At 36.4% G+C, this 576,716-nt stretch overlaps 3 protein-coding genes and 1 pseudogene across 13 annotated transcripts; 2 read left to right on the forward strand and 2 right to left on the reverse strand.

The window, feature by feature from the left end:
• The first annotated feature begins 565 nt into the window (after positions 1-565).
• On the forward strand, positions 566-31,157 carry Bclaf1 (BCL2 associated transcription factor 1). Of its 10 annotated transcripts, XM_076858218.2 has the most exons (14): positions 566-680; positions 5,826-5,921; positions 6,331-6,506; positions 9,859-9,972; positions 10,981-11,889; positions 13,055-13,720; positions 13,857-14,026; positions 16,232-16,337; positions 17,169-17,253; positions 19,633-19,808; positions 20,891-21,071; positions 22,032-22,178; positions 28,225-28,437; positions 28,586-31,157. In XM_076858218.2, the coding sequence occupies exons 4-14, from the start codon at positions 9,869-9,871 to the stop codon at positions 28,589-28,591; spliced, it is 2,763 nt and encodes a 920-aa protein (XP_076714333.1). In that variant the 5' UTR covers positions 566-680; positions 5,826-5,921; positions 6,331-6,506; positions 9,859-9,868; the 3' UTR covers positions 28,592-31,157. The 10 variants fall into 10 exon arrangements, 9 of the variants coding, with proteins under 9 accessions (XP_076714333.1, XP_076714332.1, XP_076714337.1 ...); XM_076858217.2 differs by lacking the exon at positions 6,331-6,506; XM_076858222.2 differs by lacking the exon at positions 6,331-6,506 and having other exon boundaries at positions 13,574-13,720.
• Positions 31,158-41,272: 10,115 nt separating this feature from the next.
• Positions 41,273-50,732, forward strand: Mtfr2 (mitochondrial fission regulator 2). The gene is made up of 7 exons (XM_076859702.1): positions 41,273-41,350; positions 43,763-43,867; positions 44,358-44,470; positions 45,705-45,940; positions 46,998-47,352; positions 48,237-48,438; positions 50,616-50,732. Exons 1-7 carry the CDS (start codon positions 41,288-41,290, stop codon positions 50,649-50,651), a joined length of 1,110 nt encoding a protein of 369 aa, XP_076715817.1. The 5' UTR covers positions 41,273-41,287; the 3' UTR covers positions 50,652-50,732.
• A 27,978-nt stretch (positions 50,733-78,710) lies between these two features.
• Pde7b (phosphodiesterase 7B) lies at positions 78,711-388,859 on the reverse strand. 2 transcript variants are annotated; one of them, XM_076858226.2, is made up of 13 exons: positions 388,554-388,859; positions 293,713-293,773; positions 156,801-156,884; positions 122,493-122,644; positions 120,247-120,310; positions 118,065-118,160; positions 115,970-116,070; positions 114,599-114,730; positions 97,839-97,930; positions 92,303-92,447; positions 90,213-90,309; positions 86,325-86,405; positions 78,711-82,355 (listed from the first exon to the last, which is right to left on the reverse strand). In XM_076858226.2, the coding sequence occupies exons 1-13, from the start codon at positions 388,572-388,574 to the stop codon at positions 82,138-82,140; spliced, it is 1,344 nt and encodes a 447-aa protein (XP_076714341.1). In that variant the 5' UTR covers positions 388,575-388,859; the 3' UTR covers positions 78,711-82,137. The 2 variants fall into 2 exon arrangements, with proteins under 2 accessions (XP_076714341.1, XP_076714342.1); XM_076858227.2 differs by lacking the exons at positions 293,713-293,773; positions 388,554-388,859 and adding an exon at positions 217,574-218,133.
• Positions 235,397-236,331, reverse strand: LOC143401669 (heterogeneous nuclear ribonucleoproteins C1/C2-like; annotated as a pseudogene).
• Positions 388,860-576,716: the final 187,857 nt, after the last annotated feature.

Genomic DNA, 576,716 nt, shown 5'->3' on the forward strand with positions numbered 1-576,716 from the left:
TAACAAAGTGCTTCTGGCACATTTAACAGCAAAGCGAGAGACGCTCAAGTTAGGCGTCCAAGAAAAAACGCCACGTTTCCTGGCAGAGGAAGACGAAGGTCTAGGACCACAAGCTGCCTCTTGCCTTCCGGTCTTCAGACAGACTTTTCGTTTGGGGGCTGGTCTAGGCCGGCCCCACAGAGAGCACGGACCAGAAGAACTAACTGTCACAATGAGCAGGGGTAATAGTGAAGTCTAGCTGGTCCCCTAGAGTCAAGGCCGGTCGACCACCAGTCCCTTCGTGGAGTCCGCCGACTTTGTCCGCCGACTTTTAGGCCTAGGAAAAAACCCGCTCCCCACTCGAGCCCTCCCTTTAGTCTACCGCCACCCAGGCGGAGGAGGCCCCCGCGGGCCAGAGGGCGGAGTCACCACATCTTCGCGCGAGACCATACAAGCGACTTCCCAGAAAGCCTCAGGCAACATCTTAATAGCGGCCAGAGAGTCGGTCTAGGGCGGAGGGTGGGCGGGGTCTGCCTAGATATTTAGCGGCACCCGAGGCCACGCCCCAAATCGGAAGTGACGGAGACGAGCTAGCGCGTCGAAGCTACCTCTATGGTTTTCCTCTCGTTCTCGAGTCGGGAAATGGCCGCTGTGTAGTTACAACGGAGATAAATCCCGGGAACCGTGCTTCAGCGTATTAGGTAAGCCTTGAGATGCATCCAGATTACTCAAAGGCCCGTGAGTACCGAAGGCGGGTTAATACTGTTGACTCTTTTGTGGGTGGTGACGGGTCGGCGACGGCGAAAGAACGCCGGAGCCGTTGCGCCGTTATTTGTGCGTTTCCCTCCGAGCTTTTCTCAGGTTTTTGGGGAACCACGAGCTTTCGAAAAGGTGTGGGGGTGGGGTAGGCTGAGTGAACGGGGCGCGCGAGAGCGCGCGGCTGCGAACCTGGATAGGGATCCAGAGACCGCGCGGCCTTTCGTGCGCGTGCGCACACTTCTTTCAACCCTTCCCCCACTTGTTCTGGTCGGACCCCAGCGCGCGCCCGACCAGATACTCTGCGCACGCGCGCTTCCTTTCTCGCGTCCCCGCCTACGGCGCGTGCTCCCGCGTGAGGTGCTGCTGGTGTTCGCCTCATTGGCTGGGAGCGCTACCTTTCTTTCCGGCCTTTCGGCTTTTACAAAATAAACGTGACCTGCAGCAAAGTGCCCTGAGTAAGTCGACCCTTTTCGGCGTCGTCTTTAAACTCTTTTCCCCGCTCTAGGATATCCGTCGATTTAGGCCTCCTTTTTGTTATTTTACTTGGATTTAGGCTTCTGTTCTGCTTTTTCTAACCGACTTCGGTCTCTGTCTCTGGTCCTGGGTATTGCTGGGAAGTTTATTCTGTGTTAATCTTCTCGGTCCCTCTGGCAACTCATCCTTGTTTTGAAACGAACGCGCAGGCTTGACTCAGTAACTCTTTCCTAGCATGGGGATCGAGTCTTAGCCGATGGGGCTGGGCGACTTACCTTAGCCGAGGGTCATTTCTGCAGAAGTGCAAGCGAAACCGAGCTGGTGATATCAAGGGGTGGGAGTGATGAGTTCAGTTTATGGATTTAGCCCTCATTTTGAACCCATAAGTTGACTCGATTTACTTTTTCACGGTCAAGCAGCAGTACCGGCAACAACTTTTCTGTCCTTTTGTGTGGTGTGTGTGTGTGGGGGCGGTAAAATTGAAGAAGTTAATACGAAGATTGAAAATGTTATGTGGCTAAAACTGGGGAAAAATGGTTGGCCACGTCAGACTTGTATCTTATTGCCACGGAGTCTTGAAAATTTTTTAAAATTAAAAACAAAAGCAAAACAAAATATTTTATTCCAGTTTGACTCTAAATGGTACGGACAGGTTACTGTTTAGGCAATAAACAACACTTATGTAGGAGAAACTGATGAAAGTTTATTTACGTTTTTGTCTGACCCTATCAAATACTGGTTAATTTGATTTTTTTCCTCATGTGTTTGAAGTAGCTAATGCTAATTTGTAGCATCTTTTAAGGATTTTACCCTTTCACCATTATATTGTGAACACTGGAGTCCCTCTGAAATCAGATAATAAATGGTGTATGAAGAGACTTTAGTTCGAGCTGATTCTTGACTTCCAAGAACAGTAGTATTTTAGGACTTGATGACAGACTTGTAAGAAATACTTGTCACTGGTAAGCTCAGATGTACTGAATTAATTAGCTTGCATTATGGGGATTGAACCCAGGGATGCTTTACCACTGAGCTACATCCTCAGTCCTCTCTGTTTTTTATTTTGAGACTAGGTCTTGCTAAGTTGCCCAGACTGGCCTCAAACTTGTTATCCTCCTGCCTTAGCCACCCAGATTGTTGGGATTACAGGCAAGTGCCATGCTTGGCTACTTGAATGTATTGAAGAACTTATGTACAGGCTGCTCTAGATTAACTGTAATGTGAATACTTGTAGAAATGGAGAAAGTTTTGTTTTGTTGTTTTTTTTTTTTTTCAGTTCTGCATGGATCTTTGGATTGGGAGTTCCCAGAAAATACTTTAAAATTATTAGTTGAACATTAGCTGAATTCTGCTGTGCTAGTTTTCAGTGATATTTAGCAAATAAGTAGATACCGGGTAGTGTCAGTATTGATGTTGTAATTGTAGTGAGTTTCTTCATTAGTCACATCCAGCTTCTTAAGTAGTGATCAGTATTATTTCATAGTCCTAAGCATTTAATAATTTGACTGTCTCCAAAAAACAGTCCACTGACATGAAGGTAATAGCAACACTAGCTTGAATTTATGTAGTGTTTTGAAATTTTCAAACACTTCAGTTTTTCTTAATCCAGTATTTCTCCATTTTCTAGATTGAAGCCAGAAAGTTAGAAAACTAACAGCAACATGGGCTAGGAAGTGGCATAAGCCGGTTTACAGTGCAGGCATTCTGATCCATGGTTCCCATGCTCTTTCTTTTAGCAAGGTGCAACAAGTTGGACTAAGAACTTATATTTTTTATATATACATACATACATACATGTTTTGTTACTGGGGATTGATCTTGGTTGCTTTACCACTGAGCTACATCACCAGCATTTTTAGTTTTTATTTTTGAGACAGTCTTGTTAAGTTGCTAGAACCACACTTAGTTCTGAGGCCATCCTTGAAGAGAAAAAAATAAGATGAAGTTAGACAACATGGTACCTGTAATCCCCAGTGACTCAGGAGGCTGAGGCAGGAGGATCACAAGTTTAAGGCCAACCTCAGCAACTTAGCTTACATAGCAGCCATCTTAAAATGTAATTCTGATGATGGGACTCATGATCAACCCCTCTAGGAATTTCCCCACTGGAGTTACAGTAAAATCCGGGCCAGTAGATGTTATATGATCTGATCCAGTGCTACTTCTGCCTTATCTTGTACCCTTGGCTCCTTGATCAGAGTAACTCAAATGTTTTTACTGGTCTGATGTCTAGAATGTCTTCTGCCTAGAATACTCTTTGCTCCATTGATCTTTGAGTATTACATAAATGTGACCTCCTTAAAGATGGCTCCAGGATTCAACTAAATTGTTTTCCTCCTAGCATGTTGCCTTGCGGACCCCTCCCCCTCAATTTGCTTGTCATTATTTGTTGTTTTCTTATTTGTCTTCCCCTCACTGGGCGCTCGAAGAAAGTAGAATATGTAAGTTCTCTTAAAATTCTGTATATAATAGACACTTAGTATGGTGTATTCTGAAAGCTTAGAATTCTTTTCATTGGAAAAATGGCATTAATACTTAGTTCACAAAATTATTAGGATTAAATGAGATGATTTTATTTATTACTTGACACAGTTTTGGGCATGTGGCCGATATTTAGTTTACTATGATTTGTTGCTGATATCTCTTCATCTGTATTTGGTTTTTGTAGTGAGGGGACCTCTTACATAATCATGTCTCATAATACTGTACACAGACTGTCTAAAAAAATTTTAGTTGAGTACTGGGGCAGTAGTTCAGTGGCAGAGTGCTTTCCTATCCCCCAAACCACAAAACAACAACAACAACAAACCAACCGTAGTTGAGTGGATAGGTCTTTGATGCTGACTGTTGTGTATCACATTTTATATATAGTTTGAGTTCTTGGTGTAGATACTTGAATATATTTATGCATTGTTAACAAGAGCTGGTCCAACAGCTTGTAGTCCCTCCTCTCTCTGTTTTCTATTTTTAGAGTATTTTTTCTTGGGACATCAAAAACATTACAACTCGGAGTGAAAAGATAATTGGCAGTTAATTATTCTGGATATATATTAAAGTTGGCCTTTTGAAATTGTTTAGGGGGGATTGTTAGCTAGCTGGATCCTTGTACCGCTTCCAGCAGTGAAATCAGTGATACTGACTTCAAGGTCAGAAGAAAAGTTTTTTGAATGGTATCTTAATTTAGAAGGTTAGCTCTTTACTAACACTAAACTTATATGAACTTTAGAAACCCTTTTAACTCTCTACTCAAGCCTATTTGACTCTTCGGTTTTGCTGCTTTTTAATTTTAGTATGGTAGTACCTTAGTTACTGTGTTTCTACTCTATCCTAGCCTGAACCACAGATCCCATATCTCCCCAATTGTAGGGCCATGGCTGTTTAAGGTATACTATTCTTGAATTACTAGTTTAATCTCATTTTTCTTTGTATTTCAAATATTGTTGTATTTAAAATTTTGTATTGTTACTTAATAAGATTCATGGATTTTCATTTAAATGTATATTTTTTCTCCCTTAAGCTTGTTTATTAATTCCAGTACTCCGCCCCCCCCCTTTTTTCTTTTATTCAGTACTGATGCTCTACTGCTAAGCTATATCCCCAGTCCTGTTTTTTTTTTTTTTTTTGGCACTGAGGATTGAACAAACCTGGAGTGCTTTCTGTAACTCTAGACCTTTTAATTTTTTTATTTTGAAACAGGGTTTTGCTAAGTTGCCCAAGCTAGCCTTACACTTGAGATTATGGACATTTGCCACCATGCCTTGCACTTGTTCTATTCTGAATTTTTTGCTCCCATAGTATTTTTTTAAAATAATTCTTTTTAGTTGTAGTTGAACACAATACCTTTCTTTTATCTATTTATTTTTATGTGGTGCTGAGGATTGAATCCAGGGCCTTGCATGCACAATGCGAGCATTTTACTGCTGAGCCACAATACCAGCCCCACCCCATAGTATTTTTGAACCATCCTTTGTACGTAATTGATGATCACTGAATGTTATTCACAAAGACAACCTTTCCCATTTTGATAGCTGCTTAACATTTTGAGCCAAATTTAAATTGATTTACATGGTAAAGGTTAGTTTAGGATGAGTATTGATTTCCAATAAATACTTGTTTCATTGCTGATTGTTACTTGTACACATGTGAAAGTACTTTTAGATACACAGTTTAGAGATCACTGTGATGGAAAACAGTTTTAGATGAAAATGAAAGAATACATAGCAGAGCTTTAAACTCATTATAGATGTTGTAAGCATTGTGAATATTAAATATAGATTACGTGATGTTTTCATATTCTAAGATAACATTAATTACTTTGGAATTTTATGATAGGGAGATAGCATATCTTCTTTTTCTAAGTCAAATTACTAAAATTAGAATGCAAGTATTAAAAAGTTAAGTTGCTGTCAGTTCAGTTGTAAACTGCTGCATTGTGATTTTCAAAAAGAAATTGAGTTATATGTTTTTATGGTTTAAAATTTAATGTTTCCTAAATCAGTCTCCCCTTTTTTGAAATCACAAGTGCCTTTATTAGCATATTGCAGTTTGCCTACGTATTATGAATAGTGAATATTTAATTTACCATAACTCATGCATTTTTTTTTATTTGCTAGGAGTTTGAATTTAGAGTTTAATTTCTCAGAAAACGTCTCTTCAGGAAGAACTTTACAGAATCTCAAAACTTCTTATCTTCCTGCATAAAACCCCAGGTAAGTAGTATTTTTCTGTTTCCAGTTTACACTTTTTCATTAAATGTGACAGCTGAGCTGATGATTCAGATGGAATGATTAAAAGCCATGTAGCCTGAAGCTTTTTTTTTGGTGGCTTGTATGAATGAAGTCAGATTTTAAGTTAGCCTTAGAAAAAAGATTCTTCTTTTTAGATCCTGGTGATTGAACCCAGGGGCACTCTACCACTGAGGTATATCCCCATCCCTTTTTTTTTTTTATTTTTTTAATTTTTTTTATTTTGAGATAGGGTTTTGCTAAGTTGCTTAGGGCCTCTCTAAGTTGCTGAGGCTGGCCTCAAACTTTCAATCTTTCTGCCATCTTGAGTCGCTGGGATTACAGGAATATGCCATTGCGCCCGGCTGATTCTTTTCATCTCTCCTGCTTCTAGGTTGTATATTTGCTTCTTCCACTTCTATAAAAACCTCTACTAAACGATTCAGAACATAAAAAGCAAATTAAAATCAAAGCAAGACAAAAAGACCCTGCTGTTTTAACCCATCTTCCCTAATGCAAACAAGAGGAGTTCCATAACTTAACTTTCCCCCCCTCTACTTTGGTGTTAAGGTAATTAAAATTAATTCCTTATTATGTGCCAAAATTGTATTACATGAGCTACATTTATCAACTCATTTAGGTCTTTATGAAATAGGTGCTGTAATTTTCTTCATTCGTATTAACTGCGGTTCAGATTAAAGATTTTGCCTAAGGTCACACAAAAAAGGAGGTGTCTTAGCCTGGCTTTGAATCTAGGTAATCTGAGAGGTTTTTGATCTTAACCTTCTTTAGCGAGAAATATTTCTGTAAAAACATGAAAAATATATTAATCCAAATTTCTGGGGATGGGAGTATAAATTAGTGTCAGGTACTTGCCTAGTTTGTGCAAGGCCCAGATTTGATCCCTAGTACACCAACACACAACAAAAACTTCAAAAGAACTCAATTTCTTTTGGACTGATAAATTTATAGTTGTGCTTTTTAAATCACTTATTTGGAATTTCAAGTGTGTCTATTTAAAAACAAATCAAAACCCAGATGTTTAAAAATAAAATTGCTGCTTAAACAAACAAACACCCCCCCCCCCACCCCCCACCCCCCCAGGTTCTGGGGAATACATTCATTTAACAGTTAAAGAAGTACCTGATTGAGTGTTCTGAAGTCTTTCCCTGACCCCTGTTTGTGGGCTGGGGTTTGAACACAGGGCCTCATGCATACTAGGCAAACAAAAACACTGAGCTACACCCCTAGCCTGGCCTAAAGCCTCAAAGAATTATTTTCCTAACCAATATTGTGTTAGTCTTTTTAATTTTGTTTATATAAAACATTTTTTTAATTGCATACCAACCCAGATGTTCTGGATTGGAAAAGTCTATACAATTTCTGATTTGCTTGCTAGAAAGTACCATTAGTAAAACAAAATACGTCAAGAACCAAGATCAGAGATTGTAGATATGTATAGCACAGAACCTATGGGTAATTGAAAGCATTTTTTTTACTTATTAATACAGTGAAAGTGGTTTTGCCTAGCTATTGGAATCTTCAAAATCATTTGACACTCTGGTTTTTTAAATAGTTTTTCCAATTATCTCAGAGTGGAAGAAAAATCAGTTTCTTGAAATAAATCTTATTACACTGAATGTTAATTACATATGTAATTTAAAAAGTTTGAGAAAGGCAGTATTTTGAAAGCCAATAAAGTGTCACAATTCCTGATAATCTAGATTTTTATTTTAGAGATTGTAAATGTGAATGTCACCAATTTCATTATGTTAAAATAAAATAGCTTGCCAAACCAAATTTGTCTTTTTTTCTGCTGGGTAACAGATCTCCCTGTGTGAATGTTAAATTTCCTTTATTAATGATGTAGAATTCTTTTCTACCTTTTTTGAACACTGAAACCTGCATTTTTACTTCTATCTTATGTATGCCTTGTTTATTTGGGATTGAGAAAACGTTGAGAGTAAAAGAAAAAGTTGATAGTTTGTCTGTTAGACGATAGTTATGATGTATTTGAAATACTTATCTGAAACTTTGAAGTTTTTCATTTATGTTCTTTAAAGAGGAAGCTTGTAGACAGAATCTTTACTTTCTCTGCAATTAACTAATTTTAGTATCTCAATACTACTTTATAGTACTCAAAAAGACTAGGTAAAATGGTGTATTCAAAAATACTTGGTTCTAGGAGATATGATTTAAATATGTGAGAATTACTGTTAGAAGTTTAATAAGTTGATTTTTTTTTTTGGAAATGATGACTTATTTTGATAATAAGTTTAGTAGAGATTTGGAAATAGTTCCACAGTTGTCCCTTGAACAGAGGTTTGAACTTCATGGGTCCACCTTACGTGAATGGTGTTGGGAAATTCATGACAATTTGAAAAAAATTTGCAGGTGATCCATGTAGCCTAGAACTAGAGGAAAAAAAATTCTAAAAAAAAAAAAAAAGGTATGCCATGAATGGATAAAATATATTTAGATAACAGTTTTTATTGTTTAAGATGCATATCTATTGTATTCAAAATTTAAAGTTTATAAATTCTTACTCATAAGCAGTGCATGACTCCATTTTCAATTGAGAAATGTAAAGATGCAGTATTTATGTCATAACTGCATGAAATCAACTGCTATAATAATTTCATAACTATCTTCTGTTGCTGTTTTTGTGAACTTAAGTGTTGTGGGTGGACATCCACTTAAAAATGCTGGTCCTGATGCTAGTAATCATCTTTGAACAGTTTATTTCTCCAGAAAATTTTGTATTGCCTGTTTTTCAGCATACATAATCAAGTAGCATACAAAACACGTGTCATTTGAGTTTTGTAATTGGTAAGGCTTCTGGTTAACAGCAAACTATTAAGTTTTTAGGGAATCAAAGGTTATACGTAGATTGACTATGTGGGGGTCACTGTCTCTAACTCCTAGTTGTTTTAAGGGTCACCTGTATTTGGCAAAAATAAGCCTGTAAAGTTAAGACTATATAGTCTCAGAACTCATTGAAAAGTTGAAAATGACATTTGTGATGTACATGCATTGATTTGCTTTTTGTGTATTTGTATGTTTAAAAGTTATTTTTATGAAGAGCAGATTATATGAATCCATTCTGTTACTTCTACCCTGTGAAGTCTAATTATAGCATTTGATACCGTATAATGTTTAGAAAAGTAACGATACAAGTGCACAAGTTTTGTTTTTCTTGTAGTTGTTATCTCTCTTGGCAGTAATCTAATTTCTGGATCTCGTCCTTTTTCATTTACCAGAAAAAAAAGCTAGAGTACCCTAGGCTTTGTCATGTAAGTCCATTTTTATCCTGCCATCATGACTACTGAGAACAAACAGAGTCATGGATGACTTCAGCTTTTCAGAGACTTAGTGACCTTTATTTCTACTAGGAGTCTATCCAGTAATACCACTCAAGGCAGTATAGTATGCATGAAGTGGTCAGTTCAGGCCCATTTCAAGGATATAAAATAGTATGACGACAGTCTACTAGGTTTATTTTTTTTCCCAGTGTTGAGCCTCTTGATTATAGACAAGATTATACAGAAAGTATGATATTTTCTTTGTTTCAGGTTTCTTATCTAATAGTTGGATATTTATCTTTTTTTTCAGGAGAGGTAGGTATTTGTGTTGGTATGGAATAACATGTTGCTGCAGTCTGATATTGCTCTTTTTAGCTACTGCAGTGTTGTCTTTTTGAATTGAGACACATAGTTGAGGCAGAACATAGAAAATTGTATCTTTCAGTACACTGTATTTGTTATGCAGGCAAAAACAAGGTTTTAGTTAGGAATAATGACCTGTCCTCTGAAAAGAATGATAATGATCTATAAAATTCAATTTGTATCTGAAAATAAGAAAATCTATATGAAACTTTAATCAGATTATAATTTTAACCTTTTTTACTCTTTCATTTGACTAGGAGAAAAGAAATGGGTCGTTCCAATTCTAGATCACATTCTTCAAGATCAAAGTCTAGATCACAGTCTAGTTCTCGATCAAGATCAAGATCACACTCTAGAAAGAAGAGATACAGGTGAATTAATGGTTTAGTTCCTTGAATAATGGTAATCATTAATGGCTAATGTTTTATCAAATGCCGATTGTATGCAGGTACAGTGCTAAAATGATTAGTATATATATTTCATTCTCAAAGAATCCTGTGGAATGGATCTATTGTTAATGCCATTTTAGAGTTAGACAATTGAAAATTGCAAGCTAGTAAATGTTAGAGCTTAGATTTGAATCCAGTAGTTGGACTCCAGATCTAATTCCTATTGTACTATGCTAATACATACTGGATTTCATTGTATTTTTCTGTCAGGCTGAGAGATGAGTTAGATAATGTAAGAATTACTTGGCGCAGTACATAACCTGCATAGTTTTTATTTCTGACTCTGATCTTTGAATTTTTTTTTTGGTTGTGGTGGGGAATTGAACCTGAGGTACACTGTCACTGAGCTATGTCTTCCAACCCTTTTTATTTGTTTGAGACAGTTTCTTTCTGAGTTGCTGTGGCTGACCTTGAACTTGGCAATTCTGCTGCCTCATTATCCCAAGTAGCTGGGATTGTAGGTGTGCACTTCTACTCCTGGGTGTTTTGTTTTTTTTTTTTAATTCTAACAAAGGAATACTTTTTTGATTAAAATGATTAAATCTGGTTGTCTTTCAAATAGCATTACACAGCACAGAAAGTTGAAATCACCCATTGAAAGTAACTTTGCTGAATACCAATGGTATTTCACTGTATATAATACTGTGTAACCTTTCTCGCCATTCACAAAATATGATGCCATGCCATTACATTTTTTTAACACTGTCTCTAAGTGCCAGCCTAGACTTATTTCAAGGTCTTTAATTTATTCTCTCATTATTTACTTAGAAGTGAGTTTTTAACTTTAGAAAAACAATAAAGTTGTACAATGAGTTTTAAAAAAACTATACATTTTAGTTTGATTATTTATGTTATATTCAACCAGAAATATCTAGAATGGTAGGCTAGGTTACATTATTTTTCTTACATTGATATTTATTTTATTTTTAGTTCTAGGTCTCGTTCCAGGACATATTCAAGATCTCGTAGTAGAGATCGTATTTATTCTAGAGATTATCGTCGAGATTACAGAAATAATAGAGGAATGAGACGACCTTATGGGTACAGAGGAAGGGGTAGAGGGTATTATCAAGGAGGAGGAGGTAGATACCATCGAGGTGGTTATAGACCTGTCTGGAATAGAAGGCACTCTAGGAGTCCTAGACGAGGTCGTTCACGTTCCAGGAGTCCAAAAAGAAGATCCGTCTCTTCTCAGAGGTCCCGAAGCAGATCTCGCCGGTCATATAGATCCTCTAGGTCTCCAAGATCATCATCATCTCGTTCTTCATCCCCATATAGCAAATCTCCTGTCTCTAAAAGACGAGGGTCTCAGGAAAAACAAACCAAAAAAGCTGAAGGGGAACCCCAAGAAGAGAGTCCTTTGAAAAGCAAATCACAGGAGGAAACGAAAGATACGTTTGAACATGATCCTTCTGAATCTATTGATGAGTTTAATAAATCAGCTACATCTGGTGATATTTGGCCTGGCCTTTCAGCTTACGATAATAGTCCCAGATCACCCCATAGTCCTTCACCTATTGCTACACCACCTAGTCAGAGTTCATCTTGCTCAGATGCCCCCATGCTTAGTACAGTTCATTCTGCAAAAAATACTCCCTCTCAGCATTCACATTCCATTCAGCATAGCCCTGAAAGGTCTGGCTCTGGTTCTGTTGGAAATGGATCTAGTCGATACAGTCCTTCTCAGAACAGTCCGATTCATCATATCCCTTCACGAAGAAGTCCTGCAAAGACAATCACACCACAGAATGCTCCAAGAGATGAGGCTAGGGGACGTTCCTCATTTTATCCTGATGGAGGAGATCAGGAAACTGCAAAGACTGGGAAATTCTTAAAAAGGTAAGAACTAAAGGAGGGTGGTATTTAGATTATAATATTAGTAGTTCTTTGAATTTTATTTGGAATTATATGAATTCAAAAGTTGCATTGTGATGTATTAGCTGTTTTTACTCACAACTTCCTACCTTATAATTCCAGATTTACTCCTTGTATGCTAAACTTTGGAAGGAAGCTAAGTGTTCTACTAAAAATTAATTTATCTCTTAATTTTATCCATTTTTAGACAGTCCAAAATTAACAATATTAGTGAGGAGAAATTTTTGGTAGAGCATTGAAAGTTTGTTTTTGTTCTTTTCACCACGAAAATGTAATCTTCATAAATGATGCACTTAAGTTTTACATTCTTAGGTGGTATTACAAACAGTTCAGTTATCAGTATTTAATAAATTCTGCCTGACTTTGGAAAAGATGATGGAATTTGAATTTTTGGTACCTTTAATGACATTTTAAAAAATTTGTCTAAATTCTGAATTTAAGCATTGTGGAAAATTGCTGTTAATTAAATTTGGTTCCTAATGTAATGTTGATTGACTTAAGTGAGGAAATAGAACCAAGTACACTATTTATGGTATACTAGCATATAGTTAATGTTTTTATTGACTGATACTTTTAGTTCTACTTAATATTTCCATTTTCTAGAGCTAGGTTTATATGAACTTGAACTCTTGTGATTCAGCTAGAGTATTAAATATCTTAATTTGCATTAAAGTCCGTTTGTTTATGTGATAGATAAGATTTTAATGGAATAGCAATGTTGAGTATAAGAAATTCTAGTAGGTTTGTGTATTATCCTTTATTGCTTCTTGGTCTCAAAAGTTAAATTTAGGCTACGTATTGCAGCTTAAATGTTGTATATTGTAAGATCTCTGTAGAAGTTTGGATTTGTTTATGCAAAATTGTGGACTGTGACAGAATGGAATAGGTTTTTGAGATCACTTTATACATTTTAAACTTTAGGATATTTAATGTAAATTTAAAAACAGTACATATGTTTTATATGAAGGTATTTTTGATTTTATAAAAAGTGGGATTTGAAAAAACACCTTTTCAGTAGCGTTATTTTCTCATTGCTGGTCCTGTGATATTGGGCAACACATTTAAGTATGCAAGTGATCTACAATGAATGCACTCCAGAGTTACTATCCTCTTCTTTGCTTATTCACAGGTTCACAGATGAAGAGTCTAGAGTATTCCTGCTTGATAGGGGTAATACCAGGGATAAAGAGGCTCCAAAGGAGAAAGGATCAGAGAAAGGGAGGGCAGAGGGAGAATGGGAAGATCAGGAAGCTCTAGATTACTTCAGTGATAAAGAGTCTGGAAAACAAAAGTTTAATGATTCAGAAGGGGATGACACAGAGGAGACAGAGGATTATAGACAGTTCAGGAAGTCAGTCCTCGCAGATCAGGGTAAAAATTTTGCTACTGCATCTCACCGGAATACTGAGGAGGAAGGACCCAAGTACAAGTCCAAAGTTTCACTGAAAGGCAATAGAGAAAGTGATGGATTTAGAGAAGAAAAAAATTATAAACTTAAAGAGACTGGATACGTAGTGGAAAGGCCTAGCACTACAAAAGATAAGCACAAGGAAGACGACAAAAATTCTGAAAGAATAACAGTAAAGAAAGAAACTCAGTCACCTGAGCAGGTAAAATCTGAAAAGCTCAAAGACCTCTTTGATTACAGTCCCCCTCTACACAAGAATCTGGATGCACGAGAAAAGTCTACCTTCAGAGAGGAGAGCCCGCTTAGGATCAAAATGATAGCCAGTGATTCTCATCGTCCCGAAGTCAAACTCAAAATGGCACCTGTTCCTCTTGATGATTCTAACAGGTAATTCCACACTGATGTCAGTAAGTAAGCTGTGTGGGTTTTTAGTTGGTAATCTTATTTTCTGAGCGTGGTGTTTTCACATTCAAACCAATGGTATATTTTGTTTGTGTGTGTGTGTGTTATCCATATGTTTCAGACCTGCATCCTTGACTAAAGACAGGCTACTTGCTAGTACACTTGTCCATTCTGTCAAGAAGGAGCAAGAGTTCCGATCCATCTTTGACCACATTAAGTTGCCTCAGGCCAGCAAAAGCACTTCAGAGTCATTTATACAACACATTGTGTCCTTGGTTCATCATGTTAAAGGTATGCTTAGTGTGTTTAGTGTTGTGACTTAAACTTCTCTTGCATGCAGGAAAAAATGATTATTTACACTTTATTATACCTAGGGCAAGCAGGTTTACATTAAATCCTAAAAATTTGGAAAAATAATATTGAGGATGAGATACCAGTCTTGAGGGGCATCAAGAGTCATGAAGATATTTAATAAAAAGTGAACAAAATGGTAGAATTAAAATATTCTAATAAGTTATATTAAAATATTTAGATTTATTTAAATCTGAAAGTCTTTATAAAGGTATAGTGTATGTGAAGTGCAGAAGGCTTAATTACTTTTATTGCATGACTTAATAAACTAATGGCATAGGTTTATAACAAAGTGAGGCAGTATGGTTACAATTATTTCTTAAGAATTTCTGTTCTATTTTTAAAGAAATCTGAAACCAGAGGAAAATAGTATTAACTTCCTGTCTTTTTGTACTGCTTGATTTGTTATAATACTTTTTTTCTGGTTTATCCTCATTATAAAAATTACCAAGACGTTAGATGAATAGTGATTACATAAGTAGCGACTAATTAGGATCATAGAACATTTCTTTAGATCCCTAAAGGTGAGGGTTGTCATTTCAACTAAAGTAATGATTATTTGTTTTCACTGGTGTGTAATTCTAGCTTCAGAGTTACTAATAATTTTCAAAGATTTTAGGATATGACTTTTTGGGCAACTAGGTTAAGTTGTGTTTTTGTTTTTCTGTTTAATAGGTTCATTCTTAGGAACCTTCATGGCAGTTGGTCTTAAAAGTCTTTTTTCTTTCTTTCTTTTTTTTTTTAAAGTTTGTCCTGAGAACAACTCAATAGCTGAAACTCGTCACTAGTAATTCCTTATGGGCTTGATATTTCAAAACAGTAAATAATTAAGTGAGTCTTTTTGAATGTAATTACTTAAACATGGTAACAAAAGAGTTTTGCTATTTTGCTATAAGTAAGATTGTGAACCAGTTTATTACCATGTTACTGTGGTAAAGTATGAAACATTAGTATTTTTCTTTTTTCACCTTTTTTGACCTTTCTCACATTTTACAATTTATTGCTGAATTTTGAGATCAGATTTTGATAAAATTTTTCCTTTTTCTTTTTTTTTTTCCTTTTTTAAAAAGAATTGATGATAGTTATGTTTCATATTTGGTATTGTGCAACCGATCTGAACAGCTCTTACTTTATATAGAGCTGAAAATGCCCAGTGATGTTTTCTTTTTCATTGTAACTAGGTCCTGGAGTATGTTTTGAAATGGCAAAATCCATGTTTCAAAGTAAAATAGCTGTTGAAAGATACAGGCAAAGTTGAATCTTCTGTCTTCCTGGCAAAATGGCATAAAAACTGAGTTGCTAGCTCAAATTCCTGGGTTTCATGGAATTATGATTGAGGCACTACCCTTGTAGTGGCCGTTTCACGTTTTAATGATTGGTTATGAGACATGTGCTGGATATTGGGCGGTAAGTTGACACAGATGTATGTTGACCTGTTAAGCAGATAACTTGCTTCATAATGTAACATTTCATAGCTCATGACTTTATACGTCTATTCTACATTTACAGCATATTCCTTGAACTGATTTATAAACTAATCAGTATCGATATTACTAATTTTAAAATTGTAAAACAAGACAACAATATCAGATATATTGTCAGGTTTGCCACGATGCCAGATTTTTGGAATAATTACTGAATGTAAATTAAAATATTTTTCTTATTAATGGCAATCTTCACTTTTTTCTTAAAGCCATTTCTGGTATGTCAACATAAGTTCTTGGTGAAATAATCTTATCAGTTTACTCAAACCATCTCTGTAGTTCTGTATTTTTTTTTTTTTTTGTGCAAATAATTGCTCGAAGTAGCTTCATTGATTCATGAATTGACAAGGTATAAAAAAAATTATGGGCATCCACATGTTGTTCCTTTTCTATTTGAGGAAATAGTGCATTAGTATGAAATTAGAGTTGATTTAATGTATTGTTCTTGGATTATATGTAATATTGACAAGGACCTGTGAGGAAATTTGCAATCAAGAAGTTAAAAAGGAAAGGGTAGGAACTTTTTGTAACACTTGATTCTCTTCTGCTAGGTTTCTTGAATATTTTTATTTTCTTTTCACCTGCTACATGCCCTTCTGTCACAAGTGAAAATCCCCTCTTAAAGATTCCTAATTGGGCAGTATTTCTCCTAAATCAACAGAGCAATACTTCAAATCTGCTGCAGTGACCCTAAACGAGCGGTTCACTTCGTATCAGAAAGCCACTGAAGAACATAGTACCCGGCAAAAGAGTCCTGAGATACACAGGTATGTGTAGTACTGAATTTGTGTGTTAAAGTATTGTTTTGAATAGAAGGAAATTGTTTAAAAAAGATTATACACACAGAAAGTATATGATATCATGATCCAAGTAAATTTTGTTTTTTTTTTTTCCCTTCTCATTTTCTACTAACAAGGTTGTGAAATAAAAATGTTTGGTGAAACAGTACTTTTTCACAAAAAGAATATGTATGTTGACAATTATGTTGCAGTCCTAGCTGTATGACTTCATTGCGTTGTGAGGAACAAGTTATTTAATCTTGGCATAGATTTTTTTTTTCACATGCAGAAATAAGGATAATACTTTGCAGGGTGATGGTGACAGTTAGTGATACTGGTTATACAGTGTCTAATTCAGTGCTTAGTACTTAATTGCTGTGGTATGGATGGTGCCTTCTCAGGAAGCACTGGGAATTTTCAGCTGATACTGTCATTGAAAGGAGAGATATAGAATAAAACCCCAAAAGATTATTGTATTGAATATGAGAAAATATTTATATTGAATAGTTAAAACTAGGAAGAGTGTTAAGGAGCTAGTGATTATATTCATGTGTTCACTGAGGAAAATGAGGTGTTAAGATTGCACAGTAATTTTAATACTTATTACAAACATTATTTTTTGTTAATTAAAATGTTTACTTAAAATGTCAGGTTTCACTTATATATAAAAAGGTAGCCAAAACATTCTGATTTATCCCTAATGAATATTGTTTTTATAGGAATTAATAGTCTTATTGTGAGTCGATTGGAAGAAAAGTAACTTCTTGTATCTCTGCAAAAATGTATTTTTTGTACTAAATACACTTTATTTACATTAAGGAGAATCGACATCTCTCCAAGTGCCCTGAGGAAGCATACCCGTTTAGCAGGGGAAGAGAGAGTTTTTAAAGAAGAAAATCAGAAGGTACATTTTTGAATGCATTTCTTTTTCTTTTTAAGTTCAGTGTTATGATACTGTACTAAATATAGTTTTCTTAAGGCAAAATGTTTATTAGATAATTTCTATTTTTAATTTTAAATATATATTTATGGTAGTATACATATTGCTTTTTTTTTTAGAAGACATTAAGCTGACGATAAAGTACCTTAAATTAAAAACGAAAGGACTTTTTGAAAATGCTAGTGAAAAGGAAATATTTAGTTCTAAGAAAATGTAAAGAGCCAGTGAGTAGATAAAGGAAGATGGTGATATCAAAGATATAAATTATATTATGGATTCTATAGAGTTTTGAGATGGATATTAGAATTTGTGTGCTTAAAGTAAAGGTTGTTCACAAATAGGAAGAAGTAATCCCTATGCTATTGGGGCATTTTTATGTGTGCTATGAAGAGGCATTCTATAAACTGATTTCTAAGTGTGTCTTGAAAAAAAACCATCTCTATTATAATATTTGTGTTTTGGGAGATGGCTTTTAAACTTATAAAGAGCCAATGAAAGATGAGGCATGGGAATGAGGGTCTTCGAGGGAATGGAATATGGTGGTTGAGGGCACTCTGATAAACCTCTGGTATTTCAAAATCGACATTTTTTTAGGTAGAATAGCCTATAGAACAAATGTTCGTTCTGTGTGCAAAACAGGTGGAAGGGAGCAACCGTCTCTTATTTTGAATAGATTAGGAAGCTTTTGCAAGTATTGCTTGGTTCTAATTCTGGCCATCAGTAAGTAGTCTCTGTTATGATTGAAAAATAATTAACTTCTTGGATCTTGATTTTTCTAACTAAAAAAATGAGAATACATTTGATTTTCAGAGTTGTGGAATAACTGGGCTACTTTGAAACCCTGGCACTTTTGTTACTAGAAGCTGATAGCATACAAATTATTTAAAGAGGGCATGCTCTTAATCTATTGGGTTGTGGAATCTAGAGTTTACAAAGAAAGTGATTGCTTTGCATGGGGCATGTTTATCTTGGAAAAACCTATTTTGAGAAAGATTTTTTTTTTCCTTGTGCTTTTATCTTCATTACTTTGGGTTCAATGTTAGTTAATTTTGTTTTCCCCCAAATTTAGTCTTCTGTTGTGCTCTTGACAGTGAGTATTTTTTTTTCTTATTATTCAGACTAGATTTTGATCTGGAAGAGAGAATAGTGATAACTGATGGATGGACAAGAGGATATGACATTGGTTTTTATTTATCCTTCATCTTTCTAATAAACATGTTAATATGCAATTAATGTATATATATATATATATATATATATATATATATACACATATATAGTTTTCAATTCACGAAGTAGTTTCACTTATTACTTGTGGACTTGGTATTACCTAGGTGAATAGGAAGGTTTTTACTCTTGATTAGATTTTTGTTATCCTAGGAGCAAATAGGTGAGTAGCTATCATTTGGAGATGTGTGTGTGTGTGTGTGTGTGTGTGTGTGTGTGTATGTATGCTTTGAGTTTTATGAATGCTTATGAATATTATAGCTAGACTTCCCAGAATAAATACTTCTTATTGTTGAATACTATCAAGGATGTCCACATTGCTTAGCATCTTACTGATGTATAATTTCTCTTCATTCCTAGATGCCTCTTTCCATCTTCCTAAATTATATAGTATTTGAAAAAGCAATGGAACAAGAAGGAGGTGAATTGTGACCCAGTTAAACTAATGTCCGTTGCAATACCTGAATTGAGAAAGGGCAGTATATGGTCCAAGATACTGAGTACAGGATTTCGAATAAGACCTTTCTGGCTTTGTTTCAACCCTTGTTCAACCTCAGTTGGTTTCATTAATCATATTCCACTTGCATGTTATGGAAATTATAGTATTCTTATTTTTGAAGCGCTTTTTCAGTTTGTCGACTGACTTGGGAAGAGCTTGATAATGAGGCTTAGTTAATGAGAATCATTACTTTAGGATCCCTCAGCTTTATAGACAGAAGGCTACATCACAATTTTGAGATTATGACATTGTTCAACTGTTACAAAAAAGGTATTTGGCAGGATGAGGGATAATTAATGAGGATGTTCTGAGTGGAATAATGTTTATCTTTTCACTGTACAGAATATTTTAGGAATTACTTTTAATCAACGTATAAAATACTCAAGATAATTAGTTTTTAGCAATATCTCCAGTCCTACTGCACTTGTACACATATTTAGTTAAAAAATTGGGGGGAAAATTAAATAAAATCTAAGGATGATTGTAGTATATCATATGATCCATTTTTTTCTGATACCAAAATGCCAATTTCTTTTAGAAACTGGCATAAGTCTGTGTGTATGTATGTATATTTTCTGTTTCTTCCCTAAACTCTGTACTTTACTTATCTTTTATAGGGAGATAAAAAATTAAGGTGTGATTCTGCTGATCTTCGGCATGACATTGATCGCCGTAGAAAAGAAAGAAGTAAAGAACGGGGGGATTCCAAGGGCTCCAGGGAATCCAGTGGATCAAGAAAGCAAGAAAAAACTCCAAAAGATTACAAGGAATACAAATCTTACAAAGATGACAGGTAATTGTTAAAATTGTCTGAATTAGGTTTTAGCTTCTAATTAGCCTTTAATAATTGTCAGCTTAATTGCTTTCAATTTTGACTATGTAATCGAATGTTTAAATTTAAACAATTAAAATTATTTGTTTTACAGCAAAAATGTATTTGTCTTTTACACGGCTTATGGTGGATGAGGACAAAAACTTTGGAATAGCAAGCTAACACTGAAAAAAAAAATGACAAATTAATGTGTCCTATTATCCAGGCTACATCAGGAGGTTGGACTTCAATGCAGTGCATTTCTAGAAACAGTTTGTGTAAGAACTTTGGTTCGTTATGCTTGATTCCGCACTTTTTCAACTCATAACACCCAGAGTACAAAAATTTTAAACTGATATCTAGTGGTTTAACATGGGAGAGATGGGTGGGGAGGAAGGACTAGGAGTAGCAATGTGTATTAGTCTTTTCAAAATAATGTTACCATGGATACTGTTAGCAGTGGTAAGAGTTATCAAAGGTATGACCTTTTCAGGTGTTGGATTAGAATCATGTAAATTTGATCATCATAGAGTCAAATAAATACTAGGAATACAAAATACTGTAGATAATTGTTTTTCTTGCTGTTCTTTAGGTAAACGGTGTGTTTTATTTGTGTATTTACAATTATGATTGGTATTTGCAATGTCATGTGCTTTTTATTTCTATATTGGTGTTATGGCCCAAATCATACAAACTGTTCTCACCCGGGGTGTACAAACTACAGTCATTTTAATCTTGGCCTTAAAAACCTTCTTTTTCCTACTCCTCTTTTCCTTTCATTAAAATAACAAAAGATTCTATAAGTTAACTTAAAAATATGTGGAGAACTCTACCTCATTCTTGAAGTTTAACAGTCTACTAGTTTAGACCATAGCATGTTTTTAGTAGTGGTGTAAAACATTGAAAGAGAATGGAAACAGACTGTCAAAGTAACACCCAATTATTTTACTTATGTAATAATTTTAATAGGGGATAGTTTTTTGAATATCCCTCTTGTTACTAAGATTCAACAGGGTTCTCTATCTTTTTAAAAATGGCACTTTTTTGTTTTCTTTATTTTGCAGTAAACATAAAAGTAGAGAGCAAGATCATTCTCGATCTTCGTCCTCTTCAGCATCACCTTCTTCTCCCAGTTCTCGAGAAGAAAAGGAGAGTAAGAAGGAAAGAGAAGAAGAATTTAAAACCCATCATGAAATGAAAGAATACTCAGGCTTTGCAGGAGTTAGCCGACCACGAGGAACCTTTGTAAGTAATAAAATCACCTTAGATTATTTGATAGGGTTTTACTTTATTGTACACAGGGGAAGTCAAAGATATAGATTATCTGTTATGTGAATTATTATTCCTGAAGTCAGAATTAGTCTTGAAAAATGAAATGGCATTTAAAGTAATGTCTTCAGTAAAAAATGCCATTTTTGAAATCTTAAAGCATCTCTGAACTAGATTTTTTTTCAGATCAATGAGCGCATGTAGTCCTTAGAAACCTGAGTATCAAGGAAAGTTATTGGTGGAGATCTATTTTTTAAAACACTTTATTAGTTTTTGAAAAACTATCATAAAACCTAAAATACTTTGTATGTTCATCTCTGTATTACAGCTATTTTCATTTTTTCCTGTTTAAGTTCTTGCTTATGTGTATCAGTCATTGAAGTAATATATAACTTTCTGTTCTACCTTGTATACATATTATCCTTATGTTTCCATAAAGTTGTTAAACTGTTTAATAATTCCATAGTAGTACATCTTCTTGCCACTTTAAGTTATAGATTCATATTTCTATCTTCAGCTCGTTTCTTATTGTAGGATTTATTAGGTCATATGGGAAGAGACGAACTTTTCTTACACGATAATAGATGTTGAATACTTTGGACTCCTGAGATAATTTAGAGGAACTAGGCAACTCTTAGGTAGTAAAGTGGGAGCGGGCTTGTTTGTTTTAAAATTCAGGCCTTTAAAAGTGCGTCTTCTAACATTAAGGTTCCCCCCCCCCTTATCAGTATGCAGTTGTTTGGTTTTTTTTTTTCCCCCTCACCTATGTTATAAAATGGCCATTCTTTTCATCCTCAGTGGCTATGAAATTAAGATTCAGGTAGAAATGGCAATGTGTTTTTTTTTTTTTTTTTTGTTATTGCAGTAAAATTAGAGTTTGCATGTGACTAAATACTTTTGATTGCATTACTAAACAATTTTGTTAATGTTAATCAGTTTCGAATTAGAGGCAGAGGAAGAGCCAGAGGAGTTTTTGCTGGGACAAATACTGGTCCAAACAACTCAAATACTACTTTTCAAAAGAGACCGAAGGAAGAGGAATGGGATCCAGAATATACCCCAAAGAGCAAGAAGTACTTCTTGGTGGGTGTTAGAAATCTGTGTTTATTTGGTTTGCAATTATTTTCAAGACATACTAGGCGAATACATTTGAGTCCAGATATCCACTAATATGAGAAAGATTCACCGTAACATGGGAAACCTTTCCAAAAAATCATTACTCAGATGATTTGAAGCTTTTTAAAAATGTGGGTCCCTTTACTCATGTTTATTCTTATTTGATATCACATATAGGCTGATCAAGGACAACTAAAAATAAACCTGATTTGATAGCCGTTCATAGAAGAACATTATGTTATAGTTGAGCTTAATATATGTTTCATATCTGTCTATAAGACAGTAGTTGCAGAAACTTCTCGTTCAGATGCCCTATTAATCATCAGAGCTATTTGTTTAAAGATGGAAAATATTTTCATACTACTTGTAACTAAGGATCTTAGGGATCCTGTCATTTTATTGAAATTAAAGGGAGATAAAAATTAAATTTTAGAAAATGGGCTAGATGCACTGATTTGATGCTTCTTTGTGATATAGATGAAGTAGTTTTCCAAGAATAAAGCTAGAGGCGATGAATTCTGAAAGATCACCAGATGCGGATGATAATTTTCTGCAGTTTGTCATGAGGGAAAGAGTCTGTCCTGCATTATAAGAGTTAGACTTAAAAATGTCAAAAAGTATTATCCGAAAGTATTCCTTTTTTTTTTTTTTTTTTTTTATAAATAATAGTTCTTTAGGGAAATCATGCTTCAGAGGCTAGTTTACGAATTAGAATTAGTTGCTTAGTGGAAACAAGGATGAAAATAGTAATGGATTTATTAGAAGATTTTAGTCTTTTCATTTGGCTTTTTATAAATATAGTTGACTAAACCTGAATGTCCATGATAGGTATGATTAGATAGAGGGTAAAGCTACATTCTGAAGTGAATCTGTATTTTTTTTAGGAAAATGGTAAATGTAATTCATTCAAGTTTATTTCTACTTTTTTTTTTTTTAACGTCCAGAAGTTTGAAAAATTTATATAATTTGAGTTGTGTTTGCTCAGTTTATACCTTTTTCATGGGAAACTTGTACTAAGTTGCTTTTGAGTTGACAGTCTGGAAAGTAAAAGGCATTTGATTCAGTAATAGATGCGTCTACTTTTTGATTTGAGTTTATTAACAGACTACTGTTTTATGCTAGGTACTAGAAAAGGAAAAACACATATAAGATGATACTTAAGAGACCAGTAATAGAGAAATTTTCTAATTATATATGGTGACTTTTCCCAAAGGAGGGAATTGTGGATTTTTGCCAGAAGTGAACAACATTCTAGGGAAACTTGGTTTGACTCTTGAGCTTAAAAGGTGAGCAACTATACTACAGGTTTCAGAAGGGGTTAAACAGTATGCATAGATAATTTTAGTGCATTGGATGGTGGTATAAGTTTGTGAGAATAGAGGAAAAGCAAGTCTGATTGGGAATGCCATGGTACTTTAATTTGGGTTTTAAATGGGGTTCAGAAAAATCATATTATTTTAAAAAGAAGATTTAGGGGCTACATTTGAGAAAAGGTGAGAAGGCACTTCTGGGAACTTTGAGACCATCTAGTTGAATGAGTGTTATAATAAAGAGTAGGGAATGAAGAGGGAAGATAATGTCTTTGGGAAGATCAAGTTCTATTCTGGTCAGGTTCTGAAAGGCGAGAACTCAAGTGGAGATGTCCAATGGGTAGTTGTTAATATAGTTTTAGACGAAAAAAATCAGCTTTTTGGGCCATTATTATAGCCACAGTAAGATTATCCAGTCAGAGGAGAAGAGATTGAGAGACTCACACTTTAAGGGTTGGGAATGAGTAATACCAGTAAAATATGAGAGGTAAACCAAGTGTGAAAGGTGAAAAACAGTTAAAAGGGAGTGAGAGGTGACCAAGTACATAGTGATTGTTTGCCTCTTCACTAATTTAAAGATATATAATATAGGTCAGATCTTCTGCCATTCTTTCAGATTTTAGTATCATAGGTTTTACTTTAATTTTAGGTTGACTTTTAATAATGTATTTTATCAACAAAATAAATTGTGTTATTTTAAGAATTTGGCTACTTCAAATTAGTAATTTATTCGCTTTTTTTTTTTTGCTCTACTGAGTAATGAACCAAGGTGCACTTTGCCACTGAGTTACATCCCCAGACTTTTTAAATTTTTATTTTGAGATGTGGTCTTTCTTGCTAAGTTGCTGAAGCTTTTCTCAAAGTGGAATTTTCCTGCCTTAGTCTTCAAGTAGTTAGGATTATAGATGTGTGCCACTGTACCTGGCAGTAGCTGTAATATTTTATGTTTCTGTTCTGGGCTAATGTTTGAAAATTTGTATATAAAACTGTATGTATACATGTGTCACACTGATCTTCACTAGAACATTGAGTAAAATTAGAACCTGAATACACAAGTTATTTTCCTTATAAATCAGTTCTCCGACTTGATTATTTTGGTTCATATTTGTTGTGAGCCATTGAAATAACAACTCTAACTGGGTATGGTGGTGCAGGCCCTCCAGTGACTTGAGAGGCTGAGGTAGGAGGATCACAATCTCACTGTAGAGTGCCTCTGTTTTCAGTTTCCAGTACCAAAATAACAACAAAGAGGAAACAGCAACTTCAGTCTTACATGTCTCCCCTTCCCCCCATTGAACCCAGGGGTGCTTGACCACTGAGCCATACTCCAGTTCTTTTTCATATTTTATTTCTAGATGGGGTCTTGCCAACTCTTCTTAAGTTGCTGAGGCTGGCTTTGAACCCGTGATCCTCCTGTTTCAGTCTCCCAACTTAAAGTTTTTATTATTCAAATTTTAGTGAATATTTGAACTATATCTATTTTTCGTCTTTTTGTAAAGAGACTGATCTTTTATACAGCTAGTGTTGAGAATATAAATATAATCAAAGATAGAAGTCAGAAGACATGAAATTTCAAAATACTAGATATTTCCCTTAGGATCTTTCAGAATGATCAGTAGTTTCGAAATTTTGCCTTTGTTGATAAAAATACTTAGTAATAATAAGTAGCACTTAACAGAGAATTACTGTAGTATGGTAGGTGACTTTCTTAAATACTTTACACGTATTAACTTATTGAGTGTATATAAAGTCCTTTTGAGCTGGGGTTATTCTGTTTTTACAGATAAAGAAACTATGAAAATAGAGTAGCTTGACCATTGTGTAGCTAGGAATGTGGTCAGTATTTGGACCCATGTATTGGGCTCCAGAACCAGATTTGAAGTACCACTGATGCTCCAATTCTGAGTTATAGTAGCATTTTTTGAATTCTTTTCTGAAATTTCCTATCAACTATTTTTGTGAAACTGTGGTAATGTTTTCAGTAATAAGAACTCCCAGAAAGAAATTAGTCTAAAGTAGAACCTGAGTGATGAGTGAGTTTGAAGAGTTGGAGTAGATGGGAAAGTAGAGAAATAGGGAGGTTCTTGGTGTTGTTAAATTGATGTATCTTCAGAGGAAGAGAAAGTCCCTGGTGAAGAAGAAAGTGGGAGAAGATCAAGATTGGAATTTAGGTAACCCTTTGAAACTTGATTTTGTGTGTGTGTGTGTGTGTGTAGATATAGATAGATAGTAGTGCTGGCGATCAAATAAGGATCTTGCACGTACTAGGCAGCTGCTCTGACCCTGAGCTTTATGTATATGTTTAGCCCTGATACATGATGGTCCTATGGAGAAAGAATAAGAGGATCCAAAAGATCCTGGTTCTAATAGATACTCATATTTTAGCTAGCTTCTGGCCCTTTGTGAAATAATGTATTTATTCTGAAATTATTTTAATTTTTGGTATCAAGGATTGAGTCCAGGGGTGCTTAACACAGTGCCACATCCCCAGCCTTTTTAAAAAATATTTTTACTTGGAGATAGCATATTGCCAAGTTGGCTAGGGCCTCGCTAAGTTGCTGAGGCTGGGTTTCAACTTGTGATCTTCTTGCCTCAGCTTCCTGAGATGCTGGGATTAGAGGCATGTGCCACTGTTCCAGGCTTCAAATTACTTAATTCTTAGAATTTGAAGATTAAGAATATGATTAGCATAAATAAATTTGGTAACTGCTAGGATACCTTCTGAAAGACAGTTTATCAAATTTCAGATGATTGTACTTCTAAAAGTAATGGCGAGTTTAAAGTGGCTTTTAACTTTACCACCACCTTTTCTATTTCTACTAGCTCTTAGCTGCCTTGTACAATTAATCATTTACGAGGCTCTATGGGTGATGATCTTAAGGGATTTTAATTTTTCAGTGTCTCAATTTTTAAAAATCTAACACAGGGACAGTTAACAGTATTTTATGAGGGTTTGTTGAACAAATCCATGTTATGTACTCAGAATGAAACTTTACCCATAGTAAGCACTATAGAAGCATTATTATTATTATTATTATTATTATTATTTGTGGTATTGGGGATTGAACCCAGGGCCTTATGCATGCAAGGCAAGCACTCTACCAACTGAGCAATATCTCCAGCCTAGAAGCATTATTATTAACACCATTATTTACAGAGTTAAGGTTTCTGTTAATATTTTTTTTGAACCTGTGCCTTTACTCTGAAACTTTCTGCCTCTTCCCACAGATCCATGGAATATTGGGTCAGTACCATAAACAAAAAAACACACTTTTATAGTTGGATGTGTTAATGCTGTAAACACATATGAAATTATATAATCGAGTAGGTATCATTTTGAGTAGCCAACTATTTTAAAATATTTTATGTTAGGCTTGCAATTAAACTCTTCCTGATGTATTTAGATTTTATTTGTCTTTTGCATTTTTGGGGATCAACTGTAGTGTGTTGCACATGATAGAAAAATCTCTGTACTAGTGGCTACATCCCCAGCCATGATGTGTTTTGAGTTCATTTTTTGATAGTTATAGAAATCATTCTGTATGGGGTTGTGCACACCTCTACCATATAATCTCCCCACTGCCCCTTGCTTTTTTTTTTTTTTTTTTTTTTTTTGGTGGTGCTGGGGATTGATTGCAGGGCCTTGTGCATGTGAGGCAAGCACTCTACCAAGTGAGTTATATCCCTGCCCCTTTCATTTGTTTTAATAGAGATTGGTAAATGTTCTTTCATTATAGTATGTTAATTACTTATATAATCCCAGTTTATCATGCAAGAAGATAATCTGTATTAAATACACATGCACAAAGGCTATACAATATTTCGTTTGCATTATGCTTGTTTCCTTGTAAAGGGGCATCATTTTGCTCTATTTCCCATTTTGTGGGTGACAAATCTGAGAGTTTGTAAATTCAGGTGGGCTATAGTTCATTAAAGGTACATTCAGGAGACGGTCTTTTGTATTTGCAATGTAATATTCTGCTCATCTACCAAGTTGGGTAGTTTTCAATTTTGAAGATTTTTTTTTTTCCTTAATAGAACAATTTGTAAGTTGGGGGAGCATCAGTATTTGAATAAAAAGTAAATGAAAAGTTAAGGTTGGAGTGTAATAACTGCAGTACTTCAAGAAAATAGCTGAGGCAGCATTACTCCAGGGACTATACTATCATGATTTGTCATTAAAATTTCCTAGCTAGAAGATTGATATGTACTATACATTGATCTAGATTTGAATCTTAATATAGTATTTTAAAATCATATTATCTATAAGGTATAGTTCATACCACATATTTTTATTTAATGAATATGATAATATTGTAAGGACATTTTTATTACTATGCCACATCTTTCTGACTACAGTAAGATGTGGTGAAAAAGTCCGATATTTTTATCTCATTGCATGAAGCATAACAGCCATGGACTTAAGTTGATATAATACAGACACCACAAGAATTAGAATTCTGAAAATTAGTGGTAGTTTATCAGTTGAGAGTCTCCTAGTAGTTGTTTGGGCAACCCTTAAGGGGTGCTTGTGTTTCTAAGTATTAAGATGTGATTACTCTGACAATGTTTTACCATGTTTTAGGGGATAACCAGTCTCACCCAGTTTTCAGAAGATTAATTACATTATTTATGATTGAACAAGAAGTCATCTTTTTATAAGAAAGATTTGATGATTTTTTTGTTTTTTAACCTTTCTGTAGCATGATGACAGAGATGATGGTGTGGATTATTGGGCCAAAAGAGGAAGAGGTCGTGGTACTTTTCAGCGTGGCAGAGGGCGCTTTAATTTCAAAAAATCAGGTAGCAGTCCAAAATGGACTCATGACAAATACCAAGGGGATGGAATTGTTGAAGATGAAGAAGAGTCCATGGAAAATAATGAAGAAAAGAAGGAGAGACGTAAAGAAGAAAAGGTAGATAATTTCACATTATGATTCTTGAAAGATTTTCGCTGGTATGAATTTGGTGGGTAAATCAGTTAATTTTTATGAACATGGGATTATAGTATATTTTCACTGTCCTTATCCTTATTAATCATCAATTTCTCTATTCTTTTCTTAGGAATAGTGTATCTGAAGTAAATTGGCAACAGAGAGCAGAACTTGCACCCACCATTTTTTTTTTTACCTGATTTTTGTTTCAGATAAGAATGTAAGCATTTTACTTAAATTTTACTGTTTGCAAGTAGTCTATAGAAATTTTGTTTTAAGTCTTCAAATATCTTGAAAAATAGTAGACTGTATGTTGAAAATTGTACTGAAATAAAGTAGAAAATTGTTAACGTTCCATATTTGTAACTATCAACTTTTAAAAAAAATCTTTTACTGTTTTTGTTACATGCATTGTAATTCTGCTTTGTCTATAAGATATGGTCAAGTACAACTCTGTGAAAGTTCTGATTCTCTTCCCTCCCTGTTAATGTTTTATTCTGAAGTAAACCTTAGCTCTACATTACAAATCCCTGAACAGAAATTGTTTATAGTGACCACACTAATTATTTTAACTGTATACATCTGTTTAACATCTTCCTTAATTCGAACACTACATTGTAGGGTGGCTAATTTTTGATGTATACCATAAAGTTGTTCTTTTGGTAAACTATGCTAGTTTCACACTTCAGCAAATGTTTAAAGAAGGCAAGAAAGGTTTGCCAGTGACTAAAAAGTACAAACTATTAAAAGTTAGATTGAAAGGTTTGAGAAAATGTTATTTTTACTGAAAGCAAGCAGTGGCCTATAAAAACACATTTTTACAAGTCTTTCCTATTTTAGTTTAAAATTCATCGTTTCCTTTTTATTCTTATTTGATAGTTTGAGTCATGGTCTTAGATACCAGCTATTTGAGAGAAAACTGATTTGTAATAATATTGCAAGTTGAACTCCGAGTACCACAGAACATCTTAGTATTAAGGAAAAAGAAACAAAAACAACAACAAAACCTGTAATCCTGGTGTTGGTGTGGAGGAGGATTCCTGCAGAATAAATTTGATGCGTTAGTATATATTTCACAGTTTACATATTTATTTGTGCTTTTGAACAGCTGAAAATTAGTTTGTAGTGTAACCATAAGAAAATAAGACACACAGCATATTGTTCCTTGGTACTTTAAGTAACCTGTTTTTCTAATGTCACCAATAAAAGGTTTTGGCAATGTTGTAGCATTGATCTACCTTGGTTTTTATTTTTTTCCTCCTTTTCAGTTGCAGTTGGTAAAATGGCTTTTTCTTTTACTTTCCATGGGTTCTATTCTTCAGGTAGAGATGATCTTTTAAAAGTAAATTACTTTCTGTGTTTATGTTAATAGCTTTTTTTAAAGGAATGAAAATTTGAAATGGGTACACTTGCCGATGATTTTGTTTTTTCAACATACATAAAGCTAGCACATTTCATTTTAATTCAGCAACTGAATTAGTTGTATATGTTTACATTTGAAGAAGATAATGCTTCTGTTATAAAATTTTAAAGATCTTAAGTATATGGCTCTCTCATCCTCAATTTTGATGATTTGCAGTGTGTCTAGCACCTTGATTACTGCCAGGGACGTTTGCTAAGAGCTATTGGAAACTAAACTAAAACCAAAGTCAGTATATATTTGTTCCCTAAACTCCTTAGTATTGCATGATTTCTCACTTTAATTTTGTCTTTCTGAAATTGTCTAGTTATACAGGAGATGCCTGCATAAGTAACTGTGTTGCTTTAATCAGGATACAATTAATAAACCTCTATTCAGCGTAATGCTTATTAAAGCAACATGGATTTGATCCTCCAATAGAGAATTTTCATGATTGTTCTGTTTTGTATAAGTATATAAAACTTTTATCTTAACTGTTATTTTACTAGACACCAAATCCCTCTTTATAATTGTGCAGTTTTGCTTTTCTGCTTAAGACAGAGAAAATGGGATTTGCTGAGAAGTTATTTAATAGGGAGATAAATTGGAAATAAAACTGCTTAAGGTCCTATGGGCAGGTTACATTCTAAGTGCAAATGCGTTGCTTTAATCTTTGGTTACTTTTATTAACTTAAAAAAAATTGAAGGAAGAGTATCCTACCAGAATATATAGTAGGATAGGGTGATTCTGAGAACTCTGACATAGAACACCATTATGGATGTTTATTTTTTACAGAGCCAAGCATATAAAAAGTGGTCTGTTTATTTTTTTAAACCACAATTTAACTTTACACTTTATGACATGTTATTAAAGCTGAATGATTCCTCTTGGTAAGGATATTTGTTTATGAGTGCCAGGAAATAACTCTTTGATACTTGCATTAACAAACTTCCTTTTGCCTAGAGAAGGGAAATAAAAACGAACCAAAGGATATTTCCAGAAAAAATAAGAAAGCTGTTTAAGAAGGCCATGACTCAGTTCCTAGGTGTGCATACTTTTCAGCATCCTAGGAATTTTAATATAAAAAGTAAAATATGTTTTTCAAATTGCAGTCTTCTTGCTGTTGTTCCCCTTTGTCACAGTTAAAATCAGCGTTGGGAGTGAAATTATAATTTGAGAGAAAATATTACCCAATAAGAATGAATGTAGATGGTTAAACGATTCTTACTCAGTGTGATGTATCATGATGCATCAGGGACCCTTGTAAATTGTCATATGCCAATAAAATGTCATAAGTGGTAATAGCTGTTGTTTGTTTACCTGATTTTGAGACTATTTTTGTCTATTCTACATGACTGATTTCTATGGCCTGTTTCTAGATTTTAAAATATCATTTCATCTGTAAGTGAAACTAATGTGGTGTGGCTTGATAAATACTTTTTAATTTCTCAACTCTTTCTTTACTGTTTCTTCTGATTTCCCCCCCTGGGAAAATGGGAAATTTTATAAGCTGATAAATCTGAGATATTGTTAATAATGTACAAGAAATTGCTGGTCTTGATACATGCCTATAAATCTCAGCAACATAGGAGACTGAGACAAAGAATCACAAGTTCAAGGCAGACTCAGCAACTTAGCAAGACTATCAAAGGCTGGGGATGTAGCTTAGTGGTAGAGTCCCTGAGTTCAGTCCCTAGGTTTTGTCCCCAATGAAAAATGAGAGATTTGTGGCTTAAGTTTTGTTCTTGTGTTAATATAGAACTTTATCAGGCATAATATGGTAGAAATTACTCCTTTCTGAAAATACAGTAGCTAGTCTTTAAAAAAGATCTGGTTTAATTCGTAACATTGTGCCCTTTAAACTTTTTATACAAAGTATTTTCATAGGACTTGGTGCTAAGACAAATTGATGAATTTTTTTCTAATACAGATGGCAAATTAGCCCTTTAAAACTTGGTTACAGAAATTAGCTAAGTGTGTAAAAGGATGTATAAGATTCTTGGTAGTTTAGCAATACTGGGTAATTTTAAAGTATACTTCTTTAGTAGGGACAGTACTTTAATATATATATTTTTTCTACTTTATTTAAACTGGACACCCTCTTGGGATCTTATGATAGATTTCCAGATATGATCTTTTTGCATTCAGGAAGAAAAGTATATAGGCTTGTCTCTTCTAAATAAAGTTTCTAAATAAGGCAATGATGTTATTGTCATGAGATCATGACTGGACTATCTCATGAGTTAGCAGATCCTGATATGTGTCTTAAAAAATGAGTAATATCTGTTACATACTTTTAAGGTTCTTAAATAGTCATTATCATTGTTATATCTGAATATCAAGGGTCTAATTGTTCTTTTTATTGAGGTAAATATTAAAAAATCAGGATTTTTAATGAAGTTTACATGAATACACTTGCTATTACTCAGATTCTTCAAATTTGGGCATCTGTGGAAATTAATTATTTTATTTCATTGCCTGACTTGAGAGCCTTGGAAGTATTGTGAACTATCAGAAGGTCAGTTAAAGCTGATAAGGCCAAAGTTGTACTTTTAATTGATGCCAGTTCTCTTTGTAGTATATTACGAAGTTATACCTTAGCCTTTAAAAATGAACCCCACTGATAAAAGAGAACAGATGTCAGGAGTGTATTTGACCATGACTACTACAAAAGAAGTTTGAATCATGTATTTATGATTTGTGCATACAAAATCTATTTTCCTGTGGATATTTTGAGGTGTTTTACAATAGTGAATGGTTTGTAGCACTACAGAAGGAAACAGTGATTCTTAAAAGAAGAGTTGAATGAGCAGGCATTTAGCAATATTTTCCTAGAATCATCTAATTTTAAAAAATAATATGAGATTTCCCATATTCCCTACTAATAAACCCTTTCCTTAATAAAAATAAATGACTGTAATTACACCCTTGAAATAATCTATGGTCTCAGCATGAAGTGTATATTTGGCAATGATAACTTCCTGATACTATCAATAATTCCAAATTTTCATGGAATGCAAAGGTTCACAGTAAATAGTACCTCCAGAAAAAGGGGTTTTCTTGCTACTGTATCTTGTCCCTGATCGTGCAAGGTAGTACTTTTATCATCTTAGTTCTGTTAGTGAAAGCTCTAAGGCTGTGTTTCAAATTGTTTTCCTTAAAAGTTAATTATCATCAATGTATAAGAAATTGTTACAATCTACAGAAATGAACTGGTTAATGTTAATATATATATAGTTATGAAAATGCCTTAGCTCAACCTGAAACTGAGGCATTAGATTTCTGAGTAGTCTAGAGAAATTAAATACAGTGAGGGAAGAGCCATGGAGGTGTTTGATAAGGTTTGGAGTGAGAAATGATGGGTTTTATTTAAAAGGGAAAAATAACGGTTCTACTAATGACTACTGGACCATTATTCACATTATTACTAGAGTATTTCTAGTTTTTAAGATATTTTTCTTGGTAATCCTTACAATCTTTAAAAAAAATTTATAAAAGTGAGTATTTGTCCTTTACATACAAATAGAAAGGTTCTGTTAAATGAATTTACAACTAAAACTGTAGATTCTCAGCTTTAGATATCCCTTTTGGGGTGTTGGGGGGGGCATATGGCTTTTTGTGTGGTTAGGATTTTGTTGCCTTCCCCAGTTAGGAGCGGTATTATATTTTTATTTTATCCATTATCCCTGACTTAGTTAACAATGTAGAAAATAGGTTTATTGGCAAAGTAGTCCAACTCTATAGGAAGAAAATTTAGAGCTTCAGTTGACCAACAGGAGCCAAGCAAAGGTAAATGAATACATAATTCTCAGTGTCAAAAATGAGAAGAAACCACTTTTAGGGCATGTAAGTATTCATGATACCAAAACACAGGAGAACTTACTTTTTCATAGTCATCCTCAGTGATGTGTGCCAGGAATATTTTCTAGAATAAGAACAGTCTTTCAAATGACTTTTTTTCTTCCAGCCAGGGGCCTTATTGTCAAAGTATAAACTAGGACTTAAAGTCAAAACAAAAGTTGTAATCCAAATACAGTAGTGCTCCAGAATATCGAACAGAGTAACTGGACTGGAATCTATGTTTTTTGAAGCAAATGGTATATAATAATTGTTTGCTTTTAAAGATCAAGATAAATGTCTCACTAATTCAGAGTGTATAAATGCATGTCTTTAAAGATTAGCACCTCACATGTTTATACAGTTTCCTCTGTCTTTTAGGATCTGATTGGAAAGTACAAATTAACAAATGGTTAGCTTTCTTTAGATATGTGGTATATTAATGTGTTTTTAATAGCAGCCTTGACAAAAATAAATCCTGCATTGATAATAAATTGAAAACTAGATCTGAATTTTGAGAATAGGTCAGAAGTAGATCAGCTATGAAGAGAATTAATAAACACCTCTTAAATATACTGGCCAGTAATACATTTAATGTGTAACAACCACAGCTATACTTGAATGCACTTATATCAGAGGGCATTTGATAATAACAATTATTAAGGAAAAGGAGGTGGAATGGTAATTAATTTTGTTGGACTGAAAAATCAAACTTAAGTCCTGTCTGGTTAAATAACGCCCAGAAGCATTACTGTACATAACAGGACTTAGTAATTGTTAGTCCTGAGCAATAAAAGGTCAGAAAAGTGATTAGATGTAATAAAGATTTTTGCCGTACAGCTTAGGTACAGACAACTTGCCTAGTATGTACAAAACCCTGAGTGTAATTTCCCAGCACCTAAAAAGAAAAAGTATTGGCTAAGGAATTTAAAGGATAAATAGTGGGAAAATTCATTCAGACACCTCAATCCCCCAGCAAAGCCAACTTAATGCTAAATTTTTATTTAAAATTTCATCAAGGAATATGACTGCCTTAAAAAATAGACAAGAATTGTTTCCTGAGTCAGTTGTTTGAGCTTTTGGCATAAGGTGTTATAAAAGTATACTAGAAGGATAAAGTATAGGAGAAAATAGAAATAATAAACTTTAAGTGCTAGTTATCATTCAACTAATAAACTCATCATCAACTATCACTATTCAATGTCAAGCTTAATCATATCAAGTTCTTATGCCATTTCACCATTAGGGCATTCCAGAATATAACTGAAAGCAATACAAATTTTAGACGAGGCACTAAATGTCATTAAAATGGTTGTGGAGAGCTTTCATGGTGCAGTCATGTTTGTGAAAGTGTTAAAAGTTTTCTAGCACTTCAACTCTAATTTTACAGCTAAATATAACTTCATGGCTAATTTAAAAACTGAAAAGGGGGTACCAAAATGTAGCTAAAGTATTTGCAATTGGTATCTGGAAGGAACAAGAATTATGAAGGTGTTCTTTGAAAGTTTAGCAAATATTTTTCTTTAGATGCAGATTCTAAAAGGTACCTTAGACTTCCCTTAAATTCTATTTCTTCAGTTTTTCCCCTGGACACCTCCACTTTCCACTTCACTGGAAACTCCATTCATCTTTTATATCCACCCTACTGCAAACTGATGTTATTTTCTTACCACGTAGGCATTGGGCATTACCATAGAATTTATCTTCTGTCTCCTCTCCACCCTAATAATAGTCATCATTTGCTCCAACTGCCACAGTATTCTAAATATTCTAAATTCACATGTATTTTGAAATACATGTGAATCTCGTTGATGCACATATTTTCTTCATATTGCCACCTCTGGAAGGTTTTTTAGTTGTATGATCTATATCACTTTTTTAAAATATGTATTTTTTTTTTAGTTGGACACAATACCTTTATTTTAGAATTTATTTTTATGTAGTGGTGAGGATTGAACCCAGTGGCTCGCATGTACTAAGTGAGCGCTCTACTGCTAGGCCACCACCCCAGCCCCATGATCAATGTAATTTTAAGGTAGAAACCCTTTCTTTCTGGTGCCTAATCCTTACATCATGATGAACCAAAGGAATTCCCTCAGACCTTTTCTTTCTCCTTTCCTTTCCTGTACCCCCCTCACCTTTTTTTCTGCCTTCTTATTCTACTACTTACCTATCTTAAAATATTACCCTATTGCAAATTCTTTTTGCCTTGGGGTCATTGAATGCATCACATTCTTTTAGGCTAGCAAATGATTCAGCTTACATGGCACCTTTTGCCAGAATAAAAATGTGCAGAACAGAATAGTTAGCTTAGTACAGAAGAGTTAGCTTAGAACAGAAAAGATTGTTCATTGCCCAAGTAAAACTGTATTATGAAATATGTTTTAAGCGAAAACAAAGATGAGAGATCCAAGGGGTTAAGGTCTGAAATACTCGTGGATCTTTTTAAGAGCAAAGAGTACAGTAGAAAAATGCTTAGGGTAAGTCCTTTATAGCAGTCAAGTACTAATAATGGGTTTCCCTAAAGAAGAGGAGTCAACTTCTGATCATACAGGACCAGGAAAGGCATTTGATATCTCTTTGTCCAGTCTTGTTTGCACATATAAAACTGGAGTCAATAGATAAAAATCATGTATGAAGACTTTCATAAGTTCAATTATAAGCTAATATTTGACAAGTAGGTGCCTAAAAAGTAGAACAGGCAACTGTGAATAGCAAGTTTTCAGCAGAATTATGCAGAGTGGATTGATAACTGCTTGTCAGGAATGCTGGGGTTGGAGAGCTTTTTTTCCTAGTCTGGATTACTTATTCAAGATTAAGCACTTGGAGATGGTTGCTTTGTTTAATAAAAATACCAAAAATTCTAGTAATAAAAATTTAAGTTAATTCCTATCATACAACATAGAAAAGTGTAGCAATAACAGTGTTTTTAAGATTCTGAAGGCTTTATGTCAACCCTTACAGCATACCAGGTGACAATTGGACGTAAGCTGTTAAATAATAAAAGTTATTTGGAATTTTAAAGAGACTTTAAATTTGTGTTTCTTGGACCATGACAATATTGAAAAGTAATTGGGTGGATTATCACTTAAGAGTGATAAGGATTAAATGTATACATTAGAAACAGTGATATGTACATATAACATTAGGAATGGTCTGGGGGACCCAAAAGCAAAATGAAATTGGAAGGAGAATCCTGTTTTCTGTTTTAGGTTTTGGTTAGCTTTCACTAAATAGAGTCAAGGCAGCACTACTTGTGAACATACAAATGTATCAGAAAGCAGAGTACAGAATTGATAAGTCATGAATCTTCTAAAAATAATGGAACTGGAAAAATCTTGAGAGGATTAGCTACAGTACAGAAGTCTTGTTCAAAAATAGAATGAGTAGTTAAAGACTATGAAGGCCTTTGAATCAAAACACTAAGTATAACCTAGACTTATATATAAATCTATAAAGGATTCAAAGAAAAGTCTTTAGAATTTAAATATATAACTTAGATTTTGTAAGTTTAATACATCAATACAAGAAGAATTTCTAGATATGTAGTAGTTTAATAGGTAATATGTCTGATTTCCATTACTTCGTTTAGTATCAAGGAGAATCTTGGTTTTGACTACTCAAAATTTAAAAAGTTTGAATAAATGAAGAGAGCCTATCTTGAGGTGTGTAATCTTTTAAATAGCACTAGTAGACTGCATCACTACTATCTTTGGGCCTCAGTGTTGGCAAGGCAGAAGGGAAAAGGCATATGTATTTTTCTTTTTGAAATGTGAAACTTAACACAAAAGCTCTCTGGTCATGTGTGCCCCAATTTGGTTCATCCTTTTATGAGACTTGTGGTTACAGTTACAGTTGGAGAGACTACTGCAGACTTTGGTAGAATATTATATTCCTGCCCTATTAAGGTAATTACAGCATAGTAATTCTGGTTTACCTTACTACCCCAAATTTAGGCTTGGATTACATGGGCTTTCCACATAGCAATTGGCAAGATTTGAGTATATATCCATCCATTCCTTCTCTCTTCCTTGTCTTTGACTGGGTTCTTACCAAGTTGCCCAGTCTAGTCTCAAACTTGGAATCCTCTTGCCTGAGTAGCTGAGATTACAGATGTTTTTATACAGCATTTTGCTGAGTACACATTTCTAAGTTTTTGTCCAAATTAGTCCTTAACCTTTCCATTAATTCATTGAAAAACTATGGATGAATAAAACATTTCTAGTCTTGGGGATTCAGTATAACATAATGATTTGTTTACAAGAAGATGTAATCAGTGTTTCTGGAAAAACTGTTGGTAGCATGAAAACAAAACCAGTATTTGCAGTAAAGTTAGGTGACGGGGTATTTCCATGAACCTCCACACCACAGCAGTTGGAGACAGATCACAAACCTGTCTGGTGTTGGTATCTGTCGAAGTATGAGGAAGAATTAGGGTAGTATTTGACAGACATGAGAACACCAGAATCCCAAGTTAGCCAACAGCCATTTACTGAGAAGCAGCTGAAACTTGGGATTTAATCCTTTTAGTGAATGCAAGGCACCCATCCATAGTAAGGACTTGGAAAGGCCAGAGTAGTTCACCCAGGAAACTCTCAAAACTGACCGGCCAGGTTTTTTAGGGACTGGACTCCATGCTGCAGAGAAAATACTTAAAATGGTATCAATTTATCAGGATAAAGAAAATAGAAGATCAAGCTGGGTAGGTGAACAAAGCCAGAAAAATGTTAACAAACTATTTGAATATGACTCAAAAAAAAAAAAAAAAAGAAGAAAAATAGAAAAGATAGCTCTCTGGAGTTTTTCTGTACCAGGCCTCATTCTAAAAGTTCAGGAAAACAATGTAAAGATCATAAATAAGGGGCTGGAGATGTAGCTCTATTGCATCACAAGGCCCTGGGTTCAATTTCCAGCAACACACAAATACAAAATGATGATCAATAAAAAAAAGTCAAGATATAATATGAATGTATTAGTAAACCTAAAATGGAGTGAGTATCTCTGAAGAATTGGGAACATTTATGTATGCATTTGACTTGGATGTTACTAAATCAGTCCTGGAATGTTGAACTGTTAGTGAAGCTAGCAGAATAAATGATTCCGTTTTCCTGTTCTCAGGAATATTTTCATTCTTGCCCTATTTCATGCCCTCTTGGATAAGGGACTGGAAAAGGAGGAGGTTTTAATAGTCATGATTTACTTATGAGGGCACAAAGAGGACAAGGAAGGAACTTGAGAGAATTGGGGTCTGCTCATTTCATCTAGGGTTTCTGATCCATTTTCCTTTCACATTGTTTTGTCACCCTCCTTACCCACCCCCTTCTTACGATTGAACCCAGGGGTACTCCAACATATCTGCTACCCCTTTTTTAAAATTTATTTTTTGTGACAGGGTCTTGCTAAGTTGCTGAGGCTGGCCTCAATTTGTCACCCTCCTGCCTCAGCCTTCGGAGTCGCTGGGATTATAGGCCTGCGCCACTGCACCCCCTCTTGTCCCGACTTTCATCCTTTTCCAGACTATTGGGCATGTCCCCACCTTAGTTCTGCCATTTGCTAGCCTGAAGTCATTATCATTGTCTTCTCATTCCATATCTATTTTAATCAACACATGGATTGAATGCCCACTATGTACTAGACACCTTATTTTATATATGGTGCCCCGAGAAAGTCTCTGATTTGTACACTAGTATGTAAACTCCAGGAGGGTAAAGACCTGCCCGGCTCAGTATCGAATCTTCCGAGATTAGAATAGTGCCTGGCACTTACTATACATCCACTATTGAGTGAATAAATGACGTCCATCAGGAAAGTTACCCTATTTTTTTGTTCTGTAGATCAGCAAGCAGCAGGTGTAGTTATCTAAAATTGTCACTTCCCTCCAACACAACTCATGCTGAAACACGAGGACAGTCATTGTGCCTCATGAAGATCCACCGGCTAGACCAGGAGAGTGACCGCCCAAGTGAGACGAGACAGGTCCCTGCCCTCTTTCAAGGTCACTTTGATAGTCTGGAATAAGGAGTCTTTCGTGAACCAAGGAATCTTAAATACCACAAAGCTGCCAACACTGAGAACAGTGCTTAGATCACACTGTCTCAACAGATGTTGGCTGGCTGAACGACCAATAAATAAGCCGCGACCCTCTGTGGCAGGCGGACTCGGGTGTAGAGGGTGACACATTCCCAGCGAAGAACAGGGTGAGGCACAAAGTCCGGATGGCGGGTCCTTCTCAGTGGCTGGTCGTAGCTGGGTAGCACTGGCTGTAACCACACAATACTTGAGATCGCCAGCAAAACAGAAAAGTACGTACATTCTGCGCGTGCGTCACTCTCTGGGCGCGACCTGCCCGCCCGCTGGCTTTCTATTGGTGGCCTGAATGAATTGTCGCAAGCTTGACGTCATGTACCTGCCAATCAGAAGCAAGCGATCTTCATCCTTGTCCAATGGGATCGGGGATAGGTCAGGGCCCGCTGTATTTGATTTTCGTTCACGGACGCGGAAGTGGCGAGCCAGACCTAAGTAGGCGCCACTGGCTTCCTGGGCGCTAGAGGTCTGGGTGCGCCTCCTGCGGAGTTGTCCCGGCTGATTGCGGAGGTCCGGGACCGACCCCGGTCGGCTCAGGCCCTTTGCTCGTAGCCTCTTTCTGCCTGGCAACTGGTGGTGCGCGGGCCACGCGGGATCCGGGTCTGGGCGCTTCTAGACCAGGGCCGGCGCGTTCTGGAATTCCTTGCTTGAAGATTCGGAAACCATCTTCCTTAACGCCCTCCGCTTGGTATTTTTCTCGTCGGAAGCTCAGTTTCTGAGGAAGGTGAGCAAGGGTACCTTGCTGGGTTGGAAGAGTCCCCGAGGCAGCGACACTAACGGGCCCTGGTCACACACAGCCTGTTACTTAGGAGGGGAGGGATTAAGCGGCGTCACCTACCGCGCGTTCATTCTCCTAATATTTAAAATGAGGGCAGAGGGGTGGGATACTCAGCTAAATTTGTGAGAAGAGATACCAGTCTTCTATTATTATTATTATTTTTTAAGAGCAATGAGACAGGTCCCTGCCCTCTTTCAAGGTCACCTAAACTCATCCCTCTTCTGAGCCACTGCAGAGAGCATTAAGGATGGACTGAGCTTCCCTATCGCAAACTGACTTAAAACCTTTCCCTGCTACGTCTCTTTTATGTAATCAGGCATCTTATAAAATTTGAGTGTAACTTAGAAGATTAAATAAAAGTTTTGTTTATACTTCCCCCACCTCCAACAATATTTCTTTCTCTCCTTGATGCTGGCCAGAACTTGGGAGGCTGAAGCAGGAAGATCACAAGTTTGAGACTAGCTTGGGCAACTTAGCAGACCCTGTCTCAAAACAGCAAAAATTAAAAAACCAAAAAGGCTGGGAATGTAGCTCAGTGGTAGAGTCCCTGGGTTCGGTCCCCAGCATTGCAAGAATGGTGCTGGCCAGGAGAAATTAGTTGGTGGTGTAATGAAAGGTCCCTTCTAAGCTATTTAATGTAGTTTATGTGGCAATTATTTGTTAAGAGTAATACTTTCTACAATTTTTCCCAAAGGTACCAGGAAACTGATAATGTTTCCTTGAATTTTCTTCAATGTCTCTCATACTGAATATCTTAAGAGAGATGCTGGCATATTTTGGTGTTCCCATAGACCAGGTAATGTCTTAATACATTTGAATGATTCTGCTGTCTTTGTTATTCTGTCTTATTTTTTAAAATAATTTGTATGTAAACATTTAAGGCAAAATTGTTATTCTCTTTAGGTGGAACACAGGTGAGTTAGTACAGTATAGTTTTGATAGTTTGAATTAGAAAAGGGTGGATAAGATTATTGAGAACCTTTTTACTTCCTGGGTCAAATGTCAAAAGAAGATGAAGGCACAATAAAGACATGACCTTTACAGAATTATATTTATTGCATAGATAAAGTAATTCATGAGCAGTTTGATGTTTGGGTGTACAATGGCAAAATTGAAGCTCAGCAATTCAGAATAAATCTGAGGGTGAGAGGATGACTTAGGCTTGGGAATTATAAGCAAGTCCAATTTTGTCTACTTGTTGAACATCAACATTGAAAAGTGTTCTTGGTTCTGCAGATCATTTAGAGGCAATACACGGTTCTTGTATTCATTATGTTTAAAATATGGGCAATAAGAAACAAATATAACTATAATAAGAGATTGACTATAAGAAAGACCACATAGCATAGTGGCTTACAAAATGGGCACATCATTGCTATTTGGTGGAGTGAATTAGAAGAGTAGTAAGGATAATGCTAAGATTTTAAACAAAAATAAATTGAAGAATGATGGCGCCATTATTGTAAGTAGACAACTTAGTAGGAGAATATGAGAAAGTGGTTTGAGATAAGGTGAGCTAGAGGTGTTGTTGGAATATATAAACAGAAATATCCCATAGACAATTATTTAGTTGGTTCTAGAAGCTAGGAAAAAAGAGAGATTTGGATTTGGGAGTTAGCTGCATTGTTTTGATATCTGAAGCCATGGATTTTGATGATATAATGGCAGATGTCATTAGATATTTTTGAAACATTGAAATCTCAGTGATAGACTGAAGACAGGGAGGACTGGATAGCAGTTGAAGATTTACTTATTATTACTGGGTTATTGGTGCCTTTAAGAATTTTTGTAGGAGGAGATAGGATTTAATTGGGTGGAATAGTTTGAAGAATATGAAGTGTCTTCAGCAGTCTTCTTTTGAATAGTTTGCTTGTGAGAAGAAATTGAGAGATTTCATCAATTTGAAGGGGCAGCAGGATTAGAATTTTCTTTTCAAAGTTAGAGGCAACTTTTAGCATATTTGCACTAAGTACAAATGAGAGAGGGTGATTGAACAATGTCTTGGAGAAGGTAATTGGACAGGGAATCTGAATACATAAGCCTCAGGAAGAAGAGAAACAGTCTGAACTTAAGGAATAGAATAAAAGTGAGAGATAGTGGAGAGAGATTTTGAATGGAGAGTATTAATGTAAAATAACAATCCTGCTTTAAAGGAAATAAGAAAAAAGTTTATTTTGAGCCAAATGTGAGTATCTATAGCCTGGGAACATGAATTCAGATTACCTGAAATGATGTTACACCATGGAAGAGGTTGCATGAGCTTTTATAGTTACAGAACAAAGAAAGCTGTAAATTAACACTTAGGTGGGCTACGCCAAGGTGGGCAGATCTCTTCCATGTGATTTAGATATTATCACATTCTCAGCTTTAGGGTTGATGGAGGCTAGAGCTGTGTCAAGCTTAGTGATACATTCTCAGAGTTTTATCTAGAAGTTAGGGTATTAGATCAGATACAGAGGTTGACAGGAAATGGCTATTAAAAGGGACTAAAGATAGCCCAAGATATCATGCCTCATTCCCTGTATCCACAATAAAGGTTAGTCTGCAGAATCTTTAATATGGATGCAGCTTTATAACTTCACAAGGGAAATCAAGTTGAGATATCATGTTGAAATCTGGCTTACTCAGAGCAGAGGCAAGGTCATATGCAAGGAATAGAAGTGGTCATACAGGGGATTTCAGAGATTAGAGATAACTTTGGGTGACATAGTACAACATGTCATGAAGTTTATATGTGCTTACTTTCATCTTTTTTTTTTTTTTTTTAAATCGGTACTGGTGGTTGAAGCTAGGGTCTCATGCATGCTAGGCAAATGCTCTATGACTGAGGTTCGTCCCTAGCCTTTTAAAAAAATGTTCAATTTTATAACATGGTTTTGCTAATTGTTGAGGCTGGTCTTGAACTTGTGATCCTCCTGCTCAGCCTCCCAAGTAGCTGGAGTTGCAGGTGTGTGTCACCACACCCAGCTCATTCTCCTCACCTTGCCCTCCTGACAAATATTAGTAAAGTTTAATTCTTTGAAGAAGACACTTACCCTCATGCTGGGGATCAAACTCAAGGCCTGTGCTTGTTTGGCAAGCTCTCTACCACTAAAATAACACACCCAGCCTCATGAAAAAGATACTTTGAGAATATATATATATATATATATTAGATATGTACATTTTAATTAGTGTACATTTTAGGTAATACTTCATGTTTAAATAGGTTTTGCTGACTTGGGAAAATAAAGATTATGGATCAACTCGGAGTATTGTTCGTATTATTGGGAAAATGCTTCCTTTAGAACCTTGTAGAAGACCTGCTTTTGAGGTAAGTCAGTTACCATGAGTTAAGTCCAGTGTATAAAATAATTGTAGGTACTTCTAAGTATTTAGGGTAGAACAACAAAAGGAAATGTTTTCTGTAAGCCAGGAACCTTTAATTTACCTCTGGATATAAGTCATTTTGCATTTGCTTTTGTGGTTACTGTTTCTTTTAAGTAATTAGATTAAAAAAAAAAAAAAAAAAGAAGAAGAAGAAAGAAAACTGGCAGTTGCAAGAAAGACTCCAGAACTTATTTTATTTTACATTGTATGATAGATAAGAGTGACTAGGGGAGAGAATACAGTTGCATGCTTAGGCTACAGAATAGCATTGACCCCAGTATTTTTTCTTGCTAACAGGTGCATGTGCTTCTACTGAAGAACTTTGTTCCTTTTCTCTCTTTGGGGTTGTTAATTTATTTAATGCCATGGGATATGGGACATGTGCCTTCTCTGACTCCCTGCAAAGCTCTGACTTTTTTATTTTTTTGCTTTAGTTGATCCCGCACTTGAACTCTGTAGAATCTGATAATTGTGGATCTATGGTTCCATCTTTTGCTGATGTTTTGTGTGTGGCAAATGATGAAGAAGCCAGTTATCTCAGATTTCGGTAATTTATATGCTTATTTTGGAAATATGACATAATCTATAACCTGAATTCTTGCATGTGTTAAAAGTTTGCTCAAGTTGATTGAACTTTTTTGTTCTGACTCTGTCCTGTGCTGTGTTTTACTAATCCCTCCTTATGTGGGTGGTTTCTCTCTCTCTCTCTCTCTCTCTCTCTCTTTTAATAGTTTTTCTTTTTTTATAGTTTTATTTTTCTCTTAGGGAGAACTAACTTATGTATTAGTATATTCAGATACAGGCAGTAAGTATAATGAGTGTCAGTTACTAAAAGATTCTGGCTAAATTTATTATGTGTCAAACTGGCTTGTTAATTTTCAAAAAGTTTGAAGACCAGGGCTTGAATCCAGGGGTGCTTTACCACTAAACCACATCCCCAGCATAATCTTGAATTTGCTGTGCTTCAAATACTATGCTAAGTCTACAAGAATGAAGTGATGTGTAGGTGTTTTAAGTAATCTAGAGAAGATTTAAAGTATACAGGAGGATATACATAGGTTAAGTGCAAATATTGTACTTCTTTATATAAGGTACTTGAGCATTCTTGGATTTTAATATCTACATGTGTCCTGGAACCAGTTACCCACACACACACTGAGAGAGGACTGTATTTTAAAATTGAATGTTAGTCTCTTAGGGAGAACTAACTTATGTATTAGAATATTCAGATACAGACTATAAGTACAATGAATGTCAGTTATTAAAAGATTCTGGCTGAATTTATTATGTGTCAAACTGGCTTGTCAATTTTCAAAAAGTTTGAAGACCATAAACTAGCTCCCTTACCTCTAACATAATCCTGAATAAAAGGCCCTTCAGCTCCTCTGCAGAATTTCTAGGAAAATTAACTTACACTGTGTTTAAAGTTAATAGGTAATAGGTTAAGCAATTACAAGATAATTATTTTTATTGTACAATCTAAAAGAAAGGTTAACTTTCATTCCCAGTTACATATTGGCCATCTATTAGAGGCTGTATTCTGTTTTTCATATTGAGAAAAGAGACGATCACAGGGGAAAGAGTTGCTCTGATTTTGTGGTGTTGTCTTTTCTTTTCAGTGCTGGGGATCAAACCCAGGGCCTTTGTGTATCCTAGACAAGGGCTCTAACATGGAGCTATACCCGCAGCCCTGCTTTATTGTCTTGCTTTTCATGAGAGATATTATTTTCTTTAGATTGAAAATCTCCCTTCCATTCTTTGCTTTTTCCTTCTACCCACAGAAATAGTACATGGAAAAATGAAGAAAAGGAAAAAAATGAGTTTTCCCATCCTTTACAACCAGTTTTGGATCCACTGTTATCAGCTCAAAGACAGAACAAACCAGTGAAAAATGATCTGCCTGTAAATGAAGCTGCAATTAAAAAAATAGCTGCCCTTGAAGATGAGCTTACTTTTCTTCGCTCTCAGATTGCAGCAATTGTGGAAATGCAGGAACTAAGAAATAGAAAAAAATCTGGTGAGTAATATGTTGGACTTTTGTTTCAGCTAGATGATAATTATTGGTATTGAGTTAATACAATTCTTAATAAGAACTGTGAACAGTATTAAATGTATGATAACAAAATTTGAGTGTATAGATTTATTATATCTGATGTTTATTCAGAATAAATCACAAGATACAAATGGAGAGAGTGACTTTGGTGTAAAGATCTAGCTATTGCTCCTGAAGATTGCATTTTTTTTTATTAAAAATTTCTTCCCTTTTAAGAAGCTTTCCTAGCTTTCAGAACATTGGAGATTAAAAGAAAGAATCCATTGGTTTGAAAGAGGCAAACGGGCTTGTGGCCTCATTATAGTTTTTACTTAATGTTACTACACTTCCACCAAGTTCAGGTGAACAATATTTTTCAGATGATCCTTTTCTAAATTTTTAGAGATATAACTTGCTTTAAACCCAAAATTTAAAGCAACATAGGTACTAAGAACTTTCCACAACAGATTTGGTCATAAAGGGCTATATGTAAATAAAGCTGCTAAAAAATTTTATAATGTATATGCATATATATAGTATATAAGCATGATTTATACAGTATCAAGATGTGTATAGCATGTGTTTATAATAATTTATACATAAATAAAGTACATAGTATATAATAGTTATATAAACTCATAAAATAAATAAATATACAACTTTTTTGTCAAGTAATTTGTGTTTGCTCACTGTTCTTCAGAAGCAAATCTGTTGTGAAAAAGTTAAATAATCTGTACCTAAAAAATAATGTTTACTTCTCAAATGTCAGAGTGAAGTTCAAATTGTATATGAATTATGGAAAAACTCTTTCTCTTGAAAATACATTCTTTAGGGCCTGCCTACATGGAGAATTTCTAGTTGAATTACAAATGAATTCACAATTTGGCTTGACTTTACAGAAGCTACTAAACAGACGGGATTAATTCTTCTGGGCTATCATATCACTGTTTTAGCATCATTACAGAATTGTTTTGTTTTGGTTCTCATTACTCTTATATGTTAGAATTTTGAATGTTTTTTCAACAGACTACTTTGCTTTTAGGCTCCTTTGACTTGAATGATGAGCCCCCTGGTGTGGGAAGAATGCCATCACGGGCCACCGCTGAACTGAGTGTAGAACCAGATCAGTTTCCAAGTGCAATGCTTTCTCCTCCTTCACCACCACCGCTTCCTCCTCATTTTTCTTCTCCTCAGCCTTCAAGTTTTCCTCCCATACAACTAGGATCTGCTAATATTTGTGACTCAGATAATCCAATAGCTGAAATGAAAAAGCAGCACCCTGGTGCTGTTAAGACCAATTATAGTCATCATTCAAAAAGCCAGAGAAATAAAGAAGTTCCAAACATGTTGGATATTCTAAAGGATATGAATAAGGTCAAGCTCCGTGCTATTGAACGGTATGTTGTCATAATTTGGAAAAAGAACTAGACTTTTGTCAATGACGTTTTTAAAAAAATTGGTTATGAAAGTTGACAGATGTCTTTCTTCTTATTCCTCATCACCCTGAATGCTCCTCCCAGAGATACTCATTTTTAATTCTTTTTAAAAACATGTTTATTTAGTTATAGATGAATACACAGTATCTTTACTTATTTTTATGTGATGCTGAGGATTGAACCCAGTGCCTCACACATGCGAGGCAAGCACTTTACTACTGAGCTACGTCCTCAGCCCCTTTAATTCTTTTTTGACCATTTCTTCTTTCTTTCTTTCTTCCTTTCTCCTTCCCTTCCCCTGTTCTCCCCTCTCCTGTCCTCTCCTCCCCTCCCTTCCCTTCCTTTCCCACCCTTCCTGTCCCTACCCTTCTCTTTCCTTGTCCACTTAGTCTTCCGCTTATCCACTGTTGTGTTTTCCAGTTAACCAAGTCATTTATTTATGGTTTCAGTTACCCATGGTAATTGTGGTCTGAAAATATTAAATGGAAAATGACAGAACTAATAAAGTTTAAGTTGTGTGCTAATCTAAGTAGCATGGAGAAACAGTAGGCATTCAGTGAAGATCATATATGAATGATCAGACAGATGAACAATCAGCCTAATGGTTTTCTTCTTATGAACTCTGGTCCTTTTAAAAGGTCTTAAATATTTATTTAAATTTTCCTACTTATCGGAAAATTAGAAAATTAAAAATAAAGGTTTTCAGCACAGTGATATTTCAGGAATCCCAGTTTATAGCAAGTTGTGGTAGAACCCTAGCCCACATGGTTTCTTGTTTTTCTTGTTCACTATGCCCTCCAAGTTCTAAATATTAAAATTTTAATTTACTCAATTTTTAAAAACAGGTCACCTGGTGGTAGGCCCATTCATAAGAGGAAAAGACGAAGTTCACATTGGGATCCTGTGTCCTTAATATCACATGCACTTAAGCAGAAATTTGCATCCCAAGAAGATGACTCCTTTGACAAAGAAAATAGATCTTGGGATTCTTCTCCATTTAATAGATCTTGGGAGTCTTCTCCATTTTCTAGTCCAGAAGCTTCAAGGGTGAGCTATAACAGTATAAAATTTTAACGTCTAAGTTTTTCTCAAGTATGCTGTTCGTGATGTAGCTTCATATTTAAGTTCTCTTGAAGTAATTATGCAGGATGGACTATAAATTGTTGGCATTGCTTATTGTTCTTTAGCTTACAAAATAAAACACTTGGTTTGGAGAAGATATGTGCCTAAGTTTATAATTGTTTATCCTACATAGACGCTAACTTAATGACAGTCTGCAGCATGAAGTGGGGGTCTGAAGCTGAGAGGACCAGAGAAGAACCATGCAGTATATTCAACCTTACCATATCAAATGGCACCACTCCAATATTTTATGCAGTCATATATAAAGACTGGATTATTTAGTTGCATGGAATGTTATCTCTACTTTTAACAAAGCAAATGGGATTACAGTTATCTTTAATGACAACGCTTACTGGATGCTGAAAAAGACATGTTTTTTGGGTGGTGTTCACATCACAGAATTTAGTTGAGGTAGTACATAGAAGAAGCCTTAGAAATGAGAGGAGTGTGGAAGAGGCACAGTGTTTGAAGTCAGGTAGGTATCATTGCTGAGTGACCTGCAGCAGCAGAGACTGGGAAACTGCAGTGCACACGGGCACTCAGCATAATGGCCCTCCTCACAGTCCACGGTGCAGGCTTTCAGGTCCACTGTGTGTGTCCAGTCATCATATGCTGAGCACATTGACTCAGAAAATGATGTTCTTTTTCAGTAAGACTGAAAGGCTTACTGAAGTCTTAAATAGTCTTACAAGCTGCAGACTGTAAGACTATTTAAGAAGAAAAGTATATAGTTTACTAAAATGCAAATGTGTCAAATACTAAACATTTATATAGCAATTTATAATTTGCAAGATAAAGGCCATTTATAGGTTTTGCATTCATGGATTCAACCAGCCATGAAGAAAAATTTTGAAAACAATAACAAAAACCCTATATCTTACTGAGCCTCTAGAAGTTTTTCTTGTCATTATTCTTTAACAATATAGGACAACTACTATTTACAGAGTGTTTATACTGTATTGGCATTACAAGTAATCTAGGGATGATTTAATTTATACAGACGAATGTGTTTAGGTTTATATAGCAAGATATGTCATTTTATATGAGGGACCTGTACATCTGTGGATTTTGGTACTCCTGGGGGTCCCGGAACAAATCCTCTATGGATACTGAGGGAGAGCTATTTTTTTTTTTTTTTTAAACTCTTGTTTGATCCTTATAGGAATACTCTAAAAGAAAAAAATAATGTAAATATTGCTTGTTTTACATATGAGGAAAATGAACTTTCACTCCCCATAATCTTTCATCTAAGGAGAACAGATTAGAGCTTAGTATATTAAAATTCTAGATGTTTGAAAAGTCTCAGTTATCTAAGAAATTAATTTAAATGGGACACACTGGAATGTGTTCCCAGTGGCAGTGTTCAGTAAAGTATTACTGGGTTGTCATATACTGTTTGCTGTTTGTTCAGTGTCCCTTAGTATTTTCTTTCCAATCAACTCTGAGCCTTTTAGTGGAAGAATCAAAAACATCCTTTTGTATATTTTATAACACCTAGTTTCAGGCTCGAGAGAGGGACTTAAATTTTAGTTGACTGGGAGCTCATTCTGCTATGGTTTGAATATGTCAGTGTCCCCCAAAAGTTCATGTATTAAAGCATAGTCTATAGGGTGGTCCTCTTGGGAGGTGCTGTGAGCCTACTGGGAAGTCCTCGGGTCACTGGGGGCATGCCTTTAAAAGGGAAGTGTGGGACTCTGGCCCCTTTATGTCTTTTTCTTCTTCCCAGCTCATGAGGTGAACAGTTTGGCTCCACTATACATTCCTGTATGATGTGCTACCCTTGCAGAGGCCCAAAGCAATGGGGCTTTTTGATCTTGGACTGGGACTTCCAGAACCATGAGCCAAGAGAAACCATTTATCTTTATAAGTTAATTGCCTTAGATATTTCATTATAGTATCACAAAGCTAACACATTCTCCATGGTGGAGAGTGTCTTTGCACACTTCTGTGTCTTAAGCGCTGAGAATAGTGCCTGATGTGGCCTACCCTCAAATCGCTATTTACCATCGAGTGAATTAAACATTGGGGTCACCTGGTGTTTTTCTTGCCATTCTTTTTCTATATTTGAATAATTTCTGTGTTGAACATTTGTTTTATTTCAGTTTGAACATCACATTTCACAGACAGAAGGACAGTGATCTGAGGGAAGAGCTGATAATGCACAAAAGCTGTTGGACAAAGTATTGGGCACAAAAATTCTGTCTTCACTTGGAAAAAAGATGCAGAAATATGGCGGCATGTCTTTCGCTACCTTTCACAGGATCAACTCCTCTGCCCAGGATTGTTGAATGAAGCCTATATCCTGGGACATTTTAGGGCCCTGGTCTGAGGAAGAATACCTGTCTCTGGTTTTGGAGATTCTGCAGTTAACTGACTACTGAAGAGAGTTAGGTGTATGGATTTTTTCCCATGTATGTCAACATCGAAAGCTGACTATACGTTCCAACAATTGTCCTCAGCAATTCTGACTTCCCAGTTTAAAAGCCTTTGAATCTTTTAAAAATTGGTAGTGATCTGGCTTACATGGCCTCCAGCAACTTGGAGATTTTCAAAGAAGATAAAATTATAATTTATTAAGAAACTCTTAGTTTTAATCATAGGGTTAAGCTTTTTGAAACTTCTTCCTGAGATAATAAATTAGTCTTGGACACAGATTTTGTTTAAGTGATACAAGTATTTAAAGAATCTTCTTGACATGTTTTGCCTGCACTTGTGATGTAAACATGTATGCCTGACATCTGTTTCTTTCATTCCCTATTACATTTATACATTGTTCTTTTGCAAATAGATTGTACAATAAATGTGTCTTTTGAACATGATTGTGTTTTGTAGCAATTCAGATGAATGCTTTCTCACTACTCACAATGTGTCAGAGAGAGGGAGTTCTGTAGGTAGTTTCTTGGGAAATAAAAAGGAAACACGTTTGACATAAGATCTTGTCCATCTTCACCCACATGCTGATGTGATATGGAAACTTATCAGTCTGTGCAACAGCCAGGGAGTTAGAAACCATCTCAGTGGACTCAGCCATTTTGCCAGGCTCTCCACTTTCTGAAAAGTTTAGGCTGCTGTTCTCTTGCTGTGGCAGAGGGTTGGTTGCCCGGTCCCATTTCCATTTCCAACTCCATTTTCCCGGTACCTGCCATTTGGTTGTGGTCATGCGGTTATCATCTTATGTCTGTGGGGAAGAGGCTTTGGGTCACTGAGGTGCAAACCCTGACATTCTGAGTTGTTTAACCACACTAGCAAGACTAACCAGACTTGTTAGAAAGATTATCTTAGAAAAACCTGCCTCCTGGGTCTTCTGCTACTTGTGGCCAAAGCACTTGTAACGGTACAGCAATATAGTAGGGTATGAGGTCTGCTAGCTGATGTGGTTTTCTGATCTTATGCTGCTGTCAGTAGTTTGGTATTGTTTCTGCCCTGTTTCCTCACCCTGCCTTGTGTCATTGTCCTTATAACAGAAATCTTTCCCCTGAAATAACTGCTTTCTGTTCCCCAAGGTAGGCTTGCATTTTGTTTTTTAGTTTCTTTGTTCAAAAGTATAATCATGTCCCCTCCCCCAACAATCAGCAGAAACCTTGAATGATGCTGTCCTTGGCCATGGGAAGTGTTTCCTGATAAACCTCAAGTTGTTTTATTGATGATTTTGAGTTTTCTGTTCTACTTCAGAATGAATTTCCTGCCTTCCCCAAACACATTTTAATACCAATGATGTATTGGAATCAAGTTGACCTTGGATACCCCTCTGTTCAGAAGTTTTGACTAATGGTGCCAGGGACCCTAAAATCCTCCCCTTTCCCCGCACCCCCGGCAAGCCTCTCTAGTGGTCTGAGCTTGGGTACCTGGTGACTTGTGTTCAGTATAGAGGTCAGAGAGTTGGGAATTTAGTTCAGGCTTTCATCATGAATCTGTAAATAAGTTACCTAATATCCAAATTGTATTCATAAATTCATATGTGATTACTTTATGTTTTTTTCCACTCAGGATTGAACCAGGGGCTACTGCATACTAGGCAAATGCTCTACCACTGAGCTACATTGCCAGTACTTACATTTAAAAAAAAAAAAAATTGATGTGATCTCCCTAAGTTGCTGAGGCTGGCCTCAAACTTGCCCTGGCCTCAGGCTACTATATATAACAATATAATACACTGGGTAGCTAATTGACAAAAATTTATTTCACCGTTCTAGAGCCTGGGAAGTCTAAGATCAAAGTGCCAGAAGGCTCAATGTCTGCTGAGAGCCTGCTTTCTGGTTCATACACAGTGTCCTGCTGGGTACTCAGATGGTAGAAGGTTACTAGGCTCTCAGGGATCTACAAGAGTGCTAACTAATCCTAATTGGGAAGGCTTCAGCCTCATAATCTAATTCACCCCAAAGGCCCTACCTCCTAATATCACCTGGGGTGTGTGGGGGTGGACACCATTCCAACATATGAAACTTCAGGGGACATAAGCATTCAGTCCGTTGCAAATTATGTTTGGTGAGGAACAGCCATATATGTGGAATGTAATTTATATAGTAGAAATGGGGGAAGAGTTTTAAAAAGTCTTCTGGATATTAAGCATGTACTTTCTTCAGATCAGAGAAGTTAAATACATAGTTGGATTTATTTTAAATTTAAATTCTCTCCCTTCCCTCCACAAAATCCCAGAGCGGTCAAGAACAGTGAAATGCAAGATTTGTATATCAGAAAAGGGGTGTTGCAGCTTGGGTTTTCTGGGGAGCAGACTGAGATTACTATGCAGCGAGTTTCTGGGTGTGTTCTCTCCATAGCACCCGTGCAGGAGAAGGAGAAGGGTTGGGTGAAAGCAGTTGTCACTGCCACAAGGTCCTCAGCAGATCCCACAGGGGGCTCTCTTGTCCCTTGGTTGGAGTCATCTTCTATGGCTCTGAGCATTCTGGGTCTTTACACTTTGATCAGAGAGGGTTGATTGGCAGGTCTGAAGATGGATCATGGTGGTGTATCATAGTCACAGGGAACACAAGTTCCAAACATGTTGCAGGGCCCACTGAATTAGACATGACATCGTGCTGGAAATGGTACAGTTAGCTTGAGTAATATTAATTGCCTAGAATTACCAACCTCATTGCCCTGCATCCTTCTACAAGGCTAGTTCTTAAACTCATCCTCTTGAAAATGGTTGCATTCTTAAAATTGGGGGTCAGAAAGCATTTCTGTCTTTAAAGATATGTCCCTTTTGGATCTTCAGATTTCTGTGCCTGTGGATTGGCTTTGGTATCACAGCAATTTCTGTAGTGGCACGTGGAAATCAGGGGATGGGTAACCTATGGCTGGCTGGTCATAGTTTTTTCCTTTTCTCTTTATGGAAATAACTTGCATTTATGAGGATTCAGGGGATTAAGCTGTTATAACAGCGTGGAAATGTACCAGGAGATCTGAATCATCCATTCTTTGGGTCTCAAGCTGCTCAACTGTCCAATGAGACCAAATGGTTGCAGTGACAGTTTTCGTACTCTGTACCAACAAGTCTTACCAAAAAGATGTGGTCTTGGGCTAGTTACCAGGGGGAAGGATTCTGTGGGTCCCTGAGAGCTTCTGTTATGGGGGCCCAAGAGTGGTCTATAGCTTATCTATAAGGCTACAGTGTTTTAGGCCAGAGCAATAGCTCTCATTTTGAATGACACTTAGGTACAAGATGCTGCTGTTAGCGATTTCCATATGTTGGCTCATTCAATCTGAATATCAACACGAGGAGGTGTAGACTATTGGTAGCCTCACTTTACAGGTGAGGAACTAAGTATGGAGAGAGAGCCTCCATCTCAGTAGCTCCTCCAGATTCTCACAGTTGGTCAAATAGAAGACTTGAGATTTGAATACAGGCAGATGGGTTTTCTAAACTCTATTTAATTCCTCGGTAACACTGCCAATCTCATTTTTTAACCTATTTATTTAGACTTTGCATTTTTTCCAGAAGGTATTTAAGGCAGTTAACAAGGATATATAAAGCATGGTACAATGAATTGAAAGGGATATAAAAAAGTAAGGCTACAGTTTTTCATATTCACCACAAGGGGGAAGTGTAATACTAAGTGCACCCAGGCTGATGACAACCTGTTAACCACATTTGGATGACAAATTTTTAGAAATTATAGACAAAGCGAGGTTTGGTCAAATATTAATTGGAAAATCAGATTATTAAAAAGTTCCTTAATTAAAAAAAAGTTCCTTAATGAATTATAAATAATCATACCCTTGATAGATCAGAGACTATGTCATCAAGCTAATTCAACTTTTTCCCCAACAAATAAATATTCTATAAAATCCAATGATGAAAGCAAGGGATGCCATTGCTGATTGTTAAATGTCAAGAATACACTGGGATTCTCCCACGTTCTTCTGCTGGAGTACAATTATTTATCTCACAACTAGGAAAAAGCACAAAGCTTATTTTTAATAATGCCATTACAGTTCTTGTATTTTATCCCAATACAACCGGTAAATTAAAGTGTTGGAATTTTTACTAGGTCACATGCAAATAAATGCTTCGAAAGATTCTTCAATTGTTTAAAAGATCCTATCTTCATTTTTCCTCCCTTGCATCTTAGCCCAGCGTCTTCCACAGCTGAACTAAGCCTGGTGGAAAGTAAATCTTGATGAGGGTATTTGCAATTTCAAACCCAGCCCCTGCGGCACAGGAACCAATGTGCCCGGGATTATCATCTCAGTAGGAGAATGCTCTGTCCCTTTTGGATTTAGCCTTTAGTATCTGCCTGTTTTTCCCCAGAATCCCTTCAATTCACCTCTCTGTTCAGGCTTGTGGCCTTGTCCTTGACAGCTGGTGGACAGGGTGCCAGTGCTCTGCCTGCTTATGCCAACCCTCTTCTCATGTAACCAGCCCATGTTTTCTGCCTGTTGTAGTCAGGCTGTCTGTGGTCAAATGAAGATCGTTAGTCTTAACAGCTGAATTCGTTGAACACTTAATCTGCACTAGCCATGGCACTAGGCACTTCACACACATCAATTTGTTAAATCCTTACAATAACCTTAATGAGATAGGTGCCACCATGCTCCATTTTTCCTGAGGACACTGAGGAACAGAGAGGTAATTACTTTACCCAAGATCATACCAAATTAGTAAACTCCTAAACTGAACTCAAACTTGGGCAGTCTGGCCTCAGATCCTGAGCTCCCAATGATAATCCACTCCTTCCCAATGGCTGCTGCCATCTCATCTGACTGTAAAATTGCTTTCCCATGCTCTAGAGCAGTATGCAACTTCTGGTCCCCATGGCTGGCTTAACTCTGTGCCTTTGCTGTTTCCACCAGTGGAAATTCCTACCCATTGCTCAAGACAATGTTTAAAGGCATTTTTCTCAGAAGACTTTTTTTTTTTTTTTTTTTTTTTTAAACCTCCTGTCTACCCTGCAGCAGATAGGAGCATTTTCTACTTTGTTTCACACAGAACCAAGTATCCTCTCTGCTACTGGACCTATTGCAGTTATAATTGATTTCTGATCTGTTGTTCCCCAGCTCCCCTGGGAGCTTTTGACCAACTTAGAGGTAGGGACTGGATCTTACTCATCTCATTTCTTCATAAATCCAAACAACAATCATAGCTAACAATTAGTGAGTGCTTTAATTATCTTATTTAAGAGAGATAATTGAAGGAGGAGGTAGTATTACGGGAAGAAAATGGAGTTTTAGCTTGCTAAGGTCAGTGGAAGAGTTGGGACTGGGCATAGGATCCTGTGACTTTTGAGAGTCCATGACTGTGACTATTAGACCATGCATCCTCCGTTGTTATGTGGAATAGAAAATAGACATGATATAAACCTAGTTAAAACTACATTTAGTGATTACATTTAGTAACAGACTTTATCCAAGAGTATAAAATCATTCACACAGCCAGAAGGTTTTGGAGCTGGGATTTAAGCCAGAACAGCCTGAAGCTGGGGCCATTGCTCTCAGTATTTATGGCCCTGTTTGAAGTGAAAGAGCCTCAGCCTCCCTAGCTAGATGGGTCAGCCTGGCACCACTGATATCTGGGCCATTCAATGGATGGGACAGTCCTTGGCCCGTGACCAGGACCCCTGGGGGCCTGGTTAATGCTCCTGTCCACACTGAGAGCTCCCTGAGCAGGTCCCTGTTGGGCCTAACTTTTCCCCCTTCTGTTTGTTCTGTGTCCCCGCAGGGATGGTGAAGAAAAGCCCATCCAAGGATCATGTCAGAGTCTTTGTAAAGCAACTTTAGTATGAGCAATTGTTTCTCTTTTGAGAATGAATTTGATTTTTGGAAATAGCCAAGTAAGTACAAATCTGAGGGGTGAGTAGATGAACAAGCCAGATGAAATCATCATTGGTTACAAATGAGGTGTGACTTTCAAGTAATTCCAGTGATTGTCTTGCAAGGGTTGTAATCTGGCTGTGTAGGCATTTCCTAAAGACTGGCTCCACAAATATTTTGAGCAAAGACTACACTGACATAAGTTACCCAGGGACATTCCTATTGTTTTATTTTTTGCGATGCTGGAGATGGAACCCAGGGCCTTGTGCCTGTTGGCAAGTACTCTACAACCTCCCTGGCCCACATATTCATTTTAGTTATAGAATTTCAGTTAAGAGTAAACTGATCATAGATTAAAATTATCAATATATTTTATTATTTATATTGCCTAGATAGATGTTTAGATATAAAATTTAAAGTTAGTTTTGATAAGTGACAGGGTAAAATTTTGGGTGAAGATAAAAATATTCTTGACTAGTTAAGTAAAAGTCAGGCTAGTTATGACCACAGCCACTGAAGTATCATATCAGGAATGTATCTATTTTCTTATATTCTTCAAGATGTCCACAGAACTTTCATATCCATCCATTGTTTTCTATTCAAACTAAATATTATGACCAAATTTAGTTACTAAAAAAGCAGATGCAAGGTACAGTATCACAGAGGTTAATTTCTGTTTCTTTGATGGCATGTGCCAGTTGCCAGGAACCTGTGACCTCGTGAACCATGGACACTGGTGATGATTGATATGAAGTGGATGCAACATTCTACCAAGTGTTTGAACTTCACCTTCCAGGCTGTGTCTAGCATAAGATCCATAGTTTTTAGAGCAAGCTCTACTTTATACAAACTTTCACTTTTGCCTCTTTCAACATCATTTCAGATCTAGAGTTTTAGGCAAGCATATTAAAATGTTCTCATGGTTTTTTTGTTTTGTTTTGTTTGTTTTTAAATTGTAGTTGTTCATCTCCTTTTCCCCTGTCCAGAAGTGACAGGGAGAGACTGGGGTGAGCAGCAGTGTGGATAGGACTGGGGGACCTAGAAGGTCAACTGCAATGACCCTTATTCACTGTGCTGGCTCAGCCAAGCCTGTCACTGTCTCCAGCCTCAATTTCCTTCTCTGTAAAGTGATGACTTTGGATAAACCCTCTGACTGAACACTCTTAGAGAATATAAAACATGTATTCTTAAAAAGCTAGGTCACTTACTACCACTGCACAAATGACTCAGTACATTGACCCTAGTTTGTTAAGCAGACAGATCCAAGATGACACTAATATTTTTCTACTTTGAGGCCTAAAATGTTTGATTTTATTCCTAGAATATCAATGATATTCCAAGGACAAGAAACCCTGAGGCGTTTCTATTGCATAGTATGTCTATAAGATCATAGTTACATGATTTGTTCTTTTTGAAAATGAGGGGGGAATGTGAGTTTCTGTAGCTTTACTTTTATGAATTGGTTGATGCACATCACTGCCAAACACATCATCACAAGTGTGCTTGCAGATGTCAGCTGTGTGTACTTGGAGAACTGTGTCAGCATTATTCACAGGTGTGTGCCTGGCTTCTAGAATAGAGCCTGATTCCAAATACCTGCCATGCTCCAGGTACCATGCTAAGTTCCAAAGTTATAATAAAACACCTTTAAAGCTCGCCTGACTGCAGCGCTCACCTAGTTGGCTTATGATTGTCAAACGTTTAGCTAAGACTTTTCCTACTAAAAATATTCTAAATTGGGTTGGTACAGAATCTAATTTCAGTTCCTTATGGTGGGCCCTTCCTTCCAAGGCATCTACCTAGTGTCCCCCCACCCCCACCCCTCTCTCTTTCTCTCTTTTTCTCTATTTCCTTTTTCTCCCCCAGTACTGGAGATTAAACTGAGTGGTACTCTATCAATGAGTTACACCTCCTGGCCCTTTTCATTTTTTATTTTGAGACAGGGTCTTCCTAAGTTCCCCAGGCTGACCTTGAAATTTTGATCCTACTGCCTCAGCCTCCTGAATAGCTGGAATTACAGGTATGCATCACTGTGCCCAGCTAGCTAGTCTATATTTTAAAGATTAAAAGTTATTTTTCCTTTGACTGCATAGTATTCTTCAAAAATGTCCTGCTTTTTGTAGAGATTTGTGACTTGTTTAAAAAAAAATAGTAGTAAGACACATGTCGTTTTCTTCTTTTTAACCATGAGGAACACACGAATGCTGAATTTAAATGAAAATGTCAAGAAAGTTTTTGAAAAATTTAAAGAGAAATTTTATGATAGCTCCAACTGTAAGGGAAGAAACTTGATACACACTTGGAACAAAATGAATATTCTTAAATAAACACCTATTCTCAAACAAAGAAACAGTAAAATGTGTGCAAATTTGAGTTGCAGTAATAGAAGGAATACTTACTCACAAGAGGAGTTTCATTGTAACTTGTACAACTTAAAGGATGCTTGGACTAGCATACCTATTTGGGAGGACTCATGAAAGTGCATCCAGAGAAGTGTAACCAGGTTGGCAAGGGATTCCAGATGTTGTACTTTAAGAGGAACTAATTCAATTCAATGTTTTAGATTTGGAGGAAGAGAAGGATGGAGAATATGGTAGTTCTCTTCATACCAAGAAGAACGGATCTTAGGCCTTGCTCCAGATGGAAGCATTAGGATTATGGGTCGAAGTTAAGGAAGGCAGACAGAGGCTCAGAATCAGGAAGGGCTCATCCTGGTTGGTGCCTCTTGAGGCTATGCGATCTTTCAGTGGTCCTTTGCTGCCCAAAGGCTAAATATGTTCTGGGACAAAGAGATGAACAAAGCAATTGGGGTTGGGATGGTGGTCCATGACTTGAATGCGACCCCATGGCTCTGCGACCTGATTTTGACATTAAGTTGGGTCTCAAAATGGGACCCAATTACCCCACTGGGTCTCAAAATGAGACCCAATCTAATAATTGGCTCAAATTAATCAGTGCAAGTTAATTAATGGTAATAACAATAATGATAACACTCTGTAGTTTATTATTTAACATAATTAATGTGCTTATATTTAAGGTAACAAAAAAGAAAGACAAACTTAGCATATTTTAACTTAGAAAAATCAAAGAACAAGAGGAAATACAGTAGTTCTCCTATATCTGCAGATTTACTTTCTGTGGTTCCAGTTACACAAGATAGAACTTGGTCTGAAAATATTAAATGGAAAATTCCAGAAAAAAGCAATTTATAAGTTTTAAGTAACTTTCATTATGATATATTGCTATACTTGTTCTATTTTATTATCAGTTATTATTGTTAATCTCTTACCATGCCTAATTTATAAACTAACCTCTAGTTTAGTACTTGGAAAAATAGAACATAGAGGGTTAGGTACTACCTGCGGTTTTAGGTATCCAATGGGGTCTTGGAACATATCCCTTGAGGATAAGAGGAGACTAATGTATTGTTTATGCCGTATGGGATTTTTGGGGTGCTATCACTGAGTTTTGAATTTATGTACCTGCAGCATTGCTGCATTTTGAGAAGTGACTTCAAGAAAATGAGATTGCCCTCCTTTTCAGACAACTTCCCTTTCAAAGTTCCTTTTATTTTTATTTATTTATTTATTTTTACTTTTGAAGGGGCCTAAAAGTAAAAGAGGAGTCAGATTATCCCATTTTCCATTAAGTTAGGTTCTCTATATAAGTACATAAAAATGTGAAGGCAATATATAGCTTGAAATTACTTAACATTTGAATTGCTAATGCTATTAAATCATGTGATATCAAAAATTGGGCATTTTAGCCATCTATATCACTTGAGATTTTTATGTATTTTCTGAGACAGCACAGCTTTCTTCACTTCAGATAAAATAATATCAATAGAATGTTTTAAAATTCCAGGGCCTTCACCCATCCATTGTCGCGTGTAATTCTCACAATTATTTCAGAGGGTATTGTTACCCTTCCCATTTTATTGATGGAGATCCTGAGACTCAGGGAGACCTTAAGACCTGGGGAAAGTCCTGCTCTGTTCAAGTGGCAGCCTGGGCTCAATTGTGGACAGTGAACCCCAGGTTTTAGGCTGAGCAAGTCTGCAGGAAGGGCAGGATGGAGCTCAGTGGCAGAGCACTTGCCTAGCATGTGAGAAGCCCTGGGTTTCAATCCTCAGCATCACAAGAGCTTTTAAAACAATGCCTTGTTCAGTGCTTAATAAAGACTATCTCCTGTCTTCCTCCTCTCCTTCATCCTCATCATTATCATGTTCTGGATTTCAGGGTAGGCTCTCTGAGAACTTCACGAGGCCTGGAAAACTTTCAGATTGCATGCCTTTGCATTTAGGTAGTGGCTGGGGTTGGTGGGTTTCAGATGGTCTCACATTTGAATTTAGTCTGTACCTGCACCATTGTTGCATTTTGAAAAGTGACTTCAAGAAAAAAAAAAAGTGAGTCCTTGCTCTGCTTCCCTGTTTGACTTGCTCCTAATTCACTGCCACAATTTGAAACCTTTGTGGATTCTGCCTTTTCCTTTCTTTGGGGCAGAGTTCTTCATTGCCTTTTACCATGACCCCATCAGTGTGGATAATTCCAGAGGCCAGCATGTGTGTGTGTGTGTGTGTGTGTGTGTGTGTGTGTGTGTGTGTGTGATTGCAGTTGTCTGCCTGGTGTTCTGGAAAGCACACAGTCAAGAGCCAGTGTGCTGCCCCTGGCAAGCAAGTGGAGGGAAGGAGGAGCAGGTGTCCCCACTAACTGACTAATTGGCCTGGCTCTAGACCTCCTTTTCCATGTTCTGAAAGGGTTTTGGCAGCAGTAGTAGCTCCCAAAGTTATTGGAGTGTTGGACGTGTACAAAACTGTTAGCTGGTCCTTTGGCACTTGGAAAAAAATTTCTTTTCCTAAAGGCGATGACAATTTTCAACGTTATAAAGGGAACAAAAGCATTATTTGCAAATTAACACATCAGTATTGAGTCATATAAATATAATTTAAACTCAGGAACAAGCCATGGGAGTCCGGTTCATGCTCTGTGCACAGGAAGACCGTGGGCATGTCCGCTGATCTCATGAAGGTGCAGCCGGCAACTCTCTTGCTCTCAGGGCTCTGGACTTCTGTTTGTATCTTTTATGTTATTTTTGCAAAATGAGTGTGGATGTTTGAAGCATATTTTCTAGAAGCTGTAGTTCTTAGGGATAGCCTGTGAGAGTTCTGATAAGTCAGAGCAGGTTCACAGAGTGGCCCTTGGCCAAAGGCCACCATTTTAACTGCTCTAAGTCACTCTCCTGTCTGAGCTTGTGTCAGGTACAGAAGATAGACTGTGCCCTTTCTTTAGGGCTTTCTCTTCTTCTTCTTTCCCTTCCCTTTTTCTTTTAAGAATGGGAGGGTAGGAGCCCAGTCTTCTTTGTTCTGTATATGTCTGGAAATGTTGGAGACCGGCGCCATATCATTACATTTTCCACCCAATTGATTACACAAATAGTTTTGGGTGACACAATGTTAATATGATTTCTAGCAATCAGGGGTCTCATTTCTGTATACTTTCCAACATTTCCCAATGTCCCAAGTAGGGCCATTTCTGTGGTTTGCTTCTGGTTTGACGAGTCTTTGAATGAATGTATTTATTTATTTTCATCATGATACCTATCTAAGTGCAACTTTAGAAGCATATTCTTGTTTTAAGAGCAAACCAGATGTCAGAAGCTTCAATTTTGTTAGTTTGCTCTCTGGTTATCTGATAGACATTGGAATGACTGTTAATCTTGGGCAGGAAAAAATTTTACATGAGAAAATTTAAAAGAATAACCATTTTCCTGGAAGTTCTAAAAATATCATAGAACAAGGATTCCCCACTGAGTGAGGCTGTTGGTCAAGCAGCCCTGTGTGTACTTTGCTATCAACAATAAAGGATCATTTCATAATAATAAAAGTAATTGTGATATGATAATTTATGTTCATTATCTCCCTACTGCTTGTAAGTATTGTGCTAGGAAGAAGTATTAAGTAGAAGCATAATAATAATATTATTGACCAAAAAAGAAAAAAAAAAGGCAATTTTAAAAGATTCAACTGAACAACAAACATGGGTACTAGTGACCTACTCTATTTTCATACCACAACTCGGAGGCTGGGGACACACCATGCAGGCTGGCAGGTGGCCAAGTTCCCTCTGAAATCTGAAACTTCCTTCTGCTGCCCAAGCTTCGGCGGTCTCTAGGGATACTGGGATGGAGGGGCTTCCCAGAATGCAGGATTTTTTCATTTTAAAATGGAACAGACTTTGGCAAACTGAGATGAGTAGTCACTCCAGGGGACACCTAGTGACTGAGGTTGGTGTCCTCTTCCAGGCTCCAGTGGATCAGGATGCTGCGACTGACATGTCACACAGGGTCCCTGAACTCTAGTGCTGAAAGCCCGGCCCCGCCCCCAGCCCCTCATCAGCTCCTGTTTTTTTAAGGCAAAAGCTTCAAGCAGAGAGGCCTTCTGCTATAGGAGAAAGAGAAGTTGCTTAGAAATCTTGGCCCTGCTCCATGTTTTACTCTCTGTAGGGCCTGGGGCAAGGAATTTACTATTATCTCAGTTTTCCAGTTTCCTTGGTCATAGAGAGGGGGGAATTACTTGATATGACCATTTTTAGAGGCCAATGAAATGATGCACTATATAGTTTGGAAATGGTTTGCTTCCAGAATGTTTCATTGGCTGGTCCCTTGTATCACCGTGCTGAGGTGGAACCTTGAGAGGTGGGGCCCACTTTGGCACTGCCTTCAAAATGGAATCACGTAGTTCTTGTGGGACTTGGTTGTTGCTGAGTGAGTGGGTTGTTCCAAAGGGAGTGAGCCTGCCCCATGAATTGCTCTAGCTTCCTACCTCACCATGTGATCTCTAGGCAGACTGCTGTTCTCTTTCTACTTCTCTGTCATGTTGTGCTATAGCCAGGGTGGCTCTCATCAGAGGCCAATCAGATGGCCTTAGCTAATCTTGGATTTTCAGTCTTCAAAATGGTGAGCTACATAAACCACTTTTCTTCATAAAGAAACCAGTTTCACATATTTTGCTATAGCAACAGAAAACAGACTAATACACAAAGTATATGAAAAATGATGAGAGAAATAGGAATGTACTCATTCATTAGTTTGGAATAAATGTTCTGCATAATTAGACTTAGGGCACCCATCTAAGCTTTCTAATCTTGTTTCTGTCACTGAGGATTTGCTGTTTGCCTGTCAGTCCTTTCATATTTGCCAGGTGCCCTATCCTGCCCAGTGACTAACTGCTACTCTCTGGCATGCAATGAAGCAGTCATTGTTTTATTTGAAAAGCTCAGCTCTACATTTGTCCTGGCATAAGTATCAAAGTCCCTCTTTTTTATTACCTGGCAACTTTAGAAACTTTTTATTTCTGAAATCTCATTATCACTACCTTGAACTAATTTTCTTTTTTTTGTTTTTTTCTTTACTTTTTTGTAAAGGTGGGGATGGATCCTATGGCCTTATGCCTGCCAGGCAAGCAATCTATCATTAAGTTGCATCCTCCCCCAGCCCTACTTTTTTTGATTATGTGATAATGCATTATTTCTTTTATGTAAATATTTCCCATATATACGTCCTCCCTTACAGAGAATTAGGGTTTCTTCTGCTTGGTTTATTTCCTCTGTGCTATTCAATCCTCTGCCCAGATTCCTACATCTGTGGTCACCCTCTTTATTTTTTTTATTTTTTATTTTTTTGCTCTCTGAATTCATCCTTTTTTTTGTGGAAGGGTAGGCAGAAATTTTTTTTTGTTTATTTATTTTTTTATTATTTATTTATTTATTTTTTTATTGCTCAAGACAAAAATACAATGATCTTGACATATCATATATTTGATTCAAATGGGGTATGAATTCTTATTTTTCCATGTGTACAGATTGCAGGATCACATTGGTTATACAGCCACGTTTATACATATAGCCATATTAGTGTCTGTTGTATTCTGCTGCCCTTCCTATCCCCCACTCCCCTCCCCCTCCCATCACCTCTCTCTACCCAATCTACTGTGACATATTTCTCTCTTTTTTTTTTCCCCCTCACACCATCTTATATGTAATTTTGTATAACAATGAGGGTCTCCTTCCATCTTCCGTGCAATTCCCCCTCTCCCTCCCATTCCCTCCCACCTCTCATCCCTGTTTAGTGGTAATCTTCTTCTCATGCTCTTCCTCCCTACTCTGTTCTTAGTCACCCCCCTTATATCAGAGAAGACATTCAGCATTTGTTTTTTAGGGATTGGCTAACTTCACTTAGCATAATCTGCTCTGATGCCATCCATTTCCCTGCAAATGCCATGATTTTGTTATTTTTTAGTGCTGAGTAATATTCCATGGTGTATAAATACCACATTTTTTAAATCCATTCATCTATTGAAGGGCATCTAGGTTGGTTCCATAGTCTAGCTATTGTGAATTGTGCTGCTATGAACATTGATGTAGTTGTGGTCACCCTCTTTCCATCAGTTGCTGAGACTTCCCTTTCAATGACAGGGATCCAATTTCCCCTTTAAGTTCTTGCATTACTATGGTAAAAATATTTTTTTTGATTGCTCTGCTTTTCTTTAACTTTCAGGAGGTTTGGGGGCCATAACTTGCTCAACATGATTTTTTTTGTGTCCTGACCACTCCACTGGTCTCCTTCACCCTTAGTCAGGCATCATTTGAGACTATTGTAACTCTTTTGGCTGGACTTACAGTTCTGTTCATTCTTACACTTAGCTTCATGTGGGTGACGGCCTCACCACCAGGTGAGCATGATGGGAATTTGGGTCTTGCCTCACTTCTCAAAATCAATTCCAAGGCCCTCATCCTCTGTGAGGTCTTTTCTCACCCCAGAGAAAGGCAAAAAGTCTCTCTTAGTGAAGTCCTCATTGAATGTCATCTTGCATGTCTTGTCTCCAGAACAGATAGTAAGCTTCCAGAAAGCAGTGGTTACGCCTTATTCCCCTTAGTCTATGAAACATTTACTGGTGTGCGCTCACTTCCTCTTCTGACACAGGGTCAGTGACAGTCAAATCGTGCACTTTATTCCTTCAACAAACAGTTGAACGGAATTTTGTAAAAAAGTCCTTCTAACATATTTATGATGTCACGTATATATTTTGGTACCAGCAATTAAATCCAGGGGTGCTTCACCGTTGAGAAGTCCTTTATTTATTTAAAAAAAAAACAACTGAGACTGATTCTTGTTAAGTTGCTGAGGGTCTCTCTCACAAAGTTGCTGAAGCTAGCCTCAAACTTGAGATCCTCCTGCTTAAGCTTTCTAAGTCACTGGGATTACAGGAGAGCACCGCTCTGCTGGGCCCTGATGTCATAGATATTTTAAAACTATGTTTCCTCACATTCATCTTTTATTGCTTGCCTTCATAGCTCTGGAAACTTCTCTAGTTTCTAAAATGTGTGAAAAATTAATTTTAAGGGATAAAACTCGTAAAACAATTTATAGCCAGACCGTTTGATTTCCAGGTATTAAATCACTCACCCATGGGTTATTCTTTCATTCTTTCACTCAACAATACAACAGAAAATAACACTATTATCAAGTTGCTCAGAGTCTAGTCAGAGAAGCACATAACCAATGATGAGGATACTGGGTAAAAAGTGAGTTCTATGACACGGAGTCCTCGGGTTGTCCAAGAAGTGCCGCCAAATAAAACTGAGGTATTGCCTGAATTAGAAAGGTCCAGAAAGGGTGAGTTGAGGATTCATTCCCAGCAGAGATAACTTCAGGTGGGAAGGCTCATAGATGGAAGATAGCACTGGGGCTTTGGAGACCTTCAGGTGTTTGAAATGATTAGACCCAAGACTGGAGAGTGGGATAAACATCAAGAGAGAGGATGAGAAAACGGGTGGAGAAAGGGCTACAGAGATTGGCCGGGTTCAGATTATGAGGAACCTTAGTGTTATTATAAGGAGTAAAATTTTGCTTTGAAAATCCACAATTGGAAAGCTATTAAATTACAAAAAGGTGCATTCGGCAAACATTTCAGAGACTGGATGGGCAGAGTGGATTGTAACATTTCAGGTCGGGAATAATGGAGCATGAACAAAAGCTGTGTATGAGAAGTGGAGCCAAGGAGGATGATTATCTTGGAAGGTAGGGTAACAGGGCTGAAGGAGGAGAGAAGTTAAGGATGACTTCCTTAACTTGGGTAACTAGAGGGATGGATCTTTGGTCATTTAACAAGATAGGAAATAAAAAGTAAATGTTGTGGGAGAAGATATTTCTGTTTTGTTGCTGTTAAATTATATTGGCAGTTTGGGTTTGGAGAAGATATAATTTGATAAATTATCAGACAGACATGTCAATGGTTTTTGAAGTCTTCAAGTTGGATGAAACCAAAGGAACTGTTTAAGGTTAAAAATAAAAGGGTTAAGTATAGAGTTTTAGGGACACTGACAGGTTGGGAGCCCAGTCTGCCTTTAAAGGAGACTTAAGAGTAGGTGACTAGCCTTCCTGGTGCACTCTGGAGTGAGGCATCCCTCAGGACATGACGCTTCAGTGCAATAGCTGGGACACTTCCTGACAAACCAAGGTGATCCGACACTCTGTAAAAGAATAGCTAGAGGAGGCAGGAAGAAAAACTAGGAGAACATGATGTGAATAAGAGTATTCAAAGGAAGACATAGTGGCCAAGGAGGACAAATGGCAGGGACCATGTCAGAGAAGCACAAGAAATGTCATCTGAATTTGGAAGGTGAGAAGTTTCAGGACATTTGAAAATGGGGATTAGATTACAGTGAGCTCAAGGGTTCATGAGAAGTGCAGCGAGAGATGTGGGCTCTTTGGGGGAGGTCTTTATATAAAATAAGATTTTGATAATTTTGTAGTCTTTATTAAATCTGTGACCCATCTACCATAAAATGTATAAAAGAAGAAAACATAATCTGCTCCCTGGGTTGGAGAAAGGTATTTTTTCTGCTGTTGCTATGGCCAAATTATTTCTCGTTCGGTTTTGATGAGATATTTTAATTCCCAAAGTGAACATATTTTAGTTATTTGACCCAGGACTGTAGACTTCCTGGCTCTCGGAGCTCATTGAATCTGGTTCAGAAAGTGGCTTATTATAAAGCCTTTCTCATTATCATTTTTATAATGTTATGGTTTGGTTCTAAAAATATCCGTCAGTGTTCTTGTGTTAGACAATGTAGCAATATTCAGAGGTGAAAAGATGTCACAGGAGCTGTATTCTCATCAGTGGATTAATATAATTGATTAATAATTTGAATGGAAGGGTGGTAACTGTAGGCAATGGATTGTGGCTGGAGGAAGTACATTCCTGGCAGTAGGGCTTTGGACAATATCTTGTCCTTTGCTCTTGCTCTCTCTCTGCTATCTGGCTACCATGAGTTGAGCAGCTATCTTCTGCCATGATGTTTTGTCTCACCTCTGGCCTAGAACAATGGAATCCACTGATCATAGACTGAACATCTGAAACCATAAGACTGAAACAAACTTTTACTCCTCCCAGGCGTTTTTGTCAGGTATTTTGGTCATAGAAATGAAAAACCAACTAACATATAAATCTTGCCAACCACTGACAGTTATTCTTCCTCGACATATTATTTACATGATTGGAAGATGAATAATTGGAGTATTAAGATGTCAGAATTCTTGAGATTAAGAAAAGGCATTTATATCTATAGTAAAAAATAATGTACACTTAAAAATTTAAGAGGGTAGATTTCATGCTAAGTGTTTTTGGCATGTGTATGCAGACACAGAGAGGCATTTAAACATCTTAGGAAATAGAGAAAAAATTAGGGATGGCCTGAGGTGAGATCTAGAAAAGAGATAATTTAACTTGGAGCTTTTCAATGAGTGAGTCACTGAAAGGAGAAAAAGAGTCTTCATTAAGACGCAGAGGGCTCCGTTCTTTTTTTGCTGTGGCTCTCTATGAATTGTTTGAGACACTTCCAAGAATCTATTGTGCTTTTGCTCTTACCTTGCCAAGACTTTGGAAGTCTGCCTTATTTATTGCTATCTTTAAGGCTGCTGAGTTAGTTGCATGCTTTAGCATTGGGGACCTATTATGATGGAGGAAAATTTATCAGGATCTATTGTCTGGTAGACATTATGCTATATCCTGGGCTTGGGGAAATGAATAAGGTTGAGTCAGAAAAGTCTGGGACAGGAAACATCAAATCCAAAGTCATGACAGCAATTTTGGAGAATCCACCACTAAGAACAAAAATATTTCAAAGCACATATGGGCACATACCAAAATATGCACTGAAATTATGGCCTCTGTGACCCTCCTTTCTTAAGCTCTGAGCAGGTTGTGAGAAAGTCAGGAGGGCTTTCTTTTCATGTTTTCTGTTCATTTGACCATTTAAAAATTTAAAAACATATGAACTGTGTTTTAGTTGGCCTTTTTTTTTTTTTTTCCTGCTGTGATTAAAAGACCCGACCAGAATAATTGTAGAGGAGGAAGAATTTATTTGGGGACTCACAGTTTCAGAGGTCTCAGTCCATAAATAGCTGCCTCCATTCTTTGGGGCTTGAGGTGAGGCTGAACATCACGGTGGAAGAGTGTGGCCGAGGGAAGCAAAGAAACTCCACTTGCCAGATACAAAATATATACCCCAAAGCCATGCCCCCAATACCCACTTCCTCCAGCCAGACCCTTCAGCCACCACTCGGTTAATCCCATCAGGGGACTAATTAAATGATTGGATTAAGACTCTCATAACTCGATCATTTCTCCTCTAAACCTTCTTGCATTATCTCACACATGAGTTTTTTAGGGACACTTCATATCCAAATCATAACAAGCTGTTAGTATGTGACCTGTATTATTCTAAGTCACATGATCTTCACAGCAGCCCTGTGGGAGATACTCTGATTACCCTGCTGATGCAACAGAGGCACAAAGACATTAAGAAACCAGCCCAGGGACAAATAGCCAGTAAGTGGCTGAGCTAAAAGTCAAGTTTGGGCAATTTACCTGTAACCATTCCTCTGTGCTGCCGCTCCATCAATTACAAAGACAGATCAATGGTTAATTGTAATTGTTAATTTGTATCAGAATTGGGAGAACAAGCAACCTTTGAAAATGTTTAATTCTTCTGATGAAAAGTTTTTGAGAAGTTTCAATAGTCATTAAAACCAAGCCAGCCTCTATTTTCCTTTCAAACCTGTGTTGGACTAACCCAATGTGCTAGTATCACCTCAATACATTGATGTGTTTCAGCACCATGAAATGATTGGGTCTCAATTTGGAAATTAAACTCTTGCTGAAATTGGTGTATAATGTTGGCCATAGAATCACTGCATTGCTCTTTTATTTCTAGAGAAGGATTACATACCTTGTGATTTTGGGGAAGAAGGAGGTTTTTGCATATAATGTAAGCAGATGATATGGTTGCCTTTCAAAATCTGCACTAAACTCTCTGAAGTTTTAAACAAAAATTCCAGGAAGCCTGGTAGCCTTCTGGATAGCAAGGTTAATTTCAGGGGTATAGAAATATTTTATTTCTAGTGATGTTCTCAAATTTAAATAATGGTCTCTTCCCTAAATTGTTAATCAGAATTTATGGCACCATGATGATGCGCTCAAAGTGATCTTTTTTTTTTTCATATTCTTCTTTGCTTTTGGGGAGCTAACTCTGGTCAGATGTAAGAAAGCTTCAGTAAAGTTGCTCTCTTTTTAAGCAATTTTCTTGGTTGGTTCTTCTTCCTGAACTGAATGAGGCTGGGAACTGGACACTGGACCCAGAACTTGAATTAAAAATTGGATGTTGCTTGATCTATATCTTACAAAGGACTGCCTACATTTCCAATGTGTGATTGGAAGTATTCTTCAAAAAGGTCTTGCCCTTAGTAACCACTTTTGGTATTTGCTGCTATGTGATTTTCTCCATTATTGAAGAATGGTCCATTTGATGGATTGGGGTAGATTTCTTTCCATTTTTCAAACTTATCATGCCTCTCCATTTCATTTAGAAAATGAACAGATTTAATGACCCACCCATAATAGCAAGCTGTCTCTGGCCTGTCAATTGACCTCTGGTAGGAAGGGGACTTTAACAGTGTTAGTCTCAGATCCTTATTACTGTTTGCAGACAGCACACAGAATTTCTAAGAGTAATCCTGCTGAGCTTGGAGTCCCACAGGGAGTAGAAGGGTGGGTTGTATGCCATTACTATTCCTTGAAAAGCCTGCTCTCACCACCACCTCCAGCCCAACCTCTCTAACCATTCTCCTGCCTCAGCTTTCTGAGTAGGTGGTACAAATACTCTTACATCCATTATCTCTGCACCAGATATTACTTTGTCCTCCATGATTTACTTGAAAAATGTCCCCTGAAGATATTACTTTGTGGAAACCTCCCAAGTGCCTTTCATGTGAGTGTTGGACAATGGGAACTGTGTCTCCCTTACTTCTTACTGCTACAAGTCCTCTACTAGACCATTATCTTCTAACCTTTTTTGAGTGATTGAACCCCCTTTTCTTGGGGTTCTTGCCATGAAATATTATCATCTTCTTGTCTCTGATATTATTTAACATTCTATTCCCTCTACTTCAGTTACTGGAGGTACTCTGGTCTTCTTCGCACCCCAAATCCTGTCAACATCTTGCATGAATGACATCAGCAACAAAGTGGATAACTCATCTGCCAACATGTTCTTCCCTTTCATCCTCCTGAGCTACCCAAATCTGGTCCCATGGATGATGTCTTTGTAAGAAGAGAAAAGAGACAGAGAAGAAGACCCTGTGAAGATGCAGGTCACTATTGAAGTCAGTTTGCCATCACCCAAGGACCACCAAGAATTGCTGGCATCCATAAGCAGCTAGAAGAGGGAAGGAAGGACTTTGCTCTGATGGCTTCAGAGGGAGCAGAGACCTGCTGACACCTTGACTTTGGACTTCTAGTGCACCACAACTATGAGAATAGATCCTTGTGTCTTAGGCCTCCAGTTTGTCGCAAACCTAGGAAACTAATCCTCAAGGAGAGTAGTACTTTTTTTCTTGGTTATTCTTCCTTAAATGCAGTAGACATTTCAGATACTCAGTCATGTTTTTTTTTTTCCTTGCTTCCACAATCCTAAGGCTCTTTTCCATGTTTTCTCCATAGGGAAGGCCCTAGCACACAGCCCTTGCTCTGTGGCCTGTCTTGAAGCTTCTCCTCATCTCATCCTATGCACAGGCTGGCACTGGTGGCCCTGGAATTCACAGTCCGTGTGGTGACTCACTGGACAATTGCTATGGGGATATGGCCTGTGCCTGGCTGCTTGCCACTAACGTAGGCTGGTGGTGGGATTGGCCATTCTCTAAATTATGCTTAAGGACTCAAAATCTGTGGGAAGCCTCCATACAGGTTTCCATAATGACTGCACTAATTTAGATTCCTACCAATGGTGTTCAAGCATTCCATTTTCTCCACACTTTGCCAACGCTTATTATCTTTTATCTTTCTGGTGTTATCCATACTAACTAGAGTCAGGTAATATTTATTGGGATACTATTCACACTTGCTAAGATGTGGAATCAATGCAAGTGTAAACCAGTTGATGAACAGATAAAGAAACTGTGCTGCTTATTCACAGTGAGCTACAATTCAGGCCTAAAAAGAATGATATTCTGTCATTTACAACAACACGGGTAGAAATGGAGGATGTTAGGTTAAGAGAAACAAGACAAGCACAGAAATAACAGGTACTACATAATTTCACTCATGTGTGGAATCTGAAAATATTCATCTCATATAAACAGAATTTTATATTTATATATTTATATATATAAATATATAATATATATAAATATATATTTATATATTTATCTCTGGCCTGGTTACCACAGGCCAGAGATCATAGGGAGAGGAAGGGATGGGGAAAGATTGATGGATGGGTACTAAGTCATAGATGAGAGCAAGATGTTCTGGTGTGCTGTTGCACAGTAGGGTGACGATGGAAAACAATTACATACTATATATCTCGAAAGCCTGGAAGAAAGGATTTTTAATGATTTCACTGTAAGTAAATGATAAATGTTTGAGAAGACAGATATATTTAGCATGACTTAAATGTTATACAATATATACACACATCAAAACATTGCACACTTCTTACGTTTTTGTGTATCAGTTAAAAATAAGTTAATAAAAAATTTTGAAATTATGCAAATTTGGAAGGAAATATATAACTGAATTTATCATAATAAAAGTATTTTTCTCCTAAAAGAAGGAACTTGAACTTTGCTATTAAAAAAAAGTTGACCAATGACTTTCTTCTCAGCAGCACATGGATCCTTCTCTAATATAGACCATGTTTTGTAAGCTATCACATATGTTGGCATGCAATTATAATATTTCCTTAATATATTTTTAGCATCTGTAGGGTTATTTTGACAGCTCCCTTTCCATTGATAATAAGTTTTGTGTTCTTGCTTTTTTCTTGATTAGACTTGTTTGATTTTTATCAACTTTTAGTTGTATTATTTCTTCTCTATTTCATATATTTCTGCTCCTACTCTTATTTTCTCCTTCCTACTACCTAATTTGAAAATAATTTGTTAATCTAGCTTCTTTCTGATACAAGTGCTTTGTTATATTTATCTGAGTACTGTTTCTCCCAGAGATCCTGATATTATGAGCTCTTATTATCATTTAATTCAAAGCACTTTTTATTACTTTTCTTTTGCTTTCTTCTCTGACCTGTGAGATATTTATGAGTGTGCCATTTAACTTAGAAGTAGTTGGGATGTGGGGGTGGGGTTCTATATATCTTAAGGTGATTGATTTTCTAATGTAATAAATCATGCAGGAAACACAGTCGGCATGAGTTCAAATTTTAAGAAAAGTAATGGAAATGCTTTTATATTGATTGTATTGGTTACATACGTGTCAAAACATCAAAACTTATCAAATTGCATATTTTAAATATGTGCATTTTATTGTACTTCAATTTTACCTCAAAGTTATGGGATAAAGTTTATTAGAGTAAAAAAAGCCCTCAACCTTCTCATTAAAATTCAAGATAAAGTTTCAGATGCAAAAAGTTATTTATAGAACAATTAATGCATTTTAAGTAACTAAAGTCAATTGAGATATCTAAAGAATATTTTAAAGCATTATATAACCCAGAATTGAAAGATCTATTAAAACTCTTTGTTATACCCATCTCAGCAAGGTTAATACTTAAAATTTGTAATGATAGAATATAATTCTTACCTATAGTATGATATAATATCATAGGTGTTATGTTTTCATTTATAAATTATTTTTCATCAAATGGAACCAGTTGGGTGTTTCTGAGAAAATGAAAGTCCACAGAAAGGTAAGGTCTGACTTTCCTGTTAAGAAAAGCTTGATGGGGCTGGAGTTGTGGCTCAGCGGTAGAGTGCTCATCTAGCATGTGCAAGACCCTGGGTTCAATCCTCAGCACCACATAAAAATAAAAAAAAAAAAGATGAAAGAAAATGAAAAGAAAGCTTTGAGGGACTGGCTCAGTGGTAGAGCTCAAGACTTGTGTGTGTGAGGCACTAGGTTTGATCCTCAGTACTACATAAAAATAAATAAAGGTATTATGTCCATCTATAACTGAAGAAGAAGAAGAAGAAGAGGAGGAGGAGGAGGAGGAGGAGGAGGAGGAGGAGGAGGAGGAGGAGGAGGAGGAGGAGGAGGAGGAGGAGGAGGAGGAGGAAGTTTGAACTGAAATACAACCATAGAAAGTAGGAAGAAATAAACAACTCCCCAAACAAATATTATATTTCGGTCCATTAAGCTTACTTTGCTGATAACCTTCACCTTTTACACATCATTGCTTATTGGGAAGAGTGGGAGTAGGTTATGTGTAATCGAAAGTGCTTTTACAAGGATATAATAAAAGACTCATCTGCTATTCCCATGGTCTTTTTTTAAACACAACTGTTGGGATTTGTCATTTCTTGGGTTGTGCATCACAAGGACCATCTTGTACAAGTCTCCCAAAGGAGGTGATTCAGTGGTGCTTCTGTAGGTTTCTTTTCCAGATGAATGGGAGAACCTAGAGATCTTTGAATGTTGTGGTTGTCAGGGAAGTTGTTCTTGCCCTTACCACTTAGAAGAGTATACTCATAAACTGGAAGGAGAAAACTATTGTCTTCCTAAACCGTATTCCTGGAAACACTCGGAGTCTACCAGATGGCAATTACAGAACTAAATTCCATTTCTGGAGCATTTATTGTTACAATTTGTTTGGATTTGAGTGTTAACATACTATTCTCATATTCTTTTTGATTTATCAAATATTAGTTCCTTAATTTAAGAAAAAATTTTTTGGCATCTTCTCTGCTACACATGTAATGTGTAGTGTTAGGGAAAAAAAGATAATTATTCTTGCATCAAAGATCTTGCAAATCATGTTTGTCTGGGAGAAGATGTTGGCTTTTCCCCAACATTTACTAAAATGAGTGTTTTCTATGTGCCAGTCATGGTTTAGAGTGCTACATGTGTAGGAACTCTTTTAATCATTAAAAGTCCTACGAAATAGACCTTACATACACACACACACACACACACACAAACACATGCACAAAAATGATTTTATATATATATATATATATATATATATATATATATATATATATTAATAATCATTTTACAGATGAAGAAGCTGATGTACAGGAAGTTTGGAAACTTGTTTAATCTTAGTAATGGGTAAAGTTAAGCCACAAACTCAGACAAATAACCATTATAACCAAAATAACTCATCATCACTAAGAATTAAGGCAGCAAGATGATGAATGGGACAATCAACTTGGGTTGGGACAGTTAAGGAAGTCTTCATGATATGAAACCAAAGCCAGGTCCAAGAAAATGATGTCATCAGTACTATCGTATCAGGGAGAGCACAGAACAGCTCAGAGAAGCATGCAGGAGAGACACCTATGTGTTTTATCCATTGTGTCCTAAGTTTATGGCTAAGTCATTCTGACTGCTCCCACTGGGAACAGCTAACACACATCTTTTGTCACATACATTTTTTTTTTTTTTTTACAATTTGGGAACTGTTAGTTCAGGCAAACTGAGCCTAATTTTGAGCCATCAAAATTTGCAGAGACTACCCTGGAGCCCTTTGTTTCTGTCTATGGGCACAGAGGCTCTGGTGAAGAAGTTACGAGGGGAAGAGTTACTGAAAACTTTGATGTATAGGATTTGTAGGATTTGAGTGGAATTCATGAAAGCTTGGTAGTTTATCAAATTTTGCTTATTTTAGTAAACCTTCTCTCCTGCCAGAATCGGATTTTTATGACCAGAGTGGGAGTATTTACTTTACAATCAGAAGAGAGAGTCCTTATTTGCCCTGTTCTTTTATGAACATTCTTAGTACCCTAGGAGTATTATCTTCTTTCTTTAATCATTTTTGACAGTATTTTGTCTATAACATTGGATTATTTTCTGACCACCTTGGCACCTATAAATATAATCATGCCCAATGTTTGCCAATAGGTTCTGTGTTTTTATTTGCACAAAATTGATACAATCATACAGGAAGATACATCCCAACTCCCACTGTATAGGATATTTTTTTTCTTTAAATTACATTTGTTAAGTACTTTAGGTTTCTGTCACTGTGGTAAAATACCTGAGGTAATTGATTTGTAGAGGAAAGGTTTATTTGGCTTACAGTTTTGAAGGTTTCAGTCCATGCTGGTTTCAACCATTCAGTTGGTTGGCTTCATTGCTTTTGGGCCTGTGGAGAGGCAGTGAATCATGGCAAGAGTGCATGGTGAAGGAAGCAGCTCACCTCATGGCACCCAGGAGGTGAAAAAGGAAATAAGAAGGGGCTCGGAGCCAACATTCTGTTCAAGGACACAAACTCAAATGATCTAACTTCCTTCCACTAGACCCCACCTCTTAAAGATTCTGTCACTTACCAATGGTGACAAGCTGAGGACCACATTTTTTAACACATGGATCTTTGGGGGGCATTCCAGATCCAAACTGTAATAATCCCATTTTCTTCTAGAAACTGTGCTGTTTTATGCTGTTTAATTTTGATCTCACAGTACCCCAGGATGAAGGTGTTACTATCATTTTATACATGAGGAGATGGGGTCAATTATATGCTTAGGGTTTAACGGCAAGTGATAATGAGGAATTTGAAATTCTCATCTGACTGCAAAGCCCACACTTTTAAAAACTCTACCCCATTGCTTCCCTAAAAGGGAAAATAAAGTACTGGAGATTAAATCAGCACTTGCAATACTAGAATTTGAAGCAGTACAGGCAATTAAATTAATAATATATTGTTGCTTAGATAACTAAGACAAGGCAAGCATGCATTTTCAAACCATATCAACTGAAATATAAAATCTTTCTAGCTTAATCAAAAACAAAAAGCCTGTCATGGACTGTTTTATAGCTAAAAGCTTCTTATTGGTTCATTACTCAAATACTTGACAGTCTGTTGCATTCCCAAGGAGGTAGGAGATGGTCATCTCCCATCTCCAACAGGATGTGGCTCTGCTTTGTGTCTAGCTGGAGGACAGACAATAAGCTGTAACTGAGAATATGTTTGGAAATGAGTGAGTGAAGTGAATGGAGTGCATCCTGGGAGACACCAGCCCTGTAAAGTCCAGCAAAACTTCAGGATCTGATTGATGTAGAGGACCAGCAAGAATGAGGGCTTTGGTGGCAGAGAAACAAGTGAGGTGACTGATTCTATTTTTTTTTATTATAATTTTACACTTTTATCCAGAGGACTAAATAGAAAAGCAGGCTGTAGCTGGGGCAGAACCTGCCTTGAGCAACCGATTGAAGAAATCATCTTTTGACCCAACCTTGCAAATAAAGACAGAAATTAACCAATCTGTCAACAACTCTAAAAATGAATGTGACTTCTTAATGTGATTTACTACACTCCTTTTTTACTACACTCCTCATTAATTGTCCCCATTCTCACCCATGTGTGAGTGATTATTTATCAATTTTTTTTTGAAATTTAAAAGAAATTTTATCTATTGAAAGTCTGTCATGCACCAGAGAGTGTTTGATGTTTTTTTGTATGTAATCTCTTTTAAATGACACAACAGTTCCATAAAAGGTATTATTAGCTGGAAATAATTTTTTAGTGGCTTTGGTAAGTTCCCTCAAGTCAAAGAATAAGTTAGTGACAGAACGAGATTTGGGACCCATTTTTGTCTTGGAAGCTTATCTGCTTTCTGTTATGTTGAATGCGAGGAAGAAGCCCTGGCTACATTTGAACCTGTGCAGTTTCACAAATTCTTTAAAAAGCACTTCCTGGTAATGCCAATTTTTGACAAAAGTCCAGATGTTCTTTTTATAACCCAATATCCAGCACAACAACTAGACATAGTGGATCCTCAATATTTGTTCAATTGAAATCTACCTTCGAGTTGATTCTGCCAACTTGACATAGCAGCTGTTTCCCATTAGTATTTGAAGGTCATATCTGACCTTTTCTTGCAATACCACTGGGATCTCTCTTTTGATTTCAAAGTTATGATATAGAACATCCATGAATGAAAAGGTGGCTTTGCATTCAGACATGGGAAGGCATTCAGGAATCAGTGGGATTCTGAATACAAATCTCAATAAAATGAATATGAGAGGAATATATAGGATGTTTGTCTTTCCGTCTTCTATTTCAAGATAGATTTAGGATACTCAGCGGTCCTGCCTGAATTGTTTTAGTGTTTTTGGTGGCCTCTAATCCTGAAATGTGAGACTATATTTTTCAAAAATAATTTTTTGAGTCTTATATGTTTTCCTATCTATTTCCAATCATGTATGAATTTGAGAAATGTGAATCAGAAAAATATCGGGACTCCAGAGAAATGTAAGAGTTGAAGGGCGGCCCATTTCCTAACTTGGATCTAACTGCCAAGTGATGTCTTCATTGACATCAGTCCCCCAGAGGAATGAGTCACACAGACTATGTCTACATCTGTGTTCTTTCCTTGAATATTTCCAACTGATGGTCTGATAACATGTTATCTAGTGAGAATTAGGATATTTAATATTGTTATACTTTATGAAATCATCTTTATTTTTAATTGTTCATCTAGACATGCCAATGGGTATTGAGGCCGCATTTTGAGCAAAACTCACAATTTTTTCAAACCTTACATGTGTACACAAAAATGACACAATTTTAAGGATTTGCTTAAAAGAACAAAGCATGAGAAATACAGTGAGATACAAGCTCATCACCAAATCCAAATCAGTAAGCACATCTGATTCAATATGAGAAAAGATTACAAAACAAGTCTGCAATTTGTAGAAGCAGTATATGAAGACCAGGGATACAGGATGCACGCCAAAGCTCTTTGTGGGAAACCATAAGCAGGGAGACTCAGAGCTGGTTTCTACTTAGCCTAGCAGGGAGGTATGGATAGGCCAGAGTTTGGTGAGTCAGGGCTCACTATTCATTGTTGCTCTTTGAGGAAAAGCAGACTCTGACTCTCAGGCCTGGCAGTGACATATACTCTTTCTTACTTTGATCTTGACTTTGCTTTTAACTGACTAAAAATAGCCCTTTGAATCTTTTCTTCTCAGGCAATGACAGAATTAAACTTGGTAAGTCAATAATTGATGATCCATGGGCTAGGAGAATGAGACTGTAAAGATAAAAATCCATGGATGACCCAATAGCATGTCTCAACCAGTCATGGGACTCCTATTGAGGTATCACAAGAAAGCCAGGAGCAGGAAATAAAAGAGTTTTTATATACTTTTCTTTTTCTCCTTCCTTCCTTCCTTCTTTCCTTTCTCCTTCCCTCTCTTTCTTTCTTTCCTTTTTTCCTTTCTTTCTTTCCCAACAAATGCAGAACTCAAGAAATCTCCACACAGTCGAATGAAAGAGACAGATGCATATAATTTATATATCCTGTCTCACCTTTAGATTTTTATGGTACTGTTAGATACCTCATAGGCTTCACCATTGGATGTTGGCAGTTTTATCTGTGAGCTTTTCTTTAGGACCAATTGTAACAGAAACAATTTTGCTCTAAATACTGAGAACTACCAAGAAAACTCATTATCTTATGTATTTAAATAATGAAATACTTAAATTTAAATAAAGTCTGCTCCCTAACTCAAGATAGAGGTTCCATTAGCTAAAACAATGCCTTCTTTCCTATCTCTACTTTCTTGTGTCCAGTAACTGCTTTCCTTGATTTGATCTGAAACACATTAAAATTAAATCGACTATGTGAAAATGCTCTCTGCATTACTGAAGCAAAGTAAGAGTGGCCTGGAAGCAGGAATCCATCCAGAATATTCTCCTTTGGAGCCTCACCAAGCTGAGAGCTTCAAAATATTAAAGAGAGGAACACATGTCAGTTTGTAGTTACTACAGAAAACAAAAGTTTCCATAACTTCCCTTCTTATCCATATCAGTAATTGCAACTTATCATTCACCCATTTCATAAGATTTTCATACTTTCTTCAGCACCATCTGACAATTTCTCTTCCTTTAATGAAAATGTAACCAACTTTTCAAATTCCCCCCCAAACTTTAACTCCGAAAGCCTCTTTCTTTCTACAGGGACTTATTACAGGCCGGTCAAGTTTCTAACATTTCATTTATACATTAAAAGAAAGAAGAAAAAAACCAAACCAGTTGCACTTGGGAAATGAGAGTTGCTGTCCTTCTTTGAATTTGAGAAATAGCTTGATCATGGCAGAAATGATCATTCTCCCACTACCACACAGTTCAAGGGTAAAAATGAAAGGGACGTTGAGAGTTTTCAACTAACCTCAGTTATGATAGGACTTCTAAAGAAAAAAGTTCAATGCACAGAGTTTATAAGAGTAGAAAAGAATTCTGTAACTATTGGCTTTTTGTAGTCAAGTCTATACAGAGGAAAACGGTGACAAAATTCCAAGGTGCCTCTCCTTGCTACACTCCATAATTAACTACAATGACATGCCAGGAAAGTAAAGTTTGTCATGAAACTGAAATGATTTCTTTGCTCAAATAATATTAATTTCAGCTAAACAGTTGGTTAGTTGTTCACACGACATTAATGAAAAAGAAAAAATCCAGTTACTATTAACACCAAAGAAATACTTGCTAACCATAGACCAAAGGTACTTTGGTTCTGTAGCCATAACAGACAAATGTGTGGTATGGGAGCCAGGAATTCCCTGATGGTTAGATGACAGGGTCACAGAAGGTTTTTGAGACCTGCTATGTCTCCTGTGAGGCTGACGCACCACCACATTCCATAACAAGAGTCACATAAACACAAGCTTATCAGCTGGTTGGTTAAAACAGTGTGGAAACTTGTTGCGTTGAAAAGTAGCTTCAGGCTTGCTGAAGGGTCTCATTAGTCTGAGGAAACAATGCTTGGTGCCATAGATTAAAACTATGGTCTCAAGCGGAATGCATGTGAAGTTTCCAAAAATGTTTCCTCCAAGACTTTATTCAGTTTTGGTTTGTGACCTTAGCTGGAAAGCATAAAGATGGACATGGGCAGGCAGTTTAAGTTGGGCAGTTTTCAGAAGATGAAAGATGTTTAAAGTTAAGGCCTTTATCTGCAAACAATAGTATATTAATAAACTCTATATCATATTTACAAATGCATTCTCATGTATTAAAACTAACAATATTCTGTTCACAGTGCCATTGTTTATACAGGTAGCAATCCCATAATACTCATGTATTTTGGCATGGGAATCAGTAGCGCTTGGTATTTACAGAAAATGTACATGTATGAATATAAACAGGTCACTGAATCCATAAAAGACAGATTGGCTAACGGTGCGAAGGAATGAACTGTACAGCACCTTCCCCCGGATCAGATAGGAAACGCGGTTTCTTAAATTCAGAAGATGCCAAATTTCTGACCCAAAGTGGCATAAAGTCAGTAACAAAACAATGAACCCCCGTTCAAGTTTGGGTACACTGAGTAATCTTAGTCCAAAGTTTTAGATCCCTTGTCTAGTGCATAAAATATAAAAGTTAAAAAGATTTATTATTATTCTTATAATAATAATTATTATTAAAATAGAAGGTACTTTCTTTCACGCTCTTATTTGTGCTCTTGCACTTAAGACCAATATCCTTGGAGTTCCAAATATGCTGGTGTTTTTGTCCTGCAGATGGCAAACCCTAAGATACTCAGGTCTCAGGAGCTGCTGGTCACAGTGCGACCCAGGGCCAGTGGGGAACGTGGCAGAGGCACGGCTTCCTCCCAGTCTTCTCCTTGGGGGGCGACTGCCCCTGGAATCCGCTCCCACTTTCTTGAATGGAGTTGCTTCTTTCGGCAGCTAATGCTAGGTGAAAAATGGCTTCTGTACACTTGGGAAAAGGAGCGAGGCAGGCAGTGGGAGGAAAGAGGCAATCAAGGGAGCCCCGAGGCCACCCAGGTTAGGGACGCAGGATCGCGCTCCCGGGCGCGCTGCAGGTCGTCCTCCGCGGCGCAGGACCAGGGCAGGCGGCACTAGGGCGCATCGCCCTCCGCCACAGTCTGCTCCTCCTTCTCAGTCCCCTGGACCGCGTGGTCTGTGCTGCCCCTGCGTCTGTGCTGCCTGGACAACAAGCTCTTCCACTGGGCCTTGTTGTGTGCGAGGTGGCTTAGCATGTTCTCCGACAGGGAGCTGTTGCCGGTGAAGCGCGCCCACTCCCGGAACAGTGGCTCCACGATGTAGGTCATGAAACCTGCAACAGGCAAGGCCAACCCGTCACATCCTTCATAAGCACGACCCGGGAACCCGCGGGTGCCGGCCGGCCCGGGACTAGCACCAGCACCAGGCAACGAGATATGGTCACCACCCTTAGCATAGGAGCAGGAGATGCATTTCCTTGGGCTGTGGCTTATCTCTTTGTGCCTCAGTTTCCTGGTGTGAAAAGGAGCTGAGTACCAACCAAAGACATAGGGTCGTTACCACAATTCAGTGACTTAACACGTGGAGAGGGCTTAAATGCTCACAGCACAAAGTAGACACTAAACTCAATAAACATGGGCTGTTCTTAGTTACGGAGGGAGAAAGACAAGTGCTGGGAGGGAGGAAAGGCCTGAGGCCATTAGGAAGAGCAACTGCACTGATGGGACTATTCATGTTTACCCTATACCAGAAGATTTTTTCAAGATTATCATGTTATAGTTTGGTCTTGTTTTCATTGATGTTAAATAACTAAGTACGGGTAATGAAGTTTTCATTTTCTTTTCTTTCTTTGTTTTTTCTTTTCTTTTTCTTTCTTTCTTTCTTTTTTTTTTTTTTCTTCTTTTTTTGTACCAGGGATTGAACCCAGAGGGGCTTTACCACTGAGCCACATCCCCAGCACTTTAAATATTTAGAGATTTAGAGACAAGGTCTCTCTGAGTTGCTTAGGGCCTCGCTAAATTGGCCTCGCTAATTGCTTAGCCTCTTGAGCTGCTGGGATTACAGGCGTGCGTCACTGTGCCCAGCTTCATTCACTTTCAATCCAGATTTTTGTCTGCAAAAAGATCATGGCTTCAACTACCAGAGAAGATTGTTTGATATTAGACTTCTTTATTGCATATCCGTTCTCTTAATGATTGAAGCTTTTGTGTTTTCCCTATTACACATAATTTGTTAAGCAAAGATAACTTTCAGCCCAGGTAGGAATTTTTGGAATCATCACAAACTTGGACTTATTTAGGTTTTGATGTATTTTCTTGAAATGTAAATGTGGGGAGAAAAGGCAAATGTTTTTCAGCATAATAAAAAGTTTCCCACAACTAACTCTGTATGTTTAAAGGCATGTGAAGTACAAGGCTTGATTGGATCATCTTTTTGTTGACCAAACAGCAGAGATTTGACCTTTGAGGATGATAGAAAGATGGGAAAAGGAAGAAGCAATGTAAAATATTTTTGTGTATTTCTGCATGATCTCATCTTATGTGAAATGTGATTTAAATATTGTGAAAGCATTTTAGATGACCTGAACCCCAGGAAGAAAGTGAAGCCAGTGGCTTTATGTCTCTGTTTTGCTAAGATTATCTAGGGAGATGGCAAATAAGGATTTCCAATTTTATTTGCTATTTTCTTTTTCTCCTTCACAAGCTCCCTAATTTCTAATGTCTTTCACTGCAAAAATAATTAAATATTCAATATCTAAAGAGCTAGTTTGCAAAATGATGCTATTCTAAAGTTTGAAGTGTGAGTATCAAATTTACTTAAGTATAACGAGTTACAAATCCAACATGAAAAAAATGAACTCATTTTTTTCCCCTGAAGTTTTCCTGGAATTATATGTTTGCATTTATACTTCTCCAATAATACATATTCTTACACTAGATAGGAAAGCAATTTTAAAGTCTGAATAGACATCTGGAGGCAGTTTTTCAAATAAGGGAAGACTTCTGCACTATGGACTTGAAAGCCGACCCATGAGTGTGTGGTAGCAGCCTCTCTTCTCCAGGGATGAGAGGACTTTGTGGCAGCATTATCCTCCAGAGGGAAGCAGCGGGAGAAGGGAGGAGTGGAGTGGACATGGATTGAAGGAAAACTTCTTCTCCTTCATCTTTCTGTAAATTTTACTAATTTGATTTAATACTTTCTTTCTAAAATGCAGAATTTGGTGGAGAGAGGGGAGAAAGGAATACATGGGGAGGGTTACTAAGCCCCAGTGGGGTCCATTTGGGTCAATATAGATTACTTACCTAGAAATTCTTTTCTAAGCATAACTGAGACCTGCAGTCAGGAAATTCTCATTTTGGATTGGGATAGGGAAAAAAAAAAGAGTGTGTGAGGGGGTACATTTTTAGACAGAGGAAAGAGTTGCATTATTTAGGACTAACTGGAAGATTGTTGTCTTGGTGGGGGCTGGAGCCTACAACACCGACCAATCTTTTATCTATTTGTTTATCTCTGTTTTTCCAGGTTAGCTTGATCTACCCTTTTTACACTTTCCAACTCAGAACCAATGAGAGCATGGTGATGTGGAGCAGAGAGGGAGAAAGATTTATGATCTGAGAACCACATCATAATTACAACCTTTGTCTTTACCATAGGTGTTCTGGTATACCATCCACGGGATTTCCCTATTCACTCAACCCTACCTGTTTTTAAAAGAGGTATCTATGGTAACCACCTTTTCCTGAGCTAAAAATCAGGACATATGATCTGGCAAAGTAAGTGTGTTCTCATGACAACCGCAGGACAGAGTCTCTGAAATCAGGCTGTCTTGCAAATCTAGGCTGTGTGCTTAACAGTGTAAATGTTTTTGTTTGGAGTGTGTGTGTGTGTGTGTGTGAAAACAGTTGCTTGGTAAATTTCTTTAAAGCTGGAGTTTAACATAGTGAGTATCAGGCTTAGGAACGGAATCTGCAGAATTGCCATGGCTTAAGTGTCTGCTAGGACAGAACTGGGTTCAGGAACTCTCAGACTACATTTCTGTTGCTGATGCTCCACTGGCCCCAATGATTTTGAACTGCCATTTGTCCTGGGCTCTATTTTTTTTTTTTTTATCATTTCTCTCCCATTTTCAGGGAGAGGAATCTGCTTAATTGTGAAAACAATAAAACAATTAAGGGCAATCTGGATAAAGAGGGATCATCCTTAATCTCATAATCCCAACATGCCTATTTGATTAATTGTATATTCCATTCAAATCTTAATAGCTGTGTTTACTTAGTTCCTATCTCCTGAGGATGACTTCATGACTCTTCTGTGGACTGTGGATTAGATCTGACTCACAGTGATGGTCATTTTAATTTGCTCATATTTTCTCCATTTTCAGCAGATCTTTTCAGATGCCCTCTTCTTTCCCAGTGCCACGGTGTTAAGCCTTGAGCTTTACAGAAGTCTACAGCCCTGTGAATGCATTAAGCTAACTGAGGTCTGTGGAAACAGATAAAAAAAAACATAAACTGCTACAAATCAGGGCCAGAGATTACAAGGAAAAGAGTTGAAATTTCATGTTTGGATTCAATGGAAGGGAACTGCAAAGAGAAGAAAGGTTTACTTTAAATGTAGATGGAATTAGTGGGGTATTTTAAGGTGTGACAGAAATTCTTACTGGAGCAGAAATTTTCTTAAGTGCCTAAAATTTCTGCCATCTAATTTGATTCATGATCTTATGTATAATACAATTACATAAAGTAATAATTATTTTGGATGCACTAATTGCACTTTAATAGTTTATCATAATGGACACTAAAAAGAGAGTATGGTTTTAAGAGAATGAGACTGAAAATAAGTTTTGAAGTACAGAGTACAGAAAACAGGGATACCAGGTCATAGAGGATCAGGGCTCTAGGGGCCTGGGCCTTTGGAGTGAGGGTTAGGGATGAGGAATAGGGACCCACAGTGGATGGGCCCATAATTCCATTATGCTGATTCACCACCCTTCAAACCCTAAAGAGAGTATAGATTCTAGTTACTTCTATTTGATTTGATTTTGATTTTATTCTAAACCAGAAAGTTAAGTAAATACTGTAACTTTAGTACTAAGTGAGTTAAGGGTCTATAACAAAGTTAACATCCTATTTTTATAATTGAAAATTATTTAGTAGATCTTTCATGAATAAAGTGTCTATTGGATGCAGACATTCAGACCTTCAGTGCTGGTCTTTAGAACCCTACATGTAGATCTTTTCTTTGTGACTCCTGGCAGAGGCACCAAACTGCTCATTTCAAAGTGACAAGAAATTCAACTCACCAATCTGTATACTAGGGATTGAGTCTTTCTGTTGATTACAAAGAGGACTGATTTCCAGTTCAAATTTCTGTTCAAGGTCACCTAAGAATAAAGAGGAAGAAACACATTGGTAATCTAGAATTTATAAAACATGTGTCCATAGTTTTAATGACCTTGTTGGAAGAAGTTATCCTGGGGATTACTGTCGCCTCCCTTGTTATGGTCAGGTACTTGTTAAACACAGACTTGCTCTGCCTTGCTCTGGTGACTTGCCTAAAAAGGTAAATTTTAAGGGAGTCAATGACCGTTTATAATGAGATCATTATAAATAGGCGCATTCTGGGACTAGAATACTTTTGAACAGATCTAAATAAACAAAAGAACAGCTAGTTTTCTAACATGAAATAAAGGTTCTAGCCTTAAGTTCAGGTTAAGAAAATAGGGCCTCCCCTTCCCCTACTTCCTCACAGTAGTCTGGTTTTACCTGAGACAACTGGGAACAATAAATAGGTAGGAAATGGGTAGAAGGACCAGAAAGCTCTCACTTGAGAAGTAGCTCAGTCTGAAGCTACAAATTAATCAAAAATAAAGTCAGAACACCATTTAGTGTTGACATGGATTCCAGCTCCTTTCCTCACCTCCACATTTTAGTTAATAGTGAGTTTTCAGTCAAGCACAGCACTTCCTCACCCTCATCTCAAGGCATCCAACCTATGTTTTTCCCCGTCTTAGAACATCTCATTTTCCCCTTTCATTCACTCTTTTCTAACCCTAGTCTGGTCTTTCAATAACTCATTCTTAATTTTTGCTTCTTAGCTAGTTGGCTCCCATGTGTTTCTTCCATGTCAACTACACATGTTTTCCTGGGTGCCCTTTCTAAGATGGTATCATTCTCTTGTTCTCTACTTTAGCCAAGCAGATAGGGCCCTCCATGGTTCTCTCATTCTTACCTTCTGTGAGAAGGAGCTGGTCCACAAAGCAGGAGCAGCACCTCCCCCCACCCAGTGCCTTTGTCCATTTCCATTTCCCTCTAGTCTAGTGCCATCCAGTAGGATTTTTTTCAGTGATGAAAGTGTTCTCTGCACTGCCCACTCTGGTAGCTCTTTGAAACATGATCAATATAACTGAGAAACTAAAATTTAAACTTTGTTACATTTTAATTAAATTTAGTTAGCTGCATGTGCCTCATGGCTACCATACTGGTAAGTGTAGAGCTGAACCCACCCTTCAGTTCCCAGCCCAAATCCCACCAAGCACCAAGTCCTCCCTTATGATCTCTATCATTAGGGGGCTTCCAATGAGATCATTTGTTATCTCATTTATTCAACAGGCATTACAAAGCACTTGTATGCTTCAGGCATTTTACTAATCAGTGTACAAAAAGGAAAGTCCAATAGTCGTTTCCCTTTAGGATCTTTGCTGATTAGTATTTTGAGAGTAGAAAACAAACTGGTTGCCACTTCTTCATATTAATCATAATAACTTCCCAAGTGGGGCTTTGTTCATAGAAAAACCACATTTTTGCTGAGGATTTGACAAGGCTGGAGCATATATTTAAAAAATGCTTTGGGAAACTGGGTTTATGAGGAGATACCAATCCATAGTCAAAACATGACTTTCTTAAGGTATTGAGGGTGGGGAAGGAGGTGCATCATGTTTGGAATATCAATCTCTGTTCTGAGAATCTAACACTTTTCTGAATTTGTAGAATCTCCTTTGCCTTTCCCTTTGTGTCTTCAACTTTGATTTTAAGAGTTTGCTTTTGCTTGACATTATGAGTCACTTTGTCCAGGAATGTTGGTAGTCTGTGGAAGCCTACCTGTTGGTAGCAGGCTGGGATGAATTGGGACTTAAGTCCAAATCTTAAACTGCAAACTAGAATAGGATCAATCAAATTGATACAAGTCATCCTTATAGAATTAAAAAAAATAGTTCAGTATGGAGGACAGGCTGTTGGGATGAGCAGATAATCTGGTCTTATTCTCAAAGCAGGAAAAATTTCTGCCAGAAGCTATTAAGATAAAAGGACCCACTCTTTCTCTGTTCCTTCCTCTGCCAGGAGACATGCCAGAGAAGTGTATGAAAACTCACCTTTAATAATCAGTAACAAATGTTCTATTTTTATAATGCTGTACATGCAAATATTATTGGGACAAGTTTTATAATTCTGTACATGCATATATTATTTTTTTATAATGCTGTACATGCATATATTATTGGGACAAGTTTTTGCAAGAAGATTAGGTTACCACTGATGCCGTTACTCCACTTAGTTAACAACTTTGATTCACTAACTCTATGGGATTTAATATCTGCATGAGTGTTGTGGTCCTTGCCTCAAATTTCTCAAAATCTAAATAAGTGGCTGGGCCTGGTAGCACATGCCTGTAATCCCATCAACTGAGGAGACTGAGGCAGGAGGATCGAAAGTTTGAGGCCAGCCTTGGCCACTTAGTAAGACCCTGTTTCAAAACAAAAAAAATAAAATAAAATAAAATAAAGGACTGGGGATGTAACTCAGTGGGCTCAATCCCCAGTACTGAGTTTAATCCCCCGTATGGCAAATATAAAGCAAAACACAACAAATTTAAATAAGGAGCTAGATAAGCAAAAACAAGATTTAAACCCCAATTGATGCCAGAAGTAGCATGGGATCGAGTCAAAACCAAGTGGGTCAGAGTAGAATCTTTTCTCTACACCATTGTTTGATCTCCAAGATGAAGATCCTAGCACTTCTCCCACTGCTATTTCAATTAGTTTATATATTACAGAGCAAAGAGAGTACTTATCCTACCTAATACAAAACCTCTTTGCTCCAATTTCATCATATTTCCTTTTGCTTCGCCCTCAGAGGAGATTTTATATCATGGGCAACTAGAACTGAGCTTTTGATTTCTCAGCTCTCATTCTCAATTCAGGTATAATTAAACAGTTGTAGGGACTTCATGAGCACTTCTGTTCTGAGAGGAAAAGGTAGTGAGCAGAGCCTTCTGGCCCCACATGAACTCAATTCTTCTTTGTCTTCTGTCTTTGGGGCCACCACAATGTCATTGACACATCTTTCAATGGAGGCTTCTCCAAAAGGCTCACTGTTGCTATTTGACCTCCCCACAGAGCTGGTCTGAGGGACACTTCAAGCTTTGTTTGTTCTCAGCCTCTCCAACCTGATCCTGTCACTGGCATGAGGGCACCAGAGATGCCTGAACAAATATCCTGGATGTTGAAACCAGGCCTGAAGAAACAAGGCTGTGTTTAAAGGCCAGTCTTCCACCCAAGGGCAAGGTCCTGCTTGCTAAGTCGTTGCCTTATTTCTGAAGGAGGGTGATCTTTTCAAAATTATAGCTTAACTCAGGGCCACTTGTCTTTTCACAGCAAAATTCTCCTGCCTCAATGTCGAAACTGTGTTTGAAAGGATGAACTCAACTTTCCGTCAGCTATGTTCTATTTAATTATTAACCTTGTTTGAGAAAGAGAGAGAGAGAAAGTCATACCAAAGGATTGGAGTCCTATTTGAAGGGAGATGGTGACCCCAAATGGCACTTAGCCTTTAGGGGGTGCTCAGCTTATTAAAATGAAGGTCAGGGTAAAGATCAAACTGTTCCTCACATTATCATATCCACAGAGGAAAGCTGTGTACACGTAGGTGTCGATTGGTTTATATATGTATATCTTACTTTCACTCCTTTTTGGTGCCTCATTAATACCCGTTGCCATAGCAAATCAACGTTATTTGTTAATTTTTTTTTTCCACAGAAGATTTGGATGGTTTGCAGGAGAGCTAAAGAGAAAGGTTAGGATAATAAGAATTTGAAGAACAAATGTCACGATAGATTAGCCATTTCCTGTTTTATCAGGAGAGATGCCTAAAAGGAGAAGGGGCAATGCAGTCACTGTGGGATCTCTACTAACCTTGCCTGTAGAATTCTTCACAGACCCTTTCACTCCACTGCTTGCTCATCTCCCAGATTCTACAAGGATTGCAAATGTCAGCACACTTCAAGGCGATCTGAGAAGGGACAGGGCAGAGAGAGAGATTGTCAGAGGATGACCCTTTAATTGCCTGTGGACCTGAAGCCAAAGGGCCGTCACACCAGCCAGCCTAGTGGTACCAGCCCCAAATTCACAGAGGGCCTCCCTGACATGCCGTTTCAGGAAATAGCATTTATTCATAACTATCCAAAACCCTTCGTTTAGAACTCCTGCTTTATAGCAGTGAGAGGAAGAGAAGAGCCACCGTCCAGGGACATGGAGCTTCCTGGAAGAGACCTGGGGTGGGCAAGCCAAGGATAGACATGGCCTGGTTCCTTCCTTCTATAGCCCCACTCTTCCAGGCAGGGAGGCTGCAGGGACCCTGACCAGGCTCAAGTGAGATCATGTGTCACCCGCTTTCATGCTGACCCATTTCATATATCACTTAGGTTACGTGTGTTTGCATTTATGAGCCTGTTTCTGTGTGTGTATATAAGCTCAGACTACTACCAGGGCACTAAATCATATGAAACCTAGGAGTGATGCATTTGCACAGCTACCTCGGGGCCTCCTTGGCCTGGATCAGGGATGTGATGTGCTTTGGTCAATGTGATGAAAACCCTAGGAGGGTTACCTTGAATTCCTACCATGTAGATTCTAACACCAATGCTAAGAGACTGATGCCAAGAGACCTGTCTGCCAGCAGTGTCTATAGTTTTGACCCAAATTCCTGGGATCACAAACAGCTAGCTATGTTTGGGTCTAGGAGAACTTTAGATCTTATTAAGATGAAAGTTTGGTTACTTATTTCCTGGTTCATGAGGGCACCAGTACATGCTGGAATAGGTCAGGGACAGAAGTTCCCTGCAGGTTCTGCCCTTCTGGAATTCATCTGAGTCAGCAAGTCTTCCTTCTGAAATATGCAAATGTTCAGGCCAATCTTTCAACCACTCACAACTTGGCTGAGTCACTCCAAGCAAATACCTGGTTCGTCTTTGAACACTCAGGTATCAGAAAATGAGTTTGGAAAGAAAGAAAGGAGGGAGGTCATTCTAAAGCTGGGTGTAGGGCATGTCCTAGAAGGACTGGACCAGTTTGGATAGCTGTGGAGCAGGGTGTGAGGCCTGAAAAAAAACCCCAAAAAGAACAGTCAAGTCTCCAACTCCTTAGCTAAATCTGGTCTACCTAGATGAGTCCAGGGTCTGTATAGTCAGACTTTTGTGTTAAAAGGGAAAAAGGAAGCCAAGAGAAAATGAAAGATCAAAAAGGCTCTCATTTGGACACGAGGTCAAACTTCTACTTCTGAGGTCCACTCTTCTCCTTGCTCTCACATTGCAAGTGACTTCTTGCCATGGAGTAAAGCAGAAAGAACTGGGCCTGATCCAATTCAATTCAATTCAGTTCAACTTAAAATAAATTATTTATTGGAGTCTAAAAATGGTAAGTCTCAGATTACAATAGGAGTGAAGGATGTAAAGCAAACCCTATTGAATTAGGTTTTAGGTAAACGAAAGCTACTTGTTTTTTAATTTTTGATAGAATTATAATGAACAATAAACTTTTATGTTATAGAAACAGTCTTTTAAACTGCACAGATATCACACTGGTCAAATTTATACCAAACCACAAAATGAGGGAACCACTTGGGCTGGGGGGTGTAGCTCAATGGTAGGGTACTTGCCTAGCACAAGCAAAGCCCTTCTGGGTTTGACTCCCCAAAACCTCAATAAAAGAAAAAAAAAGTGTTTGACACTGCATGCATGCAGCCTTCCAGTGAGGTTAGTTTGTGGTGAAATAGTTACTGAACAAGGAAAAGTGAGATATTATCGACTTACTGATGCAAAACCAAGATTTTGCTTGCTTGAAAACCACTTTACAATTTCATGCGTCTCCAAACTTTTAATAAAGTAGGTCAATACTCTAACTTGTACCATGTGAGACAACCCCTTCTCAAATGTGTTAAAATTATCGATCATGCCCCTGAGGGTTTTTGTTGAGCAAGGCTAATGGCTTTTGTTGCCATTGTTTACCTGAAGCATAAAGTGTCTGTCGTGAGCATCCTCCAGCCTTAAGTCTTTATTGTGGAGGTGAGTTTTCAATCGGGTCAGAAATTCATTCTGCCTGTTGATGTCTGTTGCCAAGATCAGGGAGCCCAGCTGCTGTTCAATATCCTGTCTGCATCCACAAGAATGAAAGAGAAAAACACACACAGAGAGCAAATCCCTTTGAGGAGAATGATTGATTTCCTCATCACCAGGTGGCTTGTAATCTCATTTCTGCCTTTGATTCTGTTTATTACACAGGGTCCCAGTTCCTCACAGCCTAAGAGCTGGTCTCCCATCCTTGGACAGGAGGTATGCCAGACCTGCACAGAGTGATTGAAACTTAGGTGAACAAAATTGTGGAAGTTTATATAACCCCAAGGGTTCCTGCGGGGGGTGAGCATTGAAAGCCAGATAGAAATCCATGTTTTGAGGTGGATACAAAAAGACTTGCAGAATCACAGGAGTTTGGGTTGTGCTTCTAGAGACTTCTAACTAGTTCAAATATTAAGATTTTCATGGAGGAAGAAAACGGCAAATAAAAGTAATAATGAAGAAGGTAACTGTGGCACTGTGGAATGGGAAGTCTAGTGACAGCACAAAACAGACCAAAATGATACAATAGAACTTTAGAAAAAAGTGATTAAGACATTGTTACAAACTAGTGGGCAAGGGATATGTTTGCCAACAAATGGTATAGGGAAAATGGGATATTTTGTAAAAATAGGCAAGTTAGGGCTTTATTTCACACGTAGAATGTAATTGGTAGAAAGAGGGATCCATAACTATTTTTAAAATTCACCCTTAAAAGTGAAATATGTTTTAAATGGAGTGCATAGAGCATACATATAGAGTTCAATGAATAAATACAAAGTGAACATCTTGTAATAATCACCACCTGGGCTAAGAACATGACTGCCAGTATCCCCTTTGTTATCTCTCCCATTGTATTCCCTCTCCATGCCTAGAGTTACCACCTCTAGATCTTGGCTTTAATGACTTTGTACTAATTATAATAATTTATCACCTGTGCATGCATGTCTAAATGATATGATTTTAACCACTTTTGAATGTACAGCTATATGATATGTATCAATTCATGTCTTTCTTCTTTACCTTAAAATGATGCTTTTGAAATTCATCCATGTTCTTTATATTGTATTCCATTGTAAGAATAAACTAAATGTGTTTATCTATTCTACTTTTAATGGTCATTTGAGTTGTTTCTAGTGCTTGACAGCTATGAAAAATACCACATCAAACATACTTATATCTCCAGTTATACATGTGCAGAAGTTTCTCTAGCACTTGTATAACTGGAGATATCTGGAATTCAATTACTGGATTACAGGGTACATTTAGCTCTGATTTACTAGATATTGCATTATTATTATTATTATTATTATTATTATTATTATTATTACTGGGTATCAAACCCAGGGCTTCAAGTATCAAGGCAAGCACGAGCCACATCCCCATTCCTAGATATTGCCAATTATTTTCAAAAGGATATTATAAATTTGCATTTCTAGTAGTAAAAGATGAGATTCTCCTCATTCTACACTATTATCCTTTATGTTTTTTGCCATCTGATGAGTATGTCAAATAACTCTTTAGTTTAAATATAATTTTTCTTAATTGCTACTGAGACTGGACATATTTTCATGTTGTTTACTGGACATTTGTATTTCCTCTTTTGTGAAGTTTCTACTCTGATCTTTATCTGTTATTCAATTAGCTTGTCTTGATTTTTCTTATCGATTCTAAGAATTTCTTATATATTTTAAATATTGGGCCTTTGAAAATTATGTGCTGCAAATATCTTCTCTCACTTTGTGGCCTGTCTTTCTACTTTAAGATGTGCTATATTGAAAAAAAGTTTTAAATTTTAAAGTAGCGTAGTCTATACTTCTTTTTATTTATGATTAAGTTCTTTCTCCTATTTAAGAAATCATTTTCAATTATTTTTTAAAAAATATTTATTTATATTTAGTTGTAGTTGGGCACAATACATCTATTTTATTTACTTATTTTTACGTGGTGCTGAGAATCAAACTCATGGCCTTGCGCATGCTAGGCAAGCGTCTACCGCTGAGCCACAACCCCAGCCCCAATCATTCTAAATTCTGATGAAAAATTTCCCTTCAGTATAATTTATAAGCTTTATAGTCCCACTGTTCATGTTTTCAAAGACCCTTCATTCATGTTTTCTAATAAGCTATACATACAGCTTTAACCTATTTTCAAACAATATGAATAATCATATAAAACAGGCAGTGCATAAAAGAAATACAAAATGCCCCCAAATAGGAAGTGATAGTTTATATTCTTAGCATCACAAAAAGCAAATCAAAATAGCTATGTGATACTATTCCTTCCATTTTTATTGGCAAGAGTTGAAAGTAACTGCTAAATAATTTGCTAAATTAACAAATGATTGCAATACCTAGTGCAGTTGATGGTGTGGGTAAAATGGTCTCTCTCAGGCTCTGTTGTGAGAGTGTAAATTAGTGCAATAATTCTGGAGGGTAATTTAGGAATCAGTGTTAAAAGCATTTGATGGTAGAAATAATTTAACCAGCAGTTCATCTACAAATTTATATTAATGTGTTGGTGAGACTGTGATCAGTAAAGACAGGTGTTATAAGGGTACTTATTGTTTTTAATAATGAAACATTTTAGGGAGGAAAAGATCACAAAAATTATCAAATAGGAGATTAGCTACATAAGCACTGGTACACTCATCCTATGCAATTAGTAAGTATATGATGTACAGCTTTATTTATTAATATGGACAAATGTCATGTATTATTTTTATATTAACAAGCAGGATACAAATAGTATTAGGTGTGATCTCTGTGTTCATAGCAAAGAAACTAGAATGATGTATAGTGGGAGTTATTTTCATTTTCTTCATTATATTTTAAATTATATAAATTCTTTAAGATATGAGTATTTATTAATTGAGACATGAGTATTACAGTTGGAAAATATAACTATTTTAGTTACGTGAAATGTTTTATGAATCAAATTTAAAGACAATCTAAAACCTTCAAGCAATATTTACAACATATAACAAATGACTACTGTAGTTAATATACGAAGAGTTCTTACAAATGAATAATACTTATGGGAAATACAAAAATTTGTTCTCTAAATAAATAGCAATGGCTAGTAAATATTTGAAAAATGTCAATGTCATTTTAGCTAAAAGATTTATGCTGGAGATTGCAGTTGTAGCTCAGTGGTGGAGCACTTGCCTAGCGTGTGTGAGGCACTAGGTCTGATACTCAGTACCACATAAAAATAAATAAATAAAATAAAGGTATTGTGTGCAATTACAACAATTTTTTTAAATTTATGCAAATCAAATGAATCTCCTTCTCTCTGTCTCTCTACATCTCTTTATTCCCCCTCCATATATCATATATACTCATAAGGGTATATCAGATTTTCAAATACATAAAAATATAATAAAGATAAATATGAAGTTTTATGATGGCACATTGATAGATTTTCTTATAACTCACTAATGGAAATACTGGTAGATATAGCTTTTTGAAAAAACAATTTGGTGATACGCAACAGGAATCTTAAAAATTTAGACCTTTCTGGCCAATAATTTCTATGTACAAATATTTCTGAGAAAATAATTTGTTTAAGAATGCATGATGATATTCATACAAAAAAGTTAAAAACCATATAAATTTCAAACACTAATCTGTAGTTACAGCCTTTTGGGCACTATTTTGGCCAGTAGCCAATAAAATGATTTTACTTTAACAGACTTAATTATGTCTTTATCATAAGTGAAAAATATCAGGACATAAACTTTAAACTAAGTCCCCCATTTTCTTAAAATATGGCTGTACTGAAAAAAGAGTAAAGGGATATATACTAGCCAGGATAACATTAATGATTTCCAGATGTCAGGATTATAAGTCATTTCAATTTTCTTTTTAACAGGTTAAACCTTATGAAACCACCAATATTCTGCTTTTGACTTTCAGCCACTTCATATGGTTCAAACCAATACTTTTCTCAACTTTCCTTAATTTCTACAGTTACTGTCTTGCTTTTAAAAATCAGAAAATGATTTGCAGGAGGATAGGAATAATAATAATGATTATGGTGATGACTTTTGTTTTTTCTTTTCACATAAATCACTGCATAGCAATTATTCTTCTAACAAAAGCATTTATGACAAGTGTCTCACAAAGACATACGAATATGGTATTTTTATTTGGATTTCATAGAGGTGAGTAGGAGTATCTCAGCAAATGAATACTAATTGAGCATCAAGCAGGATTAAGGCGGGCATTATTGGGGACAAGGCTGGTCACCCTGCATCCTTCTCTCTCTTACTTTTCCCTTTCTTTCTTTTCTATCTTCACTTTTCTCCCTTTTTTTCTTTACTTGTCCCTCCCACTCACCCCCATCTTTCCTTCTTTTCTTTTTCTTGTTTGATTTCTTGCTCAAATTTTTAGTTTTTTTGGAATTTGGTTCTTTGTATTTACGATTTATTATTCTAGTAAAAGGTACATGTTTTTATACCATGTACGAGGACTGGTTTTATTTGGTTCCAGGGGGTAAAAAGTCATCAAGGCCGAAGTTCCTACTGTAAGCTCCACATTCCTCTGGGTTGGAGGAAACAGCATGAGATAGTATCAGAGGGCCAGGAATAAACCTCCAACACATAGCAGGCTGCTAGTCCTATGGGGAAATGCCACTTGGTCCTTGACCCCAAGTTATGTGCTTGTCATTAAGAAGGGTACAGTGATCTATTTTTGCCACTCACCTAATTTCCTCAGGTTCTGCATATTTTCATTAAACAGATCAGAATTAGTGATGGCCTTGGAACACAGGATAGCCGCTAGTTTGGGTCCCTGAGGAAAATGAAGCAGTGGCCTTGGACTTGGTACGATCCGGCCTACATACTGGGTCTAATGAACAGTAGACCAGGAAACTAGAATTTCCTCTTCTGTTTAAAATGCAAGATTCATTAGACAAATTAATCGTGACAAAATTGCTGGGCCCAATTCAATTACTTAACAAAAGACATTTTAGAAAAGAATTTCTAATTACTATTTCTGCTAAGACTGGCAATTACAAAACACACTTTAGTCAACCAGTCCTAAATCTAGCCAGAGAATTTCTATGTTCCTTCTTGACAAATATTTATTCTTTGATTCTAAGTGGGAGGACAATTTTACTAACATAAAGGACAGGAATTTGGCAAAGCAGAGCACTGATGCTGAAAAGTGTGAAAGCCGGAGAGTTGTTTATCATCTTTTTTCCTGACTTTGGGTCAGAGACCGTCCAAAGCCCTTTCAAAGCACCCAGAGAGATTCTGGTTTCTGGGTTGCAGTAACTGACACCAAATCTGCTCGGATAGACAAGCGAGGGCAGGCAGGAAGCACAGCGGCTGGCTCCCAGCCACTCACGCAGGGGGTCCCAAGCACGCCCTAGAGAACACCTTATCTTTACTTGTGCACATCAGTCTGTTTCATCTCAGAGCACTTACGTCATTTCCTTTGGCAAGTGAGCAAGAAGCCTTGATTCTCGAAGCATGCCAATTGTAGATCGCCAGTGGTGATTCTCCAGCACAGACATATTCTAGAAAGAAAGAAAACAAAAGCTATAAATGAGGGAGAAACCAGATACTGATCTTTCACCTAAACACAGCTGCCTGGAGGCTAGCGTCTTCCCTCCGGCCAGGTGGTGTCTGATACCACACAGAGGCAGACCAGAAAAGAGACGCAAAGGATATCCACCACAAGGCCTGTCCCAGGCTACAATGACGGTGGGAAAGTGGCAGGGTCTGGGGACCCTCCACTGCAGGACTGAATGAGGCTCAACTCCTGGCCTCATTCACTTTTATCTCTGCCCGGCTTTCAAGAGCTCTGCCAAGCAACACCAACTCCAAAAGACAGAAAGTGAAGCAGTTCATAACAGGGAACAATGAAAACCAGAGGCTCTACAGTCAGAACATAATCCAAGTTTATTCTACCAACCGATCAGAGGCAGGTCTCCCAGCTGCTGTTTTAATCCCCTGCCCTGACCATTGACTCTCACATTGATAACAACCTGCTGAGTCTGAACCATCAGGGCAACTGGTGACACATTAAGAGTCCCAGTCAATAGTGTTTTGACTTAGCAGTGGGGGGTTAGTTCTTATGTATACTAAAGTTTGAGAACCACTGTCACGAAGACAGCTCTGACAATAACCTTCATGACCAGAACACTGACATTAGCCCAAATGTAGATTCCATGGTTGGAGTCCACAATTGCTCTCTTGTTCAAATGTCTTGATCTTTCTTACTTTGTGGGAGTCTCTACTGTGTTCAATATTTCCTTTGACCTTATTTTTTAAAATAAATATGCTTGTCACCTGAACATTTGATTAACCATTTAAATAAAGATGGAATCTTATCATTATGCTTTGTTCTAATTATCAACACTATGGACTTCTGCTGACTTCATGCACACAGGATAGAACCCTTCTCAATTCCAGGCAATCGTTTGCTTTATTTCCTTAATTGTTTATTAATTTTCTGTCTTGTTTCAAGAGGGGTATACCCACTCTCTACATAGTCTGTTCTCTCCCTCTCGCTCTCTCTCTCTCTCTCTCTTTTTTTTTTAAGTGTGGGGATCAAATCCAGGGCCTACCATTGAGCTACATCCCCATCTGTGTTAAACTGCTATTCATTTCTTTCATTGCAAAAGAGTCATTATTCTTTGCTCACCACTTGACCATGTTTGAACCAGTGATGAGATTTTATTACTTTCGTCCATTGGTCTATTATCTCCTTTTGGGCATGAGCCATACACAACAAAAAAGAAAGTTTGTTAGAAATAACATGCTAGACTAATTTGTTTTGATTATAAAGATTTATGGGCACAGAGAGTGATAGGTTAGTGTGATGTAACAGATGTTCAATCCTGCAGTGACATTTAATTCAGTAGCTCATGAGTTCACTTGCAAGACTAATTCAAGTAGATGTGTGGACACAAGTGACCTCATGTGAGTTTTTCAAGGGGTCAGAAAACTGTAACAGGACCTAATGATAAATGATACTGTGTCTGTTGGGTGGAACAAAACTGTCTGGAGGATGCTCTAAGCAATTTTATTATGCCAGCCTGACTTAACATCTTCATTAATATTCTTCCTGGAGGCAAAGTACAAAGATCCTTGGGAAATTTGCTGGTGAGACCATATTTAGAGAAGAGCACCAAGAAAATGGATGGAAATTGAATAGGCTTGGAACCTGACAGAATAAAAGACAGCCGAGTTTGTGATTGTAGATACACTATTTTGTGGAAGAGTTTTCATACAAAAAAGAGTTTTTGGGCAGTGACTTCCAGAGAGTAAGAAAACAAAAACCCTCTGCTGTTGTTAACATAGATTATAAAAATTTTTATTTCCCAAAGGGGCCACACTGCGCAGGAGGGGCTAGAGTGGCTTTAACCCAGGTCAGACGGACTTGAGACTTCAGCTCTGCGCAGGACCTTGTAGTCCCCAAGAATCTCCTCTGTGCTCCAACATCTAGGATTCCAGAAGCCAGAAATGTATAAGTTGATGAATGCCTGCAATGAGATGTGATTTCCTATACACTTTTCGGAATATCTAAAATTGAAAGTCATCAAGATATGTACTATATATTTAAGAGAAACTTAAATACCAAATTTAATGCCAATTTCTCTCTCCTTGGAAGAAACACAAAAGTAATCTATTTTTAAATCAATTTTTAAAGAATTTTAAATCAATTCTGTCCCCTGTAGAATTTACATTTTCTTTTCTTTTGGTGCTAGAGATTGAACTTAGGGCCTTGCACTTACTAGGCACATGCACTATTACTGAGTTACAACCCAACCCTAGAAATTATATTTTCATTCCATTTCCCCATAGAGAATTATTCTAATTTAATGAATTAATTCTAAATTCAATTATTCTATTTTAATGAAATATTTTTGATGTGTGAAAATCTTTTATTTTTTCCCTATCATATTTCTCTGCAATGAAAATAAATAAGTATTTAAATTGATATTTTTTGGGGGGGTACCAGTGATTGAACTCAGGGGCACTCAACCACTGAGTCATATCTCTAGCCCTATTTTGTATTTTATTTAGAGACAGGGTCTCCACTGAGTTGCTTGTGGCCTTGTTAAATTGCTGAGGCTGGCTTTGAACTTGCAATCCTCCTGTCTGACTGAAATTTCAATGCAAGGGATTTTCCTAACATCAGACTCTAAGCATTAAATATTTTTTTGAGCTTGAATTCATCATGCAATTATTATCTGTAACTAATTGACCAAAGCACATACATAAGGAAATTTGGAAAAAATAACTGTGCTTAAGAATAAAAATGTATTGGTAATGTAAAAATTTATGAGATGGATAGGAATGTTAGGTTATCTCAATTATAGAAGAATTTCAATATTTCTTGTGATTTCTTTGGAGTTTTTGTAGCAGGGACAACCTGCAGTATGATTTGTAAGGGGTAAGAGGGATGTCTTTCTTCTGTAAAGTAGGAATAGGGTGATGGTGATAGGTGAGAAAAGGCAGAATTGAGGTTGCTGTTCTGTAAGCACATTCCAGGCAGGTCAGTTGAAGGGCTTGAAAATGGATTCTGTTGATACTATTCATGCCTGTGTACCTGTTGGAAAGTCTTCATGTGTCCCCATGGACACATATGCCCTGTTTGAAAATGGCTGCCATCCATGACTGCTATTGAGAGCAGGGCATACCTATTCATCTTTGTGCCATAGTCTGTGGCACAGTGCCACCTGAATAAGTAAATATTTGTTGAATGGATACTGAGTAATTAGTTTCCCAAACCCCAAAGTTTCATAGCTGCAAAAGTTCAAAGAAACATTAAAAGAAAAAGAGTCCTATTTGAATTTTTGGTCAATATCTGGTAAAAGTCAGATTTGGGAATTTTCTGTTGTGAAATCCTCATACTTAGGGCAATGTCAAAGAGATTTTTAAATATGAAAGCAATTGGCTCTTATCCCCTACTCATTCAGACAACCCAGACCGGATAAATGACTCCAGAAATAACCTGTATTTGGTAGCATTTGTCAATTCTGAGATGCAAAAAACATCATTATAATGAATTTTAAAGTCACTTCCACGAATTCTGCATGGTGTGCTCTTAGTAAGGACATAAGAATCCGTAAAAGTTGTTCTTAAATATTCACTGCAGGCAATGGTGTTTAGACTGAAAAGTTTTGTGATAAGGGAAGCAATAGAGGATTGTGAAATCATATAGGAGACAAATATAAGGTGCGATTTTAGAGAAAAAGAGGCTTCAAGAGGAAGATACTGGCAAGTTGCGACCAAAAAGATGAATGCGTTAGGAGTCAGAGAGTACTAGGCAATGTACTATATTATACATTATACCGAGCAAAATACACACTACAGTAGTATACTATACGATAATACATTTGATTAAACTAGGTAAGAAGGAAGAGTAAGGGGGACACTCGATATCATTCTTCTCTGTTTTATTGTTGTTTATTTTCTGTTTCCCTAGGAGGAAGCTTGGATTTTTTTTTGTTTGTTTTTATTTATCTTCTGTGTTCCCAGCACCTGACATGTGTTAAGCACTCCATAAATGTTTGTTGAATGAATACAGTACTAAGTGATAAGTTTGGGAAACTAAAATAGTTCCGACTGGATGCTGCACAGGAGCCTGTAGGGAGATAGTGGGAGGAGAGGCTGGATGACAGCAGGGGTCAGGGGAGGATGGGGCTGGAACACCGTGTTAGGCCATTTGGAGGTAGTCCCCTGGAGCAGTGGGGTTTTGAGCAGGAGTCCCTGTGGTCAGATATGAGTTTTAGGAAACAACTCTGGCTGCACAGTGGGGAAGGGGGTGAACCCGGCAAGGCTGAGTGTATGTGGATGTAAGAAGGAAGGAAGGTGGGGGTGCCCTGAACCAAGGAGAGGTGGGGGCTGGGGAGCAGGCCTGAGTCAATGGCCAGGGATAATGATGCCAAGTCCTCCAGAGCATGGAGGCATCTCCACTCTGACAGACTCGTCTGACTTTTATAGAGGCTCAGATCACTCTCAGCAAAAGGTAAACTGAGAAAAAGAAGAAAATCAACAGAAATGATCACGGGGATCTAAAGAAATGATTCCATCTTACTAGCCTTTGACATCTCAGCTGCTTTTGAAATACACCTTAGGTACCACTTCTGCCTACCTTGAAGAAGTCTCAGCTCAGTGATTTCACATTATGATGACAAGTTCTGGGTCTCAACTTGGCATACTTAGTTTTCAGAAAGACCTTCATCTTATATTTGGAAGAGAAAACAACCACCTTAGTGGCCACAAGACCTATTAGAATTTTCATTTGGGATAAACAAAACCCTTATACTTTTGGTGGTAAAAACATTTATTTCTCTTTTTGTTGGAATCATCAAGTATTATCCACTCTAAGAACAAAACAAACCCTTTGTTAGCTAACAGCAATACACCACACAACACAGATTTTCAAATTAATTCGAGAGTCTATTTGTCAAAGAGATTCTGGCAGAGTTGCTGTCATACAAGGTAGCTTTAAACTGCAATCCTTCCCCCCATTTATTGGACACTTTCTTTGATTAAAATACTTGAAGTGATGTTGATAAACTGAGTCTGGTATATATCAGGCATCAGAAGTACAAGAGGATACAAGAAGGGAAAACAAAACCAAACAGGAACATAGTCTGGGTCTTCATTTTTAATTGCTTGTGAAAAAAGATGCAAGACTCCAGGAGATATGTACTCTGCTGAGCTGTCTCCTAACAAGTGGTCTCCTTGGTAACCCTCCAAGAACCCCAGCTCAGAAAACCTTTGAGGAAGAGAGGCATCTTGAGACCTTGGACCTTGAAGAAATTATACCACTGCCTTGTTTAATGCCTGTTTGAAGATATCTTTCTTTCATTTCACCTGTCTCTTCCCAAGACATTGATCTCAGAGCAAGGAGTGTGGATTTCACTTGTAGTTCACTTTGGCAGGCCTGAGTTCAAATTAAGACCCTCAGAAACGTGGGGAAACAGAAAATCAGATTTGAGTCTCCTTTCTAGAATTTTAGCAGTGCTTGCACAGAATACCTTTTCTCTTGTAGAAATTGTGAGGTTATGCATAATCTTTTACACATGATCATTAGAGGCGAGGTCATAGGACCATGTGGAAGGAATAAGTCTCCTGGCTCTAACTGACTCATGTTTGTGGTTCAGAATCATTAAGAATAAAAAGTGGAGACCACAGTGGGAGCTCAGGCCTGGCCCAGATCCGCCCACACCAAGACACGAGGGACCCAGGCTCAGGGAAGGTCCAAGTTCCCTGCGCCCCACCCGGAGCCCAAGCCTAACCCACTTCCATCTTGGGACACTGCAGACACCATCATAGCCTTCCCTAAAAAGTAATCCTTACCCTTTCGATAACAGACAGGGTCTAAGAGCAGCTGCATCTCAGAGCAGGCATCTCAAAGACAGTGTAAGGCCCCCCCCTTCAGCCCCATCTTTGTGAGACATTGCATCCATCTTGGGGAACCTCCACTATTACCTCAAGTTACCCCAGCTGTTGCCACCACCACCTTTAGTTGCAGTAGCATCCTTTGAGGGACACCAGCAGGGTCTGGCCGCCCAACAACAAGGTGAGGTACAGACAATCTGCATGGGTACTACAAAACTATAGGGAAGAAACTGTAACATCTCGGATCCACACTGCGAGAAGGAAAGACACGTAGAGAACATGAAAAAACAAGGGAGGAAAGTGCCCCAAACAAACCAGGTCACTATAATAACAGAAACCCATGGACAGCGAAGTTGATAAAATGTCAGAGAGGGAGTTCACAAGGTTCATAATTAAAATGATCTGTGAATTAAAGAATGACCTAAATGAGCAAATACAGGCAAAAATTGATCACTTTGATAAAGAGATAAGAGAGCAAATACAGGTAGCAAAAGATGACTTCAAGAAAGAGATAGAGACACTGAAAAAAACCAGTCAGGAATCCTTGAAATCAATGAAACAATAAATCAAATGAAAAACTCAATAGAAAGTGTAACCAACAGGCTAGATGACTTGGAAGAAAGAATGTCAGATAATGAAGACAAAGTATACAATCTGAAAAATAAAGTTGACCACACAGTGCAGATAGTAAGAAACCATGAACAGAACATCCAAGAATTATGGGACAGCATCAAAAGACCAAATCTAAGAGTTATTGGATAGAGGAAGGCACAGAGTTTCAAAACGAAGGAATGCACAATCTCTTCAATGAGATAATATCAGAAAAATTCCGAAGCATGAAGAATGAATTGGAAAACCAAATACAAGAGGTTTACAGGATCCCAAATGTACAAAATTACAACAGATCTATACCAAGGCACATTATAATGAAAATGCCTAGCATACAGAATAAGGATAGAATCTTAAAAGCCACACGAGAGGGGCTGGAGATATGGCTCAAGGGGTAGCCTGCGTGTGGGCCCGGGTTCAATCCTCAGAACCACATACAAACAAAGATGTTGTGTCCGCTGAAAACTAAAAAGTAAATATTAAAAAATTCTTTCTCTCTCTCTCTCTCTCTCTCTCTCTCTCTCTCTCTCCAGCTTAAAAAAAAGTCACAAGAGAGAGGAATCAGGTCACATATGAGGGGAGATCAATTTGTATCTCAGCAAATTTTTCAACTCAGACTCTCAAGGCCAGGAGATCATGGAACAACATATACCAAGCTCTGAAAGAAAATGGATGCCAACCAAGAATCTTATATCCAGCAAAATTAAGCTTTAGATTTGACAATGAAATAAAAACCTTACATGATAAACAAAAGTTAAAAGAATTTACAACTAGAAAGCCTGCACTACAGAACATCCTTGGCAAAATATTCCACGAAGAGGAAATGAAATGAAAAACAAAAATGAAAATCAGCAAAGGGAGGTATTACACTAAAGAAAAAAACTAATCAGAGGAGAAAACAAGTCAACTTAAATAGCAAAAATAAACAAAAATGGCTGGGAATACAAATCACGTCTCAATAATAATCTTGAATGTTAATGGCCTAGATTCACCAATCAAAAGACAAGGACTAGCAGATTGGATCACAAACAAACAAACAAAAAATCCTCAGCAATATGCTGGCTCCAAGAGACTCATCTCATAGGAAAAGACATCCACAGACTGAAGGTGAAAGGTTGGGAAAAATCATACCACTCACATGGACTGCAGAAGCAAGCAAGGGTTTCCATCCTCATATCAAATAAAGTAGACTTCAAGCTAAAGTTAACCAAAAGGGATAAAGAAGGACACTACATACTGCTCAAGGGAGCCATATACCAACAAGACATAACAATTATGAATATATATACCCCAAACAATGAAGCATCTATGTTCATCAAACAAACTCTTCTCAAGTTCAAGAGTCAAATAGACCATGACACAATAATTTTGGGTGACTTTAACACACCTCTTCCACTCCTGGATAAAAGGTCTTCCAAAAAAAAAAAAAAAAAGCTGAATAAAGAAACTATATTCAAGAATACAATCTTAGACTTAACTGACATATATAGAATATTTCATCCTTCAATGAGTGAATATAGTATATTTTCTTCTCAGCAGCACATGGATCCTTCTCTAAAATAAATTATATTTTATATTTCTAGATTATATTTGTCACAAAGCAACTCTTAGCAAATATAAAAAAGTAGAGATACTACCCTGCATTATATCAAATGATAATGGAATGGAATTAGAAATCAATGATAAAACAAGAGATTAAAAACTACTCCAACACCTGGAGACTAAATAATAATGCCATTGAATGAACAATGGGTTGCAAAAGACATCAAGGAGGAGATTAAAAAAAACTTTTTATAGGTGAATGAGAACACAAATCAACATATCAAAATCTCTGGGACACTATGAAGGCAGTTATAAGAGGAAAGTTCATTGCATGAAGTTCATTCTTTAAAAGAAGAAAAAGTTGACAAATAAGCGACTTAACAATACAACTCAAAGCCCTAGAAAAAGAAGAACAAATCTACACCAAAAGCAATAGAAGACTGGAAATAATTAAAATCAGAGCTGAAATCAATGAAATTGAAACAAAAGAAACTATTGAAAAAATTGACAAAACAAAAAGTTGGTTCTTTGAAAACATAAATAAAATTGACAGACCCTTAGTCATGCTAATGAAGAGGAGAGAAAACTCAAATTACTAACATACATGATGAAAAAGGATATTTCACAACAAACACTACAGAAATACAGAAGGTAATTAGAAATTATTTTGAAAACTTGTACTCCAATAAAATAGAGAATATCAAAGGCATTGACAAATTTTTAGAGTCATATGATTTGCCTAAATTGAATCAGGATGATATACACAATTTAAACAGATCAATTTCAAGCAAGGAAATAGAAGATGCCATCAGAAGCCTACCAACCAAGAAAAGCCCAGAACTCAGCTGTGTAGCTGAGTTCTACAAGACCTTTAAAGAAGAGCTAATACCAATACTCTCCAATTTTTTTCAGGAAACAGAAAAAGAGGGAGCACTTCCAAACTCATTCTATGAGGCCAATATCACCCTGATTCCAAAACCATGCACACATATCAAAGAAAGAAAACTTCAGACCAATATCTCTAATGAACAGATGCAAAAATTCCTAATAAAATTTGGCAAATCAAATACAAAAACATATCAAAAAGATAGTGCACCATGATCAAGTGGGATTCATCCCAGGGATGCAAGTCTGGCTCAACATATAGAAATCAATAAATGTAATTCATCACATCATTAGACTTAAAGATAAGAACCATATGATCATCTCAATAGATGCAGAAAAAGCATTCGACAAAATACAGCACCCCTTCATGTTCAAAACACTAGAAAAACTAGGGATAACAGGAACATATCTCAACATTGTAAAAGCTATCTGTGCTAAGCCCCAGGCTAACATCACTCTAAATGGAGAAAAATTGAAAGCATTCCCTCTAAAAACTGGAACAAGACAGGGATGCCCTCTTTAAACACTTCTATTTAACATAGTTCTTGAAACACTGGACAGAGCAATTAGATGAAAGAAATTGAAGGAATGATGGATAGGTAAAGAGAACTCAAATTAACACTATTTGCCAACGATATGTTTCTATACCTACAAGACCAAAAAATTTCCACCAGAAAACTTCTAGAACTAGTAAATGAATTCAGGAAAGTTGCAGGATACAAAGTCAACACCCATAAATCAAAGGCATTTCTGGATATCAGTGACAAATCCTCCGAAAGGGAAAAGGGGAAACTACCCCATTTACAATAGCCTCAAAAAACAAAAACAAAAACAAAAACAAAAACAAAAAACAAACAAACAAAAAAAACCAAAAAAAAAAAAAAAAACCCAAAAAACAAAAAACAAAAAAAAAAAACTTGGGAATCAACCTAACATAAGAGATGAAATACCTCTACAACAAAAACTACAGAACACTAAAGAAAGAAATTAAAGAAGACCTTAGAAGTTAAGAAGACCTTAGAAGATGAAAAGATCTGCCTTGTTCTTGGATAGGCAGAATTAATTTTGTCAAAATGACCAAAAGCACTATGCAGATTTAATGCAATTCCAATCAAAATCCTAATGACATTCCTTATAGAAATAGAAAAAGCAGTCATGAAATTCATCTGGAAAAATAAGAGACCCAGAATAGCTAAAGCAATCCTTAGCAAGAAGAGTGAAGCAGGTGCCATCACTATACCAGACCTTAAACTATAATACAGAACAATAGTAACAAAAACAGCAAAGGTATTTACACCAAAATAGACCTGTAGACCAATGGTACAGAACAGAGGACACAGAGACTAACCCACATGATTACAGTTATCTTATATTTGACAAAGGAGCCCAAAACCTCTATTGGAGAAAAGATAGCCTCTTCAACAAATGGTGTTGGAAAAATTGGAAATGCATATGCAACAAAATGAAATTAAACCCCTGTCTCTCACCATGTACAAAACTCAACTCACAGTGGATCAAGGACCTAGGAATTAAACCAGAGACACTGAGTCTATTAGAAGAAAAAGTAGGCCCAAATCTCCATCATGTCAGATTAGGCCCCAACTTCCTTAATCAGACTCCTATAGAGCAAGAATCAATAAATAGGATGGATTCAAACTGAAAAGTTTCTTCTCAGCAGAAGAAACTATCAGTGATGTGAATAGAGAGCCTACTAATTGGGAACCAATTCTTACCATACACACGTCAAATAGAGCACTAATCTCTAAAATCTTCAGAATTCAAAAATCTTAACACCAAGAAAACAAACAACCCAATCAATTAATGTGCCAAGGAACTGAAGAGACACTTCTCAGAAGAAAATATACAATCAATCAACAAATTTATGAAAAAATGTTCACGATCTCTAGCAGTTAGAGAAACACAAATCAAAAACTACCCTAAGATTTCATCTCACTCCAGTCAGAATGGCAGCTATTAAGAATACAAACAATAATAAGTGTTGGCAAGGATGTGGGGAATATATTCATTACTGGTGGGACTGCAAATTGGTGCAGTCAATATGGAAAGCAGTATGGAGAATCCTTGGAAAACTTGGAATGGAACCACCATTTGACCCAGCTATCCTGCTCCTCGGTGTATACCCAAAGGACTTAAAAACAGTATACTACAGGGACACAGCCACATCAATGTTTACAGCAGCACAATTCACAATCGCTAAACTGTGGAATCAAACTAGATGCCCTTCAGTAGATGAATGGATAAAGAAAATGTGGCATATATACATAATGGAATATTATTCAGCATTAAAAGAGAATAAAATCATGGCATTAGAAGGTAAATGGATGGAGGTGGAGAATATAATGCTATGTGTAATTAGCCAATCCCAAAAAACCAAATGCCGAATTATTTCTCTGATTTAAGGATGCTGATCCATAATATGCTGCAGGGGTAGGGTGGGAGGATTTAATGAACACTAGATAGGGCAAAGGGGAAAAAGGGAGGGAGGGACAGGGAGAGGGAATACGGGTAGGAAAGATGGTGGAATGCGATGGTCATCATTACCCTAAGTAAATGTATGAAGACATGAAGGATGTGACTCTACTTTGTGTACAATCATAGATATGAAAAATTGTGCTCTATATGTGATATGAATTGTAATGCATTCTTTTATCATATATAACAAATTAAAACTGAAAAAATTAAAAAAAGAGTAAAAAGTGGTTAAAAATGCTGACCCACTCTAAGTGCCTGCAGCAAATGATTAAGAAAATGATCTAAGTTTCTGCAAGACAGAATGCAATACATATAATATTTCATGAAACAATTAACTATTCATTATAGTGTGCCCTGTCACTAGTTAATATGTAATTAGACTCTTATCAAAAAGAATTAAATTTTAAATTGAGCTGAAAGTACAATATCATCACTTTACAATAGCATCAGATATGATATTGTAATAACCAATATCATATCTGATTTAATACCTACTTTGTGAATTGCTGATCCCACCTTAACTTTGTATGTGGTTGGAGGGTGGAGGGATAGAAAGCAAATTTTTTTTTTTTTCTCCTGGGGGAACGTAAATCTCAGTTCTATCTTTCATATTTTTCTTTTCCTCTCTGTCTTCCCTGACTCCTGGACTGCTTCCAGTCTGGTGAGCGAGGCGCCAGGTGGAAGGGCCTGCAATGCCTTCACATTGAACTTAGTTGGCATTTCAGCCAGGGAATGCAGCCCAGATGGCAGACAATGGGAGGGAGCCCTCTGACCTGGCCTTCACTCCTGCTCCCTCTCTTTATCTCAGGCAGAAGCATAAGCTGGATGTTACACAATGATCTTATTTATTAAGCTAAAAGAACACAGTCAACAAGAAGAGGGAGAGGAAGCCTTCTTCCATTTTATCTCATTTATAGTGAGTCTGGATGGTAGCAAAGTCACGCACAAGGTGTTCCCAAAGCCAATAATTCCTGGCACATCCTCTCTATAGTATTGGTGTTGACAAAATTTGTGTGTGAGTGTATAATTTTTTTTTGTGTGTGTGTATGTACATATACATGTATAAGTTTATTTTACTCATTACCATGGTTCCAGACATTTTGTGAATCTATAACTTATTTTAAAATTTGATGAGAGGTATAGATCTTCTCCCTAGAAAGATGTGCATATGTATATCCTATGAAAATTTGGAAGTTTTTTCCTGAAAACCCATTCATGTCTCAAATGATAGGCCTTTGATAGGCTTAAAGGCTACATTTTCAAAGATATTAAAAAATTACATGTTGTAAAATATTTTTCTCACTTCATATATTATGTAATATGATTTTTTTCCTTTTAAATTGAGAACCTGAACAATTATGTTACTTCCTCATCTACAACTTAATGCAGAGTGCAGATTTCCTGACCTGCAGGGTGAGGTGGAGCATGCCGATTTGGGAGGCTGAGGCAGGAGGATCATGAGTTTAAAGCCAGTCTCAGTAAAAGCTAGACAATAAGCAACTCACTAAGATCCTGTCTCTAAATAAAATTCAAGAAAGGGATGGGGATGTGGCTCAGTGGTTGAGTGTCCCTGAGTTCAATTCCTGGTGCCCCCCCCGCCCCCCCCCCAAATTCCTGACCTAATTCATGTCCTTGTAAGGGAATCAGCAATTTCTACTAAAGAGAGAATATATACTTAATTGTGAGATGCCCAAGATACTGATTTGAGAGCAGGGGAGTTTGACAGTAGAACCACATTCAGTTGGAGGCCACAGAGACATTCCATTTTCAGTTACTCTGGAATTGCAAGTTTTAATCCCTGAAAGTAACCAGCTGATGCTGCCTCTATGTCTTTTTTCATTTCAGCTGTTCAAAATATTACCCATACTTGAAGGCCTTCCTTCATCATCCCTTCTCAAAAAAAGAAAACACTTGCAGAATCAATTTCCCTCTCCATTCTGTCTTTCCATCACATCTATTTGTAACTAAATAATTTACTTAGCAAAATAGTTAACCCTCTCGTCTTCTTCCTCCCTTGAAGGAGGATCAGGAGGAGGGCTCTTTGTGTCTTATACACAGTAGGCCAACAGTATGAGTTGCGGAGGTGGAAACAAAAGTTTGCGTTCTAATCCCAGTTCTGCCACTAATTAGCTTAAATTTCAAGTATCACTTTTCTTTTTTTTTAAGAGATAGATATGATACTAGCATGCATTTCACTGAGCTATTGTAAAAATTATGTATTATAATACATAAAAAAGTACTTAGTATAGTGTTTGGATTATAGTAAGCGTTGCACAAATATTGGTTATATAATTTGTTGGCAGAATTTTTTTATTATTTGTTTTTTGTGTCATCATTTTAAGTTATTTTTTGATTGACACATAATAGACATTTATGGAGTACAATGTGATGTTTTGATACACGTATCTATCCATAGTATAATGATGAAATCAAGGTGATTAGCATATTTATTACCTTAAATCTTTATCATTTTTTATGGTGAGTACATTCAAAATCCTCTTTTCTAGCTATTTTGAGATACACAATCTGTTATTATTATGGTATTTCCCCTACTATACAAAAGAACATTAGAACTTTTTCCTTCTATTACTTTATCTGTTGATCAAATTTCCCCATCCATTCTGCCCTTACTGTCCCCAAACTCTGTTAATCACTATTCTATTCTCAACTTCTATGGGATCAACTTTTTAGACCCCTTATATAAGTAAGACTATGCAGTATTTGTCTTTCTGGACTGTTTGTTGTTGGTATTGTTGTTGCTGAAAAAGGGTCTTGCTGTGTTGCACAGGCTGGTCTTGAACTTGTGATCCTCCTGCCTTTGCCTTCTTAGTAGCTAGGATTATAGGCATGTGCCACTGTGTCCAGCTTGAACAGATTTTTAAAAAATTAAATTAAATAAATTTTTATTGATACTTAAAAACATAAAAATTGAACATATCGATGGGTACCATTTGATGTCTCATGAACAAAAAATTTTAGAAGGAATTATCTTTATCTTTTTGGAATGGTAAATAATAAAAAATAAAGGTGTCATAATTTTTTTGGATGAAATTGAAATCTCAGTATTTTCAGATTTTTTAAAAATAATTTTTGTATTTAATCTATTAGTCTCAATCTAGTTTCAGCTTTTATTCCAACCAGCTCTGGGATTCTAGAAGTGTCTTTATGGCTTGCCTCTAACACTGTCACTAACACTGAAAGACAGGGGTCTTAAGTCTCCAAGAGATTCTAAGATGAATTAAGCAGGTGACTGATAGAGAAAGTATCTTGAATATAGTTTTTGAGACCTCTACTCCAATTTCTCCCTCACCATTATCTTTCCTAACAGGGACCAGGCCAGAAAGCTCACATGGATAAATTCACTTCTGCAAACAACAGTAGCTCACTTATGGTAGTGAGTTACTCACCTAAAGAACAGCACAGGTATTTACTCTTCAACGAGTTAAAAAAATTGTTTTTATTTATATATGTACCTTTACCTAACTCCTCAAACTCCTTTCAAACTAATGTTATGTTTCCTTGGATTTTGCTCATTTTGAGCATGTGAGTTGGAATAAATGTTAAAGGGCAAAGATTTTATTTCATTTGGCTTTGTATTCCTAGTGTATGTATACAACAGATAGTTGCTGATTAAAACTAGATAATACTACATGTTGCATTGAAAAAATTACAGAGTTTGGTTGTACTAGATGGCTTATTTTTAATAAAGAGATTGAAATAAAAATTATCTGAACTTCAAAAGTTTGAGTTAGAAATATATTTTCTGAGAAAATCTTTAGTATCAGAGTCAGATAGATTAGAGTATCATCTCTTTCTATCTTTTTTGGTATTCAGTTTTGTTAATTATCAGTGAGGACCTAATTTTGCACTATTAATAAAATTCTCCATTTATTTTCTTGTTTTTATGTCTTTAACATCTGTCATATTTCTTTCTGACATCCTGTCTAAATGAGAATTCATTATGTGTTTTTAAAAATACTGCATGTGAAAGCACAGCTTTGTAACTCCTATTTTTTTGTGTCAATAGCAGTGAATATTCTCTTAAATTTCACTGATATGATATACTTGATAATGAGAAATTAGAATTATGAAAGTACATACATGATATGGGAAGCAATCAAGCATCAGAATTTGTTGATTGATTTCCCTTGCCTAGTAACAGGCATTTGAAAAAGTCAATGTTGACAGCAATAGAAAATCTGCATGTGGGTTCTCAGGATAGTCATTCATTTTTTTCTCCATAGTCAAATGTCTGTTTTCTTAAGCAATAAATTTAGCTTCTGAGATGGTTTGGAAAAATTAGTTTTAGTTTTGTATTTCTCTTTGTTTAACTTTCAGCTCATCATGGAAGGCTTTCTTAGTCCTACCATTCTGCTCCTGGACCTGGCCATGTCAATCCCAGTGCCAGATGCTGGCCGATAGATCCAGGGGGCCCAGCATTGAAGGACATGCCAGGTGGACCTAAGCCTTGGAATGCCAGTTCCTACTTTTGCCCAAAGCCAATCAACTGGATGAAGAGACTTTTCTCTATGTTACAATAGTGTTTTACTGGAAATAAATGCATCCCTAAGCTGAAGAGTTTTGTTTAATATAGCTGTTCTATGGAGATCTGTCAGCACTCAATTTTTTTTTCAGCACTCAGTTTTTTTCCCCCAAAGATCTACTAACATTGAGATAAATGACTCAGTAATATGGAATGATTTTGCTAATGACAATTGAAGATATCAGAAGAACCACACTGAAAACTTTGAGAGTAATTCAATTCTGATATAGGATTTAATATCTGATACAATATCATAGGTAAATATTCTTAAGCCAACCAGTTCATGCTGTGGAACTGTTTTATAACACAAAGTCTACCTTTTGCCTTTGATAATAGATCTTTGACTGGAGGTCAATAAAGTTCAGAAATGGTTCCAGAGATTCAAGTTCAAATTCGGATTATAACTAGGAAATAACTATGGAAGCTCTGTAAGAACTGGCTTCAGCTGTTCATTCTGAACAAGGCAGCCTCCATAGGTGCAGATATACTTGGACCATGATAAATTAGGTTCAGGGATCCTGTTCAGCTTAAGACAATCAGTTTGGAGCAAACTGAATTCCTTGACTATCTTTGTAAATCAATTTAATCTCCCTTGGGGTATATATTGGACCTATTTCAAACTCATGTTCTTTGGATGTGGTCTCCATCCCTGAGACTGGCCTTGAATGAAGGCTGTCTCCAAGGGTAAGATTCAGCCTCATTCCCTGGCTATTGATCATACTGTGTCTGCCTCCACATTGGGCTCACTTACCTGATACAGGTTGGCAAGATGGTGGTTAGTTTTGATCAAAAATGGCTGGTTCACCCCTGGGTGGTCAACATCATGTGCTGCTGCAGCAAGTAGTCCAAGCATGATGTCCAGAGGTGTGAGGAAGCTGGCCAACTGTTAAAAAGTCAAATTGGGAGACTGACTATTATGCTTGTACAAATAGGGTGGCATTGTTTTTGGATAAATCAAACAGAATGAATCAGTCTTGTCAGCCAGATCTTTATCCTGTGAGGTATTCAATGAGATGACATGCACCTGAAATTGCAGGGAAAAAAAAGGGCTACGTGGACAATAATTGAGTAAGCTCAAATTGTGCAGAGCATTCAGGTATTCTCTTTTTGCTTCTACCACTGTGTTTTGTTTTACTTCTGTAATGTCTTGGCTTGTTGGCAGCATTGCTACCTGGTGGGCAGGGAGGAGGCAAGGAAGAGACTAAAATGAGCCTTACTCCTAGAGAAAGCAGTAAGTGAAGGAAATAGTTGAAGACAAGATGATGGTCACCCTTAAAGAATCATTTGTATATTTCAAGTAATATATTTTTACCACTTGTTTGAAAGAAATTGGCTGAATTGTCAAATTTGCATGCTTCTTCATTGTGCAACACAGAGGGGAGGGATATGTGAGAGTCTTTAGTTTTTTTTGTTTAGCTAGAAAAATAAGGAGAATGGGAATCCAGTACTAACTTAAAAAAATGCAACTGTATGATTTATTACAACTTTTAAATTTCTTACAGATTAAAAAGTGAAATAATTAATGTCTTTGGGATATTTTACAGGTGTGAGGCATTTACCCAGCTTTATCCCAAGAATGCTTATTTGGTATCTGCATATTTAGTGGTTGACGTTAAAGCACATGTATATTTAGTGGCTTGTTGAAAGTGATTGAAGTAAACCGTTAGACTGAAATATCATTTTCCAAAAACATCAAGAAAGTTCATCTTATACATTTTATCAAAAAACTAAATTTTACATAGTGAAGAGTTATCTAGATTTTGGGTAATGAACATTGTTATAATGCTTTCAATTTTTAACTTTTCATTAGCTTATTGCATCACAGCATGCTTGCTGAGAGGTCTTTTGGGTTCACAGGTTTTCTTGGGCCCTGAATTCAGGATATCTATTTGGCTCATTAAAAAATGAAAGGAAACCTCAGAAAATTTAATTCCTTTTCATGAATATTAAAAGATTTCAAAGTTGATACCTCGACTTTATTGTATTCATATTGTGAATGACTAATTTTCTAGTATCCATTTTCATTCATATTGTGAATGTTCAGAAATGCTGGGTAATTTAGAGTTTGGGTAGTTTACTTGGCATTCCAGATGTCTGAAGGGGCAGCTGGGACTTGCTTTACCTTTGGCTCTTTCAGGTAGCAGTGCATGGCCTGGGTGACATCAGCTGCATGAACAGCATTGTGATACGGGTTTTGGCCGTGGTAATCCTCTTGAACCATGACTAGGAGGTAAACAGATAACTCAGTCAGCTAAAATCAAAACAAGAATGGCTTCCTCCATCAGAATTATTAACGGTGCTTTTTGCTTAAAAATATCAGTGCCTCCAAAATGTGTAGTGTGGGGATCCTTTGAAAATGAACGTGGTTTGCAAGCCTGGCAGTTCTACTGAGTTGTTTATAGTGTAGAGGAGGGGGGAAATAGGATTTGCGAGGCCCTTGGGATTTCTCACCTCCTTCATAAATCACCCCTTTCTGGCATTCATGAAGGCTCTCATTCATAGGAAAAATAAATATGTAGGAAAAGGACAACTTTCTTTCACACCATAGTTTATTTAAGTTTGCTGCCCTTTATGAATAATATGCCATAAATGGAGCTTCCTTTCAGAGCCCTGGTAGCATTGGACTTCCTAATATCTAACAATTGTGTTACTGCTTGAATAACAAATACAGACCAAGCAAATCCTTCATGTAGAAATTCAAAGTACTGCATTGATTCAATACCTCCTTGGAGATATTTCTCCCTTATTCAAGGAAGCTATCCTCTTCCTTGCCCTCCAATCTAATGCCAGGCTTAGAATGCTCTGGAACCAAATCAAATGAGAGACAAGGCAATTTTAATTTGTTGTTACAGAAGCCATTAGTCTGCTGCATCTGATAACCAAAGTGATTCTTAAGATGAAATGCAGTCAGAATGTATATACTTTCCAGATTTGCAAAGCATTCTCTCTGGCTGTGCATTCTGGTATTAATTTGGTTGTCAAAACTGCTTTTATTTATTTATTTATTTATTTATTTATTTATTGCACGTTTTCTGGGCACATAAATGTGTCCAAAGAATCTGTATCTCCCTTTTTAGATAAAATTATTTGCCCACTACTTTGCTCAATCGATTTAAAATACAACCAGTCAGAGGTTATTTATATTTCTGGAAAGGAGCTATTTTGTGGCTTATTTTAAATATTTCTGTTATACCTCATATACCTTTTATTCATCAGGGTTGTTTACAATCATATTTAAACCATGATGCCATCACTTATTATCTATAGAGGGCACATTACTTGACCACAGTTTCCTCCTCTATAGAATGGGGATAATAATAGCTCTGAGCTCAAGGTGTTGCTGTAGGAGTCAATGTGTTAATACAGCAGGTCCTTGGAAGAGGTCTCAGAAGATGGAAGCACCTCGGAAGGCTGGCCGTTGAGGCTGCCATTATTTTACTCTAGATGGCATTTAGTTAGCTTCCAAACTCAACGTGCAGCCATGTGACAAGTCAAAGCCAGAAACACATGAAGTGTCAGAGGAAAACCATTTGTGATTAGAAATCTGCCCTGGATAATTCAGTGACAGATAAATAAGAATATGTACAAAGTGAGGCTGCTTTTTGGTAAAGGTGGTGGCAGGGTTGAGTGGACATATGAAGGGCTTTCAAGTTAGAAAGTCAACTGATCTTCCACTTTCTAGCCATTGGCCTTGGGAAAGAGATAAATCTCACTGTACATCTTCTTAACCATGAACCAAATAGGGACAGTAATAAAAAATAATTTCTAACTTTTGGATTTGTTCAAATAGCTAGAGGTAATTACCTAACAATTAATTACCTAACAAATAATTACCCATAATGAGTGCTACATAAATAGTCATAATTTTTTTAAAGCCTTTTGAAAATTGTCAGCAACTCATCTTCTGATTAGAATTTTTTGTGGTATACACAACAGGGGTTTTGATAACACATGAGCAGATTAAAATCATCTTTGACAGCTATATGGTTTTCATGGTTTTCTTTGCAGATTCTTAATCTCTAGTAAATGTAACTAATGAGGTAAACAATTTCTCAATGACTTGAGATGGGTAAACTATATTTAAAATAAAGATTATTTAAGATAAATTTGAGGCCTTTATTCACTGTGTTGTGGTTCTTGCCACTTTATATTACAGTATTATGCACTGTCATTATTCATGGGAATGGGAGGTAGGAATGTGGAAAGAATAGACTTACCTAAAAACCTGTGTAAAGTCACCATGTCCAACTTGAAATGGTGAATGAGTCCATGGGTGTTGAAGAGGTGGCACAGCAGCGTTACCAGGCTGTTTCCTAGAGAACAGTCACCTGCTTTAACTTATTTTTATCACTACTACATGCTAAAATTGATACTAAGATCCAAGGTAGATCTTTGTTAGAATAATTTTCTTTGTTAGAATCATTTCCCCGCTTTGGATTTGAAATTATTCAAGTATATTAGATATTATCACTGTGATCTGGTCCTAGGTTTTCTCTTATTATACAAATAAAATTAGCTCAGACCTTCTCCCTTATACCAAAGACAATGAAAATATTAAAAGAAGGACTATGCCTAATGAAGTGTTGGGTACATACACATGTGTGTGTATCTTTTTTAAAATACAGTTGGTGGCCACTTGAAGTGTGCCTGAAGTCACTTCTAATCGATGCTTACATTCACAGGGGAATGTAATATCAAAATGCTTAATAGTCACAGCTTATTCTTCTTCCTACAGAACATCACCCCAGAGGGATTGGGCTATATTTTAGAACTCAAGCCAACAGAGATGCAAAATTGAACCTATAATAACATAAACATTCAAGAAATAATGCTTAATAATAATGATTTTGAACTTTAAAAGCATTAGTTTATTTAAGAATTTGAAATGGACCAATAAGATGCCTTCATGTCTTAAATGGAAAATTAGGTGTTGCCTAAGCATCTCTTCCAGGGTACCCCATTCAATGGGGTCTCTGCAAATTTTATTGTCTTTCAGTTATTTCAAAACTCTCAAGTTAGAGATAATTGATAGCATTGCAACTGTTTCTTGTTCATAAATTTACAAATGAAATTAGTCCTGTCAAAACTGATTTTCTCCTCCCAAACTCCCCCACACCAGTTATTTGTAAATTATTTTCAGCATTTCTCATTACATTTATGTCTGTAGTTCTCTGAAATCTCTCTCTCTCTCTCTCTCTCTCTCTCTCCCTCTCCCTCCCTCCCTCCCTCTCCCTCTCCCTCTCCCTCTCTCTCTCTAAGGATAGGGTCTCTCTATGTTGCTCACAGTGATGGGGGGAGGATTCTCTATGTTGTGTCCAGGCTGGTCTCAAACATCTAGGCTCAAAGGATCCTGCCTCAGCCTCCCAAGTATCTGGTATTACAGGTGTGCATCATCGTTCCCAGCTGAAGTCTCCTTTTGAATTAGTTGTAACATCTTACTGGATTTCTTAATTAGTTGAGTTAAATAAAACCTTTGATATGCATTCATTTCCTATTTCTATGGCAGTCTTGATTATATTCTTTTAAACAAATTCCATTTTAAAAGTTCCTTTTATTCACAGTTAATTTAATTTTCTAGTATCCATTTTCAGTTGATTTGAGCAAAGTGACATGCTAGATGGTGGGAAGCATCCCTATATGGTCTATTCCCTTTCCACAGTGTAAGTGTGTTTTCTAAATAATAAAATAGTGAGAAAACCATCTGCAATGACTTCAAGCCCAAGTTTGGTAGATGATAGGACATAGCAACATCAGCATTAACTGTGATGATTTTCACTGCCTCCCTAAGCTTATCAACATTTTTTTTTTAATGGGCAGTTGAAAACACAATAGGATTTTAAGGAAGACCTTTAAAGGCACAAGTATTTAAGAAATGAAACCATTGGGAATGTTTACTTTCTCTTTAGATGCAGCCTTAACATCTACATTTTCTATTTAGCCACTGTTTTCTTGGGAGGACACCAACATGTTTGGACAACACCTGCAATGCAACAGACTCTGCTTACCTAGAAACACTGCAAGGGCCTCTCCCTGGGAGGGTCAGCACTGATGAGAGGTGCCTTTGTGCTTCCAGTTTTCATCAACTAACAATGAACTTCCTACTTCTGGATGTGGCCAAAGTGTTCCGCAAGGAAAGAATCTAATCTGTGGTTTCCTAATTCCTTTGGGATCATCAAGGTCTGAAGGAAACTGTCCTAAGATTCTAGGCTAAATTCAGTCCTTATTCTTCAACTGAATTAATTTTCCCATGCCCTGATCTTTCTGGAGTGGCTGTAGATTTATGAAAGTGAGGAAAGAAGGGAAAAAGAATAACAGCGTTTAAAAATAAAATTTGTTTCTCATGAAACGAATCCCACTTTATGGTGTGTATTTTAGTGAGAATTCTTTTGGGTAGCTTACCATTTGTCAAGCGATCAAACAAGAAAATGTCAAAGTCCCACATTCCCACTTTGGAGAGCATATGCTGAAAAGGCAAACAGAAAATAGCACCAAATGAATCACATCGAGACTCAAACATTTACTTCGAGACACAGTGAATTAAACAACTAAAAAGTTAGAAATAGCACATTACTCTCTATGTGCAACTGGCTTGGAGTAAATCAAATCTCACTTTACCCACTAATGACAACTCAAGGGACAGGCTGTGGAGTTAAAAACTACCTGGTTCAATGATAGCCATGTCTCTTTCTGGCTGTGGGATGTGGGTCACATTTCCTTAACTTCTCTGTGTCTCCCTTTCTGCATTTAAAAAATGTGGCAGATAATTCTCTTTCAGAGGGTCGTCATGAGGCTCAAGTACAGTCACACTGTGCTTGGAACACTGCTCATTCATAATGAATACCTGTGTTGGCGTGTAAAACTGAATTTCAGCGAAGTATCTACATCACAAACACTATGCATTGAAGGGAAGAGGTTTACAACACAGTTTTTAAAAATGAAAGTATTTGCTGAGCACATTATTTCGCTCAATGTGGACTGAATGTGAAATTAACCATTGTACAGGAAAGTTTGGGTAATTGAACGTATTGCATAATCTAAAGGCCTATTTCAATGCAGACTTATCATTCTATTTTTCTTTTTAAAAATAACACATGCTTGAAATTTGATGGTGACACAAAAACTGGAGTGCTGATTTTGTCTTTAGTATAGTTCTGAAACTATACTCACCTCTCTTCACAGAGCCCTGACTCATGTAAGGACCAACTCCCCCTCATTTACCTGCCCCTGAATGGCTTCCCCAGTGTCCCACAGCAAAATCCAAATACCTCGCAAAGCCACTAAGACCTTCATGATGTATCAGAAAATTGAAGGGATTTTTGAGGTCTAAATTGAGTGAACTTTTTATCCAAATCACATGACCTCTGATACCCAAATTTCTGGTTTACTGTTCTCTCTACATCTCAAAGTCACCCTTTTTTGAAATGTGGCTGTTCTGAGAACGGAATTCCCCAAGAGTACTCTGTCACTGATGCTCCAGTGCTGGGGTGCTTTGTCTTGCTTTCTCTTCAACTAACCAACTATTCAACCATTAATCAACCAAATAATTAACAACGAACTGACCCACAGACAAACACACACATACATACAGATGTTCACCCAATCTCAGTCCATTTTTTTTTTCTTTGTAGACCTAATATTGAGAATGATTTTTCTGGAATTACTTGCTGCTAATTTTTTAATAATATATATTAATCATTATTAATTCTTTCTTTCTTTTTTTTTTTTTTTGGTACTGGGGATTGAACCCAGGGGTGCTTCACCACTGAGTGACATTGTCAGCCCTTTTTAATATTTTATTTGCAAACAGGATCTCTTTGAGTTACTTAGGTCCTAAGTTGCTTAGGGTCTCTCTGAGTTGCTGAAGTTGGCTTTGAACTCATGATCCTCCTGCCCCAGTCTCCAGAGCTGCTGGGATTACAGGCATGTGCCACCGTGCTGGGCTAATAATATAGATTTCGTAATAGTATGTAGATAGTATAATAGAGCAAGTAAGCTATTTAAATTCCTTTGGCAATTTAGGCTTATTTTTGTTTCTAGATTGTCATTAGTTTTTACCTCAGTCAGATCAATGTAGAGAAAAAAATAGTTAAAGTTATTAAAAATTATTTGAATGAACTAAAAACAATAAAAGGGATAATGCGCCAAGTTAATACCCTAATGTGGAATTGAGAGTGGTTAATTATTGAGTTATTTTCAGTGTCCCTATTACAAGAGATAATTAAATGGATTAGAAAATTTAGTAATTCCCTCATTAGTAATCTAGCAGTCCAAAATTCTACTTAGTGTTGTGTGAATATTTTTTGTACATTTATAAGAATGAAAATAGCTAATGTGTCAAGCATGAGAATACTAAGTGTATAAACATGTTTTACCTCAGGGCTAGGAGTGAAGCTCAGTGGTGAGGTTTGTACTTAGCTCACATGAACACCCCTAGAAAACATGCTGGCATTACTCCTAAGAGCTGAGTATAAAATTACTTTCATTTTATAATTGATGGGAAAGTCCAGATGTGTTGAGTAACTAACCTAGAGTCACAGAGCTCCTCTGAAGCAGAGTAGAAATTTCTCACCCCCAGGTATTATTAGCTGAGACAGAGGCTCTTGGCTCTGACCCTCTGCAGGTAGTCAGAGGGGTAACCAGCTTACCCGTGCTTGTCCAAGGTAGTCTTCATCCAGCAGGTGGAGGGGGGCTTGTGGTATGATTCCACGAAGCAGCCTCGATGCATGGAAGTATCTTTGGAAACTTAACAGTCGTTTCACCTTTTTCTTGGTGCCAATTTCCCCTGAGTGTGTTGTATCTATGGAATCAAATGCAGAAGTTCATATATTTAAAAAAGAGCCTATTTTCTCCATTATGTAAAAATATAATATACAAAAAAGGAAAGAAACTTAAAAGATCCTCTCAATACTTTGAGGGCTAAATTGAATTAAATGTGGTCTATTTAAATCTACATTTGAAATTCTAGATCATAAGTAATATTTTATATGTATGGTGTTTATTAAAATGTCAAGATATTTCTGAATGTACTTTTGGAAAACATGAAATACATGAATTAAAGACATTTTTTTGTTGTTGTTGATGTTGGTATGTTTAGTAAGTGAAATTCACATACTTCTGCATACATTTGAAATGGGAAGTTTTGCTTTTTTTTTTTCCTGCTACATTGGAACTGAGGCTCAAAAATATAGATCAAGTTCTCACCCTATTCTCTCTCCAGTCTGATGAACCCCTTCACTTAAATTAGGATAGCCATGAGAAAAATGTTTCTTAATGTCCCTGGAATATCTTTAGCAAAGAAATCAATAATCTCAGAGCTAAAGTGATCTAAATGCCCCTTCAAGAAGCAAAGAGGATGCTTGCTTTTCTAATGGAGTGTATCCTCTTCTATTGGTCCCTATAAATGTCTGGCAGTAGAGATATTTTAATATTCTTGTCATGTGTACCTCTCCAAACTTGACTGTCAACATCATGACGATCGTCCAGAAAAGTGCCAGGCATGTAATTTGAATATCTGGCAAGATAGTTCTTACCTCAACGGAAATTCTGAGTCACTCTAAGGCCACCTAAGTGACATCTACTGCCAATTTTGGATGTAGAGTCAATTTAACACTCTTGTAGGAAAATGTACAGCTCATATATAAGCTGATTTTGGTTTGTGTCATACCTTCTCCCATCTCTTCTTTTGCTCTATGGAACTCAAAATTATAACAAATGCCAGAAACAGAGGAAACGATGGCACTCCCTAATGGCAGTGAATGACCAACATTGATTCATTATGTAGGTTGTATCATGCATGCAAATACATGATTCAGAGATGGCAAGACCTACTCTTCTCAGGAACTGCTACCTGAATGAAATTAATTTTTATTTTAAAATGAATCTAGAGACCAAGAAAAGAGGCAGATATGTACACAAAGAGAACAACCAATAAAAAAAATAAAAATAAATAAATAAAAAAATAAAACTAAAAAAAAAAAAGAAGTAAATAGAGTACCACTGAAGTTGTGTTTAGGCACACATCAGTATTAAAAATGGTAGACATGGACTCCATTCTGCGGGTGGCTTCTCACTCATTTCCATAAGTTTATTAAATCAAAGTACAGAATAAAGTGGTTTGTTCTTTTATTTAAAAAATTGAGTGCCTGTGTTCAGTGTGGATGTAGAGGAGAGAAAAGGGGAGAGTGAGAGATGAAGTCTTAGATCAAAGGAGAGCATGAAGATGATATATTTTATTAGCCTTTCTGTGGAGCCATGGCAAAGTTTTATGCAGAAAAGTGGTAAGAACAGTCTTATGTTTAAACAGGCCATCCTGGCTTCTGTGTTGAGGACTGATTTAAGAAAAAGTTTAGATGCAGAAAGATCTATTACTTGACATAATACAGGAGAAATGGCTGCTTGGACAATGGTGGTAACATTGGAGGGAAATGGAGTTCCTTGGGAGCCCAGTGAGGAAATACAACAAGGATCCAGGAGTGATCCTAAGTATCTAATGATGCTAATTCATCAGGTATGATGAGGACTAAGAGCTGACCATGAATTATATACTTAAAAAGAGCATGTTTCATTGCATGCTTACAAGCAACAACTCTCTGGTAACGATAAACACATCTACACCCAGATTTTGTTTTTTAAATACGATTTCTCACTAAGAGCGATCAGACTGCATTGGTAAAGTGGCCATTTTTAGGACCGGAACAGCAAATGGACAAGGTGAACTGTAACATCTTGTTATACCAGAAAAAAAGGGATACCTTAAAAAATGCTGCAATTATTTAAAAATAACAGAGGAAACAAATTTTAAGAGGCCCCTCTGAGCAAATATGGGAATATTAGAGTCACAAAATAAATAAGGAAGAACATGTTATAAATCATTGACTGAAATAAGAACTAACAAGTCCATAGAGATAGTAAGCAAGAAAGTGAATAAATAAGAAGGGAAAGCTCTTTTTTGCAAAGAGTGCCAACTGAAAAGTGTAGAAGAAATAATAGAGCTGGAAAATTGCCATTTTGCAGACATTATAGTAATAACTGAATCAGGCCAGAATCCTTAATGGATACTAAAGTTATTAAGGGAAATTTAAAAAGCAGTAGGATAATTACATAATATCAAAGCATCTCCATGCAATGACTTATTAATTAGAGAGGAAAAAATAGTCACTTTATAGTGGACAAATGTAGAAGGGGCACCAATCTTTACTAAGTATTCAACAGTCACCAATAATGGGAGAAAGTGACATTATGCACTTCCTGATGTGAAACACTAAAGAAACATCATGGATAGAGTGTTCCTGCCCCAGATGTACATCTAACCCCAATAAAGAGGAAACACAGAAAAACCAGGTTGAAGAAACTCTACAAAACAATTGGTTTGTACTCTTAGAAAAATGTCAATGTCATGAAACATAATGATAGTGTCAGGTATTATTTCAGAATAATGGATAACAGATTATTTCAGAATAATGGATAATAGTGTACTAAATGTAATGTGTGATCCTGAATTGGAGACTGGATCAGAGAAAAATGTTCATGAAAGACATTTTAGGATAATTTGTGAAGTTTAAATATAGACTTATGCAAGAGATAATACCATATTTATATATTTCTTAAATGTGATAACTGAATGACACAGATGAATGTCCTTATTCTTTGAGAAATACAGGTTAAAATATTTAGAGGTAAGGGGGCATGATGTATAAAACAAATTCTCAAGTGATTAAGGAAAAAATTTATAGCAGTAGGAAAATATTGTAAAATATAATAATTGGTGCATATGGAAAAATAGTATGTGACTTGTTCCATTCTTGACAATTTTCTACAAATTAAAAATTATGTTTAAAACAACATCAAGGGGCTGGAGATGTGGCTCAAGCAGTAGCGCGCTCGCCTGGCATGCGTTCGGCCCGGGTTCGATCCTCAGCACCACATACAAACAAAGATGTTGTGTCTGCCGATAACTAAAAAAATACATATTAAAATTCTCTCTCTCTCTCTCTCTCTCTCTCTCTCTCACTCTCTCTTTAAAAAAAAATAAAACAACATCAAGTACAGTCAACTCCTGCAAGGAGTTTTACTGAGCTGGAGAATAAGAAATGGGATGATAGTTTCATATAAAAGGAAATCCATTCTTTCAATAAATAAATGAAAACAATTATTCCTATGTTATATATATATATGCTTGGAAATGAACCCACAGGCACTCAACCAGTGAGCCAGTGAACCACATCCCCAGCCCTTTTAATGTTATTTAGAGACAGGGTCTCACTGAGTTGCCTAGAGCCTCACTAAATTGCTGAGGCTGGCTTTGAACTCTTGATCCTCCTGCCTCATCCTCCTGAGCACTGGGATTACAGGCGTGTGCCACCACACCCAGCTCCAATATATTTTTTCTTGACAATTATTCAGAAGTGACGTGAGATAGCCATTGGTAAAGATAATAATATGTACTTTTCCTATTTGGGGGTCATACATAAAACTAAATGAAAAAAAATCCTCAAGGTAACTCCTTAAAGGAGGAAAAACATGAAATAATGCCAAAAAAACTATGTTCATTTAAATCAGTATTAATTTTTACTAATCACTCAACTGTAATTTGAAAAGCATTTTTGTGCTGTGTGAGATAATAAAAACGAAGAATAAGAAACTGAAAATGTAGCTGATAGGAAAAAAAATCCATAATGAAAGTATCTGAAAGCAGATCACCATTCTGTATAACTGTACTAGGTACTACTCTTTTAAGTATTGAAATGTGTCATCAATCATTGTATAAGTTCTGACATCTTTGTTTCTGAAAGGACTTTCTGTGCATAGCTAGCATACGTACTTTAGTAATTAGGAGTATGATCATGTGCATTGCTGGATTAAAAATTTAAATTATTAGTTAAGCTAAGTCTTACAGATAGCCCAGCTAAATTCAGCTCAGGAAAATCTATGGCATCTTAGTAATGTATCTAGTAGTGAAAGTGAGATTCATATGATAAAAAATCATTATTAGCCAGGCACAGTGGCAAATGCCTGTAATCCCAGAAGCTTGGGAGGCTGAGGCAGGAGGATCGTGGGTTCAAAGCCAGCTCAGCAAGAGCGAGGAACTAAGAAACTCAGTGGGACCCTGTCTCTAAATAAAATATAAAATAGGGCTGGGGATGTGGCTCAGTGGTTGAGTGCCCTTGAGTTCAATCCCCAGTACCAAAAAAAAAAAAAAAAAAAAAAAAAAATCATTACTTAGAGGCATTCATCTTTGTTTGGATTTATTGTTTCATGGTCTCCAAATTCTCATTTGGAATAGTTACACAAAGGTGCTCTAGAATGTTCCATTGCCTCATCTATGTAAGCATTGACCCTAACTGTGAAATTCATTTTCTGTCCACTTGTTCCTTTATGAATATTACAAGTATGTACATATTAACACATTTTTGCACTACTCTGGTACTAATTTTAGGGTTATGAAGTTTGTATTGGCTCTGCCAGTATGGTAATTTTTAAAATTTACAAGTTGGAGTTGGCTTAAGCGCAAAATAGGTTCATAAAAATTATTTTCATTTTTTTTGAGTACCTTCTCTATGGCATATTCTCTTTATAGGGGATGATAAATGTTAGTACTAGGAGAAACTTTGAACCTGGTATAAATACCTGAGATTTTGTTTTTAAAAGCTATAAGTATGCCTATATGATGAGGTCCTTTCTGTCAACTGTATACCTGGTTCCTTGAATAAGATCAATATCAACTATTCCTAAAGTAGAGTAGCTAGTAATTAGTGCAAAAGACTCTCAGGTGATACCAAAGACAAAGAAAGCTTTATGTGTAAGTGAAGAGAACTAGCCTCAAGTAAATATGGAACTCCAATTACATCATCTTAATATCAGCACTTTTGAACATTAATCCAGCCAAAACTACTAAAGAGTGTACTAACAAATGCCCTATTCTGCTAATTTTTGTATTAATAATTATTGAAATTCTTACTGGGCTAGTGGATATTCATAGCCTTTTAAAATTCTTTTCTTACATAATTTTTAATATGTCATCTTGTACCATTGAGTTATTGGTGTTAATGACTATTACACTCAAGGTCAGAAACTATTTTAACAAACTCTAACTCCTGGTATCTAATGCATAATCATATAGACAATGGAAATGGTAACAAGTTTGTTAGTGTTTCCCTCTTCTAATATATGTATGGAGCTTTTGAGATCCTCTCTTCCAGATGAAGTAGGTAACAGGCTGTTGTAAACTATAGCAACACACTGTATGCATGTTTTGGAATATCATACTGTGTCCTATTAATAGGCACAATTATTACATGTTGATTAAAAAGTAAGATTAAATAAAAAATTATTGATTTAATTGAAACAAATTCAATTAGTTTATTGAAACATCACCATCAGGTGCCCCTTTTCAATAATAAGCCAATTTATAAAAGGCAAGATGATAAAACTTTAAAAATTTTTTTAAAAAAATTTGTTCTCTTTAGTTGTATATAAGATGATAAAACTTACATGTTACTTTTTGAAATAATTTTCTTGGTGAGACCCAAAATACAGTTGCAGGGCTCAGCTTATCTTGCCACTGCCATTTAATTTAATTGATCTCCATTCTAACACTCAATTGTACCCCATATGGCGCAAAGCTCGCTCTTATTCACAGGTCTGTAAGGTCTTAGAGACCAGATTCCTGTTAGTTTTCATTGGATTTCCACAATACCCTGTAAATATGTGTTGAAGAAATTAAGTTACTTTCCTGAGATGTGTGCTCTAGTCTAACTTCAAGAAGCTGAACCCTTGAAAAATAGAGAGAAATTTGCAGTTTTCAATATGCAGCTTTAAAAAGATGAGACAAAGTTAATTACTTGACGTGTCCTGACAGGAGTAGCAGGTTTGCAACATAGCTTCTTCTCACTTATTACACATTCTACTAGTTTGGGGTTCAGGATTCCTGCAAAGTTGGAAGTTTAGTGGAATTATACAGGATGGCAATTTTCTTGAAAGCCGACCCAAGAATTTAAAGGTTGAAGCAGCCTAATTTAAGATGCATTTGCCAGTTAGACATAATTTTTAAGTAGACTACTTTAAGAAATAATAAAAAAACCCCAAAAAACCAATGAAGAGGTTGTGTGTAGAAAATATGTAGAAAAATAATATTAATGGGTTTCCAGAACATACAGTGTAGACTTCTTCTAGTCTTTTTGATGAGGTGTTAAAGATGTCAGTCTCTGAATGAGACTAGTGCTCATTTCAAATTATTAAACACTTTGATTCATTTTCATGTGCTTTGAGCAAATTTCATAATTTGGTTTTGGCTGTAATGACTTCGGTATTCAAATCCACCCTTTCACAGTTTAGCATCTTCAGACACTAAAGTTTCCATTTATTCACAAAGAGAATCAACAGCCAAAAAAACTTTTAAAATAAAATACTACATCTCTTCCAGTCTCCAATCATCCATGCTCATAAATGGCCGTATTTGTTTATTTTTCCCTGTACATATTCTCAGAGTCAGAAAATGGTAGGTAGAAACTGATCACAACCCTATATTATTTGGTCCATAAGGTCATTAATTGTAGAGCTTTTCTCACATGGAGTGGGGGCAGATATATCCTTAAAACAAAGTTATTACCAATGACTTTTGAGATCCCAACTGATTAACTGAGATAAAATATAAATTCCTAAACATCAAGAGCATTTCCTAGGCTCAGATTTTAATAGAAAAGGAAGAAAATCAGTTGTAAACATTAAAAAACAAGCATACACAGAACACAACATCATGAACAACAATAACAAAAACACTGAAAATGAAGGGTGGGAAAGAAACTCAAACCAAAATAGAGCACATGGATATTTTAAAAGTCTAACTAGAAGTTGGGACACGGATTTCAGTCTAAAGGAGCTGAGAAGTTATTTTAAGTTCTCCAAACTCAGGTCTTGAACAGAACTTATTAAAGCCCCATGACATTAGCTCTTCTGTGCATGAGGAATGCTCACGACGTCTTGATGGCTGTCACCAGAAGAAGAGCTTTGTTTCCACACAGCCAGGCTGTGGGAGGAGGAGGGGGAGGAAGAGGAAAGTGTTCTTTAAGGCAGGGTAAAATTGTTTCTCAAGATCTAACTTTTTAACATTTAATTTTTTTTTTTTCAATTGCTGTTTTTCTTTTATGTTCTTGACAGTGATGAGTCAGGGGACATCAGGGACTTTTCCTTCCCCAGCTGGTGACATCCACACCTGCTCCCTAGTGGAAGCAAAGTGTTAGAGAGTATTATGTGCGTGTCCTCTTCAACCACACCACACACTGGTTTTTGGCAAAATTTACTGCTTTTGTCTGATTATTTTGCCTACCATAAAAATCCATTCCATCCAATTTCTAACTTCTGAGGTCAGGAATGGTTGTTTCCTTTTTTGTCAGAAGGGAAAAAGTCTTTCACAGGAATATCCTAAGGCTTCTTTGGGCAATAGAAAGGTTTTTAAAAAATCTCAGCTTGAATGAAATTTAAATGAATTAGTAGGAAACAGATCAAATTTCCTCAGTCCTAGAGAAGAAATATGTGCCAGGCACAATGTGGTTTTATTGAACCCTCCGCTTTGGAGTTTGAAATGTTTAGCAAATCCAGATTTGAGGGCGATGGCTTGTGGTAAGCAAATTGAGATGACCAAACTTTCAGTTGATCCTACGTCTCCAGAGGTTAAAAACTGCTGCAGTAACTCCCAGTGCTCAGCATATACTTAAAATAAATGTGGTCTTTTATCTGGAGATATGTGTTTGGATGTTAAGTTTCACTACAGAAATTCCAGATGTATGCTGTAATGTACATCTGCTTCTCTGCTTTCACCATGTCTGCTACTGCACACCCCCGTCTCAGAATATTGGACTAAGTCTTTGCCTCTGGTCACCCCCTCCAATCGATCTCTCCTACCACTGACAGATTTATTCCTCAAGTACACTCCTACCATGTCAGCCCTCTGCTCCAAATCCTACAATGGCTCCCCAATGTCTACTTGATTAAGTTCATATTATTTACTCTGGCATTTGTGGTCTTCCACAATGTGATGCCAACTTATTTTTCCATTTTTATCTTCTTCCACAGGTTCCCTGCAGACAGATAGGTCTCTGATCTGCTGTTGTCCTCTTGGCTTTCTGTTTCAATATGCACCTGAATGCTATCTCCACCTTGAACTTTTGCCTCTCGACTTCCTGGTCAGATGCATTCAGATGCTTCTGTGAGCCCCAAATCTTTGCCATTGACATTATAGTAGTTTAGCCTGCCTTGAAAGCAAATGTTGCACACATTGTAAGACCTGCTGGGCCACATGGTGCCTGGCTTCAAAAGTCTTTACTGGACGAAGGAATGAAGGCAAGAGGTGATTATTGATTGAGCTGTCGCTGCTTTCCTAACTACTGGAGCACATTACCTGATTACATGTGATTATTAAGTTAAATAAATTATCCAGAGCAGATAAGATTCTCTCATCTAACACAACAGATAACAGAGGTGATGCCTTGGGTAGAGCTTGAACCTCTATTTTCTTTTCTGACTTTGTTGGATTTTATGCAATGATTATAAGTGCATTTTTAGAATGGTGGTAGATTAGTACTGTATTCACTTTTCCAATGGTAGAGGTCTGAATAGGAACTTTTATCCTAATAACGTGCAGAAAAGGATACCTTATGCTTTATTCTTTGGAAAGGAAATGTCCTGTAAGCTAAATTCCTCTTTATTTGTAGGTTGCAAAATAAAGATTTTGCTTGAATTGTATTGCACTTGAGTGAAACTTCTGGCTTTATAAATGGTTAGAACATGTGGGTAGAGTGTAATATTTTACATGTAAATATCCACCCTTAGTCCAGCAGAGAACTCCATGGTTTTGTATGGATCATAGTAGCACATTAAGAATAGCCACATCAATAGCTCAAGGTCCCACACTGAACTAGATCAAAACAAAGAAAGACTTGTCTTTGATGATGATGGCAGTGTTCACTTGCAGTACCTGACCTGACACCAAAGACATAATAGATGTACTTAATCTGGAATAAACACAATTGGCCTCCCACTCAACGTATTCAATCATAGCAGAAATAGGACTTGGGGCTTGGGTGATGGAACTAAGAAATATTGAATACATATCAGGTGATTTCTATTTGTCATTTCACTTAATTTTCCTAAAAGTGGATATTGTAAAGTTGGTATTCATAGGTACATTTTACAGATGAAAAAAAAATGGTCTCAGAAAGGTGTATTGATTTATCCAAAGTCACACAGCCAGTAAGTAGCAGAGCAGGGACTGGAACCTGGGTCCATCTCTTCTTGAAGATGATGTGCTATTCATTATACCCTACTTTTTTTTTTTACAGGAAATTTTAGAGTAGGAGACATGTGTGATGCTAGCACAGAACCTTATTTTCACTGGGGTGTAGTGGTATATCAGTACTTGAGGGATTTCAATTTTATATCCTTTAAAAAAAAGAATAGTAAAGTGGGCAGAATCATAGAAGTGGAAAGTGGAAAGCGGAAATGGGAAATTGCTGTTTAGTGGGTGTAGAGTTTCAGTTTATGCAAGGTGAAAAAGTTTTAGAGATCTGCTGCACAATTTGTACTTAGAAGTAAATAAGTAATAAGACGTAACCGTACACTTAACAATTCATGGGGGTAGATTTCATGTTACTTACCACAATAAAAATATACTAAAACATACTAAAACAAAAACCGTAAAAAGAAATTTTAAATATTACTTATAAATACAAATGTTTAAAGTCAGTAAAGACTAAAAGTTTGAAGGGTAAAATGGTATCACTGAATAGGAATGTCAGAGTGAGAATACTGAAATGCTGATCCTGAAAGACAACCATAAAATCACTAGAAAACAGCTCAAGAAATAACTTCATGGCAAAATTTGGAAGTGATTCTATGTATGTAACTTTTCCTGTTTCACGAAATGTACAAATGTAATATTAGGAAATGAATAATAAATCACTTGTGGGTTTTAAAATTGAAAACACATGTCATCCTGACACTGACTTAATATGACTTGATTATTATGTTGTTACCCAGAGAAATTCACAGACATTGGTTAGTGCCTGCAGCTTTGGACAAGACAAACATTTTTTGTTGTGTACATAGAGCAGAGCAGCCGCTTGTGGGGAAGGGAAGGAGTGGGAGGTACTTGGGCAAACAGGCTACTCAAAATAAAATTTTGACAGGATGTGTACAGGACTCCTGTTTAACCATTTTGGAGCCTGAAAGTCACTCGAATTGTACCCAAAGGGACGTCTGCCGATTGAGACATCGTCTTACTCGTTTCATGTAGTTCATGGTCATTCTCTTCTTCTTTCCTTCCCTCTAGAAAACACAGATGTCTTTTACGTATTATCTAAATATAACTCATTACCTTTATAATTTTCAGTAGTCTTCTAATCAGGAATGGTTATCTAATATATGTAAGCTTTTCTTTGGCAGTTGTCAATGAATGAAATGGAGGAGTTAATTGGCTATCTGATTTCCTGTGTGGAAAGGCTCCCCCAACAAATATCAGCTGAGCGTGGACTCTGCCAAGTACTGACGCGCTTGCATGTATAGAATGTTCAAAGCACTATTTCTGCATTTACTTCAAGGAACATAGCATCTTGGCTTTGGGCTCATTGTGCTGCTCTTAGGATGCAAACTTGCTTCAGGATAGCCATAGCCTCTGGGATTCTCCCATTTCCTGCCTGGAACACGGTGGGATAAGCTCTTGAACCTTTTCACCACTTTGATTTCTACTTTAGCTGGGAAGGATAAGGGAGGTTTTAATGTAAAATGCCTAGAAATTATAATATATGGTGAAATATATGAGCAAGAGAAAGTTATTTTTCTAGCAAGTGTGCCACTGTCAAGAATGTGGTCATTCGTATTGCCCTTCACCTTTGGTAGAGTCAGGAGCCTGTCTTTCCACATGGGATAAAGGCAAGATGGTACCTGGTATGTCTTTGGGGTGTGTGGCAGGGTGGAGAGGGTGAGATGGCAGAGCAGGAGAAAAGGTATGAGTAAGGGAGACCAAAAGAGAAGGGACAAACTGGGCACAGTATCACTGGGAGGCTAAGGCAGGAAGATCACAAGTTCAAGGACAGTTTCAGCAACTTAATAAGGCCCTAAGCAACTTATGGAGACTCTGTCTCAAAAGAAATTTTAAAAAGGAGGTGGGGCAGGTGGGTTTGTGGCTTAGTGGTAAAACAAAACAAAACAAAACACACACACACACACAAAAAAAAAAAAAAAAAAAAGGAGAAGGGATGGTCAAACACCCACAGGAGGTGGCTTCAGTAAAAGGCAACCTAAGAAAGGCAAGGATTTCTTTTTTTTTTCTCCACCATCCTGTGCTTCCCATATGGGTTTGAGAGTTGTCATTCATGAACCTGTTCTTCCTGGTAACTAGTCCTGCTTTTCCTTCTGGATGAAGTTAAGCTTGATGGCAGGGAGAGTGGTTAGTCAGAAGAATATTCCTAATCTAAGAGCTCAAGAGACTATACAGTTCTAAAAACAAGCTTATATAAGCCTACGTTGGAAAACAAAATGTGAATATAATCACAACCTGCTAAAGCCACAGAGAAACCTACTCAAGGAGAAGTTGTGGACATGTACATGGCAAGGAGCAAAGGTGGCATCGAAACCACCATGAAGCACGTGAAGAGTTGGTGCTGTGTCTCTTGCCTTCCCTCCTCCTAACTCAGCACTGCTCAGAGTGAGGAGTTGTCATGGCTGTGTCTGAAGAAGGAGACGAGAAGAGAAGTGATAGTTCCAGAAGAACTCAGCTAAGGACTTGTAGAATGACTAAAGAGCATAACTGTCCTTGATGGCTTCAGTAACTCCTGTTTCTCTTCTCCAAACATTAAGTCTACTTTGGCTCAGACCCTGAGCTGGGTGTCATTGATGAGGGACATGGAGTCTCAACCCGCAGAGAGCCCCCCACCCCCATCAAGAAGCAGAGCTCATTACTGCTCCTCCATGGCAGTCACAGTTGAAGAAGTGACCGTGGGGGAAATCCCTGCACTCTCTTGGGGCCTCCAGAGCCTTTCAAGCAGGCAGGTAGTGTAGCTGGACAACAGCAGGGTTTGGACGTCCAGGGGCAGCTATGGCACCATCACGGTCCTACCGTTCTCCCTGGTGTCTGTTGCATGGCCACAGAGGTAAGCCTTAGCCTAGTCCTAATGCTCTACCTGGAGTCTCTGTGGGAGGGATGTCTAGGGGCCAGAGTCTACACTCAGTGACTGATGATGAGATGTGCCTTAGATCTGCTGTGATAACAGAATACAGCAGACTGGGTGATTTAGAAAGAAAGGGAATTTATTTTTTACAGTTCAGGGAGCAGGGCATCCAAGGTTAAGGGGCCTGCCTCTGGTGAGGGCTTTTTACAGTATCACCCCATGCATCCTTACCTTCTGTGAGAGTGGCGGAGCAACTGCAGAGAAGAGTGAAGAAGGGGACCCCATTCATCCTTTATCAGGAACCTACTCTCGTGATAATGAACCCACTGCCATGATGGCATTGATCCACCCCAGAGGGCAGAGGTCTCATGACCTGACCACCTCTTAAAGGCCCCACCTCTCAACACTGTTACACTGGGGATTAAGTTTCCAGCACATAAACTCTGGGGGACACATCCAAACTGCAGAAAGAGGCAATTAAAAAGTGTAATATCAAGGAAAGGGTTCTTGGCCTAGAATGAGGTTCAAGTGTGGGTTCTGCCACTCACCAGTTTTTTGGGCAAAAGAATTGAAATGAGCCCACATGGGGCATATGAGTTAGGCCAGCTTGTGTGTAAGGAGAGCTCCAGTCAGAACCAAAACATCATCTGGGAGATATTTCAAAGGAATATTTGAGCTTGAATTAATTTGCAATTAGGTAGGCAAAACCAGATGAATAGTTCCCGAGGGAAGGGGGGGGTAGAAGGAATAGTTCCAAGTGTGGAGTACTACTCAGAAGGGAAGTCATGGGGAGGCTGGGCTTTGGGACAGGGTAGGATGTGGGGCAAGGGACAGAAAGAGGGGAAAGAGGTTGAATGGCCTTCTTGGTTCTTTCCAGCGGCTGGCGCTCTGTGCTGAGCACCCCAGAGCAATGCCACCCAATTCATATTCAGCAAAGCAGTTGCATGCTTATTAGAATTGTCATATCTAGTTGTCTTTCTTACTCACTAAACTGTTAGCTCCTTGAGGGCAGGGCCTATGCTTTATGTATCTTTTAATTCCCAGCACTGAGCACAATGGAATGAGTAAAGAAAGTGAAAATCAAAGAAAAACTTTTATCTCTTTGGTAATTCCTTGGGGACCCCATTTCTTAAAACAAAATAACCTACTAATACCTGCTCTGGTTCTAGGATTAAAGTGGAGAAATAGAGTACCAAAGGTTAAGCAACTCAGAAAGAACCTTATAACCAGCAGAACGGGCACTAAAATAGTTCCCACACCTATCGCAATCTGATAGGTAACAGAATTTTAAAAAATCAGGTTCTAATTGGAACTGAGGAATGTGTTGTAAGTTTTCCATCTTTGCAAACAAAGTTGCGTTAATTAATTTAAATGATCATCTTTCTGATAAGAATTAGGGGGATGGATGTCAAATCATTACTCTGGTGACTTGCACTGGGCATACTTGGTTTACACATATGTGCTAAGCTGGCTTTCCAAGTGAGTAGAAATCAGTCCCTTAGGTGCCAGTCTGTAGAAGCAGCCCAGCTTTTCAGTGTCCTAGAGAGCACCCTCTCAGTAATGACAAGCAGCAGTCTGCCCTCTTGATGACCTGGTGGGGTTGACAGATTTCACACTGTTGGAGAATGGAGAGTGAGGAGTGTGCTATTTGGAAACCATCCAGAGCTATTCTTCAAAGTGTCAGAAACATCACAACAGGGTGCAAAGTTCAGAAGTTCAGTTAAGTTTAAGGTCCGTCACCTTGGAAAGTTTTCATTATTTTTTTTCTCTTTATTATATGTCCCAATGAATGCTGCAGTTGCAAATTTGTCAGCACGACTTGGTCAAAGCCCACTCAACATTTTATGCCAAAGATCTGCTTTGAAAGATTATGCATCTGTCAAAATGTGCCCTGAGAGGCTTAGATCATTTTAAAAGTTTCTCATTTTCAGTAACCATATTTCTAGTTATATTTAATTTCTAATTCTCTCAGGAGCCCCAACTCTGAAATAGTTTTCTTAAGGGCAATGAAACTTTCTGAAATTTAATTTAAATTCATTCTTTGTTAACTTCAAGTCAAAAGAGAAACTTAATGGTTAACAAGCCATAAATAATAAGAATTTATAATAATAAAGTAGAATGTTACGATAATAGATTTAGAAGTTGTATTTTATGTTTAAGACACTTTAAAACTGAAAGCTATCACTGATAAAATAAAAATACCAAAGTGGCTTAATAACTACACATTAGTTAGCAATGCATAGCTTAAGACTCAAGTGCTGCTAGGATTTATGAGTTCAATGTCAGAGGCATTACTCCCTAGGGGACATTTGGGAAACACGGGGGGGGGGGGCAATTTTGGTAGTTGAAATGATGGAAAGGGCTACAGTGGAATTTACTGGGAGGAAGCCAGGGATGTTCTACACAACCAAGAATTGTCCTGTACCTCCTTCAATTACTCTTTTATTGTTCAGGTATTCATGTAGGTGAAGAGCCTATTTATAATAATTAGAATCTGGAACCTAACCCTACTTCTCTCTTTTAAATATAAGCACAAAAAATTCTTTTTTTGGGGGGTACAAGGGATTGAACTCGACCACTGAGCAACATCCCCAGCCTTATTTTTTATTTAACTTAAAGACAGGATCTCATTGAGTTGCTTAGCTCCTCACTGTTGCTGAGGCTGGCTTTGAACTCACTATCCTCCTATCTCAGCCTCCTCAGCCACTGTGATTACAGATGTGCAGCACCATGCCAGCCACAAAGAATTTTATAGTTTTAATATTTGCTTTTCAAAAATGCAATTACTATGCAGATTAAGGTAAGAATGTCGTTTTGTCAAGAAGTATTGGGGTAGGATAGGAGGAGGAAGTGGTGGACAGGACTTTTCCAGATGTTGTTCTCCACCTTAGGAAATGTTTGACTATGTTTTCAACATAATGCACCTGTGTTAATCTGCATTTGTCACACTCACAGGGATTCTGCATGTAGGTGCAGTAGATGCTTCTATTATTATGTCTTCTAGGGCAGTAATGGCTTGGTCCTCAGTGTATTGATATTAAGAAGTAGTGGGACCTTTAAGGGTGAATCCCAATGGGAGATCATTAGGTCATTGGAAGGGATTAAAGTAGTTATTGTGGGATCCTAGTGAGTCCTTCTTCTCTGGTTATTATAAAGAGCAAGACTGATTTCTTGCCTGCCTCTCTGGTGCCTGGGCCACCATAGGATCTCTCCCTCCTGCACACACTTCTGCTATCATGTCATTCACTATGTAACACAGCTGAAGGGTCCTCACAGAGCTGAATAGAAGTTGGTGTCAATGTCTTGAACCTCTGAAGCTGAAGATAAATAAACCTCTTTTCTTATAAAGTATCAGATCTTAGCATTTTGTTATAACAACAAAAACCAGACAAATACACTATCCTTTACTGATTTTGTCTTTGAAAGATTTCTTTCTAAAAAAATTTGTTTTATTTGTTCTTTTTTATAGCTATACATGACAGTAGAATCTATTTATATATGTTTATAGAAGCATGGAATATATCTTATTCTAATTAGGATCCCAGTCTTGTGGATGTACACAATCGTGAGATTTACTGTTGTGTATTTTTTTTTATGTACATAGTGAAAGACTTCTTGTTATAGGGCAAAATTTCCAGCCATAGTTGTCAGATGTTATGTATAATTTACCTTTAGTAAAAATGGAATATGCCATCCATAGCAACAAGTCTTTTTGAATAACATCTTAAATAATTTGGTTTTCTCATTCAATAAGTATTTGTTAAGTCCTTACTATATGCAAAGAATTGCTCTAGGCACTAGGATATAGAAATAAAAAAGTGTCTTTACTTCTGGAAATTATACTTCATCAATATAATATCAAAATAAAAGAAAATTGATCTTCATTAGTCTAAAGAAATAAATAAATGAGAATGTGGTATTAAATCCTGTATCAGTTAGATGGCTCTGGCTTAATGACAGAGGATATGTGTATCTGATCCTGTCATTTGGCATTAATTTTATATGGCAAAGTGATTGTAATTTTTTTGTTGCCTAGCTTTTCTTTTAAAATTTATTTATTTGTTCTAATCAGTTATATCTGACAGCAGAATGCTCTTTGATTCATTGTACACAAATGGAGCAAAATTTTAAGCTTCTGGTTATACATAAAGTAGGGTTACACCATTCATGCAATCATATATGTACCTAGAATAAGATGTCCGTCTTGTTCCACCATCTTTCCTATCCCCATGGCTGCCTATTTTTTTAATATAACAATATATTTTTATGATACTATATTTTTGCTGATTTTTCATATATTTCTCAGTCTCATTTAAAATTATATTCCACAATTTAAAGAGTAGAATTTAAGAATTTAAAAAAATTCTCCAGCCCAAGTTTTTACTTTTTGTAGGTAATTTAAATTGTCCTTAAATTGCCATTGAGTCATCCTTTCATATTATTTATGCCATTAATATAATGGATAAATGGTTACCAAAGACTCTTAATTATTATTTCAAGAAGTATAGGTATTCATTTTCTTAATCTTCTCTATTTAAGACTCTTAGAAATAATCTTAAAAGGTGATTTAAGGTGCTAGATCTGTTCAATAGAGAGTTCAAAAATACTCTCAGAGAATCAGTCTTGTCATAAGACTATGGTGACACATCTTATTATTAATTTCCATAGAGTGGGTGTTTCTTACATATTCAGCTATTAACATCAGATGAAATTCATCCATTGTGTTCTTCTGTTAATCATTTTCAAAGAGTTGAAATAAAATCCCACCGCTTTAGATTATTTTCAAAATCTCAGGTGGCAATGCTGGCCTTTATTGGTTCAGCAAATGGAAATTTTAACAATATAAAAGTTCAGCTATTCACAAAGATTGTTTTGAAGTTCCAGTTAATAATTGCTGTTTAAAATAATTGACTCTGAGACATTCTAAGATTATGAGAAGTAATGAATCACGAAAGAAAAACTAAATTATGCCCCAAATAGCTTTTTATTTTGTTAGGAGTTTTGAGTTGTGTTATAATTCTTTCAAAACGAGTTATCCATGTTTGGAAATTCTCAATTAAGAGAACGTTCATTCAGTCAGTTGACTAAAGCTTGTTTGTCTTTCCATATATGAAGCCACCCTTATCTTTCAAGACGTTTCCCACTGAGGTATCATAATCTATTTGCCTGTGAAAATAATTTTTCACATGAATATTAAGATATTTGGGCAGTGGTATGAAGAAGAACATTGACAGTCTAGAGACCTGATATTTCCTCCGTAAAAAAAGGGTGGCCATAATCAAGAGGGATAAAGGTGATAGAGAAAACACTCCTAGAAAAGAGATGTTTTAAAGAAAGAAACTTTCTTTCCTTTCCACTGCTGGAGCTGAGCAATTGAGAACAGTGCCTGACACATAGTAGGTGCTAGGGAAAAATCTACTGAATGAACAAGTGAGTGAAGAAGAGTATTTAGGTGGTCCAGAAGCTGGCCTGAGGAGCATGCATCATCAGCAGGGAGCCAGGAAGAAGCCTGTCACAGAGGGGTACAGAGGATGGTCTTTAGAGTCTACAGTCAGGCTTGGCAAACTGGCCAAGCCCAATCTGGCTGTGTGGATCTTTGTACTCAGCGTCCCCATTGCCTTTGGTGTCAACTGAGGATAATGATAATTAATAGAACTTACCACATTGTCAAGAGGGATAAATAAGGCTTTATATACTAAGTGCTTAGCACATAGAACACTCTCAGTAAGTATTAGCTAATTTTAGCATTGCGATATATAGTTATACAGTTGAACAATTGCACTTCTATATTGATATTAGATTGAGATCCTGAACTTTCTACGCAACAAAATTGATTTGAGTACTGAGAGGAGCATAAGCAGTTTTAATAAAGGATACTCTTAAAAAATGTCTAGATCTCAGGATAGCAGGCTAGAGCGCTTTGTTAAAGAGAGAATGCATTTTTGTGGTACACTCAGGAATAACTGGCCATTTCTTTGTGACTTCGTTTTAATTTTAAACAGAAGCAATCACTATGAAAAATATGAGGGAGAAAGAGTGTTTTTCTTTACTCACAAGCTTTCAGTTCTTCTTCTTCTTTGTTTTTTTACAGAGTAAATTACAAATTGGCATTGAGGAAGGGCTCTGGTCTTGCCTAACAGATCCTCATTTAGTAAAGGTCTCAGCCTAATCTCACTTCAATTTGATCACCTTCCCTCCAACCTTCAGCTCCCTCCCCTCAATACCACACACTCACTTCAGAATCCAAAGGCACTTGCCCTTTGAACGAACCCAGCCCTTCCCCGCTCCTGCTCTGTATTTTAAACACACTTAAAAAAAAAAAAAAAACCCATTTAGAAAAACCCAATCATTGTCCAGGTGCCAATGGCACCCTCTCCACCAGGTCCTTCACTAGAATGTTCAGTGCTTTCTGCATTGGGCCCTTCAGCATCTGCCAAAATATCTGGTGTTTCACTTAGTTGTGTTCCAGCCATTTCCCACAATGTCTAATTCATCTTTTATCTCCCATAGCTTAATAACCTGCATGCACTAGCTGCTCAAGAAATGTGAATTGTTTATAGTCTGGTTTACCTTTTCTTCTTAAAAAGGCAGGGGGATCTATTTTAGATCTTCCAAGGGGAAGATTTGTTTTTGGATAGAGTTTTAGTTTTCTAGTCTTTTCCAAGAATTATGTCCAAAATAAAAGATAAAGCAGATATGATAGGGCACAAAAGGAAAGAATGAGATGAGGAGAGGGGAGGAGATGGGGGCAATTTCAGGCCTCACATAGCAAGGATTGTCAAACAGTGGTGTGCAGGGCGGTGGGGGGGGGGGGGGGAAGAGGGAGGCTGCCAGGGCTTGCAATGTGAAGGTCAGTGTGTTCTATTTTTTTTTTTTTTTTTTTTGGTGCTTTTATGAGAAAAGACACTAGAATTGTTGGGTCCAGAGCCACCGGGGGCAGAAGAGCAAAGAGGGAGCATCTCCCCACCTCGGTCCAGTAACGGAATTAGCTGCATCTGCAGCTGTCTTCCTGCAGCATGCTCTTAGTTGTGGATGGGAGTGGGGTGGGTGTGCAAAGGCAGACATTGGGAGTGAAACTCTTTTCCTTGCTGCACGTTCTTGATAGATTATGTTTCCCATGGAGCCCAAATTAGCAGAAAGAGGAGAGGGTTTTGTTTTCCAGTTCTGTGTTGCTGGGGGGAGATGTGGGAGTGTAGGGGCGGTGGGAAGAGGGGCAGGCTTATCTCCACTGGCTCCCGTGTATGACCACCAAGCTCTGGTGGCCTCTCAGGCTGTCCATTCTCCAGCACCCTCCACCTGGCTCACTGCTTGAGAAAGCGACGAGAAATCACTGCACAGGAAGTTCCTTACCTTTCTGCTAAGAAACCTGACACTTCCTAGGCTGCGTCCCTCCTCTCCTTCTTCCCACCTGTGCTTCCTGAGGCTGGTCCTCCCCTCCTGTCTCTCAGGATGCTTCATTCTCAGCGATGACTTTTCTCTTCTATAGTCCCTTCTCAACCAGCTCCTTCTCACGGCAATTTTCAAAGGCTTAAATGTCTTACAAACAACCCCCCAAAACAAGTTAACCTCCACTTCCATAATTCCACTTTTCCAGCTATTGTTCTGTCTTCCTCCTGCTTTATTTATTTATTTTTGGGTACCAGGGATTGAACTCAGGGGCACTCAACTTCTGAGCCACATCCCCAGCCCTATTTTATATTTTATTTAGAGACAGGGTCTCAGGGAGTTCTTAGTGACTTGCTTTTGCTGAGGCTGGCTTTGAACTCATGATCCTCCTGCCTCAGCCTCCTGAGCCCCTGGGATTACAAGCATCCACCATTGCTCCCGATCTTACTGCTTTATTTCTAACCACATGTTGGAAGGTGTGTCTGGCATAGTAGGGGAAGCCCAGGAAATATTTGTTGAAAGAATGGGAAATAAAAAGGGCTAATAAACTACTCACTGTCTTCAGTAGAAATCAAGGGCTTTATATTGTTAAGTACTGTATAACCATCAAAGCATTTCTACATATAATAGTGGATAAATGGGAATACTAATAACAGTGATGATACAAACCTGCGTCTTTTGAGAAGTTCTATGGTGGCTGGTGCTGTCCTACCTCTCCCCTCATTTACTCACTACCTTGCCAACAGTCCTGTGGGTTGCACTCCTGAAAAGCCCCCTCTTCTAACCCAGGACCTGGAGCACGCAGGAAGCTGCTACCAGAATCTAAGCCCAACAGCTGTCCCTGGACCAGTCCCACTCAACTCCAAGGGAATCCTTGTATTACGGTTTCTCTCATTGCAAGCAGTAGAATCAATGTTATATCTATCTTCAAGGTAAGACTTAAATAAGAAAGGCCATGTGGTTCATAGGAAGACAGAATGCCAAATAGCATAATGCTGATTTTTAACTCTTTCGTTACCCTGTAAGGAGCCTTTGCGTATGTTGTATTGTTTTTGATTGCAAATGAAAAACTGGGCCGAATGCTCTCTTGAGTACTTTTGCTCAAGAGCTACATCACCACATTTCAAAGAGCTGCTTCAACTTGATTTCATGTTATTTGGAATAAATTTCATCTTTATATGACAAGCCATCATTGTAAAGTAGCGCACAGAGCTTTGGATGGCTATCCAATGTCACCATTTCAACTGGTTTTCCAAGATGGCCTATTAAATAATGTTTGCTGGCTCATGGATGCAATTTCATTTTTAGGACAAAATCTTGTTTTGGGAGGACAATGAGCTTTTTTTAAAAAACAAAAATCTCATTATTTTCTGACTTTGGAGAAATATATGCTTTATGGCAAAAAAAAAAATAGGAAGTAATAATCATCTAAAAAATGAGCCATGTTAAATTTTTGGCATATATTCATAAACAACTGAGATTTTCTTTTTAGATATAGAATTTCATATTCTATTCTTTTATTTAACATATTATAAACATTTTTAGAAACTGTGTCTTTCGATGATGTGCTATTTGCACGACAGGAAATAACCAATTCCCCCTTGAGAAAAATTAAAGCAACTGGTGGCAGACACAAATCTGATTTTAATTTGTCACAATAGTAGTTCCATTTCCTTCTTCTTTGGGGACAGCTTACAAGTATCCTCAGTTGTCACCACCACACCCTTCTTTTTCTTATCAAAGAACACAGGTCGGGTGATGAAATTTGTCATTTGTCACTTTCTGCCAGAGCAGCAGGAATATTGAAAAATACAATGGAACTGCTATAAAACCTACTATTTTAGGTGTTTAAACACATATTTCCACATTAAGTCATAGAAATATTTGTTATTATAGAAATATTTTGGCATTAATGCCAAAAAGTAATAATTACTAATTAATTATTAATTAAAAGTAAAAAATAATTACAACAAAATATTTGAAAGGAGTAATTATTATATAGAGAGTTCAGGTAAAAGAAGTCCATTGCATACATGCATAGCCTTTGAACATTAAATTCTTATGTAAAAAATTATATTTCACCATGGTTAGGAGTTTGTGCTCTTGGAACCAGCTTACAACCTGGGTGACCTTAGATGAATTACTTCTCTTCTGAGGGTCTCCGTTTCCTCATCCTCAGTGGTAGTGCTTGCCTCATAAAGGTTTTGTGGGAATTAAATAGGTCCATCTTTGCAAAGCACATAAGGCAGTGTGTAGTACTTAAAGACTTCAGACATATTAGCTGCCATTATTATTGTTAGATATTATTGACATAAATAAATGATTCTCAAAAACTCATGGAAGGCACCGAGCCAGGTTTGTTCATCAGGACTTTTCTTTCTTTCTTTCTTTTTTTTTTTTTTTGGTACTGGGGATTGAACTCAGGAGCACTGAACTACTAAGCCACCTCCCCGGCCCTTTTTTGCATTTTATTTAGAGACAGGGTCTCACTGAGTTGCTTAGGGCCTCACTAAATTGCTGAGACTGGCTTTGAACTCATTATCCTCCTGCTTCAGCCTCCCGAGCTGCTTGGATTACAGGATGTGCCACCATGCCTGGCTGGCTCAGGATGTTTTGAAAAGATACTATTTTCTCCAGATTCAGGTTCCATGAGTTTGCAGTGACAGCATGATGATGCTTTCTTGGAGATGGACTGAAAGCATGAAGAGAATGAGCAATTGGGTCCTTGGGAGGGTTGAAGAAGGCTTCACCAAGCACATGATACCAGGGCTGGGGCTCAGAGGGTGAATAGTTTCTTCCAAGGAGAAGTGGCTGGGGAGGGGTGTGCACAACAGACACAGAAAAAAACATCCAAAGTTCAACTACATTTATTATAGACCTATTATGAGCAAGACAGGCTGCTGGAGACATTTATCTCATGGATTTCTCAGCACAACCCAGGAAGGGTGGCATTATAATCTCTTTCCATACATGTGGACACATTAAGTAGTTTGGGCATCTTTCCCAAGCTCACAAAAGCAGTAGATTTGGGCCAGATCTGATTCCAAAGCTGTGTTGTCAATGGTTTATTGCATGCACAGGGGAGTGGGAGTTTGGTGTGCTCACCGCTTCAAGTGGGGGTAACCATAGTAGGGAGGAAGGGAGGCGGCGGCCTGTGGCTGAGTTTTTAAGGGTCTCTATTATTTCTAGTGTTTATAGTAATTCTCTTGTGCTTCTAGGCTTTCCAGAGACTGAAAGCCTGGGAGAGCCTTACCTAAGAGGGCTGCACACCTGGCTTCATGCATCCTGGGCCTGGGATTAAACACCTCCTTTCTCAATGTTATGGTGGCTGTTGCTAGGTGCCATGGCAAGAGCCACCTTCCCCTTAGGACTTTCCTCTGTAATTGCTGCCCTCCCTCTGAAAGTTACTTACAAGTAATAAACCACCCAGGTGCCCCAAGGCAATTTGGTTTGCTAGTTGGGAAGAAAACAAGAGCTCCTTGATTGTGTGTGTTAACCCTGAGATCTCAGTCTGGAAACGGGGAAGATGTTAAGGAGAGGGATACTCTCTATTTTTTCATATATATAGGAAAATGGGGACCATGATGAATCCCTTTTATCTCCTGAAACTTTGAGGGTGGGGTGGCAATGAAAGGAAATAGCCCCCTTAATGAAGTCACAAGAGATAAGCTTTGCCTATTCTGGAGAAGAGGTCGAATTTAATTTTATTGAACAAACAAAACATTCTCAGTCAGTGACTCATAGGGTAGATTCACTCAAAAGAAACCTAATTTATTCTGTTTCCTTCTATATTTTACCGAGGAGGCCCTGCCATACCAGAAATATACCAAGGGGGTTTGGGTTTTGCTCAAGGAAGTGCTGCAGTAGGAAATTGCCAGCTCTCTTTTTGGTGCAGGTGAATTAGGTCTGACCCAAGCAGATGTCTTTGTGCCAAACAGAATCCAAGATGGTGGCAGTGTGTGTGTGGGGGGGCATGACAAGATAATTTTTCATAGAGGAAAATCAATTGCTAGTGAAACTGATTTCCTTATGGGCTCTATCATCAATGCTTTTGCAGTGCTTTGCTAAATCAAGTTTATCATAAATTAAAAATGTAAGGGGCCTCAGACAAAGTAGTTGTTGACTTTGTAAAATGGTCATATGGCTCTTGGAAGATTTTGATCCTCAAATGGAAGTTCCACAATAGGCCTCTCATCTGCACCCTGATCCTTTATTTCCAGCTCCCATTCTACATTTCTACTTGACTTTCTTACAGATTCGACCTGTTTCAGCTGAGCTCCTCATCTTTTCCACAACTTGCCCTTTCCATTATCACTGAAGTTTTCAGATGGCCAGACCACCTCTTGGAGGTCCACAATATTCAGTATTATCAAGTTTTACCTCCTCTTCCATATAACACCTCTGACTTATACTTTTATATCTACTGCTATCAAAGTCTGTCTTCTGATTACATTTCTTTTCATTCATTGTCTGTCTTTCCTACAGATGGATGTCAATTAATTTTCTGAAAAACCATTCAGTCCTATTCATCTTTTTTTTTTCCTCAAAATTCTCTAGTGATCCTCTGCTTAGTGAGTCAAGTTCAAATTCTTTATATTGACATCCCAACATTTTAATTTTTCCTCTAGTCAACATACTTTATTTAATATTTTTTAGACATTCTTCTTGCCTAATGATTTTAGTTTCCATCTGTCAGATCATTCTCATTAGAAGGCAATTCCTTAACCAGTCAACACTCTTTCTTTCTTATGTTTTGGGGTTTAGCACAAAACCATCAAGCCACCTTCTCTTGCTCAGGGCACTTCAGAAATCTCTGCCTTCTCTAATCTCTGCTTTACTGTTTATGTCAATTATTTTAGAATTAAATTATTAAATTATTGTATGATCCTTGACTTAGCATGTGTTTGTCTGTTCTTATAATGAGATTGTGAGCTGTTTGAGGGCAGAGGAATATCTCAGATTCCTTTCTAGCCCTCAGAATCCTCAGCCCAGGGGTAGCATATATTATATTCCACCCCCATCCAACAATTCTTTTCAACCTGAAAGGAATTGTGCAAATATTTTTTGTTTGCTGCATCTGGTAGACCCCAGAGTCTGCTGTCTGAGATGGAAGTTCTCCATTATGTGAAAGCTAGCTTGGTCTTCTGGTTACTGATGTGGCTCAGAGTACCTTGGCTTCCTCCTTGGTATAGAGTGTGTGTTTTATATGTTGCATGAATGAATAATAATGGAATGGAGATAGATACTGAGCTCCTTGATCCATTTTTCTATTTTTCATCACTCAGATTATAAGTAAATCCATTAAATGATATCAGCCAGCTGAACAGAAGTTAATGGCTGTTGTGGGGTCTAACTTTAAATTATGAAAACTATTTTTCTTTTTGAATATGTTTTTGCTGACTACCAGGTACTTTAAATGATCCTCCTCAACGTCTTTGCTGAAATCCTATATGAATACCTCATCTTTCAATAATGTTTTTATCTGGTTGAGTACATTTTTGACAATACTTACCTGGTTTCATAAGTTGTGAAGTGTATTTTAGAATGGCACTGGAAGTAACTTTCAGTATGCATTTTCTCTAGCTTCCCTTTAGTCCTTGCTTATGGTTTAATCCTCAGGAAGCTCAGGAATTCCCCAGTGTCCCAAGACAGAACTAACTTCTCTGACTTGTATACAATGCATATATTTTTCATATTACATATACTCATATTATACCTGCCTGTATTAATAGAACTATCACACTATAAAGAATTTATTTGCTTATGTCTATATAAATTCCTCAAGGGTAATGCCTATGTCTCATTCACCTTTGTATCTCCTACCATGGCACCCTGCCAACCATGGGAAGTGCCCCATGGATGTTTCTAATGGAATAGAGATAGGAAATGAATGAGACACTCAGGACACTGTCAATTCTGTCTTCCGTGATGAAGTGGCATTTCGGTGGCTAACCATCCTACTGGTTTGGCACTTCCGTAGCTGAAGTGTTAGGGAGCTGGCAGCCAAATGCCCTGATGGAGCATGATCCAGCTGAGCCAGAAAACACCACAACCACAACCAGTTCTTTGCCTTTCTTCTAGAGGAAGGTAAATATTGAACTTTGAAATTGTGGGGTGTTACGCGGGCACTCGTAAGTGTGAGATGTCTGAAGTAGATCCAGCTGGCCCCTCCCTTGTCTGCTTGGGGTTGGGGCTGGAAAAAGGTGCAATTGCATTCTCTCAGCCAGACTGCCTTCATATAGCTCTGTGACATCTTGTTCACTTTCTCTACATTTTGTGTAGTTCATAGAGGTTACTTTAAAGGGTATCCTTAAAAAGGTCACTGAGAGGCTGTCACCATCTACTAGGAATTCTCCCTTAGATAATGGACTCTGCAAACAAACTGTCCATCATTTTTAAGATGGAGCTATCACTTACTGCCAGGTGGTTTCTAACATGCTGGGTCCACAGTCCTTCATTACATGTCTTTTAGAAGTCAAAGAAAAAATAACTGTAAGATGAAATGGCAGTCTTTTAAAAGAGCATTTGAGTCTCTGGGTTGTTTCTTCATAAAAAGGTTAGTGTGTGTGTGTGTATGTGTGTGTGTGTGTGTGTGTGTGTGTGTGTGTGTGTATGTTTGCATATATTGATTCCATTTTGAAAATAATAAGCAAAGGAAAATATCTTTGTTGCTCTGATAAAATGACCTCATGCTTGTACAGCCCAAATGGTCCTATGCCTGTATAGGTGAGTCTAGAGAAACAGAGTTTTAAAGATCAAGATGAGCAAATTAACAGGCAGGAAAAGCCAAATAGCCAATTAATCTACTACTGCAAAGCCCCAGGGCTGGTTTGGAGTACCAGGCTCCTTATGTGGCTGAAATTTGTGCCCTAAAACCTACAGCAGCAGCCCTGGTTCTTAAAGACTCCCCAGTTCCTGGGAATGTTTTCTTTGTATGTCACTTCCTCTGCTGAGCCTGTGTGGAAATCACATTGTGTTGTTCTGAAATGGTTGCCACGGGAACATCTCAACCTAGTCATTATCTACTCAGGCTACTGATTATATTAAATCAGGAGACAGAGCTGCAGGAGCCCTTGATTTTTGAAGATTGTGACTCCTCTGCCACTCTCACCTCTGTATCTACGTCTCTGAACACACTTCTCTACAGTTTCTCTCCTGCTTCCTCCTCAGCAGCCAAGGCTGTTGTAAATGAAATGCATCCAGGGGAAACTGGCATTGGGATAATTGAACTGTTATGTTTCCATCTCTCCTGCCTTTCTTCTGTTCCGTGTTTCAATACTTCTTCTGAAATAAAAATAACTTCCACCTTTTTTCCCTGTTCTGTCCCTCCATGGTTAGGTATGAAGATAACTTTCTTCTTTAAAGGGCTATGTTTCCTGTGTCCCCTAGAATGGTGCTAGAGCCCTGCTTCTATGGTGCTGGTCCCCTGCTTCTTTCTCTCTAGAAGCTTCTAGAAAGTCATATAGACACCTTTCTTCTAAATTAGGTAAAATAGAAATAGGAAGTGAAACTTGACTTTTTGGGGATTGAACCCAGGGATGCTTGGCCACTAAGTCACACCCCCAGCCCTTTTTGCATTTTTATGTTGAAACAAGTTCTTGCTACATTGTTTAGGGCCTCACTGAGTTGTTGAAGCTGGCTTTGAATTCAAGATCATCCTGCATCAGCCTCCTAAGCCACTAGGATTATAGTTGTGTGCCACCGTGCCAAGCTATGAAACTGACTTTTAACAAGTAACTTTGTTCTACGTATTTCTATTGATCTGGATGGATCTCTTATGAAGGGGATTTTCTTTTTTTGGTAGTGGGGGTTGAAGTCAGGGGTACTCTACCACTGAGCCACATTGCTAGACCTTTTTATTTTTTATTTTGAGACAGGGTCTCACTAAATTGAGGAGGGTCTTGCTAAATTGCAGAACTCGTGATTCTTCTCCTTCAGCCTCTAGAGCCACTGGGATTGGAGGCATGCACCACCATGCCTAGTTTCTGAAGGGGATTTCCTGACTTAATATCTGGGATGCATATCCTGTATTTTTTTATTAATATGTAAAAATTATATATATTTATGGTACACAAGATGATGCTTTGAATTAAACATGCACTATGGAATAGCTAAATCAAGCTAATTAATATATGCATGACTTTACATATTTATTTGTGGTAAGAACACTTAAAATCTTTTAGCAATTTTCAAGTTTACAATTCATTTGTTATGAACTATAGTCATGATGCTTTCTGCATGTGATCTTTGAGAAGCATTGTATTGGAATATTCTTTTCTGGAAAAATCTTTATAAGCAGTTGGCCTATAATTTATTGTCCAAAACAGAATATATTGGGAATCAAAGATGGCCCTGTTAGTACGTGTGCCCAGATAACAGGACTACACCAGGTAAACCAAGTAAATAACCAGTTTATATGTAGACCATAGGCACTTATGCATGGTAATACTTTACCCCCACCCCTCAAAAATATATATAGAAAAAGGTATATCTTGCAGAATGTTGGTGCAATTTGAAATTACCATTGTAAATTGAAATTTTAAATCTAGATCAATAAGAGAGGTTCATGTTCTGTTTTTATTTCTATCTCACATAAACTTAGTCAATGTTATGCCCATTCTTGAAAGTAAAGCAATGATATTAACAAAGGAAAATAGACTTAACTGAATATGTCCATGGAAATGTCACAAAACCCTCTTATTATGTTTTAAAAACAACAAAAAAAAAAAAAAAAAAAAAACAACAACCTAAAGTGGGAGCTGTGGCACACTCTCTAATCCCTGTGGCTTGGGAGGCTGAGGCAGGAAGATCACAAGTTCAAAGCCAGCCTCAGCAACTTAGAGAAGCCCTAAAGCAACTTAGAGAGACAGTGTCTCTCCGTCTAAAAAAAAAGCTAGGAATATGCTTCAGTGGTTAAGCTCCCCTGGGTTCAATCCCTGATCAAAAAAAAAAAGTCTAAGTTAGGGGTTAACAAATTTTTCTATGAAGGGCCCCAGAGGAAGTATTTTCGGCTTTGTGGACCATATGGTCTCTGTTGCAACTCTCTGCCATTTTGGTGTGAAAACAATCCTAGATGACAGAAAAAATATAAACAAATGAGCTTGGCTGTCTTTCAATAAAATTTATTTATCAAAACAGACAGTGATGGGGGATGTGGGCAGATCTGGTAAATAGGTTAGTCATTTGTCCACCTCTGTTTTAATTTTGTTTTAATATCCTAGTGACTTTGTTCTGACAGAAGATAAGTTATTTGGATATTAATTCTAATGTCCCCTGTCTGCTGTGACAGGTTAGAACTGTGGTTAATGGGGCCAATGTAGAAATGCAGTGGGCCTTATGATTAATATGAATTTTTGCTTGTGCTGGTTGCAGTGATTAAAGACAGATACTAAAGCAAGTGGTGGAGGGACAACAGCCAGGGGCATTTTGGATAGGAAATGGTAGCTGTGTGGGTTTGACTAAGCATTTTAGAAGGACAGCTGTAGGAATGCAGAACCAGGAAACAGACTGTAGTGATCTTGTTTTTCCTAGAAATGATTTTTTTTTTTTTTTAAGTTCTCGATTAGATTCTACTTTGGGAGAGAGAACAAAACTGCAAACCATAGAGGAAAATGAAGTTTTGGTTCTGTGTTCATCCTTGGGAAAAACACTGACTCAATATTAAGGTAAATGATATAAAGAATCACTTTAAACTAGTTTAGTATTTATCATATAGAATTAGATGAGTTGATAAAAATAAGTTTTAGGAGAAAAAATGTTCTAAAATACTTGTCTTTAGGCAGAAAGCATACATTAACAGCTCAGGCAAACCTCAACAAGGACATAAGTGAGATTAAGGAAAATGAAGTATGATAGACTGTATGAAGTACTAGGAGATATGACAAGTATATTCTATGTGACTGCATCTTATACAGATTCACATACCTATTGCTGTATGGTGACAAGCTGATATAATTGCTGCTAGGAAACTGGAGGGTGATCATAGTGACATTATGGCTTCTAGCTTCAACTCACTGCTAGGGCACATGCAGGAATTATACACAGGAAGGGTAGAACCATATATGAGGGAAATCTCAGAGGTCTTTAGTTCTATCTGTGCAGTTCAATTAAATGTAGTACATGATTTTCATTCATAGAATCTTTTTGAGGAGACCCTTTCATCTAATTGATAAATTAATTATGTAGTTATTGAGTGGCCAGTAACTATAAAGAGATTATATTTAGGAAAAAAAATCACAGGATCATCTCAATAGATGTAGAAGCCTTTGACAAAATCCAGCACTCATTCAAGTTAAAAACACTGGAAAAACTAGGGATAAAATGAACATACCTCTTTGGGAGAGAGAACAAAACTGTCATAAAGGCTTAGATGACATATGACATACCCAAGGCCAACATCATACTTTAACAGAGAAAAACTGAAAGCAGGAATGGGACAAGGATGTCCACTTTAACCACTCCTATTCAATGCAGTTCTTGAAACTATAACTAAAGTGATCAGTCAAGAGAAGGAAATTAAAGGCATACAAATAGGTAAAGAAAAGAGCAAATTATCTGTTTGTTGATGACGTGACTGTATACTTAGAAGAACCAAAACACTCCATTCAACAAAGCAGCAGGATACAAGACCAATATACAAACATCAATAGCTTTCCAATATTCTGATAATGAATCTTTGGAGAAAGAAATCAGGAAAATAACTCCATTCACAATAGCCTCAAGAAAATTACTCGGGAATAAATTTAACAAAGGAGGCAAAAGACCTCTCCAATGAAAACTAGAGAACATTGAATAAACAAATTGAAGAAGACCTTAGAATATGGAAAGGCCTTCCATGCTCTTGGATAGGCAATTAATATTATAAAAATGGACATACTGCTAAGAGCTATATACAGACTTAATGTGATCACCATCAAAATACCAATGACATTCTTCATGAAACCAGAAAAAACAATCCTTAAATTCATATGGAAGAATACAAAACTCAGAATAGCCAAAGACATCCTGAGCAAGGAGAGTGATACTAATGGCATCAAAATATCTGATCTCAAAAATTATATTGCAGAGTGTTAGTTACAAAATAACATGGAATTGGCATAAAACAGACATGAATAGAAGACATGGAGACAAATCCACAGAGATACAGTCATCTGATCCTTGACAAAGGTGTCAAAAACATACATTGGAGAAAAGATAGCATTTTAAACAAATGGTGCTGGGAAAATAGAATATGTAAAAACAAGAGTATGAAGGAAACAAGAGTATGAAGAGAGAGAGCTTACAGAATGAGAGAAAAATCTTTGACAGTTACTTTCCAACAGGAGATTAATAATAAGAATATATAATTAGTTATATATATATATATATATGTAATCAAACATATATATTTGTAATCAGTAAGAATATATGTGTGTGTGTGTGTGTGTATCTTAAAAAACACCAAAAACAAGCAAACAAAACAACAACAACAACAAAAAACCAAACCCAATGAACTAAACAGACTTTTATCAAAAGAAGAAATGTCAATGGAAAATACATGCATGAAAAAGTATTCAATACCCTTGGTAATCAGGGAATGATAAATCAAAACCACACTGAGATTTTTATCTTACTCCAATTAGAATAGCAATCATCAAAATTATAAATAACAAATGCTGGCAAGAATGTAGGGGAAAAGGTACACTTATACATTGTTGGTAGGACTGCAAATAAGTATAACCACTTTGGAAAGCAGTATGAGGAATCTTCAAGAAATGGAACCACTATATGACCCAGCTATCCCACTCCTTGGTATTTATCCTAAAGAAGTAAAATCAGCATACCATAGTGATACAGGCACATTGATGTTTATAGCAGCACAATTTATAATAGCCAAGTGGTGGAACTTGGTCTAGGTGTCCCTCAATTGATGATTAGGTAAACAAAATGTGATACACACACACACACGTTTTACTTAGTCATAAAGAAGAATGAAATTATGTTATTTGCTGGTAAATGGATGAAACATTATGTTGAGTGAAAAAAATCCAGGCACAGAAAGTCAAAGGTCAAATGTTTTCTTTTGTGTGGAAGCTACAGAGTAATAGGAATTAAAAAGGGGGGGGGAATCTCATGAAAATAGAAGGGAGAACAGTGGAGTAGAGGAAGGGTAACAAGAGAGGAAGGAAGGATGGAAAAGGGAAGGAACAGCAGAAGGAAATTAAACAAACTATCATGTGCACTCATGTATGAATACATAACAATGAATTCCACATTTATGTACACCTCTAATGCACCAATTAAAAAATAAACCAATAAAGAAGATATCGCTCTTAGGATCTTGTATATTTAGGGATGTGTTTTATGTATCTAGGAAAAACTTTGAGACCACTTATAAAGCAAAATACTATGGAGATAAATTAGCATCAACTTAGTGTATGTTAAAAATAAAGAGACATGAATGAAAGAGTTATCCAGAATGGAGTGCTGAGAAGATTGGAAAAGGGACTTTCCAGGTAGATGGCCTCTCAATGTATGGAGGGTCATGGCAACAGGGTGAAATGCAGGTGGAGGCTCAGATAGCATCCAGGGCCAGGAAAGGATCAGGATGAACCCAGGCACCAGGAAGTTCCTGGAAGATCTCAGGCAGAGGGGTGACAGTGCTTGTGGATGCTCTTTTATAGGTGAGTGGTATAACGATGAAATATTACCTGCAATGAGTTTCTCTTTAATTTTTGATGGTTGCAGTTTTTTTTCAGATTAAAAAAAGTAAAAGAAGCCAATTATTTTTAAAACCTCCAAGTGTTTTTTTTTTTTTAATATCTAGAAGCACATGATGTAGACAATTGAATATTTCGTAGTCCCACCTGTGAAGATCATCACAATTCACAGGATGTTGCTTAGCATTAAATTTAAAGAGAATCATTTGGAACTTCTAAATTATAAAGATAAATATTTCCCTTTTTCCTAATTTTCTTGTGTTTTAGATTCGAAACTATGAAGTAAGATTTATTTACTATCAAAAAGGGGCTTTGTGGTTATTTTTTTCCCTTTGACTTTCAGAATGTGATTCCATTAAAGAGTTCTGGTCTGTATGAAATAGTGCTTTGCTCATGTGTGTCCTGCTCGGTGGAATCACATGCCTGGAACCTAGAAATCCATACAGTCTAGAGACTGTCAAAGGTATAACTTCTATTGATAGTTGAAACAGCCCGTTTGAAGGCATCAGTCAATAAGGAGAGGTCATAGATAACACTGGAGCTCCCACAGTTTGTGTTCAATATCACCTTGATGTAGCTACTCAATTCTGAATTCTAAAAAGTATTTCACTGGGTTGTGGGTAAGAAAGTTATTCCAAATCTCTATATCCCTGAAAGAGGTAAAACAAACAACTCACTTCAACAAACAAACAAACAAACAAAACAAAAAATAGATACTACACATTGATATGTGAGATTAACAATCCAGGAGAAATACTAACATGTCCATCTCTTATTGGTTTCATGGATCTAAGGATCAGAAATAGTCAGGTATAATTTCTTCTAATAATTTTCAGGGGTCAAGGTAAATCAAGTTACCTCTTGAACTGAGCTTGTTTATGTCAAAGGAAAGTAAATTCAATCCAGGACTTTGAAATTATAGATGGAGAGTGATATAAGAACCACACAGTGAAAATCTTGGAGGAACTTGTGAGATTCATCCATTATCTCCCCTACCACCCACCACAAGTTCAAGGTAAAAAAAATATTATGATAGAAGATTTGAAATCTGGAGGGATGACTGGTCACTGGTTTGGGCTTCTGAAGGAACTTAAGATGCCTCATGAGAACTAGGAATTCAAGGTTGAGCAGAACTTGAAACTAAGAGTGGTAATGGAAGGGAGAAGTAGAAGAGCACTTGGGAGGTGATCATAAAGGAGGAAGTGGCAAGAGCAAACTACATCCTCATAGTCTTCACCAGATGACCAGGAAGGCAAGGACAGTCTTCAAGGATTTAGATTAGACAAAGAAGAGAGAGTTAGATGGTGGGTGGGTTTTTAAGTGCAACTGTAGAGTAGGCTTCCCTGGGAAGTTTCAAAAGTAAAATAGAATCTCATCTAGTTTAGTCCTGGCTGAGAGTAGAGAGAACAAGCTAGAAAGTGAAAATAATATCTTCCTTGTATAGGGTTTCACAGCTTTTAAGATTGACATTTTTAAAGCTAACATGAGCTCACTGTACCCTCACTAGAATGCTGAGAGGTAGCTAGGGCCAGAATGACTTCATTGGTGAGGAAATGGAAAGACAAAGGTTTCAGGTCCAGTCGGGAGGACAGAGGTAGAGGAAGGAAGGCAGACCTCAGCAGGTTTTGAAGTTTAGAGGGAAATGAATTTTTTTTTTTTTCTTTTTGAAGCAACGTTTGTTCCTTTCCAGGTACTCTTGATTACTCACTGTTAAGTAGGCGGAAGTCAATGAATGGGTAGGAGCCACGGCGTTCAGCAGGAACCCCCGTCTGACCCCTTAGTCGTACATCTCCTAGAAAACAGAAAATCCAAACAAAGGTTTGAAGATGTTGCCAAGTGTGTTCACTTCTCTGCAAATCCTCTTAACCGGTTATGTCAACGGAACCAACACCAGATGTCAGGAGAAGAATGATTCCCTTCCAGCATATTTAAGGGAGTGATAGGTGGGAAGGGGTGTATAATTAATGCTGAGTATAATGAACTTGGCCAACCCTCATGAATGAACCACTGCTCTCTAATGTTTGCCTGGTCTGTGAAAATTAGAGCAACTTTTATGGTTTCCTAAGTGTTTTTGTACTTTTCAGGGCCATAAAGATGAGGCAATCTGAACCTGGAAGGACAAATGGTGTGTTGGTATCATAGCTTTCCTTCTTAGCAGTGTCATTTCTCTTGGTCCCAGCACAATTGCTTTCTGACTGGTGATTATCCTCCTTTTCCCTAGGTTGTATCATAGATTTGCATTAGAAGCTAATTAGCTCCAGGTGCTTTAGACTGTTAACCACCCTTGTATCTAGGATAATCTGTAGAGTTTCTAGTATGCATTTATTTGTAGGCTTCTTTTAATGGGTGTATTATTTTCCCTTTCTGATGTGTGTGTGTGTTCTGCCTTCCCAAAAGGTGATAAAATAGCACAGAGGATGCATGAGTTTCAGAATAAGGAGGACCTTGGAGACGCCTGGCTCAGACAGTTGCTACCTGTGCAATCTTGAGGAATTTATTTCTCTTAGCCACAGTTGCCTCATTTATAAAGTGAAAATGACTTGCTTCAATGTGCCATCATCAGTGTCTAAAATAACATTTGCTGCCTAGCAATAAATGCTGTTTCCTTCCTTCTAAACTCCTGCAAAGCAGGCATCCCTGCATATGATGTGATCTGCATTTCTCCATAGCACTTTGGGTGCTATCTGGAATGTGGTGGACCAAACAAATGTCCTTTGTTGACAAGAGTGAAAAAAAAACAGGTTTGCCAGTTATTACATTTCTTGCAGAATCTGTGGAGAGGGAGAAATACATGAAAACAATATATTTCTGGAAGAACTGAATCATGAAGGGTTTCAATTCTAGGAGTATCAATTTTGGGAGCAACGGGGCACCATCTATAAGCCACTTCTCCTCCAGACCTGAAGCATCATTCAGGCCTCAGCCTGGGAGCAGAGAGGAGGAACAATCTTCTATCCTCCCATCCTAATTCCAAGTCTGTCAACCAGACTTGGGTGAGATCCCCAGCCACTGCAACCCTGCCATTGATGCTGCTTTAAATGTCCCTCACAGACAGGTCTCAAGTGTACTCAGGATTACTGAGTACTTAATAGCAAATACTCAGTGCAAGCCATGAGCTCTTGAGATATTCTCTGCTTTGAATTTTATATTTTTCCTTATTTATTATGCTTTGTAAAATCTGATATTGTACTGCCATATAGGTACTAAAGGATGCTACAATATATGGAACAAAAAGAGAGAAATCAATTTATAAAAGATAAAAGAGAGGAAATGGGAGGAGAAAGGAAGGGATAGAAAAGTACATTTAAAAATATGAATATAATTGGAAACTAAAGAAGGAAATGCTGTTGGTTTTTGATAAGTCTTTAGATGGTCAACAGTTGAAGGAAGCCACTCAGAGGAGTTGAAGGTTTCCCAGTGTCCTGGTAGGTGTCTCTAATACCCTATGTTTATAATGCTCTAGCATTTCAAAAATATTCAAAAATTATCACAGTGAATTTTTTGTTTTGCTTCTCTCACTGGATTCTCATCCTGTGAAGGGAGCTACTACTCTTCTCCTTATTTTATAAGTGAAAAAATAGTGGCTGAGGGAAGAACGACTGCATAGACCTGGATTCACTCTACATTCACTGAGGGTTCAGCTCCCTCAAAGGCACTCAGTACAAGTCTGCTAACTTTCCTTGAACTTCTGAGTTGATGCTGTTTATGCTTATAATGAGCAGAGCTGGAGTTAAGTCTAGGTTCTTAGACTTCACAGGCAGTGATCTCTCCTCAATACCATTGGTTTCTAACCTTACGAGGTGTGTAAAGCTGATTTTTAAAATGAAACAAAAACAGCAAAACATAACCTTGTGCTGCCCTTGCTATTGTAGAAGTTGTCCTTTTAGTATCCAATGAGAAAATATAGCTTATTAAAATGACATAACAATCCAGTGCTGACTATAAATGAATTTCTATTTTATGGTGATGGTAAGATAGGCATACATTAAAAAAATAGAGAGGAGACTGTAGGCATTTGGTCTCCAAAGCCGGCTGGGCTTGGGGATTTTTTGACCTGTTGCTACCTTCCCTTGGGACTCTTCCAGGAGTTTCAAGTTTGCCATTTGGAATTTACTTCTCTATTAGTATTTTCATCTCAGTATCACCAAAGAGTTGCCCTGGACTTTGTAGTTATAAGGGTACCATTTTTCCCAGAGACTATCTGTGTAATGTTGACATAGGTTAATAAGCCTTTCACAGGATTTATTCCTGTTGTCCACCTGGGGCTGTGAGGCAGACAGGCCTATTCTCATGTAGGCCTGTAAATGTAAATTCCTTCGAATTTAAGGAAACTAGACAGAGACAGAAGACTACAGGGCAGAATGGGTGATGGGAGGGTGATACACTAGGAATGAAGGGACTCTTATATTAACAGGGTCTGCCTTTTGCCACATTGGGTAACCTTGGACAAATAAATCAATAGCCATTTTAAGGTCCAATTTTCCAGTATTTAAATTATAATTATAGCAATTTTGCCTACCTTACATGTTGTTGTGAGGAAATTATAAGGAGTGTGAGACAAAAGAATTAATGTTATATTGGATCCTTCCACCGTGCTGAGCATTTAAATTTTACATGCATTGTCTCATTGTCAACCCAACAACCCAAAATATGTGTTATTATGATTTTATAGTTGAGGAAACTAAAGTCACTGGAAATTTGATAATTTGTTCAAATCTGTAGAGTGAGAGCTTGTGCTTGAACTCAAAGCTAACCCCCAACCGTATTGTTAACCTTTTCCCCAAATTATCAGCAATAATTCTGTAGGAGAATTGCATACATAGTTAAGCATTAACCTTTTCTCGGCCAGTGAATGCTCTGGTAGCTATTTTCAAGAAAACCAAACACATAGTCCTCAGGGTTCCCCAAAACTGAACAGCAGGGGCATCTGTTACTTGGATGAATTCAAGATTTCAATTAAGAAATGGAAAGAAATTATTAAAAATATTATTCAGCAGAACTGTAATTACCTGGCAATCACTTTACTCAAATTCTCATTTAAGCATTATTTGTATGATGCACTCCATTTTTTGGAAAAAGAGATAAATAACTACAAAGTAAGTTGATGGCAAAAAAATACCTAAAGCAACAAATAAGCAAAACAAACAAATCAACAGTAACAACAACAAATAACAAAATCATACCTGGAAGATTCAGTTTCACTGCTTATCCTGTCTGTAACTACATTTATGGTCTTAGAAGTGGATTCCTCATAAGCCTCATGATGTCCCTTAATGGTAGTAAATATTTGTTTTCAAAAAAAATTAAATCATGCTAAATATACTAGTAAAGTAGGAAGCAGGACAATTGCAAGTGGGCTACAATGCCTTTTAGAGATTTTTTTACCCTGAAAAATGTTAAATACAAACATCCCACATCTGGGCTATTCCATTTAATCAAAGTTCTTATGCAGTAAGACGAATGTATTAAGCATATATTTCTAATATAGAAGGTTCTCTTTCCCTCTTCCTGCTTCCATGAGCCCCTTCTGATGCTAAATTGCTTCAATATGCTGGTGGAAAGAGAGAAATAACTCAGTAATAACAGTCTCTGGAGGAGCAGAGGCCACTGGGCTGTTGTCCGATGGACAGAACAAGTGTGTCCTGCTGAGCTGCTTTTCCTGGCCCCCGGTCTCCGGCAATCATCTATTTACCTACGTCCTTATATCCAAGCTAAACAATTATTTTGACTATTCATTAAGCCCTTGTTTAACTTCAGCAGCTTTTTTTTTTTTTTTTTTTTTTCCTGGCAAAGGAAAGGTGCCGTGGAAGCCGGGGAGGAAGCGTTGACAGCTCAGAGTCATGTCCTCAGTCTGTTCTTATTGTGTTCCAAAAGGAAACAAACAGCAAGGGAATTCTTATTTTGAAAGGGCTGCTGCTCTTTTGCTTCTTTACTCTGAAAACATAACATGTCGTCCTTGATACTGAAGGCTGCAAACATAGGCAGAGAGCTGAGCTGAGTTCCTCTGGGAGCCAAGACTGGGACACAGCCCCTCACCCTCCCAGGGGACGTGGCTCCGGATGGACCTCTTGCCCACTTGGCCTCTTGTGCGGTGTCTGTTTAATAAAAGCTTGTGCTACGGAGCAGACGTTTATGTGGCCTCTTATGTAACTGGCAAAGAGGGTGGAGACTCTGACGGTGATGACAACTTACAGTGGCTGAAACATAGGCCATATGACAAGAACCAGACTCCAGCCCCAGTCGTGGGGGTGTCAAGGTCACTTCAGGGTGGGGAGAAGGCCTAAGAGAGGGACAGAGAAGTAGCTACTGTGCTCCTATTGCATCTGAGAAGAATGAGGAAGATGATGAAGTTCTTAATAGAAACAGGTTGCAGGAATTCACAGCAGGGGCATCATTAATGAATAAGGAAGCTTCTCTGATGTGAATCATATACTAAATACAGCGGGGAAGCAGAAGTTCTGGTGAAAAGTATTCCTTTGAGCTTCTGAGCACATTACTAGCTCATGTCACCCCTACCTCTTGCAAAATGAAGATAGAGAGAACCTGATCCCCAAATCTTAGACCTGAACTTTAACCACACTGCACTGCCTTGGCTATGGATTTTGTTTCAGATGACTACTCTGAGAATTAGTTAAGAGCACAATTTTTCTTAGGATGTTTATCTAGCCTAACAAAGGTGCGGGGGGGGGGGAGTTGTGCAATATCATCACTCCATAGATTTATGAGATAGTACAAGCAGCCATTTGAGAACTCAGGCTGAGATTATTATTGTCCTAAGTACCGTGGCCTTACATGAGAGACACAAAGGGGCTGATTAGGCCCAAATTTCCCTTGGGGAGAGTGAATTTTCCACTTCAGAGGTTGAGGCTGGGCCTGGCTGGTCACTGAAGACTATGTATTCATTGTCTGACTAGGAGGCTTCCTATCCATCGATTGGTCTGTTTCACTAGCTATATGTTCCTGGGCTTTCATTGAGAGAGCTTTATATACAGGAAAGAGAAACTGGGAATTGTCCAGAAACCACACTTTTGGCAAAAGGAAAATAATAATAATAATAATAATAATAATAATAATAATAATAAAGTTTTCTTTGCATGTGAAAAAAGTTCTTTCTTCTCTTTCTAAAAATCTTGATCCTTTTATCAGCATCAGAGAAAAGGAAATTTTACCAAATAATTCTGTATTACCTTGCAACTTCAGCTCAGTGTCATTAAACACTTTGGGATAAATGTGCATTTGTGGATTTGAATGCTGTGAAAGTGAATGTGTAAAGAGCATTTCTTTGTTTTCTAAAGCAGGTAAGATAAGTTTAAACTCAGACCAGGAACAATAGGAGCTATACTCATTTTTCAGCTTGATAGTGTTTCAGAGGGAAAATGAGAAAAAAAATAAGTTCCAATCACTGGGGACACAAGAGTCTAATAAAAAGATATTGAACAAGAAGCAGCAGGAATGCCTAAGGAGAATTCCAAGAAGCTGAAAAGAACTTAAAAGAACACAAAGAACTTGTTTAATCACAAAGACAGAAGAATAACTGGAGAGTTACCTTGGACCATGAGGTCCAAGTCTGCCCTACAGAAGAAAATCTCTGAGGCAATACTTTTTTACCTCCAAAATCTCCTCAAAATCAAGTTTATTGATGTTATTTTTCTTTTAAAAAAGAAAGTATTTTATATATAATGTGCTTATCACAGTGCATGGCATACAGCAGGCACTGAAACAAAGTAGCTATTTTTTTTTTATTTTGCAGGTTTCTTCTAATATTCTGGGGGGCCCTCACCTGTTCCCCATGAGATTATTTAGGAGCCTTTCCAGGCATCAGGAACTGTTTGAAGGACTTTACATGTCTGAGTTCCTGAGTCCTTAGAACTAGCCTGGTGAGAGCTTGTAAGTGGGATTAGATCAGGCAGCCCAGGGAACCCTTGCCCTTGACTGCATGCTCAGTGTCTGCATGCTTCCCGATCACCCATGGTGTTATTCATGGTTTCCTTTGATCTTTCCAGGCTGTGTTTCTTCTCTCTGATAGGTGCCAGGGTTAAAAAAAAATAAAAAAAAAAAAAAAGGGCTTGAAAACTGTGTTCTGAGGAAAGTACAATGCATATCCTGGTGCTTCCTTCAGGACGGCATTGGAAGCCTAGGAGAACATGAATGCAGTGGAGCATGACTTGGCAACTATGAGCCCTCAGTGGTGCAGGGCAGATCACAGGGAGGTGCAGATTCCACTGGAGATGGGAGTATCTTGCAGGTCAGTAGAACTTTGAGCATATGAATTCTCAAAGGGTCAGCTCTAGGGGAGGCTCAGAAGGGGACCCTAGCCCAACACAGTTCATTTCAACAAACGACCATGCAAAATGTTATACAAGATGTTGGAAAGCAGGTGGGGAAGAGAGACATACAAAGGTACATAAGAAATCCTCTTGGCACTCAGGTAATAGCAGTCCAGAAGAGAGTCATGTAAATGAACAGATACTGTATAAACCAGAAAGAGTTTGACTTTCAATGATAATGAAATATTTGAGTTTGGATTTCTTTCTCAGAAGCTTTGTCAGGCTTTATGACTTTATATGGGTAAATATCTTGGAAATATTTGAATTTCAAATGACTTCCTAGTAGTCCTATAAAGTGTTTCAGTCAGATTGAAAGAGAATCATTTATTATTAAATATTTAAATTAAATATATTTTTTTACAGTTAAAAGAACTTCATATTTTAGAACAATGGTTGAAGATATGATTTAGACTCTTATATTAGATCTCCAGTAAGAAGATTTCTGTGAATACAGGTAAACAATTTAAATTAATGATGATATTTTCCAGAAATAACTTGTAGTTTTTATGAAGTGGTATCTTTTGCATCTGATAAGTGTGTTAGCTTTCTGGGAAAAAAATATCTACATATAGGAGGAAAGATGGGTAGAAGAAAGGACAAAAAGAGGCCAAGGAAGAGGAGGAAGAGAGAGGAGATGGCAAAGAAAATGGGCAGGGGAAGAATTGAGTGGGAGGGGAGAGGCATGGTTTAAAGGTAATTCCCAGTTAATTCCTGTCTTGTATAACTGGATAGCTAGTTGTGCCAATCACAGAAAAGTTCAATTTTCAAAGAGAAGCTATTTTGTGTCCTTCGTTTGGTAAATGATACTTGATGTAAATGATATTGACGGTACATGATAACTTGGGGCAGGCAAACACTATGGCGAGGAACCTTGGAAACAACCTTGGCCTCTTGGACCTTTCAGTCCTACACAGAACAATCCTATGCATCAAGGTAAAACTGCAATTCTAATTGGTTGAACAAAAGAGAAGTATTCTGTGTTATGGAAGTTATAAAGACTTTACCTCGCCAAGGAGGTTGTTGTGAATTTTCCTTAAGAGGCAATATTTGATTTGAGATCTGGTAAATAAATATGAGTTAATTTGAGGTGTACATATATTTCAATTTGCCCTGGAAAGTCCTGATATATGCCTGTTGTCTTGTCTGGTATAACTAGTACTAGCGCACACTTTCACAGTCAAAAGTATTCTGGTTTGGACCATACATTACGGAGTTACTCCCCCAGTGCATCAATTCAGGCAGAAGTGCATGTCCGGAGATCCTCTGGCAGGAGGATGACATGTCTGAGAGGTCATAACAAAGTCAAGTGCATCACAGCAAAGAGAACAAAGTGGATGGGGTGGGGCATCATGGTACAAAATAAAGTTGAAGAGGTGTCAGGATTTTGTAGGATGAACTGGGAAGTATGACTGTATTCCAAGAGAATGAGGAAGCCAGGGAATGATTTTAATGGGAAAATGTGCTCAGATGTGCATATTAAAGAAACAACTTCGAGTGAATTATGAAGAATGGATTATAGAGGGCAAGAATGACTGGTTAGGAGATCACTGTAATAGTCCAGTGAGAAAAGGTGACAGTTTAGAGAAGGGTGTGGTGCCAGTAGAGAGAAGTGGATAGATTTTAGAGATATTGAGTTGTTAAAATTGACATTCTGTGCTGAGGAATTACATTTGAAGTCTGAGGAGGAGGGAGGTATGAAGGATAATTCTTAAATTTCTGGTTACCATGAGTAGATGACTGTGTAATCATAGAAAAAGAGAATTTTAGAGGCACCTCGTTCAGGGGGAGAGGTTCATGAACTCCAATTTGGCCAGGTGGAGTGTGTTATGGGGATTTCAAAGCAAAATATCAAGAAAGCAGTTGAATATATGGGTCTGGGGCTCAGAGAGAATGTTTTATAGGGAGACTTAAGTTTGTAAATTAAAGAAAGCTATGGGAATATGTGAAGTTGCCCAGGAATACAATGAGAAGTGAATAGGGCCCATCCAGCCTTAAACAACACTAACTCTTAATGTCTTGCTAGAGGAAAAGAAGGGGCAATCTTGGAGGTAGGAGGAAAACAATAGCTTATAGTGTCATGACAGAGAATTCTTCAAGAGGGAAGAAATGGATTCCTGATAGATTTTGCTGAAAGAGCAGATGAAATAATAATTTCAGAAAATTTCATTAGATTGAAATTTTAACAAGAAGGGGAAGATTTAACAAGAAGGGGAAGAGAGAGGGAAAGAGAGAGATACAGGGTCTTTGGATATTATGTGAAATTGAGGCATTGAGAAGATTTTATTAGGGAACTGATCTTTAGATCTTGAATAATGAGTGGATCTTAGATAATAAATAGAATTTTGAAAAGCAGCACTTATATAGTATCTGCTTGAAATTGGTCCAACTATGATGATTGAAATGAAAGGTTTTTAGGAAGAAATATCATGCTAATCTTAAGAATAGTAGTAAGCCCTATTAATAATGAAATATAATTTGAAAATTGTCCTGAGAATAGAACAGTCTGGGGCATGAAAATGCCTATAAATTTTTGCAAAATATAGTGATAATCTGTTTAGCCACTTGCCATATTTAAATATACTTCAAGAAAAAAACGGTCTCATGGAAGTCACTGCCAAGAAAAATATTCATTGGAAAGGAAAAAAATGGGTCCATCAATAAGAATAAATATAATTAGAAAGATAAAATATCCACCAAGTCCCAATATTCCTAAATAATTTCTTGTTTTTTTGAACTTTGAATAATTAGAGAGAAGTGTTTTTATGTATTGTTTGTTTTCATGTGCTTCTGAACTTCCTGATTCTGGACGGGAACAAGAACAAACTTGCCAAAATACAGCAAGAAAAGATGTTGCTGATCACGGATAGGAAATACTCCAAGTCCCATGAGATAGTCTGTTCTTAGGAGGCTTCCACACCAAGTCTGCTGACCAGCAGGCCACCACACAACTCGAGCCTGCTCAGCACTGGGAAGAACTTGGGAGTTCTTCAGCCACTGTGCCAACATGGCGCCCAGGCTTCTTTTAAGCTCCAAGAGTTGTTCATTTTTTTTCTTTGTTTTTCAGAAGGGAAACAGATGGCAAAAACTGGACTCAGTAAGGAAATGATTGAATCCATTACATTATACCCATGTTATAGAATGTCATGCTCTTAAAAACAGTAACATATCTCTATAGTAATAGCTAACACTTATTGAGTTTCTAGCAATGTTTGAAGTGCTTTTCATGAATTAAATAACTTAATCTCCATAATTCCCTTAGATAAATGTTATTTTCAGCACCATGCCCTGTGAGATGGAGAAGTTATGTGACTTTGCCAAGATGAAGCCAGATTTGAAACCAAGGTACCTGGCTCGGCAACCTGTGCCCTTGACTGTTTTCTATCCCTGTTCAAAGATGCCTTGACAGGAAGTGAGAGCCATGGACTATTATTCAGGGAGAATGGGTATTACATAGTGTTTGAAACTATATCATAAAGGAAGTAAATCCCTAGTGTGAAAATCTATTTAGTATCTCTGTGGCTTTTTGTAAGTCTTTCTCATCCTGGGCTCCATGAAATCTTCTGTTTTATTAAGAAGGGATAGTGATATCTGCCCTGTATACCTCACAGATGGTAGGAATCAAGTGAAATCACATGAACAAAAGTGCTCTGCCAATTGTTTTGTAATAAAGTTTTATTATTAAGATTATTCTTGTTGATATAGAAGGGACACCAGTAGAGTAGAGGGAGGGAACCAAAGGAAGGGAGGAGGGGAGGGAAATGGGAGGTGAATAAAATTGACAAATTTTGGTATGTATCTGTATGAATATGTCACAATAAATCTCACTTTTATGTATAATCAATGCACCAATTGAAAAGAATAATCTTGTTAATATTGCCATATAAATATTGAACATACATGATATAAAAATTCTATATTTCCATATTGAACTTTATAAATTATATAAATAATATTATTTTTGATATCATTATAAAAATCTAGATTAGCATTAAAGTAAGTTTAAGGGAGAAACATTATTCTTTGCTATGCAATTAAACATTATGTAAATTAGAGGATGTTATAATCAAATGTGTTTGGGATACATGGAGTGTTAACAAAATTAATTTTCCTTTTGAAATTGTAGGAATTCCCAGACCCTTCAGTATGCTAATGTCCTTTGTGAGCATCCAAGTAGGTGAGATTATACAGCATTTCCCAAATATGTAAATATGTTTTTGTTGATGAAACATGTTTTCCAAGTATCTTCTGTGATGACTATATTTGGGGTAATAATTGGGTATGTATTGCACTCCAGGGAGCATGTGTGTGAGTGTGTGTGTGTGTGTGTGTGTGTGTGTGTGTGTGTGTGCTTGTGATGGTTAGATCAAAATCTTAGCAATGAAAGGAGCTTAGAGACTCCCCTAGACCCACTTTTGGGTACCATCACTTCTTGCATCCTTGTGATTAAATCTATACCTCTGGTTTTAAATTTTGGGGACTGCAGACAAATTGAATTTTTGTTCACTTATTCCTCAAATAGGTTTTTAATTGTTCAATACTTGCTGGCTCCCATTCTGGACTCTGGGAATATAGTAGCAAACAAAGCAGACAAAATGTGCTTACCCTTCTGGGGGCTGAGATTCTAGGAGTCTAAAGGGAAGACACAGTAAACAAAATCAGAGAGTGAGTTTCCTTCTACAGGGAAGTAATGTCAGCTCTATGGAGTGAAATAGAGCAATGGAGGGGATGCAAGGTGGACTCCATTGTGCCTGGGTGGGTGGGGTGTGGTTTACATAGGGCAGGGCTCAGGAAGGCATGAGGAAAGACTTGAATGAAGTGTGGGAGCACCTGAGACTATTTGGGAGGAGCATTTCAGGCTCAGGGAACAAGTGCAAGACTCAAGGAAAACGTCTAGTATGTTCTAGAGGCAGCAAACAGAGAGAGGATCATGCGGAGCAGGGAGGGAAGGGGTTGGAGAGGTTTGAATGGGAGGAGCTGAAGGGAGAGAGAGAGCAAGTGAGGGGACTGAGGAGATGTTGGGTCTCAATATTTTCCTCCAAAATTCATGTTGAAATCTAATTCCCCAATTCCCATTCTGCCTGGATGAAAGGGATTAGTGCCCTTATCACAGAGGTTGAAGGGAGCTACCTTGCCCCTTGTTCCCTGAGAGGACATGTAGAAGGCACTTAGGGTTAGAGAACAGGCCCTTGCCAGACAGAGAATCTGCCGGTGCCTTGACCTTGGACTACTCAGAACTGAGCAGCATGTCTGTTGTTTCTATTTCTAGCCCATCTAAGGTATTTTGTTGTGGTAGCCTGAAGGAACCAAGACAGGAGGGGAGTGGCAAGTAGTTTAGGGACTCTGTAAAACAGGAAGACATAATGAGAGTGACAGAATCCTTTTTTTAAGGATCAAGCGGACTGCTCTGTTGAGCAGATGGTCAGGGTGATCTATAGATTTAATAGATCTGCAAATGAATGTGTGATCTTGTTCTGTAACTCAGGTCCTGTCTTGCATTCCCATACTAGTTATGGCAAGTCTAGTCAGTCAGAAAGGCCTGTTACTGTGCCCACTTCTCTCTCTGCTCTCACTCCCCGTGGGTTTCGCACTCAGTGGTGTAGATGCTCTCCTGGGTCCAGAGTGTGCAAGGACCCCTCAGGAAGGGTCAGAAGCCACCATGAACATTCTCCTGGGTGCACAGAGAAGGCAGAGGTGAATCATGGCACACAGCTATGGGTCTACTTCATTCATATACGTTGTTCCTGACTTGATAAGTATATGCCCTCCAAATATGAATTGTATAAATAATGCCTGAATTGACTGAATGATAATACATGATCATAAATTTGTCTTTTGGAGTTTTCTGTCTTTATCAAGACTTATAGCCTTTCAGAAACTATTTTGATGGACCCATCATTATATAAATCTCTCACTTTCTGAAATTAAAGTGGAACAAAGTTAATAATTCCCTTCTTTATGAACTACACTATACCACTTCCTCCTTTGTGATAAATGAACACAGAGAGGTAGTTCTTCAAGTCAAAGTTCAATTACATGATTTTAATCTGTTTGAATTTGAGAACTAGAAATGAAATGCTATTGAAATAATTATTTTGGAGATGATAAACAATATTGTTTATTCTCAATCAATGTTCATTGAATACTTATTCTAAGTCTATTGTATTCGTGTATTACTATGTTAGGAATCATTATCACTGTGAACAATATAACATAATGACAATTATTTTATGCTACCTGGTTATATCAGTGGGACAATTTCTTTTAGTACTAACTACTTAGTTTTTCATATCTCATATGCTGATGCTTATGGTTTTGCTCTGGTATGTATAATTATAGTTGATGGATTTATGTTCAGTATATAATATTTTCTGCACTAAGCCTATACTTGATGTACTGTATTACTTATCTTTTCAGACACTCATGATTTTACGTTTTCTATCTTTCTAGGGTTTTCTTTTGTACTGTGTAACACACATACAAACCAACATTTGATTTCCCACTTAATGTATCTGGATTTAATGTATCTTTTGGACTGGGATCTTGGCTGTACCAGGCTTACCTGGCCACCATGGGGGGCCAAAGGAATTTAATATTTCAGCACACTGAAAACCCATTCACAGCACATTGGGTGCTGTGATCTATACAATTAGAACAATATTACCTAGCAACAACCTTCAAACATAGTTTATCATTTTTTTTTTCAGTGATGGGGATTGAAATCAGGGCCTTGCACATGGTAGCTAGGCATGTGCTTTACCACTGAGCTACTTCCCCAGCCCTTATTGTAAGTTTTATTTATTATAATACATGCTTCCTAAAGTCAACACATTTCATAGAATCATGTAATTAATATTCAGGTAATCTTAGTACTTATCAACAGTGGTTGGGTAAGGTGGAGTGTGGGTCACAGAAACTTATAGTAAGAATGAGTAGAGGAAGGAAACCATAAAAAGATGAAATATTTTTCTCAAAGATCTGGACCAAGACAAGGATGCCCACTTTTACCACTTTTATTCAACAGAGTACGAGTCACAGAAATTAGGCAAGAGGAAGAAATAAAGGGCATTCCAAATTAAAAACAAATTGCCACTGTTTGCAGATAACATGATCTTATATATGAAAAACCCAGAGACACACCAAAAAAACTATTAAAACTAAAAAAGTTACAGAATACAAGTGCATCATAAAAACACAGCAGCATTGCTAAATGCCAATAGTGAATCATCTGAAAAAGAAATTAAGAAAGCAATCCCATTTACAATAGTTAAATAAATAAATAAGATGTCCAGGAATAAATTTAACCAAAGAAGTGAAATATCTCTGCAATGAAAATACTGTATAAGAGAGAATACTGATGAAAGTAATTGAAAAGGACACACACAAAAATGGAAAAATATCCCATGTTCACAGATTGAGAAGAACTGCTATTGATAAAATTTTGGACTGGGATCTCTCTTGGATTTCTCTTTGACTACAGATTCAATGTAATATGAAAATTTCATCAACAGTGGTTCTTCCCAATCTATGAACATGGGATATCTTTCCATTTTTGTGTGTGTCCTTTTCAATTTCTTTTATCAATATTTTCTTTTATGTAAATTAGTACATTATGGTAAATATGACAACACAGTTGGAGATTTCTCAAAAATTTAAAAAACAGAACTACCATAGCATCCAGCAATCTCATTACAGAGCATATATTCAAAGGAAATGAAATTAGAATGTATAAGAGACCTCTGCACTTTTGTGTTTATTGCACTACTATTCACAATAGGCAAGAAATGAAAACAACATAAATGCCCATCAACTGATGAATAGATAAGTAAAATGTGGGCACATCTATACAATGGAATACAAGTTAGCCACAAAAAAGATTATGTCCTGCCGTTTGAAACAACATAGAACTGGAAGTCATTATGTTCAGTGAAATAAGCCAGACACAGAAAGACAAATAACTACATGAACTCACTCATATGTGGAATCTAAAAATGTTTATCTCATAGAAGTTGAGAGAAGAACCGTGGCTGCTGAAGTCTCCTGAGAGGAGGGGAAAGGGATGGAGAAAGGTTGATCAAAGAGGACTAAGGTACAGTTAGACAGGAGATAAAATTCTGCCGTGGTATTGCATAGGAGAGTAACTATCAATGATGATCAGATACTGTTTGTTTTAAAAAAAAAGCTAGAAGAAAAGGTTTTGAATGTTTCATTACCAATAAGTGATAAATACTTGAGGATATAGGTATTTTTACTCTGATTGAACATTATATGATATATGCATGTTTGGAGATATCACTTAGTACCCCATCAACCATGTATAATTTTTACATGTCAGTTAAAAAGAAGAGGAACCATCCTTTAAAGCAAATGTTTTAAATTCTATGCATTGACATGCAGCAACTTAAACTTTTGCATACGTTTAACATAGTTGTATCATTCAGCAGTTGTAAATTTGTAACTAAAATATATTCCTTTTTTTCCCATTTTATTTTCAATAAGAATTTCCACCTTTTGGTCAAGGAAGTGGGAGGAAAAAGAAGTTAGCCTACCATTCTTCTCACTTTCACAACCATCTAATATCAATTGTTTTCAGATACTTTCATTTAATTGGTCTGGAGTGAATCTGGGCATACATTTACCATTTTCCCAGTTAATCAAATGGGGAGACATTGTTAAGGACCGCTGATGGGAATCCCACTTTGAAAGTGAGCATACCTGTTAAAGGCCACACCTCAGAGAACAGTCATCCAAAAAACTAGGAGTTGTGAGGTAAACAGGGAAGAAAGCAGTATTCACCATCTGCACCATCTTGGCGCATTTGTGAATTGTGTCTCATAGGGATTTGTGCACTCTGGTTGGAGGAATTGATTCTCAATGCTCTGGTGAATTAGGAGAAGCTGCGAGAAACAACTGACTTATAGAATATTTTCAAAAGAAAAAGATGATGAAAATTTAAAGTATGAACTCCTTATAGGTGGGTAAAAAGAAGGGCCACAACAGTAAACAGAGAGACAGGTGATGGGGTGGTTTGTTGAAAGAGAATTTGTGGAAGAATAGGGGATAGAGACAGGAAGGTCAGGTCATCTCTGGTGAAAGATAAACTTCAAGAAGAAGCCCAGTTGTTGAGCACAGACCAGGGCACTCCAGTGTGGGTTTGTTGAGACTTATAAGGCAACTGGCACACTTGGTTTTGGATTAGCCAAGTCAGAGTTGGGGAAGGCCTTTGAACAACAACGATCTATTCTCACGCTCAAAACATAACTATAATAAAAATAATAAAATGTACTACTGTTGAAAAATACTCACTGGAAGGATTATTGTAGGGTAAGATACAGGTACATTTCATATTGTTTTGTATGGAGAAGTCACAATCCACATTCTATAATGATACGCAGGCTAACTTCACATAGCATCCATGACGCCATCTCAGAGCATTATAATCCTTTCAAACCAAAAGTATAAAATCTCCAAATTCCTAAATGAAGAACCTTTGGTTTATTTTAACACTAACTGACCACCAAATTTATTGACTTCTTTCTGAGAACTTTGAGTATAGCCTTTCTTATAAATCTTAATGTTCCCCACAAGTTATGAGCCACTTTACCTAATGGAACAACACTGTCCCTGATAGTATCTCTGATGATATAATATAAACAGTTGCTTCTGGCCTATTCAAGGTTAATATTAATATAGGACATTTTGAGTTAGTTAAAAAAATCTAGTTAAGAAAATCTCATTCAGCTGGTTGTGATGGCACATGCCTATAATCCCAGTGACTCAGGAGGCTGAGGGAGGAGGATCATAAGTTCAAGTCCAGTCTCAACAACTTAGTGAGGTCCTAAGAAACTTATACCCTGGCCTTTCCTCCCTGCATTGTGCACCCCCCCCCCCCCAAAAAAAAGGACTGGGGATGTGGCTCAGTGGTTAAATACCACTGGGTTTAATCCTTTGTTACCGTCACCCTCCCCAGCCACCCCCCCAAAATCTCTTCTGGTGTCTTACAGTATCTCAGGGGCGTATGAGATCACTTTGTATATCACTAAGATAGACAGTTTGGAAAGACAGATGGCTCTGGGAGGGGGTGTTATATGCCTGTGGTTGGGCAGAATATTTGTAACTCCTACTAAATAGCTAAAAGTGCCTTTTTCTGAGCACCAAAGATAGAAAATACAGGAGAGGGGAAAAGACACACAAAATTTAGAATGTAAGTCCTTGAGGGAGTAAGAGTTCTGCATAAATGTAATAAACATATGCCATAAATTTGAAATGTTCAATAAAAATTTTGTTATTTCATTTTATCCAAGTGTATTTTTTTGTGTGTGTGCACTTGGGAACTTGCCCTATATAAAGATGCATAAAATGTTCACTTTGGCAAACTCATTTCCATTCATTTCTTGTTTTTCGACATTCGGAAAATCTACAACAGTGTCAATACAACATTCTGATTATGTTTTTCAACTTTCCCATTCATTTACTTGGCTTTATACAAAAATAATATTCAAAAGATGGCCCCAAAGAAAATATGTTGGGTACCAGGGTCATCAAGTGAACAATTGCATCTTTCTCTGGGAAGGGAGCTGGACCAAATTGCAGGAGGTAGAAGCACTTGTTTGCAGTCTTCTCTTTTCTCCATTTTTAATAGCATGGAACCATTTATTTATTGACTGCTTGAAATAAATTCAAATAGAAGAACTTTGTAAATGCTCTAGTCTCTGGTAAGACCCACCTGGTGCCAATCTTTTTCGTTATTTATGAGAGGGCTCTGGAGAGCTTTAAAGTCTACTGTCTTTATTCAAAACTGTGTTGTTGCGAGCTGGAACCCTTTTGTCTGTGTTGGGACTGTCACCTCTCCCATTTAAGTGGGCTTCGAATGTGGTAGAAAGTGAGGCACCTGTCCCTTCTCAAATGTTTTGCTTGTCTCACTATTTTAGGTGAGCTGGGATATTTTATAGTTTTCTCTGTTTTGTTTCCTTTGGGTAAATGGGGAGGGAGTATAGTCTGGGTCAGGGGGCCCAAGGAAGAAGATCTGCTTCTGAAGTATTTATTACTTCTTCCATTCACTTGGCTTTTTTCCCCCACCAAATTTTATGACATCATATTTTTCAATGACAGCTTTATTGAGATACAATTTACATACCCACACAATTCACCCATTTAAAGGGTGAATTTAAATGTGGTTTTTAGTATATTCACAGACATGTACAACCATCCCCATAGTCAATTTAGAATGTTTCATCACCTCAAAATGAAGCTCTGCACCATTTGATGATTACCTTCCTATTTCTCCTTTGCACGGTCCATGGCCCTAAGCAGCCACGGCGCTACTGTCTGTCTGGAGATTACCTTGTCCTGGGCATATCAGCAAATGCAGTTGCATAACACATGGCCTTTTCTCCATTTGGCTTTGGATCCCTTTTTACCTCGTGGCATTTGAGGTAGTGCTGTCTTGCATTGTGTTTAGAAAACTTTTAAGGTGTCCTTGCCTTTTCCTCTCCTATGGCTTATCCTCTCCCTGAGTCAGGGGCACCCAGCATCACATGACACACACAATACACACTCAGTGTTTGTGAGTTTGGGAACTAATTGCTGTTGTTTTGCAGAAGTTTTTCTGTAATCTCTCCTTAAAGAAGGTCACACTGCTTCCCTCCCACATCATGAGGCAGCCTCTTTTCTCTCCCTCCTCTTCACTCTAATAACATGTTGTAACTTGCAACCCGAGATAGCTTGAGTCTTTACTCCCTGTGCTGAACCTTGATTACATCAATCTCCATCTGCTGCTATCCCCACTCTGTCCAATTTCACCTACTTTCATGGTTTGAAGCTGTCCCTGGTTAAAGAAATAGAGGAACATTGAACATTAGGTCTCAGGGACACTGGTATACTGGTAATAGGAAAGATGTCCCCCCAGAATTGCCTCTGGTTGTCCACTGTTCCTTCTGTGATTTAGAGAAAATGCTTTCTCACACTGGAATTGACTGGTTGAAACTATGGAAAATGTAATTGTTTTGCTTATTTACCTATTTAAATTTCTGGAATTATTCTCCGAGCAAAAGACTCCCTGATTTCACTTGCAGAACATTGTTTTGTATCTGCCTTGCATTATGGCCTCTAAATAAACAAAGGAGAATACAATCACCTCAAACCAGGAATAGAGATATAGAAGAAGCATTTCTTTTCCTCTCTTTCTGAAAAACACTATGCTGTTTTATTAGGAAACCTTGCATGCTTTAGACTTGAAGCTATTGCTTTCTAATAACTTGTGTAGATTAAGGCTTTGAGATCTAAATGACAACAAAGCCTGTTTACATATAGCCAAAGTAAAAGTTGACTAGGTCTTGTTTTTATGGAATTGACTTAAATTCCACAAACGTCTCTTGTTCTTCCTACTTTGTGGTAAACGGAATTAGGAGAAAAAAAAAAAAATATATATATATATATATATATTTCTCTCTCTCTATTTGGAGGTAACAAAGTTTCTTTGGGTTATTTTTGGATGTTCTTTTTTTGGATAGCAAATTTCTATTCCCCAGATAAAGGGCTTTGAGAAGTTAATTCATATAGGATGGTGACTTAGTCACCTCTGCTTGTATTTGAGTCTGCACCATTAATCAACATAAGATATCTAGCCATGTCATAATCAACTTTGAAACCATAAAATTGTTTGTTTGGACAGGGTAAAATGAAAGAGAAAGATGTTCCCCTCCTGAATATCATTTCTTTCTCATTCCAACCCAAAAAGGGAGAATGGGAGGCTAAAGAGAGAAGAGTGCATAAGTAACGGCAGATATAATTCTGACGCATGGAAACAACAAGGCCCTTTTCTAGTTGGCATGTGAAGGCCTCTTTCCCTCAGACTCTGGCGCACACTTCCAGCAGTTTGGGTGGTGATTGGCACCTTCTCGTGCCAATGGGAATAACAGCTGGCTTTGCAGTATTCTTCCGAAGCAGCTGCTCCATCTACCTTGGCACCGTGTGCACCCGGCTTTAGTTGCTGACATTCTCAAGCTGTTGCTGAGTCTCTAATGACAGTACTTTCCATTTTATGTTTTTTATTCTGAGTAAAATATCATCATCTCCAACCCTTAGGCAAAGGGAATGCAACTAAAAGTTGCCCTAGGACAAAATGCACACTTGTGCTCAGATGGGCGGCAGGGCTTCTGTAAATTATGTGTTGACGAAGAAAAAAGACCTGATTCCCGCATGTACAAAAATTGAGGTATATGCCTTTTTGAAAAGTGTCAACATGGGGCCAAAGGAGAAGGAAGGAAAAAAGCAGATGGCACAAGGGAATATTTAAAATTCATCATGGAAATAATTAAAATTCTGGTGATATAAGAAGCTTCATACAAGAACTGGAAAGGGATATTAATATCAGAATAGATACAAAGGAAAGGTATAGACAATTCAGAATGGGGTAGAGTCCTAGAACATTCCCCAAGTACAGGACTTATAACTCCAGTTACCTAGACGCACCATTCAAATATAGAAAACAGAGGGACGGGAAGACTTCTCCTTCGACGTGGAGGCATTTTAGTGGTGCCAGTTTGAAAATACTGCAGAGTATCTGTTGGGCAAAGGTTAAAAGTATGTGGGTAAGAGAAACCTTATAGCCTGACATGAAGTTGTAAGAGTTGGTTGATAAAGTGCAACCCAAAGAGTCTGATGGGCAAACACTCTGAGGTTGAATAATCCAAAAAACCCACAAAGCTCAGAGCTTCATAATCACCTGAAGGTGTTGTGAATTATAAATACAGCTTGAATCTGTAGTGTTGGCTTCTGAGGTTAATCACACTCTCATCCTAGAGTTGTCCAGTGTTAAAGAACTGGGAAGCCAGGGATTAAAGAGTGGTGACTTCCCAGGATTAGAAGTGAAGCTGTCCCTAGACAAGGATGAAAGCTTTGTCAGTCCCTTTTACTTTTCAGTATTGACTTTTTTTTTTTTTTTTTTTTGGTTCGTCTTTGCTTCAACTCTTTCCTTTCAGTGCTGCTAGACTGCCAGTATCCCACCGATGATGCCTGGGGATGCTGTTTTCCTCAGCCAAAGGTCAGCTAGGCACGGAGCTGCTTCTCTGACACTCAGCCTGCCCTGTGTGTTACTACAGCAGGACGAACTGGGTTCCTGAGGCACAGAAGGGGTTGTCTTTGCTTTTCACAAATCCCCATGGGTTTCAAAACAGGTCAGCGAAAGGATGGCACTTTTGGCATAAGCAGGCAAAGCGAAGACATGAAAAAGAATTTCCTGACTCGTTCTCTATGTGGAGTTCCTAACAAAAATCCCAATTTCTTTTTGTCCTGCTTCTGAGAAGTGAGAAGTGCAGTAGCAAGAGTGGCAGACTTATTTTTCTTTCCCAGATTCAGAACTGGGAAGCTAAGTCAGACTGTGCAATAAAAAGGCTAAGCTAATAAGAAGAGTTGGTATCTTGGGTGCGTCAGTTACAACGTTCAAACCCTCTAAAATGTGCTTAATACAATACTGCACTTTTGAAAAGATCTGTTGTCAGGTTCAAGTGGAGTGGAAAAGACAATGGAACATTCATCTCCAAGATGTGCCTAGCCTGTGCCACCAGGCTGTCCTGAAAGTGGCAGAACTAAGCCCTGGGGCTCCACTGTCAGCTAAGAGCTAAGACCCAGAAGGGAAAGAGAGGATTGAGAAGAGGGTGGGGACGGTGGGTGTTTTGAAGACAAAAAGAAGCCATGGAGAATTTCTGGAGTATTTTTTCCCACCTTCTTGAAATTTAAAATGAAATTTATCCTTTAAAATCATCTGGAACCAATTCTACTTCCTAGGCTTGATTTATTAGAGCACAATAAACATTTCTCCCTAAAGGGAGAACATAAAGATTTGTCCATGTTAGATGCTCTGACCTTAGAAAAGCTGAAACACAATAGGATTCCATAGCTGAAATGGTGTCTGGCCATTTGCTTTTTATACCTAATACTTAACAGAACACTTTACACTTATGAAGTGTTCTACAGCTACCTAATTAACCCTTCCAGGCCATAATTAACCTTTTGATAGAGACTGATAGTATTTCTTTTGAATCAAAGAAACGTGAAATTTCCCCCAACTGTTTGGCATACTGATCATTGAAGCAACAGTGCTGATCTGTTTTCACAGCTCTCAGGCTGGGTAGAATTTTGTACCTTCTTTATCTTCCCTTTCTGGAGACTGGATACCTAGAGTTCAAGCTGGAAATACATTCCTGGTATAGGGCTCTAGATATTTCAGGGATTTTAAGCCACATTAATGAGTAATTTCCCAAGGGATCAAGTGATTTGAGACAGCATGAATTTGGCCAGTACAAGCTTCTGCATCAGGGAAAGCTACTCAACTGTCTGCAGATTTATCTAATAAATTGGGACATTTGAATTTAGACCCCTCTCTCAGAGGATTGTGAGTCTTCTTGGTTCCATTTGGTAAATAAGTTGGAGATTTATGGATCTAAATAATTTCCTAGAGACATTATAAAATATCTCAGTAGCATTGAAAGAGGAGTATTTAATGTTTAATAAGTCAAATAAAATTGTCACACAGGAAAGTCCTTCACACCTAGCACCTATGATGGAAGGTGTAATTCACACTCTCGAACCAGGTCTCCAGTAAGCAAATTTATAGGCAAACAACACCACCACTTTCAGAAACCACTTGTTGTTGATTAGGGAGATTTAATGAGCTATTATAACTTTCTGAGAAAGAAAAAAAAATGGATGGAGGAGGAGAGAGAAAGAGAGAAGGAAAAGGCAAAGCAGGAGAGAGGAGGAGGAGAAGGAGGTGAGGAGGCCCCAAAGAAAATGGTTAGTGAAGGAGAGCCAATCATAATCTGACTGTTCCAAGCCAACCAAAGCATCTGGTTTCTTTAATTTAGTACACTTCATACTAAAAGGCCAGTTTGTTTACATTGTATATTTTGAGTTATTTGAAATATCTCTTCCAAACCATTGGGTTTTTGCAACTTCAGGGGAGGCTTTTCAAATGTGGCTGGAAAGTATCCCCACATCAGTATCACATGGCATGCATGATATGGAAAAAAGGAGAAAAGCTACAGACACTTTAATGACAGTTAGCATGCCATTTCAAACTACTTAAAGTCTTTATGAGAAAACAGAAAATGCCCCCAATTCAACCCCTAAAATATGTAGTGAAGCCAGCATTTCTATACAGGTGGGCATAGATGCAGGCAGTTATAAGCACATGCTCAGGCATTTGAGGGATTTCTCCAGGGGCAGTCCTATGCTGTGTTCTAGAAATACCAGTGATGGTATAGCAGAAATACACAGTAATACAGTGAGACACACTAAGGCAAATCTAGAATAGACTTATTTAGAACCCTTCTGGAAGGAATATGAGATTCATTCCTTCACCCTCAGACTATTCTTTCATGTACCCTCTCTCAGAAGATCACCATTGACAGGGTCTTGGATGTTAATTCTAAGCCTTCAATAAGGAGGGGCCTCCTGGCATTGTCCTTAAAGATACCTTATCACCCAAATTCCAGTCCTAGATTTCCAAATATTTCAAAACACTTCCATCTGGCTGCCCCACCACCACCTGGATATTCAAAACAGTGCTCGGCCTTTTATTTAAACCAATTCTCTGACAGTCCTCACATTTACACAATTCATGTCACTCTACTCCTGGTCCAAAGTGGTATAAATCCAGAAGCTGTTTCAACTATCTCTTCTTGTCTCTTATTGGAGAAAGCAAGTCTTTAATGATTTGTTTTATAGAATTCTTTAAATTTGCCCCTTCTTTCCACCCACATTTCTCTCTCTTCACTTGATATTTGAATTACTCAATAATTGCCTGTTTATTTTTCCCATATATGAAATGGAAAACTGTATATCTGAAGGCAAAGACCACAAAAAACAACACCAAACAAAGAGCAACTCCTGAATATTTTAAATAAACAGATGGGCCTTTACTCTGCCTAGAAGAAATCACAATTTGAAATCATTCACAAGAAATTAATAAATTCATAAACAAAGCAATTGGCAAACCACTAAATTCACAGTGATACAGTGAGACAGTTTCTTACCCATTTATCTTTATTGTAGTCCAGGCTAATTGCATGACTGACCCTGGGCTGACCATCACAGACTTTCCAGTGTCTGTCAGTATTTGGAAAATCTTGCTACCCTCTCTGGATGATTAGCTGATAGGTTTATTAATCTTTGACTTTTAAGCTCAGGTAGAATAACAGAAGTTCAGACAGAGCAATGTTTGCTCCCAGTTTGCAAGGCTTTCCAGCTGGGACTGTTTGACCTCATCAAGAGCCGTAACTGCAGCAACTTATGAGGAAACAGCAACTGTGGTGCCCCACGGGGAATGCAACTGAAAAACAGGAGGCAAGAGCTGCGTGGTGAGGGGCTGGCCATAAACACTGAAGGCCTCAGCATGACACCTCTGTGGCCTCTGTAATTCCCAGTGACGTCAATTCCATGTTATGGATACCGTAGGAATACAGGAAAGAACCTGACATTGCTTCACAGAGTCTCTCACTCTGTAAAGGCTGTAAAATTATGGTTCTCAGAGAGTGGTCTGCAGAACAGCAATACTGGCTGCACATTGAGATGGCTAGAAAAGCAAATTCACGAGAAATACCTGGATGGACCTAGTGAATCATAAATTTGGGGGTTAGGGCCCATAAGCTATCATTTAATGGGTTCTCCAAGTGATTCTTATTTATGCTGTAGTTTGAGGACTACTGCTGTAATATATGATGATAATAACTAGATATAAGCAAACAAAAATGTAAATACAGAAAGACAATGGGCTAATGAGGAATCTGGGCTAATGAGGTTCTCTCTCTCTTTGTGGTGCTCGGGATGGAACCCAGAGCCTACCTATGCTAGGCAAGCACTGTACCCCTGAGTTATGTTCCAAGTCCTCTATCTCTTCTTGTGTTTACAGTGCTCAGCACAGAATAAATCTCTGCAAACATTGTTGACTAAAGGGCTGCAAGGGTCTTATATAGATTGATGCCAGAATTCTGTTTGTCTTTGAGAAAAATCAATGAAGGCTGGAAAAAAGAACACTGATCTTAGAGGCAAAGTTTCTTGGGATAATGAGAATTGTGAAGCACTTAGAAAAGCCACTATTTTCCTGGCTTAAGAGTACTGATGTGTATTTCAGCAGCCAGAGTAGATATTGTTTAATAACCACTCCCTCCTCAAAATAAATCTTGAGACTAATTTATTTTTTAATCAGGTAATTGTCTTTTAAACAATTCTAGCCATCCTCCATTTATCTATTTGTTCATCAAATTTTGAAGATTTTACCTTCTAATATTCCTTGAGTTCATTTCAGTAGGTACTTTCTAGATCTTCAATATTCCCTTTGGTTAGGTATGAGTTTCTCCTCTGAGGCACTGTAGTCATTTGGTATTTTCTCTCCTAATGTTTGTCCCCCTTTTACCCATCCCCTGTAATCAGGCCACATTAATCTCTCTAAAATGATGACCCTCTCCTGTCTTTCTATGTGTAAAACCTTTCAATGGCTTTATATCACTTGTAGGAAGAAATAGAGGCCCTCCTCTATCTGCGCTTGCCTGTGTCTCCAGCTTCACGGCCTGCCACTGCTGAACCAACCTTACTGATTTATTTGTCCTTTTCAAACATCATTCCATTCTTCCTCTTCTTTATGCTGGGACATTCTTACTCACCAAGTGACTAATTTATAGCTACCCTGTTTTTGTCAGTTTAAGTACCTACTCCTGGAGGGAGTATTCTTGAGCCACATCCTCTCCACCTATTTTGCAATGATGCCCCTCCTCTGTGCAGTGCTTTATTCTAGAATTCATCATTATATCTTGTTTCTTTTTCTCCTTAGGGCTTCTTAAGGACGGGAGTCATTTCTTATTAATGTTTGTAAACATGGCACTTAGTTCTGCCCTAGTATATAACAGCTGCTCAACAAATGTTGTTGTGAGAAAAAAAAATGAACAAATTAAAAATAAAGGGAATCATCCTTCCAAAGACTGTTTCTGAAGATGGAGTTGGATAGAGCTCCATGACAAATGGGTACCCACTGAACAAAAATGGCTCATAAGTAAGCAGAGATAAAGCAATTTACAACAAATGAGAAATGACTCTAACTCCTCCTGAAACATTTGGAGAATGCATGGAAATTGGAAATCTCTTTCATGCTGTTAATTTCTTCTTCTTGTATTTTCAAACTCTTACTAGGACTAGAGGATGATGTGGTAAAATGAAAGCCTTGAAGGCCTTTCTTTTCTTTTTTTTAGGAAGTTACAGTTGAAGTGGAACAAGGAAGGGTAAGAAATCTTCTGTGAGAATGTTTCTTCTCATTGCCAAACTTTCGGCCTCCAGAGACTTGGGGGTCGGGGTGGGGGAGGCTGGGAAGACTTGTGTGCGAATGGAATGAATGTAACTTTAGGTGCTTATTTAAACTGAACACGAGTTATAACAAATTGGAAATTTATCTTCACAAATTATTGGAACAAGTCTAGAATTTAATTTTTCATTCTGTTCTCTAGAGACACAGGAACCCAAAAAGGGAGAGGGTTATTTGCTCAGCTTGAGGACATGACACTGAACACATGGCGATCCCCTGACCCCGAATCATTATAGTGTTAAAATACAGGGGAACTGCAGGTGGGTGATTGGTTTGGTTCCAGTTCCCAGACCTTACCACTCTTTAATTGTCTCTGTTTTATTTATATTTTGATATTTGAAGTGATTTTCCCATGCTGACGTAGGATGGGTCCTGGATCTACTGGAGGAGGAGGAGTTTCCTTAAACTCTATGCTCCTTCTCAATGAGCAAGTCCCATGAGGTCCCAGGGGAACACAGTGTTAAGGAGGGTGTTGTTTTGGTCACCAGAGCAGCTGGAAGCTGGGCTTCTTGAGAAACTGTTGGAAACAGTGGGGCAGCCTTTCTTTCTGCCTTCTTCATCCAAATGGCTAATACCTGAGTCATGACTTCTGGCTGCTAAAGCTGAGGTTTAAAGCCATATGATGTCGGCAAGAGGTAAAACTCAAAGAGCTTGGAAGATTCAGGTGTGTAAATATCAACTCCAGCACTGTACCAGAGAACTGGTACAGTGAATCTGCAATGATGCAACTCTCCTGGTTGTGCACTGGTGCAGCCAGTAGCCATATGTGGCAGCTGAGCCCTTAAGAAGTGGTTAACACAACTTAGGAATTAATTTTTTAATTTTATTCAATTTTTATTAATTTAAATTTAAGTAACCACACATGAGTAATGTGTGTGTTGGGCAGCACGGTTTGAAGAAACGTTTGTAATGTGTGACTGTACAAAGGGATGGTTTTTAAATCAGGAGGAAAAACCCAAAGTCCTTCCATGTCTGATGGAAGTTTATGTCATCATGTAGGAGTTTGTAGGTCTCCTGGTTAGACAACAGTAAGAAGGGTAAGACCCCATTTAGAGAAAATTGTATGTGTATCCATATAGAAACGTCTGAAAAGGTATTAATAAAATAAGTTTTCCTTGGTGATAAGATTTGGGCTACTATTTACTTTGTATTTTTCTGTTTTGTTTAAAATATTTGCAGTAAATACATATAGATTTTTAGAAATCATGCCTGTTGTTATAGAGTAGACTTTTCACTGTTACTGCTTAAAATTTATATGTATTTTTTAAACAAAAAAATTAAACTATCCCTATTATATATTCCACACTTCCCAAGAAGGATATTTGAAAGTTGGGGCAGGGTTTTGCACATAAACGTGTACCTCTGCTAATAAAAAAACCTAAGAGCTTGGTGTTTTTTTTTTCTTTTTTTTTTTTTAAGGATATGTAAAATATTTTATGACTGTTTGCTTTCTAAGATAACCTTGTGGTATCATCACTCATCTGGAACCATGATGCTCAGATATCAAAGACTACTTTAAGATTAAGTTTTTCAGGGAATTACTTAGGTGGGACTAAAATGGAACTAACAAGATCAATGAGGACAAGGACAATGTTTGGTCATCAAAGTTGCCAGGTAAGCACTCTTGTCTATTTTCCTTAAGTCAGACATGTTGTGAAGGATGATTGGTCTTAAGTAAACACTGGAAAGTCACTCTAAGAATACATTTATTTATCAAACACCTATCCAAAGATGAGTGTAGCTCACTTTCAGCATCTTCCTGATGACTTGGTCTTTTGAATGCTGCTTTTTACAGTGCAAAGCTATATCTTCTTTGTAGCTGAACAACCATTTTCTGCTCAATATTTCAAAAGAGAACCACATGCCAGTGCTGAGATGTCAGCCTCATGTGATCTCTCTTCAATTTATCACCTGGCACCCTGGAGCACTCAGCTCACATGTAGCTTGGCATTAACTCACATTCAACTAGACTGAACATTCCATCCAGTTGCTAACCTCAATTCACCCTGGTATGAGATTAGAATCAGGAAGCCTGCCCAGGTTTGAATTAGCGGTGGATGACTCCATAGGATTTCAGATGATCATGGAAACCTGGGTGCATCCATGTGAGCCAGACTGGCTCTCCAAACACTCATGTACATTATCAAATAGCTCAGCTGTTCATAAATGGCAAAAGAAAATATGCCATACATTTGACTAATGAAAGCCCAGATGAATGAAATCTCTCTAACAAACGTAAGTATAGGAATATTTCCCAATTTTATAATAATTTTCAAAATATGCTTTTATAAAATCCTGCCTTTTGGAAGAACACAAAGCCTTTAAGACTAATATTCATTAAAATACTTTTTTAAGTTCAAAAATAAGTTTTTAAACATGTACTTTTTATGGGTTAACTAACCTTATATTTGAAATTTAATTTTAATTTTTAGCTAAATAATACCATGTATATGGTTTAAAGAGTTAAGTAATGTTATAAGTCTTACTACAACCAAAACCAATTCCCTTTCTTACTACTGCTCTAAACTCTAGTCACACATCCTCTTGGTAATTATTTTCAGCAGTCTCAGAATTTTTTGTTACAGTATTTTCCTCGATATTTCTCACTAATACATTTATATTGGCATGTCTTGATCTTACAATTGAAGACATCTGAGGACATTTAGGAATCTGTACTGTACACATTCTTCCTTCATTCCTTTCCCTACCCTGACACTTTGCATTCTCTGATCATTATCATTTGCGGTTGGTTAAACCATATTAATTCTGATATTCTGATTACTTCACAGCTGAGCCACGTTGAGTGCTATGTTTACATTTTCTTTTGTTATTGAACAAAATTTTATTTTTTCATTTGCTTAGTCTTCTGTGTATCTGAAATAATGGTAGACACAGCCAAACTGTGGTGCACAGCAGGTTTGGGATCTGTCTCATCAGGTCCGTTATGCTTCTAGGCCTACTTGCTGTAGCTCTTGGTCACTGTCCACTGGTCATTCTCCTTCCTTCTCTCCAATGTTGGATTCTGTTTTTTACTTTTTCCCCTACTCTTCCCTTCTCCCTCCCCCTGCCCCTTCTCTCTCTCTTTTTAAAATATCCAGTCTTTGGTGGAACATAGCCTCTAGAAACTCCCTGACAAAGGGTACCTAAGAAAAGTTGACATAATGAATGTCTGCATATGGTTTATGCTACCTTCACTTATTGTTGGGGATCAAGAAGGAATTGTCCATTTTGTCAGGGAACCAACAAGTGGGAATGACATCAGGTCTTTTTCCTGGGGTGGCCACTTTCCACAGAGAAGGGGTTTAGGTGCTGTGTTACGTGTACATCCTTTACCTTCCTCCCAGTGACCTTAGAATGATACCCACTCCTTGCCTCGGTGTTCCCTGTCCAGAACCTCTCTGGATCACTCTCCTCAGGGAATAAAATGAGTCTTCCAACATGATGAAAGAGGAATAATTGCTTGAATGTCTGGGGTTAGGGATGAGATTGGGTGGCGGGGAGGGGTCCAATTACAACCCTTACAGACTTGGAACTTGTTCTCCTAGTTTTGAGATTTTTTCTTCCTTCCTTGCTGCCTGAGACATTTTAAGTCTGGGGCACAAGTCAGCTTACTTAACCCATGATTCTCCCTTGTGCAGGTACTTAGTTGTACAAAGAAGAAACATAACAACACAGTCACTACCCACCTATCCACTTTCTGTCCTTTAAATGCACCTCTTGCTGTTTAAATTAGTCCTTGCCTCATTCTTTATTTTTGGATCTTGTGGTTTTATTCACATTTTATTATTGCCCTATCCTGGGCTTTTGAGATCAACAGGTACTTTCAACTTACCACGTTTATCTACTCTCTAAAAATAAAGATAAAACAGGTTGTCAGTGCACAGATGCAGAAATTAAGACACAGAAAATAAGATATGAAATCAAAATCCTAGATAAAGGATTAGTTAGGGCTAGAGGTTGCTTTCCTTGCCTCTGAGCAACCAGGCCTCCTCTTGAGGCATGTTCCATGAGGATTTGTTATGTTCCCCCAGTTAATTCTTCTCAATGTTAAGAACCATGCTTAGGGATCACTCTAATAGGAGGTGTACTGAGAAGAGGAAAAGGGAAGGAACAATTAGGGAGAAAAGATGTCATCATGCTAAAAGGTTGACATCAAGCAGTGTGTATGGTAGGCACTCTGAATGGCAATATGCAGTCACAATTAGGTTTTAAACCATAAAGCAGTGCCACTGCAGACTGGAACACCAAATCCCCATAGAACACAGCAAGAGACAGTACAGCCTGGATCCTTGATAGATCAGGTGGAAGACCAAGGAGAATCAGGTTCTTGAGTGTGTCACAGCCATTGTGTCATCTTGAAACCATCTCATTTAGTATGTGCGAAGAGAGGTCATCAATAGTTCTAAGCAATACAATTAATCATGCTTCTTTTTAGATAAGAAGGCCTGGGGGTCTGGCTAAAATACATGTCAGAGAAGATCAAGATAATCTTTGGATTCCCCCTTTCCTTTAATGCTTTGATCAATTCAAGTTTCAAAGCATATGAAATATACTCTTGCTATGGCTATAGAAAAGCACTCTGGAGAGGAAAAAGAGAGACTGTGGCTTGAAAATATTTAATTCATTGAGAAAAATGTCAGTGGATTTTGTGAAGTTGTTTTAGAAGTTTTTCCTTGTTAGAGTTAACAGTTGAACAACCTTGTATAGAGGAAAGAATTATAGTTTTGCCCAAATTCCTCTTTGTCATAGGAGTGGGATAGGAATGAATTCTCCACTAAGAAATGAAGTCTATGGGGAGGAAAAGGAGTTTTCATTTGTGTCAGATATAGGACTTCTGATGAAATTTCATTTTTCTTTGATATGCATTTTACTTTCCTAAGAAGAAAAAATTTGGAGAAAGGCACAGAAAGTATATGAAGACCCAGGGAGAAGATGACCCTCTGCAAGCCAGGGAGAGAGGCCTAAAAATTAAATGAATGCAGACACCTCGAGTATGAATTTTCAGCTTCTAGGACTAAAATACATGTGGTTTAAGGTACCTGATGTGTGGTATTTTGTTATGATAGCCCCAGAAAACTAATATAGATGCCCTTAATTTTGTGAACCAGGAAAGAAAAATTTCACATTTGCTTAACTAACCCTATCCCATTTTTTTTTCTTTTTCCAATCACATTCTTTACACAAAAAGAGATAATCATTAATACCCGAGGCCCCAGGAACTGTCACAGTACAAGGTGTGTGGAGGATGTGGGCCATCCGTCTTAGGTCAGATACTTTTACTTAAACATCATTTTCATGGAGGACCTTGCTCGTGGCCCTATTTGTGTTATACCAAGGTACAGAAATGGCAACTGTGACCTGGGTTGTGAAACTAGGCAGACTGAAGTGCAGCCACTCCTGTTGACCTCACCATCTCAGGTATCCATCGCCACTTTCCCTGGGAGAGCAGGCCACAAAGATGGAAGAACCAAGCATGTTCTGAGAGCAGACCAGCTGCGTGCAACACTATTCCCTGGGGTTTCTCCAAAAAAAAAGAAGGGTGTGTCAAACAGCTCTTAGCTGTTCCTACCAGAACGTACAGGTGAGCCAATAAAAACCACATGACCAGCTTTATCGAGAGCTGCTGACAAGCCTGAGAGATCCCAAACAGACACCTGACCTGTGTCTGTTGTCAGGGCATTATCCACCATGGCAACCAGGCCAGCTTCCATCACACATGCTGGCCTCTAGCTCAGTTGAACATGGTCAAGAAAGTCAGGCTTCTAAATATCAACAGCATCACTCTGTCCAAACCTCTCCCGTGACCTTTCTCAGAAAAGGAAATGTAACGACAAGTTGAAAGGTAGCCAGGCCTCCCATGTCCAGAAAAGTTGTCAGTGGTATGGCATCTGTCAGAAATACTCTGTCCTACATGGTGGCCTAAGTCTTTTCAAAAGGTGAGGCAGAGTTGTTAGACTTATGTTAAAACTGATTAACACAGAATACAGCAATTAGAAGATATTTTCCCCCTTAAGATCAATGGAAAAACAGAGAAGCAAAATTAAAGTGTCAGCTATTGCTTTGAGCTAGTCTTTAACCTTCCCCTTCCTGTTTCCAGGCCCCCAATCCTGTTCAGTTCTTCCCAGCACTTACAACAATTTCCACTAGACCCTTCACTCCCTCTCTCCTTTTTTATTTTCCATTTTTTTCTCATCAAATTTGTAGCCTTCTTTGATGGTGGGGCCTATATATAGTGCCTGCTACATGATAGATTCCAATAAATATCTATGGAATGTCCCACTGAACAACAACAACAACAACAAAAAAAAAATGTTAAAGAGATAAAGCTAAAATAGATCTAGTTTTTACTGGGAGATATCTCTTGTAAGGCAGAGGCTCATCTCATCTAACATTAGTATGATTTTTTAAAAAATACAATTTTTCCACTGAGAAGACTGAGAAAGTTGTACAATTGCTTGGTGTTTCTTTATTTCTCTATTCCCCTTTCTAGCACTTTGAAAACACCATTCCTAAAACAATTAAATGTTATTGTGTGTGTCTTTTTTTCTACGTAACCCCTGCCTCCACGCTGGCATTGCCTGGGACAGATCCTAGACCTCATGCAAGCTAGGGAAGCGCTGTACCACTCAGCTATACCCACAGCCCTACCTTTCCTCTGGTTCAACTTTTCTGATGCTTCAGTGATTCTGAACTTTGCACAATGCCGAGGTGAAGGCTGAGGTTGGCTGGAGAGACTATGGCAGCTGAGCTACAAGGCAGTCTCTGTAATTTTGTTTTCATTGGTTATTTTCAATACATTTATTAGGTTGTTAAACTGAACCATCTTGACTGGCCCCGGCCAAGTTTCTTACAGTGTAATTGGCACATTAGCTATGCAGTTATAATGAAAGAAGCCAGTACTATTAGGTGAGCGCCTGAAACTGAAATACAGATGGGCAAGTCAAGAGGGGGTCGAAGGTTCAGTGAAATCTTTTCCAAACCTCTTTGGTTTGGAAATCAAACTAGAAACCTCCTGGGGTCAAGGCTTCTGATGAGATTCCTGGAGCTTCTTGGTCCAGGCATGGGTTTGGAATACTTGGGAAACTGGTGACCACAGGGATCTCAGGGCTCCTCATTCTGGCTCGGTTTGGAAGTGCTGAGCTGCGTGAAAAGTAGGACACTGGAGGGGCTGTGGGGACTTTTTAAAACCTCAACAGGAATTTCAATTGTTCGTTTTGGGCAAGAGTTTGAGTTTGGTTCCTCTAAGCCCAAATAGCTTGTTTTCTACTGACTTTAGATTTTTTTTACTTCAAGTATATTCTGTTCAACTAATGCCATCATATATATAAAAAAAACATTATAGTAATGATAATAAAATTATCATTACTAAAATTAAAATTACTATCATTATAATAATGATAATAAAAAATCAACATTGTGGCAAATTGAAAATAAAATAATAGTGCCATTCTAACTGATTATGGTGTGCTTTTTTAGTATCTTAAAGTATGCAACAAACACAGGTGTTTTTTTTTTTTTTTAATTAAATGATCTAAGGCCTAAATGAAAGCCTAAAAATGTTACCCATATTAATTACTGAACTGCTTAAGTATGTTGCTTTTTAAGAAAATTAGAGTATATTTTAAATTTTTCTTTAAGCAATATTGTCATCCACATGATTTCATTATGCTAATATCAATCGAGAATGACATTAATTATAGAAAATATGAAAAATATAGTCTGAATGCAAATTGGGTGGATATTCACAGGGATTAATAAATAATCTAAGTAGGTGTCACATGACATTTTAAATATTTTCCCCTAACACTACCCACCAATTCTAACTCAAGGGAATTCAAGTGTAATGAACTTTCTCTCCTGTTGAATTGGGATTTAAGGACTCAGTCCATTTTTAATTAAATTATTTCTGGCATCATATCAAAACATTATGTTTATCAACTGTTTTTGAGTTTTAATTAGCCATTTCTTAAAATTCATTTTGAATCATGCTTTTGATGTTTTTAGACTTTCATTCTTTAAAATACTGTGTGTGTACTCCACTGATAGCTCAATTCCCCACAACTTAATATGTATGATCAGAAAGAGTTGACCTACAGGGGAATTTCTAAATTTTTGATATTTATCAGTTTAATATCCTTCATGCTTTGGGATCTTTTGTGCTTTTTTGAAGTCAGATTTGCTATTTGAATAAGACCTTTTCTTTAAGGGTGACTCAGATTAGAGAAAGACAGATGACAGAAAGGGAAAGGAAGGAAGGAAGGAAGGGAGGAAGGAAGGAAGGAAGGAAGGGAGGAAGGAAGGAAGGAAGGAAGGGAGGAAGGAAGGGAGGAAGGAAGGAAGGAAAAGACAAGACCCTTCTTTAGCTGATTCTTTAAACACTCTATTCACCAGTCTTAATTTTTTTCAACATTAATTTTTTTATAATTTTTTTTTTGTCGGGGCAATTCATCCTGAATTATTTCCTGATGAAGATATTTTAGTTTTTAAAACAGTAATTAAAAACAAAATTAAAGATAATTTTCATTTTTTTATAACTGTATGTTATAGAACTATGTTTTCCAAAATTTTGGAAATGATTCACTTGAAAGACCCAGTTTATTTTAATTGGCTAAATATTAACTTAAAACATTTATGATAGACAATATCTCTCTAATTACACTCTTGAATGCCCTCTGCACATTTATATAATCAAATGTTTTTTTTTTTTTCTTTTAGATGACCAGTCGTGCATTCCTGAGACAGTTTTAAATTGAACCTTATTTCAAGAACTGAACTTGAGGGGACAGCATAAGGACTCTTTGTCTGAGAAAGGTGCAGTGTTGATTCTGTTCGGATTCCTCCTTGGCTTTGGTCAGTGTGGTCTCCCACGTCCACACTAACATGCACACGTGCACTCACACGCAGTCTTTCAAGTGGTGTGAACATGGATTCACAGCTTGCTGAAGTGTGCTCCCTCTTCTTTCTGCTTCCAGCCCCTCAGCCTTTGAAGTGCACATTTTAAACTTATTTCAAAATTGTTTCCCTTTGCTGTGTAGATTAACGGGAGGCTAGCAACTAACAATTGAACTGTTTTTAGGATTAAAACATGAATCACAAACTTTCCTTTCAGATTGCATTTCCATTTTTTTTTTTCTCCTGAGGAAAATCAAGAACCAGAAATTCAGTTCCTTCTAAATTAATTGGATCATTGTTTGCTGCCTTTCCTCTTTGGACCTTCTCTTTCACTGACTCTGGAAGGAAGCGTGTGTTCCACTCATTTCAAAGGAATGCTTGCAATTTGGCAGTAGATTATGCGAACTCCAATTAGTGGTCCACAAGGTGTTGAAAAAAACAGGGCCCCCTGTGTAGGAAACACTTAGCTGGGATATGAAAAACACCTTCCCTGCTCAGATGTGAAGCTGCATCTCCAGCTATATGAGTGGCTGGGCCAAGTCACATCCACAACAGGAGAAATGGAGTACAATACAAAACCAAACCAAACAGAAAAAAACTCAAATCCTTTCTTTTAGGTATGCTTTGTGCATAGAATTCCTCACATGTTCCTCCTCAAGGGTTGATTAGAATGTAGTTTTAGGTTTTCTAATTTAAATACATTTTACTTTTCATTCACTTCAATAAAAAAAAAAAAAAAAAGCAAACATGTCTACTAAGCTCTGGATGTCTAAGTCTTCACAGAATCCAGTGGGGAGAGAAAGAGGTAGTGAAAGACAACAAAGGCAGACACAGCCGAGAAACAGAAATAAACTTAACACAGTCTCATGTAGAACTAGGGTTAGTTTGAAGAAAAATGGGTAAACTGCTCCTGTGAAGACACTTTAAGCTGAAACCATTTACATGCATTCCTTATGTTGTTATCCAGAACATTCCTATGAATAAGGGAGAAAAACATAGTCCCATGATGTAAAGGAATTTCTAGAGATAAAAAGTGGTTGTCTAAAAGAATGCTCAGGAGATTCTTGAAAAACCTGTGACCAGAATTCATACTGCTCTAGTTTAGATTTGTGCCCTATCTCCCCATCTCTTCTGCTTTGGTTGCTAAGTGATGTTGTACACTGCTTTTTTTTTTTTTCCCAATATTTATCATGTTATTTTATGTAATGGAATATATTGCATGCTTGATGATTTCAAAAATTCCCTTTTATTTTAGATATCTGTTTTCATAACTGGTTTGCATCTACATAGTGAGAGGGCTGAATTCTTTTTCTGTCGCCCAGGCTAAGCCTACTTGTCCATTAATTTATCTGAAGTGTCACATTCTTTAAGGGCTTTGCAGTTCTTATAATTTATGGATGTTTTAAGAAAATGATGACTTTGCAAATGAGCATTAACAAGGTTTCATTTCTGCTCAGGATTTAGCTCAGAATCTTCCCACCTCTTCCACCTACTCCATAGCCTTCTAAACAGACCAAGCCAAGCCCAAGGAGCTGTGGGAGGCTAGGGGGCACCTTTGGCTTCAGGAGCAGTAAGTCATCCTAGGGAAGTCAAATTTTATTTCTTGAAGGATAAGGCATTTGTGTAGCTATGCTATAGGGATGGGGATGGCTTGCAGGCACAAGTGCCCTTCCTCTGGATTGCTACTAAGTCATTGACTCAGAAAGAGACTAGAGTCAGATGTGGACACACCTGGATAAAACCTAAGCAGAAAAACAAAACAACAACAACAACAACAACAAAAACCCAAAACCAAAACCAAAAAACTTGAATGGGAACCATTGGAGTGTGAGAAGGTTTGAGGAAGGCCTTGGCAGTGATGTGTGAAATTGATGACCTATTTGTAAACCCCTAGACAGAACTCTGGAAATCACGGGGGTGGGTGGGGTGGGGTGGGGTGTGTGAATATTATTTTCATATTGTTATTAAGAACTGATAAAAATAAAAAGGATAACTTAGTGTTATCCTCAATAACTGCTCAATGATAGCTGCAATTCTAGAAATCTGATCTTCCTGAACTTTATGCCTAATCAGATCTTTTTTATAGAGAATAAAATATTTAGATGAAAACATCATATAACCACCATTCAACTGAAACTGATATGCATAATTATAAATTTAAAATTACTTAATATACAGTTGTGCACTCTGGATTTCTTGTTTGCTGTTTGGGTTTGGTTTGGTTCTTTTGGAAGGCAACATGTGTGGCCTTGGGGCATGTGCAATCAGAAGGGGATGATTCTGAACAGAATCCTGCAATATTCCTGAAAGTGGAGAAAAGCACCAATGTTCCAGGCACCCTGAGGTAAGTGAGATGCTTGTTGAAGCCTTTCCACTATCTGACCTCCAGACCATCATTAACTACAATAGAAGCAACAAATTTACCAAATAGATCAGCACCACACTCATGAACATTGGTATGACTTTGCATAGGAGGGAAAAAGAATAACAATTTCTCTCTCTCTCTCTCTCTCTCTCTCTCATATTATTCTACTCCTATGACTAAGCCTCAAAGGCAGTCTTGTGAGACAACTGTTTGATCAAACAGAACACTCTACAAGCCCAGGTTCCAGCAGGAATCCTAGGTAGCTGCCGGCGGGTCCTTCTGGCCCCACCGAGTTGAGTAGGTGTCTCTTCTATGGGCTTTTAGGTACATGTGCAGTTGTGCTCTGTGGTGCTTGGGCTATGGATAGTTTGTAATGTATTTGCACTTACACAAACATATGTTGTTGAATTTGCATTTGTTTATTCACCAAAAACATTGATTGAATATCTAGCAGGCTTAAAGTAGTGACAAATATTATTTCTGCTCCTAAGGGACTTGTACTGTTTTTGGTGAAGATAGAAATGAAACATTTAATTATAAACGTCATGAAGAAGAGTGAAAGGTACTATGTGCCCTTTCAGTGCATTGGGAAGAACTCTCCAGAATGAATAATAGTTAAGTGAAAGACAATGAATGGACCATGGGAATTGACTTGCTTTTAGAAGGAAGGGAAATGAATGGAGTTGAGAAATTGCAAATTTCTTAGCAAAGGTTCCAGATGTGAATGAAGGTGGAGAAAACTATGGGAGAAAGCTGAGGAGGGGGTCAGGATGGGCCATGAAGACCAAATAGGACTCAACCCGAGACCCTGAAGCTTAAGGAGAAGAGTGGTTTCTGAGAAGACTCCACCTTTGAGAGAGCTGAATGTCTGTCCAGGTGGTCTGTAGCTGATTCTTCCTTTGGAACAGCTTGTGAAGCCTGTCGTTCAATGAACTTGCTACCAACAGAGAAGCAGGTGGGTAGCTTTTGCATTTATGACATAGACAACCAAAGGTGGTGGTATTTTTTATTTGTTTGTTTGTTTTTTTGCTACCGTTTGCTAATTTTTGTCTCCTCACTCACTGAGAGTTAAGTAAGTAATTGGGCTTATTTTTATTCTTTTAAAGCATTTGTTTGACCTATTTGTGCTTTTCCTTTTCAGTGTTGATACAGCTGCACTTGGAGAGAAATTTTAACTATCGTCATAAGTGGAGCTAGTACTTGGAAAGAGTGGTCTGTATTTCAGCCTGATTGAAAGCAGGGATACCAACAGCTTAGGTATAATATAAGCAGGACCTGACTTACCAGGGTGGAGAGAAATGGACAGCAGGATATGGAAGGAGAAATAATGAGTGTTTATATTGCCTGATTTTGTGAGATATTTGTGGTTTATTTTTTTAATCTTATAGGGAGTGTAATTAATGTTAATCTCATTTTACAGAAAACCTGCTCAAGGTTGTAACAGATGTTCTTTTCACTTTTTCTTATTCTCTCCGTCTGCCTTAGATCTGAGGGTTCAAATCCATACTTAGAACTTGAGAATCTAAAGGCGGCCACAGGAAATCTCATCTAAACTCAGGCTAGTATAGTCTTTGCCCTCCTTGCTTCTTCTCCTAATTACCTTTCCCCACAGGAATTTCAGATGGCCTGGAATCAACAGGTAAGTTCTAGTGTATGCCTACGGGGGGCTCAGCCTTCAATTTAGCCTGAGGCCTCAGAAACTAGCTTAGATTTTTGTCTGGAATGCAATTAGGACTCTGAAGCTGGTCTAGAGCCTAAGTGGACATTAGAGATGGAAAGAATGAGGAGGTAGAAGGTAGGGGAATCTTTTAGGACCCTATAGCTGCTATTATCATGCCTAAAATGGTCTTCCATCTTGTTTATCTGCCAACCTGCTGATCCTCTTAAAAACCACCCTGGCTCATAGTGTGGGTTCTGGAGACAAGTTTAAATTCTGCCTCTTCCTCTTATTTGGTGTGCGGTCTTAGACAAATATCTTTTTTTGAAAAAAAAATTCTTTTTAGTTGTAGATGGACACAATATCTTTATTTATTTATTTTTGTGTGGTGCTGAGGATTGAACCCACCACCTCACACATGCTAGGCAAGCGTTCCACCACTGAGCTACAACCCCAGCCTTAGACAAATATCTTAACCTCTTGAGGCCTTAGTCTATTAGCAGGATACTAGAGTACAAACTTTCTTATAAGATGAATAAATGCTTGAGACTGAATGGCTCCATTTTTTGACCATAATTAATACAAATGTATTCAATACCTGGAATTTGCTAAGAAAGTAGACCTTAAGTATTCTCATCACCAGATAAAAAAGAGCGAGGTAATAAATATATTAGCCAGCTGGAATTCCTGATCCCAAACTAGTCCTCAGATCTCTACCCAAAACATTTCAATACGTATATTGAAGCATTATGTTTTATCTATATACAAGTATATACAAGTTTTATTTGTCAATTGTACCTCAATAAAGGTGAAAAAAACTTAAAAAGATGAATAGTGTTTGCCTCACAGGGTGGTATGAGGATTACATTGGAACACAGTTTAGTTTGCAATCAGTCTACTCTCAGAGGTCGTCAGCCCCCATTACTTGATGCTCTTAAAGACCCTTCCCCTACTCTATTTCACTAAGTGTCATATAATATTTTACTGTTTACATCTCTGTCTTTTCACTAGACTGTGAGACTTTGAGGGCTGGTACAGTAATGCTAATATTCCATGCTAGAGTTATGCAATGTTCCAGAAATAGCTAATATACAAAGGAAAAGGCTGAAGTCTGAGAGGATAGTTTGTCCAGAATCACATACACAGCAAGAGACAAACCATGATTCAAAACTGGGTATGTCAAGTTGTGTTCTCCATCCCTTTCTGTAGGATCTTAGTTTTAGGTATCTCTGTATCCACTCCACACCTGTTTCACCCTCTTAAGGCCTATCTCAATGCCCAGAATGGATCAGATGCTCATTTAATGCTTGATGAACAGCTTTGATGGAGTGTATCCTATAGGAGTTGAGTCTGAAGTCACATGACCTGTGCAGGTATGGCTAAGTAGCCAAAAGCATTAAAAAGTATCATTGCCCCAGTTTTTAGACATTTCTTATTTGGCAGAGGGTGAAAGAAAGATAAGTTGTTAAAGTTCAAGTCAATTACCCAAGAATTCCTGATCCCAAACTAGTCCTCAGATCTCTACCCAAAACATTTTTCTTTGAATTTGCACGAAATTTCTTCTTTTCTGTGTGAGTATTCAAACATATTTAATTTTATGAAAGTATTTAATTCGTCAATTAAATTTAAAAAATTAAATGGCCTGTCTAGTCAACCAACTATTTGTAAATATTATTTTAATAGAATTGAACACATAAAGAGAATATCAAACCAGATAATAAAATGAATTCAGACACATATGGAATTTTTGTCATCTCTGCTTAGACACTTTTTAAATTTTTTCTGGTTCTGGGGATTGAACCCAGGGCCTTGTGCATGTGAAACAAGCACTCAACTGAGCCTTATCCCCAGCCCTGCTTAGACACTTTTACCAACAATGCCTCTGACAGTAATATTGAGTCATTTGGAAATAAAGCTATTTGTTATGCTACCAGAAAATAACTTAATTTGCTGAAGAGTAAATTAAAACCAAGGGTGGCCATCAGCTTCTAGCATTTGTCTTATTCATTTACATTCATTCATTTAACAAATAATTATTGAGCCTCTATTACGCGGCAGCCACTACACACAGCCTTATGTTCTTGGAAATAGTTATGACAATCCCACTATTAGGGTTTGCCCTGAAAGAACAATTGAAGCAACTCAAAGGACTTTTCTTTTTCAAAATAGAATTGAAATGTATCAAAGGATGTGTATAAAGTGAAAAGAACCCTAGACTAAGAATCAGAAGCAGAGGATTAGAATTCCAGTCCTCTCACACAGCTATAAAACCTGGAATTTACTTAGCACATGTTCAGGGTTGGGCATTGTGTAGAGCTTTGTGGTTTAATATTTTATTAACTTTATGATCTGGGGTAAGTCATTTGCTCAAGCTGGGCCTCAATTTCCCATTAGTAAAGGGGAATAATAATTCTGTGTCCACTGCTGGGTGGTTATAAGAATTGAAGAAGGTAATGGGAATATAAAAGATCTTTGTATTCTCTAAATTGCTATCTCATGGAAATTATATTGTAATAAATATCATTTACATTACCACAATTTATATTTTCTTGTAATTTATATATTTGCCCCATGGGTATTTTTAGTTTGCTAATAATATGATTTTTGTTCTTGCTTGCATGCGTCTTCTGTAAAGTTGATATCCATAATAATTCATAGTAATACATATTTGTGAAAATGAGTTTTGATATACTGTATTATTTGCTTAAAGTGCACAGCAAAGAAGAGAGGGCAGAGGAGACAGTGGGAGAAGAAAGCAGATGGGGAGAAAAAAATGATGTGAATTGAGTGGGAACAAAAAGTATCATTCCCTTTCCACATAAGGTTGAGGACAAGGTGAGGGACTGGGATTAGAACCCAGATTTAGAAGAATCCTTTCTTATTCAGCAAAATGCTCTGCAAAATGATGATTAGCCAAGGAAAAAGAAGGGATAAATTAGACATTTTTTTAAATCAAATAGATGCAAAATAATCATCTATTTTGATTCTAATGTTTGTTTTCTAATTTTCTGACTAACAATCTATATCAGAATATATGAGTTTGAATTGTTACTTAATATTTCATGCTTGATTCCTTCATTCCAAATTGGATCATACATTCCAAGGGAGAGAGTAACAGTTTATATTCCTACCCCTCTCCAAGCTTGGTATAGGTTAGGCGAATCAGGAATGATCAATTTGTGGCCAGTCCTTTCTGCAAAGTGATATTCAATTTTCCAATTATCACCATCACTGTTTCCTCAACCTAGATGTAGGATTATTAGTCTTTTATTTGTAGAAGCCATTCATTTATTTCTACTATGAGCAGGTGAGAATTAAAATTGGGAATGTGAAATAGTTTTGAAAACATAATGGCACAATTTGGGGGAGGTTAATCAAGTGAACGTTAGGATAGTATTCAAGGAGCTACTATGTTCTTGGAGTTTGCATAATTAAGACTTAGAAATTTATGCCTGGTGTCCAAGCTTTTCCTGCTCAAATGCAGAAACTCCCCCACCCCACTACCCCTTGCCAAATTTGTCATTCTAAACTTAAATCAAATGTGGGCTGTATTTCAAGTGACTAGGCCTTCCTGGCAGGGTTCCACCACGGCTGGGATCTCCATGGCCCCCAGTTTGGCTGGCTCTGGTGCCGAGAGGAGGGAAGTTTACATCTGCATAGCAAGTAGGAAGGTGCCTTTTGATTCAATGTCCGGGGATTTGATGGATTGAGAACTATTGAGAAATTGGAGCCAGGAATGGAGTCTGCATTCATTCTCCCCCCTTCTCTCTGCCTCAGAAATGAGTCATTTTTTAAAAACTCCTACCGTTTAAAGTCACTGTTGACCACCCTGGTCCAAGACACAGGTCAACGTGACATGTCAACCCTGCTCACGCTGAACAACTGTTCAGAGCAGCTCTTTCATAATTCATGCATCTAAAAGGTGTATTATGTATATTTTGGCTGTTGGCTGACTTTCTAATCGTATTTCCGATATTTCCACAGCAGACCCTAAAAGCCATACTTTCTATTAAACTATTCCTTATGTAAATCTTCCCCAGTCCTTTTCAGATTAGCATCCTCAAGGGAATCCTTTTTGGTCTTGCAGTTGTTCAAAGCACACAGACAAGTCCCCCTGGATTTTGTAAAATATCTCCTAGTAAAAGTCTTCTCTACTTCATCTCTTCACTCCCATCTTTCCCAAATCCACACTTTTTACAGCATAAGAGGTATAGAAGGCTCCTGAAATCACCATTGTTTAAACACTGGAATATATACTGCCAATAAGTGGTACATCCTGGGATAATTTTTACTAGTCAAGCCCCCTAAGAGCAATTAACTAGGTACACTTTTTCTTAATTCCCTTTGATAATTGTTTCCAGCTGGCTGCCCAGTCTGGGAAATAGATCTTGGAGGAGGGAGGAGGATAGTCTTTGTTCATTGAACAGGATGGTAGTTCTGAATCGTTTCAGTCTTCTTCTGGGAGAGCAGATGTTTTCAGGGAATCTTCTGCTTCCAGTTCAAGATCATCCAGACTCTGAAATCTTGTGAGGAAACCTAATAGTTTTTCTTAAGCATCACTAGAAGACACTGGTTCCGCCAGGCTCTTCAGGAAATAAGCCATTGTGTTGGTATTTTTATAAAACCACAGGTTTCTGAGAAGTTTCCCCTCTTATGGTGTTCTGGAAAGGCCTTCTACTTGCCAAGAGTGATCAATCTTAATTCCTAAAAAGCTGTGGCCGGAATTCTAATGGCAGCATGTTACGAATTGGCTTTTTGTGTTAATGAGTCTTAAGAGGATATTGTTCCCACAAAATGGTAATATAGATGCTAAATTCAAGTAAAAACCTCTTTGTAATTAATTAGGGTTTTGACTTTGAGTGACCATTTACATAATGAGTAACTGACTACAAACATAAGAACACAAACACTTCATATTTTAACTAAGGATTTAGTTGACAACAAACTACTGGCAAATTCCATACACTTTTAGAAAATTACTCTTGTGTGTCATTTGACCCAACCAAACCTTAAACCCTTGTTTCTCCTTTAAATCCTTCAGAACATTCTGAACAATTATATGATTAGAGGTATTAAGCTGTCATTGTACACATTGAGGTATAGTAGGTAAAAGTTTGCTGAAAAATTAGAAGTAAATGTTACTTTCAATATTTACCACTGGGATTGCAAATATAATTAAGTCAGAATTCTTTTCCATGACTTTTATTTCCACTATTTATGACTCAGTAATGAACCTTGGTTGAAGGAATGTAAATCAAGTGAGTGCTTTTTGCTAATGGAAGATAAGCAAAAACCAATAACTTAGTGTTTCTGGGTGACCATTAGAAACAATAATAGTGTGTACCAGTGCTATATTCTTTATATGGATTATCTGATTTGACCCTTGTAGCAGCACATTGATGCAGTTCTCTTTGTTATTTCTGTTTTATAAATGAAAAAAACTAGAGCTCGAGGAGTTCAGTAAAGATGCAAGGCAGTTGGACGCCACAACCCATCTTTAAACAATGATAATGAATTAAAGAGAACTATTCCCCACAATAGAGCTAACCATCAGGGTAGGTAAGAGGTTATTATTTTTTCATGAGAGTTTTTTTTTTTTTTTTTTTAAAGAACATAGTGGAGTCACAAACCCTATAAAAATGGAGTTTATTTCTAAAGGAGTTCAGAAATAAAGGCTTTCTGAAAAGTGCAGTTCTTTATGTCTTTAACTACTCAGCTTTGCAGAGCAATGGCAAGCACCACAAATCCCAAGGACCACAGAAAGGATCCAACAACCTCTATGGTGGCCCAATTCCTGCTTGAAGGTCACTGTACAGTGGCAAGTGTGTAGCACACCGGTGTCTGTGTGCATCTTGGCTGCAGACATCCAGCTTGGTTTCCAATTGAAAGGTAATCAACTTGGTTAGTAATGGAGGGTAAGATGAGTGACATAAACATATACTAGCCATTGATAGTTCAGAGCCCACCTTGACCTTGGAGAGCTGTTGGGAATAAGAGCAGGGCAGCTTTAAGATGTTGAAATGCACAAATCTTCATGGTGCTTTCCAGATTCTTCCTCCTTCTTTTACTGGGATTCCCTCACCCCCTGTGCATCTTTAGCACTATTTAGCTCCAGCCTTCCTTTTTCTTTCTGAATGCCATTGTTGAGTTTAGAAAGCCAGTGTTACTCTGTCCAAGCATGCTTCCTCGCATCTTTTGGTCTTCTGCTTTTACTTTTCTCATAGCATCATTGTACTTAGACAAGGTGAGAACCTTGACTTTTTTCTGCTGTTAACCTGGTTCCTCTAGGCCCCTCCCCTCGTCCATGCCACACTGGTAACTTTCCTCTATAAGTTTCCTTGGAAATGGCCTCAGAAAAGATATCTGGACCACAGCTTTCAATACGCCTGACACCCAGTTGCTCATCATTTTTATACTGAATAGAAACAAAAAATTCACTTGTTTTTGTTCTCTTTGTGTTTCCTTTGTGTCCTATTTACTTGTAAATCCAAACACATAGATTCTGTCCAATTTTTCTGAATCCTTGGGAAATATTCAAAGGGTTTTTACTGAGTAGAATGTTAGGTAAAATATAGGAAATGGGCTCAAGTAAAATGAAAACTACTTTCATATATTTACTCTGAACTTGAAACACAGCACATATTTTTGAGTGTCTACAACTGCATTTTGAGTGTATGCATGTGTTCATACACTGAGGGAATGTCAATGGCGAAGAAAAGGAGTTAGTGCTGGTACTCAAGGTAAAGAGTATTAGGTAAACAGCCAGGTCAAGACTCACCTGAGTTAATTAGGATACCTTACCAATGGGCATATAATTAGAGCCAAATGTCTGGCAACAAGAGGAAAAATAAAAATATTTCTTCTAAAAGACAGCATTTACTTCAGAGTTTTTCTCTTTTCATTTTAAGGATTATGATGGCAGGTATGCCCATCATGGGGTTAGCAGAACTGCACGAGTTGAACATCACAGAGGGTGGTACTGGAACAGGAGCTGAACACTCTGCAGAGACCTGCACTTGACTCATAAGCCTGCATCTCCCATTCTTCCTCCCCACAGTTTCCCACATGTCTTTGATCTCCAAACCACTTCTCCTTTAGGGCCTTACTGAATGGTCTCTATGGAAGCATCTTTCAGTGAGAGAATCTGTTGAAGCCCTCTCCAGATGGCACACCTATATGTCTGCTTAAATTCCTTAAAAGGACATCCTCTATGACCATCCAAAGAGCCCTTATCAAAAAATTGTTCCACATACCCAAAGCCAGGAAAAACATTTTCTTCCCAGCAAATCTTCCTGGAGACAATGAATGTTGTCATGATTTCAGTCTGCCCTTTGCCCTGTCTGCTAGGAAGTTCAAATTTCAGTTTTGCTCAAGTCCTTCTTATCATTGTTCTCCCTCCCTCCTATTTTATAGATGGCTTTTGTTACTCACCCCGACAGGATGATTTTATGTCTTCGTATTCTTAGGTTTTATTGGAAGCCTCTTATGAGCTTACAAATCTTTTTGAAAGTAGGTAGATGTTGTACAAATAAGTTCTTATCCCAAATCTTTTTTATTTTAAATTTACATGTAAAGCTATATCTATTTCAATCTTGATTTAAACTCTTACCTCATCCTCTGAACAGCCCATACATACACCTCTGCTTATTATATAATAGCTGGTTCTGAAGTTAGGAAACTTCTCAGAGGGGAGAGTATCTCTCATTTATTTTTAATCCACCCATACATATTTTGTTGTGGTGGGCCACGGAGTAGGTAGTAGCCAAGGAAAGGTGAAAATAATAAAGATGTTACTAAATATTTCGGATATGGTAATATATCTTTTAGCATTATACCAAAGACATTACATAGCTGCAGATTAGTTGCCAAGATTGAGAAAGCTCAACTTAAGGAAGCAAACTCCTTTTGAAATGAACCAGGCTTAGTTTTTCCATGTCTTATAAACAGTCAGCTTCATCCAAGGTTTATAATGCACCAAGCAAGATTGGACTAATGTAGAAGCTCTGTGTAATGTCTTTGAACACCTTAATGTTGACACTAAGACCATAATTCACAATTTCAGGATATGCTTCTTGGGGAAAGAGAGCAGAGCAGGGCTAAACAACAATGCGAGAGTTCAAAAGGGTTGAAGATGCACTCCGGGTATTTGGATTGGCACTCTAGAGCTGGCGGATGCTTGCCACTGCTTATCTGACTTATCTAAACTGCTGACGTCAAAAGAATTAGGCTAGAAATCTTATGATTACAGCTTTTCTTGTGATCTTTTCTGGTATTTCCTGTTTCCTGTCAGGCCAAATATACTTCGAAAGAGGGTTATTTTACGGCATTTCACTGTTTCTGCCTAAGCTAGAGCCAGAAGTACAGGGAGCATGAAATAAAAATAATTAAGAACAACATCAGAAAGCTCTGCCCAGCCCTATTCCCCTCGCCCACTGGCATTTCTTTTAAAGCATCAAAAAAGTTTCAGCAAAGGTTCAGAGTAGGATCTGGTTTTTAATGGAACAAGAGCTATTGTTCAGAACAGAAGAAGCCTCTTCAATTGTATTTCTAACTATCAGCTTATTAGGGTGGTAATAAGCAGGCAGGCTGTGAATGTTATGATGCAGACAGTCAAAACAAACAAACAAACAAACAAACAAACAAAAAAAACCAAAAAACTTCTGGTATGAGGGAAAGAGAGTTCAGGAGCAAAAAGAAGAAAAATGATCACTAAGGGCCATAACACCTTCCGGGGCCACAAATACCTGTCATAATCAGGAAAGAAAAAAGCGGTTGGGAATGGACTTGCCCTTATAAAATCTTGTCTAACTGTTGCTAGATCTTCAACTTGCTTTCTGAGCACAGGCCAGAAAGAACATGATCAGTACTATGTTTGCAAAGAGATCTTGAGAAATTGATAGGTGAATCCTCAGTGGTTTATGAGCAAATGTACTACAGACTCTCAAAGCCACTGTCTGGCCTGATCCACCCTCCTGAAACTCCACCTCTAGGCAACTACGTAGAAAGAAGCAGAGCTATTGAAAGGGTCACAGTGACATTTCATTTAAGGAACCAGCACCTTCTCTATCTCTTTCACTCATATATAACTTCCTTTAACCTTACAATCTTGGTTAAATTCTCACATCTGGCATTCTGTTCTGGTAAATGACTACTTTGGTACATTGCAAACGATCTAGATGGAAAGATTCACAAAGAGAGAGTAGAACTTGCCCAGACAACTTATAATCTAATTCTGAAAACAAGAAAAAGGAGAGCTTATAAACACACACACACACACACACACACACACACACACACACACACACATCACACACATATCACACATATATATTATATAGGTTGAGTATCTCCTATCTGAAATGCTTGGTTGGGATCAAAAGTTTTTCAGATTTCAGATTTTGAAAAATTTGCTACATAATGAGAGATTGTGCAGATGGGACCCAAGTCTAAACATGAAATTCATTTATTTTAATCTACACCTTATACAGATAGCCTGAAAGTAATTTCATACAATATTTTTAGTATGTGTGAGTTTTGACTGTACCTGTCACATGTGAGGTCAGGTGTAGAATTTTCTACATGTGGCCTCATTTTGTGCTCAAAAGTTTTAGATTTGGGAGCATTTTGAATTTTGCCTTTTCAGATTAGAGATGCTCAACTTGTACACACGTAATTCCTGTTCCTGTAGGGATGGACACCACATACTTATGTAAACCAATCAGAGATGTTAAGTATTTGGATGTGAAAAGGGCAAAAAATTAGACTTAGAGAGATGATCATGTAAAGAAGCCTTTTTGCAGTTGAAGGATTTCAGGGTTTGACCACAATAGGCAGGGAGGATTAGGGACCTCAAGTTTGACCCTTGTGTGTTCAGTTACCAGCTTTGCAACCCTGAGTATGTTGTATGACCTCTGTGGAGTCTCAATTTTCTCATTTGAAAGAAATGCAGCGGTAAAACTAGATGGTCTCAAAGGCCCATTTCTATTGGAAAAAGCAAAGATATTTCTACTTTCCATTTAATTATTTCCAATAGTTTTACTAGAGTTAAGAAGTCTTGTCCATATGCAATCTGGTATCTCTAAGGTCTTGCACTCTATTTCCCTCTGTTCTTTGCTTAAAATACCGTACCAAGCTAAGTGACTCATTTCCATTCTCAATCATTTCTTGTGCTCCTCTGTCTTTGCATCTATGTTCATGCTAATTCATTCCCCAAGAAGATCACTTTCTCACATTTTGTTGAGATCTTAATCATCTTAAAGACCCAGCTATAATGATCAGTTCAAAACCAAGCCTTCCCAGGCCACCCTAGAAAGGGTCAGTTAATCCTCACGAACTACCTATCATACTTGGTTTGCTTACAAGTCCATAGTTTTAGCTAACTTACCACATTATAAGCTACATTTAAAATTGGGTTCTTATCATACATTTTCTCATCCATTCTGTGGCACCTAACCTTGAAAGAATTGCTTGCTTTAATAAAAATGTCAACCTCAAAACAGAAAGAAACATGACTTGGCAAAGACTCAAACCTGTTCTCAGATTATGAGACATGAATTAACTTTATTTAGTCTCGAATTTGAAGATGAACATGCTTTAAATTGCAGCTCTGGATGGGAGAAATAAGAATAGAAATCATTCAGGATAGTGCATCAAGTGGTGGAAGGCTTTGGCTTGATGATTTACACAGCACTCCTTGTAGTTTTGTGAATTGAAGGAAAAATTCTTTTCATCATAAAATTCTCAACCTCTTCTAAATGTAGCCAACCTTCAAGTTATATATTCATCACTATCTTTACTCTAAGTCCACCTTTTTACCAGCTGCTGTTGCTAGAATGATCTTTCTTTCTTTTACAATACAAGGGATTGAACCTAGAGGTGCTAAATCACTGAGCCACATCTCCAGCCCTTTCATTTTTTATTTTGAGACAGGGTCTCACTAAGTGGCTTAGCCTTACTAAATTGCTGAGGCTGGCTTTGAACTTGATATCCTCCTGCTTCAGCTCCCATCAGCTGCTGGGGATTACAGGTGTGTGTTACTGCATCCGGTTAGAATGAGTTTTCTGATATGTGAATATTTATCTTGTCATTTTCCATTTAATTTACCTGATATTTTCTCATTGCTTAGAGAATGCACTCTTTAGAAAGGCAGATGAGCCCTTGACTCTCTGGTTTCCAGCATTCTTTGCTTATCTCATCTGTAGTTTTTGCCTGATATACTCCAAATGCCTCAATTTGCTATTCCCCACAATTTCTTGGATTTAGTCTGATTGTTTATACGTCTTTTAATATCTTTCATCCCTTCTTAATTTGCAGAAATGTTACTCAACTTGAGTGATATCTAAAAAAATGACCTTCTTTCTGATTCTTTAATATCCACAATAAAGATAGAATTATTCACTCCTTCATGAGTATGTACCTTAGTATATCATAAATCATATCTCTTTCTCTCTCTCTATCTATCATCTATCTATCCATTAACCATCAACTTCAATGTTTCTGAGTCATGAGTTTTTAATGTCAAAGGACCAAAGATGGTGTTTGGCACATGATAGTTACTAAACAAATTAAGTAGAATGAATTTTCTTGGTCCTTCTTCATATTCTTCGGGAGTGTTATTTCTACCATATTATAAGATATATGCCATTGATATCATGGGATTGTTTATGTATCTGTCTCTTCTAACTAACCACACCTACCTTTTTTCCTTCTTCTTCCCAGGATTATAATTCAGTATGCTGGATAGACACACAAGAGGTAATTATTCAATTGAATAATTTGGAAAGAAACCAAAAAATTTGAATTTGAGTTCCATTTCCTGAATATCTTCAATAAATAATCAGTAATACAGATTTCAATTTCTTCTCATTTTGGAATAAATCCCAATGTGATTGACACTCATTGTGGAATACAAGAAACTAAATATTTGCATGTAATATTAAAACACTATTTTCAAATCTATGACCTCCTAGAATGTTCCTAATTATTTTTGCAGGATTTGAGACATTTTCAAAGCAGAATTTGTTTTAGTCCAATTTTGTCTATTCACATTTTACAATGCACTTATCACCAAATCAAGCAATAGGGTATTTTCATCCTAAACAGGATAGGAAGAATTTGCTTTAGATTTTACAAATCTGGTGAATCCATAATTTCTTGATTTTATATACTAATTTAATTGACAAGGAAATAGTTCCTTTTCTTCTACTACAGAATTAGGAGCTTATTAACGGAAAGCAGTGGAAAGCTTAGAATTCAAAGGAGATGGATGTATCTAAATCTCCAGTGATTTGTAGAGACAGGAGGGGGAAGAGGCAGCAGATTCCCCTAATAGACCCTCTTGGAAGAGGCAGTAGTGATTCCTGTTACAGTGCTAGAAGAACATAATGATCCCACTGCAATGTTGGAAGCCTGACTGGAGTTCACCCTCAGTTCCTCCAGCACTTTCCATCCCGAGGGGCCAGGGACCAGAGAAAGAAGGAGTAGAATTCTCAGAAATTTCCAGTTAGCTCATTCAAGCAGTGAAAATGCATGAGACCTGACCAGAGTACAATGCACTGTATAATTATGACCACAATTACAATTTGTTGCAGATACAAAACCTCAGAAACCAACCAGAAAGGTATATATTGGTACACATCCTGTTTCCTGTATTACACTCATTCAGTTGAACTTTCCAGTGTCAAAGTCCTGAGACTTTGCTGAAATGTGCATGTATATTTTCAAGAGAGAAAGTGAAGGAGGGATCAGAGAAGTCAGAACAATTGAGTTCAGCATATGCATGATAATAGAGCGCAAGCAAGTCCCAGTGAAGGTGCAACCCTCAGGCATAGGGTTAAGCACATAGTAGTGCAACCACAGGGTAATGTGAACAAAGTTTGTTGAGCGATATCTGTGTATCCATGTGCTGTTTCTTTTATTTATTTATTTATTTATATTTTTTCACTCTCCTGGACATATCTTCCTGTTCTGTTCCACCAGAGGTATCTACTGAGGCTGATCAAGAATGCTGTAGCAAGAAGGAGAAGAGAAAGAGGGAGCTGACAATCATCATTTGACCTTCAGAGTAACCGAATTCTGGTTTGTTTTGTGTGTGAGTTTATAGCAGAACAATAATCTTGAGAACTGCTTTTTATGGAAAGATAAATGGATTGTCTTCATTCTTTAATTACTTAATATACTAAAGATTTCTTTACCATACTGGGAGGGAGGCCTGTGGATTTGGTTCCACACAGAGATTTCCTTCTCTTGGGAGGAAAACTTCGAGGGTGCAGGGGAAGATATGTTTAAACAGGAGAGGTGCAGAGGCCACTCCTGATGTCCTGGGGAGTTGGGGAAGGGGAGTCAAAGGCAGAGCCAATAGTAGAACATACCTGTGGTTCTGCCTCTCCGGTTGGCACCTTGCACATGTGTGGGCCAGAAGCATTCAGATAGTTGTATGGGGACTAAGGCACACATGCACCCTGATACCATCTTGGGGTGAACAAGGAGGAAGGGAAAGAAGTAATTTAATCCAGAAAAGACTGACAACCATGTCATTAATTAAAAAATTTAAACCTTCTTATTCTCCATTTGGATGGGTTCAAGAGCAAAATTTGGTTGGTTGGAGAAGACTGTATTTTATGACACAATTGAGTATAGAAATTTGAAATCTCTTTTACAAATATTTTAAACAGCAGCTGTTTCCTCCTCATTTCACTTCCTGCCCCCAGGCACTCTTTGCTGGGTTCTCCATCTATTCCTTTCTCTTCTCTTTCTTTTCTTCTTTTTTATTTAAAAAAAAACAATTTTTATTAAGGTGTATTTTATGTATCATAAATTATTCAGTTTCAAGAGTACAATTCAATGATTTTTAATAACTTTGCTGGGTAGTATGGCCATCACCTTAACTCAGTTTTAGGATATTTTCACTTCTCTGACAAGATCCCAATGTTCATTTGCTATTAATCCCATTCCTACCCACAACTCCTGGCAAGCACTAATTTACTTTCTGTCTCTATAAATTTGCCTTTTCTGGACATTTCATACAGATGGAACCATAGGATATATGGTCTCTTGGGTATGGCTTCTTTCACTCCTGGTAATGTTTTTGAGATTTGTTCATAATGTATCATAAATCAGTAGTTAGTTTCTTTTTATTGTTGAATAGTGTTTCACCATATTGACAGACCACATTTTTGCTTTTCCATATGCATATGTCCATATGATTGATGCTATTTAGGTTGTTCCTAGTTTTTGCCTGTTGAGATATCTGAATCTGAATCACCTTCAGCAAATTCTATCTACCTCCTTGAATGAGACCTTCTAGATATGTATATCTTTAGGTTTTCTGAAGTGCCTGTTATTTATGTACATAGATTTATTTGAGATAATTAGGTGCCATCCCAAAGTATTTGGAGAGGGAAGCACAAAAGAGAATCTCACACATTGGCTTTAACTCCACAGGTTAAGGAACACACGAGGATTCAACTGTGAAAGTTCTAAACATTTCATTTCTGTGTTTCTTACTACCCGTGGCTATCCAATTTTCCTTTTCAATAACTTGACCAAAGATTTACATTCATGTGCTCTGCAACTCTCATCTTGATTTTTATTTTACAGTTTTCTGGATCTAGTACATTTTGGTTTCTATTACCAAGTACATGCAACTGCTACTCAGTTTCTCTTGAAATTTGTTCTTCTATTCTCCAGGATTTTATTTTTCTTCAGTGAGCTTGGCCCCTTGGACTCAAGGCCATTCACAACTCAATGCTGCTTTGTCAATCATGCCTCCTAATTGTATACAAGGCTAACTTTTAAGTTTTATCTTGTCGCTAATGATAAGGATGTGATTTGCTAGCTCAAGTACTCCCTTAGCACTTGTGCAAGAGCTGATAAAGTGACCAAATGCTCAGGACAGGGGCTTGGTTTATAATCTATAACATATATACCATGTGGTTTTTTTAAGTTCTTAAGGGTCTCTGATTAATTTTGTAATTTGAAGAAATTTAAGACAAAAGATAATACTTCTCTTAGCATTTTAGACATTGATATCAATTCCAAAGAGAAATTCATGGAAAAGTAGAGAGGGATAAAAGAAAAAAAGGAAGGATAAAATTCATGTAGACATGACACAAGTACTGTGAGCTTTGCTTAAATTTTTGATATGGTGAGATGTACCTACTATGCATTCATTGACAATCAAAGAGAGAAAAAAATCAGATGGTAGAAAAAAGCACACATTTCCAGTTGCTTCTCTGAGTTTTATAAAATCAGTGCTTCATTATCCAGTTAAACTAGCCTTATTGGAAAAAATTAAAAAAGAAAGAAAAGAAAAATGAAGCAGCTTTCAGGCAAAGAGCAGAAGATGTGGAAATAACATCTTCCCCTTAGCTTCATCCCCTCAAAAGCTCATTTGTAGGGCCAAGTAAACACATCTCTTCTGCACTCTATTTTTGAAATTATGTTAGAGAGTACACAGGCTGTTGTCTGTAAAAGAAGCAACTTTAGAAACTTTGGTTCAGTTTATATAAAGCAGTCCAAGATGCATGAGCAGAATAATTATTTTTAAAGTATATAAATGAATGCAAAGTTTGTAAGCATTTGCTCTAAAATTTTGTAATTATCAGTAAATTACAACTTCTCTATGTAGAGAGAACTGTCTCATATTAGTTTTGAGTTCTGAAATTCACTCTTGTGTATTCTTACATTTTAAAAGCCATAATGACTAATCCTGATCTTCTGCTAGAATACAAGTTTAAAAATGATTCCATTAAAAGAAAAAAAAAACTAGGATTTATGCATCTTGAATAATCTGTCTCTAGGAAAAAAATGTTCATTCAGGCACTTAATGGCAACTTGTAAATGATTTTATCCTTCTGATAATTTTCTAACACCACCCTCCACCCCCTACACATATCAAAATGTATTGAGTGGCTGACAAGTGAAAGATGTTAGGGTGAACACACACAAAAAATAGAATGTTCTCCAGACTCTCAAAGAGCAGGTAATGGTGGAGGGGAAGAAGCAAATGTACACTACTTGTAACAAAATAAAGTGATTTGCCTGTGAAATAAATACAAAAGAAGTTCTATGAGATTTCAGAAGAGGAAGACAGTCATTCTGATTATCCCCAGGGGATTAGCTCTAGAGCCTTATGCAGATACCAAATCCAGGGATGCTCAAGTCCTTTACATAAAGTGGCGCTGTATTTGTACATAATCTATTCACATCATCCAGATTGCTTATAATATCTGGTACAGTGTGAATGCTATGTAAATAGTTGTTTGATGTTTAGGAAATAATGACAAGAAAGATGTCTGTATAGATTAAGTACAAATGCATTTTGTTTTTTAATTATAATTTTATTATTATTATTATTATTATTATTATTATTATTATTTGATCCATAATTGACTTGAGTCCATGAATGCAGAACCCCTGGATACTGAAGGCTAGTTGTATTTTTCTTCAGTCATCTTGAGAAGGCTTCATGAAGAGCCTTGCCTGTGAGTGAGGGAATGGGAAAAATTGGGTACCTGGAGGGAAGTCATATTAAGCATTGGGAACAAAAAGTAGAATGCAAAAAGGAAGCTGCAAGATGCTTGTCTTGTCTGGGTAGAATATAAGTGCTCAGAGGGCAACATTGACAAGTAAAGTGAGCTCCTTCCTCCTTTGAATGCAAGATGAAGGATTGTCAATTTTTTTTTTTTTTTCTGCAGCTGGAAAATCATTGAAGAATTTGGAGAGGGGTGAGAAAACTCTGCCTTTTCTTTTTTTAACATTGTTATGCTAAATCCCAGAGCAGAAAGAAGAGGGCTAGAGAAAATTCTGCCATTGGCAGCTACTGCAGAATTATAGACAAAATGACACGAGGTTTGAACAAGGGCCATGTAACTGAATAGATAAGAGGGAAAAGGTGAGAGAGAAGTTGATGAAAAAATAACACATAAATAATTGTGTGTTAGGCTTACCATCACTGAGAATGTAGCAGGGCTTGGGCTCTTTCTGGGCACTTTTTTTTTTTTTTTTTTTTTAGAGGGGACATTATCTCATTTAATTCTCATTACAACCTAATGTGAAGGTGCTATTACAGTTATTCCCTTTTTATGGGAGAGAAACTAAGGCTCTGAGAGGTGAAGTAACTTGTCCAAGGTCACACAATTCAGTAATGGAGATGCAGGGTTTAAAAACCTTTAAATCTCAACACCTTAACTAAAATCTGGCACATTGAGCCTTTCCTATGGACTTAGAACCAATCAGAACTGGGAAGCTGGAGGAAATCACTTTGAACTTGGGTTTCTGTCATGCACAAAAACAAATCAAAGTGCAAGAAAAGGTTCAGTTCACAGTGAAAGGATGTTTTCCAGTTTCAAATTAATTTTGCATTCCCATTTTAAGGATGGATTAAATGGTCAATGATTATTATCCGGTATAGCTACATACAAGCAGCAGTTTTAGCAAAACCTTATGAATTCATGTCAGGTTATTTGCTGTTGAGACAAATTGATTTTTAAAGCAATTTGTTTTGCTTTGAATGAGATCATTAGGCACTGATGAGTATTTGAAAGTATATATGAAGTTTTACAAGTGTTCTTGAATTTTACTAGTTTTACAGTCAATATTTTGAGTGGACAGAAAGGCTTAAACTAATAAGTGCTTGTTTTCACACTGACTCTGTAGACTGAACTCTGATTCATAAATTCATAATTGTTCTCTGAGTCTGTTGATTCATCTCTGAGTTATGTTGTCTAGCACAATCCCTGGTATACATGAAGCAACTAATAAATGTTCCTTGAATTATAATGAACAGAGTGTTTAGTCTTTAACATATTAAATTCATATCATGTCTGATTATTGAAAAGTTTAAAATTATACATTAAATGCTAATATGAATTGTGGGGTTTAGGAACCAAAATTCTTTTAAAGAATTTCTTGTCTGATGTTTGATATTTAGAGCTGGGTATAAAGCAAATTTCTGATATTTGTATTCTCTATGAAATGTGAGTTTCAATGGCTATTGAGAAAGGGGCTACAATTTTTTTCTTTTTCTTTTCTTTTTTTTTTTTTTTTGAGAGAGACAGTTGTGTTTTCTATATTTTTTTCTGGAACCAAAGGCTTTATTGAAATGGGAACAAACCTAATAAATAAGTAAAATATAATGTAAAATTTAGACCAGAGATGCCAAAATGAAAGGTAAGTTCCACAGCTGCAGAGTTTGCAGTTATTTGGATTGAATTTTAAAATCAAATTATTTATTCAACTAAGAACAAGACTGCTAGGGGAAGTCTAGTCTTAAACTGCTTGCTGGCTAGAATCATAATTAGAATAATATTTGTGCTCACAGCATCTGAGAAACCACCTGTTGTTTCTCATCCTCTTCTCTCCCTGCTCCCTACCTCGGAGCAGGCTTTTACCCCTGTGCTAGAAGCTTAATTTCTGTTAATAGTAGATGAGGATTTTCCCCTGGGTCTTCCCAGCACTTGAAGCTTCTTTCTAATACTAAAATTCACAAGATAAGTAGAAAAATGCAAAGGAGGTACAATTCTTTAAATTCTTTTGTCTGCTACTATTATTTTTCCAGTTTGACTGAGGTTTGAATTCTCATGCTTGCTCCATCAACATATAATCAATAAAGCCATGTCTTAAGTTTTAAGTATAAATTTAAATCCTGTGAGTTTTGGAGACCAGAGTTGAGCAACTAAGGTCCTGGTCTGGTTCTGACACAGTTGAAATGTATCAGCTTAGTCTCTGAGCTATTTACCTCAGTTCTAAAAATATAGGGGCTAACTAGTTAATCAGATGACCCAGAAAAAAGGGGAAAAGATGTGAATAATTAAATAATATGGTACAATGCAATAAACTGAGTTGACATTCTGACCTCAAACATACCCATCCCCTCCAGAGTCCCTTTCTAGGGTAAAAAGGGCTTTGGCCAGTGCCTGGCTTGGCCAAAGATGCCATAAGCCCCAACATGTGAAAGTGACTAGTCCTTCTTCTTCTTGCTGTCTCCCATTCTCTTCTCCAGCCTATGGTTTGGAACAGCCACTGAAGTGTCTCTGGTGCATGCTGATCTGAAGATGGTGGGAGATGTCCACATGTCACCTTGCTCTCATCAGAGCACTAGAGGCTCCTGTGCCTCCATCCAATTCAGTGTATTTCATCTTAAAAATCTCTCACGAATACTTATTTATATCCTTATTTTCCTATGAATTCTTTTTGCCCTCTCCATTTAAAATAAAACCTCAAAACATTTTTCTATTTCACTCGTAAAGAACAAACTTCCAGTGTCATCTAAAAAATACGAGTAAAAATAATGATGCCCTTCATGAAGGAAGAGAAAAACTGGAACTTTTAAGGTTACATTAGACTGGTAACACCATCTCTAGAGTCCTCTAAAGTGACTATTAGTTCTATTCAGAATTTCTGCAATTTCATGGTTTTTAAACATTTAGACCAATTCATCTGATACCACAAGCAGTCAAAATATACACAGAGTTTATAATATTTAGTTTTCCTGTTTTCAATTACTAGCGTAGCAAAAATGTTGTTGCCACACATGCAATGTATTAAGTACCTAATGGTAAAGATAGCCAAGAGGAGGGAACACACAGCTATTGGAGAAGGTGGGACCGGATGCTTGAACTGGATTTGGTAGTCTGAATACAACATTTTCAGTCAGTTGATCCAAAGAAGACATTTCAAGCACAGGACTTAGAGGTAGGGTGCCACTTGATGCACAGTGAGTTCCTTAATGATATTGTAACAGTATAAATTGTTTGAGGGCTTTGAGGCAAGGGTGAGAACTGATGTGTGTCGGGGGGGATCATTTCTACCATAAACCTGTACACCCAGGGGTAAACTGCTTAAGCCATCATTTCTAAAAATGGAGAAATGGCAGATTTTGTGTTCCTGAGGGTCCCTGCTGCCACTCCCTAGTGGTGAAAATGGCGCAGTTGAACAGCACCTGATGCTGGGCAAGGAAAGGGTTTTGGGAACCAGGTGAATGAGGAAGAGGTGGGAGATGTCCACATGTCATTCTGAAAGCAAAAGCAGCTCATCTCTGGGGCTCATCCTAAGGCCCTCTGTTTACAGGTGGATGATAAAGATTTTTTGCAGACACCAGAAATTGTGAGCCCTTCTCTCTCCGAGAATGAGAAGACAAGGGAAGAAGAAGGGAGGGGGACCAGCATCCTTTAGGCAGGTACTGAGCTAAAGCCTGCTCCTTCCAGGCAGGGTGACCAGGACTGCAGCCTGGGGTTCAGTGATCTTTCCAAATAGCCACCGATGCATTTCCATTAAGACTCAACTACCTGTCCTAGCAAAAGGCTAGAAAACCCATTTAAGCCATGAGAAGTTAAACTAGCTCTGTTTTCTCTCTGTAGTAGTGCGTCTTCAGGAGTCAGACACCCACTAACACACGATAGAAAAATAACATACCTCCAACCCCACTGACACGCTAACATCTGTTGAATTCGGCAGTTTTACCAGAGGGTTCCATTTCAAATATGAATTTTAATCATTTAATTTAATAAAACAAACCGAGGAGAGCAACAGTTGAAGTGTCATAGTTGAATTTTCTGCCCAGGTGGCTTTTTCCACTTTGCTTGTCCTATACACACGAAATATGGGATGGCTTCCGCATTACCTCATTTCTTCTGACCAAGACCCATTTCCCAGTGCTCCATCTCTCGAATGCCACATAAACCTCAGGATGATTGGTTTCCTTCTCTTTTCTAAGTACTTAAATACTCATTGTTTACTAGAGACCAACATTGGTTTGTTTTTAAAAAATTCCTTTCTTTGCTCAGACCATTACTTTTTTATAATATTCTTTATAGATTATTAGGCAACTTAACAAAAAAAAGTTTCTGTCATAAGTTATTAAAAACAAAACCAGGCGAGTTTTAATTTCCTAGTCTCTTTCCATAAGAAAGAGAGAGGTAATTTTTGGTGTATCTTTTTTGTCCACCCCATCTCTCACCGCCAATGGCATGTCAGGATTCCACTGCATAGGACCAGCCAAAACTTCAAATACATAAACACACACTCATATTCTTTCTTCTCAAGTGAAGCCACTACTTTTCAAATATTTACCAACATATTCCACAAAGGGAGAGATCACCCTGGAATCACTTATAGCATGTGTAGTTTATGGAGCCCACTGGGGTCCTTCAGGGGGATCCTAGGCATCTTTGTGTCCTTGTGCTCACTGTTAGAAACAGCAAATTCTCCATGACAGTCCCAAATACAGCACATTCTTATGATATGACAAATCCTCTATGAATCATCATTTCCACATTTGTGGGTGAGTTGATTTTTCTTTTTATCAGTTTAGGGTTGTTTGTATTATTGTTGCTTGTCAAAGAGGAAACTGAGGCACGAGAGTTTACCAACTTGCCCAGGACATAGAAAGGGTGTAGGCCAAAGGCAGTCCTAGGAATATCATACATTCTATAGTTGTATGGTTAACAATTGGAAGATACATTTTACTTTATATGCAGAATTACAAAAAGCAACTCAAAGAGAATATATTTTTTGTTTTTGAAGGTAGCTCTAATATGTCAACAAGAAAGGTTGGAGGCAAGAAGGACATTAAAAAGCATCCAATTCCACCCTCTGCTCTGGAGGACTGAAACTCTGGAAACTCAGCTTGTTTAAGCCCACAGGGCAAGTCTTGAAGCAGGCTAAGCCCAAATCCCAGGTTTCTTATTTCCACCCCAATGCACCTCCTACCTTATCACTCTTAAATTTTTAGATGCCTTTCTACAACAGAGCCAACATTTGTAAGTCCCAGCCCTTGGACCCTAAACTGTACAGTTTGTCTTCCTTCCTTTTCCCATTTTTATGACTTGGGCTCTTCGAGTAATCAGATGTGGCCCTGCCACCTTGTTGCACCCCACAGTCAATTTACCTGGAAAGCTGTGGAGAGCATCTTCGTTTTCCAGAATGCCTCTCTGTTTGGTTGCCTGCAGTTCACTTTTGGATTTCCAGACCAGCTTGACCATCCTGATCATCTCTGGCAAGTCCCAGGGCAGCGGCCCCTGCTGGCACCCCGGCCGGCTGCCCAGGGAGGAGGGCAGCACACCTTCTGGGGCTGTCCACCTCCTGCCTAGCTCTGCCGAGTGGAAATACCGCTCTAGTACAGGCATTCTGCCCTGTGCCCCACAAGAGGAGGTAGGGCTGCCGCCGCCACCGTCGCCGCCGCTGCTGCCGCCGCCGCCGCCGCTGCTGCTCGCAGAAGGGAAATTCTTCCTCGGCAGGGGTAGCCGAACCCCCGTGAGATCCTCTCCAGCCTTGGAAAGACAAGCCTCCTCCAGCCTGGCACAGCCTCCCGTCTCTCCGGTCCCCGCGCAAACGCTGGCGACGAGAGCGAGGCACTTCCCAAGGTTTCTCACTGGTGAGAAACTGTTACTGTACTCCTTCCTGAGAGATAGAATGCATTTTTTTTTTTTTTTTCCTTTTCCCTTCTCTCTCAGGCACTGAGTTCACAGCACTTAATTAATCCCAGGCTACAGCTGGAACGACAGCGGGCGGAGGAAAAGCCATTGAGTTTTCTGCATTGGCTTTCCCTCCTCTTCCTCCTGATTTGTTTCCAATTTGCTTTTTGGTGCTTGTCAAAGTTTGTCAAACGTCTTAGCTCTGAAGGACTTCAGGCAAAGAAGGGAGGCTTTCTCTCTGCCAGACTCTCCGGGGTCCCCCAGAGGCCAGTTATCTGGAGGTGTCAGGTGAGGAGCCAACCACGGACTGCAGGAAGCCTAGAAGCTTCCAGGTCTCTGGTCCTGCAAACCCCCAGGAGCTCTCAGGAGAGAGAAGAAAAAAAAAAAAAAAAAAAAAAAAGGAAGCTGAGCACCCGCAGAACCAGTTCGCAGCAGCTTCTCTCCAAAGGCCAGGTGGGGGGACACACTGGGATGGAACTGGGCTGATCTTCGGATCCCAGATCAAACAAACACTCTCCCTCCTTCTCCGCACCCCTCCCCCTTCGCTGTCATTCTCAGCAAACCTAACAGGGTTTTGGCTTATTAGTCAAATCCCTTTGTAACCTCAGCTGCCCTTCAGCTGGAAGGGAAATAACATCGAATCACATTCCAAAGCTGCGAAAGAAGTGAAGTAGAGAAGCGTCAAGGTCCCCGTGCATATGCATATTGTGGGTCTGTACTGTCTGGACCCACCACTTGGGATGGCTAAAAACCCACTTTCAAATGGAAGCAGTCACTTTCAAGGGTGTTCACAGGGGGCCTAAGCGGTCTTGAAAAGAAAGGGGAAATGTGTGGAAGATTCACTTTCTGGAGAGAGCGCACTGTGGGCTTAATATCTGGGCCACTGACTACTGTGTCCCCACATGAGAGCGGTTGAATTGAGGACAACCATGGGCCAGTTCTCTTGTTTCCTGAGGCTGGGAGATGAAGGCGCTCACCCTGGAAGCAGAACCAACACAGCAACAAGGGATGCCTCCTGTAGCTTATGTGAAAGGCCCTGGACATAAACGAAAGTGGGGGTGGTATTATGCTTGGCACTTTCCTCAGTAAATTGGGTTTGTGGGAACAATTTGAACTTGAGCATTCACATGGATAGCCCCCGTTTTCTTGGAGGACATTGTAACAACCCTATCTTCCTCTCCTCTCCACATCTCTGCAGTGCAAAAGGCTTTGTTTTGGTTGGCCCTTTATTTTGCTGATGTACAATCTGTTGCTCTTGCTCTACATTCCTTTTGGAGCTGGTTTGATCACACAATCATTTGATGTTTCTTTAGGGGAGCGTGGAGGAGACATGGGGGAGAGGAGAAAGAGATCATAGAGTGTGTTTTGTTTTCATTGCTCCTACCTCATTTTTTAAAAAGCTTCTGTGATTTTGTTATTAGTATTATTACATTATTTCTCCAAACCTATGCTTAACAAGTTGAGGGTTCCACACTGGTAAGTGATTTCTTTTCTTTTCTTTTCCTTCCTTCCTTCCTTCCTTCCTTCCTTCCTTCCTTCCTTCCTTCTTTCTTTTCTTTTCTTTTCTTTCTTTCTTCCTGGATGGAAGAGTATACCAGCAAACCTATTCTCTTTCCAAATACATGAAAAAGGAGCAAAACAATGAAAAAATCAAAGACACCACTTTTCACAACTTTCATCGTTAAAATATTGATCAAACAGCTCTTCCTAATACAACCAGATATTTATACCACCCACTGAGGGAATAATCAGTGATCACTTTATCAGGAAGTGGTGCCATTCTTTATTTCCCTGTTAGCAGATGAAAGGATTCCGTCTCAGTGTGACACATCCGCCACTTCAACCCTTCCAGTCCTATCTTCCCTCTCCATCAGATTGGAGGCACCAAGGCTTTTCAGAATTGAGAGACAATATTTTCTTTAATAAGCACATGTAGGCTGCTGCACTCTATTACCATATTTCCTGAATAATGTTTTAAACTCACTTCTTAGTCACAAACTTCCTTGACATAACAACTGAAGAGTTTCCTAAGTGTTTGACTATTTTTATTTTTGTTCAGTTATTTTGCAATAGCACTTAGCATCAGGATATCCTGACCCTTGGAACAAAGGGGTTAAGAACAAAGAAAACAAATATATGATATAATATATATCACATACGCCAATATTATGAACATGACTCTTCATTGTACAGTTCTTCAAGAATGAAGTTTTATTTTTTAATCCAAGGATATAAATTTACACTGTATTCTTCATAATATTTTACATATTTCCTTGTAAAATGTCTTGTGAAGTTATAAGATGTTGGACCATGGAGCATGAAGACTTCCTATGGGAGATGAGTTAGGGCTAAGCAAACACTATTTCAAATTTTCATTCCTAAGGAAGAACCTACTTCACTTGAAGGTTTGAAAGTTAAAAATGTTTGCACAATTTAAAAAATTTCCCCCAATGTGGGATTATCTTCATCCCAGAGCAGAAGTGCAAAAATACCACAAGAAAGGTCGTTCTCATGGTATTTCTGGCTCACATAGAAACAGGAAGTACAGGAAATCTTGCGAGAAAGCTTGGCTCAGGAGATTTTGGCTCAACTGCAAGCTCAAAAGAGGGGCAAACTGATGGAATGGTGGCTGGAACTTACTGGACTAAAATCTCTGTGTCACATTATTGCTCTAAAAGGTGGTTTTGTTACATTTTGCAGCTGGCATCTCTTAGGCTGTCATCCCTTTAGTCTTGCAGACAGTTACCTTAGAAGAATATGCCTATAAAGCTGTAGTTTTTCCTCCGCTTGTGCCATGAGCATCATTCACTGTGTTAGCAGTCTGTGTCACAGGGTATGGGGCAACAGGTGGAGATACTCAGTGCTCAGAGGAGTAATGGGGCAAAGTCTCATCTACCTGACTTGTAAGAACTCTTAAAAATGTTAACATCTGTAATCCACGTGCTACAGTCAGAAAATTTTAGGACGGATTTTCAAAATAACCAAGTTTCTTTTTTCAGTCATTGTGAGTCAACCTAACATCCCATTAAGAGGAAAATAGAGGAGTTCTCTTCTTGTGTGAAAGAAATGTACTGAGAACTATCAAAGACAAAACAGCTTGTTCCAATGGAAACCTAATTCTAGCAGAAAGATTTCATGCGTGGTTGCATGTATAAAAGAGAAGAAATTGATAACTGTAAGTCAAAAAGAAGAGTGTCCAAGGCATAGTTGATTTGGTCCCTGAATTATTTTGAAGAATCTTTAATGTTCTGATGGCCATGTAAAAATCTCATAGACTGTGGGTGCTCTAGTCACTAGACAGATAAGCCTTTTTATGATATTAAAAATAAAATATTAACAATATTAAGTATAGCCAATCACTCTAGAGAATGAACCTTAAAAATGCAAACTTAGAAACTGATATTCATTGCCACCTTATTTTCTTTTTAGTCAATAAATTCTCATAAAACCTCATCTTAATTAAAATCTACTTCAATTATTTTGGAAGTACTTGCTCTTTTAGTCCTCATCTCTTTTTCTATCTTTTGGGAAAAAATGTCAAACTATTGATGGGACTGTCCTCTCCATCAATTCAGTTCAAATATGAATGTGTAAACACACACACACACACACACACACACACACACACGTGCGCGTGACCACCCTGTTTTCACAGATGCAATCCAAATGCAACTCAAAATGAACAGGGAAGGGAACACAGGTCTTTTAACTTTGTTTAATGTAGTCTAAGTAGAAGAAGCTCAAACAATTTACAGTGTCCTTCAGGAGAAATAGAAATGTAATAGCTTTGGCCTTAGCTAATCTCAAGGAACGGTGCCAGCGAGTAGGGAAAAGGACTGGGTCTGCAGACCAACCATACAAGGCAGTACATATTTCTGTTGTCATGTGGGAAAGGGGGAGAGTGGGTGGGGCAAGATGAGGAAAGATGAGATGGGGGAGGTAAAGGGGTTGAGCTGGCAGATTCATAGTTTGATTTCACAACAGGTATCTAAGCTATACCCAATCACTCTCTTATTCACTTTGCAAGTATGTACTGACTGTGAGGACAACAGCAGCAAGAAGCACTTCCTGTCTTGGTCCCTGGGTTTTTTTTTCCATGTATCTGGACCTATATAGCTCTGTTGCCTAGATCCTGACTTTCAGTGTGAATTACATCTGGTCTTCTTCCATTGTTGTTATTATTTTTTGTTTTTCTAAAGAGAGGAACTAGGGTTCCAGCTGGTGTTAGACCTCTACCCTGGCTCTTGGGTATCTTAATCTATGCTAAATTGACTGTCTCTGAGTTTTGCCAACTCAAGTGTTGAGATCAAGGTGGTAGGAAGACCTACTTGTCTTTCCTTGATTCCTCCTTGCTAGTGAACATGGCCTCCTGTTCTTTTCCACATTGAACATAACTCTACAGTGTGTGACCCTGGCCACCTCTGACTGTAGCCTTTGCAGGATTCCAAAACATATTTTCTGATTGTGAAAGATCATAAGTGGTGGTAGAGGACACTTATTCATAATTTCATATTTAAGTGTGCCTACTTTTTATAAAATAGCTGCAACAATAAAATCTCTAAAATAACCCTACATGCCTACTGAGGTTTACAAAAACTGGATTTCACTACCAAATTTTGCTTAAAACTTAGTGTCTTATATACAAATGGATATAAGAGCAAAAAGCACCTTATCAATTGCACTGGGATCTTATAGGAAGATCAAAATGTGAGCTACTTTAAAACCAAAATGTGCTACAAAATTTAATATTATTATTTTTAAACTATAAGATAACATACTTGGCAATTTACTTAAACTCAAATTTTAGCCAGGGATCTATTGGAAATCTTAAAAGCCAAACCCACTCCTTGAAGTCAACATCCCTTTGGAAATTTGCCCTCCTCATGGAGATACAGGCATTGAGGAAATCAAAGATAGGGGTAGTGGGTAGAGGGTATTGGGGAGTGGTCCCTGGGGATAGGGAGTGAGGAATTTAAGAGTGGAAAGGCAGAATAAGGTGGACAAAATTATTGACCTGTGAATGAGCATAGTTAGATAAAAGATAATGTACTTGTAAACTTACTAGATGTGGCTCAATAAGATAAATATTATTTATAAGTGCATTTTGGAGATGTAACATCTCATGAATTACATCTAGGTTGAAGCCTGCATGATCTTTACTGTGGGTTATTTGGTGCTTCAGTTAATACTGTATAGGTTTTGGCAAAGGAGAATTGTGCTTCCAGAAGTCCATAATGATTAATGGGTGTGTCTGATGTTCCTGCTTTGTGTCCTATGCTCTGCTAGGGAGCATGTGTCTTCAGGCTGCCAGCTGGCCTCATTTCCCTAGACAAACTTATGAGAGCCTCACATTATTTGCTGGGGTCTTTATTCCTCAAACATTTTTAGAATTTTGATTGCTTATCAATTTGTACATTTAAAAGAAGTATATTGTGCAAAACCAAATATAATGTATAACAAGGGACCCAAAGTCTGAAATATGTTTTTTTTTCCTTATTTCTTTCTGTACAAGTGAGATGGCTGACTTCTGAAATTTCTCAGGAATTACGCTGGGCTCAGAAGACCCCAAGGAATGTGAAGGGCAGACAATCCACAAAGGGTTGCTGGATGAGGGCTTTTCCTCTTAATATAATTAAAGTAAACAGGCCACTAATAAGATACAGAAAGATTATTGATGCAAACAACATAACAAAAGGGAAGTGAAAAAATAGTAAGGAATAAAGCCTTCTAACAGGACCTACATTTGCCCTTGATATTCACTTACCTTTACGTGAAAGGATCTCAAAGTCAATTTGAAAGAAGGAAATTTCAACTGCTCCATGTGTATGGAGTATAACCCTGCTGCCTCTTCCAATAATTTTTTTTCTTTTGGTTTTCTCTTATTACCTCCTGGGGATTATGAATTTCATGAAATATCTATGCCAACAGGTGTCTCTCAGATGCTATTCTGTTTCTCAGATGTTAATATGCAAAGAATAACCAGGTAATCCATTAAAATGCAAGATTCTAATTTGGCAGATCTGGGTAGGGACCTGAGACTTTTTAATAAAAGACCGAGACTTTGCATTTCTAACAAGTTCCCAGAGGATGACAAGGGTGTTGATCTGTGACTATATTCTGAGTGACAGGCCTAGAGGTCTACCATGTGACAGCTATTTTCTGCTTGTTCTGTATTAGTCATTTATGAAAGAAAATGCAGCAGAAGACCCATTCGTTACAGATACACCTATTAGAATGGAGAACAATTATACTGGCTGGGGTCAAGCACTTTCAAAGGAAATAAACAATCAGAACTGCTACATAAGAACGAGGGCTGTATCAAGGGATATTCATGACATTGAGCCACTGCTTGACTTTTTAATTTTGTTTATTGTTTCCCTTATGGATTAACTTTAAAGATAAGATTGAATATTAAGTGTAAGCCACTGTGGTGAACATATATGATCACTCTTAAAGAACCTTATTACTAAGTTTTTGAAAGTCTGTTCTCATCAAATGTCAAACAAAACTTGGCCAATTTTGCCATCCCTTTTCAGCATTTCCCGCACCCCTCACCATTTCCAGAATGGCTGGAGTACAGGAAAGGCTCTGAGTCTTCAATCTTCATCATTGGGATACTCTCACCAAGACCAGCTTCCTCATTTGATTTATTATACATTATGCAAAGTGGTCTTTGGAGGAAGCCTGGTAATCTTTCCCACTGTAATATTCCAGGCATGAATGAATGGTGACCAGATGATTCCACAAAGAAATAAAGATGGGAAAAAGTCTTTCATGGCATTGTAGCCAGTGGCCAATGCTGCTGCTGACTCAGAGAAATGCACCACAATGCCATTTCTCATGTTTTGCCTTAGCAAAACACAGACATACAGAAAACACAAAAGACAAAATAAACTCTACAACAGGCCACACTTTTTAACAGGTATCTCCTGGAAGTCATTCAGCCTCTGATGCAGTATTTGTAAGGTGCCAGGAGCCAGAGGCATGTGAAATCAGCTGGAAGACGAGGGTAATCAAGAGCATGAGGCTAGAATACCCCCACATTTATATGATTAAAAATTTGTACAGTTAACTAAACAAGAACGCTTAGAATAAATGAAAGCATCTGTTGGTAATTGGAAACACAGTTTGTTATATTTTTTTCCATTGTCTTCCTTAGTTCTTTCTAAGGCTAAATACTTCGCTATGATTACAAACACCTATATTTCCTGTTATCCAGCAGAACAACTAAAAAAAAAAAAACAAGAAAGAGGAAGCTGGAAGATATTGTATTAATGATTAATATACATCATCTTATCATTTCAGATAATTTTAGAAATTGTCCTCTGGGGTGGCAGGAGAACTGAGAGTGAAAATAAAGGGAAGGCCATTTAATATAGAGAATATACATCATGCTCTGCAAAGTGTGGCGTGGGGATTCCCAACAATTCATTTTTTGGTTTGATATATAGTATTGCTAGAAGAATAACAGCACTATACCCAAAGAAAGAATGCCTAGCACACTGGAATACTTTACAGCATTGATGTGTGTATAAGACCTTTGCATCAAAAGATTCTCTATGAATTTCCTTTCGGTAATTTTCTTTTTCACCCCCTCTTCCCTAGTCAAAATCAAGTGATATTTTGTTCTTCCTGTTCTGTAAATTACCTAAAAAGATTGTGCATCTTTCTGTCTCTAGGATATGGAAACTAACTTGTTCTGTTCTATTTTCTTTCTTTGTCTTCCATGGTCCCCTTCCTGAATCTATCCTGTGGTCTGCTGGTAAGACTTCTTGTACACCTTGTTCTCTGATATGTCTTTGCATTTGACATTGACATCTCTCACCCACTTAAATGCAAAGTAAAATCTACTGATCTTTGGCTTGCATATGTTATGTATCTTGCTGCTCTTGTATGTCTAAATTAGAGTATCAGGGCTCAACTTCAGAAGTACATCCACAGACTTTTAATCAATGCTCTTTAATACTGTTACTACTACTACCCCAACCTTGCCTTCAAACTTTGAGGAGTTGGTTGATTGAGCTGTCATTAAGATATTCAACTCTTTTTAACCATTAAAGAAACTTCAGTTAAGTCCTGTTTGTCTTTAAATGTTGTTGTATTGTGGACTGGACATAACAAAATCATGTCATTTTCAAATATGTAACATATGAAATGTGATGGCAACTACTAAGATTAATTTAACATAAAGAAAATTATTATTTACAAAAACAGTCCCTTTGTGGGGCTTTCAACTTTCAAAAATAGGCTCCCATTCACCAAGTCGCTTGAATTTATGTCAAATACACACCCAACATGCCAGATGCACTCAGATATTATGGATGATAGTGGAATAATGGCCTCTGAAGATGTCCACATCCTAGGACCTTGGAACCTGTAAAGATGTTGGGTTACACAGCAAAGGGAAATTCATGTAGCTGAAGAAATTGAGGGATTGCTATCCACTGGTATTCCACTAGGGAGAATGCCTGGATTATCTGAATGGGTCCAGTGTAACCCTGAGAGGTCTTTGTATGAAAGAGAAAGGTAGGAGAATCAGTGGCAGAGGGGTGTGATATGAGAAGGACTCTGCTTTCTGACTTTGAAGATAGAAATGTGCCCACAGCCAGCAACAATGGATCCTCCAAAAGATGGAAAAGATGAGAAAATGTAGTTTCCCTTTGAGTTACCAGAAAGAAACACAAAACTGGAGGAACCTTGATTTTGGTCCAGTGGGATCCATTTCAGTTCTTTAGCCTTCAGAACTATAACATAATAAATCTGAGTTCTTTTAAGTCATTTTAAGTTTATGGCAATTTGTTGTAATAACAACAAAAAATGAATATTATGTTTTTGCTCGGAGTGTCTCCCTTGTTGGGACATCTTTTTCCATTTGTTAAACCCAGATAAAGTCTCATTTGGTTCCCTGCCTCAAAAATAATTCTTCTGTTTAAATTAAGCAGTACATCTTATCCATTTTATTTATCAGCAATGCAACTTTATTTCTACCGGTATTTTCCCCTGGTGCTCTGGCCTGTCTTTTAATGTAGACTTTAGAAGTTACTTTGTAACTTGAATTATAGTGATGTACCTTTTATGCCTTCATTGGCTACCTATTATGGAGCCTGCTCCATACCAAGTGTTTAATATATAAAAAACATGATTCTTGACCTGGAAATTGTTTACAATTTTAGTCGAGAGACAGACATAAGCACAACTAATTATAAAGCACAATGAATTGTAGTGTTATACTATAAAGGTGAATATAATAAGTCTCGATTAGTGTTTGCTATTATAATGATGATAATCAAATTTTTTCATTAAATGTTTCTCCATAGCATGAAACTAAGACAATGCCTTAGAAATTGCTACTTAAGCTTTTAAAATTTATGTGCAATATACTATGACATCAAATCTGTACGTAGCCAGGAAAACATATTTTTACTGATTTTTTTATTTAATAGAATTTTTAAATGTTAAATGATTTAAAAACTTCTAAAGTGTTCTTACTTTTTTTCTTTTTTTCTAGCCAACTGTCGGCTTAAGAAAAGTTCCTTTTCCAACAGAGCAAAGAAAGAGGAATCAACACTGCTTGAGTTTAAAGGGAGTTTAGAGATAAATGATTTCTATAAGAACCTGTCTTGTTCAGTTTGGGTTGCAATATTAAAATACCACAGGCTGAATGGTTTAAAAACATAAATTAATTGTTCATAATTCTGGAGGCTAGACAAAGGTCAGGGTACCAAAAGGGTCAGGCTTCCTCGCTTGCCTTTCTGCTGTACCCTCACATGCCAGAGAAAGAGAGGAAGCAAGTTCTCTGGTGACTCTTCTGACAAGGGTGCTAATTACTTCTCGAAGGCCCCATCTCCAGTACCATTGCATTGGATTAAGGTTTAAACATATGAATTTTAGGGGGGCACAAGCATTTGGTTGGTAGCATATATTGTTTTCTAATTTTGTCAGTAGTAAAGCATGATCTGGACAGCAAAGCTTTGGGTTCCCACAGACCTGAGTGCAGACACTACCTCTGTATGCTTATTTACCAGACACAGTGCTAAGATTTTCAAAAATACAAAATTTCTCATTTAATCCTTACAAGAATTTGAAAGAGGTAGACACAAGATAAAAGTAACTTGCTGGAGATTCAGATCCCATGAAGCTTCCAAGGGTGATAATAACCTTTTAATACTATGCTATACTGTGTGTGGTTGCAATAGTGTATAAAACAATAGGAACCATGCTTAATTTATAGCTTAACTGTATCTGGTTATATCATTAAACTAAAAAGTGAGATGGGCTATAAAAGAAAGAATAATAGTGACACCCCAGCATCTTTTTCTATAGCTGTTATGGCTTGGATATGAGGTGTCCCTTCAAAGCTCCTGTGTTAATACAGGAATGCTCAGAGGTGAGATCACTGAATTGTGTGAGATGTAACCTAAACAATACCCCCTGGTTTGAATGGAATGACTGTAGTAACTGCAGGCAGGTGGGATGTAGCTGGAGGATGTGAGTCACTGGGGGTGTGACCTGGAAAGGTTCACCTCCCTTTGGCCCTACACCCTTTCTCCCTCTATTTTGCTTCCTGGCCACCATGAGTTGAGCATTGCTTTCCATTACACCCTTCCACCATGAGGTTGTGCCTCACCTTGGGCCCAGAACAATGAACTTACCTGACTATAGACTAAACTTTTGGAACAATGAGCCAAAACAAACCTTTACTTCTTGGAGTTGTTCTCATTGGGTATTCTGGTCACAGCATTGCAAAGCTAACATAGCTATTCTTCATGGCAGGATTACCTTGTGTTCCTCAAGCCAAAATCACACCTTCATTGTCACTATGGTCATGAATGTTACCATCAGGGTGGACTTCAGAACCTTGCCAGAGCCCTCATCAAAGAAAGTGCTGAAGAAAGTCTTCCTCTCTCAGCATGACCAAAGAGAAATAATATGTTATGCATGGACATTTAAAAAAATTAAATGAATGTATCTGGTCTCTTTTCAGTAATGGAGTGGTTTCTTCAAATCAAACCCTACATTATCCATGACTTTATTCCTTAGGAGAAACAAACTTGATTGACCCATACCATTGCTGTGATTGCCATTGCTGCACACTGTAACTACTGGGGTTAGTGATGGAAGACCATCAGAGTTGTTTTTATGTTATGTAAATAAAATTGCAGCAGCAACTTTGCTGCCTCTGACCTTAATTCCTGGGTCTGAAGAACCAAAGAATGATGACGTGGAATTGGTGAATGGCATCCACAGGCTTTCCCAAGATATAGAACAGATATTTTCCTTTTGGAGCCATTGAGTAAGGCAGCTTATAATATCTCAGTGCCAGCTGCATCTGTGTTTTCTAAACAGCTTGACCAGAATGGAAAGAAAAAGAGCCTTAAATGTTTCCAAGTGTTAAGGAAATGACTTGGGTCACTTTTTGCATGGACAACATTACTTGTGGGGAATTTGGATCTGGCCCCCAGCTGATGTCTGTCCTGGGGTAGAAGATGCATAGACGAAGCTGAAGACAGTCACGTGTCCAGTGGAACAGATGTGTTTGCTGCCTCAGTTACTTTCTTTGGTTTTACAGGGTAAATCTGATTACTAAGGAACTTATATTTACAAACTTTTTTACTAGGTAAGTATAAACCTATAAAGTCGCCATCACTTTTATGATACTCCTTCCTTTTAAAGGTGTTGTAGAATGATCGAAGGGCTTGACTCCTTAAGTGATATGCCTAATGTAAGGAAAAAATAAATCCTGGGGCAAATCGATCTGACATTCAAAAGCTTCAACAACTTTTTGTATTCTTCCTTCCTGTCCCCAATAATAATTTACTAGTAAACTCATTTATTACTTGAGTTAATAGTAAATACTCTAAATCTTCACCTATCTCAATCTAATTAAGCCTAATTATTCCATTTGTCGCTCTACACACACTAAACACAATTTATGCTTTGTTTTATTTAGCATTTGATTATATTCTGTAAATTCTGTATTTCATCTTTATGATATTAGATTTTATGAGTGCAGGTATTTGTTTCTTTGATATCTTCCTTACAGCACCCCCTAAAGTAGTCTAGATTACAGTGTATGCTGAATTAGCACAGAGAGCTCTGTGTGGGATAGCCACAGCATTTTTGGGAAACCTCAGAAGGATTACTTGGTGTTGCAAAATCCAGACTACTTTTGACCTAAACCATATTTTAGTTTTCTTGAAATTATTGAAGGGTTAGAACTTTTCCCCATTAACATGGTTGGTAAAGTCACGTTTTCCCCCAAGAGCACAACGTGCAAATAAAAGAGATTGGTATGGAAATCTACTTGTGGTTTTACCCCTTTGGTTCATCATTCTTATTTCTAACCTCTTGGTCAAACATACCACTTCCACCTATTTTCCTCAAGCTGGCATTTCTTGGGGGCTTTTGGGGAAAGAATTCAGAAACAAAATAAAATGTACCAAAACAAGACTGCTTTTACTCTCCAATAGAAAAAGGGGATTGAATAAAAGAGTTTTTGGGGCAATTAAGAGGATTAAATGAGAACACAAGTGGGAAGCACACAGGACAAGGCCAGGCACTAAGTAGGTATTCAATAAAATCCAGTTATTATGGTCTCTTCCAAGTTACCTGTTCTCTTCTCTATGGAGTTGGTATCAGTGACCCCTTTAGCCCTATATGCCACTAGGAGAGCCAGCAGGTGTGGGATGAAGGTGATATATGAAAGGGAAAAGATAGAAGAGATGAATGTAAGAAAAAATAAAGAGTGTATGCTTGGTACAAAGTGGTCAAGGAGCTAAACGAAAGACAAGATAAAGATTTAAAAAAAAAGAAAATAAAGAGAAAAGAAGAGTACAGATTTCCACTAACAATGATCTGGAAGTTTACCCCAAGACATGGAGGAGATAGGTTGCTGGCCCCTTGACCTCCATATTGGTCTACTGCTGTCTCTTTACCTCATATTCTAACTATTTATTTATTTTTTTGGTACCAGGTTTGAACTCAGGGGCACTCAACCACTGAGCCACATCCCCAGCCCCATTTTGTATTTTATTAGAGACAGGGTCTCACTGAGTTGCTTAGCCCTTTGCCATTGCTGAGGTTGGCTTTGAACACACGATTCTCCTGTCTCAGCCTCCAGAGCCACTGGGATTACAGGTGTGCGCCATGACACCCATCTTTCATGTTCTAACTTTTATCACGTGTTACAGGTCATCTGGAAAGCCCTCCAGATCCAATTTTACAAACTGTAGTCTGAAATTATTATTTTCATTTCTATAGTGTGATCTAAATAGCTACCAACTGTGAAAATTGATTTAGTTTCTCCCTAAAACTCTGTAAATCCATTATAACATACTATAACAACATTTTTTAGAAATGCTATTTTTTTTTTCTAGCTCTCCTTCCAAGGATGCAGTTAGTGAATTACCAAGGGCTTTCTTGGTGAGGCATTGTCATCTGTAAGCTGGCCTCTTAAGGACATTGCAAGAAGCCGGGTCCTGGCTGGTAAACAAAGCACTTTGGAAACTCCTTACCTTTTCAGGCCTTAAGAACATTATTTAGGGCATTAAAGTAGCAATTTTCTAAATGATGTGTTTGTGGCCTGAAAAAAGTAACGCAGCTCCAGAAGGTCTTTCCCCCCACCAGGGGGTGGCCATGGAATGACTCCTATAATGAGAGAACTCAGAAGTTTCCTTTAAGAGTGTTAGTTGATTTGGGCACTGGGAGAAATTGTAGAAGCTGACTGTGTCAAAGAAAAGCAAGCAATGATTATCTTTTTTGTTAGGAGAAGGATTGAAAAAGAAAGGTGCTCTGTCCAAGGGGCAGAGGAAGCCAGTGTTACTGGAAGAGATCATAATAGCTGGATTTTTTTCTGAACTGTCATTTCTCAGCCCTTCTGATGAAGAGTGGAGAAAGAGTGTTGGTGAAGTTAGTGTGGGTGTGGACTAGGGGACAATCAGGAGATCTGGAGGTCTCTATTACATCAAGGATTCAGATAAAATTGATCCCAGGGCTCCTAGGACTCTGCCAGGTCTCAAAGGTGAGATTCCAGTTTAGGGGGTCCTAGGAAGTCCCTGAGCTTGTCAAACTGGCAGTGTCCTGCTTTGTGGACAACGTCTTGGATCTTTTGCACTAAGAGAAGAGTCTGAGCCAAGTGTGATGTTACTAGTTTAACTGCCAACCAGAGCAGGTTATTCATCAGGTATAGCAGGTGCCTGTTCACTGCACGAATGACCATGTACCTTGAATGGCCTCACATGAATCCAACAAACAAACCCATGATCCGAGGAACAAGCAAGAGTCTCAGAAAGGAAACTTGGCCAGCATGGAACTGCACTAATAAGTAGCTAGTTGGGGAGAAAAAAGGTTTCAGACTCCCCTGGCACAGGAGTAAGATGAAAGAGTGGGAAAGACCCTAATGAATGAACTAGGTTGCTATTCTCAAAGATGAAGATGGGCAGGCAGAGTGATGGGGACTCCATAAGCAAAGGAGAGGGTGGCATGAAATGAGCTTTCAGTCCAGACAATGTTGGGCTGTGGAGACTAGAAAATGTTTTTGGATGTCCTTCCAGTGTGATGACAAGCCATTAGAAGATTTCAGAAGAAGAGTGACATGATTTAATATAGTTTTCACAAGACCACACTGGTAGCTTTGTGGAGAAGGGATTGTATATGAGCAAGAGTTGAAACATAAATTAACCAAGAGGCTAATAAAATTCAAGAAAGAATGACGGCTTGGTTAGAGCAGTAGCAGAGAAACCAATGGAAAAATAAACAGTTTCAGAAAATAATCTGGAGGTGGGATTTCTAGATGGTATCCATGGATTGGTGGGTGAAGAAAAGAGAGCTGCTAGGGTCTAATGTTATTTGTGGGGATGGTAAGAAATATATTCAGATATGTTTAATCAAAGAGTTGGTTGGATAATGTAAGTTTGGGATGACTTTTAGATACCAAGTAGATAACAGGTAGGGAGTCTGAGTATGGAGTATAGAGGAAAAGTCAGTCCTTATATAATTATTTGGGAGGTTTTTAAATAAAAGCAAAGAAACATCAAACTAGTTCAGTCCGGACTCACCAACTCCAAATCAACTCTTAGAGAATTAGGCATGAAGCATGAAGGATAAAGAATGGGAAAGAGCTATACCTCTACTCTTAGAAACTATTCTAAAGGGGAGGCAGGTTAAAAATCATACTGTTGATAAAATGTGGTAAATGGAGATAAATGTGGTGAAATAGGACATATAAAGAAAGCTGCACTAACTTGTTATGCCTGGAATTGTCAGGGACTGTAGAGACAAGAGGTGACCTGAAAGTCATTGGATAGGAACAGTTTTCTTATAACTCCCTTCCTCTTAGTATGGGTGCTTACTTAGAGATCGTAGTGAGCAGATGGGGTTGGTTGCAGAAGTGTTAAATGGACAAAAAGTAATTTTTTTTTTCAGTCTTTAGAGGCCCTGTTCTTAAGCAAGGCAACAACAGCCCTGGGACTCAGCAGTTTGCTATGTGAAGAGTGGTTTGCTTTGGATCAGTAGTCTCCTGCCTTAGGGACATGGAATGATAAGGAATCAAGGCCTGGGAGAATCTTCCTTCAATATATTTAAAGATTATATTACTATCTATTTCAACATATTAGGTGGTTTAATTTGTGCATCTACAAGTATTTAAGACATAAATATGTATATGCATGCATGTGTCTAAGTAAAATATTTAGCTGTGATAAGATTATGTAGGTCATCAAAAACGTTCAATTCTTTGTTTGAACTTTAATTCTATCAACTCAGTTAGAAGGTGAAGCAAGAGAGAAGAACAGGACTCTCCAGAAATCATTCCTCCTTCCACTGTAGAAACATCAATTTGAACAGCTATCCACATGCAAAAATACCTTTTTAAGAGCTCAAGAAATCAGATGAGAGACCTCAATGCCTGGTCATAGCACAATAATAGGAAATGATGCATTGAAGAGGGTGATTATACAACTCATTGAAATAATATTGTTACTCTTTGTTGAACAGAAACTCCAATTAATTGTGGTTAATAAAAAAAGAAAAAGGAACACCCAAACAATTATTTCCAAATTAATTCTGTCTCATAGACAAAATATATCACACTGGGGGACAAAATGGTAAAAACCATATTCGGTGGTGCCTGAATATCACAGGGTCAACTCTAAAATATCATCAACTTGGTGGCTACGTCTTTTCTTTCTCTTCTTCACTTCTTAGTTGAACTACTAAGTTGTCAACCATTCAATTCCTTTATTACTTATTCTAACTATTTGTAAAATTAAAAATATTTTTTTCAAGGAATTAATTTCATACTTATTTGAAACAATGGAATTCCTACAAAGCACCCCGTAAATTACCAGAAGAGAATTAGTTAAATGTCCTTTCCTTGAATCACTTTACTTGTTGAACCATTTATTCCAAGGGAAATCATCTATTAACCTCAGAAGCAGGTCAGTTTTAATAAAGTGCTGTGCATTTCTCTAGTGTTTACTTTCAGGATTATATTTTAAAGAATCCACTTATTTGTATACCTATTGATTCCTTTGAATTGGATAAAAGCAGAAATTGTGTTTTTATGAAAGTGGAGACTGAGCTGGGTGGATGGCTTTGAGAGGTGGGGAGAAAGAAAGCCAGGAACACACTGCCAGGAGTTAGGGATGCTGGGTCAGAAAAAAGTGAACCCATAGGTCAAGCCCATATTCAGAGGATTAATGATGCAGTATCACCAAAAATTTTTAAGTAAGAATTTGGCTTTTGAGATATATATCTTCAATTAAATATCTTAAGAAACATTGGAACCTTGTGAGACTTCTTTATGGTGATTTATGAGTTCATATTTTTTCGGGAATAAAAACCATACATCATTTTTATTGTTAAATCATAAAGAGGTAACAAAAATCAAAGCAAAAATTACAGGGTAAGGCTTAACAAAACGACTAGGAGCATCAAAGGAAGTGAAAATTGCCCTGTATTAGGCGCAGGGCAACATGAATTAATGAACAAGGGAAGGATGAAGAAAGAACAGTGAGCATGTGCTGAAGGTACTAGGGGGAGGGTCTGGTGAAACTTTGATCTTAGACAAGCACCTAGGTAAAGAATAATGGGATAAGATTTCTAAACCCCACTATAGGCTTAAGAGTCATCATCACCAGGGCTGGGGATGTGGCTCAAGCAGTAATGGCGCTCGCCTGGCATGCGCGGGGCGCCGGGTTTGATCCTCAGCACCACATACAAATAAAACAAAGATGTTGTGTCCACCGAAAACTGAAAAATAAATATTACAAAAATTCTCTCTCTCTCTCTCTTCTCTCTTAAAAAAAAAAGTCATCATCACCATTGGCGCTGTCTCTGTCATTCTCTCCTTCCTCTGCCTCTTTTTCATGATCCTTGATCAACGCCAGCTGGTCATCCCCTCCGTCTTCATTATCATCATCATCCAGTAGGACCTCTTCCTCAGCAGAGTCATCTGCACCCCCCTCAGACTCCATCTTCACATTAATTTCATCTTTCTTCAGGGAACTGCTGCTCTGCTCCTCCTCTGACTTATCATTCTTCATCTCTACTCTTGTTTGCTCTGCTCCTTTTCAATTTTTTCCAGGTTTTCCAGAAAATAGTTGGGTCAGCTTCTTCTTAATGGCCTGAAGGTTATCTCCTTTCAACTTTCCAGACTGGGAAGAGGATCTCCGTTGTCCACTCTAAGAATTGAAGCCACTTTTGCCCCTTCTGGAGGTGTTCCTGAAACATGCTGGTGTTTAGAGGGCACTACGACCTTAGCCATAGGAGGAGGAGAAGGAGGAACTCGTGCCAGGTGACTGTACATCCTGTCGTAATAATAATGTTGAAAGTCATAGTCCAAGTCAGAAGAGGAGCTGAGTAGAGGGCACAGGGAAGGATGTTCTGATACTGACCAGTACATCTCCACTGCAGATTGGTTTACACCTGCTTTTCCTCTGTTCACTTTGGGCTCTGCAGCCAGATTGATATCTAAAACGTGGCCAGCAATCATTCTGCCATCCTTTCCTGCTACAGCAGCCTGGTCATTTTTCTCATTAACATACTGGACAAAGGCAAAGCCCTGATGGATGCAACAACCCACAATTTTGCCATACTTGGAGAAGTTTGCTTCCACATCAGACTTCTTGATCACCAGAGTGTTGAGATTCCCAATGAATACACGGGAGTTCATGGAGCATGGATCGGTCTTGTTGGTAACATTGCTAGCATCGTGTTTGATAAGGTTCCTCATAAAGATGAAAAGAATGTAGCTGAAGATCAAAAAAGTCTCACTCAAGCAAAGTTCCACTAACTTATATATTTCAAGTGAATTGTAACCAAGAGTGCGGAGGGAGAAGAGATTCGATTCTGAATCTCCTACACTCAGATTCTATGTGAAGAAGCCCACCATGGCTGCAACCACTCAGCATTTGTCTCTTCATAAAATGGCCAAGTTCATATATTTTTTTTATTTGAATTGTTGTGGTGAGAAGGCACCATGTTATTTTAATTGTTCAGAGTGTTCCAAGGTGCTCCTTAGACTTCGAATGCCATGATGGCTCTGACACAGGCTGAATGTTAGCCTTCTTTTTCTTGACTGCACTGGGTTTAAGATAGTTTGCAATGTTGAAGAGTTGATCTCATTTCTAGTCAGGTTAATCATAATGTCCAGGTGTTAAGACAAGTGGATGATATTTGTATTTTTAGCCAAGATCACCCAGGGGAAGGATAACTCAACCCCCGGGGCCCTCAGGAAAAGTCAAATCAAAAAGGGAAATCAGTTTGTCTTTCAAGTTAAATTTTGTCTGGCTCTCATTTATAGGCTGCCCAAGGCCAGACAGGTCTCTGAGCATGGGTGGAGAGGTGTCTCCTGATTTATGTTGAATTCAGTAACCTGCAGCCTGGGACTGAATACATTCTGTTTCATTATTCTGCCCTGTCAATCATACTGAAATGAGATTTAAATGATTTGTTCCATGTTGCATGAAAAGCTAGACATAAAAGTCAGGAAAAAAAAACTATGACTTTTTAAAGCCCAAATTACTATTTAATACTGTTGAAATTTTCCCTGAGCTATCTTATTCACTGCCATCGCAGTCTCTGATTTCCTAGGGCCATGAAACTAATGTTTGTAATGTTGAAACAGAACACATTTGGCCAACAGTGCTTGAGGTAAGAATACCTAGGAGTATGTGTGTTTGTGTGTTAATGTTCAGAAAATGTGTTAATGTTCTTCTTGACTATAGGTAGGTTAAAATTTTAAGGGTGAAATGTAAAGTTGCTGACTCCTTCTGAAGCTAAACAAGAGTACATTTCCCATATAACCAGAGATATTTGGGTACTTAATTGTATGCAGCACCTTTCTTTGGTATAACTTTGATCACCCAATTCAAAAAGTTAGATAAGATAGAAAAAAGCCCATCAAATCCAAAGGTTAACATTTATGTACTTAAGTTAATGATAAAGAACTTAGTTTTATCATAAGGTGAGTTTACTAGTGATTTTTTTTCCACCAGTATTTCCTATTTAAGACACTGAACTTGAAAAAAGAATATTTGGGTGAAATTAGTTTTGTATGTGAAATGTGTAAAATACTTCTGTTTAAATAACTTCATGATGATTATAAAAATCTATGCTCAGGGACTCTTTTGTATGTTTCATACTATTTGCTCCTATGGCCCCAGGCTGCTATGGTTTTCAGTTTGATGCCAGCATTTGGCAAGTTTTCAGGTCACTTTTACTGTTTTCAAGGCAATGGGTTGTAGCAACCAGTTCCTACCTTCAACTGGATTGCTTTGAATCTTGTAGAGTCTGTGTAAGTAGACAGCCAGTTGGTTAACAATATCTTTGAAGTGCCTTGTTCTTGTAAATAAGTAGGCTTAGAGTTAGCTGTTTCTCAGCTACTAGATCTAATTTAGAAATCATACTAGCTATATCCAGAAGAGTTTCTCTCAGAATACCCAGAGTTACTTTGTCCCCCAGCCCCTTTAGAAGTCCTTTTAGATTACTTCTGGCTCTCTGTTCTGTTCCAGAGATTGAACCCCGACAAAGCTCTGCCTAAACTTGGGTAGAGGTATAGCACAAGGAAGTGTCCAGACCAGGAAATCTGAAGTGAGTCTGTTGGTAGAGGTATAGCACAAGGCAGTGGCCAGGCCAGGATCTCTGAAGTGAGTCTGTTGCAATTCTGGTTTTGGCATCGTCCTGCTGTGTGACATTGGGCAGGTTACCTCACCTCTTATTCCTTATTTAATCAATTGGAAAATGAGATGAAGGTAAACACTCCCCAGAGTTATCATGAGGATGAAGTAAAGGGTGTGGTACAATGACACCTACTATTTTCAAACACTTATTATGTGCCAGGTACATATTTAGTGCTCATAAATGGCAGTTTTTGCCTCTGTGCCCTTATTGGTTAGATTTTTATGTAACGAGTCTACTCGTTTCTACAGTATTTGAAAAAATGTGTAAGCCCACACACTTTTTCAAATACTGTAGAAAATAACAAGAAGGCCAAAGGGAATAATCAGAAAGAACCTACCATGTATAGATGATGGGTTAGACATTTTACCAGTGTTGTATCATCTAATCCTCTCAGAACCCTCTGTAATAGAGTCTATTTTCCTCATTGTATAGATGAAAAAAATAAAGGCCCAGATAGATTGTTCTGTATTTTGCTGCATCTTTCTGCAGCAAGATGAAGAGAACAAATTTATGATGATTGAGATGTTAATAATCTAGTTAATTTTTTCTTGTTTATTAGAAAAATATAAATCATGTTTTCTTTTATGGAATTAAAATAATGGAGTTAAAATAGAAATACTAAATTTAAAATAGAGATACTAAATTTAAAAATAGAGATACTAAATTCATCTCATTCTGCTTCAAGTAGAGGTTCTCATAGATCACTGCATGAGTTAAAGGCTAAATTACTTTGTTTCAATCATAATACACACTGAGGCTTGTTTTTGCTGCCAAAACTGTTCTTTGGTTTAGAAAATTTCCCCTAGGTCATTTAGAAGTATTCCCAGAAAAGATGAAAATGCCAAAAACCTGGTCAAAAAATTTTTCAAGTATTGCACCAAGAATGGAAAGAATCCGGGAATCAAGAATGTATATTTATCTGGTCACAAGGAGAATAGGGGTTATCTGAATACTGCGGACTTTACTTCCACAGCTGATAATTTCCCCCTCTTTCTCTTAACTTCGTGTATTGTGTGATCAATCTTCCTACCTTTCTCTTATTTTCAAGGCTCTGATTTATTCTCTGGAGGAATAGGCACTTGAGAAACATTTCTTTTTGGGCTTCACCTTTACAAAGGAAGGTGCAAATTAGATGCAGGAAATTTATAATTCTATTTCCATCTTTAAAAAGAAATATCACTCAGGCATTGGTCTGCTCTGTCACCTTGAATCAGAAAACAGCTCCATCTGGTTTATTTAGTTTTTGATAGCTCACACTTCAAAGGAAAGCAAGGGTTATATCCGCTGACAATTGTGTAGCCTGTGCAAGCAAAAATAAAATTCTCTCCCGACCCCTGCAGTGATCAGTGTATATATCCTGAAGCAGGAGAGATCTGATGACGTCTGTAGTGGTTTGCTGACTCCCAGCAGGCTTGATTTTGCAGTCTTGACTCAGGAAAAAAATCTTACCAGCTTCTAGCAAAATTGTGCCCAAGAAAAGATACACAAATACAGTTAAATTGACTCTGGTGCTAGTTTTGGTCTTAACATTATGTGAGTGTGTCTGTTGGCACACACATGTGCAGGCACACACACACACACACACACACACTCACACGTGTGTGTCAGCTTCAACATCCACCTTTGATGTAAACTTTTGGAACCCCTTGTAGCTCTAATTTTGTGTTTAGGCTTTCAGGAACAATTCTGGCAGCAACTTCCCACAGGCAATTGGCTTAACCATCTATGGATATCCATGTGTACTCCCCAGGGTCAGATTTGGTTCTTAATTCATGGAAAAATTACAGAGGACTAATATGTTTCATGTATTAACATTTCAAAGAGTCAGGCTTTGAACAGAGATACAAATCACCAATACTTAATTTTGCCCATAAGTTTTATTCTACCTACTTTCAAAATAACCCCAGTTCTATTTCTAGCCCTGCCTCAGTTATGCAACTGCTGTCTGCTTTGGAAGCCCCATCTGCAATATAGGGATGATAATCCTTTCCACCTACGTCATGTCACAGTGGTGTTTTAAGAATAATGAATAGAGGGATGACTGCATGAGCCCCAAGCTTTTTAAAATGCAACAGGCTTATAACAGGGCTAAAAGTGACACATTAGATAGAGTTCTATAAAAACTTATAAACTAAAAGTTTCTTAAAAATATGTAATTAAAATTAATTGAAAAATGAACAAAATATATATGTAGATGTCTACACACAAACAGTAATAATTTGCCCAACTTATTTACATATTTATAATGGAATATTTCCACAGAAAAGCTTAAATATAACATCATGAATATTTTGTACAAGTTAAAATTGACAATGGTTATCACTAATGGTAGTATTGTCAATGATTTTATTTTCTTTTATTAGCTTTCCTATATAATACAAGTTTCCTAAAATGAATATATAGTCCTTCCAAAATTTAAAAAAAAACAATTTCAATAAATATATTATGAAAAACTAACCAGATGAGATAGAAATCATATATACAGAAGATAAAGTTCAGCTCCTTGGGGAAAATTCCTTTAAACTCTAAAAGAATAAGGTTGGGGTGAGACATGAATGAAATAAATGAGTTGTTCCAATTTACTGCCAGTCTTAGAGTATTTGGGTTGGAACCCAGTTTGCAATTGTAAGAACAGCTCAGAGAGAACCTATCATTAAGAAGAAGAGCCAAGTCTTTTGTATTTGTCCACAGGTTTGTACAATATGTTAGTATCTGGTTAGATGCTGTTAGATCTAGTCTTGTCTATTAAATTTAGCACCCTACTGAGTGCCAATAAATATGATGTATTCATAAAGTCCCAAAGGAAGATTCTAATAAGTAAGTTAACCGTACTCTCCACTACTCCTTTAACCTTAGATTTCTTCAAGTTCTTCTAATATGCTGCAAACTTTTTCAGCTCCAGGTCTTCTCACACCCTCTTTATCTTTCCAGAGCACTCTTTTCACAAAGCTAATTTCTACACATATTTTAGGGATGATTTTGGCTCTTATCTCTTCCACAAATCATATTCTTGTTGCCAAGACCAAGTTTAATGGCTTCCCATGTGCTACTGTGACCATCCATATCCCCTCCTGACAGCGTACTTGTCTACGACCTCTGGTCTGAGTACCTGGGAGCAGAGAACTTTGTGCCTTACACACAGTAAGTAGAACACAGTGGGTAAGAACTGCTGTGTCTTCTCACTGTTCAACAATGCTCCAGGCCACAGGTTATGAGAAGAAAGAAGAAAACCCTGGTCCTGGCCATTGTCATTATGCATGTGTTTTTCTCTCGTAAAAAAATGATGAAAAGAGGAAGAAATTTTTAAGATTTATTAGGAAGAAACTTTAATGTATTGCATAATTTACTTAATCAAATTTGTTATTCATAAAAAAATACCTTGGCCTGCCTTGGAGAAATGACTACATACACATTGGAATTTTAAAATAAAAAAGATGAAAAAGATTTCTTTTCCCTCTGACTATTGTAATTCTCAAAGGCAAACATTTGTGTTAGTTCTACACATGTTACATCAAAGATAACATGATTTGTGCTTCTTCTTTGAAAAATATCCTACATCTGTGAGCCATTAGCTTTTGTCTTGCTCTTTTGTTATATTGGATGAGTTCCTTGAATGCTTTATGTCTCCATATTTCTAACTGTGGAATGGGGCTACTTCTGCTCTCCATAGTGAAAGGTATGTTTAGGAAAAAAAAATCATGCTAGAACTAGATGTTTGCTATTAATTAAAGTGGAGAATTTGCTTTTTCATTATAGTTTATTGTCAGAGTACTCTCTTTAATTAAAGGAATTATATCCTTTTTTCTTTGTTCTTTTTAGTTATACATGACAATAGAATGTATTTTGACATATTGTGTATACATGGAATACAATGTCCCATTTTTCTTATATGTTACATGACCTCATATATATTTAAATTATACAAATATTTCTTTCTCAATTCCCAGCTAAAATAACTGAACTGCTAAAAACATGTTGTTATTGCAAATACAATAGAATGGAAAAGATATAAAACATAACGTTTTTCACTCTCCAACTTTTCTGTATCATGACTCTGAATCTACAGTCAGCCCTCTGTACCTGCTGACTGTGCATCTGTGAATTCAATCAACTGTGGATCAAAAACATTTAAAAATCATTGTACTGGCATTGAACATACACAGATTTTTTCTTGACATTGTTCTCTAAATAATACAGTATAACAAATATTTATATAGCATTTATGTTTAATAAGTAATTTAAAGATGATTTGGAGTATATGGGAGCATGTGTACAGGTTATTTGCAAATACTATGGCATTTTATATGAGGGACTTGAGCATCAGTGGACTTTTTTATTTGTAGGAGGTCCTGGAATTCACTCTGATGGCTATACTTATGAATAAATGTATTATTAAAATGAATTAGGACAAAGTGAACAGACTTACTTAAGTTTGTCTGGCTCCATCAGACTAGGCTGGCTTGACATGTCCACCTCCAAAAGAGTCTTGATTTCTCCTGTTATTTAGACATTGCTGATCAGGGGTACAATCTAGAACTCAGTGTGGTGCCATAACCAGGTCAATAGAGAGCTACCAAGCAGGACCCCAGCATGAAGGGAGCCTTAGGACAATGTTAACCCTGAATAGTAATTTTGCTGGCAGTGTTACTCCTGAGCAGTCACATAGTGGGGCATCTAATCTGCAGGCAGAGGGCTGGGAAAGGAGTGGATGCTCTGTGCTGGGAGAGAGGAAGGAAGTGGCATGACTTAAAGAAGGTAAAACAGGAAAATCAAAAGGTTTGCTCAAGCACTTTTTAGGCATAGTTTTCCTTTATTAAATTGTCACAATTGTGTTCTTGACTGGGAATTGTATCTTCCAACTCCTGAAGTAGGCATACACAAATCAAAGCTCCTAAAATAATGAATATGGAGGAGATGTATAACCGTATTCTAAATCATTCTCATTTCCCCAAAGCTCAATTCCCCCAATTCAAAACTTACATTCCTAAATTAAAAAAATTATATATATATATATATATATATATATATATATATATATATATATATATATCTCCACAAATCTGACAACAGATGCCTGCACATCCTGTGATTTTAAGCTCAACCACTCTGGATAATGTTAGAAAAAAGATCCCATTGAAACTGTCTTATCAAGTTAGAGATGCTTCTCTGCTGCAACCAGTAAGCCTCAGACACACACAAAATAGTGCAATATTTATTATTTTAAAATATTATTTAAAAGACCAAGATCCACACAGATACTGCAATTGTGCAAAAGAATTCCAAGGTCAGCCAGCATAAACATCCATTAATAATAAAAGACCAATATGAAATGAAAATTATATGCTCCATAAGTTTGGCTATAGGATTCAATTGATCCTGTAATGTTTCAAGTAAATAATGATGCATGAATCGTCAGTCCTACTCTGGGAAGAAAGATGTTCCATGTTTAATATTCATTTGAGGAGTGAAGTGACAATCTTGGGAGCCACTGAGTGTTGCCATCTGGATGTTAGGGCAGCCTAATACTGCACTCAAATTCTATGTGTATTTCTGCTGTTAAGAAAGAGAAAGGAAAAAAAAAAAACTTTCAGGTTTTTTTTTTTTTGTGAGGGGGCTGTTAGAAGTGAAAAATCACAATGAGTATCAACTATCTGACTGAGAAAGTGCAAAGAACAAATGATTAGGCTTGTTATGATTAGGTCTGGGGTTTGAGTCAAATGCAAGTTTCCAAGCTAAGGGTTTTAGGAATGTCAGCCTTTAACTGGAAGGCAGGCTGACCTGTTATCCTGGGCAAATAACCCTTCTGTGCAGGGGTTCAGGGACACCATATGTAGCTCCCCACACTATGGTGGGGCCCTGGAACCAGGACTGCCATCATTTTCCCTTAACCTCCTAACCGTGCCCTCCTATGAATCTGTAATCTGGTTAGGGAATCTAATTTCTCATCTTTGTGCTTCTGACCTTATTTTACATTGACAGCTTTTTGCTCTTTTTGACTCAGTTTACAAATGAGAAACTGACAAGTCCTATTAACTTTGTCGAAGTCTTTGCCAAGCCCAGCATGTTTCTTTTAGAAGAGAAAAGCTTGAATGTGAATAGAAAGAAGGTCCAAATCTAGTAATGGCATTAGTTCCAATGCCTAGCCATGCCCCATGGGTTAGAAATTCCTAAACACTGGTACAGATAATCTAAAGACCAATATTCTATAGTTTATGAAACCTGGGGTTTTTTTTTGTAATAAATAACTCAATTGTTTAGAAATCTCTCAGTACAAACAATGTGTTCTCTCAAACTAGACTAAATTACAGACAACTTATTCACCAAAGTCTTCCTCTAGGTCTCAGGAGACATGACTTCTCTCTTCACCTAAGTGTCTATGACAGAAAAGATGATACATTCACTTGTTCCTTCTTCCTTGTATAGGAACACTACATTTCCCAGTCTCCCTTGCCAGTAAGATTGGTCATATATTTTTCTCTCTCCTTTATTATTTTTTCCCTCCTTCTCTCTTTCCACCATTTAAGTCAGTAAATGAAAAGAAATGAGAATTGTAATATCCTAGTATCACTGTGGAGTTTAAACATTATGGTTGTTAATCTGCAGGTAAGTTTGAAAAACAATTCAAGATAATAAACTGAAACACATTGTCTGGAACATAAATAATCTGCAATTTAAGTTTTTTTTTTTTTAATTTAGTGCCCAGGATTGGGGAAGCACAATGTGTTACTGACAGTCAACACAGTTTCCTTCATGGTGGTCAGAACTCCAATTGGTAACAGAAAGAATGATGGGAAACCTCCATCTTTACTGAATAGGCTGACCTGGAAAAACCAAAAACTTCTTTCTCCTTCTCTGAATAGTACTGTTATGTAATGAGATGAGACTTTCTCATTAAAAACTGATTTCAAATACATTATATCAGTTAATTCTAGCACTCTTACAAGATCAAATTGCTATATTCTTTCGGACACTGGATTAGAGACTTACCTACTGTTATAACATTCATCATAGAATGTAAGAATATATAGAGCAGCTTAGAAAAAACAAGTTTTCTGACTGTTTCCACTGGGATGTGTATATTGGTTATGTAAAATGTAATAATTGTTCCCACTAAGAAGTAGAAAATAAAGAGTCAGTATTATGAAGAAAATATTCATGTATAACCTCTATCCCTGAATGTTAGTTGTTAACATTCCCTGTTATTCTCCTAGTCTTATCTCTAAGCATATGTTACATAGTTGATATACTATCATTTATACAATTTTGTGTTCTTTTTTCATTCAACATTGTAAGAAAAACAGTTCTTTTCATTAAAACTTTTTGCAAATCGAGTGTTTAATAGCTACATGATGTTTCAACATATGCTTCTGCGATAATTAAATTCATCTTGTCTCTATTCTTAGGCACTTAAATGGTTATTAAATTTTTAGTCCTTATAAATAGTGCTGCAGAAACATTTTGTACAAATAGCTTCTCTCTCTCTCTTTCTCTTCTTTTTATATTTTAGATTATTTTCTTAGGGTAAATTCCCAGTAGTGGAATTTCAGAAAAAGAACAAATGCATACATGTAATTTTTACTGTAAGAACTGCTTCCTATAGCTATTTGCTTCTTGAAATATCATGTGGCCAGTAAGAAACCAAAACCAAACACCCAAAACAACAAAAAACAGACTATGTTAGAAATGGAGTCATAGGTTTGAAGTGCCTGGTGGTCTCTAATGTTCTCTTGACTGGGCTTAATGTGCTACTCAGATGCGTGGGTGATGGCCTCAGTGTTTCCCATCAGACTTGAGAGCTGGTCACAGCAGCATTTTTCCAGTGGACTATAATCTAAATTTAATGTGACTATTTTTTACAGCATCCCTGTGCTTTATGCAGGGACTGCTATTTCTCAGAGAGGGAAAACCCCAAACTCTATATCTATTGTAATATGCTCTTCACTTTTACCTAATTCTGAACAAGTGCAACATATTCTGGGAAAGAGTGCGGGTAACAAGATGGAGTTTTCTCCTCAGTATTGGAGCACAACAACCAAGCCAAGACAAAAGACTGAGCTTTGGATCAAATGGGCACACTTCTGTTATTTGACATTCTACAATGGGACACAGAATGAGTCCTTTCAGTAACAAAGCCACATTGTTCAAGTGAGTTCATCAACAGAGAAGGAACCTACTCCTTGTCCTCTGTCAATAAAAATCTGCTCATCTGTCTCTGTTACTTTCCTTCTTTTTGTAGTGACAGAACAATGGTATGATATTACTCTCTTACAGTTTGAGAATCTATACATTATGTAAGTTAAAGGGAATCTAAATATATAATTCAAAATGACCAGTTATTGAGTTGTTTGACAAATCAGTGGGTTTCTGAGTGAAAGTTTGCTCAAAAGTATTTATGACTTAAATAAAAGCAAGTGTCCTTGCTTGCTTTATTTAAATAAATAAATCTAGAAATCTAGAAAAACCAGTTTGAAAGTCATGTTTCTTTACACATGGTCAATAATTATGCCAAAAATGTAGAGTCATGATTTTGAAATTAGAAAATTCTGTGCAATTATTCTCAGTGTATCTATTTATTCTCAGTAAATCTATCTAGGTTGACCTGTTTGATACTAAGAACCATATGTCCTTTTGATAAGGGTCCTATATTGCTAGCAAGTGGAGGTTTTGTTTCAGCCATGGGGAAACTTGACATGAGATTTGATCTATCTTGGAGAAAAATTTAACAAAATCTATGTATGTTTCTATCTCTTTAATTGAAGAAAACTGAGGCATTGAGAGTGTTATAAAAATTAATTAAAAATGGTTTATCTGCTATAGCTTTTTAAAGAAAATAAATCTCTAGCCTTAATTCCCTTTTCACTGTTTTTAAATTTTAATTTATTTCCAGTTATTATCCTGACAAATACATTTAGACTATTTCTTTGCAACTCACATTATCTCACAGCAAAAAGACTTCACAGATTATAGACATGGCCAAGAATTTGAGCTAGTGTCCCTGGGCTGACAAGATTGTCTTTCTCTGGCCAATTAGTTAATCAGGACAAAAGGTAACATGGTTTGTGTATAGTGGAGATTATAGGTATGTTGGTTACCTTTAAGAACTTCCCCACAGCTATTTTTTCCTAACACTAGGAAATAATTTTTTAGTCTCTTCAGCAAAGACTTAATTTCCATTTTTACTCAATGGCTTTTCTTTTTCACTGTGAACCCTGAACTGGCTCACAATCAGCACCCTTATTGGATAATTAAACAAGAGTTAGAGATTCATTTTGCCAATAAATAAATAAATAAATAACAATAACAACAACAACAACAAACTAGGGTATTTCTTTCACTAGTGAACCTTTAAAAATAAATTTTTACAGGATTTTTTTTTAACATTTCCAAGATAATGGCATTCAGATATATTTCTATTGGTGCAAACTGCGCTTCCTTTCTGGCTTTGCAGGAGTCATTTCCTGTCTGTGGCTGGATTTGGATGGACAAGCTAGAACTGAGAAAGGGTAGTAGAGTGTGTGGAGGGTGGCAGCTGAGAAGGGTCAAGGTTGGCATGTGGGCTGAGGAGGCCAGAAGAACTTGAGGGATCAGGTGGTGCAAGGCCAAAGCAGAGGGGTTGCAAAACAGCAAAAGGGCTTAACTGACCAAGGGGGGGGGGCGGCATGACGCATCAGTCTGGACCTAATTCTGAATCATCTTTGATTCTGAGAAAGCCTAAAGTTAACGCTGATGACTTTGCTGTTTTAGGAAGACTGGTTGAATGAGGAAAGACTGAATCTGAGCCCTGTTCCTCTGGCCAACTGTTTTGCATACTTGTTCGGCTGGCATTCCCTATTTCTATTCCACTTTTTTTTTTTGGTAGTAGCATAGTTCTAAATGAGACCTTTAAAATATGATGTCCAATAAAACAAAGCTTTTTTTTTTTTTTTTTTAGCACAATTCTCTCTACTTGTTTAATATGTTATAGTTAGTTGTTATGAGAAAGTAACACATTCTAATTTCATTCTCAACATTACCAAACCCATCCTCATCTTCCAATAAGTTCTAGTTGAATATAATTGATTAAATGAGATTATCTACCCTTCTAATATAAAGGCAACTTCTTGAGTTAAAAAGCCTTCTCCACTTGGCTTTTTAGACATGTTGTAGATTCATTTGTACTTACAACTTCTATAAACTAGAGACATTTCAGTTTGCTCTGAATGGCTTAATGGCTTTCTGATTATGAATTGATTTATGCATCTGCTTAGCTGCAGAAAAACACTAGATATTTTCTTACTCCAGGTGGAATTGGGTCAAATATATCTTTGTTTAAATTGAAACTTCAGATTAAATTTGTGTAACTCAACCCCGATAAGGAGCACTATCCTAATCTTTTTACCTTTAAAAATATGACTTTGAATGACACATTGATCTCCTCATTTGTACGTGAAGTATAAAATAGTTCATCCCCTTGAACACATTTACTTATTCTTACTCCAGGACAGAATCTTAGCGGTGATGAGATGAATGTCCTCCTCCTTCCTTCCATTCACATACACACACACACATACACACGCACACCTAGTACAAGGAGAGGAAACTTTGTCATGGATATAATTTCCAGGGTGTTCTTATGCAGGAGATTCTTCAAGGAAGGGGTAGTTTAAGGACAGAACCTGGTCCTGCGTGTGTTTCTAGAAGCTGTTTTTCAGGCTGCTGTTTATCCCTTTGCTTATTCAAGTTAATTACACCTCTCCTCCTATGTCTCTCTGGACAGACCCACGTTTTCACAAGGGCAGGTCCATTCAATCCTCATGGGTAAAGGAAAAAAAGCATCTTTTTTATGACCTCCAGTCCTTGTCAAAGATAGGAAACTTGAAGTGAAACTTGAAATCCGTAACTCCACATTGGTCACTTTGTTAATCTGCCCACTTTCTGAGGTCGAATCTGCCTTAATACTCACCATTAATTCAGCCCATCAGTTAACCATAAACCCTTTAATAATATCCCACAGGAATTCTCTGGTAGACACAACCTTCTGGCTTGCTTTGAAAGCATACAAGGCCTCCACATAGAAATGGTTGGGACTTTCAACAGACATGTTCTTTTTACCTAGTTGGAGAAGGAAAAGGGCTGCTTCTCTGCTAGTTTAAAGTCATGCTTCCATTTCAGCTGTATCAGTAAAGTTCAACTCCAGCTGCACAGTAGAGTTAACCTGGGGAGCTTTCAAAACTCTCAGTGCTTAAGCCCATGCCTGATTTCTTAGAGTTGGGGTGGGCGGTTAGACTGGAATATCTAAATTTTAAAAATCTCCTCCAGTTATTCTAAGGGTTAGGCCAGGAGTTAAAACAACTGAGTTTAATTCTAAAGAGATAGCCTCCTCTGAAAGACAGTATAGTCGATCCCTTCGGCTCTACTGAGATGTTGTTTAAAACTAGATTTTTAATTCCTGCCTTTAGAGTAAGACAGGTGGATAGTTCCCATCTCTCCCCAACAAAAGTCCATCTATCAAAGATCAAAGAATTCCTTCCTTTTTTTTTTTTTTTTTAAATGCCACCTATTTAAATGTGACCTGGCCCAATGCAGCAGAGGTTGACAAAACCCCAGAGGGAGGGGAGCTCAGCTCTTGATGGGTTGGAAGAGGTAACTTAACCTGGTGAGAGGAGCATTTGGGCCAGTAATTGGTTGTGCAAGTCACTGTGACACTGGGCAAGTCACTGAATTTTCTTAGGCCCTTTCTTCAGTCTAGAAAATAAGAAGTAATAATCCAATTGTTACTTCACAAGGATTTGGGAAGGTCATGTGAGATCATACTTGAAAGTATTTTATAAACTGTAAAGTTTCACACTTCATAGAAATTACCATTTCCATTTGGGTAACTGAGTCCTTTAGAAGTTTCTTAAGTGTATTCTTTCCTTGAGCCAAACACTGGAAAATAATATTTTAATATCTATGGATGAAACATGAATATGTAGCACATATTTTGAGTCATATTTTCCTTCATTTGTTTTCATTTATCCTGATTATAAAGCAACCACAAACTTTGGCTACAGGGAAAAATTAAGTAAAAAGGAAAGCTGATCTGTTTATTCCAGTATTTCACAGCTTGAACAGAGAAAACATCAAGTATCATCACAGATGTTATGAATGCTTATTGTCCAGGACTATATGCTGGGTATTGTGCAGTTCAGGCTTGATTTAAACTTTAAAAGATTATAAACTAAAAATAATCCGAAATGCAAGCCAATAATACATATTCAAAACCCCAAATGAACCAGAATTGTCACCTCTGAGTGTAAAGTGGAATGATTCTAAGAGACTGCTGTAGTATAAAATTGTAGACTAACATTTGTGGAAAGACATGGAGGAGCAGTCGCCTCCAACTTTGGCTGTGACTGATCATCTTGATAATGAAGATGGATGAACTCTCAGATTGTAGTGACACTTTGATTAACATAGTCTTTGGCAAAGAAGCCTTTTGTGGAATAGATAGCTACAGCAAAAAGCAAACTAAGAATCTACAAGAATCACACAAAACCTAATAGTTTGATTTTGGACCTAGAGGAAAGAACCCACTTTCATGAATGTCTCTGCAATCCAGGTGTGGCCCGAATGCCTTGAAAGCTCACAGCCTCTTTTCTCTCCTAGGACTCCCGATCACCCTCATTATTGGAATAACTCTGTTTAAGCCTTCAGCTAGTGGTATTTTGTATGTCACCACACTTACAAAGTAATTTGTTACACAAACTACAAAACATTCACATGATATATTTCCTTATTATTAGTGTACTTTAATATAGTATTCATATATAACAATATAGTTGTAGAACCAAAGGCTTTTCATCTAGTTGAAAGAATTTCACCATGATGCTTTAAAATACACATACATTCTGAAATGGCTAAATAAACTTAATTTGTATGTTGTGTCATATTTCATATTTATTTATTTTTGGTGAGAACACAGAAAATCCATTGTTTTAGCAATTTTCAAGGATATTGTAGACTAACATTTGTGGGAAGACATGGAGGAGCAGTCGCCTCCAACTTTGGCTGTGACTGATCATCTTGATAATGAAGATGGATGAACTCTCAGATTTTATTAACTAGAGTCACTATATTGCATAGTAGATGTCTTGAAAGAACAACTTTTTTTTTTTTTTTTTTCAGTACTAGGGAACCCAGAGCCTTGCACATGCTGGACAAGTGCTCTACCACCAAGCTCCAGCTCCAGCCCACAACTTCTATTCATATCTAACCTCTGATTAGCAGGGTGTCACTGCCAGGTTGTAATAGGCCCTGTCTCAAGAGCTGTTGGAAGCAGAGGGTGAAAGAAGCCTCAAAAATCATCATCACTGATTTCCTAAAGAACCCAAAGTTCCTGGTCCTCAAAATTGATTGTTCAGCTGAATCACCTGGGAGAGTATCAAAATAGATCGCTGGACCCTATTTCCAGAGTTTCTGCTTGAACAGGTCCAAGGTTGGTTTAGATAATTTGCATACCTAGTTCTTAAGTGATGCCAAATGAAAACACTTTGAGAACTATTGCTTTAGACTTCCTATCATTAAGTCCTGTCCTCAGTTTTATTAGTGAGTTAACTGGGGTTCAGGATCTACATAACCTCAATGACCATGATGAAAATCCAAGGTTCTTAATGATCAGGTCAGTATGTTTTCTGGCATAATCCTTTTTCTTTCATGTCATGAAACTCTGAATCCTGTTCCCTCACCTCAAGACACCCCAAAACACATTTTTTTTTTTGGTTCATCCTGTGATATAGTATCCATATCATCCACCCCTTTGCTTTAGATAATCTTTATTTTGGACCATAAGGTTTTACTAAAACACATTTTTTAATGAATGGCATCCACTACTAAACCTTACCCCCAATCCAAAAATGGACCAATTGGACATTTTAGAGAGGTATAACCAATATTCAAATCTAATTTGAATTTCACATCTTCTTAAGCATCTTTTGTACATGCAGTAACATGGCAGCAAAAAGGAAAAAGAGAATAGAAAGAAATCAGAGGCTCTGGATGATAAAACAAGTTGGTAGTTAATCCTGAAAACTGACATAGGCCATTTTATTTTCATTACTGGAGTTGTAACCTAGGAGTGTTTTACCACTGAGTTACGTTCTCCAGTCCTTTCTGTTTTGAGATAGGTTCTCACTAAGTTGTCCAGGCTGACCTTGAACTTGTGATCTTCCTGCCTCAGCCTTCTGGGTTGCAGGATTATAGATGTGCACCACCACATTTGGCAATGTGATCCATTTTAATGAGAGCAACTCCAGTATCAATTTGACTGATTTCTTTCATATGTTACATCAATTGGATCATTAAGTCCTGAAAATAAATTTTTCATTCATTCAATAATAGATTTTTATTGAAGACACTCTGGTAGCAGGTATCATGAAGGGCAAGAAGAAATTCAGTGCTGAATAAAATAGATAATGTTATGCCTTTATTATCTCATAGTCTAGTAAGTTTAGGCAGCTTTTGTGTCCATCAGCATTTTATCAAGTGCTTCTAATTGATATCCATTAATTATATTGGCTGAGTTTTCAAGTGGTTTAATTACATAGGACTTAATCTTCCAGAAGAGAAAAAAAATAATTTGAAACATGTGTTTGTTAGAACAAAGTGAATGCTTGTATATTTCCAACATTAAAAAAAGAAATAGTGGGCAATGTTCCAGACACTCTGATGACTTAAAAGTAGGCAAGAGTCTATAAAGGGGTTCATTTCCTTAGTCATGACAGATAACTGACAAGAAAGATCAATCTCATTTTAGATCAACTGAGACTAATTTCTTTGCAACAGGTTTACCCACTATTTATTAGGTCATAAACATCCATCAGTCTATTTTTTTTTACATAGAAGATACACTGGTTATTCAATTAAAAAAACCCATGTGTGTCCATAACCCAAACTAACAAAACAACAATGGCTACAAAAACACTTATCTCACGATTCCCCTGAAGTGAGAGTTTTTCTAATTACCAACTAATTCTTAGGTTAATAATTCTTTTTACCTCTTGCTCAGAACATTTATATTTCCACTGAATGCTTCATCCTGAATATATCCTCTAAGGAAGAAGACCACATGAATGCATGAATGCATCTCCGTTCATACCCTTCTTTGAGCACAAAGGTAATATTGTGGATTATTTTCATCCTTATTCTTGCTTCTATTCATATACAAATCACTTAAAGATTAATTATCATTAGACGGTGAATTCTGAAGACATGATATCTTAGAGCCAGAATGGACTGTGGAAATATCAGGACAAAAGTTTTGTTTAATTTAAATGTTTTCATGAAAGCATCTCTAAAGGAGTCTTGAGGCATATCTTTAAAGAAGATTATAGGACCCAGGCCTATCTTCTAGATTGACTTCCTGCCTCAGAATGTGAGTGGTGGGTTCTACCATGTACTTTGTGCCATTGCCATTCAGTACACTCACTGAGGAGAGAGCCTTGCTGATCCTGCCAACTCATCCAGAATAAATGTACTCTATGGCACAAAGCAAAGGGGCCATCAGATCTTGGATTGAATGTCTAGAACTATGCAAGAGGTAATAGACATTTTCTATTTAATTTCCTCAGGTATTTTGTGGTAGTAATACAAAGCTGACTAATTCATGTCTGTCATATGTATGAATATGGGTATAGGTGATGCACACATATATGATATATGTGTATCTTATATTTGTGTAACATTTATATTAGTCTTTACTGTTTGCTTTCTGCTTAGCATATGCTTGCCTTCTTGTGTATTTTTTAGTGAATCAAATAAAAAAGATGAGCTCTACTGTTTGGATAAATGTACAAGCCCTGTTTAGTAAAAGTGTCTTTTTTGTTCTTCCTTGAAAGAAAGAAGTGGGAGCAGTTTCTACAACCAGGGGCCAGTTCTCCCTGATGTGATCACAAGCACCGTCTGTCTTTGCAGTAGATAAATATCTCCAGTAATAAGTGGGATCTGTCTTAAGCAAGTTAGCTATTACTATCTTGGGAGTGATCAAGGAATGAAAGCTTAGGTCTGGCGGCCTCTATTTGATACAGACACAAATGGAATGCACACGTCTGCAGTGCTCAAGTCAAATATTAACTATACAGGAAATCCCACAGTCATCAGGTCCAGGAGCCACACCACTCATCCCCTGAATCAGAGGCCTGTGACCAGAGGAGCACTCCTGCTCAGTACAGTCTCTAGAGGGTTCATGCCCAAATTCCTATGGGTTGGCCTCACCTTACTCTTGCCATTGCCCCCGGGGGCACTCCCTGAAATTCTGAGTGGCTTTTACCTGACCTGGGAATGTGATTCTGAATCATTTACAAAGGGCTAAATTCTGTTCACTACTGTCTGCTCTCAAGATGTATCATCCTTTATAGCAAGATCAGGCACAAGGGTTAAGGGTTACTTTATTTTGGGGAAAAGTTTCAGTTACTTGTAAGGAAAATTTATTCTGGATGAGTTGGCAGGATCAGCAAGGCTCTCTCCTCGGATGGATTTTAAGACTGTCTGGAAGTAAATGTACAAACAGCAAAACTACCTCTTCTTGCTCCTTGTGCTCCACAAGTTGCAAGGCTTTGCCTAGGATGGGGGCTGGCTAGGAAAGGAATATTTCAGCCTCCTTAAAAAACTTGATCTACCTCTTTAGATCTGTGATTAGGGATAGACTGGAGTTTTGGAAGGAAAAGATCGACTATCCTAACGAGAATTTATTTCCATCATGATAGACCTTTCTGAAAGAAAACTTCACACACACATACACACACATACACACACACTTTGTATTTCTAAATTGACAAATAAAAGTGTACATATTTATGGGGTACCATGTGATGTTATGCATGTCTCTGCGAACATTTGAAAGAAAACTCAAAAGAAAGTAACATAAGCACAAGTTCATCACATAAAGGAGTTTCAGAAAAAGTAAGTCAGGGAAGAATTGGGATTGTTTCTTTCTCTTTCCTTGTACCTGCGTTTTTCAGACTGGGCAGATGGAGCTGTCCAACACAGAGCTGATGTCAACATGTGAACCAAGCACCTGTGTCATTTGCTGTGAGCCATCAAGTCAGGGTGTCCAGAGGGAAAATGGCACCATATTTTTACTTCCTAATCTCTATCCTGCTTCAGTTCTGTAAACAAAGCTGGATTGAGTTTCCTTAGTATCCATTTTGTGAAAAAGCTTGCTGAATGAGGTGGTTGTTATGCTTTTCTACATGTTTTCCCCTGAATAAACAACATTAACAGGTTGTTCTAACGGCTACCATTTTGCAATGTTAAAGAAGAACATTTTTGTTTGTTTAGACATTTTCACACAATGCATTGGGAGATGAGGGCTAAAAGGGAAATGTCATCACCTCAGTTACTGAAATTATTCTTATTTCAAAGACGTTTTGGTAAACAACTCAAGACAGCTCACACCTGTCATCAATGAACCATACTCAAAAAAGGCAGGTTTTATGTTCCTTACAGATGCATTAACATGGAAAATCCAGCGATAGGAGTCGACATAACAAGGATTTGATTGTAGGATCTCTGGTGCAGTATGGTTTCTTTCTAGAAAATGCAGGGCTGAAATCTCTGCTGGGGAAGCAACTGCATTATAATTGGGTCCCTGGAGTTTTACTAGCAGTGGGATGGGAGGGAAGTGGAGAGCATCATCGGGTGCCTCAGCAACCAGTTTCACAAACGCCTTGCTGAAAGGGATCTGGAGATGGAGAAAACATTCTCAAGAACTTAGTGGTCCCTGCGTGCTGTCACCCTCGATAGGAACATTGATGACTATGCTTCTCTAAGCTTCATACTTTCCATTGCGACAAGCAATGCTCTGGTTGTTCTGAATATGAAATGCTTGAATGCTTGGAATTCAGCCGAGTAATGAGCCAGATAAGATAACTTGATCCACTCTTCCTATATTCAAGATCTTTGCAAAGGATCAAAATACTTTTGGATATTCTCAGCTACAGATCTCTGTCACCTTTTGTGCGTGTGCAAGATATGTGTCTAGTTGAACTAACATTGTCCATTGCATAGGATTTTGATGAAGCAACTTTGAAAAAGTGAAGTTTATTTCCAAATGAATCATTCCCTTTTAAAATAAAAACATCAATTTTTTTTGACCAATCTTCCTGCTCCTTCTCAGTCCCCTACTCCCACCATTTTGATTTTTCCATCTGGGTAGAACAATGGTTCTACAATTTTTTGGACCCCTGGGAGGCAACATTTCTGGGAATTTCTGGGATAGTCTGGGGTCTTCTGGACACTTTGTCTTATCTAACTTCAGAAAGCAGCAGTTGAGCATCTTTGGGCTCCCAACAGCTCTGCTTGGCTCAGCTGTAAGGGCAGATGGTACTCCAGGACAGTTATGGCTGAGTAGGGGGAAACAGAGCTCTTTGGAGGGCTTTGTGTTTTTCATAGCAGGATTTTCCTCTGGTTTATGGAAAATACAGTAACAGGACACTCCCTTTCCTTTCAAAAATAGTCAGAGAGAGAGAAATACAGACATTGAATGTAAAGTCTGGTGCCAAACAGGGAGAGCTTGGTAGCAAAAGGACAAGTGAAAGAAAGGCTTTAATTTAATCCCATTATGCCTAAAGGAATGACAATGGTTCTAGAAAATTCTCCAAATTTCTCCATCCATGCAAATTTCACATTTTTTTTTTTTTGTTTGTTTCTGTTTAGATGGGTAGATGGGCAGATGGGGTCAGAAAAGGTAGCGACAACTTAATAGGCTCTGAGCTCTCCCTTGTGTAGACTCTGTGTATGAACATCATGCATCTAATCTCAGTGCACCCTCACAGGAACCACTTCCATATTTCAAGTAAGGAAATCAGCACATTACAAGTAAGGATGCTGTTTCATACAATTCAAGTTTGTGTCTGATTCCAGAACCCAGGATTGTAACCACCACAATAAGGAATCATTTTTACTCTTTTCATTTTTCTCCTATTAGACCCTACTAAATCTTATTTTCTAGATGAAAATTAAAGTTACACGTATTTTTGCTTGGAATAGTCTTACAGAGAGCCTGTACAGGAGCTATCCTGTGTCATTTAGGACAATGATGGTCATCCAATTGACCCTTTTAATTAGAAAATTGAATTTGTGAACTGATTTCTACAACTAGGGGAATTAACAGTTCAAGTTGAAAATGTCTGTATCTCTTAGATTAGATGAAAATCCTTAGAAGGATTAATACAAATATGAACTTAGAAGTTTGAAGTAATCAGTAGCCTGAACATGTGTTATTGCCTGAATGGCATTAGCCTCCCTCTCTCTCTTTTTTCTTTCTTTTCTTTTCTCTTTCTCTCTCTCTCTCTTTTTGGTAGTGTGGATTGAATCCAAAGGTGCTTTGCCACTGACCCACATCCAAGCTCTTTTATTTTTTTATTTTAATACAGGGTCTCACTAAATTGATCAGAGCCTGGCCAAGTTGCTGAGGCTAGCCTTGAACTTATGATCCTCCCGCCTCAGCCTCCCAAGTCAGATTATAGGCATGTGCAGTCATGCTCAGTGAACATCAGCTTTTCATCAGCATTTTAAAAAAATGGAGTCTACAATTTATTCTAGGTCCTATGATGAATAACTTTGTTGTCTTAGGCAGGGGCCCCCCAATATGTGTCACTATTAACTCAAGCTTACTGTTTTATCAGCAGCCCTGGCCGATGAAAAATCTTCCTGAAATTGTTGTATTCCTACCCAACCGATTCAGCTTTTTCCCTGTGCAGGCTCCTAATAGGTGGATGAAAGAATTGCCAAATGCACATTGTAGGCGCATCTAGTTCTCAAGAGAGACAGAGCAAGCTGATTTGCTTCATTCCTGTTCCTTTGCAGTGAATTGAGGAAGTCCATTTCTAAAAGGTTACTAATGATGGGAGTAAATGCTCCTGGCTTGGTGTGCAAGCACATATGGGAAATGAAAAAACCTGAGTAAACATCCAGTCTTGCTGGCAGCAAGGAACATCTTCCAAGATTTTCATGCCACCAGGTACAATGGGCAACAAAGTTCTGTAGCATTTTGAAATGGATTCCAGGTATTTATATTAAAGGTCAATTCATTTTTATCTTTAAGAATCAATGAAACCTTACATGGTCTGCAGAGAAGCACTTCTTAGGGTAAAACCTCTAGGATATTTAGATAGTATTTTCATTAAAATTCTTATTCAAGATACAGGAAAAAGCAGTTCTTACTTAGAAAACTTTAGAGTCACAACCAACTTATTTAAATTGGATTTTTACAATCTTTTAGCTTTAAAACAGATTTAATAATTAGTTGGGAAACTTCCTAATTCCTGCACTAAGAATTCAGGTGTCCCACATTGCCCACCTTTACACCTCTGTTGGCTGAGTATTTATATAATGTGAGTAGTTTTCCTTATGAAAATGATCAGTTGTCATTACACATACATAAATGCAAATTTAAATGCAGAGGACTAATTTCACACAGAAAAAAAAAATGGCCTTAGCAGGTTTGGGGAGTGACCCAGCCTATCTGTTCTAACTTTGTAACATGTGATTCAGAGACCAGCATTAGTAGTATTAACTTGAGGCTTGTTAAAAATGTAATCTCTCAGGCTTCATCTCAGACTTAATCAGATTTTACATTTAAACAAGATAACCAGGTGATTTGTATGCATGTTACACTTTTGGAAACATGAGTCTCTAAACTCAATTCCTCTGAGTCATATTGTAATACATGAACTGCCTCCTAGCCATACCTGATTGGACAAGGGATCACACTGGACCCAAGCTGGGCCAATCAGATTTTCTTCCTGCCCTTATAAGTTGGGCAGGGGGAGGGAAGGCACAAGGATTGGGGGAGACAGAGATATATGGACTTCAAAGAAAGCCTGTTGGCAAAGAGGAAAAACATGAAGCAGATATTCAAAGAAGCAGACAGGCTGTTTAGTTCTTGCTTCCAGCTCCTTCCTAAGTCTGGGCAAAAGATTTCCTAGACCTGAGTTTCATAAAGCACCCTGAGTCCTTATAATACATCCCTCCTGTATGCTTCAGTCAGCTTGGTAATATGCAGGATCCTTGAAATCAACAGTCTTTAACAAATATAGGGGGCATGAGTTGGATCATGAAAGAGGAGGCAGATAGGGGCCAAAACACAGATGCAACTTTGCCTGACCTAGTCTTAGTAGATACAATGATAGCATGCCCATTATGTATGACGCTCCACCCACCTTCCTAACTAAGGAAGCATTGTTCTCAGTCAATTGGAGTACACTTTTATGCTAGTCCCATGCAATCCTACTTCAAACCGGGGGCACTTTGGTGGTGGTCATCTGAATTGGTTAGTGTTTTTTATACGAAGCCATCTCCTCCCCTTCTTTCCTACCTCATCCTATTTACTACTCTGGTTCCTGGCTTGATCTACTCCTAGAGATAATTTGGTCTCTCCTTCACCTGGGCCCAATGACCTCTGAGTAGGTAGGATGGAAGGGTGAGTAGGGAGATCATATCCTCAGGATTGGGGGGAGAGGTAGATGTCCTTAATGCCAAAAGAAACCAGTCTGTTTGGTTAGTTTTCTGCTTGGGTCTTTGGGCCTTGGAATCTATTCAAGGTTTTTTTTTTTTTTTTTGGCAGAGCTTGAGCCTAATCTAAATCCCAGAAGATGGTAAAGTCTCCTGGCCCTCACCAACTTCCTTCATTCTCATTTCTCTGGAGCTGGAACATGTGTGTACCCATATTCACATAAGCAGAGTTGGACTCCTAGATCCACGATCTTATAGACATCACCAGTGCTCCGAGAAGCCCCCTACAATATTCCAGTCTGCACATCTATCTGCTCTAGTGGATGGATGGTCATGATAGTTATCTTAACCCAGAAGCAGGATGATTCGACCTCCTTGTACCAGAGTATTTTTGCTGTTGACATCTTGCTCTCTAAGGCCAGTACTTTCTGTATCAGCTCATTCTTCCTCATTCCCTATCATGTTGATGATGATATTGGTAGTTGCCACAGATAGATTGTAAATACTATATTGGAAATACTTAAAAAGGATATACAGTATTCAGAGGATGATTTTCTCTTTCCCCATATCTGAACATCCTCATGGAGGCCCAGAGCCAGGGAAAGGCTTCAGTGCCCATTCTCTGCTGTTTGTGAATGGGGACTTCTAAGTAATGTATATGTATAAAGTATATGACGTCAGATCCTGAAACAGGCTGGATGAACCAGGAGGAAGTCCAAAACAAGGAAATATCAAAGCGGACACCCCCAATATTATTACTGTACTATTAGAGATCACAGACTATTTGAGCATCATAAGGAATTTTACTGCCAAGGGTAAAGGGATAAAGAAAAAAACAAGAAAAAAAGGAAGCAAAGAAAATTAGGAAAAACAGCTAAATAGTACTAAACTATTTACATCGGGTCTCTGAAATATTTCTTGGCATTTGCTGATCTTTGAAAGTTGAGTTAAGCAATCCTCCCCATTTTACTGTTTAAGCTCTATAGATGTCTTTTCATAAAATGTTTTAGAGAAAAGTATAACAAAAGAATTCTAGAGAACTGAAATTTAAAAAAAAAATAGAAAGAAAGACAAGGAAAGAATGGGAAGCTAGCCTTTGTCTTCCTGGAGACTGCTTCCTCTCGCCTTGCTAACAGGTGTCTTCTGGCTGCAGCATTTCTCCACCGGGAGGTGTGAAGCTGAGCTCCCAACAGGTCATTGGGAGAGCAGTAAAATTGGCCCCTGAGGGCCATTATGAGGGCTGAGAACCTTCTCTGACGACCAGAGGACCCTAACAGCTCTCTGTGCTACTGCTTCTTCCCCAAGGGGCCCAGGAAAGTAAAAGTTAACTGTAGCAAATGCTACTTGAGGAATCAAGAGTAAAAATTCAGAAGGAATTTATTTTAAATGTTTTATCATTCTTGATTAAAACTTTTCTAAGGGATTACATGGTTCTCTGCCTCCCAAGGAAATGCCAAACTTATTTTTAACTAGTTTGATTATCTGGGATCTAGTAGATGGCTATTTTCAAGAATCTGCTAGAAATGCATTTCTCTGGTGTCTGCCTTCTGGGCTCCCTGAGGCTAGCCTTTGTTTTTCTGTAAGCAAACTTCATCCAGGGATCCCAAGAATACCAAAACCTACTTTCTGTGCCACCCAAACCTGTGCTTGGTTGGAAACGTCCCTTCCAATTCACTGTAATGTCTACCCACTGGGTGGTGGATCTAGATAAGGTCCATTTCTCCACCTTCTCGTCCTGCCCTTGTCACCAAAAATGTCAGAAAAGGTGTTCTCTCTGGGGATTCTGTTAGCTCTTAATGATTTTAGATGTTCTATTATCACATCTGCCAAGTCTATAATTTTTAGTCTTGAATATTGTTTAAATTTCTTAAGCTGTTTTAATTTGGGAGTCTTGTATTCCCTTAAGCCGAGTACATTGAAGATAGAATCCTTCTCTTCATTTTCTCCACTTTCTTATCTCAGGGGCCTCACAGTGATCTGCAAGGAAATGCTCTAAGGCTCTCCTTCCCTGGAAAAAATCAAAACACACACACAGGCTTGTCTGTGATGGTCTTTAGTTACATCATACATAAATGTAACCTACATAGTTAGGTTCTGTCCAAAGGCAGGAGGAAAGGGGCTGGATTTGGAAGTACATGTTTTCTTTGAAGGTCCTACTCTCTTTTCACCTTCCCAAAGCTCATACTCTTCCTAGTGCAAAGAAAATACTGCTTGTGATATCTTGCTGGGTATGAGAGGGAAGAGAGCAGCTAAGTAAAGTGAGGGAGGCTCAATTTGGTATATCTGTCTTCCCTACTGAAAATCCCTAAAACAGAGGTCAAGATGGTGGTCTGGAAGACTTGGCTTTATTGTGTTAAAAGAAAAAAAAATTAGCTGTCAATATTTGCAAAGTGGACATATTTTACATAGACATTTGAATTTCCAGATCTTTTTCAGAAAAAAAAAATGTTCAGAATTGGCCACACGGAGCCTGTATTCTCTCATGGCATCCTGTGGCAGTGGCTGAACCTCTGCTCCCTGCTTTGGATGAACATGTGCATGCCACGTGGCTTTAGAGCCACTGTCTGGTGTTGAACCCAGTCAGCTTCACTTTTATATATCATATTTTGGGCTTCTGGAGGCATCTGAGTACCTGTTCTCCAGGTACTGAAAACCTGGAGAGGGACATTTAGAGAAATGCAAATCCACTTAGAGAATCTCTAATTCTATCTTGGAATCAGTGTGTACTTGACACATGCTTTTTGAACCAGAAAAGATTAGAAAAGAACCAGAGGACTCTGGACTTGCAATATAATGCTGATTGACGGCATTGCTGTAAAAATATCTATAAACCTGGGTTGGGAATGTGGTTCAGAGGTAGTGCATTTGCTGAGCATGTGTGAGGCCCTGGGTTCAATCCTCAGCACTGAAAAAACGAAACAAATCTATAAACCTGATTTAGTACAGGCAGTATCTGTCACATATCCTGATATGTTGAGGATACATCTTCTGAAATATTAGGTGTCTATTTAAGCAGAAATGTTGTTAAGAAAGGATACATAATTCATAACCACTTAGACTGTTTCAAAAGAGAGAGAACTGCACACACAGCATCAAGTATTTCCAAGTTTATTGTGTTTGAACCATTTGGAAAGAAATAGTCTACCTATAATAACATTTTAATATTTGAACTTGAACCACTATGTTTTTTGAGGGTTTTTTTTTTTTGGTGTAATTTGTTGGTTATTTCTTGGGATTAGTGTCTCAGGGCATATAAAATACACCCATAAAATGAAAAGAAGAAAATTTTAGTATTTCAAAGATAAGTAGGATGAAATAAACTATATGTTTAACTGGAATGAGAGGCAATTGATAGTATTTAAAGTATTATAGTTATTTTGAGGATTAACAAAAATAATGCATGGAATGATCAATTACTAGTTTATAGCAGGTGATTACTCTTGCTTGAGGTATCAAAAAAACCATAACATCTTGAGTACTATATTACTAAGATGCAAGGAATAGTTTAGTCTTGATCATGGACTGGTGTCATTCACCAGCATATAATTTCTGAGTATCAGCAGAGGGATGGAAGTCCTCTTGAACATGGAGAATGAATTGTTTTCTTACTCTTGTGATCGCAGACACAAACAGCCAAGGCAGTATACACACCTGGTAGGGCCTCAGTTTGGTAATTACTCTCCTCCAACAGGCAACTGAACTATCATGATTCTAATAGGCATCTTCCAAAACATAATTTATTACAGAAAAAATATTAAATGAGTTAAAATAAGCACAAAGACACATAGAAATGGAAAATGGGTATATGAGAAAGTGTTCAATGTCATTAGGAGAATGCATATAAAAATGAGTTATCACTTGAAACCTGTCAAGATGGCTATTATAAGAAATAACAATAAATGACAGTGAGAATATGGAAAAACTGGAGCCCTGCACATCGATGGGAAGGCAAAATGGTGCAGCTGATATGGAAAACAGTATGGAGGTTCTTCAAAGTACTAAAACATAACTACTGTCTGATCAACAATCCCTCTCCTGGGTATTTATCCAAAAGAACTGAAATGAGGATCTTGAACCATTAAGACTGCTGTGTTTACTGCAGCGGTACTCATTGTAGCTAAGATGCAGAAACAACCTAAATGTCAATCAACTGATGAATGAATAAAGAAAATGTGATACATATATACAATGGACTTATGTTCAGCCTTTAAAAACAAAGAAATTCTGCAATATGTGACACTATAGATGAATCATGAGGATATTAGGCTGAGAAAAATAGGCCAGCTACAGAAAGGAATATATTGCACCATTTCACTTATAGAAGGTATCTAAAATAGGAAACTTTGGAGAATCAAAGAATGAAATGGTGATTGTTAAGGCCTGGGGGAAGGGTAACATGTGGAGTTACTAAACAATGGGCATAAAACCTTAGTCGAGCGAGATAAATAAGCTCTAGAGATCTGTATACAGCATTGTACCATACTCAAAATACTTTAATGTATACTTAAAATGTTTTTAACATTTAGGTGAGCTCTTAAGAGTTCTTACCTCAATGAAATAAATTGCAAGTAAATTAGAATATTACATAAATACCATATAAACGTTTGGAAAGTGGAAGATTGTCTTAAAGACAATTTCTGCCCCTTCCTCTCCCCTCACCCAGTTCCATGCCAACTGAGCTGTGACAAGAACATCTGTCTGCCTTAGGTTTCCATAAGAGACCACCCCTCAACCCAGGTAGTCTGTTCCTACTAAGCAAGTGCTCTACCACTGAGTGACATTATTGGTCTGGGACTTTTGTTCTATTTAGTCCATCATCATTGGTCAGAAAAATGTCTTGGTTATTTCTAGGATCTGTACAATTTGATGCAACAGTGGTAACTAAGATGGTTTGCTTTTGACCAAATGAATATGATTTATAGCACAGACACTGAACTTATTATTTTTTAAATGAAAATTCCTGGAAAAAATAATACTTCCTGTCTAAACAGTTCTAAGAAACACAACGTGATGTGTGTGTAGGGGGAGAGGGGTGGATTAACAAATAAACACACTAACTTCAAAGGTTCCCATCTTGTTTTCATATAACCTAAATGAGATTAGATGACTTGTGATTTATGCTACCACAATCTTCCGTTGCTGCCCACTTTAAATAAAAATATGGTTATAATTAAGATCACATGAACTTGGATTTTTTAGTTTCTAAAAAATAACATGGATGACTTGACAATTGCTGAAACAGATTCTCAAGCATCTTCATATCATCAAGGCTTGCGGCCCTTGAGCTGCATGTTCAGGGTGTACTAACCCCTTAACTATTGCGGCCAAAATAATAATAACAGCAGAAGAAGTATCAACAACAGCAAGATGACAGCTACAACTAACACTTACATAAGATTTTGTACTTTGAAAAGTACTTTCACTTGTGTTTTTATTCTATTTGGACCTCACAGCAGTCTGCTTGCTAGGGTAGGTGCCATGGGGACTGCTATTTTCATTTATGAAAAAGAAACCAAAACTCAGAGAGTGAAGGGATTTGCTCTACACCATGCAATTACAAAGTGGCAGAGCTAGAACACATACTGATAGCTCTTGAATTCCAGTCCAATGATCCTTTTACTCTAAGCCTGCAACAATTTACTGGGTCAAAAGTCAAATTTTGATTCTGTGCCATCTATTCCCAAATCAGAATTTCTATACAGGCTCACGTGCTCATCTCTCTTCCCAGGAGGTACCTTCCCCTCATCACTAAAGTCCACTCCTCTCAGAGGGTCTGCCTAAAAAAGCACCCCTCTCCCCTTTGCTATATAGCTGGCCCTCCTCATTCTTAGATACGATTAACCACAGACTGAACAGTTTGAGGGGAAAATATGCATATGTTTTAGTCAGCTTTTTTTTTGCTGCTGTGACTCAATGATCCAACCATCACAACTGTAGAGGAGGAAGAGTTTATTTGAGGGCTCACAGTTTCAGACATCTCAATCCAGAGACAGCTGCTACCTCCATTCCTCAGGGCTCATGAGACAGGAACAACATGGTGGAAGAGTGTGGCAGGGGAAAGCAGCTTATGTGGTGATGAGGAAGCAAAGCAAGAGGTCTCCACTTGCCAGATACAAATACATACCCCAAAGCCACACCCCTAATTCTCACCTCTCCAGCCACACTCGACCACTTCAGTTACCATTCAGTTAATCCCTAATCAGGGAGTTAATTCACTGATGGTGTTAAGACTCTCATGACCCAATCATTTCTCCTCTGAACCTTCTTGCATTCTCTCACATGTGAGCTTTTGGAGGACACCTCACATCCAAATCATAACCATATTTATACTGAACATATACAGACTTCCCCCTCCATGTTGTTATTCCTTAAATAATATGTAGAACAACTATTTACATTGTATTAGGTGTTGTGTGTGGTCTAGAGATGATTTAGGGCATATATATATATATATATATATATATATATATATATATATATATCATGGCATTTTATAAGAGACTTGAGTATCTATGGATTTTGGTATCCTAGTGATGGTAGTGGGGGGCATCCTGAAATCATCCCTGATGAATATTGAGGAACAAGTGTATCTGTTAGTGTTTTATAATCCCTCATTTCTTATAAGGACACCATCATAATGGATTTATGCCTCCCCTATTGCTCTCATTTTAATCTCTTTGAAGATGTCAAATAAGATCACTGTCTGTGGTTCTGGGGATTTAGACTTCAGCTGCATGAATCTTCAAGAGCCACAATTCAATCCACAGCAACCACCTGCTCTGCTGCCACATTGTCCTCTACCCCTTATCTTCCCATCTCAATGAATGGCATCTCCATCTATTCTGTTGCTGAGGCCCAGGATTTATGATTCTGTCTTCTGTTTACTACATACGATTAAGTGCAAGAATTATCAGTTCCACCTTCAAAATATTGCCTGAATCTAAACTTCTCACTGCCATCTTCCTAATCCAAACCACTCATTTCCTGCTCAGGCTAATGTCATTGCTCCTCCCCAGTGCCCACAAAGAATCTATTTTCCACACAGAAGTAATGTGACCTCTTTGAAAAGAAGTTATTTCATGCCACTCTCTTTTTAAAACACTGCATTTACAACATCATGAATCAGGGACGTGATTTTCAATGTGCATTCCAGGCCACCAGCTGTGAGATCATGTAGGAGTTTGTTAGATATACAGAATCTTGGGATTTGAACCCAAATCTGCATTTTATCAATATCCCAGATGATTTGATTAGCATGCATGTTAAAGTTTGAGAAGCTCTGGCTTGGAGGACCCTGCGTGATCTTGACCCCCTGCATCTTTGGACTCATTTCTTTCTTACCACTCTTTCTCTTGTTCCTTCCTTTCCACCCTCAGTCGTCCTTGCTGTTCCCATTGCTTGTTATGCTTTGTGCCTGGGAAGACTTCTGAAGAGACCACCTTCTCTATAAAACTACCCCACTACCCTATTATCTACTCTCTTATCTTGTTTTTTTTTTTCCCTGCATAGTCTTTATTACCACCTTAAATTATGTACATGTTTGTCTGATTTTTATTTATTTATACCAGTGAAATGTAAACTTCATGATATTCAAGAGAGCCTGTTTACTTCCTTCTCTGTTATTTCCTCCCAGGCAGAGGAGCATGGCTGGCACAGAGTAGGTGCTAATAAGTATGTGCTGAAATAACAGCTACCTGGATTTTGTATAGGACCCATTACTTTTTTCCCTGATGACTCAATTGTTTTCTCTAGCAAAACACTAGACTGCTGTTGGCTAGAGCAAGGCATTTCACTACTTGAGTGCTGTCTTCTTGATTTCCCCGCCTGGGTTATTTTTCCTTTCCTGCTCATCTCGTTTCCCTTTCTTCCCTGGAAAAGCCATGGGGTTCTTTTCTACTGTACAGTACATTGAGAATAGCTCAGAATGAGGAAAGGTAGTGGTCCTACTAAACTTTACAAAGCAGCATGCATTCGTATATGCTTAAGGATGACTTTACTATATTGCAGGTACCCACTGCAGCCTCTGTACGTGAAGTTCTTGAAATTGAAGAAAATTTTAAAACTTCAACCTTACTATAAAATTTTGGCGGTAAACTCCACCTAGATGATGGTAGCATTTTGAGTTTTGCTTAGGAACTTGTGACTTTATCTCTTGATCTTTGCTTCCTAACTAGCCAAAGATTCTGAAATGTGATTTCGTGCAGATTATTTTCTCACTGCAGAGAAGTTTCTTTTCAAAGTTCTCCCTAGAAACACACACACATACACACACACACACACACACACATACATACATACATACAATGTATATGACAATGTTATTTTAAATTGAGATGCTTAAGTCACTTGTTTCAATACAAGGCACATTTTTCTTGCTAAGTCTTCCTTAGGGATGAGGAGAAGCTTCTACAGGAGTCATGGGCTTTCTCTCCTCTCAGTTTCCTTAGCCTGGGAATCTACAGTCTTTTTTGGCCTTTGGGTCTGGCCAAGTGGCATTAGCTAAGTTCTTTCCCCCTTGATCTCTTTAGTCTATTCTTTACTCCAGTCTTTGTTCTGTACAAGCTTTCTAACGGTATCAGGGTATATTTGGGGGAAAGAAGATGAGCCAAGCCATTCAGCCTCATTATAAAATGAAGCCCTGCTAATTATTAAAAAGGATAATTAAGAGCCTTCAAAAGCTCACCAGGAATTTAGCTGCAGGAATATTTTCCGGCAATATCTACTGACAGTGCTTAGTAGAAGAAAGGGTGCTGTATTGAATCTGAGGTTACAGTTTTCAGATCTAACTCATTCACAGCAACATCTTAATGATTTGGAAACTGGAACTGTGGTCTAGAAATTCTGCTCCATTGGTCACCTTTCACTGAAGGTAAACTAAAGGAAACACTAGTTTCACTCAACTACCATGATTTCTGGATAGTGACCATACTCTTTATACACCTGACATTCACCTAGGCAATGTTTGTTTTTCCTTATGTGCTTTATCAGTACCACCTTATTTCACTCAAATCCACAAGCAAAGTAAAGTTGGGACTACTAAGGGGGTTGTTGGGCATGTTTGAAGATGAAGAATTTGAGATTAAGAGAGGTTGTGTCATGGAATCTAGGGGAAGAGGTGGAACATGATATTAGGTCTCAAGATTCTCAGTTGAATCTACCTGTTAGAGATTTTCCTGGGACTATTAGAGCTTTCACCAAGACAAGCATGAAACAACTCAAAGGATAGGTTCCAGGCTCATGTGCATCCTTGAATATCTGCATGTTTTTAAGAAAAATGCCCCTGAAGGGAAAGAACCAGCCCAGTCCCATTCCCTGTACCACTTTAGCTCACAGAGCTCTGAGGGATGACAGTAGAATGCTGGAAAATGGGAACACTTGGGTGGCGGGGTATCAGTAATTTCTTCCTAGCTCTGCTGCCAACCACAGTTCTAGGATCACAGAAGATGCCCAAAAATGGTTGGGCCACCCAAAAGGGCAACTATATATTGTGTTTGGGGATTCTTTTTCACAGAGTTACCTTAAATATTCTATATAGATTTGCCTTTCTGAAGAAAAAAATTTAGATTTTTTTCTTGGAGGTAAAATTCAGTGGTAAGGGTAGAGAAATGAAAGTATTCTCACTTTCTAACCAAGAAAATTCAAGAAAGGGAGTTTAGGTTAGTCCAGGGCACTCAGACAAAATAGACTTTAGAGAGGCCGAAGTCTCAAGTCTGCAATGAATCAACTGCTCATTGCCACGGCCACCCTGGTGTGACTCCAGCGGGTGCTGTTCATGTTCCAGTCTAGGTCAATGGCACCTGTGGGGTTGCAGGTGCACAACTTTCCAGGAATCCAGAGTCCCTGCTCTGCCATAATGAGATCTTCTGCCTTACTGTTAGCACTTGTAAACACCTTGCAGATATCACAAAACAGGGCCATTTGTCTGCCCTCTGGTTTTTAATAGAACTCGTTTCTTGAGTATGTCAGTGACTATGACATACTTTCTATTTAAGAAAGGCAGATAGTCAAACAGAAAAACAGAAACAGAGGCCCAAGTCCCTATTTAAAAAAATGTCCTGCTAAAGAAACTGCAGTAAGAAAAAGAACTCCACAAGGAGAGATGTTTTCTTGGGATAAGATTGCCAATCACCTTTCCTTTCTGAGTCCTAACCACTGTAAATTGATCCACCCTGCAGTGAATTATCTGCTTATCTGGAACATATACAACATATGGTATTTAATCTGCTTATTCTTACTTCCTATAATACATCCTTTAAGAGCTCATTTCAGGACAATGGAAATATACTGCAAGCAATTTTCCTTATTTTGTTAATTTGTTATTTTGTTAATTTTTAAAATCATCACATCTAGTATTTTAAAATGGAAGTCAGATCATGTGACATCAGGGCTCAAAAAAGGTCCTCTGGTTCCTCATCTCATGTAGAAGAAATCCAGAGTTCTCACCATGGCCTGCAAAATATGGCTCCCATGACCTTTCTTCTTGTATTCCTGGGCTTTAGCCCCACGTGATTCCTTTTGATGATTGGGACCTCTAGCCTTGTTCCCGATTCAGGGCTTTGGGCATGCTGTTCCTTCTGCTCAAGATGCTTGCAACAGGGCTTGCCATACATCCCTTCTCAGGGAAAGATGGACAATTCTGTTGAAAATCTGCAGCACCACTTCCACCTCTATTTGCATTACTCCACAGACACACCCCTGTCTTATTTCTTCCATAGTACAATGCACCCTTATCCATGGTTTCTCTTTCTGCAGTTTCTTATTCATAGTCAACTGCCAAAAATATAAAATAGAAAATTCCAGAAATAAAACAATTCATAATTTTTAAATTGTGTGTCATTCTGAGAAGCATGATGAAATCTCCTGCAGTCCCACTTTATCCTGCCTGGTACATGAATCATCCCTTTGTCCTGTGTATCCATGCCATATATAGTACCCACCTGTTAGTCACATAGTAGCCATCTGGCTATCAAATCGTCTGTGGTAGTATCACAGAGCTTATGTTCAAGTAACCAACCCCTACTTTACTTAACAATAGCCTCAAAGTGAAAGAGTAGCAATTCTGCAATTTTATTATAGTACATTGTCATCATTTTTCTATTTCCTTACTAGTTTTTGTTGCTAATCTCTCAATCTGTCTTATTTCCAAGTTAAACTTTATCATGGGGTATGTACCTGTAGGAAGAGACACAGTGTAAATTTAAGGTTTGATATTATCCTCAGTTTCAGGCATCTCTGGGGGTCTTGGAATATTTTTCCTATAGATAAGGAGGAACTACTACTGTACATGATGCCTTATAAAATAATGTAGTACCTAACTGACTTATTTATGTTGTTTATTGTCTCTTCATGCTCCTCCATATCCTACTAGAATCTGAACTCCAAAGGCAGGATTTTGATCTGTTTTATTCACTGCATTTTTATTTTCTGGTGCCTAGGTGAGTATACACACTTGGTAGATACTCAATACCTATTTTTACTGGACAGTCAATATTATCAAATCATGTAACTATACAAATATTGTATTATATATACTCTAGATTAACCAGGTGCAAATTATAAGCAATGCACCATCAAAACAATATTTTCCTGTTCCTATTATTAATTTATATTTGTCAATTAGAAATCCTAGTATATTGCTGTTTCTTGACATTGCTCTTTGGAATCACAGAGATTATAGGTGCAATTTAGACAGTATATGTTAAGAAATCCAATGAATTTCCTTCCAGTGTAGTTCACTTTTAAAAAAAAATGAACCCAGAAAAACCTTTTTATTTGAAAAACAGATGGATTGCTAAAAGGGACTGCAACACATTCTAATTTTTCTGTGAGAAAACAATAAGCTAGATGACAGAGCCTGAACAAAGACTTGCCTGTCTCTTAGTTCTGCGGAAAGTTCTGCACCAGGGTCCTGTCCCTGCACAACATTTCAGAGCCCTCAGAGCGCACAGGACCTCAACTCTGCTCTCAGCTATTTCTCCTACTTGTTTTATTCCCTTTTATGTTTTTTTTTTTAAGTTATCAGCAGGTATTTTCTTTCTTGTGTTTTTTTTTTTCTTTTATAAAAGTAATGTGTTGATGGTAAGAAAACTGTAAAGTGCAGAAAAATAGGATGAACCAAATAAAATTACATGTTTTGTCCTCTCAAAACTGTACCTACACATATACACAGTCATAGGCATTTGGAAAGTTCTTTATATAGTTTGATATCAGCAGGGTCTTCCTATATTTGAGACACACTTTAGAATGTGTAGAACCTTAAGCATTTCTCCCTATTTTTTTCTCTGGATGGTGATAGTAAAGTGACTGCACAAAGTAAGCACACAAATCTTCCCCTAAGAAAAAGCCCCCTGTCATTTGGACCCAATTTGAGAAGAAAGGAACAAAATAGAGATCTTGACCTTGGAAATGTGAACCATCTTTTTTTCCCTTTGTCAGCCTAATGAAAGCTGCAGATTTCTCTGATATACTTGAGGGGGTCTCAGAGGCAGAAGCAGGCTGTACATGTATGTATGTGTGTAAGCATGTGTGTGCACATACATGTAATGTGTTACATTAACCTGTAACAATTTTGAAAATCTAAGTGAGTTCCAAGTGTTTTGTTCCACATTGTGTGATACTTACACCTTGAGCCCTTACTCATTACTAATGCAGAAGACTCCTGTCATGTTTGTTCTGGAAGGCTTCCATTTGTCACAGAACCACTAACCTCAGCTACTTGACTTTCATATTGTTTTGCAACTTCTGTGATAAGTTGAGGGGTGGATGACGATGGTTGGGCGACACACGGCACAACACACGGCACAGCACTGGTGGGATGAATTCCATGCCCTCTACAAGGGAATGGGCCATCTCTGGAAGTTCATTTGTTTCCAGTAAGGTGTGTGTGTGTGTGTGTGTGTGTGTGTGTGTGTGTGTGTGAGAGAGAGAGAGAGAGAGAGAGAGAGAGAGAGAGAGAGAGAGAAATAAAACCCAACTCATCTCCCAGATGTAGCAACTAGGATGGAGGTCACCCCAAATCACAGGTATCATTACAATCACCTCTTATTTTTGCGTATGTCCCACCACCAGAGAGACTTTGATACCTGTCAGGTGTAGGTTTTAGTAGAGCAAACAAAGAACAAGAAACAGCCTTTGTACCATTAAAACTCAGAGAAATACCCTACAAATCTCTTTTATTATAAGACAACTACTCTTTGTTGAATATTTGGAAAACACAGAGACAAAACAAGGGAATGATAATCAAGCCTAATTCTACCACCTGGAAGCCAAAAACATTTGTCAAAATTTTTCTATTAGAAAATTGTAATTATCTCATTCAACTCAATTCTGATACTGGCTAAGTGTTGTCCTCTAATCCCACCCAATACTGAGAAAGAGGCCAAATGAAAATACTGTACTTTTTAATTCCTAGAGTAACTTTATCTAAACATCATGAAAACAACATGCATGGGCTGTTTGGAAATACTATGCATGTGATTTCATGGTAAGGAGCCAATTAGACTATAGATTTTTCAGATTTAGATGTCTTAACTATTTTTTTAAGTCTTTAAAAACGCCTTTCCTCTTTTTTTAAGAGCAAAATCGAAAGCACAAAGGTTTTGCATATACCCCTGTCCCCACAAATGCAGTCTCCCCCATTGTCAAAATCTCCTACCAGAGTGGTATATTTATCAGGATTGATAACCCTAACAGAACAAAATTGCCTAGAGCCAACAGCCTACATTAAAGTTCACTCTTTGCTGTTGCATAGATTCTATGAGTTTGGACAAATGTATAATGGCATGTATCCATCATTATAGTATCATATAGACTATTTTCACTGCCCTAAAAATTCTCTGTGGTCTGCTTTTCTACCCCTCCACTATAATCTTCATATTCTAACTTCAGATCTGTAAACAAATTAATTGTAAATTTTGTAGTGAAGGAGAAAAAATAAAGAAAATTAATTGGCTCATCAGTAAAGAGTTTTTACTTACCAAACAGGTATTTGTTCATAGTTTTACTGTGGGTGGGTAAGCAATTCTTAGGATCACTTGTGGGACATTTATTTCCAAGTGTTCAATAAGTAGAAACTATTAATTTGTTATGTACAGTAAATGCTGTAGACTCTTTAATGTTTATTAACAATCAACAAATAAAATCTACCTGTTTTATTATTACCTTCATCAATCTGATGATTTGTTTACATAAATGATAGTCATAATCTTCATTAGAGGTTATTACATAAAATTGTGTTTGTATTGAATTGAATGACAAATGGCTTTTACTCTAAGATAATTGTTGAGTGTTCAATTATTTATGGGGCTTTCATACACACTGGTGAGAGGGTAAATTGGTATAGGCACTTTGGAAAACTATATCCTATAATCCAATAGTGGTAGTTCTGAATAGAGACTTGAGAAAATGTGTTATTTTGTGTAACAACAACAACAAAAACAACAGCAAACCCATGTACAAGAATCTTCAATGCAAAATTATTTGTAGCATTCCCAACTAGAGATAGCTAAAAGCTCATTACCACTAGAATTAAGAAATACATAGTCACACACACTGGAATACTTTGTAGCAGGGTCAATGATCTTTTTCTGTAATGGGACACATGGTAAATATGTTAGGCTTCCGGGATTGGATGGTCTCTATCACAAGTAAACTCTGCTGAATGGCATGCCTATGTTCTGGAAAGGGTGAAAGGTCAAATTTAGCCCATGAGCTTGTAATTTGCTAATCTCTGCTCTAGAGCAAAACAAACAAAAAGAATGAACTACAGCTAGGTGTAACAGCAATGAAAACTCCCACAATGCTGAGTGGAAGAAAGAAGGCAGGGAAATTTTAAAATTAGAGCGATGAGAGAAGTCAGCAAGTCAGAATTTTTAAGAGGACCAGTCTAGGAGGAGGCACAAGGGAATCTGTCCTCATCAATCTGTGTGCTTTTTAACTGGATACAATAACTTTGCAAAAATGCATTAATCTGTACACTTAACATTGGATATTTCTTGGAATTAAGTTATATTTCTATTAAAAGGAAAAAAACGTTTTTAATCAAAATAAACCAGTAACAAAACAGAGTAATAGTAGGAGAAATAGAAGTATCAATAAATATAGAATTTATAACTACCGTTGTTGAGTGACATCACACTATTAACAAATAACGTGGACACATGTGCAGACTTTTAGTTCATGTTTACTAATGTTGAACACATCAGAGAAACCATTCTTCAAAGAAGCTTTCCATATAGAAAAGTAAACAAAATAAACATACACAATCATACTGTTTGTTCTGTTTTTTTTTTTAAATCAGACACTATTTTCATTTTCAATAGTATAATTGCTACAGGGGAAAATATCTTCTATTTATTATTATGGCTTAGAAATGTACACAACTTTCTGTGATCACATGTCTGAGATTGTCCCCTGCACTTCTAGACCCCTGTCAAGGAAGACCAGGCTGTGAAAAGTCATCATCTATTTGGGGAAGGGTGGCAAGAGAGGGCAGATGAAGGAACAAATTCTGGTGTTCTGCAGCTCAGTGAGAAGATGTGGTTCACAATAATCTGTTATTTATTTTATGAAGATCTAAAAAAGGAGCTTGAAGGCCCTAACGTAAAAAGATGATTTGATTAGTGCATGCTGCATGCATGTTTTGAAACATCACACTGAGCACCATTAGTATGCGCAATTAATACATCTTACTAAAAACTTATCATCTCCTTACTTGATGCTCAACCTTCAAGTCCTCTGAAAGCAACATCTTAAAGAACTGAGCGCCTTTAAATTTACTTAAGCCTCTGAGATGGCCAAGTCCCAAATGTCTGTGAAATCATCAAAAATATGATCATAGTCATTCACATACTGTCACTCAGAGTCATCTTGGCATTTCATTATTCACCAGTCTTGTAAACATGATCCACTATTTCTGATACAAAAAAAAAAAAATGAAATAGAATGGGTACCTTTCACACAGACTTCCTGGTGGAATTAATTATTAATAATCCCACTTTATAAATAATGTAGTAATTCAGAAATAAGAAGTTAAAATTTTCCTGAGAAACACAAAAATATATTTTTGAATTCAATACACACTTTCAAAATGTTGCATTACTTTTTCCAAATATTGGATTTTCTAAAGGAAGACAAAAATATTGAAATGCTTTTTCTTAACATTTAAATACAATTTTTTAGACATTATTATTGCTGTGGGTATATACGTGACTGCACGACCAATGCAATTCTGCAACCTGTACACTCAGAAAAATGAGAAATTATATCCCATCTGATTCAAATGTATGGTATGTCAAGATCATTGTACTGTCATGTGTAACTAATTAAAACAAAAAATCCTTTTGTGTTGAAAAATAAATAAATAAATAGAATTTTTGCAATATAATTTTAAAAGCAGGGCTGGGGATATGGCTCAAGTGGTAGCACACTGGCCTGGCATGCGCGAGGCACTGGGTTCGATCCTCAGCACTACATAAAAATAAATAAAGATATTGTGTTCACCTAAAACAAAAAAATAAATATTAAAAAAAATTAAAAGCAGCCTGAGATGGTGACTCTTAATATATTCACTGTACATATACCCCAAACTCTGATTTATAGTATATTGCTGAACAACAGGAGGTTGCTATTCATCTACCTCATGGAATTCTACATCCTATCAACATTTTTGGCATCCTGTGGTCAAGTGCCACATAGTGATGTTCCCATTAATGGTAGACTGACTGCACGTATGATCATGGTCCTATGACGTTATAATGGAGCTGAAATTTTCCTATTGCCTACTATTTTTGCTGTATCTTTTCTCAATTTAGATATGTTGAGATAAACAAGGGCCATTGTGTTACAATTGCCTGCAGTATTCAAGGAGCAATAATCTGATCACGTACTCTCGTTGAGCAGTAGGCTATACCATCTAGGTTTGTTTAAGTATAGGTGATGATGTTCACACAATGACAAAATTGCTTAATAATGCATCTCTCAGAATATGTCCCTGTTGTTGAACAGCAGAGGATTGTATTTCAGAACAGGAGGGCCTCTTTCAGAATGAAACATCCAATTTTCTATTGTGCCTCATACAACTAGAGTCCCTGGAATCCAGGATTTAGGTAAAGGTAAAATGGCAATTTGCAAGATTTCATAATGTGAACTATTTTATTAAATTATAAGTCATACTATTTTAAAGATGTTGATTGAAAATCAAGTGTATTAAGTTTATACGTACAAACTATATGCATTTGTTTATCATTATTTATAATATACTTTCAGATTTGCCTTTAAGATTTTTGCAGTAAAAAATAACCAACAATTTTTAGCAATTAAAAAAATAATCAATAATTTTGGTAGTGTCCTTGCTAGGCTCACAAAAATTGCAAACTTGGATTAATCAGTTTAGATGTGAAAGTTTTGGGCTTAGGAAACTGAGTTTCTATACTGCCAGTTAGATACTTCTTTGGAACAGATTAGCTGGTAAGTTAATAAAATATTTTTTGGCATTATAGGTCTGACAAAGAACTGTTTGAATATCTTTTGTTAGAAACATGAATTTTGTTAGAAATATTTAATGTTTTGGCATTTAAATATAACAAAGGCATCAATTGATGTAATAGGAACAATAATTTATTTTTTCCAATGCTTTAATATTTTCTTCTTGTTTATTTTTATGTATCTAATATATACAATTTACATAATATATATATAATTTTATATATAATACTTATATGCAGGTAGTTGGATATTGATAGGGTAGTCACCTTGAGTAGCTGGCCTACATGAATAATTCATCTGTTAAAAGATATGAATTAACAATGAAATACAATCATAATCTGCACCCCCTTCAACAGAAAGGCCTACCACTATTTTGGGGTCAAAACTGAAAATGACATTGTGAAACAGTATAAAAAGTACAGCTAGATGTTTGCAAGTCTTCGTAGGAAGACTCATCCTGACCATGAGAAGTCTTTGAATGAAACTTATAAGAGGGAAAAATGAACCAGGAGTGAGTAGCTAAGAAGGAAGAGGCAGTTTTGATGTCATTGTACAGAGGTGAGCCAGATTCTGGAGAGGATAGCATTCCCAGAGTTCAAGTGATTTCATACAAATTAGGAGGTAGATGTAGAGACCACCCTCAAGGCCAACACAGGTCAGAAAGAGAGACTCCTAGAGGGACCACGGATGATGGGAGAGGTTAGGGGTGAAATGCATATCCTTATGCATTTCTTATGCCTTCATTAGGAATTATTTTTGTGTTTCTTTGGAGTTGTAGGTCAATGATGGGTGTTAAGGTTAAAAAGATAAATAAGATAGAGACTCCCTGGAAATGTGCTGTCTAGATGGGGAAATGGAGAAGGAATTCAGTATTTGCAGTTATGGAGGAGAGGAATTTGTGAGTCAGGGTGAGGAGCATCTCCAAGCAGGTTATCTTCACCAGCCGGTGAGGGAGGAGGAGGGCAAAAAGGAGGAGGAGAAGAAGACAGTTAAGGAGCAAAGAGAAGGGGAGGGTCTTTCTAAACAGAGAGCAGTTATTTCTCTGAATTGTGTTGGGAAATACAAATAGCTTGGATTTTCTGCATTTTTAATTTTAAAGAATGGGCCTTGATATACTGATTCATGGTTTCTAACCTCAGGTCCTTAGAACTGCTTCAATATATGTATATAATAAGAATATATTATATAATAATAAAATATATTTATAATGCTATATAATATATAACATTATTTTATAATAAGTAAATAAATATTTATTTATTAATTGAAGCAGTTTTAAGGACCTGGCTGATATTAGGAACCATATACATATATTACATGTCTACATATTGCATCTCTAGTCAGTTCTTTTTCATTTTATATAACATTACTTTTAAATTAAATCCACCCTTTCTTACTCTTCTCAGAACATCATGCTTTCTTTTTCAAAAGGAAAGTGATTAGCTGTAGCTCCCCCCCACCAGTCTCTGCCCACCCCGATCCAAGAGGACACGCCTCTGTTTTCATTCTTCCTCCTCCATTATCACTCCCTTTTCTCAGAACCAGGGTCACAGTTACTCCCTTTGTCTTTAGAAAACTTAGCCACTTCCTCTACTCTCACTTCTCAGCATCAAAACAGTGTCCAGCCTTCCCCACCTGCTGAAGCCCTTCCTCACCTCAGACCTCCATAGGCACTGCCCCATCACTTGCCTTCCTTTCTCAGACAAACCTCTGGACAGAGGGGGCTCCCCTCAGCTCTCTGCCGTTCAACTCCTCCCTACCCTTGGCCCTTCTGTTTTACGCTCTTGCTGATGTCACCTTCAGGTTGCCAAGTTCACCTTTGAGCTTCCATTTCACTTGAACTGTACAGAATTTTACATCGTCATCATGCCCTTAATTTTGGAATTCTCTTCTCTTGGCCAAAATGGCTGTGATTCCATTCTCTCTTGATGTTCACTGCCTCTCTGTCCATTCATTCTGAGTCTCCTACTTATTGAGGATTCTCAGGGACCTGCCAGACTCTTCAAGGTGACAATTCCAAGTACTCTGTGGTTTGCCGCATGCTGCTCTTCATCACCACGGACTCTTAGCTCCAAACTCATTCCTACCCCCAAGAGTTTCTTGAGTGCCTCAAATCTACTGTTTCTAAAATTCAACTTATTATCACCTCCAACACTGCAAATTCAATTCCTGTGTACTCTCCATGGTAGGGTAGAAGGTAAGCATCTCTATCTATTTAATAACATTTCCGACATTCAATCCATCCAAAGGTTCCATCAGCTTCTCACAGTCTCCTGTATCTCACTCCTCCTGTCCTCCCTGACACTGTCTCTGGGCCGGCAGGACTTACCATTTCTCACCTTTATATTTTGCTATTATTACCTAAACTGGTGTCTCCACTCCTGCCCTCCTGGATATCCCCTACTCTCACCAGATGACCTGTACAAAGCTTTAGTCTCACCTTGTAGCTATTCTACTTGAACATCCTTAAACAGTTTTTTTGTCCTGTTATAAGGGGTTTCATACTCTCTCGTCTCTTCCTCTCCATACTCAGCCTATCCCTGTTTTCTTATTCTATTCTCCAGACATTGTGACCATCTTATGGTTTCCCCAATTGGCCACATTAAGTTGTCTGTACATCCTGCTTTTCCTGCCTAGAAATGCTGACACGTTTCCCAGAGGGCTCGGTATACCAACCCCCTGGGGCTGGGTGTCCTTCTCCTTAGCATTCCACTCCTTATCACCTCTTGCGTGAGGCCTTTTCAGGCACTATTCCAATTTTCTCCTCATTGGAAAATTGATGTATTAACTTTCCTTAAGACTTAGGCCCATTCTTGTGGATTGTTATGCTATGATGCCATTGTGTTGTTCATGTTCCATCAGACTGGGAGTCTTGAGGTCAGAAGTGAGAACTTTAGTGTCTTTGCATCCCTATGCTGATGCACAGTATGTTCCTATAAATGTCTGTTGATTGAACACTTTACTGAAATTACAGGTTTGTATGAAGGGTGACAGGTCTCATTGAGTGACATTCTCTCAATCTGCAGACAGAAAATGAAGTGAATAAAATACCACACCAACACTTCTATCACCTTGGGGTTTGACGACATCAGTTCAGACAGTTTGTTTTGCTTGTGTTGTTATTCTGCACCTAGCTCTTCTCTGAGCCCTGGCTCCCAGCTGCATTCAAAAATGTGGTGTCCTGTTGCTGTGGAAATGCAGTGACATGCCACAGACAGCAACTGTAAACACAAGAAACTTATTTCCTTATGCAAAGTGATATTGACTTCTAAATATAAATTTTTTTAAAAGGCAGTAGGCTTATGTGGAAAGTCTTTCAACCACAAATCTCAGGGTGAAATAATTTTCTGTATATTTCTATAAACATAGAGAAAATAAAATAATGGTCCTTCTGTTTTCTCAACACAATGTTCCACCTGCCCAAGAAAATATTCTGTGGCAATAAGAATTCTGCCTTGCTTATTAGTATATTAACTATCAGAGTACCCCTAGTAGAGAGCTGGGCACATAGCGGTGCTCAACAAATATTTGCTAATATTTTCACTTTTAGGATAGGTTCTAACTGCCTATTTGTAGAGAACTACATATTTCTTATGCAGGAACATAAAGTAATATGGTTGGTAAATTGACAATTATTTCACACAGAAACAGACCCATGCCCTTCGCCATGCTAGCAGGGGGTTTTGAATGCCAACCCTGTCTTTGACCCATGTGAGTGATGCCCTACAGATGATGATCCTGTTCTTTCAAATGCATCAGCAAATACTGAGTTCCTACAGGGATAAGCAGCTGGAAGTTTCAGAGGCTGGATACTCAGTGCAGAATAAAACTTAAGCCCCTACTTTCATGATGATTATATTCTAAGTGCATAAGTGTGTTGTGGGTGAGGTTGGAGACAGTGATTAACAACAGTCAACCAATATGAAAGAAATTTGTCATCTGGTGAAATGTGTAATGAAAAGTGAAACAAAGCAGGGCCCCAGGGAGTGATGGGGATTATGTGCCCACTGATTTCCCTTAGGAATATCCAGGTTCATTTTATTGTCTTTTTTGCAGAGTTAAATGACCTATGAAGACTATTTCTAATTTTTCTGTAGAGAAATTATTTCTAATAGTATTTGTTATTTTGATCTTACCTCTTAAATAAAATATTATGATACTTGATATAAATAGGAAAAGATAGATTTTAACATCTATTTAAATAAACCAAATCTAGAAATCAGGTCATTAGACCAAATATACATTAGGTAAAAATTACTCAATTTTACATATATATCTGGTGAGTGACTGTATTAATACTACTCAGAAGAAATACTCTATAACTATATTGAAGAATGCTTTCTAACTAACTAAATACAAGAGAACAGAACTCTCTTTTATCCTGAGCTCCTGTCTTTTTTAGAACCAATGATAATAGTCAAGCTGTTTATACTCCTGATTTCAAATTATTCTATAGAGTCATAGTAACAAAACCAGCATGATTGATATTAGTATAAAAACAGACACATAGACAAATGGAACAGAATAGAAGACACAAAGATAAACCCACACATCTACAGTTATCTCTCTGATCCTTGACAAAGGCACCAAAAACATATGTTGAAATAAGAGAAGATCAGACAGCCTTTTAAACAAATGGTGCTGGGAAAATTGGTTCTCTCTATGTAGAAGACTGAAACTGAATCTCTATTTCTCACCCTGCACAAAAACCAACCCAAAATGAATCAAAGACTTAGGAATAAGACCAGAAACTTTGCAACTCTCAGAAGAAAACATAGGTTCAATACCCCAACATATAGGCACTGGCGATGACTTTCTCAATAGGACCCCTAAACCTCAAGAAATAATACCAAGAGTTAATAAATGGGATGACATCAAATTAAAAAGCTTCTGCATATCAAAGGAAACAATTAAGATGTGAAAAGAGAACCTACAGAACGGGAAAAAATATTTTCCAGCTATTCTTCTGACAAAGGATTAATATCCAGAATATATAAAGAATTAAAAAACAAAACAAAACAAAAAACAACACTCCCCCAAATAACCCAATAAATAAATTGGCAAATCAACTAAACAAACACTTCCCAAAAGAAGCAGCACAAATAGGCAACAATTATATGAAAAAATGTCCAACATCTTTAACCATCAAGGAAATATCAATCAAAATTACACTGAGATTTCATCTTACTCCAATTAGAAGGGCAGTCACCGAGAATACAAAAAATAAATGCTAGCAAGGATATGGAGAAATGGAACTCTTATACATTGTCTGTGGAATGTAAATTAGTACAGCCACTATGGAAATCAGTATGACGGTTCCTCCAAAGACTAGGAACGGAACCACAACAGATCCAGCGATACCACTTCTTGTTATTTATACAAAAGAATTAAATTCATCATGCTGCAGTGATACAGGCATACCCATGTTTATAGTAACACAATTTACAATAGGCAAGTTATGGAACCAGCTTAGGTGTTGATTAACAGGTGAATGGATAAAGAAATGGTGGTATATATACACGCAATGGAGTTTCATTTGTAGGAAAATGGATGGAACTGGAGAACATCATGTTAAGCAAAACAAGCCAGATAGGAAGTCAAGAGTTGTATGTTTTCTCTCATATGTGGAAGTTAGAGAGAGATAAAAGGGCGGGGGGAGAATGAGTAAGACAGAGTACAGGATGGTACCCAGGGGAAGGAAGGAAGGGAAGGGAAGGGAAAGTACCGAGGAATAAAATTAAGTTACATTATATGTGTGTGTAAATATGCCATAATAAAACCCACTATTCAGCATAATTATTGTGCATCACAAAAATTAAAAATTCCTTTTCAATATATCATTTCATCCTCTTTGTGATCTAAAACACTTATTTTCTCATCCCCCTCCCAAGTCTCCTGTATCTGGGTTTTGAGAGGGGTCTTGTGTAGCCTAGAATGCAACTGCTTGCTTGGCTTTCACATTGAAACTCATGTGCCTTTACATCCCAGAAGTTTACACTGTCTCCATCATTTGAAGTTCCAAAACACTGTATCTTTATTTCTCTTGCAATACGTGTCACTGTTGGGCTCATGCTGCATATATCAGAGTCCAAGACTCTTATCTTCCTGTCTGGACTAGAAACCCACTGAGAGTAGAATCTGTGTCCCATTGGTTTTAGACTCCTAGTGCCCAGCACACTACCTTGCAGATAGAAGGTGCTTTGGTGTACATTTGGTTAATGAATATTGAATGTGTGAGTAGTTCTGCTTTTGAGGGACTACACAATTTTGAAGAACATATTTAACATTTTAAAAAACTGCCTTCATATTTGTAGAATGTTTCAGCTGTTCAAAACACTATCAATACCATCAATCAATAATTTATTTTTTACTAGTTGTTATCAGTTTTTAAATTTTCAATTGCTTATCATTTATTCATCAGTCAACTGTTGGATGAATGATATTCAGGGCAGGTGTCATAATAGGCATCTCCTCACAAAACAGCTTATTCTATCACTGGAAAAACCCCAGAGCTAGAAGGGACAGATGTTTTACATTTCCATTTTTTTTAAGGAAAACTATAAAGGAGATCCTAAAGAGAGGGAACAAGTTCTAAGAGTAAAAATTTTTCAGATCAGGGATTAAAAAGCAAAACTTTCTATCCTTATGGTGTTTTAATAAACTGTTGATTTTATGGTATTGTATGGTGCTGAAAATTACCAATATATTTCAATGATTTATAATAAACTTCAACCAGAAAGCAGACTTATGGACACCCCCTTCTGAACCATGCAGGTAGGTAAGTTCCTTCTGTATGTTCAAATGCCCATGATACTTATCAGCATGAAGCAACAGCAGAGCCATAGAATATTCCAAATAAAAAACATCAAACCTGGATAAGGAGGATGGAAAAACTGAGTCACCCATTACAAATTAAAGCTTTCTGTTTGAAAGAATCCCACTCTAAGGATAAAAGAAAAGTGAGAGTAGAGAGAAGCACCGGGTCTGATCTGGAATTCTTTTTCCAAAAGTTTATTTTTCCAACAGTATTATTTCCCAAGAAATGAATCAACATTAATAATTTTAACATCATTTCTTTAAATACTTTTGGCTCTTTTCACCCAACAGATTTCTTTATGCTTTTGAGAAGCAATTTTTTTTTAGTAACTCAACATATTTCATGCATTATTTATACAGTAAGAGATAACTTTTTAGTTTATGACCTTTTTCCTTTAGCATTTTGTACCTAAAAAAGGTACAAGTCTTGGTCTCACGGTTGTATATACCGTTTGATATAATTATATGTAAACATCTGAGGCCAATTAGAATTTGAGAGAAATACTGTGGCTAATTATAAAAAGGGGAATGGCAATGAGGAGATGGGAATTCTGAACTCATTGACCTAAGCCTGAAGAAAAGAAGAAAGTAACAACTCATTTTAATTTGGTGCTTCACTTGATCATCCACATTTACCCTCTCTGGCTAATTTTTTAAATTTTTTATTTGTCTTAATTAGTTATACATGATAGTAGAATGCATGTATGCACTTTGATATGTCATACATAGATGGATGTAATTTCTCATTTTTTTGAGTGTACATGTTGCAGAATCATATTGGTCATGTAAGGAATAAACAGCTAATGCTCAGTGCAGCCAGCTCTTTTGTACACCTTATTTAACTTTGTATCCAACACAAACTATTCTACTGAAGCTAGAAATTGTTCCCTGCAAGAACCATCCATGAGAGTAATTTGCTTCCATTTAAAATTGCATTCAATTCAATGCTTTGGAGTAACTTAAGATGAATTTTACACTTATGCATCATTTAAGGTAATGAGCCAGAAAGCATAATTTTCAGTGAGGATGGCTTATTCATGCAAGATGTGAGGTAGACAACTCAAAGCATAAAAATTATTTTTCAGAATGAACTGAGGACTCAGCAGTGGAGAAAAAAGAATTGCAAATGTGTCCCTGGCTAGTCACCTGCATCTATATTCCACTTAACTGTGATGAAACCACAGCTTGTGAGCACCTCAATCCAGGAGTGAGGATGGGGGCCAAAGATGGGGAATCTAGGGAAGCTGAGTCAAGAGTCTGACAATTTATAGATGTGGCCGTCTCAGATTGATCCCCGTCAGAGATTCAATATAGGAATTCAGGCCCGGCCCAGATATACCCATACCGACATACTCAGGATCTAGGCCCAGGGTAGGTCCAAGTTCGCCACACCCCCAACCAATGAGCCCAAGCCTAACTCACTTGTATCTTGGGACACTGCAGACACCACCATAGCCTTCTCCATGCAGTAGTCCCTACCTTTTTGACCAAAGACAGGGCCTAGAAGCAGCTGTATCTCAGAGCAGGCATCCCAAAGACAATGTAAGGCTCACCCTTTCAGCCCCATCTCTGTAAGACACTGCATCCATCTTGGGGCACCTCCATTATTATCTCAAGTTACCTCAGCTATTGCCACTACTACCTTTAGTTGCAATAGCATACATTGAGGGACACCAGCAGGAAAGCGCCCCAAACAAACCAGGATGCTACAATAATAGAACCCATGGACAGTGAAGTTGGTGAAATGTCAGAGAAGGAATTCAGAAGGTTCATAATTAAAATGATCTGTGAATTAAAGAATGACCTAAATGAGCAAATACAGGCAAAAAATGATCACTCCAACAAAGAGATAAGAGAGCAAATACAGTTAGCAAAAGATGACTTCAAGAAGGAGAGACTGAAAAAACCCAGTCAGGAATCCTTGAAATGAAGGAAACAATAAATCAAATAAAGAACTCAAGAGAAAGCAAAACCAACATACTAGATTACTTGGAAGAAATAATGTCAGATAATAAAGACAAAGTATACAATCTGGAAAATAAAGTTGACCACATAGTGAAGATAGTAAGAAAACAGAATATCCAAGAATTATGAGACAGCACCAAGAGACCAAATCTAAGAATTATTGGGATGGAGAAAGGCACAGAGTTTCAAACCAAAGGAATGCACAATCACTTCAATGAGATAATATCAGAAAATTTCCTAAGCATGAAGAATAAATTGGAAAACCAAATACAAGAGGCTTACAGGACATCAAATGCACAAAATTACAACAGATCTACACCAAGGCATATGTATGCCTAGCATACAGAATAAGGATAGAATCTTAAAAGCAGCAAGAGAGAGGAATCAGATCACAGATAGGGGGAGGCCAATTCGTATTTCAGCAGATTTTTCAACCCAGAACCTCAAAGCCAGGAGATCATGGAATAACATATACAAGCTCTGAAAAAAAAAATGGATGCAAACCAAGAATCTTATATCCAGCAAAATTAAGCTTTAGATTTGATGATGAAATAAAAACCTGCCATGATAAACAAAAGTTAAAAGAATTTACATTACAACTAGAAAGACTGCACTACAGAACATCCTTGGCAAAATATTCCATGAAGAGGGTATGAAATAAAAAACAATAATGAATATCAGCAGAGGGAGGTTATTACACTAAAGAAAAAAATAATCAGAGGAGAAACCAAGTCAAGTTAAATAGCAAAAATAAACAAAAATGGCTGGGAATACAAATCATGTCTCAATAATAACCTTGAATGTTAATGGCCTAAACTCACCAATCAAAAGACATAGACTAGCAGATTGGATTTAAAAAAAGACCCCAAAATATGTTTCCTCCAAGAGATTCATCTCATAGGAAAAGATGCTCACAGACTGAAGGTGAAAGGTTGGGAAAAATCATACCACTCACATGGACTGTGGAAGCAAGCAAAGGGTTTCCATCCTCATATCAAATAAAGTAGACTTCAAGCTAAAGTTTATCAAAAGGGATAAAGAAGAACACTACATATTGCTCAAGGGAACCATATACCAACAAGACATAACAATTATAAATATATATGTCCCAAACAATGGAGCATCTACGTTCATCAAGCAAACTCTTCTCAAGTTCAAGAGTCAAATAGACTATGACACAATAATTTTGGGTGAATTTAACACATCTCTTTCACCACTAGGTAGATCTCCCCCCCCCACCCCCAAAAAAAGCTAAATAAAGAAACTATAGAACTTGAGAATATAATCAATAACTTAGACTTAACTGACATATATAGAATATTTCATCCTTCAATGAGTGAATACGCTTTCTTCTCAGCAGCAGATGAATCCTTCTCTAAAATAGACCACATATTATGCCACAAAGCAACTCTTAGCAAACATAAAAAAGTAGAGACACAACCCTGCATTTTATCAGACCATAATGGAATGAAATTAGAAATGAATGGTAAAATAAGAAATAAAAGCTGCTCCAACACCTGGAGACTAAATAACATGCTACTGAATGAATAATGGGTTGCAGAAGACATCAAGGAGGAGATTAAAAAATTTTAATAGGTGAATGAGAACACAGATAGAACATATCAAAATCTCTGGGGCACTATAAAGGCAGTTTTAAAAGGAAAGTTCATTGCATGGAGTCCATTCCTTACAAGAAAAAAAGTCAACACATAAATGACTTAACATTACAGCTCAAAGCCCTAGAAGAACAAATCTACCCCAAAAGCAGTAGAAGACTGGAAATAATTAAAATGAGAGCTGAAATCAATAAAATTAAAACAAAAGAAACAACTGAAAAATTGACAAAACAAAAGTTGGTTCTTTGAAAAACTAAATGAAATTGACAGACCTTTAGTCATGCTAATTAAGAGGAGAGAAAACTCAAATTATTGACAGTCATGATGAAAAAGGAAATATCACAACAGACACTACAGAAATAAAGAAGATACTTAGAAATTATTTTGAAAACTTGTACTCTAATAAAATAGAAAATATCAAAGGCATTAGTAAATTTCTAGACTTATGTGATTTGCCCAAATTGAATCAAGATGATATACACAACTTAAACAGGTCAATTTCAAGCAAGGAAATAGAAGATGCCATCAGAAGCCTACCAACCAAGAAAAGCCCAGGACCAGATGAATACACAGCTGAGTTCTACAAGACCTTTAAAGAAGAACTAATACCAATACTCTTTAATTTATTTTAGGAAATAGAAAAAGAGGGAGCAATTCCAAACTCATTCTGTGAGGCCAATATCACCCTGATTCCAAAAACAGGAAAAGACACATCAAAAAAGAAAACTTCAGACCAATATCTCTAATGAACATCAATGCAAAAATTCTCAGTAAAACTCTGGCAAATCAAATACAAAAGCATATCAAAAAGATCATTCACCATGATCAAGTGGGATTCATCCCAGGGATGCAAGGTTGGTTCAACATATGTAAATCAATAAATATAATTCATCACATCAATAGACTTAAAGATAATGACCATATGATCATCTCAATAGATGCAGAAAAATCATTCCACAAAATACAGCACCTCTTTATGTTCAAACCAGTAGAAAAACTAGAGATAACAGGAACATATCTCAACATCGTAAAAGCTACCTATGCTAAGCCCCAGGAGAATATCATTCTAAATGGAGAAAAATTGAAAGCATTCCCTTTAAATCTAGAACAAGGCAGGGATACCCTCTTTTACCACTTCTATTTAACATAGTTCTTGAAAACTGGCCAGAGCAATTAGACAGATGAAAGAAATTAAAGGGATACACATAGAAAAAAAAAGAACTCAAGTTGACACTATTTGCTGATGATATGATTCTACACCTAGAAGACCCTAAAAGTTCCACCAGAAAACTTCTAGAACTAGTAAATGAATTCATCAAAGTAGCAGGATACAAAATCAACACCCATAAATCAAAAGCATTTCTGTTTATCAGTGACAAATCCTCTGAAAGGGAAATGAGAAAAACTATCCCATTTACAATAGCCTCAAAAAAAAAAAAACAAAAAAACTTGGGAATCAACAAAAGAGGTGAAAGATCTATATAATGAAAATCACAGAACCCTAAAGAAAGAAATCAAAGAAGACCTTAGGAGATGGAAAGATCTAACTTGCTCTTGGATAGGCAGAATTAATATTGTCAAAATGACCACACAAAAGCACTATTGAGATTTAATGCAATTCCAATCAAAATTCCAATGACATTCTTCATAGAAATAGAAAAAGCAGTCATGAAATTCATCTGGATAAATAAGAGACCCAGAGTAGCTAAAGCAATCCTTAGCAGGAAGAATGAAGCAGGTAGCTTCACTATACCTAACCTTAAACTATACTACAGAGCAATAGTAACAAAAACAGCATGGTATTGGCATCAAAACAGACTGGTCAACCAATGGTACAGAATAGAGGACCCAGAGATTAACCCACAAAATTATAATTATCTTATATTAGAAAAAGGCACAAAAAATTCACTGGAGAAAAGATAGCCTCTTCAACAAGTGGGAAGACTGGAAATTCATATGCAACAAAATAAAATTAAACCCTTATCTCTCACCAGGCACAAAACTCAACTCAAAATGGATCAAGGACCTAGGAATAAAACCAGAGACCCAGCGTCTAATAGAAGAAAAAGTCGGCCCTAATCTCTATCATGCCCCAGCTTCCTTAATATGACTCCTTTAGTGCAAGAATTAAAACCAAGAATCAATAAATGGGATGGACTCAAACTAAAAAGTTTCTTTTCAGCAAAAGAAACATTCTGTGAGGTGAATAGAGAGACTACATCTTGGAAGCAAATCTTTACCCCTCACACATCAGATAGAGCACTAATCTCTAGTGTATATAAAGAACTCAAAAAGCTAAGCACCAAAAATCGAATATCCCAATCAATAAATGGGCCAAGGACATGAAGAGACACTTCTCAGAAGATGATATACAATCAATCAACAAATATATGAAAAAATGTTCATCATCGCTAGAAATTAGAGAAATGAAAATCTAAACTACTCTAAGATTTCATCTCACTCCAGTCAGAATGGCAGCTCTTATTGAATACAAACAACTATAATAAGTATTGGTGAAGGAAAAAAAGTACACTCATACATTGCTGTGGGACAGCAAATTGGTACAGCCATTGTGGAAATCAGTATGGAGATTTCTTGGAAAACTGGGAATGGAACTACCATTTGACCCAGCTATCTCTCTCCTCAGTCTATACCCAAAGGACTTAAAAAGAGCATACTACAGGGACATAGTCACATCAGTGTTTATAGCAGCACAATTCACAATGGCTAAACTGTGGCACCAACCTAGGTGCCCTTCAATATATGAATGTAAAAAAAAATGTGGCATATATACACAAAGGAATACTACTTAGCAATAAAAGAGAATAAAATCACGGTATTTGCAGGTTAATGGATGTAGTCAGAGAAGATAATGCTAATTGAAGTTAGCCAGTCCCCCAAAAAACAAACGCCGAATGTTTTCTCTGATATAAGGAGGCTGATTCATAGTGGAGTAGGGAGGAGGAGCATGGGAGGAATAGACAAACTCTAGATAGGGCAGAGGGGTGGGAGGGAATGGGAGGGGGCATGGGGTTAGAAATGATGGTGGAATGTGATGGACATTATTATCCAAAGTACATGTATAAAGACACAAATTGGTGTGAATAAACTTTGTATATAACCAGAGATATGAAAAATTGTGCTATATGTGTGTAATAAGAATTGTAAAATTAAAAAAAGAAATTTTGATGTATTCATTAAAATGTTATAAAGTTACCTGCAAATACAAAGCACATTCATGATTGTCAATACTTGTAACACTAGTAGTCCTTTAAAATATTAGATGCTTTGCTGTTGGATATAAAGAGTTTTCTCAAGAAATGCTACAGGAAGTCATAAGCAATAGCACACATTTTCCTTAAAGGAAGCAGCACATGAATTAATACTGCAGATGTGAAGAACAGATTTTGTTTGGTGTTAATATATGATATATGATACGTAACATATAACATATATTATATATAATGCCTCATAAATACATAAAGAATATATATTATTTCTTGAAGAAATATAAGATGTGGTCTAGGTTTTAGTGACACATATTTATAACTCAAATTTCTCTTGTTTTTTTTTAAGTGAATAAACTATTCAACTCTACTTATTTTCTTAACACATTATACCATATAATTGTGCGAGGGAAGCCCTTGGGAGAATGCATGCTAACGACTCATTCATATGTAATTGATAGCCATAACAATTTTATTTTAGCATTCCTTCATTTAAGATTTCAAAATACTTTATAAATGTTTGAATTAAAAGTTTCCTCTTAAAAAGAAAAGTACAAAGTATCTAATTCCTCTTAGATATAAGCACAGTTTTAATTATGTGAGAAATTCAAGGTCAGTAGGCATAATGTCTTCAAACACTCAATATCATGTTATCGATAGTAAAAATATGGTATTTAAAGTCAAAATGCAAATTCAATTTTACTGTGTCCTACAATTATTTAAAACTTTCATTCTTATGGTTCCTTTATATTATTTAGTTCTAGAACAGTAACAAACTAGGAATCTAAATGAAATAAAGAAATCCACAAGGTGAATAGCCAATGCCAGTTTAAGACATCTAGCCAAGAATATCTATATTTTATTTCACCTAGAATAAATGACATAATTATGTAATGTTCTTAGGATGGATTTCACCTGCCACACTAAGAGCACAATTATTTGCAGTTGTTATGACAGTAGTAGAAACATGACTGATTTATATATTATATTCCAAACTTTAAAATTTTGTGTAAGAAGAATGATAAGGGACACTTTGACAGTCAATTATTCCTTATGTAAACTATATAAGCCATATCATATAATCTAGCAGAAACAAAAGATGATGGGTCTTAATTTAAGTGAGATCCAGGTGATAGGTCCTGAAAGGTCTATTTCTGTCCTTTTTCTAACTATTAACTCATCAAGGAAAATGCAGTCAAAATTGATGATGTGTTCATGCCCTTAAAGTCATCATGAATTAAAATTAATTTAGATGCACAGATCAGGTGAAAGCTACAGTCAAATCAAATACTATTTTAGTAGCACGAAGGTACCTATAGTCTTTTATTTGTGAAAAGAGGCTATCAATAGTATCAATCTCACTTTGTTTTTGTGAAAACTGATGAATAGATCTAATGTGGTAGTAAGACAATTTCCAAATCCAAGGATGGAACATGTAGCTGAACAAAGAAATTCTTTTCTGTTCCCATCTTTATCATCTATCTATCTATCTATCTATCTATCTATCTATCTATCTAATCTCTATCGAGGATCCTGAAATATTAGCATTTTTGAGACATTTCACAGTTAAGAGAAAAGAACATTGGATATTTAAATGGGTATGTTGATGTTGTGCTATATTCATTGTTCGTGTGTTTCCAATAAAATGTTCATTTCTTCAATGGAAGCATTACTATGTAGCCACCATGTTTATTAAAATAAAAACATATACAAACCACAACAGAGAAGTTTGAAAAAAAAGTACAATAAAATAAGAAATATCCAAAAAATAAAAAATGGGCCGGCTGCTATTTGTTTTTTAAAGTCACGAGAGCAACTTTGATTATTTGATATGTGATTATTTTGAATAATAAACTATCATGATTTTCCCCTGACTGTATCTTGCTGTCTGCTTTTTCTTCTTGATAATCTAGGCTGCCAAGATATGAAGTGACTAGAGAACATGAAAGAAGTTACAATGAATCACTTTGTTCTTTGTTTACAAATATGGTTTAAGGTAAGAATGGACAAGTGTGAAAATAGAATTTTAAGGATTTTTTTGTTATCCTTGTTACTGTTTTGTTCTATTACAACAATTAATATAAAGTTCATTGGATGTATTTTAGTGGCTCAAATAAGATCTATATACTACACATAAAATTTTATAGACTTTATAGTTTAGAAACTTTGTTGTCATGATTTAAGAGTTTCATTTAGATTCTCTATAATTATTTTCTAATCTATAAAGTGTGGAAAATAATACCAAGTCCATTTCCTAACAGAATAGTGCATATTAAATGAGTTAATAAAAGGTATTGATGATATCATCCCATAAAAACAAATGATATATAACTAATTGAAACAAAATTTTAAAAAGAACAAATGATTATTCATGATATCATTGCTATTTTGTTATAAACACTTTGTGGGTAATTGCTGCACTGACTTCAGATTAGTTCAAGTATGTATTTCTCCCAAGCCTCACAAGTAAGGAAGTTTTATAGTTTGTTATAAATGCTTAATGGCTACTTATCTATCCTAACATCTCTGGTTAAGAACTACAATGTGATTCTCCTTACCTTTTGATTATGGTTTCTTTAATACAAAGCATTCAATTGTAAGCTGTGCTGATGATCCAAGATAAATCTCAAAAGACTCAGAAGCATGAACCCAGACTTTCTGACAATTTTTAAAACCCAAATCTTTCTCATTGTCAGTTACTCCACATATGTGTTAGAGCTCCTTATAAACTCCCAAAGGAACATTTAATTCTCCCTAAAACGCAGCAAGAGATAGTCACCAAGGCAGCAGAGCAGCAATGACTCCACAGGACATCATCATATTTCATGTATGTAAAATGAGAAGCCTTCTTACCTAGCATGCAAACACATTTGGCATTCTGGTCAGGGTTCTCAAACAAGATTTCGCCACACCTCTGAAATAGAAGGATAGCTGCAGTTAAAATTTTAAGATGTCATAATCACGATTCCCAAGGCAATATATTCATGAAATCTGAAAATATTATGATGTTATTCTATTCTTGTTTTCTTAGTTACCTGAGTCTGGGGACTTATGCATAAACAGAGACTTTGCTGGTAGTAAAATATCTGAAAGGTAATTTGGGATAGATTGTTCCTGCATGCCCCTGGTCCCTGCCTATAGTGGATTCTGTGTGCTCCCATGAGAAGTCATGGCTTGAGATGCACTTAGTTTCTATATCAGTGGAACATAGGCAATATAAGGCCCATTAACCTGAGTCTAATCATCCTCAAGTTTAATCCTTAGCACCTACATTATTCTAAACTAAGCTGTGTGCCTGACACTTAACTCTCTGAACTTGGTGTGGGGCAGAGATAAAGACATGAAGTGGCATTTATAATGCTTTTCTTGAACCCACAGACTCATAGAAATATCAATTTTCATATCTAATACAGTTTTAACTCACTTTTTAAAACTTTTTAAGAAGACAGAGTCTACAGATACAATCAGTTATTGGAGAATTTGTGTGATAAATGAAATTGGCAAATGGTTAGAACCTGAATATATAAATAAATCCACCAAATCAATAAGAATATAACAAATAATCTGAGAGAAAAAAATGGGTAAAGGGTATGAACAAGCAATGCATGGAAAAAGAAATCTGGATGGCCAATAAACATAGAAAATATATTTATACCAATAATCAGGAATAAGCAAATTATATGTAATTTGTTTTGAACTCATTGAGTTGACTAAATTTAGAAGTCTGGCATTAACAAATGTTTTCAGAAATGTAGAGTCTGGGTTGGAGAATAAAATGACAACCACTTTGGAAAAAATTGGCAAAATATAACAAAGTTGAAATACTCAAACCCTATGGCATAGAAAATCACTTTCTAGACTTTTAGTTAGAGAAATTTTCAAATGCAACTAAAATTCTCTGGTGAAAAACAGATAAATGTCAGTCATAATTAGAGGATTACATGATAGGTAAAGTGGATTAAAGCTATAGATGCTCTAAAACATCTAATATATAACATATATATATAATATAAAAATTACAGAATATTCAAATCATAAAATACATATATTTTTCTAGTCACATAAAGCAATGTTTAAGTCATATAAAATTATAATTTTAATCAAAAAAGTTTATGCAGTTGAAAATGTCTAAAAACATCTATATATTGTTTATGGATATATTAACTTATAAAAAAAGCATAAAAAATTTCAATAAATAAAAAGAGGAACATCAAGTACAGGTTGGGGGAAGAGATCTAGAGAAATGAAATGTCAAAGGTCACACAGGGATTATCAATTTTTTGTATAATTATTTGAAAACTGAAATTATTTTTTACACTTTTTTCCCTATGCTCGAAATATTTAACAATAAAAAAGAATTGCCGCAAAGTGCAATACTTTGAATCTAAAAATGGTTGTTTTATACATGTATCCCCGAACCTGTCTCCCTGGGAGGCCATTGGCAGAAGATTGGATGGACTGTCTCCTCCAATAACTCTTCTTACCACTTACTTCCTTTGCCCTTAGGAAACTGAGAGCCTGCTACCTGCAACATTCTCCTCTCATTTCCACCTTTCACAACTTGGTTGATTCCACTCCCATCAATCTTTATTGTATCTGTACTTAATATATTATAAGATAAAGTGATTTAAAAGGGAATAATTCCTCATGTTCTTCACACCTAATTATGGGGTCCTCTAGTACAAACAGGGAAAAGGATGAAGTCATTATTTTCAAATCAACCCATCTTTTGGGATGACCTACATTGTGCACAAAGAGATGAATAAATGGCTCAGAGATATAAAAAGGAGGTAAGCTACTTTGGTGAGCCAAGAGGATGGGCTGTGGAGGAGGGAGGCTTGGTTCTGCGGAAGGTTAAGAGGGCACTGAATTCTAATGGAGACTCAGTATCGTCAGCTTTCTTCCCAGCTACTGTGCTGACCTCACGTGATATTTATCATGCCACTTAATCTCTTCATGCTTCATTTCTTTGTAAGTAACATGGACTGTAGATATGTGCTATCAAGTCAGGTCAAGGAGCAAATGTGAGGATTAATGACCCATGGAGTCTAATCCACTGTTTGTTCCTGTTTTGTTTGTGTTTGGGGAGAGGTTAAACCCTTATAAATAGCTAGGATCTATTTTCTGCATCACCTGCTTTTCAAAGTGGTATTTTAATGACCTGAAAGAGTTAATAATTATTTTTAAATAAAAGGTCAGAGGTTTTGAAAATGTTTTCCACTTCTTGGCAGAACAAAGTCCCAGGAAGCTCTACCAATCTATATTCTGGGTTCTACAAGGAAATAACTTGGGAGTGTTTTCTTGCCCTTTGTTAGTGACGAAGTCCACATCCAAGCTGCCACGGAAAAGCTTTCCTTCTTACTTGCAAGGGTCTTCCTGCAAGTAACAGGTGGATGTTGCATAACTTCCCATGGCTACTATAGGCCAAGGGCAGCCTTGTTTATGTCTTCCCTGGCCATGAACATAGCTAGGAGGGGTTTCTGAAACTTCTATGAGGCATGCATTCCTTAAGAGTCATGGCCTGCCTGGGTTCACTGACTAGACAGGCTCATCACCAAGCAGCAAAGCAGGTACTGTGTCCCTTCCAGTGAGGACAAGGCAATCAGACCTCTTCCTCAACTTGTCTCCCTGGTGGTCTGGGAAGTAGCTGAAACACCTTTAACAAGGTCTTTAATTGCCCTGGTTTATAACATTACCTGATGATGGTAAGAGATTTTAAAGCAATGCCCAGAGGGGAATCTGATTGTTCTCAGGATTCTTTCCAGTGCTTTTTCTCATTGATGGCAGTGTTTACTGGGCCTTTGCTGCCAGGCTCCTTCCTGCTGTGAAACCCTGGGTGATGACCCAGTTTTGGAGATTAATTAAGCTAAGCCACAGGGTCCAAGTCTCAGAAAACTGCAGGCTCTGCCGTGGGGAAGGTCTTGTGTCCTGCTGGATTCTGGGGTGCTGCAACGCTCCTCTTCAATGCTCTGGTTATGCTCATTGGGACTTCCCATTCCAGTAACCTGCTGCTGAGTAACTCTGACTTTGTACTTGGTTCTGCTTGTCAGGACTCTTCCTAATTCTCAGGATCCCACCTCTCCTTAGGGACTCCAACTTTGCTTTGTCTTCTAGACCTGAAATACTGATATCAACTCACCTTGTTCCTGTCCAACTCACCCAGTGAACATTGCCCCCAGATAATAGGAACTTGTTATTGAAATTCTCATCCAAAGGGTTGGAGCCATGCTAGCATCAGAGAAATCCTCCTGATACGTGCTCTCCTTCTGAAGCCCATAGGATACCATGCTTATGAACTCGTGTGTAATGCTGATTGCCCCCACAGACCATGAAGAACCAAATCCTGTTCATTAATGTTCTTAACGTGTCTCTTTGTTGTAACCCTGGTGCTTTATACATTCCAGGTTCCTGATAACTCTTTGTGGACTAGGTAGACTAAATATCTGTGAACTAGCTCACATTTGTTGAGTGTACACTATGGACTAAGCATTGTTCTGTACATCTACCATCTGTACACCTACTGTCTCATACTCTGATTATACTCTTTTCATAGTAGACAACTTAGGCACAGAGGGTACCACTCACTATAGAATCCTCTCCTCCAATTAATGAGAAGATAAATGCTGAAAGGTTACTCTATGCTTTACCAAAATACAAAAATCCCAATATTGGTTACTTTGGGTCTCCTCATTGTCTTGGCCAACTACATTATCTCTACTGACGTCTCCTTCTCTCACCCATTAACAGCTTTTGTTTGTAAGGGTTGCACCTGTAAGAGCTCATGCTTTAGATTAGACTGACCTAATTTTAAATCCTGTTTCTACTTCCTCTTATACACTGTATTATCATGGGCGATTTATTTAGTTGTGCCCAACCTGCTTTCTTATTTATAATAGGGGGTAATATTATCTATGTCATAGGATCATTGTCAACTTGGTTTTTAATCCATTATGAATGAGAATGACCTAGTTTAAATAATTGTGAGGGGGTTGTAATGTAAAAATAAGAATTAATAAATTTAGTTCATCCATGAAAATTCAATTTTAATTCCCATGATGATTTAGGAATAAAAATGAAAAAAACCCTTAATTTTAGAAGTCAGAGTATTTCACAAGTTGTTTGCTATTTCTTACTTATTAAGAATTTTCTTTATCAAATTCAAAATTTGACCTTTATTCAAGAAAAAATATTGAATGTTATTAAATTTTGCATCTGTTATTTAGAAATCAACCTAAGTGTCTATCGAAGTTTGGATGGATAAACAAAATGTGGCATATACACATAGTAGAATATTACTCAGTCAGAAGAAGGACATTTGTGACATCATGGATGATCTTGGAGAGCATTATGTTATATAAAATAAGCCAAGCACAGAAAAACAAATACCATATGAACTTACTTATAGGTATAATCTAAAAAAATTGAATTTTTAGGAGCAGAAAATAGAATGGTGGTTACCAGGGACTGAAGGAGAGGGGTACTAGGGAATTGTTGGTCAAAAGGTACAAAATTTCAGTTAGATAGGAAGAATAAATCCAAGAGATCTATTGTACACCATGATGACTAGAGTAATCACAGAATATTATAATTCATGAAAGTTGTATACTTACAAAAATAATAAGTATACATGTAATGCACGTTAATTAGCCTGATGAAATCATATATTTCAGGACAATACAATAAAGTATGTTTCTCTTGATTGAACTATATTTTTTCATTATTTTTATCACAAATTTAGTTGTGAAAATTGATATCAGGAGTAATTTTAAAACTCACACATAAGTTTTAAAATTTTATCCTGCTAAGGAAAAAAATTGTCTGATATAATAGTATCCAAATATTAATAATAGTATTATTATATTATATACTCAAAAGAAGTTATTAAAAGATTAAAAAGCTCACATTTTGGTTTTATTGTTTAGCTTTCACTGCTCCTAGCTTTCTTAAACCAATTAATGTTTTTCCTGATTAAAATAAGCTTTCATACATCTTTTCATTTTTCTGTGTACTTGTTATCACTTGAATGTATAGGTCTCAGCTGACCTCCAGCAACTAATCTTTTTACAGAAATTGTCTTGATACTTTTGGAAGGGAGAAAACATCTGCAAACAGATAAAATCCTGGATAGAAAGAAATCCTTGTTCCTAGGCTGGGATTGTGGCTCAGTGGCAGAGTGCATAAGTGTCTTGCACTTATGAGGCAGTGGATTCGATCCTTGGCACCACATAAAAATAAATTTAAAAAAAGATAAAGGTATTGTGTCCATCTACAACTAAAAATAATAATGATGATAATTAAAAAAAGAAAAAGAAAAAGAAATCCTTGTTCCTTGAGGGTTGGCTCCAACCAGCTGAGACCATACAGTGTTTTGCAAGAAGGTAATGTTAACTGTTATCAGAAAATAATTAATTGGTTATGACTATTTGATTTCCTACTCAAATTTTTAGTTGTTGTTGTTCTTTTTCTTCTTTAGCAGAAAAGAATTTAATAAAGGAAATTAGGTCCTTATAAAAGTACTGGAGGATCAGGCTATAGACTGGTCCTCCATAAATGACTCTGTTCAGTTCTGCAAAATTGGCTCACCAAGATGTGAGCTTGCTAGGCTGGTGGAATCACAATTGGGAAAGAAGAGAACCAGGAGGCATCAGTGAATTGTTAACTTTAAGAACACAGCACATGGCAGTGATCCAAGAATTAGAAAGCTATTGGTGCACAAGGCTCTTTGTTGAATATTGAATGCTATTGCAGAAATGTAGAAAAATTCAACATCTTCAGAACTGTGCTTGATAGTTCATTAAAACAAAACAAAATAAAAAGGACTATGATATAGGACTACACTCATTTTGGAAAAAAATATATATCATTTTGGAAAAAGAAATATATAATTTTGGGGACAAAAAATCATCAAACCAGTTTCCTGAACTGAAAAAGCAGTTACCATGGTCAGAACATTGGGAAGTTGCAGGACTTCAGTGGAAAGTGAAATGCATCTCATCTGTCTCAGCATCAACAAAGACAATAGAAAAAAGACAGGGCTTGAGTTGTAGCTCAGTTGTAAAGCACTTGCCTTGCATGCACACAACACTGGGTTTGAACCTCAGCACCACATAAAAATAAATGAATGAAGATATTGTGTCCATTTACAACTAAAAAATATTTAAAAAATAAAAAATAAAACAGAAGGCAAAGATCCAGCACAGGCTGCCTTCACTCTCTTTTTCATCCCAACTCTAAGAACATTGATTCTTCTGCAAGTTTGCCAAATATTACATGAGTAAACAAGGCAAACGCTTGTGTGCTCTCTGTTTTATTTGCTCACTTTCATATTTCTAAATGTCTAGGACAATGACTAATACTTAATGAGCACAATGCTTAAATGAATAACAAGTTTCTTATTGTAACTCTGTGGGATATATTAGAATGAGCATAAAAGTTTTTCCCTGTGCACTTATGTTTATACACCAATAAGTGCTGCTATTGATGTGGCCACATCATGTGTAGCTGCAATTGGGTGATAAAGGGATGGAATTTGACATCGAGGAAAACATTACAAAAATGAATCTCTTCCTATCTTGCAGTTTCTCCAAGCAGAGAACTGAATGGTACTAACCAAAACCTGACTCTTAGAAGATAGGCCTAGAGAGAAAATAGCTTAGGTCTGTAGAACATAAAAATATAGCTTCTGTTGAGACAGAGCTTCTTAAAGTCTAGCAGAGCCTAAAAGTGTGGAAACCCATTAATGTCTATCAACTGTACAAATGGCATTATTGAGTGCTGTGTGTGTACAGGCACTGTACCATTTGTGTGGATATAAAATCAAATGAAATTCAGGCTAGATTATGTCCTCCAGAGAGGTTTATAACCTAGTCTTAAGTCAACATGGAAAACTAAGGGCACTTTCAATGGTGGGCACTGGACAATGCCAGGGGACATTGCTAAAGGCTTCCAAAAATAGATGACTCTAGGCCTGAGTCTGAAGGATAGGAGACAGTTGGCTGGCAGAACAGAGGGCTCATCCACGTAGAAGAAGCTGCCTGCACAAAGCCCTATCAGGATCACACAAATAGTTGCCAAGGACAGAAGCAAACAGATGAGATTGGAAAAGAGTAAGGTCCAATAGTCATTTAAAAATATTTTTGTCTGAGCTAGAGAGGGCTGGTTTGCTTTTGAAGAGCAAGGATGTTTAATGAACTCTTTGCATTGCAACAAATAACTTTAATAGCACCAGATATCTCTCAACAGTCTTGCCTGACATCTTTTTTTTTTGTCAATTTCTTATTCATAGAGGGTACTGAGCCTGAAGTGCTACTTATCCTCCCCACCTTTTTGAATTAGTTCATAGAATGATGACCAAAATGAATTCCCCAGCCATCCAACAGGAACTCCATGTGAGGCTGACTTCTGCTACTGCTGAAGCCATTAGCACCTAGAGTTGAGTGCATCACAGTTTCCCTGCTCCTGGAGGATGCATTTTCAGGGTCTCCTTCTTTACAGTGGCCCAAGTCCACACTATTTTACGCAGGCCTGTCTACTGCGTGGGTGGCATAGTCAGGCCTTAATCTCTAAACACTGTGGCAGCCCTCAGCACTCCGGTGCCAGAGGACGGCAGATTTGGAACAGGGACTGATTTCAGTCGAGCTCATGATTTCCTTCCTAAGCTTTTCCAGTTAAAGAGCAGATTTCCATCCTTTTGCAGGCTGTTAAAACGTCAGACTAATAAGTTTTCAACAATCTGTCAGTGCAGATCCCCAGCATCAACCTGGCACTGCCTTAGAATCCTGGTCTCATGGTCCAATCCAACCTCAGCCAGTCAAAATAAGAGACACAGCAGCATAAGAAGAAAAAAAAAAGATAATCACCTCAGGCTGAGCAGAAATTCTTAACAAATCCATTGTTGCCAACAGTCAACAGCAATTCTGCGGGCTGCATAACCTGGGGTAACCCTTCAGGAAGGGCCATCCCTCATAAACCTCTAATTAGCTATGGTTAGGAGTGACTTGAAAGATATTAATGCTATTGCTATTGGAAAATGAGCCTACCAGCTTTTAACAGCTTTGTTTTTGTCTTCAGTCAAAGAACAAAATGTTAGCTCAATGGCGAATGCTTTCTATTAGAGAAGTGCCAGCAGCAGCAATCTCCAGAGAGTCTCTCAGCATTTTATTACATACCCCTATTTTTAAACGTTTAAAAACTACTTATTACGAATCAAAACTTGGAAAACCTGGTTTCAACCCAAGAGTACTTTTTTTTTTTTTTTTTCCTTTTTCTTTTTTTTTTAAAGTTATTAAGCAAACATTGAGAATGCAGAGCTGTTTTCTGTCATTCCAGCCCTGGACAGTAGAGGGTACTAGGAAGGCTGTATTGCTACCTTCTGTTTGATCCCGCTAAGGAACATCCTGGGATCAGGTGGCAGGCAGGCAAGCCTAGTTGTTGTGTCAGTCTTGATTTCCATTGCACACATGAAAATGCACTCAAAAACTGCATTTTGTGGGGCTGGGGTTGTGGCTCAAGTGGTAGAGTATGTGTGAGGCACTGGGTTAGATCCCCAGCACCATGTAAAAATAAAATGATATTGTATTCACCTAAAACTTAAATAAACAACAACAACAAAAAACCCTGAAGTTTTCACTATGCAAAACAATGACTATAGCCTCTGGGCAAGCATCTTTTCAGCTAAAACTGTATTTGTAAAGATGATTGGCATGGACTATTTCTGAATCTCTTTCCAATACACTCAGTTATAGGAACTGGGTAGGCACTGGGTCCAGGCACATTGGGAAGAATTCTGGTATGGACTCTGAGAATTTTTCTATAATATATATAAATACATATGCCAGAGATCCGAATAAATACTGCAAAAACTGTGTGAGAATTTTGCTATACCATTTCATCTTTTCTTTATCATCTCAGAGACTCAAAGGTTGACAACTAGCTACAGCTACATTTCAGACTGAGAGATGGCTACTTCTATGAAAGCAAGTAACTAAAGCCATAAACATTTAATAGACATTATAGTGAATTATGAAAGGTGAAGTCTATATAGTCCCTTATTGTTGCAGAAAACAGGAAGTAGTATGGAAGGGGTACAGATTGGTGTACACAGTAGAAAAAAATTTAGTATATTGAGGTTCAAATCCCAAGACTGTCTCTTACTAGTTGTGCAATCATTGGCACATTTTATCTTTTTGAATTTCATCACAGAGCTGAGGGAGTAACAATGCTCTCTCCTCTACCAAATGATGCAATACATATGAAAACATCTTAAGTGCTCTAAAACCCATAGTGTGGCCTGGTATGTATGTGGTTTTGTGGAAGGAAGGAGGCGGAAGTAGGATTTGGCTATTTGGCGATCCTCTGTACAGGATAGAAAGCACATTCTTCCATGTGAGTCATAGGGCATTAAGAGGAGAAAAAAGTTCTCTGCCTGAGATGGAGAACACTGGTCATTCAGAGGGTAACCCACAAAGCCAAAGGTCTGGATGGCGATGGTAACCCTTCCCAATGCATCCTTATCCTTGGTGTTGAGGAAAGGGAAAAAACCCAAGTGGATTTGGGAAAGGGGATCCTTATAGGTGATTATACAAACTGGCCACATCCTGGTGGGCATGAAAAGGTTTCTGAATAATGTATTCTGTTTGGACAGAGGAGACGAGAACTAATATTAAGCAAATCCTCAGAGGGGTTGAAGCACTAGATAAGCTGTGAAGGTGTTTATTATGGTTACCACAAACAGTAGGTGCAAAAGTCTAGAGGTGATTGAGAAGACGAAGGGAATTTAGAATGGCGATGGGGGATGGGATTCAGATAAACAGGGGAATCAGGGAGTGGAGACACTTGAGGTTGGGAAAAATGGCAGGGGCCAGGTCACGAAGGGCCTTTTGGACTCCCTTTAGTGACCAGACATAGGGTTAGATTCTGTAGGCCGTGGAATCCGAAAAAAAGTCACTGCAGGTCACAGGTCACATGTTCCAGGCAGTAGAGATGCCAAAAGTGTTCATAAGGTTTTTGAGCTGGGAGTGCTGACGGTAGCCATGTTTGCTGGCTCAGGTTGTTCCCCGTCACTCTTGACATATCCTTAAGTGGGAAAAAGCTTCTGCCAAGTGCGGCACTGCCTCATTATGGAGCTTGCTGACACCATCCCTCTTATCCCTACTGCTCATAATTGTGAGAATCAACAAATTTCAGTGTACCACAAGAACAGGTTTGCCTCAAACAGGGTGTTCACAAGCATATTTCTGTACATTTCGTATAATCCATATGGATTTTACAAGGAGTAGATCACAGATTTTCAAACCAAGCATGGATAGATTATGAAGACCAGGGCCTTCTGAATCATGCACAGGGTTAAGGCTGAGGATGCACTGAAAGGGATGATCAAGTCTTTGGAAACTAGCAGATGGAGGAAGTAGGGCTCTGGAGCAAAAGTCCTTCCCTAACCCTTTGAAGAGCGTCTCCTCCACAGAAACTTTGGGAGAGAGGGTTGCAGTTCCAGGAAGTCATTCCCCTGCTCAACTGTCACCTTCAGAAGGAGATTTGAACAAGTACAGAACTCTACATTCCTGCCCTGCCCGGCACTATGTGCAGTAACACTCTAGCCCTGTTGCTGCCACCCCTAGAACACTGACACAGTGAGCACTTGGAACCAACCTTTCTGTCTTACCCATTGCATTGCCAACAAATATGTACTCAGAATTGCTAAGCTTCAGCCATCTGGTTGAAAAGCACAAGCTTTAGATGTTGGTTTTCCTGATTTACACTGCAATTTTCAAGCAACATTATAAGACCCTGCAGACAGCAAAAGCTTAATAGGTAATAACAATAGTTCCAAATCTTTGTAAAGACATCATGATTCAGAGATTCATGGGACTTCATCCAGCCTGCAACTGAATGAATATTTACTCAGCACAAAGGAGTATTATAAATGTGCTCCTCGAAGCTCAGTGCAGCAACGCTCCTGTACATAAACCAACAATTAAATGTAATCCTATACACTTATAGCTTTAAAAGAAATTCAAACCAGTCCTTGGAATTAAATAACCCCAGTGCTAGGGAAAATGACTTCCAGAACATCAAGCCCAACATGCAAACACAGGGCCTCTGAGCCACAAAGGAACAAACACTTTTCCACAGGGATAAGGGCCTGTTGTATAACTACTTGTGAGGTCAAAGATCCAGATGTTCCCATAGACAATCAAAAAACTATTACTGGTCAAATCGTGTTGACCATTTCCATATGGACAGCTCTGAGACATGGACTTGGCTTTAAAATGGAGATTTCTGTAAATTTCTACTGGCAATTATTGGCAACTCCACCCTGGAGCTGGAAAATCCAATATCTTGAAGACGTGACTGACAGATTTCATAAGCTGAAAGGGAAAATGAAATAGGGCACATTTCGCTAATAGTCATATTCTGCTTTGGTATAATTCATTAAACCCCACAATATACTTCAATGAGGGCGATATTTGAAAGAGACCTCCTCTTGGGTCTCTCTCCTTCCATCAAGGTAGAGACTTTCTGCCTAATTCACTGTCGTTCCCCAGCATCTAGATAAATGTTCATCACACCATGAATTCTCAATAGATATTGCTTGATGGAAAGAATGAATGAATGATTTGGGACAAAAAAATACCCAACCTGCTCATTAGTGTGTGGCAGTCAAGTTACAAATCTGTGAGATGGTAAAACTCTTAAAAGAGATGAGTAAGAGGGTAAGAGGGTTGAATTATAGATTTAATGCCATTATTCCACTAGGAACTTGTCATCTGGAGCTATGCTGTGTATGGAACATGTGTGTTGAGTCCAACCTGAAGGTTAGGACTTCTCTAAGTAGTAGAGTTTTGAAAGATAATATTCTCTGGAAAGAAAGAATTTTAAGTATATATATATTTTTTCAACAAGCAGCTTTATACTATTAGGTATTTTTGTTGTTGTTGTTGTTGTTTTGATACTAGGGATTGAACCAGGGGCACTTAAATAATGGAACCACATCCCCAGCCCTTTATTTTTTTTGGTACTGGAGATTCAACTCAGGGGTCTTTAACCACTGAGTCACATCACAGCCCTAATTTGTATTTTATTTAGAGACAGGGTCTCACTAAGTTGCTTAGTGCCTTGCTTTTGCTGAGGCTGGCTTTGAACTAATGATCCTCCTGTCTCAGCCTCCTGAGCCACTGGGATCACAGACATGCACCACCTCAGCCAGTCCCAGCCCTTTTTAAAATTTTTTATTTAGAGGCAGGGTCTTGCTAAGTTGCTCAGGGCCTTGCTAAATTACCGAGACTGGCTTTGAACTTGTGGTCTTCCTGCCTCAACTTCTGGAACTACTGAGATTACTGGCATGAGCCACGGTGCCTGGCCTTCACTGCCAAGTATTAAACAAAGAAAAAAAAATGTGTTTTAAATGGTCAGAGTCCACACCAGGAAAATGGGGATCATACCCACATTCTATCTCATTAGCATAGATATATAGGCATAATGATAAAATTGGCAAAGTATTTCAAATATCTAAGAAGAAAAATTTTATGACGGTTGGTGGGGATCACTTATGGTAGTGGGTTCTGTGTTGTTGACAGCTTGTAGTTCTGATCTACTCACTTCATTACTTCAAGAGCCTCTTATAAAAGTAAGATCATTGATTTGAGGTTTACTTTTTGTTAGTATTCATCCTCTTACAAAAACACTTAGTGAAGTAACTAAACTGTAAACACCAGAGAGATGAACACCAACAGACATAGGAAAGAGAAAGTACTTTATTATTTATTCACTGATAATCAATCACAAATCATTGCGGTATCTTTAAGTTATTAAGACTAATTAGGAGTGAGTTGGATCTTTTGGGACCCTAAAATTATGCAGAGAGAAGACTCTTTAAATGAGGGCGCACAAAATTCAGAGTCTTGGAAAGTGTCAATAAAGTTCATACTTCACGAGCTTTCCAGAAAGTTTGCCTGTGAAACTGACCTTGCAATATGAGAAATATTTATCAACTAACAATTACTATCAATTAATTGATGTTTAGTGAACTAGCAAATTTTTATATACTAAAACTTTTAAACTTAATGACTTAAAACTATTTACTCTCTGCATTCTTAGCAAAGCAAAAACAAAACTGAACACATTAATAGCAAATAGCTTTCATAAAGCAATGCACAAAAAATCAATTTTATTAAGTTACTAGTCTTAAATTTGGGAAGACTGGGCTACTTAAGCACAGGCGCTGTGCCTCAGCTCTGAACAGTGATATCTACAGAATATTTGGCAGAAAGCAGGTACCTAGAAAATGCTCTTCAGTGCATGGCTGAATGAATATCACATATCAAGAAATGTGATCATCAGTTTAATGACTTGAATGAAATTCAGACATGTTGGCACAAGCATTTCTGGAGATCACTGATAAGTATGAAATTTTGCATACTAAATTCACACACACATGATGTACATCATATTACCATTTTCTAGTACACTGTAACTTAGTGGTTAAAAGTCCAGGTTTTTCTCTGAAATCTAACAATACGTTGAATCTTAGCTCTACCATCTCCTAGTCCTTTTGACCTTGGAAATTGGCTTCTTCTTCTCCTTCTCCTTCTTCTTCTTTTCCCCTAAGCCTCTGTTTCCTCACCTAAAAGTCTGAGACAATACAGACTTGTTTGGAGACTAAATGTGATACCACACACAAGTTTCTTAGCACAGTGCCCAGTACACAGGAAGTATATAATACATGACGTCTATACTATAATACCCTTACACACTGCCGTCATCAGTTCAATCCGTAAAGAAAGAAACACTTAACACCTCGCTCTTCACTCTGGGCATCTTACCATTTGCCTTTCAATCCAAGTGACTCTTGCTGTTCCCTTTGTTTTCCCTAAAAATTTGTGTCTCCAGATCTTTGAGGAAGTAGAAACTAGAGGCAGACAGAGAGCTTGGGCTTTGGAGTCTGGCAGCCCATGTGTGGCACAACCAGCCATGTGATCTCAAGAAACCTTCTGAGCTTGCTTCCTCATCTCTAACATGTGATGAAACCTGTCTTCCTCCCAGGGTTGTCCCCAGGCTTACATATTATCAGGAAAGTTCCTGGCTCAATAGTATGACTGTATGAATGCAATACGTATATATGTATTTATCTCTCATGTTCTCTACTTTTTGAAATTCAATGTCTATCTTCCTCTTCCCACATGTTCAGATAATCCCTATAATTCAAGGTCCCACTGAGATGGTGAGCCTTTATTAGACTTTCCTGACTTTTTTTTTTTTTTTTTGAGCCTAAGTTGACCTTCTCTTTTCCTGTATTTCCTGTAATTCTTTTAGCCACTTTCTACTTCACTTTTTTTTTTTTTTAACTTTATCCATTAGATTCCAAAACCCTTAAGGCCTGAATCCAGTATAGGTGTGTATATCTGTGTTTCTGGGTATTCTAATAGAAAATACTTAACGAGCATCCATTTAAATCTTGCCTGTACCCTGCCTTTCTCTACAAAGATTTTGAGGTTGATTATATTTCTCTTTCTGATGTATATTTCTCTCTTTATTTTTTTGTATACAGATCAGCATCCCCCATATATATATATACACCTGTATACATGTACATTGCAAACCTAAACCTAACACAAACCTAAACTAAAGCTTTCAATTATAACCTCAAAATGTTTCAAAAAGTAATATGAGTGCATAGTACTGAGATCATGATGGCATTATGCTCTTCATGTTAAAATCTCCTGTTTAATTTCAAGGTATTTAGAGAGGAGGTGTTCCCTTATAATACTTTCTATAATAGATCTTGTTATTATTCAAGGAAAAAAGTTGTGATTATAAATGAAAATATTAAATGTTTGGAATCAGGAAGTAATACTCAGTTGCTTCCTTGGCCTGTCACCATTCATACCTTTACTTTTATGGATGCCAACATTCTTTCAGAGCCCTTCATTGCTGAAACCCTGCTTTGTCTAAATGCCAGGAGTAATTTTGTTTTCTGTCTTCAAAATGAATGATTTTGATATTGGATAACATTCTCAATGTTATCTGTAAAAACAGGCCATAATAAATTCTTATATTATTGTCTATATCAGGTAATCAAAGGATATTTTTAAAAACATAGCATTTAGTTGAAATTCATGAGTAAAACCATGAAATTATGGAACTGGGTCCAAAATATATTTCCAAAAGCTGGACCTGGTTTTATTATCTTTAAAGTTAATTACTCATTGGGCATATGTGTTCATTATGGGAAATAGTTGTTAGTTGCTATTTAAAAATTTTAGACCTGAATGTGGGTTTAAACCACTAAAAAAGAAAATGAATATCTTTCGTGATCTTTAGTGTGCAAAATCTTTACTGTAAGGCAAATTTTAAGGAAGATAAAATAATAACTTATTAACAACTGGTGATTCAAATATGTGGTTAGGTGCATTGACAAGAATGCTTCCTCATAAGGAAATTATTTTGATGATCAAAATAATGTCAAGGGGCTCTGGCAAACGATATTCTTAAAAATGAAATATTACATATACTTTAAGCTGCACATGTAACTCCAAATAGCCTCAGAAATCTTATTATTGTATAATAAAATGAACATATCATAGTCTTAGTCACTGCTAAGATATCTGGAGATGAGTATTTTAGAAATAATTTCTATACCCTTTATGATGATTATTTTTTTCTAGCTCAGTTGCACAAGTCAGAATTCTAGCTGTCCCAGTTTTACTTCTCCCCTTTTCTCACTGCCTATCACCTCTAATCTCTTCAGCCTCAAAGCAATTTTGTCTTCAAGTTCATTTGCTTCTATTTCTCAAGTCCATCTAGTTTTCCCTAATCCCCTGCCAGGGCCTCAGTTCTCACAGCACACTTGCCCTGAACTTTGATTTCTGCACAGCTGTCCCAAGAATCCACTCCATTCTAATTGTCACATAGCATTCAGAGTGACCATCTGAACTGGTCACTCCCCCACTCCAAAACCCTCAGTGCCTACTCTTTGCCCTGACAATTACCCATAATTCCTAGTTGGGCACGAGCAGAACTGCATACTGCTTTGGGTTTAGTGATCTACTCTACAATGCTCATTCTTCTGCCTCTGTCTTCTCACTGAGGAGCCCCTCCTTATTCATCCTCTGGTTACGGTTGTGACATCACCTGGTCCTCCTGAAGGCCTTCTTGAACCTTTACATTTCTGTTAAGAGCCTCTCCCAAGCACCCTCAGTCACCCAGCCATTCACTGAAGCATCAATCACACGGACATATTTTCCTAGTTTAATCCTCCCTCTGTATCCATGGGGAATTGGTACTAGGATCCCCGTGGATACCAAAATCTGCGGATGCTCAATTACTTATATAAAATGATATAGTATTTGCATATATCCTATGTCATATGTATACTTTATTTTTGAACTTTTTTATTTGTTCTCTTTAGATATACATGACAGTAACATACCGTATACTTTAAATTTTCTCTATATTATTTACAATACCTAATACAATGTAAATGCCACCAAATTAGCCATTATACTATAAAAGTTTGTGCATGTTCAATACAGACATCATTTGTTTAAAGAAGTATGTCCACAGTTGGATGTAGAATCCATGGATATGGAAGGTTGACTATAGAAAAAATCAGGGAAAGACTTTAATTTATCTTCAATGGCTTTCTTGTGTCTTACCAAGGGTCTCATAGGTTCTTAATAAGTGTTTGTTGAATGAAGGAAGGAAGGAGTCAGGAATAGAATGACATGTAATACTATTAAAACAAAAAGGAATACCCACAAAAGTTTACTTAGCAATCTAAGAGTAATCAACATAGTGTTTAGTGTCTACAGTATAAGAAAACCTAGACTCAAAACAACAAACAATAAAAACCCTCAAAAATCTTTTGATACCAGAATTTTTGTCTGGTTGAAAAACAGACTTTTGTACCTGATAAATGAGAATTCATACCCTATTTGAATCAAATGTATGATATGTCAAGATCATTGTATTGTCTTGAACAACTAATAAAAAAATAAATAAAAAAGATAGAAAACAAAAAAATATAAGCCAGATGCATTGCATACTTATCTGTTTGTAATTAGCATCAAAAAATATCACTGGAAATGAGCAGCATGCGGTGCAGGGGGATTATCTTTATCTTGGACCTCTGCTTATCTAGTAATTATAGACATGTGATCTGTTGATATTTTTAAGTTTAGATTCATTAGAAAAAAATCTCAACATCAAAAGTATGTGATCTGTTGATATTTTTAAGTTTAGATTCATTAGAAAAAAAAATCTCAACATCAAAAGTACCAATGCTAAATTCTTTCTCTGTTATCAGCACATACTACTGTTTTGAGATATTATTAACTATGGCTAAATATATACCTAAAAACTATAAAAGCCATTTAAACATTTTGCATTATAGACCAAGATCCAATCACTTGCAATTTTTTATATTTATAAATATCATCTCAATTTCTTGACTTTACCATGAGCTAATCTTTGTCTTCTTGCTTCCTCTAAATCCAAAGAAGATAAAGAAATTTACTTTGTTTATGAAAAAGCAAATTCAATTGAGAAAGGATACATTTTCTATTTGAGGAGACATCATTTAGAAGGATTGAAATTTTAAGCTCAAGATCAACATTAAGTAGTGAAAACGGCCTTTTTAAGTGACCAAAATCAACAAATCATTGAATGCAACTAAATTCTATCTGCTCCCCAGATCCAGCAGAAAGGGCACCTTCCTTGTCTATCTCTGCCCCCTTCTCTGTGATATTGCTCTTTCAGCCATGTAACTCACTCTTCACCAAATCTTCATGCCAGTTTGCAGAGAGTGATCTTCATTCTCTGCTTTATAAGCAATAATTTTAAGTTAGGGTTTATTACCTTATTTAGATTTTAAGCTCTCTAAGGTTTGCAAATTTTTCTTCTATTTGGGTCAAATGTAGATAATACAAGTAATTTTGAATTAAATTGCTAAAAAATAGAAACAACACACATATATTCGATTTTGCTATTGTGTTTTAAAATTTCATTACCAATGACACACACCTGTAAAATTCCAAAGCTTCTAGTAGCATGATAACTTGGCAGTTACACAGGAGCTATTTTCCCATGAGAATCACTTTCCGTGGAATTTAATTTTTTTTCTCAGTTCCCAGAATGATTCCTAAGTTTCACTGATCACACACACACAAACACAGACACACAACTTAGTAATTTCCACTTCTATGTGTTTACCAAAATGAATGATTACTTCATCTAACCTTAGCAAAGTATGATGATTGCCCATTTTATTGGTTCACCTCTCTTGCTCTAAGAAGGGTCTCTTAAATAATCTTTCTTAATTTGGGTAAGTTTTCCAAGTTGCCTGAATCATATTGTCTTTTATTTTACATATATTTGATATAAAAATAACTATACATTTTCTTTTAAAAATGTGAAATATAAGGTGCATTGATTATCTCACTCTGGTGAGCATAAAGGTTATTCTATGCATTTGTTAAAATGGATGCTCCTGGGCTCTATAATGATAGAGGAAAAGAATAGGACCCAGGAAGTTAAAAACTTGAGCAGCACCCCTGGTGATACCGATTCAGGTGTTCTTTGATGATACCTGGGCAAATGCTGGCAAAGGGGAATGTATTTACTAAGAAGGTGAAGATCTGGGCTCCAGAGTCAGCACTGAGCTTGAGCAAATTCCTTAGCCTTTATGAACCTCCACTTCATCATTGGCAAGATGAGAGACTTGGACTAGACGTTTCTAAATTCCTTTTGGTCCTAAATTATTTGTTTTTTGTTTAGTGACTTTTCTATTGAGCACAGTCTAGTAATGAGCAAAGAGAAGACTCTCATACTGCTCCAAGTTCCAGAAAGGTAGGAAACCTAAGTCCCAGTTCCACCTTGGTGAATTAGGTAGATTTTTTTTTTATGGCATGTGGTTCTCTTCAATTATTTGAATTCACTCCAACAATTCTTGTCTCATTTGACTTGACCAAAACTAGGTAAGTCAAGCGTACAAGAAGTTGGTCTAGAAGGGTGTTGTTCCCGAAGAAGTAAGCCATTAAATGTCTACATCTTCTGATTTGTTTTAAAATAATGATTTTTCATCCAGGAAAAAATGATCAAAATTAGTTAGGAAAATGAATTTGAACATGACATTATAGTTATCAGATTGATAATTTGCAGAATTCATGTATATTTTACATAAAGAGAATTTCTCAATACCTCTGTAAAACATTTCTGATCTGGTAAGTTTTTGTGTTTCAGAAAAATAGTCAAAAAATAGTCCACTAATTTTTTCCTCCCAAGGGGAGTACAGATAAACCTAATCAATCTCTTGGATCACAAGGCCTATTGAAGCTTTATAAATATTCTGAAAAGAGTTTCTTAAAAATATAATGTAACTCCTGATTTCACTCTATTCCCGATTTTAGGCTAGAGATGTGGTCCAGAACTGAAGACTCATTCTATCTTACCAAGATAGAAACTTATCAAAAATGCACTCTGTCTAAAATTGATGGACACATACAAACCACTGGAATTAAAAAAAAAAAAAACTAAATAAGGCCAGTATTTTCATCTGGATATAATCTAATCTGGTGGAATGATAGCAAAATATTGGTTTTGGATTACATTTTCTGTGTTTTATGTGGTATTTCATTGCCCCATGAGGACTTGTCTATTAGTGCATTAAGAAATACTCAATTGATATTCAATTCGCTATTTCAAAAAACCTAAAACAAATGTCTTGCTAGTAACTGAGTTCTTGCAAATAAGAATTTGTTTACTTGGCAGTTCAGTTTTTAGTCATTGATAGAAGTTAAACGTCAAGGAGCAACAGGGTTTTGGAAACCCCAGAAAGATAAAAGATCATTATGGTATTTATATTTAAATAGTCACAACTTGAGTTCCCGATTGAACAACTTCCTAGTTTCCATATGCATCTGGAAGAAAAGCATTTTTGACAAAGAATCTGTCTTCTGAAAGTAAGTGCACATGTATGCACACATACATGCATATACATACACATATACAGGGAAAAAGAGAGAAGCGAGCACTTTCTCAATGACGGACACAGTGTCTAATTTTTATGCATTATCTCAGAATGATTTTATGGAGTTTATTCCAAGAAGAATTTGTGGACTCAGTTCCCAATGTCACAAATCTGAAGAATTTACTCTAAAAAGGAACAAATTGAGTGTCAATTGCTATTTTTTTAAGATTAATTGACCACTATTTTTCAGCCTATCTCAGGATCCAGCTTATTGACCTCAAAGGCAGGATTTCAAGAGATATTTAAGGTGAAGAAGACTTTGACTTCAGTAGTGGCTGGCAACACTCCTGTCAAGGGACTTCTCAATGGGCAGAGGCTCATTGTGCCAGGTCTGGAGCTTGTTGGCATTTCAGATCCAAGGCATCCCCACAGGCTTGCTGAATGCAGCAAATAGAATACAGTGTCTCATGGAAGGAAAGTGATCTGCATTCATAAAAAGTGGTCCATATCACTCATGCACATATTAGTTTGGGAACCACTAAACTAAATCAAAAAGGGAGGGAATAAAGCTAAAGACAGAAAGATAAATGCATTTGACTAAGAAACCAAAGATTAGCATGTATGAAGACTGTCCTAGAAGTAAAAATTTTCAGAAAAGTTTTATAGAACCATATGGATTTTCAGATGTATTCTTAGTTGAGTGCTCATTTGACTAACATCTCAATTAAACTATTTTAAGTGTATAAAAGACTAAAATAAAAATACCATTCACAACTAAATGGTCTTTAAAAATTTTTTGATTGAAAATGTGCCACTACAGAGGTACCTATAGGCCAGGAAAAGAATATCTGCTGTTCCTGGTCTTGTAGTTAAACTTCTGACAATGTGTCCTGGACTGGGACAATTATAGTTCTGTAGGCCTATGTGTGCCTGCTTATATAAAATTAATGAAGAAGCACATTACTGCAACTTCTTTGTACCTCACTCAATTAAATGCCTAGTGAATTCAGGCACATTTGCTCAACACATGTCCTTGGCATGGTTAAGTGGCTGAATATTGGTATATCAGAGACAATACTGTCCATCTGAAATATAGTATGTGTGTGTATGTGTGTAGATATATATATATATATATCTCACATATATGATTTACAAATTTCTAGCAGCACATTATAAAAAGGAAAAACTAAAAAAAAACTAAATTTAATAATATATTTTATTTAACATAAGATACCAAAAATGTTTCAACATTAAATTAATGCAGAGATATTTTACTATTTTTTATCTGACATCTAGAGTTTATTTTATACTTATAGCAAATATCACTTTGGATTACCTACATTCCATGTGCTCACTAACCATATTTGAATGGTATATTTACAGATCAAACTTTTCCATGAAGTATTAGGTGATTATTTTTGTCTTGTTTTATATTTCTCATCAGTTTACTATAAGTTTTAAAAACTATTCAATTAATTTTTGTATTTAAAATTTTCAAACAATGCAATGTGACAGCACGCTTAAATTAGAAATAGCTCACTTTTTGAAACTGGAAGAGATAATTTGACAATGGATTGGACAAGAGCTTACAGATAAAACGAGGAGTTGATATATTGACCCCAGTGGATTCTTTCACCATTGTGCACCACACAAACAGAGAGAAGAATGAAAGCAACATGCAAGAGAATTTTCCAGAAAGTCATTAGGAAATTGCTTTGGGTGTTATTAGTTATAGGATGCACTTTTTAGAATGATAAAAGTTATCCAAGTCTTCATAGCATTTTAGGCTATGAATTTTTTTTTTGCATGGTAGCTCTATTCTTTCTGCCAAGTTCATTATTTTAAAACAAAATATAGTAAGCTTAAAAATAAGACATCCATGTTAATTTAGCATATATGCTACAGAAAAAAAATTTGGCATATTTGCTACAGTAATGAGAAAAGTATTATGTTGTTTGTGAGAATGAAACACATTTTTTCTCCACAAAAAGCTCATTAAGCTGTGTACTAACAAGGTGAATAGGCTGCTATTGAAAAAAAATTAGAACCATGGTGTCATAACCCAGAGAATAATCTAAGGATGGGAATTCAGTGAAAGTGATAAATTAGTTCAAAGACTTAATTCCAGATAAAATCTTCATAACGTCGAAATTTTGAGAGTCACTACTGCTGATTTTCTTTCTCTGTCTAGTAGGTTTATGCAGGAAAATATGAAGAAAATTTATTAAACACTTGTCATTTATTAAAAATTGTAGGAATGATTAGGTTGATCTTGATGGGGTCTGGGCATGTGACCCCCCAAATATGACTTCTAATTATTGCAGAAAACAGCTGAAGCAGGAAGTTCTCTCTGACCTTTCTTCCTTGAAGAAGGTCATGCAATGCAGGAAAGATTTTCTGACCTTTCTCTGAAGCATGTTATAAAGACCTTCATTTACAAGACCTTCATCCCCATATGCAGTGGCATGAAGCCAAAGCCACAAACTGGATTGGATCATTCTAACTGTAAATGTTAAACCACTGTCTTAAAATTGCAGAGAATATTTTGTTTATTATCTGTTTTAGAAATTTTAATAATATGTACACTACTAGTTCCAGAATTGATTTTTTTTTTTATGTTGAGTTCTGTGAATGTTTTGTGGCAAAGTACTGGTAAAAAAAATCTTTTTTGACCATGAGCTCATGCCTGCAATCCCAGTGGCTCAGGAGGCTGAGGTAGGAGGATTCTGAATTCAAAGCCAGCCTCCACAACTGTGAGGCACTAAGCAGCTCAGTGAGACTTTGTCTCTAAACAAAATACAAAATAGGGCTAAGGATGTGGCTCAGTGATTGAGTGCCCCTTAATTCAATCCTTGGTACCAAAAAACCAAACTCTTTTTTTTGTTGAATTTCCTCTGGTAAAATATCTCTGAAAAAAAAAATTGGTTTCATTGGTTTGCATGCCTCACTGATTTTTTTTTTGGTAGTAAACCAAATAAGCCCAATATGGCTTTGCAAGATTGTATTATAGTCATGCTTAACAATGCAAAATGTCACTATGATTAAATTTGACTGAAATATCAAGTGAGGCAAAGTGACATATCCCCTTATTGATCATCTGAAAGGTTTGAAATGCCATTAAATATCTCATAATGTCACAAGATAACAATCCTCACTCCCAAGTCATTGAAAATCTAAACTGGCTCAGGACCCTGTTATTGACTCTTTCCAAGTTGAACTCATGACAATTATGACATATAATATTTGTTAGATATTTTTAATTATTTATTTTGAAAGCATAAGACTTTCTACTTATTTTCTTTCATTTTAATTCCAATAATATCTTAAGATTGCTATATAAACTATTAAAATGGTTACCATTTTCTGCAGCTACTTTTTATATGAAACAGAATTTTTCTTGTTACATAAAAGGACAAAATACAGACAGACATTGTATGTTGAATTTGATATAAAACTACAAATATCATCCATCACTCAGACTCAAATTTTATGCTATTAAAACAGCCTCTGTTGACATGCTAAAAACGAAACTACCCACTCAACCTAATCACTTTTGCTGTCAGACAAGTATAATACATTTTTTCTCATATTTTCATATGCTTCACACTGATTGACTTTGTAAACATTTTACTTTGACATCAAAAAGCTGTGTTTAGATTACTCCAATACTTGGATCTCTTTCATTTGTTGGAAATTTTGCATAAGATTCTGCCACTCAAAAAGCATGAAATCCCAAAGCTAACCTCAGCAACTTATCGAGGCACTGAGCAATTCAATGAGACCCTGTCTCTAAATGAAATACAAAATGGGGCTGGGGATATGTCTCAGTGGTTCATCATTTCGGATTAGGTCCTGATTTCCTTAATAAGACTCCTATAGAGCAAAAAAGAAAATCAAGAATCAATAAATGGGTTGGATTCAAACTAAAAAGCTTCTTCTCAGCAAAAGAAACAATAAGTGAGGTGAATAGAGGGCCTATGGGATGGGAGCAAATTTTTACCAAACACACATCAGATAGAGCACTTTATGTATCTCTAGGATATATACAAACTCAAAAATCTTAACACCAAAAAACAAAAACAAAAAAACCCAAATAACCCAAATCAATAAATGGGCCAAGGACCTGAACAGACACTTCTCAGAAGCTGATATGCAATCAATTAACAAATATATGAAAAAATGTTCAACATCTCTAGCAATTAGGGATATGCAAATCAGAACTACTCTAAGATTTCATCTCACTCCAATCAGAATGACAACTATTAAGAATACAAACAACAATAATGTTGGCGAGGATGTGGGGAGAAAGGCACACTCATACATTGCAAGTGAGACTGTAAATTGGTGCACCCAGTATGGAAAGCAGGGTGGAGATTCTTTGGAAAACTTGGAATAGAACCACCATTTGACCCAGCTATCCCATTATACCCAAAGGACTTAAAAACAGTGTACTATAGTAACATAGCCACATCAATGTTTATAGCAGCATAATTCACAACAGCTAAATTGTGGAATCAACCTAGATGCCCTTCAGTAGATGAATGGGATAAAGAAATTGTGATACACACACACACACACACACACACACACACACATACATACATATACATATATACATACACACACAATGGAATATTACTCAGCATTAAAAGAGAATAAAATCATGGCATTTGCAGGTAAATGGATAGAGTTGGAGAAAATTATGCTAAGTGAAGTAAACCAATTCCCAAAACCCAAATGCTGTTTTTTTTCTCTGATATGAGGAAGCTGATCCATAGTGGGGATGAGTGTGGGAAGCATGGGAGGAATAGAGGAACTTTAGATAGGACAAAGAGGAGGGATGGAAGGGAGGGGCCCGGGGGTTAGGAAAGATGGTGAAACAAGATGGACATTATTACCCCAAGTACATGTATGAAGACATGAATGGTGTGATTCTACTTTTTGTACAACCAGAGACATGAAAAATGGTGCTCTATATATATACTATGAATTGAAATGCATTCTGCTGTCATATATAATAAATTAGAATAAATAAATAAATTTTTTAAAAGTGTGAAATCCACTGTTCTAAGCAAATGTAATAAGAGAGAACAATTTTGGTCCTGTTACCAGCAGATCTGAGGTTGATTTCAGATGATCCCAAAGTGCAAGGTGTGACTTTGAACAAGTCCCCCTGCTTCTGGGACTCGGAATGCTCCCCTCTCAACAGGGCATCTTTATACAGTGTGTTAGGACTGGAGGGTTGACTCTTCATGCTCTCTTTGTATTCTCTTTCTGCTCCATCATAGCATCTTCAGTTCCTAAGAATGCTGTACACCCCTCTATTTGAGACTTTTCCACATGATGTTCTTTCCACTTGGAATATTATTTTCTTGTCTTCTCAGTTAACTCCTACCTTTGTTTAAATGATCAATTCAATTATTGTCCCTGGAAGCTAGCATTCCTTCAACTCCTCCAGAGTGGAATTCTAGTTTAGGGGTCATTATCATAGCTACAATTTTGCACTTTTTTTGTTAGTTCATTGATTAATCCTCTTTTAGATTGTAAATTGTAGAAGGTCAGCAGTCTTGTTTGTTTTACCAATTACTGGATAATGCTAGGCAAGTTTTTAAGTAAGTGCCTCAATTTTGCCAAATTTAAAAGAGTATATAACTAGCACCTACCTCATAGGGTTTTTGTGAGTATGAATAGATATGAAGTTCATATAATGCACTAAGAACAATGCCTGTCATACAGTAAATGTTTAATTAATTTGTCAAGTGAACTTATGCATTTCAAGTGTTTGATTGAGTGTATCTAAAACATAATACTTATTGATAGCTCAAGAGCTTTCTCTTATCATTAAATTATTTTGAAAAAAAGTTCTTCCTCCATATATTTGTTTCTCTGTAACAACATTTGTTTCCAATTTCTTAACATTGTGTTGAATATATTTTAATTTTCTTTTTAAGTTTAGGAGATGTTTTAAATGGAATTAATAAATAAAAAGATAATATCTTAAATTTTTTCTTAACACTTACTATTAAACACATTGCCAGAAATTTATTCTAGTTTCAACTAGAAATAAATGAGGTTACTTGTACACTTTTGTATGGCTATTATTAAAAATATTTGTTAACATCTTGATAACCCAAACTATATTTATTACTATTGTTTTAGATTTCTTAGACTATTAATAAAGTTTAATATATATTCATGTCCATCACTTCACTGTGCATTTCTAATGACATATATCACTTGTGGTTTTTCTGCTGCATGGTAATATTAGATGATTCATGAGTTTTTAATTATTAGGGATATTAAGTCATTGTCCCATTTCCAGGTATTTTATTGTTTGTCACTTACATTTAAATTTTATAAAATTTCTATGTATAACTTCTAATTTTTTTCTGTTATCAAATCTGACATTTGTTTTCTCATTTATGACTTTTACACCTATAAACTCCTCCTTTTTTCCTATGACGAATACATATATTCAACAACATTTCCTTCTTTTTTATGGTTCTTAATGCAAATAGTTATTAATCTCCCTTTTTTGGTGTTCTATCTGAGGCAGGTATAACTTAGATTTTTTCTAAATAGTATTCCCTATACCATTTATTAGAAGTATTCTGTTTTGTGTGATAAAAGAAGGGACACAAGCAGACAACCTAGACTGTGTTGGTACTTAAGTTCCCTTCCTCTTTCTTTCCCTCCCTCCCTTCTTCCTTTCTTCACTCTCTTTCTTTCCCTCTATATATCTAAACAAACACCAATAAAACAGGATTTATATCTCTTGAAATTTCTAGTAAAGCAATGAGATTTTCCAGAAGGTGTTTACCTCCTTTTATTAAAAGCATCTGTGGCATGGCGGCTGGCAAAGACCCAAACACCCTGAAGTGGTTGGCTCTGGGAAATCACAGAGAGATAGAACACAGCCAGATTCTAAAATGGAATAAATTGTAAAGTCATACTGCATCTTAATTTGATGACCAACAGGGAAGGTCTTTTCATCTCATCAAATCATATAAAGCAAGGTATTTATGATGTTCTTGTGAGTCTAATAGGTAACAAGCAAAATAAATGTACAATAATGCTATTACATAGACTTGACATACACTGTTATTAAGATAGTTTATGATTCATTTTACTACTTTGATTTTCTCTGTGATTGGTTTTGTGTTCATTGGTTTATGATAGATATTCTCCTTCAGTTAAACTTCCTAAACAGAAAAAGATATCCCTTGGAAATATCAGCTCAGTTAGTATTCACAGTAAAGAAGTCCCCTACCTCAAAAGAAAGATGCCCTATACTTTATTCTATCCAATATGCTGAATAATTAGAAGATCAACTCTAGACCATTTGTATAGTGGGGTGATAGAGGGCATTTAGAAATCACATATAAACACAGACTGATTTTTATTCTGGAATAGTTCCTATACTTACATATGAATAAGAGAGTGACTCACCCTGTTGGGAATTCACAGTACATCAAACCAAATTAGGAAACCAGGCAGCTGTGACCTGGTTTTGTAAGAGCCAAGAAGTTTCACTCGAGAACCTTGCAGTTTGAGATTTTTCCCTGGTTCCTCTGCCACTTGGGGCACAGGTGCATCTTACTGGTCTATACAAAACAACACTCTGGGTTTGTGTTTTGTCTTGTGTTTTCTCAGAGTGGTCTCTGAGGGTTAGGGTTAGGGTTAGGGTTAGGGTTAGAGTTAGGTTAGGGTTAGAGTCTAACAATATCCCCTCAAATTCTGAAACACTCACAACCTACCCAATCAATATGGGTTTTTTTTTTTTTTTTTTTTTTTTTTTGGAACCTGGTTTAACTTTATCTGAAGCCATTAGAATAAAATTATGAGATATGTTTTATTTATTTTCACTGGCCAATCGGCCTTATTTCTTGAAGAAAATGAAAGTTCTTTTCTGTAAACAACAATTATGTAAGTAGTTGTCCTTGAGAAACAAAAAGAACAAGGCAAGACCTTCAGAATGTCCCATGATGGGATGCATTATGCTATAAAGATGTTAATACAGAGGAACACACAACAGGAACACTTTAATAGGGAATTCTCATCTGCTCATTTCTGTAAAAACTCTGCCCCCTACCCTCAGTTTTGTGACAAGCAGTGTTCTCTTGGCTTTTACTTGGGTAAAACTTGCAAAACTGCCTGTTGGCTTCTTTTATTATTGCTGCTGAAGAGACTTTTACTGCATTGTACTCTGCAACTTCCCAAATATTCCATTCATGGAAGAAAGGCATTAAAGTCAAGATAACTCATGCCATCCATATAAAAACTGCAAACCATGAGGATGAATGTTGAAACAGTAGACAAGTGGTGGAAAGATAGAAACAGCTTATTTTCCAAGAAACTTGTTATTTTCCATTGTTTGACTTCAGAAGGAGTAGAACTAGAACAACTGACAATAGTAGGTAATTTCCCCCAGAACTTGATCACTCTCCAGATCTTTCTAACTTGCTCTCTGTTATTCTTCAAACAAAGCTTAAATATGAATAAGAAGCTACACTGGTACTTCCCAAGAGAAAAAGAATTCACCAGTGGCAAATCCAACACCGCATTGTTTATCAGGACACAATGTTCGGTAGAAATCCCACAGTGACGTCATCCCCAGCACTTGCTGAGGAAGCTGGAGACATTTCCAAGACAGTTTTGACTGGATTGGATGTTCTGTGCAGGAAATGGTCAACCAGCTCACACTTCAAAGACCTTTCTTTACTAGGTTGTGTTTAGCTCTTAAAAGAAGTGGAAAGTAACCTAAATCACAGACTCAGGCTAAATCAGTACTTAAAAGGATTCCAGAGGAACTTCATATGCTGTGGTTATTTTTCTAGGGGTTGATAAGTTAACTATAATTACTGATTTTTAGGTGACTCTCTTTTTGAAACATTGTTAGTCTAGTGGAAACTTCTATGGAAATGGAAAAAAGTTCAAAGAGCCTATTGTAAGAATAACACAAAATAATCCTAGAGACACACTGGTCTTTTAGGAGGTGGAACTGCCAGTGATTTGAGAAGCAAATTGTGCACATTGGTAGAGGAAATCATTGCACTTAGGAACTGAAAACCAGGGTTAGAGAAATAACTCCTCAAAAGGTTAAGTGGGTCAGAAATTTAGGATACATGTGTTTAGAAAGAAAAAGGAGATTGGAAGGGAATTGACTTGCTTTGTGCCAGGCAAGGTAGTAAATATTTAAACTTTTTTTTCTCAATTTATAATGAGTGAATTGTGTGTTCTAATTGGAAAGCATGTCAAACAAATATAGGAATACTTTTTATTAGTAGAAATGCATTACAAGTTTAAAAAATCTTCTACCAAAGAATTTTTGGATGACACTAAGAATACCCTTATGAAGTTAATGTTGAATATAAGAAGATGATCATGTTAGGGCTAGCAGGATTCATTGCCAACATTAGAAAAGTCTGGATGTTCATACTAAAATCAGATAAGAACACATCGTGGAAATAAAACTATAGACCAATACTTCTGATGAATTTAGTTGCAAAAATTCTTAACAAAATAGAAGCAAACTGTATTCAACAATATATTAAGAAGATTGTACATCATGATCAAGCTGATTTTACCCTAGGGATGCAAGGATAGTTTAACACATGAAAATCAATGAATATAATTCACCACATACATAGAATTAAAGACAAAAATCATAATCATATCAATAGATGCAAAGAAAGCTTTTGACAAAATTCAGCACCCATTCATGATAAAAATACTGGAAAAACTAGAGATATAGGGAACATACCTCAACATCATAAAAGGTTGTATATAACAAATGCAAAGTCAACATCATAAAGAATGGGGAAAAACTGAAAGTATTTTCTTTAAAATCTGGAACATGACAACAATGTCTATTCTCACTATCCATGTTCATCATAGTACTAGAAATTCTAGCCAGAGCAATTAGCAAGAGCAGGAAACAAAAAGGATAAAAATAGGAAAGCAAGAAGTCAAATTATCACTGCTTGCAGATGACATGACTCTACACTTAGAAGAACCAATAAGCTCTATTGGAAGACTGCTAGAGCTAATAAATTCAGCAAAGAAGATCACAAAACCAACATAAAAATATTAATAGCTTTCCTGTACACCAATAATGAATCTGATGAGAATGAAATTAGGAAAATAATCCCATTCACAGTGGCCTCAAACATTAAACAAACAAAAAAAGAACCTCAAAAAATCCCTACAGATAAATCTAACTAAAGAGGTGAAAAACTCTATGATGAAAACTATAGAACATTGAAGAAGAAATAGAAAGAAATGACAATATGGGGAAAGCTTCCATGTTCATGGATAGGCAGAATTAATATTTATAAAATGATCATAGTTGCAGAAAAAGCATTTGACAAAATACAGCATCCCTTTATGTTCAAAACACTAGAAAAACTAGGGATAACAGGAACTTACCTCAACATTGTAAAAGCTATCTATGCTAAGCCTCAGGCTAGCATCATTCTAAATGGAGAAAAACTGAAGGCATTCCCTCTAAAATCTGGAACAAGACAGGGATGCCCTCTTTCACCACTTCTATTCAATATAGTTCTTGAAATAGTGGCCAGAGCAATTAGACAGATGAAGAAATTAAAGGCATAAAAATAGGAAAAGAAGAACTTAAATTATCACTATTTGCAGATGACATGATTCTATACCTAGCAGACCCCAAAGGGACTACAAAGAAACTACTAGAGCTAATAAATGAATTCAGCAAAGTGGCAGGATATAAAATCAACACGCATAAGTCAAAGGCATTTCTGTATATCAGCGACAAATCCTCTGAAATGGAAATGAGGACAACCACTCCATTCACAATATCCTCAAAAAAAAAAAAAATACTTGGGAATCAACCTAACAAAAGAGGTGAAAGATTTATACAATGAAAACTACAGAACCCTAAAGAGAGAAATAGAAGAAGATCTTAGAAGATGGAAAAATATACCCTGTTCATGGATAGGCAGAACTAACATCATCAAAATGGCGATATTACCCAAAGTTCTCTATAGGTTCAATGCAATGCCAATCAAAATCCCAACAGCATTTCTTGTAGAAATAGATAAAGCAATCATGAAGTTCTTATGGAAAAATAAAAGACCCAGAATACTAAACGCAATTCTAAGTAGGAAGAGTGAATCAGGCGGTATAGCAATACCAGACTTCAAACTATACTACAGAGCAATAGTAACAAAAACAGCATGGTACTGGTATCAAAACAGGCAGGTGGTACAATGGTACAGAATAGAAGACACAGAGACCAATCCACAAAATTACAACTATCTTATATTTGACAAAGGGGCTAAAAGCATGCATTGGAGGAAGGATAGCATCTTCAACAAGTGGTGCTGGGAAAACTGGAAATCTATATGCAACAAAATGAAACTGAATCCCTTTCTCTTGCCATGCACAAAAGTTAACTCAAAATGGATCAAGGAGCTTGATATCAAATCAGAGACACGGCGTCTGATAGAAGAAAAAGTTGGCTCCAGTCTACATACTGTGTGGTCGGGCTCCAAATTCCTTAATAGGACACCCATAGCACAAGAGTTAAAAACAAGAATCAACAAATGGAACTTACTCAAACTAAAAAGTTTTTTCTCAGCAAGAGAAACAATGAGAGGTAAATATGGAGTCTACATCCTGGGAACAAATTTTTACTCGTCGTACTTCAAATAGAGCCCTAATATCCAGAGTATACAAAGAACTCAAGAAATTAAACAATAAGAAAACAAATAACCCAATCAATAAATGGGCCAAGGACCTGAACAGACACTTCTCAGAGGAGAACATACAATCAATAAGTACATGAAAAAATGCTCACCATCTCTAGCAGTCAGAGAAATGCAAATCAAAATCACCCTAAGATACCATCTCACTCCAGTAAGATTGGAGGCATTTTGAAGTCAAACAACAACAAGTGCTGGTGAGGATGTGGGGAAAAGGGTACACTTGTACATTGCTGGTGGGATGTACACTTGTACATTGCTGGTGTGGCCAATTTGGAAAGCAGTATGGAGATTCCTTGGAAAGCTGGGAATGGAACCACCATTTGACCCAGCTATTCCCCTTCTTGGACTATTCCCTAAAGACCTTAAAAGAGTGTACTATAGGGATATTGCTAGATCGATGTTCATAGCAGCACAATTTACAATAGCTAGACTGTGGAACCAACCTAGATGCCCTTCAATAGATGAATGGATAAAAAAATGTGGCATTTATACACAATGGAGTATTACTCAGCACTAAAAAATGACAAAATCATGGCATTTGCAGGGAAATGGATGGCACTAGAGCAGATTATGCTAAGTGAAGCTAGCCAATCCCTAAAAAACAAATGCCAAATGTCTTCTTTGATATAAGGAGAGCAACTAAGAACAGAGCAGGGAGGAAGAGCATGAGAAGAAGATTAACATTAAACAGGGACGAGAGGAGGGAGGGAAAGGGAGAGAGAAGGGAAATTGTATGGAAATGGAAGGAGACCCCCATCGTTATACAAAATTACATATAAGAGGAAGTGAGGGGAAAGGGAAAAAAAAAACAAGGGAGAGAAATGAACTACAGTAGATGGGGTAGAGAGAGAAGATGGGAGGGGAGGGAAGGGGAGGAGGGATAGTAGAGGATAGGAAAGGCAACAGAATACAACAGACACTAGTATGGCAGTATGTAAAAATGTGGATGTATAACCGATTGATTCTGCAGTCCGTATATTGGTTAAAAATGGGAGTTCATAACCCACTTGAATCAAATGTATGAAATATGATATGCAAAGAGCTATGTAATGTTTTGAACAACTAATAATAATAAAAAAACAAAAATAAAATAAAATAAAATGGTCATATTACCGAAAGCAATATACAGATTCCACACAATCCCCAGTGAAATACCAATGTCATTCTTCACAGAAATAGAAAAATGGTTCCTAAAATTCATTTGGAAGAATCAAAGACCCAGAATAGCTAAAACAAATCTAAGTCAAAAAAGCAATGCTGGAGGCATCACAATATCTGACTTCAAATTATACAACAGAGCTATATCAACAAAACTGCCTGGTGCGGTCATAAAAACCCAAATATAGACCAATGAAATAGAATGGAAGACAAAGAGACAAACCCACATAGATGCAGTCATCTGATCCTTGACAAAGGTCCCGAAAACATATGTTGGAGAAATTATAGCTTTTTAAACAAATGATCCTGGGAAAACTGGTTATCTACCCACAATGAGAAGAATGAAAATAGACCCTTATCTTTCACTATACAAAAGCCAACTCAAAATGGATCAAAGACATAGGAATTATACCAGAAACCATGCAAGTCCTAGAAGAAAACATAGGGTCAATACTCCAACAGGCAACGACGTTTTTTTCAATAGGACTCCTAAAGCTTAGGAAATAATACCAAGACTCAGTAAATGGGTGGTCTCAAATTAAACAGCTTCTACACAACAAAGGAAACAAGACCGGGAAGAGAGAGCCTACAGAATGGGAGAAAATTCCACAGTAGCACATTACAAGCCAGCCAGGTGCTCATCAATGAATGAATGAGATGAATGAATAAGAAAATGTGGTATATGTACACAATGAAGTTTTATGCAGTATAAGGAAGAAAGAAATTATGTCATTCACAAGAAAATGGGTGGAACTTGAGAACATTTTGTGAGGTAGGATAAGCCAAACTCTGAAAGTCAAAGGCTGTATATTTTCTTTCTTGTGTGGAAGCTGGAGCAGAAAAAGGGAAAGAAAAGTGGTGGAGTGGGATCTCTTGAAAACTGAACAAAGATCAGTGAAGTAGAGAAAGGGACCAGGGGCAGGGAGGGTTGAAGGAAAAGGGGAAATACTGGGGAATGATATCGGCCTAATTATATTATTTTATTGTGTGCATGTACAACAAATCCCACTATTATGCATGATTATAATGCACCAATAAAATATATGAATATTTTCATGTTACCTAAGAAAATGGAGATAAGAATATAAGTGGTTTTTAGTGTAAGAAACCTAGACTTTCGTTTTTTTATTTATTAAACAGGAATCACAATATTTACTTTGAAGGTCTGTTGTGAAGACTTAATGAGCTAACTAATTTTAAAGACCTTTGTAAATAGTAGCAGTAGCAATAACAAAAACAGGTAAAGTTTATTTTGTGCTTACAACATGGTCAGTTTGGGTACTGTTCTGTCTGTATTAACTTTTTTAATGCTCAAAACTCACAACTCTATGTGAAGCATGTACTATCAAAATAACCACTTAACATATAAAGTGAGTTATGGAAAGCTTAAATAATTTGCTTGCGGACATTTAGCTCCTAAGTGACAAAGTCAGAATTTAAACTCTCTTCCATTTTCAGAGTTGTTTCTGCCTAGAAAGTGCATATTGAAATATTAGGAAAACCAATATACAGTATGTTTTGCCTAAAGACTTCCTTTGTAATGAACCCAACATAAATGATCTAATGGGGCTCATGGAATCGCAGAAGGAATGTACCACTGTCATGTTGAGAAAAAAATAAATCTGTGTGTTGGTAGAGAGTCATAGAGTGATCCACATCAAGATTATCTAAATGAATAAATTACATGATTTTAAATAATATTTATTAGGTGGTTTTGTCTTTATATATTTTGTTTGTTTGGTTAGTTTTTGTTTTTTTGTTTTTTTTTTTAATGTGGTGCTGGGGATCAAACCCAGTGTTAGGCAAGCACTCTACCACTGAGTCACAACCCCCAGCCATATATAAACACACACACACAGACGTATACATATATGTATATATTTTCCCCACTAAGTAAGACTCATGAAGTCATAACAACACAGCTGCAGTTGTAACATCTAGAGGACTGGATCCTTAGGTGAGACTCCTGAAAGGCCTCTTGTTAGGTCAAAATGAACAAAGCATTCATTATTTGCTGCCCTCGTTTTTTCAATTGAAACTGAAGACTTTCAAAAAAGGAGGCGCCCAGTAGTACAAGTGGAAAGATTGGCTCGGATTGTTCTCCTCTCATATTATAGCTGGAGGAGTTCTTTTATTTGAGAAGACATTTGTGATTCTTTCCACAAGCTGAACCCACATCTACCCTGGAGTATGGCTTCCAGACTCAGTTGACCTGAAAACGTGCTATGATATCTCGATACCTTCATATTTCTCCCTACTAGGAATAATAATCTGGGGAGTGTTTTAAATGAATATACAAAGCACTTTGCTTTTAAAAGTTCCCGTTAGATCACAGAGGAAATAAGCATAACATAAAACAATTCTCTTGAAAAAATACAGCAGCCGACTTCTAGGAATAACCTGATTAGGAACATTTTATTCATTATAGCATCTTAAGACACTGTATTCCAAACATGATGGGAATCTGTACTTATTCCATGCACAAGCATAAAGAGAATGCCTTTGAATGTCATAGATATTGTATTTCTACCTTAAATATCTTTATGACATCTCCCTAAGTCATAGTCAAGAACTGTTTGTTTAGGGTAAAAAAGTAAACTTGCTGTAAATAAAATTAAAATTACAAATATTTTTAAAGCTTCTCTATAAATTTCATCCTGACATGGAATTTTATTGTACAGGAGCATACTACTTTAGCAAGACATATGTTGTGTTTTTCGGACACTTTGATGCCCCTTCAGAGCTGCACATATTCTAATAGTGATGAAGGAACAAAATTGGAATTCTTGTTTCAGAAATGACACCAAAGATGAAAGAAGAAAATCTCTGAGGTCTAATATTACTTTTAATTTTATTTCCAAGTTCATATGATATAGTATGGGTAGCCTTTGCTCCTAACCACAAAGAAGTAAGTGGTAACAAAGGATTCGTTCTATATATAGAATGGCTATAATGAGTGAAAAACTGGACAGAATGTTTGAAGCAACTGCTTCAGATGTTAGGAGACTCTCAGTACAGAACTGTGGTCCTGGAGAGAAGGGAATCATGTTATAAGAGCTCCCAATTGTTACCATTCTCTTTCTAGGCCCAGGGAGATGGAACCCGAGCAGTGCACAGAGATCTTGTGGAGCCGAGGAGGCAGACACTTGAGTTTAAGACTGCTGAAGTGGCTAGGATTTTGGAGCAGGTTCCTAGGGAGAAGTAGAAACCTCACAAAAGACACTTCAAAGATCTGCATGAAGTTCCTTTGAAGCCTTTCATCAAAACCAACCTGCTCATGTCCAGGGCAAGACTGTGCAGTGTAGCAGTGAACTGTTAGGGAGCTGTGAGTTGAATGAAGGTTGCAGTGATGCAGAGAGCTATATGTAGCGAAAATTGTGGCCAGTGAGAGAGGAAAGGACTCCCTGACACTCTGGCGTGCAGTAAAGATCTCCAAATTGCCATAGAAGGAGAGCCACTCTCATCCTAGAACAACCACTACTACACTCACCTGCCAGAAAAGATTAAAAACAAACCTTGGCAGGATGAATTGATTTATAAGTACAATTTATCTTCCTGCCAGAACAAAATTCAACAATTTGAAAAGAAGACAATAAAATCTCTCAATAAATAGGATTCATAATATCCAGCACACTGAAATAATTTTCTAATGTGCAAAGGAAGTCAAAAACAACCTGCAACCAAAACACACACACACACACACACACACACACACACACACACACAAAAGAAAACAAAAAGTCAATAGAAGCAGAACTGAAATGACAATTTTGGAGGTATTAGACAAAGCCTTTAACACAAGTATTAGTAACAGGCTTAAAAATTCCAAAGAAAAAGACCAACATAATGAGTGAACAGATGATGAATGTTAGTAGGAAACTGGAAACTATAAAAGACAAACAAATGAAACTTCTAGAATTGAAAAAAAAATCTCACATTAAAAATGTATCAGGTAAGACTTAACAGTAGATGGGACATGACAGAAGAAAAAGAATAAATGACATGGAAAATCGGAAAATAAAAACTATAGAAACTAAAATGCAGAAAGAACAAAGGTTGAAAAATCCCAACAGACTTTTTGTTAAAAAAAAAAAAGTATGTAAATTCTAAAATGAATACGGAAAAGTAAAGAACCTCGGATAGCCAAAATAGTCTTGTAAAAAAAAAAAAAAGAATGTTGAAGAACTGTTTTGAGTTTTGGACTTGTGATAAAGTTGCAATAATCATAGTGTAGCCTTACTTTACCATGCACACACACAAAGTAGTTCCAGACTATTATACCTAAATGTAAAAGTGAAAAATGCAAAGAAGAAAACAGATCAGCTCTGCAGTCTTGGGTAAGCAAATGTTTCTTGTGCATACTCCAGAAAGAATTAACGTTAAATTATTTTTTGACAAATTAGACAAAATAAAAACATTTTCTCATCAAACATACATTTGCATTTTGCAAAATTTCATAAATTATTTTAAATATGTAGAATAAATTATATTAAATATATTATAAATATATCTCCCTAGTCATGAGTAAGGAAAAAACAAAACATTCTCAATGATATTTCTGATACAGCAATTGTATGTAGACTATGTAAAAAAAAAAAAAATACCTGTCAATTAAATAACTACACTTCAGAATTAAACAGATATCCTCCTAAAAGGGCAAAGGACTTGAGAAAACACACTTTACAAAGAGAATCTACAGCCGGGCAGGGTGGTGCACACCTGTAATCCCAGAGACTTGGGATTGCTGGCATTTAATATCATCAGTCTAAGGCAGAAAGATTACAAACTCAAGGCCAGCCTGCGAAACTTAGCCAGACCCTGTCTAAAAATAAAAAATTAAAAAGGCTGAGGATGTGGCTTAGTGGTAGAGCACCCTGGGTCCAATCCCCAGTACCAAAAAAAAAAAAAAAAAAAAAAAAGAAAGAAAATAAAAAGAAAGAAAAACCCAAACTTCAAACCAAACCAAAGGAAAAAAAAAAGAAAAGAAAAAGAAAAAAGGCTGGGGATGTAGCTCAGAGACAGGACACTTGCTTAGCATGCACGAGGCCCTGGGTTCAATCCTCAATAACAAAACAAAACAGAAAACAGAGGATATACAAGTGGGCAATAGATTCAGTATTAGTCACCATGGAAATGCAAATTTAAACCACAATGAGGTATCACCACACGCCCAAGAAGATGGCTAAACTTGAAAAAAACTAAACAAACTTTGGCAAGGATGTGGAGCAACTGAAACTCTTTAACATTGCGGGTGGAAATGCAAAATGGAAAAGCCACTTTGGAAAACAGCTTGGCAACTTCTTATAAAGGTAAATATTTACCTACTCTATGACCCAGCAATTCTACCTCTAGCTATTTACTCAAGAGAAATGTATCCTTACAAAAATACTTGAACAAAAATGTTTATTCATAATAGACAAAAACCAAGGACAACTAAAATGTCTTTCAACAGGAAAATAGACAAATTGTGGGTTTTCCACAAAAAGGGAAGTTACCCAGAAATGCAAGGAAATGTACAACAGATACATCCTGCAACTCAGATGACCTTTGAATTATACTAGGCTGAAAGGAAACATGCACAGACCAGTATTTTCAGTGTATTCCATATTATTAAATTCTGCAACAGGTGAAACTAATCTATGCTGAGAGAGAAAAAAAAAAAAAAAAGAACACAAAACATCACAACAGGGGTTGTTTTCAGTGAGGGGAGACTGACTAAACAGAGCCCAAGAGAACTTCTGGGGACTAGCCATACCTTAATGCTCATGTGATATAGGCATATCTTAATGTGGTATGTGTTACATAAAAAGTATGTATTTGTAAAAAGGCATCCAACTCTAATGTGTAAGATTATTGTACTACATGAAAATGATACCCCCACCCCCCAAAAAGGTCTAATCATGGCATTTCTAGGGAAATGCAAATTAAAACCACAATGAGACACCTACTAGATACACCACCAAGCACAGCTAAAAATTAAAAAGATTAATGATACTAAGTATTAGCCATGATGTGGTTCGTCTGAAAGTCTCGTGCATTGCTGGTGGGAACATAAAGTACCATATGACCTTGGAAAGCAGTTCAGCAGTTTCTTATAAAGATACATAAATACAAACCCTATGACCTAAAAATTTCAGTCATAGGTATGTTTTCAAGAAAAATGAAAACACATACACACCCAAACTTCATATGTTGTTTATAGCAGCTTTTTTTTTTAAGATAAAACAGCAGATGTCCATCAACTGGAAAATAGATAATTAAATTTTGATATATCCATATACTGGAACAATAATCAGAAATAAAAAGAACAAATGCTGTTGTATGTAACAACAGGGATAAATCTTAAAGGCATCAGATAAAGTGAAAGAAGCCCATCCCTAAACCTTCTTGCTGCCAAGGACTAGGATGTGGGAGGACTTGTCAACAAAGGAACACATGAAACATTGGAATGATGGAACTTTCTAGATTCTGATTGTGTCCATATACAGTTACATGTTTGTTCAAACTTAATGAATTTAAAAGGGCAAATTGTAGTATTAGTAAATAAAACCTCAAAAATAGGTAATTCAAATATTGATCATCCATTTTTCCTTCTGATGTAGCCAATATATACACTTATTCCTAGAAATCCACCCGGGTTGGTTCCAGAGTGACCACAGGATACAAAAATCTACAGATGTTCGAATTCCTTAGATAAAATGGATAATATTTTCATATAATCTATGCACATCCTTTCACAGACTTTTACTCATCTCTGAATTACTCATAATACCTAAATATTATAAGTTGTTATTACACTGGCTTGTAATCCCAGTGGCTTGGGAGGCTGAGGCAGGAGGATCAGGAGTTCAAAGCCAGCCTCAGCAAAAGTGAGGTGCTAAGCAACTCAGTGAGACCCTGTCTCTAGATAAAATACAAAATAGGGTTGGGGATGTGGTTCAGTGGTTGAGTGCCCCTGAATTCAATCCCCAATAACTCCTCCCAAATAGTTATTATACTGTATTGCTTAGGAAATAATGACAAAAGGAAAAGAGCTTGCATATGTTTAGTAAAGACACAATATTTTTCTTTCAACCTATTTTAGATCTGTAGTTGGTTCTATCCTTGAATGCAGAACCCATGGATATACAGGGAGCCAACTGTACCAATCCTGCTTAGAATACACTGCTATGGAAAGTTGAGGTACTAGGAGGAAGAAGTAATAAGACTTAAAGCCACTGGCCACAAGAAAATCCAATAAATTCCCTGGTCTCACCCAGGGCCACACTCAACTCTGCATTTCTGAAAAACATACATTAACCACCAGGCCAGTGAAGTGTGGATTACAAGGAAAACAAAGTGAATGACCATCTTCACCCAGGACTTTACAGTCTTAGGAAGCTCACTGGCTCATCACTCTCATCATGGGAATGATGTCATGAAATAACATGGAGTATCTATTCTCATACCACAAATGATGCCAAGAAGGTCTGTTCTATGTAACTAATGCATATTCTTCCAAAGAAGGATTTTTAAAAAGCCAATTACATCAAAGGTGCTAACAAAATCTAGAGTTTTACTGTAATGGTCAATTTGAATCATCAGCTTGATTGGATTAATAGATGCTGATTATCAAAAGACTTCTGGTTGTGTCAATGAAGTTGTGTCTAGGAATGATCAGCATGTGGGATAGCACCCCCATCCAAGCATGGGCAGTATCATCCAATAGGATGGTGTCCTGGATGGAATAAAAGTCCAAAGAACAAGGAAGCAGCAGTAGATGCAAGCTCCCTTCTTCTGGAACAGGTTTTTGATGGCTGCTGTGATTGCCTGAGGACATCAGACTCTCCCTTCTTTACTCTTCCAAAGCAGACTCTGCCAGCGATTCTCCAGGGAGTTTCCAGAAGCCTTTGGTCTTGGACTAGGGAAGCACCATTGATCCCTCTTGTTCTGAGGCTTCAGCCTCTTGGACTGTGGAGCCACTGGTTCTTCCAGCTCTCCAGCCTGCAGATGGCCATTGTGGACTATCCAACTTCTGGTCACTTAAGTTGATCTAGTAAATCCCCTTTATATAATCATACTTCCTGTTGATTCCTAGAGAACCCTAATGTATTTACTATGGCAAATATAACTGCCTATCATTTTAAAGGCAATTTGAGAAAGGAATTTTGTTTCCTTTTGCTTTCTAAGAACTCTTCTTGAACCCAGACATTTAGTAAAAGATGAGATGGCCATTGGTAATAGTCAAGGTAAGAAGTCATTTGAGGTGAAGGATGGGTGAGATCCAAGCCAGGTAGAATGTGGCTCACACAGTTAAATGGCTGCAGTCGGCAGAGTGCCAGAGAGAAAAGCCTCCGGATCCAGGCCAGCTGTATTTCCTTATGGAAAGACGAATGGGGCCAAGGCCCACTAGGGGTCCTGGTCCTTAGCAAGTGTGTGAGGTGACAGCTAGGTAACTTTTGAGGCAGTGTGGGCCTAGGTTGGGACAGCCTGGGTGAATTTAGGCACTTATCAGCCATGTGACCACTTATCATTCATTACCAATGATCTGGAGTTAATTTTTTTTTTAATCCACACAATGTAGGTTCATAGGAGAAGGGGGAGGAAAATCAACACTTAGTTATAGAAGAAAGCAATTATACAAAGTCCTTACTATGTCGTCCCTGGCACGTAGAACGTATTCAAAAAATGCTTGTCATTATTACTCATGCACTGAGAATGGGATTTAGCATAAAAAGATTAGGGTTTAAGTATAGAGGGACCAACTCCATGAATTTGCCTTGGACATTCTCTCCTGGAAAGTCCTGTGTGTCAGGAAACCCCAGTCCCAGGCAAGCTGATGGTTGGCCCTGTAGGTTCTGGTTCCATCATTGACTAACTGTGTAGTCCTGGGTACATTTCTTAAATGGGGTCCTTAGCTTGTAAAATGGGAATGATAAAACCAGATTTCTATGACAAGGAAATGAAACAACCTCTGAGAAAGCTTTATAAGCTAAAAGTTATTTTCAGATATAAATTACTATTATCCACAGCCCAATCATCACTGTTCTCGAGACCCACACTTGTTTTTATCTCTCCATTTTTCTCATTTTGTTTTCCTCTTCTGGAAAGCCCTTTTGCTTCCCCATCCATCCATTGTATGGTCTTTCCTGCCTATTCTCTCAGTTCCTTCCTTCACTTATACTATTCCTCCAATTCCCCAACTTTCATGCTAATAGAAGGTTTAGAAATCCCAGAGCTGGGGGTGTAACTCATAGGTAGAGCACCTGCTTAGCATGCACAGAACCTGAGTGTGACACATGGCATTTCTTTAAAAAAAAAAAAAAAAAAAAGAAGAGGTTGGAGGATTTGCAAGTGATGTCAGTCTTAATAACAGCTCCTTACTTACTCTGATCAGTTTTAGATGTAGTGAAGTTTGGATTTGAGTATGTGTGTGGTAAATGGGTCTACGTTGGGAACATCTAAGCACTTTGATATCATTTACTTTCAGAACTTCCTTCCAGCTAGGAAATTCAATAGGTATAGGACCCCCTGATTTCTTTCCAAAAATACCACGGTGTTTTGAGCTCACAAATCCAAAAGGAGTACATGTATTGGTGCCATCCAATATAAATATTTTATAAACTACAAATGCAAGACACATATGGAATTCAAAAATTTCTAGTAGCTGAGTATTTCTAGTAGTCAAAAATATCATCATTTCAACATATAACCAATATAAAATTATTCATAAAACAGTATCATTTCAACATATGATCAATATAAAATTACTCATAAACATTATCATTTCAATATATACTCAATATAAAATTATTCATAATTTACTTTTATGGGGGGAGTAGCTTTGTGAAACCCTTGCAGTATATCTCAATTCAGAGCCCCACAACAAAGTGCTCAAAACTCACAAAAGACTTGTGGATACCATATGAGACAGCATACTTTTAGTGGTTTTCTACACAGATCCATAGTGTCTTGCCCTCAATAGACTGTATCTCATAGGCAGCAAACACAGAAACACAAAAGACAAAGATAACAGGGCAGAAAGTTCATATCAAATACAGATGACCAAACAGCAGAATATTCCTGGACCAACTCATGAAGATCTATATGTAAAAGCTATTTAAAATACTTGTAAATTATTTACATCACATTGGTGAAAAATCAGTTCACAGAGATGTTATTTGTTGAGTGTTGAGAAAAATCCTATTCTTCTTAATAGAAAAAGAGAACTTCACTTTTCCCTGGGGAAGGAAATCCATGACCTATGGTGGACAAGGTCATCTAGTCTGTCACAGAAGAAAGTTCACCATTCATTCAAAATCAAAGCAATCAGAGTTTGCTTATATTTTTCTCTGAACAGCTGTGGGTGTGGAGATTTAATGGACCACCTAGAATTTTCCTGCCACAGCTAATTATTCATAGGGACAGCTTATGGCTTAATTAGAGTTCTCCCAGCCTTCTCGCAAATAAAGACTATGTTTAATGAGATGTTCACTGTAATTACTCAATCCTCTTTCATAGCCAAATGTTTTTTTTTTATTCTTACATTTCAAATATTTTCCCTCTATGAAAAATTTATGTATACAGGGTAGAACTTTGTTTTGCCAACTACATAATAAATGTTCTCCTAAACTGTTTTTTCAATACCTTCTCTACCATGCTTCTGACACTAGAATATAGCTTAATTATACAGAGTAATGGTCACATATATTCTGAGAGCATGGGGTCTCGCTCAGAGAAATTTTCTTCATGTCATGAAATAATGTCCCTGACCACAAGGTGATGTAATCAAAGAAAGTTAAAAACTTTCCAGGGGTTGATAGGAGTGGTTAGGGGAACTTGAGAGTGGACTGAAGGAGGAATGAACAGGTAGAGCATGGAGAATTTTTAAGGCAATGAAATACTCTGTATGATACTAGGATGAAGGATTTATATCATTATGCATTTGCCCAAACTCGTAATATACAACATCAAGAATGAACTGTAAGGTAAAGTATGGATTTGGGGTGATCATAATGTGTTAATCCAAGTTCAATGGATGAACTGTAACACATGCCACTGGGATGGGAGGTAAATAATAGGTAAATAACAACGTTCGCAATACTGAGTCCCAAATGCATGTATTTGTCCATTTTCTGTTACTATAAAGAAATGCCCAAATCTAAAAACTTTATAAATATAAGAGGCTTATGTAGCTCATAGTTCTGGAGTTCAAGGGTATGGTGTTAGCTTTGGCGTAGCTCTGGTTTGGACCTTCTGGTAGATGGTATCACAGTGGCAGAGCATGTATGAGATGGGACAATCACATGACAGCATCCAACACATGGGGGCAAGCCACAGTTTGAATCACAGTAGTGCATGTGTCTGGGTAGGAGTTGTATGGGGGAATCTCTGTACCTTCTGCTCAGTTTTGTTGTGAACCTAAAACTGCTCTAGAAAGAAAGTCTACAAAAGTAAAAAAGAAAAAAATAGAGTTAGTGAATATGTAGATGTATCCATAGGTGTTACGGATGTTTCCAAAATTATGAGTATAAACTTGGCTTGTAGTATGACTAATGGATTCCAAGATTATTCCAATGCTATCTTAGCACAAGGAATTGGTGATTGGTAAATTGGACACCCCCACACCCCAATCTTGCAGTGGATCTTCTTTATGATTCACTCTCTCCGGGCTTTGCTTTACACCTGTCTATCTCAAGGTCAGACATCATTCTTAAAATTTCAAACTCATCTTCCTGGTGGCTTTATTGAACATCCTCACTGGTTCCCACAGATATCCCAAAAGCAATACACCTATCAGGGTTTGGGGTCCCAAGGCACAGGAACCTGATTTTGCATATGGAAACAGTAGAGGATGCTATCCCAAGAATAACTGGTAGCTTATGCAACCTCTACAAGTGCTGGAGGACTAGCTTTGAACTGTTCAGCCTAGAGCCCTCTGTGGGTGCGCTGAGGGCTACCTCCAGGGCTACCTCTGTGATTCCTTGCATTTTATGCCTACTATCCCTGGGCACTGTGGCAGACATTGGAGTTGTTTCATTTTGTTTGCTTTTTTGTTTAAACTATCTGTCATGATTACGCTTATGAATATTTTTATACAGTTATATCTTTGTCCAGAGCTTTTCATAAGCTAGGGAGAATAGTAGGAGGCAATTAGGAATCATCTTAACTGGCTCCGTTTGGTTGCCCTAACAACTATAACATGGAGGTTAAAAATGCTTGTGGAGTCATGTGAAATCTCATTAACCACATTTCTACAGTGACATCCTGGGAAAAGCATAGAGGACTAAAATGAAGGAAAAAAGTTCCTTATTAAACTAAGTCAAAATAAGAAAGCAGATATTCATTTAAGACGTATAAGTATTTATGCTAGAAAAAATATAGCAAAATAAAGAAGACATTTGACTCTCTTCTTCTTTTACAGTTTTATGTAAAATGTGTTTTCTCAGCTGATGAAATTGGGTGGGCAGGAGCTGAAGGCTTTGGTGTGCAGTTATATAGAGTAAAATGATGAACGTTCACAACACTGAGTCCCAAACTGACAGGGTGATGGCTTAACGTCAAATAGGACAAAGGCAGAGCTTGGAGTTTCTCCAGATTTGTAAACTTGTAGCCAGTAGTCCTACTTGGTAAAGGTTTTGTTCATTGTTTTGAAAAAAATTTAAAAATTGTTTGATCAGCATTAAAAATGTCACCAAAAATCATTTTACTTTTGTCTGAGCATTTATTCAAGAAGTTCTGTAAAATGCTAGTTGCTACGAGAGCTCTTTACTGATTTGCCCAGGCCTTCTCCGTGGGTCCTAACTATCATGTTCTAAGTCTCCCGTAGGCCTGCTCTGCCTCATCCCAGCTCATGTCGTTCTGGGCACACTTCCCAAATAGCCCCCTTCTATACAGCCAGCAAAGAAAGGAAGATTGCCCATTTGAAACAACAGCATCCAACTGAGAAAACGGGGTTGAAGTTCTCTGATTGTATGAGATGATTCTTTATGATTTTAACAAAGATGATGAGGAAAATTACAGGGCCACTCAAATACAGGGCAGGCAGGCAAGTTCTCTTCTGTCCTTGTTCTGCCTTTTCTAGAACAATCCAGCAAAACGATGCCTGCTAACACCACTCCAAAAAGTGACCGGCGTGCATTCCAGCTACTTGCCACACAATCAGTCCTTTCTGTCCACAAAAAGGCCTGGGATTCATGCTGGCTTCTGCACAGTGCGTTTAGCGTCATGTTGGCCCACTCCCCACGCCCTTGCACCCACACAGAGAAAGAAAGAGAAACATGGCAAGGCTGGCCGGGCTGGCTCACTGTGGTGCCGGCATCCAGCCCCGGCTCCCAGACTGCTTAACTGGCATGTTCCAAATGTGGTGTCCCTGTGCACATCTGCAATGTTTTTATAAACTTACAAGAATTTAAAAATAAATAATAAAGGAATATGAATTCTCTGAAAGAGACGGCAATATAATGACTATAGAGAGAAGTGTTTAATGTCTTAGTCTGTAGCCACAGTTGAGTTGAGCTGGTTGGCCATCCTTGTTTTTCACCTGCCTCCTGTTCCATTTAATTGTCAAATATTAACAAAATGTATTCCTTGTTCCTACACCGTCTGCATGCCAATATGCATGAATTCATGTACCATATGATACATTAGAGAATTAGATCAGTTAAACAGCGGGATTATTTTGCCGAAAATAAAACAAGATCTAGGAATATCTTCCAGTGGGGCTGTCTTACTTGGTGGGTGGGGAGAACCTCTCAAATATGGCAATAGCACTTCGGTTAACTTTTCATTTCGTATTTTAAATCAGTGTTTTATATTTGCTACATTAGCATTACAGGGATGGCTATATAATTTGCAGATTCTTGTACAAAATGAAAATACAAGGCCCCTGGTAAAAACAAATAAACAAACAACCCAAGTATTAATGATTTCAAGGTGGTGACAACAGAACATAAAAGTAAGCATGAACCTTTCTGAGTGTGGGACTCTGTAACCTTCTGGGTTATGTGCCCATGAACCAATCCTAAATGTGACTTCCAGAAATCCTGAAAGTTCTGTCACCCAGCTTTGCAAAGATCCAGTGTTACAGTTTGACTGCTGAATGTTCCCTGAAGGTCCTGCTGTTAGAGGCTTCGTTCTCAGGTCAGTTCTATTGGGAGGTACTGAGGAGCTTTAGGAGGAAGAGTTTGTGGGAGGAAGAGGTCCTGAAGTCACTGAGAGCAGGTACTCTAAGGGGATTGTGGGTACAGTTAGTCTCTGTCTTTTATGCTTCCTGGCCATGAAGTCAGCAGTTTTCTCTGCTATGTTCTCCTTCCTATTGCCATCATCACCAGTGGTCTAAAAGCAATGAGTTCCTTCCACCCGACATACATGCACACCCCACACCATCATGGACTGGAACCCCTAAAACCATGAGCCAAAATAAACCTTTTGTCTTTGTAAGATTATTACCTTGGGCATTTTGTTATAGTCATGAATGTTGACTGACACAATTCGTAAATTTCGGATCTACAGAAGGTAAATAAACTCTGAGGTTAATGAACAGCAGTGACTCGTATACTGTTACACAGATGGATAAGAACAGCAGTCTCTGATCTTAGGCATACATTAGACCTCTTAAGAGATCTCTATATATCCCACAAAAAGTAGCAAAATTGAAAAATGCCTTAAGGTGTGTTAATGCTATGATTGAGAGGGAGATTATGTTCCTACACATATCAAAGTTACTTTATATCACAATATTTGATATAACAACATAGCTTATATATTATTAGAAGAATATGAGATGGTGAGACTTCTGGGGACAAAAGTTGGATCAGCACTTGTCTAGCATGTGATGCATTCGATCTTTAGTACCACATAAAAATAAATAAAATAAAATAAAGGCATTCTGTTCTTCTACAACTACAAAATTAAAAAAAAATTGAATCAGAATATCCATTTGGACACATAAAAAGTATGGATTGACATAACCTGTTTATAAGCATTTTCTAGATTTTTAGGAACTGTGGTGGCCTGGACCAGGTAATAATTCACAAGAGCACATACATGAATGCCGTAGGCTCTGTGTTACGGAGGCAGAATCTCTGGGTGATCTCCATTCTTAACATGTATATTGAAAGAGTCAGCATCCACGAGCAGGCAGCTGTCACCTAGCTAATAATTGGTGACCTGGGGTCTTGGGGGCATTTATTTCCATTTCCAGGTGGAGATATTTTCTTATTTTGATTTACCACAAGGTCAGGTGCTTTCTCCACTTTGCAATTTAGTCTTTGGCAAAGCAAATATTCTGGTCTTAATGGCCTTGAAAAAGTCCAATTTAAACACACAATTCCTTGCCCACTCCCTGTGGTATCTGAATATAAATAAGCATTTGGTGTGATGTGAACAAACTCTGAAAGGAGGACAATTTAAACCCAAACTGCCTCTTATTTAATTGGCAATATTTTGGACAAAATGTGTTCTATGCAAATAAAAAAGAAATGATAAAATAACTTTAAATTTATATTACATTTTACTTTGGAAAATCTTAAAGTGCTTGTTTCCACATTTCTCATCTACTTCACCTCTAATGTTTATAGAATAGTCGAGGGTATCATACACAGGATTCTAGTTTTTATTTCTATCCTCATGAAAGTCTTTGAAATTTCATTCAAAATTTTTTCTGCTAATTCCTCTAAAAATACCAGACTTTGTACACAAAATACCAAGTTCCCTTACAATTACTTTAAAAAGAAATTTAGTATCTTGATGCTGTTGTAATTCAAATATGTGCTGTTAAGCAAAACTACATTCCAGTTTGTCCAAGGGACCTCTTTGGGTCTAGACTTGAATGCAGTTCTCTAGTACTGTTTGAAACCATGCAGCGACAGTGGAATGCTATCCTAGAAGTTTTGAATTGTAGAGATTCCCTGTGGTTGACATCACCCTTCAAAAGATTCCCAGAGCTTCCCAAATATTGGAGAATCTTCCTATGCCTTTTCTCATTGAGACACTAAACTTGGTATTTCCTTTTTGCGGGTGCTCATGGAGGCTCCTGCTGTGGTGAAGAAAGTGCAAACAAATGGTGGAAACAGGCTGGGTGGACTCAAGCCTTTACCAGATGTGTGATCTTTGGCAAGTGACAACCTCCTAAAACTCAGTTTCTTCATCACTATGATCTCATTGATACAGTTTTTGCTCAGGTGGCTTTTGCAAAAATATCATGGATGTGAGTTGTCTAATTCAGTGTCTGGTCTAGTGTAGATATGAACAAAATCTGAATTCCCTCCTCTATCTTTTCACATTGTTTCTATATCATGATTGTACATTTCCCAGCAACTGACCACTCAGAGCCTGGAATACCTAGGCATCATCAAATGATTTCTGAATGGAAAAATAAGTTATTATATTGATAACATAGAGGTTAGGAATATAGATATTGGAGCCAGACGGCCTAAGTTGAAACGCACAGCTGTATGACTCTGGACAAATCACTTACTTAACTTCTCTGATTCTCAGTTTCCTAGACAGTAAAATTAGTAGACTAACATCACTACCTTACAAGGTTGCTGTGAGAATTGAGTCGGTATGTGCCAATGATACATTAAGAGCAACATGATGAGTGGCTACTTTTCTTTTAGTCATATGACCAGATATATCTGACTTTATTATGAAAATCAGAGCTGATAATTTATAAAACATGAATTATATTTTCTTAACAGGAAAATTCTTTAAAAACACTTCCTAGCCCCAAATATATAGTATTGATGGCAGATTGAGGAATAAATGTAGGAGCAAAATAAGAATCATTAGGTATGTTTTTCAGTTTTCCATCTGGATCATTTATCAACTTTTTATAATAAAGTTAATAGGAGGCTGTGTCAAGAATATTGCTTAGAGAGTGTTCAAGAATCTCAAGTATTCTGTGTTTCACATAACTTTGTCCTGTTTTACTTGATGTGAGAAAGGAGATCTTGCTATATTTTCCACATTGTCTGTTGCTGACTCAGGGCACAGAGAAGAACAAATTGTGTAATTTGAGTTGAGAGCAATCATTTTTGCAGTTGTTCTTTTAAAAAAGAAAAGAAAGGAGGGGAAAAAAAAAAACCTCACATAAGGAGCCAAAACTTGCTTAGATCTGTGTGCTCTGCTTCCATTGACGTCACTTGGAAGTTGTGTGGGCAGAAGCTGGCTGACTTCCTCCAGCACGTCTTTTGAAAGCTGAGCATATTGAAAAAAAAGCACCTTTTAATCTCAACCAACAGTAGGGAGAGGAGCCTGTAAGCAATTCTCCTGTTCACATCCAAACACTTATCAGGGGGCCACCTTTGCAGAATAAACCTTAGTATCCAGTAAGGGCAAGGTATTCCCTCTGTCTGAAAAATGGATCATAAATGTATAGAATAAAGCATCTTCAGAAATGATCTGGTTTAGTCAGACTTGGATACTGAAACTCAGAGAAATTCAGGAACATTCCTAAGGTCAGATGGGGCCCAAGGCTGGATTAGAACTCCAGTGTTCTGCTTGCTAGTTCCTTGCTTGGTTCAGGACAACAGGGTGTGTAACAGTCAATTCTCCACACTTCTTATTATATAAAGCACAAAGGCCAAAGAGACTGTTCGTGAAAAGTCGGTATGTTGTCTGCTGTAAAGGTACCAATTTCTGTATATAATAAACTGGGAAGGGTCTGTTGGAACTGAATGGATTGTGGACACAACTGAGGTTTGTCAAAAGTGGCTCCCTGGAGAGTGCTGCTGGCTGTCCATTTGGAGCCTGACCTTTCATCTGGCACCTTCTCAGCTCCATGTGCTCTACTTCCCAAAGCTCAGCGGGCTCTTTTGCAGATAGGAAGAAGATAGTACCCCCAATTCCACCTCAGCACACACCCCCATTTCAGATTTATTCTTGCAAAGACATGGTTTCTACTAATTCCTTCATTTATTCAGTAACAAATATTGATCGAACATCTATTTTGAGTTAGGCTGTGAACCTCCAGTTATTGAATACATCTTCAAAGTCAAAATTTGAACCACACTTAATAATGGTAAGGTAATTACTATTTTTCCCATCAAATAAAATATATATGCTATAGGTACTTCAGCATTCATCACACACACTTAAGAGAATGTAAAGATTTGTTATGTTCTTAAATACAGATTGATGGCTGCTAGTGAACTAGCTATGTAAATTTAAGTCTACAGGAAAAGCTATGTATGAATGTAGTTTTTCCATTTCTGCCTTGCTTCATTCTGCTTCTTCCTAAAGAGAAGCATTCTTCATTGGAGAAGGTTACCCCTTTGTGGTGGGCCAGCTTGGAAAACTTAGGAGTGTTTACTATTTTATTTTATTGGTAAATACCCTAGCAGTCTAGTAAGCAGAAGTCCAAGGTCTCACTTTACTGCTGCTAGCCATTGATTCTATGTAGTTATAGACATTCAAAAATCTTTGAGAAAAAGGCTTGGAAAGACTTTTAGAAAGGCCAAAGGCATTTGAGTTAATGGATCAAAGAACCAGATTGAGAATAAAAGATATTACATCAAACTACTCAAACTATTCCAGCTTAATGTTACCTAGATACTAGACATGAGTAAGAAGAATTGCTGATATCAACACTGAAATAACTGAGAAGGTCCAAGGTCAATCAAATAACCTATTAATTGGAAATAGTGAGTATGGCAGGCTATCTTATACATAAAGATTTTGAAAAAGATTATAGAGTAAGAAAATCATTCTAAAGATGCATAGGAAAAAATAGTTGTTAAAGCTAAAAGAACATATTTAAGAATTTGGCTCCTGAAATAGGCAGCAAGTAGGTGGGTCTCATGAACTAGGAGCAGAGAGACATGAAGAGACAGAAAAAAGTAAAGAAATCAGGATGAAAAACAATGATAAGCTGAATTAGAAAAAGTTGAGTAGAATAGAGTAGAAGTGAAATAAAGGGGCTATCACAATAGAAATATCTGAATTCTCACTGGAAAGAATGGAGATTGGAATTAGTACTCTAGAAAATCGAATGAAATACATAGGAAAAACTCAGGAAACTCTTGAAGAACAATGTAGCTTAAAAACAAAGTTGAGGACAAAGATGGCAAACATATAAAGTTTATTAAAAACTGAATTTTACTGAGGTTCCTAACAAAAGAAATATTTAAAGATCAATGATCAAGATTCAGTGAAAGAAATATTTGTGTGCTACAAATATTCATATATTCAAATTAAATGTGCTCACTATACCCAAGAAATTAAATTAAAAAAAATAAAAAGTGCTCATGCTAACGAACCTCTTGGCAGAGGCTTTGCTTATTAAAAGATAAAGAAAATGTTTTCATAAAATCCAGAGATGGAACTGCTCAGTTAGCAGCAGAATCATGCAGGGCTTGGGGAAGCATGCAGAGGAACTATTGAATAGGAGCAGGTTTGGTGCAGTGAACATTGACTTTGGGGCCTCTCTAATTTGGTTTCCTTCTTTTTTGTATCACCACTTTAGCAAACTTAATTTTTTGGAACCTCTCTTCCCTTTCTTCTTCTGTAAAATGGGATAGTAATGTCTACATTGCAGTTGCAACTGTCATAGTAGATATGTTACAAGGATTATAGCAGATTCATATAAAGGATTTAACATTACTAGACATAAGGGGGGTACCCAATAAATCATGGCAAAGACTACAATTGGATGTTTTAACTGTAAGATTGACCTGACCAGATAGCAGTGGGCACATAGTGATAGGGTGGGGCTGTGGATGTGATTCTTAAGGCTGCAGACCTAATGAAATGCATAGGTGACCTTGGCCAGGCCAGTCACATGGAGCAAAGGCTTGGAGTTAGTTTCCTTAGAGCCAAAGGGTGGCCTTGTTTTGTTTTGTTTTGTTTTGTTTTCCTGGCAGGCCCCCCAGGACTGGTCAATGTGTTATGTATGAACAGGTTCATTTGAATCACAGCTTATATATGTTAGCTCCACCTCCAGTCCTGATCCACGCTCACGTTCTTCAGAGGAATGTGAATCTACTCATGCAAGAAGAATGGGCTGTCCTCTTCTTATTTTCCTCATCTGTCTATTGTTTGGCATATTCCATATCCAATCTCTCTAGAAATCATTCTGCATTTGTCTGACAGTGAAACTTCTTGCAAATGGCATTGAGCTTGAAGTTAGTCACATGAAAAAAATACACATGATGGGGAGAAAGATGTTGGAAAAGCCACAGTTCACAAAAGATAAGAAGATCAGTACAACTGAGGAGGAAGGAGTGATTTAGGAGATTCTGGGGTGAGACAGGGAGGCGACAGAGCATGGGCTAGTTCAAGGAAAAATACCAAATGCAAGGCTCTGTCTACTCTGCAAAAATCCCTTTTGTGTTCTTTTTCCCTTTCTGCCTCTCTCCCTTGGCACCTCCAAGAACACTAAAGCTACTGGCTTAGCAAGCCCTGTCAGTGTGCAACTGAAGCCTTTATTTACAAGTATAGAAAGCTCTGCTTGGTTCTCATGTTTTGTTTTCATGAGACCTTATTTCCATGCCCAGGTTACAATAAGTCTAATTGGTAGCAAGTATTTCCAAAATGTTCCTGCCCCTAACAGTCCTGGAGCACCTGCAACCATATTTAATGCTGATCTTTGTTAAAATATTTACAGGCAAACCAGTACTGACTTACACTGGACAAAGGACTTGGGGGAATGAAGTGGAGGGTGCCTCAAGAAGAAGCATAGTAGTTTCTTGAATTACCCATGGATTTAGTGATACTGGCATCCAACAGAGAGAAATCGGGATACCAGATCTCTTTCAGTCCACAATTGGATTTTTCTCTGTTGGCCTCGAACTCTTGCTGCACCTCTATGCTGGCGAGTCATCTGATGTATTAGTAGTCAGTATGAATTTATTTTTCAGGACTTGAGAAACGATGTCTGCATCGATCATAGAATTATTAGCTTTCACTGCTCACTCTGATTTTTCAATAGATTTCTAATAATTTATGGATTTCTTGCAGGATGATATAAAGCTCTTTTATTATAAGTGTGCCTTTTAAAAACTAACTTTTTTTTTTTAATCAGAAGCTTGTCTTTATTGGAGAAATAGGATTTGTCTGCTTTATCTGATTTGATTGCTTTCATGTAACATTAATGCAAATTCATTCTTTTTCTTTCTTTGTCTTTTCTGGCACTGGGGACTGAGCCCAGGGTTTCCTATGTGTAAGGAAAGCACTCTACCACTGAACTGTATCTTAGCCCAAGAATTTATTTATTCTTACTGTGATCCTATCTCAAATATTTTAAAACATTCAATATAAAGGCATTCAATCAAATTATTCAATATTTAAAGTTGAACTAAGTTTTTTTGTGTGATAAAATTTTTCTTAAGAAAAACTCTAAAATGAATTTTTTAGTTTTTACAAGCTAGCTTAGAATTTTTATTCACAGAGTAGAAATTATGATTGAACCCACCTGGGTAAATATGTTCCCCTACTTGGAGGGATACCTCCAGTACTGAAGTGTCCAAAATGTTTCATTTTCAATTTAAATGACATGTTCAAGATGTACTATACATTTCAACATAGCTGGATGGAAAGGAAAACCCGGCCACACAACCTCTTTGGCAGGTTAATTGTGCAGAGCTCACTGCAATTTGGTAAGTGTACTTTGGATGGAGGGAGTGCTGGGAGGTTTTTGTCTTTGGGTTTTCCTCTTTCCTCTTGTCTTCTTTGCCTTATGTTACTCTCTTGGAAGAAAACTGTTGTTTCTTGGAAGTCCTTACCCCGATTACCTTTTAAGGAAAATGCAAACAACATTGCTGGGACTAAAAAGGTTTTGGCTGATTTCTCAAGTACTTAAAATTCTCTATATTTAAATTTATTTGAAGCTGGAAATTAAGCTATTTTTCACCTGTGGTGGATTTTTCTTTTATTTGGTACTATAGATTGAACCCAGGAGCACTCAACTAATGAGCCACATCCCCAGCCCTGCCCCACTATGCCTTTTTTTTAAGTTTGGAGAAAGGGTTTCACTAAGTTACTTACAGCCTTACTAAGTTGCTGAGGCTGGCCTTGGAATTACAATCCTCCTGCCTCAGACTCCTAAATCACTGGGATTACATGCCTATGAGTGCTCACCTGTATTTTAAAGTATATATTTAAATTAACTGTATGATTCTTAATATTTAAAATAATAGTATAAATTAATGGTATAAATTAAAAGAAAAATAATATAAATGCTATGTTTTAAATAGAATTATCTGACCGCCTAAGAACTATTTTAAAATATTCAACAAATAAACCTCCCCCAAATCTGTTTTGTGTGGAGATGATGCTTGTAGGTGTGGTCAATGTTCTTACATATAAACATTTTAATAAAAATACTATGACAAAGTTGAGAATAAAACTTCTTGTGATGATTTTGTTTCTGGTATTTTAGTAGCTTCCATAATTGCCATTATCTTAATGGCTCCTTCGATTAATTTTTGGAAGTAGGTGGGATATAAATTATGCATGAATGTATAAAGGATCTGGTTTTTAACTAGAATAAATGCCTTTGGTGACAGCTTAAAAGATTCACTTTAAATCAGCTTATAATATCTATTTTTAAAAGACTTCAAAACTTGAAGTTGAATGTTCTCTTTTTACTTTAGCAACAATGGTGTAATTATTCTTGGGATTAAGAAGAGATTGTCATTATTAATTTCTGGATAAAGGATTATCAATTCAAAGAGGCTATAATTGGGTACCTACTCCATGCATGTCAAAGCAGGAGACACAGGATGAGTAAGACAGCCCATCCTGACAGCTGTTTGCAGTTTGGTAGAAATCTAAAAGATGATTTTCTAAAAGGAGATAGAAGAGGATAATGTAGCTTACAGCCCATAAGGTAGAAACAAAATCAGTGTCATGAGGGTTCAAAAAGAGGCAAGATTATAGACGAAGAATAAGTGAGACACAAGAGAAAATGGAAACAGTCTGAAATCCCCTTTATACATCTTCAGCTTGGTCCATTGCTGATATACTACTAAAGCACAGGCATCTTCAATAAAGGTACTGAGAATTAGTTAGCTTGCTCTAATTTATATGAGGGTGGCTAGATGAATCTTTCAAAACATATCTTCTACATATGAGCTTGGATGGCCAATCAAGTTTAGCATCCTTGCTTATTTCCAGTGATCAATGAATGGGATCTTAATAATATGGAAGCTGTGAACTATTAAATTTCCTTACCTGAAATTATGCCAGTATTGATTGTGTTAATTATTTAATGGCTAGGACTGTTTTATTTCCTTCCATGTAACATCACTAGAAAATCTAAGAAGTGGCTCCTTATAATAGAATTTTAATTATAAGACTTTAGAAGTTATAAGACTCACATAAAATTCATTTGGAAAAATAATTTTTTTATTTCATATATTACAAATGAAATAAGCCAGTTCCCCAAAACCAAAGGCTGAACACTCTTTCTGATGTGTGGATGCTAACCCACAACAAAGGAGAATAGGAGGGGAAGAATAGAATTTTATTGGATTAGACAAAGGGGAATAAAAGTAAAAGATGGGGGATGGGAATAGAAAAGACAGAAGAATGAATTGGGCATAAAGTTCCTATGCTCTATGAATATATGAATATATGACCAGTGTAGCTCTACATCATGTACAACCACAAAAATGGGAAGTTATGCTTCATGTATGTATACTATGTCAAAATACATTCTGCTGTCATGTATACCCAAGAAGAACAAATAAACAAGTTATATGACTCAATGTTTTGATGTGTTGGTAACAAAAATATGTTATGCTTGCCCTGTGAGTCAAATCCATTCACACTGCCATCTGGGAAGGTTCTTGAAGCCCTAGTATCTATTTGTATCTGTTTATTTTGTTGTTTTGGATTAATTCTTACTTATTCCCAAATTTCTGAAAGCAGAATTGTGAGAATTGAGCTACTCTTATGAATCCAGTAGAAAACAAAGGTATATTTTACAGAAGTCTCCCTTCCCACAAAGGAGAGGAATGTACAAAAATGAGAGTGATTTCTAGAAATATTACTCAAAACTCCAAAAGCCCCTTAAAATAACTCCTATGAGTTATTTTTAAACAGTGAGTTCATTCAATAGACACTTGAGAACTCACTAGGTAGAAAATTATGATAACAGAAATGAGGAAAATAAATTTAACTCCATATGTATTTAATTAAATTCCTAGTATTCATTTTAAAAATCAGTTTCTTGGACATCAACCATAGATCTGGGTCTTATAGATGGGGGCTTAGGGGGATGGGGGACTGAGAGTGGCAGGGTGGGCAGTTGGAATGACAATAACAAAAGCAGCACATGGTCTTTCTTCCCTCCTGAAGATTGCAGTCTAGTTTTGCTTAGCAGAGTGGGAGAAGGTAAATATAGGAGGTTCCTTTCAGAGGAGTTTGCAATCTGCTGAGAAGGTGGAAGATATGTGATTACGAGGTAGACAATGCTTTCTTATCCAGGGTTGTCATGAAAATCACTTAGAAGGATTTTTCAAAATTCACATGCCTGGGTTTCATTCTACACAAAAATGAATGGAAACAATTTGCAGTAGAGCCCCAGAATGCCCATTTTGACACGCTTCCTCCACATGGTTCTGGCATTGACCTCTGGTTACGAACTCCTAGTCTAAGGTAGGCACAGATGCGCTCACCTGTAATTCCAGCTATTTGGGAGGCTGAAGCAGGAGGATTGCCTAGGCAACACAGGGAGTCCTTATCTCAAGAAACAAAACAGACAAATAGCTCCTGGTCTAAAATTCTTTTGAATCACTGGCTTCATTATAATCCATTCATAATTTTCTTTTGGCTCCCGAAGTTGCCATTTTGCTCCTAGATTAATAAGACACATGAGTGAAATTCTTAATACATGGTAGGAAAAGATGAAAGTAACTGACCATTTTAATGTCTGGCATATACACTGTTCCTTCCACCCCTAATTATCTGAGATTTTATGTGTACTTATCGTCACAAAGATTTTAATTTTAATGAGTCTCACTCTTTCAGATTCTCTTCACTAATCATTTTTATTATTCTTTGTTGTCTTATCTTGAAATTAACTGTATTTCTTCATGTTCAAAATTTGATTTTTCAAACACTGCACAATTTTACAATTTAGGTTATGTCAGAAAGATGGAGCAGGGGTTGGGGGTATAGCTCAGAGACAGAGTGCTCGACACTTGAGATCTCTAAGCACTGAAAAAAAAAAAAAAAGATGAAGCAATGTTTCTCCTCTTGTGCTGGGAGGGAACCATTGCACCTGCATCACAGTGTCGCCAGTGGAATGTGTCCTGTTAAAGCCAAGGCACACCGCACTCCACAAGATGCATAATCTAAGTCTGCTCTTGGCAGAAATCCTGTTCATCCTAAAGAGCAGCTTGAACAAGAGCATCATTAGTGGTAGCTTGTGAATGCAGGAAGAGAAAATGTGCTTTGTTTTTTACAGTATTGAATAACATGTGAATAAACACTGCAACTTTTAGTAATTTCTTGAAAAGAGTTGCTCAATGGATAGAGCATCATGTGCAGAGCAGAAATATCCAAAATATTATAGTACTGAGTGGTTTGTGGTCATTTCCCTATTAACAGTTTCTGCATTTTCCTGCATGGATCTTGAAAAGTACCTTTTTGCTTTCCTGGACTTAGTGCAACTTGTTTCAAAACAACATAAACAGGTGAGTTTATAGTTGCTGCTTCTTTTGATCTTTCTTCATGATCTCTTCCTTCTTTTTATTTCTTTTTTTTTTTTGGTGGATGTATAATAATATCAGGGAAGATGGTGCTGATTCCTTAAAGAGTTTATGATGCATATTTTCAAATGTCAGTTATACTTGTTGCCATGCTGGTTACCAGTGGAGTCAAGCAGCACACATATTCCTTGTGTTTTATCTCCAAGAGGACAAGTGCTACTGAACATGAATCATTTATATTCAGCAGAGTGAGAAAAATCAATAGCACAACTCTGATCTGCTTCTTTGACCTATCTGAACACACAGAAGATCAGCAGTTCTAAGCACTATGGGGAATGTCTAGAACCTGTTCAATAAATTTACTGATAAAAAAAAAAATCCCTGAGTACAGAACAAATTTCTAAGGAAATTCTTGACTTGTCCACCACAAACAACCCAACATCAGAACTCTCCAATAATGGAATTTCATTTTTGAAAATGCTATTGTTTTATCAGAATTATAAATTATTGTGAATCATGTATAACACAAAGTAAAATAGAATCGTGTAAGCCAAATAACTGATATCTCATGTCTCTGTCCTATTTATACACTGAGACTGGAAAGAAAAAGAAGCACTACTGTCCAATTGAAGTGAGCAGGATGGGGTATTAACCCTAACCATGGTTCTCCCAGCACTGGTGGACAATGGCTCATTGAGAGCCCTAATCAGGTGAAACCTATACTCTTCCAGGCCTGGAGCCACTGTTGGTAGATCAGGTTATTCAAAGCCCATGGATACTTTAGAATGAGTGTGTTTCCTAGGAAAAACTTGAAGACATCCCTGAGAATCTACCAACTGGGCATTACCAATGAAGAATCAAATTGCTAAGCAGAAAGTTTCCATTTGTATTATCAGGCAAAGTTCAGAGCTCAAAATTGAAGTTGGGTTCAAAAATCAAGCACAGTATATTGCTGTCACAGTATATATTAGAAAAAAAATAAGAAAAAATAGTGTGGCCAAAGGCATGTGGCATAGGGACTGTAGTTTAGTTAAGGAGTTGCATCTTTTCTATTTTTTTTTACTTAAAGCTCTATTAAAATATAAGTTGCATACCATAAAATTTACCCATTGTATGTCTACAGTTCTATGATTTTTAGTTAATTTATCCAGTTATTCAAACATCTTTCAAACCAGTTTTAGCACATTTTGTTACCCTCACATTGGCCAGTTGGCAGACTGTCCTTGTTCCTACCTCAGCCTCAGCAACCACTGATCTGCTGTGCCTCCAGAGGCCTGCCTTTTCACAGATAGTGATATAAATGGCATGAGATAGCATGTGGTCTTTTGTCCGGTTTATTTTTCTTAGCATGGTGTTCTGGATGTCCCTTCAGGTGGTTGCATGTAGTGGTAGTTCACAGTGATGAAAACTGTCCTGTGGTATGGCTAGTCTGCATTTTGTTTCTTCCCTCTCCAGTCAATAAACATCTGAATTGTTTCTAGTTACTGACTATTGTGAATAAAGCCTGCATGAAAATTTGCACACAAGTCTTTATGTGGACATGTTTTATTTCTCTTGGGTCGATACCAAGGAGTGGAATTTGTGGCTCATATGGCAAGAAAGTACATTTTATTTATTTATTTTTTAATGAATGGTCAAACTATTATCTAAAGTGTCTGTACCATTCTACATTCTCATCAGCAGTGTATAAATGGCTAGTTTCTCCATATCTTCACCGATACCTAGTGCTTTCAGACGTGGCCTCTCCTCAGAATTATAATCAATATGCTGACGGCCTCATGAAAACGTGACTTGAATACCTCACAGATACCTTAAAATCCCTAAATATGCCCAGTTCTAACCAACACCTCCCCTAGTAGACCCCCTCACCTGGCTGCCTTTCTGCCTTTCTTCTTCCCTCCCTCGTCCCCTCTACAACTCAAATTATATAAGTCAAATAACTGATATCTCATGTTCCTGTCCTATTTGCACACTGTTTTTTGCAGTGAGTAGCTGGATCTGATTTTGGGGTCCCCAGAGTCAGGTCCTCTGGCCTAAGACTCCAGTAGCCTTCATCGACATAGTTCCTCTCATCTAGAGGGATGAGTGATTGAGAAAATCATCTGTACTAGATACTTACTAAAATTCACTCCTAGCTTTTGGAAATCACACAATTTTAACTCCATATTTATAGTGTTGGGTCCTGTTTTCCTTAACTGTTTGAACTTTGAGATGGATCATATTCCTTATGTTTATCTTCTGGGCACCCAGTATTACATATTACATAGTTGGAAAAATATTTATAAACACTAAAAGACAAAACTAGCATACTTCATTGCTGACATCAGTCATCTTTCACTAATCTGTATTTCTAAATAATCTAGGGTGAAAACATTTATTTTACATTCATAATAATCATAAATGAAATAAAATCCTATTCTAAGTATATATATTTGGATGTGTATGTGTATATATATATAAGATAGAAAGGAAGTAAAGGAGGGAGGAAGGAAATATTATTTTAAAGTGTTTTTACTGACTTCTAGAAGTCCTTGGGTTCTTGTACACCTGCATAATAAAGGTGTTACTGGTTTAAAATCCTACAGTCAGGAGAGATTTCATGACAACTACAACATATGAATGCCTCACAATGCCCTTAAAAGCTTTCACCATTATTTCATTATTTTTAATTTGCTCAACCTTTAGCAAAGACAGCTGCCTCTGACTACAGCTGTTGATAGTCCTGATTGAAGCAAACCCTTTGGGTGTTCCATAAAATACAGCAGGAGCTGATGTTAGGAAGGAAACTAGCAGCAAACTAAAATAAGTTGAGTTGTATGGCCAGCTCAAAGTTGATAGAACTTTCCACAACAGTTAAGTATCCTCCAATATGGACAAGTTTTCATTCAGCATCAAAATGTGGCTGCATGCCTATAAATTCATAGAGGTCCACCAGAGAACTGTGTTATAATAGTTACAAGTAATTACTGGACTCAGTTTTTCATTTCTATCTCACAAATTTTCTCTGTTCCCATCAACTTGATATCACAATATGGAAAGAAGGCTCTTTCATCTGGTCATCTCATATGATTATTAAAATCCTATTTGTTCTCTTTGCAACCAGTCCCTCTAGCAGCTACCTAGCTCTCTTTTCTTTTTCTGACCTTCCACAAGTGTCTAAGGAGAATTGTTTATAAGTAGATAAAGCACTGGATTTCTGAAAAGTCGAGGTGGGAAAAGTGATATTTCATATCATTGTGTGTAGAAGGGATTGACAGTGCTCAGGGGCCCATTGGAAAAGTAGTCACCATTAGACAGACTAATTGCAGCCTGGGCCAAGGTGGTGGCAGTCAGAACAGCAATACAAAGCCAATTCTCAAGGCAGAGTGAGGAAAGGCTCTTCAAAGTATCTTGAACATTTGGCTCTAAGGATGTGGGGAGTGAGAAATGAGGAGACATCAAGAGGAGAGCTGGGTCTGGATCTTCAGAAGATGCATCGAGTTCAAGTGAAAGAGATGGCATGGAAACCCTCCTGGCTTTCAGGAGTGTGTGTGAGCTCTCCCACTGACCAGCTGTGAGGACTTAAGAGAGGACACTTAATTTGCTGAGCACAATATCCTCATTTGTACAATGCTAAGTGGGTTAATTGGACACTGTATTTCCTTCTAACTCAAAATTCTACCATTTTAGCTAATTTAGTCCTTAGAATGCTAGAGGAAGAGAGTGAAAGAGAAAGGCTGGATTTGAGTTCAGGGATCACAAAAGGAGCAAAGATAGGAGACAGTAAGAAAGATCACATGATGGGATCTTGGTGTTCAATAAGTACCTACTAACTATTAAAATTAGAAATGTAGAGTATCCTCAGGAACAAGAGATAAGAGAGTTCCAGAAATACCACTGGCTGTCAACAGTGTTAAATGGCACAGTCAGCAGAGAATAAAACTCAACAAAAGTTCCTAGGTTTGGTGCACAGAATGCCAGCAACATTAAGAAAGCCCTAGGATGCTGGGTATGTCCACACCTATAGGAGGTGAGCTACTTTGGAGGCTACTTAGGAGGCTGAGGGAGGAGGATTGCAGGCTCAAAGCCAGCATGGGCAATTAAATGAGACTGTGTGTGTGCGTGTGTGTGTGTGTGTGTGTGTGTGTGTGTGAGAGAGAGAGAGAGAGAGAGAGAGAGAGGGAGAGAGAGAGAGAAAGTCTCAGGACGGGGTCACAGGGTTACAGACTTTGAGAACATGAAATCCAGGAGGTACAAGAAGATCCAGTTTGAGTGCAGAGACACAAGGGACTTGAGCATTTCTGTTATAGAGAATCAGAAAAATTCTGAAAATTGTGTGAAGTCAATAAATACTGTGTTTACTAGTAGGATCTTTCTCTAGTGAATATGGTATATGTAAATCATGTCATCTATTATTTTAGCAAACTATGAGGCCAACATGGACCCCAAAATATTTAGAAGTATTTATTTATTCCACATGGACACTGTTGACAACTAAATTATATCAGTGTGTAGAATGTGAACTGCTGTGATTTAAAATGGATAAAAATTTACTTATATATGCTAGAATTCAGAGACTATTTTACATAAAAAATTACAAAATAAAGTACTTAGTGTGTATTAAATGAGTTCATCTCAGAAAATACAAAATAAGGCAGAAACCCAGATGACTTTGCCAATGGAGAAATAACCATGCAAATTTAGTCATGCCATTCAAACTAGTGAGACTGGGCAGAACTTGACAAGAAACCAGCTCCCTTTACTGGTGGGCTGGGACCCCCCAGTTGGATCTCAGTAGAGGACATTTGGTGACCTGGGATTACATGTACATTCCAAAAAGAATCTGAACCACGGACAGAGGCACAGCCTGGCTTAGTGCCTGACACAGGTAAACACTTGATATAATGTCTTTGAATAAAGCAGGTTTCTGGTGACTTAATACAAAACCTCTTTACTATAATTGGTCTATTGTCTGAAGCATTATCTAGACAGACTTGTATTTTAAGCAATAAATATCATCAGATTTTACAGACAGCATTAGAAATCACACTTCAGAGAAATTTATTTTCCTAGGACTTGATGGCCTGGGAGAATTTGGGTGCCTAGTAATAAATATAAGACATGGAAGGGCTTCTTTCTCACTTAGTTTGGTTGAACTATTGTTATTTGAGGAGTGGAAAACATCAGCAAATGTGAGGTGGGCAGGCTTTAAGGTCTCCTTCTGAGGACTTAGTGTCACCTCCCTCAGCAGAGGTGTTAGGATGCATAGTGAATGTCTCATTGATGCAGCAGCCTCTTTAGCTGATGGTGACCCATATTTTTGGGCAATGCGTTTAAAAGGCCATGCAGGGTATTTCCTGTATATGGGATACACAAATTTAAGTGATGGTACATATGGGATACATTTTAGATATATGTCATAAATTATGTATGGTCAATCCATTCTTCCAGATCAATGACAAGAGTTAAAGAGGAAATTTGACAAATTCGAGTATATGAGTAAAAGGACATAATGAGGGCTGGGGATGTGGCTCAAGCAGTAGCGTGATTGCCTGGCATGCGTGCGGCCCGGGTTCGATCCTCAGCACCACATACAAACAAAGATGTTGTGTCTGCCGAAAACTAAAAAGTAAATATTAAAAATTCTCTCTCTCTCTCTCTCTCTCTCTCTCTCTCTCTCTCTCTCTCTCTCTCATAAAAAAACAACATAATGAACTTGAACAATGAAGAATGAACATAAAGGACCTAGACACACTGGCATTTGATGAAGACCTGAATAATTGAGGATGCTCAGTCTGAAGAAGATGTCTGAAGAGCATCTTTTGATGTTTCATTGTTTGCCTTTTGAAAGTAAAAGTGTGCTTATGTTTCATTATACTAATGGTCAAGAATAAACACGAATTTCAGCTCCCTATGATGGAAACTTTTATAATGACTGGGAACTCAGTCATTAAAAACTACTGGGGAAAAATTGAGGTCTCCATTGGTCATACTATCTAGGAAAATGCTGAAGTCTCAGTTGGTTCTTGGAAGTGTTCAAATTGTTTGAGATGATAGCTGCTGTTCTTACCATAGAGCACATCTAGTTAATTAAATAGAAATTAGACATCCAATATGGCACCGAGCCTGATTTCTGAAATTATATCATGCACACTGTCAAAACAAAGAGCACAGATACTCCTCAAGGATCAAACACTTATCACCATCATCATTATCATTATTTTATTTTAAAAGTAAAAATTGCTATACATGCAAATCTCTAGGGAAAAAAGCCTGCAATCCATCTCTTCTGCCTGGAAAGTGTATTAATGTATTGAATAAGGTTTAAATTGAGGAACTACTTACAGGGAAGGTGGCAGAGAGAATTAATGAATAGAAAGGGAGAAACCAAGAATGTTCAAAGTAAAAGAAACAGTGTGGAATATAATTTGATATTAAGGGGAAACAAAAAACTGGGAACAGGAAGTCAGAGCAACATAGTGGGAAACTCAGTTGAAATAATCTTCATATAGTTGAAGACTTTTTCTTTTACATGAAATACATAAAATATCATATCACAAAGGGGAACTCAGGGAATCAGAAAATAATTTAACCAAAGTCTTTGTTCCTGGTGTCACAATGCATGCTAATAAACAAGCACTCCGTGTGCTGTGGATACCCAATAGGAACATTAACCACAAATTTAATACCAAAAAGGCTTTGAGTGATTCCCCTAGATAAATCAGGCCAGCTGCTCCTGCTGGCCTCATGTCTCATCCCAAATCTAATCACTTCCTGCCAAATTTAAATCTGACTTGAAGAATATTTCCAAAGTATATTATGGAGATTCAACAAAACTAATTTTATTTCTATTATACTTATTGTAAACCTGATCCACAATACAAAAGTATGGAGAAAGATGGGGAGTCTAAGGTAGATCATTCCTCTTCCAGTTTATTTTCAACAAATTTTCAAACTTTTTTTAAAAGTTGGATGTAAGTAACTGCAATTGTACAATTGTTTCAGTTACACAGTACAATTATTTCCACTGCATTCTCCTAGAGTACTTTGAGTTCTTAAATAAAATCTCGTATCATGCAGAGAAAAAGCAGAAGAAATATAGAGAGATGATAGTGTCTTGCAAATGGATTCAATTCTGGTGTCTACACAGATTCCTTTACTTACAGTAAACCTTGGCTTTGTTTTATTAGTTTATATCCCCTTAAGGTTTTTAGGCCTACGGCTGCTCTAGATTAACAGGTCATTGTGGTTGGTGTTTGTTATTAAAGACACAGTGCAGGAGGACCTTGCTATTAGAATACAGACTCCAGTGATTACCTTACTATTTCCTTTACACAACATTGTGATTCCAGCATAAACTCTTTTGAAGGTATGTCCTCTGTATAGCCTGACACAAAAGCACAGAACACTTGCATATTCCAAAAACTTAAATGCATCAAAAGCAAATGATACATAGCCTTCTTATGACGTCTCTGTACATACAGGCTCTGAAATACACTAATGGAGGGAAATTGGACAACACCAAATCTGGTCTGAGATCCCAGAGGTGACTCTCAGATCAAAAAGAAAAGAAAGAAAAAAAAAATTCTTTGTCCTCACCACCTTTGGGATTATCACTGTTTTCAAACTTATAATTTTGTTTATACATTTGCTAGGCTCCAGTATTATCTCGGTTGTGAACAAAGCATCCTGACAACTACTCTCTTCTTCCCTGCTTCACCCTTGTGAATGCACCAGCCTCTCTTCTCAGTCCCATGGAAATCATGCAGCTGCGCACTCTGAAACTCCCTTCTTTTATGTAGAAATCTTGGCTTAACCTTCTCTGCCTCCCCTCAGTTTTAGGAGCCCCGTGGAAGATCACTCCAAATCCTCTCTTTCTTCAGTCCCAGGACAGGAGAATAAAGACAGATTTACTCCCGCAGGCTCATGGCAGGGCTCCCAAGCATCACTTTGAATCCTGTTTCACTTTGTTTTTCCACTTTTAACCTGAAGCTTCCTCCCGGTCGTCACACTGGCTGTGGTGTTTTTCTTAGTTCTGCACATCCAACCTACCATTCCAACTTATCGTACTCCTGCCTGGGATTTTTCTTCCCTAACTGGTTGAAAAATGCTTCTTGGCTCCATCCATTTAAACATATGGTGCTTGGCTCTTAGTAGGTATTCAATAAGTGTTTGTTGGATGAATAAACTCACGAGACATTAAGTTATACACCAACATTCCAGTTTCCAAAGCACATGACCCAGAGGAGACATTTCCTGGGCAGATTTTCTATTCTGTATAATGTGAGGTCCACTGCTCTCTCCCTTTGATCTTCCCTCTGAACCCCAATTTTCTGTCAGACAACTCAAGTCAAAGAGGATCAGGCTAGGCATGTGCAGGGGGGTAAATATCAGCAATGTCAGTATATGATTCGTGTGCTGATGTTCTAATCTGTATGAAAACAAAGATAAGTGATTTTTCTAGAACATCTGCCTTCATTGCTTGCTCTCTGTTCTGCTCTCTGCATTAGCATTAAAAAAAAATCAAGATTTGGGACTTTCCTTATTAAATTTTTGGTAGATATTTATACGTCTGTATAATTGTATGCATATAAAATTTGACTTATATTTGTATTATCTTTCCCCAGGTTTAAGAGTTCTTTATGTCCACAAATGTGATTTTGATTATTTAAGATTATAACCTAAGGAATCTGTATGTTCGTTTAGGAGGAATACTTGCTGTTTGCCACGGGGACACTAAGTCTTTTCTTCCTGAACTCTGTTTATGTGTACATACACACAGGGTCTGTCCTATACTGTTTGCCTTCAAGTTATTCTTCATTGTTTCATTTATGCATCTTCCAACTATAATTCCTTAAGGGCAGAAACTATGTTTTCAACAATATTTCTCTTGGGTCAACAACAAAACCTGGTAAATTACAATTGGTGTCTAGAAATGCTACTAAGATGAGTACTAGCTAAACATTTTAATAAGTGTGTTTAAAAACAAAAAAACTCGGGGCTGGGGTTGTGGCTCAGTGGTAGAGTGCTCACCTAGCACGTGTAAAGCCCTGGGTTCAATCCTCATAACTACATAAAATAAATAAAATAAACATATTCCGTCCAAGTACAACTAAAAAATAATTTAAAAAATGTACCTATGTGGTACTTTAAAAAACAAAAAACTACTCTTTGTGTGAATCCTACAGAATTGGCTTCAGTTAATAAAGGAAAGGCACAGTTTTGACAGTCTCACAGTATCAGTATGTAAACAGACCTTGAATTCTAGGCCTGGTTTTCTTGATGATCAGCTCTAAATATTATTATTTACTATACTTGTTGATGTTTTGACTGGTTTAAGTTTTTCTTTAAAAAAGATACACAAGTTTGGAGAATTGTTATCTGTTCTCTTGTTTGTTTGTGGAGGGGAAAAGTCTATTTATTTCATTCCTTCCACAGAACAAAATATTTTATTTTAATATGATACTCTTTACAGAAATACAGTCCCTTATTCATCTTTGTCCCTTTCCCACATGCCATGGTATATCCAGTACATAGTAAGCTTTCGATAACTGCTCAAATTCTTTTTGTAATTAATAATTATAGAAAGCTTTTTAAATAAATGATATGAAAATAAGAAACCACAAAGCCCAAAATGGATGAAATTGGTTACATAAAATTTTACATGGGCAATAAAGCATAATAAACAAATTCAAGAGATGAAACATAAACTTCAAAAAATATACTTGAGATACCAGACAAAGAGCTAGTATTCATGATATAAAAAGCTTTTATGAATCAAATTTAAAAAATGGGCAGGCCAATAAAAATATGAGAAAAAAATTATACAAGTGAATACTAAATAACCAGAAATATACAGTGATTTATCTTTCCTAATAATTAAAATTAAACCAAATAAGTGATCTATCACTTTTCCCTCAATAAGATCATCAAAGAATCGAATAATTTATTTTATAGATTTTAAGTTACACTTAAATGTGATGACTGACAATAAAAAATAGTAAAAGTAATTTGGATGTATCTGGTGACCTCTTAACAAAATTTCAATGTGCTAAAAACTTGGACCCATATATTGTAGTGCTAGGAACTTAAGTCACAACCACATTAGCACAAAGTGATAATACATGAACATAAGTGATAATGTTTATCACATTATTTGCAATAATGACACCCTGTAACTAAACATCTGTATTATTTTGGAAAAATAAATGTAAAAGAATGGCGTAGACTGACATTTACAGTTATGGAAAAGTGTTAGAGTTATTTTGAATAACTTAAAGTTACTTATAAGCAAGTAGTGAGGCATATTTAATATAATCTTAATTTACAAAATTAGGGTGTTCATTAAAATATCTTGGAATTTTGTCCCCAGCAACATAAGAACTGAGCAGATTTTATTTCCACTATGAACATATACTTTTTAAAAAGGACTGAATAAAATATGTGATGATATATTTTAGAGAAATATTTAGATATATTTAGAGAAATATGCTATTGAACACAAAAGAAAGAAAAGAAAATCCCCAAGAACCAGAGAAAAAAAACCTTAAACCCACGTGTTTACAGTTCTTAAAGAACTGTGGCGGCTAGCAGGATCCTGCTGCAGATTCCCAGAGTTCTCCGCCTGCATCCCTTGTGCCTTTCAGGGTGCTCCTGTTGACTTCCAATGCTAGGGATCCTCTGCTCTGTAACTTGAGGCTGTCTTTCCTCAGAACTCTAGAGGCCTGCCCTGATTGCCCATGGCACATTGGAAAGGCCAGAGAATACTCTCTCCTCCTCTCTCTGCCCTAGTAACCCTCAGACAGATGAATTCCTGGATATGGTTCATAAGTAGATCAGTTCCCTCAGCCCTCAGGGTGGGTTGATTCCGAAGTGCGTTTTACACAATTTCATAGTTTTCCACTTTACTCATCCATTGAGGTCTCTGGCTGAAACATAGATACTCTGCCTGTCTCCTTCATCTCCTTTTTTTTCCCTCTCCCCTGCTCTTTTTGAAGTTCTGTGCACCCACAAGAGTCTATAATGCCCTTCAGTCCTTGTTCCAGGATCTCCCTTTGGGGAACCAGTGTTAAGATGATTCTAAGACCTCAGGTGTATGTCTAGTGTTTTAAAAGCCAAAGCAAAGAAAATTTGCACCAAGAATCTTGCATTAGCAATATTATAGGCTTACCTCATGAGAAAAGAGCAATAAAAGGTCTTTGTTCATCATTCCAGAAAGTTAACCAGCCAATTTCTCTTTTATATAAGGATGGGAAAAGTTAACTAACTAATTAAACTAACTAGCTAACTAGCAAATAAACAAACAGCCATTAAACAAAACATTCACTTGAAAGTAAAAACCAAAACCTGAGCCTGTCATCTAAATGACAGAAGAATCTGAAGTGTGGAAAATTAATGTGTAAGCTGGTTCTAGAATGGCAAAATGTCTGGGTCACTATTTAGAAGCAAAATATTTAAGAGATGAAACAAGTAAATTTCTAGTTACTATAAGCCAACAATAAAACAATTAAAAGGTAAGCTGTTCATTAAGAAGGAATCAGAAGACAGGAGAATCAGAATGCAGGTAAACTGAATAATTTGAAGGAATCTACAAAATAGGCAGGTTACAAATTATTGGAGCTAAATAAGAGGATAAAAATTACAGAGAAAGCAGTGTACTGAAACAGGAATGGGTAGATTAAAAAATATATTTCTAGAAATGAGGTATGGCAAATGAAGATGAAAACTGAAATACAGATCAAATACATTTTAGACATAGCTCACAAGATTAATGAACTGGAAGAGAAATCTAAGGAAAAATTTACAGTGAAGTAGAGTGAAATAAAGATACAGCAAATGTGAATGAGTAGCTAAACATGGATGATAGAATGAGAATGTTGAAGCTTAGGAAAGAGAAAGGAAGAAAGTGAGGTGGAAATGTAATTTTCTAAGAAAATATGGCTGAAATTTCACCAGGTTTGATGAAATATATGAAACATTAAAGAAATATGAGATTATAAGGCAAGATGAATAAATAAATAAATGAATAAATAAAATAAGAATAAATAAATCTAGATATCTCAGTGAACCTGCAGGACACAGTGTAGCATTCTCAGCTCTCATCTTGAGAGCTGCTGCCAGACAGCCTCCAGCTATGGGATCCACCACGGTAGGTCCATCCGAGGCCATTCTCTCCAGACTGTTCCCACTCAGTGCTGGGCATGGTGGGTACTACAGCAAAGCCTGTCCATCCAATGCCAAAATATTCTAACAAGATCTTACTTAGAACACCCCATGAGCTCTTAGACTAATGTCAGGCAGAGCCTTTTCCTATCCCAAATTCCTTTCTTCTCCCTCTCCTTTCAGAGTACCAGACCGGGCACACTGCTCTGAAGTCTCTCTCCTTCCACTCCCGGCTCTGGCCTCTTTATTCTTCACAGGCAATTCGCTCAAGAAACCTCCTGTATTTCTATTTTGTCTTGTTGTGTTTATTGCAGAAGACTTGAATCAACACAGAGAAAATCACAAAGAACGGTCACCATAGAGTCACACCAATTAGCCTCACAGAATTTTTATCAGCAATAATGGAGCAAATGGCACGTGAATATTACTCTCCAAGTGCTGAGAGAAAATGACTGAAATCTAGAGAATTCAATGTCCTGCTAAATATCATTTAGGATTGAGTGTTAAATAAGGATACTTTCCAGTGAAAATCTCTGATAGGATTTATTACTTACAAATTCAGAAAATGAATGTGAACCAGAAATAAAACAAAATGTGGGAGACAATGTTGAACGATGTTTGAAAACATACAGACAAATTTTAATAAGCATTTAATAAAAATTTTAAAAAGACAAATAGCTCAGAGTTGAAAAACAAACTACAGCTTAACAATGAACAATAATGATTAGTGTTAGAGGTAGACATAATCTCATTTTAAGATGATTTAAGTAAGTTCCTTATATTATTCCAAGGTGCAATAAGGATATTAAATACAGATGAACCTATTTACACTTTAATCCTAGTATGAAATGTTAACAATGTAAGGGTATCTACTGAAACCATAAAAACTGTCTAATTTTCAAAGCAATAAAGAAAAAAACACATTAAGACACTCAATCCATCCGGTAGAAAGCAGGGGAAAAAAATCAAAGAAGTAACAAAAAAACATAATGAATAGAAAATCAGAGAGAGAATTGAATAAACAAATCTTAATGTGTACGTGGATTTAGCTTGACAGTTTAAAATTATCTGATTGCATTAAAAAATAAAATTTAGTTATACATTGTTTTAAAAAGTCATGCCAAAAATATGAACTCTCCGAACTGTTGAAAGAAAGAGGATAACAAAGATATGTCAGGAAAATTTTAAACAGAGAGAACTGGGATAGTGGCTTTTAGTATTAGAATATTACTACTTTAAAGTTAGATGGAATAGCCTTCATTGAGCAATAAAAGTAGCAAGAAGATAATGGCTCTGAATTTACACTTACCTACCAGGCAAACCTCAAAACAAAAATTGACAATTTTTAAGGAGTAATTCACAAATAATTCCTAATTATAGCAGGAGATTTTAACTGACATATCACATTCATTAAACTACCATGCAGAAATCTAGGAGGGAATAACACAATTTTGACCACCTAATTAAATCTGATCTTATGGCTCTGTATAAGCACCATTTCCAACAATTACAGAAAATATATTCTTTTCTCTCTCTTATGGATTTGTTAAACCAAAAACTAGTGATTTAACAAGCAATAAGCAAGTCTCAAAGGTATTTATGAGTTATTTCACTTAAACAGCATTCCCTAAACACAATGCATTGTATTTAGAGATCAAAGCAGTTTCCTTTATACCTCTCATACTTAGAATTTTAAAATAATCACTTCTAAATAATTATGGAAGAGAAAATTATGGAAACTAAAAAATATTTAGAAATGAACTGCAACAAATATGGCATATTGCATAGATTATGATATTCCATTAAAAAGGGAAATTTGTAGTTTGAATGGTATATATTAGAAGGGAAGGAATGTTACAATGTGGTAAACCAGCTTACTGATTCAGTAAACCAGAAGACAGGGGAAGAAAGAAAATCACTGAATCAAGCACAGAAATTTATTCAACAGAAGCAACATTAGCGCATTCCCACCTCTGGGGATCTACACTTGCTGTGTCCTTTGCCTAGAACATTCTTACCCCAGGTATCTGCATGGTTCACCCTTCAACTCCTTCAGGTTTTTTTCTCAGAAGTAATCTTTTCAGTGAGGCCTCCCAAATGCTCCATTAAAACTTTCATGCCCAGTCTCACATCTTTCCTGCTCTACTTTCTTTTTTTTGCAATTATCATCAATTAATTATAGTTTTTTACACATGCATTAAATTTATTGTCTGTGTTTCTCTATTCTATTTCGCTCACTGATAAATCTACAGGTGCTTTAAACAATGTCTAGATTAATAGTTCTCAACAAATATTTATTGAATGAATGAATGAGTTCAAGAATGAATGCATAACTATCTAGGAGATGCATACAAAATGTCTGTCGTGTTTTCTAAAGTCTTCTGAATATTTGAAATTCAAAAATTAAGTTCACAATGATTATCTATTATTTTTCTATGTGTCCAATTATTTGCAAAATGATCATACCCATTTTGTAATATCAAAAAAGGTAAAAAAAATGCCCCCCCAATGAATCATATATGTGTAGTTAATATTGTAAGCAAATTCTATCATCATTGTAAGCAACAAATTTTTAAAGTATTTTTTAGTTTTTATAGTTGAACACAATAACTTTATTTTATTTATTTTATTTATTTATTTTTATGTGGTGCTGAAGGTTGAACTCCACGTGCTAGGTAAGGGCTCTACCACTGAGCCACAACCACAGCCCCCATAAACAACAGTTTTTATTTTCCATAATTAGTGAAATTGTTTAACATATAAAGATCTACATAAAAAGTTCATTTAAGAGTACTTCAAAAACAATTTAGGCAAAAAATTCCATAATGAAAATACTCACAGGACACTGTATGAAAAAAAAAATTGAGCATATTCTTGGATTCAAATGTCAAGTCTGTAAAACATGAAGACAAACAGTATGGGAGGTATCTTTACCCCATGCTTAGATGCTTCTATGCATCATGCCACTTGGTGTTTGCGGATGATTTAGAAATTTAGGGTGTTTAATGACAGGAAAAATTCAGAAGTGTGTAGAAAATAAGAGGGAAGGAAATTAAACAATTGCCACTTACTGATAGACTTCTAGATCAACTTACTCTCAGCTCAGTTCTCTAAGCCCAGTGTAAGCAAAATAATCAGCAACTCTCATCATATGGGTGACTGTGCACACAGACATGAGAGTAAATTTTTTATGTTTGTAAAATGAATTCATTAATGTAATTAATTATAGAAAATTAATTGAAATCAGAAGATCAAATTAATAATGCATTAGACAATATATCAAGATACAAAAATTGTGTCTTATGAACAGTGAATTCTTTCTATTTATAGAATAAAGTTTAAAAATCAGAGAAAATCCTAACTAAGTCCAAGATTATGAAGTTTACACAGTTTTAGTGAAGGTTTAGATATGGAAAAATGGAGAACTTAGCATGTTCACTCAATAGTAATGTATAAACATGCGGTGTTAAGTTGGGTTTTTCAAAATTCACATGCACATTGAATGAATTTTATTATGCAACAACTAATCAAAACTTTGATTAAAGTGGCAGAAAGGTGAAGTTTCAGGTGAAACCACTATAGTTGACCTCAGCATCTTTATCTAACAGGCCCATTTCAAACAGAATGAATTTGCCTTGTGAGACTGCGAGGTAGGGAAGTGCCCCAGGGTCAGATTTCCTTCTGTGTGATCTTGCAGCAAAGATGTTTTAGTCAGCTTTTCATCACTGTGACCAAAATATCTGACAAGAACAACTTAGAGGAACAAAAATTTATTTTGGCTCATGATTTTAGAGGTCTCAGTCAATGGTCAGCCAATTCCATGGCTCTGGGCCCAAGTGAGGCCAAACTCCATGGAAGAAGGATGTGGCGAAGGAAAGCACTTCAGGACATGGCAATCAGGAAGCAGAGAGCTCCCCTCATGAGGGACAAAATATAAACCCCAAAGACATGCCACCAGTGACCTATCTCCTCCAGTCACATCTCATTTGCCTGCAATTACTACCCAGTTAATCCATATCAGTGGATTAATCCACTGATTAGGTTACAACTCTCATAATCTAATTGTGTCACCTCTGAACATTCTCTCATTATCTTACATATGAGCTTTTGGGGGACACCACATATACAAACCACAACAAAAGTATTAATCAGGCAGAATAAAGAGGCCATTTCTGATTTTTTTCCACTTTTTAATATACTACAAATATTTGCATTTGACATATTGCCTTCCTCAGAGAAGCTATACACGTTGTGAGGCAGAAATACATCTTTTTGGTATTGCTTTTGCTTTGCAGTGTCTTATGTGAAATAAAAAGAATCTTTTAATTCTAATTAGAATAAATTATACTCCATGTATGTATGTCAAAATACATTCTATTGTCACATGTATCTAAAAAGAACAAATAAAAGAGAGTCTTTTGAAACAAAAATATCTTTTTAAAGACAATAGCAATGCTAATGTGATGTGAATAATACTGCAGAAGAAAAGCTTCAGCAAAGTTGGGAAGTCATTGATAAAATTGTGAAACCTTAAATAGGAATACTTTCTGGCTTAGACACAGAGCTGTGCTGAAGTAGTAAATAATGATTCACAATAAAATTCTAGTTTGCTTTCTGGATGCAAATTATCAGGATGGCACTGATTATATTTACAAAAGATAAATATATTAGCAACTGAACTCCTTATTGCAAGCTCTCAAGTCAGTAAAAAAAAGCTGGAATTAGATCATTTTTGATAACTCACTGAGGGATCTGTTAGGAAAAATTGCAAGACCTATTGAGAAACTAAGTGATCTAATCACAATGTTATTATGTGTAAAACTCCTGATTTACATGAATTAGTTTTTTTCTTAAAAAAACTCATTTCTGTTATTTTTGCTCCACATTATTAAAACATTGCCTTGGATAGTTTCCTAAATATTATTAATTAAAAAGTGAAGAGACGATTTGAGGCTATGGAATGACAATAATGATATAATGAGAACACTAGTTAATAGTTACTTAGATCGCCCCACTCTCAAACCTGTTGCACACAATTGCATATATCATATGCACAGACATTAAACATATATACATATGTTTTATATACAAATACAATTCTGAAAACAGTGGAAGGGATTTTTAATAGTAATTATAAAATGAAAGGAAACTGAGTCACAGAACAGTCAGTGACTATTTTCAGGTCATTGCATCTCAGAGTATCCAAGCTAAGATAGATTTCCAGGGTCCTGCCTTTCTGCAGAATTCTTTCCTTCTGTTCATGCAGTTATGTTTTCTATAATCACTAACTATTTCATATGTAAGAAACTGGCCATGGAGCACCCTACCCACTCCTTGTCACCCCCACTCAACAGGCAACTCTCTGTCCTTGCTTTGCTTGCTCCAAATAAGAGAAGAAAATGCATTCCTGGTATCTTAAGAAATCTAAACAAGTATTCCCACAAACCTCATTGCTTCTGTTGTTTAGGGTCTATATACTCTCTGGTTTCATATCCTTGTGGGTTAACCAGACTTTTAAGGGCTGACTGGGACTCAAACTGTCATGAATAATTCAGTGTCCATGCAATCATTCTTTTTCAATTCTAGAATTCTGAACCAAAACATCTTTGTAAGTTGGAGAGTCCCATACTTTTGTGTAAAATATATATATGTATAATGATACAATTTAAAGCAATTGATTTTTATTGGGGGCCACAGAAACTATAATTGCACTAAAAACATCTCAGGATAAACATGGAACAGCAGATTAATACCACAGTTTCTTTGTACTATTCTCAAGTATAAATGGAAAATTCCTGTGATCAGGGTCCGGGCGGAAGCCACAGCCCCTCACCACTAGAAATGTATAAAGAGGCTTTCAAGTCTGCAAGCCTTCTGAAGCATGCGCTCTGGCCGGGCTCCAGTGACATAAGCAGCACAATGTGAAAACCAGATGTGCACATATTGGAATAATTTTCTAGCTCCTCCTCCTCAACCTCCCTGTACTGGTAGGGCTTTTCCTCTTTACATCATCTCCCTAGGTGAGCTCATCCTGTGACATGGCTTGAAATAGCACATGTGTCAATAAATCTAGGTTCGGTTCTGATGTCCCCTCTGAACTACAAACTTCTTACCTGTGTTTCACTAATAGGTACTTCAACCTTAATGGGTCTTGAACACAGCTCTTAACTTCTTGCCTCCTTTATACCCCAAACCTGATCTTCCCTCAGTCTTCCCCAACTCACTGAATGGTACTACCCAGTGATGAGGAGCCATTTTCAAATTAATTTTATTTAGTTTATATACATACAATAGACATAGTACTTACTATTGATCCCCCCTCTTAAATGTGTGTCTGCAGGTGCATGCATAGGTATGTATGCAAAAGCACATGTGTGCATATACACACACACACACACACAAAATTTACAGCAGTCCTATAAGGTAAGCACTATTAGCATCCTCCTTCTCTTTTACAAATGATGAAACTGAGAATAGGTTATGCATCTAAAGTTACGAAGTTGGTAGGAGCAGAGCCAGAACAGGAACCCAAGAGATCAGCTCCAGAATCTGGGATTGCAAACTGTGTGTTGCTGTCTCTCCGTCATATCCAATCCAATCTATTCTACTGTCAAACACCCACATGACACATAAACACTGTCTACCACTCCATGGTTTTAGCCTTAATCTAGCCTTCTTCATCTTTCATCTGGCCTGCAGTAACTATCAACTGCTCCTAAGGGCTTTCCTACCTATGATCCAACAAGCCATTCTCACAGGGGTCAGATTGATCATTTAAAAGCACAATTTAGTTTAAATCTCTTTTCTGTCTACAGGGTTTCAGTGGTTTCCCATTTTACTATGAGAAGACTAAGATTCAAACCCTGAAAATGTTCATGTGATCGGGCCCTGCCCAGTTTACCCACTCCTCTCCTCCCAGCTCACCATCACACTACATCCCACAAATCTGACCTTTCTTCTTTCAGACTCAAAACACATATCCTTCTCCAGCTCTGCTCCTGCTCTCTCCTCTGCCAGGATCACTTTTCTCCTAGCTTTCTGACTGCCTAGTTTCATTATTTTACTGGAGAGAACACTTTGCTGAGCTCCCCAGCTACAAGGTTACATCTCTACAGGCAGCAACCTGATATCTTGTTGTTCTGCCTTATTTTCTTCATAGATTTAGCAAAATCTGAAATTAACTGTTAAATCTACTAGTTTATGTGCTGTTAATCTTCTCTTACTAGAATTCAAGCTTCATGGGGATGGAGACTTTTGTCTTTTCTTCTTCTGTGTCCTGAGTCCCCAGACCACATTAAGGCCCTCAATATGACTGAGTGAATGAGTACAAGCTCTGTCACTTAGAAGCAGTGACTTTACACTAATTATTTAATCAATGGGAGTCTGAGTTTGATCATAAAATGGGGATGATTACATCCATATAATTAGATTTTCTGCAGCTATTTGAGAGATTTAAGCAGAAATCAGGTTTTTTCCTCATGATTGTATAGATAAAATGTACTACACATGAATAGTATGCTTATTTCATATATGTACATATATACACACTTATTAAAATAATATACCAAAATTTGAATCTGATTAATTGTTGTCAAATATGCAATTAATTAGCTTCACATCAATCGAAAGAAGACAATCAGTTATGGTTTAGATATGAGGTGTCCCCCAAGAACTCATGTGTGAGACAAGGCAAGAAAGTTCAGAGGTGAAATGATTGGGTTATGAGAGATGTAACCTAATCAGTGGATTAATCAACTGATATTGATGACAGATAGGGTGTGGGATGAAGAAGATAGGTCACTGGAGGGTATGCCTTTGGGGTTTATACCTGCTTCCTGGTTGTCATATTCTGAGCTTCTTCCCTCTGCCATGCCCTTCCACCATGATGCTTAACCTCAATTTTGGGCCCAGAGCTATGCCTTCCATAGCCTGAAAACTCTGAAACTCTGAGCTAAAATAAACTTTTCCTCTTTTAATCGTTCTTTTGGTAACATAATGAAAAAACTGACTAAAATGGTATCCATCCTAGTTCTAAGGTCTAACACAATTACTTACCATTTTAGATTCTAGTAATTAAAGGACCAATTTTATGTACCAGTCATAAGTTTATGTACTCTCATATATGTATGTGTACATATGTATACACACACACACACACACACACAAACACACACACACACATGATTTAGCTGTATATTTGACTGTTTATACATTTGGTGACATTTCACCGTCTGGGGCCAAAAAATGGCTTAGCCATTGAAATACAGATGAACATATGTATACAACTTTGTACAGCATGAAACACAGAATCATCTGATTATTCCTCTGAGTTTGTCAGAGTGAAAATATAATTGAGCTAGTATTCTTAAGCCATGTAGGCCAAACTAAACAAGACAATGTAAACTATTGTGCCTAAAGTTTAATACCTGTTAAACATGTTAAGAACTTGCTTGGATTTAACACTGAACATGGTTCTGATGCTAGTGTACACTACTGGGAAAGTCAGAGAAGTCCCATAAAATTACAATTCTGGGTTTTCATGGTAGCCCTGCAATAAATGTTCTTTAAAATTATCTCCACGCATTGATTTATCACACCATTTGTGTTGATTAAATACAAGCTTTGAGAAGAAATGATATGGCATATACCAGTGGAACAATAAATAGTCTAGGACAAGGACAAAGACTCAGAACAATTTGATATCTGGAATATGAAACTTATCATGGCTGCACCAAAAAACTTCCCCTGGTTTGAAATCCTAAGCAAAAAAAAAAAAAAAAAAAAATTTGTGTGTGTGTGTGTGTGTGTGTGTGTGTGTGTAAGCAGGATCTCAGAACTTTTGGAAAATAGATGATACCATTTCAGTTATATAGCTAGAAAGTAGTTGAAGTCATCTTACTTACTCAAGACTATATGAATAACCAAAGCACAAATCAAGATTACCAGGATTAGAAATTATTATTTTTATAAAATGAACTTTGAAAATTCATTTATGCATTCATTCTTTAAGCTATCTTTTTGCATTTCTATTAAGAAGAAATAGAATAAATACTTGTTTTAACAGCCAGAATAAACAGCTCATACCCCTTTTCTTCAGAATTTGAGGAATAAACAATTGCAAACTATACATAACTGTTATTTTCTACTTCTCTATTCCAGATTGTAATAACCCTTGGCTATTACTCTATAAATTGCTAAAGTTAAAAATTCTTCTCAGTGAAAAAGTTTATCAAGTAACATATGAAAATTTACTTAGCCCTTTGGATGAAATATTAAGTCAAATTTCCTTAAGTTAACTGTAAGATATATATTATCAACTGAACATAGTAACACTTCATATATCTTACTTCATATTTTTTCAATTTAATATATTTTAGCATATATTTAGTGACATAGTTAAAAGTTATAAATATTCGTTCTTTTGGATATGCCAATTTTCAATTTCTATTTTGAAAAAGAACAAAAAGACCACATATTGTATGAAACTAGGAATATACATCGATTTATAAAAAAAAGTCCTGAAGAGCTAGGCATTAATTATTCTCTCCATAATTCACCAGAAGTGAACACTGAATTTTCCCAAGATGATGTCAGTTTTTTGTGTAGATGACTTTTCTGAAGTTTTAAAGCAATAAAAGAAGGAACTTATAGGTTAAAACTGCATAGAAAATATCTTTAAACATGTTAGATGATCCTTTTAATTAAAACTCTTTAATGTCCCTGCTGACCAGGAATTATGTGCTGACTTCCTCTCTTCAGTTACTAGCCTTCTTCTATCTTATTTGGCTCTAACTAATCCTTATCTCATTTTTCTCCTCCTCACAAATTTATGCCAACTTATCCTCAACAGTTTAGCTTATAATACTTTCATGTATTTCCTTCCAGATTATATGCCTCATCTTCCATATAAGAGACATTTTCCTTATCAAAAAAATTTTTTCTCCCTGAAAGGAAATTGGTTGCCACTCACCAACATATACTTTTATAAAAACTCCATTTCATATTGGACACACTAGCACCTTGCTTAGTTGGGATTACTCATGTGGTGAACTTAGTACAGACCAGGAATTCTCTCTGAAGTCAAATCTACATCTCAGACATTTCATTTATCAAAATAAATAAATAAATAAAAATGTTTAAGAAGTAAAAAAAAAAAAAAAAAGTCCTGAAATTTATATCAAGTGCATTTGAAACTGTTTAATATTTCTCATTACATACATATATTTTTAAGCTTTTTATAAATTGCTCATAAATAATTAATAATTGAACTCTAGGTTAAAGACAGCATAATTTGTACTTATTAATTATAATTCAAGTTTACCTGTGCTCCAAAGATAACCTAGCACTGGAAAAAACACAGAAAGTACTATGAAAACACAAGTACCTTAGAAAAGATAGTGAACTGACAGAGTCTATACTTAATACAAAACACCAAAGACCTGGTTTTATGTAACTAAATCAGAATTTGACGATAACCTAACTAAGTTTACTCCATGGCTTATTTTATTTGCAACTAACTAATTTATAAATTCTATAGGACATGGATATGATACTGAAAATAATTTTATATGTTTATGATGCATATGGATTATAATTCAGAAACATTAAATTGACTTGTATGAAACTAAGTTATTAAATAATTTGGGTAATGAAGAAAGTTACTAAGAGCACATTTAAGCTAATTTATATTAGCTACCATATAAGACAACAATAACTTTCATACACAAAATTTATAAATGCAAAAAATTAAGAACTAAGAAATATATTTTGGTAGCTATCCTTGATTAGAAATGTGAAGTACAGAGGAAGTCTTTAATAAATATTTCTTTACCCAAGAGCTCTCTAGCATATCAGCAGTGTCAAAAATGATGTTTGTCAAAGTACTACTTGCAGATAACAATTATGCGATAAAATGGAATTGAAATTTTTTCTTTAAAAATTATTTAATAATGTTATAGTTGCCATAGAGAAATATAAAAATTTAACTCATACTTCTTATTATTTACTTATCTCATAATTTTGATGGATATGACTTCCCACTTTTAAATTTATTTCAGACAGAAGAGAAAAGTTAAAAAATGAAAATTTATTTCTGGTGTATAATGGGAACTTTTAAAGTCATATATGTTTTCCCTAATACTTTCTTCTTGTACTTTTTTTTCTTCATTTTTTAAGAAAACAATGAAAGGGAAAGAGAAGTAGGTGCATGTTTATTAAGTGCCAGCTGCTGCCTTAAGTGCTTTTTTTCATTCAACATAAAATCAGGTTAAGACAGTTGGGATTGTTAGTGTTGCTGATAACTTCACAGAAGCAAATGTAAATTCTATCTGGAAAAATCTACACTGCACTCAACCTCAAGTTTCTGTCTAACTATCTATCTACCTACTTACCTACACACACACACACACACACACACACACACACATACACATATACAATGGTCAGTGTTCCATTAAAAATAACCAGGATAAAAGTCAAGACAATTTGAACCAACCAGAAGAAAATAAATATAGACACTGAAGAGATCCAACTAAAACAGTTACACAATTTTAAAACCATAAAGAGAATATGTTCCACAATATGATAAACAAGATTGAGAATTTTGACAGAAACTACAAAAACAAAAAGCTTAGAAAATTGTGAACTGAGGGAAGATGGGAGGGGAGGGGAGGGGGGATAGTAGGGGATAGGAAAGGTAGCAGAATACAACAGTCACTAATATGCCATTATGTAAAAATGTGAGTGGGTAACCGATGTGATTCTGCAATTTGTATTTGGGGTAAAAATGGGAGTTCATAACCCAATTGAGTCAACTGTATGAAAGATGATATATCATGAGCTTTGTGATGTTTTGAACAACCAATAAAAAAAAGAAAATTGTGAACTGAATTAAGAAATCATTTAATGGGTTAAGTAACTGATTATATGTAGCTGAAGAAAGAATTAGGAAAATGAAATAGTCATCAAAAGAAGTATTCAAAATGAAGAACAAAGAGTCAAAGGCAAATAGTGGAGGTAGGTAAATCCAATACTTGAACATACACATGATTGGAGTCCCATAAGAAAGGTAAGACAGAGCCAGACGCAGTGGCACACCTCAGCTACTTGGGCAGCAGAAGCAGGAGGACCGCAAATTTGAGGTCAGCCTGGGTAACTTAGCAAGACCTTATCTCAAAATACAAAATAAAAAAGGGGGGTTGGGGATGTAGTTCAGTTGTAGAGTGCTTGCCTAGCACACATGAGGCTGTGGCTTCAGTCCATAATACAAGAAGAAGAAAAAAGAGGAGGAAGAGAAGAACGTAAGAGAAAATGAAACAGAATGAATATTAAAAGAGACAACTAATACCAATTTTACAAAATAGTTAAAAGATATCAGGATACAATTTAAGAAACCATAAAGATTCCAAATTATAATAAGTGCGAATTATCATATATGAGCAATCATGGCAAACCTATAAGAAGTCAAAAATGAAAACAAAATATAACAAGCAGTCAGAGGAAAGAACAGATAACTTTTTAAAGATTATTATCTGATTTACCCTCAGAAACAATGAAAGTAATAAAACAATTTAAAAATATCTTGAAGTGTGTGTGTGTGTGTGTGTGTGTGTGTGTGTGGTGGAGGATTACCTATCTAGAATTTTAGTCCCAGGAAAAGCACATTTGAGATATCAAGATTATATAAAATAATTTCAGACAAAGTCAAGAAACACAACTCAAGTTAAATCATTACTAAGGAAAATTCTACATGGGATCTCAGAAATAGAGGAAGGAATTAAAAATATATGATTATATAATCATAATAAAATTATTATTGCAAAACTAAATTATATAAAGTTAAATACCTAGTGAACATATAGTTCAGGATGAGTACAAAGGTAGTTAAAGCATTTCAAGTTCTTACACTTCCCACAAAGGAATAAAAATACTAATTCGCATCACACTTTGATTAGGTTATAGATGCATCCTGTGCTTCAGTACTAATCAGTAGAGTGGTATAAATGACTATAAAAATAACAAGCTAATGGGAAGAGGATAATGCAATGACAAAAATTCTTAATCCCAAGAAATTAAAGCAAGGAGGGAAAAAAAAGTACAGCAGGAAGAACAAATAGACTTAACTCAGGTGAACTAAATCACTAATTACATTAAATAGAAAAGTTCTAAATACTCCAATAAAAGATAATCAGGTTGAATGATAAAACAAAACTTACTTTTCTCCTTGTAAAGAGACTCATCTAAAATAGAAACATATAGAAAATAAAAAAGTAAAAGAATGGAAAAGGATAAGCTATGTCAACACATGGAAAGTTTCTTTTATGGATTTTTTTACTGTCAAAGTAAAAGTGAATGCAAAATAATTGAAGGGATATTTTATCATGATAAAATTTCTATGCACCAGGAAATTACAAAAATTCTAAATTTATATTGGCAAGGAATGTCTATAATGGCCACAAATCCAGCTAGAAGATATTGTTGGGAGAATTTAACAAGGATTTTAATTAATGGATAGGTATACTATGTTCATAAATTGAAAACTCAGGAAAGAACTGTCTTCCCTAATTGTTCTATATCTCAACAGTGCTTTGGTTTTTTTAGGGGGGAATCTTAAGTTATTCCTCAAATATATGTGGAAATGTAGAGAACAGAAATTGATCAAAATAATCCTGAAGAAGAATGGGAAATTTTACCAATGAAAGAAAATATTTGTGACACAAATAATAATAAAAGTTGTATAAAGTAATAAAGAATTCCTGTAAACTAATATACAAAATGACTCCATCTGATTCTTGACAACAAAGATGTTTACATGGCTAATATATATATAATGTACTTAAACTTATTTAGCTCATTAATAAGGAAAATGCACATTAAAAAAGCCTCCACAACACATCTGCCAGAAATACTAATGCACAGAATTTGAAGAAGCAGAGCAACCAAAAATACACTATTGGTGAGAGTATAAATTTCTTTAACCACTTTGAGAATTTTCTACTAACATTGAACATGAACATTCCCTGTGACCCAGTAACTTTATTCCTAGGTATATGCTCAACAGAAATACAAGGCACAGGCACCCAAAGATGGGTAAACAAATACCTGGGCCTGCATTATTTATTATTAAAAACTGAACCTGAACACAATTTTAATGTTTTCCACAACAGAATGGACAAATAGATGTTGTATATTCAGCTAAACATCATGCAACAATGAAAATGAAAAAAAATACAATTATATGCATCAACCAACTAAGTTTCATGATATAATGTTGAATGAAAGAATAGAGGAAATGTGATGGGATTTCTGAGGTGCTGCTGATGTAATATATATATATATATATATATATATATATATATATATATATATATATATATATTTCTTGACTTGGTTCAGTTACAAAGGGATTCACTTACAACAAGTGAATCATAGTGTGAGTTTATATGTTTGGTAATTTTCAGTTATATGTGCTATTGTTTAATATAGAAGGTAAAAACTTTAAAAGAAAAAACTTGTCTTAGTCTATTTTATTGTTCTATTTTTACAGCAGAGTACCTGAAACTTGGTAATTTATAAAGAAAAGAAATGTATTCTTACAGTTTTGGAGGCACGGAAACTCCAAACCGTGGTTCCAGTATCCAGATGGATGCTTCACAGCATGGCAGAAGGTGAAAGGGAGAAAGCAAGCCAGCATTGGAGGACCAGGTGAGAGCAGGTCCCCTTCATAACAACCCACTCTCGGGATGACTAATCCACCCCACATGGTAATGACACTAATCCATTATGAGAGTTCTGCCCACCGTGAATGAAACACCTCCTCTGGGTTCCACCTCCCAGTATGGCTACACTGGGAATCAAACTCCCAGCACAGGAAGTCTTGGGGAAAAACTTTCTGTAGCCATGTTTCTGTAGACTATGTTTCTTAAATGTTTAGCACAGCCATCAACAGTATTTGCAAAATAATTATAACCCCATGAAATATTTTTCAAAACTTGTAAGACAATAGTACTAGCTGATATGCTCACATGCTTACTTTATTCCATACTCTGTTCTAAGCACTTTGAAGGTAAAATGCATTTCATCTCCTCAACAATCTTATGAGGACAATACTACAAACACCTTCATCTCATAAATAAGAAGAGTAAGGTCTGGAGAGATTAAGTAACTTGAATGTGGTCACAAAGCTAAAAAGCAAACCAAGTGGAAGGTTATCAAGTTGTGCATTGCTACTGTTATGCTCTTCTGCATCTCAGAGCAGAACTTTTGAAGTCTAAAGTGTCATATTTGTCCCTAATGAATGCATTTAAAATTAAGTAATGTTGTTCCTTTATATATTTGAACCTGCTGTATATAAATAATGCTTTAAAATTTTTGAAAGAGATGTTTTTACGCTTTGTAGAAATATTTTTAAAAATGTTTTCTACCTCATACTTAGAATGATTAAAGATGGGTTTTAAATATATAAAAACAATTAAAAATTATCACCAAAAAAGCTGAGATTGAACCCCAATTCTATTAGCTGTGATTTTTCTGTGCCTCAATTTCCTTCCCTTTTAAATGGACATAATTAATCCTACCTGACAGCAATGATATGATAACTAAGTGATGTGGCATTTGTGTTGTGAAGTATCTAATTATGTATGAAAGCCAGAAATGATAGAACCTAATGATACTTTGCTTTAAATTTACACTTTAGAGTTTTGAAAGCCAAAGATGTTAAATAACTTGCCACAAGTAACAATCTTAGCATCCTGAACTTGAACCCCGGGCTTTAGGTTACAAGTTCAGTGCTCCTTGAAAAGCAGTTTGGTCCTCATTTATTTATGTTTTTCCTTATCGCCTTCTACATAAAATACACAAGCTGAAGTTTTAAAAATTATGTATTGTGGCCATTTAATTCAATAAATATATTTATTTGACTTTTAAAGATTTACATTAGAGGGAACAATATACTTTGGTACACTCTTCTCCAACTCACTGTTTTTGTTTGTTTGTTTTGACTTAAATATTACACATAAAATTTTTATACTCGTTTTATCTTTAAGTTTGAGAAGAGCCTTGCCCTCAATCTCTTGCTCATGCACACATACATGGGCACTTGGGGACCATGTATTCAGTGCAAAAGAAAACAGTCCTTATCAAGTATTTTTTTATAATTCATTGAAATATTTTTTCTTATAGTGACTTTTTAGTGATTAAAAGAGATCTAAACAGAAAAATTAGAATGTTAATTTTGGTTATCCAAAGCTACTATCACATACATTCCTGTTTAATGTTTATCCCTTTTGTTTTACTTTAACCTAAAAGATTATTCTTGGTTCCCATGCAATAATAAAGGTCTAGAGAAACAGGAAATAAAAATTACTATGTATTTTAAATGACTAAAATTTATATTTTCCAAATCATACTAAAAACTAAATTGAAACTGGGTTTTCATTTAATTGAAAAGCAAGAAAACTAGTCTTAAGGACATGGAATTATACTATATTTCTATCACATAGAAAACAACTTTGGTTTTTTTTTTTTTTTTTTTAGATTTAATGACCTTTTTCTAAATTGAGGCATTCTTTAGACCTCCATATTACTGTGGCATCTCCTTTCACAAGAATGCTTTCTACACTTTTGTGAATGACTGAGTCCTTTCATCTGGCTGAACACAGCTGGCAAGTGGCATAATGAGAAAGGGAAATGAAGGCCTTTTTTTTTTTTTAACTCCTGGAAAACCCAGAAATATATAAATCATATTCAAACTAAAGCAGCATGAGTTGCTTGGGTAACTGCACAACCTGGACATCTTAATGTAAATAGTGTTTTCTGTTTTATGAAGAACTGTAGATATTATAGTATAATTTTATTTAAAAAGTCTCTCTATGGTGTGTGGTTTCTCTAAACAGTATTTGGGAAAAATATGTTTTTTATATTTAATTAATTTGAAAATGTTCAAATACTGATCAAGTCAGAAACAGAAAATTTAGTGAAAATGTCCAAACCTGTAAAATATGTGTATTCAGTTTATGGAGGAAGATCTTAAACACTTGGACATGCAATAGGACAAGAAGTTTTCTTAGACATCTTTCCAAATTGGGAGGAACTTAGAGTCTGACTAAGTCCCTCAGTTCTGGAGGAAAGTGGTGCCAGAGGACTGACTGGCCCAGTCACTCAAGCTGGGGCAATGGGCTCTCTGTCTTCTCATGTGCAAAACTCCTGCTTCTAGGACATTCTCCTTCCTAACAATATCAAAGGCACTTGGGAACAATTCAAATTCTTCAAGGAAGATGCTAACAAAGGAATATAAAAGGAAAATAGGACTCTCCCTTTAATCCTCTTTTATTTCAACTTAAAATATCACACAATAACAAATAAATTATTTCTACTGTAAATGCAATAAATTTATTATGGGAAAAGTTGAACAATTCTGAATATATATATATATATATATATATGTGTGTGTGTGTGTATATATATATATATAAATTAAGTCTTGTTCCTATCCTGTACTCCAACGGTATTCACTATAATATTTTAATTTAAATTTGGAAAATTTCTATAGTGTATATGAATATGCATATGTATTTATATAAATGTTAATGTAGATATTTTTCCAATACTGCTTCTGAAAAATCATTCTGGATTGTTTGCACATACCACATTAAAAAATAGCTATATGGCATTATATTGCCTTGATTTAAAACAATGTATTCAACAATTCACCTATTTTTAACATCACATAGCTTCTGATATTTAATATTACAAAAAATATAATAATAGATAATTATATATGTTTTCAACTAAGATTTGCTATGGTCAAAAAGGATTTAAAGCATTTCCCATCTGGTACCTTCAGATACCAAGATTTTATTAACTCAGACAAATGGTACATTCCCCATATCTACACTGAACCTGTGAAAGCACACTGCTCACACCAGTTTGGGGACCAGATGTGGCCCCAGGAGAAAAGAAGAAGATTCTTAGAGTTCAAGACTCTTAAAAATAGTCTTCAATATATTTAAGCCATGTATAAAACCCATTTTTGAACAGAAGACTTTTTGTGTATATCTGAAGAAGTAGGCAGATAATGATGATTTTCATCTTGCAGAAAGGATATTTTATATGTTTCTTGTTTATATATTAATTATGACAAGAGAACACAGAAGATTTTAATACGAAAAAAATCTTAGGAGGAATTTAAATTAAACTTCAGACTAATTCACAAATCACTACAGAGGAAAAATAAAACACTTGATATTTTATGCAAGAAAACCCATCAAACCTCATTATCAATCTTTGTTTTTTTCAATCTTCACCCTACAGATGAGGGAGGAGGAAGAGGAGAAGAAAGAGGAGGAAGAGGGGGAGGAGAAGAAGGTGAAAGAAGAGGTAGGAAGGCAAAGAGGAGTGAGGGAGGAAAGAAGAAAGAAAAGAAGGGAAAGGGGGAGGGAGGGAGGGAGGGAAAGCAGGAAGGAACTTTAAATGACAAGAATTTGGCATGGCATACTGGCTTCAGCTATTATTTTCATACTTCTTGACTATGCAAATCAGTGTAGACAGTATTCATGATAGGATTTATATTTTTAAAAATATTGAGGTACTCAAAAATAATATTAAGAATTCATATTGCTGAATGGATTTTTTGGTGAGTTGGGTCACATTGTTAGGGTTATCCAAAATAATAAAACTTGCTCCCTATCAGCCAGGATGAGCTATTAACCCACACTCAGAAGAGATGTCAGACAGAAGTCTCTGAGCCACATAGTATATACCACTGTCTGGGTTAGGGTAACCAAACTGTACCAAGTTTACCACTAGAAGAGGCAGCAATCCTGCCCCCATGGGGTCAAGGTCTCAGAATAGATATTTAATGGACAATGAGCTCACCAATTTTTTTCTTTTCCCCTGCCAAAACTTTACCTTTCTTTAACATCCTATTTTTTTAAGAACACCAGTACAAATATGATTTCAAAAGAATAACCATGCCTTCAACTGATCATAATAATGATTGTCACTTAGTTATTAACATTTCCAGTTATTCTCTAAAGAAATTAGAATTGGAGTTGAAGAGATACTAAATGAAGGAATATGGAAAATCTAGGACATGATTGACATTTAGGAAAAAGAGGTTTGTCTCATAACATTGAAGCTCCCAGCTTCAGTGAACCCAAAAGACATCTATGTGTCTCGAGAAGGGCTATAACCATGGAAAAGCATCAACCTCACAGGAGAGAAATAAGGCAGAGAGGTTATCTCCCCAGGGTCCTGCTGGGGAGAAATTCCAACCCAGGGCCTTGTTTTGTTTATGATTTTCTTTGGCAATGGAACTATCTTGGAAGCAAATTATGTAAATTTAGATAACTGAGTTACAGCATACTATAAAAAGAAGTGGCATAAATAAGGGATGAAACGTGGAAGAATAAAAACAAATGCAGGATTAAGGATTCAATATTAATCTTCTCAGAATTTGGAAAGGCAGAGGCATCTGACAGTCCTGTTTTAGACAAGTAATTTGTTTTAGACAAGTAATCTGGAAATTCTGAGCCACTACTAGACACTTTCAGGCACTGGACTGTGCCAGAGTTCAAGGCCATCTCTTCTGTGAACCTTCCTTATTTACATCAAATGCCTGCAGGGATCCTGGCTGCTCTTTCTCAAAGGACTCCTGCTTCCCAAAACTCCTAGAGATCTAAGTTCAAGGGATGGTGAAAATAGTTTCAATACATGGATTCGTGATATCTCAGATAGGTATAGTAGCTTAATCAGCCCTGGTAAAACTTTGGTTGTCTTTAACATCCTATTTTTTTTTAAGAACAACGTTACAAACATGAGTTCAAAAGAGTAACAATGTCTTCAACTGATCATAATAAAAAATCATCATAGTAAAAATAAATATCTAGATGGATATAAAATTTCATTTATTGTACTCCATATTGCCTTTCCTGTAGTTTTTCTTCATCATAATCTTCCTCCCTATTACAGTTTAGATATGAGGTGTTCCCCAAATGCTCATGGGTGAGTCAATGCAAGAATTTTTCAGAGGTGAAATGATTGGGTTTGGGGAGCCTTAACCTAATCAGTGGACTAATCTGCTGATATGGATTAATTGGGTAGTAACTATAAGCAGGTGGAATATGGCTGAAGGATGTAGATCACTGGGGTTGTGCCTGTGGAGTTTTTATCTGTCCTTTGTGAGCAGAGATCCCTCTATTTCTTGGTTGCCACTTCCTGAGCTGTTTCTTTCACCACATCCTTCCACCATGATATTCCGCCTCATCTTGGACTCAGAATCAATGGGAATTGGCCAATCATGAACTGAAGCTCTGAAACCATGAGCCCCAAGAAAGTTTTCCTCCTCTGCATTGTTCTTGTCAGGCCTTTTGATCACAGCAACAAAACACTGACAAAACACTCCCAAACTTCTTTAACTCCTATATTGCTCTGCATGGTCTTCACTCATTTGTGAACCTGTTTCTGAAGTGGGGGATGATTATTTGCCTATCTTTATATTCACTTCACCTCTAAAGACATGGCTCTTGACATGCTGAAAGCATGCAGCAATGTTTTATGAATTAATGTTTGACACTTACATTTGCATTACAAATAACTGGTTGTTCCTAAGTCTATTCTGATCCTTAAATTTGACAGTTGTCTTTAATATAATGAAGCCCTTTTAGTCATGCTTGGGATTAGTTTACCACTTAAAAAATCCTTTCCAACACTATGTTCTGTGAGTCAACAAGCAGTTTCCCCTGTGATTCAAGCCTGGCTAACAACAAATTAGACTGTGGAAGAATAACTACTAGGCAGAGGTGTTATCCAGGTTGTACATTTTGAGGAAATATAAATGAAGTAAAAAGAAACCTCTGAATAAGGATCCTACAAAAATTTGACCTAAAGGAATGTTAGAAAAAAATCAATATAACCAGTTTCTTTTACAAATGAGGAAACTGAAGCAGAGAATAAGTGGGTAGTTTAGATCACCCAGTTAGTTGGAGCCTGAATGAGGATGTTCACTTTATCGTCTATCTCTGTCCACTTCTCTGTTCACTTCATGTGATCATTCTCTAAGTATAAATTATACATATTGATACCTAGTTGATTTGGAGGCAGAAGAAAAGTATAAATGCCTTGATTATACACTAAAACTGAGACACATTTCCCTTTCTCTATTCAAGTTTCTAACAGTGCCTGACACATAGTAAGGACTCATTCAATTTGGGTTTCTGCATCTTCTTTTCCTCAAATCTGCATATTAACCACATTAAAGACTGCTACAGTAAGTACCAAGTAGGCACCTCTCATGAATCAAAGCCTGGATATCAATAGAGACACTAAGGATGCTTATAGAAGCCAATGGTGCAGACCCCAAGGTGCCTCTTGTATGGATGAGGGACAAGGCCCCTGAGTGTATTCTTAGGTGAAGTGGGGATGCCACCATGGGGAGGTACTAATAGGGATGCTCTCACTTCTGTGTGAGTGACCAGGTAAATTTCCAAATGCCAAATCCCTTCTTCCTTAACCATATGTGACTACCAGAGGAGACTCTTATTTGTCCATAGTCTTCTTTGGGGGCACAATCTTTAAGATGGCAATTTTTATCTTTGGATAAAATTTTCTGCACATAGAAGTTTCTTTTATAAATTATATCCCTCAGCAATGTGAGGTGAGCCACTTATAATACCTGTTAACTTCTATAACTGGTTGTTTCCAAGTCCGTTCTGATCCTTAAATTTGACAGTTGTCTTTAATATAATGAAGCCCTTTTAGTCATGCTTGGGATTAGTTTACCACTTAATAAATCTCTTCCAACACTACGTTCTGTGAGTCAACAAGCAGTTTCCCCTGTGATTCAAGCCTGACTAACAACAAATTAGACTGTGGAAGAATAACTACTAGGCAGAGGTGTTATCCAGGTTGTACATTTTGAGGAAACTTGGTCATTTTACTTTTGCATTTAAGATGTCCCTTTGTTAAAAATAGCACTCGCCAATGTTTGGAATGCCCTCCTGTGTATCGTTGACAGTTGATTTCCAGATGATATTTCAGTCTGGTCTAACACTGAAAACATTTTCCAAAGATATTTTAAAATGCCATGTTTGAAATTTATTTAAATAATTTGCAATATATGCTGGGTAGTAAATTTTCAGCAAACATTTTAACTAGGTTATATCAAGCACCAACAGTGGCTTTATGCTGAACACTGGGCTGGGCATTAAAAGGTGTACTGATATAATTGTTTTCCTTAAGCTCAGGTCTGCTCCTAACATATTTTGGATTTTTCCACCCTTGTCCTAAGTAACTTGATTCAAAAGAGTTTCTCCAAGCTAATTTGCTGAAATGGAGTCAACACTAATTTTGTCACATGTCATTCAACTGAGTAAGTGCACTCTGAAATCAGACAGCTTAGTGCCAGGTAAAAATTCTTATAAATGAGATACCAATTTTAGAGTAGCAACTAGTTAACTTTGGGCTTCTACTTGAGACACAAAGCGACTTCATTTTATTAGAAAAAAAAAACGTCAATCAAGATGTAACTACTGACACCCGTCTTTGTTTCACCAGCCAGAAATAAAAGATAAAGCAGAGGAAATGGAGGAGCTGCAGTTAGGCATTTGCAACACACAAAGTCCTTGTTTTCCCACTAGGCGCTGCAGAAAAGCAATTGTCCATTCACAGCACATCCTCTGCATTTCAGAGCTAATATTTTTGCAGTCCTTAACTTGGTACATTACAGTTTTATGCTGTTAATTTTGTTAACCCCTCAGAACGCACTGTATGTTTGATGCCCTGCTTAACAGTACCGCTAACATGACCCAGTTTTACAAATTTCTGGTTCTCAATGTTGAGAATAAAAACTTTAAGAAAACATGTAAGAAAATCTGGAACAAGGTAATGGTTTCAAATAATCCTGTCTAGCTATTGCCTAACTTTGAGAGGGGCAATAAGGAAATCCACGTTAACACTATATTATCCTGAATTACTTTTACAAAAATTGACTGTGTGCATAAGATTGATTTTTAGCAGGGGTCCCCTCCAACACATAATAATGTACCATTGAAAACAACTTTAGCCCTTGTTTAGTTTCCTTTCCTGCAGCATTTAATGTGCTTACTGTATATGAATACACATCCATGCATATATGTGTATATACTTGTCTGCCTCCTGGTGCAAAGAGCTTTACTCTATCACTGCAGTGGTCGCTTTGGCCAGAGCACATGAAGAACAAAATTTTTAGTTGATTAGTTAGTCCCTAGGCTCAGTCACTTAAGTTCCTAATTAAATATCTGACTCTGCTTTCAGCAGTTGTAGGAAAAGATAATTAGCAAAATTTGCAGTGATGATAAAGTTTTCTTTTCCTTTATAAATAATAAGATGTAAATCACTAGTCATATAACTCAGTGCCTACTACATTTCTCCCATTGACTTCTAAATTCAGAATATTCTTTATAAAATGCAACAAGGTGATAAGTAAATTTTTCCTCATGAATTCATTTTTCAGACACCTTCTATCGATTTTTCTACCTTCAATTTTGCTACCAGCTGCTTCTCTTTTCCTGTTAATTTCTTCATCTTGAAATGTGCTATCAACCAGCATGACAAACTCAAGAAAAAAACTGATTTTCTTTCCTGTTTCTGTAACAGCTCACAGAACCCTTTCCCAACATTTTCCTACCATGTCCCACTGAAAATTGAAAAGAAAAACAAAATCTAACTCTAAGATTTATGTTGGAGAATAAATATTTCATTCACTAAAAAAGAAAAAAAATAATAAATCCCTTCCCAGTTGGGGCTCAAAGTGCAATAGAAATGCCGGAGTCTCATTACACTGATTGGAAAGAAATCCTGTTGCCCTCAAACTGTTAATTCAGGGTAGGTGATAATGTTTAGTCAGTTTGCCTAGAAAAAGGAAGGAAATTCAAAAGCTGGTTGCTGTAGGAACAATCACAGACAAAATATATATACATATATATGTACAGGTTCCTTTTAAATAAAAATCCTGCCATCTCTCTGTGCCTCTGTTCTCTCAAGAAAAATGAGATTGCCGCTTAAATTTGTTGTACATACCTCAACCATTAAACAAGACATTTAACCATAGTGGCAGTTCTGTGACCTTTGAATGCCGTGAAATCTCTGAGCGGTGCTGCTTGTTCATGAAGACTTGTGCTGCAGAATCCAGCAACTTCATCCAGGATTAGGAATATAATTAAGTGAAAGAAAAAAGAAAAAAAAAAAAAAAACAAACCACACACACAAAGCAAACAGAGACCGAGAGAAGGAAGGTAGGTAGAAAGAGAGACTCTGGGTGAGGACACCACTTTTCTCCCAGTCAAGTGCTGCAGTGCCCAGACCGACCGACTGGCCGGGTGAGCAGGCAGCCGGCCTGTGAGGCTGGGAGGTGCTGTCAGTTGCCACAGGCAAGGAAAAGCAGAGACCAATCGGCTTCGAGGCTGGCAGCTTACTGGAGTGGAGCTTTTTCTGTTTATGTTTCCTCATTTCAAGAGTGACGTCAAAGGGTTTAGTTTTTCCTCTGCATGTGCTATTAATTTTAAAGTACTGTACTATGGGAAGAATGTGTGTGTGTGTGCCTGTGATTAGCCGGGGTGCCCCACTCTCAGGAAAACCCAAGAAACATTTTCTATAATCAGGAAGAAATTTTAAAACTTTAAAAATACCTTGTGGTTAGGTGTATAAAAAAAAAATGAAACAAAGAACCCTGAGCTAAATAAAATAGCAAGCTTTACATTTTTTCCATGTGTGAGCGTGCATGCATATGCCCACTTCCCAGCTGTTGCTTACTTTTGAACTAATTCATTTCTACCCTAACTTAAAAATGAGCTGCTAATTAATCCTGATAGCCGTGGATGTAGAATTGTGCCAGTGAGCTCGTGGACCATATTATGTGCAGAAAAAAGTTGGACTTGTGTAGCAATTGCTGCTGCTGGTCCCTTCTTCTCCCTCCTTCCTGCATCTTCTGGGGTGAAGCCTCAAGATTATTCATGTTAGGAATCTCCCTCCTGCAATCCCCTTAGGAATTATTCAAGAAGCAGGGCATGGTGAGGCAACACAGGCCTGCCTGGGGTATCCGCACGTCACCTCCCAAAGTGTGTGAAGGTACAGTTATTTAGGGATACTTCCTCTACCAGGGGCCCCAGCTTATCCCTGTGTTTTTCTTCCCACTCTGGAAAATCTCTGTGGTAGCCATCTGTTACTACTGCCACCCCCAGATCCTCCCCTGTCCCCACCCCCTACACCCTGAATCCTACTAACACAAGCACTTTTTCTTCTGGAAACTTCCCCCTCTATCTGTGGATTGCACAGCCTTTCCCACTATCCTCACCCCAAGAGCAGAACTATGAGGGGGCCTGTGACCCATGCTGGCCAATCAGATGCCTCCATGGCTGTAGACACAGAAAATAGTTTAAGGGTAGGCAGAACATTCAGGAAGTCCACGGTCCTTTTTCAGATACTCACATTGACTCTTTGAGAAAGAAGGTATTTGTAACTCAGATCCTAGGTGTTAGGGTTAAGCAACCCTGTGGTTTTCGGGATTCCTCACTGATGTTGAAGATACAGTAGTAAACATAGCATTTTCTCCCAGGGAGTTTGCATTTTGAGAAGTAGGAAGACAGGCAATAAAAGTAGGTAAATATATAATATCAGGTGGTAATAAGAGGTTTTCAAATAAAGTAAGGTAAGGGCCAGAAGATGTGTGTGTGCACACACACGTGTGTCCATGTGGTGTGTGTGTGTGTGTGTGTGTGTGTGTGTGTGTCTGTGTGTGGTGTTTGCTGTTTTAGGTATGACAATTAGGAAGCACTCTAATGAAACAACTTTGGAAGATGACAAATGAAGGTAAGACACAGGTTATGTATTTCTGCACTCCTTGTAGAGGAAGCCCGTCAAGGATACAAGGCAGGTGAATGCTCAAGGAACAGGACTATTCCAGGGACAGGAGGGGAATTGGGTAACTAGAGGAGAATGAGTGTGTCTCGGAGAGGATCAGAAAGGATTGGGATTGTGTTCTAGGACAGAAAGCCTATGGGAGGGTTTTAAGCTGAGGAATGCTCATGATCTGATATATATTCTAGAGGATTTTCTCTCTCTTTACTATGGAAAATAGATTTCTGGGGAGGAAGGGTAGAAGCAGTGAGACCACTGTGAGTTCACTGCAGTAGGTAGGTGAGAGGCCATGGGCTCCGGTCAGAGCAATGTGGAAGGTGAGAGGACCAGATTCTGGAAGCCTGTGTGTATATTTGCAGATAGAATTGGCAGGATTTGAAGACATGAATGTGAAAGAGAGGAATCAAAAATCATTCCCAGGTTCCTGCTTGGGCAAGTGAGAAGAGAGTTGCCATTTATTGACACAGGGTAAACTGGGCAAGGAGCCTGGCTTTGATGTGAAACAGTGATTCTGGATCTTCATTCAACAGAAATGAATATTTATTGATTATCTGCTCTGTACTAGGCACTCTTCTAGATGCTGGAGATAAAGCAGTGAACACACACACACACACACACACACACACACACACACACTGCCTTTATGAGACTTGGATTCTTCTGAATGGAGAGTGATCATATCAATAAATATAAAATCTACCCAGGATATTGGATGGCAGTAACACCGTGGAGAAAAAAAGTTAGATAGGAAAGGACAAATAGGGGCTTGTGATCTTCCAGTGAATGTCCAGGGAGGATGTCCCTGGGAAGGTGATATTTGAGAGAAGAGTGGGAGAAGATCATTAAAGGCAGGGAAACATTGAGTGTAAGTTCCCTGAGGAGTGAGTTGGCTGGTAAATAGGAAACAGTAATGGGTCCAAAAGGGGCATATCATATAGAACTTTCTCATTATAAGGACTTTGGCCTTTCTTCTGAATGAAATGGGGCTTTAAGCAGTGGCGTGAGATGATCAGACTGAATTTTAACATGCTCTCTCTGGCAGTTGTGTGGAGATCAAGGTAGAAGAAGGGGAACTAGTAAAGGGACTATTGCAACAATAGCCAGAGGTCACTGTGGCACCAATCGGGATGCTTGTGCTAGAGGTGGCTAGAAACCATCAGCTTCTGGTATTATTTTGGTGTTAGAGATGATAATATTTATTAAATGGATTGGATGTTAAGTACAAGAGAGGATGATTAGTTAGAGCAAACAATGACTTCTCCAAAACTTGTTTCATCAAGTGGAAGAACAGCCCTGGCATTGCCTGAAAGACAGTGAGAGAAGCAGATTTCATGGGGAAGATAGAGAATTTGATGCCAAATGTGTTAACATTGCCTATAAGACATAGAGATGTTGTTTATAGGCAGTGGCATATAAAAGCCTAAAGTTCAGGGGCAGTTCTGGGATGTACTTATAAATTTGTAAGTCACTGTTAATGTGTGGCATCTAAAGCTAAGACTGCATGAGACTAGCAAGGGAATGAATGCAGATGGGAAAGCGGCAGGCAGGCCACAATTAAGTCATCAGGAATATGAGGAAGAACCAGTAAGGGAGACTGAGCAGTCTCCAGGAGGTCCCAGAAAATCCAAGAGAGGGTGGTATCTTGGAAGGCAAGTTGATTATTTCAGTAATCATCCTTGTCAAGAGATAGTTAGATGATGAAGACTGAGAATTATCCTTGAATTTAGAATCATTCCTACCTTTAAAAAAAAAAGCAGATTTAGTGCTGTAGAAAAGGTGAAAGATGGACAGAAAACGGAAGAATTGAGAACAGAGAGTATTGATCATTCTTTCAAGGTGTTTCACTCCAAAGAGAGCAGAGAAATGAAGCAGTAATCTGAGGGGAGAGTCAAAGAGACCATTCTTAACATATACTGAGAGAAATATCAGAAGTTTTTATGTGATGAAAAAGATCCACTTGAGAGAAGTAATTGCTGATGAAAGAGAGAAAGTGCTGAGGCAAAAATGGGATGTGTGATAGGAAGAATAGTCCTCCAAAGATGTCCAAAACAATTCTGACCCCTGGCACCTGGTAACATGTTACATGGGTAAAGAGACTTTGCAGATATAATGGAAGTTACGAATCTTAAAGTGGGGAGATCTGTCCTGTATTATCTGGGCATGCCCAATCTAATTATATGAGCCCTTTAAAGGAGAGGATTTTTTTTCCTCCATGGAGGCAGAAGAGAGATGCAGTAGAAGAAATCAGAGAAATTCAAAGTTCAAGAAGGAATCTAACTCACCAGCTCTGAGTGATAGAGCCATGAATAAGGACCACAGAGAGGTCTTCAGTAGCTCAGGGTGGCTCTCCAACTGACAACCAGCAAGAAAATGTGCACCTGAATCTTATGACTGAAACTGGATTCCACCAACACCCAAATGGGTTTGGAAGTGATTCTTCTTCAGAGCCTTCAGAAAGGAGCACAGCCCTGCTAATACCTTGCTTTCAGCCCTGTAGACTACAAGCGGAGTACCTAGCCAAATCCCCCAAGAGAAATATGACCTGGTAAATTTTGTGATGTTTCAGCGGTGACATAAAACTAGAATGGAGTTATTGGCTTTGGGAAGGAGCAGTTGTGGCTCATCCATAGAAAGAGAAGGGGAGGCAGAATAAAAGATGTAGGTGCTAGCAGGTGGCAATGGTGATGTAAGACTGCAAACATTCTCTGTGACTTCTAATTTCTCAGTGAAATAGGAAATTAGAATATTGGCTAAAAGGGAAGATAGGAGAGGTTGAAGGGGTTTGATGAGAGCTGATATAATCATTCAGGAGAAAGAGCCAGAATTATCAGAGATGATGGCCAAGAGGACTAGGACCTATTTTCATTCAAGTATCATGAATTAAGGCAAATATTCCATAGCATGCTACCTTTGCAATATCTATATGACATCACCGGGAAGTATCACATAGGTAGTTTATATACAATTCTAGAGCCATGGATAGATAAAATGGCAGTGAGAGGTCATGAGACTCACTGGATAAAATCTGATATTCTATAATGTATACATACTTCATAGTTAAGGCAGATCCAGCAAGGGGGACCACAAAGGAGTAGCTGCGGAGGTAGATGAGATGAACAACCAAGGGAATGGTCTCTCAGACATCAGGGTAGGGATTAAATTGAAACTCTTCCCTACCTAAATTTATTTGTTAAAGTCCTTATGTTCAGTGTGACTGTATTTGGAAATAGGGCTTTTAAGAAACTAAAGTTAAATGAGGTCATAATGTTGGGGCCCTAATCTGATAAGGTTTATGCCCTTATAAGAAAGGAAAGAGACTCCAGAGATCACCGTCTCTGCTATGTGGGGACACAGACAGAATGACACTCTGTCCATAAGCCAGGGAAACAGTCCTCACCACACATAAACCATGGAGATACCTCGATCTCAGACTTCCAGTTTCCATAACTATGAGAAAATAAACTTCTGTTGTTTACACCATCCAGTCTATGATATTTTATTATGGCAATTGAAGAAAACTAATACATTCAGTTATGTTAGTCAATGAATTCTCCTTTTTGCCTGAGGTCATTTAAGTTTGGTTTTCTGTTACTTATAATTGGAAAAGCTTCAACAACTCCAATATGTGTATCCATGTTCCTAGAGGTGACTATCAACCCCCTTCTCCCTGATACAAATACTTTGCCACTTGTAGCTTGAGGAAACTCTATGTCCCTATACGTTGTGACTATGTGCGTATCTAACTCCACCAAACACAGTGATATCAATTTAAAACTACTAAGTTTAAAACACTAACTGGTCTACAGAGGCACCATTATTAAGCACCAACTTTGGAGTAATTCTTTGGATCACAACATTTAAAATGACCACACTTTCTGTAATGTATTAGTTATAAAAATAATCTGAAAAAAGTGACCTTATTTCAAATCTCTTCATTTCCTTTCTTAATCCCCTTCTTAAATAGCCCATGACACATGACTCACAGAAATGACCACTCAGTAATTTTCTTTCCTTTACAATTCAACTGTCTATTTTCTCTATTAAAGAGAGAAAATACAATTATTTTATATTAGAAAATACAATTCTTCCGCTGCCTCTTTAGGATAACAAATTTCTCAGTGACCTTGCAGGTGTTAAATTCATTCAAGAAATAGTTACTGAGTACTTTAATGGGCAATCTGGTAGTATATACTGAGCATACTAATAGAAGTTACAGAGATCAATAGGATGTGATCTTTACTTTTAAAAGACATTTGACAATGAGTATAGGCATTTTGATAATATAGTAAAAGTGAAGGTGCAAGGAGGTCTCTAAAGGAAGAAGTACAATGGAAACTCAGGGAAAGGGGAGATTATTTCCACCTGAGTGAAGTGGGGAAGATTGTAATATGTACAAGATTTTTCTTGTCTTTAACCAAAATGGTATGTGTTATAATAGGAAGGGACTGGCCAGTAGTTCAGAATGATAGGAGTAGAGCAAATGGGAAAGAACTATATATTGTGTCTCCACATGGAAGTTTAGTGAAAATGGTAGTTGACTTTGGAATTTGAACTGTATTTATTAGGGAATAAGATATTATTTAAATTTTGCAAGTAGGAGGTTGAAACAGCATTACTATATTTCTACGAGGAAAACGGTCTAGTGATGAATAAAGACAAATGTGATTATAACACAGAGGAATTCGTAGTGTGAGAGGGAAAATCCAGGGTAATTTGGGAGTACAAAGGAGAGAAATAAAAATATCAGATTTTGAGCTTCAGAAATATTTCTCCTTGCAGACAGTGTCATCAGGGGTAAAGTCTACAGGATACATTGGAAGAACTCTGGTATGAAGGAGGATACCTGGGATGAGTAGAAAATATTCCACTGGAAAGAGAGGATCACAAGAGTTTCAGGCTGCAACAACAGCACTTACACAGGCACATAGGCGAAGATGAACAAGGTTCACTCCAGGGACCAAAGCAAGGTCAGTTTGGGTGGGGGGACAGAACATGAAGACAGGATGGGTCTTTTTCATCTGTTACGGAATTATAACTTTGTTAGGAGAGAAATGGACATATATTTAAGAGTTTTAGAAGCAGAAGGACAAGCTGAAATGTATATTGAAATATCACTTTGGAGTTGTATGGGGGTCATAGCGGGGAAAGCCTGGAGGCAGATCAATAGGGAAGGGATGGTATCGTGGATGGGGTTTGTAGTTATGTTGACATGGAGGTGTGAGAAAATTTAGGAATTAAATTGAAAAATATCAGTAATCAGATTTGGTGATGAATTGAAGCAGAAAGATGAGGGGTTTACTATGAAGTTGGAAAAAAGGATAAGAAAGATACCAGTTTCATGCATGACAAATGGGTGCCACTTATTGGGTTAGGTATGACAGAAAAGAGAAGTTCAGCTCTGCAGTTAATATCAAAGTGGAGTTTCATATGTTTTTATGAATCTCATGCCATATGGGCTCAGAAAGTATACTTCCAGTGAGGGGAGAAGAGGTTTGGGGGAAATCCAAAAGAAATACAATGGGCTATACAATGGTAGAGAAGCCTATAAAGATTTAGAAAAATGGTGACAATGTAAGAGGAAGAAAGGAAGAATGTGGTTGGTATCACAGAAGCTGAGGAAAATTGTGTTTTGCAATTTAAAACATAGTCAATGATGTTAAATCTACTGAGAGGGGAATAAAAGAATACCTAACATAGCTTCCAAATAGCTATAAACTACAGTACTGCAATATTCATGCATATGAATAAATAAAAAAAAATCAATGTAACAGAAAAAAATCTTAAAGTGAATTAATACCTGTACTAAAACTTAGGGAATGATAAAAGCCCTATTCAAGGTGAGTAGAGAAGGAGGGAACTACTTGGTAAATGATGGTTAGACAAGGCTAGTCATTTGCAAAATGAAACACTGAAACAATTTAGACTTACATTCATTCCAAAATCCATGATATAAATATAAATTTCACTTAGATAAAGATTTAAATATGAAGAACCAAATCTATGAAATAGTCGGAAAATATCTGGTGGTAGATTGGGGGAAGCCATCCGTGAATTACATGAGAGTGTTCTCTCAGTATGGTAGCCAGGGAGATTTAGGTTTGGCATTATGAACTATCCTTGGCTCTCCCACCATGATAGATTGCCCAATGCACATGAGCTTTATCTCCACTGTGCTAGGAAGAGACCTCATAGTAGCTCTGGCGATGAGTGTAACCCATTGGGAACTGGACAGCCCATTTTTAACAATTTTTGGAGAGAAGAACACTCTATGGAAGGCCTTTGATGTTTCCTGATATAAATAAAGCAGAGTCTAGAAGTTCAATCCATCTGATTGGCTTGCCAGTCCTGCCCCCACTTTCGAAATTACTTTTGGTGTTTTGTGGGTTTTTTTTCAATTCTATTTTTCTTGGTTTTTATTTCTCAGCCATCCCATTCCACTGAAGGGAACCCCATTTCTACTGCCCACACACGAGGGATGTGGGCAAGGGTAGATATAAATGATCTTCAATTAGGGAAGACCCTCATCTTTTAAAATGTCAGATACACAAGCAAAGCCTACAAAGAAAATTGACAAATTAATTTACATCATAGAGTCTTCTGAAATTACAAAAACATTCTAAACAAAGTTAATAGACAAGGGGAAGATTGTAAGATATTTCAACTTGAATAAAATAATTGATATATTATTATATATTAATATATCTATCTTCATTGGGTTTATTTATTTATTTTAGTCAAGAAAAACTCTAATTTTAACCTAAAAACAGAAGGATTCTGTCAGATATGCATTATCATTAGACTGCATTTGTTACAGAATCCATTGGGTTTATAAGACTTAGAGATATAACAAACATGGATGTTAGAGCAAAGGGAGCTAAGTGCCTTTTTCTTGAACAGGTGGTTGTCTGGTAATCTACACCAAAGTTTTTATAGGAGGTGAAAAAAGAAAAAGGTTGGGTCGTGACTTCTATAACTATTTTCAAAATGGAATTTTCTAGAGACATGCTGTGTTATGAGCTTGAATTTTGATTCCCATCACAAGAAAATTCATATATTGAGTCCTAAACCTTCTGCACTTTAGAATGTGACTGTATGTATTTAAAGACAATGCTTGTGAAGAGGTAATTAAGGTAAAATGAGGTCCTCTAGGCCCTAATTCGATACAATTTGTATCCTTACAAGAAGAGGAGATTCAGACACAGACACACATAGAGGAAACACTACTTGAAAATCCAGGGAGAACACAGCCATTTGCAAGCTTAGGAGAAGAGCCTCAGAAGAAACGAACCCAATAACTTTCTGTATTTAAGCCTCTCAGTTTGGGGTATTTTGTTGTGACATCCCTAGCACACTAATTCACACCAGAATATAAATCCTTAGGCAAAGACTTTAGGGGAAATCATTTCTTCAGAGAACAACAAGTAAAGGGTCTTGTGTATTGGATGGCTGGTGTTTTTCTTGTCATTATAACAATGAATATTTTCCCATGATTTACATTTTACTTTTTATTTCCAGTTCAATTTTTATTTTGTCTAAAATTTTATTTTCTGCAATGTAAAAATTATAATTTAAAAGTATAGATTTATTAAGAGTCAGTTAGTGGTTAATTATATGCTTTGCAAGGTTAGATCAGGATTTCTCTAAATAGAAATTGGCCTCAGTGCTTTTAAAATAGACATTCTATTTATACAGGATTTCTTTTTTGCATTTTCTAAAATGCTTGAGTTTTTAGCTCTTATAAAACTGATCAACATTAAGAAGAGTATCAGTGCAGAAGTTCAAATCCTTATTAAAAATTAGAGTTGATTATTAACTACACAGGATTCCCTAAAATAGTAAGATGCATGATAGCATTAAAAACCTGAATTCCATCTTACAGAGTTCAGCTCACATGTTGTTTTTTTAGAAGTCTTCTAGTAAGTAGCAAAATACTTCACCAATATTTTCTAAAGGAATATACATAATTTTCTTAAGAATTCAGTAATAGACCACCATTAGGAAGGAAGCTTTATGAGACCAGTTGATCAAATCTAAATAGCTGTGTAATGTGTTTTCAGTATTTAGCATAGTACCCATCATTTAGTAGCCATCAGTATGTAGTTGTTTAATACTGAATTAATGAGCCAATGGGATTGGTGCAATTCAAAGAGAAAAGGAGGCCCCACATCAACATATTCAGTAACAGCAGTTTAACTGTGCTGTGAGTCCAGATTATGTGAACCCAAAGGAAGGAAATTACATACTTTATGAGCAATCAATAAAGTTTTACTTTGCAGGAGGACAAAGATTTGATGGGCATGGACAGTAGAACAGATATTGTCCCAGCATTAAAGAAGAGATATAAGAGATTATGTTTCAGGGAGGTTTGCTAGCAGCAGGAAACTCCTCTTTTGTATTTCTTTTAGGGATTTTGGAAGAACAAAAATACATGCAGAACTGGTATAGGATAGGTGTTAAAAGTAAAATGAGAAATGGATTGGTCTAAGCAAACCGAATGCTCATATACCAATATTCCCTGAGTGTCTAGAAGTAGCAGATCCACTTTGTTCACAAAAGCTCTCTCATCTCAAAGTCATAAACTGGTTTAAACTAATCATTTAAGAAACAGGCCAATGGAACTGGGGATGTAGCTAAGTGTAGCACACTTGCCTAGCATGCACAGGCCCTAGGTTCAGTCCCCAGCACTGGAAAATGAATAAATAAAGTTGGTAATTCCATTAAAAACAGAAACAAACAAGTCTCTTCCTCTTGTAGCTTCATGACTAGGGTGAGGACCAATTTTTAATTCAAACAGGACCACTTAGGATGGCTGAAACTTTACCACATATACTATAAAATCCCTCTGCCTAAGACCTCCAAGGTCTTTTCACCTCTACATCACAGTGTGACAACCTTGAACCTTGTTGGAGAGAGGGATAAGTGGAAGGGCCTGGCTAGAGTGTGGATCTTCCATGTTGGCTGCAACTGACATGTTTTATAAAATTAAAAATAAAAAGTTTCAGTCAAATTGTGTTGAATGAATCAGACATAAATCTCATTTTGTAACTTGAAAACCATTTGAATTGTGTATACATAAAGCATTTTAAATACCTAGTATGGAACTGTCATATTATTTATTGAGGCAGACATTTGTACTGGAATATGTTATTGATTCTCAAGAATAATTAGGAGCCATTTTCAGCAAAAGATTGAAAACACGGATGCATTTTTCTCTAGACTTTTCAGTTTTTTTCCTCCATTAACTCCTATGCCTGTTTGTTGTCATGAAACAAGCCAACCCCACATTTCCCATGCTGCATAATCTCTAATCAATACTGACATTGGCACCATCTCCATACTCTCTGGTGATTAAAGAAATACTCATATTACGTACTTGGACTGACTAACAGCTAACTAGCAGGGGCCAGTCAGGAACTATCTATTTTCTGAAGAAGCTATAAATTGATCCAAAATATATCATTCCCTGAGTCCAATTTGAATAATATTAAGCTTTTAACTATTTCCTTTTTTATCATTTTTTTTTTAAACAAGCAGGTTTATTCCCCAAGGCTATGCCAGTACCCTCTCACCCAATTCCACTGACAGTTGAGAAAGGAATTCTTTTCAGCTGGCTTCTCTAGAATTCACCCTTGAGTTCAGGCAAAAGAGCAGCACTGGGCATTTCCATCATCCCAAGAGGAGTGACACCTCTGACTTGCAGAAATTACCTCCCCATCCTGGTCATGATCTACATCAACTTCCTGAATGGGTTCTCCTTTCCAAGTTGTTCCTCGCTCTTTCTTCCTCTGAACACACTCTTCTTTTCATGGTGGCAGCTCTTTCAATCCTGATTAAATGAACATGCTGTCAAACTCATGCTTCTTTCAGTTCTTTCCCTTTCTCCCCAGCTTTGCCTTATTTCTGGTCACCAGCCTGAAAGGTTGTTACCATCATATTACTGAAATTCTGGATTTCCTTGCTTTCTTGTTTATCACCCAATTATTAAAAAGAAACAAAAATAAAGTCTTGGGAAAATCCTTCTATTTGACAACCTATGTTTCTTACTAAAGTAGGGGATAAAAGGTAAATTGTGACAGGAACATTTTCTCACATTTTCTTAAGTATATTGTAGCTTTCAGAAAAGCCAGAATACCAAAAACTCCTACATGGAAATAGATGATCCCATAGCCATTATCATTTCCTAGTCTTATACCAATCATGGTCCCCTCTACATGACAGGTTCTCAATTAATTATTCAATACTTTTCTCAAACACTGTTCCTCTGCTAATCCTTAAGGTAGCATCAGATCAGATAGATAGCCTTTTGTTTCTGCAGACAGTATGTAACCTCAGCATGTACTGCACTCGTCTCCATGGATACCAAATTTCTGTGAATGGCGCTTAGAGTGAAAAAATCTATTGGGGGGGGTATAAAGATGAATTTTGCTTTCTTTTGGCTCAGGTCCTTCTTTTCTTGACCCTTATTTCTCTTACATTTCCTACCCCAGGCCATGTATTGCAAGAACACTTGCACATTTGGTGCAGGCGAAAACCCTTGCATTAGGATCTCAGGACATTATGCTTGTATCTTGGTAACTGCTCTGTGAACATCAAACCATGAAAATTGAAGCTGCTACAGGAAATGGGAAGGTAAAAACCTAAACCATTTTTTTTGGCAAATTTTGACTAGGTATCCTACCTGGAGAAGCTAAGAAACCTGGGGTTCAATGAGAATAGTCATGGAGGGTGGATTCCTAGATCAGTTTTGCCTTTTTAGAAAGTTTAATCCAAATAGAGATGGTTAGGGATAGGCTTGTGGCTCAGAGGTAGAGCATTCTCCTAGCATGCAAGAGGCACTGGGTTCGATCCTCAGCACCACATAAAATAAAATAAAGATGTTGTGTCCACCTATAACTAAAAAAATAAATATTAAAATCTTTTAAAAATTAGATACCAAATAGTAATAGTTAACAGAGCAACAGAATTGTCAAACTTTCTCATTTTTAGTTTGAGCAAGATTAACTTAGTAAATCCCTGTTGACCACATTGTGTTGTTTAAAGCTCTGGTGGATTGTTACTTTTGTCATTAGGAAAAACAAAAAGCATATTTATTACTGTAGTAAAAGGGACTATATTTACATGATGTAAAAAGAAGCCTGAGTAGGAAGTATGATGATTTTAATGCAGTCTGCTTTGCAGGAAAAATCGCAAAATCACCTCCATTAATGAAAAGAATTCTTGACAATTTTTAAAACAGTGAGAATCACCATCCTGCTTAATGTTTCATTTCTTTGTTGGTTGTGTGTGCTATTTTAGCACCTAAAAGCAACACACGCACTAAAGTCGATTTCTGATACATTTTCAATCTTGGTTAATTGTTTATTCTCAACCTAAAAAGGGAAAAAAGATACCAAACCACTGAGTAAGGAATCCGATTGGAAGACAGTATCCTAAGAGGCCACGGGGGCTGCTGGTGGTTTCAGCCTTCAATGTGAGTGAAGGCCATCCCCCAGCCCTCTAGTCCCAGAGTGAAGGCAGCTGAAAAATCTTGGCAGGACTCAAATGACTGTCCAGCAGCCTGTTGGGAATTCAGTGCACTTTAGGGATCATTCTATATTGTGGTAGGGCCAGGGACAGAGTCCAATACAGAGATTATCTCCTCTGTTATGCTTTCTTCTTTTCTTTCACTAAAATACAAGCTAAATCTGGGGCAGAAGGATTTTTCTCCATTAAAAAGAAACCATGCCCATATTATAAAATCATGTTAGTGAAAGTGACAGATAACCACAGGTAAGAATGGCTAAAAATTTCTCTCTGCAGACAGCTGTCAGAATTCAAGCTTCCTCCCACATTGTCCAGGTAGCAAAAAGGTGTTTTGGAGAATATTCCTGCTTCTGTCACCCTCTCAGACATTCTGAAGCAAATCTAATGAGGTTTTCTTCCAAGTTAGGCACAAATAGAAGTCCAGGTGCTTCTTGTTCAGTGGAAGGTCAGTATCAGATAGGCCCTTATAAGAGATAAAGGCTTTGTTTGTGATCCAAAATTTAAAGCAGGAAAAGACTTTCTTAAAAGGTAGCAATAGTGTATTGAAAAAAAAATGAAAGAATCAGTCTCTTCGAGCATATTCTGACTTCAATATTAACACACCCAGTAGGTATAAGGGAACATGATGTTACCACAATGATGGGAACACTCATTGAAAAGGAAGAGTTTACGAATTGGATAATATCTACTAATTATATCCTGGAAAATGCCTGTCAACTCAGACAAGGACAATTCAAAGAAACACTCAGAAAAATAGACTGAGACAAACAGCAAAATATTATTCACTTCCATGAAAACTTTAGAGTATATTCTTCGAACCAAAGGATAACTTAATGTTGCTTAATTCCTTCAAAAAGAAGGTGATTGCATAATCTTCTCTGGTACCCTTCACATGACATAATTTGCTCTATTTTTTTTTTAACTCAAATCTTTCTCTACGAATCAGTTCTCAATAATATAAGGACGATAGATTATTCTCTTTGTTTTCACCTTTTCTCCTCCAACTAGCTCTTTGGTCTACCTGCCTAATCTCTCCACAACTACAAAGAGATTGAATAAATTTGGCTCCAAGGAATATCACATCTTATACTTCTTTGTTGATCCCATTGTTTCACATCATTTGGCCCCTTCTGCTTCTCCTCTCCCCATGGTTCCTGGTGCCAGGAGCTGAGCAGCTTTCCCCTGCCATGCCCTTCTGGCATGGCGTTTCTTTCTTGAATCCAGATGACTGTGGACTACAACCCATGAAACTGTGAGCCAAAATAAGTCTATCTCTTAAATGGTTCATTTCATATATTTTAGTTATGTTGACAAAAACTGACAATGCACACATATATTTTATTTTACATTCCGGAACTGTAAGTGAATAAATTTCTGTTCTTTATAAATAAACTAGCCTCCAGCATTTTGTGATAGCAGCCCAAAGAGATTAAGACTATACAACATTGCACACACATACACACACACACACACACACACACACTTATAGGGAAAGAACATTTTGCCTCCATGTTTATTATGATTCTTTTGTTGACACCTGTAAAGACAGAAGGAAGAGAATGGCCTTTGCTGCACCCTTAGAAAGAGAATTGTCCCTTGCTGGTATTCTCACATGTGATCATAGTCAATCCTTATAATAACTCTATGCAATAATCACATCGTCGACTCTTTTATAGATAAGCAGATGGCATGTACAGAGATTATTAACCTGTCTGAAGCTCATATGAGTTAGATCTAGGATTTGAGCTCAAGTTCTACTTATACCACACAGCTAATTTTTTCTCTGCTTTCTAAACAATGAAGCAAACTATAAAGGTTAAATCAATAAGAAGTCAACTCTAAGACTGTTTAAAGCTGTTGGCACTTTAAGTGACTCTTCCTGATTTATTATTTATTGAGCACTCACTGTGTCTAAGAAAGATAAATTTCTACCACCTTTTCCTATGGGAAACTTCAACCTGATGCCAGTGGTCTGGATAATGCAGATCAAGGCTGTGGTTTGAACATGTCCCTTTAAAATTCAGGTGTTGCCAAGGTAATGGTATTAGGGAGAGAAGTCTTTCAAAGATTGTGATGGCAGCTTCTTCTTCAAGAATGAGATTAAGGACCTTTTAAAAGTGGCTTCACTCAGTACTGGGAAGCTTGCCTTTCTGCCTTCTGCCATGTGAGGAAACAGCTTTTGTTCCTTCTGGAGGAAAAGACAAATTGCCGTCTTGGAAGCAGAGACACCCTCATCAGACACCAAATCTACTGGTTTCTTGATCTTGTACTTCCCAGCTTCCGGAACTGTAAGCAAATAAATTTCTGTTCTTTATAAATAAACTAGCCTCAGCATTTTGTTATAGCAACCCAAACAGATTAAGACTATACAACATCTGAGTATCAGAGGAACTGTAAAGATAATTAAAGAACTTCAAACATCTTTTGAAGTAGTCAAAATTATCTATCCTGAAACTAATGCTAATTTTCTCATATCAATTTAAGATAGATTTAGTGCTAAAATAGTCTTTACAAATATAACAATAATTGTTAAGCTATTTTTGTAACCAGATAATTTTTAAAGCTAAAAACTTCAGGACAATTAACTTTTTGGATTTTTTTTTAATTTTGCAGGACATTTGAAAGTCCCTCCTAATCCTCAGAGGTACTTGGATGCTGATCTTTACCAGCTTTCTTCTTACTTACTCAATCCAATTAGAGACAATAAGAATTAATGAATTTTGAGAAATAGTGTTCTATTAGCCCTTTATTCTAGTTCTATCATAAACTAGCCAGGAAAACATGAAAAAACATCACAGAATCAGGATAATTTCTTAGATCACAATCTCTCAGACACTTTGACAATATAGGAAAGGAGTGTGCTGTCAGGGATTTTAGCTTTCCAAAATGTATCTGTCACTTTGAGATGTAAAATACTCAGCCAAATAAGCAGTACTGCTGGACAGATTTTAACCCTGTGTCGTTGCTTTTTTCCTCTTGTTTGTGCTGCATCTTTTCAAAGTTCCCTTTCATCTACCTGGATGGAAACAGACCTGCTAACCAGGCAATGATTGCTGGGCATCGGGCTTCTTAGATCTGAAGTTCTATGAATCTAAATAATACAGAGTGATGCCATGGTTTAAATGTGTCCCCTCTAAAGTGCTGGTGTTGCCAGTGTGGTGACGTTAAGAAGACACTCAAAGACTCTCCAGTTCTGGGGGAAATACATAGTTCGAGGCATAGGTCAGCTTAGAGAAGAAAGAGGAGCTAGATAGGGTGAGTCCATTCCCTTACAGGAAGCTTAGCAGTTTTGGGAGGTGGGGATGGTACTTCTCAGATGCTCACCCCAAAGTAAATGAACACCTCACAATTGTGGTCCATCTGGGCCTCTAGGTCTTGGACTGTTTGGCCCTGGGTAAGGAGAGAAGCAATGGCTTCCCAGAAGAAATAGCTTATCTCAGCTAATGTACACCTGGGTGGTATCCCAGTCTGGTCTGGAGAACAAGAGTGAAGGAAAACTAGCTCCAGACCCTTAGTGGGCCACCAGCTCAGAAAGCTATGTGCCAAGCTACTAATTGTCGGGGTACAGCCAGCCCTTCCTAAAAGGGTGCACACAAGGAGGACATTGTTCTAAGTCAGACCCAGCTTTATAGGAGAAAATTCTACAGCAAAATCATGACTATGGCCAGACTCTGGGGCAAAATGTGGTATTGCTCCATTTGTGTTTTTTCCTGGGTTTGGGGAATCTTCTATCCTTCTCAGTCATGTCAAGAAGAAATCCCAGCATGATCGAAAATGCATAATTTCCTGGCTGTGAGTTGGCATCTTGTTATTTCTCTCTCCAAATTCAGTAATCTGTAGCAGAATTTTTTTTTTTTTTACAAAAACTTAAGGGAGGGGATTTTAATTTTTCAGACTCTATTCTCCCAAACTCAGGACTTTTTAAAAAAGAAGCATGCATTATTCTGCAATAGTAATAAAAATAAAGTCTAGAAGGAATAAGTTAACTTTGCTATGTCACATAAAGCCATTATTATAAATGAGTTTAAAGATATTAAATATAATGCATGTGGTTTATGGAGTGCTGAGGGCAGTGGTACAATTTAATTGAGGATTTCCTGTGCTGTCTGGTGCTGAGAATAAGGGATTGTATTGTGGCCTCCCGTCCCCACTTTTCCCTTACCCCAAAGCCTAATATATCAATCAAATAAAATTAATGTAATTAGGAAGCAGACTAAAGACAGAGGGGCTCTTCCTCTAATTTTTTCCTAATGTGCGACCATAAAACAAACAAATTTGTCTACTCATTCAAATTAAATGAATGTGATCATTGTAGCTTTAAGGAACTCAGATAATTCGAGATTCAGATTGTTCAGAATGCAAGTGGAATCTCTGAGAATGAGCACAAATTTGCTTAAAAAATGATCAATGTTTTCTCCCAAGCTTGGTTAACTGGGTGACTCCCAAGTATGCGACTCATTTCTCCAATGATACTTGCTCTGGTCCCATTTCTCAACACAGCTCTCCTGCTTCTTACCTCAGCGGGTAGAGTTTGCATTACTTGGCCACTGGCAAAGTTGGAAGAGAATATGCCTTTAATGTCAGCCTGGGAAGGGTGGAACTCTACTGGAGCTGTGTGAAGCCTTCTTAAGTCTACAATGAACTCTCCAAGTGGCCAGCTCTCATCCAGATGGGCAGAGAACAATCTCAAGAGAGTGGCAGGAAGTGCAAGAGGTTGAGCTGTGAATGGCAGTGGAGGAAATGGATACCTTTAGGGGGGATTCCTAAAGACTCTGGGCTCTAGAGGAGAGCATCAAGGGAGCAATATCTTGAGAGAATGTCAAGTCTTCAGTTCCTTTAGACCAGGGATGAGCTTAGCGTATTGACAATCTGAGGGGAATAGCTAGGGAAAATGGTGACTATAGTTTCATCTCCCTTCCAAAATTCCATTGACTTAGATTGGATTTTTAGATTCCAAGATATTTGATTTGTTACTTACGTAAGTTTGTTTTAAGAACAGGAAATCCTGTTTAAGTGACAGAATGAGTCCAACAAGTGGGAGCTCTGTGAGCTCGGTCCCAGGAAGGCAGAAGCTGGGGACGAAAACAGAAGCTGAGCCCAACAGTCACGTGGTGGCACAAATCCCTCACAACGTAGCTGTGGCTTTGAATCTCATTTGAAAACATCTTAAAATAATAATGTACCTTGTTGTTTTCTCTCCTCACAGTTCTCTTCATAGAATGTACTTTCAAAAATGCTCGATTTTTTTTTTTCTTGCAACACGACTCAGATCCTGTCCTTTTCTGAAATAAATAAGGCAACAACATAAAACTTACTTCCAAAATCTGTAGTTCTCTGTTTTTTAATTGATGCTCTAAATAGATGGCCCTTATGAAACGCTTTCGGTGTGGAAGAATTGGTGGCGAATATCTTTCTGACTATATGCTCCTAAGTACCAATTGTAAGAGAATTTGGAAGGCATGCTAACCACTTACTGAGAGGCTCACCACCTTCGAGGCCAGCTGGTTCACTTACATTAACGAGATGTAGCCTGGATGACCTTAAGAGAGACTGCAGTTAGTAGGAACCGAAGCCTTGCCTTGTGCCTCGCTCCACTCGGAGCTAAGCGCTTTCCCTGTGTTCATTCCATTATGTGAAGCATCACTGTGCCCATTTTGTGATGCAGGAATCGGGGGCACCGGGAGCTAAGAAACTCAAACAAATCATACAACTTGCTCATAATTGTCAGAGTAGAACCCAAACCTGGTCACAAAGCTTTTGTACTGTCATCTTTTAGGCTATACTCTTGTCTTCTACGGGAAGGGAAGGAAAGATAGAGTAGCCAAGGTGATGCTAACACCAGAAAAGATGGGCTCTTTCTAGCAGGTCCCTTTAGAATCAGATTTCTTTCTTTCTTTCCTTCCTTCTTTCTTTCTTTCTTTTCTTTTCTTTTCTTTCTTTTTTTTTTTTTTTTTTTGTGCCTGGGATAGAACAACCCAGGCCTTTGCACATGGTAGGTAAGTGCTCTGCCACCGAGCCACAACCCTAGCCCTACTCGCAAGTCTCTTTGGGGATAATAGCTCTATACCAGAAGCCACACTAGACTATTTAAGGACAGTCAGGCCCAGCCTGGCTAGAACTTCTTAGGTCTGCTAAAATCTGCTCTACATGTCTCTTGATCGCTGAAATTCTTTTCTGTTTCATTTTTCTTTAAATGTTCACCCAAAAGCATCCAAATACAGTTAACCTATAAAGATAAGGTTTATATTCATTCCCATATCTTGTTGTTTGGACTATTACTTCACAATCTTTATAATCTTCCCTAAGTCTTATTTCATATTCTAAATGGCTAATATCCAGGTCATCTAGGTGAAGTACTGAAATGTACCCCAGTTGTGTTACCAGACACAAATAAGTTGTGGGATGAGCATTGGGTTCGATTCTTTATGTTTCTACCTAATATTTTCTTGATAGAAATTTAAATCTGTTTCTAAAATATATATTATTTATATAACATAAACATACATTATATATATTTAAAAACAGATTTATAAAATAAATGTAAATATATAAATACAAAATATATATTCATTAAATAAATAAATATTTATTCTTTCTCTCCTTTTTAATATTTTATATATAAATATAAAATAAATATTATATATTTAGTTGTAGTTGGACACAATACCTTTATTTTATTTATTTATTTTATGTACTGCTGAGGATCGAACCCAGTACCTCATAGGGTATTATTTGAGCACTCTACCACTGTGTCACAACCTTTATTTTATTTATTTATTTTATGTGTTGCTGAGGATCGAACCCAGTACCTCATAGGGTGCTATTTGAGCACTCTAACACTGAGTCACAACCCCAGCCTGATTTTTTATTCATTTGACCCTGACTCTCCTTTTCACTCTGCATACCTCATAAGAGATCAGTGCTTGCCACTTCATGAAAGTTCCATAAATGTTGAGGGAATGAACAAAAATATATCAAGTGTGGGTGTAGTGATGCCTGCCTGTAATCCCAGTGATCTGGAGGCTGAGGCAGGAGGATCTCAAATTTGAGGCCAGCCTTGACAACTTACAAGAAACTTTTCAAAATAAAAACTAAAAAGGACTGAGGATGTAGCTCAAGCATAGAGATAGATTGACCTTGGATTTAATCCCCAGTACTGAGGGGAAAAAAAGGAGAGAGAGAGAAAGAATAAAAGAAAGAAAAAGAAAAGTCCATCAGGCAAGCTTTAGTACCCAGTGCATTCCAGTGGAAATGAGGATTTAATGCAATTATGCGCAGATATATGTCTAAATGCTATAGAATCTATTTTTTCCCTTGGAGGAAATAGAAGTGTCAATTGCCTTAAATCATTTTTATTTAATGTCATAAAATAGATAAGGACAAGACTTTTTTGCATATTCTGATAGAGTTGTGAAAACGCAATTTTTAGACTTTTGCTACCACAGCAGCTCTTGCTGAAAATGTTTTCCTAATCTCCAGTCTTCGTGTGCTCCTTCATGCCATGAGGCATGGAACAACTTTTCATAAAAACAAAACCCTTCCTCATGTTCCCAGAAATTCTAAAGAACTCTAAAAGAGCATCCTAAATCCTGGTGTTCTGATGGTTTCACAACACTCACATGGCTTCCAAGTTGCCCTATCCCTAATTTGTTCTGGTGAGTTTTTGTTTGTTTTCTCAGAGGGTTTTCTCAACTGGGTTCTGTAGCTCATGTCAGCAAAGAGAGAGTCAAAAAAATATGCTTGCCATGTGCCAAGAGAGTGGTAACGACACATACACACAAAATAGAGCAGCTCTTCTGGCTTATAACGCCACAGAAGCAGGGCAGATTGCTTGTAGGCTAGCTGGAAAACTTAGAAAATTCTATTCTAGATGGGAGAAGTATGAGTTCACTTTTCTTCAGTCTTGCATACATTAGCAAAGAGAGGATAAACACAGAAGAGGACTTGGTGGGTTTTGCTTCTGACTGCTCCTGGTCATTTATGTGGCACATGTCTTATGAAAATAACACTGGCAAGAAGTGCCCACAAATATGTTTTGAGAAATAAGCTATAGAGTATGTACACAGCATGACACATAATTACTATGTGGGGAAGTTGAACTCCGCAGAGAATGTCCTGCATTTACAGCATAAACGATCGGTCTGTGCCTCTCCTGTGCCGCCTCCCAAATACATTTGTCCCCCCAGCTGCCCTCCCCTGCTAACTCTGTTACTTTGGCAATGTTTTTATGACATTCACTCATCAGTTAGTTCTATAAAAAAAAAAAATTGCCAAAGGATTCAGTCATTTGCTAATTCAGCAACTATTTACTAAAAAATTTCTAAGTGTGGATACTGCAGAATCCTCCGTCCACTATGAACAAGACCTTCCAGGAAGGCGCTGGATACCACCTGAACCTCAGGGAGCAACTAAGTACAGCACAGTGCAGTGCAGATTGAGAAGCCCAACAAAGGGCAGGGGACTCCTTCTCGATAGAAAATTAGAATAAAGAACTTGGGCCATGATCCTAAGTACTATGCAAAATTTCTTAGGCCTGACCATTTCATTGTATTTGTTTCTGCTATATCCCTTTTATTTCATCTCAGTAATGAATTTTTTTTAAAAAAGACCTTCAAAGAAGAAAATAAGAACTGTTGGCTTGCCAGCAGTGCAACCAGACAGGGAGCTGGTTTTGCTGTGTTCTACTTTGCAGCCAGATGTGAAGACAAAATTACCAAGGGATAGACCATATTGAAAGAGCTGAAAGAGGCCCATGGCAGTGAAGGATAAGGGATTATGGGGAGCTGGCTTGGCCACCGAATGCTCACCCAAGTGTGCTGGTGGAAAGATCTGTTCATTTACCTAACAATTAGGCCTTGACTTCTAAGCTTTCAAAATGATCCTTTATTAAACTTTTTAAGCTAGATATCTTATTCAAATTCTGCATCAGTTACTGAAAAATTGGATACTTAAGAGGAAACCTGACTATGACATTGAAGTCAATCAACATCTAATTTATGTGACAGGCACTGCGTTGGATACAGAGGAAACAGTGAGTTCATGCAGTCTTTACTCTCAAGAACTTTACAACCAGTTGGAGACACAGAACAACCAGCATCTACATATGATGTCACTGCTATATTCATTCTTCTGCTCTGAATTGTTGAGTTCGAGTTTCGAAAACAATTTCCTCTGTGTTATGTAATAAAAAGAATATTTTCTTTAAAAGATATATGTCGCTTGAATTATTATTTTTTTCTGAGAAATTTATGATCAATTTCTCAAATTTTCTTGTTGTGGATATAGTAGATGAGGAAAGTTCATTTTGGAAATTTTGTATGTGAAAGGTTTGAAAGGTTTGAAAGGCAGGAACTGAGAAACTTCACACTGTCTTCTTTGTTCCTATTGTAACTTTTTAAGAGAGAAATAAGCTTGGATTGGTTAATTTGCTACGGAAAAGGACAAAAAGTAGGTCAAAAAAAAAGAATAACTCAGGTGTCCTGAAAAAAGTAGGACCAAGGAAAAAGCAAAAAGGGAACAAGAGAAACAATATGACTATACTTCTTAGGAGTACAAATTGAGATTGGAGTCATTTGTGGGAAGAATTATTCATGGACCTGGTATTAGACTCCTATATTTTTACTGGGGATGTTTTTGCTGTGTTTTCTTATGCACAATTTTAACATTGGGAGAAGCTGGATGAAGAGTATATAAGTTTTTTTTATATCTTTAGTATACTTTTATAAACCTGAGACTACCTCAAAATAATAACCCAAGAAGATGGATAAGTAGTAAATTCAAATAGACATTAATGAATCAAAATTTGAATCTGTATTTGACTCTAAAACTGTGTATTTGGATTACTACATTATTATCTTCTTTTTAGAATTATTCTCTTCCCCCTTACTCTTTAGTAACTGTTCTCTATCAGAACCTTAGTTACAGAAGCTCAAACTTCTAATCCATGAACTCCAGTTGATGATGCATGGTTAAAACGTGTATGATTTGCCATAACCTACAATCATGGCTTTAAAATATGGTAAATTCTTTTACATTCCTCCTCCTCTCTTCCTATCTGTGTTGCTTATCTTAATATCTCTTGTCATTACTTACTACTGAAGATGATTTACTAATATCTTCAGAATAATTTCCTTTAATCTTTAACATAGTATTATTTATTATTATATGGCATTTTTCATACATATAGTAACTTAAAACAATAAACATTTTATTATTTCCATGTGTCAGTACTTAACTGAGTAGTTCTGGGTGAGGATCTCCCATAAGACTGAAGTTAAGATATTTAGCAGAGCTGTAGCCATTGAAGATTTAATGGAACCAGAGTATCCACGTCCAAGATGGCTCAAGCACATGGTTGCCAGGCTGGTACAGGAGACCTCAGTTTCTCTCCATGTGTGCTCTCTCCAGGCTGCTTGACCTGGCGGTTCATTTCTTCCAGAACAAGTGATCCACGAGAGAGAAAACCAGGTGAGATTATTTTCAGACTTGGTGTTGGAATTCATGTGACATCTTTTCTACCATATTTTATTTATTAAAAGCAAGTCACTAAGTCAAGTCCATATTTAAAGGGAGAAGGATTTAGATGTCACCTTACAAAGAGAGGAGGAGGAATGTAAAAGAATTTATTATATTTTAAAGCCACGCTTGTAGGTTATAGCCAATCTTATATGTATTAACCATGTATCATGCAGTGGATAGGTCTGGCTGTGGAATAATATTTCTGATTATTGTTCCTTGAAAAAATCTGCTCCAGTATTTATTTTCATATTTATACCTAGGACTTTGCCAAATATTCTGAATAGAATACTTGATTTAAATGATCAACACCCCAAATAATAACTACCTAGGACAAGTGGGCTTTATTGACTTATACAACCCGAGATGCTTGGGAACTTTCTCCATGTTCTCTAGTTTTCTTGGGATGTCAATTTCAGTCTTGCTCACTTTTGTAGTTTCTGATATAGACCTCAAACTATGGCTACTGACACTTTTCAAAATTTACATTCCACAGCTTCTGACATGGAAGGGATCTTCCTCATACTCCATTTGGTTCCAAGTTCAAAACCAGAAGAAAACCCTGGATGTCCACCTTGGGGCCAAAGGAAGGTCAGGGTCCTTTGACATGGTAACTCTGGGTTGTGACACTGTGGTGTTCAAAAGAAAAGAGGCCCCTGGAAGGGAGCAGAGAATGAGGGAAAGACAAACACAGAGTCCTTTAAGGGGCTTCTATAAAAAGTACTGATATTTGATTAAATGTGAATATTGAACATACAGAACGCATTTTATTTTCACACACATTTCATTTAAAATTAAATTAGTGACAGAAACAATATTTATGTGAAAATCGTACATTCTTTTGATGACTCATTTGTGTGGATACCCACAATCATATTTGGTATTATGCTAATATATTTTAATTAGAAAGATGTGTTCAGTGGATAAGTTGTAAGTTTTCATTTGAACCCCTGAGGAAGCATTTAACAACTGGTCCTAACAATTTGTCAATTATAAAACAGAGTTTCCCCTTGGGTCTTTCAGCAATGTAAGAGACAAGACACTTTGGCAATATTTTTATCTTTGATCAGGTAGTTCATTCTTCCCAGAAAGGCAGTGAACAAACTGGTAACACCCAACTTCCAAGAAGTGGAAACCATTGAACTTTTACAAAACAATTTTGCTTGTGTGTGTGTGTGTGTGTGTGTGTGTGTGTGTATGTGTGTGTTGGGAGGAGAGAGACAGAGAATATAGAGGATACTCCAGGAAGCTGTACACACACCAATGTACCTATTTTATTTTGAGCTTTACATAGTCAGATATGGCCAGTTTGAGAAAACAAAAGTCTACATACAAGTGCTGGTTGCATAAACAGTCTTTAAAAACACACTCACATCACACTTTCCTCATACAATATACTTTAAAAAATGCATACGCACCATGATAAAACTATACTACCTCAGACACTTGGCTTTTGGCAGGCATCTTCTTCAGCTCTCTGAGGTCAATACTGTCACTCTGAAAGAGGTAGAGCTGTTTTTTACAATCTGTGCTCACCACAGAAAACAAAGTTTTCTCACTCTCAGCTCTCCAATGAACTTGACCATTTCCCTTCCTTCCGGCAGACCTCTCTGTTTTCTCTAGTAATTCTATTCACATAAAAATGATCCTCTGGGTTTCTTTCATTTGGAACTGACATTTCAGTATCTATTTCTGGTTTACACTACTGGTAAATCAAGAGCTCTCCCTTCAATGTGTCTTTCTATAGCTGATCTGGCTACTCCTACTGCCCACACACCCTGCTGCCTACTTCCAGTCTTCCTTCTAAGAGTCACTGGTATGGAAAAGACAGTATCACTCCATTCCACATCTGTCTCCTGCTAACTACCTCCATGGCATATGATAGCTGTCGATTGCTCTTCCTTTCTTCCTCCCCACAAATTCACACTCTTGCCTTCTCTGTCTCAACTGGAATCTTAAATAGTGAAACCATTCATTGATTTTTAAGCCTGGAAATAATAGACTAGAGAGGGCAGAGCACTAACACAGAGCAGAAGTACCCTGAACCATTCTCCTCAGAAAGACCACTTCAGCCATTGGACTATACTATGTCAATATTTTAGTCCTTGTGGTGGCAGGAGCAAGTCCACTTTAAGAATGAGGCAAGAGTGATGAGCCCAGCTCTCCAATTTCCTTTGTCTTGTCATGAGTGGAATGCCTCCAAAAACCTGTAAGACCTTACAAGTCCTGTCATTTTTACCCATTGCCAAGATAGGTCTTTCCTTCTTGGTGTAAACAGCACAAGAGAAATCTACAAGAATGGGGTTGTGAGGGTAATGCCCTGAAGATGCTGACCCATCGGCTAGAGGAGAAGACTCCCATCCTTAAATCATGGGCCCTTCATCTCACTAAAAAACAAACAAACAAACAAACACTTCCCACCCCCCTAAATATAACTGTCTTTGGGGTATCTTTTCAAGGGCAAGACAGACAAAGCTCTTCCCATTCAGTGGTATCTGGGGCTTCATTTGCTGGTTTCTCCACCCCGTTGGAGTTGGGGGTTGTAATTAATTGTGTTATAAAACTGGCCTTGGAGTGGTTAATGGATGGGATTAGGAGAGATTTTGCTGATCATTTCCTTGAGTTATTGGTCAAACTCAAAAAGGTATTGGGGACTTTGAACAATATAAAGTTACCAATGGCCAGATTCTGAGCTGTTTTTCCAGATCTAGCTCAGGAAGGAGGCATATGTCTCAATGAAAGATACAAAGCTTTTATTCATTCATTCATGAACACACACACAAACACACTCAGTGAATTCCAAGTGCTCTGCACTTTGCCTCTGGATGAGTTTCAGGAGGACTTGACCATTGCACTCAGACCAAGCCCCCTCCTGGATAGAAGGAGCTATGCTGACACTCTGAATCTTCTACCCATTTTTTCAGATTAAAGGCTTTTGATGTTCCTCTGGTTCTTCTGTCCAGCACTAGACTCTTAGGGTCTAGTATTTTGGTAGCTCACCTTGATGCCAATAGAAAAAAAAATCACTAAAACAATTTGAGCAAAAACTGAGAAATAACATGGCAAAGAGAGGCCCCCTTCAAAAATTATTTTTGGTCTGGCCAGATACCAAATAGGCTTACTGCTCAGTCCAGTGATAAATTTGTCCCTTCTGCCCCACCTACCCAACAAGCCTGAGATACAGGTGCATATCTTTGGAAAAGCTAGAAACTTCATTAACTTGGGATAAACAATATGGAAATAGAAGTCTGTGTCCTTCCAAAAGCTAGGCCTGGATGATGAAAGCCTTCTTGTGGTCTTATCAAATAGAAGGCTTTTGAAAATATTCAGTCTTTTTCACAACAACTTGCCTCAGTAAGGTCATTCAAAGTCAATCTCATCCATTTAACCTTCAGGTCTCAACACCCTCTGCTACTAGGCAAAAACTCTTTCTAAATCCACCAAATGCTCATCAGGGAGATAGTTTAAAAGAAAACATGTTCATAGTTATTATCAACAAACCCATTTATGTAACCGTCCAAGACATTTAGATAAAATGAATCAAAGAAAAAATGTGTTTTCATGATTTCAAGGAGGTTAGAATTCTAGCCTGAAAACACTCACAAGGACATACAGGGGTGGGTCCCTTTTCTTAAGGGGCCCTCAGGGTTGGTGTTCAGAGGTGGAACAAGGTCAGAAGATACTCCTGAAGCTGTGAGGACTGGGAATATCCAGAAGGTCGAGCCTGAGCCAGAGTGCCCTGAGAGCTCAGAAGATAGGGCCAGAAAAACTGAAATGAACTGCTAAATTCATGGAGCAGAATGAATACTGAAAATGGGAGTCATCACTGGGGGCAGGAGCCAGATGGAGCAGGGAAGGAGTGGACAATTTGCTTTAGCAGAGTAAAGACAGAGGGTTCTAAGTGTCATAAATGTGTTAAAGTATCCAGAGCTTGTTTTTGCAAGTGTGGGGTACATTACTTTACCCATCTGTCCATCTGTGTTCCAGGTCCTGGTACTGGAGCTCCAGAATGAAACAATTCAGACTTACAGGCTGCCAGGGGAGGCAGACAAATGGGGTTACAGTAGTGAGGGGTGAATGGGTAAGAGCAGAGGGCTGTAGGAGCCTGTGGGAGCTCTACCTCAACCAGATATGGAGGGGGGTACCAAGCAAGATTTCTCAAAAGACAAATTACATGTGCTGAGATCAGTTATGTTGGTGGGGTGGGCTAGATAAAAGTCATAGGGTAGTTGGGCATAAGTTGCCCAGAATCAAAGGAAGGATTTCATAATAAGAAACATTTTGATTTTTTTTCTACTAAATGTCAGACTTACCAAATACCCAACTTAAAAATATATACCATCTTTTATAATCTGATTACACACTAAAGTGGGATAGAGTTTTCTGAATTGAAGTTATGCCAGAATAGAGAACATCAATTTTATTATAATTTTATCAGTTATTTTGAATCCTTACTTAATAATAATGTCACACACATTAGTATGACGTAAATTCCAAAGTTGCAGTTTAGAGTTTACCAGCATGTTGGTAAATTAGTTAATAGGCTTTGGGTGATATCTGTGATCTACTCTGTTACCCAAGATGTTATTTCAGTGTGGTTTTGAAGAATTCAAATAATTATAATTAAAATTTAGATCATGGATTATATGTGCAAGACACTGCCCTAAGTGTTTCCTGTGTAGAAATAACAATGTTGATTGAGAATGATATAATAACAAGAATGTATGTAAGTATTTACTATGTTCCAGGGCACTGTTGTGGGAAAAAGAGCTGCAACCTCAAGGGGGTGTCAGGAAGCCTCCCGGGAAAGAAGCATAGAGCAGAACCTAGAGTACTTGCAAGATGTGGCACTTCTGCAAACAGATATAAAAAGAAGAAGTTCAAAGTGTGGCAGTTTTTTGGTTTGTCTGTTTTGTTATTTCAAGTATGTTCCATGAAGTCTCACTACACAATTGTGCCAGTCATGATGCTGAAGGGTGCCCTACCCGTGATGTGATACCTAAGACTATTTTAAATGACTAAGAAAAGTTTCCAGGAATTACAGCTGCTGAATCGTCCTGAATCTTTCTTGATATTGGTAATATCTAAGGTTGGCTGTATATTTCCTGGATAAGAATAAGCAATATTGATTCGCACTGGCTCACAAATTCTCTCTGAGATGGAGGAGTTAATACACAAAAAAGGTGAAAGTGAGGGGGAAAAATCCTAATTAGAAGAATAATTGTGTAACTGTGTTGTAGGTAACTCAAGTAGGTCTTTTTTTCCTCAATGGTTTTCTAACTTTCACATGAATAAGAACTAACTGGGAAGGGCAGGGGCATTTTTTCTGAAGTTCTGACTTCCAGAGAGTATGATTCTCTCAGTAGTGCTGATGAGTGGGCACCAGTAACTCTTTGTAATGAACACAAAAGTGATTCAGAAGCAAAACTCTTAGGAAATACCATTGAGAAACACTTTGAAAGTTTAAAAAAAAATAACAAGGAAAAAATCGTCAATACAAAAGGTAAGAGGAAGAAGGGTATCAAGAGAAACACTGGATCTAGTTCCTAGGAGATCAAATAGGAATTATATCACAAAATCACACAATTAGTGATGTTTATGATTCCTTTATTAGTCATTGTTTATTCCCTGCCTATTTCCATTAAAATTGCTACAAAGAAAAACAAAGCAAATATATATATTTTGCATTATATATATATATATAAATTCATATATATTATGTTTATATATGTCATATATTTTATATATATTTATATATAATATTATATATTTATATTTTTGAATTTTTATATATTAGTTTCCTTTTATATGCTTGGTAGGAAGAAAATGTTATGTATTTTGATAGAATATACTTGGGGCAATGGAGGAGGACATGATGAAAAATATGGCACCTATTTCCCAGTGTGAATGCCGTGTGCCAGGTGCCAGCTGGCTTTAACTGCTTAGTTGTAAGTCTATATTCCTTAGCTGCCAGGATATGGGGGTTCATTCAGGTGTGTGGTTCTGATTGGATCAAGCCTGGTAGGGTAAGAAACACATAAAGAAATGAATCATTACTGATAAAATTTCATGTTTGAGAAGGAATGTGATAAATATTTAACTTTAAGGAAGATTAATGAAAGAATATCTGTTTTAAAGAAATTCTTAATATTAGAAATATTAAATACAATAATTACTTTTCACACTATATAAAATAAAATATTGTCAGTTTTATAAAACTAAGTAGTGACAAAAATAATGGATGTGATTCTCTAAGTGTAAATACTTTTAAAAATATCTATAATCTTTCAAGAACTAAATCAAATGTATAAAAGAATTCACTGCCCTGTCTAAAATGAATTTAAATAACCAATTAATTTTAACAAAAAGTATAATTTGTATAGTAAATATATCTTAACTCTACAAAATATGTCATTCTTTATAGTCAACAATTTAAAAAAATTAGCATCCTCAATATCCATTCTGTCACATTTTGTGAAGAAAGCACCCATGTATTTTTTCAATAGTGTGTTCTTGGATTATTTCACCAAAATGCATTGTTTACTTAAATAAAATTCCTTAAGAAGTATAACCAACTATGCTTGATTAAAATGAAGATCAAACTATGAAATTGTCTTAAGAGTGAAAAAAAAAATAGACGTCAGTAAACTGTTGCCATTTTTAAGCATCATTTCTCCCTGTAATTCAAAATTCCTTTTCTGCCTTCTGCCCCACAGTCCCAAGGGCCACAGCGCTGCCAGCAAGAGCCATAATCATGGTCAACGCGAGCCAGACACGGGGTCAGGGCGAGTTAGAGGCCAGCACCACTCTGGGAGGGGTTGGGCCTCCCTTCCTGGAGCGATGGCTCCCTGACACACTGAAGAATAGCAGAGCTTCACTTGAAAGCCAATGACTTGTGAAAGAGAAGCGGATTTCAAGAGGAAGCCTCAAAGAGATATGGAAATAGTAATCACTGCTGCCACTGCTTTTTTTTTTTTTTAAACAGTAAATGTTCAAAACAGTAAAGCAAAACAATGCCCCCACAAACATCAAAAAACAAAAAGACACATCACCTCCAGCAGAACACAGATGGAAAATTCCAAGATGAACTGTATCCCAAGTCAACCTGCTCTTTTCAAAGATATTTTGTGTAAACAAAGCAAAATCCAAGTACCTGAACCTAATAGTGCCAGACACATGTAGTTGGATAGAGCAGAGTGAAGTTGTGTGGGAGTTATAGACACCCAAACTCACCTCCCACTGAATTGAAATAACCAAGCAGAAGGTTTGGCATGGTTTGGGGGTACAGAGAATAGGTCTCCAGGGTCCATTTACCCCTGACCTATTTGCAAAACCTACTATTAGTGGCGAGTGACAGGGGCAAGGGGTGAGTTGGAGAAATGTGAAGACTTTCCCCTTAACAGCATATTGGCAACCAATGTCATATAATTTCCTTTTACTGACCACAGAATTGCTAGTCACTACAGCTTTCGGGCGCTATGCATTGTTGTTGTCATCTATTACCATACACAATAGAGTTTACCACAAAGAAGGCCATGGAAATTTGAACAGTGAAATCCTAGGAAAATCCTAGGCTTGTGGAACAATAGTTCAACCGGAAGGAGATGTGTGATCTTCTATGGGAATTCACAATAAGTACAGGATTGTAATGATTGTGAAGGGCATTTGGAATGTACCGTTGAGTAGAAAAAATTCAAAATAAAGAATGACGAATTAAAAAACCTTACATTAACACTTGTAATCATTTCATGCAGAAGTACTTATTTATACCAGTCCTTTTGTTTGAACCTTTCTATCCTGGGTACAAGTGGGAATTATATGAAGGTTTTATTTTGTATTCTTCATCTTTCCTTCCTCCTTGTATTCTTTAAATATCTGAACCTTACTCCCCACAACACACACAGATTACGAATCTCCTTTTATAAAGGGCTCTGAGGGCTGAACCACACTAACATGCTGACAATGATCTTGATATTCCACCTGTTTCACAACCATGGCAGTTTCAGTTTCAGAAGGCTTGCGTCACAAGATTGGATTCCTGCAAATTTCTCCAGAATTTCCACAATCCCAGTTGGCTTCTTCTTGCTGCCTCAAGTAAGACGATAATTTCTCATTTTTCCTTATTAAAATGCTGGTATGCTTGGGAAAGAACATTTATTATGCTTCATTAACCAATAACACACAAGTTGAATTTCTAAGATCTTTTCCTCTCTGAAAATTAATCAAACGTGGGTTTGTTAGGAAACAAGACAGTGAGATGCTCTCCAAGGGGAAGGGAAGGAAGTTCATTTACTGAGGTGGTTGTATGCCAAGCACGTGCCACATGTATGGAGTAAAATGCTACATATATTATTTTATTTAATTCTCAATTAAGTGTCTCAATGCAGGGACTTTCTTCCTTTTGTAAATGAGAACATTGAGATTCAGAGAGGCAAATTTAATCACTGAAGCTCACAGGTGATAAAGATTCACTTCTAAAGATACAGAAATACAAGGGCCTTACTGTTTTGAGGAGAATTGAAGGCTGCAGATACTTGAGCTCCACATGGAGTCCAGCAGACCTGGCCCTGTCACTAACTCCCAAAACTGCAGCAGGAGCACATCTCTGATTTCCCAACTGCCAGCCGAGTTTTCTCTTTCCAGACCACACAGAAGGCTCTGATGTAGCAGACAGAACCAGGGTTTGGCTCTTTTGCCTACCAGCCCACGCTAATCACCGTGCGTCAAGCCATTCCTTTCATTCTGGTCTAAGGGGACCAGAGTCAACCTATGCCATGCCTTTTGTGGAAATGGTGAAGGAAAGGGAGCATCAGAAATTTGGTCCTCTCTCTAAATACCTTTTAAAAAGTGACAATCCTTCTTTTTAAAATTTTGATTTGTTATATATGACAACAGAATGCATTACAATTCATATTATATAGAGAGAGCACAGTTTTTCATATCTCTGGTTGTACACAAAATAGAGACACAGCCTTCTTGTCTTCTTAATGCACTTAGGGTAATGATGACCGTCACATTCCACCATTTTTTCTACCCCTGTGCTCCCTCCCTTCCCTCTTCCCCTTTGCCCTATCTAGAGTTTATTTAATCCCCCCACTGCCACCCCAGGATATTATGGATCAGCATCCTTAAATCAGAGATACCATTTGGCATTTGGTTTGGGGGGGATTGACTAATTTCACTTAGCATTATATTCTCCAGCTCCATCCATTTACCTGAAAAAGCCATGATTTTATTCTCTTTTAATGCTGAATAATATTCCATTGTGTATGTTCCATATTTTCTTTATCCATTCATCTACTGGTTCCACAGTTTAGCTAATGTGAGTTGTGCTGCTATAAATATTAATATCAAGAATCAATAAATGGAATGGATTCAAACTAAAAAGCTTCTTCTCAGCAAAAGAAACAATCAGTGAGGTGAATAGAGAGCCTACTAATTGGGAACAAATTCTTGCCACACACACATCAGATAGAGCACTAATCTCTAGAATATATAAAGAACTCAAAAATCTTAACATACACCCATACACATACACACACAAAACAAATAATCCAATCAATAAGTGGGCCAAGGAACTGAAGAGACATTTCTCTGAAGAGGATCAATCAATAAATGTATGAAAAAATGTTCAACATCTCTAGCAATTAGAGAAATGCAAATAAAAATTACTCTAAGATTTCCTCTCACTCCAGTCAGAATGGAGCTATTAAGAAGACAAACAACAATAAGTGTTGGTAAGGATGTGGGGGAAAAGGCACACTCATACATTGCTGATGAGACTGCAAATTGGTGCAGACAATTAATCTTTTATAGCAATTATTCTTATATGTGGTGTTGAGACTTGGTGTGTGAGGTGTGAGGCCCTTTGAGAGACCTGGCATAGAAAGTGAGTCCTTCTCAATCACAGAGGCATGGGCCTGAAAAGGATTGCAGTTGGGAAGACCATCAAAAAAATAGGACAAGGGAGGGTTAGAGTTCAAACAATTTAGACAAGATGTTACATATCAGTTAAAAAAGCAAAGTCTAGAAAAATCCATTTTTTATTTGTTGGTACTACAAATCTATTCTGAAACACACCCTCATAAATTAGTTTAATTAAGTTTCATTTTTATGAAGTAATGTCCAAAGAGATTTCCTTTTTTTTTTTTTTTTTTTTTAATTGTCTGTGACGTGGATTGAACCCAGGGCCTAGCATATAGTAGGCAAGCACTCTACCCTTGAGCTACACCCCCAGTCCTGGAATTTATTTTGTATTTAGAACAAAGTAATAATATAAAGTGAGTTTTTAAGACAAGCAACTTTTTAAACACTGTTTACTTAGTAGTTGACCCAACCTTCATATTGACTTACAATGACATTTTTTTATTATATCAGATAACTATTAATATTGTTTCTGGGCTATATTTTTTTTTCATTGATCTTTCTCAATCTTATGTATTAACACAATCTTATGTATTAAGGATACTGAGGCCTAGAAGCTTAAAGGTAAAATATTTTTAAGTATCAAGAGTCAAGTTTACATTTATTACTTTAATTTTCAAATATATATATTTAAAGATACACAAACATACACACACACACGCACACATGTTTATAAGGGTTGGTGGTATTTTTCTTTACAAAAATGAAATTTTGCTTTATTATTACTTGATTTTTTTCATGCAACAATATCTTCAAATAACACAGTCAGTATAATATTAGTAATTCATAGTAACTAATATTTGTAAAGGATTTGTATATGCTAGACACTATGAAAAGGATTTTATATGTATGGTTAATTTTATGTGTCAACTTGGCTGGGTCAAGATCCCCAGACATGAAGTCAAACATTATTCTGGATGTTTCTTTGGGAGAGAGTGACATTTAAATCAACAGACTTTGAGTAAAGCAAATTGTCCTCTGTAATGTGGATGGGCTCATCCAATCAGTTAAAGGTCTGAAAAACTGAACTTCCCTGGAGTAAGGAAGTCCAGCCAGCAAGTAGCCTTTGGGCTTAAACTGCATCATTAGCTCTTCCTGTGATCCTCAGCCTGCAGATCCATCCTGAGCATTTTGGATTTGCCAGTCTCCAAAATCATCTTGGCCAATTCCTTAAAATAATTCTATTTCTATCTGCCTATGCATCCATCTATCCATCCTATTGGTTCTGTTTTTTGGAGGACCCTGCCTGTGATATTTGTATTAAGTTGTTTGTTCATCCCAATATCCCCAAATCAGGTAGAGAAAATTTTATCTTTATTATGCAGATGAGGATACTGAGGCCTAGAAGATTAACTATCTTGTCCAAAGTCAAGCAGCCAGTATACCAGTATGTGGCAAGAAAAACAGGGGATTCAAACTTATTGCAAATTCAAACTTAATCACCACCTTTAACAATGCAAATATTCTTTTGCAGATCAATAAAAATAACTTTTAAACATCCTATAATAAATAATAGTTCCTTATTTTTATTTGAAAATTTTTTATCAAGATAAAAATATTTTAGAGCAAAAACTGTCCCAGAACAAACATTCTTAAAGAAATTTCCAATTAAGAAAAATAGAGAAGTTATTTGCCTTTGTTACTCTAAGCATACAATGGAGTTATTCAATAGCTGTATGACATATGATGATATCGTTCTGATATTGAGAGGTAATGGGCTCATTTTGGTTAACTTTAAATGAGTTAGTAGACATTTTAAAAACTTCCCCAAGTTTAACTTTTAATATAGAAAATATTATATACTTATATAATTCACTTGAACAAAAAACTTTTGGCGTCCTAAATAATTCATGAATTTAACATACCTGACACCAATAAATTTGAGAACTACTGTTTTAGAGGCATTACAAAATATTTCCTGTGAAATTAATCCAGTTATCAATAAATTTAGCAGATTCATTTTTATAATCAATTTTTACCAATTTTATCCAATACATACTGGACAACTGTTATCATCTTACAAGGAGAATAAAAGGCTAGCACAATGCTTTCCCAGCTTTCTCAAGTGTCAAGTAATGGGTATTTGTGAGAGAGCCACTGAAGATGTATGTGGTAGAGAAAGACCTGCCTGCTGGTGCTTGGGCACACAGTGACTTTGCACTTTCAGGTCCAGCTTCCTGTGGGCTGCCTGGGGGCGTTCCACATCCCCTGGGCATTCTCCCAAGGTTGAGGCAACAACCCTGACAACCTCACACCACTTTCTTGAGCATTTGGGAGGAGCAGCGGCAGAGCTGCAGTCAGGGGTCCTGAGTGTGCGTAGATGGGTAACCTCACTTGGAAATGGAACCTGGCTTGACTCCAGGACAGACGGGCAGGCAGTGCAGAAAGCTCATCTTCCCTTCCACATCTAGCAAATGTGTGTTCTGATCCACCACGAGGCATGCTGAATACATCTCTGCCTCAGTGGTATTAGCTGAGTCAATTAGATGGAAACAGGAATTCAGGACTGATTTGCTCTCCCTGCTATTTCTGTAGTCTTGTTCTATCACATCACAATCAACATTATCGTCATTCCTTTTGTTTATATAGAATGCTACTGTTGGTTTACACAGTGCCATCACCTTCAACATCCCCCAAGGGCACTGAGTAGTAGGCCAGGTGGTGTGATCTTTATTTTATAGATCAGAAAACAGAGAATCCGAGAGACAAGCAATTTACTCTGGGTCAGAGTAAAGATCCTTGCTAGGCCTGAAAGGCAGCCTTTCTGGTCAGTTCCACACTACCTCCATAGACAGAGGGCACCCCAGGAAGCCTTCCTTATTGTTTTTCACAAAGTATATTTGGAAGGAAGGTAGAGGGACAAAAATAAGGAAATGGAAGAGAAAATAAATAATCAGAGAAAAACCACTCCTTTTATAAAATTTGCAACAATTCTCACTTCTTTTATAATTACACATAGAAGGCCTAAGGTCATTGTCATCAAATTCCAAATAGGAAAGGCAGCAGAATACAACAGACACCAGAATGGCAATATGTAAATCAATGGTTGTGCAACTGATGTGATTCTGCAATCTGTATATGGGGTAAAAATGGGAGTTCATATCCCACTTGAATCAAAGTGTGAAATATAATATATCAAGAACTATGTAATGTTTTGAACAACCTACAATAAAAATTAATTAAAAAAAATAAAAAAATAAAAGTCTTATATATACAACCAAAATTATCATTGGAAATAGTATAAAAATACCTGTTGACACAGAGTTTTTGTTTTGTTTTGTTTTTAAACTAGTGTGAATAACCAAAATGAATCAGAGTGCCCGAGGAGATAAGTGTGGGAGAGAAGTCTTTTAATGAGTATTCACTGGGATTCTCTCTCTGTCCCCAAGCATGAAACAGTCACCCGGCCCAAACCTCATGCTGAATGCAGAATGGCCCTGTGTAGGACGTGCTGGAGTTTCTTTAGCCATTAATTATTTTTACAGCTGCTACTCTAAAAACAGAAGGGACAAAAATTGCACTGTTTGTTCCATTGAAAGTGCAAAGAGAACCTAAATCCATAGGCTCTGCCTTGCAAATGAATGAAATAAACTTCTTCTTTAGTGTATTTTTGATCATTTGAATGTCATTTATAGAAGAATGGTAACGAATAAAAAGCAATAGCATCAAAAAAGTTCAAAACCATTAATAAGGCAATAAAGTAAAACACAATGGCCCAGTGAGTGCAAAGTTAGCAATTAGCCTGCCACACCTGCAAGAGGTTTAGATGTGGGAATCTGGAATGCTCTTTCGGCCCAGGTACCTGATCATGCTTCTGCATTGGTGGAATCAGAGCTCAAAATAGAAATGAAAAGGTATTTTATAAATAAAATTAGAATGTATTTCCTCTTCCCTCTATTTCATGGGTTGGGATTTATATTCTTCCATCCCATCCTGGTCCTGAACTTCTCCGTGTGCACTGTGCACCATTATTACATCTGGGCACAGTCATCTCTGTTGGCTCTTTCAACTTTAATTCCCTCTGCTTCTTCATTTACCAGCACTAGCTTTTCACAGCTGCAGTTTTAAGGCCAGTCTCTCCTCCCTCAGAGGAACATGCATTTGCATAAAAACTGCAGCTTCCAATCACTCCACTGAGTAAGTGCCACTTAGGATTCTCATCAATCTGTTGTTGCTATTATCCTAAAGTAGTAGCAACCTTGAATGCCATATTTTGAAAATGTGTTTGAGACTGGGAGAGACATTTTAGAAGAAATTAGATGAAATGTCTGCTCTTCCAATAGTTCCATTTTGTGGGTAGTTCAAATGAAGAGTTGATTCATGATATGAAAATCCTTCACCAGAAGCAAGCGTATCAATCACCATGCTGTTGATATAGTGCCTTTGAATTACTGATCTCTAAGCACTCTTACTTATTTCAGATTGAAATAGCGCTTAAAAAAACCCCTTCTTTCTGCTTTATAAAATAAAGAAATTGTTTAATATATAAGCTAGACATTTTTATGGTGTGTACCATAATTTGCTGACATTCTGTTCAAGAATTTATACCTTGAAACTTCTGTATCTATATCTACATCTATGTATATGTTTATAACAGGCCAAAAAATATATTGGGTAAAGTTCAAGTCTTTTGAAATGATATCAAAGTCTCTCTAGTAGGACATATATTATGCTCAGGTTTTAGTGCATTAATGAGTTTAATAGTCTTTGGATTACATTCCAAAAAAAATCACAGCAACATTCCTTTTGACAAGCAAATTATAGCAATAAATAAGCCATTGCTTATATGTAAAAGAGAACATCATATTTTCCTCACTTGTTTTTCTGATTTAGAAGATTTAAAAATACTTTTATAATTAATCATTATACCATTATTAAAGTGGTTAAGAGTGTGGGTTCTCAATGAAACAGGAAAGGAAAACAGTACTGGTCTTGCCACTTTGGGCTTTCAGGGGAGAAAATACTTTAAATCCCTGCTTTTTGGAATATAGGGGAAAAGTCATGGACTTCTTCCTTGGTCTATTTTTTTCTCAGTTGTCTTCAACTCAAAATAATTCTTATGCATAGTTGGGGGTGACACATACTGATTCCTTTCTAATTCCTTTCAGGCTCGGTGACCTTCAGCAAGTTCCTACATTCCTCCAGGTCTCAGCCTATAAAGAATGGCAATAATAATGGTAGCTATCTCATAGGGTTATTGTGGGCATTTGTTTTAGTTAGCTTTTTTGCTGCTGTGACTAAAAGACCCAACCAGAACATACAGGAGAAAAAAACTTATTTGGAGGCTCACGGTTTCAGAGGTCTCTGTCCATGGAGAGCTGGCTCCATTCCTCAGGGCTCCAGGTGAGACAGAACATCATGGCAGAAGAGTATGGTAGAAGGAAGCAGCTCACATGATGATTGGAAAGCACAGAGAGAGACTCCACTTGCCAGATATAAAATATACACTCCAAAGTCATGCCCCCAGGGGCCCACCTCCTCCAACTGCACCATATCCACTTTGGTTACCACTCACTTAATCCCATCAGGGGATTCATTCACTGATTGAATCATTTCTCCTTTAAGTCTTCTTGCATTATCTCATGCCTGAGCCTCTGGGGGAAACCTTACATCCAAACTATAATAGCATTAAATAGATAATCCATATAAGGAACTCACCATCGAGGTTGGTACATAATAAATGTTATGGTTTAGATATGAGGCGTCCCCTAAAAGCTCATATGTGGGACAATGCAAGAAATTTCAGAGGTAAATGGATTGGGTTCTGAGAGCCTTAACCTAATCAGTGCATTAGTTCATTTGAATAAATTAACTGAGTGGTAACTATAGGCAGGTAGGGTGTGGCTAGAGGAGGTGGGTCACTGGAGGCATGCCTTGAGGTATATATTTTGTTCCTGCGGAGTAGAGCTGTCTCTCTCTGCTTTTTGATCCTCATGTCCTGAGCTGCTATTCTCTGCTGTGCCCTTCTGCTATATGATGTTTTCCTCACTCAGGCTCAGAGTAATGGAGTTGGCCATCTAAGAACTGAGACCTCAGAAACGTGAGTCTCACATAGATTTTTCCTTCTCTAAAATCATCCTTGTCAGGTGTTTTTGGTCACAGCACCAAAAAGCTTACTAAAACAATGAGTCCAGTGAAGGATAGCTATCATTATTATTTTCATCTCTAATATTCGTTTTTTGTTCTTTAAAAGATATAACAGACTGTATGAGCCTATCAACTCTACCTATTAATATCCATGGATTCAGGAAAAGGGGAAATGAGAAAAATAATATCACACTCAATTAGACTATAATGTAATGGGTCACAGGGATATAAACATTAATATTAAAGTCAGAGATAGCACAAGAGAGGAGGATTAAATTTAGGATATGAAATTTAGGTTCATATTAAATAATTTAGTAACCAAAACTCCTTAGTTATGCGTGTTTATGTGTGCTCATTATCTACTCTCAAACCTAGGGTCATCACTTATATATTCCATTTCAGTCAATCTCCAGGTCATGCCAGTGTTCCCTGGCTCACATCAGTTACCCCCTTTCAGTTGCCAATCCTGTCCTGTTAGATCTAGATTAATGTAATGCCCTCTTAGAAATCTATTAGAATAGAACTCCTTCCATTAAACCCTATATTCTGAAAGCAGATTGATTTTCCTGAATCCCTGCTCCGCTTAATCACTCTGGTTTCCAGTCACCTACATAGTAAGATTTGAAATCCTCAGTTTAACTTTCAAGACGTTGTTCCAACTTTAGCCTACCTTTCCAGGTCCATTGCCTCCAGGCCCTACCACTATAATCCACTCTAGTAACCCTCTAGTAACCAGGAAGTTCTCTAATGTGGGTATTAGAGGACTCCAGGAAGGCTCTCTAGGTGGATTTCAGCTCCACCACCAACAAACGTTAAACTAAAGGTTCAGATATTGTAAATTGTGGAATAAGTACTACATGGACCTTGCTCAGGGTGGAAATGTGGGCTTCAGGATGTGAGACCTATGACCATGGATAAGGGTACACCCTAAATTTTCAGGGTGGACAATGAATCTAATTTCTTTTTTTTTTTTAAGTAATCAACTAGATGGAGATTTCAAATGCTCCAACTCTGGAGGAAATAGAGAATGGTTGATAGAGAAAAGAGGGATTTTAGGGAATTGGCAATAATAATTTTTCATGAGTCCCTTAGCCAATACCTGGTAAGATTTTCTGACCTCTAGGAGAATAGCTCCTTATGACTCCCTTAAAACCCAAGACCTTCAACTATTCCCAACTCTCTTATTTCCAATACTATTTGCTCCTGGACTAACCTGGGAGGAAGATTTTTAAACAATCATATTCTTGAATAATATTTATCAATATCAATTTTTTTGGAATAATAAAAGTTACGCTTTTTTGATCCTCTTCTATATTCTAGAACCTTCTAGAATCTTCATACTTCCTTCTCATTTTACAAAGAAAGAAACTGGAGCTCATTTAATGTAAATGGTGGAGCCAGTACCTTAACCAACCTCTGTTTCCCTTCAGAGAACTAGATTTTACAGATTTCTTCATATAGATCTATATATCTATTACTTCCCCCATCCCCATCCCCGGCTCCTGTAGCTTAATCTTTCATACTCTGCAAAATTCGGATTTGTAGAATCTGCCTCTAAGCTGAAGGCATACTTCATGAAGTTTCCTATTGCTCTTTCTCTGTCCTTTTTTTAACATAGGATAGTTGGAGAGGCAGACTACTTGGATGTTAAAAAAATAGTTCCCATGTTATCCATTGTGAAGATGTAAGAGAAAATGTAGAAAGCAAAGCAAAGTTAAGCTAATAACTCAGTGTGTCTGTTAGTTATAACACAATAAAAGAGAAAGCCAGTCTCAGAACATAGCCAACAGCTACATTTAGAAGATAAATGCAAGATATTTAGAAAGCACCTCATAAAAAATTTATACTATTGTGTTTTTCAAGCCAAAGCAGTTGACGCATCAACAAATCTTTATAGGGAAACTATTATGTGACAGGCATGATCTAGGTGGTAGCAGTACATCTGCCTTGCTTTATGAGTTTCATCTTTCCTATGGAGTTTCTTATAAACTTCACAACATTACTATGTTCAGGCTACCTATCATAAAATATTAAATAAATTATATCAAATGGCAGGCTATCGGTACCAGTGAAATTTTTTAAGACTGTACTTTATTAGCTCCAATCATTTTTATGACTCTTTTGTTTGGTAAGATGAAATACTTTTTGATATATAATTGTATTCCTATAACTTATAATTTGGCTAATAATTATAGCTTAGTACTTTTTTACTGCAATAACTGATATTTAATGCTGGATGAAATAAGTAATAACTTCTTTCCAGTTTTCATTTATCCTGATCTATTTAACTAAAGCTCTTGTTTAAAAAAAAAAAAAAAAAAAGACAAAAAAAAAATCATACCCCAGCTGTGGCACACAAGTTTTATCAAACCAAAAATCCAAGTTGTCAAAATTTATAATTGGTCTCAGATTTAAAAAAAAAAAAGTCTCAATACATTTTACCTATTAGAAAATATTTTCATAGTGAATTTTTAAATGTTTCATTTTTAAACTTGACTTTCACCACTCCTTCTATGATTCATGTCCTTTTGACGCCTAAATTATTCACCTAATTTGGTCCTATGCCAAGGTGCACACTGTGGAGCCCTTTGGAACATTGCACTGACTAATGTTCTACCCGCCCGGAGCTGTTCTCTTTGGCTTCCCTTTTATCTTCTCTTGTTCCCCCTTTCCCAGCAGTGTTATGATTCTGTGTGAAGCTCCCAATCACAGGATCAGGCTATACACAAGAGGTGCACATGCACAAGTGGGCATCTACCAGGATCCAGGAGTTCTTTCTCTGTGGGACTTGGTAACAACTGGCCTCTTGTTTAAAAAACACTGGTCCTCTTGCACTTAAAACCAGGCAGCAATCCAGCTGAACCCAGTTGCTATTTTTTTGGTGTCCATTCTAAGAAGTTATCATTTTCATGACAATGAGGTGCTTATTCTACCACAGACATTTCAACTTTGGAAAGCAACTCTTTGTAGTTCTAATTTCTCCAAGGGCAGTATTTTCCAGGCTTGTTTTTGTCTTCTGTGTTTGGACATCTGAGTCCTCACTTTTTGAAACTTGTGTTTTCTGAATAATCTATCCCATTGTAGCTGTGCTGAAATTTGGTAGCTGAAGTTTAAGCTGAAATAATCATAAGGTTAATTCACACAATTTTACCTCATTTAATGTTTTATTTTTCCCCACTTTCTCTCTCTCTCTCTCTCTCTCTCTCTCTCTCTCTCTCTCTGTGTGTGTGTGTGTGTGTGTTACTAGGGATTGAACTCAGGGGTCCATTCTACCACTGAGCTATATATTCCACGCTTTTAAAAATATTTATGTTTGGGGCTTGGGTTGTGGCTTGGTAGTAGCACACTTGCCTAGCATGCGTGAGGTACCGAGTTCAATTTTAAGCACCACATTCAAATAAATAAAATAAAGGTCCATCGACAGCTAAAAAATATTTTTTAAAAATATTTATATTTTATTTTGAGACAGGGTCTTGCTTAGTTGTTGAGGCTGGCCTTGAACTTGTGATTCTCCTGCCTCAGCCTCCCAAGAAGCTGGGATTACAAGCATTTGACACTGCATCTGGCTGACGTTTTCTTTTCATGTATCTATGAAATTGCTTCATTTGGGCAATGCCAAAATATTTAATATAATTCCAATACTTCTGTTTTTTTTCTCTTCCTGTAGCACAGAGAGTGGGCTTTGTCTATAATAATATGGTTGATCACTATCGTGTCATGTGCCTCCTTTAATAACCATTCCTAACATAAGTACTGTTAATAAGTTTTTATCAATAGGTTTCTCTGATGTTTAGTTTATATCATATTTAGGTAATATCTTTAACTTGCAATTCTTTCTTTTTCTGCTTTTTTTTGGGGGGTGAGGGAGATCAAACCAGGTCCTCATGCATGCGAAGCATATGCATAACCACAAAGCTACATCACCAGCCTATTGTAACTATTTCTGTTGGACCCAATGGCCTAATTTCCTAATGAGAACCCATGCTTAGAGAATCAGAGATTTGTTTATTCTCATTAAGTAAAGCAATGTGTCACTGATTTTGGAGTAAAATGTCACTGACATTTCAATTACTATTATGGAATGAATGTATGTGTCCCTTCCAAATTCATATCTCGAAGACCTTACCCACAATATATCTATCATTGTAGATAGGGTTTCTAATGAAGTCAAGTAAGGTTCAATGAGGTCACAGGATTGGTTCTGATCCAACAGGATGAGTGCTCTTACAAAAAAAAAGAGACATCAGAGACCAGAGAACACTTGGGCTTGCATGAACTTCACCTCCATTCTCGCCCACAAACCAACACTGCCAACACTTTGATCAGGGACTTCCAGTCTCCAGAACTATGAGAAAATTAGTTTCTGTTGTTTAAGACACCTAGTCTATGATATCTGGCTACACAGTGTGAGCAAACTAAAGTAATAAATTGTTTTCTTGAAAAAGTTTTGAACTTTCTCGAAAAGTTTAGCAAAATGAACATAACACAATCTTGCATTTTCCAAAATAAGTTTCTATATTGAGGTATTTGAAAACTGTGATTGCTTTATGCTCCAGTTTCTCTGTGAAATTCCACTATAAAAATGAATATGATTATTGAATTCTCACTAAAAGCCACTTAAAGCTATTGATTTAGATATATCTCAGCAAAGACATTCAAATTTTGTGCTGGTTTTGAATTTCCAAATAAGATGTAGCAAGACAATTTATTGTCATATATAAACCTATAGAAATTGTTAAGGAATTGAAAAGTAAAAAAAAAATCATGAGTTATAGGCAATTTACAAAGTAAAATCTCACTTTCTGTTATTTATTCATTTAATTATTTATAGACATGGAATAGTAACTATATAGTTCAACAATATAGCTAAATGGTTAGACAGCTAGAATTAAGCAAATTAAATAACAATTACATTTGCAGTATAATTTGTATTGTAGTTACAATGTTCCAAACAAAAGCTGCAAAAATAATGCATTTGATAAGGAAATATGTAATCCATTTTATTATTATAATTTCTAGCATCTTATTTAATAAAGAAATTATTTTTCCTCTGCTTTCCCCCAAAGAATGAATAAAACACAGTTTTCATCATGTCACAAGATCCTATCTTGCAAGAAAATGCCTTTTTAATAATAGATAACATTTTAAATCATGTTGTAAATGTTTATAATCCAAGCAATAAAAACTGGAACATTTCCATATTAGGCAAAAAATCATATCAATAAAGTATTTGGTCAACACCAGAAGGATGAGCTGGTGTCAATGTGACTAAAATATAGCCCCAAAATAGTACACCTGTGAAAGTCAGACTACTTCCTGGTGCTAGACTAGGCCTCGAAAATGGCGTTTCTACCTCCCAACCCAATTAAATGGTATTGAGATATTCTCTTGCTTATCTTTGTTGTTTCTTCGTGACCTTTGCCATATTTATAATTAAATAAAATAATCATTTGTCTGATTATTTGTGTGACAAGAGGTTCTAAGCTCCATTGGGCAGGGCTACATCTGGCTTTTCCACAACTGTATCTCCTATACCTATAGTAGTAAGTGCTCAAAGACTATATTCTAGATTAATGAACAAATAGAAGGAGCAAGTCTGACTACAGAGTTGTAACTGAAGGCAATACTACCAGGTTAAGTTGTAGGAGTGACAGACAAGGCTACCCATAATTCAGAAAGTTGAAAAACAAAACAAAACTGGGGACATTTGGAAAATGGTTCATCCTATTTTCCGAAGGAAATAGGATGTCCTAAGTTCACCCTATTTATTTCTAAGCAAGAAAAATGTGATTCAAAGTTAAGTTTGATCAGGAAGCATTCTGACTCCCCATGTTGCTGTAAGAACTCTATAGCTACATAATATTCCCAACAAATTTTAATATATGGATGAAGAAGCAAGCTTAAAGTATTTCTTAGTATAGCTAGGATTTGTGTGTTTTTTAAGAAAAATTCAATGGAGCTATTCAAAAAAGAAAATGGACTTTTTAAAAAATTTGTTCTCATTAGTTATTTTGATGGCTTTAATAATGCTTGTGCTATGTATGTTTTTTTTTCTGCTCACTTTTTTCTTTTTTATTTGTTTTTAATTTTTATTTTGTTTTATTCTTCTAAAATCATTTTAATTTTGCTTATTCCCTCTCACTATCCTTTCTTGAAGCATTGAAAGTTTTGCTTGTTTCTGTAGGGGTTAATTTCATTCACTAGTTAAGAATGTCAGACATTCAACGGACATTATGGGAACTTGTGGGCAGTATCAGAAATTCTGAGGTTTGACACCATGTACAGTCCCTCAAAGACCAGTGGATATTGATTGTTGTCTGGGGAAGGAGCATGTGAGGTTAAACTCTTAGCCTGATTTTGGGCATCAAATATATAACCATTGCAAAAAGAACCTTACTTTCTATAATGTTACCCAACTGATGAGAACACATACCAGGTAATTCCCTCAGGTTTATTTAGTTTTAGAAATGATGACCTTTTTTGCTAAAGGAGGAATTTATCTTGAAAAGAGATGGTGTACCGTGGCCTGCAGGTGAAATTATAACAGACTATTTTGACTTTTCTGGTTTAGGAACCTTCCTTACTCTGTAGTACATCATCAGTCAGAAGAGCTCTGGAGAGCTGAAGAGATCCTAAAGCAAATGCTCAAGTGCTTGAGATGATAACTATTCCATAGGGGTTAGACAGGGCAATACAAAGGCAGGAAACAACTGCTGAAGACAGTACACAACTTTTTAAAAAGTGGGCTTAGGAGTATAATAAAAAATAATTTAGTTCCAAGAAAACGTTCTAACATCTATTGTGTGATGATCCCCCACAGAAGTACTATTATAAAATCAAAACGGCAGAGATTAATTGAAATGTCTGTTGAGTACAATGTTTGACAACTGTGTACCCTTGAAAATCACATACTGACTGAGATATAAATATTACAACTCTATAATCCCCAAATGTTCTCTTGTGCCATTTCCTAACCAATCTCTATGTTTTTCACCCAGAGATAACTACTATTCTGAAGCATTTCATTACTGATTAGCAGAATCATACAGTTTGTATATTTGTGGTTTGCTTCGGCCACTCAACATATTTTGAGATTTATCTATGTTCTTGTATATTACCAGTAATTAGAACTTTTTACTGATAAGAAGTGTTAAATAAAATCAGAGCTGGGCAGTAGGTAAAGCAGATTTATTTTATTCAGAAACTATTGCATAGGGGGACCTTGTGGTAAAACAGAGGACTGTTCTGAATACAGATAAGTGGAGTCTTATACCGAGGAGCAGGTGCACATTAGTGGATAGACAATTACTAAAAGGAAATATCAGGGGCAAGATGGGATTTTGTCTAAATAGACTAACAATATTTTTGCTCAAGGCAGTTTAGGGTGATATCATCTGTGCGGTGGTGAAGCACTTGATCAAATATTAAGGATGTTCAGACATTAAGGGTGGGGGATTCTGGCTAAACAAATTTGATGAGATTTTTGCTAAAACTGGCAACACAAAGAACATGGAAGCCAACAAGTTACTAGTTGAGTTGTCTTTCATAGGGTTGCCCAAATTATCCTCTATGTTTTTTTAAGAAAATTTAAGAAATTTTATTTTACCATTTAATAGTATGATCTATCTTGAATTAACTTTTTATGGATTGTTTAAGCTGCATTATTTTCACATTTTTTCCAAAACCATTGAAAAGACTTTCCTTACTCTATTAACTTATTTTGGTGCCTTGGTTAAAAAGAAAAAAAACAAAAAACAAACAAACAAACAAAAAAAAAAAAACGACGATGTATATGTGAGTCTTTTTTCCTATACTCACTATTTGTTTGCTTTCATCAATCTTTATGCAATACCACATCATCTTTACCACAGTCTGGCTGCAGCAAACTAACCGGGGGGTGACAAGGAACTTGTGAAGGTTGATGCAGCTGGAGTGGGAGCCCTTTATTGTAGGACAGGAGGGGTATATATACATTACACACAGCTTATCTTAATTAACATAAACTAGATACAGCAGTCAATCAATAAGGAATCTCCACACTTAATGGCTCACTGGTGTTACTTCACAACCCACTCCCTCTGGCAAAATGCCAGGCACCATCCTGACTTGTTTACAGACCCTAACACATCTTGATTAAAGAAAGTTTGAAATCGAAATGTGTAAGTACTTCAAAATATTCTTTTATTCTAAGATGTTTTGGGGCTACTCTGTACAGCTGATATTTCCATATAAATTTTAGAATCATCTTAAATATTTTTTTAAATTAATTTTTATTGTTGGTTGTTCAAAACATTACATAGTTCTTGATATATCATATTTCACACTTTGATTCAAGTGGGATATGAACTCCCATTTTTACTCTGTATACAGATTGCAGAATCACATCAGTTGCAATCCATTGATTTACATATTGCCATACTAGTGTCTGTTGTATTCTGCTGCCTTTTCTATCCTCTACTATCCCCCCTCCCCCCTCCCCTCCCCTCTTCTCTCTCTACCCCCTCTACTGTAATTCATTTGTCCTCCTTATATTTTTCCCCCTTTCCCCTCACTTCCTCTTGTATGTAATTTTGTATACCCCTGAGGGTCTCCTTCCATTTCCATGCAATTTCCCTTCTCTCTCCCTTTCCCTCCCACCTCTCATCCCTGTTTAATGTTAATCTTCTTCTCATGCTCTTTGTCCCTACTCTGTTCTTAGTTACTCTCCTCATATCAAAGAAGACATTTGGCATTTGTTTTTAAGGGATTGGCTAGCTTCACTTAGCATAATCTGCTCTAATGCCATCCATTTCCCTGCAAATTCTATGATTTTGTCATTTTTTAATGCAGAGTAATACTCCATTATGTATAAATGCCACATTTTTTTATCCATTCGTCTATTGAAGGGCATCTTAAATATTTTTTAAAAACCCAAAGACTTTGTGAATATTTTAAATCTATAGGTCAATGTATACAGAATTCACCTCTTAAAAATATTGAGTCTTCATTCATGTACATGTATATGTTGGTATTCATTTAGGTTATTAATTTCTCCCAGTGATGTCTTATAGTTTTAGTATACAGATATTGCAAATACTATTGTTCCTAAATATGTTATGTTGTTTTATGCCATTTTAGATGTGATTGTATTTTTATTAGTGTTCTTCACTAGTGTGTAGAAATACAATCGATACTTTCATACTGCTTCTGTGTCTATGGAATTGATAAAAAAAATTCATGAGCTCCAGCAGTATTTTTAAAAGATTATTTAGATTTTAATATACATTATCACAATATCTTTGAATAAAAATAGTTTACTACTTTCTTTCCAAAACTTATGCTTTTGTTTCTTTTTTCTTTTCTTTCTTTTTTTCCTTTTGTTTTTATAGCACTAGCTAATTTTTTAAGTAGAACTTTGAATAAAATCAAACACAAATAAAAACTTTTTCCTGTTCTTATCCTTGAGGAACATTTAGTCTGAAAGAAGATATGATCAGATACCAATTAATTTATGGGCTATGGCTAATAGTTTGGTTGGATGATTATGAGTTAAAAGAACCCTGATTGAAAAAAATGGATAGATATTTGACACAGATTATAAAGGTGCTTGTTTCCTACATCAATGCTCAGAAGAGGTGGACATTATGAGTCATTCTGTGGACTTGTTTCTGCAGCCACCTCTGTCTTTATCCAATGAGATCATAATCAAAGTGGCCATGGGCAGCAGGAAAGGACGTTAAAAATTCAGGGAATAAGCATTAGACCTACTCATCAAAACTGATATGAAAACTGCCACTGCAATCAAAGATTAATACTGAGCCCCAATATAACATTACCAGGAGAATCAGCCAACTACCTGGTAGCAAGTACATTATATAATTTATTTCCATCATTGAAAGGGGATACTTTGTTCTCACTGGAAAAGAAACTTATTCTCTATATACACTTGCCTGTCTGTGAGGCTTCTGCCAAAATCACCCTCTATGGATGTTAAAAATGTTTTATTCCATACTATCATGGTTTCTGACCAAGAGACTCATTCTACAGTCAATGAGATATAGTAATGCCTCTGTGTGTATAGAATTCACTTGTATCATTATGTTCTCCATTCCTCTAAAGCAGGTAGCCTGAGAGAATGGCCTTTTGAAGATGAAATTATGGTGCCAAAAGCATGGCAACATTTTGTGTGTCTTCAATGTGTCATCCAAGGTAGGTTATATTCTCTAAATCAGTGTTTTATTTATAGTGCTTTTTCTCTCAGTATACAGACCTGGTAACCGAGAAATGGAAATAGAAATGAGTGGCTTAGCTCACTGTTTGCCCTGAATGCATTGGTAACAAAATTATTCTTTCTCTTCTCTGCAACCTTAAGCAAACAACATGTCTACAGGTTTTAGTTCTCAAGAGAGAAATGCTTACATCAGGGGACATAGTAATGGTTTTATTAAATGGGAGTTTGACACTGTGGTAAATCAATGAGCAGAGAAGGGAGGTTTGGAGCTGACTGGAGTATTTGATTCTATCAAAAGGAAACTAAGTTTCTACTGTACTATTAGTGTAAGGACGGATATTTTGAAATTCATGAAATATCTTGGGACACCTCTTAGTTATTCCACACCTGTAATAAAAGTCACCAAAAAAACTGTAGCAAAACTTCTAGTGGTTCATCCTCACCTCACAGCAATAAGTTTGGTTTATCCCACTAGGCAAAGAATCACAACCAGTCAAACTGCTTGCTTGAACTTGAGGAATGAATGGTTAGTGGAAGAATAAAGTTACAAATATTAGTTAAAATCATGTAATCAGCCACAGAAATGAACACTTTTATTTGAGTATTTCTTCTTTTTTTCTATATGAATATATTTTTTAAGATTATCTTTTTTCTCCATCCTGTTAACATAAAACATAAGATGCATTAATAGGAACTAAGTTTTTTTTTCGATATTCAAGTTATAGTTTGTCAAAGGGAGACTATAATTCAGCTAAAGGAAAAATTAACATTAACCAAAGCTGAATATGTTCTTTTGGGGAGAGCTTTAGCATGTTTTTAGTTTTAATCTGAATACTCACATCACATTATACAGTTAAATTATTTTACTGGACTGTTTTCATTTAGATGTTAAATATGGTTAAAAGATGTGAAGTGAAGTAGTAGGCAGTTTTTAGGCTGCTTGACATGGGACCGGGCACTGTTGTAGCTCATGTATGGTTTTACTGATTAGATGGATGGTTCACCTACTTGGTGTTGGGGAGAATTATCTGGGTTTCTAGAATATTATTTTTAGATTGTTTAAATCCCAGGCCAGGTCATGTACAGTTTCACAGAGAAGGGTAATGCCTTAGCTTGCGACTTAAAACATCATCAAATGTGAGGGAGTAAGACAAACCTGTTCCTATTTGTTCAGGTAGGTTCTAGTTTCTCCTCGCAGATTTTATATTTCCCCCCACAGGTTCCCTCAATGTTCACTCCTGATGTCCTCACTTCATGTCTCTATTTCCTTGACGACCTAATTCCAGCACAGAGGTAGTTTGTAGTCTCTACAGTCCGCTTGAGCAGCTTCCACAGCTGCCTGAAAGCAAATCCTCAAAATAAATCCCTTATTGTATGTGGCTTACAGTAGGTCTGTTTACCTGATTGAACCCTGATCAATATGCCCTGGAATGCTCATGGTGTTTATTCTGCTCAGACTTTGTAGTCTTTGTTGAGTTTCTTGGATCTACTTTTAAAAGTACCACAGTGCTAAGATTCTATTCTATTATTATTTTTAACTGTTTTTGTTATTGTTGTTGTTGTTGCTTTTTTTTAGCTTTCAATATTTGAGTATGGATGATTTCTATTGTTCTATCTTCTAGTTTACTGATAGTTTCTTTTGCAGTATATAATTTCCAGATGAGATTTTGGGCAAATTTTAAATTTTTATATTATATATATTTTTTGTTGGTAGTATTTCCTTTTATTTAGCTTCTGTTTCACTAATATTGCTGCAGTCTGGCTGGGCACAAATCACGAGCCACTGAAGCAGGAACAAACTTTATTTTTGAACTGCAAGAAAACACTTCACCCACGCTCCTGGGGAATTCTCCCAAACACCACGCGGCTCGTCCAGGAACCCCCAGCTGGAAATATCTCTCCCGGAAACCCCTCCTCCTGCACTTCCCCAACCAATGGGAACTCTCGGGAATTCCCTGGGAATCCCCACTGAGAACTCCAAAGTAGCCCGAGAACTCAAAAGTAGTGGCCGAGGCGGATAGTAATGCCTTGCCTGTCAATCAATACTGTTGGCAAAATGCCAGGGGCCATACAGACTTGTCCGTGGCTCTCAGCATCTCCCCCCTTCTGTTTAATTAAACAACAAGCAATGTGGCTTAGAGACCGTGCCTGTTAGGTTGTCCAATTCAACATATGATCCTTACCCGTCATCGGGTGAGCTGACCTCTAGGCGTCAGCCTCCTGTCTTAGGTTGGTACCACTGCAATTGGATCATACCCATCACTGACTACTGGTCCAGCATACAGCCATACTTGTGGATAGGCCTTTGCACCAGAGGGGGGGGGTGAGGTTCTTTGCCTCACCTCTGTTGGCCCCCAAATTTTAGACCATCACTAGTAGAAGGGAGGAGGATGCAAAATGCCACAACACTAAGCCAATTGAGGGCTCCTTTGATAAATTGTACCACAGGTGACACCATCAGCAAAGATACTCCAGCACTACCACAATTCACTACACCAACAGATAGTTCACAATGCATACAAGTGATACATAGCCCTGACAAGTTCTGCAAGCAGTTCAAAGCAGAGGAATCTATCAACATGTCCATTTCCTCCCAAAGTAAATAGACTCCTTGATTGAGCATTACTTGTTGAGTTATTATTCATTGATGCATCAGTTTATACAGTTTGTTGTGATAACTATCGAAGAAGCTGTAGTTTGGTTTTATCTTTGTCTTCACCGGCACTGGGATGAAGATAGGAATTTTGGCAATGATGCTAAAAAAAAATTATGTAACATTCCAACAGGTACTAAGAAAACAATTTTTTGAACAATTTACATTATCCTGAACAGAATTATTAAATATAATGAAGAGGAAAGGTGAAAGTAAACAAATAGATCTGTTAACCTCCTTATTTATTCACATATTAAAACAATTTTCAACAGCTGTTTACCCAATCTAAATTAAACCATTAAAATCATGTGAATAAAAAAATTCGGATCCATTTATTCATGAGCGCTCCTCATATATGATATATGGACATACGCACATACAGACATACAACACAAAACAGAAGTGTGCACATATAACATACAACACATAAGACAATAGTAAAGGCCTTGTAGCTTTACCTAGGTGAAATCTCCATTGCAATGTTTAAAAACTCCACAGTCAAAAAATAAAACTGATAAGAAAAACATTAACCTAGGTCTGTATGAGCTCAAAAATAAAATAGAACTTTATGATGTGGGAAAAGGCAATAATAAAATAAATATTGAAAAAAGCATCCTGGTTAATCAGTGTCGCAGATGTAAGAATAGCCAAACTGGAGCTCTGGATATCAGCTGTTGTGGATTTGAGTCAAATCACTTTTTTTTTTTTTTTTTTTTTGGTCTGTAGAATTCGCTTTGGTTAGTTTCTGTGGAATCCAAATCGGCTGTTGTTCTCCCTGTGGGAACACACAAACAGAACCCCGACTCCAGACAATCACTGGGTCAGGACCTTAGTTAGTCTCTCTGGAATCCAAATTGGCTACTGTTCTCCCTGTGGAAACACACAAACAGACCACCTATTCCAGACAGTCACTGGGTCAGGACCTTTCCATTGTCCTGTTAGAATATCCTTCCAAAGCACCTTAGGCTTATGCCTTTCCGCAGCACTAAGCCCTGATGAATCCAAATTTTAAAAGTTTAGAGTAAAAAGGGTTATTTTAAGTTTATCTTTGGGGGATATATACCCCTTTCCAATTCCCTCTTTTTGCTTTAATAAGTACATTTTAATAGTTTGATGAGCTCTTTCAACTATGCCTTGTCCCTGAGGATTGTATGGGATTCCTGTTATATGAGTAGTACCAAATGATGAGCAAAATTGTTTAAAAGAGGTAGCAGTATAACCAGGACCATTATCTGTTTTTAACTGTTTAGGAACACCCACAGTGGCAAAATTTTGTAAGCAATGAGCTATAACATCTTTAGTTTTTTCTCCGGCATGAAGGGAGCCCATCAAAAATCCAGAAGAAGTATCAACTGTAACATGCAAATATTTTAATTTTCCAAATTCTGGCAAGTGTGTGACGTCCATCTGCCAAATATGGTTAGGTATCAGTCCTCTAGGATTGACTCCAAGATTAACTTGTGGTAAAAAGGTCACACAATTTTGACATTGTTTTATTATTTGTCTAGCTTGTTCCTTAGTTATTTTAAAACACTTTTGTAAAGTATTAGCATTGACATGGAACCTTTTATGAAAATTTTTAGCTTCTTCTAGTGTAGAGAAAATATGTATGTCATGTGTAGTTTTATCTGCTAAATCGTTGCCCAAACTAAGGGCTCCAGGCAATCCTGTATGTGCTCTGATATGCCCTATAAAGAATGGATCTTTTCTGTCCCATATTAGACTTTGTATAGTGGAAAACAAAGAGAAAACAGTAGAGTAAGGGGAAATCCTACCAGCATCTTCAAGGGATACTATAGCATTAACCATATACTGACTATCAGAAAATAAATTAAATACAGAATCTTTAAACATCACAAAAGCTTGTAAAACTGCATTAAGCTCTACCTTTTGAGCTGATTGTTTGGGTACTAAAAATGTAAAAGTTTGATAAGGGGTAACTACTGCTGCTGTACCATTATTTGATCCATCAGTGAATACATTTGGAGCATTCATGATATGGGGTTTTTCTTGTCATTTTTGGAAAAACTACAGGATGAGAAGACCAAAAAGACAACAAAGGATTAGATGGTAAGTGATTATCAAATGAAACATTAGATTTACACATGATTATTGCCCAAGTATTTAACTCATTAGCTAACTCATCAATTTGATCCATAGTATATGGAGTAATAATTTTATTGGGAGAAATTCCAAACACTCCCTTAGCTGCTTTTATTCCTTTGAGTATTAATTGTCCTACAGCCTCAGTATACCTAGTAAGAATAGTGTTAGGAGACTAAGATAAATGTATCCACAATAATGGACCTTCTTGCCAAAATACTCCTGTAGGAATATTTTTTGTTGGTATTACAATAAATAATAAAGGTAAACTTATATCAATTCTATCCAAATGCATATTTTCCATACATGTTTCAATGATTTTTAATGCCTTTCTTGCTTCAGGCGTTAACATGTGGGGTGAATTTGGATCTGATGGACCTTTTAGAATATCAAATAAAGGTCCCAACTCTCCTGTTGGTATACCTAGATAAGGCCTTATCCAATTTATGTCTCCTAATAACTTTTGAAAGTCGTTAAGTGATTTGAGTTGATCTACTCGTATTTGAATTTTTGGTGAACGGACCATGGTTGAGGATAATAGAACTCCTAAATAATTAATTAGAAAATTTAATTGTACTTTATCTATTGCTATCTCTAGATTATAATTTTTTAATAAATTTGTAAGTGTGGCATAACATTCTAGCAATGTGTTTTTATCTTTGTGTGCTAACAATACATCATCCAGATAGTGAAATATTTGTAGTTCAGGATTTTGATTTCTAAGTGGCTGGATTGCTTTGTTAACATAAATTTGACACATAGTTGGGCTGTTAGCCATCCCTTGATGGAATACTTTGCATTCATATCTCTGATCAGGACCTTCATGATTCAGTGCAGGGATAGTAAATGCAAAACGTGAACTATCCTCAGGATGAACTGGAATTGAAAAAAAAACAATCTTTAATATCTATAGCTAAAACGTACCAGGTTTTTGGCAAAGCAGACAATTGAGGAATCCCCAATTGAGCAGGTCCCATAATAACCATCTCATTATTAATGGCTCTTAAATCTTGCAATAATCTCCATTTACCAGATTTCTTTTTAATGACAAAAATGGGAGTATTATAGGGAGATATGGAAGGTTGTATATGTCCCTCCACTAATTGTTGTTTGACCAGGTCATGGGCTGCTTGTATCTTTTCTTTAGTCAGGGGCCACTGAGGAACCCATACTGGTCTATCTGATTTCCAAGTAATTTTTATTGCCTCAGTGACCCCTTCTGAAAACCCAGTCCATGTCTATGTATTCCTTGATCTATTTGAATTGGTGCTGCTATACCTTGTTCTCCTAATCTTTTTTCTTTCCTGAAACCTTGTCTAGCCCTAATAGTGGGCGCATTTGGATTGATGTTATTTGTTAATGTCAAACCTAATTGATCTAGGACATCTCGTCTCCATAAATTTATAGGAAGATGATCCAATACATATGGCTGTATAGTTCCTTCACATCCTTCAGAATCCTTCCAGTGTAATACCATTGCACTTCTATGGGGATTAGTTGCCACTCCTAGGCTTTGAAGCGTTTGAGTGGCTTGTTGTAATGGCCAATGTTCTGGCCATTCTTGACGAGAGATGATGCTAAGGTCTGCACCTGTATCCAGTAGCCCATTAAATTCATGTCCTTGAATATTTACTTTTCGCATTGGGCGAGAATCTAAATTTAAAGACAGCATAGCCCAATCTACACCTGTGGAGCCTAATCCCTGGAACCTCTTTCTATACTACTACTGGAAAATTTATCATGTAGGCTTGGTATTATTAATAACTGTGCTATTCTATCTCCTGGTGAAATTACTGATATACCCTTTGGAGAACTAGCTATAATTTTTATTTCACCTTCATAATTGGGATCAATTACCCCAGGACTTATCATAAGTCCTTTTAGAGTAGAAGAACTGTGTCCTAACAATAAGCCTACTGTTCCTTGGGGAAGAGGTCCTTTTACTCCTGTGGGAATGATTTGAACTCCCATCTCTGGAGTTAGTACTGCTCTGGCGGAGGCGCAGATGTCCAACCCTGCGCTCCCTCTGGTTTGTCTGATGAGAGATCTGATGGATAATGTGTCCTGGGCACTACCCTGATGCTGTTGCTGGGTTCCTCCATGGTATTGCTGGGTTCCTCCATGGTGTTTCTGGGTTCCTCCATTGCCCCGTATATTTGTGGTCGAGAGCCCCAGAGCATTGGGCCCCCCCTGTCCATTTTTTGTCAATGGAGCCCAATGCCTTTCTCCATGATATTGTGGGTAAACACCTGGTCCTTGTCCATTTTTTGATAACGGAGTACCCTCTATGGTGGTTTGAGAACGGCATTCATTAGCCCAATGTCTCCCTCTACGGCATCGTGGGCAAATACACGGTATTCTACTCCTTTGATACCTAGCTTTGTTAAACCCTCCTCCTATGGGGCAATTCCTTTTAAAATGACCTTTTTGTTCACAATTATAGCATGATTTTGGCCTAGCATCTAAAGCCTGTTGTACTGCTGCCAAGACTTGCCCTTGTTCATTAATGTCTCTACATAATTTAATATATGTGTTTAAATCTTCATGTCTCCATGGTCTAATGACCTCTCTGCAGCAATGATTTGCTTGGTCATAAGCCAGTTGTTTTATAAATGGCATTGCTTGTTCTGTATCCCCAAAAATTCTGGAAGCCGTTTGAATAAGCCTATCTACAAATTCAGCTTACGGTTCATGAGTTCCTTGTATTACCTTAGATAATTGACCTTGTAAATCTCCATGCCCCTGTAGAGTTTTCCATGCCCTAACCGCATCTACAGCAATTTGTGCATATATGCCAGGATCATATTCAATTTGTTGCCGTTCACCCTCATAAGGTCCTTTTCCTAACAGCATATCTAGATTTCTTTGAGGGTAACCGGCTGTTGCATTTCGCCTAGCTGTCTCTGTGCAAAATTCCTCATTGGCAACCTTCCATAACAAATACTGTCCTCCATTTAACACAGATTTACACATACTAGCCCAATCTGCTGATGTCATGTCCAAGTTGATAATGGATTCAACCATGCTTACAGTGAAGGGTGCTTGAGGACCATAGGTTGTTACAGCCTCCTTTAACTGCTTCACTGTTTTGAAATCTAAAGCACGGCGAATTCGCTGCCCTCCTGCCTGCTCAAGTACAGGGCATGCTAATCTTTGAGGTCCTGTCTCAGGATCCCATCTATCAACTATGGGGGTTGAGGGCCACTCAGCTATCTCCATAGGTGGAGCTGTTGGTTGAATTACGCCCTCTGGTGATAGAAAGGTGTTAGTAGCAGCCTCCTGTTGTAGCTTTTTCCCTAATAGCTGTTTCTCCTCTAAGCTTTCTTCCTTTAAATTTTCTTCCTCTGTCTGACTAGCTTGAGAGACCTTCTCTTTTGCTTGATCTAAAATGTCTTTCTCCATGGTCTGAACCTCTAACAATTTACTTAACACTCTTTTAGTTTGTTTTTTTACTAATTTCTAATCTGTTATAAAGATAACGCAACCCAATAAAATAACACAAAACAAAACCGAAACAGAATGAAACAAAAACGGAACAAAAATCATTGTATCAATTTTCCTATTTTCTTGACATGTGCATTTGTGGTCTATTTCTATCTTCCTCAGGGGTGAACAACTTCAAACCTTGAGCCAACCATTTTTCCCAGTCTGCCTGAGAAAATTCTAGGGATAGGCAGCTTGAAACAAACACAAAACAAATCAAAACAAGAACACATTGTTTTTTAAAATGGTCACCCATTCTCTCGCCTTCCCTTAGGGGCAAGCAATTTCACTTACCCCGAAGCTTCAGACGTTCCCCGCACGGGCCGCCAATTGCCGCAGTCTGGCTGGGCACAAATCACGAGCCACTGAAGCAGGAACAAACTTTATTTTTGAACTGCAAGAAAACACTTCACCCACGCTCCTGGGGAATTCTCCGGAACACCACACGTCTCCTCCAGGAACCCCCAGCCAGAAATATCTCTCCCGGAAACCCCTTCTCCTGCATTTCCTCAACCAATGGGAACTCTCAGGAAATCCCCGGGAATCCCCACCGAGAACTCAAAAGTAGTGGCCAAGGCGGATAGTAATGCCTTGCCTGTCAATCAATACTGTTGGCAAAATGCCAGGGGCCATACAGACTCGTCCGTGGCTCTCAGCATAATGTGATTTCTTATTTTCCATTCTTTATTCTCTTTACTTCCTTAAGGTTCTTAAATATTATTATAATAGCTGTTTTAAAGACATGGTCTACTAATTTCATCATCTGTACCATTTCTGGTTCTGTTTTATTGCATGATTGTTATTCTGATTATGGGTCACATTTATAGAAAATGGGGGGAAATTTCCCTTTCTCCCTCCAAAGTTCCACTAGAAAGAATTGACAATAGATCAAAAAGTGCACAAAATTATTGCATGTGCACCGGGGCATCACAGAAAGGTGAGTTCCTAATAATCCAATGTGGTTCAGTTGCTTTTATATACTTATTCATACAGAAGATAAGAATGGTTGAATGTAGATAATTTTAAAGAGGATTATTAGAGGTATGAATGGAGTAAGAAGGCAGACAATAGTTGCAGTCTCTAGAATGAATGGCCCTAGGTACATTCAATAGCATTGGACAAATATGGCCAGGTATAATGACATTCTTCAAGCTTCCTTCCTATAATATGAGTTTTGTTAATGAAACCTCAGGGAGTGGATCAGAGGCAATTGTTTTCCTGTTTGGGAAGTTCAATATCTGAGCTTCAAGAGCCTTTAATTTAAAATAATCAGCATCCCAGGATGTCATATTTGGAGGTGAAATTCCCTAGGCTCCTTCAGTTGCATGTCTAGTAATTTTTTTATTATATACTGACATTATAGACACTTCATCAGTGATTGAATTTTTATCACCATCCTTAATAGAATGTTGAGTATCATTCCATAGGCAGTTAATTAACCTGCAGATGACCTTGATACTTTCAAAACTTGTCAAGATAAGTAAAGGGTAACCTTTTCCTTAGGACTAAATTGTCCCTCCTTCTGAGATATGGACTTTGTGGAGTTTCTGTGATATCTGCAATGCTTAATAAAGTCCTTTCACTTTGGCAGGTGCATAAATAGAACAAAAAAAATGTGATGAAAGCAACATTGAGAGATTTTTTTTTCAGAGTGATGTCAGGAGGCCATGTAGGGAAAGGACTTATGCATATCTCAAGCTGCTGCCTGGGAATGTGAACTTTTGGTCACCTTTATGCTTTGACTGCAAGTATCTGGAATGAGCAGGTAATTACATCATGTCCAGAGACTTTGTATACCTGTTAAAATGTGGTCAGACTCTTGTTTTATGGATTTTTTTTTACTATGTGGATGAATTATTTTCATATTTTCAGTTTCTGAGCTTGAATTGACCAACACTGGTCAGTACACAAATGTTTTCCTGCTCTTCCTAGCTCTGGGGTTCAACTCGCCATTCTTCTATTCTTGTCCTTTTTCTAGCTGCTATCCTTTGTCCTGCCCCAGGCAGTTTCAACCTACACATACACAGCTTACCGTTCATCCAAAGATTCAAGGAGGACCTCTCTGCAGATCTCTGGAGCTCTTCTGCTCAGCCTACTTCCCTCCAGACCATGTCATACAGAGTCTACCATCTCAGTGGTCCTGAATTCTCATCTTGGCCTCAGCTTGGGTGGACTGCTATGTATTGTTTGATATTCTTCCTGAGTGATAGTCTAGGAAGTAATGCCAGGCAGAGAGCTGGTACAATGACAGGGTACTAATATTTTTGTCATCTTTTGGGGATCACAGTCATTGCGACCTATTGTTCAATGTCTGAACGTAGTGATTTTATATATTGTCTCTACTTTTATAGTCGCTTATGGTTGGAGGCCTACTGTGACAGAGTTCCTCCACTGTGGCTAGAAGCAAAATATTTTTGCTCTACTCTTGTGTAACCCCAACAACAAACAATTTTATTTACATACATTATGTTTTGGGAGGCTTAACATTAAACCAAGTAGAATAAACTCTACATCAAGAAGAATCACTTAAATTCTCGTCTCACTCCCCCACCCCCAATACCATATACATCTCAGGATTGGATGGTTATCTTAAGAGCAGAATCATCTGAGGGCTCATTTGGATGGAAATATTTAATTTTATTCCTTTCTTTTAAGCTTAGGAGCTATCAGAAGTTACTATGTACAAGACTTACTATACAACTCAATGATCTCTTACTTCATATTTTTAAACTGTTTTAAGACAATTTTGATTATACACTAATTCACCCTAATGTGTTGAAGTTTACTTTTAGCCTCAATATAAAATGTGAATCTATCAAATTTCTTTTGTGGACATTGGGGCTATTTTATTACATTCCAATTTGTTTTTCTTGTGAAAAGTTTCAAGGGCAAGTCAGTTCTGTGGAGAGGAAATGACCTAAAAAGAGAAAGAATGCACAGAGAGAAAGCTAGAACTGAGATGCAGAATTTAGATAGAAAGGAAAACGTAATCCATGTCTTACTTTCTCTTTCTGTCTCGATTACAAAAAAGATATGAGTCTGAAAGGGAGCTCCAGGAAGGTGATGTTAAACAGTCTTCTGTAAACAGAAGATAGTAAAGTTTTGCCTCCAAAGTGACAATTCAGGCATATTTATATCCTTAATATTTGTTTCCCTGTTGCTGTTTCTTAGGAAAGTCTTTTTGATTCTCTCAACTTCCAAGTAGTTTTCCATTAATTATTTTTTATATAAAAAAAATTCTTTATTTGAAATAAATGATTTTAGATTTACAGGAAAACTAAAAAAGTAGTACACAAATTATCTTTTACTTTCAGTCAGATTCCCAAAATTAATATTTTATCAGACTTGTTTTTTTTCTAATAGTGTACTTACGTGTATGCACGTGATTTTTCTGACTTGTTTGAAAATAAGCTGCAGATACAAAAAATGACCCTTTGCCCCTAAATACTTCAGTGTTGCATCTTTTAAAAAACAAGCATATTTTTGAAGCAACTTCAAAGTTTTGTTATTGGAAAAAAGAGGACAATTTTATATGGTTAAATGTACTCCAATGATAGATTCCAACTGTGGTCACAGTGATGTTTACGCAAAAAACAATAGGCTTGGTGTAGTAAAAGCCAGTCGATCCACTCTGACTTCATGCTGGAGGGATATCCCTGGGAAACACATGCCTAATGTGATGTGACGATCATCTGATTGGAGTCCTTATTCCCTGCATTCAAATATTTGTGTAAGAGACAGTACTCCATAGCACAGTGAATTAAATATGTGACTTCCAGAGGCTGTGGTTGTAGCTCAGTTGTAGAGCACTTGCCTATCATGTGTAAGGCACTGGGTTTGAGTCTCAGCACTACATATATATAAAGTAAAGGTCCATCAACAACTAAAAAAAATTTTTAAATTGTGGTTTCTAAAGTTCATATGACTTGGGGTCCTTAGACAAATAATATGACATCTGATGTGCCACAGTAATTTTCGTCTGTAAAGTGGTGATGGGAATTGTTTCTGCTTCATAGGATTAAATGAGCTTGTCTATGTGCATCACTTAGATTAGACAGAGGAAGCACCCCAAAACGTTAGTTATCATTCTTACTCTGGATTTGAGCACATTTGAGTTTGTATGTGTGCGTCTATAATCTTCTCTGATTTTTAATGGTGTCACATCAGTAGGGGATGTCCTGGACTTTCAACTTTAGGTTAACCCCCTGCTCTAATGGCTTTGTATCAATACTTAGGGTGCACTTTCTCAAATATGCTCATTTCAAGATCCTTCAGCAGAGAAGCACTGTATTTTAAAAATGCTCCATTTTGGATACAGTAAAGGCATCTGATTGGAAATATGCCAAGTTTTCCGTCACAGACGTATAATCAACAGCTGGCATTCTTGGCTAAATATTTGCAGTGATGTTAATGTGAAGTCTTTTAGCATCTAATATACAAATAAAAAGATGTGAATAAATTTAACTTATGGAAGTGAATTTTTTAAAATAATAAAAAATACTTACTGGAATATTTATTTTTTAAAAAATACACACAAATCCTTGGATTAACATATTACATACTCAATTTTATAGAGTGTATCTTTATTTCATTCTTCTCTACTTGAAAGAACATTTGGATATGCTTATTCTTATGCTTTGGGAAAATATTTGCCTTTAAATCCTCTAAGATTATAATTTTTATATCCAGTAATTGTAATCTCAACTAGTTTTATTGGCCTATTAACTTTGAGAAAAAGGTAACACTATTTCTAATGGGTTCAGAACAAGCATTTTTGTGTATGCAATCTTTCTTTTACTGTTTTTGAAAGAATTATATACTTTTTACAATTCCCAGAACTCAATTGCTACGAAATATTGTGCTCCAAAGAAGAAAAAAAAACATGGAGAGAGTTTCATATATTTGCTAGTTTATATTAATTTAAAGGGAAATTGTTGTATATGGTTCTGAAACATTAAAAATGCAATTAAATCACCAGACACCAGGGGGAAAAAAGGTCTTTGTCTTGCTACCATACTCATGGTTCTAGTTGAATAAAGAAATAGAGTAAAAATTTTGTAAAACACATTTTTCTTTTTTTTTTATGCTTGCAGAATTCTGTAGCTCCCTTGTTCTGCATGTTCACTGAATGTTTATAGCACCTGGGATAATTTTAGAATTCACCATTTTTATTATATCCAAAATTTGAGTTATGTTAATGAGAATATTTACTGGAGTTTCATCGTCTGAATAATTATAGAATAAAGTTTTATTGTCTTAAAATGCAAATACAAAAATTCAGGTTACACAAGAAATTTTCATTAATGGATAATTGAACATTAGTGAGTAGGGTGACAGACCTTCAAAATATGTTATTCTGAAGGAATAAATAACTAGATTAAAACATGCTAATATTTTATTATGGTTCCTTTTTTTATAATTTAGTACAAGTAAGCATAACTAGTCACACTCCAACATTCTGGCTATAAATTTGATATTTAAAAGATAAGTTACAAATTTATAAAGTTCTTTATTTTTTATTTTCTTCTGAAAATACACATTTATGAATGTTTTTTAAAAATTAACATAGGTCGGATTAGATTTCAATCTAATTACATGCAGTTAGTATGTCTATGTTTTCTAGCCAGAAATAGAATCAAATAGTATGACTTATGACCTATTGAGCCAGGCAAAATACTTACCATTGAGAAATATGCTAACCATAAATTCCTTGCTCTGTGATGACTCCAAATTGTGAGGAAACCCTATTTGCTAGTAAAGCAGATAAAACTCCTTAAACATGTACACTTTAGAGCATAACAGAATTTGTCCACACACTGGCCTAACTAATTCGTGGAGATCATCATTTCAACCTATAGATTTGATTTGATAGTATGGGTTCTGCATTTTACAAGATTGAAAACAAGCATAGTCAAAAACCTGAGCTTATTTCATTAGCTATAATAAAAATAGATAACATTTATTTGAGGTGAGAAGAAAGAAACAAACTTAAAAACTGGGATTAAATTTATTTGCTTAATTTTAAAAATGAAATGGTTTATGATATGTGTTCATTATTTTGAATTCTTCTAGGAAATTAAATAAAGAACACATACTGTAGCACCTAACTTGTATTTAGTATTTTATATTTTTTGAAGAATTTTTAAATAGGTAATTACATTTGATTCTTTCCACAGCCTTTGAAATGAACCAGGATATATATTATGGGCAGATTTAGACATGGGTAAATTGAGGCAGAGAAGTTAAGCATCTTACCTGTGATAACTCAGATGTTCAGAGTACGAACTGAACAGTGTCTTTGGGCTTCTATGCCAGAGCTTGTGCTCCATTAACCATGTCTGTGGAACAAGAGACTTGGGCAGAAGTCTCCACACTCTATGCCTGTAAACTAATTAGTCCATTCTAACTTATTACTTTGTCTTTTCAATATGGATAAAGTATGTGTTTGCATGAGATACAGAAAAACATATGCATAGGTAGAATTTTTTAATTTAAAGTTCTGGTTTGGCCAGTAGAATTTCACCATTGTTAATTTTATTTAAATTGTATATTTATATTTAAAAGAACAAACAGATCTTCATTTTGATATGAATTAATAAAATTTATGTTTTTAAACAAAACAAGGAATATTGTCTCCCAGATTGTTACATTTTGACATTGAATACAGATTCCAAAGATACTATTATAAAACATTTTCATAAACTTTCTTGAAAAATGACTTGCTGTTTCGTTTTTTAGCTACACTCCCCCAAATCACAATCAATTGGAAAGATCAAAAACTAAAATAATCTTACACACAGAATCCATATTGTTCATTGTATTTGTTTTAATGGGAGCATCCTCAGAATGCAAATGCTACTTCCTAGGTGACCATCTAAAAGAGAAATACCTACTGGGGTATTTAGGTAGCCTGGAATAAATTTTTTTAAGCAATATTTTTTTTTTTTTTTTTTTTTTTTGCATTTTGCCTCGAGTTATATCTCACGGAACATACCCTTAAAAACAACATCATCTCAAGTATATGTTTTAAACACCTAAAAATATTAAATGAGGATGTTATTTCTGAAAAAATCATTTTTGCTCTCTTTGATCTTCCTCTTTTTATCATTTTTAGTATGTCTTTTCATAACTACACCCAGTCCAATCTAGATACCAGGAACAGATCCACATACCTAGTATGGGATCATTTAGTTCCTCCTCACGTTCTATCTCATAATGATGTTCTACCACCATCATCATGTGCCTCTCTGTTTTTGCAAGGTGTTTTACAAATATTGTCATATTTAATCTATAAAACTTTGAAAACTGTTTTTGTAGTAAAGAAGACTGAGTACTAAAAAAGTTAAAGAACTTTCTCTAGGTGACAATTGGTTAGTATCAGAGCAGGAATCTGAATCCAGGTAACCTAACTTATGAGTCATCTGTAATGATTGCCTTGCCTCAGCTTAGATGTCTAGGTCTCTGGACAGCTCTCCCTCCCCTTTATCCTCCCTACACAGACAGTTACATTATCACTCTGTTCCCCTATAACCTGGAGTCACATTCTATCAACACACTGTCTCCTGCATTTTAAATTAATTGTGTTTGAATAAAGGAATATACAAATGCAAAATTCCTTCTTACTTTCAGCCTTTGTACACTGTCAGTCAAGAAACAGTTAAAAATGTTGGTTCTAAAAAGTCCCTAATGTAGAACATAAGTAAATAAGTATTTCAGTATTAAAAGTTATTCTATTTAGGTATGGTGGCACATACCTGTAATCCCAGTGACTCTGGAGGCTGAGGCTGGAGGATCCCAAGTTGGAGGCCAGCTTCAACAACTTCATGAGACCCTATCTCAAAATAAAAAATAAAAACCACTGGAGATGTAGCTCAGTGGTAAAATACCCCAGGTTCAATTTCCAGTGCCAAAATAAAGTTATTTCAGAAGAATGCTCCTTCAAAATTCCTATTTTAAAGTTAATGAAAAAAATTTCAGACCTAAAATTGTTTATAAAGTTCACTAGAGCAAAGGTTGAGAGTATGAAGGAGAAAACTTCTATTCTATTTCCTAAAGCATCTATATGATTCTATACCACTCTGACATATACTGAACATGTTAGTTTCTTTATTAAACAAGCAAAGAATAATATTTTGTTTGCATGTGCTGGTGGTTAATTTTATAAGTTAACTTGGCTAAGCCACAGTATTTAGAAATTTGTTCAAATACCAGTTTCGCCGTCTCTCTGAAAGTATTAGCTTACATAATATGGGTGGGCCTTGTTCAGTCAGTTGATGATCTTAATAGACTGAAATCCCACAAAGAGGAAATTCTGCTTTCAGAATATCTCCAGGAAGTACATGAAACATTAACTCTTTCCTAGGGTATGCTGGTCAGCTTTTCATTGCTGTGACCAAAATACCTGACAAGGACAACTTAGGAGAGAAAAGTTTATTTTAGTCTCATGGTTTCAGAGGACTCAGTCTGTGGTTGGCCAGCTCTGTTGCTCTGGGCCTGAAGTGCAGCAGAACATCATGGTGGATGGGCATGGTGTAGTAAAACTGCTCAACTCATGGTGATTTGGAAGCACAGAGAGAGGGGGTGGGGCAGAGAAAGGATGGAGGTGCCAGGAGAAGATAGACCCTTCCAGGATATGCCCCTAGTAACCTACTGCCTTCGACTTTTTCCATTCAGCCATCAATGTATTAATACACTGATGAGGTTACATCCCTCATGATCCAATCATTTCACTTCTGAACATTTCTACATTGCATAACAAGTGAGCTTTGGGGGTACATTCCAGACCCAAACCATAACACTGGTTCTCCAGCCTGCAGTCATGTGTGCACCCACATGTGCCCACACATGCACAGACACACAGCCAACTAGTTCTGTGTTCTCTGGAGAAACCCTGGCTCATATAAACATTATAGGAAACAAAGGTACAACTTGTTTTTAGATTGTAAATCATTATAAAATCCACTAACTGTTTGTTGGGTATTTTAAAGGAAACTGTGGAAGATGACTAGACTCATAATTATATGGAGTTTACTTCAAATTAATTTATGTTTAAAGAGACATTTCTGTCTCAGTGCATTCTGTTTTTATAATAAAAATGATGTGCACTAGAGGAGGGCAGAGTGGGCGTGTTGGGGACTGAAGGGGAGCCTCTGAGGTGCTTTCCTGAAATTTTCTCTCAACTCTTGCATCTCAAGACCACTGTTGATCCAGATGGTGCATTCTGACACAATTTCATTGTACCAGTGGTCCAGGTTGACAAATGCCTTGCTGTTGATTACTTTGAAAATACATTCCTTCAAAATGAAGATATTTGTTTTATTGTTCAAAATTCCTGACAGTGTCATTTTTGAACACTTAATAAACTGAACAGACTGAATAATTATATATATATAGACTGTAGGATACTTGCAACATGTAAAAAGTGATTTAATATGAAAATGAAAAATCAAATAAAGAATCTTAGGAACTTCAAATTAGGATTTTAAAATTAAGAATTTCTAAAAATATGGAAAATAAAGTTTTATGTTTTTACTAAATCTGATAGAAGAAACAGAAAAAAGGGCTTTTATGCTGTGTACATATATGAATATACCACAGCAAATCCTACCATTATGAATCTCCCTAAAGCACCAATTTAAAAAATAAAGAAAGAAAAAAAGAAAGTTTTGTAAAAGGACAACATTTGATAATTTCTCTATTCTTTCCCCTTAAATGGAGAAGAAATAGGCACATAGAATTTGAGAACTTATAAGCAGCTCAGGCTATTTACCCCCAAACCCTTATTACACAAGGGAAGGAAGGAATCCCATTAGTTTAAGTAACTTTCTATATCATCAACAAATTTATAACCAATATGGGATTAAATCTCAGATCTCCCAGTGCTCAATACACATTATTACCACTTCCTGTTTAGCTGGAGTCTCATGCTTGTGTTGTATCCTTCTGGTTTTTCTCTTGGATTCCGCTTTGTGTGTTCTTGAGTGTCATCCCTTAATTTAACAAGCTGGTGACAGAGAGATAGAGTTCACTCACAGACCTGATGTCTCACTTTGGGGAAAGAAAGTTAGAATGAGCCTTCAAATACCTCTACCATCCAACTGTGCTACATACATAGAGTAGATTAAGCCAAACTCAGCAGAAACATTTTGAAATGGAATCGTATTAGGAAGAAATAGACAGGTAATATTTGGGGAAGACCCAGCCTAAGGAGAAAGTCAGATATATATCAGTTTGCTATGGAAATAACCAGGTCCATGCTATGTTATTTCCTCCCCAGCAAGTGTGTGTGTGTGTGTGTGTGTGTGTGTGTGTGTGTATGTGTGATTCACAAGTAAATGGTAAAGTTTGTATTACTCTAGAAATAACAGTATGAAAAGCAATACAATCCTGTATTCTCCAAATTCTATGATCATTAAAATATTTCAACACCAAACTTTTAGGTTAAATATTTACTCTATAAACATTTATTACTGAGGAATTGAAACTGCTTTTATTTATGTCTAGAGGGAATAAAAAAGACTCATTAAAATCCTAACATTTATATAAGTAAAGAAATCTTCAAAAATCTTCAGAAGAAGTCATGCGTGAAAACACAATTATAATCTAGCAAATGTAGTTTGAATAACAACTAAATGCTAGGTCATTCTAGGTCTCAGGAACACAGTAGGGAACACAACAGACAAAATTACTAGAAAAACTTTTTGCCAACTTGACCAGGAAACAACGTGAGTTCCATCACTGCTGGGAATTTTCTCTGTGCTTGTGTAAAGGATCAAGGTGAAAAAAACCTTAGATTTATGATTGCTTTTTTCTGTAACTAGCAGGTACCCTAACTGCAGTAACCAGATGTTGATGAGGAAATATTCCAAATTTTACTACATCTAAACATGCATATTGATTCCTAAACATAACAAAAGAGGCAGTATTTCAGGATGTCACATCAAAGCTGAATTTAAACAATAACAAATGATAAATGGCATTCATGAAGTGCTTGTTTTTTTTATATATATATATATACTTAGAAAAAGGAGCCTGTGAATATGGTCCCTTGTCCATAAATACCAGAAGGTAGGAGGTGTAATCTAAGTCCCATTTCCCGTTATATGGTCAATTTTAATCTTATCTCAGTGAAAGAGATAATGACCATGGGCAGTCTGCAACCATCTCAGTTGAACATAGAAATGGATGAGTAAAGGACTGAGACTTTTCCAATCTACTGTCATTTGAGGCCATTTTAAAGATCCTACCCCAGAAAACTTCCTATGCAATTAAATATTTGGTTTAAAATATTGAGTGAAGAGACACTAAAGATATATGTAGAAATTTATAATCATAAAAGACAAAAATTAAAGAAACAACTTCTCTATGATGTCTAATATTTGGCTGCTTTGGGGACTTTAACCTCTGATATTTTTACTCGTAAGTGTTCTTTCCTCCTTCTCTGCTTCCTCGTCTTAAACTATTATTACCATACAATTATATTTGAAAAACCAGAGGGAAAAAAAGAGGTGATGTACTCCTCATTAAGCCAGGACCACCCAAGCTTAAGAAAGATAAGAATCCAGCCCCAGTGTCAAAATGTTCAGAAAGAGGCACATAAATTTTTCTTTGTAACCTATGGTAATATTTAAAATGTCATTAAACTGGAAAAATGAGCCTTGTATTTAACCTAAATTTCCAATTCTATTTATGGAGGCAGAAAACAGCTGGTTCTCATGCTTCACACAAAAACTAAATCACTTTTCTAGCTTCAAGCTGAATACTCTTGTTTCCTTTAAACTTCCTTATTATGAAATATTTCAGAAATGCTGGAAGGTAAGAAAGTACTGTAATAAACACCCAAATCTACCTCTTGGTGTAAAATATTTAAACATTTCAAGTATAATTAAATATTTCTGTTTTTCTCTCTGAATATTCTTTCTGCCTTTCCACCCATATAAGAGCTATTCTGATTTCATGCTTATTGTTTACAGGCTGGTTTTTAGTCTTACATTTCAACTTACCCAGTGAAAAAGATATAATAGTTTTAAATGCTTTTCAACCACTAAAAATTGTAACAGCAAGCATATCTCTCTTCCACTTCTGTTTTTTTCTTCTCAATAAAATATTTTATAGATATTTGACATTGAGCCAAATTACTCCCTAAACCTGTGGAACTCATTTATACAACCACATCCTTCTTTATGTATTAACATTCTTCAGTTATTTAGTAATGTTCAGATTAAATAGGAAAGGATAAGGAATAAGAATGGAAAAGTAATAAATACTTAATAAATAAATAATAAATAAGAAAGAATCTTATAGTTGAAAATGATGCAGAAATGCCATCTGGTTTATTATTCTGCATTTAAATCATATACCTTAGCACAACAACTAATGATGCTACACCTAACTAACTGAGTCCCCACATTTTTAGTGATGAGAAGATAAAGGCAGGCCAGAGAGGCTATAAAGATGGCACTTTTGCATTCTATTTGGGACAAGCACTTGAACCAATGAGAAAGGACACACAAGATATGCTTATTTGTGATTACACATTAAATAATGTAATCTATAATTTCTTATTTCTATCTTACTCAGTTCCCTTATTCAATGGTTCTGAAACTTATTTGTTCGTTCTTGATAAGATTACTTTTTGAATCAATCTGGATTCCAAATATAGTAAAGTACATTTTTTTTTTCAGTTTCTAGCACAGTGCTCCTTCTGTGTCCATTGAACTATTTGCTGCCTTTATATTTTCATGTTCCTCACATGTGGGGACATCACCACCATCCATATCTTTTCAAGGTTTTTTTTTTTTTTTTTTTACCTGATATTTAGAATGATGATGTAAAATTTTCACACAAAAAAGTGTTAATCTATCCTTGGAAAGTTTTATTCCAAGTATAAAACAGACTAAGATCAGTAAAATGGCACATTTAGAAGCATTTAGCTTCTTTAAAAATTATTAAACCTGGAGGCAGATGTATCTCTGATTTTTGCTTTCTGTGGCTTTGCATCCTCTGCCCCACCCATCACTAGCCATGAGAAGCATTATGTTCTAATGTTTATATTATATTGGGTTGCTTCTGAGCTACTCATCAAAACCTTAACTTTGTGGTTTTCACATAATTTTCATAGAATCATCAAGACCAAATGTATGAGCCAATCAGAAGCAAAAATATTTAAATATACCGATTAAATCAGTATAAATAAGAGTAGTCTACACTTTTTTCTGATGATCACAAAGAAACATAAAATCATTATTTACTTATTTGTGTAGAAATACATTCTGAAAAAAAGTAGTATGTTTATGCGCTTTTTACAATTTCACATAACTCAATGGTATTAATAGAAATTATTATAGTATAAATATATGGTAACTTTGTCCTAAAATATAATTATTATCAATTTGTTTTTCATCTACTTCAACATGAAAAAATTTATTCTAATGCCATGAATTGCATTTCCAATATTAAAATAATTATGTGTGTGTATCTGAATATAATTTGTCCATATTATGTAATACATTCTCTAAGTGAATTTGCATGAAATGTACCATTAGACAGTATTTTTGGATACTCCATAAGGAGTCATTAGTATTCATATTACTTTTCTTCTACTTTATATCACAATTTCATACAAAGAATTTTAGAAGTGAAAGAGTCCTTCAAGATTAAGTTCAACTACCATTTTGACAGTGTTAATTCTGATTAGCCAAGAACATGGGAGGTCTTTCCATCCTCTAAGATCTTCCATTTTTTTCTTCAGTGTTTCACAATTTTATTTGTAGTGGTTTTCCACCTTCTTGGTTAGATTTATATCCCAATTTGTTTTTGAGGTTATTGTGAAAGGGATAGTTTTGCTGATTTCTTTCTTAATATATTCATTATTGGAGTATGGGAAAGTTATTGCTTTGTATGTTGATCTTGCAACTTACTACTTTACTGAATTCATTTATTAGCTCTAGAAGACTTGTGATGGAGTTTTTTGGGTCTTCTAGATATAGGATCCTGTCATCAGCAAATGAGAAACGGACTTCTTTTTCTATTTATATCCTTTTCATTTCTTTTTCTGACTTGATTTTTTCTAGCTAGAGTTTGAAGAACTATATTGAATATGATTGGTGAGATTGAACATTTGTCTTATTCCTGTTTTTTAAAAGAAATGCTTTCATTTTTTTCTCCAGTATTATGTTGGACTTGAGTTTGTCATATATAGCTTATATAATGTTGAGGTAAGTCCCTCCTATCCCTTGTTTTTCCATCATTTTTAACTTAAATGGGTGTTAAATTTTGTCAAATGCTTTTAATGCATCTATTGAGATAATCATAATTCTTGTTCATAATTATATTGATGTGGTGAATTGCATTCATTGATTTATGTAGGTTAAACCAAACTTGCATCCTTCGGCTGAAACATACTTATCATCATGTACTATCTTCTTAGTGTATTTTTTAACATGATTTGTTGATATTTTATTATATTAAGGATTTTTGCATCTATGTTCATTAGAGATATGTGTCTGTATGATATGTCTGTCTGGTTTTGTATCAGGGTGATACTGGCTTCAAAGAATGAATTTGGGTGTGTTCCCTCCATTTCAATTTCATGGAATGATTTTGGAAAGATTGGCATTAGTGCTTCTTTAAAGGTCTGGTAGAGGTTGGCTGAGAACCCATCTGGTCTTGCGCTTTTCTTTGTTGGACAGAATTTAATTGTTACTTCAATCTTATTACTTGATATCGGTCTGTTTAGATTTTCTATGCTCTCATGGTTCAATTTGGGCAGGTCATACGTGTCTAGAAATTTGTCAAAGACATGTAGATTTTTCAGTTTACTGGTTTATAAATTATCAAACTAGCTTCTAATGATTCTCCAGATATCAGAAGTGTCTGTGGAGATATCTCCTTTATCATCTTCATTTTATTGATTTGGTTTTGTCTCTCTTTCTTTTTTTTTTTTTTGGTTATTTTGGCTAAGGTTTTTCAATCTCACTTCTTCAAAGAACCCACTCTTTTGTTGCATTAATTGAGATTTGATAGCAGGATAGTTGCACAGATATTTGAAAAGGGAAAAATCAAATTTTGTTTTACTGATCTCTGGTTCTTTGGTACTTTTTATATAGTACTGGGTGGGGGGAAGGGACAAAATTAAAGTCTAATTTTTAAGTTTTACTACTTAATCACAAATCTAATAAGATCTTGATTCATAGTTCTAATGACTTATTTATTTGGCAATGGTAACAGAAATTTCAATGATTGATTTTTTTAAATTGTTGTTAGGAATTCTGTTACTTTACTTTCCATGTTTCTTCTTGGTATACATGATAGGAATGAAGTGGAATGGAGAGGCTCAGGGTTCATAACAAGCAACCAAAATCACAGGGCAAAAATAAGAAATACTGCAATTAAACATCTTTCTCATAGGTAGTTTCTAACAACAAAAACAAATTCAGTTTAAATCTAAAGAGCCATGTGCCAACCAAACGATGTCTATATTTGTTTCTAATTTACTTTTAAACGAAATGTAGATAGCCTCTTGCTTGACACCTGACTGTTGGCATCTTTCTTATGTCACACCTAGCTGCCAAATACATTTAATACTAATGCGCATGAGGTTGATCAAACTTATTCCAAACAATTATGTTTTCATCTCTCTATATATTATAGGCAGTCCAAGAATTCTTAATTTACTGTAGATTGAGCAATTGTAATTCAAAATTCTTCATACCATACACATATGACTCTCACTACTTTAGACATTTGACTTCATTTGTAATTAACATGAAGCTTTGAAAGATATTTATTTGGATTTTGGTAAAGGAATACTGGGGAAGAAGCAGTTAAAGGGACGACTTCAGATAGAGAGGGAATTCTTTCATATTTGAAGTTTGTAACTTTAATAATAAGTGATAATATTAACTGATTAAAATTTGATTTATACTTCAATTATTGGACTAATTCTCCAAATTTATTATTTTTTTAAAGAAGTCAGCTTTATTGAGGTATAATTTACATCAAGATGTACATATTGTATGTGTATAGTGTAATGAATTTTGACAAAGATATAGCACATGTCTATTACACTAACAGGCTCCCTTCTGCCCCTTTGCAGCCAATTCTATAGCACTTTCTTCTCAGCCTCTGACAACATTTAAAATACTACCTGCCACTATTATTAATTTTGCTTATAAAGAATTGTATTTAAATGGAATTGTGGAAGATAAACTATATCAGTTGTTCACTGTTTTTATTGCTGAGTATTATTTCATTGCATGCATATATGAGAAAATACTTATCCATTCATCTATTGGTGGACATTTGGGTCATTTCCAGTTTGGCTTTTATGAATAAAGTTGTTATATTCTTGATTTAGTTGTTTAGTGGACATATGTTTGGGCATATATCTTAAAGTAGTCAAAGAGCATGTATATATTTAGCCTTATAAGAAACTGCCAAAAAGTATTTCAAAGCAATTATGATATTTGACATGTCAACCAACAACAATATTGTAAAGTTATATTTGCTCCATAATTTTACAATGTTGACAAATTTAATAAAAACATTTCAGACTTTGTAAGGGATGTTTGCTGGTATGTCCTTGTGGTATTAATTAGGATGCAGGACATTTCTTTTTGTGCTTAATAGCTATTTGTCCCTTTTGTTTTGTGTTCCTTCTTTCCTCTTTTAATTCTTTTCAATTTATTGAATATTTTCAATATTCCACATTGTCTTCTATTGGATTATCAGCTACATCTCACTTTTATTTTTTTAATGTGGTTATTCAAGGGATCATAGCATCCAACTTGAATTTTTTAGTTTGCCATCTAATATTATGCCACTCCATATACAGTGTAAAAAACTAAAAATAATATGTTTTAGTTTCCATGAATTCTTTTTCCTGTAACCAGTCAATTTTATTTTAAAGAAACCATGAAATTTATTTACCCAAATATTTACCATTTCTGGATCTCTTCATTCCTGTCTATAGATCTGAGTCCCCTTTTGAAATATTTCCCTCACCCTAAAGAGCAATAACAAACTCTCTCAGCTTTCGTCTATGTTAAAATGCCTTTGTGTTGCCTCAATAAGAATACCACAACTGGGTACAGAATCCTAGGCTGACAGTTTTCTTTTTTCTTTCATTACATTAAAGATGTCATTCCATAGACTTTGGGCTTGCATTCAACTCAGTGATCAGTCTTATTTCTGTTCCCCTGTATATAATGCTGGTTTTCCCTTTTTGTTTTTAAGATAATACTGGTCTTAAAAAAAAAAAAAAGATGAAATGTGCCTTGAAGTAGCCTTTCCTGAGAACCTTTTATTTCAGATTGTTTTTTAACTCTAGAAATTTTACAATTTTTATATCTTCCATTTATCTCGTAGGCAATAAAATTTCTCCATATATACCTTTTTACTACCTGACCAAAATTGTTACCATTTGATAAGAGTCTTTAAAAATATACTTATGTTTATGTTATGATTTGTTGTTGTTGTTTATATATTTATCTTCCAAACTGGAATTCCTACCTATGAAAGTTAGAAAATATGCCTGTAATTTATGGCTCCAATTCTTATTCTTCATCTGATTGTGAACAATTTAACCCAAGTTTTTTTAATAAACATTATTTTTTAAAACTTCATTTGCTTTATTGTTTTATGTGGTGCTAAGGATCAACCCCAGTGCCTCACACATGATAGGCAAGAGCTCTATCACTGAGTCACAAACCCCACCCTTTAACCTAAGTTTTAGTGAGTAACATAAATCTACAAAATCTACCCTAGTACACTGATCCACTAGAAAAAAACTTGCATGAAATATTTTGGGCAAGACCTAAACAAATGTAGACTATTCATTTTCCATCAAATCATATAATAAAATGTTTATAAGAAATCAATAACTTTCTACAAAACCTTTTTTCACTTAAAACATTCAAAGCCTGGTTGCTATGTGTGCAAGCAACAAGGAACTGCCTGAATATTAATATTCATTTTCCATGTATTGTCATGAGACAATTAAAAAAACTGAACATTTTTCAAATATAAAATTCTTGACATTAGCATACTTTAAATCTGCATGAACCTATGTTGAGTGCTTCTAACGATCTAAAAAGTTCAAAGAATGATCTTTAAGTACAAAGAATACCAAACCAATCTTGAGGAATCCTGAGAGAAATCCTTCTTTCCACTGCAGAAGGTTTGCAAACTTATTTAGTTTTCTTCAAAAAGAAGAGTTTCCATAACCTCTGTATTACAAAATAACTAGCAAAGCTCTACAGTCTAATAACAGGGGTAACATTAATGATTTTTCTACTTGTTCCAGTTCTTAGATTCAAGGTAGATGTGTTCCATTTCAAGTAAGAGAAATGGCAACTCAAGTTTCTTACACAATACAAAAATATTTGTTATGTCATTTCCAGGACCCATGTTCTTTTCATTGATCTTCTCTAGTAATGTCAGTGAGTTAGTTTGCCATTAGGATGCTGTTACAGACTGAATTGTATCTCCAAAATTCAAAACTTGAAATTTTATCTCCCAGTACCCTAGAATGTGATAGTATTTGGAGATAGGTCCTAACTAGGTGATCAAGGTAAAATAATGTCATTAGAGTGCCCTAATTCAATATTACTAGTATCCTTCTAAGAAGAGGAAATTTGGATACATAAGAAGATGTGCATTGGGTACAAAGAGAAGACCCTGTATAGACAGTGAGATGGCAAATGTTCACAGGTGAAGAAGAGAGGTCTTAGGAGAAACCAGCTCTGCTGACACTTTAATCCTGAACTTCTAGCCTCCAGAACTGTGAGCCAATTAATTTCTGTTGCATCTGCTGTTCATCATTTCTGGTGTCTTTGACTTAAATAGAAGGGAAGATTTCCAAAAACAACAAAGCTCATCTCTCCCAGGTCACAAAACTAGACAATGGTGTTGCTGGGTGGGAGGCAGTGAGACTTTCTACCACAAGTGGCCTAATTCAACTAATATTTACTTCTGGGGTAAAGATGGAGTTACTTCTCCCCAAACAACATGAGGTATGTATTGTGTTATGGTTTAGATGTCACATGTCCCCCAAAAGTTCATGTGTGAGAAAATGCAAGAAGGTTTAGAAGTGAAATGATTGGTTTGTGAGCTTAACCCAATCAGTGAATTAATCACCCAACAGGGATTATCTGAGTGTTAACTGTAGGCAGGTAGTGTGTGGGTGTAGGAGGTGGGTTCCTAGGGGCATGCCTTTGAGGTTTATATTTTGTTCTTGTAGCTCTCTCTCTCTGCCTCCTGCTCAGCTGCTCTCCTCTGCTACGCATTTCCACCATGATGTTCTGCCTCACCTTGGGCTCCAGGAATGGGGCCGGCTGTCTATGGACTGAGATCTCTGAAATCATGAGTACTAAAAGAAACTTTTCCTCCTCTAATTGTTTTTGTCAGGTCTTTTTGGTCACAGCTATGAAAAAAGCTGACTAAAACGTGGATACCTGGAGAAAATGGAGCTTATTTAACGTTGGGGGGTGGGGGAAGGGGGATGAATATAAATTGTAGAGTGTGTGGCAATACTATATTTTAAAACAGAACCACAACACTTTACAATGCACTGTGTAACTTATAACTCTTCTGATTACCCACATGATGGCTTTTTAGAACCTCAAAGTCTTGAGTAGTGGCCACTATTTCTCTAAGTGAATCTAAATCACAATTTAGATTCACTTAGAGAAATACTGTTTATCACAGTTCTACTTATACTTAAGTATAAAAGACTAGGCATAGAGATGATAGGTGTGCCTTTGCATTTTTTGTAGAATCTGGACTTCTTTAAAAACAAATCAGTGAACAAATAATATTTAAGAGAGTATGTTTAAGTGGATTGTCAAGATATTTTTTAAAAAATAACTTGATCAAACTTCCTTTGGCTTTCAAAAACTATTATTCCCCAAAATTCAACATCCCCAAAAGGAAATTCAGTCTTGACAAAAAAAATAATAATTTTGTGGGGTGTTGGGGTGTTCTAGGGATGGAACCCAGGGCATTGTGCATGTTAGACAAGTGCTCTATCACTAGTCTACATGCCCAGGCCAATCTTAACAAGTGTTCTTGAAGGTTCAGACTGAGGTTCTGCTCCAAGTACACTTTATTTTGAGACTAAGGCTAAAAGAGAAGTCCCTCAGCAATATGCTAGTCTAGATGAAGACAGAATTTAAAAGATGGGGAAATCAGACAATACCATAATGATTCTTCTTGAAAAAGCAACAGTTAGTTCCATGTTCATGTTAAGAGCCCAAACAAAGTAGGTTGCCAAGCCTGAAGTCAATGAGCATGAAGTACCATTAGGGCTCAGAGAAGGCCTGCGTTAGAGAAACACAATGGGAAAACTCAATGACAATAAGAAACCAACAAAACAATTGTGGGATAGTCTAACTCTTTGGAGTTTATACCTTTGTCTTGGGCCCAAATTTGATAAGTTGAAGATATAAATATAAATAAACTCTTAAAAGACATAGACATTATTAAACTTCTTTGACTTGTACCTTTTCATAAATGATTTTCAAAAAAAGATAATAACATACATTTTATAAATATATGCTGCTATTATTATCATTTATACATATAAACATTATAATTGATTATGGGAAAAATTTTGAATCATGATAGGAAGACATAAAATAAATTCTTTAAAAATGTCTAAAAAATTATATGGCAGGTTTAAGGTGAAAAAATACCCTCGATAAAGGGGGTACCCCTCTTTAGGAGATGCCACGCATACTGGGCCAGATCTTGGGAAACGCCAAAGTTAATCATACTTTAAATGTGGGAAGAGTTCAAAAACATACAGCAAAAGCATAGATGTTTTATCCATTGAAATAACTAAATAGAATGTTACTAGGATAATCAAGTTATTCATTAGAAAGTACTATATCCTAAAATTGAAAAATTTTTGACACATTATAATATAGCCCAGAAACCTATTACAAGGTCGTCCATGGGAATAATGCAAAAGAAGAAAATCATGACTTTTTATTTAAAAATACCAGATTGGTACCACACAACAAAATCACCCAACTTTTGATCCTACTTATCAATAATATTCAAATGTATATTAATATTTAAATGTTTAAGTATCCAAGAAGACAGAAATATTTACTTGTGCTTTAGGAGTGATACTGTGACCAATGAAAACAGTAAAGGATGATCTAGACTAAAATGGAGCTTTCTAATACTATATAGGAGCAGATTTGCCTGTTAACCAGGCAAAATTTCAAAGCATAAATGCATTAAGGAGGATTACAAGACATACCCCAGATAACATGTATAATATTACACATACCAACATTATCACCTGTGCATATTTATGTAAATATACACACACACCACTACAAGCAGAGAACTAAACTGTACAGAGCAGATTATTAAAATTCAGAAATAGAAAAAAAATATGAGCTTGGCTTTTCCACAACCCCTCCCCCCAAACTCACCCTATCTTCCCATTCAAACCTCCTCTTCTCCCATGACTCCTCTCCCTACAGGAGCACCTTCTCTATTATTCAGTCATTAAACTATGAGGCCATCTCCTATTTCTGCTTCCATTTTTTTCCCATAATAACCCATTTGTCAAATCTTGATCCTGTTTCTGAGCTAATTTCTGTTTTCACTAGCTCACTTCACTTAATCGTGACTTTTCCCTTACTTGGAAAACAACATCCACATCCTACTGATTTTCCTTCCTGCTGCCCTGCCTTATCCAAATGGGCTTTTCTTTGCTGCCAGAGATATCACCTTAAATTTATCTGATTATTTAACTCATGTACTTAAAATCTTTAACCAGGTTCAGACTGTATATGGTATAAATCCAAATCTCAGTTTTGTGTTCAAGGCTCTCCACAATCTCGCGCTGCAGGCTCTGTTCCTAAATTCATCTCTTCTTCCCTTCTAGCTATACCCTCACCTTCAACCATATGGGCAAATCTCACCTTTCTGCAGTAGTTCCATTCCCCAGGCCTCTGGTCATGCTTTCCTGTTGGTATGCTCTTCCCGAGTTCTTCATCTGCCTTAGAACTTCTCAGACCTCAGAGCTTCAAATCTTATCTCCTTCAAATGGTTTCCAAGATCCATCACCCAAATTCCTTTTCTCTTGCTTGTTATCAGTGGTGGGGGAAAAGTTTAAAGCTTCCATAATATTTGAATACTAGCTTCATTTTCATTATTTATGGCTATGGTTTGTCTCTTCAAATAGTTTGCTAATTGTTATAGCTCTGAGTATACACAATACAGCATTTTGCACACTCTCTCAATAAATGTTCACAAGATGAATATATGTGAAATAAGGCTGTGGTCACTACAAACAGACTACTTAATCCAAAACACAGTTTTGTCACTTAACATCCGTGTGACTTTGGCCCACTTTATCCCATATGTAAAAGGAGAATAATAATAGTCCCTAAATCATAGATGGTTGTGAAGAATAAATGATTAGTATGTGAAAATCACTTAGAATTCTAGGCAAATAGTGTTATTTCAGTGCTAATTATTAGTAAAATAACAGAAAAAGTTTAAAAAGATTGATGTGTAGTCCTCTTTCATTTAATTTCTTTTGAATCTTCAATTTGTTTCTCAACACAGAGGTCAGTAATACCAGCCCTGTTTATAAAGTCAGGGTTTAAGGGGATCATATATTTGCAAGACAACCTTAAATTGTGAATTGAGCTACAAAAGCAAATTTTCATAATTTTTCTTATACTAAGTAAAAATCCAAATAGACATATCTAAGGAAAAATGTAGCCATTAATTTTCAGATTATTGGCTATTTGATTAGGGCAATTCAAAGCCATATGTGCCATTTTAAGAGTCTCATAAACTAATAAAATTCATTGATTTGAAAATTGAGTCTGATATGGCTGCGCACAGTGGTGCACACCTGTAATTCCAGCAGTTCTGGAGACTGAGACAGTAGGATCAAGGGTTCAAAGCCAGTCTCAGCAACAACAAGACACTAAGAAACTCAGTGAGACCCTGTTTCTAAATAAAATACAAAATATGGCTGTGGATGTGGTTCAGTGGTTGAGTGCCCCTGAGTTCAATACCTAGTAACCTCCCCCCAAAATTAAGTCATACATGACTAAATATGCATTTAATATGAATGCCCTCTATTGTGACAAATGAATTCTTTATTTATAAAGTGAACATAATTTGAGACCCATTTACTTCAAAGAGAAAATTCTACAAACAATAAATGATCATTTAGCATATGAAACAATGGAAGAAAAGTTTAAAGCAATGACTACAATAAATCATAAAACATATACCTGCCTAACAATCACCATTTTCAAGAGACAAGGATATAAAGGTCAAAGTCTCTCTGTTTGCAGACAACACTAGGGTCAGGATCTGAATCAGTTTAATATGATGTTCCTAAATGCATGATACATTAATGTTAATGTGTAAGTGTGACTTAGAAACCAAACAAAAAAAAAATATGCATTCCTTATTGCTGAGATTGAAAGAATGGCCCCAACACTTGAAGAGAATAAAAAACAAAAAGAGTGATTTGATTTTCTTAAGATGCCAAAAATAATGCTTTGTTCAAATACTGGCAGACTCTTTGACTTATTCAAGAGTGCTAAAAACAGCACACTTTAAAAAAATCCATTTGCAAATAAGGATAATAAATAAGGCAGGAATATCGCTACTTCTTGAAGATGATATATCTGAGGACACAAAGAAAGTAAAGCCATGAAATGTTGATATTGCTTCTGTCTTCTCTCACAAAGAAATTGATCTTCAGCTTATAAAGAGTAGAACAAATGTGGTCAGAAAGGAATTGAAGCACCTCAGAGTCAAGGCTACAGTAAAGCAAAACCTGATTGCTTTAGAGCATTTAAAGTCCCAGGAAGATAGATTTCAATGAACTTAAGGTAAATTTCTAACCATTAGAGTTAGGCAAGGACTATCTTTTTAAGGATGTGAGAACCATTCTTCTATAAATAGTTGAGTGCATAAAATAATAATAATAATGATATTAATAATAATAGAGAGGAGATCAGTAGAGTGGAGGAAGTGGATCTGGGGAATGGAGGAGGGCAAGGAAAGGAAAGGCAATGGGAATGAGATTGATCAAATTATATTATGTGCATATATGAATATGGCATATTGGACCCCTATTATGTCTAACACATCATCAAAAAATTAAAAATAAATAAATATTCAAGTGCAAGATGAAACACTAGGAAAACTACATCCTATCAAAGATATAACTTGTTGTTTTGAGAGACATGCTAAAATAAGTGGACCCTAAGTTGCCTTTATTTAAAATTCTTCAATTTTATGTAAGAAAGTAAAAGAATTTGAATCATGCTATTTGACAAGTTCTATATACCTTTTGTTGGTGAATTCTTTAACTGAGTTTTCTTATCCAAACAAAGCATAGAAACAGTAAGTTGATGGATACTATGACTTATTCTCTGGACTAGCTCCAGAAACTTTTGCTTTGGTCTATACAACTAGCATGGCTCTCACAAGAATATCAAGTTCACATGGCTCAGTTACATTATAACTGTGGCCTTAAGAAAGTCATACATGGGGCCTCCATTTCCTTGTCTTTTTCATGTATAGGTTTTTACATAGAAACAATAAAATAACAATGTGAGACTGTTTATAAACTGTTCAATAGCTTCTCCACATAAATACATATAACTTTCCTATTGGTAAATTCTTAACCTAAGTAATTATTCGTTATATTATTATAGTGGAGACAATTCTTCTTTGGCCACTGATTTATTTTTATAAAGAAATTCTATAAATTGTCAGTGGAATCTAATGATATCTGGTTTTAAGACTAGTAGAAAATATATTGAAATTAATGTCAAAGTTAACTGTATTTATAGAGAGAATCTTTTTCATAAGAGTATGTATTATGGGAAATTGTGAACCTATTTTATTTTGATATTCATTTTGAGGTAATTAATAATTGTAAGCTAAGCTTATATAAAATGGACTTTAAAATGTATACTACCTCATACATTATCAAAAATATTTTTCTGATGAATGCCCAAGCATCTCCAGCATGTGGCTTCTGAGGTTTACATAGTGACTGAGAAATGCACTATGACCATGAGCTCATGAAGAAGAGGAAATACATTTTGGTGAATAGTTAGTATTCTCTTTCATAGCTTTGTGTATTTGCCATGTGAACATATTACTTTTCTATAAAATGTTAAGCGTAAAAAAGGTGTTTGTATCACAATAATAAATTAACATTCTATATGTTAATATTCTATAATGAATTGATATTTCATATATAATGAATTAATATTCTGTATATTATAATTTTAAAAATGAAGTCATGATAAAGAGTTGTGTAATATGCTAAACAAGAAGTTATGGTGAAAGAAACAGATAAGAAGGACTGTTTTTCAGGCTGAAGCATATATTTTCATTAGATGAAAGAAGATAACTATTATACGGAAAAAAAAATGTTTTATCAAAATATAATTTAACCAGGATTGTCAAAATAATCTTTTATCATTTTAAATTATATAATTTATTGTCAACATGTAATTCTGTTTTTCTTTCATTTTATATACACCTAGTTTCTGAATTCTAAGACCATTTAAAAATAATTTTCCTTACTTTAAGGAAGTCTATATTTTTACTGGCAGTAATGTTTTATCCTATAATTCTACAAAAGTATTATTCATTATATGATAATTAACTAAAATTTGTAAACATTATATACACTTTATGTGCTATTATATAAAATATGTTTATATAAAATATGTTTATGAATTTTGAAATGCATACACATTATTTTCTTCTATAATAAAGAGAAAATAAAAAGCTTACTTAATTTACTGTATCTTATATTTTCTAAAATGCTAGCATATACTAATTCTCTTTCTGATCTTGGTCCAATGGCTAGAATATAATTTTTTACCTTCTTGAAAACATAATTTTACTTGGAAATGAATCATTACTATATAGGATGCCAGGATCTTATATTTTTCTTCTTGCTGCCAAATTTACTTAGCATTATGCTAACAGCATTAATTTTTGTGTTTTAAGGTATGTGTTATACATACTTTGAAAAGAACTAAAAGTAAACAGAATATTCTATCTTCTGAATAATCCTCAAGTTAAGCACACCTCAAAACTGTGCTCAACAAGAAAACTGCCTTCAGAAACCTGACATATTTCCTAAAAATCAAAGAAGACTAAAAATCCACAAGAATATCAGGGAGAACACTAACAATGTGGAAAAAGCTTTCTAGAAAAATATATAACTAAATGCCCTTAACAAGTGTTGAGCACATAGAAGTGACGATAATAAAGATCAATTTGGAAGCAAACTAAAGGAATGAGGAGAGTCCTAGGTGGGAAAAGAAGGCCAGAATCTTGTCTCTCAGGCTTTTCTTCATCCCATTGTCTTCAACTCTCTTCTTCCACCAAGTAACATGTGTCATGATCTAATTCCCCTTCTCTTCTTTCAATCTTATTTTCCTTGCCAAACACTGAAGTGGGATGTTTTCCTCCAGAAGTTTCCATTTCCATATGCTTCATAGTGCCAGGATTCAGGTGCTCCCTGCTCTGCACCTACTGTAACTTGGCCTGAAAATGTCATCATAACAGGTTGTTAGTTCATGCCAGAAGGGAAAGGACCCCAGATTCGGATGCACATTTAACAAAGTTAATGACTAAAGCAAAAAAAAAAAAAAATCCTTTTACACTAATCTGCTTAGAGAGACACAGGACTGAAGAAGTAGAGTATAGATGCATCTTGGAGACAAGAGCTTTCCAAGAAAAGGGATAGAGAGAGGCGCTCTTTAGGGAAGAGGGCAGCTAATCACAGGAGGACAAGCTAAAGGAGTCAACAGCACAAGGGCCACAACATATATTTAAAAGTTCAAAGAATTGCCAAGTAGCTTTTTCTGTGTGCTCAGTGATGTTTTCATTGTTTCATTTTATTTTCCATATGTAGATTTTGTGCTTTTTATCCCAAAATGCATACACAACATAAAACCCCTGTAAAGTACCCTCATAAGTGTAAATTGAGAAAATATTTCCATGACTAAAGCTTTTATACACTAAATATTTACCAGCCCACATTTTCCTCTTTAGCGGGTCCACCCTGCCACAGGGGATGTTCTGCCTGTCAAACAGATGAGCTCACCATTCTTTTCTGCTTGCTCAATAGAAACAGTCATTTAAAATCATCTGATGGACAGCTGATCTCTTTAGTAGGTACTTTGTCTTGTTAAAATGGGGTCTATAACTGTGTTCCTGATAAATAAATCAATTTGTTATAGGATGATTCCTCTGTGTTTATTGTTCAGATTTGTAAAGACATCTTTTCTCAAAAGCAGACTAGCTTGCAGAAATCAATTAACACAAAATGTTCAGTAGTTCAAATTTAGTTCAAATAAGCCAGTCTTAGTCTAACTCCTCTGTTGATAGGAGGAAATTTGTTCTGGGTGAGGATAGGAAGGCAGCAGAACCAAAGAAGAAAAAAAAATCATTTCTTTGTGAGTACACACAGAGAATGTGTTTACTTCTATCCAACATGTATCCACGTCTTCCTCATTCTCTATATCTTTCTCATCTCAATCTTTCTATACCCTAGTCAGTTTTTTATGCTGCATGTCTTAGTCTATTTTCTGTTGCTATAACAGAATGCCTAGGACTGGGTATTTTAAAAGGCAAGAAATTAGTTAACTTGCAGTTCTGGAGGTTGAAAGTCCAAGACCAAGCAGGTGTTTCTGGAAAGGGCCTTGCGCTGCATCATAACATCATGGAAAAGTAGGACAATTTTGTGTGTGGGACAGCCTCATTTTGTAAAAAAAAAAAAAAAAAAAAAAAAAAATCATTCTTACAGCAGCTGATCCAGTCTCACTCATTCACCTTGGTTTATACCCAAAGGACTTAAAATCAGCATATTACAGTTATGCAGCCATATCAATGTTTCTAGCAGCTCAGCTCATAATAGCTAAACTATGAAATCAACCTAGGTTCCCCTCAACTGATGAATGGATAAAGAAAATGTGATACACATACACACACACACACACACACACACACACACACAATGGAATACTACTCAGCTTTAAAGAAGAATGAAATTTTGGTATTTGCTGGTAAATGGATGCAGTTAGAGAATATCATGCAAAGCAAAATAAGCTAATCCCCCAAAATCAAAGGCTGAAGGTTTTCTCTGATATGTGGATGCTAATTCACAATAAGTGGGAGATGAGAGCTAGGGAAGAACAGAGTGGCTTTAGGTTTGGTAGAGTGGAGTGAAGGGAGAGGAGTGGGTATAAAGATAGTAAAATAAATTAGACATTATTAGCTTATATACATATGTGACTGCCTGATGTTTCTACAACATGGACAATGAGAAATTATACTCCATTTATGTATGACATATCAAAGTTCATAAATACATTCTACTGTCATGTATAACTAGTTAGAACAAATTTAAAAAAAAACTTACAAAGAAAAAGGAAAAGAATTAACCCATTCCTTGAAAGCAGCATTAACCTCTTAACCAGGGTGGAGCTAAATTCCTCTTAAAGGACCTGCCACCTCTCAATGCTGCTACCTTGGGGGCCAAATTTGGACACAAGTTTTGGAGCAGAGAAGCTACATTCAGACCATAGTACCACCCACACGATGACACCTTTGGGCCATACCAACCTTCCTGCTCCCCCTTTCCTCATAAATCTCATTCTTTTAGTTGGTGATTTAGCGAAGAATTAAAAGAAACTAGCTGTCTAAAATAATTTACATTTAGGTTATAAATGTCCTCTAAATTTGATTTTGCTGATGGTGTTTCAATTTTAAAAAATGTTTATTCATTGACATGGTTCACTAATTTGGGATATTTCAAAACAAGTAATAAAATGGAAATTTCAAAATTTCTAAGTTTTTTTTTTTTTTCAAAAAGTCACTGAATTCATTTTAGAATTGGAAAGAAAGCCTGTCAGGGTGGGCCTTGGGACAGAATGGGGCAACACAATAATGGTCCTGTGAAAATACATGAGGTTTGTAAGTGAACAATTATTTCAACTACTTTAATGTGAAAACCTACATGCTCAGAAAGCTCTCTTCATTTTTATTGCAAAATTATTTATTTACTTAATTTAAAAAATTTAGTTGACACATTTCATTTGTGAATATTCTGTGGTACAGTGTGATTTTGGAGCACATGTATACAATGTGCAATGATCAGATCAGCATCATTGGTATGCCCATCTCCTCAAACATCTATAATTTCTCTGTGCTAGGAACATTCAAAATTCTCTTTACCAGCTATTCTGTAGTGGACAGGTAGATTTTTGTCAAACACGGTGTCTACTATGCCATAGAACATTAGAAACTATTCCTCCTGTCCAACTGCAACCCTAAACTTATCGACCATCCTCTCTCTCTACCCCTCTTCCCTCCTGCCTTTCCCAACTTCTGGTAACCACTATTCTACTTCCTACTTTGATGAGATCAACTTTTTAAAGGAAGTCCATTTATTAGGCAGGTCTATAATAGAAGAGAAAGAAACAAAAGAGCATGAAGTTCCCCCCCCCAAGGATATAATATTTCTAGTTAACAGGAAGAACTAGAGTACAGAGAAAAATAAGATCAGTATCATTGACCTTCTGGTCTTAAAGATGGTTGCTTGCATTTTACAGGGAAATATTTAGAGAATGTCTAGAACAAGGCTAAATATAAAAGGAAATAATATGATGAGGCAGACCAAAGTAAGTTAATTGAAGGCTAGACTGATTTTAGGCCTCAGGCTTAAGGTTAAACATTGATCATAACCATATACAAGGATAATTATGGTCTATCCTATTCCAATTTTGAAACTATATTTCTTGCCTCTAGCCTCTTAGTGTTTCTTTCAATTAAAGGCACATTTCTGTGGTGATACTGGTGAGTACTAGTTCCTCAGGGAAATATGTATTTTAATAGGAGCTGAAATAATTATCTAACAATGGAATTTTAGAACTCATGGCGCCTGACTCGTGAAAATGAGGTCTCCTAAAGCCATTTCGCATAGGAGGCTGCCTATTGCATCCACTAGAACATCCAGACTATTGTATTGATCACTTTTATAAAATATGTTGGGCCAGTTACCAATTGTGCACTCTGTAGATTCATTGCATCAGAGCCTGATAGCATTAATAATGCTCCAGTAAGTTTTCATAATTTGGTGTTAGAAGCATCCCTTCATGCTGATTCTCCAGCAGTACAAGAACAACAAAATTTTGTCAATAGGAAATGTTTCTCCACTGTGTTATTGTCTTATTCTGTTCAGACAGCTATAACAAAAAAAAACCTTATACTGGGTAATTTATAAATTACAGAAAGTTATTTCTCACACTTCTAGAAGCTGGGAAGTCCAACATCAAGGTGCCAGTAGATCCTTGTGTCTGTTAAGGGCTGGTTGATCATTGATGGTGGCTGCTCTAGGTTCTCAAATAGCAGAAGGGGCAAGGAAGTTCCACCCTCATGATTTAATCACTTCCCATCATACTAGGGATTAAACTTCAACAGACAATTTGGGGGTGGGATACCAACATCTCTGACATGTGTTTTCAAATACCTGCGTTCATAAGTCTAAACTGGAATCTAAAATTATTTATTCCTAATACTATAACTCATTATTGATATATTCATTTTACTTGTATTTAAAAATAATAAATCTGGCAGATTTTTCAATTTAAAGAAAATTCAACTTGCAATAGCAAGTTTTGACGAGCACTAGAAATCTTATTTTGTGATTCTTTTTGATGCCATAAAAGCTTCCATTCTGGTAGAATACTTTCAATTCTTGTGTTAGAAATGAACATGACTCTTTGTTACTGTTTTTCACCTTTAATAGATTGCTTCTCCAATAACTTAGATTTCATAAAAGACTGAACCAAGAATACAAAATGAAAAACCATGATATTAGCCATCAAAATTCAACATGGTTATTACATCTCACCGACTTATTTACTTTGATAATTAAAGACAAATCTTTGTAAAATTGCATTTTGTTATCTAATATTGAGGAAGGAGAAAAAGCAAATTAGTATCATTCTTTTTTAGAAAATTATTTCATGAAACATAAATAAAATTACAATTGCTACATCTTACCATGATTTTTTTCCTCCTAGGGAATCTATTTTTTCGCGTGTCTGTGTGTATGTGTGTACATGCATGCGTGTGTGTGTGTGTGTGTGTGTGTGTGTGAAACAGAACTACATTTTAAGCCTTGATGTGAGTCAATTCCACAAACATGGAGCACTTATTATGGGCAAGGCAACATGCAATACCCTGCAGGGTATTCAACGATATAAAAGACAAAATCCCTGCAGCTGAAGAATTTACCACCTACCAGAAAGGAGAGAAAAAGCATAAAAATAATAAAGCACAAGGCTGACTAGAGAGAGCTATTTGGCTTAATGGAAAAAGCATAGTCTTTATAGAGAAACCACAGTTGCTTTCAAACTTGGCTTTGATGTTTATAAATAGTATATTTTTGCACAAAATATAAAAACATTTGAACTAAGTTTTTCTCTTCTGCAAAAGAGAGATATCAATTACTGCCTTAAAATCTTATGGCAAGACTTGTTAGGAGTAATAGCAAACAGCATCTTCCCTGGAAAGCAGACTCTAAAATGAAGAAAGATTTCCATGCAGGAAATTAAGTAGGGTGGGCCCTCGGGATTGATACATACATGGGAGTGAAAGAAGGAAGCACAATTGGACAAGGGGAGGTAGTGGGCTGTGAAGATAATTCACAGGAAATGCTGGAGCTCAATGTCCCCATAGCATCATCTCTAATTTGAATAAGGGGCCCAGATCTTCAGAGCCCCATAATTAGTCATTGGAGCTAGACTGTCCTTGAGAATGGGTCATGACCTTGGAAAAAACAATTCTCTTTAGGGAAAGTTTTATTTGGGAAAAGGTAATTGATAGAGTTGAGAAGGAGGGTCTAAACTATGGGAGTCTGCAGTAGTACCTCCAGCAGCTGGAGAATGGGAACCAAGGTCCTAATAGATGAAGTCAGTGGGAACAGTAGGGGGAGGAATCTTGGCAGCATAGCACATAATTCATTTAAAAAGTTAAAATTAATTGTCCAGATATTTCATAAAAATTATGAACACAATATATGCACATGAAAATTTGGAAAACATAGAATAGGTTAACATTTTAAAACTTCACATCATCCACAAAGCAACAAAACCATAGTAAATATTTTGGTGTATGTCTTTTTAATATTTTCTAAGCATATTTATTTTCCTCTGAAATAATGTCATTATACTGGAAGATTTGTTTGTGTCCTGTTTTTTTCTTATATTGTGATATTATCCCATGTAAGTATATATTCTCTTTGCAAGATGATTTTGGTTTTACTTCAATATTCAAAATTTACTAAACAAAAATATGTTATTTGACAGATTTTTATATATTTTTTACTTTTAAAAATGCTAGAATGAACAACAGTCACATATCTCAGATGATATTCTTAGGAAAATTTCATAAAATGGAAATTGCTATGCCCAAGCCTGTTTGCATTTTTAAGGCTTTGATATGTGTTGCCAAATTATCCTCTGGAAAATCTGGTCAACAATTTTTGAGATTTTATCTTTCCTCACCATTGTGAATATAGAAAATTATCATTTCTTTTAGACTATGCAAAACTAAAAGATAAATTTTATAATTTATGCATACAAATTCAATGATAGTAGCAGAACTCAGACGTATTTATGAACATTCAAAAATGGAAGAGATTATATCCAGTCATGGGGAATTAGAAAAAACTTCCAAGAAAATGAGAGCAATGATATGGTCCTTAAATACTGGACAGGGTTTCAACAAGATGGAAGGGATCTCAGAGAAAAACATCAGGGACAAAGATAATATTAAAAGTTGCATTATTGATTATTTCCTTTGATGAGAAAAAGCTTTTTAGTTTGAAACCATTCCATTTATTGATTCTTGATTTTAATTCTTGTGCTTTAGGGGTCTTGTTAAGGAAGTGAGATACTAGGTAGACATGGTGAAGATTTGGGCCTACTTTTTTTTTCTATTAGGTGCAGGGTCTCTGTTTTAATGCCTAAGCCTTTTATCCACTTTGAGTTGAGTTTCGTGCAGAGTGAGAGTTAGGGGTTTAATTTTATTATTGCAGAGTGAGAGTTAGGGGTTTAATTTTATTATGTTAACATGTGGCTTTCCAATTTTCCTACCACCATTGTTGAATAGGCTATTCTTTCTCCAGTGAATGTTTTTGGCACCTTTGTCTAATATGAGTTAACTGTATTTACGTGGGTTTGTCTCTGTGACTTCTATTCTGTATCAATGGTCTACATGTCTATTTTGGTGCCAATACCATGCCATTTTTGTTACTATGGCTCTGTAGTGTAGTTTCAAAGCCTACATAATGGGGGAAAATTTTTACCACATGTACCTCAGAGCATTAATCTCCAGGATATATAAAGAACTCAAAAACTTAACACCAAAAATACCAAATAACCCAATCAATAAATGGGCTAAGGAACTGAACCAGATACTTCACAGAAGAAAAAATACAATTGATCAACAAATATATGAAAAAATGGTGAGAATGTGGGGGGAAAAGTATACTCATACATTATTGGTGGAAATGCAAATTGGTGCAACCATTATGGAAAGCAGTATGGAAATTCCTCAGAAAACTTGGAATGGAATCACCATTTGACCCACGTATTCTTTGGTTTGTACCCAAAGGACTTAAAATTGGCATATTACAATGATGCAGCCATGTCAATGTTTATAGCAACTCAACTCACAATAGCTGAACTATGGAACCAATCTAGGTGTGCTTCAACAGATGAAAGGACAAAGAAAATGTGATATATATATATAAATATATATAAATATATATATAAAATAAAATCATGCTACACAATAGCATTCAGAATATATAACAATTTGTACCAATCACTGAGAAATATATATATAGGGTGTATGATGGAATATTACTCAGTTTTAAAGAAGAGTGAAATTATGGCATTTTCTAGGGAATGGATGGAGTTGGAAAATATCATGCTAAGAGAAATAAGTCAATCCCCCAAAACCAGAGGCTGAATGTTTTCTCTGATATGCAGATACTAGTTCACAATAAGGGGATGAGGGGACTAGGGAAGAATAGAGTTTAGCTTAGATTCGGTAGTGGGAAATGAAGGGAGGGGAGGGGGTATGTGAGTAGGAAAGACAATAGAATGAATCAAACATTATTATCCTATATACGTATATAACTACACAACTGGTGGGATTCTACATCATGCACAACCAGAAGAATGAGAAATCATACTCCATCTATGCATGATGTATCAGAGTGCATTCTAGTGTCATATATAACTAATTAGAACAAATTTTAAGAACAGAGAAAAAAAGAGTTGAGAATACCCTGTTTTGATTAGAGTATAAGAGAGAAATAAAACTGAAAGTAAGTGTCAAGTAGACTGCAAATCTGACAATGGTCAATAGCTACTTGATTTTTGTATTGATAAGAATTTGAAATCTCTGATATAGTCAGAAAAGGAAAAAGAACAGAAAGAAAATTATGTTTGCAAATTGGAAGAATAAAAAAACAGATAAGAAGCAAAGAGAGAGTAATGAAAAGGGAAATAAGACTGAAATGCTGTGCACACCAATGTAGGAGTATTGAGATAGATGTAGAAATCGATAAACTCAAAGTAGAGAAATTGAAAAGTATAAAAAACTAGGAACAAAACCACTGAGTTTGTCAATTCAGGGACCATCAGTAATATTTACTTTTTCTACTGTGATGGGAAAGGAAGACATTGTGATACAGAAGATAATGTAGAAACAGACAAAATAAACTCTTTAAACTGGTCATTAAAAAATAGCTTAAGAAATTAGACTAACAGAATGAAATGAAGAATTTTTTAAATTAAATTTTAAGTATCTAGGAGTAAACTAAATAACAACAATAAAAGAGTTAAGTCTTTTCAGAGTAATTATCCAACACCTGAATAAATGAGGAGTAATAAATGAATAAATAAATAGTGTATCTTTGGAAAGAGAAGACTCATCAATTTTTTCCTTTTCATTGGTGCATTACAATTATACATATTTGTATATGCACACTGTATATCAGTATAATTCTGTCAGTTTACTTCACTGTAACATATGAATTCAATGCAATATTGAATAAAAATCCCAACAAGATTTTTATAAAATTCATAGATGAGTCTGTTGTAAGAAAATATAAGAAATTTGTGAAAAATAAGCCAATTTGGAATTTGTTTTATCAGATTTTAAAACTCATAATACAGCTATAGTGAGAATGTAGAATTAGTGAAATATTAAATAAGTCTATTCTATTTGGCCAAAGAGAATAGACTCAAATATATGATGAGAATCGACGTGTTACAAATACATAATACATAATGCATTGCAAATACGTGATAAATATGGAGAATTAGTAATCATAAAATTAAAATTAGATCTCTGCATCACAATATACAGAACAATTAATTAAAGAATTTAAAAAATAAAACAATTTTTTCCTTTTTTTATTGGTTGTTCAAAACATTACAAAGCTCTTGACATATCATATTTCATACATTAGATTCAAGTGGGTTATGAACTCCCATTTTTACCCCAAATACAGATTGCAAAATCACATCGGTTACACATCCAGAGTTTTACATAATGCCATATTAGTAACCGTTGTATTCTGCTACCTTTCCTATCCTCTACTATCCCTTTTCCCCTCCCCTCCCATCTTCTCTCTCTACCCCATCTACTGTAATTCATTTCTCTCCTTGTTTTTTTTCCCATTCCCCTCACAACCTCTTATATTTAATTTTGTATAACAATGAGGATCTCCTTCCATTTCCATGCAATTTCCCTTTTCTCTCTCCCTTTCCTTCCCACCTCATGTCTCTGTTTAATGTTAATCTTTTCCTCCTGCTCTTCCTCCCTGCTCTGTTCTTAGTTGCTCTCATTATATCAAAGAAGACATTTGGCATTTGTTTTTTAGGGATTGGCTAGCTTCACTTAGCATAAACTGCTTTGATGCCATCCATTTCCCTGCAAATTCCATGATTTTGTTATTTTTTAGTGCAGAGTAATACTCCATTGTATATAAATGCCACATTTTTAAATCCATTCATCTATTGAAGGGCATCTGGGTTGGTTCCACAGTCTAGCTATTGTGAATTGTGCTGCTATGAACATGGATGTGGCAGTATCCCTGTAGTACGCTCTTTTAAGGTCTTCAGGGAATAGTCCAAGAAAGGCAATAGCTGGGTCAAATGGTGGTTCCACTCCCAGCTTTCCCAGGAATCTCCATACTGCTTTCCAAATTGGCCGCACCAATTTGCATCCCACCAGCAATGTACAAGAGCACACTTTTCCCCACATCCTCGCCAGCACTTGTTGTTGTTTGACTTCATAATGGCTGCCAATCTTACTGGAGTGAAATGGTATCTTAGGGTGGTTTTGATTTGCATTTCTCTGACTGCTAGAGATGGTGAGCATTTTTTCATGTACTTGTTGATTGATTGTATGTCCTTGGCCCATTTGTTGATTGGGTTATTTGTTATCTTATTGTTTAATTTTTTGAGTTCTTTGTATACTCTGGATATTAGGGCTCTATCTGAAGTGTGAGGAGTAAAAAATTTGTTCCCATGATGTAGGCTCCCTATTTACCTCTCTTATTATTTCTCTTGCTGAGAAAAACCTTTTTGGTTTAAGTAAGTCCCATTTGTTGATTCTTGTTATTAACTCTTGTGCTATGGGTGTCCTATTAAGGAATTTGGAGCCCGACCCCACAATATGTAGATCGGAGCCAACTTTTTCTTCTATCAGACGCAGAGTCTCTGATTTGACATATCAAGCTCCTTGATCCATTTTGAGTTAACTTTTGTGCATGGTGAGAGAGGGGGATTCAGTTTCACAATTTAAACCTTTAAAAGCATCAAAACAAGGTCTAATGGTATCAGTTCATGACTTCAGGATAAGGAAGGCCATGTTAAATCAGTTATAAAAGCTGAAAATGATGATATAAAAGATGGATAAACTTCAATATATTAAAATGTATGAAAAAGATCCCATAAATATAGTTGAACATAGGTGAAGAACTAATAAAATAAAATCATGCTACATAATAGCACTCAGAATGTATAACAATTTGTACCAATCACTGAGAAAGAAACAAATAGAAATGAGATTGATGGCTAATTCAAACAAATAAAAGGCAAACAACTGATAATTTTTAAAATGTGCAGTTACTCTGGTAATGATAGGGAAAACACCAATATGCCAATCAAAACAGTAAGAGATCATTTTTTTACCCAATACATTGCCTCAAATTGAAAAGCTGGTAATATAAAAATGGTTGAGCTAGAATTTGAAATTAGGTTTCTTTATTTCAAAGTCCTTGTTCTTAAGCACTGATTTCTATAATGGAACAAAAGTTTTATTATTGAACAAGGACAATGCTTCTCAGTGTGGTTCCCCTACTAGAAGCACTCAGCATCACTCGGAACTTGTAGGAATGCAAATTCTCAAGCCCCATCTCTGACCAATAGAATCAGAATTATCAGATGGTTATAGGCTTAGGACCTGTGTTTCAACAAGCTTGAGAACCACTAGAGTAAAAGGCTGGAGGACATTGGGGACCTCAAGTGAAAAAGGGGAATAACAAATGGATTAATAGGATAAGAAATGAATGAAGAAAAAAAACCCAAGACTTTATGTCAGGCAGAGGAAATGCTATAATTTGAGATATTAGCAATGAAGTAGTCTTAAAAATCATGAGATTTGATTTATTATCATAAATAGTGTGGCTAAATTGGAATGGAGATATAAATCATGGTTTTTGTCATGGGGTAAGGCCAGGGAGTTGGAAGACAAAAACGAGTAATGTTCAAGTCGCTGTGTTAGCATGAAGAATGAAGAATGAGTGTATGCTTCACTGTTGAAGCTATGCAGAAATGGTGGAGTGTTCTCTGAATACCAGCTGACAGAGAATTAAGAATGCGTATTCTCTAGTTAGATGGAATTCATTTGGAGAAGTCTGAATTGCTCAGTGACTTGTGAATCTATAGAGAAGGAACATGAGGCTTCCACTAAAAAGGTTTTTGTAATATTCTATAATAATGTTTTATTTTTCATGTTTTACTAATTTTAGATTTTGAACATCAGTTATTGGGAACTACATTTAACACATAATGAAACATGCTAACCAAACTTATGCCTACTTTCTTACATTGTTTCTGATGCCCATATCTGGGATTTTCTAGAGTTTAATGTTTAGGAAAGAGGTGTTTTTTGTTGTTGTCATTATTCTTTGACAGTTGAAGGGTTGAACCATTTATACTTTTAAGTTTTTTATTTATCTTATTTTTTTATATGAAATCTGTACTAGGTTGCTCAAGCTGATCTTGAACTAGCTATGAATATCTTGCCTCAGTCTCTTGAGTAACTGGGATTATGGGTGCGCACCACCACACCTGTTTCTACTCTTGTCTTATCTTGCTGAACACAATGAATTTATGAAACATATACTCAAGGAAACTTCTGTTGTCAAACCTTTGGTTTATCTCTTTCCAGTCCTGTGTAAGAAACCTTATCATAATCCTCTGATCTAAATACTTATTATAGATATGAAGGAAGTTAATATTCTTCCTGTTCTTTCTACTTCTTAGAAACATGTCATTTATAATCATGTCCTTATTCTTAAGAGCTAAAGGTTTTAAGCTATACTATTTCTTGGTATTTATCCAAAAGAATAAAATCAGAATAATTTAGAGAAGTATAAACTTATCCATGTTTATCACAGCACAATTATTGAAAGCCAAGTTATGGAACTAGCTTAAGTGTCTGTCAATAGATTAATGGATAAAGAACATGTGGTCTACAGACACAATGGAGTTTTATACAGCCATAAAGAAGAATAAAATTATGTCATTTGTAGGCAAATGAATAGAAGAGTAGACCATGATTTTCAGCAAAATAAGTTAAAAAGAAAAGTATCATATGTTGTCTCTCATATGTGGAAGCTAGAGAGGAAAAAAAACAAACAAGAAGAAAGAAAGAGAAGGATACTATAATAGTAGAAGGGAGAGCAGTAGTCTAGAGGAAGGAGATGATTGGAGAGAAGGGGAAGGGGGGTGGATATTGAGAAGTAAAACTGATCCAATTATGTTTTTATGTATATGCAAATATGCCACAATGGAACCCAGCATTTTGTATAATTCACATGCACCAAAGAGAAGGAGAGTAAGAGAAAAGTTAAAGGTTTATAATGAAATCTTTAGTAGTCTATGTGGCAGATCCTCATTAATCTCCAAATAGAAGGAGAAATCCGTCAGTGGATTCTTGGATGGGCTAGCACAATGTGCAAAACACCACAAAATGTCAGTTTCAGAAAAAAATTCTTCAAAATCCAACCGGCTGCAGCAGATTGTAAAGTTCTTTATAAAAAGGAGAACCACTACATGCCTTCTTCCCCTAAAGACTATGGAGGCAAGCTTCCAATGTTCACCATGAGCCAGTGTGTATAAAGACTGTAACATCAACCCTGGAATTAAAAAGCAAATAAACAAAACCCTTTATAGGGTCAAACTGAAAAGGACTGTACTGTTCTCAGAACAGAAATAAGTCTGCAGGCTGGTATTTCAAATGAGCCACAAATTCTCTATCTGTCCCAAATGGGAAATAACTTTATTGAATAATAAATTTAAAATGAATCCACTTTTTTATACTTACAACTTAGAAAGTACTTATGATATAAGCTCTGTAGCCAAAGTGCAATTCTTCCATTAGTGGATAAAAGAAGTTGTAAAAGTCTGTGTGCATAACTATCCAAAATGAAAACATAAGAGTAAAATGAAAGAAAGTTTCAGGGAACTTTATTTTTTAATAAAAAAAAAAAATCCAACGCTCTTCAGGGTTTCAAAGATGCTGGCGGTGTAGGCATTGCCCCCATTAGATTTCAGGTCTAAAGAGCAAAAACACAAAGGGCAGCTTTAAGTAGCCTTCCATATCTATTCACCAGAGCAAAACATGAAAACATTTTTTAAAGATTGGTTTAGAATTCTATTACTTTTGGCCACAGACAGTGGAGTATAGAGTCAATTTTAAATGATTATTTAAGTAAAGATCAAGAGGGAACATTGAACGGTTCCTCAGTAGGTAATATTTTGAAATATAATTCAAAATATGGATTTATAACAGACAAGAAATTAAGGTGTTCCATTTCAATGAGAAAATGTGATTCTTATTTTTGAGTCAAGAAATTTTAGAGTTTAGATAGTATGATATAGTTGTGATAAAACATTTTGTTTACTTCCATGAATACTTTTAGCTTTATTCCAAATGTGCATAGAGGACTAAAATACAACATGAATGGCCCACAAGCCCGAAGAGATTTTATGTACAATCTTTGAAATGTGGAGTCTGGAGATGCCTACTTGGAGTTGTTATGTACAGGATCTAGAAAAAGTGGATGGAAAGTAGTTTTCCAAAGAGGTCTCAGACCACTTTGAAAATTTGGGGAAAGATATGGATCCTCTTCCATGGACAATACACATACAAACACGTGTGCAACACTGAGAATAGCATTTCATGAGCGCTGAAGATCCTTGGACACCTAAAAATAGCTCCTCAAGGAGTCCAAGTATTCCCATTTAAGAACACTTAATGGCTGGAGAGCAAAATGGCAGATGCCTATAATCCCTATAATGTGGCTCAATGGTTAAGCCCCCCTGGGTTTAATCCTCAGTGCCCCCCGCCCTGCAGAAAAAAATGCTTATTTGCTTATTTGAGTGTAAAAATGTCAGTGTCTGTGTAGAATCATCTACCAAAATATACATCACTGTAGAAAATTTGAAAAATATTAAAATAAAGCTACAATAATCCCATCACCCACACATAAATTTATTTAACATTTGGAAACATATTTTTTTCAGTTTCTTTTCCAGGTATATTTTTCCATAAAAATATCATATTGTATATGGCATTTTATAATAGCTTTTTAAGTCAGTATTATCATATTCTCAGGATATCAAACATTCAGTGATATTATTATATTTTATTGAAATAAATTAATTATTTAACTAGAATTTTATGATAAACATTTTATTATTTCAATTTTTAATTCTCTAATCACTATTTCTATGGAAATAAATTTTAATATGGTTTATGTTTATTTACCAAGGTAACTTTAAATAGTCCTTCATTTTCTAAAATCATCTCTTTCCAAACTGCCAACATATTGAACACTGAGTTCTAGTCAAAATTTTTGTTATATCTTCAGGAAATATGATATAAAGGTAACTAAATTTTTCTGCAATCCTTTTAATTTAAAGACCCATGAATCAAGAAATGGTATTAAATGAGCAGGTAATTCTTATAGATCACTTTGCTGGTGGTGGGGGTGGTTTGGTTTGGTTTGGTTTGGTTTGCTGTGGCTTGGTTTGGATTTTGAATCCTATAATCATTTGAGTAAGTTCTGTTTGAGGAGGTTCAAACTCTACAAATTAAAGTTTCTGTGATGCTGAGAATCAATGTTGAAGGTTGATTTTTCTTACCACTTGTTATGATTTCCATGTTTCTATCCTGGTTTATCTTCTTCATCTCTCATTCTTTCCATAGAGAAGTACAAAGTAATAGAAAAGATGACAGACAAGGAGATGAGAGACCTGACTTGGAGTGACCCTTTGATGAATTAATTGCTAAACTATCTTTTATTCTAGACAATTAATAAGCACAAAAGTTGATGATATTTGGTTTGGGATAAGAGATATGTATGATATTTTCTTCCTTTTTACACTTCATATTTTTCCTACATTTTCTAAATGAACTTGTACTGTTGACAATCAGAAAAATAAAGCAAAATACTTATGTGTATTCTATGATCTTTAACAATGCCAATCTCATGTTCAGTTAGCCTTCCTGTCCTAATGTCTCCTTGTCATTTGTTATCCAAAATGATAGACTCGTTTTCCAGAAAACCTATCCTTATAAATAAGGAAAATTCAAAATACCAAATATCTTCTCCCAGCTTTAAAATCCAGAAGGGGTCTGTTCAAGACAAAATGGAAATAGCTGGGAACCGTTAAGTAGTTACAATATTTCCAGCTCTTCCTTCATTCTTTGAACATTGGGTCTGAATGAAGATGTAAGGTATGTGAATAATAAAACAAAAGCTCACGAATAGGAGAAGGAAAGATTTCAGCTAACACAAATGGCTGATTCTAAAATTTAAAGCAAGCTCACTTCAATGTTAGCTCATTCATTCTTTCATCCACATATTTATTCTGTGGTTCCTATGTGCTTGGTGCAAGATGTAAAGTAGGAAAACAAACTGTGTTTATGGTGAAAACATAGTAAACATACATGCACATAACATAAATGTATTAATTCTTATCATAGTAATGGATTACATTACTTAAATGCTTACTAGATACCATGTTGTATGCATAGTACCTTAAATAATCTTATCTATTCTTCCTAACCTCCCTTTGGAGTAGGGAGTATAGATGAGAAAGCTGAGGTTTGGAGAGTTGAGCATTTTGTCTAAAGTCACACAGGGAGACAGGATTTGAATGCAGGCTATTTGACTTTTGAACCAGCTGTGACAGCAAAGAATGGGATGATATGAGAGGGGTGAGGAGAGGAGAAACAATTTCTTTAGGGGGGGGTCAAAGGAGGCCCTATGGAGTAAATGGCACTCAAGCAAAGTTTGAAGTACAAGGAACAGGTAGGAGGACTAGCTAGCTGTTAGGGAACATTACTCAGGTTGTGTTCAAATGTCCCTAATCTTAATTTTACCAAAATCAATTATTGAAAAATAGACAATTTGCTTTATAGTAGAGCTCTACAATTTAACAACCATCATAAGTTAAAAGGTCTCAGCTTCAGAGCATTCCTTTATTTTACTATTGCTGTGCTTTACAAAGTACATTCCACAGGGACATCTGCTAGGCCACACTCCAAGCACGTATCATCAGAGTTCTCTTACATTCACAGATAGGCAAATTCTGTCAGCCTAATTCTCTGTGTGCAGCCCAGCACAGCCATCCCTATTCTGTAGGGTCTAATAAATATCTAGAGCAGAGGAGGGGGAAAGGGACCATGCTGTGGACAATGAGGATCCATAGGAAAAAAGCATACTATAAACCATGAACCACAGTGGTTCAGTGCACACAAAATGTTAAATAATTCAATGGTACAATTTTGAATGCCACCAGTCTATGGTATATACTATGTAAAGCAGGTGTGTCCTAATTTTCTTTCACTAAATACTATTTTGCAAGCATTTTCCTATGTTACTGAATAGTATTCTAGAAATTCCATAGTGTAGGGTTTTAATTTACTTTTCAGTTCTATTATTTCACAAAATGATTTCTTCTTAATTTTCACTTATAAGTAGAAATACAAAAATAGGATCTTATGCAAAAATCTTAGCATTTTGCTTATTTAGGCTAGATTCATACTGAGTCAAATGTACGTTTTTTAAAAGCTCACGTTTTAGAAATGTACCAATTTTTACTGCCAGCAATAATGTAAGAAATGAACACATTGCTACAAAAACTCTTGAGTTAAGTACTATTGTAAGAATTTCATATATATATATAGAGAGAGAGAGAGAAAAATAATATTTTTGCCTGCCTATTTTGCTAACTACTGATTTAGATATTTTTCAGTTTTTATTGGTCTTTTCTAATTCTTCATTGTGTCTCTTTTTTCCTTTTCAATTATTACTTCATATATTTGTATTTCTTTTTATTATAATTTCTCAACATTTGTCTATTTTATTAGTTTTTAGCACTATAAATTCTATTAATTTTATCTGTAATTTAATTTTTCTTATATTTACTTTTCCCTTATTTTCTTGTTTTAAGTTTTGCTGACATTTTTGTACTTTTTTAATAAAAGATTCCATTCATAAGATATTAACACCTTATTACTTACTAATAAAATCATTTAAGCCTGTAAATTTTTCCAACTTACAATTTTGGTATATTTTTAAAATTTTAGTATTCCAAACTATGACATTTTCTGAAAAACCTAGTTTTTTATTTCATCTTTCCAATAATGATTATATAAGACTGTAATCTGAAAAAAAATTTTCCTTAGACAAACTATTTTGTTCAAGCATTTGTTATTAATTTCTAGATTTATTGCCTTGAGAACAGGAATATGTATATGATTTTTCGTTTTTGTCACTTACTGAGAGCTTATTTGTGGTATTAATGGTATTAATACTCTAGAATCATTGGAGGGCAAGATATATAACAAACTTATTTAAATTATTCAAATAATGTTTTATTTATTTTTTTTGTCCTGTTAAACCCATCAAAGGCTAAAGTAGATAAGTTAAAATCCGCCAGAAACTTTTCTCTTAACTTCTTTGTCTATTAGTTTGATGCTATATTACAATTTATAATTTATATCTTTTTGAGTCATGACTTTTGATATCATGAAATGACTATGTGTTTCATTTTAATCCTGTTTGCTCTCATTTTACTTTGTCTGAAATTTATCCTGTTTCTACTGCTTTCTATTGATATTTTCCAGATAAACATCTTTTGAAGTTTTATTTTCAGCATAGTAGGGGCTCAAAAGGGAGATCCAGAATAGGACAGTAGACCCAGCAGAAGGTCTGCAGTCACACAGCTTTTCTTCTGGCTCTGCCACCAGTTTCAAATGAAGCAGGTTGTTTAGCCTGTGTACACCTAACTTTGAAATCTGTAAAACTGGTGGGAATGAAATGAAGTTTTATGAGAAAAATTCATGATAAATTAATAAAGCAAATATACTTAAATTGATAAAATCTTCAACAAGCATATTGAAAAGTAAAATATTAGCAGTATTACTTTGAAAATCAAGAATAAGATAAGGATGTCCTCTTTCACTGCTTATATTGAACACTTAATTAAGTTATCCCCATAAGAATAAAATGAGAACTAATACATATGTTAAAAAAGTAAAGAAATGTAACTCTCAAGTTCTGAAGGAAATATAATAATATTCAAAGGGATTGGCTAGCTTCACTTAGCATAATCTGCTCTAATGCCATCCATTTCCCTGCAAATTCCATGATTTTGTCATTTTTAGTGCAGAGTAATACTCCATTGTGTATAAAAAACAATGCCAAATGTCTTCTTTGATATAATGAGAGCAACTAAGAACAGAGCAGGGAGGAAGAGCAGGAGGAAAAGGTTAACATTAAACAGAGACATGAGGTGGGAGGGAAAAGGAGAGAAAAGGGAAATTGCATGGAAATGGAAGGAGACCCTCATTGTTATACAAAATTACATATAAGGGGTTGTGAGGGGAATGGGAAAAAAAACAAGGAGAGAAATGAATTACAGTAGATGGGGTAGAGAGAGAAGATGGGAGGGGAGGGGAGGGGGGATAGTAGAGGATAGGAAAGGCAGCAGAATACAACAGTTACTAATACGGCATTATGTAAAAATGTGGATGTGTAACCGATGTGATTCTGCAATCTGTATTTGGAGTAAAAATGGGAGTTCATAACCCACTTGAATCTAATGTATGAAATATGATATGTCAAGAGCTTTGTAATGTTTTGAACAACCAATAAAAAATTTAAAAAAATAAATAATAATATTCAAAGAAAATCTACAAAGGAATTCTTTAAAATGATACAAGAACACTCATACATTGTTGATGGGTCTGAAAATTAGTACAACCACTCTAGAAAGAGGTATGGAGATCTATTGCTTTAAAACACGTATGAAATGCAGTAAAAATAGAAATAGATTTAGGTTAATGGTAACTGTGGAACGGTGGAAACACAGCTCAGAACAGTACATAGAAGGGCCAAATGAGTGTGCAAAATAATATTCTATAAACTGGGACTAGGTATCTGGGTATTTATGGTTTTATTCTTTTTTTTTTTTTTTTGCTTTTTGAACATCCATATATGTCATAATTAGTAGATTGGACTTGGTAACAGTCCATATTTTAAAAGTTTGGGAATTCTTTTGAACAATAAACTGTATGAGTCATCAGTAAGATGCACTTGTTTATAACTAAGGCAATCTTGGGCAGCACTAAGAAAACACTATCAGTCAGAGGCAGTACCAAGGACCCATTATTTGTAGATTCTCATCTATTTCCTTCCACTTGAATATAAGTTTACAAGGGCAGAGTCTCTGATGTATCTCAAGTTACTATACTGGTACTTAACATACTTGAGGCTCTTGGAAGTATTTGTTAAATGATGAATGATTTTGTATTCTTGTGTATAAAACAAGCATGTTTTTATTGGATTCTATTTGCTAATATTTTGCTTAGGATTTCGCCATCTGTTTCATAAATCACATTGTGCCTTTCTCAGACTGTTTTCATCTGTTGTTGGTATTGAGTTTATTTTAGCCTCCTAAAATACATTGAAGGAACTCTTTATTCTCTGGAATACTTTGTCTAAGATTGGCACTATGTGTCTTTCCAAAATTTGGTAGAAGTTGTATGCATAATTATCATGTGTGTGGGGTGTGTGTGTGTGTGTGTGTTTGCACTGGGGAAGTTCACAATGACAACTTATAGAAATATTCCTCAAATTGCAATGGCTCACCACATGGAGGGCTCCTTTTTCATTCTTCACTCATGTAGCTGTTGAAGTTGGTCAAGCACCTCTCCTCCAGTTTTTTTTTCTATTGCTGGGCTTCAACTACTACAACTATTACATTACTTCAACTACAAATAAAAGCAAGCCAAAGAGTCTAAAAATATATCCTGGAGAAAATCCTATAAGCATCATGTTTGCCTTCATTCCACTGGCTAGCAGCAGACCAAGGGCTTCAGCCTAACGGCAAGGGGGATGTAGTTCCAGGGAATGCACATAGCATTTTGAGCATTCCGCCAACCTCTGTCCTATGACTAGGATCAGTTCCATAATACTTATAATTCCAGTTAGGTCTTTTATTTCTTCTTGAATCAACTTGGTAAGCAATAACTCTCTAGGGATTCTTTTCTAATTTTAAAATGCATGACCAAAATGTTGTTTTAAGTATTACATTACAAAAGGGTTAAAAAACTAGTCTGGCTGAGATTATCTCACAATATTTATTTTTAATATTATTTATTTGCTATTTTTCTTTCCTTTAATTATTTTGTTCAACTTTACTCTAGCCTGATCTATTTTATCAATATTCTCTATAAAACAGCTCTGGTTTTGTTTTCCTCTCATTTGTTACATATTAAATTAGTTTCTGCTCTTACCTTTGTTAGTTCCTTCAACTTACCCGGGTTTTTTCCATTATTAAAAAAAATTCTCAATGTGCAAGTTTATCTCATTAATATTCATATTTTCTTCTTTTCTGATGCAGTTATTTGTAATTATTTCTCACAAATTTCAGTATTAAGAATCTATAAAAGGATACAGTTGTTTCCTAAGTTCCAGTGTGATTTCTTCTTTAACTAAAGAAGTATGAATTATTAAATCTTAATCTCTATTGGAATAGGTTTAAGAATTATTTTCTTGTCATTATTAATTTAATGTAACCAAGTAATCAAGCCTATACAATTTTTATATCTACTGCAATCTGTTAGTGTAAGGTAACACTATAAATATCCTACCATTGTTATAGTATTTATCATTTTCTGGCTATACTGCAATGATATCACCATACATCTTAAGCTCCCTGTGCAATTATTAAGTTAGTGAAAAGGAACAAAATTAAAATAAAAATTAAAACTTTTTACTTATTTTGTAATCTCAGCTGAGAGCATGGAGAAGTGAATGCTTGCATTTGTTTCTGAAAAGACCATGTTTTGACACTTTATTATTCTGTCCTAGGGCTTTTTTTTTTTTTTTTTTGTAAAACTGTTCTGCTCTGTAATTCTAAGTATGCCAGCCTACAGATCTTTAAGGAAGAAATACTACCAAAGACTAGGTTACTAAATATACGAGGACCAAACCTAATTGACATGGTCAAGACATTGTATGAAGGATCATAAAATCACATCTTTGTTCTTCTGAGAGATTTGTAAACTATAGAATTAGGCTGAACTGCCCTGGAAACTCAACTTTGTCTTTTACTAACTATAAAATGTTAAGCAAGGCACAGATTTGCTCTGCTGTTTAACTTAAATTGTAAAACAGAAATAATGACACCTAGAAGGATTAGTGTGTGGATAGAGGAAATGCTTGTTATCATTTGGCATATATAATAAATGATAGATTTTATTATTACCTCATATATCAAATTTTAATACATTACTCGAAGTTTTGATTTTTTAATTTAAATCACATATTTATAATGCAGTGATTCCCAAATACCCAGAGAGTTTACAAAAATTCCCAATCTGCATCCTAAAGATTGTGAGGATTGGTTAGAGACAGAGTCTGTGACTTGTTAACCTCTCCAGTTCTTCCAGCTGATTAGATAGTTTGGGCCAGATTAATGAACTGTTTGAAAGCTAAATTCCAAAATTTGGTTTTCAGCCAGAATTCTAGCAAGTGGTCTGTGGTCCTATGTAAGAGTTCAACCTTGATTAATTCAATGAGAAGGCTAATTACATTACCAAAGTAACTTAATTCCTCTCAGAGGGCTCATTTCTTATTAAGCCTATTCATTAATACAATTGTGTTTCTTGGTTGTGATGGTCTGAAAATTAGCATAGATGCTTCACTCATCTCATGAAAGCTGTTCTTACCCTTTGACATTTCTAGGAGAGTAGGATATACCCAAGCCTAGGAGAGTAGGATATACTCTAGGAGAGTAGGATATACCCAAGTACCAGTAGGGTACTATATTATTAGTGCTGTATGTGATTTTCAAACAAAATAATGATTTATGAGAATATGACTTTACAGTGTTATCAGCTGCTGTTAGAAATCCTGGACATGCTATTCCTGGGATCTCTTCCTGTATTCTCTGTTTCTACTTCTCATAACCTTCCATATTCCTTGGTTAAAATGCCCCTTTTAATTCTATTTCCTGTTTTTTCCAATGACCATTTTCATTTAAAAGATCCTCATCAAATCTGGAATTAATAAACTTCATTTACTCTAAATATCAAAAAGTGTCCTGCAAACTTTAACATGTCCACATATTCTGTGAAGCATATGCTAGAGGAATGATCATTCTCCTAGGAATAGGGTTGGGCTATCATCCCAGGCCACAGGTTCCAAGATTCAATCTAAGATCCAAGCAGGTCATATTTATAAAGACTTTAGAATACAACTACATGTACATGTACATAAAATGCCAAGTAATTTACAGTGGGAAAATTAGTTAAGTGTGTAAAAGAATAAGAGCTTCATTAAAAATATCTAGATTCATCAAATTTTTAAAGTTTGGAAGAACATTTTTGAACCAGACTTTTACATTTCTGATCTCTAGCCTTTTTCCATTAAAGAATTGTTTTGGAAAATTTGAGTAAGATCTGTTTAGCAGCTTTCAAACACGCAACGAGCCAAAACAAAAAGTGAATAAAGGATGAAATAGGGTGATTTGATAGCATATTTTTAAAATGACATTTTGAGTGGAGATTATTTCTTACAAAGGAAATATAGTCTCAAAGAGCAGAGGATTTTCTTTTAAGGTGAAATTTTAAGAGAAATCTCACACCTGAAAGCATAATGAATGATACAGAATAACAAAGCTGTTTTTAATCCAAATTGGCATTCAAGATGTCAGGATTTGGTTTGTTTGTTTTATCTAGAACTATTGGTATAAGTGGCCATTTTCTAAGAGCAAAATACTGCCTTTGATATAGACATTAAAATGGATTAACAGCACATTGAGTATTGTATCCAAGAGAGATTTTTTAGGAAGTCTTATATCAAATAAATATTGCAGATTTACAGTTAAGTATTTTTTACTAAGCAAGAAAACATCTTGGGCTATTTCTTTAGAAATGTTTGAAAATTTTAACTTAGAGCAACATATAAACACATACAATCACATACACAATGTTAGACCTACTTGTCATCAAATACCAACATCAAAGGCTATTTAACTGCTTCTTTTGGCTTCGATTCTCATTCACTATAAAATGTCATATGATGTGAATTGTATAGGTTTTCCTGTGGGTTTGACCTCAGTCCAAGTTGGCGTTATTAAAATTGAGGAACAAATGGAAAAACTCACATTTGCTTTTTTCAAAACTTTATTCCAAGAAAGTAACAGATTACCATGAATTATAACCTAAAACAAACAGGGAAAAATATTAACAGACATTTTCTCTTTTTCTACTGATGGTACCTAGCAAAGTATTTAAAAAACAGACTTAAGCCAGTAGAAATGTCATAGAAAGTCTAGAGATGCTTTCCTTATTTCTTTAAATTTTTTTCCTTAAAAATAATTAAAATAATTACAGAAAAATACATAGAAAAACACACATAGATTCACAAGAGTTGAAATATGATAATTTCCTCACATTTGCTTTTTTCCTTCCAACAAAGATTGTAGATAAACTTGAGGTCCTCTTTGACCACTACTTTGTTCCCCTCCCTCTTCCTAGAGGGAACCACTATCGTGAGTCTGATGTGCCACAGTTTGGCTCTCTGGGTTTCATGGCTCCAAACTTGGCCTTAAATTAGACCCTTGGGCTCTAGTTCCATGAAAGTTGTGCAATTTTGGACTCCATACAAGCAATATGGGCAGGACTCCAGCCCTTCATGGGTGATTCCTCCTCTTCATCAGCTAGAACTCATTCAGTACCCCACCCCCACCACCTCCAGCCTTCCACTGGTGGTCCCAGTCTGGCCCTCCTTCTTGGCCAATGCACATTCAGCTTCTCCTCTTGGGCAGGAACTGAAACTCCATCCCCTTTTGTTCTAATGTGGTCCTGGTTTGCCATTGGATCTATAGCTTTCTTTAGCCCCAACTCTGATATACTATCTCTTTTCTAACTCTTAGGAATCAGTATCTTTCTCTCTTTCTCTTTCTCTGTCTCCTTCTCCCTCCCACTCCCCTTTCCAGAATGATTTTTTTTTTTTACATTTGTAAAATTCATTATGATGTTTTTGGAGTGCAACAAGTGGTTTTAATATATCCCAGCACTTTATTTTTGACCTTAAACCTCCCTACTATCTAAATAAGTAAAATTCATTATAAAATAATTAAGTTTTAAAAGGAACAAGTCATCTCATATATTTTTAAAAAATAAAAATATATGCAATCTACTATACTGTTATCATTTGGATGTGAGGTGTCCTCCAAAAGCTCACATGTGAGACAATGTAAGAAGGTTCAGAGGAGAAATGATTTTGTTGTGAGAGTCTTGACATAATCAGTGAATTAATCCCATGATAGGGATTACTGAGTGGTAACTGAAAGTGAGTAGGGTGTGGCTGGAAGAAGTAGGTCACGGGGAACATGCCTTTAGGGTATATATTTGGTGAGCTGAGCTTAGCCTCTCTCTGCTTGCTGATCATCATGTGAGCTGCTCCCTCTGCCACACTCTTTTGCCATGATGTTTTGCCACACCTCAAGCCCCCCAAGGAACAGAGACTGCTGTCCGTAGAATGAGACCTCTGAAACTGTGAGCCCCCAAATAAACTTTTCCTCCTATAAAATTGTTCTTTTCAGGTCTTAGTTACAGCAGCAAACATTGTTCATTCATCACACACATAGAGTTCATTCATCATATAAGTGTTCATGGAGTAACTGCTATCCACCAAGGACTTGACTTCTAGCCACTAAGGATATAAAAATGAACAAAACAAGGAAGAAGGGTAAAAAACATGGCTCTCATTTTAGTGTGGAAAGGTAGACAGAATTCTGCCTATATAGCAATATTCTTCATGTGAGCAATTTTCACTCTTTATAACTCTATCTACCTATCTATCTAGCAATTTTTTGTGTACAAAGTTGAGAAGTGAATTGGACAGTATTGGAGTTGAAAAGACCCTTGCAATTTCAGATAGATAGTCAGGGAAGACCTTACTCTGAAGGTGGGGAAGGAACTGATATGGCAGCCCTCTGATGAAAAGCCATTTCAGGCAGAATTAGCAGGTATGAAAGTCTTGAGACAGGAGTTTACATGATGTACACACACACACACACACACACACACACAGAGAGAGAGAGAGAGAGAGAGAGAGAGAGAGAGAGAGAGAGAGAGTGAGTCGTCAGTGGTCAGTGTACCTGAATTAGAGAGCTTGTAGGAGAATAATAGGAAGTAAAATCAGGGAGTTTTTATGGGTCAGACTGTATTGAGCATTTTAGGTCATGGTATGGTTTAGATATGAGGTGTCCCCCCAAAACCCATGCATTAGATAATTCAAGAATGTTCAGATGTGAAATTATTTGATTATGAAAGCCTTAGCTTAATCCATGAATTAATTCACTGATTTGAATTAACTAGGGAGAACTGTAGGCAAGTTGGGTGTGGCTAGAGGAGGTAGGTTGCTAGGGGCATGCCTTTGGATTTTGTATTTTGTCCCTGGTGAGCAGAACTCTCTACTTCTTGATTGCCATGTTCTGAGCTGCTTTCCTTCTCTACACCATTCCACCATGATGTTCTGCTGTACCTCAGGTCCACAGCAATGGAGTTGGCTGTTTGTGGACTGAGACCTCTGAAACCATGAGTCAAACAAACTTTTCCTTCTCCAATTGCTTTTGTTAGGTCTTTTAGTAACAGTGAAGAAAAATTTGACTAAAACAGGCTTGAATAAGACTTTGACTTTCACTGAGTGAGATGAGAAACCACTAAAAAAATTGGGGGCAGAGTAGAAACATCTGGTTAATTTTGACTTTTACTATGTTATTATGATCATCTTGGCTCCTTTTTGGGAATAGACAAGTACAGAAATAGTGACTAAATCAGTAGCTCTTATATTATCCAGGCAAGAAATGGTGGTGGCTGAACCAGATGATAGTGGTGAAGGTGGTAAAAAAAAAAAAAACTTTGATTCCAAAATATTATTAAGATAGAATAAATAATATTTGCTGATTGACTGAATAGTGGGTGTGAGAAAAAGGGACATTGGAATAAAATTTCTGACCTTAGCAACTGAAAAAAACGTTGGAGTTGACATATAATGAATTGGAGAAGACCACAAGAGGATGAAGTTTGGTGGCAGAAATCAGGGCTTCATTTTGGAATGTATTAATTTTGACATGACTCTGAGGCAACAAAATAGAGATCTAAGTAGGCAGTTGGATATGAGTTAGGAGTTCTAGTTATGGAGATAAAGAATATCTATATTCTTTGTAAGTGTGTAAATGACATTTAAGACTTGGAGACTAGAAGAGATCTCTAAGGGTGGGGAAGCTAGAAAAGAGGAGCATCCCAAAAACTGAACCTTGGGATGTAATAGCATTCAGACATTACAGAGATGAGAAAAACAAACAAAGGCCATCGAGTGGAGTGACCATTGATGGAAGAGAACTACCCTCCCCCTCCAAAAGAAAAAAAAAAAGAAGAGTGGTGTCCTGGAAGCCAAGTAAAAAGTGTTTTTAAAAGCATTAAATGACCAGCCTTGTAAAATGTTATAGACCAGTATGAGAAGAAATGAGACAGAGTCATTAAATTTAGCAAACTGGTAATCATTGTGACCTTGACCAAAGTAACTTTGGTAAATGAATTGGGTCAAAAGCCTATTCTGAAAGGATTTTAGAGAGATTGGGAGGAGTGGAATAAGTGAAAGAAAGAAAGAGTATAAAATTACTTTTAGGATGTTTGCCTGTAACGAGAAACAGAAAAATTGAGAAAGTAACTGGAGAACGAATATAAGGTCAATTGAGGGGTTTCTTTGTTTAACAACTGAATATGAAATCTCTCTTCTGGTTGAATTCACAACAGTAAGAAGCAGAAAGCCATCAATTGAGGGTGCAGATGGGGCAGGAGATCTTATGAGTTTAAGTAAAAAGATAATAAATGTTGCCCAGAAACAAGACCAGTCAGAATGAGTGTAGTTACCGTCCAGTGATATTCATGTTAGGGTAGGCAGATTTAGAAGACAGAGTTGAATTTTTCCGGTACAAGGTTCTACCAAAAGATTAATAAGAAAATGTGAAAACAGGTTAAAAAAAAAAAAACTTCAGCATGGGAGAAAGAATTCATGTAATAATGAATCATGGAATCTAAACTGAATAAAGAGTGGGAAATGATAGGGTAAGTTGAAATATTAGATGTGGGTTTTGATGATGAGTTTTTCAAGGCTGATATCATAGATGGAGGACTATTGGTAATGGTAAGGCCTAGGATGTGACTATAGAATAGGGACTGAGGGGGAAAAAAAGGATAAATCCTTGGAAAGGAAATGATGAGGAAATGAAAACGCCAATCCTTTGAATAGACGTTGAAAGCGAGCCTGGGCCACCTCATGGAAGGAGAGAGAGTGCTGGGGTTGTGGGGAGGGCGTTGTGGATGATTGTTAGAAGGTTGGAGCAGAAGACAGCATGAGGTAGTAGCATAAGATTCAAAGCTAGGGGAATAAGAAGATGAAAGAATGGTCTAGAACAGTACTTCCATAAGATTTTGTGCATTAATGGAAATATCCTGTGGCCACACTCTTCAATAGAGTAACAATCACCAGTTGCATGTGCTATTTGAGTTTTTGAAATGTGAGTAGTGGGACTGAGGAACTGAATTTCTAATATCATTTCATTTTAATGAATCTAAATTCAAATTTAAATAGCCACATGTGGCTACTAACTACACAGCAGGCAATGAGAAGCAGCAAAGAGGATGTCTACCTTAACATAAGTTCTCAGTGAACAAGATTTAGGGGAAAAAAGGCTCAGCTTTTGAGCCAGCCTGTGGAGTAAGTATTGTCAGACAGGAACCAGTATCAATTAGAGAAAAGAGTGAGGTTATAGAAAAATTATTTTTATGAATAGTTACAAATTCCAGAAGGCAGCATGGAAAATTTTCAGGAATTAGGACAAGGGGATAGATATGGAAATAAAAAGAGATGTGTGCATCCTCATAGGTATGTTATAGTTGTTGCAGACAGATCTTCAGGAATTTTTTAGCAGAAAGTTCATGTTTTATTAATTTACTATCCATCAGAGAAACCAACACAATGCCTTATATGATTTTGGTATTTAATCAATACTTGCCAAATAAAAATGTAAAATCTCTAGTAGATATCTCTGATAGCCTTAAAAGTACACAGTCTGGATAATAGTTATAACACACTCTACACTGATTTCCTAGTGGGCAAATGATAGATAAGACTGCAAAAATTCTTCCAAATTCCACTATGTCAACAGAAGGCAGCAGTTATCTCTTAGAAATCAAATGGCTTGTTTAGAAACTAAATATTTAATGAGATTAATAAATATTAGTTATTGAATACTTTCCTTGAAGAACTTTATAGATATTATTTCATTTAATCTTCTAGCAAGAAGATTAAATTATAACATGTTGTTATCCACATGTTATAAAGGAGGTTACTGAAGCTTAAAAGCATAGTCATCCTGTCCAAAATCATGCAGCTTATTAAGTATAAGAGCTGAGATTAAACCTGATTTTCTGCCTTTGTGGCCACATTTTCTTCCTTCCTTTAATTTTCTTTTCTTTTTTTCTTATTTCTTTATTGCTTTCCTTTATTTTCTTCCTTCCTTCCTTCTGCAATTTTTCCTAGGTCAAAAGTTAGTAGGTCTTAAGAGAGTCTGGATTTAAGTATAAAATATATAATTCAAAACTCTTCTCCATTAAAATATTTTATTAGTCTATTTTCCATTGCTACATCAAACTGAGGCAGGATACTTTATAAAGAAAAGAGGTTTACTTAGCCTTACTATTATGGAGATAAAAGGTCCAAGAGTGAGTGGCTTTATCAGTTCAGCTTCTGGCTGTGTCGTATCATGGTTGATAGCATCATCTCTCAAGACTAACCAGGATCCTTGGAGAATTACCTTAATCTTTCCTTAGGATAATAGCTACAATGACCTAATCACCTTACACTATGGCCCACCTTTTAACAAGTTGACCACCACTCCACAGTGCCACACTGGGACCAAACTTCCAACATATAAGCCTATGGAGAAACATAGTAAAACCATTTCAAACTGTGACAAATGCCATTTAATAAAATCTTCATGCTGAAGGATAAAGAACAAGCTTGTTAAGTACTTGTTCTCAGGTTATTTTGACATTTTCAATAATGGCTATTGTACTTTGAGAGGTTATAAATTGTAATTTGCATAATTGTGACATTTTCCAGCAGTCTGCAATGTTCTAGGTAAGGAGAGGGCAATTTTCCTGCAAAAAAAAAAAAAAAAAAAAAAGTTTTTTTTTGTTGTTTCTCGATTAGGAATCCAGAGCCTAATACAGTGATTAGTATTTAGAATGGATTAGATTATCAAATGGATGAGAAAATTGGAAAGATTCCAGCCTTTGAATCTGGTGATATGAAACCATAATTTCTGTTCTTGTTATGCCAATTACCTTTATTACTTTCTGTTATTTTTATTTCCTAGGATTTGACTCCTTCTTCTCAAAATAAAAGGGTCTTAGACAACATAGGCCTTTCCAGATCCAAGAGTCTCTGATTTTAAGGACCACCTTTTTTCCCTTTTCCTTTTTTCAATTTGTGCATTACAATTGTACATAACACTGGGATTTATATTGCCATATTTGTACATGCACATAACATTATTTGATCAGTCTCATTTCCGAGTACTTTCCCTTTACCCCACTTCCTCTCTTGATCTGTTTATTCTATTCTACTGATGTCCCTTCTGTTATTGGTATTGTCCATACATCATGATTATGTATATATCATAGTATATAATATACTATATGATAAGAAAGTGATATAATCAAGAGGAGTGGTAATCGTAAGATGTATGAGGCAAATACTGTTGAATAAAATCTTGGTAATTTGAAAATGTCAAATCGCACATGAGAACAAGCCCTGGTGTAACATGGCATAATGTTTTATATACACATATATATAATGTTTTATATACATATATATATATATATATATATATATATATATATATAATGTTTTATATATATAATGTTATATATATAGATACCTATATATATAGAGAGAGTGATAGATATATAGATATGTAGATATATATTTATACTATATATAGAGAAAAAGAGAGAACCATATATATATACATATATATATTTTACATATAAAATAATAAAAAATATATAGTGTTGTATAGCAAATACATACACTAGAAACACAGTTATTTATTGTCATTGTCAAATATGTACTGTATGTGATTGTATGTTTATACTTTTATATAACTGGTAACACAGCAGGTTTGTTTACTACAGCATCACCACACATGTATATAAAGGATAACACTAGGACATTGAAGTGACTATGAAGCCACTAGGTGAGAGGAATTTTTCATCTCTGTTAGAGTCTCATGGTCTGTCATTGAGAAAACTTCCTCTTGCAACACTTGATGATAGTTTGTTTTTCATAATAACTATTTGCCTCAATTTTTACCCCACTGCAATTCTGAGAGGCCACACGAATGCTAGTCTTTTTCAACGACTCTCTACCTTTTGCTTCTCTTTTCTCTTTTCATTGAAATTTATCTTCTTTACCTGTGACATGTTCTCTTCCCTCTCCCCCTTCACTTCAGTGTAGCCTGCTGAAGATCAGCATCTGTGTAAGCTCTTACTCCCTGCTACATTTCCAGCACTAAGATAAGCCCCTGTCCTCTAGTAGGTACTAAATAAATGTTTCATTGAGTGAATGAATGAATGAAATTCTCCAGAGAAGCAGCTTTGTCTATCTTTGTCCTTTGGCACTAGCACAGTAACTGGCATGTGGTAATGCTTGCCACCGAGAAGCATCACAAAATAAGAGATAATTTTCAAAATAATTTTGAATAAAGACAAATATTTACGTTGAACCAAAGAAATAATACTGTTATTTTGAAAGTTTCTCAAAATCTATCTCCAGAAAAATGCACACAATTGATTCTGAAAAAAAATGTATTTTATTAGGTATAAAAAAATTAAAAGAAAAATGAAATCCACAAAATTATCTTTGCAATGCAAACAATTTCCAAGTGGGGAAAAATAAGTTGTATCACCAGATTTTCTTGATTATCATTCTTCTAAGTCATTTTGTAACACTAACATCTTTAATTTATTGAGCACATAGTATGTGTTAAATACGCTCATGCACTTTAAATATATCCATAGAATTGCCTTAATTAATCTTAAAGACTCTATACAATGACTATAATTAACCTTAATGTGTAGCATAGAAAAATAAAATGGCCAAGGTCAAAGGAATCTGTGAGCTTTAGTTCCAGCTCAGGACGCTTCCTCCAAAAGGGTCATTCACCTACTCAAAGCCCACACTTCAAAAGTCAGACCCTCAGAGTTCTGTATACTCCATCTAATGTTATTTCTGCAGTTCCTTCTTAAAAGGCTTTCTTTCATCTTCCTGTCTTTAAGTAGATGAATGTCCCAACTCAATACAGGCAGTCTAACAGCAAATTCCAAAGTAGTACAGAACAGCCTTGAGTGTACAACATTGTTTCTTCTTTTTCTACCTTCTGTTTCAAAAATCAGCATGTTCAGGGACTGTATCACCTTTCCTAGCTTTGAAAGCTATATCTGACCAATTTATATCCTTTTCATGATTCCAGCTACTACTATGTACTACCATATTGCCAAATTTCCATTCAGTCTTTTTAAGCCCTAATGACATGCCCCAAACTGAAATGTTCATCCTCCCTCATAAACTACTGCACCCCTGTTTTATATATTTAGACCCATGGCATTGTTAAACAATCTGTTTCTGAGACAAACTTTAATAGTTCTTGACTTTTTCCCTTTGTCATAACCTCCAGTCAGTCACCAATCCCAATCCATTCCACTGACTGTCATTCACTCCAAGACAAAATAGATATTTACTGCCCTGGTTGTCTCTACTGCCCTCTGCTGCATTCCTACCATTTCCCTGAACCAAGGCCCTCACCACCACTTCCTTTGGTTTGAAAAATACCATCTTAGCTTGTGTACAGGCTTCCAGTTTCCTGACACACCCCAAGCATACTTTCCACGCTCATAAGAATAATGTTCCTAAAATACAAGTCTAATATTATAACTATTGGTTTTAAAACACTCCTCTCTCCCTTGGAGTCTCATAAGGTCACATCTTAGAATAGCATCCAGAGTCCATTACACTTTGATTCCAGCCTTCCTTTCCTGGTTTATCTTCTGATTCCACCTATCTAGCTCAATCATCTCTAAAAGGTCATTGCTTCCCAGGCACACCAAACACCCACCAGCTTGTTTCTTTGCAAGTGTTGTAATCTGTAGTAGTGATGTCTTTTCAGTTTCTCTTTGCCTTAACCTTCAAGATGCATTTTAAATATTTCCTTCACTGTGAAGCTTTTTTAGAGGTGCCTGGGCAGGAAGATTGGGTCACTCCTTTCAGAATAAAGGGTATAACACATATAGTTTATTACTAAAACAACAAAGATACAAACAAAATGTAGCTGGAGCATATATAAAAATAAAACTTTGGCCCTCAACCTGAAGCATCCTGCCCAGAAAATCAACCCCCTCACCTACAAAAAATAGTCCAAAAAAGCCAGTCCATTGTAAGTCAGACATGTAATGAAGTCAGACTGCTGTATCTAGTAGTAACCCAAGAAACTAAGAACAATTTGTATAACAATCATTCCCAAATGTATGACTTGATTAATAACTGACAGCTTCCCTAATTTTTTCCCTCTACTTCCAACTCAGGACCAACTAGAGAAAGACAAATATATACCGCAACCAATCACATAGGATGTTTCGCTTCGAGTTATTGTCCCTCCAACTTCCACATGTCAATAGCCTACAGTCAGGACATAATTGAAGCCTTTCCTTTTTTTCACTACAAAGATTCCCACTCCTTAGCCTTTAAGTTTTCTCCAAAATGCAAGTAGTGGTGATGGCTGACTCTCTTGTTATGGAAAGTTCTGAGTAAAGAGCCTTGTTTTGTCTTGATTTTTGCCTTGCTTTTATTTATTTCTACCTTACCCAAGGCTTACTATATAAAATTGCTCAGTGAATTATTTTTTTGTTATTGTTATGATTATTGTTGAATGGCTACTGCTACTGTAGAATGCTTTCCACAATAATCCAACTTCGTCCTCATATATTTATTACCTTAATATCCAGCTAAAAGCTGTAAGATTTGTAGTGATGTCTCCTCTTTAATTCTTGAAATTGGTAATTTTGTGACTTCCCTCTTTGCTTCATCAGTTTGGCTACTTGTTTATCTATATTATTAATGTCAAAGACCTAGCTTTGGGTTTCATACATTTTTCAATGCTTTTTTTTCTTTCTTTCTTCTTTTTTTTTGGGGGGGGGGTGATTTTTGCTATTATTTTTAAAATTGTTTTCCTTCCACTTCAAGTTTATTTTTTTTCTCTTTTTAGCTTCCTTATTACAAAATTCAGATTCTAAAAATTTATACTTTTGATTGTTTTTCTTATTTCTTAATATCAATATATAGTTAGATCATTTTAAGGGTTGTTTTTAAGTTTTGCTCAGGTAAATATAAAGGAAACTTATTGTAGGAATAGTTTAGCCCACTACTAAAGGGTAGCCTTTCTGGAGTCCTTACTGCACTCCCAAGTTTACAGTATCAGAGCTCTCCATTCTGTGTGGTGGTATTAAAAATGACTCCCATGCCTGTGTGAGTCATGGAGACCTGCTCATATCACAATTTTGCAGTTGTTTGTTTTTCGATTTTTTCGTTTTTATTTTTTTATTTTTTTGTTATTAGTTGTTCAAAACATTACAAAGCTCTTGACGTATCATATTTCATACATTTGATTCAAGTGGGTTATGAACTCCCATTTATACCCCATATACAGATTGCAGAATCACATGGGTTACACATCCAAGTTGTTTGTTTTTTGACCCTTGTCAAGTTTCACCTTCAACATGTTTTTCCCTATATTTTTTAAAGATTCATAGGATTCCCTATGCATGTTTCTAGAATTCTTTTGGTGTGCAGCTCCCAGTTCTACAGAACACTGCCCCAACATTTACGTCACCTCAGACTTCCTAGGCTTCAAGCTCTGTCTCTTCAATTACATTACACAACTGTTCTTACTTGGAATCTCCTTCTGCTCTGAAGTCTGGAATGTGCATCCAGGCAGAAATCCTGGGCAACTGTGGAACTCATTTCATTTGCTTCTCTTCCATCAGGTTTACAGTCCTATCCCGCTTGTTGTCCAGTGTCTCAAAAGAGTTGCTTTTTCACATTTTGCCCAGTGTTATACAGCTAATTAAGACATGAGGGTAACTCCACTTCCTTCCACTCTGTAGCTGCAAGCCGTGCCATCACTCTTGGTCCCCTGAACTCCATCTTCCATGCCGCTTCCAGAAGGGTCATTCTAAAATGTAAACTTAAATATGTCATTTCCTTGCTGAAAGTTTCCAATAGTCCCACAGTGTGACAATGTTTCTAGCCCACAAGATAAATTTTAGTACTTCTGCATGTCATACAAGATATTTATGCTTCAAACTCTGCCTTCCTTTGTAGTCTCTTGCCATAGGTCCTCTACCCCCTTCACACTGATCTCTCTACTCTAAACTTCAACTACATTTCTACTTCCTCAAATTCTCATAGTTCTTTATGAATTGGGGCCTTTGTCATTATCTGCTTCATCATTTACCTGAAATATCCTGTAGTCACTCCAACTAAAATTTTGGAAATCATTTCAAATATTGTTTTCCAGGAAAGCATATCTGACCCTTGAACGTTATATCCAAATAATCCACTTCATAGAAGGGTATGTGCTTACACAAATTCCTGTTACATTGAACTAGAATTGTGTCATTGTTTGGATGTAAGGTGTCCCCAAGAAAACTCCTGTAACAAGAAATTTTTGTAGGTGAAATGATTAGATTATGAAACCTGTAACCTAATCAGTGGATCAATCCATTTGATGGATTAATAATTTGAAAGGACTACTGTACTGAGTGATAATTGTAGGTAGGTGGGGTGCCACTAGAGGAAGTAGGTCCCTGGGGGTATGCCCTTGGCCAACATAACTCATCCCTGGCTTCTTTCTGTCTTCTGTTTCCCAGCTGCCAGGAGCTGAGAAGCTTTCCTCTGCCTCACCTCAGACCCAGAGCAATGGCATCAGCTGACCATGAGCCTAAAATAAACGTTTTATCCTCTAAGTTTTTCTTGCCAGGTGTTTTAGTCACAGAGGGGAAAGCTGATCCACACAAATTCCCATTGTATTATCTCTTAAGAGTGCATTTGCTCTCAGAGTTTCTCAAAAAAGTGTGGATTTCTGGATTGCCATGTCCTTATTTAGTTTATTTTTCTAGACCTGGCATCCACAGAGATGGTCTGAATATCTGTGTCTTCTCCCTCCTAGAAAAAATTCTTATGTTAAAATCTATTTCCTACTACAATAGCAATAAGAGGTAGGGCCTTTGGGAGATGATGAGGTCATGGACTTAGCGACCTTATAAAAGACGCTCAGGGGAATTGTTTGTCTATTCTGCCACATAAGGATGCTGCAAAAAGGTAGCACTTATGAAACAGAGAACAAGATATCACATAAAAAGCCTGAAGCCTTGTCTTGGATTTTCTAAGATTCAGAACTGTGAACCAGAGTTTCTGTTGTTTATAAACTACCAGTTTAAAGTATTTTGTTAAAGCTACCCAAATGGTCTAAGACAGATGCCTCACACATAGCAGGTACTTAATGAATGTCTTTTGAACAAATGAAAAAGTGAATAATTCTAATAATTGATACACATACAACTGTGATACACATACAACTATTATCCTCATTTTACAAATGCAAAACAAAAGGCAACAATTAAATAAAACTTACACAATGACAATACATTGTAACAATGGCACACAAACCTTATTAATCTTATGTTCTAACTTTTTGATAATCATTCCTTTTTAAAGTAAATGCTATTTTGGGAAATCTTCATGTGATTATACATGACAATACTTTCAGTTTCTATCATCTTCCTTTTCAAAGATCCTCCTTGCTCATTAGTGATAGGCAGAAGTAGTACAATTTAGTACAGTGACACTGATTACATATGACTTTGAATATCTGGATTTTGTTATTTTAAAAAGATCATTGCTGGCCATATATAAACTTCAATTTTCAGAAATCAACATGTATGAAACATATATGAATTTTTATGGACAAACATGGATGTAATATAACTTAATAGAAAATAGCACCTATGTATTATGAGAAGTTATACAAAACAAGAAAACTATTTAATCTACATTTATGGCCTTAATGCTAGTCCCTAATCACTTTTATCTATTTGAATAAGAATTTTAATATTTAACAGATTAGTCTATTTGGGTGAATTCTGAAACACAGGATGTTCTGAATCCAGAAGTCAGTTCTCCATTACTTACAATGGACTTCAGCATAAAATTTATCACATTAATAAGTAAATCAGGTCTTAATGATATATAACTCAGTGGTATACCACTTGCCTAGCCTGTGCAAGGTCCTGAGTTCGATCCCTCCCACTCACAAACACACACACACACACACACACACACACACACACATAAAGTGAATCAGTTTTATCACAGGTCCAGGTTTACTAAAGCCTACCCAGATTTGGCAACATAGCTAGAAGTTGTAGACTGATTTCAGATAACAGATCTTGAAAATTTCAGGAAGATCATGTTCTTGAGTCACACAACACATCTTTAAATAAGCTCTGTGTTTAGGCAGATATCTCAGACCCTTCTTTATGTTTGTATCACAAAAACATAAGAACCTTTTATTCATCCTCACAAAAGGATCTGTAAAATTCTTTGAAAATGGACTTCATTGCATCAAATGTCACCAATATACTTGAAATGTATAATTCCCTTGAGGCTCAGGGAAATTTACAAATAGATAAGTGTTATCCTCAATTATCTTTTGCTTAGCACACATATGCAAACACACAAACACACATACATACATATTTACATATACAATATATGCAATAAGTTTACACATATGTATAATATTATATATTAATATTTTCTAATTTAATATTGAATGTAGGTAATTTCTAGAACAAATGATTCATATTGTGGTGGCAATTTTCTTAAAGCTGCAAGTTGTAAGAAAATAACTGTCAAATAACTGTTTAAAAAATACTTTGAGCCACTGAGTTTTCTATAAATTAGGTCACTCAGATTTAAAATTTTTAAAGTCATTTCTATTTGGCAACAATCTAATGAATCTACTTGGCATGTGTACCTCGTCACATTAAGGCTCATCCATGCTCAGGTCATTAAAATCATTTGCATATTGTAAATTTCCAGTCTTTATCCCTACCTCCATCTTGCTGTGGGATGGGTTTGACTAATAAAACCCACTGAATAGACTCCATCGACCAATGAAAAAAATGTGAGGAGAACATAATTTTTAAACTACTTTCTGGTAATAAAGTTTGTACACGTCCATTGTAGAAATTTTGAGATGTAAATAAAAGTATAAACATGGTAATAAAAACAACCTAAATAGACCTACATGTCTAGTAATAATATTACTAGTATTCATAGTAACAATAGAACTATGTCGATGCATCCTGTTGAATGTCATGTACTTCCATTCCCAATTTCCTTTTTTGAAAAGAGTGTTGAAATAACTTTCTAAAACAAAAACAAAACAAAAAACCATCCCATTGCAGGTGCCTTCTTCAATTCCAACAAGTGACCTCAGCTTTTTAGTGTTTAGGTAAAGCTTTGCACTTAACTCCTGAAAAATGTGGTTAGGTTTTATGAGTTCAAAGACACTTACCAATTTATTTTATTGAGTGAATTCTTCTGCAGTTCCCATCTGCAGGGACAAATACTCCTATCGTCCATTTATGTGGTCCAATGGACTTGTTCCTTTGTAATGGAATGTGTTTCAATTCCAAATCATTTTTTGCATATTCAAAATGCCATATACTAAATAGAGTCACAATTTATTTTCACAATTGAAATATTTATATTATTCTCATGCTGCTTTTTTAAATGTTAAATTCTTATAGTTTAATGTATATGTTTATTTATTGTAATCACCCTGCCCACTTTCTGTGGAAGTGTTAATGACCAATGAAATATACAGTAGATTGGCTGGTTTTCTAATAGATTTGGCTCGTTGTACACACAATTGTCATGTGCCACATAATATTGTATTGATCAAAACAGACCATATGTGTGTGTGTGTGTGTGTGTGTGTGTGTGTGTGTGTGTAAAATGTGGTTTTATAAGATTATAATGAAGCTGAAAAATTCCTATTACTTGGTGACTTTGTAGCCATTCTCAAATAGCACAATACATCACTCATGTGTTTGTGGAAATGCTGATATAAACAAACTTACTTCACTGCCAGTTATATAAAAGTCTAGCTTACACAATGGTTAACAGTACATAATACTTGATAATAACAAAAAATCTATGTTTTAGGGTTATGTGTTTACTATACCATACTACATCATTTTATTTTGAATATATTCCTTCCTCTAATTGAAACAAAAAATTCACTGTAATACAGTTTGTTGTTAATACAGTATATTGTTATGTTATGACATTTTCATACATGTCACATTACTGCATCTCTAGACTGCGTCAAGACGCCACCTTGAATGACTAACTTACACAGTCTAGGTTTGTGTAAGTGCACTCTGTACAATGATGAAATTGCCTATTATTGTCATTAAATGATAAGTGATTGTACTTACAAATTTATCGGACAACTTTTCCTTATCTCTTGGAGATCCACTTCTTGCCTTATTTTTTAACATACAACTACAATATTCATAAGTTTTACTGAGAAACAGAATAAGCATATACCTTTTCCTGTAGAGGAGATACATAAAATAATCCTGTAATAAATACATATTTTATCTAGACATAAAATGTACAGGCATATATGGTTCCCCAAATAATGGTGAACCACTCTCTCAGTGGTAGAAAACTGTCCCTCACACCTCACCATGAATTTCTACTCCCTCCTTCCCCGTCATCTGACATACTTGAGTCTCATTTGCCACCAATGGTTTTCCCCGATTCCCAAGACAGGTCCCTATCTCAGTAAGACACTGAGGATTAATTACCTTCAAGCGAACAACTTAGGGCTCGGCTTCATATTGCCCTTCTAGGTAGTCTTTTAAGTTTTAGTCCTGATAAGCAGAGTTTTCCTGATCCCTGAACTTCGAGTCCCACCTTGCTCTCGGGGCCAGAGCTAGACTGTTGGCTTGTTTTTGTGGATAAATGAGCCCTAATCTCTTGGAGATCCACTTCTTGCCTTATTTTTGCCAAGATCTTCCTTCCCTTGAAACCCACCTTGGTAACTAAGCCCCCATTTTATGCTTGCAAAACTGTTTAAAAATTGATCACTTGTCAAAAAAAAAAAAAAGATACACCTCTGAAATTCTACATCAAAGACCTAATTTCTGTAGTTATCCTCTTTGAGATAAATGTTGGGAATATTTTGAACAACTGAGTATTAGCAAATAACTTTCCCTAATACGAAAACACAAAAGTTTTCTCCTTACCAGGTGTCTTTTCTTGCTTCTAAAATGATTTCCCAACTACTCCCAAGGCTCTCACTTCAGCCTCTAGGACCAGGGAGGATGTATTATGGATTTTCTGAGGTGCCTCATGTTCTTTTATATCATTTATATCATAAATTGTGCCTTAAAATATTATGACACACAAAATAATTGGCTTACAAACATTTCTCCTGTTATGAATTGTATACACAAACCTGAAATCTGTGATGAGGCCCAAGAACTTAAATGACATTGAAAATATTTTTTTGTGGAATGTCATTTTGAGTTTCAAATAACCAATTTGAAAGGATGAAACCTTTATCAATTATGTCTCATAGGTAGCCAAAATTATTTCAAAAGTGTTATTTGTATATGTATCTTATTGAAAAAAATAAATAATTAAAGATTTCAAGTGAAAGCAGCAGTCTCCATGTAGGCAGACATGCAATGGCTAATTTGGTTTTGATTATTAAAGTAGGCCAACTCGTAGGCCATGTTAATCTCAATTCTTCCATCAGCACAACAAACCCATCAGGAACAAAGGATTCTAAGTAATGAGAAAGAAAGTTTTGGTTAAGTTTAGAGTGTGGAAGATGATGAGTTCTAACCAAAAACTACATATGGTACCACAAACAAACAAACAAAAATTAAAATAAAATAGAAATATCTGATCCATAAATAATGGATGTGGACTTAGTGCTTCACACAGTACTTATTCTTCAATATAATGTAAAGAATTAAAAGAACCAATTCAGTCTGAACTAAAATGTAAAAAAATCAAATTATGAAAATGCTAAAAAGAAACAGGAGAATTCTTGGGAACTTTGAAGTGGTGAAGAATCCTAAGAAAGACACAAACTCAGAAACTATGAGAGAAAAAAAACACTGATAAATATGACCACATATAAAATATTTTTGAAATTGTTGTGTGTCAAAAAAAGAAAAGAAAAGAAAAGAAAAAAGTGAATAAGTTAAAATGTAAATGGAAAAAACCACACAAGGAAACATACAAGAGCTAGTCACATTCTGGACAAAGGCTGAGTTTTTTCAATCCTTTAAATCTTCCATTAATCAATAAGGTGCAGGTCAGGGTTGGTGCAGAGATCAACTCATAAGTAAGCAAACATTAAGTACACATAATTAATAGTAAACATAGATGATTTTAAGCATATAAAAAGAGTCCCCGCCTCTTTTGTAATAATAGAAATAAGGATGTGGGAAAAAATGGTAAACACATACATTGTTGGTGGGACTGCAAATTGCAACCACTGTGTAAAGCAGTATGGAGATCCCCCCCATCAAATTAGGATTGGAACCACCATTTGATAAGTTATCCCACTCTTCAGTGTAATCCAAAGGATTTAATATCAGCATACTACAGTGACACAGTTACATCAATGTTTAGAGCAGCACAATTCACAGTAGCTAAGCTATATAGAACCAACCTAGATGCCCTTTAACAAATGAATGGATAAAGAAAATGTGGTATATATACACACAATGGACTGTTACTCAGACATAAAGAAGAATGATTTTTTGACATTCACCTGTACACAGATGAATCCAGAGATTATCATGTTAAGTAAAATAAGCCAATACCCAAAAACCAAAGGTCAAATATTTCCTATGATATGTGGATGCTAACCTACAATAAGGGGGGCCGGGATAACAAAAAGAATAGAAGTTCAGTGGATTAGACAAAGGGGAAAGGAGTGAAGGGAGGGGGAGGTGGGAATAAGAAAGACAGTGAAATGAACGTGACAAAACTTTTGTGTACATGTATGAATACATCACAGTGAATGTCACCATCATGTACATCCACAAGAAATTAATTTAGAAAAAAATAACTATGGGTAAATGAAAGAAAGATCAGTAGAGGGAAGGGAGCAGGGAATAGGGGAAGGGGAGAAGAAAAAGAGGTACTGTGGACCGAATTAGAACAAGATATATTTCATGATTTTATAATTATGTCAAAATATATTCTACTGTCATGTATAACTAAAAATAACCAATCAGAAAGAAAAAAGAAAAGAAATAGAAACTGCAGAGCATTTTGTGCCTACAGCTGAAGCTGAGCCTTCTAAAGACATAACCCCAGCCAACACCTGGCTGCATCTCCACAGGAGACGCTGAGTCTTGGATTCCTGATTATCAGAAATTGCATGAGATAAATGAATATTTGCTGTTTTAAGTTTGGAAGCTTTATTTGTGATTTATTATCAGCAATTGATAACCAATGTATATATCTCCTGTCCTCTCTCCATCTTCCCTGTTGCCTCCCAGAGACCAGATGCCCATTCACAGCACCACACTGCACTGCCTGGTGTATCTCCAGGGCCAAGGAGCTCCAGTGGTCTCTACAGCAACAAGTGGAAGAAGAACAGGTCAAGAAAGGTCACAGAGTCACAATAATTTCTGGTAAGAAAGAGACAAAGCGTATTAGAAGATCCCTTTCACAACTCTCAAATTTCTACTTATCTTCTCTCAGAACCTGCTGACAAGGACATCTCCAGTTGTTTTCTTTGAGGATACTTCCCATCTGTTACTTCCTCAATTCCATCTGCCACTCATCCCAGGTGTTACATGCTCTGCCTTTTAGAGAAAAGCTGGAAATGCAGGAAGAGTCAGTGTTCATACAACATTGCGACATAGGTGAGGAGATGAGGAGCTAGCATAACTGGCCACATTTTCAACTACATCCTTTTTATAAATATATAAATTTTGTTTCAGTGAATTTCACCCAACACATTCTGGGGCTCACAATCAGCAGAGTATGTAGCATTAAACAATTGACCTTACATGATCTCATATTCTGTCTCTCCACCTGTCCCTTCAGCCTATTCATCATCTCATTTTCATCCCATAATCTGGAAACTTTCATCTTTTAGCACAATTTCACTTTTTAAAAAATTTTAGCTTTTAATTGACATATATTTGTGCCTATTATAGAGGGTACACCATGATGATTCAATACATGTAATAGAGAATGTAATGATTAAATCAGGATAATTAGCACTCCCAACTTCTCAAATATTATCGTTTCTATGTGTTGGGAGGCTTTAAACTTTTCTCCTATAATTATTTGGAAATGTATGGCAAACTGTTGTAGACTGTAGTTACCCTGCTGTAGAACTACTTCCCCCTTTCCAACAGTATTCTGGTATTCATTATCCACCTTCCGTCATCCCTCCCCCTATTCTTCCTATCCTCTAGTGAGCTTTCTTCTACTTTCTACTTCTATGAGATTGAATTTTTCAGCTTCCATAAACGAGTGAGAATATATTGTGTTTGTCTTTCTGTAGTTTGCTTACTTCACGTAACATAATTTCCTCCAGTTCCATCCATGTCATCACAAATGATAAGATTTTATCCTTTTATGGCTGAATAATATTCCATTGTATATGTATGTCACATTTTTTAAAAATCCATTCACCCATCAGTTTGACAGCTTAGGTGATTCCTTGTCTTAGCTACTGTAAATAGTGCAGCAAGGAACACAAGAATGCAGGCATCTCCTAGATATAATAATTTCATTTCTTGTAGATGTATACCCAGTGGTGGTACTGCTAGATCATATGACATTTCTATTTTTGTTTTTTGACAAACATCCACACTTTTTTAAATAATCACTGTACCAACTTACATTCCCACTAACAATGTCTAAATCTTCCCCTTTCTCTGCATCCTTGCCAACATTTAATTTTTGTCTTTTTGAGAGTAGCCATTATAACAGGGATGAGATAAAATTTCACTGTGGTTTTGATTTGCATTTCCCTCATGATTAATGATGTTGAGCGTTTTTTCATACACTGTTGGCCCTTTATATATCTTCTTTAGAGAAATGTCTATTCGGGTCATTTGGCCATTTTTTAAATTGGATTGTCATTTTGCTGTTGAGTTGTTTGAGTTCATACATATTTTAAATATTGACCTCTTATCAGATAAACAGTTTACAGATATTTTCTCCCACTCTGTAGGTTGTCACTTAACTCTGTTGATTGTTTGTTATATTGAAACTAGACCCCTCCAGTTTTAGTTTTGATGTAATGGTTTCATTTGACAAAACAGTTTTGTTTTTGTTGACAGTGCTTTCGTCTTATCCATAAAAATCAGTGCCTACCCCAAGGTCTTGAAGTATTTCCTCTATTTTCTTCTACTAGTCTCAAAGTTTCAGGTTTAACATTTAGGTTCTTGTTTTGATTTAGGTATGAGGTATCTCCCAAATACTCATGTGGGAGACAGTGCAAGAATGTTCAGAGGTGAAATGATTAGGCTATGAGAGTTGTAACCTAATCAGTGGATTAATCCACTGAAGTGGATTAACTGGGCAGTAACTGTAGGCAGGTAGAGGGTAGTTGAAGGAAGTAGGTCATTAGGGGCATGTCTTTGGGGTTTATACTTTGTCGCTGATGTGTGGAGCTCTCTCTGCTTCCTAGTTGCCATGTCCTGAGCTACCTTCCTCCACCATGCTTTTCCACCATAATGTTCTTCCTCACCTCAGGCCCAGAGCCATGGAGTCAGCCAGCCATGGCCTTCACCTCTGAAACCATGAGCCAAAGTAAACTTTTCCTTCTCTAAGTTGATCTTGCCAAGTCTTTTGGTCACAGCAATGCATAGCTGAGTATGAGAGTCCTTGATCCACTTTGAGTTGATTTTTCTCTGAGGTGAGAGCAAGGCGTCCAGTTTCATTCTTCTGAATATATTTATCCAGTTTTCCTAACCACTTATTGAAGAAACTCTTTTCTCCAGCATGCTTTCTTGGTGTCTTTGTTGAAAATCAGTTGGCTATTGATATGTAGATTAATTTCTGTTCTGTTCCATTGGTCTATGAGTCCATTGTTATACCAGTATCATGCTTTCTTGATTATTCTACCTTTTGTAGTATGTTTTGAAGTTATGTGTTGTGATCCCTTCAGCTTCGTTCTTTTGGCTCAAGATCGCTTTGGCTACTCAGGTCTTTAGTGGTTCCACATGAATTTTGTAATTGTTTTTCTCTAATTCTCTGAAGAATGTTGTTGGTATTTTGATGAGGATTGCATTGAATCTGTAGATCATTTTAGGTAGTATGGCTATTTTAACAACATTGATTCTTCCAGCCTATGACCATGTGAATTTTTTTTTCTTGTGTGTGTGTGTCCTCTTTAATTTCTTGGCTAAAACTTTCATGACACTTCACACTTTGACCAGAAAGAGTAGAAAGCTTCCTCCATTCGTGTACCTACTGCATACCTTCAGAGATATGCCTATCTCCATTTTAGACCCTGTGACTTTTTCTTAAGATCAAAACTTACATCTTACTCTTGTTTCTTGCTGTGTCAAATGACATAGTTGTTATTAAATAGGAAACGCTCAACAGGCTTTTAATGAAGGAAGGAACGGAGGAAGGCAGGGAGGAAGAGAGAGATGGAGAGATGGATATATGATAAGGAGTAAGAATTTGCGGGGGTCTTCAAAGAGATAGATACTGTGCTAGTTTGTTTGTCTTTGCCTGACACATATTGGGACTTACTAAATGTAATTATTGTTATTATAATGATTTTTTAAATGTTCTATTAGTGCATTGTAGTTACACATAACCGTGTGGCTCATTTTGACATAATCATACTGCATGGAAAACAATTTGTATCATTTCAGTGTCTAGTTCTTCCTCATTCCTTGCCCTCAGCCCTCTACTGTTTTTCCCTTTCCTCTACTCTACGGGTCTCCTTTCCATGTATTTATTGTTTTTTCTCAATTATACTTTATATATTTACAAAAAAGGTGGATTCACTGTGCTAGATTCACATATGTATGTAGCATAATTTGGTCATTTCATTCCAGTTTTTCCATGTTCCCTTTTCCTCTCCCATCCCTTCAATCCCTTTTCTCTACTCCATTTATCTCCCTTTTATTTTTATGGGATCCTCCACCTCCTTTTTCACCCTCATATTGCTCTACCTTCCACATATGAAAGAAAACATTTGACCCTTGACTTTCCAAGTCTGGCTTATTTTACTTAACATGATGTTTTCCAGCTCCATCCATTAACCAGCAAATGAGATGATTTCATTCTTTTTTATGACTTAGTAAAACTCATTGTGTATATATGCCACATTTTCTTTATTCATTCATCTGTTGGCAGGCACCTGAGCTGGTTCCATAACTTGGCTGTTGTGAATTGCACTATTGTGAACTGCCTTCCCATTTCACAGAGATTTTGATGTGTTGTATCTCTGTTCTCATTGGTTTCGAAAATTTTTTAAATTTCTCCCCTGATTTCTTCTATGACACACTCCTCATCAAAAGTAAGCTACTAAATCTCCAGATGTTAAAATGGTTTCTGTTTTATATCTTGTTATTGATTTTGATTTTCACTCCATTATGATTTGAGAGGATGCAAGCAATTCCCCCAGCCCTGCCCGGGTATTTGTTAAGACTTGTTTTGTGTCCTAAAACACGGTATATTTTAGAGAAGGTTTCATGTGCAGCTGAGAAGAAGTGAATATTTCTGTTGGTTCTTTTTCATAATCTCTGTCTCTTTACTGAAATGATCTTTTACGTCCTATATTTTTTTTCTTAGTTCATTTCTTACATCTTCTTTTAGTTCATTGAACATTTTAACCACCAGTTTTCTAAACTCTTCAGCCAACATTTCCTTCAGTATTGTGTCAATGGGATCAGTTGTTGAAGTATTGTGGCCTGTTTCCTTGTTTTTCAAATTGTTTATATGATCCCATCTGTTGGGATCATTATCTCTCCCACTTTTATGCAAAAGACTATTTAGTGAGCTTCTTTATCCTAAATATCCTAGGTTGTGCGAATATCCAAGTGTTGATTCTCTCACTCAAACTGTGCTCTCTGCTATGCAGAGGAATTAGCTATTAAAGATAGTGAAATTATTGTTACACTGTATAGGGGTTGAAAAGGGAGGAGAGAAAAATGGGAAAAGAAAAAAAGAAAAGATAGAAAAAGTATAAACTAGGATAAAAGAAGAAAAAGTGGGAATGGGGTTTTAGGCAGGAGCCAGTGATGCAAGAAGGAAAGGAGAGACTAAAAGGAACAAGTGTAAAGCTAAGCTACTAAAGCAAAGACAAAAAGAATGATTCCAGTTGATGCTTTAAAAGATATAGTCAATTGGGTTGAGGGAATCAGTCTCAAATAGTAAGGGAACACCTATGGATTCAATATGAAAAGAAGAATCTGTAAGATCATTAGAGCTATTTACGATATTCCATGCTGAAGCAGGCAGATTTCTTATTGAGTCGTCCTGATTTGTATACCATCAGTATTTAGGACCTTTAAAGATGCCCGCCACTCCTTGACTTTATTTCTAAGTTTCCCTGAGTGTGGTGGTAGTGATCACACCAGCTCAACTCTGATACAATTCTAGGAGGCCCCCTCTGATCTTTGGTATGTCCAGGTACCTACTAGCTTTCTGGTGGATCTGGGGAGATGGTACCTAATTATCTGTGACTTAGCAGCCAGGTTACTCCCTGTTGGGGGTGCGGTGTATAGTCTTGTGTGCCCTCCTGAAGAAAAGTTCTGTGATCAAGTGCTGTCATATCCAGTGTGGACTCTTCCATGTGTGTTTGTGCAAGGAGTGGTGGTCTAATTTAGAGATACTTCAACTGTCTGGTTGAAGTGGCACTGGGCGGTGTATGGGAATTGTAGGGCTGCTGCCCTGTCTATAGTGTGCAGGTTATAGGCCAATGGGATTGTGTTTGGGCACAATGAGTGGTAGCTGGTATCTGTTGGATGCTCCTCTGTAAACTCCTTTGTGGGAGGTACTGCCCTTGAGCATGTGTGAGGTTCTCTGCAGGATGCTTGGGGTTAACCTCAGGAAAGCTTTCAGTGGGTCCATAAGACTGAATGAGAATTGAGTTAACTGGCAACTCTGGAGCTCACAGCTGTGGACCTTCCTAGAGGTGCTGGGGATCAGGAGCTACTTCCCTGGTTGCTACAGTTCTCTTGCCAACTAGTACTTGTTGGTCAGCTGAGAGACCCAAGTCTATGTCCTTAGAGGACAATGTGTCTGCTATTTCTGTTGGGTTTATGGTGCAGGGTGCAGGGCTCAAGGTTAGCACTGGCTGCTATGGAATATTGTGTGCCCACTCCCCTCTGCTGGACTTCTTTGTAGTGATCTTATCTAAGCACTTGGTGGCTGTCTGCAACTGTGAGACCTATGGGTGTAGGCCCTTTGTGGGCAGACTGTGACACAGAAGCCTCTACCCTGGCTAATGTAGATAACTGGGATAGTTGTCAGTTTGTCCACCTTTGTCTGAACTCTTATGGTTGACAGTTGTGAATCACTAAGCACCCACTCCCATCTGCTGAGGCTTCTATCTAGGTGCTTTGTGACTATCTGCAACTCTGGTACCTATAAGTGCAGGCTCTCTGTGGGTACTCTGTGGCACAGAAACCTCCAGGTTGGCTGCTGGGGTTTTACCAGTTACTATCACAGGGCCAGGGTGTTAATTGGCCTGTCTTTGCCTGAGCTCCTATGGAGGCTACTGGGAACACTGTGTTGGAGTTTACATTCCTTGGGTGTGATCTGCTCTCAGATCTGCTCACAGATCTCTCACCTTTCTCTCCTTATCCATGATGAGGGGGTGGGTTTTTTTGCTCCAGCTAGCAGCAATCCCTACACAAGTTCCTTCTAGATGGATTATGACACCATCTGTTTCAGAGGCATTCCCCATGGTTTTATTTGTTACCCTCCATAGTTGGGGACAGGCTGTATTGACTTAATACAGCCTTCTTAGGAGGCTGGCTAGCTATGAACTTTAAAAAATAGCTGCCCTGCCCTGCCCAGCAGGATTTTCTGCCCACAATTTGGGCTACTGGGTGATCTCCTTCACTGTCTTTGTTGCTCCTGTCCCATTTTAATTTGGTCTGCTTTTCTTTCCAACTGTTGTTAAGGAAGCAAGCTTATGAGCTTCTCCTCTCCCTCTTTCTCTCTTGTTAGCCCTCCCTCTAACTTCCCCCTAAGGAATTCTGTCCTTATTTTTGACTCTGGTAACCAAATTTCAAGTTGCTCCAAGCGTCATGCTGCCCAACATTGAGTTTGAGTGTTTACTGTGTCACCCACCTCTCTGATCAGCTATTCTTTCACTGCTTTGTTTCTGGGTGTGGCTGGGTTAAGGGTTGCTGGCTAGATTTGCTCTGCCAATGTGTGAGGCTCCCTGTTCTAGATTCTTCATAAATACCTTGTATATGTACATACTTATCAAGAAGATAACGAAACAGAGGGTCAGAGAGCTTTAGAAACATGCTAAAGTACATGCATTAGTGATTAGTGCAGTTGGCAAAATTTGAACCTGAGTCCATTGGACAACAAAGTCCATGGGCTTCCATGGCACCATATAATTTTTTTAATTCTACTGAATATAGCCACAACAAAAACAACACATTTAACATAGTATTTTTAAGCAGAAATATTCTGAGAACAACTTCAAGTTATCATACCTTCAAGGAAATGGCTAGTACTTAATTAAACTTGTTTTGCATTTATACATGCTAATAACCCACTGAACTATAATGACATATCCTGAAGGACTTAGCCACCAGGATATAATACTTGAAAAGGATTTGAATCCCATTTTCTCCCTCACTAAAAAATAGACACATACAGATTATTAGTTTTTAAATCAGGTCTGTTTTAACACAAACTGATAATGTAAGGTCATAACACTGTCTGAACTGAGGGAGGACAAAGTGGGAAGAGAAGGAACTGCCTCATCTCCAAGCCTGCGGAGCTAAGTCCTGTGCTCTGGATCTAGACTGTTCTAACAGGAAAGCTAGTGGGCACCTTTTTCTTTCAGATGCAAAAGTCTTTTATGAGGACAAGTTCAAGGGCCATAAAGTAGTGGTCAGCTGCACTGCAATCTGTTGCTTAGATGACAAAGGACAGAAAGTACAAACAGGGCAACACAGGAGGCCTCAGTGAGAAGTACTGGGCGATCCCAGTATTGCCCAGTGCGTAAACTGGGTCACGTAACATCTTTGCTTGGAAGCCCTCAATCAAGCAGGACTTCTGAAGCCTACAACTGTTATTTTAAACCACAAGAGGAAACAGAGCTCTCTCAAACTTTTATTTTGCTGAGGAAGTGGATGATTTAAATAAGTCTGTTTGACACATGCCTATCAGACTTCCCAGTCCCTGTAGGTTTCTTGAAAGTCAGCCATAAAGCTATTCTCCACTTGTTCTAACAGGATTTATGCATTCTACATCTGGTGTTCAGCAAGCATATTTTTCTTCCTTTTTCATTGAACTTCTGCCCATACACACATACAGGGTCTCATTTTAATAGCGGGATTATTCCCTGTGTATTTAAACACACAGGAAACAGGAAATCATCTGAAAGAACATGGTGATCTCATGGTTATATCACTTTTCCCCACAAGCCCATTTGGAATCAGAGACAAAGGCAAGATTCTGGAGAGTATAGCTTAGCGTTACTCAACCTGTGAAATTGATTGACCTTAAGTTCCCTCTTCTGATTCTTAACATAGTACAAATGAGGAAAATGAAACAGTACATTTATTCTAAGAGACAGGAAAAAGAGGATTTTTTTTTTTCAAAATAAACATCACTTCAACTCTCAGAAATGTAAGAATCCCTCCCATTTGACTTCTGCTTCACCAAGAAGGGTCTGCGGGCCCAGAAAGAGTCCTCCACCAGGGCATCAGAGACAGTCCTAGGCATTCAAATATTGCACACAATTGGTCAGAAGTTCCCTCAAAACTGTAACCATAATGTAAAAACCTGCACAGTTTAATGAGCATTAACATTTCTTAACCATGACCCATTTAATCATCACCCAAATCATGAATAATTAGCCCCATTTTATAGATGAAGAAAAGAGTTTTGGCTCTTAAAGACTCATTTATTGCAAGGAAGACTTTTCTACTAGTTGGAAATTCTCTTCATGGAGTAGGGTTTCCTAGAATGCTCTCATATTGCAGTCTTCGAGAGTAGTTTGAGAACACACTTTTCTCATAGCACACTGTGATTGAAAATTCACAGTCTCCATCACCAAACTGTACCAAAACAAGTGTGAAAGGACGCTCAAAGCCATAGGATGTGGCAACTCTAGAAGTTCTTTCTCCATCAAAGAAGAAATTAGGTTCTGTGTACTCTGATATACAAAGTTAATTTACCAATATCTCTTATTTGTATATATGTCAACTCTCCATTAATCTGAACATTTAATATGACTGTTTTATTCCCCAATCATGCTGGAAATAAAATATTTATGAAAGCAGGATGTCTTCATTCTTTCCTTGACCAACTACCCTACTCCTAACACTTGGTATATCCAAGGTTTCTCTCACTTTCATTTAGCACCAGTCTTTTACTGGTTCTTATCCCACTTCCTTTCCTGTGATTATTCGCCTTTCCCATTCATCCAAACCCATCACTATCAAAACCTGGTTCAATAATGGAGACTGGCCAAAGTCTTCATTATTGGCCAATGTGTCCTTCATCTTCTTAAATCTACCCTCTCATTAATTTATACCGTTGGAACTACATTATTTTAGGCCTATTCTCAATACTTTGTACAAATATTCGGTCATTTTTTTCTGTAATATTTGTCATAGGAAACCTCACTGAAATTCTTTGCAGAGTGGAGCAGCATCACTCACTATGTCAAGTCTTGAAGTGGTATGTATTTTTAGTAACACAGATCCAGTGGTATGTTGGAGCTGGCACATACCCACCCAGAAAGCCAACATGTGCATCATGCTAAACATCTTTTCTCACACCAGTTTTCAGTGAAATTATGTAGGTCTTCAACATGGCCATTGTAAGAGTATTTCTGTCACATACACACACACACACACACAAAAAAAAAAAAAAAAAATTAGCAAATACTACAATCAGGTCTTTGTTTCCCTCCCTGGGAGAACAAGTTTACCAACACAGTATCCTTGCTACTCAAAAGTGTGGTCCACAAGCCAACAGCATGGACATAACTTTTGAGCATACTAGAAATAGAATCCTGCACTCACTTTAGGCCTCCCAAATCAGGTATTTGCATTTTAACAAAAACCTGGGGTGATTTGTTTGCATACTGAAATGCAAGATACAGGAAACTTTTAAAATCACCTCTTACAATCTAGAATCATTCACTTTACAAAGACTGTGCTAAGTGACTGTTAGGGTTGATTGTAATCCAGAAAGTGAAGCTGTTTCAATCCTCAGGGCAGCTGGCCAAAGGACTGAGGTGTATTTGTCCTATTTATATACTTATTATCATAATATTCTGATGAATTTGTTTTTTAAAGGATGACGTGGGACAATGTCCAATAGCTGGAAGAAATCTAGATTTTTAATACTAAATTAGGGGCATGCAAAACTAATAAAGGAAATTAAAAGAATTTTCAGGCATGAAAAGATTTGGCATAGAGAATCTTTTCTTCTTTCTACATGCAATTCTGATGCATTTATGGTACATAATATATTCACAAGTCAAAGAAAATTTAAAAACAATGGGATGATATTAAGAAAGAAATTGTAACATATTTTTATTAATATCTTCTCCAGGACAGTGGTAAAAGAATACAAAATCCACAAATTGTGTGTGTGTGTGTGTGTGTGTGTGTGTGTGTGTGTGTGTTTAATTCTGGGAAAAACATTAAGAGTAAGCTCAAAAACTCACATGAACCTTGCAATACTAACTTCCAGTCTGTAGTAGTTGAAATTTCTGAAAAGATGTTTTGGTTGAATATTTGTGAAAAGGGGCTAGATTATTGATAGAGTGAGAATTTTAGGGTCAAACTGTTTAAATACAAGCTCTGCTACTTACTAGTTGTGTGATCCTGGGAAACTTGCACTGTACCTCAGGTCCTTACCTGTAAAATAGAAGTGTCAGAACTATGTTAGGTAGTGGTGCTAACAACTGTAACTGGTGGTCACCTGTGGTGAAACTTGCTGCCTCTGAAACCAAGGTATCTCATTTGAATCTTGACCCTAACACCAACTATGTGACCTTGGACAATGGCCTCATTTATAATACACCAAACAATAAATAAATAAATCCCCATATAATTCTTCAAAGAGTCCTGGGCCAAGCAAAAGGCTCTGTGCCAAGGAGTTTCATTTAAAAAAAAAAAAATCTCAACACCTTCAATAATAATTATCTGCCATCAAGCAAATCAGAGTCAGAGTAACTAAAAAGACATGTATGTCCTCTCATCTGCAGCTCCATAATACCAACTAAAATAATGCAGGTTCATGAATGTCTTAGGTAAGTATGTGAGAGCATTACAGGCTCAGGCAGTGTGTCCCCAGGTCTTCTGGGGAGCCCAGTGGGTCCCAACCCCAGAGATTATGATGCAGTTGGCACAGGCACCAGGATTCCTAAAAGCTCCCAAGGTGATTCTAATGTTCAGTCAGGACTGAGAACAGCTGGTCTGGGGCATGATTAAGCAGATGTATAAACCAATTAAGAAACAAACAGTGAAGTAATTTGAGGGAAACAGATGGACAAACTGGATTGACCTGGATGTGGCTGTTGCCGGTTTGTTTGTTTCTAGGGTCAGCCTACCAGCTCTGTAGGTCTGTAATCTTGATGGTGGCATTCCTATCTCCAGCCAAACAGCTGGAGTGGGAAAGGGAGGGGACAATTAGCTCCCACTGGTTGGAGCTAACCAACTTGACTAGAAGTTCAATTCACCATTAACAGTGAGTGTTCTTTCCAGGAGAAATATTGTCTGCTTGGGAAAATAACATCAGAAAGCTACTTAATAAACCTATGAAGTCAGGAAGAGGCTTAGGAACTAGAGGAGGGTCTGGTCCTGAATAAGGAATAAACTGGAGACCAATGATTTTCAAATTTTGCTGCATATTGGCATAATCTAGCTTAACCAATTAAATCAGTAGCCCTGGATCTTGCTTTTTAAAAAACTTCTAATGTTTACCAAGGGCAACCAAATTTGAGAACCAAGGAGATTATTATTATTTCCACAATAATCCCAAATCTTTCTTTTCAATGTTTCAGTTTGTTCGATAACAAATACATTAAAAGCCCTTAATTGATATTGAAAATGTGTTAATATATTCCAGTTCCCTCCAGTAAATAGAAGTTTACAAAGTTTTTTCAATAATGAAAATGTAATTTATTCTTGAATTCATATACTCTATTAGGTATGAGGGAAGCATTCCAAATATCAGAGTTATGAAAAATATTAGATAATGCATGATTTTTAAGAGATAAGTTATTTATTTGATATTACTTTGCATTTATACTGTGAATCTTAAAAGTACAGAGGAAAAGTCACAAGGTTTTATGACTTCTTTATAATGCTATTTTTCAACCACAACTGATCAGTGAATTGGCATGAACAATAAGCAGTGCAGCTTGTAACCTAATTATAATGGAGCCACTTTTTCCTTCAAATAATGAGAATAGAAAAGAGAGTTTCTACATCCCTCTCATGTTCATCTCCACATGCAGTGAACTGCAAATAGTAAGTACTCTGTAACGTTTTTAGAGTTAAATTATGTTAAAAACCTTTTCTTCTTTAAAACAGGAGGCTTTGCCTCTTGATTGAATCATAAATGTTAAATGCTCACATGATTTGAGTGGTGCCAAGATTCTGCATTTGGAATCAAATTTTATAGCATTGCATACTGTCCAGAGCGATTCCTCCTCTCAGCTTCAACACTATTGATTCAGTCTCAGAGTAATGGAAATACAGAGTTGTAAAGGTTGTCACCTCTAGTACCTGGCTCCTTTCTTGCTTCAAGTCCTCTCATTCGTGATTCTTTGGTTCAAGGGCACCGAGGCAAAAATTGGGGGAGTCACTGTGACCAGATTACTCAAAGCTCTAGACTTTTTTTTTTTTTTTGTAAAGAAAAAAAATTCTTTGGACTCCTTACAGATCATTACCACTTTTAATACTGGTCTTAGTGACAGCATCTATTTTCTCTGCTTTCTTTCTGAAATTGTGTAAATAGGTAAGTGCAAAAATAATTGACTTCCCTATTTTTACTTATGTGGAAGTCAATGAAGATCACCAAACTGAAAGCAAACAGAAGCTGTTTAAACAGGGGCTCTGGAAACATAGGATGATTTTTTACATGTTCCCAGATAGCCAACAATAGGCATCAGGCTTACAAGAAAACAAATTGAGTTACAGTGTTGAATTAGTCAGCTTCCCATTACTATACCAAAATACCTGATATAATCAAGTTTAAAAGAGGCAAGGTTTATTTTGGCTCACACCTTTGGAGGTTTCAGATTATGGTCAGTTAGTGATGTTGCTTTTGGGTCTGTGGCAAGGCAGCACGTCATTGTGGAGCACATGGAAGAGGAAACTATTTAGTTCGTGGTGTGCACTTCAATGTCATTCCCTCCAATGACTTAAATTTCCCTACTAGTCCCTTCCTCTTAAATATTTCACCACCTTCCAATAGTTCCACAGACTGATAACCAAGGCTTTAACCCATGGGCTTTGGAGGCTTTTGAAGTTCCAAACTATAACAAGAGAGGAGTGAAGAAAGCATGAAAGTGGCTAATGGTGAGTTTGGGAGTCACTAGTTTTAGATTTACTTTTAATTCATATCCCAAGTGTTACCTTTTACTTTTAATTCATATCCCAAGTGTTACACTGCTAAATTTACTACCACTGCTATTTTCCTGTCTCATCCCAATAAAATATAAATTCTCCAAGAGAATCCTACAAATTCATATATATGGTTTCTAAAGTAGGGGGATAAAAAGAAAGGGGGCCACAGGAATTCTACAGTAATTTGCCCAAGTCACAGAATAGTTTTAAATGAATTGGAAAAATTAGTTATCTCTTCTATATACCAGTATTCTCCAGCTACAAATGGGAGATAATAAAAGTCATGACATTATAGGGTTATTTGGGTCTTATTAAAGATCATTGTAAAGGACATAGCTTGACCCAGGCAATCAATCATGCAACAAATATTTTCTTTCTCTCTTTCTTTCTTTCTTTCTTTCCTTCCTTCCTTCCTTCCTTCCTTCCTTCCTTCCTTCCTTCTTTCTTTCTTTCTGATACTAGGGATTGAACCTAGGGGTACTTTACCATTAAGCTATAACCCCAGATCTTTTAATTTTTTTTTTTTTTTTTTTTTTTACTTTGAGACAGGGTCTCACTAAATTATCAAGGCTGGTCTTGAACTTGGGATTCTCCTGCCACAGCTACCCAAGTAGTTGGGATTACAGGCATGCACCACCATACCCAGCAAAATATTAACTATTACTTTTACTGATGTAATATTTTCCAATAGATCATAAACATTTGGCTTGAATTGAAAAAAAAATGCACCATATGCATGTGCAAAAAGAATTGATTTTTTTTTTGACAAGCTTTGGACTGGGACAGAGGTATGTCCAAAGTATTTGCATTTATAGTTAAGGGTAATTTACATATACTTATGCCTGAAAAGGACACAACCTTACCTGAATTTTATGTTCTTTATAGACTCTGTTACTATAAAAAGATACTTCTTAAAATTCTACTAAATTATATATCCAGGAATCTTGAGAACAGTATGTTTATTTTTAATTTGAAGGTGCCCTTGGGTGTTCCATGTTCACAGTCACAGCTAAAGACCTCAAAAGTGTTTAGGGCTTGATTGGCCAGTTCAGGGTTGGAATGTGATTTGCATCTCGTACCTTCCTGAGCTCCCATGAACTGGAACTCAGAAACTGCCCAGCTCTGGGAAGCAGCTGTGTGTTTATTCATTTACTCAGGACCATATTCTAACCAGACATCCTCCATAGTAGCTAATTCTCCCTAGTTATTTAAAGAAACTTCTTCTATTGGCACAAATACAGTCTCTGAGACTGTTTCTATCATATTAATTCTATACATCTTGATGTAAGATCCCTGTTTTCCCCTCAGTAACCTAACACCTTGTATGAAATCTCTCTGGCTTATAAATTCATGAATCCTGAGTAAAATGAGTAAGCAGAATACAAAGGAAAACAAAATTCAGACAAATCCTGTTTTCCTGGGTGCTTGAATCCTCTTAAATTGAACTTAAGACACTGTAAAATTATTCCATTCTATTGTGCCTTTTACTTTAGTCAGTCTTCCGTTAGGAAAAACCCCACGTGTGAACACAGTTCTGCATGACTCACTATTGGAGACATTTAAGAAGCTTAACAAATAGGTCCAAATTTCAAAGACCTTACAATCAGCAAGAAGACAAATAATACTCAGTTAGCAATTATAACAGAAGATGAATAAATATCAAGTGGATATCAAAGGAGTTCAGAAAAGGAACTGACTAGGGGTTAATTTGGTCCCTGAAAGGAGAAAAAAAAAAGAAGAAATTCCATACAACTTATTTTCAGCAAATCTTTAAGGTCCTGGAAGAATGAATGAATTTGCAGAAGGCAGAAATCATTTGGGAGATTATTCAAAATGAAGAGAACAATAGAAACAAAGGACTACATATTTAGAGAGTCAAGAAACAATAGTAGGCAGTTCCTACATATGCTGCAATTGAACACAACATTTCCAAACATAGAAATAGAAATAGAAATACTTTTAGATATAAAAAATATAGTAGAACTCAAAAACAAGAAAGGAGTTCTCCAAATGCCAGAACATAGAAGGAACATCACAATTAATCAGGAACTAGGAGAGGTGGCAGGTCTCAAAGCCTGGCTTTTTCATGATCACTCAAGCTAAAACATGGCTCAGGAAAATATGTTCATAGCAAGAATAACAGCTTGGCTTCCTGTGCAAAATGAGAACCCCAGAAAGCACCACACTGATCTTGAAGGAACCAGAACGTCTCTGCCTGCATGTCTAAGGTGGCTGCTGGAAAAGAGCCAACATCTCCTTTACTCTGTGGGTAAAAGTTGTCTTCCAGGGAGACAAGAACCCAGGACTAAAGTGCATGTGGAAGTGGGAACTGAAATATTATTATCAATGCACTTTGAGGATCCCCAGGATGAAAACCTAACAAAAAACAATCATTCAGAATCAGCAAGTCTTGAAGGTGCTTATGGACAAACAGGTGAAAAACACCCCAGGGTAGAAAAGACATCCTGAAACAAACTCACAAGTAAAACCAACATAATAAAATAAGACACTTAGCACCATGAAATATGATTTGTAGGACATGCAAAACCAGTGATAACAGAACATTATGAAAGGGAGTTTATGAAGAAAAAAAGCATATCTTTAAAATAAAAGCAGGGAATTATAAAACAAGTTCTATAAAAGCCAAGTAAAGTTCAGTCATTAATATTTTTTAAAAAATTTCTGCTAATAGATTATGTAAAGGACAAGCCATATGGAAGATGAATTAGAAGATTGAATAGAACATCTCTATAGCATGGTGAAGAGAGATAAAGCCATGGGGGATATTAAAAAGTTAGGAATCACAGAGACTCTAATATCTATATCACAGAAATCCCAAATATGGTAACAGAGAGTGGATAAACAAAGAGTGGATATTATTCTAAAGAATAATACTGGAGAATTTCCAAAAATTAGAAGGCATAAATCCTTAGATTGAAAATATCCATCAAGGTCCAAGTAGAATAAATAGAAATATGAGGAGAAAAAGGTTTAAATGAGGCACAAAAAGTTGTATTGAAGATGAAAGAATGATGTGGCCAAGAAAGTCATTTGGGGAAAGATTACATCTTGTGGGATAACACAGTTTGTTTTTTCCTACTCTCTTCCTTTCTTTTGGTCTATTCCATTCTTATTATGGTGGCATTTTCCATTAAAGAAGATCTTTTTTACCTAAATTATTCTTTTATATTTTTCTATATCTCATATTTTTATTTACATTTGAAATTAACATTATAATATTCTGAAATGTTATGTTCAAAAAGATGGCATTTACAAGGCTACTAAATTCTAGGAGAAAAAAAAAAGTAAAAACCAAACAAACAAAAAAACCAAGTCATATAAACCAAATTCTGAAAAGCTGTTTAGTCTGTATTCATTGACCAAACTTTCAAAAAAGTCAGTTAAAAATCTATTATTTTAATCATCCCCAGAAAGAGTGACATTCATTCATGTTCTTGTTGGACAACAGGATTGAGGGTCAACTACAGTGCCTAGGTCTGAGGAAAAGGAGCTAAGCTAGTCAGCCTCTGTCCCCGAGGTGCTTGCTCACCAACCAATGGGGGAAATAAACTGCAACATCAATTATGGAGTAGTGTGGGATATGTGCCATCAGTATGCATTTGTCACTGTGGAAGCTCAAGAGAATTTCTAGCTGAACTAGTGGAGTTCAGGGAGTATTCTAAGAGCAGGTTGTGCGCAACCTGCAGCTTGAAAGTTAAGTTAGCTAAGCAGAAGGCACAGGACCTCCAGGGCACTATACATGCAAGGTGTGCGTTATGACAGAAGCACAAAACAACAAATGAGACCCCCTGAAAAGGAGGCTGTAGTGAGGGAATAGATGTCAGATCATGAAGTGCTAAGCGCTTCTTTAAAATTTAACTTTATACAAATGGTGATAGGATGTCAATCAATGCCAGATTTGGATTTGTGTTTGAGAATGGTCATTTGGGGAGCAATGTGGTAGGAAGATACAAAGGGGTAAGACCAGAGAGGTAGGGAGACCAATGAGAAGAATAATACTTTAACCCAAGCCTCAGCTAGGTCTTTTTTAATATTGAAGATAGGGAAATATCTTTGTTTTGTTTGTAGTATAGAACTGTTTTCTTTCTCAAATGAAATCTTGTATGAAACCCTACAATGTAAGAAAAATGGGGTTGGAATATATGAGTCATTCTGTTCCATCTCTGAGGTCCCTCTGTGAAACAGTTTGAAAACGGCTATAATACAGAGATCTATCTAAGATGTACAATCAGCATTCCCATTTTATTTAATAAACTCTTTTGGTGTCTAATCATCTATCTTGTTAAGCTACTCTTCACTCTGTAAAGTAAATCTCTGCAAGAGTTCATAAGAAGCCTTGTTTTATTTCTTTGGATGTCAAATAAATATTTCACTCAATAAATATCTCAGTGTGTCTTTCACCTCTGCAGCAATAAATCAAACCAGTTGAGTATAGCCTTGCATAAGCAGACATTCTGACCCTGTATTTCCTGAGTCCGCCTGGATGTAATAGTTCTTGGTCCAGACTGCATAAACAATTCACTTTTTGTAATCTCAGCTTTTATTCTCTTCTGTGGGACAGTCATCTACCCACATGTTTTCAGTCTCTCCCAATAACTAACGATGTCCAAATATCAGTAGCATGCCCTGACTCTGTTTTGAGCTCCAGGCTTGTAGTTCCTACTGGACATATTTGATTAGGCTCTGTGGACAGAAGTACTAGGTCAAAGTGAACCAAATCACGTACTTCTCCGTCAGTTTTACTCATAAAGTTGAGGACACTGCCACCAATGAGAACCCCCAAGTCACCCATGCCACTCCTCTCTCACCCCCACCAAATTGCTGTCCTTTATACCACCTTAGGATCACTCACAGCTCCCTGCCTCCTCTCCCACACTCTGCAATTTCCATCTAATTACATGAACTTCTCGTGGCAGAGACTGGTGCTCACCAAGCATTCTATCTGTGCCCTCCGTTTTCCACCCACTGTACTAAGGCAAAGACATATAATTGGCTGTGAATCACAGGAGGAAATGGTATGCGTTACTGCCATTGAAAATCACCAAGAACAGCCAGTGTACAACTTTGTCGTTCTTTCTTCCTTGATGTGGTATCTGAAAAGATCAAGTGGGGCTGGGGATATAGATCAGTTGGTAGAGTGCATGTACAAGGTTCTGGGTTCCATTCCCAGCACCATCAAAAAAAAAAAAAAAAAAAAAAAAAAGGTCATGTATTCCATTTGGTGCAGCCAAACTATGGTGGAGCATGAGTCCCTAATCTTTGGAACAAAGCCCCGAAGCAACCCTCTGCAGAGCAAGGAGAAAGAATAAGAAGTATCCTTTTTTTTTTATGCTTTCACATATTTATTTTTGTTTTGTTTTGTTTTCTTTCTTTTTTTATTATTAGTTGTTCAAAACATTACAAAACTCTTGACATATCATATTTCATACATTTGATTCAAGCAGATTATGAAGTATCCTTTTGTTGGACTAATCCATGGAGACCCATGAAGAACAAAACATCATTACTCCATCGCTATCTCCCCCTAACTTTCCCCATTTGCTGGTAACCATAATTCTATTCTCAATTTCATGAAATCAATATTTTTAGATTCCACATACGGGTGAGATCTGCAGTACTTGTCTTTTTCTGCCTTGTTTATTTCCTTTAACATAACAATCTCCAGTTACATCCATGTTGTCACAAATGACAGTACTTAATTCTTATTTATGGATGAATAGTATTCCACTGTGAATATTCACCACATTTTTTTTTACTTCCTCATCAGTTGATGAGCACTTAGATTGTTTCCATTTCTACTGTAAACAGTGCTTCAAAAAATAGGAGTGCTTCAAAAAAATACTGATTATGTTTCCTTTGTAGATATAGATAGATTTATATAGATACATTTTAGATAGATATATATATATAGTATATATATATACTATATATATATAATGTAGATACAGATATATATAGATATAGAGCCTAGATATATCTATATCTATAATGATATATATCATCTATCTATATAACTAGATAGATATAGCTCTATGTATAGATAATATAGATCTGTAGATACAGTTATATCAATCTATATCTATCTACACCTATGCCACTTTTCTGTAGATCTATATCTACCTATACATAAATATATCTATATATTCATATTCATAGAGATATATACATACATATATTTGAATATATATGAATATGAGTGGGTCTGCTGAATCATATGGTAATTCTATTTTTAATTTTGGGGGAAATCTCCATACTGTTTTCCATAATGTTTACATTAATTTACATTCCCATCAGTAGTATGCAAAGTTCTCTTTTTCTTCACAGTCTTACCAGTATTTTTTGGCTTTTGTCTTTTTAACTTCTTAGAGTGAAGTGATATCTATTGTGGCTTTGATTTGCTTTTCTCTGATGATTAGTGATATTTAGATTTATTGCCCATTTTTTAAATCAAGTTCTTTTATTTGCTGTTCAGTTTTTAGAAGTTTATATATATATTGGATATTCACACCTTGTCAGATGTATTATTTGCAAATATTTTCTCCCACTCTATGGGTTGTCTCTTTACTCTGATGAGTTTTTCCTTGGATGTTCAGAAGCTTTTCATATTTGTCATCCATTTGTGTGTTTTTGCTTTTGTTAACTGTGCTTTTGGGGTGTTGTCCAAAAAATTTTCACCCATTCCAATGTCATGAAGTATTTCTCCGACATATTTTTCTTGTAGTCTCATTGTTTCAGTTCTTACATTTAAGTCTTCAATTCATTTTTACTTGATTTTTGTAACTGGTGAGAAATAGGTGTCTGGATTCATCTGCTGTGTATTTAGGTCTTTACTACAATGTGGATACATTTTCTTAGCACCATTCATGAAAAAGATTCTCTTTTCTCCACTGTCTGTTCTTAGAATCTTTGTTGAAAATTAGTTGACTGTAGATATTAGTTGACTCTAGCTTCTATACTGTTCCATTGATACTCGTGTCTACGATTATGCCAATGTAAGATGTTTTGATGATTGTGGTTTTGTAGTGTATTTTGAAGTCAGGTTAGTATTATAACACTGCTTTATTCACTTTGCTTTGGCTATTTAGGATATTTTGAAATTTCATACAAATTTTAGGATTTTTTTCCTATATCTGTGAAGAATGTCATGGGTATTTTGATAGGGATTACATTGAATCCATAGATTGAGATAATATGAACATTCTAACAATATTAATTATTTCAATCCATGAACACAGGATCTTTCCATTGTGTTTGTGTGTCTTCTTTAATTTTTGCATTAATATTTCATAGTTTTCAATGTAGAGATCTTTTCCCTCTTTGGTTAAATTTATTCCTAGGTATTTATTACTTTTTGTAACTATTGAAAATGGTATTGTTTTCTTGATTTCTATTTAAATAGGTTGCTACTGGTGTATATCAATGCTACCAACTTTTGCATGCAGATTTGGTATACTGCAACTTCATTGAGATTTTTGGTTCTAATATTATTTTTTAGTTCTAATAGTTTGGGGGATTTTCTATATATATATGATTATGTCATCTGCAAAGAGTAACAATTTACTTCTCCTTTTTCCAATTTAGATGTGCTTTCTTTCTTGATTTGGCCTAATGGCTCTTCCTAGGGCTTCCAATACTATATTGAATTTTTTAAAAATGGTAAAAGTGGGCATTATTTTCTTATTCCAAATCTTAGAAAACTTTTAACTGTTTCCCATTAGTATAATGTTGGCTATTATCTGATTACATACACCCTTCATTATGTTGAAGTGTATACTTTTTTTACCTAACTTGTTCCACATTTTTATTAAGAAGGGATGTTGAATTTTATCAAATGCCTTTTCTGCATCTATCAAGGTAATGATATAGTTTTGTCCTTTGTTCTGTCAATGTGGTATATTATTGATTTCTGTATTTTGAACCATCTTTACATCCCTAGAATGAATCCCACTTATCATGAATAATCTTTTTAAGGTGCTGTTGGATTCAGTTTGCTAGTACTTGATTAAGGATATATTTTTTTTTTTGTCTATGTCCTTCAAGGATATTGGTCTGTAGTTTTCTTTTTCTACTTTGTCTGGTTTGGTATCAGGATAATGTTGGTCTTGTATAGTGTGTTTGGAAGAGCTCCTCTCCCTCTTCAATTTTTTTTAGAGTAACTTAAGAACTGATATTAATTCTCTTTGAATATTTGGTAGAGTTCAGTAGTGAAGCTGTCTGATCCTGGGTGTTTCTTTAATGGGAGACATTTTATTATTAATTCAGTATCATTACCTCCTAATCAATTGTTCATTTTTTTTATTTTTCATGAGTCAATCTTGGTAAGGTGTATCTGTTCAGGAATTTTCCCATTTCTTCTAGGTTATCAAATTTGTTGGCATATACTTATTCACAATAATCTTTAAAAATCAGAATAATCTTTATTTCTACGTCATCAGTTGTGATGTCTCACTTTTCACCTCTGATTTTATTTTTTTGTTTTTTTTAATTTTTATTTATTTTTTTTAGTCATACATGACAGTAGAATGCATTTTGACATATAATACATACATGGAATGTACATACATCAATCAAATAGACAATTTGATTTTATTTATTTGGTTCTTGTCTTTTTCCTAGTCTGACCAATGGTTTGGCAATTTCATTTATCTTTCCAAAGAATGAGTCCTTTGTTCATTAATCTCTTGTATGATTTTAAGTCTTTATTGCATTTATTTCTGCTCTGATCTTTATTTCTTTTCTTCTATAAATTTGTGGTTTGGATTTTTGTTTGCTTGTTTTTCTAGTTTCTTGAGATGCAGTGAATGGTTGTTTGTTTCAGATCTTTCTCATCTAGACATTGGCAGCTACAAACTTCCCCCTGAGTACTGTTTTTGCTGCATCTCTTGGGGTTTGGTATGTTTGTCTCCATTTTTATTTGTTTTTAGAACTTTTGAAAAATCCTTCTTGATTTTTTTTCCCTTAATCCATTGGTTGTTCATGAGTAAGTTGTTTAACTTCCATGTATTTATATAGTTTCCAAAGTTTTTTGTTATTGATTTCTACTTCTATTGCATTGTGTTCAAAAAGACACTCAATATGATTTCAATTTTTAAAAATTTGTTGAGACTTGTTTTATGGTCTATCATTTGATCTATCCTAGAGGATGTTTCATGTGTTGATGAGAAAAATTTGTATTCTTCAGCTGTTGGATGGAATATTCTGGCGATGTCTGTTAGATCAATTTGGTCTATGGTGCAATTTGCCTCTGCTGTTGCCTTTGATTTTCTGTCTGAATAAACTGTCCTTTGCTTATTAGAGTCCCCTACTATTATTATATTGGAGTCTCTCTCTCTTTCTCTCTCACTGTTTCTTCCTCCTCCTCCTCCTCCTCCTCCTCCTCTTCTTCTTGACATATTAAGAGTCGTTTTATATATTTTGAGTGAAAACTACAACATCTTTTGAAGTCAGGAAGTTCAATGCCTCCAGCTTTGTTGTTCTTTTTCAAAATCAATGTAGCTACTTATGGTGATTTGTGGTTCCATATGAATTTAAATTTTTTTCTGTTTCCTTAATAATAGAAAATTGAGATGTTTGTTGGGAATTGCACTAAACCTGTAGATCACTTTGGACTTTATTCAGATACTTTCTTTTCCTGTAAATTCCATTCCTGACTTCAATAGGCAGAAGTGGCTCCACATTGCACCAAGCCCCATAGCATTCTGCACTAAGCTCCATGACATATCACACAGAAGCATCTGTTATCTTTATTTCCTAATTCCCTGTATTTTGGATTATACCATTCTTACCATTCATTCCCTGACACAGAAAATAATCACCCGGTTGAAAAAATGAATTAAATACAACAACAACAAAAAAATACAAAAGCTTTTACTTACTGCATTTTATAAAATAATGAATCAATTTGTTCTCCTTTATTTTCAACTCAATTTACTTGAAAATAGGGGATGTGCTTCTTACAAATAACACTGGATAAATTCATATGCTTTTAAATATTGTGTTCACTTATTTTCAATAGTGAGTATAATTACATAGAAGAACTTGAGTAAAAAGAGGAATTAAGCAATGTTTAATTTTAAATTGCTATTGATATGCTTGCAATCCAAAACAATTCCCATTCCCTATATCCAAAATTATTGTCTGTCACTTCCATAAAAGTGCTTTTGCCTTAGTAATATGGAATATTGTTTGCTTTATTTTAACTCGAATGTTTTCTATTCTTAGTCTTGTGTTTGTCTTTATTAAGGAAGTAACAATAATTTGATATCATCAAGTTTTGATACATCAAAAATACATTATAGTTTTTATTGAATATGCATAAAAATGTCTTGGGAAAATTGTAGGAAATCAATTAATTTTTTGTCCATTTCAAACAAAAATTATAGGCATGTAACCAAAAAGTTAATTATTTCTCTTATTAATTTTAAGAGCAGATACTCATTGGAAATTCTATCTAGATATTCTTCACTTGCTTCCAGCTGCAAAATGGGAGAGTGTCTGAAATTAAATAATTTTATGACTTGTAAAAGTTTAAAGACTCAAAAGCTGTGATTTATTTGTTATGCTGTTTGACTCTAAAGCAAATGCACACCAAACAAAACTTCCAAAAACTAAAGAAAGAAAGAAAATACCAGTCTACAAATTAAAATTACTTGATGCCCAGACACAGTGTTAGCACCAGTTAAAATTAAATCATACCAAAATGTGTGGAAAATTCTAAATTAAATAGAATTTCTCCTCTGTGGGGATGAGGCAAAGCAGAAAGTAGGCTCAAATGATAAAATTCCCTTATTTTTTACTTCTTTAATCTGATATTTGTCTATCTACTATTTTAATATACGTTATTTTATTAAGCAACGATTTATTGATCATTTGTATTGTGCAATGTATTGTATGAGGTCTCTACTTAAATTCTTATGTACTTTAGGATCATGAAAAATAAATGCTAGTGAAAGGGCCAGTTATGGCCACTGATTCCATATGCTGACTCTTTATGGTATTCTTGTCCTCCACATCTCATTCATTTAAATGGAATTTATAAAACTTCACATAAGTTTGGAAAATTTTGGCAAAAATTTGATTTGGTGGCTTAACATATAGCATTTTCTTGTCCTTAAAAAAGTAATATAGCACTCTGTAGTTATAATATATATAACCAACTTTTTCAAACCATATGAAATGTGAGTAAAAATGTAAACAAGTTTGAAGGAGATGAAAGGGAAGGGGAGTGGGTATTGGAAAGAGCATATGCACAGGTTTCCTCTCTTGTTCTGAAAGCCAGACACATCAAAGAGCCTTGGACAGGGTGGGTGCCAGCTGGCCAGCAGCAGTTGGACTGTGGAGTCAGAGGCCTCTCTGCAGATCTGCATCCTCTCTAATCCCACAGCTCATTATGTAGTCTGCTCACTTGGCCTTCCTTATGCTGTTTCCCTCATTTCAGTGCAGAGAAATTTCTGCATATCACATTAACTTTATTTCATCCTGATTTACACTGCGGAAAATGGAATGTGCTTTAGTTCTCTGATTTGTTTCCTTTAAACTCTGTTCTTTGTCAGTTTAACCCCAGGAAGGATCATAATAGGTGTATGTATACTGCTCCATGTTATTCTGTACCTTGTCACCTTCATTTCCTTTTTGAGTCACATTTTGTTAGTTCCACTTCAAATTTTGAAATGGATAGCTCCCCAGAGAGTATGACATCATGCATCTTTAATGGATCTGACATGGAAATTAAATGCTTTTAAACTCTTCTGAAACAGTAGTAAGATGGATCCATTACCACATTGATTCCATTAATACAACATTTAATTAAAAAATTTGTAACAACAATTCAGTAAATGTAAAGTTTCCTGCTAATGCTCAGGAAAAAAAAAAAAAAAAACCTTTAGAAAAGAAATGTGTGGACAGTAATACAAAATGCCCTTGTTGATGTGATCCATCCTCATGTGTGTATGATATTTTTGCATATGGTCCTGGGGGACAGAAAACTATAATTCTAATCATTTTCCATAGCTTTAATATCTGACTTCAGATCTAGGATCGAGTGGGTGTCTAATAAATATTGATGAAAGAATGAATGAACATATAAATTTGAATGATCATTATGGAACTTAGAAAAACTATTTTCTCTTTTCAGCTTCTTGAGATGAACACCACTGGCAAAAAGTTTTTTTTCTTTCTTTTTTTTTTTTTTTGTCTTTTAGAAAAACAGGAATACACAGTTGAATAGTTGTAATCTCTCTGATATTTCTGAATAAAATTCCCTTTGGATACCTCCCTGATCTAATCCTCTACTGTCCATACCTCAACCCCAAATCACTTTCAGTATCCTGGCCTCTAGCAAGGACTTGCATATGTCAGAGCTTTTGTCCTTCCTGTTCTCAATCGGGTATTCCCTTCTCTCCAATATCCCCTGGCATAAATTCAGGTTTCACTGAGGTTCTTGTTTAAGTTTAATCTCAAAAATTTCAACCCTAATCACACTCCATAAGTTCACTTTTTCCATTTCCTTCTCCCCAGTATTTGTTGCCATGTGATACCATCTATCTCTCTCTCTCTCTCTCTCTCTCTCTCTCTCTCTCTCTATATATATATATATATATATATATATATATATTTTTTTTTTTTTTTTTTTTTTTTTCTGTCTTCCCTTCAAGGATGTGAATGAACCAGGACTTGTCTACTTTATTCACTGTATAGCCTTGGTATCCAGAACAGTGACCCTCAATAAATACTTGGAGAATGAATAAGCAAATTTAGGACTTATTTGGTTAGTAAGATGTTGTAACTGAGAGATTGCACCTATCGTAGAAAGAAAAATAATTTGGGGTAAGAAGGATTCCATTCTATCGTTTACTACTTAACACCTTAGGCAAATTATTTCTCACTGAGCCTCAGCTTTCTGCTGAGCCTCAGCTTTCTGCTTAATAAAGAAGTAATAATAGTCCCTGTGTTGAAAGCACATGAGGGAAACTTCAGAAAGGAGCAAGACAGAGTCATGTTTTCCGGAATATGAAATCATGCCTAGTTGGGGATGAGTAATACTAGATTAGATGCCGTGAGATTTCTGAAATCCTGCATCTTATCTATAATTTAGAATTTATATCTTAGTTACCTTCAAAACAATAACTTACTATAATGTTTTAGTCAGCTTTTTTAACTGCTGTGACTAAAAGATCTGACCAGAACAATTTTAGGGTAGGAAAAGTTTGAGGGCTCACTGTTTCAGAGGTCTTAGTCCATAGGAAGCCGGCTTCAATACTCAGGGCTCCAGGTAAGGCTGAACATCGTGGCGCAATTATATGGAAGAGGGAACCGGTTCATATGATGATCAGGAAGCAGAGAGAGAAAGGTCTCCATTTGCCAGATACAAATAAATATCCCATAGTTACACCCCAAATGAATCGCTTCCTCCAGCCACACCCCATGTGCCTCCAGTTACTGCTCAGTTAATCACGTCAGGGATAAATTCATTAATTAGGTTAAGGCTATAAAATCATTTCTTCTCTGACCCTTCTTGCATTGCTTTGGTAGACACCACGTCTAAACCATAACATGTAGCAAATTAATGCAAACAAATAATTAAATTTAAAAAGCTACAAAGATGCTTAGAAAACCTAAACAGTCCTATAGTTAGTTCACTTAGAAGCAAGAAGTGTAGGACAAATTTTTCCTTGATGTTTTCCTTGAGTCCCTTTGCCAACTCCCCTACCTAATCCCATGTGGCTCTGGGGGTGCTTCTAATCAGGGTCTTTCCCTATTTCACTAGGGGATGGGCAAATGACTCTGGCTGGCCAGTTAGCATCCTTTAATCTGAGACTGATTTAAATATTGGCAACATATCAGATGTCTTTCCTTCTAGAATGTCTATGCAAGCTGCTTTCCATATTTTTCACCACATGGAAAGGACCCAAAAGTAGGAATAATGCCAACTTAGAGAAAGAAGACTTAAGAGATAAAGTCTTTATGACATCTAAACATGTCTGAAGTCAGCTCTACTTTTCTACCCAGATTTTTCAAATTATCTTTTCTTTAAATAAGCTAGTTGGAGTTGTAAAAGGCTAAACATACAGAGGCTATAGGGAAATTACAGAAAACAAGATAGGACTTCATCCAAAGCACAGAAGCAATAGGATGGGAAAATATTGAACTAATTCCTGCATTTCATAAAATAAAAGTCATTTTTACCACCTACTCCTACCCCAAATCCCTGTTTTCATCACATTCTCATTTCCAGCCTGAGGAGAGTAGGGAGCCCCAGTACTAGCTTAGAGCTGAAGAAATCCCAAATTTCAATAAGAAGTCATGTTGAATAAGAAGTGATTCAAGGACAGAGGTTCCAACACCACTGCTGGTCAGCAAGAAGAGAGCCTTGTTCCTGTTATACAGGCTGCACTCTGGATACCTTTCCACACAGCATCATGAATACTCCAAAAAGATGGTTCTGAAATATGGTTAGTGCAAGTCACTTGAATTCAATAAGAAATCAGGCTGCTTACAAGTGAACATTTCAAACCCACTCCTTTCCTAAATTTGCAGACATCTGATCGTTCGCTGTAGAGCTGTGTATATGTACAGTATATGATTAGTCATACATTCTCAGTTATAAATGGGTAACAATTTTTTAAGTGTGGCACAGGGAAAACTGGAGAATTCTGATGCCTCTCCCAAAGGACATAAAATCAAATATATTTATACATATAATTCTAAGATATTTTGTAGTCTTTTCACTGTCATTTTTTTAAGAGCACTAATGGAGATTTCTAGGAACTTATGTCCCTTACTGACATGTGACATCAGTTTTGTTTTAAAATAGATATGAGATCTAGCTCTCTCTCCTACTGAATTAGATACTAAAGAGACTTGCAAAAAAAAAAAACAAATGATGAATGTCATTTCAGAAAATACAGCTGACACAAAATATGTTATTGATGTTAATGTGAAATGAAATTAATATTTTTAAATTAGTAATCAATACATATTAAATTTTTCTGTTTTAGTTCTTACAATAAAATATTTATAGATATTAACAAAAGATTTTTAAATAAATAAAATAAACAGAAATAAAAGATCCTTGAAGTCCTTAATAATTTTTGAGTAATGTGTTCTTGAGACCCAAAAGTTTGAGAGCTGCTGTAATAGATGAACCAAAAGAAAATGCACTCAAATAAAACTCATAATAATGATATAAGTTTGCTATTAAATCTAAACTGTATATAATTTTTAAAGTCTTAAAATCATTGTGGAATCTTCAGAAAGAAGTTCTTTTTTATAATTTGTTAAAATGGGTTTGTTATGTAATTTTACATTGATTTCAAAATGTTTATAAAAGACTGATTTGCTATGGAATGCTGTTGTAGTTAGTGCTCTGTACTACTAATAAAAAAAAAGATGATACTGCTGTTATTTTCCAGATGAAAAAGCTGGGCCTTTTCAGCAGAATGATCTAACGTGGGGGTTGACAACTCTTTGTGTAAGGGACACAGATAATAAATATATTGGCTTGGCAGGCCATGTGATTTTTGTTTTCACTTTTCAGCTCTGCTGTTAGAATATGGTAGGAGTCATGGGCATTATGTACACCAACTAGAGTGGCTGTATTTCAATCAAACCTGACATAAGATCATCAAAATTTGAATTTCACATAATTTTCATATATCATGAAATATTCTTCTCTTATTGTAAGTATGTAAATATTATGATATATAAATATATGTGAAAACTATTCCTAAGGAGGGGCAGGTTAAATTTGTTCTACAAACTGTAGTTTGTTAACCCCAATTCTAATGTATGTTGCATTGAGCTCTAAATACTTTGAGATCCCTTGTGTCAGAGTTCCAAGAGTGACTAAGTTTGGAAAATGCTGCAGCACAGATTCAAACTGTATAGTATAATTTAAAGTTTCTGAAACACCCTTTAAATATTTTTATCTCACTCAGTTTTTCAAACCAATGGATTATATAAACTTTTATTTTTAAAAATAATACCTGTTTTTCATTCTCAAACTACTGTTCCATGGCATCAACATTCAGAATTATTTCTCTAAAGGAACCCAGATTCAAATGGCCATGGATAACCATGCATGAGACCTATGTATGATTTTCTCTATGTGATAAAATAGAAATTAAATCTGTGCATGCCTTCCCAGTATGACTTCCTTTTAATTACATGTAGGATAAATGAAATGAAGGACAAAACATATCTTCAATCTAACCCTCAGACAACAGTTTACAACCATTGATATATGGTATACTGTGGCAAATGGCATCAATGTTTCAAGATTCAATATACAAAGATGCAGTTTGGACAGATTACTTCTCTTGTCATGAATGATCCCATTTCATATGCATCTCTGTCCTCAGGTAATAATTAGAGAAGTACACAGTAAAGATATAATCAGAGTATAGAAATTGTGCTCTTGCCATTACATAGATAATTCTATGTGATCACAGGATGATGTTTCCCAAACTTCTGTACAAATTACCTGGGATTTTATTGAAATGCAGTTTCTGATTATGTGGGCATGCAGTGAGACCCAAGAATCCACATTTCTAACAAACTCTAGGTAACACTGGTTATCTATGGGTTCACGCTGGTTATCTAAGAATTCAGGATTCAGGAAGAAACTTCTAGCATTTTATAAATTCAGTGAAAGTAAATGACTATGCAATACAACCTGTATATTCATAAGATACCCAGGTAGCTCATATACACATTCAATGCTAAAAATCCTCTTCTCTAGAGCTGATTTCCATGAACAAATGTTCTCAATTCACTAGTCAGTCCAGCCATATGAAATAACTCTCTACAATATTCAAATATAATCAGTATTTTTGGATAAACATGGAAAGAGGGGAAGAATACAATTCCCTTCTAAGACTCACATGTAGACATTATCTTCACTCTGAAGAGCATAGAAATGACTTATAAGATAATCCTAGCTGATGAATGAATCCACATTCATAACCAGGACATGCAAAGCAAGAGCTTGCAGGTTAGTTATAAAATAAATTCTGACAAATAGGGCACTAGCAAAAATAACTACATGGTGGAGCCACAAAATATCACTTTAGTAATACTTTGTTCAATGAAAATGTTTTCATGAAAACTGGTAGAACCTCAACAGTGAAGCAACAACTTATACCTGCAGCACATCCTTTGGAAAGCTGTCACAAGGTGATAATTCAAACCCAGAATGGCATGTGGACATTATAAGATGTATAGGCCATAAAATATAAACCATTTGAGGATATTTAATAAATATTTGTTGAATGAGCTCAAGAATACCAGACTGGTGTTCAGAATAAAAGAATTTTTATCTGTATGATTGTCCTGGTTTTTCAGACACAATTGTAATGTTCCTGGGCCTCAGAAATGCTATGTGTTATCATTTAAATTTTATTTGTGGTAAAGTAGAAGGGGAGTTGAGAAGGGTATTATGTTTGTAATCCAAGTATTATAAATCACTAAGACACATTGGACACAATGCTAAGATGCTGGATCTGGGGGGCTTAAAGCATGATTTTGTTAATAACAGTACTGAAAGTTCAAGAATGGAACCAAGATTGAGCTCTTGAGAAGTAGTACCTACTCAAATGAAAGACAGCAGCACAATTTCATTTGGCTCTGAGCCTCCCTGGCAGAGTGGTGCCTCTCAAGGGCCTTTGAGAACCGGAGAACACTTCCTGGCACTGCATGAAGGAAGGGACCTGGTCCATTTTCTTTGTCCACAGACCTGGCTTCCTAAATCATCCAATTCTATTACTACCTTTCTCTTTGTTCCTTGTTTTCATTCCTCAGTTACAGGCTTACCTCCCCCAACCCCTAATCACAATTATGTTTTTATCCTTAGTCTTCAGGCACAATCTCTCTTCTGGCCCTGACCCTGGCTTCTCATGACAATAATTGGTCTTCATTTTTCCAGTGAACTCTTGACCTTCATTGGGTAATGCCTCTCTTTATGTCAGAGCCTCAGAATTGTTTGGTGCTTACCATCTGTTCTACTTTTTAAAACAGGGTCAACACACTCCAGATTTGACCAAAACAGACAACATTTCTCAGTCTGACCACTATCCTTGGTTGACCTTGAGCTCCCATTCTTCATCTTTTCATGGATATTTTCAGTTGTGTTTCTATTGACTCTATTTGTAGATTGTTTCTTATTTGGGAGAAGGCATTTTCTTATTTTTTAAAGTCTCAGAGACAGCATTAGTCCTATACTTATATTATTTACATCAAATATTTCCTATTGGGGGGTACTGGGGATTGAATCTAGCAGCATTCTACCACTGAGCTACATGCCCTCACCTTTCTTATTTTTATTTTTTTCCTCATTTGAGACAGTGTCTCACTAAGTTGCTGAGGCTGGCCTTGAAATTGTGATCCTCTGGCTCCAGCCTCCCATGTAACTAGGATTACAGACATATACCACAGCACATGACTAATTCCTAAATTTTTATGATTAAGTGAATCTAAGGAAACAAAAAAATGTATTTTGAATGTCATCATATGCCCAGAAGGACAACAGGTGCTTAGGCTTTGGCTGAGAAATTTTTCAAAAGAAGCAGAGATCACTCATGCATTATGAAAAAACATCCATCCACCTATGACCAATGCATTTTCCACATCTTTTACATGGGTCAAAATAAAAAAAAAAAAAAGGTTAAGCACCCCAAGCTTTCATCACCAGTACCAAAATAAAAATTAATTTTTTAAAAAATCAGGCAGATAACTTTAGTGCAGACACTTTTGCTACATGTTACCTTATTGAAAGCACAGCACAACAGCTCTTGCCAAGGATTTTCACACACATGATGATTTGTGTCTACCATACTACCAATCTGAAACTCAAAAACGGTTTAGGAGCTTTATCCAGAGTCACACAATTAATCAATTAATAAGTGACGAAATAATCAAGCCCATCTGAATCCAAACTATAAGTACTTAATAATAAAACTATTTACTGAGTTTTACTTTTTACTACCAGCTGCTTCACTTAATATGTCCCAATATTATCTCAATCCTCAATAACAGTTTGAAGTAGATTAAATTTCTGTGCTCTTTACTTTTTGGGGTATTGAGGATTGAACAGAGGGCCTCATGTGCACAAGGCAGTTCCTCTTATACTGAGCTGTATTCCCAGTCCTTCAATTTTCTTAATGAGGAACCTAGGTAGAGAAGTTGAGTAGCTTGCTTAAGTCTACATTGCTAATGAGGGGTAGCATCAAAATTTGAACTAGGCTGGCCTAAATCTATCGGCTTGCTTAATCAAAATACTCAGTTATTGACCTATTTTAGAATGTATCTTCAATTATGCAGCCACCAATGCTATTCATATCTATATGATATTCATATATACATCAAAAATTCATATATGTGTATCAGTGCCTGTCTTTATTAGTCCCTACCATGGGTCAAAAAAATGCTAGGTTGTAAGCATATGGAAACAAAAAAGACACATTATTTCTTTTCTTTGTTTTTCTTTTCTTTGTTAGAGCTTTATAGTTATACATAGTAGTTAAGTTATGAGCCAAATTGTCCAGCTGTGCACAACCTCTCCACTCTCAAAATTTCACATCATAGAGGTACATTGGTTACAATCAATATACCTATACTGACACATCATTAATACTCAAAGTCTGTAGTTGACATTTGGGTTCACTCTTGGTGTTGTACATTCCGTGGGTTTTGACACACACATGATGATTTGTGAATACCATTATCATGTCATACAGGGTGATTTTGCTGCCCTGATAACCCTCTGTGCTCTGCCCATTTACCACTTCCTCCTCTCTAGCCCTAATAACCACTGATCTTTTACAGTTTCTGTAGTTTTGCCTTTTCCAGAATGTCATAGTTGGAATCATACAGTATATATTGGGTTTTAAGGGTTCTTTGTATATATTGGAAATCAATCCTTTTTCAGGTATGTCTTTTGTAAATATTTTCCCCAAGTCTGTAGCTTATCTTCTCATCTCTTGACTGTGTCTTTCACAGAGTTTATTCTGAGTGTCTTTTTCTTCTTTTATGAGTGGATTTACAATAGTAGGCTTAACTATTTCTCTTCGTGATTCTATCAACTTTTGCCTTACATATTTTGACATTCTAATTGTTAGGTACATACACCTTAAGAATTGTCATGTCTCCTGAGACTATTGAGTCCTTTAACATATCCAATGCCCCCCTTATCCCAGATAACTTTCCTTTTCTGAAGTTTGCTCTGTCTGAAGTTATATAATTGCTCTTTATTTATTTTGATTGATAGTAGCATAGTATATTTTTCTTCATCCATTTACTTTTAATCTATATGTGTCTTTATATTTAAGGTAAACAACAAATACTTCAGTCTTGTTTTTGATCCACTTTGGCATATTATAGTTGTGAGTCTGAAGTCTATAGGTCCACCAGTGGACTGCACACTCAGGCAGGAATTAATGCTTCAGTATTGAAGCAAAATACCTTCTTCCCAAGAAACTTCAGTTTTTGTTCTAAGGTGTTTAATTGAATAGATGAGTCACTACCTGTTATCAAGAATAATTTTCTTTACATAGAAACCACTGATTATAGATGTAATCACATGTACAAAATATCTTCAGAATAACACCTATATTAATGTTTGATTAAATTACTAAATTACTGAAGTCTAGCCAAGTTGACACATAAAAGTAACCATCACAGCTGCAAATAAGAGTTTGCCAACTTCTCCCTTTGGCCTATCAGTTTTAACTTCATGCTTTGCCATTAGGTGCACAACATAGGTGCACAATTAAGACTGCTGTTTTTTGATAAACTGATCTATTTGTTACTGTAAAACTCCTTTTATTTGATAGTTTCCTTTATCTGACATTTACATAAACACAACAAACTATACTTAGGTTTTTTTCATGGTATTTTCCTCTACTCATATATTTTTAGCCTATCTGTGCCATTTTGTTTAATGTGCTTCTTACAAAGAGAATATTGATCACTATTTCCTTTTGTCCAGTCTGACGATCTCCATTTTTAGTGCTGTGTTCATTTATATTCAATTATTAAAATGATTGCATTAGGGCTGGGGTTGTGGCTCAGAGGTGGACTGCTTGCCAAGCATGTATGAGGCACTGGATTTGATCCTCAGTACCACATTAAAAATAAAATAAAGATATTGTGCCCACCTATAACTAAAAAAATAAATACTTAAAAAATGATTGGGTTATAGCTTACTATTGATTTTCTATTTGTAATATTTCCCCTTTTCTTGCCTTAATTTGAGTAAACAAAGTAGTTTAATAGTATTCAATTTAATCTTTCCCATTGATTTTTAATGAGAACCTTACAACAATATGAGAACTTTAACTTCATCCCACCCAAATTTCTGAACTTTATGTTTTTATTTACTCATATTTTATTTCTACATACACTACAGCTCAATACATTGATATTATTTCTGTCTTTAAAAGTCAACATATTCTTTAAAGGTGCTAAAATTTTTAAGCTTGCATGTATTAAAAACAAAGATGCTAAGACAGTCTTTAGTCTCTGCCCTTCCAAGGACCCTTCATTGCTTTCATCTGGTACTTTTCTTCATCCCGAAAACCTTATTTCAGTTTCTTATATATGAGATTTACCAAAGACTCATGTTCTCAGTTTTTGTCAACTGGAAGTGCTTTGATTTTGCCTTCATCTTTTATGGATATTTTTGTTGGACATAGAATTATTCTAGTTTTTTTTTCCTTTCAGTACTCTAAAGTTTTTGTTGCACTGCCTTCTGATTTGCAAAGTTGGCTATCATTCATGTCATAGCTTCCTTATGTAAAGTTCCTTTTGCCTCTGGTTACTTCTCAGATTTGTCCTTTATTTTTGGTTTTCAACAGTCTGAGTGTGGTGTGCCTCAATGTGGTTTCCTTTATATGTGTCTTGCTTTAGATTTACACGAGTAGTAGGTATAGCTTCTTTAAGAATTACATTGCACAAAAATTTTCTGGTCCAGACATTCTTACAATGCAGGTTTATTTTACTAGGGGGTAAAAGACTCCTACACTCAATAGACCACAGGCGAGCCTCAAGCTATTGCTGTTCTAAACCAGGGTAGCTGTAAATTCTGAAGAACCAACTTTAAAATGTCTTGATCTCTTGTATTATTATCAGGAAATTTTGAGGGGAGATAGTAATTTAAAATAAACAATTTGCATAACTGACATTTTTTGTTGGGGTTTCATTTTATTTAGATTATTTATCCTTTATTCATTCCTTGGAGTTAATAAGAATAAAGCATGACACTTCCCATGACCACAGTAGGTGTTGTAGTACAAGGATCCAACAACTGGTGCAGTTATGCCCTGGCAATCAGCCAAAGGTTAGCTCTCAGAAGTGGCCAGGCACAGCCGTCCACCAGTCAGGATTTATGGGGTGTAGAAAAAGAGGGGAGACTAAATGAGGATAGGGATGACCTACCTTCAAGTCCATGCCTTTTTTCTGTCTTTGATTTTAGACTTCTCACCAATAAATACCTACTCTGTTTTTCTAAAATATAGTAAAGAGGCAAAAAACTTCTTAAACCACAGCAGGAATTTAATTTTTAATCTTTATGTTTGAAATAGTTGTGGGTCAAATCCTAACAACTTCTCTTTTGAGACAACTAATCAGTCTAAGTAATTTAAAGTTGGAATAATAATATTCCTTAACTGTATCAGAACTGCTCATTAATAACAATAACAACAACACTATAGAGCTCTTGCTGTATATTCAGTCTGGAAGGATTGAAGCCAAAATGAACATCCATGAACTCTGGATGACCAGTTCATTTGCATGTGGATGTGCTGATTTAATCTGGATATTGTGTTCTTGTATCTCAGGAGGAAAAAGCTAAGTTCTTTTCTATGTTGGGTTGTATCCAAACAAACAAAAAAAAAGAAATATTAATTTGGGCATATAAATTCATTAAGATTATATGTTTAGTATTTTTCTGCATAGGAAATACTGATGTCAAAATATATTTCTCTAAATAAAAGTAAGAAAAATTAAACTATAAAGCGATCTTTGTGTTTTCTTCATATATTTGTAAACTATGACCTCTGATATTTAATAGAAAATAAAATATTTAACAGCTGCAGTGCTAATCTCAAATCACTAGTTTTATTTGTTCTTATAAATAAATGGGAAGATTTTACATGCCAAGAAATTCAAGCCACAGATAAGTATTTTTATAATTTACAATCTCAAAACTGCACTTAATAACATAAAACAATGCACCTGTAGTGGTAGTATAGACATCATTTAATAAGGTGTTTCAAAAGTTAAGCAACTTGTTAACAATAAAAAGTTCAATTAACAACAATAATGAGTACTCTAAGAGGTTTCTTCCAATCTCTGGACTATTGCTCATAGCATCATTCCTCTGCTTATATACTTTCTCTGTTTTCCTCACTCTCATTGCATCTTTCAGATCTGAGTTAAAGAATCTTTTCTTTATGGATCTACGTGAATGAAAAGCAGGAGTTACAGATGAGGCTTGTGAGATTAACAGATCACAGGCAATCAATATATGACTTTTTAGGAATTTTGGTCTTCATCTTATGAGCAATGCACTCATAGTGACTAAAGACATTCAGTAAGGAAGAGACAGATTTTATCATCCAATTTTCAACAAAGTGGAGAATGGATTGGACTGGTTTCATATCGGGAAGATCACCTAAGAACTCTTCTGGAAAATTCAGCTCCCCCTCTTCCCCACAAAAGACAAAATACTTTAACTAGAAGTAGTGGGAATAGAGAACAAAAGTTCAACCTAGAGATGTAAGGAAATAGCATAAACAGGAATTGGAGACTAATTAAATATGGGGAGACCTAGGAGACTGAACAAAGATTGGGTCCCAAGTTTCTTTCATGCGCAGTTTGTAAATATTGATGTCATTTGCTGAGGCAGGCACTGGAAGAGGCCCACAATTTTCTTTCTGGAGTGATGGGGGAGAGAACTGAGACACAGTTAAAATTTGAGTTTGAGCACACTAAGTTGGATGTGCCTTTGAAATGTTCAAGTGGAGACAGTGAGTGAGCAATTTTATATATCCAGAACTAAAGTAAAACATAAATTTAAAAGAGATTAAGTGAAATCAGAAGAGTGAGAGTGTCTCAGCAAGGTTTCTCAGCAAAAGTTCTACAGAATCCCAGAGGCTTATAAAGATTTTCATATCAGTCTTTGAACTTCATGTGCTACATGATAGACTGTAAATAGCTATTCCTATTAGAAATTTTGTTTGTGAATTTTAAGCCTCGTACATCAGGACACAAGACAATATTCATTTGGATGAATCCATTCTCAAATTATGACAAAAGGGAAGGGAAGCTTAGATATCTCTTGAGTGCTTTGCTGCACAAAGAAGAAGGACATAGGTAAATGATGTCAACATCTCCCTACAAATTACTTTTCCTACCTCCCTTTATGATAGCCTATTGAATAAGAAAGGAAATAAGCTCTCCTGGCATTTTTATAATAGAAAAATCAGAGAAACATCTTCATTCTAAAGGAAATACTTTTATACACCAAGGTTAATCTGACCCCTGCCAAGTGTTGTAGCAAACGATGCAAAACATGAATCAGGTAGGTTAAAAATAAAATGTATGGTGAGGTGTAGAATTTCTTGAGATTTTTTTCCATTTATTGTGCCTTTCTATTTAATATTTTACTTGCATTTGTGTTTCACAAATATGTCTGATGCTACAGTATGATGATTTCAGAAGATAAGATACGAGATAGAAAATGAAAATTCTAAGCTTAGGCCTAGTGTCAGTTTTGATGAGAAATAACAGTCTACTAAGTCAATTCACTGCACCAGTACAGTGAGCCACCAAAGGCAAATTTTCCTTCTTAATGAAAGATATTAATAAATGAGTTTTACAACCCAGTTGTCCTATTCCAGTGTGCAGTCTGTGCCAAACAACTAGCAAAACTAGCAAAATAGAAAAGATGCTTACCTACAAGTCACAACAATTTGGTGAATATTTTAAACCGAAATTTGAATTTCAAACAGAATAAAGAATCAACAGATTCAATGAAAAGGCTAAGAATGCTAGTTATTTAGAAGTTATTGGAGCATAATTTCTGGCCTAGAAAAGGAAAAGCTGCACAGTTGCTGTGAACATAATGAGTAGGAAAAATTACAACTCATAAATGTTTAGGGTGAGATTTGATACAAGAAAATGAAAAGCCCCACCCTGAACTAAACTAAAATACTGACATACTAAAGACATGTCACCTAATGATGAAAATATTTTGTGCAATAATCTTGAAAATTACAGCTTCTCTGCACAACTTGGTGAACAAATGAATTTCACTACTGAATGTCAAACTGTAGCATTTGTAAGATGATCATTTGCAAATGATATTTAAATTTAAGAATATTTTTTTCTACTGTAAAACACTGCCCCAAACAAGTAAAGGACAAGATAATTTGGTGTTTATTTTCAACTCTGAAAAGAGAAAGTCTGTTGTATTTCAAGAATTGCCTTGGCATTCATGTTGATAACACCCTAAGAAAACCCACATTCACATTGACATCATAACACACAGATTTCTTTCCAGAGAGCTACTGCTGTTCAAAACTCTTGAATATGAATTTTTTTAATCTAAGTGATGCTACTGAAATGGATAGCTTTATTAAACAAAGCCAAGTTCACCAAGGATAGTTTCAAAATTGTTATGAAAATCTTGAAGGGACACACCTACATCTTCTACACCCAGGGCTTAACAGAGGGAATGTTCTCTTAACAGAGGGCACTTGTCCTTTCCAAAAGAGTTCTTTTAAAAAATTAGTGGGTCAGATTTTGTTAGATGCTTCAAAGATGAGTATTAGCTGCAGAAAACTAATCTAGTTAGCAGACATTTTTCATCATCACCTTGTCCAGCTGAACAAGTCTTCAAAAGATACAGGAAAAAAAAAAGTGTTTTTGTTTTGTTTTGTTTTACTTTAAGGAACAAGATTCTTGAATTCAAAACAAGTATAATCTTTAGGAAAAATACAAGAAGGAAATTTTGATATGTTCCAACTGCTCCTTGAGCACAAAAGTGAGGGAGGATACGTGCATACTGAAAACCATCCTGAGAACTGTGGAGCAGTGTTTTCCAATCCAGAGCAGGACTCTGGAGCTGCCCTAGTGCCAGATCTGCCTAGCATGAGAGCTTGACTTGAAGAGAAGAGTAAGGAATTTGAGCTGAGGCTAACTTGTTCACTCAGGATGACCATTTGAACTCTACTGTTAGATGACTTCTGGATTTCTGTGTAAGTAGAGGAGGTTGCCACTTCTAGGGAAGCTGTGAACATTTGGCTGTGAGTTTCAATTCCTTTGACTTAAAAGCAAATGTTTTCTTATTTAATAAGCACCAGAAACAAGGACAGAAATTTTTGTCTGATTATACCCCCAAATGAATTATTTGCATGCTTATCTCAATATATTTGACCTAGAATTGAGTATTTCAACGTTTTTGCAGTAAAGAAAAGCATAGGTTTCACATTGGATATGTAAGTTTAATTCTTTTCTTTGGTTCAGATAATACTTTTACTTATATTAAAGCATATAAAAGAAATGAAAAAATAACACATCTGTTTAGTTTTGTAACAGCTAGGATTATATTCAATCCTAATCACATCACTTGGTAAAAGAATATTTTGTCTTTGACTTTTGTGTATATCCCAAACTATATTTTTATTCATATTGGTTAGGCTTATTATTTTAAGAGGTTTGTTATTCAGCATTCACAATAAATCTTTGTGTTGGAAATAATATTACACACAAACTTTATTTAAATTAAAGCTAACAATTTTATCTTTAAAAAAGTAATTCTTATTTTGGTTTAAGTCAGTTAACAGAATTTTATTAAATGAAACTTAGGAGTTTTAAAAATGTATAGAAATAAAATGAGGTTACTTTTCAAATGCACGCTAAGTTTAATTGCCTTTCCTTTTTAAAGGAAAGTTGACTGAAAAGTCATTTTTAGTAGTAAATAGGGGGAAAATATTCTTGGCATGCATTGTGTACCACATATCCAGCCTCGTTAGCATTTTTTATAGTAGATATTTGTAACAAGAAATTTTAGATCTACTTGGATAAGATTAAAGAAAATTCAGTAGAAAAAATTTTAAAGGAAAACTATGTAGATTTTTCTACCTACACTACCAACTTACATTCAAATTGATGTCCTAAGTGAGGATGAAAATTGCAGAAAATGAATTAGATTAATACAGTTTTAATGACAGTTTTCTGTCATTCTTTCCTCAAGAGAGTGTTAATATTATTTTTGGTTTATTATATCTATAACTCACTAATCGTGGTAATGTACTTCAAGAAGTCGACGTGATTTTTATGCAGGGATTCTCTAAGACCTAAAAACTAATGAGAAAGTTTGGTCTAGGGAAAAGAGTAGAGAACTGAAAACTGAAGCTTGAAGAAGTTCAATATTTAGAGATGATATAGAAAAGAATGGGCTGGTAAAGGAAGAATGAGAAGAAGCAATTGGATGGGTAGTAGAAAACCAAGAGGATCTATTAATTCTGGAGACCAAGTCAGTAGAGGATTGCATGGGGGTAGAATGGTCAACTTTATTGGCACTTTGATAAGAGGGCAGGTTATGTGAAATCTGAATAACCTGTTTAGCCCTTTCAGAGGAAGTCTACTAGTGACTGAGAGCTAAGGAAATGGAGCCATTGAGTAAAAGACAACTTTTTCTTTTCTGTGCTATTTCCTGTGTACAATAAAATCAGAGAGAGGGTGATAACTGGAGGAGAAATGGGATGAAGAGGATTTTATAAATGAAAAGACTTGTATATGTTTAAATGATGAGGGAAAGAATTCAGTTGAAAGAAGGAAAAGATACAAAAGATAAGGCAGATAATAAACAGAGGATAAGAAGGGGATGGGTTTCTTAGGTTGGTGGAAAGATTGGCCCTGTGGCAAGGAGGGTCACCTCTACTACTGTAGGTACCAAGGTAGGCAAGCTGTAAAGGGAGGTTCATTAGGTGTAGATTGACTGGAATACCTTTTTTATTTTATTTTATTTTATTTTATTTGCTTTTGTGTTCTCTTCATTACATTTCTAAGCTCAAACTACACTTTAGGTTGAAAATAACAGTATTTGACAATATTCCTGTCTCTCTCCTTGCTTTCCTTACTTAACCCCTCTCTTTACCTTATCTATGTTTCTCTCATCCCCACAGGACAAGGAACAATGAGCTCTTTGAAGGCTGTTGAGTAGGGTCAACAATTCAAAGCCCTTTGTGGACTTTTATAGTGGTGAATATATTTGCCAGGAGCCATAATCATAATTGGGCTTTGAATAAGAACAGACTTCACATGCCACTGCTCTTAGTGGGCATTAAATCAAAAAGAATAAAAGAAAAGAAAAGGAAAAGCTCTTAATTCAAGCACATAACATGTCACCCTTTTTTTTTCTAGTATCTTGCCAATTTCCTGCATCTTGTCAGTGTACATTGTGAATATTTTGAGATTTAGGAGGTTTCTGGTAAGGAAAATTCTTTGTGCTTTTGAAAGAGAATAGGCCTGGAAATGGGAAGTTAAAGATTAATTACTTCTTCCAAGCAGGAACAAAACTGGGCTACTGTTCAACTTTTCTCTTTAATTTTGATGCTAAGTTAGCTTTTAAAATCACAACAAAGTAGACAAGTAATTCTCTATTACCTACCATAGGGATAGGAAAATATTCATTACTCTGGATACTTAATATAGAAAACAAACTTCTCTAAATAAAACAGTACAGCCAGTAAATAGCTTCATACACATAAATATTTCTAATCTATAGAAGTTTGTATTTTCATGGAGGCAAAAATTTTACAATTTATTTTAAATAAAACTTTGAAAGGCATTCATTTGTTTTTACATCTAAAACTTTATATATTAGACTTAAAGTTCTTTAAGGGGGGAACCTGTTCTCAATAATCATTTGGTTGGTATTCTAGAGTGCCAGCCTTGTAGAGGTCAATGAAACATTAGCCAAAGGAGGGGACAATCACTGCCCAAGGATTTGCTGTCAATTATTGAAGGTAAATTTGGCGTTCCCCTACAGATTTAACTTTCAAATATTAGAAAAATGAAGCAGTGAGAATGTCCAAGAACTTCAAAATACACAAGATTTAAAATTGAATGCTGTTATACACCTTCTGGCAATTTTTAAGTTGCTGTACATATAAGGAGTTGCAATTTTCACTTGCTTGTGGAATTTAGACTTTAGAACTAGCTTGCAATCTAAATTGCAGACTCCCACCCCGCCACACACACATAGCCCCTATCCCATTACCTTATTTTATTTTTATAACACTTATTAAAAATTAATATTTACTGAATACATGAATTAATTTATTGATTTTATAATTATTTATGAGTTCCTATTACATAAAAATAGAAAAAGAACAAATCAACACCAAAAGCAGTAGATGACAGGAAATAATTAAAATCAGAGCTGAAATCAATGAACTTGAAACAAAATAAACAATTAAAAAAATTGACAAAGCCAAAAGTTGATTCTTTGAAAAATAAATAAAATTGAGAACCCTTAGCCATGCTAATGAAGAAAAGGAAAGAGAAAACTAAAATTACTGATATACATGATGAAAAAAGAAATATCACTACAGAAATACAGAAGATAATTAGAAATTATTTTGAAAAATTGAACTCCAATAAAATAGAAAATATCAAAGGCATTGACAAACGCTAGAGTCATATAATTAGCCCCAGGCCAACATCATTCTAAATGGAGAAAATCTGAAGGCATTTTTTCTAAAACTGGAAGACAGGGATGCCCTCTTTCACCACTTCTAGTTAACATAGTTTTTGAAATACTGGCCAGAGCAATTAGACAAAAGAAATTAAAGGGATACACATAGAAAAAGGATAACTCAAATTGGCACTATTTGCTGACGATATAATTCTATACCTAGACCACCCAAAAAATTCCACCAGAAAACTTCTAGAAATAGTAAGTGAATTCAGCAGGATATAAAATCAACACCCATAAATCAAATGCATTCCTGTACATCAATGACAAATCCTCTGAAAGGGAAATGAGGAAAACTACCCCATGTACAATAGCCTCAAAGAAAATAAAATACTTGGGAGTCAAATTAATGAAAGAGGTGAAAGATCTATATAATGAAAACAACAAAACTCTAAAGAAAGAAATCAAAAGAAGACCTTAAAAGATGGAAAGATCTACCTTGCTCTTGGATAGACAGAATTAATATTATCAAAATGACCATACTTCCAAAAGCACTATACAGACTTAATGCAACTCCAATCAAAATCCCAATGATATTCCTCATAGAAATTGAAAAAGCAGTCATGAAATTCATCAGGAAAAATAAGAGACCCAGAATAGCTAAAGCAATCCTTAGCAGGAAGAGTGAAGCAGGTGATATCACTATACCAGACTTTAAATTATACTACAAAGCAATAGTAACAAAAATAGCATGGTATTGGCACCAAAACAGACAGGTATACCATAGTACACAAAAGAGGACACCGAGACTAACCCACATAATTAGTTATATTAGACAAAGGTGCCAAAAAAAATATATTGAAGAAAAGATAGACTCTTCAACAAATGGTGCTGGGAAAACTGGAAATCCATATCCAACAAGATGAAATTAAACCCCTATCTCTCACCATGCACAAAAATCAACTCAAAGTGAATCAAGGACCTAGGAATTAAACTGGCAACCCTGCGTCTAATAGAAGAAAAAGTAAGCCCTAATCTCCATCATGTGGGGTTAGGTCCCAACTTCCTTAATAAGACTCCTGTGGTACAAGAATTAAAATCAAGAATCAATACATGCAAAGGATTCAAACTAAAAAGTTTTTTCTCAGCAAAAGAAACAATCTGTCAGGTAAATAGAGAGCCTACATCTTTGGAGCAAATTTTTATCCCTCACACATCAGATAGAGCACTAATCTCTAGGGTATATAAAGAGCTCAAAAAGCTAAACACCAAAAACAAATAATCCAATCAATAAATGGGCCAAGGACCTGAACAGAGACTTCTCAGAGATGATATACAATCAATCAACAAGTACATGAAAAAATGTTCATCATACTAGCAATTAGAGAAATGCAAATCAAAACTAAGATTTCATCTCACTTCAGTCAGAATGGCAGCTATTATGACTACAAAGAACAATAAGTGTTGGCAAGGATGTGAAGAAAAAGGTACACTCATACGTTGCTGGTGGAACTGCAAATTGGTGCAGCCAATATGGAAAGTAGTATGGAGACTGTTTGGAAAATTGGGAATGGAACTATCATTTGACCCAACTATCCCTCTCTTCGGTCTATACCCAAAAACTTAAAAACAGCATACTACAGGGACACAGCCACATCAATGTTTATAGCAGCTCAATTCACAATAGCTAAACTGTGGAACCAATCAAGATGCCTTTCAGTAGATGAATGGATAAAGAAAATGTGACATATATACACAATGGAATATTACTCAGCAATAAAAGAGAATAAAATCATGACATTTGCAGGTAAATGGATGGAGTTAGAGAAGATAAAGCTAAGTGAAGTTAGCCAATCCCAAAAAACCAAATGCTGAATGTTTTCTTTGATATAAGGAGACTGATTCATAGTGGGATAAGGAGCAGGAGCATAGAAGGAATAGACGAGCTCTAGATAGGGCAGAGGAGTTGGAGGGGAAGGGAGGAGGCATTGGGTAATTAATGATGGTGGAATTTGATGGTCATTACTATCCTAAGTACATGTATGAAGACACGAATTGGTGTGAATATACTTTGTATATAACCAGAGATATGAAAAATTTGTGCTCTATATGTGTAATAAGAATTCTAATGAATTCCGCTGTCATATATAAATTTAAAAATTAATAATAAAATAAAGCAGTTCTTAAAAAAAAAATAGAGAGAGAGAGAGCATGACAAGATTCTTCTACATCCCGAGGAAAGGTGGGGAGAAGGTGACCCTTCAGTGACACATTCTGGGCCAAGGGGAAGCATAAAAGAATAATATTTATTGAATAAGTGGATTAGTTTATTCATTTTATGATTATTTATGAGTTCCTATTACATAAAATTACTTAATTATTCCTGTTCCTTAACATAAATCATCTTTAGCAGATGATGACTCTAATTCAGGATGTAGAAAGGTTCTTATCCTTTTTATCTCATTGCTGAAAATGTCAGCTGCCTATGTGATGAAAAACCAATTATCCTAATCATATATTTTGATAAAAACCATATCATAAATTACTAAATTTTAATTAAAAAATGTAAAAGCCATGTGCTCTCATTTTTGCAAGCCATTTAATAATAATCACAACAGTTGTGCTGAGATACCTCAGTAACTCCTCTAATTACTCTGTGCCCGCATAATATTCCTGGCCCTGTGCTAAACACTGTATATGCCACATATCATTTGATCCTCACAAAAATCCTTGTGATAGGTACTGATATTTAACACCTGATAAAATTAAAGCTCAGAAAGAAATATTAAGTAATTTTTCCAAGGTGGCATGACTAGAAGAAAAAAGAATTATAATTCACATCTAAACTCTACCTAAATCACTTGCTTTTAAAGTCTATATTTATTGTCTCTCACTTGGAAATATAAACTTTTTAAAAAACTTAATGTGCCACCCTCACAAGAGGCCACCAGCACCAGGGGTGATGGGAAGGCATTCCACAGAAGACACAGAAATCATGGCTCTCTTCCCTCGCCCTTAAATATGTTTTTCCATATAGGCTCACTCTAGCTCTTAGACTATGGAGATTGATACCAGGTTTAAGAATCACAGGGTGTACCCAACTTTACAGCCCTGACTCATAAATAATTCTCCCCTCAGAGATGTAACTTACAACAGCTCCCTTTAACTGGAATGACTACACCTTCCACCATCAAAACATAACTTTATGCCTTTTGTTCTTAAGATTCTCTTCCTCAATGAACAATTCCTGAATGGTCTTAACTGACTCCAGGGCAAAAAATGCTTCCTCATTGCGGGCATCCTTTGCTCCTGAAACTACTACACTGAGTCAATCTTTTTTCTCACTGCAGTGTTAGGGTATTTGTTTTATCTACCTTTTCAAATTAGAACCCTGAGAGTAAAGATGCTGCAGTGTGCTCCCAGTAGCTACTTATGGAATACAGACTGAAATTTGACAAGTGATTGTGTCATTCTGCTGAAAAGCAAAACTCTGTTGACAAGGTCATCAAATCCCTTCCCGAATTAGCTATTTGCTTTTACTGGCGGCCCCACAGTTCTGTGCCACCTCCCAAACCAGGAAGCACATGGTGTTTCCTGTCCCTCCTGCTACCTTGCAGGAAATGCTTAGCTTTGGGTAATCAGGGATGCACAGGCTGGAAAAGCTAGCAGAGGAGACGGGAGGAGTTGACACCAAATCCAGACAATGGAGTGACTTTTGCCCGGCCAAGTGTTTATGCTCAACTTTCTATACCACACTCCCTCTGCTCTGCCCCTTCTCTAAGTCCTTTCTACACATAAATGTGGATCATACACATATGATACAAATTGAGATAAATTTATTAAATAAAATTAAATTGTTTCACCTCATATTTTCTTAAAATTCTTCAATTCTAGAACTATCCACCCAAAATAATGGATCATTTTATACCTACAAACAAAGTAAGAAAATTTTTATTTTGCCACTAAGAGGGAAAAAAAAAAATAAACCTCTACTTAGTTTAGTTTTACATCCACTAACAGAAGAAAGAAACTGTACACAAAAAGAACATAAATTTATTTGAGGAAAGAGTAGGATAAAATCACTAATATTTACTGCATGCTTATTCCTGTGTTGGCTCAGAGAATCCAAGAAGCGATGCTAAGACAAAACTAGACATGAAAGAAAAACACTGAGGGAAATTACTATAAAGGTTCTGGAGCCCAGGACGCAGGAGAGGCTGGAGAAGGCCTCCAGACCTGGTTGTAGTCTTTCCATACTTCTTCACCCAGAACTAAATGAAATTGTCTGATTTAAGCAACTATAATATTTTATTTCTGATTAATCAAAATAACTTGTCATAAAATTAGTCATATCTAGCAATAGTGCATAAATTGTTTTTTATTTTAATTTAAAAACTAATATTAGCCCTCAGGAAAATCATAGGATGAAAGCAACTTGGGTACCTAGACCCTCAAGGTCATCAATCCAGCTTTTCACCCTTTCATGGCCATTTGGCATTTCCCTAAATTAGCCTTTGTGGGTGAAATAGTTCCATTATAAAGCAATCCAGTTTATTATTAGAAAACTGCAATCATTAGAAATATATTTTTTTTATTCTTATGGAGACTTTCAAGAAAATCTTCCTATAACTTTTTCTCTAGAGCTCTGAGAAGAGAGATTGGAAGAAAGGTACTAGGAATCTCCTTCTCCTTTGGCAGGACTAACAAACCCTAGCTCCTGCTACCATTTCTTCTTTAGTTTCCAAAATAACAAACACTTCAGTCACCCCCCAACAGATGTGCTATTAATTTTTCATTATTTTTCAAAATATATAATAGTCATAACTTGATTGTTCAGCCAAATGAAGGAACTTTGCTGAATACAATGAGATGATCTAATTCTGTTTGTCTTAATGAATTAGAGTTTTGGCATCACATGTCACAGCATTGCTCATAATTGGTACTTAACAAAAACTTTTAACCACAGAATTATAAAATTAAACCCATAAAGAACTTAAAAAAATGTTCTTATTCCAACATCCTCTTTCTCAGATAAAAGATTTTAAGCCAAAAGTCACACAATTAATTTATGGCTTATTCTCCTTGCCCATTTTCTACTTAAGTAGTTTATTAAGTGCAAAATTTTACACTTATCCTTTTGCACAAGCAATTTAGGTTTTGTGGACTTTATAAGTCTCAGTCTTTGACGACTTTGAATCTTTTTTAAGGTTAGATGAAGAAATTAGTGAGCTAAATTCCCTGAATCATTATATTAAAATGTTTTTCTAGTTCCAAATGCTGTTTATTTCCTCTCACCTCTCAAGGGCAGCCCCTGTATTCTGCTTTGTCTGAGACAGTTCTTTTGCCTTAATAATTCCTTGATCTTTATATTGAAACACCTGGATCTATTAGGTAACTTTTCTCTCTAACCTCTCAAAATCTGAACATTCATTACTGTAATAAAATACCTAAGATAATCAACTCAAAAAGAGGAAAGGTTTGTTTTGGCTCACAGTTTTGGAGGTTTCAGTATATGGTTAGTTGGTTCCATTGTTTTGGGGCCTGTGGCAAGGCAGTATATTATGGCAGAAGAACATGTAGAGATAGCTGCTTACCTCGTGGGGAGTGGGAAGCAAAGAAAGAAAGGAAGGAAAAAGGTCCCATGATCCCTTTTGAAGGCATTCCCCCCAGTGACCTAATTTCTTTCCACTAGGCTCTACTTCTTTAAGGTCCTATCATCTCCCAACAGAACCACAAACTTGGAACCAAGACTTTTCCACATGGGGCTTTGGGAGTCATTTCAGATTTAAACTGTAGCAGTTTACCAAAGGTAAGTGTGTGTCACCTTAGAAAGGAGCTTGCTTCTATTAGTCTGTGAGTTCCTAAGTATTACCCTCACTTATTCATTCCATTCATTTGGAAACTCAGCCTATTTTCTGACCAAATAACCTATCCCAGCCATACTTGGTCATGTCATTTTACTTATTTGTCCAACATTCCCAGAAGACTGAGCCTTGATTCTCTACATGGAATCTTCGACTTTGGCACCAACAATTCAGTGGTTCATCTCCATCTATTCATGCCCATCTACATTTTCTCAATTAGAATGACCAGTGCTGCCATTTCATGACCATGTTTATTATTATGTAAAAACAGGTGTCATGAGAATGTCTCTTTCTTTGGGGTCTTAACTTCAGTGTTAGATGGGGAACTGAGACAATCATACAGGATTGGAGGAAAAGTGAAGAGAGGGCAGAACATGGTTTAAATTAACCTATTAATGGATTGAACAATTTCCCTTACTTGCATACAGCAGCCATTCTCAATAGGCTAATAGAAACATTTACAAAGCAGTCGGAGAAAACATTCTAAACATGATAGATTAAACTAGAATCTGAAAACATGCAAACAACAATACCAACCACTACCTTGAACCTGCAAGTATTATTCTATCCTTCAGGATCCCAAGTGATATATAAATTTAAAGGAGAGAACTCGCAAAAGCCAGAGAAGAAAGAAAACAGCTGGTTAGCAGCTGCGCTGTGATACCACAGGCCAGTTTTCAAGAAAATGAAAAATAACACATTTGATTAAAGCCTATAAGCTAAACCGTGTTTCCTGGGTTACTTCATGACTAAACAAGAAGGTTCTCTCATGTTTTATTCCTTTCACATTTGGACCCAATCCTACAGCCCTAAATTAAAGGCAGAAAAAAGACATGTATTTCAGTCACATTATCTGCTTTCTAAATCCAAATTCAAAATTCATATTCATTCAAAATAAATATGCACAGCATGTCATGAGAGAGAGCATTTTGTTCGAGGACACCCAAAGAAAAGCATGTTAATTATAGCTCATATCCACATGGCACCTACTTAGAGCTGAAAGCAAACGCACGCATGGAAAAGATCTAACGACCCGCTGAACAGGAAAACCATGGAGTGTTCCCTCCATTCCAAGTTGTCCATATAAGGTGGGGCTTCCTTTCATGTTTAAGTTTAGACATCATCAGAAAAGTTGAGCCACAGAGAATGATGCCACTTGGGAGAAGATGTGGTTGATGTTTGTGTTTTCTGGGCCAACACAACTTTTTGGTAGAGAGTCTGAATCAGCTTCTCTAAGAAACTTCTTTATGATATGACATGATTAGAAATTTGTATTGCTAAAAACTCGTTATCACTCTTGAAAAAGCTTAGTTTATTATTTGTATCACCAGCACACAAGATTGTCACACCATGGGAGTTTATTTTTAAAAAATGAAGCTTTGGTTTTTGGTAGGAGAGTTCAATTATGTCCATAGCTCTGAAGAGCAATCATTACTCAACAGATGAGATGAGGAAGAGAATTAGAAAGGACTTTGAATGCAGATGGAACGGTGACAAGATAAGACAATGAAGGTGGGGAAGCGGGGCATGAAGAGAGTGATGAGTGGCCTAGTATGTATAAAAGGGGGTTAGAATTAGAAAAATTATGACAGCAAGTGTAGCATTCACTTAAAAGTGGGAGGTGTGGATTCAAGCTCTACCACCTAGTAGTCTTGTGATCTAGAATAAATTAAATGGACTATTCAATCCTTGGTTTCCTCTCCAGGAAAATGGGCTTTATTATAATACACAGTTCAACTGGCTTCTGTGAAGATTGAGATAATCCCTGCAATGATCACAAAAGTAGAAAGTACATTTTATTCATCATTTTCTGTCCAGCAGCTTGGACAATGCTTGGTACTTAATATGTGCTCCAAAACATTAGCTTCAATAATGATTAAGAATTTTTAGGTAAGACTAGAAAGGTAGATCTAAGCCACAAGGCCTTGACTATCAGATTAAGGGGAAGGGGTTTAGATTGTGTGTGTGTGTGTGTGTGTGTGTGTGTGTGTGTAATGAGAGATAAATGTGAAGTTTGTGATCAGAACCTTGAGTCACTCTAGAAAATAGGTTTTAAGGGTAATATAGTTAAGACCACCATTGAGAAAGCTAAGGAGAGTCCAAATTAGATGAGTAGAGTCTGTGGGTATGGAAAGAAGAAAAAGAAGTGTTGGAGGACTCACAGGTTCAAACCATAAGAAAGCCATAGAATACGGCTTCATCTTCATAAAAACATATAAAAGGGCTGAAATAAAAAGGTCATCATGAGACTGACCACTGAACTAACGAAACAAACTCTAGGGCTTGACTATCCTTAAAATACAAATTTCAGACAAATCAGACATTTTACTGGCAAGAAGTTAGACCTTTCATCCTAACCAAGAAAATGTCAGGCAAACAGACTATTTCTATGACTTAGATCTAAGTCTAAGTCTTAAGTGAGACATTTATTTAATAAAATAGTTAAGAGTGTTGACTGAGGAGTCAAACTGCCAAAGTTGAATCTTAACCCCACAACTTTGCAGATGGGTAGCAAATTACTCAACCACTCCATGTCTCAGATGACTCATCTATAAACTGCCTATGCCTACTGATAACTAATTGTTACTAGTATCTATTACCAAATGCTTTTGTGAGGAGTAATAATTTAACATCTTAAACACATAGAACTATGCCTGGTGTGTAATTAGCCATTGGTAAATACTGAATACTTTAATGCTCAGACTATAACTTTTTGGTCGGGGCTGAGATCTTCTGGCAGCATGAGGATCCATCCCAAATGCTATGCCAGTTTCCCTATAATTTGCAATGGTTTCCTATACACCTTGTTCTACCAATTAATTGTCCCCTTATCCTCACTCCCCACATCCCAAAGCCTATGGTTTTGGAACCTTGCACACAATTTGAAACCTTACCTTTCTTTGCATGTATTATGCATATACACAGCATGAAGTAAAATGTTTCTGGGGAGAAAGTATTATGAATTCAGATGATTGACAACAAATATTAAACAAATCCTTGATTTGTGTTCAAAAATCTCAAGAAACTTTCAATACATTTTCAAATTTATGATCTAAAAAGTAAAATTTTCAAAAACAAGCTACAAAAACAAATCCATATTCAAAATGTATCTAATATAGGTATTTTAAAAATTAAATTTTGTTATTTTCCTGGATAGTGTGAATAAAAATATTTTAAAAGTGTTCTGTTTATTGGTAGGAGAGTTCAATTATGACAATTTCTATACGTCTACTATACAAATTATAAAACATTGATACTAAGTTCAAAAAAGTAGAATTATTATTATTTATCATGAAATAATAATTATTATATACAAGTTTTAAAAGTTTATTAATTCAAGTATCTCATCATTCTAACACACAAACTTTCAATTGTTCATTATGGGCCATTTCTTTCCTTCAGGGATTAATTGCTATTTAATGATGGATCAGCTATTCCAAATCAATTCACTAGGCTGAAACTATTCCTCAGACCCAGTTCAAGCATCTGCAATTCTAACTACCCAGAATTACAAATTTAGAGTTATTATGGGATTGCTAAATGATTTAATTCTTTCACTCACTATTGGGCATAAGCTAACCGCATCAAAAAACTCTATTCCTTGATAGTGAAAGAAATAAGAAAGGAATAATAAGCTACAGCTTTTTCAAAATAGCATTCAGAAGACTTGAGTGAATCATTGCAAGAAACCACAACTCTATAATTTCTAGGCAACTACTTATTCTACGAAACACTATTCTTTAAAGCAAAACTGAGTGAAATCTATTTCAACCTGTACCACACTGATCAGGAAGTGAAAATCAGGAATGCCTGAAGAGATCCTTTAGAGGTCAAAATGACCTTTTCTGAAAATACACTCCAATTTGGTGCATAATTATTCTGCAAGTCAAACAAAACGACCATTCATGATTATTTTATAAAACCCCATCTGTCTAGATAAAGCAAACCATGTTTTCATGTCACTCTATAATATTAAGCAACATGATTAAGTGTTCACATCTGTTATCCTCTTATTCTTGTTCTTTATCAGCAAATAAAAGGAAAACATGAAAGAAGTGAATTGATCTTGAACCAAAGGGAAAAGGGAAATACTCCACCTTTTGCTTATCAACACTGATGAACACACTGCCAAGCTCTAGACTCAAGAGACAATTACCTGTATGATAAGGGACAGTAACAACATTCAAATTTCCCCTGATGAGCTTCCCAGATGCAGTTTATCTCATTAACTACTGGAAACAAGATGCATGGATTTCGTTGGCAGTGTCAGTGCTATCCCTCCTGTTCCTCAGTGTGGGGAATAAGCAGAAAGCAGGAAGTATCATAACTAAGAACTCAAACTTGCAGTTAGAATGTCCTTGTGTTCAAATTCCAGCAACTGTGTTTACAGAATGCCTGAAGCTGTACTTCTCAAAACCTTAGCTCGTTCACCAATAAAATAGACATATATAAAGGGCTCACTGCACAATCTGGTCTAATGAAAGACCTCAATGAATAGTAAAAAGTAGGATTATTATCACAACGTAATCAAGAGTGACAAGTTGACTCAGCAGCAAAGGTAGGAATGATGAGTGTATTTGTGTGACTGAATGAGGGTTGGTTACTTTCAATGAGGGGAAGTGAAGAACAACATTGAATTCTTCAGGACATAGAACCACATTGTTATTGAGAAGCCATTAATTTTTGTCCTGAAGCAAGTTAATGATCAAAATCATTCTAACAGGAAGGGTGGAAGATAGAATTGATGAAAAAGGCTCAATCAGTTAGAAATCAACTATCACAACTCAAGCTAGAAAAGTTTAGGAACTGAACTAAACCATTGTAAGGAAATTACACTGCAAAATTCTTGATGTAAGTCTAACAGTCAAGTTGTTAGAATCTGGGTTCTTGACCTCCATCCAGTGAGGAAGCTTGGTCCAGGATATATAGAGCAAAGAAAAGGTGTTGTCCATAATAAAGTGCAACTTAGAGTTATTATCATAAAAAGATCACCAAATATTTACTAACTTTACAATTAACTACAATATAAGATCAGTACAGTAGTTCCCTCCTATCCATGTTTTTATCACAAGAAATCTTAGCAAACTTTTTTGCACATTTTAGTTTGTAACCAGCAGTTAACCATGGTCTGAAAATATTAAAAGGAATGTCTCAGAAATAAACAATTTATGTTTTATTTATTTTACTTTTTATTAAATCTTTTTAGTTATATATGACAGTAGAATCCATTTTGACATAATTATACAAGTATGGGATATATCTTATTGTAATTAAAACCCCATTCTTGTGGATGTACATGAAGGTGGGATGCACTGTGGTGCATTCATAGGTGTACACAGGAAAGTTGTGTTAGCTTCATTCCACTGTCTTTCCTTTTCCTCTCCCTGCTCCCTTCCCTTCATTCCCCTTCCTCTAATCTACTGAACTTCTATTCCCTCTCCTCTTATTGTGGGTTAGCTTCACATATCAGTGAAAACATTCAATCTTTGGCTTTTGTGGACTGACTTATTTCGTAATAGTCTCCAGATCCATCCATTTACCAGCAAATGTCATAAAGTCATTCCTCTTTATGGTTGAGAAATATTCCATTGTGTATACATAACACATTGGCTTTATTCATTCATCTATTGAAAGTCACCCAGGTTGGCTCCATAGCTTAGCTATTTTAAATTGTGCTGCTATAAACATCGACGTAGCTGCATCACAGTATTAATGCTGATTTTAAATCCTTTGGTATATACTGAGGACTGGGATAGGTGGGTCAAATGGTGATTCTAGTTTTAGTTGGTTTTATTTTTTGTGGTTTTTTAATATTAATTTTTTTAGTTATAGGTGGACACAATACCTTTATTTTATTTTTAAGTGGTGCTGGGGTTCAAACCCAGTGCCTCACACATGCTAGGTGAGTGCTCTACCACTGAGCCACAATCCCAACCCTAGTCCTAGTTTTATGAGGAATCTCCATACTTCTTTCCAGATTGGTTACTCCAAATTTGTAGTCCTACCAGCAATACATGAGTGTCCTTTTCCCCCACATTCTTACCAACATTTATGAGTTTTAAGTCATTTTATTATAGTATATTGTTATAATTTTTCTATTAATTATTGTTCTTAATCTCTTACTGTGCCTAAGTTATAAATTAAACTTTATTGTAGGTATGTGTTGCAAAAATAAAGGATATCTGATGTTCAGTACTATCTGTTGTTTTGAGCATCCACTAGGGGTCTTAGAATGCATCATACTATACTCAGCTGTTGATTTCTTAATAATATGAATTTTAAAAGTAGGGTTATGCTGTGATGTTTTAATTGTATATTCTGTGAAATAAGAATAACAATGGCCTCTAATTATGATATTATTTTAAAGATAAAACAAATTGATATATGTATAATACCAATGTCTGACACATCCTAAGTAGTTTTAGTTAGTAAGAGTAGTAGTGGTAGCACTCTTGTTAAGAAATATTAGTGCCAGAAAATCCCATATCTAAAAATCAGTTTTCTAGCAACCTTAATCTCTCAGAAGTAAGAAAAAGACCAATGAATAATAGAGGATTTTTATCTTAGCATGCTACTCACAGATCCATTGTTTTTATTTAATGTATAACTCTTAGGAAGCATCTAAAAAATCCAATTGAATGAAACTGGCATACAAAAGAGTGATAAGCAGGAAAATTAATGGTCTGATACTGAGGAAGAGAGTAAGAGAGTTGAAAAGCAAATGCCACCGGAAAGAAAACTGATACTAGGATAAGTTGCTCAGCATACATCAATTTATTGAATCCTCATAATAATTCTATTATTTTTGGTGTATTATTGTTGTGTAAAATGGTGGGATTTGTTGTTGCACATTCATACGTGCCCACAATGTAACAATATAATTTGGACAGAATTCCTCACCAACACTTCCATCGCTCCCTCCCAACTTTTCACCCTCTGGTCCTCTTTCTCTATTCTACTGATCTCCTTTTTATTGTCATGTGATCACCCTCCACCTTTCTTTTCCTTTTTCCTCTCTTGCTTCAACAAATGACAAAAAATATATGACCCTTTACCTTCTGAGTTTGACTTATTTCACTTAACTCATTTCATCTGTTTTCCTGCATCTGACATAACTTCATTTTTTATGGCTGAATAAATCTCCACTGTGTGTGTGTGTGTGTGTGTGTGTGTGTGTATAAATACATACCACATTTTCTGTGTTCATTAATCAATTGATGGACATCTAAACTGGTTCCACAGTTTGGCTATTGTTATTTGTACTGCTATAAACATGGGTATGCATGTATCACTATAGTAAGATGACTTTAATTCTTCAGGATAAATACAGAGGAATGGTATAGCTGAGTCATGTGGTGGTTCCATGCCTAGTTTTTTGAGCAACCTCCATACTTATTTACATAGTGATTGCACTAATTTACAATTCCACCAACAATGTAAAAGTGTCCTGTTTTCTCCACATCCTCTCCAGCACTTATTATTATTTGTATTCTTGACGACTGTCATTCTGACTGATGTGAGATGATATCACATTGTAGTTTTCACTTGCATTTCCCTAATTGCTTACGATGTTGAGCATTTTATCATATGTCATTTGTATTTCTTCTGAGAAGTGTCTGTTTAATTCATTTGCCCATTTACTGGTCGTGTGTGTGTGTGTGTGTGTGTGTGTGTAGTTTTTTTAGTTATATATTCTGAATATCAATCCTGTGTCAGAGTAGCTAGCAAAGATTTTTTTCTCTCCCACTCGGTGGGTTCTCTCTTCACATTCCTAATCGTTTCCTTTGTTGTACAGAAACTTTTCAATTTGATGACATCCATTTATTAACTCTTGGAGCTATTTCCTGAGCTTTAGCGGTCCATTTGAGAAAGCCATTCCCTGGGCATTATATAGGGTAGACCCAATGTTTTCTTCTAGAAGTTGCATAAATTCTGGTCTAATTCCTAGGTCTTTGATCCATTTTCAGTTGATTTTTGCACAGGGTGAGAGAGAAGGCTCTAGTCTCCTTCTACTACTGAATAAACAGTTGTCCCAACACTATTTGTTAGTCTGTCATTTCTTCAATGTATGTTTTTGTCAACTTTGTCAAGGGTCAGATGACTATAGATGTGTGTGTTTTTCTGTGTCTTCTATTCTGTACCATTGGTCTATGTGTCTATTTTAATTCCAGTACCATCCAATTTTTGTTACTATAGCTCTGTAGTATAATTTGAAGTCAGTATTATGATGCTTGGTTTTTTGGCTTAGAATTGCTTTGGTTATTCTGGATCCTATATTCTTCCAGATGAATTTCAGGACTTTTTTTTTCTAGTTCTGTGAAGAATGGCATTGGGGTTTTGATGAGCTTGTATTAAATCTGTATATTATTTTTGGTAGATGGCCATTTTGACAATATTAATTTGCTTATCCATGAGCATGGGATTTCTCTCCATTTTCTTGTGTCTTCTTCAATTTCTTTCTTCAAAGTTACATAGTTTTCATTGTATATTACTTTCACCTCATTGGTTAGATTTACTCCAAGGCTTTTGTTTTTCTTATTTTTTGCTTTCTTTTCTTTTCTTTTTTTTTCCTTTTTTTTAAGGATATAGTGGTTGGAATTGTTTTCTTTTTTTTTTCTCAGCAGATTCATTGTTGGTATATAGGTAAACTATTGATTTTTTGCAATGTTGAGTTTATAATCTGCTACTTTGCAGAATTTTTTTTCTTAGATCTAGAAGTCTTTTGGTGGAATTTTTGGATATTTTAAGTATAGGCACATACCATCTGCAAACAGTGATAATTTGACTTCTTCCTTTTCTATGTTTATCGCTTTCATTTCCCTCTTTGCCTAATGGTTCTAACTAGAATTTCTAGCACTGTATTAAATAGGAGTGGTCTGAGTGAACATCCTTGTCTTGTTTCAGATTTAAAGGAAATGCTTTCAGTTTTCCCCCATTTATTAGGAAGTTGGATTTAGGTTTTTCACTTTTAACCTTTATAATGTTGAGGTAGTTCATTCCATGCCTAGTTTCTTCAGTGTTTTATCATGAATGACTGCTCAATTTTGTTGGAAGCTTTCTCTGCACTGATTGTGATGACTACGTACTTTTTGTACTTAATTCCATTTTTGTGGTAAATTACATTTTTTTGATTTGTGTATATTAAATCATCCTTATATCTCTGAGATAAAAATCAACTTAGTCATGATGTATAAGCTTCTTAATATATTGTTGAAACCCACAATTCATTAATATTAAGAATTGTTGCATCTATGTTCATTAGCAATATTGGTCTGTAGTTTTCTTTCCTTCATGTGTCCTTATCTAGTTTTTGTATGAGAATCCACATAACATTTCTTAAATGTTATTCAGAGAATAGTGAGACATGAAGAAACAAGTAGTGCATATGGCTCATCCTATAAGTAGCAGATTCACAGATAGGACATAACTGGGTGACCCCAGCTGACTTCAGTTACACTAGTGCTTGGGATTAAAAAGTGTTTGTTAAATTAAAAGTGCTTTCATATTCTAATCAACACAGTGCTACCAAATGTGGGGTTTGATGATACCTTAAAACAAAAATTTTGAATTTTTCTCATTGTGATTAGGTTGAACACTTTATGTAAGAGCCATCTGCATTTCTTTTTCTATGATATGGCTGTTTATATTTAATTCTGTAAAATGTTTGTTTTATCATTTGTAGTAAATCTGTAAAAAAATTTGCTCTTTGCTATAAAAATAAATAAATATTCTTTTAAAAGTGCTTTCATATGCTTTATTTCTTTCAATGAAATGTTAGCAGCTATCAGGACAGCAAATATTAGCCTATTGTCTTCACAAGAAAATGAACTTTAATTCCCACAAAATTGGTGCAAAACATAATGAAGAAAATTTAACTATAGAAATTGAGGATCTAAAAAAAGAGATAGAAAAGTTGTTTTCATAATTTTCACCCACAAAAGAATTGAATAGCAAATTATACACATCAAGAAATCAAATGTTGGTCTATACCCAAAGGACTTAAAAACAGCATACTACAGGGATACAGCCACATCAATGTTTATAGCTGCACAATTCACAACAGCTAAACAGTAAAATGAACCTAGATTCCCTTCAGTAGATGAATGAAAAAAGAAAATGTGGTATATACACATAATGGAATATTATTCAGCATTAAAAGAGAATAAAATCATAGCATTTGCAGACAAATAGATGGAGTTGGAGAATATAATGCTAAGTGAAGTTAGCCAATCCCAAAAAAACAAATGTCTAATGTTTTCTTTTATTTAAGGATGCTGATTCATAATGTAGTTGGGGGTGGGGGGAATGGGAGGATTAGATGAACTCTAGATAGGGCAAATGGGAGGAAGGGGAAGGGAGTAGGTATGTGGGTAGGAAACACAGTGGACTGAGATGGACATCATTACCCTAAATACATGTGTGAAGATACAAATGGTGTGAATATACTTTGTGTACAAGCAGAGATATGAAAAATTGTACTCTAATGTGTAATATGAATTGTAATGCATTCTGCTGTCATATATAACAAATTAAAAGAAAAAAAATAAAGAAATCAAATGTGAGCCAGGTAGGGTGGTGCATGCCTATAATTCCAGATACTCCTGAGGCTAAGACAGGAGGACCACAAGTTCAAGGCCAGCCTTGGCAATTTAGCAAGACCTGTCTCAAAATAAAAATAAACACAGGCTTGGATTTAGCTCAGTGATAAAGCATCCCTGGGTTCAATCCCCAGTCAATGTCAAAGAAAGAATAAAGAAGAAAGGAAGAACGGAAGGAAGGAAGGTGGGAGGGAAGGAAGGAAGGAAGGAAGGAAGGAAGGAAGGAAGGAAGGAAGGAAGGAAAGAAGGAAGAAAAGAAAAAAGGAAGGAAAGAGAGAGAAATAGAAATCAAATTTGGAATGCAGATTACAAAGAACCAGTCAATATATGATAACAACTGTAGAGCAGACAAGTGGCAGTAATCCAAAAGGAAAAAAAAATTAAAAATACTTTTTAATGTAACAACAACAAAGAATCCTTAGTCTACAAAATGAGAGTGCATATTGTATTTTAGACATTTGTGGGTGGGATGTATGTGAAAATAAAGCTACACTTAATTGAACTTATAAGTAACAGATCTTTTGCAGAGACTGAATTTTACTGGTAACTGTGAATTGGGATACTAGTATGTGGACAGGTACCAGTGAGTCAGTAATCACTTGTGCCACAAACTGACTCATTCAAGCCATCCCACATTCTTCCTATAATGAGAGAATCAAAAAGTGTGTGTATGTGTACACACAAGGGCTCTTGGGTGCCCAGGGGGATTACATCTTATTTTCATACTTGTTTTTACAATTTTGAGACCATTTATTGAGGTACAATACCTAAGCCAGATCAATATAGATCATTTTTGATTGAAGTAAGTGGGATGAACTCTACTAATTGTGATTAAGGATCAACTGCTGAGGGTTTAAAATTAACACTCAAACATCAATTGATCCCTCTACACCAATGATGTACAGCTGAAAGAGAAATCAGAAAAATCATCCCATTCACAATAAACACACACACACACACACACACACACACACACATGGGAATCAATCTAACAAAAGAAGTGAATGATGTCTATAATGAAAACTACAGAATACTAAAGAAAGAAATTGAAGAAGACCTTAGAAAATGAAAAGATCTCCCATGTTCTTAGATAGGCAGGATTGATATTGTCAAAATGGCCATACTACCAAAAGCATTATACAGATTTAATGCAATTCCTATTTAAATTCCAATGGAATTCTTCATAGAAATAGAAAAATCAGTATAAAATTCATTTGGAAAAACAAGAGGCCCAGAATAGCCAAAGCAATTCTTAACAAGAAAAGTGATGCAGGAGACATCACAATAACAGACCTTAAATTTATACTATGACCTAACATAACATTACAAAGCCCTAGAAAAAGAGGAAAAACTCAACACCAAAAGCAGTAGAAAACAAGAAATAATTAAAATCAGAGATAAAATTGAAGCAAAAAAATTTTTTTAATTGAAAAAGAGTTTGTTCTTTGGAAAAATAAGTAAATTTGATAAATCTCTAGCCATGCTAACAAAGAGAAAGAGAGAAATCCCAAATTACTAAAATATGTGATGAAAAAGGAAATATCACCATTGATACTACTAAAATACAGAAAATAATTGGAAAGAATTTTGAAAAAACTATACTGCAATAAAATAAAATATCCCAAAGACATCAACAAATTTCTAGAGACATATGA

The sequence above is a fragment of the Callospermophilus lateralis genome, chromosome 6 (genome assembly GCF_048772815.1).
Source record: "Callospermophilus lateralis isolate mCalLat2 chromosome 6, mCalLat2.hap1, whole genome shotgun sequence".
In the NCBI taxonomy this organism is placed as follows: Eukaryota; Metazoa; Chordata; class Mammalia; order Rodentia; family Sciuridae; genus Callospermophilus; species Callospermophilus lateralis.

Coding starts and splice junctions, on each gene's coding strand:
- Pde7b (XM_076858227.2), bottom strand. CDS start 217,811: ATGCCTGTACTAGAGCGGTATTTCCACTCGGCAGAGCTAGGCAGGAGG. Junction 122,645..156,800: donor TGACTTCCGCCTACTTAACA/GTGAGTAATCAA, acceptor TTGATTCCATAG/ATACAACACACTCAGGGGAA. Junction 118,161..120,246: donor GTTTGATCGCTTGACAAATG/GTAAGCTACCCA, acceptor ACTGTTCTCTAG/GAAACAGCCTGGTAACGCTG.
- Bclaf1 (XM_076858218.2), top strand. CDS start 9,869: ATGGGTCGTTCCAATTCTAGATCACATTCTTCAAGATCAAAGTCTAGA. Junction 9,973..10,980: donor TCTAGAAAGAAGAGATACAG/GTGAATTAATGG, acceptor TTTTATTTTTAG/TTCTAGGTCTCGTTCCAGGA. Junction 11,890..13,054: donor ACTGGGAAATTCTTAAAAAG/GTAAGAACTAAA, acceptor GCTTATTCACAG/GTTCACAGATGAAGAGTCTA.
- Mtfr2 (XM_076859702.1), top strand. CDS start 41,288: ATGTCTCTCATACTGAATATCTTAAGAGAGATGCTGGCATATTTTGGT. Junction 43,868..44,357: donor GTAGAAGACCTGCTTTTGAG/GTAAGTCAGTTA, acceptor TTTTTGCTTTAG/TTGATCCCGCACTTGAACTC. Junction 47,353..48,236: donor AAGCTCCGTGCTATTGAACG/GTATGTTGTCAT, acceptor TTTTAAAAACAG/GTCACCTGGTGGTAGGCCCA.